This window comes from Pongo abelii, chromosome 12, assembly GCF_028885655.2.
Source record: "Pongo abelii isolate AG06213 chromosome 12, NHGRI_mPonAbe1-v2.0_pri, whole genome shotgun sequence".
NCBI lineage: Eukaryota > Metazoa > Chordata > Mammalia > Primates > Hominidae > Pongo > Pongo abelii.
In genome coordinates, this window is record NC_071997.2 from 78,577,578 (window position 1) to 79,154,293 (window position 576,716).

General features: G+C 38.8%; 3 protein-coding genes, 1 long non-coding RNA gene and 2 other non-coding genes across 23 annotated transcripts; 4 read left to right on the top strand and 2 right to left on the bottom strand.

The window, feature by feature from the left end:
- Positions 1 to 293: 293 nt before the first annotated feature.
- On the bottom strand, positions 294 to 39,903 carry ERLEC1 (endoplasmic reticulum lectin 1). Of its 5 annotated transcripts, none has more exons than XM_054546000.2 (14): positions 39,592 to 39,753; positions 32,528 to 32,632; positions 30,953 to 31,033; positions 29,390 to 29,467; positions 29,187 to 29,250; positions 27,895 to 27,929; positions 25,349 to 25,572; positions 25,127 to 25,256; positions 18,524 to 18,685; positions 17,712 to 17,771; positions 13,929 to 14,053; positions 12,537 to 12,614; positions 12,223 to 12,298; positions 294 to 834 (listed from the first exon to the last, which is right to left on the bottom strand). In XM_054546000.2, exons 1-14 carry the CDS (start codon positions 39,751 to 39,753, stop codon positions 508 to 510), a joined length of 1,707 nt encoding a protein of 568 aa, XP_054401975.1. In that variant the 3' UTR covers positions 294 to 507.
- Positions 38,924 to 295,048, top strand: ASB3 (ankyrin repeat and SOCS box containing 3). 10 transcript variants are annotated; one of them, XM_063713281.1, is made up of 11 exons: positions 40,002 to 40,151; positions 63,410 to 63,618; positions 78,084 to 78,242; positions 99,347 to 99,459; positions 100,069 to 100,204; positions 112,166 to 112,343; positions 114,346 to 114,543; positions 128,482 to 128,739; positions 135,007 to 135,137; positions 226,242 to 226,330; positions 293,851 to 295,048. In XM_063713281.1, the coding sequence occupies exons 2-10, from the start codon at positions 63,423 to 63,425 to the stop codon at positions 226,325 to 226,327; spliced, it is 1,455 nt and encodes a 484-aa protein (XP_063569351.1). In that variant the 5' UTR covers positions 40,002 to 40,151; positions 63,410 to 63,422; the 3' UTR covers positions 226,328 to 226,330; positions 293,851 to 295,048. The 10 variants fall into 10 exon arrangements, with proteins under 10 accessions (XP_024097746.1, NP_001191436.1, XP_054402467.1 ...); XM_054546467.2 differs by lacking the exon at positions 40,002 to 40,151 and adding an exon at positions 61,302 to 61,592 and having other exon boundaries at positions 293,851 to 293,946; XM_024241978.3 differs by lacking the exons at positions 40,002 to 40,151; positions 226,242 to 226,330; positions 293,851 to 295,048 and adding exons at positions 38,924 to 39,478; positions 160,731 to 161,247.
- On the bottom strand, positions 53,755 to 61,276 carry CHAC2 (ChaC glutathione specific gamma-glutamylcyclotransferase 2). Of its 5 annotated transcripts, none has more exons than XM_024242455.3 (4): positions 61,016 to 61,151; positions 58,883 to 58,945; positions 56,980 to 57,020; positions 53,755 to 54,800 (listed from the first exon to the last, which is right to left on the bottom strand). In XM_024242455.3, exons 3-4 carry the CDS (start codon positions 56,980 to 56,982, stop codon positions 54,417 to 54,419), a joined length of 387 nt encoding a protein of 128 aa, XP_024098223.1. In that variant the 5' UTR covers positions 56,983 to 57,020; positions 58,883 to 58,945; positions 61,016 to 61,151; the 3' UTR covers positions 53,755 to 54,416. The 5 variants fall into 5 exon arrangements, with proteins under 5 accessions (XP_024098223.1, XP_054403548.1, XP_002812085.1 ...); XM_054547573.2 differs by having other exon boundaries at positions 58,883 to 58,957; positions 61,016 to 61,104; XM_002812039.6 differs by lacking the exon at positions 58,883 to 58,945 and having other exon boundaries at positions 56,985 to 57,020; positions 61,016 to 61,276.
- Positions 253,230 to 253,336, top strand: LOC112132137 (U6 spliceosomal RNA). Its single transcript, XR_002913951.2, has one exon. It is a non-coding gene; the product is annotated as a U6 spliceosomal RNA (small nuclear RNA).
- A 56,088-nt stretch (positions 295,049 to 351,136) lies between the features above and the next one.
- On the top strand, positions 351,137 to 426,951 carry LOC129057700 (uncharacterized). The gene is made up of 4 exons (XR_008522414.2): positions 351,137 to 351,417; positions 379,082 to 379,190; positions 404,078 to 412,562; positions 426,249 to 426,951. It is a non-coding gene; the product is annotated as an uncharacterized LOC129057700 (long non-coding RNA).
- On the top strand, positions 356,990 to 357,173 carry LOC112132186 (small Cajal body-specific RNA 16). The gene has a single exon (XR_002913994.1). It is a non-coding gene; the product is annotated as a small Cajal body-specific RNA 16 (non-coding RNA).
- Positions 426,952 to 576,716: the final 149,765 nt, after the last annotated feature.

Here is a 576,716-nt window from a genome sequence, read left to right on the forward strand (position 1 = left end):
GGCCTTGTAGCATGCTAATGAGTGGGAGATCTCTCAATGGACTCTCAGTGTGGGAATCTGAATTTTCATGCAAAGCCTGATGTTTTGCAAAATGTTGCTTGTTCAGGTGCCAGATAGACCTTACAAAGCTAAGCAGTTCACAAAGAGTGCTTTATGCCTGTCTTCTGAGGCCAATGTACTAGGACAAGTTTCATAACCTGTGTAAATGCGTCAGAGTTACGTCACATTAGCAAGGGCTTGTGAAAGCTTTTCGATCATTTGTTTGGCTTTAGCAACAATGTTTGTCAAAGAAATTTTAAAAACTAGTTTTATTAATATTACTTGAAAGAGAAGACAGAATTACACTTTGCGAAGAGGCCATGAAAATAGCCACTTTTTATGGAAGAGTTCAGAGTGCCTCAGAATTGGAATGCTTTCAGTTCATGGAAGGGGGTGGATATGCCACAGAGGAGGGAGACACAGACACTGTACTCACATCATTAGTTTGGAGAAGCAACATATGAGCAATCAGTGCAAGGCAGCAAAAAATTGATTACATGATGCCATGTGGAATCCAAGAGAAAAGGAACACAGATGAAACAAAACAATAAAAATGTTCCTTTTTCTTTCCCAACTATTGTAAAACTGAAGAACATTTTTTTCCCCCTCAAAGCACCAAACACTGAAAAAAAAAGGAGTGTTGAGAGTGAACAGAGGGATCAGTTTTAAAAAAAAAAAAGTAATAGGGAAAATTAGAGTAGTTGAGAAAGATTTTATAAGGTGTGGGTTAAGAGAAGATGAGGGTTCATTCATTTTTTCAGCAAATGTTTGTTGAGGGTCACTTTTATTCATAGTCTGAGGAGAAACAAAAATAAAATGTATTCTTTACTCCAAAACAGAAAGCCATACATAAAAGATGAAGGAATTATCATTCTGTCATTTAAATCATAACCATGATCTGGATCTAGATAACTGGCATTGTGCTTGCATTGTTTACCATCACCAAAAGATTATCAAAGAAGAGAGGGTTTGGCATGTAACCTAGCCAGAATTCCCAAGGTGACATTTTAATCTTACTAATGAATTATTCGCCAGATTTTTGAATAGCGTTAGCATAATAAAAATAACATATGGGAAAAATGAGTGTCATATGTTGCCAGGACAAAATTAATCGCTGTACTCATTTTACAGAGAATTTTGCTGAGCCCTTCCATGTGTTCTCTCAGGTGGGAAATGACAGTAGAGAATGGTGCATGAGGCAGAAGACATTTCTGTGAAGCAAAAGCAGTATAGCACTCATTTATATTTGATCTTAGCCGAAAGGCCGAGAAGCGATATGGCATACATTTATAAACATAGACTCTGAATTGGTTCAAATGCTGACTCAGCCACATGGAGTAGTTAGTTCAACTGTTTTTTTTTTTTGAGACAGAGTCTTGCTCTGTCACCCAGGCTGGAGTGCAGTGGCACGATCTTGGCTCACTGCAATCTCCGCCTCCCGGGTTCAAGCGATTCTCCTGCCTCAGCCTCCTGAACAGCTAGGACTATTGGCACCCGCCACCACGCCTGGCTAATTTTTGTATTTTTAGTAGAGACGGGGTTTCACCATGTTGGCCAAGATGGTCTGGATCTCTTGACCTCCTGATCCGCCCGCCTCTGCCTCCCGAAGTGCTGGGATTACAGGCGTGAGCCAACGCGCCCGGCCTCAATTTTTTTTTTTTTTTAAAGACAGGGTCTTACTCTGTCACCCAGGCTGGAGTGCAGTGGCACAATCCTGGCTCACTGCAGCCTCTAACTCCTGGGTTTACACAATCCTGTAGCCTCAGGCTCCAGAGGAACTGCCACCACAGGTGCGCACCACCACACCCAGCTAATTTTGTAATCTTTGTAGAGATGGGGTCTTGCTGTGTTGGCCAGGCTGGTTTTGAACTCCTGGGCTCAAGCAATCCTCCTGCATGGGCCTCCTAAAATGCTAGGATTACAGGTGTGAGCCACCACAGCCGGCTACACTGCTGGACTTTTAAGTAAATTTATTTTTTAATATATATTTATAAAATAAAAGTTATGTTTGTACTTGAGGAAAATATATAGGAAGCTATGTTGTATTTTTTCTTAAATTCAAGGCAAAGCACAATTCTTTCTATCAAAAGGTCCTAGAAGGCTGGGCACCTGCAATCCTACCACTTTGGGAGGCGGAGGCAGGAGGATTGCTTGAGGCCAGGAGTTCAAAACTAACCTGACCGACATAGCAAGACCCCCTCTCTATAAAAATTTAAAAAGTATCTATTTCAGGGATACTAGGAAAAACGTCAAACGACATGCAAAGATTATTATTTAGTGTGGCATTGTCTGTAGTGGCAAAGGATTGAAAAAAATTAAAATAGATTTGAAACACATAATATAGTATGTGATTAGATGTGAGATCTTTAGCACTATTTTAGTTTCACAAACATCTTTGGTAATTGAGTTGGTTACTGTTTCCAAAAGTCCTGCTTGATTTACTTGCTTTTGGTGAACATTTTTTGTTTCAAATGTAAAAAATACTAAAACGCTTAAAAATTTACAAATAGCGGCCAGATGCGGTGGCTCACTATTATAATCCTAGCACTTTGGGAGGCAGGGGTGGGCAGATCACCTGAGGTCAGGAGTTTGAGACCAACCTGACTAACATGACGAAACCCCGTCTCTACTAAAAATACAAAATTAGCCTGGCGTGGTGGCACATGCCTGTAATCCCAGCTACTCCAGAGGCTGAGGCAGGAGAATCACTTGAACCCGGGAGGCGGAGGTTGTGGCAAGCCGAGATCGGGCCATTGCCCTCCAGCCTGGGCAAAAAGAGCAAAACTCCGTCTCAAAAAAAAAAAAAATTACAAATATTTGTGGATGCAAGATACTTCAAGCTCTGTATTTTATTTGTTAATAATTTTGCTCTTCTTTCCACTTTAATTTTGAGACTGTCAGGCTTGCATTTATTTTCTCCACGTATTAAAAGTGGAATTCTAGCAGTCTTTAAACTGTAGGCTCTAATGGCTGCTAACCAGGAAAACATGCCATTCTTCCCCATAACTGTAAAAAAGACATTACTGTGTTATTTCTTTTTTTTTTTTTTTTTTTTTGAGATGGAGTTTCGCTCTTGTTGCCCAGGCTGGAGTGCAATGGCCCGATCTCGGCTTGCCACAACCTCTGCCTCCCGGGTTCAAGTGATTATCCTGCCTCAGCCTCCCGAGTAGCTGGGATTATAGGCATGCACCACCATGATTAGTAGAGATGGAGTTTCGCCATGTTGGTCAGGCCGGTCTTGAACTCCCGACCTCAGGTGATCTGCCCGCCTCGGCCTCCCAAAGTGCTAGGATTATAGGTGTGAGCCACTGTGCCCAGCAGAAGGCATTACCATATTATTTCTAAAAGAGAAGTCTTGCAAGATCTGAGAACCTCAGTGATTAGAACCATGGCTGGTGAAAGTCACCTTTTAACCTCCACATCATAATTCTGATTGGTTATCCACCAGATAAAATCTTTTTTTTTTTTTTTTTTTTTTTTTTTTGGAGATGGAGTCTTGCTCTGTCACCCAGGCTGGAGTGCAGTGGCAAGATCTCAGCTCACTGCAACCTCTGCCTCCCAGGTTCAAGTGGTTCTCCTGCCTCAGTCCCCTGAGTAGCTGGGACTACAGGCATGCGCCACCATGCCTGGCTAATTTTTGTATTTTTAGTAGAGACGGGGTTTCACTATGTTGGCCAGGCCGGTCTTGAACTCCTAACCTCAAGTGATCGACCTGCCTTGGCCTCCCAAAGTGCTGGGATTACAGGCGTGAGCCACCGCGCCCGGACAAGATATGATCTTAAGGCTTACATTTAGATTAACAATTCCATTTTCTGAAAGGTAATTAATTTAGTCTATGATCCTGTAACAGGATAAAAGTGAAAAATAAAGAAGGGTATCCCCATCATCTCCTCCAAACGTGTAACACCGACTCTTAGGATGCTTTATGACGTAAGACTTTCTGATTTATGAATTATTGTGTGTACCACATATTATATATTAGTGAGGCTTAACATCTTTCACAGATGAAAAACTAATAGAATTTCTAATATGTTCTTCCTACAACCCAATGCATCATCTTGCCTGCTTGCTGAAACCACGTTTGAGACTATCAGCATATGAGATAAAACATGCTCTTGAGTGTGCAGTGGGTTCCTTACCTCCCCTGCTAAACAAGTGAGAAAAAGAGAGCCAGCATGGTGACGCCCATCTTGAGTTCCCAAGAGGCTGCAGCTGGAGGATGGCTTTAGCCCACGAGTTCTGGGCCTCAGTGTGCTATGGCAATGGGGAGCCAGGGACCACCAGATTGCTCAAGATGGGTGAATCAGCCCAGGTCAGAAAGGAAGCAGGTCAACAACAACAACAAAAAAAAAAAAAAAAAAAGAAAAAGAAATGGATTTTCTTCTAAGCCATGCCACCATGGCAAGCACTGGTAGTAAAATTGCCTAACACTAGGAAGAGTTTGAAATCATTCTAGGAGGCCAGCGTGGTGGTGCATGCCTGCAGTTCCAGCTACTTGGGAAGCTGAGGGTGGAAGATTGCTTGAGCACAAGTTTGAGGCTGCAGTGAGCTTGGATTGCACCACTGCACTCCAGCGTGTGCAAAAGAGTGAGACACTGCCTCTAAAAAATAACGTGTAACAAAAAATAAAATCATTCTAGGGTAGCTGATATGTATTGTCATTTGAAGCTCTGATTGTAAAACCTAATTATTCAAAATTCAGTCTTAATTTTATTTTCTTGTTTAGCTTAAGTCCTTTAATGCTAGATCTTTGGTGCCACTGGGTCAATAATTTGGCCTGATTATGTACTAGGTTTAGGTACATAAACCTTATGTACTTAAGTATTGTCAGAAACCAGGTTAGGTCTTTGGGTAGCAGACTGATTGAAAAGGATAGTTCATAGGGGATAGTACACAAAACATAACTATTCAATTTTGAGAAAGTTTGTTGCCAGTGTCCCTTTAATCAAGGATTATAAACTAGGGGCCAGTGCAGTGGCTCACCCCTGTAATCCCAGCACTTTGGGAGGCAAAGGCAGGAGGTTGAGCTTAGAAGTTCGAGACCAGCCTGGGGAACGTAGGGAGACCTTGTCTCTACAAAAATTTAAAAATTAGCCAAGCGTGGTGGTGCATGCCTGTAGTCCCACCTACTCAGGAGGCAGAGGCAGGAGGATCCCTTGAGGCCAAGAGGTCGAGGCTGCAATGAGCCATGACCGTGCCACTGCATTCCAGCCTCGGCAACACAGTGAGACCGTCTCTCAAATAAGTAAACAAACAAACAAACAAACTAGGGCTGGGCTACAAGCCCCACCTAGTAGCCTCTCAAAGAGGTAAAATTTTAAAAAGCAGAAAAAAACAAAACAAAACAAAACCCCAACAAAAGTTTCCATGTCACAACCTTCTTGTAAAGATGAACTACTAATTATTTCCCTGAAACCCTCACCTGGAGACAGGAAGGCTAGTAGTTAGTGAAGTCCCCATCAGCAATTCTCAATCACTGGAGAATTTATTTAACAAAGAGAATCCCTTGTTATGTTTATTTAAAATACAGATTCTTAGGCCCTGTCTTAAGAACCTGGTTGGCCGGGAGCAGTGGCTCATGCCTGTAATCCCAGCACTTTGGGAGGCCGAGGTGGGCGGATCACAAGGTCAGGAGTTCGAGACCAGCCTGACCAACATGGTGAAACCCTGTCTCTACTAAAAATACAAAAATTAGCTGGACATGGTGGCACGTGCCTTAATCCCAGCTACTCAGGAGCCTGAGGCAGGAAAATTGTTTGAACCCGGGAAGCGGAGGTTGCAGTGAGCCGAGATCGCGCCACTGTACTCCAGCCTGGGTGACAGAGCGAGACTCCATCTCAAAAAAAAAAAAAGAATCTGGTTTAGGTATGGGATAGCACCGGCTTTAATAGAGACGTGACAGACTTCTCAAAATGCACTGCCATGTTATAGCTGAGCCATTTCCCTTGCCTGTTAGCAATTCAGCCTGCTTATACAGAATGATTGTATCAGAGTTAGCAGCAAGTAAGCTGGGGAGCAGATGAGACTTCAAAGACTACTGATAGGGGACTCAAGATTTAAAACAGATATGGAGTTACCTGGACTAGCCCCTACCCTCAAAGAAGTTTGAGCTATGTTAGTCAAGACAGAGAACTATTTTGTTGTTGAGACTGGGTCTCGCCATGTCGCCCAGTCTGGAATGCAGTGGCTATTCACAGGTGCCATAGTGCACTACAGCCTTAAACTCCTGGGCTCAAGCCATCTTCCAGCGTCAGCCTGAGTAGCTAGGTGTGTACTCAACTAGAAGGCTGACTCGTTCTTATAAAATCTTTTTTATTTTGAAATAATGAATTCTGTTTTTAAGAATCTTCCCTAGTAAACTATTCCAGTACAGTTTTTAAAAGATCATTTTTCCCCCTCTTCTAAGACAGAGTTTGTTCTAAATATTATCAACGTATCTTCTGGCACTGACCTAATTTTTAACTCCCTCCCCTATCACCTATACTAAATATGAGGGTAATTATATTATTTTAACTCATTGATATAATAAATATGATTCTGTAATTCATTAAAGAAATGAATTTTGGCCTGGTATGATGGCTCATGCCTGTAATCCCAGCCCTTATGGGAGGCCAAGGAAAGCAGATTACTTGAGGTCAGGGGTTTGAGACCAGCCTGGCCAACATGGCCAAACTCCATCTATACAAAAATACAAAAACTAGCCGGGCATGGTGGCATACACCTGTAATCCCAGCTACTCAGGAGGCCAAGACAAGAGAATCGCTTGAACTCAGGAGGCAGAGGTTGTGGTGAGCTGAGATTGCACCACTGCCCCCTAGCCTGGTTGTCAGAGCGAGACTTCATCTCAAAAAAAAAGTATTTTAATGGCTTTGATCTTTGATCTTCTTAACAGGAGACAGACACAATAAAAGGAAGTTAACACATACTGGTATCAAGTATTGGACAAGACTTTTCACACACAGTAAAATTCATGCACTGATATAACCACTTTATGAAGTAAGTATTCTCTCCACAAAAGAGGAAGAGAGGCTCAAAGACGTTCGCTGACATGTCTAGGATCACATAGCTAGTATGTGGTATAGTAAGAAATTCTGTGTTTGTCTCAGGTTCTTGACACAGAGTTCCTAAAACCTTAGGAACTTCCCAGGTAATGGGAGTGTCTTGTTACTTTTAAGGAGCCCTTTTTGATCACCCTATCTCTATCTGGATATAATTTATGCTGGATAGAGTTTATGCTAATGAGGTTACTTAGGTGGAGCCCCTAGATAGCCTCAGGATGGGGCTGCTCACTACAAAGACCAAGTGATTGATAGCTGGTTGGAACTTTCAGCCCCACCTACTGACCTCGGGGAAAGAAAGGGAGAGGGGGGTCTGAAAATCAAACTCTACAAACCTCTCTTGGGATCTGCTGAGCTTCTAGGTTCCCGAACCTAGTGCTGGGGGAGTGGCACGCCCAGAGGAAGCCTAGAAGGTCTGCAGGCAGCCCCTTGCCTCCCACCCCCGCCATACCTTGCCTTATGCAGCTCTTCCATCTGGCCATTCCTGAGTTGTATCCTTTATGATAAACTGGTAAACATAAGTAAACTGTTTCCTTTAATTCTGTGAGGCATTCTAGCATATTATTAAACCCGAGAAGGGAGTCATGGAACCCCTGATTTATAGCTGGTTGGTCAAAAGTACTAGATGCCCAGACTTGCAATTGGCATCTGAAGTAAGTGGAAGCAGTGTTGTGCAACTGAGCCCTTTACTTGTGGGGTCTGATGTCAACTCCAAGTAGACGAGTATCAGAATTGAACTCAATTGTAGGACACCCAGCTGGTGTCAGAAAATTGGTTGGCATGAGGAAGAAAAACCACACATTTTGGTGACCTAGTGTTCTGTGCTGTACTGGGTATAAGTGTTTGGTTTTTCCTATCTTGTACACAGTAAGTTAAAGAGAGGATTTTGCACTGGTCTTATTGGCGTGTGCCTGGTAGTCCCAGCTATTTGGGAGGCTGAGGTGGGAAAACTGCTTGAGCCCAGGGGTTCAGAGCAGCCTGAGCAGCCCCATCTCTGGGTAGAGAGAGAGAGAGAGAAAAAAAAAAAGGATTTTGACCTAGGTCTGAATTCAAAGTTCATGCTCTATGTGCTGCTTCCTACTAAAATCTACAAATAACCCTAAAATAGTCAATTATATTAGCCTTTTCTTAAACTATCTTTGGCCAGAACTACTAAAAAGAACGAAAAGACTTTTCTGGCCCTTTTCTGTTCTTGTTCAGATATGTATGTTTAAAATGTGTACAACAGGATAATGAAAAAAATAAAGGAATTTAATAATCTGCCATTGACTACATGACAACACTGCTTGTGGACATTTTATTCACTTTAAAATAAATATTGTGCTGTAAACTGTTCAGAAGTGAAATCCATATTACAGTAGGCAAGTACAAGGGATAGACAGCACAGTGTTTTGTTAGAGTAAACCATTCTGAGTCTCACAAGCATCACCAACTGTCTACATCAGATAGATACTCTGAGAGTAAACATACTCATAAGAAGAAAAAAGAAATAGATAAAAGTTCTGAGAGAGAAGCAACCTATTATAAATAAGAGTTTCTTGAGATTAACAAGGGTGAGGACAACTCGCATGTGAGCCTCTACCATGTGCCCAGTTTCTAGTTTAACAACTTGCAGAGAGCAGTTGCTATATAAAAATCTGTTGAAAGGATTTCAGGTACTAGAATTTACATATTTTACATGGTCTCTCATTTACACCTATCAATTTCTTTCTTCATGATCTTTACTTCATTGGCTACTTACATATACTATAATTTACATAATAAATCTATTATTTAAAAACTTTCAATAAGTACAACAATTATGACATTTGATTAGGCTGGACTCTACCTTGCTTGGATGAGATTTATTTTGGAATCACAGTATCCAAGCAAAGAAAAATAATCAGTTTATAAGACACAACAAAAATGAAAAAAAGCGAGACAAATGTCTGCCTCAGAAGTTTATCAATAACCTCTTATATACACATATATATTCACAAAGTGGTTAAGAGTCATTTTATACCATCCTTTAGAAGAGGTACAATGGCTGAGAACTCTATAATGAGACACGGTGGGAGAGAAATTATCATGACTTTCAATGATCTTTTCTTTCCCCTAACTTTAATATCCTTTAGTTGGGGAGAGAAAGAAGTCCATTTTCATCTGCTGTATCTAAGATTTTACAGATCACTGGAGATTCAACCTAAAGAAGAACAACAAAGCCATTAAAAAGTTGCTAAGCTGAATACTTTTCAGTACTATTCTGCTGAATGGATACATGTAGTTATATTTGCTAGAAGCATGAGTCCTTGTTTTAGATAAACATCCAACATTATTTCTACAAATTAAGCTTCTTGAAAAACAACTTTTAGTCATCCATACAGAATATGAGATAGGTGGAGAAAATATTTTTAAACAAGCGGGGGAGGGAAAAGGAACAAAGGACAGGAGTAAGAGAGGAATACATAGCTCTTATACAACAAAAATGATAGAACATTATGGCAAAATAATTAAGTGTATTTAAAATGAAAGGTAAAGAAAAATGTAACCCAAAGATGGAACAGATGTTGAAATTATCAAATGTTATAATAATTATAATAAACATGATGAAGAAAACATGTATGACCAGATAGGAAATTTCAGTAAAGATAAAAAAGAATCAAGTGGAGGCTGGGCGCGGTGGCTCATGCCTGTAATCCCAGCACTTTGGGAGGCCGAGACGGGCGGATCGTGAGCGCAGAAGATCGAGACCATCCTGGCTAACACAGTGAAACCCCGTCTCTACTAAAAATACAAAAAATTAGCCGGGCGTGGTGGCACATACCTGTAGTCCCAGCTACTGGGGAGGCTGAGGCAGGAGAATCACTTGAACCCTGGAGGCGGAGGTTGCAATGAGCCGAGATTGCGCCACTGCACTCCAGCCTGGGTGACACAGTGAGACTCTGTCTCAAAAATAAAAATAAAAATAAAAAACAACAACAAAAAAAGAACCAAGTGGAAATGTTAAGAGATAAAAAATACATCAGTGATAAATTCATTCAATGGACTGGACACAGCAGAGGAATTAACAAGTTTGAAGACAGCTTAATAGAAATGACCCAAATCAAAACAAAGGAAAAAAAGTGGGAATAAAGGAGTGTCTGAAATTCTGGGACAATTTTATACTAACATGTCTTATTGGAGTATCAGAAATAGAGGAGAAAAAGAATGGAGCAGAATAAATCTTTGAGGAGACAATGTCCAAAAATTTCCCCAAATTGATAAAATATATCAACCCACAAATCCAAGAAGCTCAGTGAACTCCAAGCAAGATAAATACAGAGAAAACCACATTTAGGCATTAGATAATCAAAGGTAGAATCATAAAGTCTTTAGAAGGAAATATAGGAGAATATTTTCATGATTTTGGGGTAGTAAAAATTTCTTAGAACACAAAAAGCGTTAGCTATTAAAGAGGAATAAATGATAAATTGAATTTCACGAAATAAAAATTTTTCGTTCACCAAAAGACATTAATAAGAAAATGGGGCTGGGTGCGGGTGGCTCACACCTGTAATCCCAGCAATTTGGGAGGCCGAGGCGGGCAGATAACTTGAGGTCAAGAGCTCGAGACTAGCCTGGCCAACAAGGTGAAACACTGTCTCTACTAAAAATACAAAAATTAGCCGGACATGTTACCATATGCCTGTAATCCCAGCTACTCAGGAGGCTGAGGCAGGACAATCGCTTGAACCCAGGAGGCGGAGGTTGCAGTGAGCCGAGATCATGCCACTGCACTCCAGCCTGGGTGACAGAGTGAGACTCCATTTCAAAAAAAAAAAAACCAAAACCCAAACAAAAATCAGCCAGGCATAGTGGTGCATGCTTGTAGTCCCAGCTACCTGGAAGGCTGAGGCACAAGAATTGCTTAAACGTGGGAGGCAGAGGCTGCAGTGAGCCAAGATTGTGCCACTGCATTCCAGCCTGTGTCGTGGATGATGCCTATAATCCCTGCACTTTGGGAGGCAAAGGTGGGAGGATTGCTTGAGTCCAGGAGTTTGAGACCAGCATGGCCAATATGGTGAGACCCTATCTCTATTAAAAAAAAGAAAGAAAGAAAAACGAATAGGCAAGCCACAGACGGAGAAAAAAATATGTGCAATACATATACAAAGAGTTAATATCCAGACCTCTGTTAAGATGTGTTGAGAAGTGAAGACCTGAAATGTTCTCAACACATAGAAACAATAAATGCTTGTGGTGATGAATATTCTGAATACCCTGACTGTATCACTACATATTCTATGGATGTAACAAAGTATCATATGTAACCTGTAAACATATACAAATACTATGTATCAATAGAAAAAAAATCAACTAAACAAAACACCACCAAACAAAAAGTGTTACACTGAGTCAGAGTTCAGGTACAGAAATATTATACACTATATGATTCCATTCATGTGGAATCCAAAAAAGAGACAAAACTAATCTACAATGTCATAAATCAGAAATGGGTATCTTTGAGCAAGGCTAAGGGGTGTTTACTGGAAGGGAGTATGATAGAACTTTCTGCAGTGACATACCTTGTTTTGGGTGATAGTTACATGGGTGTATATAATTGTTAAAACTTATCATGCTCAACACTTAAGATCTGTGGATTTTATTTCATATAAATTATATCTCAATAAAAAATGTCAAAAAAAACCATGTCAACTATTACACGAGTGGTATGTGGGCCACATTAAGCCGTGGAGACTACTGAAGGTCCTTCCTAAACTTAATGCAAAAAATTAAAACATGGTGGCCAGGCATGGTGGCTCACACCTGTAATCCCAGCACTTTGGGAGGCTGAGGCGGGTGGATCACCTGAGGTCAGGAGTTTCAGACCAGCCTGGCCAACATGGTGGAACTCCGTCTCTACTAAAAATACAAAAATTAGCCAGGCATGGTGGTGTGCACCTGTAATCCCAGTTACTTGGGAGGCTGGGGCAGAAGAATTGCTTGAACCTGGGAGGCAGAGGTTGCAGTGAGCCAAGATTATGCCACGGCACTCCGCCTGAGCCACAGAGCAAGACTCTGTCTCAAAAAAAAAAAAAGAAAAAAAAGAAAAAAAAATTAAAACATGGCTCAAAATTGAATTTTTGATTATTTTTTTTTAACTTACCCCAAGAATATATTGACAGGAGTGAGGCTCTAGCATATATACAGTAACAGCATGAGGCGAATCTGATTCTTTACACCTAAAACAGAGAGAACTTTAAGGTACTGCCCAAATCATTTAAAGTAAGATCACTGTTAATAACTGTACTCTTAAAAATCCCATTCAAGTGGACCCTGTATGATTTAATATAATTTTACCAATAATTTAAATGGTATACTTTCATATTATTCATAATTATACGGTTTACATAAAACTTTTGTCCATAGGAAGCAGTTAAAAGACAAAGGCATACAGCATGATTTGATGGTCTAACTTACTTTAGTTTTACAGTCACCTGTCTTGGTTTGTCAGTTATATCACAAATATCTCCATTTCCATAAAAATGTGACACCATCCTGAATCAGAGAAACACACAAGTTTTATTAAACTAAAATCTCGCTAATAGAATAATTGTAATGGGTAGGGTGAGAAGATGGTTAGAGGGATCAGTTTTGCATTAGTTAAAAAAAACCTGACTATAAAATATTCCTTAAAAAAATATTTTTAGGGTTATCTCACAGAGGCATTCTCTTGGATTCTATAAAGAGAATATAAGAGAGAGATACTTCATACTGGCTTAGTTAATAATAATTATTTTCAACTTGCATATTATTTATTTGTATACAAATAATTTTGGTTAGATTCCTTTAAAAAATTGTTTTAAAGTTATCAATTTCCCTAGCCCACTATATTGTTTTGTGAAACAGTTCTTTGCTTCCGTCCTCCATCAAGCTACTCCCATTAAAATACTGTTCGTTAGGCACTGTAGTATAGAAGACAAAGCCTAGGCCAAACTGTCAATCTCAAATGAGCAGGATCCAAAGAAAAGCTTCATTTTACCAGTCTAACACTCATGCTTCAACATATATTGCACATGATACCACAAACTGTTTTCACATAAAACATATACCTACAAGGATAAGAAAAATCAATCTGTTTAGTATAATAATTAAATGTCTATGTTTTAATTTTGCTGACTTTGACTTTGATCAGCCCGAAAAGTCAGTACACACTGAAAACAATCCAAATCATGTTTTAGGAAGGAAAAGGTTAATACCCAAGAAGGAACAAGAAAGAATAATTGAAAACATACTGAGTAAGAGTCTGCAAGAAAAGCTAATGCGTAGTTATTCTTGGGAAATGAGATTAACTTACTGGTGTTTTGACAAGATATACTCATATATCCTAAAAGAGATGTGAGGTAGTTTTTAAAAAACAGCCTCAGTTTTGGCAGAATTGAGCCAGTTACTAACACCACTGCCACTCTCATTAATGTATCACCGCCATTGTTAAGGGCGGCAGCCCAGGTTTATTGCATGCTATTGCCAGGCATTCTCTTTTACATAAATTACCTCTTAAATGACACAATAATCATATGAGGCAAATACCATTAGACAACAAAAGTGAGAGATAAAAAAGATGATGTAATTTCTCTAAGGTAGGAAGTGATGAGCCAGCATTTGAATCCAGGTAGTCTGACTCCAGGGACTGTGCTCTGAACTATTACACTGTGTTGCTTCCCCAAGAAAAGAAAACTAACCTAAAAGATAACCCTTGAAAAAAACTAACCAGGGATTTTACTTAAATGTTTGAATTTTTATGTTTTTCAATATTTTGAGTTTTAGAAATTCTAGTAATTAGCTCCAAAGGCAAGTAAAGTGAATCTTTACCTGACTGTCTGGGTACCATCGTCTTGAAGATGATAAGCTCTAGCAGTATTCTTCTTAGCCCATTCAATATGCTCTTCTTGGTTCCATGTCCCGACAACCACAGAGGTTTTCCCACTATCCTTGTCCTAATACGGGAAAAAATATTTGTGATAATGTGTGCTTGATATCATCAAGTAGATATTTATGCTGATGACCTGGCCTTCTTGTAAGCTAGTCTTTATCTGCACAATGGATATCTATATTAATAGGTGTAATGATGTCAGTCAAATTCAATGAGTGGAAATTTAAGCACATTATCTTCTTTATTCCTTGTTTCTCTGAATAACATAACTAATTTCTAGTCAGGCTAGCTCTAAATGTAGTTATTTTTGGCTCTTGTATCTCTTTTTCTCTTCTACAGATCAGTCCCATCAGTTCTTTCCTGGAGATTTTTCAGCTTTAGACTCTTCCTCTACTTTTTCACTGCCAGCAATTCACCCCACAACCAAGAGTTTAATCTCTCATACCTAGATAATACTATCACATACTACTGCAATTCTTAATTACATCTTTGGCCTCTGTCTCTTCCACTGCAGCCTAACTTCATCCTATGCAATGTTATACTGATCTTTACACTATTCATTTGGTACCATACTTATTTCTCTATTGGAACTGTCTGTCCAGAAGCCCCTTTTCCCATTCTGCTTTTATTATTTTTTAAACACTAACTATATACTGTCTTATATGTGGAAATCCTTCCTTCTTTCTTCTTCCTTTTCCTTCCTACCTCCTTGCATTCCTTTGATTTCTTTCTTCATAGTGTATGCCAGACAACCATGCTGGGCACTAATAGATATCTGGTTAGTAGAATTAAAAACCCCTGGCTGGGCGCGGAGGCTCACACTTGTAATCCCACCATTTTGGGAGGCTGAGGCGGGCGAAATCACCTGAGGTCGGGAGTTCGAGACCAGCCTGACCAACATGGAGAAACTACTCTACTAAAAATACAAAATTAGCCAGGCGTGCTGGCGCATGCCTGTAATCCCAGCTACTTGGGAGGCTGAGGCAGGAGAATCGCTTGAACCTGGGAGGCAGAGGTTGCAGTGAGTCAAGACTGCGCCATTGCACTCCAGCCTGAGCAATAAGAGGAAAACTCCATCTCAAACAAAACAAAACAAAACAAAACAAAACAAACCCCTATGGTGGCAAAGGAAACAAGCAGGGCCAATGCCCAGTGGAGCTTAGTGCCTAATGTAAGAGACAGCTAATAACATTTGTTTTTAGCAACTAGATTAAATTCCTGGATAGGCAGAAATTAGAGCAGCAAAGTGAAGTGTTTTAAGAGGTTGGATATGGAGCCAGACTGCCTCGGTTGGAATTCCAGTTTCCCCAGTTACTACCTATTTGACTTTAGGCAAGTTATTGAACCTTTGTTTCTGTTTCCTCATCTTGGAATAACAATAACCACTTCTTAAGGCTGTTATGAATATTAAAAGAATTAATATGTGTAAAGTACATAGTGCCTAGCATACAGTAAGCACCCTATTTGCTAGTTACTATTATTTTTAGTATCTCTCTAAACACCTAAAAGAGTTCCCTAGAAACTTCCAGGTTATACAACCTTGGCTAAAATAAGTTTGGTAAAACCTAGTGTTGGCAAGTATATAGGAATGTAGCCATTGTTTATGGGAGTGTAAACTGGTCTAACTCTGGAAGGCAATTTTCCAGTATGCAGATACTTTGACCAAGGAAGTATGTTGATAGAAATGTCCCTTATGAATATACTTACAAAAGTATACCAACAGAACTATTTAAAAATGTTCACTAAAACATATCACAGCAAAAACTGGAAACAACTTAAAGGTCCATTAGCAGAGGTCTGGTTAAATACACTGTGGTACAGACATAATCCTCTGTATCTGCTGAAAAGAATGAAATCGATTGTTGCTGACATGGAGCAATCTCCAAGATACTAAGTGCATGATCCCTTCTCTATAAATAAAAAAGTTATACCAACATCTATATATATGCATTTTTTTTCTTGTGGCGGGCTATGAAAATGTTAACAGTAGTTAAACTTTTTTGAGAAGTGGTATGATGGCAGAGGAGACAGATACTTCTCATTTAAAATTTCTGGCATACATTTCTTTAATTAAGAAACTCATCAGGTATTATAAGGGTTGTACTTCGATGGTACTTTATCCTTTTTCTGTATTGTTATTAAAAAAACAAACATCTGCAAAGTAGCAGGAATAAATGGAAAGAATACTTAAATGAAACCTCTCAGGTTTAAGTGAAAAACAAAACAAAACAAAACAAAAAAACCCAACACATCCTAGTCTATGGATGCCTCATTCATTTTGGAAGATTTAAATGTGGAAGGTGAATTGACAATCTGTCCCAGTATGATCTATCTTGGAATTTGAGATCAGTTCAAAACATTATGAGTGGGCAAATATACGCTTTTCTATTTTGGGTATTATTTTCTTTTTTAGATAATGAAAATGGCCTTTTAAAGCAGCTAGGTCCATATTCATTAATCAAAGCTTGTCTGCAATACCTAGCAGCTTACTTTACTAAACAAAGTACAAGTAGGACAAATAACATAATTGGAACTTGAACCTCAGAATTTAAGCAGGCTGGCTCAAGTATGGGAGAATATGGTGAGTTATAAAATTATAAATAAAAGAATAAGAACTCAAAAAGTATAATCTTAAAACTTATTTTAAGCTTAGATGATATGGTATTTTCTTTTTTTAAAATTTTTAAAATTTTTTTAGAGATGGGGTTTTGCTATGTTGCCCCAGGCTGGTCTTGAACTCCCGGCCTCAAGTGATCCTCCTGCCTTGGCCCGCCAGAGTGTTTGGATTACAGGCATGAGCCACTATGCCTGGCCCAGGGTGTGTTATTCTTTTGGCTGAGAAACTTGCTGTATTTACCCAATTTTTGTAACCCTAGCGATAATGTATGATCTTATCATTTATTTTCGTTCTTTTTTTTGTTTGTTTGGTTTTTTGAGGAGTCTCGCTTTTTTGAGACATGAGTCTCGCTCTGTTGCCCAAGCTGGAGTGCAGTGGCGTGATCTCGGCTCACTGCAACCTCTGCCTCCCAGGTTCCAGTGATTCTCCTGCCTCAGCCTCCTGAGTAGATGGAATTACAGGCATGCACCTGGCTAATTTTTGTATTTTTAGCAGTAGAGACAGGTTTTCACCATGTTGGCCAGGCTGGTTTCGAACTCCTGACCTCAGGTGATCCGCCCACCTTGGCCTCCCAAAGTGCTGGGAATACAGGTGTGAGCCACTGTGCCCGGCCTCATTTTCTTAATTATTTTTTGAGATGGAGTCTCACTGTCACCCAGGCTGGAGTGCTGTGTTGTGATCTTGGTTCACTGCAACCTCCTCCGCCTCCCGGGTTCAAATGATCCTGCCACCTTAGCCTCCTGAGTAGCTAGGATTACAGGCATGAGGCACCACTCCCAGCTAATTCATTTTCTTAAAGATAAGTTATAAGAATAATTAATTTATTGATCAAAGCAAAAGAGGTATAGCCACAACAGCTCATTATTCTACTAGGCTCATAGTAATAGAAGCATATGAGTAATTAATAAGCAATATCACTTTAAGGTTACCGATTTGGTTAACGCCAAGTGTTCCATTTTCCAAAATTTGGAGATACTTTGATTATACTAATCATATTATAATCATCTCATAATTAAAAGTTATACCATTCCCCCTTTTTCCTACAGCAGAGTCTTAAACTTTAAACCATCTAGTGGTAGAATGATAGAGAAATGCTATTCTATACCTCATGGTATTGATGTACATGTTTGCCATAGCAGAATTCATATTTCCACCAACCGACACCCTAAAAAAAAGAAAACATATTAGATCAAGTTAAGAACTGGGCCTTTCTCAATAATGCCACATGATAGTAATGGAAATACATGTCATTTTTAAAACCTGTAAAAGCAATAGTATGGTTGAATATTAAAAGAAAACATTACTGCAAAATTAAAGACAAATACAGAGAATATGCACTGTCTTGGTAAAATTTTAAATACAATAAAACAAAAATTCCACTAGTAACTGTATTTCCCACTAGTACTAATAGTCAGGGTCAAAATTTTTAACTTTGTAAAGGGAGATGTTGGCCAGGTGCGGTGGCTCACGCCTGTAATCCCAGCACTTTGGGAGGCTGAGGCAGGATGATTGCTTGAGCCCAGGAGTTTGAGATCAGCCTGGGTAACATAGTGAGACCCTGTCTCTAATTTTTTTTTTAAAGGGAGATGTTAATTCAAGTTTGAAATGTGATTGCTACATAACCAAAATTTGGGATATACAATCACATGCTCATTCTAGCAATCAACCAGAATCACATATGATTGCCAGACAAAAGGTCAAATTTTTACCTTGTGAAATAAACAGAACATAAAAGCTATGGATTAGATTACAGAGACATGGGGGTATGAGACTGCAAAAAGAAAATGTTCTTTGGGGATGAAAGGATCCTGTCATTTCTCTATAGAAAAATTATTTTCAGTGCTGCTGATGCCCACTGACCATACCTGGCAGGTAAAGTTGTAAAATAAATATTTAAACTGAAGATTTACTTCTCACCCCATGAAAGCAGTAAGAACCACTAAGAAACTCTTTTATGAGTTGGTCATCTGTCAATTTGGATATGTGGGTTGTCCCAACAGTGAGCACTGGCTGAGAGCCAATAGCAATGGGCTTGTGGATTGCTGGAAATCTCTCTTCTTTAGTTGATTGCAAATCTTCCTAAAATTAAACACACACATTTAAGGGTTTCCATGCCACACTTAATTTTTTTTTTCAGTTATGGCTTAAGTTATTATTTTTAAACTGCAGGAAATTTGAAAAATAAATTGTCCACTTGCTTTTAATACACTTTAAGATAATGGACTTTGCAGCACTTAGCATAGAGAAAGCTCTAGACAAATGTTAGTTCCATCTATCAGTTAGGACCATCCTAAACATGAAGGGTTAATTTCCATTTCATATACTTTGTCTCATTATTCTTTTTTTTTTTTTGAGATGGAGTCTTGCTCTGTCACCCAGGCTGGAGTGCACTGGTGCGGTCTCAGCTCACCGCAACCTCCGCTTCCTGGGTTAAAGCAATTCTCCTGCCTCAGCCTCCAAAGTAGCTAGGATTATAGGAGCCTGCCACCACGCCTGGCATTTTTTTTTTTTTTGTATTATTATTATTTTTTTTAGTACAGATGGGGTTTCACCATGTTGGCCAGGCTGGTCTCATACTGACCTCAGGTAATCTGCCCACCTCGGACTCCCAAAGTGCTGGGATTACAGGCATGAGCCACCGCGCCCAACCTTGTCTCATTATTCTTAATAAGTACTTTGCTACTTGCTAAGCTCTATGTCCCTACATTTGGTTTTGGAAAATGTGGTCACTAAGGGTAAAGAAAGAATAACAAACAGGGTAAAGAGAGCTGGGTTCGAATAAATATGAATATTAGTTACAATTATTAAAATGTAACAGGAGCATGCCTGTAATCCCAGCTACTCGGGAGGTTGAGGCATGAGAATCTCTTGAACCTGGGAGGTGGAGGTTGCAGTGAGCTGAGATCACACTACTACACTCCAGCTTGGGTGACAGAGTGAGACTCTGTCTCAAAACAAAGAAAAAAAAAAAAGGCAATAAGGGCACAGAGGACAGTAGACTCACAGAGGAAGAGCTGGCTCAAATAGGCTTTGACCAAGAAATGAAATATGAAGACTTCACAAAGAGAAAAACCCTTAATCAATTCTTGAAACTTGAATAATAATTTGTGATTTATGTGTTTATCTGTGTGTTCTGTGACTATGTGTGTATATATGCATATAGACTTGAGGAAGAGGTAAAACCAAAGATGTGGGGGTATGATATTTAAAACTAAAGAGAGAAGAAGGTGCTATATGGTAGAAAACTAAATGCTGAGAGATTTGGACATCATTTTATAGGATTTAGGCAAAGATGTGCTGTGATGATATTTTTAAGTATTACTTCAGCAGTGCCAAGGAATAAGGAATAGCAGGGACAAATCTAGAGGAAGAGAGTCAAGTTAGGAGTTACAGTAACCCAGGTGAGAGATGAAGAGAATCTAAAGTAAGGGAGTGACAGGGTTGGATGTAGAGAAAAGGGTAATTATTATTAAAGAGGTTAAAAAATTAGGATCTGGTGGTTAAATGGGTATTGACTGGCAAAGAAATGAATCTAGACCAGAATTTAAAAAGTGAGTGCACCGATTACAAATGAATGAATGATTTATAAAAATTAGACAGTATATGGGTTTCCAATAAATATATGGTGGATACTATGTCTCCTTTTTCACTTGTTGTAGTTACCGTTAACCAGCTATGGTTCTTTTGCTTCTATTTCACTATTTGCTTCTATGAGTCACTGGACGGTTACTCCAGAAAGCAATGACCTTCTCTCTTCCTCCCAAAATTAGGAAGAACAAGGACTGTCAAGATGCTGTCTTATTTTTTGAAAGGTCTCTGAACTTTGTTGTATACCTTTTTCCACATACAGAGCCTACTATATTTTGGCATTATTTTAGATGCTGAGTATTAAAAATGAGGCAAATATAGCCATTACTTCAAAGGAGTGAGGGTCTAATAGACTAAACTAATAACCTGGGAATACATGACACCTCTATTAAGGTTAATGAAGAAAAACAATAATGCTGCATAGTGAAACCTGCAGCTGAGATAAGGGGAAGAGGTGGCAAGAATAGAAGCATGACCCTTTATTACTACTACTTCTGGACGGAACATCCATTTTCATTTTTAAGGAAAATTATTCTAATAAAAATAGGATGGTAGTTTATATAATAGAGTAGAAAATTCATTACATGGACTCCTAATAGTCCAGTAATCTCTAAATTAATATAATAGGCAGAACATCACAGAACATCAAACCAAAACTCTGATAGCCAGATTTATATTTTTGTTTATAAAAGAAAAAAAGTGTTTATCTGTATGGGAAAGGCTGACCCACACTAAAGAGGCAAACCATATGCTAAATATACATTTTCAAAAGAAAAGTTATGTTTAACATATTTATGAAAAAGTGATTCTGAAATAAAGATATCAGTTTTAACTAACTACTCATCCTACAGTATCACCTAAGATTTTCATATGGCACATGTACCCTAAAGATACTAAGTATCAACATCATTGATCATCAGAGAAAAGCAAATCAAAACTACAATGAGATATCATCTGACCCCAGTTAAAATGGCTTTTATCCAAAAGACAGGCAATAAGAAATGCTGGCCAGGATGTGCGGAAAGGTAACCCTTGTACACTGTTGGTGGGAATGTAAATTAGTACAAACACTATACAGAACAGTTTGGAGCTTTCTCAAAAAACTAGAAATAGAATTATTATAAGATCCAGCAATCCCACTGCTGGGTCTACACCCAAAAGAAAGAAATCAGTATACTAAAGAGATATCTGTACTTCCATGTTTGCTGCAGCACTGTTCACAACAGCCAACATTTGGAAACAACCTAAGTGTCCATCAACAGATGAATGGATAAAGAAAATGTAGGGTCGTCCAGCTGCAGTGGTTCACACCTGTAATCCTAGCACTTTGGGAGGCCAAGGCAGGAGGAATGCTTGAGCTCAGGAGTTCGAAACCAGCCTGGGCAACATAGCAAGACCCCTTCTCTACTAAAAAAAATTAATTAAAAAAAGGGTACATATACACAATGGAGTACTATTCAGCAATAAATAAGAATAAGATCCTGTAGCTGGGTGCGGTGGCTCATGTCTGTAATCCCAGTACTTTAGGAGGCCGAGATGGGCAGATCATCTGAGGTCAGGAGTTCGAGACCAGCTTGCCCAACATGGTGAAACCCCATCTCTACTAAAAATACAAAAATTAGCCGGGCGTGGTGGTGGGTGCCTGTAATCCCAGCTACTCAGGAGGCTGAGGCAGGAAAATCACTTGAACCCAGGAGTTGGAGGTTGGAGTGAGCAGAGATCGCACCACTGCACTCCAGCCTGGGCAACAGAGTGAGACTCCATCTCCAAAAAAAAAAAAAGAGATCCTGTCATTTGCAACAACGTGGATGGAATTGGAGATCATTACGTTAAGTGAAATAAGCCATGCACGGAAAAACAAACATCCCATGTTCTCACTTATTTATGGGATCTAAAAATCAAAACAATTGAATGCATGGAGATAGAGAGTAGAAGGATGGTTACTATAGGCTGGGAAGGGTAGTGGGAAGTTGTGAAGGAGGTGGGGATGGTTAATGGGTACCAAAAAAACCTCTTAGAATGAATAAGACCTACTACTTGATAGAACAACAGGGTGACTATAGTCAATAATACTAAAGGAGTATAAATGGATTGTTTGTAACACAAAGGACAAATGCTTGAAGGGATGGATACCTCATTCTCCAAGATGTGATTATTATGCACTGCATATCTGTATCAAAATATCTCACGTACCCGGCCACATGTGGTGGCTCATGCCTGTAATCCCAGCACTGTGGAAGGCCGAGGTAAGCAGATCACTTGAGGCCAAGAGTTCGAGACCCGCCTGGGCAACATGGCAAAACCCCGTCTCTACTAAAAAAATATAAGAATTAGCTGGGCATGGTGACACGTGCCTATAGTCCCAGCTACTCAGGAGGCCAAGGCACAAGAACCACTTGAACCCAGGAGATGGAGGTTGCAGTGAGCCAAGATTGCGCCGCAGCGAGCCAAGAATGCGCCACAGCACTCCAACTTAGGGGAAAGCGTGAAACTCTGTCTCAAAAACAACAACAACAACAACCAAAGAGTATATGTAAAATATCTCATGTACTCCATAAATATATACACCTGCTATGTACCCACAAAAATTAGAAATTTAAAAAAAAATGCTGAGTATTTTTATTTTTTTATTTTCATTTTTTGTTGAGGCGGAGTCTCGCTTTGTCACCCAGGCTGGAGTGCAGTGGTGCAATCTTGGCTAACTGCAAGCTCCGCTGCCCAGATTCGAGCCATTCTTGTGCCTCATCCTCCCGAGTAGCTGGGACTGCAGGTGTGTATCACCGTGCCTGGCTAATTTTTTTGTATTTTTAGTAGAGATGGGGTTTTGCCATGTTGGCCAGGCTGGTCTTGAACTCCTGACCTCAAGTGATCTGACTGCCTCGGCCTCCCAAAGTGCTGGGATTATAGGCGTGGGCCATGTGCCTGGCCTATGCTAAATATTTTTAAAGCATTATCAGCTGCAGCTTTAAAAAATTCAATTTTTCTCAACTGGCAGATTAAACCTATTATTTAATTAATTAATTTTGAGATAGGGTCTCACTCTTTTTACCCAGGTTGAGTGCAACCTTGAATTCCTGGGCTCAAGTGATCCTCCCACTTCAGCCAGCTGTGTAGCTGGGACTACAGCTATACACTATCACGACTTTTATATCACTGGCTGATTTTTTTTTTTTTTGTAGAGACAGGGTTTTAGTTGCCTAGTCTGGTCTTGAACTCCTGGCTTCAGGCAATCCTCCTGCCTCGGCCTCCCAAAGTGTTAGGATTATAGGCATGAGCCACCATGCCCAGACTAAACACATTATTTAAAGAGAAGTAAACTGGCATTTTTTCCTTGAAGAGTAATGAAAGCTGGGATTTATGAAGCATTTTGATTGAGCTAACTTTTAAGTATGTGCCAGTATACTTTACTATCAAAAGGAAGACCAGAAGAGAATTCTAGCCCAAATCTTTTAATATAACATTTCAAATTAAACTGTGGAATTAATCACATTTTCCTCCTATCAGAATGACAGTGTTGGTCACAACATGCACAAAGAGTCCAGTAATATTTTTGCAGAAGTACTCAAGCGGAAGCGAAGAAACAAGCTTTGCAGCCAAGTGTTAGTTTCTTCTGCCTTCTGGTTTAATGAAACACCCATAGGTAAAACAACCAGTCTTAGTCATGTAAGTGCTATGATGGAGGACTGAATGAAATACAAGACCACAGAAGAGGAAGTAGTTATCTCTTCCTGGGTTAATCCACTGGAAGTTTTGGCTCATTTCCAAAGGAAGTAACATTGGAATCACATCTTCAAGCATAAGCAGAAGTTCATGAGCAGAAGGTGTGGGAGGGGACAATGCAAGAGAAGAAGAAAACAGTATACTGAAAGTCAAGGAGGGCTGGGTGAGGTGGCGCACGCTTGTAATCCCAGCACTTTGGTAGGCTGAGGCAGGAGAATTGCTTGAACTCGGGAGGCGGAGACTGCAGTAAGCCGAGATCATGCCACTGCACTCCAGCCTGGGTGACAGAGCGAAACTCCGTGGTACTTTTAAGAAACTCTAAGTTGTTCAAAACAGCTGGGATAAAGGGAATGGTGATGAAAGATGAGGCTGAAATCAGACCACAAAGGGGTATGTATTACACGAGTGATGATTCTATCCTGAGATGTAGTATGTGTTAACTACCAAGAGATTAAACACATAATCAAAGGGTGATTTCAGAAAGAGCATTTTATCAGCTGTGTGGGAAGAATTAGAAAGGGGATGTGTTAAGAGACCAGTTTCTGGTTCCAGGAAATAATGAAGTCCTGAACTAATGACAGGATGGATTTGAAAAGCCTTTAGAAGATAACACTGATACCTTTTAGTGAATGATTAGAGTTAGAGATAAATGAAGAGATACAGGTAAGAAAAATGACTTAGGTTTCTAATTGGTCAATTGGGTAGAACACAGGAGAAGACAAGAAAAGGGTGAGCATGAAAGAGAAAAAAATGATGAGTGTGAGATTATTAAAAATGTATATATGGCTATGCCCAGTAGGCAGATGAAAATGGAAGACAATATATGAAAATGGGGAGGCAGTGTAGAGAAGTGGTTAAAAGGGCAGCAGTGAGCTGAAGAATTAATAATGTATTAGGAGACAGAGATAGGGTTTTAGTCTATTTTTTCAAGAGGGTTAGCTGGGACAAATACCTAAAAATTAAATTATAATGAGTAGGATGTCAAACTTTAAAATATTATGAAATTATGAATATAAGAGAATATTAAAATAGTTTGAGTAGTACTAGAATAAGGAAAAGGATTAAAATCAATGAAAAGAAATGAAATTCAAAAGGTTGGGCCAGTAAAATAAACTACTACCATTATACTACAGAAATCATTAAAATATTGACATATGCTCTGAAATTTTAAAAATGAAGCACCAAAAAGCTATCATTAGACAATTCTCATACCTCTTTATTTCTCCTAAAAGGCACCCTTAGTATTTCTTCCTGCTGCTCCAGCTGCCTCAGGGTGAGGGGCTTAAATGGCGATCCTGGCAGTGATTGACAAAATATGTCATTCACAGGAGATGCTCTGAACCTATTCAGTAGGAACAAAGCATTAAAGCTATGCACAGAACACTTTAAAGCATGTGTGCATTTTATGTTTAAAATATTAAATGCACATCCTACCTATATTTAGGATGACTGCACAAGAGTGGTGTCAAAATGACAACTTCATATTCACAAGTTGTAACTTCAGCTACTGAAAGAATTTCATGCTTAGATTCAGGATGACATATGTACATCACAGTACTTGATCTGGGCCGGTTCTGTTTCAAACTACAAGGTGTACCATTTCCCATTCCCACAGGATAGTATGGTGTCATCTGACCTTCGATATTTTTAGTGGGAATCTTAAAAAAAAAAGAATATAAGACAGACTTTTCATTAGACATGGAGATGGGACTGGGGGTGGGAGAGGAACTTATTATTCTGAAAGGAAGAAAACTACATTTTACTAATTAACTGAAAGGTAACATTTCTATATTTTAAGTTCTCCCTCTAATATTATTTTGATTCGTAAGTTTTTATTTGAGCAAATATGTATTTTCAGAGCTAGTTTAATACAGCAAAAAGATTATTTAGTGCCAAAATTAACATGTTAAGTAAATGTACATTTACATAAAGGGCTATAAAATAATGATTAATATGAATTATTCTCAACAGTTCTAAAGAAAGAGACTAAGATAAAATATAGAAACTTACTATACTGGGCTGCTCAGAGCTTTCTTCTCTAAACTCTCGGTAAATGGCTATGTTAGAGTTTAGATTTGATAGGTATGAAGGCTGATTTGCCAAAAAATAGGGTTGTATAGTAAAACACAGTATTCTAAAACAGAAGTTTAAATGCAATACTGACTGGTTCATCAATCTACTTACTCTTCTTCCCCATTTTTAATATTAACAGCAATACTATCCAGCATGTAAACTCCTATATAAATATACTCAAGGCCAGCAAAAGACAAATTAAAAAATTTTCATGGAATGAAGGAATAAAGGATAGAACCTGAGAAGACAAGGATCACTAAGAAGTTAGCTCCTATACTTTCCTCTACATAAACACAAGAAAAATCTACTCTAAGAACTTTAAAAAGGCACTGTTAATAATATCACCAAACAAGCTCTTTGGAGGCAGGGATCTCATCTTCTATCACTTTAGTACCCTATCAGCACTATGTCTGAAACCAGCAATAAATAAATGTTTTCAGAAAAAATGTTTTGAGATTTCCTTATATGTATGTGATTTTTAAGCTAGTGTCTGAAATTAGAAAATCCTAGGTTCAAATCCAAGCTTTAAATTTACTAGATTTATGGCTTTGAATAAATTTCAGTTTTTATCATTTGTAAAAGTAGAATAATAATATACAGTCATGCACTGCATAATGATGTTTTGGTCAACAATGGACCTTATATAAGACAATGGCCCCATAAGATTGTAATGGAGCATATATCAGAAATCTGATATATCATATTTGATATTGGCATTGCGGTAGCAGAAATGACTGGTATTCAGTAATGGTACTGTGAACTTGGTTTTCTATGGGAAAAAAATATAAATAAAAATACACATACCATGTAGGTTTATGTAAGTACACTCTATTATGTTTGCACAATGATAAAATCACCTAACCACATAATTCTCATAATGCACCTCCACTGCTAAGCGATTCATGACTGTATATTAAAAGGTTTTTGGAAGAATTAAACATTAGCTTTTGTTACATGTCTGGCAGTGTCTGGCTTATAAACTGGGGCTCAAAAAATAGTTTTCCTCCCTTACCATTTTCTTCCTCTTCCTTTATGATTTTACACTTTGAATTCCATCTTTTGCTGTCTTCCAGAGTCACAGTAAATAACTATTTTAATCTCAAAGGTAGTCTGTAAAATTAAAATCTTTTAAAATAGCAATGCTATGTGTGTCTCTGCTTAGCTTATCAAGTCTCTCCAAAGCTACCATTTTAAGTTATAGGCATCACTTTTAAGTAATTTTCAAGGCCTTTGCCATTTAACTTTACTTCTAAAAAAAGTATCACTATGATATTAAGCCATTTATGGAAATATCCTCTATTAATAAGTTATTTTTAAAAACTCTATAAAAATTTTTGGGATTTAAAAATTGTGATTAGGTTTCCTGAGGAATTATTCTTTTTAAACGACCCTATGTTACAGAAATCATTTATCCATTCTTTCTATTAACATTTATGAAGTGCCTATAATATGTCTGACACTCTGCTTTGTACTGTGGGGTAAAGAGATAAAAGACTGTCCCTGCTTTTAAGATGCTTGCAGTTTGGTAGCTTGTTATTTACATTATAGTTTATCTGTTTTTCCCATAGGAAATGGGGACCAAAACTCTTAATAGTTTCCAGTGTTATATAGAGGGAACCACTGCTAAGCACAGAAGTGATATAATGCTATTACAGAATCTTTCCCAGATACATCAGTGATAGATTTATTTTTGTATAATCTTAAGAGTAAATAGAAAGACCACAGTGTGTGTAACTTTTCTCGGAAAAAACGAATATACTGCAAAGATTCTTTGACCCAATCCTTCGAGGTATTTGATAGATGAAGAATAAGAACATAAAGCTATATTCTGTCACTTAGGTTATATAAATTCATACCTCACTAACAGTAAGTGTTAAGAGGAAAAAAAATCAGCATCTGTCACTTGCCTCATTTGATTTTTCCTTTTCTTCTGCTTCTCGTTCTGTGGAATAATAAGGTAAGTGTAAAGAATGAGCAGTGACATATGTGATACAAATGAGTAAGTTTTCAACCACCTTTGTAACCTTAAACTTCTTTCTAAAGAAGGTCCAAAACACACATGATTTTTATCTTACTACTTTAAAGCTAGTTTCCTTGAAATGGTTTTGTATGAAAGGAAGTCATATTTAATCTTTACCTAGGAAATACTCTATTTCAGGCAGAAAACTGGCCACAACAATTTTCTTTCGAGGTATTTTTATCTCAGTGAAAAATTTAATATTAAATTAATTGACCAATCTGAATATAGAATAAACATATTTCACAATTTGAGAGATATATCTATTTCTACATATAATAACTTTGCTTAAGCCAAGCAGAAGACTAACACTATAAATATAACACTAACATGCACCTGGCATTGTTTTCACTATTTTCTGCTTTGATAAACATGTTTTTTTCTTACTTATTTTAGTAAAGCTTTTAAGCTGTGCATGGTGGCTCATGCTCATGCATACAATCCCAGTACTTTGGGAGGTTGGGGTAGGGGGATCGCCTGAGCCAAGAGTTTGAGACCAGCCTGGGCAACATGGTGAGATTCCATCTCTACAACAAATACGAAAATTAGTGGGCATGGTGGCATGTGCCTGTGGTCCCAGCTACTTGGGAGGCTGAGGCAGGAGGATCACTTGAGCCCAGGAGGTCAAGGCTGCAATGAGCTGTGTTCGTGCCACTGCACTCCAGCCTAGGTGACAAAGAGAAACTCTGTCTCAAAAAAAAAAGGTAAAAACAAAGACTTTTTCGAAAGTTTTCTAAGGGACAGTTCAGAAACCTATTTCAATATTTCATTTTATTTTATTTTGAGATGGAGTCTCACTCTGTTGCCCAGGCTGGAGTGCAGTGGCGCCATCTCGGCTCTCTGCAAGCTCCGCCTCCCATGTTCACACCATTCTCCTGCCTCAGCCACCCAAGTAGCTGGGACTACAGGCGCCTGCCACCACGCCTGGCTAATTTTTTGTATTTTTAGTAGAGACGGGGTTTCACCGTGTTAGCTAGGATGGTCTCGATCTCCTGACCTCGTGATCCTCCTGCCTCGGCCTCCCAAAGTGCTGGGATTACAGGTGTGAGCCACCACGCCCAGCCTATTTCAGTATTTTAAAATTCACACAATGTCCAAAAAAAAAAGTCTTATATTCCAATTTGAACATATATTTTAAATCAAATTCCAGCATTACTGTCAAATCACTGGGTAGACACCAACCTTTTTCAAATAGAAGGTTCTTGGCCAACATATTCCCAAGGTAGTACTCGTGAATATTTATTTTCTACATTGAAAAGTAAAATAAAAATATACTAAGTATTTTGCAAAGACATTTTTAAGGATACAACTTTAAAACTATCAATCTCATTATTAAAGTTCTCATCTTATAATGTTTCATAATAATATTTTGAAGAAAAACACACCTGACCAGTTTCTTTCTCTTCATGGTACTGCCGAATGTGTTTTCCATGACATACTTCGTAAGTCCAATAAGACTCAATCTAAAAAAGATGGATATATTTCAATACACAAAAGCCACATAACTCAGCTGAATTACTTTCTGATATTTGAAGCAGCTGAGACTTCCCCTAAGATTTCAGAGTAAGCTTTCATTAAATGACACTTATAATTATGCCTCAAAAAAATGTGAAATTTCTGAAGTCTATTCATTATTTTCACTAGCTCTCTGTGAGAATTCTGTGAAGGAAATAGGTCTAGAATACACTTCGGGTCTGTAATAATTACCTGGCTTAGGGATAATTTTCTACATAGCTTAAAAAATAACAATTAGCATTTTAAATTAAAATTCTATTATATACTCGGCCTGGTGTACTGGCTTACGCCTGTAATCCCAGCACTTTGGGAGGCCAAGGTGGGCAGATCACTTGAGGCCAGGAGTTCGAGACCAGCTTGGCCAACACGGTAAAACCCCATCTCTACTAAAAAATACAAAAAATTTAGCAGGGTGTGGTAGCGCATGCGTGTAATCCTAGCTACTTGGGAGGCTGAGGCAGAAGAAGCGCTTGAACCTGGCAGGCGGAGGTTGCAGTGAGCTGAGATCGCGCCACTGCACTCCAGCCTGGGTGACGGAGTGAGACTGTGTCTCAAAAAAAAAAAAAAGAAGAAGAAAACTTTATTTTGAACTGAAAAACATTCAAAACAGCTTGGTAAGTGATATGATTTGTTATTGGTATTATTGGGTATCTGCTGCATACACTAGACAGGAATTTAAATGAATAAGATATTATTAAGAAATAACTAGCTGGGCACAGTTGCTCACGCCTGTAATTCTAGCACTTTAAAAGGCTGAGGTGGGTGGATGGCTTGAGTTCAGGAGTTTGAGACTAGTCTGGGCAACACTGTGAAAAACCTCATCTTTACAAAAAATACAAAAATTAGCAGGGCATGGTGGTGCTCAGCTACTGGGGAGTCTGAGGTGGGAGAACAGCTTGAGCGTGGGAGGTTGGGGCTGCAGTGAGTCGTGATCATGCCATTATACTCCAGCCTGGGTGACAGAATGAGATCTTTTCTCAAAAAGAAAAAAGCAAAAAAAAAAAAAAGAAATAACTTATATTTAGACCTAACTTAACATCTGATACAATAGGAACAGAGAACCAAATACTGTATGTTCTCATTTATATAAGTGGGAGCTAAAAAATGAGAACACATGGACACAAAGAGGGGAATAACAGAATTGGGGCCTTCTTGAAGGTAGAGAATGGGAGGAGGGAGAGGATTAAAAGAAAAAAAAAAAAACAACCCATCAGGTACTATACTCATTACCTAGGTGACTAAATAATCTGTACACCAAACCCCTGTGACATGCAGTTTACCTATATAACAATCCTGCACATGTAACCCTAAACCTAAAATAATAGTTTAAAAAAAACCTGATACAGCATAACAAAGAAGAAACGGTATTTTCAAAGGTCTGTTGGCTGTTGGTAATCTATTTTCTAGTCATCAGGTAAACATAAAATACATACTCTGTAGGAACAACTGCTTTGTTTAAATAGTGGCTCCAAAAGCTCTCTTGGATTAGGGCCTTTATAATCCTTTTCTTCTTCCTAAGAAAGAATTGGAGTTTAATACTTACAGTTTTTCTAGAATTTCACCCAACTTTGCTGTTCGGATATTAACTCATTACTCAAATCACAAATGCTTAGAAATAAAAGAGAAAAAAAGTCAAAATGTTTAACAAGATCCCATGGTATGCCATTGCTTTCAAATGAACTGAAGTATAAAATATGGAGCCATAAAATAATCTTCACAGAGTTCATGCTTTCTTAAAAAAAGGTTTTTTAAAATGTATTTTTGTTTTTCACAAGGCAAGAATGGAGGGAAAAAAGGTTTTTAAGTATCAGTTTCCTGAACAATTCTTATAAACCTATTTGAGAATTTTTAAATGCTTGTACCCAAACAAATTCTTAGCTATGAAAGCCCTTAGAATAGTTGAATCTTATAGGATATATTGGAAAGTTTTAAGGCACTTTTCAGTTTTTTATGTATTTTTACATTTCAGATTTGAATGCCGTGTGCGTGCATGCGTGCGTGCGTGTGTGTGTGTGTGTCTCAAGGAGACTTAAAATAGTGGTCTTAGATTTCAAATCTGAACAAAACCCAATAAAGCACTGAGTTTAATATTTCTATTTTCCAGATCATGAAAATATTACTGAAATGGCTTAATAAATTTATTGAGTGGAGGAAGTGAGTTTCAAATTTGTTCAAGGTTCCACAGCTAGCTATAGCCTATACCTCAGCCTCCTGGCTCCTAGGCTGGTGTCCTTTCCATTTTACCATGCTGCCTCTCCTGTTTCATCTTGAAAGAAGTCATTGCCTTGAAGGATGGATAAGAGGCAATTAGGGCATTTTTGGAGGAAGAAAAGGGCATGGGCTAAGATAATGAGAAAGCATGGGGTACCTACAGACTTATTTATAAACAATAATTTATTTAAAAAGTCACATAAACATTTAAAAATTGTATCTTGTTTTAAAACCCTAATTTCTATAAAGAAAGCAAGTGTGGAGTTAGATTTTCATTCAAAACATTAATAATTGGTTGCGGCCGGGCATGGTGTCTCATGCCTGTAATTCCAGCACTTTGGGAGGCCGAGGTGGGCAGATCACGAGGTCAAGAGATTGAGACCATCCTGGCCAACATGGTAAAACCCCGTCTCTACTAAAAATACAAAAATTAGCTGGGTGTGGTGGTGTGTGCCTGTAATCCCAGCTACTTGGGAGGCTGAGGCACGAGAATTGCTTGAATCCGGGAGTCAGAGGTTGCAGTGAGCCAAGATCGTGCCACTGCCCTCCGGCCTGGCGATAGAGCGAGACTTTGTCTCAAAATAAATAAATAAATTTTAAAAAACTGATTGCTAATTTTTCCCAAGATAAACTGCAAAATCAAAGAATTCAGGGATATTAAAAGTGATTAATATTTTTATGCTAAAAAAGCATTATTGAGAAATCTGTTATTCAATTTTACTTCAAAGTATGTAGTTACAATGTTTTACATAAATATTTTTGGTGACAGGATTACCGATATATTTATAAAAACTTACCTCATCCCCACTTGTCACAAGGGGAAGTATGCATTTATATTTTTCTTTATGTGCAGTTGTCATGATGACATAATTATCTTCTTTATACAAAACTCCAGTTGTGGGCTGCAAATAGAACAAAAAACATACATTATGTTCTCCGTGAAACTGTATCACACTGAATAACTTTAGTCTTAGCCAGAAAAAAGATTCTTTAAACTAATTTAACATTTCAACAGATTATTATTTTAAAGGGAGGGAAAATATGCTACATACATTAACAAAAATTTTAGATTCAGGGGGGTACATGTGCAGGTTTGTTACATGGATATATTGCATGATGATGAAGTCTGAGCTTCTAATATTCCTGTCACCCAAGTATTGAACACAGTACCCTAGTACTTCATAGGTAGTTTGTCACCCCTCCCTCTCTCCCGTCTTTTGGAATCTCCAGTGTTTATTGTTCTCGTCTCTGAGTGTGTATTCAACGCTTAGCCTCCACTTGTAAATGAAAACATACAGTATTTGGTTTTCAGTTTCTGTCTTAATTCACTTAAGATAATGACCTCCAAGCTGCATCCATGTGGTTGCAAAGGACATACTTTCATTCTTTTTGGTGGTTTTATCAACATATTTATTAATTACAAAACGAAGATAATAAACTTTATCCTGTGTCATAATAGGAAAATAAATGAACAAAATAATGTTTGGAGTATAAAGAAAAAAGGAGGAATGCAACAGATTGAAGTTAAAATAGTGATTATACTTGGGAGGTTGAGGTGGGAGGACTGCTTTAGCCCAGGAGTTCAAGATCAGCCTGAGCAACACAGCAAAAATAAAGAAAAAAAAAAGAAAAAGAAAAAGCAAAAAAAGGCACTAAGAAGTGGCAATGAACGTTCATAGATACACCATCACTGAACACTTATTAAACTTTTGTAAAGGGCCAGAGAGCAAATATTTAGGCTTTGTGAGCCATATGGTCTCTGTTGCGCCTCTGCCACTGTAGCAACAAAAGTACACAAACAATATGTAAACAAATACGGATGATGATGTACTAATAGAACCTTATTTATAAAAATATGTGGTGGGACAGCGCAATGGCTGTAGTTTGCTGACTTCTGGCATATATTGACAAAATTATCCTTAAAGCTTTCTACACTATGAAACCAAACAAATTCACATTGGTTAATATGAGTCAACAGAATTCAAATAAACACTTCAATTAATACAACTGATATTATTTTAGTAAAAACAAATCTCTGCTTCCTGACAGCAAATGTGATACTCATTTTACTAAGGCAGAGATTTTTGTGTTTTATGATACATGTTCTAAGATAATTCAATTCTCTCTTCACTTTCCTCTTACAGTACTGTGCAACTATGGTACTATTTGACTATTCCTGGCAAGGAGAACCTCTTCTTATTAAGGCCCTTTGTTCTATTCTCAATTTAACAATAACTTTTTTTTTTTTTGAGACAGGGTCTCTCTAACCCAGGCTGAGTGCAGTGGCATGATCACAGCTCACTGCAGCCTGACCTCCTGGACTCAGGTGATCCTCCCGCCTCAGCCTCCTTAGTAGCTGGGACTACAGGTACGTGCCACCATGCCCCGGTAATTTTTCTGTAGAGAAGGGGTTTTATCCTGTTGCCCAGGTGGGTCTTAAACTCCTAGGCTCAAGCCATCCGCCAGCCTCTGTCTCCCAAAGTGTTGGGATTACAGGCGTGAGCCACTGCCCTGGCCTAACAACTCTTTAACTATAATAAAACCAGTACTACTTGGCACCAATATAATCCTAAACACAAAAGCAAATTACAGCATTTTCCACAAGACAAAAAAACAAAACAAAGCAGTAAGTACTAGCTGTATTAGTTCTAGGACAGTACTGTTTTAAGTGTTTTACATTCATTAACTCATTAATCCTCAAAACAAGTATTATACTCATTTTTACGGAAACAGACACTAAGGCCCAGGGCTTCAACAATTTGTCCAAGGTTAAAAAACCTAGAAGTAGCAGAGGCCAGAGAATTCAAACAGATTGGCTCCATATTCTGTGAGCTTTTAAACATTTTAACATATTTAAATCAGCTTTTACAAACTTCTCCTAGATTACTATGCAGACTTGAATTATGGCCAAGGATACTTGTTTAAAAAGCCACTGTAAGGAAGATGTGCACCTGTAATCTCAGCTACTCAGGAGGCTGAGGCGGGAGAACTGCTTGAGCCCAGCCTGGGCAACTTACAAAAAAAAAAAAAAAAAAAAACCCAAAAGGCCTGGCGCGGTGGCTCACGCCTGTAATCCCAGCACTTTGGGAGGCCGAAATGGGCGGATCAGATAGAGGGCAGGAGATCCAGACCATCCTGGCTAACACGGTGAAACCCTGTCTCTACTAAAAATACAAAAAAAAAATTAGCCGGCCGTGGTGGCGGGCGCCTGTAGTCCCAGCTACTCGGGAGGCTGAGGCAGGAGAATGGTGTGAACCTGGGAGGCGGAGCTTGCAGAGAGCCGAGATGGCGCCACTGCACTCCAGCCTGAGCGAAAGAACGAGACTCCGTCTTTAAAAAAAAAAAAAAAAAAAAAAAAAAAAGCATTACAGATGATGAGGGAATCAAAGAGATTTGAAAGTAATAGTTGCAAAGCTAAACTTATGATAAAGAATTTCTTAGAAATATTTATTCAATTGTGCCAACGATTTGCTGCAAGACATAACATTTGTAATTCCTTTGAAAATGGTCTCCAAAATGCTTCAAATGTAAAAAGAAACTGCTTGTTTGGAACCACAGCAAAAAACGGAAGACAATTCTTGATGCAAATAATTGTCTTTCATTAGTTTAGGAAAGGCTGCTTTCCCAATAAAATAGGCCAAACAGCAATTCTATCTGAAAACTCTGCTGAAATAGTGAGTCACTTATTGGGACCACAAGATATATTTTTAGCAAACTTCACTTTTTGGTAACAGGAATTACGGAGAAAAAGTTAATCTTTTGTAATTTTTCTAAAAATTTTGATCCACTAAAATCAGGATTCTGATTTTATGAAACAGGTTCTTACTTTAAGAAAACAAAATATAATAAATTCTGAATGTACAGAATTAGATAGTATAAAAAACTTACTTTATATAACAAGGTATTTTCAGTGGAAGAGGAAATTAGCGATTTGACATAAAGTCAAATTTTATTAGAGATTTGACATAAAGTCAAATTTTAATATAGTGAAACTAATCAGAGGTGCTGGGGTACTTTAAAAGTCAAGGAACTTAAAAAATATCTTGGCATGAGAGGAACTCCTAATGTTTGACTGTGGGTCTGGAGGAGTTAAGTTGGTTAGAGGATGAGAGAACTTCTATTCTGGTACAGGCTATAAAATACACTTGTTGATAGAACCTGTCAATGTATATGACATGCTATAACCATGGAGTTTGTCAAAGAGTAGTGCTTGGGAAAATCTGAGTAAAATATATTCTATATCAACAACAGAAGTAGACAGAAAATTAGACTGATTTGTGGTTTAATTTGGTGAAATCTATGAACTCCATGAAGTAATGAATAATTAAACATAACGACAGAGGTGATACTTCAGAAGGAAAATATATACACAAAAACAAAACTGAGTGCTAAACATCAATAAGCAAAGAATATCATAATTATTAACTAGTTAATGTACACATCAAAAATTCACAAATTTTTTGGCCAGGTGAGGTGGCTCATGCCTGTAATCCCAGCGCTTTAAGAGGCTGAGACCAGAGGATAGTTTTGACCAGGATTTTGAAACCAGCATGAGCAACATAGGGAAACTATTTCTACCAAAACACACAAACAACCCCCATTTTACAGTTTTGGTGCTTAATAGTTTTTCTAAGCAAATCTGAAAGCAAGATTATAAATGATTATATATTGTTTCGATATATCTGAATGGAAAGACAATTTAAAGCAGATAATTTTAAAGCTTAAAAAATTCAGATCTTCTAATCCAGTCTCTTCCAATTTCAGATAGTAAACAGACAAAGGACCTTATCCTATTTCATACAGCTGCATATTAGTTAGATACAAATGTCCAACCCGCGGCCAGGCACGGTGGCTCATGCCTGTAATCCCAGCACTTTGGGAGACCGAGGTGGGCGGATCACTTGAGGAAACGAGTTTGAGACCAGCCTGGCCAAAATGGTAAAACCTCATCTCTACTAAAAATACAAAAAAAATTAGCCAGGTGTGGCAGCGCACGCCTACAATCCCAGTTACTGGGGAGGCTGGGCAAAGAGAATCGCTTGAACCTGGGAGGTAGAAGTTGCAGTGAGCTGAGATGGCGCCATTGTACTCTAGTCTGGGTGACAGAGTGAGACTCTGTCACAAACACAAATGTCCAACCAACTGGCCCATTACAAAAAATGGCAGTGCCAGGTGAGGAGGGCAGTGGTTTCTTTAAATTTTTTTTTTTTTTTTTTTGAGACAGACTCCTCTGTCGCCCAGGATGGAGTGCAGTGGCATGATCTCAGATCACTGCAACTTCTGCTTCCAAGGTTCAAGCGATTCTCCTGCCTCAGCCTCCCAAGTAGCTGGAACTACAGGCATGTGCCACCATGCCCGGCTAATTTTTTTATTTTTAGTAGAGACAGGGTTTCGCCATGTTGCCTAGGCTAGTCTCAAACTCCTGGGCTCAAGTAATCCACCCAGCTCAGCCTCCCAAAGTGTTGGGATTATAGGCATGAGCCACTGTGCCCAGCCAGTAATTTCAGTTAAATGCAAAGGGAAGCCTTAAGGTGATAGAAGTATTAAAAAAAATCAAAAGACCAATGATAATGACTATCGTGGCTTATTTTTACATAAAGGACATAGGCCTTGTGCCAATTCACAGAACAGTATCTCTAGATTTTTCTCAAAGTAACACAGACTTAAAGAAAAAACAGCCAGATGCAATGGTGACCACCTGTAGTCCTTGCTGCTCAGGAGGCTGAGGCAGAAGGATTGCTTGAGCCCAGGAGTTCGAGGCTGTAGTGAGCATAATCATGCCTATAAATACCTACTGCACTCCAGCTTCTAAAAAAAGAATTTTTTTTTTTTTTTTTTTTTGAGACAGAGTCTCACTCTGTCACCCAGGCTGGAGTGCAGTGGTGCAATCTTGGCTCACTGCAACCTCCACCTCCCAGGTTTAAGCGATTCTCCTGCCTCAGCCTCCCGAGTAGCTGGGAGCACTGGTGTGCACCACCACACCCAGCTAATTTTTGTGTTTTTAGTAGAGATGGGGTTTCACCACGTTGGTCAGGCTTGTCTTGAACTCCTGACCTCATGATCCGCCTGCCTCTGCCTCCCAAAGTGCTGGGATTACAGATATGAGCCACCGCGCATGGCCAAAGCATTTTTTTGAAATAAAATTGTTACATACGTGAAAAGTTGGTGTAGCATATGCTAAGACTGAAAGAAAATGGAATGACAATTTGGTAGTGACCTCTAAAAATGCTAGTTTTAGTCGCTCACTTATAGGTCAGTAAGTTTTCAGGGCTGCATATCAGCAAGTTTTTTTTAATTAAAAAAAAAAAACACAGGTGCAAGAGTAAAAAATTTTAATGACATAATTCTTCAAACATCTGCCATATTCACTCCAAGTGTGCTCTTTGGATACAACAACAGAGATTAAAGTATTCTCATCCAAGCCTGCTAAAGTTATATCTGATTCATAACAAAATTTTACATAGGTATTTCAATATATCAATATTTCGTGGCATTAATACAAAGAGAAATTTGACGTCCCAGAAAAATATTTACCTAGATAAATTCAGAACATTTGGTTCACACATGTAATCCCAGTACTCTGGGAGGCTGAGGCAGGATTGCTCGAGCCCAGGAGTTCGAGACCAGCCTGGGCAACGTAGTGAGACCCTGCCTCTAGAAAAAAAAAAAATTAGCCAGGAGTGGTGGGGTTTCCCTCTAGTCCCAGCTACTGGGAAGCTGAGGAGGAGGATCTCTTGAGCCCAGGAGGTCGAGGCTGCAGCCAGTGGTGACCGTGCCACTGCACTTCAGGATGGGCAACAGACTGAGACCCTGTCTCAAAAAAAACAAACAAAAACAAAAAAACCCAACCCAAACCAAACCAAAAAACCCCTGACACTTGCAAATAGAAAGCTATGTGGTAATAACATCCATTAACTTGATACATCTTGTTTTGACATCATAGTATCACTTACTGTTTCAATGAAATGATAATAAAAGAATATAATAAAGTATTGCAAGTTGAATGCTTGAAGGTAATTGGAATAAAAAGTTAAAAAAAATTTTGCTTTTTCCGGGACTTCAATTTGAAGTAAATGAGTTAATTACTACATGGTAAGTGTCATAAGAGTACAATATTTATTAGCCTGCAGTAGGTACACGTGACAGGAAGACTTTTCAGCGGTCCACTCCCCCAAGACTGAATTTTCATTTCCGCGAGGTTATAAATGTTCTTCACTACAGGAAAACTCAGCCTAGAAGCTCATGTTCTGGGGACTCAAATAACAGTCGTAATACATGAAAACTGTAAAGGATATTCTGCATAAAGGGTCGTTAACATCTCACAGGCCAAATAGCCCTCTCAGAAACAACTCTGAAAGGAAAAAGTTCCCTTGGAGCTGTGCGTTTGCGTATGTCCGTGTGTGTATACAACCGAGGGAGAACGAATACGAGAGCGGGAACTCGAGTCTGAAGTACTGTGGTGTGGGCAGGGTGCCATGTAATACTGAAGGAAAGAAGTCTGCTGGTGGAGTACGAGCCACAGTTAATTTTCCAAAAGGAAGATGAGTAAGTGCACCTGACGTTATTCTACGAAAGCTGCTTCTGCAGGGTGGGAGTGTTGGGAAGCAAGGTCTAGAGCGACAGAATTAAAAAGGTGGAGAGCAGGTGATCGCTGGATCCCTAATGCTCAGCAAGGAGGACGCATCCACATAAAGTGAAAACGAGCGAATGAATGAACGCGGCATAAAAGCAGCTTTGGCTTGGGGAAGGTAAGAGTCTGCAGAGAAGGTCTTGGGGAGAAAAAGCAAAGAAAACCGAGGGAAGAGGCCGAACCCTTAGTGTCAGGAGGAGGGGTGGCTGCGGGGTTAGTGAGGGCACTGACCAGAGAGAACTCGGTGCCGGGCCAGTTGACTCGGAAAGGGATGTCATCGCTGAGTTGAGGGAGCGCTCGGCCGCCGCCGGACGCCTCCAGGAGGCCGCAGAGGACCAATAACACCGGCCCGCCCGGGACCAGACTCCGTACGCCGCCGCCTCCTTCCTCCATCCTCCGCCGCCGCTTTCTCCAGCCACCGCCACAACCTCCTCTGCTCTAGGAGGAGAGGAGGAGGAGGAGGAGGAGGTGGAGGAGGAGGCGGCGGGACTATAAAGCGCCCGGGTATCACCAGCCCAACCGCCGCCACGTCTCCTTCCGGAGAGCCTGGTAACGCCGCCTCCGCCCCCTTGAGCCTCCTGTCACCGTTTCCGGGGCAGACGACATATCAACATCCGGGGGTCGCGGAGCCGTCCGCCTACGGGGGCCGGGACGTCGCCTGCGCGTCTCTCGTTTTCGGACCGCTGCAGCATCGCGGTGGGGATCGAAAGCTGGGGCTTCTGGGAGGCAGCGTCTGGAGACGCGGCCTCGGACCAGCCATTTCGGTGTAGAAGTGGCAGCACGGCAGGCCGGTGAGTCTCGGAGGTGGCAGCCTCTTCCTGAAGCCACTCGCGCTGCTCTCCAGTGGGCAGGCAGAGGTTTGGCCCACACGGAGTGATAGCGGGAAGAAGACAGTGTGAACCGTGCGGGTGCGGGTCCTTAGATGAGAAAATTCGAAGTAGCGATGAGATGTGAGAAATGGCGGTGTTCCTGACTGACCTGCCTTCTTGCAGCTTTTCTTCTTTTTCTCCGCATTTGGTATTTGTACACTTCATCTTTCCCGCCTGAGGCTTATCTCCACCTCTTCTGCTGTGGACCGTGGCCATCTCGTTACTTGACAGCTTCTGACTAACGCAGGGCAGTTTGTTCAGCGACTGCAACTCTGTGTTAGGGGAAACCTGGGGTGAGGTAGCCCGCCATCTCCCGGTAGGAGAATACCGCGAGCCTCCGAATTTGGCATGGTGGGACACTCTCGTGGAATGGGCAGCTAGACATCACAACCCTACATTTTTCCCTCCATCTCTAGGTTGAAGTGTTGGGGTGTTGTTTTATCAAGGAAGCCGGTAAGGTTCCTTATGTGAGGTTTAGCGCCAGATGAATGTGTGTGTTTATGAACTAAGTCACGTCTGACTGCATCCCCAAATTAGACAAAAAGTTTTGTTTTCCCCTCCCCCTCTTTAGAAAAAATGCCATTCATTGTCTGTTTTGATCTCCAATATAATGGACATACAGTGTTGCCTTTAGAGAAATTACCATTATTCCCTAAAGCTCGACAGTCTTGCTAGATCTGTTAAAGACTGGTCGCCCCCACTTCCTCAGATTTGAACCAAATCAAAAAGCAGGAAGGACAGTCCCATATTCTATCTTAAAAAAATTTTTTTTAACATCAGGAATCCGTAGTATCAAAGAAGATAACTTTGTTCAGAATTGTTATTCGCTAATTATATTCAGCACTTCTTATTAATGCTTAATGTGTTTCAGAGTACTGGGATTTTTGTTGTTGTTTGTTTGTTTTGAGACAAAGTCTCGCTCTGTCACCCAGGCTGGAGTGCAGAGGCATAATCTCGGCTCACTGCAACCTCCGCCTCCGGAGTTCAAGGGATTCTCCTTTTTCTCAGCCTTCCGAGTAGTTGGGATTACAGGCGCGCGCCACTACACCCTAATTTTTGTATTTTTAGTAGACACAGGGTTTCACCACGTTGGCCAGGCTGGTCTCGAACTCCTGGCCTCGGGTGATCCGCCCTCCTCGGCCTTCCAAAGTGCTGGGATTACAGGCCTGAGCCACTGTGCCTGGCCCCACTGGGATTGGTAAAATGCCAAATAAATGGGTTTCTGGCTTCGGTCACACAGTCTAGCCAGGGAGATTGTACAAACAAATAATTGCAAACTATTATGGTAGTAATAACAGTCAATTTTTTTTTTTTTTTTTTAGCATTTATTCTGTGCTAAGCACTAGTCTTAAGTCATGAAGGAAAAGAGATGTATTTGACTGAATAAAAATGAAAACTTTCTGTGAGGTCCTGTTTTAGCATTTAGGGCTATAGTGATTGAATCTGTGTTCAATAGAGCTGATGTTCAAGTAAGAGGGGAACTTAAATAAGTAAAATAATCTCTAGTATTGGTAAGTGCTGCAAAGAAACTAAGGTTATGTGAAAGAGAATACCTGTAGGATGTGTTGCTTTTAGTACGTAAGTCAGAGGAGACTTCTGTGAGGAAGTGACATTTGAACTGTGACTTGAATGATGAAAAGAAGGGAGCCAGACAAATTTCTAGGCAGAGGCCCTGAGGCAGGAATGAGCTTGACGTGTTGGAGTGATAGAAAGAAGGCCAGTGTGGCTGGAGTGTAAGAGGAAAGTGGTAGAAGTTTGAGAAGCAGAAGGAGGCCAGGGAGACGCAGCTCTGTAGGCAGGAGAGTGGACAGGACCCGATGTACATTTGTGAAGATCATTGTGGCTGCTGTGTGGAAAATTGATTGTAGGGGGTGTTGTGGGTTGAATTGTGTTCCCCAAAAAGACGTGTTTAAGTCCTATCCCCTAGAACCTGTGAGTGTGAACTACTTGGGATAGAGTCTTTGCAAATGTAATTCAAGTAAGGATGAGGTCATACTGAATCAAAGGGGGCCCTAATCCAGTGACTGGGATCTTTATAAGAAGAGGGAAATTTGGATACACATGGACACACAGGGAGAATGCCATGCCATGAAGGAGGAGGCAGCAAGATTGGAGTATGTGTCTATAAGACAAGGAACGCTAAAGATTGCCAGTAATCACCACAAGCTAGGAAGAGGCAAGGAAGAATCCTTCTCTAGAGCTTTCAGAGAGAGAATAGCCCTGCTGACATCTTGATTTCTGACCTCTAGTTTCTAGAATTGTGAGACAATCAATTTATGTTGTCTAAGCTGCTCAGTTTGTGGTAATTTGTTACAGCAGCCTGAGGAAGGTAATAGAGGGTGAAAACCAAAAAGTAGTTGAGACAAGTCTCAACCAGTTTCGAAGTTTATTTTGCCAAGGTTAAGGACATGTCATTGACACAGACAGCCTCAGGAGGTCCTGACAGCATGTGCCCAAAGTGGTTGGGCTACACTTGGGTTTTATACATTTTAAGGAGCCACAAGACATCAATCAATACAAGTCTTCTATGCTTTATTTATAGGTTGATTCTTAAACATTGAAAACCTATCAACTATTTACCATATTGTAATTATGCAATCATCATTCGCCATAAAACTAGTAAGTGTGATTGCATCTGCAGAGAAAAAAATGTAATTCTACCTCTGCCAATTAAGGTATCCTATTAGCTTCCTAATAATGGCACCATATTTGCTAAAATAAATTCATTTTGCTCCTGAAGCTGTATTTCCAGCTCTCACACATGTAATTTAGACTAGTTGCTTTCCAAGTCAGTTGCATACCTGTTTACTGAGATTTCTTTGTATCATGCCTGGGTTAGGTCTACTGCTTTGTGTATTCCATGTCCTCATTTGTCATAGATTTTTTTCCCACCTTGTAGGGGTATAACTAAATTCAAGCAATTTTTTTCAGGAAGGATTAAACAGATGATTTAATTTCCACAGACGTCATATGTCTGAAAATGCCTTTACCTTGCCTGCTCATTTAATGATAGCTTGGGAATAGACTTAGTCCACAATCATTTTGTTTTCTTCAAAACTCTGAAGACATTCTGTTGCTTTTTAGTGTCTAGTGTATCTGATGACAAGTCTAATGCCAGTCTCTTTCTTTTGCAGGTATCATACTTTTTTCTCTGGAAGATTTTATTAGACTTTTCTTTATCATTGGTTCTGTGATATTTTATCAGTGATTCTAGGTGGTGAATCTTTTTTCATTCATCCTTCTTGGCACTCTATGAATCCTATTTTTCACTTCTGGGAAATTTTCTTCAATTATTTCTTTAATTATGTTCTTGACATTTTCTCTGTTCTATTCAGAATTTAGATAGGTTCTTCCAAATACATTTAGATAGATTCTTCCAAACACAGAGGAAAAATATAAAAAGAAAAAATATATAATATGAAGGATCAATCCAAGAGGTCCATTTCCTTGACTTTCAGTTCTTTTCACTTTCTTTTTTCAGTGGTTTTTTCCCCACAGTTTCTAGTTACTGATTTTTAATGGATGCATTGTTCTCATGACATGAATTTCTTTGAGGATAACACTTACAACTTTTAAATATTTATCTCCCATGCCCGGAAATAGCTCTACTTCTTTCAGGTCAGTTGTTTATTTTCATCCTTTCTGTCTATTGTGCTTTTCCTTAAAAAAAAAAAAAAAAAAAATTCTTGGCGGGGCATAGTGGCTCACGCCTGTAATCCCAGCACTTTGAGAGATCACCTGAGGTCTGGGAGGTGAAGACCAGCCTGGCCAACATGGTGAAACCCCGCCTCTCCGAAAATAAAAAAATTAGCCGGAAGTCTTGGCAGGTTCCTGTAATCCCAGCTACTCAAGAGGCTGGGGCAGGAGAATCACTTAAACCTGGGAGGCGGAGGTTGCAGTGAGCCGAGATTGCGCCATTGCACTCCAGCCTGGATGACAAAAGTGAAACTTTATCTAAAGAAAAAAAAAATTATTGAGCTCTTTTGTAAGTGAGCAGGGTACTAGCTGTTGGGTCTAACTTTAGGGTCCTTGAGTGAAGTGCAAGAAACGAGTTACCTCTTTCCTCCTCTCCTTCCACCCTGTACCCAAATAAGGAATGCTTTGTTATGGAACATGAAGATGCTCAAAGGCTTCCAGGGTAGACTGTTAAATTAAAAAGAGCAACAACAACAAAATAGATGTGGTTTTAGCCAGAAACAAATACTGTTGCTGCCAGGCTTTTTGTGTGTAAAGGGCTGCGGTAAAAAGTTTGGCTTGCTGTTTCATATAAATATTATAATAATTCTGATTTTAGTCCTACATCCTTCCTCTGCTTGTTTCTAAGATTGGTACCTCTCCAGGCTCTGCTGGCAAGAATGTCTTCTACATTGCTATAGCCTTCTCATGTATGCATATGTGTTTGTTCTGGACTGCAGTTTTCTTGCACTGGCTTAATCCTCAGCATAATCCTACCTGCTTTCTCTTCCAGAATGAATGAATGAATGCATTTCAGTGGGATTTTGTTAGGAAGCGGAGGAAAATTTATGTGCTTAGTTTGCCTTGCATAGAGTGAATAATCCATTTTTTTTTGAGGCAGGGTCTCGCTTTGTCACCCGGGCTAGAGTGCAGTTGCATGATCACTGCTCACTGCCACCCCAACCTCTGGGGCTCAAGCGATCCTCCCATCACCTCAGCCTCCTGAGTAGCTGGGACTACAGGTGTACACCAGCCTGCCTAGCTAATTTTTTTATTTTTTGAATTCTTGGTTTCCCAGAGTGTTGGGATTACATATGTGAGCCATGGCACCCAGCTAGTATTTGTTGAATAAATCAATGCTGTTGAAAAAATTGGGCAAGGCATACTGTTGTTTAAAAAGAAAATTATGGCTGTAGGAGATAGGTAATTAGGTGAATCTTTTAAATCCTGTTTTAAAAAGTCCTATTTTATTTTGTCCTAATTAAAAAAGAATCTCAGCCGGGTGTGGTGGCTCATGCCTGTAATCCCAGCACTTTGGGAGGCTGAGGCAGGCGGATCACCTGAGGTTGGAAGTTCAAGACCAGCCTGACCAACCTGGAGAAACCCTATCTCTCCTGAAAATAGAAAATTAGACAGGCGTGGTGGCTCATGCCTGTAATCTCAGCTACTCTGGAGGCTGAAGCAGGAGAATCACTTGAACCTGGGAGGCGGACATTGCGGTGAGCCAAGATGGCGCCATTGTACTCCAGCCTGGGCAACAAGAGTGAAACTCTGTCTCAAAAAAAAAAAAAAAGGAAAGAATCTCAAAGGGTTTAAGCCCTACCAATGGAGGTACAAAATGAGATAACTACCATCTCTCACTTTTTTTTTTTTTTTGGAGACAGAGTCTCACTTTGTTGCCTAGGCTAAAGTGCAATGGCATGGTTTTGGCTCACTGTAGCCTCAACCTCGTGGGCTAAAGTGATCCTCCCACCTCACCCTTCTCAGTAGCTGGGACTACCGGTGTGCGCCACCACGCTTGGCTAATTTTTTTTTTGTATTTTTTGTAAGAGATAGGGTTTTGCCATGTTGCCCAGGCTGGTCTTGAACTCCTGGGCTCAAGTGATTTGCCCCCTCAAGCCTCCCAAAGTGCTGGGATTACAGGTGTGAGCCACTTGCCCAGCTTCCTTTCTTGTTCTTTTTAAAATTATAGGTCTTAATTTCATTTTGTTCCTATTCAGTGCTTAGCACAGTTCCTGGCATGTTGTAAATATGCAATAAATGATACTACATTTGTTTTACTTAAGCTGTTTGCCTCTCATTTTCATCATCTTAGAAAATAAGGATTAAATGAGTTAATATACATAAAGCACTTGGAATAGAATCTAGCATACAGTTAGTGCTACATAAGTGTTAACCATTATTCTCCGACACATGAACACCTTTTTGTTTTTTCTATGAAGCTTTCTCTGATTCTGCTACTTTGAATTGGTAATTTGCCTTTCTGTATTCTGCTTGTATTTTATTTATTTGTTATTAGTTTTAGAGACAGAGTATTGCTGTGTTGCTCAGGCTGAAGTGCAGGGGCATTATGATAGCTCACTGCAGCCTTGAACTTCTGGGCTCAAGAGATCCTTCTGCTTTATCCTCCAGAGTAGCTAGGACTGCAGACATGTGCCACTATGCCCAGCTAATTTTTACATTTTTGTAGAGACATGGTCTCACTATATTGCCCAGGCTGGTCTCAAACTACTGACTTCAAGTGATCCCCTTGCTTTGGCCTCCCAAATTGCTGAGATTACAGGAACGAGCACCATACCCATCCATCTGCTTGTATTTTATATCACATCTTTTATATTAAATAACATAGATTTGTTTGCTTGTATGTTTCTCCACCAAATATGATTCTTCATAGCTGGGGACTATCTTATTTATTTTGGTGGTCTCAGTGCATAGTCATTGCTTGCCACATAACATTAGTTCGCTCATTTGAGCTAGGTCTTAAAGAATGAGGAGGGTGGTGTGATTGGAGCATGAGGGGCAGGGGAGTACATCAGTGGGAAGTGAAATTTGACAAATACACTGATACCAGATTGACCAGATGGTAAGTAGTTGAATGCCAGATTAAAGGATTTGAATTTATTTTTTATGCAGTAGGAAGACATTTTGATTACTGACCTTAGTTCCATATTTTAGGAAAGTAATTCCGAGTGCACAGTAGAGCATGTATTGGAAAGAGGAAAAGAGATTGGAAACAAGAAGAATATGTAAGAAACTCTGGCTCTTGATGTATGATAAGGCTCTTTAGTTGAGAATCTTTCAGCATGTAACCTTTTACTATCATGTAATCTTTTAAGCCTTATCACAAAAAGGCTTCAGGGCTTCCTTGGTAACTTCATTTTGACTTTGTTAAAAGAAAAACTTTAGACAAAATGAATTTATCAGAATTTGTTTGTGTGTTAAAGGATTAATGAATGAGGCAGCACCCAAAATTAGAAGTAGTTCAGGGAGCTCTTGTTTTAACAGAGTAAGCGGCAGACCTTTGCAGGCTGAATGTGGAAGCAAAGTAAAGAAATTACTTGATTGGACTGGGCATAGTGGCTCATACCTGTAATCCCAGCATTTTGGGAGGCTGAGGTAGGCGGATCACTTGAGCTCAGGAGTTCAAGACCAGCCTGGGCAACATGGTGAAACTCCATCTCTACAAAAAATGCAAAAATTAGCCAGGCATGGTGGCACATGCCAGTAGTCCCAGCTACTTGGGAGGCTGAGGTGGGAGGATTGCTTGAGCCTGGGGGGTTGAGGCTGCAGTGAGCTGTGATTGTGCCACTGCACTCTAGCCTGGGCAACAGAGCGAGACCCTGTCTTGAAAAAAAAAATTACTTGATTGTCATAGCTGCTCGTTTGTCTTATTTGGGTACAATCTGGCAGAAAGTTGCTCATTAGAGAATAGTTGTTGGTTTCTGATTAAAATTAAGTTGTGACATCCTATGGATTGGGAGGAAATATTTGCAAGCCATACATGAGATAAGGGGTTAAAATTCAGAATATAAAAGGAACTCAAATAACTCTATAGAAAGAATACAAATAATCCAGTTAAAAAATGGACAAGGAACCTGTATAGACATTTCTCAAAAGAAGACATACAAATGGCCAACAGATATATGAAAAAATGCTCAACATTACTAATCATCAGGGAAATGCAAATTAAAACCACTATGAGATATCACCCCAATATGTGTCAGAATGGCTACTATCAAACAGATGAAAGATAAGTGTTGGTGAGGCATGTGGAGAAAGGGGAACCTTTGTACACTGTTAATGGCAATGTAAATTAGTACAGCCATTATGGAAAACAATGGCAGTTCCTCAAAAAACTAAAAATAGAATTACCATATGATCCAGCAATCCAACTTCTGGGTATTTACCTAAAAGATTGGAAATCAGTATGTTGAAGAGATATCTGCACTCCCATGTTCATTGCAGCATTAATCACGATAGCCAAGATACGGAATCAACCTAAGTGTCCTTAGACAGATGAATGGATAAAGAAAAATATGGTGTACATACGCAGTGGAATACTATTCAGCCTTAAAAATGAAAGAAACTTTGTCATTTGTGACGACATGGATGGATTAGAGAACATTAAGCTAAATGAGATAAGCCAAGTACAGGCAGACAAACAACATATGTGCTTACTTATATATTTAATCTAAAACCATTGAACTAAAAGAAGCAGAGAGTAGAACAGTGGTTACCAGGGGTGGGGGGAATGGGGAGATGATAGTCAAAGGGGAGGAATTTTTTTCTTTGAGATATGTTGCACAGTATGGTGAATATAGTGACTAATAATGTACTTTATACTTGCTAAAAGTAAACTTCAAAAGTTTTCACTACAAAAAAAATTTGAGGTCATGGATATGTTAACTAGATTGATTTAATTATTCCACATTGTATTCATAAATCATCACTTTGTACCTCATAAATATATAACTATAGTCAGTTTATAATTAAAAAATAAAAAGCAAAGATTAAGTTTTGTTTTACTGTTTACATTGGGCTTCAGTTTGCTTACACAGGAACCCAGAGTCCTAGGACCATCTTAGCCAAATGGCCTCCAATTAAAGATTGCTTACACTCTTTTTTTTTTTTTTTTGAGACAAGAATCCTGCTCTGTTGCCCAGGCTGGAGTGCAGTGGCTCCATTTTGGCTCACTGCAACCTCTGCCTCCTGGGTTCAAGCAGTTCTCCTGGCTTAGCCTCCCGAGTAGCTGGGACTACAGGTGCCCGCTACCACACCTGGCTAATTTTTTTGTATTTTTAGTAGAGACGGGGTTTCACCATATTGGTCAGGCTGGTCTCGAACTCCTGACTTCAGGTGATCCACCCGCCTTGGTCTCCCAAAGTGCTGGGATTACAGGCGTGAGCTACCACACCCGGCCAAGATTGCTTACACTTTTTAAAAAAATGTTATATTGTTTTTAGTAAAACAAAGGGTAAAATTTAATAAAAAGGGACAAACACATTTTGTGTATATTGTGAAAATACCATCTATTTCCTCCAAAAGCTTATAAATTGATATAAGTATCATAAACCTGTTTATTTTTCTCCTGGACTAAGTATTGTTCAATGTTTAATGTGTATTATGTGCAGGGAGGTAATGTGGGACCAGATTTTCTGGTTGGGAAAGGAGATGAGTACTGGTTTTAGTATAATAAGTTTCCATGCTTGTGTAGCACAACTGGAGATGCCTTCATGTAACAGACATATGAAGAGGTTGAGAGAGTAGGCTGGAGATTGGAAGCTATCCAAGTAAAATTGAAGCCTAGGATTTGATGAGTTTGTGTATTTGATAAAGAATAGTGTAAGAGTTGTAATTGGAAACACAATGAAATGTTTTTGTCTTTGGCTTTAGTAACATGGGATGCTTGATTACTAGTGTCTGATGCACCAGAGAAGCATGAAAATTGAAATCTTTGGGTTCAGTGAGGAAGTGGTCATTGGAGACTTGATACTATAATGATTGGGTGGTATGGCAGAGTAAAGTTGAATTGGAAAGGGATTAAGATGAGTTGATAAGGAAGTGAAGCACTGTGTAGTTAAAAAATTTCTATGAAGAATAAGAAAGCTGGAAGAACACAAGAAACTGTAGGATTAGTGGTGGTTTTTCCAGTTACAGTGTGTGTACACGTGTGGGCGAACCATTTATAAAGAGAAGGAGGCTCAGTACAATTAAGTAAAACAACCAAGAACATGAAACTGAAATATAGTATTTTAGAAAGGTAAAATGAACCATAAGAATGAAAAGCCCCTGAAATCCAATAAAGCTAATTTTCATCATATAAATTTGACATACAGAAGAAAAATTTTAGTATTTTAGTTGTCTTTGGAAGAGTTAAAATTCTTCAACATAGTAGCCACAGGATTACAAAATCTTTGAGTCTGTAATATATACTTAGAGTGAATTCAAGGTTTTATTTTAGTTTTTTGAGACAGGGTCTTGCTCTGTTGCCCAGCCTGGAGTGCAGTGGTGTGATCATGGCTCACTGCAGCCTCGAACTCCTGGGTTCAGGCAATACTTCTGCCTCAGCCTTCTGAGTAGCTGGGCCTACAGGGGCATGCCACTACACCTGGCTAATTTTTAAATTTTTTATAGAGACGGTGCTCCTCTGTTGCTCTGGCTGGCCTCTAGCTCCTAGCCTGAAGTAATCCTCCCTTCACAGCATCCCATCACAGCACCCCAGAGTACTATGATGACAGGTGTGAGCCACTACACTGGCCAAATTCAAGGTTTTAGAAATCCTTAAAAATAGATTGCCAAAAGCTGAATAAATTAATAGACAATGCAGTCAGTATTTTTGCTGAAAAAAGATAGGCATAACAGGAACATTTGATAGGTAAGTTTTAGCGTGATGTGATGAAAGAGAATTTTAAAGCACATTTATCATCTAATTGCCTGGAAAGAAAGAACCAGGGATGGTAAATTACAAATATGATGCTTACACTGATATTCACAACTACCCAGGATGTAAGGTTATGCACTTACTCGTTGAGAGAGTATTCTCTGAATTTGTAATTTAAAAACAAGATGTATCTATGGAAAAGAGAAATCTAATATAATGAAATGTTGACTGGAAAATGTTTGAAAAATATCTAATAGACCAAATATGGTTCTGGCATGATTGTAATCATTAGGAATCTTGAAAACATACTGAACCCATGATACTCTGAATATGTGATACTCTGAATATGTGAATATGTGATATATTTTAAATAATATTTATTGAGTATATCAGTCATTGTGTAATGTTTTACATATATTAAAAGTAGGCCGGGTGCCGTGGCTCACGCCTGTAATCCCAGCACTTTGGGAGGCCGAGGCGGGCGGATCACGAGGTCAGGAGATGGAGACCATCCTGGCTAACACGGTGAAACCCCGTCTCTACTAAAAATACAAAAAATTAGCCGGGCGCAGTGGCGGGTGCCTGTAGTCCCAGCTACTTGGGAGGCTGAGGCAGGAGGATGGCATGAACCCGGGAGGCGGAGCTTGTAGTAAGCCGAGGTAGCGCCACTGCACTCTGGCCTGGGCGAAAGAGCGAGACTCCGTCTCAAAAAAATAAGTAAATAGGCACTTTCAAGATGTATAATAATATGCATTTCAGGTACTTGATTAGAAAATTAAAAATTTTCTCATTTAAGATGAATACGTATTAATAGACAATGGTCAAACTTTTAAAGTCAGTCACAGTGAAATGAGTCATGTTCATGCTTTTAAATATTCAGAGTTGACATCATCATAACCTTTGTTTCCCTAAATGATAACTTTATATATGGAGATAGTGGCATCTAGATGCTTACAGTTCTTGGTAAATTGAAGTGAGTGAATGTATTGTTTGGGAGTGGGAAAAAGTATTATAATGGTGGTCTGGAGTAGGAGTACGAAGACCAACTTCTAAAAATCTGAGATTTAAAAGGACATTTTAGTTTCTTTTCTAAATGTAGGGTTCACACTTATACTTTCCTTGAATTTCTAAAACTGAACACCTACCTAATATTTCTATGTAAGGAATGAGAATCTGAGTTTTGTGTTGTATGTAATTAGGGCAGGAGAGAAAATGTTTTGAAAGTGAGATCTGAGGGCTGTAAAGAGAGACTTGAGCTTTGCTAAGAAAATGAAAACATGTAAGTAATTTGGCACCACAGTTCTGTTTCTTCCTAGCTTGGAGGCTCCAAACCCCAGCTTCTGATATTGGAATTTAACTTTTCTATTTCAGTCAGGTTTCTCTCCATCCTAACGAAAATGAATATCCCTTCCTTGGGCTGTTAGAACACAGTCTCCCTGTAAATGATGATGGTATATCACGTGTATATTCACAAATCTTCTAGTTTAACTTCTAATGGAAAACCTAGAAAGATGTATAAATGGGGATCCCAAAGTAATCCCTCCCTCTTGATATTTGTAAACTAGTTATTAAGTGGTAATGACTTTGGGGAGTCACATACTCCTTTGGACTTTGTAAAATGAAAAACTAGATCTCTGCATTGACTAACATGATTCTGAGCATGTCAATCTTGGATAGGCTTATTATATTTGTGAGAATATATACACATCTGTCAAAATTAACTCGAACATCTTTATATAACCAGTTACATACTATTTCATTATACACATGAAATTAATCATTAATCTTGTTTAATCTTGTTTACCTTCTGAAAAAACAAGCAGGGTAGTAAGAAAAGTTAAGTTCACATGGGTTTTTAAAAACATGTTATAGAAGAATCCTGTGCTCCAACATCAGAGCAACCTGGATTTTAGCCATTTGTTAGATGCGTAACTGAGTGCAAGTTACAATGGAGACAAGCTAGAGGAATTATCCAGAAAATGAGGACATATGCCTCGATATGTAAAGTGCCTAGCACATCCTTATGAGATATTCATTAATAAATTTATCACACTTTCTGTTTTACAGGACAAGTGAAATGCCATCTGGAAAACTAATATTTAAAATGTTGGAAAATATTTAAAGTAGTTATGTAGCTGAGTAAATTACTAAGATGTTAATAAATAGGAAAACATGAAAAGGACATGTAGGACAGCTTTATGTGAAAAACTTCTGTACTAATTATTAGTCATGCCTGAGTTTAAGGAGCTTTTAGTAAGTATATTATGTTTAGTTTTATACTGAAGTTTTTATGGTGAAAGATTCTAGAGAGATTATATGTCCTATTGAGAAAGAAAGAACCTATAATCAGGAATAACCTGAATAGTTTGAATCAAAGTTAATTCTATGTGAGTTAATAACTTGTTTCCTAGTTGAGTAGCAGCATACACCCAATTGATACTCTTCTTTAGGTGACAAGATAAAGAAAAAAAAATTACGTACAAATAATCAGGTAATGCCACTTCTTAAAAAAATACAATCTATGCATGTAACAAAATGGCACTTGTAGCCCATAAATTTATACAAATAAAAAATTATAGGCCAGGCGTGGTGGCTCACACCTGTAATCCTAGCACTTTGGGAGGCTGAGGCTGATGGATCACTTGAGGTCAGGAGTTCGAGACCAGCTTGGCCAACATGGTGAAACCCTGTCTCTACTAAAAATACAAAAATTAGCTGGGCGTGGTGGCACATGCCTGTAATCCAGCTACCCGGGAGGATGAGGCAGGAGAATTCCTTGAACCTGGGAGGTGAAGGCTGCAGTGAGCTGAGGTTGGCACCACTGCACTTCAGCCTAGGCAACAGAGCGATACTCCATCTCAAAAAACAAAACAAAATTATAATTCTAGGAGGTGCCTGTTCTTGGCTTCTGCCAGAGGTTACACTTTCCAGCCTGTGGGATGGCCAGACGCAGGCTGCAAAGAAAAAAAAATTTTTATATATATATACACACACACACACACACATAAATCGAGAGAGTGACAAAGAATTCCAAAAGCTGTTTTAAAAACTGAATTTTCATTATATGTTCCATTAATTTGTAGTATCAGCCCATCTTTTTCAGTTTTGGTATAAGATTAATACAAAGTGAATGACAGACTACATCATTAGTGATCATGATTTGTATAATGTAATTTATGCTTTAGTGAGTTATTTTCCATATAGTAAAATGCCTTTATTTAAAAAAGAAGAGGTACAGTACATTATAATTCCAAGGAAATTTTTGTATTTAAAAAATGCCAGTTTTTGGCTAAAAACTCAAAAGGTTTCATTTAATACCTGAATAACAAGGAAATTCACAATTAAGGCTGAAATACTGTTCATATTATTGTGTATTTCTAATCATGTTATTTTAAGCTTATTTTAAACCATGGTTACAGAATTGTATATGAATATATTGAAGGCATAACCTTATATTTATTGGAATTTTGGTTTAATTCTTTAGAACTTCAAAATAGTATTGGGATATGAAACAGGATTATTGTCACTGTGATAAAAACAACACTGAACTGAGTCCTTCACTGTATTTTTCTAAAGAACTCACTTCTAGTGAGTAAGTGTTCAATAACATAAAGTTAGGAAATCTTTATGTTATTAAAATTTGAATTTTTCTTTCACTGTATCCCAATCTTTTGAATATATGTGTTTCAGGACATTTCTAGTTAAAATGTAAGTTTAGATAATATCCTCACTACATTAAAAATAAGATCTTTAAGTAAACGTATTTCCAAATCATATTGTCTTTGTGCACTGAAGTTAATTCTCTGAAGACTAAAAGCTCTGCTTGTTTAGAAAAGTCAATGATTAGTTCTTTATATGCAATTGAGGTTCTGTTTCCCTTCTAAACGTTCCTTTACTAATTTTTCCAAAGCGAAAAGATGCTCATCTGCTTCTTCTGGCACAAGGTTCCTAATAGAATTTGCAAGTTCAAAAAGATACTCTGTATTTCTTCCACTTGGACCAGCTGCATTAAAAATTTGTTCAGCAATGTCTTCCAGAGGTGCAGGACCAAGATAATTAGGATTATCACATGTTCCAATATATAGCAATACACTGAATGGTTTTGTTGTAGGATCTTTTGGATAAAAAATGACTGTTGTGGTTCTGTAGCCTCCTTTCTCTCTGAAGTCAAGGTATGCTTTTACTTCTTCTTCCTTTCCTACTGGCAATCTGTATGCAACACCCCATACACATCCCTGTTGAAAAATGAAAAGAATACAGTGGTATTTATAAGGCTAATTAAAATAGGTGAAGATAGGTTGTGATCTAAGACAGTATCTCATATATTCTTTTCTGTTTGTTTTTGAGATGAAGTCTTGTCTGTTGCCCAGGCTGCGGTGCAGTGGCACGATCTTGGCCTACTGCAACCTCAGCCTCCCGGGTTCAAGCTATTCTCCTGCCCCAGCCTCTCGAGTGACTGGGATTACAGGAATGCACCACCATGCCCAGCTAATTTTTGTATTTTTAGTAGAGAAGGGGTTTTGTCATGTTGGCCAGGCTGGTCTCAAACTCCTGACCTCAAGTGATCCACCTGCCTCGGCCTCGCAGTGTGCTGGGATTACAGGCGTGAGCCACCATGCCTGCCCGTATCTTGTATATTTTTAAAAGTGGGCCAGGAGCGGTGGCTCATGCCTGTAATACCAGCACTTTGGGAGGCCAAGGTGAGTGGATCACGAGGTCAGGAGTGGAAGACCAGCCTGGCCAAGATGGTGAAACACCGTCTTTACTAAAAATACAAAAATTAGTCAGGCACAGTGGCAGGCACTTGTAATCCCAGCTACTCAGGAGGCTGAGGCAGGAGGATTGCTTGAACCCAGGTGGCAGAGGTGGCAGTGAGCTGAGATCACGCCACTGAACTCTAGCCTGGGTGATAGAGTGAGACTGTCTCAAAAAAATAAAAAATAAATAAAAGTCAATACAGTTTTTCTCCACTTAAAGTGCACAGAAGAAAGAGCATACTAAACAATAAAGGAAATAAGCACTTTAAAATCTCCATTGTGAATAATTTCTTTGTATCACAGGCCCAGCAAGATATTTTATCTTAAATTTTTTTTTTTTTAATTTGGTCTTTAATAACGGGACTGAAATGAAAAATATGAGCCTTTCACTTGGTCATTAAAAAATTCTAGAAACAAAGTGCCATTTGTTTATTAACTGTTTAATTAGGAGTTATTAGTTACCAATTTGAAGCTCTTTTTTATAAATGCTTTTCATAGTATCAATTATTAAAGCATTTCCTAATCCACACCATTATTTATCTGCCATTACTGCTTGATTTTTGTATATTAAACTCCTTTCCAAAGTTAAACATTTAATTTCACAATATAAAATTCTGAATCTATACCCCAATAAAATGACTGAAAATATTTAAGAAACCGAGGATTGTTGGTTAAATAAAACTTTCTGGTGCTCCAAACCAGTTTTAAAATCACAGGTGCTACTGGGGTCTACGGGAGGGTGGAGGGTGGGAGGAGGGAGAGGATCTAGAAAAATAACTAATCGATACTAGGCTTAATGTTAATACCTGGGTGATGAAATAATCTGTACAACAAACCCCCATGACACATGTTTACCTATGTAACAAACTTGCACATCCTGCACATGTACTCCTGAACTTAAAAACAAAAACACAAAACACAACACACAGGTGCTACTCATACAATTAAGCAATAAAGAAAGTAAGAATTCCTCACTTAGATTTCTGCTGAAAATGAGACTGGTAGCAAAAGTGAAGAGAGCTTTTAAGGGTTCCATTTAATTCTTGGTGGTAGTCTGGCTGTCGGGGAGGTATTTCCATTAATGTCAAAGGGGACCACAAAATTCTTAGTTAATAAACTTGTTTTTTAAAAAAAACCCACGGCTGGGCGCGGTGGCTCATGCCTGTAATCCCAGCACTTTGGGAGGCCAAGGCAGGCGGATCACGAGGTCAGGAGATCGAGACCATCCTGGCTAACACGGTGAAACCTCGTCTCTACTAAAAATACAAAAAATTAGCCAGACATGGTGGCGGGCGCCTGTAGTCCCAGCTACTCGGGAGGCTGAGGCAGGAGAATGGCGTGAACCCGGGAGGCGGAGCTTGCAGTGAGCCGAGATCCGCCACTGCACTCCAGCCTGGGCGACAGAGCTAGACTCCGTCTCAAAAAATCCCACAAAAACGAAAACTACATGCTATTTGTCTGTACATTGTTGTCTGCCTTGCACTCTGCATTCTAACTTGGCCTCATTTTTCACAAACACGAAAAAAACCCACAAATACAGAGAAGAATTCTAAATTTAGGGTAGTTCAAATTGTCTGTGATGATTGTTAATCAAATTGAAACAGAAACATCGCCACATTTTATAAAATTAAAATTATACAAAAAAGAATATTTATACCATACCGCAGGATCTTCAACAAGAGTCACAACTCTTCCAGGCTGTTTTAAAAAAGGTAAAAAAAAATTTTTTTCTGAATTAATAAATTTCATTAAGTAGCTGAGCATTAGCAACATTTTTGACATGGAATATTTGAACTATATTTGCTCATAAGAAGCACTATTTCTTAAGCATAGTTATTTTTTATGATAAAGCTAAAGTGAATTAAGAGAACCTACCTTATCTAGAGACTGTTGGCCTTTCTAAAAGATTTCCATCAATTTATACGTATTAGGTATATTATGTTCACTTTACATGGATATATTGGAAAACATACCAGTAACTAAAGGTCATCTAAAATGAAAGGCAAATGGAAGCAGTAATTATAAATATTCTGGTTTTTCCCTTAGGAAAAAAGAATGTTATAGTTTTATTTATTTATTTATTTTTTTGAGATGGAGTTTTGCTCAACAAGCCCAGGCTGGAGTGCAGTGCTGCAATCTTGGCTCACTGCAACCTCCAACTCTCGGGTTCAAGCGATTCTCTCACCTCAGCCTCCTGAGTAGTTGGGATTACAGGCACCCGCCATGACACCCAGCTAATTTTTGTATTTTCAGTAGAGACGGGTTTACCATGTTGGCCAGGCTGGTATCGAACTCCTGACCTTAGGTAATCTACCCGCCTCGGCCTCCCAAAGTGCTGGGATTACAGGCGTGAGCCACTGCACCCGGCCTATAGTTTTATTAGGGAAAAAAAATATGACATAAAGGGTGCTTTCCTATATATAGGCAAGTGACTTTCAAATTTAGTGGATCAAAATGACCTAGAGGGCTTGACAAACACATTATTAGGCCACACCTCCAGAATTTTTTATTCTGTAGGTCTGGAGCCGTCTAAGAATTTGCATTTGTAACAACTTTCCCGCTGATTTCAGAAATTGTTTTGGGGCTCATACTTTAAGAACCACTGCTACCAGGGGATATTAAGAGGTTTTAAGTGAGAGAGAATGAGTAATTTACACTTCTGAGTTATGAAGTGTTCTTACCTTTCTGTATATGGTAATGGTGCTTCAAGGTAGGCATTCTTTTTACATTCATAAATGAACTTTACTTTGCCCTATTGAAAGGTTAGTATTAGAACTGGCCTATTCGTATAGTTCTTATATGGAACAATCAGACCACCTGTGTTCTAGGCAATTTTATTTTCCCATTTTGGTTTTAACACAGGTCAGTTAACAATTTTATGGAAAGCTTCACTTTTTACTATTCAACTTGAGGCTGAAATGATATATTATGAAGCCAAAACAAGTTTTATTTGTTCTCCCATTTCAAAGACTGATAAAACAGTCTTTGTTTATAAATAGAAAGCCTTAGAGAAAGTCCAGACTTGGAATGTTCCATAATTTAAGGCACAAAGATGACACCTATCAGTGCCTGCAAGCTTTTTTTTTTTTTTTTTTAAAATAAAATTCGTCTACAGTGTACCAAAGGCTGTATGTGTACTGATACCTTAACATCATTCATGGGAATGCTGAGTCATAAGCCACAATTTTACCTACTTGTATGCCCAATGTCTGGCACATAGCGAGCCTAAATTCATCCAGGCATTTGTGTCATCTTTGTTGCTGTTTCCTTCTAGTCTTTATCTGTTTGTATAGATAATTCGTAACCATGGAACACATGGGATTTTGGATTATGATTTCTCATTTAATTTTCCTGTTAGTCTTCTCATACATTTTAATAGTTGCATAATATTGTGTCATTGATGAACTATAAACACTCCTGTGTTCTTGGACATTTAGATTTCTGACTTGTTTTCTTTTTAAGATAATGCTACAATGAGGATATATATATTGGTGAGGGTCAAGTAGATAATGCCATATTATTTTCAATTTCAAAGTGAAGTAGAAGTTATTTATGCATACCTACTGTGTGCTGTGGAGAAGATGAAATCTTGATTCTTGGTTCCAGTAGCTTTTATTGTCATTCTAGAATGCAAACTAACGTGAAATAAATAGAGCCAAGATATGGGCTAAGATGTATGGTATTAAGTGCAGTTAGAATTCTGAGTCTTAGGTGATCAGAAAGACACCTTTTTTTAGCTCTTTTTTTTTTTTTTTTTGAGACGGAATTTCACTCTTGTTGCTCAGGCTGGAGTGCAGTGGCGCAATCTCGGCTCACCGCAACGTCTCCCTCCTGGGTACAAGCGATTCTCCTGCCTCAGCCTCCAGAGTAGCTGGGACTCTACCGGCGTGCGCCACCACGCCCGGCTAATTTTGTATTTTTAGTAGAGACGGGGTTTCTCCATGTGGTCAGGCTGGTGTTGAACTCCCGACCTCAGGTGATCCACCCGCCTAGGCCTCCTAAAGTGCTGGGAATATAGGCGGGAAACACCACGCCTGGCCAGCCCCTTTCTCCTTTTAAAGAATCATGGACTGTTGTGTTGACTAGGCAATTTCTAATCATCAGTCTATTCTGACAGCATACATATCTCAGTGTGTTTTGTAACACACTGTACATTTTGGTCGAGACTAGAGTAGTGAAGTATGTTGTTATAGCCACATACATAAATATTTAATACTTGGTCATTATAATGGGAGCCTGGGCTAAAGGTTTTCTTTTCGGAATAGCAATTTTAAATATTCATATCAAAACTGACAACTCTCAAACTCCTGGCCTCAAGCAGTCCTGGCTCAAACTTCCAAAGTGTTGAGATCAGAGGCGTGAGCTACCGGGCCCAGCCAAAACTGACAACTCAGAAGCCATTTAATTTAGCTTAGTTCTTTAATGTCTTGAATATTGTTTTAGAACATTCTTGGAGATACTTTGGCCATGACATTTCTGTTGATCTGTAAATGTGCATTCACCCTAAGCCATTTGCCCCTTTTCAGGTCATTGTGTCCAACATCCCAGTAGGCCAGTATAGTCTACTTAAAAGCCAAGTTCTTGATTGACCAACTCTCGTTGAGATAGAATGGTTTCTAACTCAGGTTCTTTTCGTGATTTTAATCCCATGTCTCTCTTATGAGCAGGTGCAAACTACTTTAGAGCCTTGATCTCTTCCCCTTTCCATTGACCAATTTCCAAATTATTAGTTACCTCAATCTTAATTTTCTTTATGGATTAGTTGTTTTGTAGCCAGTACAAAGCTGATTTGCATAAGCAGTGAGCTGCTGCTAATTCTCTATACATATATTGAGATTAATGTCTTTGTATGACCGACTGAAAAGTGAATCAATGAACTGACATTTCATATTATAATTATGAGAACCATCAAGAAAGTATAATATATTTTATTATATTATACTTTTATAAGTATATTATTTTATATATTTTAATAGTATTTTAAAAGCATGCTTTTAAAATAGTATTTTAAAAGTATTATATATTTTAATATAAATAATGCTGGATATAGTAATGAGTTTGGTACTGTGTTACTCATATAACCAGAACATTTAACTTCACTAGTACTGAAAACCAAAGTGAGTTCCTTAATAACCAGCGAAAATTTTGGAAACTCGTTCTGCAATCCTAGATGTCAGAAAATAAAACTTTGGAAGATGTAAAGAAATCCTAGAAGTAACATGCACGTTTAATCGCAAGCCCATGAAAGTCGGCTAGAATGCAGAAATGCCAACAAATTTAATTGCTAAAAAGCTGAATTTGCAGCTTGATTTACTATTTCAACTCTGTGGTGACATGAACATTCATCTTTCCATCAGTGGGATTTTTTTTCTTTTGGCAGAGGTTGCAGAGAGATGGAGTCCCCATCTCCGCACTCAGCCTGGTGCGAGCTCGTGCGCCTGTGCCCGCGCTTCTCGCCGTCTCTAGAAACTAACCACCGGCATCTTAAGCAGCTTCGGAAGGAGTGCCCGGGCTGGGTTAGAGATGGCGGGCAGGTGGCAGGGAAAATCTACAGAAATAAGTGTTACCCCAAGCCATGCGCTTGGCCCCCATGAAGCGCTAAGGTGTGGTTCCCTAGGGTGTGGGTGCTGTGTGTGGAGTTGGGGAGCAGGGGTCCGGGGGCAGTACGTGTGGGGAGCTGACCGGCGCCTCACCTTGCCGGGCACCCCGCGGTGGTCTGTGCTGCCCTGCCAGAAGCGCCTGCTGTAGTTTGTGATGTATCCGACCAGCTTGTCCTGATAGGGGAAATCCACCTTCCAGATCAGGGACCCGTAACCAAAAACCCACATCTTCTCGCGGCTCCTCTGCCACAGCGGCCGTGAACCCTAGCTGTCGCCGCGCCGCTGGGGACTGAAGCCTCCGGTAAGCGAGTAACCGGCTGCGCGGGGCGCAGGCGCGATGGCCACTTGGGGCGCAAAGCGTACTGGGAGTTTAGATCCAGAAAGGTTTTCCGAGCGGATCTCAGTCAGCTTTATTTTATTTCCTTGATGAGGGTGTCAAGAGGCATTGACCTTCGGTGTAGTAAGCAATGGATTCTTTTGCAGCCTCCGTAAATCACCCTAACTTACCTTTAGTGCCCGTGTGCAGAAAACTACAATACCCACAATGCTTTTTGGAGCTATTTGGCTCTGAAATTGGAACTGGGCTTATTTCTAACGGGGCCGAGGAAGGAGAAAAGAGCAGGAGTCGTCACTCGTGTCCAGATACGGAGGCGGTGTACCAGCACCGCAGGTAGCACCTAGAAACACGTTTTGTTCTGCTTTGGAAATTAGATTTTTGCCTATATAACAGCAGCCGGAGGAGTGTAATCCATATTTGATTTTATGTCCTGAAAAAAAAGGTCTTTTGCCTTTCAAATAAAAGCAGAAAGTTTACAATAGAAGTTTACGCCTGTGAAAGAGTAGCTGTCATTTTAATGGGAATTGTTTATATATTTAAATTTTACACAAATTTATTCATCTTTAGTATTATCAGTGGCTTGTTCACAAAAGAGCAGGCAAATGTTCTTAACTTGGGGCCCCTGTAAAGGCTTTGGAAACGAGCTGGGGAACCTGAATTTGTGTACAAAATTTGGGGTGTACACTTTTCTAGGGGCAAACTACAGCTTTCATGAGTTTCTCCAAGGGGTCAAGGATCCTAAAATTTTTTGAAGATCTGCTCATTAAAGCTCTTGCTGCAAAATATTGTTTAGGAAATTCGCTTGGACTATCATGGCTGTGTCTCTGTGTGTGAAAACAGAAACCTTACCAAGTGATTGTTCTTTCTTGAAGATTTTTATACCATGGTCTTGAATGCTAAAACACTCAGATTCAAGGGGTATTATTTGTTTTCTTATAAAGAAATCAGCAGGAAGCTGCTACCAAACAAACAAAAAAAAACAAGTCTTTTCCTATTTTCTCTAAGTTGTAGTTTCAAATTGCCTGACATGGTTGCTAACCCTTCTTTTTTGAAAAATTTTGAATATACAGAAAACTCAGATAAAAAGAGTGTAATGACCAATACCTTTCATCTAGATCCAATAATTACCATTTTGCACAGTTGCTTTACTTCCTTTTTACTTTATTTATACTTTTAAATGGAAAACATTTGAAGTTGCATGTGTTATGACATTTTACTGCCACATACTCTACATGTGTCTTATAAGAATAAGGACATTCATCCTAGAGCAAGTTCCCTAAAAAAAAAGAATAAGGACATTCTCCTAATAACTGTGATGCCATTATCACATCTAAGAAAATTAACAATAGTTATGTAATCAAATACGTATTCCATATCCAAACTGCTTCATAGAGTCACTAACAAGAAATTGTGTCTTTGAAAGAGTCACATGAGAGCTATACTGGACTCTGACTGGAGGAGAACTTGAAGTGAGCATTGGAGGGAGATGATGTGGGCAAGAACTCTGTTAAGAACTTTCTGGGCTATGTAGGAAAACCGGGCTCATTTCTTTGTGGTGTTCTCTGTTGGTTTCAGTATGCTCAGTCAGTGGGTCTATTTGGTCAAGCATAGAGAACCTGAGTGTTTAACCTCTTCTGGAAAGGACAAGCAGGTGCAAGAAGACTAGAATAACACCTATCTTTCACTGCTTTTCTGGCCTCTTTGGGTTTAGTTGTTTCCTATAGAGGGCTATATATTGAGGCTGAGCATTGCTGGTAATTGAATGGCCATCTCTGCATAATGTAGTGTACACTGGGGATTAAGCAGAGGTGCTCTTATCAATGGAGCACCAAAGAGTGCGTTGTGGTGGGGTATGAACAGGAGCAGAAGCCTACTCCTCAAACATTTCCAGAGGAGAAAAGATAGAACACTTAAAAGTCCCTTCATGTTTTTAGTGGGAACATTTTAAGGAATTCCAATATGCCAAACAGAGAAACTTCCCGCTTTAGGCACCAGCAGAGACTGTGGCATGGCAGTCACTTTCTGTATTGTGGGCCCTTCTTTGTCAGTCATGTGAGAGATATTAGACAGGCCCACCATGATTTGCTGACCTCTAGGAGTGAAGTGTTGTTTTATTGACTATAGTATTATCCTTCTACCTTGTTTTGTAGACTGGTCAAACAAATGGATTTTACAGAGGCTTACGCGGACACATGCTCTACAGTTGGACTTGCTGCCAGGGAAGGCAATGTTAAAGTCTTAAGGAAACTGCTCAAAAGGGGCCGAAGTGTCGATGTTGCTGATAACAGGGGATGGATGCCAATTCATGAAGCAGCTTATCACAACTCTGTAGAATGTTTGCAGATGTTAATTAATGCAGGTAAAGTAAATTCAAGGTACGGAGGCTTTGCCTACAAGCTGGATTAATAAAACATAAAAAAAGTATAATACGTAACTTATTAACAGTAGTATTTGTTTCCCTTTCTATAGTCATAAAATAACTGCCTGAATTTATTTATTAAGGCTAGTAAGATTGCCTACCTTGGATTCAATTAGTATGATATTCTAGTTGGACATCTTATATGGAAGTGCCTCTGTCTGGCCTCTTTTTATTGACTGAGTTAGGTGATATGGGAGAAGTAGTCTGCTGCTTGAATTTAAGCATTTGGTAGTTACTGGTCATGTTTATTCTTTCTTCCTTTACCAAACAGAAAGAGCAATTGTACTGAAATTGAGGATGTGTTTTGATTGAATTAGTCTTTTTCTTTTTAAACACTTTTTAATACTTTTGGGAATCTTTACAACTACTTAGCATGAGACAAGATGCCTGCCTTCCTGATGCTTTTTCTTGTCAGGGGAAACATGACAAATATCTAAACAATTAAACAAGATAATTTAAAAAGGTAAAAGTGTTATGAAGAAAATAAAACAAAGTAGAGATAATAAAACAGATGGGATAGAGAAAAATGGTGTGCTACTGCACATCTCTTTACACCTCTGCATTCAGTGACTTCATGCTTGGGATCAGCCATGGTAGGAGTATTTACACCACAGAAATAAGCCAGTGCTACAAACCAGTGCTATAAACTGGGCTTTCTTCCCTCTGGACAGCTAGTTATTCAATGTTAACCAGCACACTACTGAGTGAAGGGCATTGACTAAAGGCGAGATTCTGACATTTAGTAGAGAGGGGGTAGGAAGAAAACAGATGGTGACTGAGCATTGCTTTGTAATAGTCATTGTGCCACATGCTCAATTTATCTTCTTTATCTAATATTTATAAAAGTGATGTTAGAGGCAGTATTATCCTCATTTTATTGGTGAAAAGACCAAGGCTCAGAGAAGCTGACTTGTGAAAGGTTACATAATAAACTAGGGTATTTGATTTGAACCCATTTCTCTGACTCTAAAGCCCCCTTTTTTTTTTCTCTCATACCATGCTTCTAACATTTAATTGAATGAATTTATAGCATTCAGTAAAACTGAGGTTGACTATAATACTCTGCATTGTAACACTCAGAACCAATTTCATTTCATTGATCATGGAAATTCAGACCCTCTTCCCTGCATACTTATCATCACCAGGTATAGGTCCTTAAAATGTAGACTTCTGGGTCCATAGCCCATCAGAACTACTAATTTGTTACCTGCTGGACGGGAAAGGAAATAATCTTTACGTTGTTTTTGGTAGTGGTAGGTTTTTTTTTGTTGTTGTTGTTTTGTTTTTTTCTTTTTTTTGTCTTAACAGGTAAGAGATGGTAAGGCTAAACTTCCTAGATCATAATGCAGGAAATTTGTCATGATTGTTTTTAAAATCACATGTTCAAGTGTCTAGTGTCTATTATAGTTGAGTGTTTGACGATACTGGAAAAATAGATGTTATTCCTCTAATTTCAAACACTTAAGATATGTTTTCAGAATCTGTTTGAAGTTAACTATAAAGCTTGAGTTCCCAAACTATTTGTAGTAACAAAGACATGAGTTCGAATATCCTTTTCTAGGCAGAAAGCTCATTTCCAATATACTGTTACATCTCTTCTTCATATTGGAATAGCGTAGTTTATGTTACAGATTTTTTTCATCTGCTGAGTAAACTTGGGCATGCTTTTGACTAAAGGCATTTGAACTGGCTGTTAAATTCATCTCTACAGTTGTCCCGCCGTATCCACAGAGAATTGGTTCCAAAATGTCCGCCGACACCAAAATTCATGGATGCTCCTCAAGTTCTGCAGTCTGCCCTGAAGATAGGAAAATGTCCTATACACACATACAAAAAGTCAGCCGTCTGTATCTGTGGGTTCCACATCCCACAAATGCTATTATCTTCCATCCCAGTTGGTTGAATCTGCAGGTGCAAAACCCATGGATACAGAGGCCCAACTGTATTTCCTTTTTTTCTGAGACAGAGTCTTGCTGTGTCGCCCAGGTGGGAGTGCAGTGGTGCGATCTCAGCTCACCTCCACCTCCACCTCCCAGATTCAAGCGGTTCTCCTGCCTCAGCCTCCCAAGTAGCTGGGACTACAGGTACACACCACCAATGCGTGGCTAACTGTCTCACTTTGTTGCCGAGGCTGGTCTCAAACCCTTGGCTCAAGTGATCCTCCTGCCTTGGCTTCCCAAAGTGCTGGGATTACAGGTGTGATGCACCACACCTGCTGTCTTTTATTATATAATTTTCTTACTTCCCTGAGATTTATCTAATATTAATACACTGTCAGAGATTCCTAAAAGATAATTAGTGCACCAAAATAAGAAGGTATGTAGGCCTACAAAATAAAATGGAAATATCTGAAATGGTTAGAAGAGTTTTGCTTCACTGTCTCTTCAGTTTAGATTTGGAATCCATTCTGAGTACCATACATGGTCTTCTGACTCAAGTTGGAGAAGAGCGTTCAAGTGTGGTGTAGATTACATAGAAGTTTAATATGCATACATATTTTTGTATTTCTTGTGTATCTCATTTTAGTTTTCTGTTTAACATATTAGCACAGGTAACAAATTTGCTTGTCTTCTCTCCTGTATTGGAGGTTGGGTGTAGTGGGTGTTGAGATTTTATGAAGCTTGTCATCCTGGAGGGCAGTAATGATCTTCACTGACAATTAATGCCATTCAATAATAAGTCATTTGCTGACTAAAAGTCACTTAAAAATCTTTTAATTATTAAGCATATAGCTAAAAAATACTTTTATTTGGCTAATAAATGATCTAGCTCATAGTATTTTTTATTACTTCATGTTAAATAAGAAAATATGCACTAATACTGGGCACAGTAACAGATGCTGAAGTTCCTTAGACAAATAAATCATTGTAGCATGGCAATTAAGAGTTACGGTCAGATGGATCTGGATTCTAGTGACTCTACCATTTTATTGGTGTGACTTTAAACAGGTTTTTTAACCTCTGAGTGGTTTAATTTTTTCATCTGTTAGATAGAAATATTCCATTGTTCCAGCTCAGGCCAGAAACTCTGGGCCATCATTAATTCCTTTCTTTTTCTCATATTTCTCATCTAGTCAGTCACCAAATTTGTGTTATGTGTATGTCTATATTTGTGTGTATGTATACACACACACATACAGTCAGATGACTTCTCATTACCATTAATATCCTTATCAGAGCCACATCTCTTGTCTGCGTTGCTATAATAGCATCTTAACAGATCTTCTCTATCTGCCATTGCTCCTTCTCCATTCTATGACAGGCCACCCTCAATATATTAGAGGGATCATTTTAAAATGTAACAGACCAAGTCACTCTTCTGCTCTCTTGAGTGAAAACACTTGCGTAGTATTTCATGGTAGAGATGTAATGTAATTTATGTAACCATTCTCCTGTTGATAGACATTTTGTTTGTTTCCTAAAGTTTTGTTGTTGTAACTAGTGATTCAGTGAACATCCTTATGTATATATCTTTGTCCACATGGGTAAGCATTTCTGTAGGATGGAGTTTTAGAAGTGCAATTACTGTTTGATAAGTTAGAGTTTTCTGGAGAAATAGAACCAATAGAATATATATAGATAGACAAGAGGGGATTTACAATGGGAATTGGGTAATGTAATTATGGGAGCTGAGAAGTCCCATGATATGCTCTCTGTAAGATGGAGAACCAGGGAAGCTGGTGGTGTAACTCAGCCTGAGTCTGAAGGCCTGAGAACAAGGGGAAGTGATAGTGTAACTCTCAGTCTGAGGCCAAAGGACTGAGAACTGGGGTGTGGGAGGCCACTGGTATAAGTCCTGGAATTTGAAGGCCTGAGGATCAGGATCTCCAATATCCAAGGGCAGGAGAATATGCATGTCCTAGCTCAAGAGAGAATGAATTCTCCCTCTGCCTTTTTTTTTCTTTGTTTGCAAGATTAATAGAGTGAAAACAGAGCCCCCATACAACGGGAGGGGACCCAAAGGGGGTTGCCGCTCCCTGCTCGAATGCGTGAGTTTATATCCTGATCATTGTCCCTCCCTCTGTGCTCTCAGGCGATATATGATTTGACTATTTCTTTACCTTGTGCTGTAGCCTAATTTGTATTTTAGTGAGCCCTCTTTACTACCTGATTGGTCAGGTGTGAGCTGAGTTACAAGCCCCGTGTTTAAAGGTAGGTGCAGTCACCTTTCCCAGCTAGGCTTAGGAATTCTTAGTCGGCCTAGGAAATCCAGCTAGTCCTGTCTCTCAGTTCCCCCACTCAACAGTAAAACCCAAGTGCTATTGGGGAGGTTGGCCGACGACTGCTCTTAAGTGCTTTCTGCTGTATTGGGGCATAGTAGGGGTCGTGCAGTTGAGATTTCCTCAGGAGGAATGCCTTCGATGTTGTTAACATCGGAGCATGGGCTAGCAGGCTGTTCCAGGGGTCCGCAGTAGATCTTAGTCACGGACTGCATCTGGGGGTCCATTTGAAGAACGATTTGTAGTTTTACAGCTTTGATTCTGGAAGAGACAAACTTAACAAGGAGATTAAAGATACAGGGATTGAAACGTAGGCCTGAAGTGCCAGGGATTATTTCTTCGGCACACTTCACAGGCCCTGACTATCTGCTTGATAGTTTTGAAAAGGCCTGGTCCAGTAAATAATGATTTGGCCATCTGATGGGTGCTATCAATGCCTAAGTGAAAGGTCTAGTGAAGGGTTTTAAGTAATTTCCATTGGTTAGCTGCAGGCAAAAGTATTTTTCCTTCTTCAGTGGCTAGCCATCCTGAGGGGAGGAAGCTATGTCCTCTTGAGGTCCCCCATTCTATTTCTTCTGCTGAGTACTGGGCCTTGATTTCCTGGAGGGGATTACCCCATACTAGGGGTCCTTCTGTAAGCATTTCTAATGGAGGGTCCTACCTTGCAACTCTTTTGGCTTTAATATCTGCTTGGTGGTTCCCTTCTACTTCTTTTCTTTTCTTTCTGATCACCCCGGCAGTGTAAAACTGCCACCTCTTTAGGTTTCTGTACAGCCAAAAGTAATCTCCTAATGTCTTCCTGATGTTTGATAGGTATTCCCTCGGAAGTTAGGAATTTCCTTTCTCTCCATATTGTTGCATGGGCATGGAGAGCTAGGTAAGCATACTTAGAGTCTGTATATCTATTTACCCTTTTTCCTTCTCCTAATTCTAGTGTATAACGGCCCCTGTTTTTCCTAGGATGTCGCTCCCTAGCAAAGGAGTGGGACTTTCAGGCATAATTACAAAGGCATGTGAAAAGAGTAAAGTTCGCCAGTCACAACTTAGTGGCTGGGAGAAGTATATAGTGACTGCCTGTCCTAGGATCCCCTTGGATAGTGACAGATCTGGAGGACAGTTGTCCGGGACAGGAGAGTAAGACTGAGACAGCTGCGCCAGTGTCCAGGAGACAGTTAACCTCCTGGCCCTCAATGGTCAAGCATACCCAGGGCTCTGTGAGGGTGATGGCATGGGCTGGCCCTTGCCCCGGGTACCCTCAGTCCTGCTGCTGGATCATCTAGTTAGTGGCTTCTGACTCAGAGGACCTTCATCCCCTGGGGCAGTGGGCCTTCCAGCGATTCCCTTGACATAAGGGGCATGGACGAGGGGGCGGCTTATTTCTATTCGGACGATCTTTTTTAAAGTGTCCTTGTAAACCATACTGAAAGCAATCCCTGTTAGGCATTCGATTTGCTCAGCCTTTCCCTGTTCCAGAGCCTTCAAAGTCCGTTTGCCTGAAGGCCATGACTAAAGCGGTGGCCTTTTTCTTATCCCGTTTGTCCCGTCGTACTAAAGCGGTGGCCTTTTTCTTATCCCGTTTGTCCCGTTCTGCCTGCTCCTCCTGATCTCTGTTATAAAAAACCAAGGTTGCCAAGTTCAATAGGGTTTCTAAGTTTTGCTCCGGGCCTCAGGCGGACTTTTGAAGTTTTGTTCTAATGTCTGCAGCTGACTGAGTGATAAAATTATCCTTTAAGATTAGTTGGCCTTCAATAGAGTCAGGCGACAGAGAGGTATGCTTTCTCAGTGCCTCCCTTAGTCTCTCCAGAAAGGCGGTAGGATTTTTCTTCCTTTCCCTGTGTTATAGTGGACATCATTGAGTAATTCATAGTCTTCTTCCTAGTTTTCCTTAGCCTTCTAGCATGCAAGTTAGCAAATGTCTGCGGCACCAATCTCCATGTTCTGATTCTGCGTCCCATTGAGGGTCTACACTGGGAACTGCCTGCTGGCCTGTGGGGAATTGTTCTCTTTTCTCTGTTGTCATCCTATCATTGACCTGACTGAGATACCAGAGATTGCCAAACTCTCGGGTTGCAGTTATGGCGGCTCTTCTTTCTTTTATGGTTAGTGTCTGATCTAGCAGTAACATTATATCTCTGTATATCAGATCAAAGGATTGTTCTAACCCTTGTAAAACGTCAATATAGCCATCAGGGTTATCTGAGAATTTACCTAGGTCTATTTTAATTTGCTTCAAGTCTGACAGGGAAAAAGGTACATACACTCTGGGCCAAATTCTCCAGAATACATCTTAGGGGCGTTTTTGCCTTGGGGGGAACGTGTCCCATCTGAAAAAAGAACATAGGGATGCCAACACCTCTAGTCATTTTCTGATGAGCATTAGCCCTAGAGCGTCCTCTGTGGTCCTAGTGCTTATTCCTTTCCAGGGTGTGTAACTACCCATGGATCTCTGCTTATCGGATTAGTTATGCTTACCAGTGTAGCAGTCCTGCACCCCTTTTCCCTCCTTTCTTGACCACAAAGAAAGGGGTCCGGGCTGCTGGATTCTAGTGGTCCTTTACCAGCATGCCCAACATTGCCTTTGTGCTCAAGGGTGAGTTCTAGAGCTGGGCTGAGTTCCTATTTCATAACAACCCAGCTGCCCCATCAAGATGCATTCCCATAAAAAACAGTTCTTATGCAAATTCTTTTCAGAGAGGGTGTAGGTAACCTTTTGAGTTAGGATTGAGGTAGAGTTTTTGCCCACTAGGGCCTTTGTCCTTCTTTTCCCTTGTAGGAATATGCCCTAATTATTGATCTTAAACTTTTTGTTGCCCTGGATTAAGTCCTTGCGGGTACGAAATATGAGAGATGGATCCTGTTTATCCTATGTGCCTTTTTCCGTGGGTTACTGGGTTAAGGATTTTTGATAGGAAGGCTATGTGTTGTCAGTGATCTCAGTGTTTTCAGGCTACGCCCTTGTTTACCCTGACAACAAGGTAGTATTGGAGTGTTACAGAGTCACAGAGAAGACCTTCAATTATCAATTATAGGTTTTAAATTTACCCTGGCTTTTGAAGGAATAGGGCGCACTGTTTTTTCTTTACTACTTCTATCTCTCTTTTTCTCTCTCTCCCTCTCTTTTCTCTCTGTCTCTTCTCTCCTTGACTTACTTAATTCGCTTTCTTCCTGATCTATTATGTTGTCATAGACCCAGTTCCAGTTGTTAAAGTACTAGGTCATGAGTTTCAAGGCCCTGGCCAAGGAGCCGAGGCTTGGAGATTGTATTGCATAGGGGTAAGCTGGGTAGAAATCAGGGGAGGAGAGCATCTTACACGATGGGAGAGCAATTCTCCTAGCCATTTACAAACTTGGGGCCCTGGCAAGGGTGGTGGGGAATGGGTCCCACATAACTGCCCAGGTCGAGAGCTGTATATCTAAACTGGGACACCAGGGACAAGATTCCCTGGGTTCATAGCTTAGATGCCTAAGGACACAGCATAGAACTTCCTTAGATCCCTTTGGAGATACAACTTGCTCTGATACTTGGGAGAGGAAATGAAGTCTGAACCATTAGTACCTAGGAGGCAGGGATCGGAGGAAGTAGATTCAGAAGTAAGGAGAATTTTGGGCTACACTTTCAAGGAAGTCATGGTCGGGACCCAGGAGGTATGGGTCAGAAGGAAAGGTAGGGGCGCATGCATGGGCGACTGTTGAGTAGAGACTTCGGCTGCACCATGATCTCAACCAGCTAATGCCGGGAGTTTGGGATGACAGCTTTCTGCCTCTAGTCGGCCCTCAGCCTCCCCAGGAAAATTGAAAGCAGAAGCTGGTTCCAGGCAGACCAATGCTCCCAACCCAAAAGGGTTGGGGGTTGTTAGCCCTTTCCCAGATAGCCTCACACCTGAGTCTTAAATCTGGCGGCCACACTAATCATTTTTAACTGGCTGACAGGTGCCCGGTATTTTCCTCCAATTCTAAGGAAGGATAGGACAGAATAGCAAGCGAAAGTGGTCCAGTATTACTCACCGCTTTGGAGGTCCCTTCATGGTCACCAAAATGTTACCGGGGGATCCTTGTTCTTAGAGCTCCCAAGATGGTGGTAGGCTGCTTCCAAGATGGTGGCAAGCCTCTTGTTCTCTGACCTCGGGTTCTTGGCCTCACGGATTCCAAGGAATGGAATCTTGGGTCATGCATGAGTGTTACAGCTCTGTTCAGCTCGATTAGGATGAACCCCAGGCACTTAGCCTGTGCAGGAACAATGGTGAGCCTCTAGCCTGACTGGGAGCGGCAATGGGCACTGCCTCACTGCATCAGAAGTGCAGTGGACACCCTGCCAGATCGGAGGGGTAGAAGTCAACGGCGGGTCTGCGACGACGGTGATCAGCAGTGGTGGACAGTGAGCGAAAGCTCAGTTCGAACTGGAACAAACACGGACCAGAGAGTGTGCAGTTGCAAGATTTAATAGAGTGAAAACAGAGCTCCCATACAATGAGAGGGGACCCAGAGGGGGTTGCCTGCCTTTTTTTTTTCTTTTGGGTCCTTAAAGGATTACATGATGCCCGCCCACATTGGTGAGGGTGGGTCTTGTTTATTCAGTCTGCTGATTCAGATGGTAATGTCTTCCTGAAACATCTTCACAGATATACCCAGAAATGTTTTAGCAGCTATCTAGGCATCCCTTAACCCAGTCAAGTTGACATGTAAAAGTAACCACCACCATGCCAAGTTAAAATATTGATAGATACTGCTAAATTGTATGCTATGTTAATCAGGATTCTTTCAGTACTGAGCGAAAGAAACCTAGTTCAAACTAGCTTAAGCAAAGAAAGGGAATATAGTAGCTCAAGTAAATGTAAATCTGAATGATAGGTCTCTTCAGAGATTGCTGGATTCTGTTAGAATGATGTCATTAGACAGGCAGGATTTCCCTTTGGAAGTTCTAGACTTACCTTATTTTTATTTTTTTAATTAAAATAAATTTTTTAAAGAGTTGGGGTCTTACTCTGTTGCTCAAGCTGTAGTACAGTGGTGTGATCATGGCTCATTGCAGCCTCCAACTCTTGGGCTCAAGTGATCCTCCCATCTCAGTCTCTGGAATAACTGGGACCACAGACATATACCATCACATCAGGCTAATTTTTTCATTTTCTATATTTTGTAGAGATGGGGGGGTATTACTATGTTGTCCAGGTTGGTCTCGAAACTCCTGGCCTCAAGTGATGCTCCTTCCTTGGCCTCCCAAAGTGCTGGGATTACAGGCATGAGCCATTGCATTAGGCCTTGCCTTATCTTTAAAGAGCTCTTTATGTATTCTGGATATTAATCCTTTGGTGTTGTATGTGTTTTGGGTATTTTCTCGTCACTTTTCTTATGGTGTCTACTTTCTTTGTAATGCCTTTCAACCTCTTCCTCTTCACTGCCTTCTTCCATGCATCTTGTGTGCATTATGAAGTCTCTCCTGAGGGTTATCTGAGAAGTTTGCACATAATACAATTACTTGTATTGTGGAAATTATTTTATATCTAACCTTTTCTTATAATACCTAAATAAAACATAGTAAGATGATATAAATTGTGTAAATGGTGTGGCGATATAATCTTGACATTTATTACACTTGTGATTGGCACGTAGTAAATTTGTCATCAAATTCTGGCTCAGCTGTTGAGAAATATTCCGGTCTTAATACTTAACCTGTCTCCTCTACTGAAAATCTTGTGGTTTTACTTTCCCTGTTAGAGTTTGCAGAAAACAAAAATAACGGTCTACCACCCATCACTACCACTTTTATAAGAAGTAATAGACAAGTTTATTATTCATAAGTAAAAAGACACTTTGTGTCAGCAAACATAGGGTGTGGTTTCATTGGTAGTGTTTGGGCCAACTCTTGTCATTGCTACACAGGCGTCAGTGGCTGGCATTGGTTCAGCTGAGGTGGCTCTAATTCTCCAAGTATTCCCAGGAAAGAACTCACAAGTTGTGAAAGATCTGAAGTGCTCATTGTGTTTGTCCATTAAGAATGTCTTTAATACCCATACTGTTTAAAGTTTCAATAAGTAGATGAGAAGGAGAAGCCACTTTGCCTTCCTTTGAGGGTAAAGCGAGATTAAAACATTAAAAACAGTGAATAGGATGAGCCATTTCTTTTTCAAGAAGCCCCCCTGTAGAGAAGGGAAGAGAGTGAGAAGGTGGTGGTTGATGGTCCAGTAGTACAAGGTAGATAAGATCCCTTTGCTAAAACTCATGTATCAGTTTAAGGAAAGCAGTTTATCTTTGGAACTTTCAAAACTAATTTATAGTGGGTGCTGAAAATTTTCTTAAAATGATACTTTGGAGACTTTACCAAATTTGTAACAACTTTGACGTACTTAAATTTCATATCTGTCTGCATTTGTATTTTACAAGAATTCAGACTATATACCTAATTCTATTGAACCCTATTGAGAGTTGGTCCAGCTAATTTATCCTCGTTTCACTTTTATGGAACCTGAGCCTCAGAGAGGTTTAAGTAATTGGCCCGAAGTGTAACCCATATTATTTCTAGCAGAGTCAAAGTTGCAGCCTAAATCCAACTTCAGATGTTATCTTCCTGGTCCAGTGATTTTAAAGTTAGCTTAATATCTTTTTTTCTATAGGTAAAATATTTCAAGATCTCAAGTTAGTAGTAAATTGACTTCAGTATTTCTCACCTGTGTGAGAAGTGCCTTTTATTTTCTTTACTTCATAGATAATGACACAGGAGATTTTATTTCCTTTTCCCAAGATGAGTATGTATACAAGTCACTAAGGGTGGCTTGCACTCAAGAAGTGGGAATTAAACTCTACTTCCTTGATGGAGTAGTAGTCTTTACATAAATTATTTGGAATTCTTCTACATGGGAGATTTATCTCTTCTCTCCCATTAATTTATATATTTAGTCATTTATATCTGCATGAACTCATTGTTACTTATTTTATACCTGTACTTTGGGTTACAATCTAATACAATGTAATTTATTTTGTTGCTCATATTGTTTTGGTCATAGGGTGCCCTTTCAGAGTGGCTCCTGTTGTCTCTTTTGCATGCCCCCATTGTTTGTTTTTTGAGCATGTTTTACTTTTTGAACCTACAGTATGCTCCGACTCTTTGTATGTTTCCCACCTCAGCCTTAGAATCAGCCATTTTCATAAGAGTGCTGGTTTCTTTTATGGGAGAATGATAGTGAAAACCAAGATCTAAGGCCAGGCATGGTGGCTCACGCCTGTAATCTCAGCAGTTTGGGAGGCTGAGTTGGGCGGATCACCTAAGGCCAGGAGTTTGAGACCAGCCTGGCCAACATGGCAAAAACACGTCTCTACTAAAAAAATACAAAAAATTATCCAGGCCTGGTGGTGCGCCTGTAATCCCAGCTACTCGGGAGGCTGAAGCAGGAGAATCGCTTGAACCTGGGAGGTGGAGGTTGCAGTGAGCCAAGATCACGCCACTGCACTCCATCCTGGGCAACACTGTCTCAAAAAAAAAAAAAAAAGAGAGAGAAAACCAAGATCTGAGGACTGGGTGTGCTTGTTGCTACTGGACTGTCATTGATTTTAAGCCCTTTCAGCAGACAGATCTAGAACATATATTTATATATTATAACGCATGTATATATACATCTATAGTTGTTTCCATGTCTAGCCATCTGTATCTATATTAAGCTAAACATGAATTCATACTGATGTCTGGACTCTACTCCAGAACACATGGTTCATTCTAGCCTTCCCTCTTATGTGTAAACTTCCTCTCCAACAGTAAGCAACCTGGCCCCCAGATCTGCCATCTGTTTATTTATTTGTTTGTTCTTCGTATTCATGTAGAGTGGTTTCAGAATTGTTAATCTCTACTCCTAGAAACAACTTTACCAACTAGACTATAGTGTTTATGTGCAGTTCTTTTTGTCTTTAGTCTTACAGTTTTCAGTTATAACATCATTTATCAAAGTTATGTAGACCAGTGTCTTTTTTCTCTATCGCTCAGTGTGGTTATGACATATATTTGTAATCCAATTAGATTCTTTTGTCACAGTCTGCATTCTATCCTAGGATCACCCTTCCTTTTATCTCCTGGTTGATTTTTTTTTTAAGTTGCGTACCTTAAGGTTCACTCTTTCTGCTGTAAGGCATAATATTTAAATGGCCAGGATTAGACTTTATCTCTTTTTTTTCTTTGTAAGTGGAGGAGAACATCTTTTTTCTTTATAAGAGAAAGTTCCTTGGCTTCTGTAAATGTAACACCGGTCTAGGTCTCCTACGTTTTAGCGACCATCTTTCTTAGTCTCTTATTGCTTCTGTTGATTCCTTTCCCTGATGGGTACCTTCCTTTCTGCATTTGTACCAGGAGCACATTACTTTACTTTTTCTAATTTTAAGACATGGTTTAATATATGGTAAGTCTAGGCATGCTTCAATGCTTGTCTTGTTCATTTTTCTAAATTATTTTTTACTCTTACCTGCCCTACTGACAGAGAGAGGAGACAGCCAAATGCTACCCAGGTCATTGTGCACAGGGGGCTTGCCTAAACATGCCCATGGGGGCGAAAAATTCCGTGCCTGTTATAACACGTGCACAGAAAGGGAAATAAATCAATGTGGAGTGGCTCAGAATAAGTGGCTGCCTGTGCACTGGAAGAATGGGGTGAAGCCACTGGGAATTGTCACCTTATGCAGTGGGGAGGAGCCTGGCCTCTTCAGCTCATGTGTGGTGGTCTGGTATTCAATCTGTGGGGTGGGAACCTGTTGGCAGGACCCCCTTTTTTAGCTGAGAGCTTTCTTTTAATAAATTCTGCTCTCCTCACCTTTCAGTGTATCCACATGCCTAATTTGTCCTGGTGGTGACACAAGAACCTGGATTTTAGCTGAACTAAGGAGCAAAAATTCCTGCATCACTACCCTAGCCTTATCAACTTGAGTTACTTTATCAAATATAAAACAAGCAAACAGCTCTACTGGCATTTTTATTAGAATTGTATTAAATTTATTAATTATTTTGGGAAGAATCAGCATCTTTATAATATTGAAATTTCCCATTTAGGAGCCAATCTACTGATGTCAATTATCTATATATGTCTTTGTGTTCGTAGGTTTTCATGTCATTTGTATTCACAAAACTGTCAGGTTAATACATGAAATAAGGGTCATGTCTGACTAATCTCCGACTAATCTCAATAAACTACTTTGAATAAGAGTCAACTTCTGACTAATCTCTGAAACCCTATTTCTGTGATATGTCCTTTTAAAATATGACTACTCTATCTTGCTCTTTAGTTGTGCATCTGTGAAGTTCGAGACTATTTTCTTTGAATATATGTACTTAGAAGCTGTTACTGGGATATTATGGCTTAATCTACTTGTTTCATCCGTGAGTTACAATTACAAGAATTACTTAAAATAGATAACTAGTTAGGAGCATTTGTTTCAATTCTGACCCTTCAAGAAAATGTTTAAGTTTTTTTTTTGATTTTCTGTTTAGTTTATTCCAGCTCTCAGAAATGTCTTCACCCTTCACTTTAGAGCCCATCCTTCTATAACGGGCATAGAATTTTATTGTGTAAATATTATTTGTATAATTTGAGTGTTACCAGAACCTTGACGTTTTCATAACAAATACATTTCAGAAACTTTAACTCATAAATTCCTTATTATATGTCACTGGTTGTGTTGGAGTGCATTTTATTCTTTTAGAACTGCAGTTTTCATTAACTATTAGACCATAGTCTTAAGCTAGAAAAGGAATATTTAAAACTGCCTCATGGTATTAGTTGAGTACAAGGAAGTGTAATGCTGCGAGATCAGACCATTTCCCTTAGAGAAATTTAAGAATAAAAAAATAAAATTGATGAATATTTCGATAAATTCTGTTTAAGCAAATCTTTAATGCTGCATCCTCCTCAGATTATTGCTTTTGTTGCCTTTCAATTTCTGCCACTCCTCTTCCCTTACTCACCAAAAATTAGAGAAGAGAAAATGGGAGTGAGTGCACAGGATTTGTGTATTAAGAATACCAAAGAGCTGTTCACAGTGGGATCTCTGTAGAACTTTTTCTTGATTTTCTAGAGTTTTAAATGGTGAAACCTGTCATTTATACATTACTTATATTTTAATAGTTCATTAAATTCCTCTTGGAATCTTTGCTTTTTAAAACCAGGAAATAGAAGTAATACCTTCTAGTTGATGGGCTTTGATTCTTCCACAGATTCATCTGAAAACTACATTAAGATGAAGACCTTTGAAGGTTTCTGTGCTTTGCATCTCGCTGCAAGTCAAGGACATTGGAAAATCGTACAGATTCTTTTAGAAGCTGGGGCAGATCCTAATGCAACTACTTTAGAAGAAACGACACCATTGTTTTTAGGTAAGTATGCTATTTGTGGTGCAGATGCAATTTTTCATCATTATTATTTGTTTGTTAAACTAAGCTTAATTTTTCCTTCAGCTGTTGTGCTTATGGTATGTTCTTTTGGCAACTATTACACCACTACTTCTTTGATTTTTGAAACTGAAAAGATATTTTTAAAGGTTTTGCTCTTGTTTTCTATTCTTGGGTGGTAGCTTCTGGGACTTTGTTTATTTAAAGTTGCAAAATCTGTTTTGAATTGTAGGCACCATCATTGTTCTCAGTGTAGTTCTGAAGACCAGGTATCACTTCAATTGTAGCAATAGTTGCAAGGTTACCTGTGAATGCTTTATATTTGCTTTTGCCTTTTCTTAACATTAAAAAATTAAGAAGCTTTTATGGAAGAAATCACCAGCTAATACTTTAATGCCAGTTAATGTGTTGCCTGTATGGATCACTGTTCAGACCTCTTCCATTACAGACTGTTTTTTAATTCCTTAAGGACGACAGCCAAATTCTAAATGACTTTCTTCCAATAACTGTCTTTTTTCTTCTTTTCCTCCTTTCTTCTATTTGATTCGATTTGTCTTCAGGGACATTGTGTCCCATAAAGTTTAGTGGAACATGAGAAAATTGAGTCAGTGAAGCATTTGGAATAGAATCAGTGCATCTGGACTATAGTTTTGGTCTTGCCACATGTAATTTGTATATTTATTTATTTACTATATGTTTCAATATGCTCACTTATAAAATGAGAGTAATAGTACCTATCTAGTCTTTGTTATTGGGCTGAGAATGAAATGAGTTGTCTGTGAAAGTACTTTTTTTTCTTGTGGACTTAAAAATATTATTTAAATTTATGTACTTTAGTAAAATTCATTCTTTTTAATGTAACAGTTCTGTGAGTTTTGATGTATTCATAAAATTCTGTAGTGACAACAATCAAGATGCAGAACCATTCCATCACTCCTCAAAATTCCATCATGCTGCCAATTTTTAATCAATATTTTCCTCCCTCCCCCCAGCTCCACCCCTGACAGTGACTGATCTGTTCATATATATGAATTACTACATACCATATAGCCTTTGAGACTGGCTTCCTTTAGCTATCATGATACTTTTGAGATTCATCCATATTGTTGCATGTATCAATAATCCATTTCTTTTTGTTGCTGAATCGTATTCTATTAAATAGATGTGATTAAATAGATGTGATACAGTTTATCCATTTATCAGTTGGATATTTGAGTTATTTTCAGTGTTTAGTGGTTACGACTAAATCTACTATAAAGATTTGCAGACAGGTTTTGTATCAATATAAGTTTTTATTTCTCTTGGGTTAATACTTAGGATTGGTATGACATATGGTAAATATATGTTTAACTTTGGAAAACAAGTTGGAAGTTTTTTTCTACCGGTTTGCATTTCCTTCAGTAATGTTTGAGACTTTTAGTTGCCCCATATCCTTGCCAACATTTGCTATTGCCAGCTTTTTCTTTTTCTCTCTTATATTTTAGTAATTCTAATGGAGGTTTAGTAGTATCTCACTGTGGTTTTTATTTGCATTTTCCTAATTGCCGATGATGTTGAGCAGCTATTCATATGATTATTTTCCATCTTTCCTTTTTTCCTCATTACTTTTGTATTTAGACATTTTGTTTTGAAATAATTTCAGACTTATGGAAATAGTCAATAACAGTACAAAGGTTCCTCATATTCTTTTCACCCAGATTTTCTTCTTTTGCCAGGTTTGTCATTTAATTTCCTTCTTTGTATTTTTTTAATCCTTTTGAGATTAAGTTGTAGACATCACGCCCCTTTAGTTCTACTTTAGTGTGAACTCTTAAAAGCAATAAAATTCTGACTACCATATGATGATCATAATCTAATCAGGAAGTTAACATGGATAGAATAGTATTATTTAGCCTACAGCCCTCATTCAATTTTTTCGTGAATGTCTTTTATAGCAAAAGAAAAAAAGATTTTGGTCCATGACGAATCCAAGATCACTTGTTATATTTAGTTGTTATGTCTCTTTGGCTTCCTTTAATTTGGAACAGTTTTTTAGTCTTTTATAATTTTAACTTTTTTAAGAGTTCAGGTCATTGATTTTGTAGAATATCCTTCGATTTGGATTTGTCTGATGTTAATGTTAATTTATGAAAGTGCTTTGAATATGTGAAAAGTATTATGCACATGTTTCATGGCAGCTTTGGTTTAATGTAGCTTGGGTTTCCTAGAGGAGTGATTGCTTTTTTATATTAAGTTTCTTTTTTCCCCTGCACCTGCATTTAACCTACTTTGGATATTCTGTACAACTACAGAGGAAGCATTTATTGAGGCTCAGCTATATGCAATCTCCATTCTAGTTGCTTTCCTCAAGAAATCGTCTATGTAGAGGAGTAAAAAAAGTGATTTTACAAGTTTGAGATTTTAAAAGGGAGAATAATTAGTCACCCTTGAATGACAGAAGACTTCATGTGCAGAGTGCTGTATTAACAGTAACAATAACATTTATTAAGCAGAGTGTATACTAAGCCTTGTGTGGGTGTTTTACATGACGTAGATAATTGGATCTTCACTATGATTCTGAGACATGTACTATTATTATTCCCACTTTTACAGGTGAGGAGACTTTAAAAAGACTGGATTTAGGAAGAGAAGAGCTATCTTTGAATCTTGATCTTGCTGTTGTCTGTGTTTTGGGTAGAAAACTGATTCAGTGAACTATTAAAAACATGTTTATTGACAAAAGGTTTCCTAATCACATACATTTGTGAAACACTATGTGCTATATCCGCCAGTGTAGAAAAACATGAAGACATTACATATGTGACTTATTGTGCCCACCCAGTCTGAAGTATCCACTGATCTCTTTATGCATTCTCTTTTAGTGTCATCACTGACTCCAGTTAATTATTATTCCCTTGTTTATTTATTGCCCCCTTCACTAGAAAGAATGTTCCATTAAGGCAGGGATTTTATTCACCTTGTTCACTGTTGTAACTCCCAAACTCAGTTTAGTGCCTGGTATATGGTAGGTGTTCAGTAAATTATTTGTTAAATAAAAGAATGAAGGATTCTGAGAAGACTTCTCTTTAAACAACATTTGTTTATCGCAGAGCTTTGAAACGTATTTGACTGTACTGTTCTTTCACTCTCGTTGTCCAGGCTGGAGTGCAATGGCGCGATCTCGGCTCACCGCAACCTCCGCTTCCCGGGTTCAAGTGTTTCTCCTGCCTCAGCCTCCCGAGTAGCTGGGATTACAAGCCCCCACCACCAGGCCTGGCTAATTTTTGTATTTTTGGTAGAGATGGGGTTTCACCATGTTGGCCAGGCTAATCTTGAACTCCTGACCTCAGGTGATCTGCCTGCCTCAGCCTCTCGAAGTGCTGGGATTACAGGCGGGAGCCACTGTGCCCAGCTGTATTCTTTTTCTTTATGGAACATTTAGGAGTACCTCCAGGAACATTGATATTCCATGGCACTGTTTGAGAAATGCTATTCTGGCCACATAGTTTACAGTTTCAAATTATTATTATTATTATTATTAGAGTCCCATTTATGAAATTCAGTATTGTGCCTACTTTTATTAGTATTTGGAGAAAATTAGAGATACAGAGTTTTTAGGGGTTTATATTTCAACATATAGTTAACTTGTACTTTTTTATGTTAATGAAGCAAGGGATGGGAGATAATTCAAACCAGTAAATAACTTTAAATCGCTTATTTTTAGTAGTAGGATTTATTTTGTTTCTTTGGCAGTGAATTTACCATTTTGTAAATGGTAAATTTGTATTGACTAAGAAATAAATCTTTTGTATTGACTAATACAAAATACCGTGCCCGGCCAGTATAGTATTTAAAAAAAGGAAAGTAGAGTCTTAGTGTTTGTAAAAACATAATGTGGAAGGGCCAGGTGTGGTAGCTCACACCTGTAATCTCAGCACTTTGGGAGGCCGAGGCGGGCAAATCACCCGAGGTCAGGGGTTCGAGACCAGCCTGGCTAACATGGTGAAACCTCGTTTCTACTAAAAATACAAAAAATTAGCTGGGTGTGGTGGCACATGCCTGTAATCTGAGCTACTCGGGAGGCTGAGGCTGGAGAATCGCTTGAATCCGGGAGGGCGGACATTTCAGTGAGCCAAGATTGCGCCATTGCACTCCAGCTTGGACAACAAGAACTCTGTCTCAAAAAAACAACAACAACAACAAAAAAGAAAAACAGTGTGTGGAAGAATGGGCATATATACATCGGTGTTGTGTGTGGAAAAAAAAGGAATGGACATATGACTCTTTCGTTAGATAATATAGGCTTCAGTGTTTTCTCTGCATCATGAATAATAGGACAAACTTTAGCACTCTGCCTTGCTCACCTTTACCTTTTTTTATTTTTTGACGTAGGGTCTTGCTCTTTTGCCGAGGCTGGAGTGCAGTGGCAAAATCATAGCTCACTACAGCCTCAAACTATTGGGCTCAAGTTATCCTCCTGCCTCAGCCTCTTGAGTAGCTGGGACCACAAGCACTGCCACCACACCCAGCTAATTTTTTTTTAATGTTTAATTTTTGTAGAGTTGGGGTTTTGCTATGTTGCCCAGGCTGGTCTTCAAGCAATCCTCCTCCCTTAGCTTCCCAAAGTGCTAGGATTACAGGCATGAGCCACTGCACTTGGACAATCTTTCTATCTTTTAAATAACCATATAGTGATTCCTGCTTCAGTCTATAATGGAAGAGTTTTTTAATTAAAACAAAATCCAAAATACTTCAAGGTTTGTATCAAACTACAAATAATTTCTAGATGACGAAGAGTAGCTGGACTAGTTGGACTTAAAGTGAGAAAGGAAGGTTAACCTATCTAGAATAGCTTCCTTTCCCGTCTGTAGAGTTATCTTCCAAAACTGAAAATTTGGAATATGTTGTTTGAGGTATTTTGTTTCTCTGCCTCAAGGGAAGCTCTACTCTATTACATGTTGTAGGACCTGTCCTGATGGCCCAGTTACCACTAGCCTATTGCTAGAGGCTATAAAATATAAACCCAGAGGATCTAGGGGTAGAAAGTGAATATAGAACTATGGAAATCTCCCAGGTGACCGGAAAAGTTGTTGACATGAGAGTTGTGTTGGATCTGACTATGATTGAACGTAAAGCTAAATGGAGGGATTCTGGAAAGTCAACTACTCCACTGTTTGTAATGGGACTATCTTCCCTACACAGAGCTCACCAACATTTTAATAAAGATGAGCTTTAAAAGGGAACTCTTCAATTTAATGGCAGTAGGAATCAAAATGAGAAAACCTCACGAGAAAGGGGAAATTCAGGGACCATCTCATCTTTTTACATGAATATTGTCCTTCCAGAACATCTTTTTGCTAGTAGACAGGTTAGAGTTTATTTTTTAACAAGGAGTCTTGCTGCCTTATTTCTTTTCTCTACCCTTGTCTTGTCCTTCCCCTGCTCTCTTTCCCTTCCCCTTGCTCCATATACACATAATAAATGTTCTAAGGGTAGGTAAAACTGCTTTGGAAATAAAAATATTCTTATTGATGGCTATAATAAGTTCTAAGTGAAAAATCCAGCTAATATTTAGGAAATAGATTTCCTTTTTATTTTGTTATATTTAGAAAACATTGGTAAATTGGAAGCTCAAATCCAAACCAGTGTGATTTCATAGAGCACTCCATGGGAACTGCATGGCATGTGCTTTTGGCTTTTGATGGATGGTTTTTCATTTTTTGTTTTTCTGAGTTTGCTTATTCTGTGTAATATTTAATAAGAACAGAATGTTTTATAAATAGTGTTGTGTGAGGCTGCCTATTTCAATATTTAACTGTAAAATGTGTCATACTTCAGCTCACATAGCATATCCTTTAACTTTGACTCTGCTGACATATTCCAAAATTGAACAAGCCACCATGTGATTCACTTTTCATTAGTGTCTTCATGGATAAGTGATCATTCATAAGGCTATTTTTTGATGTGCTGTGAATTTTGTGGTTTCACATTCATATCTCTTAATATATATTATGTTAATAAAACTTTGCTTTGGAGGTTTTTTTAGATTTTTCAACTGAAAGATTAATCATCTTCAGGGATTGTCATGTAAGCATTTTTACTTGAGGACATGTTCTTTAAAATACGGGTTTGAGTTTTCTTAGATTAAAAGTATGGAGTTTACTAAAGGTTACATGTAAAAAGTGTTAATTTCATGTTCTGGTTTTACTTTTGTTTGTCTTTTAGTTTTATGGTTCTTGATACAACTTTATATTATCCCTATGTTTTTTTATTTATTTATTTATTTATTTTTTTGAGACAAAGTCTCGCTCTGTCTGCCCAGGCTGGAGTGCAGTGGCACGATCTCGGCTCACTGCAAGCTCCGTGTCCCGGGTTCATGCCATTCTCCTGCTTCAGCCTCCCAAGTAGCTGGGACTACAGGCGCCCGCAACCACGCCTGGCTAATTTGTTTTTTTTTGTATTTTTAGTAGAGACGAGGTTTCACCGTGTTAGCCAGGATGGTCTAGATCTCCTGACCTCGTGATCCACGTGCCTCGGCCTCCCAAAGTGCTGGGATTACAGGCGTGAGCCACCGCGCCCGGCCACCTTTCTGGGTTTTAACACGATGTCTTTTAATTACTTTTTTTTTTTTTTTGAGACAGAGTCTCACTCTGTCACCCAGGCTGGAGTGCAGTGGTGCGATCTCCACCCACTGCAACTTCCACCTCCAGGGTTCAAGCGATTCTTGTGCCTCAGCCTCCCGAGTAGCTGAGCTTACAGGTGCCTGCCACCATGCCAGGCTAATTTTTGTACAGTTAGTGGCAATGAGGTTTCACCATGTTGGCCAGGCTGGTCTCAAAATCCTGACCTGAAGTGATCCGCCTGCCTCGGCCTCCCAAAGAACTGGGATTACAGGAGTGAGCCACTGCACCTGGCTTTTAATTCCTTAATGTAAGCAATTGTGAAACTAGAATATTTTTATCTTTCTGGTTTTACCTTCATATAATTAAATGTATTTATATAATGTGTTATTTTATTAGTCACATTTGATTAATAGATTTAAACCTCCAGCTTTTAAAGATGAGGAAATCAGTATCCTTATATTGTTCTTACATAACTCTCTTTCTTCCCTCACTTTTCCAACTTCTGTCAGTTATATTTGCATTGTTAGTGGGAATAACGTTTTGCATTTCGTTCTGGCATCTTAAATGCATCATTTAACTTTATTCTTAGTTCCACGGTTAAACAGCTTAGAAGTTTATCACCAGTTATTTTGGCATGTTTTTTCCAGCCTTGTTTGGTTGGCTAAATAATTCCTTTAACACAGTCCTCTAACAGGACCTGTGGCAATACTATTCCCTGAGTTTTTACATGTTCAAAATTGAATAATTTGGCTGGGCACTGTTGCTCATGCGTGTATTCCCAGCACTTTGGGAGGCTGAGGTGAGAGGATCACTTGAGGCCAGGAGTTCGAGACCAGCCTGGGCAACAGAGCGAGACCACCCCATCTCTGCGAAAAAAAAAAAGTAAAAAAATTGAATCACTTAAATTGAATAATGATTCAAACTTGAACAGCAGTTTGATCAGGTACAAAATCCTTGAATTATATATCTTTCCTTGAGAACTTTCAAAATGATGATCCATTCTGTTCTAGAGTTGAAGTCTGAAGCTAGCCTAATTTTCTTCTCTTTTTTTGACAATACTTTTGCATGTCCATTCCTTATCAGTTTTCTCTGACACAGTGTGTGCACTTTCAATATGTAGACTTGGATATTTTAAATTTTAGTTAATCTTTCTGGAATTATATCTTTAAATATTTGTCTGTTCTGTTATTATGGTGGTGCTCTTGGGCCAGCGTGTTTACATGTTGGTATCTTATCTATTTTCAATGTTTGTTTTTTCTCTATTTTTCTTTCTCTGTGTTTTTGTTTTACTTTTCCTGTTTTTTTTTTAAGCCTCTATGTTCCTCTTCAGAAATGTCTATTCTCTCTAGTGTTTCTTTCAATTCCAATTGGATTTTTTATGATTGTTTTTGCTTTTCCCAGGTATTTTCTGAATTCAGTTTAAATTATATCATTTCCTGTCAGCCATTTTTTTACTGAGCACTTGTATTTCAGTGTTGGTGCTCTTTTCACAGAGACAATTGCTTCCTTAACTTCTTTTTTAAAATTTACAGCTGTAGATTTAGCTACAATTTTCCTTTGGTTTGTGGTAATATTTTTCAGATGAGAGGTTTTTGCTTTCTTTTGTTGTTGGTCTATTGTTTTTCTATAACTTTTCTTCCTTTATTCTTGTATCTTTGTATGGATTTGTGCTGGTACCTTTGTGATAATTCATCTTGGGAATATGTGAGTTTTTGCTCAATTAGCTGTTTTCAGGAGGTTTATAATAGGAAGGAGGTAGAGGCACATTCCATATTAGGGAGTTTTCCTTTAGACTCAGGATTTTTGGACATGAATTCATTTAGCTAGTATCTTTCACTAGCCAGTGGGGGTTGGCAGCCGTGGGATTTTTGCAGTACAGTTTCCCATTTGTGGTAGCAGAGATAGACCACTTTGTGTGATTCTTTTTTTGGATCCAATCCCTCTGATTTTCAGATTTCAACTGGTCCAGAGAAGTTCCTGCTGCTAGCCTGTGCATTTTTTCCTCGTACTTAGTTTTGTTCCTCAGAGGGAGCGCCTAACCTTTGAGAAGTGTTCTTTGCTAGCTTTTTCTTAGATGTGCAGCTGACACATCTGTCCTCTTTCTCCCACAAGTACCCAGGATTGATATTCGTTCTTTTGGAGCCCCTTTTACGAATTTTGATCTGGAGTTAAAAAATCTAAAACTAGAATTATAGTTTTACTAAAAATGGAGAGTGTGTTTTTATTTTATTTTCCTTGCTGATGTTGTATTAATTGCTTTTGGATGATTTCTAAGAAAATTAAGGGGAAATGCCTATATTGTGCTACAATATTAAAATTGGAAGTCCATATTCATTTTTAAAGTAAAACAAAAATTCTTGATTTCACTATTTTTGTAATAATTTGAATTCTAGTATATGGTAGAAATTAATAGACCTAGAGAAAATCTCCCTCAACCCCAGTCCATACAATACAATCTCTGTTCTAGTTAGGTACCATAGAGCAGTGCCATTCAAAATGTCAGTCGATTTATACAAGAAGCTTGAGCCATTATATAAATCAATATATTGGTTTCTTCATCAAGGAAGTCCTGTCTCAAGGAAAATGTCAGCTAAAATAAAGTGTGCTTAGGGACATAGTTGTTTACATTCTGTTCAAAACTTCTTCCCTTGTTGAGGACTGATAACAGTTTGCACATTTACAGCCAGTTTGTGACAATGTTGAGTAGCCCTGCTGTACAGCATGCCATGCCTTTGTGAATATCAAACTGGATTGTTACATGGTTAATGCAATTGTCTCTTCATTCTTCATGATTACTAATGCCATTGGCCAACTAATGATATGTGATTATCATTGATTAGTATGGCTAAAATGGAAATGTTGCTCCTACATAAATAGGACTCTTTGGGATTAAGGATAGTCTGTCCATACACTTTTTCTTTGATAGGGAACTCCCAGAATATTTTGTTTCTCTAAGCCTTAGTATGGGTCATTCTTACAAGGTCGATCTAGTAAGGAGAATACTGCTGTATGAATGCTTCAAAAAGTTGTATAATTTCTGAAAGTAGTAGAATTACAGTGTTATAGCCCTAGAAGAAGGTGTAAGTTTAGGGATGTGTTACCTAAATCAAATGTTTCTTGACTCTGCTGCTGGGGAGACATATGGAAAAATAAACAATATATAATAGGATAGTGGAATTTTAGCTTTTTGTCTTTTAATACTTACATTTGATTGAAGGATGTATTTTTCTGGATATGGTCTCTGATGTCTAATTGGCCATTAGACTTCTCCCTGTCTGTTAGAAACCATGAGAAATGTCAGTGATAACATGGATAATTGGATTGGGATATTCGCCACAATGTTTTTGTTATATCCCTAACATAATGAGTTTTGCCCAGAAGGTCATGGTTTTTCCCATCAGTATGCATCTTTAAGATTGTTAGCCACTGGGCAGACATGAAGAAATTCATAAAACAGAAATATAACTTTTTAGTATAATTTTAAAAAAATTCTATATATCAATAAAATGCTACATTTCAGACTAAAGATTCTAATAATTGTTCTGCTGTCTTGGGTATAAGTAAAGTCCTGGAAAAACATAAACTTGAAGATACATAGAATAAATGGACAACACTGGAGAAAAAAATCCTTTGTCGTAGCAATAATGGAGTTTCTTTTCTAGTGCCACCAGATGTCAGTATGAACACAGGACCAGAGAAATACTGCAGGAGATAAATGTTCTTACAAATGTTCTTTTTTTGGTTCATGAAAGAGGTGGGGAAAAAAGTTTTACATAAACTAGCTATACAATGAAAAGATAATTTTACTATTCAATTGTATAGAAAAATGAAATGCATAATGGAGAACAGAGTACATGTAGAACTCAAAAAAGTAGAGGTACAATTAAAAATGCATATATAATTCAAATGTAAAATTGAATATATAGATGATCTCTGCATAGCCAGCCATCCTGCTGCTATAACTGGAGGAGATGGACAGCCTGTGGTTAAACTGTTCATTACAGACTTACTGACCATGTTATTTTTTAGAATTACTGTCAAAATCTGAGCCTCAAAATGAAAGACTAGGCTGGGTGTGGTGGCTTATGCCTATAATCTCAACATTTTGGGAGGCTGAAGTGGGAGGATCGCTTGAGCCCATGAGTTCAAGACCAGCCTAGGCAACATAGCAAGACCTTGTCTCTACAAAAAATGGAAAATGAGCTGTGTGGGTGGTGCATGCCAGTAATCCCAGCTACTCATGAGGTTGAGGTGGGAGCATCGCTTGAGCCCAGGAAGTTGAGGCTGCAGTGAGCCGTGAATGTGCCACTGTCCTCCATCCTGGGTGACAGAGCAAGACCCTATCTTAAGAACAAAACAAAACAAACAAAAAAAGAAAGAGTATATTTTCTAGCTAATAGAGATAAAACTCACCTCACTGTAATTTTCATTTGGTACAGAATTGTGTTTATAATTGTAATTTGTACAAAATTGTTATAGTAATTCCCTAGAACTCATAGTCACATTAAGCATTTTTCTAAAAGAGCATTCACTAAGATAATTATATTAAAAAAAGTCCCTTAGAAAAAACTTATTCTTTAATGAATGCTATATTAAACAATGATCATTGTTTACTATTTCTAGTTAGATTTAGTACTTACACATATGTATAGGTCTACCATATTTCTCCCAGATGAGAGTCCCGTTTGTAATTCTTGCTTTCATGAAATCTTCACATGGGGCTTTGCTTGTAACTGTACTCAATATGTTGCATGCCACAACTGAGTTGATTCTGGTCAAAAGTTTTGTGTGGGTCACAGGCTGCTTCTAGTTTCTCAATTTCCTGTTTTCAAAAATATTTTGTTACCTAAGATATGTTTTCCCAGATTGCTTCATTTTTTCCTCTAATTTAGGACATGGAAAAAGATGTTTTTTCAAAATCAGAAAATGTCTCCCTAGAAATTATTGCTGGAAATGTTCTTATGCCATTCTTGCTTTCTTAAGCATTTACAATTAGAGATTTCTTCCATACTATATTATATGATCTGTTGTGGGAAAAGCAGTGTTCCTACCCTCAGAGGTTCTGGCTTTTCTCTTCTACTGTCTCAGCTGGAGTCTTACCTGTTTGGATTGAAGAGGGGAAAGTCTTTCTCCCGTATCTCTGTGTACTCCAGACACTTGGAGCTCTGCCTTCCGAAGTGGGGTCTTTTATTTCATCCTTAATCTTTTTCCTTGGTCTCTGGTCTCTATTGGATACCATTTTAATACCAGATACTATGATTCTGCTTTCTTTTTCTTTCTAGGAACCCACAGTACTTTTCTAGCTTCTAGAATTGCACATTATCTTTCTGTCTTTGACACTTACTCCAAGACCTGCAACTGATCGCCTGGCTCTCTGTTTCCAGTGCTAAATGTGTATCTTGAAGACAGGTATGCCTAGTATTCTAGGTTAAATTTCAATTCAATGAAATTCTGATCTCTAGACCAGTGCTACCTAATAGAACTTGGAATAGTCCTATATCTACATTGTCCCTTATGATAGTCACTAGCCACATGGGGCTCTTGAACACTTGAAGTTTGTCTGGTTTGATTGAAGAACTCAAATTTTAATTTTATTCCATTTTAATTAATTAAAATTTAAACAGCCAAATGAAGCTTCTGTCTTCTATATTGGAGAGCAGTTCTAGATAGCAACAGAATGAGTGCAGTTCTTCATACATCCTTAACCGAACAGTAGTCCTGTTTTATTTTTGAAATATTTATCTCCTTTGCCCTAACATGTGGTCCTAGATGGGTCTCACATAAAAAGGTGAAGGAGCAAAGAAACACCAGCTTAGCCAACTAGTTCTGCTTATCATTAGGATGGTAAAAGTCACAACTGAATTTTTCTCATTATCCTCCATTGATTAGGTGATTATCAGGCCTCTACACTATCAGGCTTAGTTCCTGATATCATGGGCTTACAATTTAATTGAGGATATTGCAATTATCAGAATTCAAGATAGGCTGTAATAAATACCATAAGAGGTACAAAGTATATGAAGGTTAGTTCCGTCCTAATTACTGTGTTGTTATTCTGCTGTGGATTTATCTATTTGTCTCTTCTCTCTCTCCCTCTTTCTTTAGGTTTTAAATCATTTTTCAATTAATATATAAAATGTGACTTTAATATTACTGAGTAAATAGGACAGTGTTCAGTTTGATTTTTGTTCTGATGTGTTTTAAAAAATTCAGGGTATACTATATGCACATTAGGAATATTTTAGATACTCAAAGTGTTCTTGAAATTTTCGTTTTGAAATTCCCTTCAGAATTTGTGGCAGTCTTTTTTTTTTTTTTTTTTCCTTTTTAAAAATGTCCTGGACAATTTCACACACACAAAAGCTTGGAGACATCCTTCCCCTTCCTCTCACAAGTACCCAGGATTGATCTCCATTCTTTTGGAACAGTATGGTCTCATCACTCTGACTCAGCCAGAAGTCTTAGGAGTTCCATGGCCCCTCAGTAGTGTTTGACTTCTAATTATTTCTGTTCCATTCTTAACCCTTCAGCAGTTTTTATTTGCCTTACCTTGTTCGTGTGCAACCTACGCTTGAACCAAGGACCCTTGGGCAACTTCCACACAGAGGCCTCCTGTCTGCACAATTCACTCTTCTTTAGGGCCTTACCTGCAGATTTCAACCACTTAAATTCTAATCTCTGTCTCCTCAGTTTACTACTGCACTTGAGCCTCTTTCCTCTGGTTGGAGTACACCTTCCCCAACCTTAGCGTTGCTCTACTTGGACTTCAACTCACTGTACCGTAACGGGGAAATGTCCCCAGGTACAGAGCTGGGGTGATCATGGGCTCATCTCTTTTGTTTCACTTCTCTCAGGAATCACAGTCGTCTGCCTGTTGGTTAATACCCGAGTAAGTTGCCTTATTTATTTTGTTCACTCTTATGATTGTTTTGGATGGATGGCTAGTTTAGTACCAGTTATACTGTCATAACCCAAAGTATAATTCTGAAGCTTATTCAATTTAGAGAGGGAATCTTAAAAAGAGAAATCAATATCTTCTTTTAGACATGTTTTTTTCTTTTTTGAGGCAGAGTCTTGCTCTGTTGCCTAGGCTGGAGTGCTATTGCATGATCTCGGCTCACTGCAACCTCCGCTTCCTGGGCTGAAATGATTCTTGTGCCTCAGTGTACTTGGGACTACAGGCATACACTACCACACCTGGCTAATTTTATATTTTTAGTAGAGACTGGGTTTCAACATGTTGGTCAGGAATTCCTCACCTCAGGTGATCTGCTCACCTTGGTCTCCCAAAGTGCTGGGATTACAGGTATGAGCCACTGTGCCCTACCCAATTTTTTTTTTTTTTTTTTCTGAGATGGAATCTTACTCTGTCACCCAGGCTGGAGTGTAGTGGCGCTATTTCGGCTCACTGCAAGCTCTGCCTCCTGGGTTCACGCCATTCTTCTGCCTCGGCCTCCCAAGTAGTTGGGATTACAGGCGCCTGCCACCATGCCTGGCTAATATTTTTGTATTTTTAGTAGAGACAGGGTTTCACCGTGTTAGCTGGGATAGTCTCGATCTCCTGACCTCACGATCCGCCTGCCTCGGCCTCCCAAAGTGCTGGGATTACAGGCGTGAGCTACCGCGCCCGGCCTCCAATTTTAAGGTTATTAATTTATGTCACCATCACCTAGATAAGATAGTTCCACTTTTACCACATCCCTGCCAGATACTTACTCTGTGTTTCATTTTAAATATTCTGGTGGGTGGTGTTGTGATTGCTCACTGAGGTTTTAATTTGCATTTCCCTAATGGATGACAAGGTGGTGAGTACTTTTCCATGTATTTTATTAGCTATTTGCATATTCTCCTTTGTGAAGTTCCTGCACAAATTTTCCCATGTTTTAAAAATAATTTATCTTTTTATTGATTTAAGGAGTTCTTAATTTTAACATGGTCCAATTTATCACTATTTACCTTTATGTTTATTGCTTTTAATATGAAGATTAAAAATTATTTTTCTATTCCAAGATCAGTTTATAGATTTTTCCTTTCTGTTTTTTTTTTTTTTTTTTTTTTTCTAGAAGCTTTGTTGTTCCTAAATCCAATCTGGAATTTAATTCCCAATCCATCTGAAATTGATTATTGGGTATTGTGTGGGACAGGGGTCAAGATTTTTTTTTCCCCATATGGATATTCAGTGGACCCAAAACCATTGTCGCCTTTGTCATAAAAGTGACCATTTGTTGAGGGTATCTGTTTCTGCAGTTTCAGTTGTTTCATTAATCTCTTTCTCTATCCTCTGCCAATACCATGCTACCTTAATTATTCCAGCTTTATTGGTTTTGATAGCTGGTTGTATGAGTCCTCTGGCTTTATTCTACATGATTGTTTTGGCTTTATTTGGCCCTTTACATTCCCATCTGTATGAATCAGTTTTTGTTTTTTTTTCCAACTATTAAGACAATACCCATAGCACCTTTGGGTATTTTGATTGGGCTCACATTGAATCTTTAGATTGTTTTGGGGAGAATTGATAATTTTACAATAGTGAATCTTTGTATCTATGAACATGGCGTATTCTACTTTTTTTTTTTAGATCTTTGCTTTTCTCAGTAGTATTTTGTAGTTTACGGTTTAGAGGTTTTGCATGTTTTATTAAATTTATGCCTCCAGTTCTGTGTTAGGCATGTTCATTTTAAGGGGCTGATAGAATGTCTGGATGGAAATATTTGGCAGATATTTGGAAATTTGGTTCTGGACCATGAGGGAAAGTTCATTTAGGAGCAATCATTCACCTAGAGATGAATTTGCTCAGTAACGTTTCAGAATTGAACAAATTCACTAATAGAGAACATGTATAGGATGGGTGTGGTGGCTCATGTCTGTAATCCCAGCACTTTGGGAGGCCGAGGCAGGCTGGTCACTGGGGGTCAGGAGTTCGAGACCAGCCTAGCTAACATGGTGAAACACCTTCTCTACTAAAAGTACAAAAATTATCTGGGCATGGAGGTGTACATCTATAATCCCAGCTACTAGGGAGGATGAGGCAGGAGAATCGCTTGAACCTGGGAGGTGGAGGTTGTAGTGAGCGAAGATCGTACCACTGCACTCCAGCCTGGGCAACAGAGCAAGACTCCATCTCAAAACAAACAAACAAAACAAAACAAAACAAAAATATATAAAGTAAAGGAATAAAAAAATTGAGACTGAAGACAGAATCCTGGTGAGTCATCACATTTCTGGAATAGTAGGATAGAAAAAGTAAACCAAGAAGAATGAGTTGTTAGAGAAAGTTGTAAAACCACAACAGTGCTGTTGACATGGAGAAAAAAGTTTATGTTAGAGAAATATGGGGAATTTAATGCCAGAGGCAGTAGGAACTGCATAGGAGGTTCAAGGCTGAGAAAAGGCCATTGAATTTGATGATGATTTTCAAGGGAATAGCTTCACATGAATTATGGCAGTAGAATTTGCATGATAGTTATTGATTAAGTGATTAAAAGGTCCATGGAGGCAGATATTTTTGTCTCTTATTCACTTCTGCATCTCTAGTACCTGGAATGTTACCTGGTACATAATAGGCACTAAGTAGGCATTTGTTGAATGAATGAACGAGTGATTTGTGGGAAAATGGGATCATTGAATGTAGACTCAAGAAGAGTAGTCTTTGGGGGTAGTTTAGTGGTAAAAAAAGAAAGTGAGAGAAAACAGTAGATGGAAGATATTTTGTTTGTTTGTTTTACTTTTAGGGAAAGGAAAACCTAAACTAGTTTGCAGATTGAACAGTGGAGCCCAGTAGAGAAGGAATGATGAGAAAAAACTGGAGAAGAGACAATATGAGGAACAAACTGCAAAGTGGAGTGTTGGGAACAGGCCCCCCAAAATCTGGCCATAAACTGGCCCCAAAACTGGCCATAAACAAAATCTCTGCAGCACTGTGACATGTTCGTGACGGCCATGACGCCCACACTGGAAGGATGTGGGTTTACCGGAATGAGGGCAAGGGACACCTGGCCTACCCAGGGCGGAAAACCGCTTAAAGGCATTCTTAAACCACAAACAATACCATGAGCGATCTGTGCCTTAAGGACATGCTCCTGCTGCAGATAATTAGCCAAACCCATCCCTTTATTTCCGCCCATCCCTTTGTTTCCCATAAGGAATACTTTTAGTTAATCTATAATCTGCAGAAACAATGCTTATCACTGGCTTGATCTTAATAAATATGTGGGTAAATCTCTGTTCAAGGCTGTCAGCTCCAAAGGTTGTGAGACCCCTGATTTCCCACTCCACACCTCTATATTTCTCTGTGTGTGTCTTTAATTCCTCTAGCACTGCTGGGTTAGGGTCTCCCCGACCGAGCTGGTCTCGGCAGTGGAGAAGGTGGAAGGCCAAGGTGGGCGGATTATATAAGGTCAGGAGTTCAAGACCAGCCTGGCTAAAATGGAGAAAACCTGTCTCTACTAAAAATATAAAAATTAGCTGGGTGTGGTGTCACATGCTGGTGGTCCCAGGTACTCGGGAGGCTGAGGCAGGAGAATCGCTTGAACCTGGGAGACAGAGGTTGCTGTGAGCCGAAATAGTGCTACTGCACTCTAGCTTGGGCAACAGAGTGAGAATCCATCTAAAAAAAAAAAAAAAGAAAAAAAGGAAGTGGAGAAGGTATGGAATTGAGGGAAAGGACACAGATGAAACTCTAAAAAGGAGGAAGCCTGCTTCTTCTCATGAGATATGGAAAAAATAAGTAAATCAAGTTTCTACACAGACTATAATGTAAAATATCATTGTGTAGTTCATTCCTGTTAGCAACATTGTTTCAGTTGGATAGGGTTAGTTTGCTATTGCTGACGTGTATCATTCTCTCTACATCTAGATAGCTCTCAAGGCAGAAGCACTCTTTTTATACTTTGATATCCTTCTCTATCCTTCCCATCTGTATTCCCACTATCTCCATGGAATTCACAGGTACTCAGTGTTTATAGATACTTGAGTGACTCTGTTCTTAGGAAAGACTGTGAAGTCTGTTTTATTTGCTAGGTTGTTTCTAAACATGCTCTTATGCTTGGTTTTCTCAGTAGGCTTGAGAAAGTATGTCTGTATAAAGTAATGACCGCCTTTTTGGAAGCAAACCATTCAGCACAGTTATGGGTCTCCTCTTCAGCCCATCCAATTTGATAATTCCATTTTAATAGACAAAGTGAGTGCTCCTCTTCCAAAGTGGAGGCTTTGGTAGTAAATCTGAGCTCTAAATACACTTTTCTAAACCACGATTTCTCAATTAATAACTGTTAAATTTGCTTTATTTTGAAATAATTAACAAGGGCTGTGAAAATAATATTTTTCTGCTCATGTGTTAAGTTTTACTTTTATCATTGGGAAATATTTTTAATAGTTGCAGATAGCAGATTTCTTAATATATTTATGATATTAAAAGTGAAAACATACTGTTGCATCATGAGGTTAAAAAAATGAAAATTTTTCTGTCATCTATGTTGTATTTAATAATCAAAACACATTTTTTGACTTTAATTTTTATAAGGTCAGGCTAACTTGTGGAAAACAAACTTACCTTCACTCTCCTTCATATATCAGTGCTGACTACCTGATAATCTTCAAGTCATGGACTGGCTATAGAATGATTTTTGCTAACAATCACTGATAATGATGTATGAATTTGATATGAAACAGATTTTTTTCCTTTTATGACCTCCACCCAAAATTATTACTATTATTTTCAGGCTTTTTTTAATATGGTAATTTCATTTGTAATTTCTTTATTTTATTTTTTTAACTTTTCAGTTATTTTTTTTAAAGCTGTTGTGGGGCCAGGTATGGTGGCTCATGCCTATAATCCCAGCACATTGGGAGGCTGAGGCGGGGGTGGATCACCTGAGGCCAGGAGTTCGAGACCAGCTTGGCCAACATGGTGAAACCTTGTCTCCGCTAAAAATACAAAAATTAGCCAGATGTGGTGGTGCACACTTGTAATCCCAGCTACTCGGGAGGCTGAGGCAGAAGAATTGCATGAAACGCAGGATGGGGAGGTTGCAGTAAGCCGAGTTTGTGCCACTGCACTCCAGCCTGGGTGACAGAGTGAGACTCCATCTCAAAATAAAACAAACTGTTGTGGGGGCCAAGTGTGATGGCTCACACCTGTAATCCCAGCACTTTGGGAGGCTGAGGCTGGTGGATTACCTGAGGTCAGGAGTTCAGGACCACCCTGGCCAACATGGTGAGACACCGTCTCTACAAAAATACCAAAAAGTAGCCAAGCGTGATTGCGGGTGCCTGTAATCCCAGCTACTTGGGAGGCTGAGGCGGGAGAATTGCTTAAACCTGGGAGGCAGAGGTTGCAGTGAACTGAGATCGCGCCATCGCATTCCAGCATGGGCGACAGAGCGAGACTCGTCTCAAAAAAAGGAAAAAAAAACTGTCATGGATACTGTCAGTGTATATATTTCTGGGGTATCAGAGAGCCACCCCAAATTAGATTGACTTTAGATCGTTTATACAAAAATAGCTTGAAGAACTTTTTTTTCCATGGTAAATGCTTTTGAATATTAACTTAGTTATGTTAGATTCCTACCTCAGTGGTACTGTCACAGCCATTGGTTATATTTCTGAAACCCTTCAGAGTAAGAGTTTCGGTTTTTTGTTTTGTTTAGTTTTTTGAGATGGAGTCTCGCTCTGTCACCCAGGCTGGAGTGCAGTGCAGCAATCTCAGCTCACTGCAACCTCCACCTCCCAGGTTCAAGCGATTCTTCTGCCTCAGCCTCCCGAGTAGCTAGGACTACAGGTGGGTGCCACCACGCCCAGCTAATTTTTTGTATTTTTAGTAGAGACGGGGTTTCACCATGTTAGCCAGGATGGTCTCGATCTCCTGAACTCGTGGTCCACCCGCCTTAGCCTCCCAAAGTGCTGGGATTACAGGCGGGAGCCACCGCATCGGTGGAGAATTTTTTATTAAAGAACTTCTGAGAGTCTTATAGGGGAAATAAGCTTTGGTATAAATTGAATATATAAAACTAGTAGAATATCAATGGCATGTTACTTGTCTTCAGTAATAATGAGCACACTTATCATTTCTTGTTTTACACTTTTAAGAATTTTTATATTCCCATTGTTTCATGTATATTAGTGTTTTCTAATGTGACTCATTATCCAAATGTGCCTTCCTAATTTTGTGACTGAGAAGTCTTGCTTCCCGCTTCCTGCCTCCTACTATAGTAGGAGATATAGAATAACTGTATGATTGAAATGAAAAAAAAAAATCTTATTCTTCAAATCTTTTTTCCTGCTAATCAAAACCACGATGAGATACCATCTCACAGCAGTCAGAATGGCTGGTATTAAAAAGTAAAAAAATAACAGGTGCTGGCGAGGTTGAGGAGAAAAAGGAACATGTATACACTGTTGATGGGAGTGTACATTAATTCAACCATTGTGGAAAGCAGTATGGTGATTCCTCAGAGAGCTAAACACAACTGCCATTTGACCCAGCAATCCCGTTACTGGGTATATACCCAAAGGAATAGAAATAATTCTACTGTAAAGATGCGTGCACACGTATGTTCGTTGCAGCACCATTCACAATCGCCAAGACATGAAATCAACTTAAATCTTCTTTCTCACATCCAAGCACGTTAGCCAGACCTTCTTGTACACATCTTACCTTCCTTTCTTATATATACTACTATTTCTCAATTTTAAGTTTCTGAACTTAAAATTTAAAGAAGTCACTCGGTAGCCTCACACCTAACAACATTCACAGTATACCTAATTTGCTAATGGTGTGTGTGTGTGTTTGTACTTATTTTATAAAGCACTTTGTAATTCTATTCTGGCATTCTGTTTTTCATTAACTTCGTGCTTAAATTCCTCCATAATTAGTGCCACCTTCATAGCAAAGTTTTGTGCAAAATAATCTGCATCTCTTTAACAACATTTTTTATTTTTTCTGGAATCCCCTTTTAGTTCACATAAGTAAGAATGTTTACATTTTCATTGATGGATATAAGAATATTTTGACAATGCTTATGGTTTATAATGGTAAAAAAAATCTAAGATGAAGAACTTGCTTTTTCATTTTGTCAGTTACTCTTTTTATTTGTGATCAAATCTAGTAATAACAAACCTTTCAGTCCTTTCGAGATTGCTTTTCCAGACTGGTACTGTTGATTCTGAATTGTCCACCTTATATCCTCCCAGTTTCATTTTAACAAACTGGAGCTAGGCTGTTTCCATTTTCAGAGAGAATAAACGTTTGCTTCTTGGCTCCAGTTCCTCTGTGTCTTTTAACATGCTATTGAAAATCATTTTGTATGTGTTCAGAAAGAATTAGATATATGTTAATGGATTTGGGCTAAGATAATTGTGATAAATGTTTAGGAATAATCAGAGCATTGTGGTTCTGAGGTGAGTAAGTGATGAGAACATCACCAAAGTGTCCAGTCCTACAAACATGCCTTTTTGCTGACATTAATTTTTCTAACTGCTGTATTACAGCTGTTGAAAATGGACAGATAGATGTGTTAAGACTGTTGCTTCAACACGGAGCAAATGTTAGTGGATCCCATTCTATGTGTGGATGGAACTCCTTGCACCAGGCTTCTTTTCAGGTAACCTCTGAATTTATTATTTCATTTCCATGTAAATTGTGTGTTTTACCCTCTTAAAATGACAGTCCTATGCAGTTTTTGCTTTCTGCTTGCCTGTGATTTATGATGGTTAGTGCAGTACAGAAAAGGCAGTCTAAATGCTAATGATGATTGTGAATAAGCCAACTTCTGTAGCAGCTGTAGAAGCTTTGGGCTATAGGGATTATCTACATTTTGAAAATGTTGATGGCATATTTAAGAAACCATCAGTTATTTGAGATATAAATTGATAAAGAGCAGTGGGTTATTTTATTTATAATAATGTGTTTAGAAATTGTGAGTGCTCCTTAGTGCTTTGGTTAGCAAGCTAATTTTGCAGGATTCTATAAGGTTTATAATTCCTAGAGATCAGTGTTTCATGTTTACATTTATTGGGTTAACTAGAAATATAGGATAATCTGATTGTTTGGCCAATTTCTTTCCAACTAATACAGCAGTATACTGTTTTGTTTTTTTCTTCAAGTTATCCTTTAGTGAGAGGATAAAAAAGAAAAAAAAACACAGTAAGAAAAAAGATACCTTCTATTTTCTTTGTTTTTTTCTTATTTAAAATGTGAATCTGTGCTTTAGGAAAATGCTGAGATCATAAAATTGCTTCTTGAAAAAGGAGCAAACAAGGAATGCCAGGATGACTTTGGAATCACACCTTTATTTGTGGCTGCTCAGTATGGCAAGCTAGAAAGCTTGAGCATACTTATTTCATCGGGTAAGATTATCCATTAGCCTTTGTACTGTTAAGATCATGAGCTTTAAACTTTATATTTCCTAGAGGAATAATTCTTGACTCACGTATAAATCAGGTTGTGAAATTTATGGTTTTATGTAAGTGGTAAATAAGAGTAAATACAAATTGATTTATAAACCTGGTTATTAAGTGTCTATTACTAACAATGCAATGCACAGCTACTAATTTATCTGAGTAGGAACATAATGATCTATCACTAAAGCAGGTTTATTGGCAAGTTGAATGATGGGGCTGTCCTTTCCTGTAGGGACTTGAGCAGTTTCAACTTTCTAGGGTGTAAGACTAGTTTAGGCTTAATTACCTTATTAGATGGCTGTTTTGTGTATTAAGGCTTTGAGGGGTATGTTTTGTTAATTTTGTGATTATGTAAATGGGTTTATTTCAAAGCAGGTTTACACTTTATTATGTTAATAGTAACCTAACCTGCTAAAGGTTTCTCTGTGACAACCCTTCCACATTCAGCATTGCCAGGGAAGTTGGTGTGTTCAGGTGGCATTCTTACTCTAAGTGACAGTTTTGTGACCAGAAATGTTTATTATGTAGGGGCTTTAAATCTCTCCCAAACACCAGATATGCTCTTCACAGTGCTAACTTGATGAAGCATGAATCACAGTAGGCTAGGCAATTAAAAAAAAAATACCTAGGCTTTTTTTTGGCCAGGCACGGTTGCTCATGCCTGTAATCCCAGCACTTTGGGAGGCCAAGGTGGGCAGATCACTTGAGACCAGGAGTTTGAGACAGCCTGGCCAACATGGCGAAACCCCATCTTTACTGAAAATACAAAAATTAGCTGAGCATGGTGTCATGCGCCTGTAATTCCAACTACTAGGGAAGCTGAGACACGAGAATTGCTTGAACCTGGGAGGCGGAGGTTGCAGTGAGCTGAGATCGCACCACTGCACTCCAGCCTGGGCAACAGAGGGAGACTCTGTCTCCAAAAAAAAAAAAAAAAGAAAGAAAGAAAGAAAGAAAACCTAGGCTTTTTACAAACTTCCTTTAAATATAAAATAGATCATACAAAGTTTGTTTGTTTGCTTGTTTATTGATTGATTGAGGCCAGGCCTTGCTCCATCACCCAGGCTAGAGTATAGTGGTATGATCACAGCTCATTGTAACCTTAAACTCCTGGCCTCCAGCGATTTTCCCCCTTTAGCCTACGAAATAGCTGCGATTACAGGTGCATTTCCTCATGCCCAGCTAATTAAAAAAACTTTTTTTTTTAAGACATGGGGTCTCAATCTCCCAAACTCAAGTGATCCTCCTGCCTCAGCCTCCCAAAGTGCTGGGATTACACTGTAAGCCTCTGTGCCTGCCCGGCAATCCAGTTTATTTAAACAGCAGGGCACATACTTTCTTATTTTTGCTTTCTTTTACAAACCTTCAAACACTTAAGTCAGAGTAGGAAGTAAAAGAAACAAACATTCATTAAGTGCCAATTTAAGGCATCTGTTACAAATAATGAGTCTGTAAATCTTACAGTTAAGAGGAATCCCCCAAATCATCTGTTCAAACATAATCGTTTTTAGATTAAGAGTCCAGACCGTGAATGTTTAAGTGCCTTGTCAAAGATCTAGACTCGTTTCCTGGCAGAATCAGGGCATGGACCCAGGCCTTCTGACTTCTGATCTTCCTTCTACTACATCGTACCTTCCAGAGGACTATCCTAATTCAGTTTATGACTTGCAGTCCCATAAGTTTCAATTATTAGTGTTTAGGCCGGGACTGTGGCTCATGTCTAATCCCAGTGCTTTGGGAGGCCTGAGGTCAGGAGCTTGAGACCAGCCTGGCCAACATGGTGAAACCCTGTCTCTACTGAAAATACAAAAATTAGCCCAGTGTGGTGGCACGCACCTGTCCCAGCTACTGGGGAGGGTGAGGCAGGAGAATCGCTTGAACCCATGAGGCAGAGGTTGTAGTGAGCTGAGATCGCACCACCGCACTCCAGTCTGGGCGACAGAGTGAGACTCTGTCTCAAAAACAAAACAAAACAAAACTCTCTCTCTCTCTCTCTATATATATGTTTAATTAATATTTAGATTAAATAGGCCAGGTGCAGTGGATCATGCCTGTAATCCCAACACTTTGGGAGGCCAAGGTGGGCAGATTGCCTGAGCTCAGGAGTTTGCAACCAGCCTGGACAACATGGTGAAACCCCATCTCTATTAAAATACAAAAAATTAGCCAGGCGTAGTGGTGTGTGCCTGTAGTCCCAGCTACTCAGGAGGCTGAGGCAGAAGAATTGCTTAAACCCAGGAGGTGGAGGTTGCAGTGAGCCTAGATCGCGCCTCTGCGCTCCAGCCTGGGCCGACAGAGTGAGACTCCATCTCCCCAAAAAAAAAAACTTAGATTAAAAAGATTAAACTGCACCTTAATGTCTCTCCTCATGTCAGGTGTGTTTTCTTGTTGCCTGGAGCTCTGAGCTCCTGTTTTGGTTTGCGTTGTTCTTTTTACTTCTTCTCTCTGAATTGTTCTGAATAATCAGTTGAAAAGGTATGTAGGTATGTTTATCATGTAACTGTACATGTTTCCAACCCCTATTACTTTCATTTCAGTGAGTTGTCTGTAATTTTTCCAACTTTTTCACCAGTAGTCTTTAAAGAAATTGGTTCCTTATTCTTTCTGATACTTTGAAATTGTCACTCAAAATAACGCATTAAAAAAAAAGTTAAGGTTTCTTTCTTGACTTAGTCTCTTTTCAGTTATAGTGTTTACTTCTTTCTGAAACTGACAGTGGGTGAAATATCCACCTCATAGAAACCATGAAGATTCTAGTTTCTATCATTTGGAATTTCTGAAGGATCTATAGACTCTTTAATTTACCATTTGTGTTCTATGTAGTTTTTGCATACATAAAACTTTGGTTTATTCAAGGTGCATTTATGGAATATTATTTTAAATAGAAGACAGTCTTTTCCCTCTTGATGATGCTCTTTCCACCAAAATGTATTCTAGAAATTAAAAAAACTCTCATGATCATGTAACGACATCATATTTAGCATATTTAATACATTATTTGCCAACAAGAAAAGTTTGGAGATGACTGCTATTTTCAAAATCTTCACAAAAAGTGAGGTCAGGTTTTAAAAATCTTTATACAATGGTGTATATATAATTTAATTAGATATATGATTTTATTTTATTTTTTATAATTTCAACTTTTATTTCAGATTCAGAGGGTATGCATGCAGGTTTGTTACATAGGTGTATTGCATGATGCTGGGGTTTGGGATATGAATGATCTCATCACCTAGACAGTGGGCATAGTACCCAACAGTTCGCTTTTCAGCCCTTGCCCTGTTCCCTGCCTCCCCTCTCTATTAGTCCCCAGTATCTGTTGTTGCTATCTTTATGTCCTTGAGTACCCAGTGTTTAGCCTCCACTTGTAAGTGAGAACATGCAGTATTTGGTTTTCATTAATTTGTTAATTCACTTAGAATAATGGCCTCCAGCTGCATCCATGTTGCTGAAAGGACATGATTTTATTCTTTTCTATGGCTGCGTAGTATTCCATGGTGTACATCTACTGTGTTTTCTTTATCCGATCCACCAGGTATCCATTGATGGGCACCTAGGTTGATTCCATGTCTTTGCTATTGTGAATGGTGCTGTGATGAACATGCAAGTGCATGTATATTTTTGGTAGAATGATTTATTTTCTTTTGGATATATACCCAGTGATGGGATTGTTGGGTCGAATGGTAGTTTTGTTTTAAGTTCTTTGAGAAATTTCCAAACTGCTTTCCACTGCGGCTGAACTAATTTACATTCCCACCAACAATGTATAAGCGTTCCCCTTTGTCTACAACCTCTCTAGCATCTGTTGTTTTTTGACTTTTTAGTAATAGCCTTTCTGACTGGTATAAGATTATATCTCATTGTGGTTTTGATTTGCATTTCTGTGGTGATTGGTGATGTTGAGCAATTCTTCGTGTGTTTGTTGGCTGCTTGTATGTCTTCTTTTGAGTATCTTTTCATGTCTTTTGCCCAATTTTTTTTTTTTTTTTGAAATGGAGTCTCGCTATGTTGCCCAGGATGGCGTACAGTGGCACTATCTCTGCCCACTGCAACCTCCACCTCCTGGGTTCAAGCGATTCTCCTGCCTCAGCCTCCCAAGTAGCTGGGACTACAGGCGCGTGGCACCATGCCCTGCTAATTTTTTGTATTTTTAGTAGAGATGGGGTTTCACCGTGTTAGCCAGGATGGTCTCGATCTCCTCACCTCGTGATCCACCCGCCTTGGCCCCCAAAGTGCTGAGATTACAGGCGTGAGCCACTGTGCCCAGTCCTTTTGCCCAATTTTTAATGGGGTTGTTTTTTGCTTGTTGAATTGTTTAAGTTCCTTATAGATTCTAGATATTGGACAAAGTTAAGATAAAGACCTTTCTAATATCCAGAATCTATAAAGATACATAGTTAGCAAATATTTTCTCCTATTCTATGGGTTGTCTGTGGATTCTTCTGTTTTACAGAAGCTAAAGAGCTTAATTAATCTAAAGAGATTAATTAGGTCCCACTTACCAATTTTTGTTTTTGTTGCAATTGCTTTTGAGAACTTAGTCATAAATTCTTTCTCAGGGCCGATGTCCAGAACGGTGTTTTCTCATTTTTTTTTCTAACTAGGATTTTTATAGTTTGAGGTCTTACATTTAAACCTTTAATCCATCTTGAGTTGATTTTTGTATATGGTGAAAGATAGGGGTCCAGTTTCATTCTTCTACATATAGCTAGCCAGCTATACTAGCACCATTTATTGAATAAGGGGTCTCTAACTCATTGCTTATTTTGTCAACTTTGTCAAAGATCAGATGGCTGTAGGTGCGTGGCTGTATTTCTGGATTCTCTGTTCTATTCCATTGGTCTGTGTGTCTGTTTTTGTACCAGGACCATGCTGTTTTGGTTACTGTAGCCTTAAAGTATAGTTTGAAATTGGGTAATGTGATGCCTCCAGCTTTATTCTTTTTGCTTGGTATTGCTTTGGCTATTTGTGCCCTTTTTTGGTTCCATATGAATTTAAGAAATTTTTTTTCTAATTCTGTAAAAAATGGTGTTGGTAGTTTGACAGGAATAACGTTGAAGCATAAAAATGACACTTCAGGGACTCAGGGAAAGGATGGGAAGAGGGTGAGGGATAAAAGAGCACAAATTGCGTGCAGTGTATACTGCTTCGGTGATGAGTGCACCAGAATCTCACAAATCACTACTAAAGAACTTTCTCATGTAACCAAACACTACCTGTTCCCCAATAACTTATGAAAATAAAAAACAAAAACAAAAACTCTGACATTTAACAGGGGAAAAAATAAAGGAATAGTGTTGAATCTATAGATTGATTTGGGCAGTATGGGTATTTTTAAAAATGATATTGATTTTTGCAATCCATGAGCAGCGTTTTCCATTTGTTTGTGTCATCTATGATTTTTTTTCAGTAGTATTTTGTAGTTCTCCTTGTAGAGATCTTTCACCTCCTTGGTAAGATGTATTCCCAAGTTTTTAATTTTTTTTTTTTGGTGGCTTATATAAATGGAGTTGTGTTCTTGATTTGGCTGTCAGCTTGAACATTATTGATGTATAGAAATGCTGCTGATTTTATACATTGATTTTGTAACCTGAAATTTTACCGAAGTTGTTTATCAGTTTCAGGAGCCTTTTTGTGGAGTCTTTAGAGTTTTCTTGGTATAGAATCATATTGTCAGAGAAGAGAGATTGTTTGACTTCTTCTTTTCCTATTTGGATGCCTTTTATTTCTTTCTCTTGCCTAATTGTTCTGGCAAGGACTTTCAGTACTATGTTGAATAGGAGTGGTAAGAGTGGGTATCCTTGTCTTCTTGTAGTTCTCAAGGAGAATGCTTCCAGCTTTTGCCTGTTCAGTATGATGTTGGCTGTGGGTTGGTCATAGATGATTCTCATTATTTTAAGATACGTTCCTTCAATGCCTAGTTTGTTGAGGGTTTTGTTTTGTTTTGTTTTTATCATGAAGGGATGTTGGGTTTTATGAAGGCTTTTCTCACATCTATTGAGATGATCATATAGTTTTTGTTTTTAATTTTCTTTACGTGGTGAATCCCAATTATTCATTTGCATATAGGAACCAACCTTGCATCTCAACAATGAAGCCTACTTGATCATGATGCATTAACTTCTAGATGTGTTGCTGGATTCAATTTGCTAGTATTTTGTTGAGGATTTTTGTGTCTATGTTCATCAGAGATATTGGCCTGTACTTTTCTTTCTTCCTTGTGCCTTTGCCAGATTTTGGTATTAGGGTGATGCTGGCTTTGTAGAACAAGTTAGGGAGGAGTCTCTCCTCCTTGATTTTTGGGAATGGTTTCAGTAGAATTGGTACCGGTTTTTCTTTGTATGTCTGGTAGAATTCAACTGTGAATTCATGTGGTCCAGGACTTTTGGTTGGTAGGTTTTTTTCTTTATTATGGATTCAGTTTTGGAACTTGATATTGGTCTATTTCAATTTCTTTCTGTTTCAGTCTTGAGAGATTGTGTAATTTATCCATTTCCTCTAGATTTTCTCATTTGCGTGCATTGAGGTGTTCATAATAGTCTCAGAGGATCTTGTGTATTTTTGTAGAATCTATTGTAATGTCAACTTTGTTGTTTCAGATTGTGCTTATTTGGACCTTCGCTCTTTTTTTATCTAGCTAGCAGTCTATCAATTTTGTTTATCCTTTCAAAGAACCAACTTTTGGTTTCATTGATCCTTTGTATGGATTTTTGGGTCTCAATTTCATTCAGTTCCACTCTGATTTTAATTATTTTTTTTCTTCTACTAGCTTTGGGGTTAGTTTGTTCTGTTTTTTCTTATTCCTCGAAGTGTGATATTGGATCATTAATTTGAGATCTTTCTTTCTGAGCTAGATGTTTAGTGTTATAAACTTCTTAACACTTTTTGCTGCATTTTAATATGTTTTGTGTCTGTTTTTATTTATTTCAAAGAATTTTTTGATTTCTGCCATAATTTTATTGTTTACTTAAAAGTTATCCAAGAGCAAGTTTGTTTGTTTGATTTTGAGACAGAGTCTTGCTCTATCCAAGAGCAAGTTTGTTTGTTTGTTTGTTTGATTTTGAGACAGAGTCTTGCTCTATCTCCAGGCTGGAGTGCAGTGGCACCATGTCGGCTCACCGCAACCTCCGCCTCCCTGGTTCAAGCAATTCTCCTGCCTCAGCCTCCAGAGTAGGTGGGACTATAGGCGCACATCACCACGTCTGGCTAATTTTTTTTTTTTTTTTTGTAGTTTAGTAGAGATGGGGTTTCACCCCATTGCCCAGGCTGGTCTCGAACTCCTGAGCTCAGGCAATCTGCCTGCCTTGGCCTCCCAAAATGCTAGGATTAGAGGCGTGAGCCACCGCGCCCAGCCAAGAGCAAGTTAATTTCTATGTAATTGTGTGGTTTTGGAAGATCTTGGTATTGATTTCTATTTTTATTCTACTGTGGTCTGAGAGTATGGTTGGTATTAGTTCAGTTTATTTATTTATTTATTTGTTTGTTTATTTATTTATTTATATTTTTGGAGACAGCAGGGTCTTGCTCTGTACCCAGACTGGAGTGCAGTGGCATGATCTTGGCTCACTGCAACCTCTGCCTCCTGGTTCAAGCAATTCCCCTGCCTCAGCCTCCTGAGTACCTGGGATTACAGGTGCACACCACTGTGGCCAGCTAATTTTTTGTATTTTTAGTAGAGATGGGGTTTCACTGTGTTGGCCAATCTGGTCTTGAACTCCTGACCTTCAAGTGATCCGCCCGTCTCGGCCTTACAAGTGAATCAGTTTTTTAAATTTATTGAGATGTGCTTTTTGGCCAAGCATGTGGTCCATCTTGGAGTATGTTCTGTGTGCTGTTGAGAAGAATATATATTCTGTGGTTGATGAGTGGAGTATTCTGTAGATGTGTATTAGGTCCAATTGGTCAAATGTTGAATTTACACCCAGAATTTGTTTTTTAATTTTCTGCCTTAGTGATCTGTCTAATGCTGTCGATGGGATGTTGACATCTCCCAATATTATTACTATCTCTATAGATCTCTAAGAGCTTGTTTTATGAAACTGGATGCTTCAATGTTGAGTGTGTTTATATTTAGGATAGTTAAGTCTTCTCATTGAATCGAACCCTTTATCATTACGTAATTACTTTCTTTGTCCTTTTTGTACTGTTGTTGGTTTTTTTATATATAATTTTTTCTTAAATAGAAATGGGGTCTCACTGTGTTGCTGTGAACCCCAAATATCTGAGAGAGATCTCAGTCAATTTAGGAAGTTTATTTTGCCAACGTTAAGGGCATGCGCCTGTGACACAGCCTCAGGAGGTCCTGGCAACATATGCCCAAAGTGGTTGGGGCACAACTTGGTTTTATACATTTTATACATGAAACATCCATCTATATATATAAGATATACATTGGTTCTGTCTGGAAAAGCGGGACAACTCAAAGTGGGGAGAGTATGTCCAGGTCATAGGTAGGTAGGAGACAAATGGTTGCCTTTTTTTTTTTTTTTGAGTTTCTGATTAGCCTTTCCAAAGGAGGCACTCAGATATGCACTTATCCCAGTGAGCAGAGGGATGACTTTGAGTTCTGTCTGTCCTTCGTCCACAAGGAAATTCCTTGTGAGGGAGATACGTAAGTTTTTCTAATCTTAGTAGCTGTTTTTTAGGAATAGAATAGGAGGCTGAGTTATGCTAAGCAGTTCCCAGCTTGACTTTTCCCTTTTGCTTAGTGATTGTGGGGGTCCCAAGATTTATTTTCCTTTCACCTTGCCCTGGCTGGTCTTGAACTCCTGAGCTCAAGCGATCCTCCCACCTTGTAAGAGTTAAAGAAAGAGGAAAGAAACACAGAAGATGGGTTGGCAGTTAAAGACAGGTTTACTTTAGATAAAACCTGAGAATGGTTTCTGGCTGATTTCGATCAGGAGTGCTTTCTTTTACAGACTACGTACATGAATATATATTGGTTTTAGGGTGAGGGGGCTTATCACAAGCTTGGAATGTTTATGTGTGGGGGAGAAGTTTATGGTGAGGTTGGAATGTCTCTGGGCGAAGGGGGTATTATCTTGGGGCTGACATCTTTCCAGAAGGAAGGGGGTTATCTCGGGGCTGACATCTTCCCAGCCGGAGCAGGGCAGCTAGCATGTCTCTGGTCACAGAGGAGTTTGGAATGTTCCTGGTCGGAGATGCTTTTTTAGTTTATGATCATGCTGATCTTAGCCATTTAGGCTGATGCCCTTTGGATTTAGGCAGTTTTTGATTAAGGTGAATTGGAAAATAGCAGTGCTTGTGCAAGATGGTGATACTCCTGCTCTGTCATACTTCGGCCTCTCAAAGCTCTGGGCTTATAGGCGTGAGCCACTGTGCCTGGCTCTGTTGTCTGATTTAAAGTCTGTTTTATCTGATATAAGAATAGTGACCCCTGGTTGGGCGTGGTGGCTCACGCCTGTAATCCCAGTACTTTGGGAGGCCGATGTGGGTGGATCACGAGGTCAAGAGATCAAGACCATCCTGGCCAACATGGTGAAACCCCATCTCTATCTGCTAAAAATACAAAAATTAGCTGGGCATGGTAGTGCGTGCCTGTAGTCCCAGCTACTCAGGAGGCTGAGGCAGGAGAATTGCTTGAACCTGGGAGGCAGAGGTTGCAGTAAGCCGAGATCATACCATTGTACTCCAGCCTGGCGACAGAGCGAGACTCAGTCTCAAAAATAAAATAAAATAAAATGAAATAAAATAAAATAAAATAAAATAAAGTAAAATAAAATAAATAGTGACCCCTGACCTTTTTTTTTTCCATTTGCTTGATAGATCTTTTTTCAACCCTTTACTTTGAGCCTATGGGTGTTGTTACATGTGAGACGTGTCTCTTGAAGGCAGCAGATGGATGGGTCTTTTTTCTTCCTTTTTTTTTTTAATCCAAATTGCAGCTCTGTGCCTTTTAAGCAGGATGTTTCGTAAAAGGCGAAAGATTTGTATGATCTGAAGAGACCCTTTACATTCAAGGTTAATATTGATATGTGAGGTTTTGATCCTATTATTAAGTGGTAGATGGTTGCTTTGCAGTTTCTATTGTATGGTTGTATTATGGGGTATTTGGGCTATGTACTTCAGTGTGTTTTTGTGGTATCAGTGTTGTTCTTTCATTTCCATGTTTAAAAGTCCCTTAAGGATCTCTGCTAAGGCTGATCTAGTGGTAACAAATTATCTTAGCACTTGCTTGTCTGTAAAATATTTTATTTCTCCTTCATTTGTGAAGCTTGGTTTGGTGGAATATGAAATTCTTGGTTGTAGTGTCCTTTCTTTAAGAATGCTGAAAATAGACCCCTGATCTCTCTTGCCTTGTGAGATTTCTGCTGAGAAGTCCATTGTTCCTTTTGTATGTGATCTGACGTTTTTCTCTAGCTGCCTGTAAGATTTTTTCTTTAGTGTTAACCTTCAACAGTCTGGTGACTGTATGCCATGGCGATGTTCATGTTCACAGGGAGTTCTCTGTATTGCTTCTACCTGGATGTCTTCCTCTCTGGCAAGATTAGGGAAATTTTCTTTAATTATGTCCTCAAATATGTTTCCCAGGTCATTTACTTTTTCTCCTTCTCAGGAATACCAATAATTCATAGATTTGGTTGCTTTACATTATCAAATATTTCTCAAAGCCTTTTTCATTAAAAATTTTTTATTTTTATTTTTATCTGACTGGGTTAGTTTGAAAGACTGATCTACAAGCTCCAAAATTCTTTCTTCTGCTTGGTCTAGTCTACTAATAAAACTTACAGTTATATTCTGAAATTCCTTAAGTGAGTTTTTCAATTCCAGAAGCTCTGATTGATTCCTTTTTAAGATGTTTATCTTAAGATGCCTTCATTTCCTGAATTGCTTTAGAAGTTTCTTTGTGTTTATTTTCAACCTTGTCTGGATCTTGTTGAGCTTCCTTGCAATCCTTGCTTTGAATTCTTTATCTGTCATTTCTGAGTTTCCATTTGGGTCAGGAACCATTGTGGGAACACGACTGTGATCCTTCAGTGGTGTCACTACATTTAGATTTTTCACAAATTTAAAATTCTTGGGGTAGTTCCTTTTCATCTGGAGACATTCACACTTCTAATTTTTGTAATTATTTTCATGCAGGTGGGATTTTTTCTTTTTCTTTCTTTCACTGTAATATTATTGTTTTTCCCTTTCACATTTATGATTTTAAATAGCAACTCAGAAACCTCTTGAAAGAGACCCTTTTTCTCTGATTGTAGGCATTATTTATCATGCAGTGGTTATGAAGAAAGAGATGTAATAGAGAGTATAGTCAATATTAGTTTTAAGGCATAGCTCCCATATATATCATATCTACTGATACTTTTTCATAAATCTTAGCCTGAGTCAATTAGTGGCATAATTTAGATTTTATCTTTTTTAGCATTTATCAGAAATATTATCCGTGTTTGATAGTTTGCATTTTTTCTTTTTAAATGTTTACTTATTGGGCCCCAGAATGCTTGTTGGAGGAGGGATTGGAATGAAATATATCCTTCATTGAATAGGATTTTTGTTTTAGCTTAAAAATGAATTCTAAGGTATGAATCACTTGTTTTCTTGCTGACGTAAAGGCAAGACCTTTTTATTTTTGATAGAGACAGGGTCTTACTATGTTGCCCAGGCTGGTCTCAAACACGTGGCCTCAAGCAATCCTCTGGCCACAGCCTCCTAAATTGCTGGGATTCCAGGCATGAGCTACCCTGTCAGTTTAGTGAAGACCATTTAAATGATTACCAAGAAGTTAGCAAAGTAAATATGTTTATATAACAACATCCAACATCCAGTGAAGAGGGAAAAACTTACCGTGCTGTGAAACCCTTTTATGGTAGTTCCTTTGAAATTTGTGTTGATTTTTTTAAATATTAGGGTTATCTGTTAAATGTTTTATTTTGTACCCTTTAGGTGCAAATGTCAATTGTCAAGCCTTGGACAAAGCTACACCCTTGTTCATTGCTGCTCAAGAAGGACACACAAAATGTGTGGAGCTTTTGCTCTCCAGTGGGGCAGATCCTGATCTTTACTGTAATGAGGACAATTGGCAGTTACCTATTCATGCAGCTGCACAAATGGGCCATACAAAGTAAGTGTTAAAAATGGAAAATAAACATGGTCTCTTAATCAAAAGCTAATAAAGAATAAATCTGGGCTAGACCCTTCACCTCTAGGCAAAATCTTTGATATTCTCTTCCCTACCAATCTGCTGGGTGAACAGATCTACCCCTAATCTGTCCTTCATGCTGTCTTTTGCTCCTACTAGTCCTGCACTTTCATATTGTGAGGCAGAATTGCTAGAGACTGGGGTAGGCTCAGGGACTTTCTCGGGGTGTTGACTCTTCCCATTGATTTCTCTGGTTATGGCTGTATCTGCTACCTCCTCCTCCCTAGTTTTATCCCAGGCATCTTTAAGCATCAATCTGATGAGGCCATCCATGTTACCTCTCTGACCCCAGAAAGCTTTTGAGTTTGTGATGCCTGTTGGAGTGTGTGCTAACTAGTCCTCCCTGTGTTAAATCCTTTGACTGAACTTTTCTTGATCTAACCTCACATTGGAGAGAGAGTAAATGGGGGTTCCAGGAATCTTAGAAGCTAGTAACTTGGTTATACCTGTGAGAATATGGCTACCTATCATAAATTGGCAGTCAATAATTTTTAGAAATATATGTTTAGAATCTTTAGAGCCATAATTCTACAATAACACTTTTTATAGCTGCTGTTAGTATTATTTAATTTAAAAAGTATTATTATTTAATTTAATATTATTTAATTTAATTTAATTTAGTATTATTTAATTTAAAAAGTATTATTTAATTTAAAATATTCATTACTTAATTTAGTTTGCTTACATAGTAGGAAAACAGATTCTGCAATTTGGTCATTATGCCACTAGGTGACACAATACTTTACTATTTCATTAGTGATATTTGTAAGCGTGTTTATGTCTTGTGGGAGAGTATAATTTTTCCAGCCTACTTAAAAAAATTAAACACATTTATTAAAGTTAAGAGACATTAGACTATTTTAACAAAATATTTAGATTTAAAAATTTGATATTTTCCCCAATTCTTGATCATTTGTTTAAACATAAGTGTTAGATATTATACTCTGAGCTTTAAATGATACCAAAACTCTCCTGGGCGTTTGTTCTCAATTTTGAGAATTCTCGTTGTCATTGATGATCTTCTTTATAGCCTACTTCAAAGGTAGCCCCTTTTGTGAATGTAAGTTCTACTTAAATGTTATCTTAGACATACATTACATGAGAAAAAGTTACAAAGAGAAATATAATATTATAAAAATACTTCAGAGTAGACCTGTCTGTCTTTTCCCGGAAAGAAGGAATTTCCTGGCTTTATCTATACAGTTTTATTTTTAATTTTAGAAGCGTAGAGTAGTCCTTTTTTCTTTCCAGTTGACTGCTAGAGGTAAGTTTACAAATAACCTAAGAACTTTTGTTCTAATTATTTTCTTAGAACTTTCTCTACCTAGGAGCCAGCTTCTTTATAAATCTGCCTCCGTATTTAATGAGCTCACTTTTTTTTTCAGATAATAGAATATTTTAGCACAAATTATAATTTCTTCCTGATGAAAACATTAGTCTTAATTTCATGTCAATTATCATCTTTAAAAATGTTTACTAATTGGAAAAGAAAAACTAATTGGTACTTTAAGAAGGAAAATAGTGCATTTTCTTGATGCCAGTTTATACTTAGTAGAATGATGTTTTAAATAATTTATTAGACCCTAAAATATCTAACATAAAATTTGAATTTCAGGGGTTAAGATGGTGCTAGTAAGGTAATAAAATTAAAAGAGCACCTTTTCTGTTTACATATAGGAATATTAATTCATTTTGTTTCAGATGTATTTAAAGACCTTTTTATTAAGCAATAATAAGTGTAACATTTTGGATTAAATATATAGCATGTAATAGTTTAATATTGTTGGTAGAAGGTACACTCTAGACAGAAATATTTCTTTAAATGAATCAGTTGGTAATTCTGAAAAAATTGTGCTATAGAAATGTTGCCTACACTTATGCACATATAAAAACACTAAATTCTCCTGAATTTGTGTATTTATAGAATCTTGGACTTGTTAATACCACTTACTAACCGGGCCTGTGACACTGGGCTAAACAAAGTAAGCCCTGTTTACTCAGCAGTGTTTGGGGGACATGAAGATTGCCTAGAAATATTACTCCGGAATGGCTACAGCCCAGACGCCCAGGCGTGCCTTGTCTTTGGATTCAGTTCTCCTGTATGCATGGCTTTCCAAAAGGAGTATGTATATTTGCTATGTTTTTATTTTTTATTCTTTTTTGCTGTATGGAGATGTGTTTTGAAGTGACTCTCTTTCACGGTGAAACTTAGTATCTCTGTTAGTGCTAAATTGCTAGCTTGGAACACAAACAGGAAAAAAACTATGATGCTTCAGTCAAGCTGAAGCACAAATGAGGTAATAATATCAGATTGTTTCCCCTCCTTCTTTGGATCTGGATTATATTTTTAGTGTAGCAATTTTAGGGAATACTTACAATTTAAGTAGATGCAGAAATTCGCTGATATTTTTGGTCTTCAAAACAAGTCAAGAATTAAAAATGGGGCTTTATCAAGTAAGGCAGTGACAGCTTCAGGTCATTTACCATTTCAGATTTATAAGATACAAGCCTAAAAATAAAACTTTAGTTTTATAGATATTATTGTGTTTTTAATGTGTTTGGTTGATAGCATTAAAAAAAAATGTTTTTTGAGACAGGGTCTCTCTCTGTGGCCCAGGCTGGAGTACAGTGGCACCATCTTGACTCATTGCAACCTCTGCATCCCAGGCTCAGGTGATCCTCCCACCTCAGCCTCCAGAGTAGCTGGGTCTACAGGTGTACACCACCACTTCCAGCTAATGTTTTTATTTTTAGTAGAGATGGGGTTTCTCCATGTTGCCCAGGCTGGTCTTGAACTCCTGGGCTCAAGCAGTTCACTTGCCTCGGCCTCCCAGAATGCTGGGATGACAGGCGTGAGCCATGATGCCTGGCTGTATATTATTTTTTGATGTGAGTCTGCATAATTAAGTTTTTAAAAGCCCCCAAATTAATTATTTTTCTAATCTGTCATAATTCTATGAAATAGACTAAGTGAAGAATTACTGCTGCCTTGTTAGTGTCTGGCCAGTAACTTTGTCTATAACACTCTTACAGTTTTAAAACACTAAGAATAAAACTGTGTGTAAGAACAGCCATATTGAGTAATATCTGATCATCCAATAATGGAATAAGTTGTGAAGATAGATGCTATTGTGTTTAATGACACAGAAGAGGTTGCAGGCATACCTCAAATTGTATTGGCCTTCTTGAATTCACTATTATGGATCTCTATTTGATTTAAGTAGTTATCAAGAAATTATTTACTAAGCTTTTCAGCCTTTACTATCTCTTAACATTTGCCATGTAAAATTAGTAGTTCACTATATTTGTTTCAATTTTAAGCTTACACGTTTTAGTAGAGACAGGGTTTCACCAGGCTGGTCTCGAACTCCAGGCCTCAAGTGATCTGTCTGCCTCCAGCCTCCCAAAGTGATGGGATTATAGGTGTGAGCCACCCCATCCAGCCTCTTAAACTTATACATTTTAGTTTGAATATTTGGGTTTTGGTTAATCTGAGTATCTGGGGCCCGCTTTATGTATAACTTTCATGATTTCATAGGATTTTCTTGTGTACCCCATTAAGTTTTGTCTTTTTAAACAGAAGAGCCCTAATTACTTTAGTTGACCTTCAATGAGGTTGCACTAATGACTTTTAGTTGCCTTTCTCTATCCCAAATCTTAACTCCGTTACAGAACTGAACATTTCTTATTAGACCAGAATATAATGATTTTGGATTGTGCGCACGTGTGTGTGTGTGTGTTCAATATGATGATGGTCTTTTTTGGCCTTCATCTTATCTTTTGGATAAACAATGTTTTTGGTCCTTCTGGTCACAGCAGTTAAGCTCATGCCTCATCACCTTATAAGTTTGAATTAAGCCATATAACATAGTACCCCTGTTAACTCTGGAACACCTTAAAATTAATGATATTCCTTGGGAGCTGGGCAGTATGTTTCATGCCATCTGTAGATTCAGATAAATGAAATTAGGTGGGAAAGATCTTAAATAGGTTTTTGGATTTTCCAAGATTAGTTGAAATTTTAGGGGGCAGACCCTTTTTTCTCCTTTGATTTCTACAAAATCAGTCAATAACACTAATTGACCATTTTGTTATGTAGAGAGCACTAAATAGATCCTGTTAAACTTACTGAGGAAGCTAAAACATAGACACCATCCTTTGGGAATTTAAAACCTAATGGGAAAAATAGTATTTAGTGGCATTTACTTCACTGTCTTCTGCTATCTTTGGCAAAGAAGTGTTTTTAATGTATTTTTTTTGTATTTTTTATAGAGACTCATGGAAGGGAAGGTTCCTATTTTTTTCTGCTGTGTCTAGGATAACTGCACACGTAATAATAGCATATTATTCTTGAGTATTTGATATAATGAGCTATTATCTCATTCTCGAGTAGTGATATAAATGATTTTTTTCTTTTCCTTTCACGAGTACTCCAAAGTTGTATTTTTAAGGAACTCCACAGTTTGGTTTGCTTTTTATGTCTCAGTTACTCTGTAGAATTTTTTTCTGTGTAAACTTCAGTGATGCTAAGAAGTTCTTAACATGCAGTGGAGTTAATTCCACTACAGCCTCTCTCTTTCTCTCTAATGACTACAAAAAACTGTGGTCAAAATTCAAAAAGAAACTACCTGAGGACTCTCAAAGGAACAAAAGCAGGTAGATTATGAAAGAGAGTGGTAACTTGGTGAAGTGACCCACATGAAAACGAATTTTCCCGTTTCTTTTTCCTTTTTTTTTTTTTTTGAGGCAGTCTCACTCTGTTGCCCATACTGTAGTACAGTGGCGCGATCTGGGCTCACTGCAACCTCCATCTCCTGTGTTCAAGTGATTCTCCTGTCTCAGCCACCAAGTAGCTGGGATTGTAGGCATGTGCCACCACGCTCAGCTACTTTTTGTATTTTAAAAGAGATGGGGTTTCACCATGTTGACCAGGCTGGTCTCAAACTTCTGACCTCAATGATCTGCCTGCCTTGGACTCCCAAAGTGCTGGCATGAGTCACCGCGCCTGGCCTCCTTTTTCTTCTGCTGTGTTGCCCTGAGGGCCAACCCTGATCTGGAGCTGAGTAGCACCAGTGGCACCAGCAGCTAAAATCAGTCAGTAACATTAATTGACCAGTTGTTTAATATAGAGAGCGCTAAATAGATCCTATTAAACTTAGTGAGGAAGCTGAAACACAGACACAATAGAAAGCCTGTTTTTCTGGTCAGAGGAATCAGGTAAATGGAACCCTGTGGGCCAGAGAATGGTAGGGAGTCTTGGAGAAGAGAGAGCTTGGAGAAGCGGATACCCTAATTCTGCATATGAATTTGCATATTCCTGACTTACCCCAAACTTTAAATGCACAAGACAGACCCAAATTGTTTTTTATTTTGTTTTGTTTTTGAGACAGGATCTCATTCTGTTGCCCAGGACAGAGTGCAGTGATATGATCATGACTCACTGCAGCCTCGACTTTCCTGGGCTCAGGTAATTATCTTGCCTCAGCCTCTTGAGTAGCTGGGACTACAGTTGTGCGCCACAATGCCTGGATTTTTTTTTTTCGTATTTTTTGTAGAGACAGGGTTTGCCGTGTTGCCTAGGCTGGTCTTGAACTCTGAGCTCAAGTGATCCGCCTGCCTTGGCCTCTCAAAGTGCTGGGATTACAGGCATGAGCCACGGCACCCAGCCAACCCAAAATGTTGAAAGTAAGATTGGAACTATCATCAGAGTCTCAGGCTAGACCCTGAGTGACACATTCATGGGTCCAGGCTTAAAGCAGGAAAGCAAAGGCTTTTGAGAACTGAACTGACGTTGCAACCACTGTATAAGGTAAAACAGAAATTGCAGTTTGAACCTAACGAGGTTATATGCTTGCTGAAATAAACAAACCAAAAAGCTAGTGTTCTTCAAAGGATTATAACAAGACCCAGGACTCAGAATTTATATAGCATAACATTCACAATGTCCAGGAGACAACCTAAAATCATTTGACATGTGAAGAACTGATAAAACATGACTAAATCTCATGGGAAAAAGCAATTAGTAGATGCCTGTCCTGAGATGGTCCAGATGTTAGAAATATCAGATAATTGAAAGCAGCTCTTATAATGGTGCTTCATGAGGCTAACACACTGGAAAAAATGAAAAGGTAGAAATTCTCAGCTGAGAAGTAGAAACTATAAAAAAGACTAAAAAATACAAGAATCTGCAATGAAAAATTGATTACATGGACTCCATAGCCAAATGAAAGATATAGGAAAGAGTAAATTAACTTGAAAGTAAACCATTAGAAATTATTAACACAGGGGAAGACATGCTTTCTGGCAGCTGGAGTGTGCAGGCTGGCCTGGCACAGCCATGCAGCTTCTGGAGTTTCTGTTGGTTAGAGATTCAGGAGTAGCTTGGTGGGTAGTTCAGGCTTGGAGGTTTCTCTTATAGTTGCATTAAATATCAGATGAAGCTACAGTCATTAGCAAGCTTGACAGGAGCCAGAGGATCAACTTCCACAGAGGCTTACTGACATGGATCACTGATATGGCTGGGTGTTGGCAGGAAACCTCGGTTTCTCTCTATAAAAGCCTCTCCACAGGACAGCTGGAGTATCCTCATGGCATGGTAGCTGATTCCCTCAGAGGAAGAGGTCTAAGAGAGAACAAGACGGAAGTCATAGTGACCTGGTTCATTGAAATTATGGCTGTCACCTCCACAGATTACATACACAAGCCCTGATTCAATATGGAAAGACTGTACAAAAGCACAAATATGAGGAGGAGGGGATCATTGGGGGCCATCTTGGAGGCTAGCTGTCTCACACATTATCTCTGAAATTGTTATTTTTTAATTTTGAAATTTTCAAACATACGTAAACCTAAAGAAATTGGTACAGTGAACTCCCATAGACCCATCATTCATATTCAGTAATGATCAAGGAAATGCCATCATTTTATTTTGTACAAATATCCCTGAGAAACATGCTCTTTCCACCTCCAGCCTTCATCTAAACATCTTATACTAACTTTCTTTAGATTTCAGTGTTCCAGGCTCTCTCCTTCTCTCCTCTTTCTGGTATGTTTATGGGGTAGAGGCAAGACCAATACAAAGAAAGAAGGCCCTTTATGCTGGGCATCTAGGCTTTTTCAGACATCCTCTGAAACCTAGGCAGAGTCTCCCAAACCTCAACTCTTACACTCTGTGCGCCCACAGGCTTAACACCATGACCATGTAGAAGCCACCATTGTGACTTGTACTCTCTGAAGCAGTGGCCTGAGCTGTACCTGGGCCCCTTTGAGCCATGGCAGGAGTGGCTAGGATGCAAGGACTAGTGTCCCAAGGCTGTGGAGGGCAGTGGGGCACTGGGCCTGGCCCATGAAACCATTCAGTACTCCTAGGCCTCTGGGCCTGTGATGGGTGAGGCTGCTGGGAAGGTCTCTGAAATGCCTTTGAGGCCTTCTACCGCCCCCTGGTGGTTTTGGCTATTGGCACTTGCCTCGTTTTTACTTAGCACAGATTTCTGAAGTCTGCTTGAATTCCTTCCCTGAAAATAGGCTTTTCTTTTCTACCATTTGCCAGGCTGCAAATTTTCCAAACTTTTATACTCTGCTTCTCCTTTAAATGTAAGTTCCAACATTAGGTCATTTCTTTGCTCATGCATATGAACATAGGTTCTTAGAAGCAGACAGGCTGCTTTGCTGCTTAGAAGTTTCTTCCACCAGGTACCCTAAATCATCACTCTCAAGTTCAAAGTTCTGCAGATCCCCAGAGCAGGGGCACAATGCATTAAGGTTCTTTGCTAAGGCATAACAAAAGTGACCTTTGCTCTAGTTCCCAATAAGTTCTGCTTTTCCATCTGAGACCTTGTCAGCCCAGCCTTTACTTTTATTCATTATCAGCACTTTGGTGACAACCATTTAACCAGTCTTCAGGGCGTTCCAAACTTTCCCTCATCTTTCTGTCTTCTTCAGAGCCCTCCAAACTCTTCCACTCTCTGCCCATTACCAAGTTCCTGAGTTGCTTCCACAATTTTAGGGATCTTTATAGCAATGCCCCACTCTTCAGTCCCAATTTTCTGTATTAGTTCGTTCTTGCATTGCTATAAAGAAATACCTGAGACTGGGTAATTTATAAAGAAAAAGGTTTAATTGGCCCACAGTTCCACAGGTTGTACAGGAACCATGATGTTGGTGTCTGCTCAGCTTTTGGAGACACCTCAGGAAACATAATCATGGCAGAAGGTGAAGTGAGAGCAGGCCGCTTCTTACACGGCAGGAGCAGGAGCAAGAGAGTGAGTGTGGGAGGTGCCACACACTTTTAAACAACTAGATCTCAGAAGAACTCACTACTGTGAGGACAGTACCGAGGGGGATGGTGCTAAACCATTTATGAGAAACCCATCCCCGTGATCCAGTCACCTCCCACCAAGCCCCACCTTCAACACTGGGGATTACAATTCATCGTGAGATTTGGGTGGGGACACAGATCCAAACCACGTCAGTAAGTCTAGGGTGGGGACTGATATTCTGTATTTCTTTCTTTCTTTTTCTTTTCTTCTTTCCTTCCTTCCTTCCTTCCTTCCTTCCTTCCTTCCTTTCTTTCTTTCTTTCCTCTTTCTCTCTCTTTTTTTTTTTTGAGACAGAGTCTGACTCTGTCACCCAGGCTGGAGGGCAGTGACACCATCTTGGTTCACTGCAACCACCACCTCCTGGGTTTACGCAATTGTCGTGCGTCAGCCTCCTGAATAGCTGGGATTAAAGGTATGTGACACCATACCCGGCTAATTTTTGTATTTTTAGTAGAGATGGGGTTTCACCATGTTGGCCAGGCTGGTCTTGAACTCCTAAGCTCAAGTGATCTGCCCCCCTTCACCTCCCGAAAGTGTTGGGATTACAGGCGTGAGCCACTGTGCCCGGCATACTCTGCATTTCTTTCTTTCTTTTTTTTTCTGAGACGGAGTCTCGCTCTGTTGCCCAGGCTGGAGTGCAGTGGTGCGATCTCAGCTCACTGCAAGCTCTGCCTCCTGGGTTCATGCCGTTCTCCCACCTCAGCCTCCTGAGTAGCTGGGACTACAGGTGCCCACCATCACGCCCAGCTAATTTTGTTTTTGTATTTTTAGTAGAGATGGGGTTTCACCATGTTAGCTAGGATGGTCTTGAACTCCTGAGCTCAAGTGATTTGCCCGCCTTGGCCTCCCAAAAGTGCTGGGATTACAGGTGTGAGCCACCGTGCCTGGCCCATACTCTGCATTTCTAACAAGCTAACAAGATGGTGCCAATGCTGCTGATCCACAGACCACACTGTGAGTAGCAAGAGTCTAGAGCTGTGCTGCCCAAATTGGTAGCCACCAGCCACATGTGGCTATTTAAATTACTGAAAATTAAGTAGCGTTATAAATTACTTCTTCAGTTTCCCTAGCCACCTTTCAAATGCTGAAGAGTCATGTGTGGCTAGCTACCCTACCGAATAGCACATCATCACAGAAAGGTCCGCTGCATGGCAGTGGTATAGAGAATTGACTCATAGTAACTCTCCTACAGCTGCTTTTTAGACCAGAACAATTATTTATTCACAGCAAAAGAAGACCTGGGCAGGGTAAACAGCAACAGGTTACTTACAGTATTTATTTCCTGTTTCTGGAACGGACAACCCAGTGTTCCTAAAGACAATATGGAAGGTTGTTTGGTTAGCTCAGCACTTGAGCAAAAGAGGTTGGATATGTTTACCAGATTGTGAGAATGGATGAATTGCTTTTCTTCACACTGAAGGTATATTTCTCTTAGTAACTAGTATTGGGCATAAGAATCAGGGCTGAGAATGCTGGGGGAAGACATCCTATTAAGAAACTGCCTTTTGGCTGGGTGCGGTGGCTCATGCCTATAATCCCAGCACTTTGGGAGGGCAAGGCAGGCGGATCACGAGGTCAGGAGATCGAGACCATCCTGGCTAACATGCTGAAACCCCGTCTCTACTAAAAATACAAAAAATTAGTCAGGCGTGGCGGCACGTGCCTGTAGTCCAAACTACTCAGGAGGCTGAAGTGGTAGAATGGCATGAACTGGGGTGGCAGAGCTTGCAGTGAGCCAAGATCATGCCACTGCACTCCAGCCTGGGCAACACAGCAAGACTCAAAAAAAAAAAACAAAAAGCTGCCTTTTGACTCCTTTTTAAAGACATAATATTTTGTCTGTTTACATATCTGCTTCTTCATTAGAATGTAAGCTCCTTAAGAGGAGGGATTTGCCCTGGATCTAACTCCTATTAGGCATTCAAAATATATTTGTGAATTAGTGAATCAATAATTATATCAGATTAGCATATTTATTATATGTTAGTCTTCCTCAATGCCTTGTGGAGGGATAAGGATGGAGCATGATTCTTGGGCTTGGATGAGTCGTAGATGTATAGTGGCTGTGTAACTTTGGGTATTTCACTTCATTCTGCTAAGTCTCATTCCATTATCTTTAAAAGAGGGATAGTAATAACACATAAGCTTGCTTTAGAAAATTATTTTGAGGATCAAATGAGCTAACAGTTGTGAAAATGCTTTGTAATTTATAATTATTATCTTAAAAAAACCCTAGTTTTTTGGGTGAGAGAGTCTTTGGTCTCAATGTCAATATACGTACAGATCACCTTGCACAGGTGTCTGCCTTGTTCTCGCATTCCAGGGTATTGCCTGTTTGGAACATCTACTCATATTTTCAAACTGTCCTTCTCTGGGCAACTAGCTTTTGTAATTTACAAATCCAAATGTTTAACAAATTTAAAAGTTAAAAACAAATTTAAAGAAATTATCCACACAGAAGTACAGAAGAGAAAAAAGATTGAAGAAAAAAACAAGAGCGTCAGGGAACCAAGGGACATTATCAACAGGTCTAACATTCATGTCATTAAAATCCAGAAGGAGCGGAGATTGGGCACAGAAAAAATATGTAAATTAATAATTGCCAAAAAATTCCTGTTAGTGGATAAAGATATAAATTTACAGATTTAAGAGGCCTGTTAAACCCAAACAAGATAAACTCACAGAAAGGCGTGGTCAGAAAAATCAAACTGCTATAAACCAAATGTAAGGGAGACCTAGTCTCTCCCCAGATCAAAGAAGAAAAAGAAAAAGAAAAGTAAAGGTGAAGCAGTATGGTGTACAGTAGTCCTTGTTCACAGACATGAGTTAACAAACTTCGTTTTTGTTTTGTTTTGTTTTGTTTTTTTGCATCTCTTAGAAATTTTGCTCTTTGAAGTGGCTATGTAAGCATAATTACAATTTGTTTTTGTGCTATCGAAAGGGCATATGAGCGATTTTCTTTCATGTGAGACTTGTAATTGAACCAATATATTCTTAGGTAGATTTTCAGTAAGTAGTCATTGGAAAATGCTGTATTTTTAGCCTTTAAAAATAAAGTCAAAACCTCAAAATAACTGTTTTAGGAGGGTGTATTCTCTTAATCTTTTTATTTTTCATTCTAGAATTGGGCAACACCTTATTCTATAAAATAGAACATAGCAAACTTTAAGGTCAAAGAGACGTAGAATTTGATTGTGGGAATTTTGTCAAAAATATCAAGGTTCAAAAAACTTTACCAAAGTAGGATCACAGGTCAATGTGAAATAATAGTCACTTATCTCAACTAGAGTGATAATTAAATGGCTTCACAAGGCAAATGCAGAAAGTTATATAGCTGTAGAAAAACCTGAATTCTTTATTAGAGAGTTTTCATAAGTGATCAGATAGAATAAAGACAACATGAAGCACAGGGAATCATCTTGATAAAATGCAGAATCTTTGTTTTTTTTAGACCAGTTACCTAACAGATAAAGGAAAACCTTTCATTATTTCCAAGAAAACTAAATACCACATTTTTATTATCTAATGTCTGGCTGGTTGCTTATACATTTACTGTATATGTAATATGAGACTCATTCATTTTGAGTTTCTGTATGAAGCTTTGCCAATTAAGCAAGAAAATGATCATTTTCCCAGTAGATTTTGCTTTAGTATGTCAAGAGGTCATATAACCAGTGTCTGAGGGAAAAAAATTGAAGCTGAAAAATATGTTTTTGGTTATTTCTTTCAATAAGTAAGCATCTTAAAATTTGGATTGCCTACAATCACATGACTAAAATTAATTTAATTACAGTCACCAATTATAAAGCAAGGACAATTGAATATAATCTTAATTTTAAAATAGCTATCATATGTTATTTTTTTCCTCTTTTTTTTTTTTTTTTTTTTTTTGAGACAGTCTCTTGCTCTGTGGCCCAGGCTGGAGGGCAGTGGCGTGATCTTGGCTCACTGCAACCTCTGCCTTCTGTGTTGAGGCATTTCTCATGCCTCAGCCTCCTGAGTAGCTGGGATTACAGGCATATGCCACCACGCCTGGCTAATTTTTGTATTTTTGGTAGAGATGGGGTTTTGCCATGTTGATCAGGCTGGTCTCAAACTCCTGGCCTCAAGTGATCTGTCCGCCTTGGCTTTTTAAAGTGTGGGATTACAGGTGTGAGCCACCACGCCTAGCCCTTCTTACTTTTCTTAATGAGACATACACGAATTTCGTATATCACTTTTACCAGTTAAAAGAATTCAAATTTGGTCACAATACTGGTACCAGGTAACTTAGAAGACTCAATTTTCCCAAATTAATTATTTGATATTCTAATTTTTAGGGATTTGGTAATAGATAATAAGTTTAATGGTATAAGTTTAAAAATTTTATTTTTATAGCAACAGTGTGTTATGATAGTGTTAATTTGGTGTGATTGTTGTAATTAACACCTATCTGACTTCAGGTGTTAATGGCTAAAAGACTGTGCTTTTCTCATTTATATGTTTTCTAGTATTTCTCTGAAATCTATTAATTTAGTATTTGTGGACTTTCTTGCACTATTGACCTGTTGTATTCTAATAAACTTTTATCTACTTTTATAAATAGTACAATTAACACCAAAAGGTGATGAAAATGGTAAATAACAGCTTTGAGTTTTCGTCATTATTGTTGTTATTGTGGTTTTGAGATAGAGTTTCACTCTGTTGCCCAGGCTGCAGTGCAGTAGCGCAATCATTGCACACTGCAGCCTCAAACTTATGAGGTCAAGTGATCCTCCTGCCTTGGCCTCCTAAAGTGCCACAGGTTTTAAGTTTTCTCTTCCTTATTATTTTTTCAGCTAATTCAACTTTTAAGCTCATTATCAGTGTTCTGAAACATTTTTGGTAGGTATTCTTTGTGAGGATGACCCTTACCTCCTTTCACCACTCCCAGGGATGATGGAAAGGTGTCTCCTCCACTACTGTACAGATCCTGCAACAAAAGCAGTTTTTGTCCTTTGGAGCTAAAAAGTTAGCAGCTATATTGATATGAAGCCAGTCTTTCAAGAGTAATTGAGTAATCCATCTCGAATGAGGAAATATAAGAAAAAGACTCCTCCAAATGGAATGGGAAAGGAAGAGGGAAGTTGAGAAGTTTTAGGACTGTTTGAGCAAATATGAATGCCTTTTATATATGGCCACAGAAGTAGATTGTGGCTTAGCTCACCTGATTTTGTCTGTTTTTCTAGTTGATACTAATCATTGTTATTACATTAGTTTCATAGAATTCATTGTGTTCATTCTAGCCACCATATCGTGTGGGCACATCTGACAAAACTGAATGTCTTCATCTTGTTTTCAGCTAATGGTCAAAAGCCATTCAGTAAAACTCAGTATTTGGCCGTTATAATTCACCTAATAAGTTGGTTGGATATTTTGTTTGCTAATTGAACATAAAATGCTAAAGATATTTGCCCATTTCTATTTGTTTAAAATAAATTTTGTTTTCATGTTGAATTTTCTCTTACTGTGCTTCTTTTATATGTGAGCACTGTTTTTCGGCACAGTTTTGAACTTCAAGGAGCAGAGTGGTAGAAAATGTGCAAACCCCCAAAATAAGGTCTAGACATTGGATTTTAATTTTTAAATCTCTCCTCTCAGTATCTGATGTTGTTCACTTTTTATATAATGTACAGTCCCTCTGTCACAATTAATTCTTGATATTTATGTTAAACAAGATAGACTTTTGTTTAAATCTCAGGTACTTGAAGAGTTTTCTCAATTTGATATTAGGGCTACAGAGAGAATTTGTTGAAGTGTTAAGAGAAATACATACTAATTTATATTTTAACCAGAGGTTATCCATGCTCAAGGATTTATTGTGTGCTTAGTGACATGTAATAATCAAGGTCATATAGAACCCTGAAGTTGAAGTTGCTTGTGTTTCTGTAGTGTGCACATGTATTTGAGACCTTCTTTAATAACCCTCCGAGAAGCTCAGGGCATGCTGACAAAACTCTGTGCTTCTCCAGTTTATTTTGTGTTTATTTTATTCTTCAAATAAATGGTAGTTTTTTTTGGGAAAGGGTCTATATTGTAGCACTGTGCAGTTTTATAAGCCTTTTGGGATTTACTCTTGCCCCTTCTAATACAAAGCAATGTGAATGATTGGAAGAGGTTTAGAGCTGATTTTCTAAAGTGTGTTTTGGTAGAATACTAATTCTGTAGATTGTTAATAGATATTATATGGGATTAAAGGGGTTGTGTTGTTAAATAAGTTTGGGAAGTACAGGATTAAATAATATTGAATGTGTTTCTTTTGTGGAGGGCTTTTGATAATTTTTCTTATTGCAGTGTGCTTCGTGAATTCCTAAAAGAGGAATGGATCTACAAGGATTTGAAAAGTCCAGAAACATAGGATAGAAGTTATATTTAAGTATATATACCATTGTTCTTGTGTTTACAGAGTTTTGGGCATTTTATACTTTTGTTTGCTTTTTTCAGATTAATGATTATACCCATTGTTAATTTTAAAGGTACTTCTTCTGAAAGATATCTGAAAGTTGAATAAAAACATTGAGCATATAATTGGAAATGTCACTAACACATTGTTTAAAAATACATTCATCCTATCTTTCTTTCTCAGGCTCACTGTATACTGTATAAGGTTTCTCAGTTTTTTTCACTGGAGAGTATTTTTCATATGGATCATTTTCAGGAACTAAAGTTCCACGTAACCTACTTTGGAAAACATAGATCTGGCTCTAAAATATTCTTCAATTTGACTATATCATGAAGTGTTCAGTTTTCATAATAGTTAGAGAAGAGATATGACAGAAATTTGCTGTGTCATATTCACTGTTAGATTTTGGTTTGATATCATTATCCCAGTTCTGCCAATTACTAGCTCTGTGACTCAGCTTCAGTTTTTGCATCTACAATGGAGATAATAATAGAAGTTAATTAATTTTAAGATGTAGTGCTGTAAATTAAATTTTTGTTAATTAAAAAGGTTTTTAAATTTTTTTTAATAGCATTATAAATGTAAGGCCAGTCACAGTGGCATACCTTTTGGGAGACCAAGGCGGGAGGATAGCTTGAGGCCAGGAGTTTGAGACCAGCCTGGGCAACATAGTGAGACTCTGTCTCTACAAAAAAATTTAAAAATTAGCCAGGCATGGTGGCATGTACCTGTAGTCCCACCTACTCAGGAGGCTGAAGTGGGCGGATCACTGGAGCCCAGGAGTTCAGTTACAGTGAGCCTTGATTGTGCCACTGCACGCCAGCCTGGGCCACAGAGCAAGACCTTGTCTCTAGAAAAATAAATAAGTTTAAAAGTGGGAGGGAAATTGGCTAAGGTTATTGCTAAGGAAAATGATATCTTAGAGATTCCTAGAGTAAATCATTTAGTTTTAAGGATTAATCACATTGTTTATTGATTTTGTTAAGCAAAGTATTTTGTAGTAAAGATACTTAATTGTACAAAATATCACAATTTGAGTTTTCTGTCAATGATAATTCTTAAAATGACATTTATTTAAATGAATGTTTTAAATTATAATAATACCTCTTCACAGTTGAAAATTAAAAACCATGCAGGAGGGTGTAAAAAGCAAAAGCCCCACCACATTCTCTAATCTCAATCCACTAGATGTGTAGAAACCATCCACTATTTAATCTGCCATACTTATTCCCCAGCTATAACTACTATTAACTATTTGTAAGAAGTATCTTATGTCAAAGTCTAACTTCTTCTTTTTTTGTTTTTATTTTTTATGGTGGAGCTGTGAGTTCTTTGGAATTGTGAACATTCTTTTGAAATACGGAGCCCAGATAAATGAACTTCACTTGGCATACTGCCTGAAGTATGAGAAGTTTTCGATATTTCGCTACTTTTTGAGGAAAGGTTGCTCATTGGGACCATGGAACCATATATATGAATTTGTAAATCATGCAATTAAAGCACAAGCAAAATATAAGGAGTGGTTGCCCCATCTTCTGGTTGCTGGATTTGACCCACTGATTCTACTGTGCAATTCTTGGTAAGAAATTCTACCATAGTGGGGCTTACCCTTTTTGACTGAATATACTACCTTTAATTTCCTTCAGTTGAGATCCCAGTGTTTGGAGAAGGGTATATCTGTGTTTTGACTGTGATGGCTGAATTGGGGCGAAGGAGTTGGTGGCTGCTAATAGTGAGATTGAATTTAAGCACAGAGTCCTGGGAAAAGATAAGGGGTGACTGGAAGGAGATATGAGGGGATAGATGTCAGTGAGCTCTTCTAAGAGGGATATTTCTTCGACTTTTGGGCATTCCTCATGCTTCTCTTAAAATGCCTGTAACAGAAGAAAGAATGCTTGGAGCTGCTTTGGAGATTTCTGTTGTCTATCCCTCAGCCAACCAGACTGAATACTCCTGCCCTACAGCATCCTGTGTATTTGAAACTTGTCACCCTTAATAAATACTGATTTCTGAAGTATCTGAGAATATATTTTGTTTACTTCAGGTAGTTTCTCAGAAGGGCAGCCCTCAGTGAGAGATTATACAAACGCTGAGTCAGAATTTTTTGGGGGGCAAGAAGAAGACTCTTTCTATTAGCCTCCAGCCTTTGCAAAAATTGTTAGTGTCCTAAGACAAGTAATTGTAGTAGCAAGAGGACTCTTTTGGCCTGATAATTCAAGTCAAATGAGAAAATAAAATGGAAGTCTTCAGGAAAATAGAGGACTTGTTATTTTATAGAATTTCAATAAAATATCTAGAAGTCTTCACTTTCGTGTTTCAATTCTTACCCCGTGTGGTGTCTGTCCCTAAGGCACTCATTTTCTTCTTAGACACACTCCTTGTGTTCTTCTACCAAAGCTATTAACTCCTATTCGATATGACTTGCCCAGTACTTTCAGCCTTCATGCTCCTTTCTGGTTTCTAATTTATTTATTTCTTTAACCAAAACATAGAAACTGTCTGATACCTACTGCTGTGGTTTGAATGTGTCTCAAATTTCAGGTGTTGGAAAGAGTCCTCAAATTCATTTGTTGATGATATTTGGAGGTGAGATATTTGGAAGGTAATTAGGATTAGATAAGATCATCAAGATGGTGCCTCAGTGATGGGACTGGTGGGTGGCTTTATAAGAAGAAGAGAGACCGGAGCTGGCATGCTTTTGCTCTCTCACCAAGTGATGACCTCTGCCATGTTATGACACAGCAAGAAGGCCCTCATCAGATGGGCCCCTTGACCTTGGGCTTCCCAGTCTCCAGAACTGTAAGAAATAAATGTACTTTCTTTATAAATTACCCAGTCTCAGGTATTGAGTTATAGCAACAGAGAATGGACTAAGACAGAAATTTGCTACTGAGAAGTGGGGCTGTTGCTAATAACGATTACCTAAGAATATGGAAGTAGCTTTCGAACTAGGTAATGGGTAGAGGCTGGTAAAGTTTGGAAGAACAGTCTAGAAAAAGCCTATATTTCCATAAATGGAGTGTTAAGGGTGAGTCTGGTGAGTGCTTATAAGAGGAGAAGACTAGGAAAGTCTGAACCTTCTTAGAGATTACTTAAGTGGTTGTGACCAAAATGTTGATAGAAGTATGGATAGCAGAGGCCATTATGACAAGGTCTCAGATGAAAATTAGCAATACTCTGTTGGAAACTGGAGTAAAGGCCATCCTTGTTATTAATTAGCGAAGAACTGGATGAACTGTGTCTATGCCTAAGGAATTTATGGAAGGCTGAATTTAAGAGTGATGAACTAGGATATCTGGAGGGAGAAATAACTAAGTAGCAAAGCATTCAGGCTGCTGCATGGCTACTTTTGGCCACTTACAGTGAGATGTGAGGGCAAAGGAATGACTTAGGACAGAATCTATAATTAGGTGGGAAGAAGGTAGAAAATTTTGGAAAATTCTCAGCCTGGCTGTGTGGAAAAGAATGAAAGAGAATTTTCAGGAGAGGAACCCAACGTTGTGACTAGCAACCGTTTGCTGAGCAGATTTGTACAAATAGAAGATATCATCAAGACAATTAGAAAAAAACCTTGAAGGCATTCCAGAGATCTTTGAGGCTGCCCCTCCCATCACAGGCCCAGGGCTCTAGGAGATTAGAATGGTTTTCAGGAGGGTTTGTGGGGTGGTACTAATTCTGCAGGCATGTAGAATGCAAGAGCTGTGGGGTCATGGATTCCTCCACCTGGATTGCAGAGGTTGTTGAAAACAGTCTGGGGGCTCAGGCAGAGACCTGTCCCAGGGGAAGAGCCACTGCAGAGAGCCTTTCTAGAGCAATGCCCAGTAGAAATACAGGGTTAGAGCTGCCACAAAGTTTCTACCAGGGCAATGCCTAGAGGACCCATGGGAGCAGGGCTGCCATTGAGACCTCAGGACTGTAGAGCTACCAGCATGAAGTGCTGTCTTGGGAGAGCTGAAGTCTGGGCAAAGCCATAGGGGTGCCATAGGGGTGGGACTGAGCCTAGCAAAGTCATAGGGGTGGAGCTTCCTGAGATAGTGGAGGCTCAGCCTCCATCCCAGTTTATCCAGGAAGCCTTGACGTGGAGTCAGGGAAGATTATCTTGCAGTCTCAAGATAATCCTCTTGAATTTTGGACTTACTTGGGTCCTATTATTCTTTGCTTCTTGGATATGTCTCCCTTTTGGAATGGGAATGTTTGTCTTACACCTGTCCCACCATTGAATTTTGGAAGTAGATAACTTGTTCGATTTCACGGGCTCACAGCTGGCAGGAATTTAAGGTGAATTATGCCTTGAGTCTCATCCCCCTCAGATACCAAAATCCATGTGTTACTGGAAAGGGGTCCCAATCTAGACCCCAAGAGCGAGTTCTTGGATCTCATGCAAGAAAGAATTCAGGGCAAGTCCATAGAGTAAAGTGAAATCATGTTTATTAACAAAGTAAGGGAACAAAAGAATGGCTATTCCATAGGCAGAGCAGCAGCACAGGCTGCTGAGCTGCTTATACTTATTGTTACTTCTTGATTACATGCTAAACAAGGGGTGAATTATTCATGAATGAGTTTTCCAGGAAAGGGGTGGGCAAGTCCCAGGACTGAGGCTTCCCCCCTTTTTATACTATAGGGTAACTTCCTGAAGTTTCCATGGCATTGGTAAACTGTCATGGGGCTGGTGGGAGTGTCTTCTAGCATGCTAATGCATTATAATTAGCATGTAATGAACAATGAGGTTGACCAGAGGTCACTTTCATCACCATCTTCGTTTTGATGGGTTTGGCCAGCTTCTTGACCAAGTGCTGTTTCATCAGCGAGTTCTTTGTGACCTGTATCTTGTGCAGACCTCCTATCTCATCCTGTGACTAAGAATGCCTTAATTTTCTGGGGATGTAGCCCAGTAGGTCTCAGCCTTATTTTACCTAGCCCCTATTCAAGATGGAGTTGCTCTGGTTCATACATCTCTGACACATGGATGCTCAAGTCCCTTATATAAAATAGCATAGTATTTGTGTCTAGTCTATGCACTTCCTCCCATATACTTTGTCATCTCCAGATTACTTACAATACCTAATGCCATATAAATGCTATGTAAATAGTTGTTGTACTGTATTTTTAAATTTGTGTTATTTTTTATTGTTGTATTGTTATTTTTCATTATTGTTGTTAGTATTCTTAATCTACCATTGGTTGACTCTTAGGACGTGGAGGGCTATCTATAGTTCTGTTACTCAATTTTAGTAATCCTTAATCCCTTGCCTAACCTGAGGGATTTGTGCCAATTTTTCTTGCTTCTTCCTGCTCCTAAATTAGGAAAAACCTAAGCAGGGGGAAAAAATCAAACATTGCCTGTTTTCCTTTCCTCCCCAGCCAACTAAATGGACTACTTGTAGGCAGAAGGATTTATTTAGCTTTATTCTCTTAGAGGGCTTTGTAATTTATCCCCCCTTTCCCCAATTCTGATACTGCTCCCGCATTTTCCCCCACTTGTGAACAGTTGAGAATTTTTGTCACAATAAGCCATTGGGTGTGTGCTGTATTTATCGGATATGTGAAATATAAAAGAATTAAGAACTAGTAAAGTAGAAGCTGTTTTGAAGTAAGTTGTAAAACTTTTGGTGTTCTGAATGGAGATGCCAATTCCGTGTTTTTTACTCCTGAGGAGTAACTTTGGTTACTTTATATTCATTAGAAAAAATACAGTGGAAAATTTAACTTTAGCAATGAAAATGCTTAACATGGTCAAATTTTTGTTCACTGATCTTTTATTGAATGAGTAAAGCCAATGTTTACACTGCATATGATAAATGTTTTGCTTTCTTTGATCAAATTTACATTCAAAGAGCTATTATAAGAAACATTCTATAAAAATTCCAATATGTTGTTAAAGTGGATTTTGATTGTTATTTATATCACATGTAGGTCTGTTGCTTAATCTTTGTCACGTAAATTATAAACATATTTTCTGGGTATTGCTTGGCTTAAACAGTCTTGAAAATGTATCTGACTGAATAATTGCCTGTCACAATATTTAAATGCAAGACTAAGTCTTCCTCTGCCTGCGCACCCCACCCCCATTTAATGGGAGAATAGAACATAAATGTCATTTGTGCATTTAGTTGATTAAATGTCACTCGTTTATGATTGTACAATTGCTCTATGCAATGTAATGGTCACTGTAGTCAAGTAACAATACATTTTTAGTGGCATTATCAGTGTTGGTAAAATAAACTCACCGTTATATTAACTAAAGCTGTGCAAACAGATCTACTTGTCATGTATATGTTCAGATAACTGCATAAAAATGACTTTGTGTTTGGTCACAGTAAGACCTAAAGTGCATTAAGGCAGAAAAATGAAATCATTAAAAAAGGAATAAAGAACCAGAACCAAGTAACCTTTGATTTGGGACCCCTAGAAAGTCAAGGAAATTGTTTGTCTTTGAATATATTTGATCATTTCATTTATCCTCAGTATTTCTGATAAGTTGTGATTTCACTGAGATATGCTGAGAAATGAAATGTTTTCCCAAGACATCTGTGCTACACTTTAAGTTCTTCCTTAGATGTTTGCATATTGGAGAATTAAGAATTTGGGAAATAATTTTCATAATCTTTAGTCCATTATTTCAAAGATATTTTGACTCCAAATTACCAGACGTGTCTTTGAGATGATAAGCTTAGATTGTTATTCAGTTTATCTTCTTTCCTTGTATTTCCTTTCCTTCTTTATTTGTTGTTGCTCAGTAATACCTCCAAAGAGGTGACCTTGAGAATAATTTCTGTTTTGGTAGTAATTACTAGAAGCCCTAGTGACTTTTTTTTCTCCAACCATTGTGATGGTAGGGGGGTGTCTAATTGAATACAGGATAAGTAATCTTGTTAGGATTTAGAGTTCTTTTAAAGGTTTGACTAAATTTTAAAGCTTCTAAAAATATAATACTGAAGTTTTCAAATCATTTCTGGTAATATCAATTTTTCATATAATACTTTATAGTTTTAAAAGTATGTTTACTATGTTATCTCATATTATTTTCACATATAGTTCCCTGAAATGGGCAGCTTATGTATTATTCTCATTTTAAAGAGCAGGAGCTAGAGCTTAAAGAATTCAGGCAACCTGTTTTGGTTATAAGTAGCAGAAGCAGTATTAAACATCAAGACTTTTCTTAAGCCAGTGCTCTTTCCATTAGGTTTCAAGTGCTTATAAATTTTGGGTTAGCCTCTTTTGAGTGGGTTGGTAGGGAGTCTGACGTTATTTTGAAAGAACAGGGGAAGGTCTGTTTGGAACCCCTTCTTTCAGTCCTTAAAGACAAGTCTTATTCTGTTATATCGTTTAGGGCTAAATTTATAATGGGGGTAAGGTTCTTAGAGGAGAACAGCTGTGCATCCCTGGGAGGTGGGCAGAAACAAGCCATACTTGTACACTTGTACACTCAGTTTAGGGATAACTTGGGGTGTTTGGGCTTTATCCCTTTAGGATTATTAAATTATATGTCTGTAAGGATGGTCAATTTACATTTGGCAAGATAGTCCAAATGGGAGGAAATAATGGCAAATCCGCTGATGTCATTGGTGCTGTCACCCATGAGAAGGAAAGTTCCTACTCTCTCTGAGGTTCCTCTTGTCATCTCTTAGACAGCTACATAAAAAGTCAATTCAGTTAATAGGAACCTGTAGATGATTCTTAATATCCACTGATCTTGCCTCTAGTTACATAAATACTTAACATGCCCTGGTTTTCTGTCTGCCCTCCTCATTGAGATTTTGTAAGAATAGGTATATGGAGTTTGTTTCAAGTACGAACCCTTGGCATGTTTTGTTTCTAATATCATATTAACATCTTGCTAACATAGGATTGACTCAGTCAGCATTGACACCCTTATCTTCACTTTGGAGTTTACTAATTGGAAGACACTTGCACCAGCTGTTGAAAGGATGCTCTCTGCTCGTGCCTCAAACGCTTGGATTCTACAGCAACATATTGGTAAGAAAGAATAACTTTTAAACACACTTCACTGCTTTTCCTTCTCTTGCTTCTCTAGCTGTGTTGTAATTTTAAGTGATAAGATTCATTGGTGAACACAAATTAGACATAATTTGCATTTTCTTATGTGAGGAAAAGATGGGGTTGTTAGGGGATGGCTAGTAATTCCCTTCAGTAAAAATCATATTTGATTTTATAATCTTAGCCTAAGGAACATATAAAGAAAAGCAGATGTTTACTGATATTTTAGTTTTATGATATCCTTTTATTTTTAATAAGGATTATATACACAAAAGTAGGTCCTAAAAATCTGCTTATTCTGTACTTAGTTTGTGGTCAGAAAAATGCTAAACTTAATTTTTCTCTTTGGAATGTCTGTGGAGTTATGTTCTCTGTGTAATATTTTATGATATCTAAAAGGAAATGTAACCATTCTTTATACCTGTCCTTACTGAATGTATACCAGTCTGTTGGTATGGTATAACTATGGAGATAAGCTGAGTGCACATTCTGTGAACTGGTTGATATTTTAAAAGACTATTCTAGAACAAAATTTCAACTTACCTCACTTAAAAAAATTTTTAAGCTAGTTGAAAAAATGAAAGAACACACAGTGGGGGAAGATTTCACACAGGGAACAAGTTTAAACTGAACATAACATATGCAAAGTGTCCCTATTTACTTTTTCAGATTTATTTTGCTTTGACTATATTTTGTTAACCATATTATATGTCTTAAGTTAGGAAAATTGTTTCTTCACTGCTATTTTTACATGAAATGTAACTCTTCATAAAACATTTCGAATAGGTTTTTTACAAGTGAACTTATTCATATGTAGAAATGTGTCTTCTAATTTTTGGAAAATTACATTTAAGTAAATTTTCTCAATCAAAAACAGACATTCAGGAAAATAGGCTTTTGAACTGAGGTGTATTCAAACTGTTAGAGAGGTTTCTGTTAAAGAAAAAGAATTGATTTGGAGTCTTTGAGCCTTCTAGTATAGAATTTCTTTAATGATAATGTTGGAAAACTCACTCTGTGTAACTCTTAATGTTGAGAATTGCATCTGCTTTTACTAATTATGTATCTGCAGAAGTAGAGAACAAATATCTGTTCAGAACAGATAGACTATGGAACAATGGATTTGAGAACAAAGAGTCAAATGAGGGAGCATATGCCAAATGGGAAAATTATTGCTACGTATCAATTAGTAAGGATATGTGAGAGTTTACCCTTAAGACCTTAACATATGGCAAGTTTGTCCAGATGAAGGTAAAAATTGTGCATGAGTACTGCATTACCCTGCAGTAGACTAAATCCATCAAGGGCTTCTTGTTTAATTAAGTACTAGGTAGAGTTTGTGTAGGGTAATAATCATCATCTATTGAGAGATTTTTATTTTGGCTGAAGATTCAAGAAAGCCTTTCTCAGAGGCTTTTACTGAGCTAACGTAGCTAATGGTTTTCTGGTTTGTTTCTCTAGCCAAGCCCCCTTTTCTTGTTTCCAGTCTCATATATCCAACTATCTTTTGGACATCTCCATTTGCTATCTCATATCTTGACATATGCAAAATTGAACTTATTATTTTTCCTACAAATTCTTCTGTTCTGTCTCTGTTTCCTGGTTCAGGAGGTGAGGTGGTTTGGGAGTGCTATTTACCAAGAGAGTGAGTTAACACTGGAAGCTGTTTGTTATTTCATCCATAGCATAGGGGTGATTTTTGCCCCCCTGTAGACATTTGGCAATGTCTGCAGACATTTTTTTGGTTGTCACAATTGTTAGGGATGCTATTGCCATCTGAGGGGGAGAGGCCAGGGATGCTGTCAAGCATCCTGCAATGCACAAGACAGCCTCCTACACTAAAGAATTAACTGGCTACAAATGTCAGTAGCGCCGAGGTTGAGAAATCCGGACCCACAGTGACTCTCGTGTTGTCCTATCGTGGAAAGGCTTTTTATCCCTCTCCTTGTTACAACCTGCTTGGAGAAAGCTTGTATTCTTCCTCCTACTTACATTGGTCTCTCAGGGTATTCTTTGGTGCTTCCTCTTCTGCAGATAGTAGGTACCATTACAATGCTGAAATTTTAGTAAGACAAGGAGAAAAACTTAGTTGCCTGGCTTTCAGATGGGATTGTGACTCTCTTCCTTTCTATAATTCAGGGCTCTCTTGGGGGCACCCTTTTCTCATCAGTTTTCAGGATACTCAATTTCTGTATGTTGGTCATCGGGACTCCCTCCTTTACCGGGATTTTGAGCTACAAGATCTCTAGTAAGCAGAAGCATGATCAGGGTTTTAATACTAATGGGTATGAGCCTAGCAGGACAACTCTTTGATTAACCTCTTTACAAAACTGACCTTCTTGCTTTTACCCCTCTTCCTCCAATAACTTATCATGATATTAACAACCACTGCCTTATCAATATATTAAAAATTTTTTTTTGAAAAGATACCTCTTGCACCTCTGCCATTGTTAGTAAACTCTTAGATAATTCCTAGCTTCCTAGCTCCACTCAGTATTCAGTATGTATCCCTAGGGAAAGATTTTTCTCCCATTTTTTATTTGAGCCCTTTTCAAGTCCTGGAGATGCCATGTACTTGGTCAAAATTATTCTTTCCTCCCCTTTTTCCTCCCTAAGTAAGTAGCAACTTGCCATGGTAGTTTATAAACAAAAGTAACAACGCATTTCTTGCTTCTCATCTTTTAATCATTGAGTCAGATTTGTCTTCAAAAAGTTTCTAGCATCAGGAAGGAAATGTATACCAGGTCAAATTTACTGAGTGGTTGCAGTTTCAGTAACAATCTTTTAATCAAGTGCCTCTTACATACCTCTTAGAAACATCAGCCTAACCACATAGCAATAGATGTCTTACTCAAAAAATTTGCCAGCTCCTGGTCAGGTCTAAGTAATTAAATTCTTATGGATAAAAGCACTTGGCTTTAGTTCGTCCTGAACCTTTAATGATTAGATATATATAATTCTATCCAGAGTGTTAAATGGATCTGGATCCTACAAGGGATCCTTTAAAGGACCCCAGGAAACTCTCTTGATCTTTTTATTTCAGTGTTTCCCTGCTTTGTTCTGAAAAGGATTTAAAACAGTTTATATAATACGTATATATTATCACAAAACAGTAAAACAGAAATTAAAAGTAGAAGGAAAAGAAAAATGAAAAAAAAAGGTGGGGGATAGATAAAAAATGGAGTCAGGGAAAGCGTAGCAATGGGAATTTGATACTTGTCTGTTGATAGGCTGTACGTTTGGCTCTGAGCTCTGTTGTCATTGACACTAGGTGACAGGGTTCATAAGATAAAATAAACCCATTCCTCAGAATAGATTTTCTTGGATGCTGTTACAGCTTCCTAGACAATGGATGTCTTGGTAGCTGTGGTTTCTTGGGACCTTCTTTTACATGGACTGTTGTTATCATACCAAGGTACAATTCAGTAAAAGCAGTTCTTAAGTAGTCATTACGGTGTGGTTCAGGTACCCAGACTTCTGTTGCTACGACTTGACCAAGAGCTAGATTTTAGAATATCTGGAAACGGATGGCCTGTGTGCCTTTCTAGCAGTTCTCTCTAAATATTGTATGTCTCAACTCAGTTTTTAATTTAATTAATTAATTAATTAATTAATTTTTTTATTTATTTGGGGGGACAGGGTCTTGTTCTGTTGCCCAGGCTGGAGTGCAGTGGCATGATCATGTCTCACTGCAGCCTCTACCTCCTGGGCTCAAGCAATCTTCCCACCTCAGACTCCCGAGTAGCTGGGATCATAGCCATGTGGCACCACGCCCAGCTAGTTTTTGTATTTTTTGTTGAGACAGGGTTTCGCCATGTTACCCAGGCTGCTCTTGAACTGCTCCTGGGCTCAAGTGATCCTTCCACCTCAGCCTCCCAAAGTGCTGGTATTAGAGGCATGAGACACTGTGCCTAGTTTCAGCTTAGTTTTTAATAGTAGTACATAGCAATGAGTTCAAAGTTATACTACCTAAGAAGTATCAGAGTGCAGATATTTTGTATTGCAAATTGGATTGAGAACATATTTTTAAGTAACAGTTGATCTTCAAAGTAGAAGCAAAAGAAAAATGAAAAATGAAGGTTGATCTGTGGTAGGGTAAGTACTCCAGGAACATTATGAGGATTCCTAGCTAAATATGGTGGGCTAAGCAAGTATCCAGTTTAAGCAAAAATTTCCCTTGAAACTTTGAGCAATGCCCCTAGTTTTGAGCAATGTTCTTTTCTCACGTGCCCTTCAAGATAAATCATCTGTGGTAAGGACACCAAGGTAACTACATATGATAATTTATTTTATGAGATTGTTAGATGCAGAAACAAAGCTTAGGGTTAGGAATAGTTGGTCTGTAATCCTTTCTGATAATAATGAACTAGCATTCCAGTTGTCTGCTAAAGCCATTTCTAGTTTAGGATAATAAAACCTATTAGTTTTTAAAAGAATATTTGTTTTTCTGTTTTCTTTAGCAAGAACATGTATCTTGCTCAGTTTATAACATATCATTAAGTCATTTGTTAAAAAGATGAGAGTTGGAGCACAACCTTATTTTATGCCAAAGAAAAATTTTAACTTTTCTGCTGACTTCAACCTTATTATGGTAATGCTCTGGTGCAGGTTCTGCATGGACAGCAGACAGAATATAACGGTTAAAGGTTGAAGCTCTAGAATTAAATAGACATGCCTCCATCACTTTCTCTTTTTTTTTCCTTTGACTACCCAAATTTATTCATTTTAAACTTGACATGATTTATCGTTTTTAACTCTTAATATAGCACTAGAACCTCTTTAAAATTTCATGGAAAGAAAGTATTTATGACATATATTTAAAATTTATTGGCTAAAAATTTAAAAAAAATTTAGATCAATTTATTTCAGGCCATTGTAATCTGGTTTATATGGTTCTAGAGGGATAATCATGTACCGCAAATCCTTTTTTTTTTTCTTACACTTTAAGTTCTGGGATACATGTGCAGAACGTGCAGGTGTGTTACGTAGGTATACACGTGCCCTGATGGTTTGCTGCACCCATCAACCCATCGTCTACATTAGGTATTTCTCCTAATGCTATCCCTCTCCTAGCCCCCCACCTCCCAACAGGCCCCAGTGTGTGATGTTCCCCTCCCTGTGTCCATGTGTTCTCATTGTTCAACTCCCACTTATGAGTGAGAAAATACACTGTTTGGTTTTCTGTTCCTGTGTTAGTTTGCTGAGAGCCTCCATCACTTTCTAGCTATGGAGAAGTTATTTATATCCCTGAGCTTTGGTTTCCTCAATTATAAGAAGAGATGGTAATAGTAGCTACCTCATATCATTTTCACAATAAATCTTGTCATTGTGGCAAAGACAGACCTCAGTTAACTGAGTTCCATTTCATTTTTATCTTCCCTGGAACAAAGAAAGACTGAATTTTTCAGCTTTGATTGTTACATGATTGAGGCAAGTGGTCAAAGCATAAACCATTGCATGTAAGCACTCTTTGCTCTCCCTTCCCTTGCTGAAGCAATTTGAAAGCTCATGTTTGAGATGGTGGTCACACAGGATGGTTGACACCTGGGACACTCAAGTGTCATTTTAGGATAATTGCCTGACCTGCAGAGGATTTTGCATGAGCAAGAAGTAAACCTGTGTTGTATTAAGACACTGGTTTTTCGGGTTTATTTGTTAGCATAGCATAACCTAGCCTATAGCCAAGTTAACTTATAACCAGATCCTATCCCAGAGTCAGTGACCAAGGAAAGGTCAATAAAAACAACAAATAGGCCAGGCGTGGTGGCTCACGCCTGTAATCCCACTTTGAGAGGCCGAGGTGGGAGGATTGCTTGAGGCCAGGAGTTCAAGACCAGTTGGGCAACATGGCAAGACCCCATCTCTGCAAAATAAAATAAGAAAGTTAGCCAGGCATGGTGGTGAATGACTGTAGTCCCAGCTGCTTGGGAGGCATAGGCAGGAGGATCGCTTGAGCCCAGGAGATCAAGGCTGTGGTGAGCTATGTTCAGCCATTGTACTCCAGCCTGGATGACAGAGCCTGATCCTGTCTCTTAAAAGAAAAAAAAAGAGCTACAAATAGTGGAGCAGTATATACTTGATAAGAGTATTTATATGAGTGATCTATGGTGCAATAACTCAACTACAGCTCACCTGCTCCTTATTTTAACATTAATATGCAAAGCACTAACTTACAGTTTTTAAAGGACATGTTCAATAAACTAAGTTTGGTGGGAAATGGGGTAATAGTGGGCCTTTTAAAATATATGTGATAAATTGTGCAGTTTGTCTACCATGGGGGCCATGCTCATCGAGTTAATAAAGCTAAATATTTGGTGAGAATCAGAGCCCATTCTTCACAGTAGTTCTTAACTCTAGATTCATTTCCTCTGGATGTTTTTCACCTGGGTGAGGCAGTATTACTAAGAACTCCATCAGTAATTGCCTGTTATCTTAAAAAACTGGACACATGACCTTTCATTTGTTGAGCGGGAAACTTTCAACCTCCCAGACACCAGCCATGTTTGGACCTTCACAAGTTTAGCAAATTCATGCCTTGGTTAACATTGCCTACATTCTACCTTATTTCTAGATTTAAGAGCCAGACTGGGATTCTTGTTTTTGTTTTTTTTTTAGTGAGAAATTTATAGTTAAACTTGAAATTTTAACAGGGTTCCAACTGCCCACTTACAGTTTTAACTTCACATAGCCTCTTGTTAATCCAAGTTTTTTGGGTTTTGTTTTTGTGGGGAAATTCTTATTAAACTAGATACTAATGGGTTGTACTCACATTTGCTGGGACATTTTGCTGTTAAAACTATTTTAAAGTTATCAGCATGTCTGTTGGTACGTTAAGAAAGGAGAAATTAGCCAGGCGCGGTGGCTCATGCCTATAATCCCAGCACTTTGGGAGGCCGAGGCAGGCGGATCACCTGAGGTTGGGCGTTCGAGACCAGCCTGACAAACATGGAGAAACCCTGTCTCTACTGAAAATACAAAATTAGCCGGGTGTGGTGGCAAGCGCCTGTAATCCCAGCTACTCGAGAGGCTGAGGCAGGAGAATCGCTTGATTCTCCTGCAGCAGGTGGAGGTTGCAGTGAGCCGAGATCGTGCCATTGCACTCCAGCCCCGGCAACAAGAATGAAACTCTGTCTCTCAATCAATCAGTCAATCAATCAATAAGGAGAAATTATGGCCTTAGAGTAAACTGAGGTGTTTTTTTACATGTTCTAAGTATGAGATCACCAGTATTGGTTTGAAAGCCCATCCCACTCTTTCCACATAACTACTTAATTTATTGACTGTAGGATATTTACTAGGTTCGTGTCTGAAATAAGTGTTATGAAAAAGCTAGTATTAAATATCATCCAGCTTCTTAGGGAACTGAACAAGATTAGAAGGAAAGGTTTCTTGTAGCTGCTTAGATGACAGCTCCCTTGAACATGAAAAAATTAAAGGTGACCAATATATAAAAGGCACAAAACCGTGGCTCTGAGGAGGGTGTTGGGGGCAGTGGGTGAAAAATTGTTAAGGGGTTAGTGCAGTGTTCATGGTCCTTGGTTTGAAAATGAGATATACTTTTATTTTCTCTATGATTTGTCTTTCTTGGTTGGCCTGAATTACAGAATTAAAACCTTAAAAATTAAAATAACCATCCAGAAGTAGAACTGACCCAATCACGAGAGCTCTCATTTTGCCCAAGTTTCCTGTTGGTTCTCAAGATGACCAAAGGAAGCTATAGAGAGTAGCACTTCAAGAGGCTTCTTCCATGATACTTCAGAAAGGGAAGGGGAGCAGAATCATGTGATAGTAAGGCGGCTTTAAAAAGGCTGTTGTAAAGGTAGCACCAGAACCTCACTTCTGCATCCCTCTTGCCTCTTCTATCTGTCATGACCCTTTTTGAGGGAATTCCCATGTGACAATTCCATACAGGATCAGCCCAAGGCACTGGATGAAGCCTCTAAGAACAGATCATTTGTATCTATTGGAGATTGTGGAATTTTAAGACCCACCATTTCTTACATAAAGAAGGACTAGATTGTGTGAAATGTCCGCCAATGCCCTTTCTCCAGGTTAAATGTGTGATCTGCTCTAGAGTGTGTGATTTTGGGGAAAATTCTTTGTAACATGGTTCATGTTTTTTGGATAGAGGTTCATAGTTGATGCAGAATTCATCTAGAGGAGACAAAGAAATAGCAGATGCAGATCAAGAAAGAGTCACTTGCCATAATCCTCATCTTTTTATAAGGTGATCTTTCCATACCACATATATTTCTGTGGACTTGCTTCTTAGTGGCTGTTAAGATAATGGGCCACAAAATTGTAGCAGGGAAGGTTAGGAGGTTAGAATATGCTAAGTTAGAAATAAAATTGAAACATAAAAAGACTGTCTTCTATGTTGACATTTTTTATTTTCTCTGGTGGGGGAAAGGTGGACAAGTAGTTCCTTAGTTTGGTGATCCTGCGCAGCTGCTTTAATTGTAGATGAGAAAGTTCTTCCATTTCTGGGGAAACATGAGTTACAGTTGTTAGGTTACCATATATGGTAAGTTCTACTTTGTAATTATCCTCCAAATCCATTCTTCTTTTTCCATCTCTTCTGCTACTGTGTTTGTTGATTGCAATGATCATTTCTGACTTACTTGACTTCAGTATACTCCTGAGTGCTCAGCCTCTATTATTCTCAAAATCACTCTTAAATAAAATGTGTTTGAATATACCATGCCCCTTAAAAAAGAGAATGTAAAAGAACTCAATTTCTCCCAGAATAAAGGTCAAACTCTAGCAAGGCATATAAGGGTTCTTCATACTCTGGCCCTTTCCGTGCCTCCCCGTGCTGTCCCACCATGAGTACTGCATATTAGTACTTGTTTTCCTAAATACTACACTTCACGGATGTGCCGACATTTTCTCCCAGACATTAAGATCCTCTAACATTCCTCTCCTGCTCCTTCTAATGTTATTGATTCTTACTTGTAGTAATTCATCTCTAAATAATCTCCTCCTCAGCGTTATGTTTCCTGACACTCTTCTAACCATTTCCTCTCTCTTTTACATATTGGCTACATTAAGGGTCTCATTAGGTTTCCTAACACCTGGTACTTACCTCTCAAACTGCATTGCATTTGCAGATTTTTGAGAGTGCACCCTTTAAAAACAGAAGAGCATTTTTCACATTCTCCTCATCTGATCATAAAAATATCTTCTCAGCTTAACTCCATGAGATGTTTCCTATAAACTGGCGAGAAGACAGTGGGACTACCCAGGATAAACTGGCTCAATCCAAAAGCGTTTGAAGATTGGTTGGTGGGAGGTCAGCTTCTGTCTAGTTGCTTCCACTGACAATACATTTTTAATGAAATGCTCTTTCGCATAATCAGTGAGAACCATGAGAATCATTATGGCTGATCCTAAAACTGTCCATCTAAATTGAATTCGGATAATCTCCTTTATTCATGAATTAGGAATTATTTGCTATCAGGAAAAGTAAAAGCAATAATAATGAACTTGGTTTGATATGATTAGGTAGAGTGGCATAACTGAAGGTGGAAAGGTGGTTAGGACAGAAGCTTTAGCTTTTCATAGTCTGTCCATTTGAGAACTTCTAACCACTCTGTAGTGTTAGTTAGTTCCAGATGTGGACCACTGGCAGAAGTCTTCAGTGAAGAGAGGCTTTCATGGAAGTATTTTTATCGGTAGGCATGTACAAATCTAGTTATTTATTAATTCCTTAATGAGTGGATTCCTTGATTACATGTCAGCTGTGTATCAGACACTGGTTTAAAATTTGTAAATGATATAGCTAAAGCATTTACATTAAAAAAGTAGAAGAATGCCAAATAACCTAATGATGCATCTTAAAGAACTAGAAAAGCCAGAGCAAACCAAACCCAAAATTACTAGAAGAAAAGAAATAATAAAGATCAGAGCAGAAATAAATGAAATTGAAGCAAAGAAAACAATACCGAAGTTCAATGAAACAAACAGTTGGTTTCTTGAAAAGATACACAAAACTAACGAACATTTAGCCAGACTAAGAAAAAAAGATACAAATAAAATCAGAGAAGAAAAAGAAGACATTATAACCGATACTGTAGAAATTCAAAGCATCATTAGAAGCTACTATGCCAAGAAATGGGAAAACCTGGAAGAAACAGATAAATTCCTAGACACATACAATCTTTCAAGATTGAACAATGAAGAAATCCAAAACCTGAACAGACCAATAACAAGTAATAAGATTGAAGCTGTAATAAAAATTTCCCAGCAAAAAAAAAGTTCAGGACCTGATGGCTTCACTGCTGAATTTTACCAAATATTTAAAGAAGAACTAATACCAATCCTCCTGAAACTATTCTGAAAAATAGAGGAGGAAATACTTCCACATGTACTGTATGAGGCCAGTATTACCCTGATACCCAAACCAGACAAAGACACATCAAAAACAAAACAAAACAAAACCAAAAAAAAACTACAGGCCAGTATCCCTGATGAATATTGATACTCAAGAAAATACTAGCAAACCGAATTCTACAACACATTTAAAAGATCATTTGTCATGACCAAGTGGAATCTATCCTAGGGATGCAAGGGTGGTTCAACATATGCAGATCAATCAGTGTGATACGTTATATCAACAAAGTGAAGGACAAAACCCATATGATCATTTCAATTGATGCTGAAAAAATATCAGATAAAATCCAACATCTCTTCATGACAAAACCCTCAAAAAACCGGGTATGCCTCAATTCAGTAAACACCGTGTATGACAGACCCACAGCTCATATTGTAATGAAAGGGGGAAGTACTTGAAGCTTTTCCTCTAAGATCTGGAACGTGACAAAGATGCCCACTTTCACCACTATGATTCAACACGGTAGTGGAAGTCCTAGTTAGAGCATTCAGACTAGAGAAAGAAAGAAAGTTGGAATGGAAGAAGTCAAAATGTCCTTGTTTGGAGATGATATGATTTTATATTTGGAAAAACCTAAAGACTCCACCAAAAACCTATTAGAACTGATAAACAGATTCAATAAATTTTCAGGATACAAAATCAACATACAAAAATTGGTAGCATTTCTTTATGCCAGCAGTGAACAGGCTGGGCGCAGTGGCTCACACCTGTAATCCCAGCACTTTGGGAGGCTGAGGCAGGCGGATCACCTGAGGTCAGGAGTTCGAGACCAGCCTGGCCAACATGGTGAAACCCCATCTCTACTAAAAATACAAAAATTAGCCAGGCGTGCTGGTAGGCACCTGTAATCCCAGCTACTTAAGAGGTTGAGGCGGGAGAATCACTTGAACCCGGGAGGTGAAGGTTGCAGTGAGCCAAGATCGCACCACTGCACTCCAGCCTGGGTGACAGAGCAAGACTCCATCTCAAAATAAAAGCAAAAAGTGAACAATCTGAAAAAGAAATAAAAAATTAATCTCATTTACAATAGCAACAAATAAAATAAAATACCTAGGAATTAGTGTGACCAAAGAAGTGAGAGATCTCTACAATGAAAGCTGTAAAACACTGATGAAAGAAATTAAAGAGGACATACCAAAAGAGGAAATATATTCCATGTTCATTGATCGAAAGAATCAATATTGTTAGAATGGCCATACTACTTAAAGCAATCTACAGATTCAATGCAATTCCTATCAAAATACCAATGACATTCTTCACAGAAATAGAAAAAGCAATCCTAAAATTTTTTTTGAGATGGAATCTCATTTTGTCACCCAGGCTGGAGTGCAGTGGCGTGATCTCGGCTCACTGCAACCTCTGCCTCCTGGATTCAAGCAATTCTCCTGCCTCAGCCTCCCAAGTAGCTGGGATTACAGGCATGTGCCACCATGCCTGGCTAATTGTTTTGTACTTTTAGTAGAGATGAGGTTTCACCATATTGGCCAGGCTGGTCTTGAACTCCTGATTTTGTGATCCACCCACCTCGACCTCCCAAAGTGCTGGGATTACAGGCGTGAGCCACCGTGCCCAGCCAGCAATCCTAAAATTTATATGGACCCACAAAAGACTCATAATAGCCAAAGCTATCCTGAGCAAAAAGAACAAAACTGGAGGAATCAGATTACCTTACTTCAAATTGTACTACAAAGCTATAGTAACTAAAACAGCCTGGTACTGGCATAAACACAGACACATAGACCAATGAAACAGAATAGAGAACCCAGAAACAAATACAGAAACCTACAGTGAACTCATTTTCAACAAAGGTGCCAAGAACATACATTGGGGAAAGGACAGTCTCTTTATTAAATGGTGCTGGGAAAACTGGATATCCATATGCAGAAGAATAAAACTAGACCCCTATCTCTGGCCATATACAAAAATCAAACAAAAACGCATTAAAGACTTTAAGACCTCAAACTACTAAAAGAAAACATTGGGGAAACTCTCTAGTACATTGAACCTGGGCAAAGGTTTCTTGAGCAATACCCCACAAGCACAGGCAACCAAAACAAAAATGGACATATGGGATCACATCAAGTTTAAAAGTTTCTGATGCACAGCAAAGGAAACAGTCAACAAAGAGAAGAGACAGCCCACAGAAGGGGAGAAAGTATTTGGAGGTTCCTCAAAAAACTAAAAATAGACCTACCATGTGATCTAGCAGTCCCACTGCTGGGAATATACCCAAAAGAGAGGAAATCAGTATATTGAAGAGAAAATGTTTATTGCAGCACTATTCACAGTAGCCAAGATTTAGAAGCAGCTTGTGTCCATTAAAAGATCAATGGATAAAGAAACTGTGGTACATATACACAACAGAGTACTATTCAACCATAAAAAAGAATGAGAGCCTGTCATTTGCAACAACATGGATAGAACTGGAGGTCATTATAGTAAGTAAAATAAGCCAGGCACAGAAAGACAAACTTAGCATGTTCTCACTTATTTGTGGAGCTAAAAATTAAAGTGGTTGAATTCATGGAGATACAAAGTAGAAGTCTGGGAAAGGTAGTGGGGATGGGGGGTGAGAGGTGGGGATGGTTGGTGAGAGGTGGGAATGGTTAATGGATACAAAAATATAGTTAGATAGAATGAATAAGATCTATTTGATAACACAATAGGGTATCTAAGGTCAACAATTTATTGTACATTTTACAACAAGTGAAAGAGTATAATTGGATAGTTTGTAACACAAAGAAAGGATAAATGCTTGAGACAATGAATACCCCATTTACCCTGATATGATTATAATGCGTTGCATGCCTGTATCAAAATATCTCATGTACCCCATAAATATATACACCTACTATGTACCCACACAATTTAAAAATAAAAAAGTTTTAAAAATAAAAATAAATTCTGTTTTAAAAAGAAGACACACATCCAGCCAACAATCATATGAAAAAAAGTTTAACATCACTGATCATTAGAGAAATCCAAATCAAAACCACAATGAGATACCATCTCATAGCAGTCAGAATGGTTATTACTAAAAGGTGAAAAATAATAGATGCTGGTGAGGTTGTAGAGAAAAAGAAACACTTATCCACTGTTGGTGGAAGTGTAAATTACTTCAACCATTGAGAAGACAGTGTGGCAATTCCTCAAAGACCTAAAAGCAGACATACTATTTGATCCAGCAATCCCATAACTGGGTGTATACCCATAGGAAGAGAAATCATTCTGTCATAAAGACACATGTACACATATATTCCTTGCAGTGCTATTCACAGTAACAAAGACATGGAATCAACCTAAATGCCCATCAGTGGTAGAGTGCATAAAGAAAATGTGGTACATACACACCATGGATTACAATGCAGCCATAAAAAAGAATGAAATCATGTCCTTTGCAGGAACAGAGGTGGAGCTGGAGGCCATTATTCTTAGCAAACTAATGCAGGAACAGAAAACCATATACTACATGTTCCCACTTATAAGTGGGAGCAAAATGATGAGAACCTAGGGACACGTAGAAGGGAACAACTGACACTGTGGCCTATCTTGTGGATGGAAGGAAGGAGAGGACCAGGAAAAAATAACGAATGAGTGCTAGGTTTAATACCTGGGTGACAAAATAATCTGTACAACAAGCCCCCATGAAACAAGTTTACCTACATAATGAACTTACACATGTACCCCTGAACTTAAAAATTAAATTAAAAAAATTATGTGAATGAAAAAATAAAGTGAACATAGTTCTTTGATTAGTACAGTGGCTAAAAGGGAAGGATTCAGGGTTGTGGCAGAGTTTTCTTTTTGAGATGGGAGGAGCTTGATCATGTTTTATAGATCAAGAGGGTCTCAGTTTATAAAACGACATCAAAGATTCAGAGATAAAAGGGATAATTTGTGTAATGAAATTTCGTATAGGCCAGTTGGAGACGGGATTAGCCTCAGGTAGACCCATTTCTTTGAGATGGAGAAGAAAGATGAGGATGGGGTGGACAGAGATAAATTTATAGTTTGGGGATTGGAAGCTCTGAAAAAAAAAGCACATAAGACCAGTTTTTACTGTGAAGTTGGGAGTAAAGTCTTGCTAAGGAGGAGATTGAAGTGAGAGTTGGGTAGGGGACTTGGTGTTTTGGAATGGTTGCTGTGGGAAACCAATTGAGAACCATTGAAAGATTTGCAGAGCAAAACCCTGCAGGTCTGGTAGAGGTTGGAAGTGGAACCAGTTCATGTAGTTGTATTTTCCAGCATTGCTTAGTTTTCTTTGTATTGGGGTGCAGAAGCAAAATGGTTAGATTGATCCTGGGTATTGTCAGAACAGGGATAAAGGAATTGAGGATAAAATAATTGAAGTGATGGGCCCATGGAATCCAGTCTAGATAGGAAAAGAAATGAGAAAGGATGGGACCTGAAGGATGAGATAGGGGAGGAGTTGGGACCTGAGGTCTCCATGATGTTAAAGATTGAGTGTGGCAATAAGGGAGAGCACACTCTGGAAGAATAGAAACTGGTGTCTGTTGGAGTTTAAAGACAGAAGCATGGATCTGAAGTGGTGCACAAGAAGTATAAGAATGCTAACATTGCCTCCCAGACCTTGCAACAGGTGTAGCAAGGCTTGGAAAATGAGAAGATGGTATTTTCAAAATTGGCCAAGGAAGTAATTTCCTTGCAGGAATCAGGCTTTTGTGAGGAGAAGAGGGGGAGGCAGAATGTTCTATACAGAGTTCATGGCAGAATGGGGATTCCCGAGGACTTCTCTCTCTTCCCATCCCCCACTCAGCATACATGGCCTAGTGCCTTGTACCTACATATCCGTAGGGGTTACATCAGGATTTCCCAAAGTTGGGTGCATGGGGTTGACAGTGCCACCACATTTGTGCTGTGCTATAGTGAATTTTTGTTCGTGTGTGATTGCTTAGTGCACCTATAATGATATTTTGTAGTTTTAATTTGACCACTTCTCACAAGTTGGTCAAGTGGCTTAAAACGATTTCTGTAAAGAAATAGTGTTTTCTGTAGATAATATTAAAAGTGCAAGCACAAGTGAACCAACATAATCATTGTAGAGCTGCATTCTCTTGTTCTTTACCAGGCATGTTATGTGATAAAAATGATGACCACCTGGGTTACTGGGTTGAAGGCGGGGTGGTGGTGGGGGAAAGGAAAAGATGTAGGTCAAAGGGTATAAAGCTGCAGTTACGTAGGATGAGGAAGTTCTAGAGATCTTGAGGACTGTAGTTAAAAATGTTGTGTTGTGTACTGGTAATTTACCAAGATAATAAATTTTAGGCACTCTCACCACACACACACACACACACACACACACACACACCAGCACACACACACACACACACTCTCACCACACACACACACCAGCACACACACACACACACACACACACACACCAGCAAGGTAACTATATGAGATGATGGGTATATTAATATTTGTTTGACTGTAGTAATCATTTCATTATGGCAGGTATATCAACATAAGCATACAAAACATCACATTGTACACTTTAAATATATACAATAAAATAATAAAAATTTTAAAAAGCTAAAAAGAGCTAAATAAAAATGACTACCACCTAATTGCAGCTGACAAATTTAAAATTATCAAGAAAATATTTAAAATGTAGTCTCACCTTTACTTTAACAGTGAGCCTTGTCCTTAACATGTAGTGTGCCTTGAGATAATTAGCTAATGAAAGAATCATACTCAGCAAGACACTCTAATCTACACATTTGGAACATGAGGACAAACCCTGTGATTTTTTTTCTCAATGTTTAAGTCCTAGGATGCCCAGTCCATTATTTTTTACAAAATTTACTAAACATAATGATAAAGGCTTAGAATTCTTTTTGAGTTTTCTTATTCAATAGCAAAAGACAAAAAGTCACAGACCATTGGGGAAACACATGTTCTTCCTGCCACAGTAAAACTGGCTGAAATAATATGAGGACAAAACAAAATGCATTCCTTATTAGCAAATGTTGTTAAAGGAGCATAGAAAACATTGCTAAAGCATTAAAGAAGAGTTTTTTTAAAAAAAACCTGCAGATAGAAAGTTTGGTATACTAAGTTGGAAGGAGATTTGTGGTATTTATAACGTGTTACAACTTAACGGTATTTGTTAAGATTCTGTTTCAGTGAGAGAATAGACAATTTTTTAAGAGCCACTAAAGGAAAAATGCACCAGAAAAGAGATACAGTGAAGTGTATTAACAACGGGGATACAGTCTGAGAAGTGCTTTGTTAGGCGATTTTGTCATTGTGCAAATATCATAAAGTATTCTTATATAAACTAGATGGTAGAGCCTACTACACACCTGAGGCTACGTAGTATAGCCTGTTGCTCCTAGGCCACAGACTTGTACAGCATGTTACTGTGCTGAATACTATAGGCAGTTGTAACACATTGGTAAGTATTTGTGTTTCTAAACATAGGAAAAGTACAGTAAAAATACAGCATAGGCCGAGCACGGTGGCTCACACCTGTAATCCCAGCACTTTGGGAGGCTGAGGCGGGCGGATCACTTGAGCTCAGGAGTTTGAGACCAGCCTGGCCAACATGGTGAAATCCTGTCTCTACCAAAAATACAAAAATTAGCTGGGCATAGTGGCGGGCGCCTGTAATCCCAGCAACTCGGGAGGCTGAGGCAGGAGGATTGCTTGAACCTGGGAGGCAAAGTTGCAGTGAGCTGAGATCGTGCCACTACACTCCAGCCTGGCGACAGAGTGAGACTCTGTCTCAAAACAAAACAAAACAAACAAACAAATAAAACAGCACAAAAGATAAAAAATGGTAGATCTGTGTAGGGCACTTACTATGAATGGAACTTGCAGGACTGGAAATTGCTCTGGGTGATATCAATGAGTGAGTGGAGAGTGAATGTGAAGGCCTCAGACATTACTGTATGCTACTATAGACTTTAACGCCATATACTTAGGCCACACTAAATTTATAAAAAGATTAGTTGATGTTATGACACCTGTGACATCACTAGATAATAGGAATTTTTCAGCTCCATTATAATCTTATGGGGCCACCATCATATATGTGGTCCGTTGTTTACTAAAACATCTTTACGCAGTGCATGGCTGTATTGGCAACAGTAATGGCTTATTTAACAGAATGATGTGTTTTGGAAAAGTGTGTAAGGATGACCATTGAAGGATTGGTGGCTGCTTTTCTCCAAATGTAAGGTAATGGAGATAACATGAAATGAGTTTACTGCATCATTCATAGGCTGGTATAGGAGAGGAGTTGAATCCAGAATTGTACGAAATAGTGTCATTGTGGATACTTTCCTGAAGCATGACCTTTAAAATATATTAGAGTCTTTGCAGTACTTTATAATGAGGTGGGAGTGACCGTAGTTATTGTTTATACATCCAAAGTTTTGCTCATTATCTGTGATACAGTATATAAAAGAACCCTTAAGCTCAAAGATAAAATATGTGCTTTTCTTTTACAAAAATACAACTTTTCCAATTTTCTTGAGCTTTTTCTTTCTTGGCGATAAATAGCTATGCAACCTACCACGTATTTTGTAAAAATTCTGTTGATTTAGGGAAGAGATGACATTTTAACTGAGTGAGAAGTAACTGCCTTCTGAAAGGAACTCCCCTCCATGCCCCGCAACAAGGTTAAAGCCAAGCACTGAAAGAAACTTTTGCTATGTGGACATGATTTTGAAAATAGGTACTAGGAAATATTTCTATTGTTATGTGATTTTCTTGTGAAAAGTGGTATATATCACCTGGAAAAACTCTTTCATTGACATACTTAAAACACTTGGAAATTGTTCCCCTCTGTTTTGAACTCCATTTAGTAAAAATGCAAAACTTTCTGATTAGCTTATAAACTGATTGATATCAGGAAAAAATAGAAATTTACCAGATGAATTTTGACAATAACTTTTTCATAATTGCTAGATAGGCTAGAATAGAATCCTGATTTAGTTCAGCTAAGCCACAATGTACTTCTCCCATTTAGATCTTGTTTCAGCTACATCCATGTATCAGAATAAACTGGGCTTAGAACCAACTCTTGGAATTGCTAGATCACTAAGAATTAAATTAATAAAGCCTAGTCCATCACCTTGTTCTTGTTAAAATATTAATATTTAAAGGAGTCTTATACCTTTAAAAATGAAATTATTTAAAGTATATATCTTATTTTATATTGGCTTATTTTAATTTATTTTGTAGTACAAATAATGTTTGGTTAATAGTATACATGTAATTTATATGTAAAATATATACTGAGTTCTGTGGTCAGAGACTTTACTAATTTAGTGTGTAATCAAAACATTTAGAGATCACTAGATTCTCTAGTGCCTAGGATTTGTGTGGTACTTCACTTTATAAAATGCTTTTGCAAATGTGTTCCAACTTGAACCTCATCAACAGCCTTTTGATGCAGGGAAGTGTCATTATGCCCATTTTGTAGATGAGGCATTATTCTCATTTTATAGAAGGGGAACTGAAAGTCAGAGTTTTTAGATGACTTGCCCAAGGTCACACAGCTAGTTAATATTGGCTCTTCAGCGCCAGCCCAGGTGTTACTACTAGATGGTGCTTTTCCATTTAATCCATTCATTGCCTCTATACTGGTCATTCCTCTATACTGGCCATTCCTATTGTTTTGACTTCATGTCCTAATCTATTACTTATTTTTCAGAGTTCTCAGTTACTTGCTTTTTGTGTTTTCTCTAGCGGTTTTAGTTATAGTCAGTGAGAGAGACAACACAAGTAAATTAAGAAAAATTGGGCACAAAAGGATGGAAGCCAACCAGAAAGACAATATATATATATTTTTTCTTTTATTATTATTATTATTATTATTATACTTTAGATTTTATGGTACATGTGCGCAATGTGCAGGTAAGTTACATATGTATACATGTGCCATGCTGGTGCGCTGCACCCACCAACTCGTCATCTAGCATTAGGTATATCTCTCAATGCTATCCCTCCCCCCTCCCCCCACCCCACAACAGTCCCCGAAGTGTGATGTTCCCCTTCCTGTGTCCATGTGTTCTCATTGTTCAATTCCCACCTATGAGTGAGAATATGCGGTGTTTGGTTTTTTGTTCTTGCGATAGTTTACTGAGAATGATGATTTCCAATTTCATCCATGTCCCTACAAAGGACATGAACTCATCATTTTTTATGGCTGCATAGTATTCCATGGTGTATATGTGCCACATTTTCTTAATCCAGTCTATCATTGTTGGACATTTGGGTTGGTTCCAAGTCTTTGCTATTGTGAATAATGCGGCAATAAACATACGTGTGCATGTGTCTTTATAGCAGCATGATTTATAGTCCTTTGGGTATATACCCAGTAATGGGATGGCTGGGTCGAATGGAATTTCTAGTTCTAGATCCCTGAGGAATCGCCACACTGACTTCCACAAGGGTTGAACTAGTCTACAATCCCACCAACAGTGTAAAAGTGTTCCTATTTCTCCACATCCTCTCCAGCACCTGTTGTTTCCTGACTTTTTAATGATTGCCATTCTAACTGGTGTGAGATGGTATCTCATTGTGGTTTTGATTTGCATTTCTCTGATGGCCAGTGATGGTGAGCATTTTTTCATGTGTTTTTTGGTTGCATAAATGTCTTCTTTTGAGAAGTGTCTGTTCATGTCCTTCGCCCACTTTTTGATGGGGTTGTTTGTTTTTTTCTTGTAAATTTGTTGGAGTTCATTGTAGATTCTGGATATTAGCCCTTTGTCAGATGAGTAGGTTGCGAAAATTTTCTCCCATTTTGTAGGTTGCCTGTTCACTCTGATGGTAGTTTCTTTTGCTGTGCAGAAGCTCTTGAGTTTAATTAGATCCCATTTGTCAATTTTGGCTTTTGTTGCCATTGCTTTTGGTGTTTTAGACATGAAGTCCTTGCCCATGCCTATGTCCTGAATGGTAATGCCTAGGTTTTCTTCTAGGGTTTTTATGGTTTTAGGTCTAACATTTAAGTCTTTAATCCATCTTGAATTGATTTTTGTATAAGGTGTAAGGAAGGGATCCAGTTTCAGCTTTCTACATATGGCTAGCCAGTTTTCCCAGCACCATTTATTAAATAGGGAATCCTTTCCCCATTTCTTGTTTTTGTCAGGTTTGTCAAAGATCAGATAGTTGTAGATATGTGGCATTATTTCTGAGGACTCTGTTCTGTTCCATTGATCTATATCTCTGTTTTGGTACCAGTACCATGCTGTTTTGGTTACTGTAGCCTTGTAGTATAGTTTGAAGTCAGGTAGTGTGATGCCTCCAGCTTTGTTCTTTTGGCTTAGGATTGACTTGGCGATGCGGGCTCTTTTTTGGTTCCATATGAACTTTAAAGTAGTTTTTTCCAATTCTGTGAAGAAAGTCATTGGTAGCTTGATGGGGATGGCATTGAATCTGTAAATTACCTTGGGAAGGATGGCCATTTTCATGATATTGATTCTTCCTACCCATGAGCATGGAATGTTCTTCCATTTGTTTGTATCCTCTTTTATTTCCTTGAGCAGTGGTTTGTAGTTCTCCTTGAAGAGGTCTTTCACATCCCTTGTAAGTTGGATTCCTAGGTATTTTATTCTCTTTGAAGCAATTGTGAATGGGAGTTCACTCATGATTTGGCTCTCTGTCTGTCTGTTATTGATGTATAAGAATGCCTGTGATTTTTGCACATTGATTTTGTATCCTGAGACTTTGCTGAAGTTGCTTATCAGCTTAAGGAGATTTTGGGCTGAGACAATGGGGTTTTCTAGATATACTATCATGTCATCTGCAAACAGGGACAATTTGACTTCCTCTTTTCCTAATTGAATACCCTTGATTTCCTTCTCCTGCCTAATTGCCCTGGCCAGAACTTCCAACACTATGTTGAATAGAAGTGGTGAGAGAGGGCGTCCCTGTCTTGTGCCAGTTTTCAAAGGGAATGCTTCCAGTTTTTGCCCATTCAGTATGATATTGGCTGTGGGTTTGTCATAAATAGCTCTTATTATTTTGAGATACGTCCCATCAATTCCTAATTTATTGAGAGTTTTTAGCATGAAGGGTTGTTGAATTTTGTCAAAGGCCTTTTCTGCATCTATTGAGATAATCATGTGGTTTTTGAGAAAGACAATATATTAATGATGAAAATAAAAATGGTAGTAGATGTCTCAGAAGTCAGATAAATACATTTGATGTGCAAAACATTTCAAAAGAACCAGAGAAATGTAGTTCAGGCAGATAGGTTGTTTGAACATTGGCCTGAGGGCGGGCTAGAGATGAATGTAGAAAATATAGTGGGTGTGTATGGTATAGATATAGTTTTGTGCTATAGTAAAGTTGGCATTTATAAGCATAATGAATTAAGAATTGTGACGTTTATTTTGATCATTGTGTCTGCTTTTGATTTTAACAAAACTTTATATAACAACATGTAGTCTTCTATTTTGATTGTTCTGCCAGTACATATAACAAAATGAACAAAATAGAGGAATTCTGTATAGGAATTAAAAGTTAAATATTACTCATTTGCTAATAGAGCTATGGATAAACCAAGTTTAACATACTGAATAAAAATGATTGGGTCAGAAAAGTGACTTAAAAGTGTAGCATGGTTTCAGACATCATTTTCTAGGTTACAATCACTGCCATAATCCAAGAACATGGAGATGTATTTAACAAAACTAAAATATAGTTTTAATAGTTTTAATAGGTTTTCATGAAAGTATGTTTTACATACAGCTTCTGTGGCCTTTTCGTATTACAAATTCAAGGCATGGCTTGATCTTCTAGCCTAGTGGCAACACGTCTGGAAATACTGTGCGTCACTAAAACTTTAATAGGGATTTTGTGTGCTTTGAAATATTGCGTATATGGTTATAAAATTCCCTTAGTATTTACTGGCATATTAAACTAAAATGGCACTGACAGGCATATTATTGTCTGTGTTAATAATCTACACATGAAAGACTCCCTCAGTTCAGCCGAACATAGTTCTTACCTCTAATTGTTCATTAGACCAGTGATCTGTTGTGCTCTTAGAAGGAAAACCAAAATGGTGCAATTAAAATTTGAACCAATACCTGAAGTAGCTATACTTTTCCTTTTTTATTATTAAATGGAAAGATATTCTGAAATTTATGATAGTTTCAGTGGTTTAGAAGATGTTGGAGAATTATATTGAGCTTATCACAGTTTAAAGAACCCTGGACTGGGAGTCAAATCATTGAGATCTAGTTAACAATAGCTATGTTGTTGATGTGCAGTATCTCAGTGGGCAAGTCACTTAAGCTTCTCCTAACAAATACGAACTGGTCTAGTGTGGCTTGATCACTAATGGTTAAGCTTCTACACACATAATTAGCATAAACAAATGATTTATTAAGCTTTAAAGATAGACCTCCAGTGATGTAGTCACACAATCTAGAAAAGCTGGTCAGCACTACATGAAGTTTTAGGGCATCTGGAGGAGCTCTTCCCAGTCAGCCCATAGAATTTTAAGCCAGTGTAGTCTGTCCACTCTGAGAAGCTGGAGCATCATTAAGGATCCATTATCTCCAAGTGAGGAGCTCTCCTCCAGGTTGCACAGCTATCCTTTATCTTCCTTCTGGTTGTGTGGTAAGTATTCATGTTCCTAAGAATGTGCAGAATGAAGAGATTCAATTTAACAGATGCCTGTTAAACTCTAACTGAATATAAGTAGAAATTCTCTTAACCAACTTCACTTTAACAACACACACTGGATTAACCAGTCTTGTCATTTTCTCTTTCATTTCCATCTGACTGTGTCCATTGGCATGCTCTGTGTTTGCAGCTGGCCAGCTACACTCTAGAATGCCAGTGTTCCTACCAGCAGAGGTGTGTGCTTACCAAACAGCAGTTATGTTTATTTCTGAAACTTTTTATTACATTGTGCATATTATTGTAGTTAAATAATTCCAGATTGCACAAGCTAATGAATTATGAGTGTGAAAAGAGAATCATTGTTTCTGTTAAGGCAAAGTAGAATGCAAAAGACTTGATAAAGATAACCACAGAACAGAAATAGATATTGAAATAGATGTGGCTACAACAACTGAAAGCAAAAAAACCTGTAAAAATATGGAAGGATTATGCACTCACCTTGTTTCATACATGCCTTTAAATCCATGCTGTAACTCAAAGAAAGTGAAACTGCATCCTTATTTATATAGTGGTGAGTAAAAAATACATAAATAAACTGCAAGCCATAGATGTTGCATTCTAGATGTGTTCATGTATCCATTTTAAATTAGAATGTTTAAAGTATGTATGGTGTTGTGGTCACCTGCTTTAAGGTGAGTTTCTATTAACTGACCAATTATTGTTCATGATCCTACTAAGAGGGCTTCCTTATACTTGATAGTTGAACATAGTCAATCTACTTAAACCTTTGGAAAACAGTGGTGTTGGCAGCTTGGGCGTGCTTTCCATATGTATTCCTGCAACTTCCTCCAGTGGCCCCTTTACCTGTGTCTTCCCATCTTTCATGTGAGAACCATCATTTCTCCTTTAAGTTTACAGAAAAGGGTCAAATTTAAGTAAGATATGGATATGAAAAAAGTTGGAAATAAGTGTGCTATATACTATAGATACTGTAATCTTATTATTTATAATAGGGAATCTATGACTCATGGTTTAAGAAAATGCCCAGCTTAGACTTAGGTTTTATGTACAAAATCAGTAACTTTTGCTTTCTTATTTGGCATTTTGAAACACCAGTTTGAGTGATTTCTTTAATTCTGAATAAACTAAACTAAACCTAAACTAGTAAACTAAAAACGATGATGAGTTAACTTCTGTGGCCTGGAAGATATTGAAGATGTTAGAGAATTAATTGGTCTCAAGCCCTATGGGTATTAGAGTTTAAAGAACCTTATACCTGGAATCAGACTAGCTGGTCTGGTATCAGCTGTGCTCTTGATAGTACTTGTCTTTGATGCTCTGATCCTGGTCTGTTCATCATTGTTAAATTTCACAGGGATTTATAAAAGATTTCTTGAATTAACAAAAGGCTTTAGGTCTGATTCACATAAAAGCAGACATTAACTTCTTTATTTAACACTTTTCATCTTGGAAAATGAAACTGCTATCATATGATTCTTTTTTTTTTTTTGAGACGGAGTTTCGCTCTTGTTGCCCAGGCTGGAGTGCACTGGCGTGATGTCGGCTCACTGCAACCTCCGCCTTCCAGGTTCAAGCAATTATTTTGCCTCAGCCTCCCTAGTAGCTGGGATTACAGGCATTTGCCACCACGCCAAGCTAATTTTGTATTTTTAGTAGAGACAGTGTTTCACCATGTTGGTCAGGCTGGTTTTGAACTCCTGACGTCAGGTGATCTGCCCGCCTCAGCCTCCCAAAGTACTGGGATTACAGGCATGAGCCACCGCGCCTGGCCTATCATACAGTTCTTAATTATGTGCATGTGGATTGTCCTTTAATTGATAGTTAGCTTTTGGCTGCAGTGCCTTGCCAGATACACACACACACACACACACACACACACACACACACACATGCTTTGGGTTCAGATCTGAGTTTGAATCCTGGCTCTGCTTCTTACTAGCTCTGTGACTTTGGAAAGTTGTTTTTTTAAATCTCTACAATAGCCTGATAATATATACTTCATGAAGTTAATGAAGATAAAAAGAGAATTTGAGTGAAGTACATGGGCTTATGGCATAGAAGGCACTCAATAAATACTCCCTTTCTCTCAGAACCAATTAAAAATTTTCATTTTATGTTATGGATAAAAAGGAAAACTTGCAAGCTGTACATCTATTCACTTGATGTGATAGGTCTGGAAACCATTTGTAATGAAATAGATTAAGAAGAAGGTAGCATTTGCTACTGTGAGCTTCTACCATTTCTAAAGTTGGTTCATCCATTTCTTAAGTGCAGGTATTGACAGATCTTTAGAATTTGAGGATTTAGTGTTTGCGGCCCTGGATACTGACTTTGAATGTGTGGCCAACAAACTGGAGGGAGAGGAGCCAGTTGAAGGCTGTAGAAAAGAATAAATAAGGTTTATTGTGGTCATACTGACTCAAAGTAGTCTTCTTTCAAGCAGTATATCACTTTTATTACTAAGACTTGGGGGAAAAAAATGAATTTACCTTTATGTGCTATTACATCTCTCTGTTTAAAAAAGTTTCACCTTGCTTTTTTTGTTTCTCCAGCCACTGTTCCATCCCTGACCCATCTTTGTCGTTTGGAAATTCGGTCCAGTCTAAAATCAGAACGTCTACGGTCTGACAGTTATATTAGTCAGTTGCCACTTCCCAGAAGCCTGCATAATTATTTGCTCTATGAAGACGTTCTGAGGATGTATGAGGTTCCAGAACTGGCAGCTATTCAAGATGGATAAATCAGTGAAACTACTTAACACAGTTCATTTTTTTCTCTGAAAAATCATCGAGACAAAAGAGCCACAGAGTACAAGTTTTTATGATTTTGTAGTCGAAAGATGATTATTGGTTGTGAGATAGGTTAGGTTTTGGGGGCCAGTAGTTTAATGAGAATGTTTATGTTTACAACTAGCCTTCCCAGTAAAAAAAAAAAAAAAAATTGTAAACCTCACTTATATTACTTTATTGCAGCTTCATCACCAGTACATTATATGTTGTAATATTTATTTACCTGACCATTTTCTGCTTTATTTTGCTAATAAACTGTGATGTTGCTTCTAGTGCTAAACTTGGCATATTTCCACCTATGATTCGTGTTTACCTGGTGCTAGGAGCTCAGAATGGAATGCATAAAGCTTCACTGGAAGTGTATACAACTGTGGTGTAGAATTTGTTATTATCATTATTATTTTATTTAGACTTGAATATCTCTTACGTTTATTAAAGAACACGTTTTCCTATTCAGTCACTTTTTTTTTTTTTTTTTTTTGGAGACAGAGTCTTGCTTTGTCACCCAGGCTGGAGTGCAGTGGTGCAATCTCGGCTCACTGCAACCTCTGCCCCAGGGTAATTCAGTCACTTCTATGAAGAATTGCTACTCATTGCCGTTTCACATGTAAACTCACAGGAAAAAGTTACTTTAAAAGAATATAGAAAATCAATCATATTACTGGGTTTTCCCTTCCAGTTTCTTTTCATTCTTTGGCAAAACAAACAAAACCAACCAACCCAATTCTAATCTGCAAAGGCAAGAACAGCCCTAAATTCAAAGACGTGCTCAGTTGGGAAAAAAAGTGGTTTCAGTTTTGAGATAAATGGGCATGTTAGCGCAATTAGGATTTTAATCAGGAGACTGAGAGGGGCATGTCTGTGGCACCATCTTTAAAGAAAGAAAGGGGCGGGGTGTGGTGACTCACACCTTAATCCCAGCACTTTGGGAGGCCAAGGCAGACGTATCACGAGGTCAGGAGATTGAGACCATCCTGGCTAACATGGGGAAACCTCGTCTGTACTAAAAATACAAAAAAATTATCTGGGCATGGTGATGGGCACCTGTAGTCCCAACTACTCTGGAGGCTGAGGCAGGAGAATGGTGTGAACCTGGGAGACGGAGCTTGCAGTGAGCCGAGATGGCGCCACTGCACTCCAGCCTGGGAGACAGAGCGAGACTCCGTCTCGAAAGAAAGAAGGGTAGGTGTTACCGAGTTACTTAGTATTATGTATAAAATTCAGGTTCCATTCAGCTCTAGAATCATTGAGCAGCTTTGTTCCTATGAAGCAGTAATAGCCAGTTTTATTAATATTATGGTGTTTTTCCTTCTTATTATCTAGATAAGCTGTCAAACAGTCCATGAAATAAAGACCTCAGAATCCTAGATTAATGAGGCGCCACCTCATGGGTTTTTATAATTGCTTGATCTAAATCTAGAGTCAGGAAGAACTAAACACTGGATCAAGTGAGCTGTGATAAGAGGCTATAGAGACTGACCTCGAGAAAAAGGTTATGAGAGCATTACTGTCACAGTAGACTACCAGAGATGGGGTCCAAAGAGGCAAAGTCTTCTGTCCTATTGGGATCCTGTGGCTTAAAATAGATGAGAGTGGGTCAGCCGTGCCCGTTTCTGATAGGCCTTTGGTGTTTGGCAAAAGCAATGATGAAGGTGGACCAAACAAGGATGACATCACTAAAACCCAAAGGGATGACTGAGCTGTTACCTCAGACTAGAACTGCTTGTGGGTTGGAGATAAGAGTTTGAATGTGAGTGTACAGGCAGAAATAAGGTTGCATATAGAAAAGCAGGTGGAAATTCTGATAATTTCATAAAGAAATTCCAAAACTGTTTATATTGTATAGTATTTTTTAAATGTCGTAATCTTTATTTTCCAAACCCTAAGTCTCTGATTTGTAAGATAGCACCCAGCTTTTTCTCGGGGGAAAATGTATGTAGAATGTTTTTTTTTTTTTTAATTTTTAATTTTTATTTATTTCCATAGGTTACTGGGGAACAGGTAGCGTTTGGTTACATGAGTAAGTTCTTTAGTGGTGATGTGTGAGATTTTGGTGCACCCATCACCCAAGCAGTGTACGCTGTACCCAATGTGTAGTCTTTTTTTTTTTTTTTTTTTTTTATAAGTAGACAGTTTATTTGGGTCAAGTTTAAGGATTATAACCTGGGAGCAAAGACTCAAGTTGCCTGGAATCTACACTTTGATTAGCAGCAGTTGCCAATGTATAGTCTTTTATCCCTCACCCTCCTCTCACCCTTTCCCTGAGTCCCCAAAGTCCCCTGTATTATTCTTACGCCTTTGCATCCTCACAGCCTAGCTCCCACTCATGACCGAGAACATACGATGTTTGATTTTCCATTTCTCAGTTACTTCACTTAGAGTAATGGTCTCCAATTCCATCCAGGTTGCTGCAGATGTAATTATTTCACTGTTTTTTTTTTTTTTGATACGGTGTTTCACTCGTTGCCCAGGCTCACCGCAGCCTCCACCTCCCATGTTAAAGCAATTCTCCTGAGTAGCCAGGATTACAGGCATGCGCCACCATGCCCACCTAATTTTGTATTTTTAGTAGAGACGGGGTTTCTCCATGTTGGTTGGGCTGGTCTCAAACTCCCGACCTCAGGTGATCTGCCCGCCCCGGCCTCCCAAAGTGCTGGGATTACAGGTGTGAGCTACCATGCCTGGCCCACTGTTTTTTTTTTAACTATCTTTCTGTCCCTTTTTTTTTTTTTTTTTATTATTATACTTTAAATTCTGGGGTACATGTGCAGAACATGCCGGTTTGTTATGTAGGTATACATGTGCCATGGTGTTTTGTTGTACCCATCAACCCATCATCTATATTAGGTATTTCTCCTAATGCTATCCCTCCCCTAGCCCCCCACCCCCGACAGGCCCCAGTGTGTGGTATTCCCCTCCTGGTGTCCATGTGTACTCATTGTTCAACTACCACTTATGAGTGAGAACATGCGGTGTTTGGTTTTCTGTTCTTTTGTTACTTTGCTGAGAATGATGGTTTCCAGCTTCATCCATGTCCCTACAAAGGACATGAACACATCCTTTTTTATGGCTGCATAGTATTCCATGGTTTGTATGTGTCACATTTTCTTTATCCAGTCTATCATTGATGGGCATTTAGGTTGGTTCCAAGTCTTTGCTATTGTGAACAGTGCCGCAATAAACATGTGTGCATGTGTCTATATGGTAGCATGATTTATAATCCTTTGGGTGTATACCCAGTAATGGGATGGCTGGGTCAAATGGTATTTCTGGTTCTAGATCCTTGAGGAATCGCCACGCTGTCTTCCACAGTAGTTGAGCTAATTTACACTCCCTCCAACAGTGTAAAAGTGTTCCTATTTCTCCACATCCTTTCCAGCATCTGTTGTTTCCTGACTTTTTAATGATAGCTATTCTAACTGGCATGAGATGGTATCTCATTGTGGTTTTGATTTGCATTTCTCTAATGACCAGTGATGATGAGCGTTTTTTCATATGTTTATTGGCTGTATAAATGTCTTCTTTTGCGAAGTGTCTGTTCATATCCTTCACCCACTTTTTGATGGAGTTGTTTTTTTTCTTGTAAATCTGTTTAAATTCTTTGTAGATTCTGGATAGTAGCCCTTTGTCAGATGGATAGATTGCAAAAATTTTCTCCCATTCTGTAGGTTGCCTATTTACTCTGATGATAGTTTATTTTGTTGTGCAGAAGCTCTTTAGTTTCATTAGATGCCATTTGTCAATTTTGGCTTTTGTTGCCATTGCTTTTGGTGTTTTAGTCATGAAGTCTTTGCCCATGCCCGTGTCCTGAATGATATTGCCTAGGTTTTCTTCTAGGGTTTTTATGGTTTTAGGTCTTATTTTTAAGTCTTTCATTCATCTTGAGTTAATTTTTGTATAAGGTGTAAGGAAGGATCCAATTTCAGCTTTTTGCATATGGCTAGCCAGTTTTCCCAACACCATTTATTAAATAAGGAATCCTTTCCCCATTTCTTGCTTTTGTCAGGTTTGTCAAAGATCAGATGGTTGTAGATGTGAGGTGGTGTTATTTCTGAGTCCTCTGTTCTGTTCCATTGGTCTATATCTCTGTTTTGGCACCAGTACCATACTGTTTTGGTTACTGTAGCTTGTAGTATAGTTTGAAGTCACGTAGAGTGAAGCCTCCAACTTTGTTCTTTTTGCTTAGGGTTGTCTTGGCTATGCGGGTCTTTTTTGGTTCCATATGAAATTTAAAGTAATTTTTTCCAATTCTGTGAAGAAAATCAATAGTAGCTTGATGGGGATAGCATTGAATCTATAAATTACTGTGGGCAGTATGGCCATTTTCACGATACTGATTCTCCCTATCCATAAGCATGGAATGTTCTTCCATTTGTTTGTGTCTTCTTTTATTTCCTTGAGCAGTGGTTTGTAGTTCTCTTTGAAGAGTTCCTTCACATCCCTTGTAAGTTGTATTCCTAGGTATTTTATTCTCTTTGTAACAATAGTGAATGGGAGTTCACTCATGATTTGGCTCTGTTTGTCTGTTATTGGTATATAGGAATGCTTGTGATTTTTGCACATTGATTTTATATCCTGAGACTTTGCTGAAGTTGCTTATCAGCTTAAGGAGATTTAGGGCTGAGATGATGGGGTTTTCTAAATATACAATCATGTCATCTGCAAACAGAGACAATTTGACTTCCTCTTTTCCTAATTGAATACCCTTTATTTCTTTCTCTTGCCTAATTGCCCTGGCCAGAAATTCCAACACTGTGTTGAATAGGAGTGGTGAGAGAGGGCATCCCTGTCTTGTGCCGGTTTTCAAAGGGAATGCTTCCAGTTTTTGCCAATTCAGTATGATATTGGCTGTGGGTTTGTCGTAAATAGCTCTTATTATTTTGAGAATACATTCCATCAATACCTAGTTTATTGTGAGTTTTTAGCATGAAGTCCTGTTGAATTTTGTCAAAGGCCTTTTCTGCATCTATCGAGATAATCATGGTTTTTGCCATTAGTTGTGTTTATGTGATGGGTCATGTTTATTGATTTGCATATGTTGAATCACCCTTGCATCCCAGGGATGAAGCCGACTTGATCATGGTGGATAGGCTTTTTGATGTGCTGCTGGATTTGTTTTGCTGGTATTTTATTGAGGATTTTCGCATCGATGTTCATCAGGGTTATTGGCTTAAAATTTTCTTTTTTTGTTGTGTCTCTGCCAGGTTTTGGTATCAGGATGCTGGCCTCATAAAATGAATTAGGGGGGATTCCCTCTCTGTTGTTTGGAATAGTTTCAGAAGGAATGGTACCAGCTCCTCTTTGTACCTCTGGTAGAATTGGCTGTGAATCTGTCTGGTCCTGGAGTTTTTTTGGTTGGTAGGCTATTAAATACTGCCTCAATTTCAGAACTTGTGATTGATCTATTCAGGGATTTGACTTCTTCCTGGTTTAGCCTTAGGAGGGGGTGTGTGTCCAGGAATTTATCTATTTCTTCTAGATTTTCTAGTTTATTTGCATAGACGTGTTTATAGTATTCTCTGATGGTAGTTTGTATTTCTGTGGGATTGGAGGTGAAATCCCCTTTATCATTTTTTATTGCATCTATTTGATTTGTCTGTCTTTTCTTCTTTATTAGTCTGGCTAGCAGTCTATCTATTTTGTTGTTATTTTCAAAAAATCAGCTCCTGGATTCACTGATTTTTTTTGAAGGCTTTTCGGTCTATAGCTCCTTCAGTTTTGCTCTGATCTTAGTTGTTTCTTGTCTTCTGCTAGTTTTTGAATTTGTTTGCTCTTGCTTCTCTAGTTCTTCTAATTGTGGTGGTAGGGTGTCAATTTTAGATCTTTCCTGCTTTCTCTTGTGGGCATTTAGTGCTATACATTTCCTTCTACACCCTGCTTTAAATGTGTCCCAGAGACTCTGGTGCATTGTGTCTTTGTTCTCATTGGTTTCAAAGAACATCTTTATTTCTGCCTTCATTTCGTTATTTGCCCACTAGTCATTTAGGAGCAGGTTGTTCAGTTTCCATGTAGTTGTGTGGTTTTGAGTGAGTTTCTTAGTCCTGAGTTCTAATTTGATTGCACTGTGATCAGACAGATTTCTGTTCTTTTGCATTTGCTGAGGAGTGTTTTACTTCCACTTATGTGGTCAATTTTAGAATAAGGGCAATGTGGTGCTGAGAAGAATGTATATCCTGTTGATTTGGGGTGGAAAGTTCTATAGATGTCTATTAGGTCCACTTGGTCCAGAGCTGAGTTCAAGTCCTGGATATCCTTGTTAATTTTCTGTCTTGTTGATCTGTCTAGTGTTGACAGTTGAAGTGTTAAAGTCTCCCATTATTATTGTGTGGGAGTCTAAGTCTCTTTGTAGGTCTCTAAGAACTTGCTTTACAATCTGGGTGCTCCTTTATTGGGTGCATATATATTTAGGATAGTTAGCTCTTCTTGTTGCATTGATCCCTTTACCATTATGTAATGGCCTTCTTTGTCTCTTTTGATCTTTGTTGGTTTAAAGTCTATTTTATCAGAGACTAGGATCGCAACCCCTGCCTTTTTTTGCTTTCTGAATTTGCTTTTGAATATTCCTCCATCCCTTTATTTTGAGCTTATGTGTGTCTTTGCATGTGAGATGGGTCTCCTGAATACAGCACATCAATGGGTCTTGACTCTTTATCCAGTTTGCCAGTGTTTGTCTTTTAATTGGGGCATTTAGCCCGTTTAAGGTTAATATTATTATGTGTGAATTTGATCCTGTCATTATGATGCTAGCTGGTTATTTTGCCCATTAGTTGATGCAGTTTCTTCATAGCATTGATGGTCTTTACAATTTGGTATGTTTTTGCAGTGGCTGGTACTGGTTGTTCCTTTCCATGTGAAGTGCTTCCTTCAGGAGCTCTTGAAAGGCAGGCGTGGTGGTGGCAAAATATCTCAGCATTTGCTTGTCTGTAAAGGATTTTATTTCTCCTTCACTTATGAAGCTTAGTTTGGCTGGATATGAAATTCTGGGTTAAAAATTCTTTTCTTTAAGAATATTGAATATTGGCCCCCACTCTCTTCTGGCTTGTAGGGTTTCTGCTAAGAGATCCCTTATTAGTCTGATGGGCTTCCCTTTGTGGGTAACCCGACCTTTCTCTCTGGCTGCCCTTAACATTTTTTCCTTCATTTTAACCTTGGTGAATCTGATGATTATGTGTACTGGGGTTGCTCTTCTCGAGGAATATGTTTGTGGCATTCTCTGTATTTCCTGAATTTGAATGTTGGCCTGACTTGCTAAGTTGGGGAAGTTCTGGATAATATCCTGAAGAGTGTTTTCCAACTTGGTTCCATTCTCCCTGTCACTTTCAGGTACACCAATTAAATGTAGATTTGGCATTGTTCATGACTTCAGGTAAAGATGGCTCATATTTGACAGCTTACAGACTAACATGAGAGTGTTATAAACACACATTCCGCCCCCCCCGCCTTTATCCTTCTTGAATTGCTTTACAAACCATTTAAGAAGAATTTAATATTCCTGTGTGCAGCCGTTCAGTTTTCTTGTTTTGCTTTCTCTCATTATTTTTCTCTTTAAGGCTGATTTGTCTGTTTATTTTCATTTGTATTTATTATTGTTGTTAAGTGACAAATTGTCATTGAAACATAATACCTTACAGTAAGTAAGCTATTTTTTGTTCATTACAATTCTATGGTTTTTGTGAGATAAGGAACTGATTCTGCTTAGTATTTTTGTGACATTGGTAGAAAATGTATATAGCCCCTATTTGCAACAACACGTGAATCATATTGAGAGGAGGCCAGTCTGAATTATATATTTTATGGAAAAATACTTTGAAATAACTTAGGCACGAATTTTAAGTACATTTCTTCTGCAGTTGTTTTAGTGAATGAAATGTATTTAAATTTTAAATAAAGGACATTTATTAACGTGCCACTGTGCTGATAAAATTTTTTTTTTAAATTCTCATATAGGGATAACAATAATAGCACATTTTAAGTGTTTCATTTAAAAGAAAATATATGATATTCAAGAAACAATAAGCCAGATACGGTGGATCATGCCTGTAATCCCAGCACTTTGGGAGGTGGAGGTGGGAGAATTACTTGAGGTCAGGAGTTCAAGACCACCCTGGGCAACATAGTGAAACCCAGTCTGATATGGTTTGGATGTTTGTACCCTCCAAATCTCAGGTCGAGATGTGATTCTCAGTGTTGGAGGTGGGGCCTGGTGGGAGGTGATTGGATCATGGGGCCAGATCCCTCATGAATGGTTCAGTACCATCCCCTCGGTGTTAAGTGAGTTCTCGCTTAGTTAGTTCACTGGAGATCTGTTTCTTTAAGAGTGTGTGGCACTCCCAACGCTGTCTTGCTCTCACTTTTGCCATGTGACAGACTGGCTCTTCGTTGCTTTCTGCCATGATTGTAAACTTCTTGAGGCCTCATCAGAGGCAGATGCCAGAACTATGCTTTCTTAAAGCCTGCAGAACCTTAAGATGATTAAACCTCATTTCTTTATAAATTACCCAGCCTCAGGTATTTCTTTATAGCAGCATAAGAGTGGCCTAATACACTGACTCTACAAAAAATGAAAAAAAATTAGTCAGGCATGGTGGCACACTTCTGGAGTCGTGGCTGCTTGGGAGGCTGGGGCAGGAGGATCCCTTGAGCCCAGGAGTTTGAGGATGCAGTAAGCTATGATTAAAAAAAAAAATAAAGAAGATATATATATATTTTAAAATTCAGAAAAAAATAAGGAAAGGAGGAAGAGAGATGGATCTACAGTCTTATCCAGACCCATTATTAATGTTAACTTATGTGTTGGAATTTTTTTTCTCATTTAAAAAAAATCTGTATGCAAGTTTGACAGAGATTTTTGTTTTTCATAGTTAAACCACGTTTACAATTTTGTGTTGTTGATCAATCCCCCTTTTTATCATGTTAGTGATACCTGCAGCCAAGCTTAAGCCAAGAGTTATGACAAATTCTGAATTGAAAAGAATGAGAAATAATGAGGCTTCTCCAGTTGATTATTTTCCTAAGACATCTGCATAGAGCAAACAGTCTCTCCCTCCTATTGGTAAAGGAAAGAAGAGAACAGAGGTGAGACCTTTGTGAACTTGCCCCAATCTGGTCTCAGCTCAGGGTAGTCATGTAATTGCATGTCCTTTGTATTACTCTATTATAACTATGTGTGGTGTATATTTTTAATGAAGGAATTTAAAATGCAATTGTTGCAGTAAAGATTTGTGTCTGCATGATTTTTCTGTCTCTTGGCTTCTTGTTCATGCATAGCCCTTAGTTGATGGAGCAGAACAGGTGGTAATTGCCATTGGCACACTGAGACTTGTGAATAGCATCTGTTTATGTCTCTTACCATTGAATGGTTAGGGTAACCTTCTCCTCACTGCTTTCCTATGTGGATGATAAAAGTCTATCATGAGTCATTATAAGGTGCTAATTTACATGTTTTTCTAACATGATGGAATAGGTGAAGAAGAAAGTCCATCTGGTGACTAAATATGATTATGATTTGAATTGAACAGTTAAAAAGAAGGCATAATACTTCTGAGGTTATTATGGATTACCGGGTCAAATAATATGTGCCAAAAATACCAATTCCAATTCAGAGTATTTCCTTGAATAGATGGAGTAACTAGTAATGTGGAGTCTGGAGTTTGGTTTTGACACTTAAAAATCATTATTTACTTTTAATTATATTAGATAATAAAACATTCAAACCCTTATAGTCTTCATCTTGTTTGTAATTAGTTTTGTTAAGCCCACTCTTAAATGTTGTGTGGTATTTGTTTATGTATGTTGATGTAACCAGCCCTGGATGTAGACGCTTGATCAGGTTCATATTTGATACTCATACACTTTTTTTCTTGAAGTAGTGCTTTAAAGATGTTAGGTACTTCATCCCTTCTAGTGATGTTAGCAGCAATTGGTGATCACTAGCTAAATCTATTAATTCATTATAGTTTTCTTTTTAAAAAATATTTACTGTGGAGAATTATGAAATGAACTATGTTCTCATCACTCAGCTTCAATAGTAATCAACTCATGATGAATCTTATTTCCTTTTTCCCACCAATTCTCTCCCTCCCAGAGACATTTTGAAGAAAATTCTAGACATGTTATCTTTAAATAGTTTAGTGTGTATCTCTATAAGTCAAGGACTTCCCTTTTAAAACATAACTATGATACTATCATCATACCCACCTCCCTAAAAAGATCAGCAATAACTTCATAATACCATCAGATATCCAGTCAGTATTTGCATGGTTTTAATTGCCCTGTAACTGTTTTTTTAGTAGTTGGTTTGAATCCAAATCCAAAAAAGTACTTATGATGTGCTCTTTTTCCTTTGAAATGTTTTGGTTGAAGGTGTTACGTGATTTTCCCAGAGGCTGGATTTTGTCTTTTGTTTTTTTTTTTAGACAGAGTCTTGCTCTGTCGCCCAGGCTGGAGTGCAGTGGCGAGATCTCAGCTCACTGCAAGCTCCGCCTCCCAGGTTCATGCCATTCTCCTGCCTCAGCCTCCCAAGTTGCTGGCGCCTGCCACCACACTCGGCTAATTTTTTGTATTGTTAGTAGAGACGGGGTTTCACCATGTTAGCTAGGATGATCTCCATCTCCTGACCTCGTGGTCCACCTGCCTCAGCCTCCCAAAGTGCTGGGATTACTGGTGTGAGCCACCACGCCCAGCCTGGATTTTGGTGATTGTAGTCCCACACTGTAATTGAGCATGCTCTTTGTTTCTTCTTGTATTATATATTCCTGTGTAATGAATTTCCTCAAAACATAGCAACTTAAAACAATAATTAACATTATCTCACAATTGCTGTGTGAAATTCAAAAGTGGCTTGGCCGAGTGGTTATCACTCAGGGTCTGTCATGAGGTTGCATTCAAACTGTAAGCTGGGGCTGTAGTGATCTAAAAGCTTGATCAGGGCAGAAGGAGCCACTCCAAGATGGCTCACTCACATGGCTGTTGGCTGGAGGCCTTGGTCCCTCACTACATGCACCTCTCCATACAACTGCTTGAGGTTCCTCTCATGTCAGCTGGCTTACTCCAGTGCAAGTGACCTTAGAGCAAGGTGGATGCCACAGTGTCTTATAATCTATTCTTGGAAGTCACACACCATCATTTCTAATCTGTTCTATTCATTTGAAGCAAATCACAAACTACAGCCCATACTTAAGGAGAGAGGAACTAGGTTTTGCTTTTGGCAGGAAGGAGTATCAAAGAATTTGTGGATAGCTCTTTAAACTACAACACTTACTTCCTGTAAATTAGTAGTCAGATGTAGACACGAATGCAACATACTTTGGGCCCAGTGCAAAATGAAAATGTGGGACCTGTTGTTCAAATTTCCCTTCCTCCCCTCCCTTCCCCTCTTCTCTTTCCTTTCCTTTTTTTTTTTTTCTTTCTTGCTCTTTCTCTCTCCCTCCCTTCCTTTCTTTCTTGCCCTCCCCTCCCTCCCTCCCTCACTCCCTCCCTCCCTTCCTTTCTTTCTCCCTCCCTCCTGTTGGTTTAGCTCTGTATCCCCACTCAGATTTCATCTCAAATTGTAATCCCCACATGTTGTGGGAGGGACCTGGTCGGAGGTGATTGGATTGTTGGGGCAGATATTCCCCATGCTGTTCTCATAAGTTCTTGCAAGCTCTGATGGTTTAAATAAATGTGGCACTTCCCCACTCGTGCTCGCTCTCTCCTGCCACCTTGTGAAGAAGATGCTTGCCTCTCCTTGCCTTCCAGCATGATTGTAACTTTCCTGAGGCCTCCCCAGCCATGTGGAAGTGTGAGTCAATTAAATCTCTTTTCTTTATAAATTACCCAGTCTCAGGTAGTCCTTTATAGCAGTGTAAAAACGAACTAATTCTTTTTCTTTCACACATGGTCTTGTTCTGTCACTCAGGATGGAGTGCAGGGGGTGTAATCATAGCTCACTGCACTCTTGAGCGCTTGGGCTCAAGGGGTCCTCCTGCCTCAGCCTCCCAAGTAGCTAGGACTACAGGCATACACCAGCATGCCTGGCTGATTTTTGTATTTTTTGTAGATACAGGGTCTCGCTATGTTGCTCAGGATGGTCTCAAACTCCTGGCCTCAAGTGATCCTCCCACCCTGGCTTCCCAAAGTACTGGGATTACAGGTGTGAGCCACCTTCGCTGGTCAAAACAGGGCAGCAGAACATAAAATGGGACCCTTCTGAGCTCAGAGCCCTGTGAAACTGAATAGATTACACCTATGAAACCAGTCCTAGATGTAGAGGCTTCCTCGGATTCAGATTCAATACTCATACACTTTCTTTCTTGCAGTACTGTTTCATGGATGTTGGTTACTTCATCTCTCCTAGTGATATTAGCAGCAATTGGTGATCACTAGCTGGATCTATTAATTCATTATAGTTTTCTTTACATACTAGCTGTAATAATTTCAACAAAAGAACTTCCCTTGGTAATTTGGTTACTCTGAGATCTGGTTTGTATAGAAAAAATAGTTATTTTCCTTTATTTGCCAGTTTTCAGAATAATGAATTGGTTCTCTAATATCCTTTAAAGGTGGTCGATAGGCTTTTTTTTAACTTTTAAGTTCAGGGGTATATGCGCAGGTTTGTTACATAGGTAAACTTGTGTCATGGGAGTTTGTTACGCAGATTATTTCATCCACCCAGGTATTAAGTCTAGTACCCATTAGTTACTTTTCCTGATCCTCTCCCTCCTCCCACCCTCCTTCCTCCAATAGGCCACGGTGTGTGCTGTTCCCCTCGATGTGTCCATGTGTTCTCATCATTTAGTTTCCACTTACAACTGAGAAAATGTGCTATTAGGTTTTCTATTCCTGCATTAGTTTGCTAAGGATAATGGCCTCCAGCTTCATCCGTGTCCCTGCAAAGGACGTGATCTCATTCTTTTTATGGCTGCATAGTATTCCATGGTGTATATGTTCCACATTTTCTCTATCCAGTCATCATTGATGGGCATTTAAGTTGATTCCATGTCATTGCTATTGTGAATAGTGCTGCCATGAACATATGTGTGCATGTGTCTTTATAATAGAACGATTTATATTCCTTTAGGTATATACCCAGTGATGGGATTGCTGGGTCAAATGATATTTTTGTCTTTATATCTTTAAGGAATCGCCACACTGTCTTCCACAATGGTTGAATTAATTTACACTCCCACCAACAGTATATAAGTGTTTCTTTTTCTCCACAACCAGCATTAATATAAACATAGATTTTTGATGTTTTCTAATCTATTGCAGTTAATTACTCTTATTGATATTGATTGTCCCATCTTTAATTAGTGTTTAAGTATTCTTTGTTAGCTTTCTTGCTTTCTGGTAATAAGATAGTTCAGGTTTATGTTGTACATTTCCCTCCTCAGACCTGGAATCAGACATTTTTCCAAAGAATTTTGTTTGCTTTTTCAGAAATGTTATTATATGGACTGTAATACATATGACATGCATGGGGGAGCTCATTTCTACTGGTTTGATCATTAATCACTTAGTGGACAGAGCTAAGAAATACAGTCCTGCATCACATAATGATGTTTTGTTCAACAAACTGCATATATAATGGTGGTCCCATAAGATAATACTGTGCTTTTACTGTAGTTTTTCTATGTTTATATATACAAATACTTACTCTTGTATTATAATTGCCTACAGTATTCAGTACAGTAACATCCTGTACAGGTTTGTAGCCTACAAGCCATAGACTACACCATACAGCTTAGATGTGTAGTAGGCTGGCTATACCATCTATGTTTGTTTAAGTACACTTTATGACATTCACACAATGACTGAAATTGCCTAAGACACATTTCTCAGAATGTATTTTATTGTTAAGTGATGCACGGCTGTCTGTGTATATTCATTCTGTTTATAATCTTTATACCAGTACTTCAAATTCAGTACTGTAATTTTTTTTTTTTTTTTTTTTTTTGAGATGGAGTTTCGCTCTTGTCGCCCAGGCTGGAGTGCAGTGGCGCAATCTTGGCTCACTGCAACCTCCGCCTCCCAGGTTCAGGAGATACTCCTGCCTCAGCCTCCCGAGTAGCTGGGATTACAGGCACCCGCCCAGCTAATTTTTGTAGTTTTGGTAGAGACAGGGTTTCACCATGTTGGCTAGGCTGGTCTCGAACTCCCGACCTCAGATGATCTGCCTGCCTCAGCCTCCCAAAGTGCTGGCATTAGAGTCATGAGCCACCACGTGCAGCCAATTCTGTAAATTTTTTATTCAACTTCATGGATCTTTTATCTGTGTATTTCCTGTCTTATATGATGAATATCCTATTTCTCAATGACACTAACAATTACTCATTTGTTTTATACAAGACTCACACACAATGGTCTCGGAATAACAGCTTCTACCCAGCCTTCAATCATTAAACACTTTATAATTCTTATTTCCCCTCAACCACCATTTTTTTTTTTTTTTTTGTCATTTAAGTATAGCTCACTAGGGGTGTGCACTCAGATTGCTGTGTTTTAAAGTCATTTGTATGCACAGGATTATGTTTCATTTTTGTCTTTTAGGAATTTAAACTTTAATTTTTGCTTTATGATTGTGGGAAATATTTACATGGTTTCAAAGTCAAATTTACAGGAAAAAAGTGTATTCAAACAAATGTAGCTTCTCTCTTGTATCCTCCTCATCCTGTTTCTCCCTCTTCCAAAGGAAGCCTGTTCATAGTTTATTCTTTTATTTACTTTAAACATAAGCATATATTTTCCTTTGATAAGCAGAAAAGTCAGGTATACAATTTTATTCATCCTGCTTTTGTCATTAACATATATCCTGGAGATAATGCCGTAATAGTATATAGAGAGCTTATTGCTTTTTATAGCAACATATTACTTCACTGTGCAGATATTCCACAGTTTATTCAACTTTTCCCCTCTTGATGGGCATTTGAATTACTTCTAATCTTTTGCTATTACAGATGGTGCTGCAATGAATAGCTTTGTGCTGTTTGTATTTTTGCCAGTATAGCTTTGGGAGATTCCTAGAAGCAGGATTTCTTGCTCAAAAGGTAAATGCATTCTCAGGTTTGCTAGATATTACCAAATTCCCCTCTATGGGCAAATGGTGTATATTAGCAATGTATTAGAGTACCACTAGAGAAAACTGTCAAACATTTTGCATATTGCCAACCTCTTAGGTGAGAAATGAACTTAAGTATAGTTTTGATTTTCATTTCTCTTATTATGAGTAAGATGGAGCATCTTTTCACATTGATGGGAGAAATTGATCCAATTTTAATTATTTCCATATGACTCTCCAGTTATCCCAACAATATTTATTAGAAAGCCCATCTTTTCCCTACCAATTGAGCTATTACCATTAACTGACACTAAATTTCTATATGCTCTTTTGTTTTCCATTAGCCTGTCCTGTAATTATGCACTTGTACCAAACTGCTTTAGTTATCAAAGATTTATAATATGTTTGATGCTTGGCAAGACCATTTCCTCTTTACTGGTCCCTTAGAATTGTTCTGGCAATTTTTCCTTGTTTATTCTTCCAGGTAAACTTTAAATAGTTCTTCTTACTGCAGTAAAATGCTTTATTGTATTTTCATTGGGCTTGTGCTAAATTTATTACTTTGGAGACAACTAACATCTGTGTGATGTGTCTTCCTATCCAAGAACATCGTAGGCTTTTCCTGTTGTTCATATCTATTTTTGCATTTTGGTGACATCTAACCAATAGACTGTGTTAGAAGCAATGACTTAAGGGACTAGGTCACAAAAGGCAATACAGCTTCTGCCCTTCTCACTCTCCACCTTTGGAACTTAGCTGTCATATTGTGAGGAAGTCCAGGCTACATGTAGGTGTTCTGGCCAATAGCTCCAGCTAAGGTTCCAGCCAACAGCCAGCATCAACCAGCAGACATATGAGTTAGCGAGTCTTCAGATGATTACACGTTTTAACTTTTAAACTACCCCAGCTGACACCAAGTGAAATAGTTTGGCGCTCTCCTTGCCAATTCCTGCCCAAATCACAGATGTTTTAGCAAAATAAATGTTTTAATCTATCAAATTTGGGTGGTTTTTAAGCAACAATATGAAGTACCCATCACCCAATTCAATCCATAGTCAACCTTGTTTCACTTATATGCCCACCTATTTTCCCAACTATCTTGAAGCAGATTCCAGACTTCACATCATTTTTCTATATACATACATACATACATACACACACAACACTTTTTAAGCAGCATAACCACAATGCCCTTATCACATCTAACAGTTCTTTAATATTGTCAAGTACCCAGTCAATGTTCAACTTTTCGTCATTGTCTCACAAATTTTTTCAATAACTTATTTGTCTGGATCAGGATTCAGTTAAATTCCGTGCATTGTAATCAGTTAATGTGTCTTTAAATCTCTTTGTAAAAATCTACACATCTCCCAACATTTTAAAGGGACTAATTTGTACAAGGCTTTAGGAAGTTTGTAAAGGAGGACGAATAGCCTGAAATTACTTAGTCAAAAGAGCTGTGTGTACACAAAGACTATGAAACAAAGAACAATGTGATAGGCTTTGGATGAATAAAGTGTTGCGAGATTTGAGAAAAGGAAGCGAACCCTTTTCTCATTTTCAGGCCATAGTGGCTGTGGTGTCCAGAGAGGCCTATATAGTTATCTTAGCCAGTAGGGGCTGCTATAACGAAATACCATAAACTGAGTAGCTTAGACAACTGTTGGGTACAGAAAATGATATCTCAAAATATGATGCTGATATAGCAGTTAAGAAGAGATTATTTAGGCAGATAGTGAAGGTAAGGAAGTCCTCGGGAAGGTTTTCCCGTTAATGAAAAGCAGTCCCCAAATCATTTTCTTTTCTAACAAAGAGCAGCCTGTAAAATCAAGCTGGAGACATAGAAAAGCAGGCTAGAAGCTTGCATGGGTGAATGCCAGCAGCCGTGCCAGCAGGAAAGGGGCTACCTGAGGATAGGCATGCCCAACATGGTGGCTCCATCTTCCCTTCTCTGCCAGCCACGTGTACAGTAAGGAGTAGACAAGATGGCGCCGGCCAAGTGGAAAGCCTATTTACATAATAAAATTAGGGTGGGGTGGCCAGCTTCCCCTGCAAACTATGTAAAGGTCACACGTGGTCCAACCAATCTGTGAGCCCTATGTAAATCAGAAATCGCCCCCTCAAACCTGTCTATAAAATCCGGTGCACTCTGCCGTGGGCTGGAAGTGCCACTCCGGAGCCCCTCTTTCTCCCAGGAGAGAGAGCTATTCTTTCTCTTTCTTTTGCCTATTAAACCTCCACTCCTAAACCCACTTCTTGTGTCTGCATACTCCATTTCCTTGGTGCGAGATGAGGAACCCTGGGTGTTTACCCCAGACAATGACGCTGTTTCAATGCTTTGTCATGCCGAATGCTTTGAAATAAATAAAATTGAGTAGCCTCAGAAATAAGCCTCAGAGGCTGGGCGCGGTGGCGCTCGCCTGTAATCCTAACACTTTGGGAGGCTGAGGCAGGTGGATCACCTGCGGTCAGGAGTTCAAGACCAGCTTGACCAACATGGTGAAACCTCATCTCCACTAAAAATACAAAAATTAGCCAGGTGTGGTGGCGTGTGCCTGTAATCCCAGCTGCCTGGGAGGCTGAGGCAGAAGAATCGCTGGAATCCGGGAGGTGGAGACTGCAGTAAGCCAAGATTGGGCCATTGCACGCCAGCCTGGGCAACAGAGTGAGACTCTGTCTAAAAAAAAAAAAAAAAAAAGGAAAGAAAAATAACCGAAGTTTCTCTCAGAACCAAAGTTTCTCTCTGACCTTCCCCTCCCCAAGTGCCCCCCTTCACCCCCACCCCATCTCCTTTCTTTCCTGAAGCACTGGAAGGGACTCTTTCTGGAATATTCTTATCTGAAAAAAAAAAAGCTTATTTCCAAAAGAAAAGCAATTATCTTAAGACCTCCTCCTTAGGACTCTCGTTAAGTAACCACTGGAGAAGAGACATAACCGAGAGTTGCCACCACAAACAGACTTTTCATCTATTCCCCTGAGGGCAGCTCTTAGAGATTACTTGGGAGGTTTCGTCTACATACTAAGACATTTATTCACAAGAACTTCCACCCCTCACCTTTTTATCACCTTCCTCAGAGCTCAGAAGAACTTTGTCTCAGGCCATTGTTTTTTGGGCTCATTCATTTCCCTGAAAAGCATTTACTCCTACACCCATCATCTCCCCATCCCCTGTGGAGGATATATAGGCATCTGAATCTCATTGGGTTATTGGGTAATCACATTCCTGTGATTTTCCCCTGTGCATGTTAAATAAATTTTGTGTGCCTCTTTCTCTGATCAATCTCTCTTTTGTCAGTTCATTTTCAGCAAACCTTCAGTGGGCAGAGAGGAAGCTTTTCTTCTACCCTACACAAACATTTATTTCTTACAGTTCTAGAGGCCGAGAAGTCCAAGATCAAGGTGCTGGTAGATTCAGTGTCTGGTGAGGGCCCTATTTCTGGTTTCCAGACAGGTGCCTTCTTTCTGTATTTTCACATAGGGGGAGGGAGGAGGTGGGGAGGCAGGGAGGGAGAGAGAGAGAGAGAGACAGAGACAAAGACAGAGAAAAAGAGAGAGATTCAAGTGCTGTCATTGTTCTGGAGTAAATACCTGAGGTTTGTTGTCTCATGCCAAGAAAATTAAGGACATGGACACACACAAGGAGTGAGTTTAGGAGCGGAGGTTTAATAGGCAAAAGAAAGAGAAAGGAGAACAGCTGTCTGTCTTGTGAGAGAGAGGGGCGCCCAAGTGGGAATTCTGGCCTGTGGTGGAGTGCACTGGATTTTATAGACAGGACTTGAGGAGGCTGCGTCTGAGTTACATAGGGCCCACAGATTGGTTGGACCAATTGTTTACATAGCATGCAGGGAAGGCTGGTCACCCCACCCTAATCTTACTATACAAACGGGCTTTCCACTTGGCTGGTGCCGTCTTGTCTGCTCCTTACTGTACCCATGGCTGGCAAAGAGAAGGGAACATGGAGCTGCAATTTTGAACATGCCTAGTCCCAGGTAGCCTTTTCGTATTGGCACAATTGCTGGCATTCACCCGTGCAAGCTTCCAGTTTGCTTGTCTATGTCTGCAGCTTAATTTTACAGGCTGCCCTTTGTTAGAAAAGAAAAGGATTTTGGGGCTCCTTTTCATTAAAAGGAAAACCTTACCGAGGACTCCTGTACCCTCAGTATCTGCCTAAATAATATTTTCTTAACTTGTATATCAATATCTCATGTCTCTTCCTCTTATTATAAGGACATTTATCTCATCATGAGAGCCCCATCCTTATAGTCTAATTATCTCCCAAAGGCCCCATCTCTAAATATCATCACAATTGGAGTTAAGGCTTCTATATATGAATTTTGTGGGGAACACAAACATTCAGGTCATAGGAGCATGGCAGAAAACAGACAGAAATAAAGAATGGAAACTTACACTACGTTCCCAAGGACTTCGTGGATGTTGAGACTAGGAAGCCAAAGAAGTAGAATATCCATTTCTTGTGACTTCCCTTAGAACAACTCCAATTGAGATTATTATTGATTCTTGCACCCAGTATAAGCTTTCGTTCTCAGTCTTTAGTTATCCAGTTGCAAAATCTCCTAAGATAGTTCGTATAACAAAGTTTTAGAATTACTGAGGAGTCCTTTAAAGTGGAGATTTTACCCTGTTGGAACTGGTTGTTGAGAGTAGTTTTACTATAATAAGAACAACCATAAATATTTAAGTGTGATTCAGACTGAAGGGGGAACCTCAGCAGAAGAACTTTTTGCCCATTCATTATTAGTGGTACAGTTTTTTTGGGCAATACACAATCAGAATTAAGCTTTATTAATTTATTGGTTTACAAAAAAAATGCAAATAATACTGGCTTTGGCAATCTTTTGATTACATCTCCAGAATATTTATAAACCTAAATGAGATGCTTTTAACTAGTTCAGAGGGCAGTTTATTCATTTTGTCCTATTTTAATTCCCTAAAAACCTACTCTAAGAAATAGGGATATTTATGACCTGTGACTAATACCTAGTAATCATTATGGACAATGGCTTTTTTTTTTTTTTTTTCATTTAAGAGCTACTTGAGGAAGGGGAAAGGCTTTCAATGGTCAGTAGGGCGGTTTTTGAAATCTAATAAACTGCTATTACTGCTTCAGTAATAAAAATGTAATGGCTTCTCAGACATAAAAGTTGCATGAAACTTATTTAAAGACAATTTTTGGATCAAAACAGGAGATTTACACATGTTATTATCCTGTTGATCAAGGTGAAAGTGCATAATTTGCTTATATAAAAAATGTAAGAGGGCATGCTTATTTTATTCTTTTTATATGTAACAAGTCTTGGGAAGAGGTTAGATATTGGTGGTGGCTGCAATTATGGAGTAATTATCCTATAGTAATAGCTTTCCATTTTAAATGGGACGAGCTTTGGCAGGGAGATGGGGGAAAGGGGGTGCAGAACTCTAAAGAGAACTGAGAATCAAATGATTGTTTCTTTTTAATCCTAGACGATAGCATATCTAGGCTATGGGGAAGTTTGAGTAGTCATATAATTGCCTGATAGGTTCTTCTTGCCCACTGCAAAGACAAAACCAATTCACTGAAAGCATGGCATTGCAATAAAGAAAGGCTTTAATTGGCATGAGGCGAGTCACACCAAGCAGAAGATGGAAGTATTACTCAAATCAATCTCCTTGAAAATTTGGAGTCTAGGCTTTTTCAAGGATGGTTTGGTGGGCAGGAGGCTAGAAGAATAGGTGCTCCTGACTGGTTGGGTATGCAATCACAGGGGTGTGGAAAATAGTCCTTGTGCACTGAGTCCACTTCTGAGTGGGGTCACAGGACTGGTTGAGCAGAGAACTGAGGGTTGGCATGGGGTCTTCCAGTAGTCAGAAATGCAGAAGCCTGAAAAGACATCTCAAAAGGCCAATACTATAGTGAATTGGAGAAATTGCAAATGGTGTGACCTCCAGAATAATGGCTGGTAATGGTTTATGCCTATGTCTTAGCAAAATTCAGGTCCTTTTTATCCTCTTAACCTAGTAGTCTTTCATTAGCTTTATAAAGGCAGTTTAGTTTTGGGGAAGATCTATTATCATTTAAAATATAAACTAAATTTTTCCCAAAGTTAGCTTGGCCTAAGTATAGGAATGAACAAGGGCAATTTGGAGGTTAAAGGCAAGATGGGAGTTAGATTAGTTCTCTTTCGCTGTCATAATTTTCTCATTGTTATACTTTTTGCAAAGGTGGTTTCAGTTAGAACTTCTTTCCAGAATATTCAAGTTTAGACATAAGCAGCTACAGAATCTGGGGCAACCCACATACTTGCTATCACCATAATTTCGTCTAAAGGGCAAAATTTGACCCATTAATTTGTTCTGTTCACTTTTCTAACTATATCTACCACCTAAAAAATTAAAATTGCTTAGCCACTTAAAAGTTACTATTTTCTTCTTTGTATATCATTCTAAATACTATATTTTTAAAAAGGTTTTTCAAATTAATATATGTGTGTGTGTGTGTATATATATATATATATATATTTTTTTTTTTTTTTGAGATGGAGTTTCACTCTTTGTTGCCCAGGCTGGAGTGCAGCAGCGTGATATAGGCTCACTGCAACCTCCGCCTCCTGAGTTCCAGCTGTTCTCCTGTCTCAGCCTCTAGAGTAGCTTGGATTACAGGTGCCTGCCACCACACCCGGCTAATTTTTGTATTTTTAGTAGAGACGGGATTTCAGCATGCTGGTCAGGCTGGTCTCAAACTCCTGACCTCAGGTGATCCACTCACCTCAGCCTCCCAAAGTGCTGGGATTACAGGCATGAGTCACTGCGCCCAGCCCAGTATTTTATATTTGTAACAGTTATCTATTGCTGCATAACAAATTACCACAGATATAGTGGCTTAAATTACACACATTTATTTTCTCACACTTTCTGTGGATTGGGAATCTGGGTATGGATTAGTCAGATCCTCTGCTTTGGGGTCTGTCATGAGTTTGCGATCAAGGTGCTGGCTAGGGCTAGGATCTCATCTGATGGCTTGACCAAAGAAAGACCTGCTTCCAAGTTCTTATGGTTGTTGGCAAGATTTCCTTCCTTGCAGCCTGTTGGATTGAGGCCCTCAGTTTCTTGCTGGCTGTTGGCTTTCAATCTTACTTAGCTGTTGGCCTGAGGTCACACTCCATTTCTTGCCACATAGTTGCCCCTAATGTGGCTGCTTGCTTTTTTAAAGCGCACAAGGCGAGACAGCAATAGAGAGTCTGCTAGCAAGATGAAAGTCACTATTTTGTAATGTAATCATGGAAATAACAACCCATCATCTTTGCCATATCCAATTATTATTTAGAGCAAGTCAAAGGTCATGACTACACTCAAAGAGATGATATTACACAAGATGTGACTAGAAAGAGGTGAGGACAATTGGGGGCTATTTTAGACTCTGTCTGATACAACGCTATTTTATTAATATTAAACAATACGTTCTTTTAGAAAATGTAAGCAGTATGGTTGTTACCAAAAAAAATCCTGCAATCTTATCACCCAGAGATAAAAACTAGTAATATTTTGTTGCACATACTTCGTCTTTTTTTCCTATTTTATATATTATTAAAAGTAATAAAATGTGGTCATAACTTGATACATTGTGATATAATCTATTTCATTTAATTCATTAAACACTTGCAAAGTAGTAAATAATCTTCTATATAATTTTAAATGGCTACATTAATTTATGTTATGATTAGATCATGATTTATTTAACCCAGAGTTTGGCAAACTTTTCATGTAAAGGTGAGATAGTGAATATGTTAGGCTTTGGGGACATACAAGCTGTTGCATCTACCCACCTCTGCTATTATATCATGAAATCAGCCATAGACAATATGTCAATGAGTAGGATGTGGCTGTGTTTCAGTAAAACTTTCTTCATGGACACTAAAATTTGAATTTCATATACTTCTCATGAGTAACAAAACCGTTTTCTTTTGATTTCTTTCAACCATTTAAAAATGTAGAAATGACTCTTAGCTTGCAGGTTGAATGAAAAAAAGGTGATGGGGTCAGGTTTGGTCTGTGGGCTGTAGTTTGGTTTATCCTATTAATACAGGCGTTATTAAGAAATAATTTTTAGGAAGCTAGAAAGCGTAAAGATTCTCAGTGGAATTTTCCTTTAATAAAAAGCAACCCCGAAAACATTTCTTTTCTAACAGGAAGGTGGCTTGAAGAGCCAGTTTGGCAAGCTTTGATATGCAAATGCTGGTGATTAGAAACTGGGTCCATCCAACATGGCGATTCCTGCCCTCTTCTTCTTGTCACCACCTGTGCCAAGTGTCATGGCCACCTCCAGATAATACCATGTGTACAGGACATCATGGTGACCCGCATTTGCATATTAAAAGGCTAGGGTAGGAAGGCCAGGTTTTTCGCCAGCTATGTAAATGACACACTTGGTCAAACCAATCCCCTGGGCCCTATGCAAATCAGACACCACCTCCTCCAGCCTCCCAAAGTAACCAACTACTTTTCTGCTTGCACACAGGGGTTTTCTCTCTCCGCTTGGAGCCGCCCTCCCTCTGTCTTTTTACAGGGGAGCTTTTTCCTTCTTTCTTGCGGATTAAACTCTTCGCTCCTTAAAACCACTCCGCATGTGTTCATGTCGTTTATCTAATTGGTGCGAGACCAAGGACCCTGGTGTTCCTCCAGTCATCGGAGCCGTATCGCTATTATTTCTAGATAAATATTAGATAATTCCAAATGTTTGCTATTAGAATGAATGCTGAGATTAACATCCTGGTAGCTAAATCTATGGTCTATTTACAATTATTTACTGAGGAAAAATTCTTAAAAAGTAGAATTATTGGGCTAAATGTTATACACCTAAAAATCTTTAACACATATTAGTAAATTACCCTCTACAAAGGTGGTGTCAGAGTTTTGTTATTACTCCCATCAGTCTCCCTGAGCATTTGGGGAGCAGAGTTTTTAAGGACAACTTGGTGGGTTGGGGAAGCCAGTGAGTGGGGAGTGCTGATTGGTCAGAGATGAAATCATAGGGAGTCAAAGCTGTCTTATTGCACTTACTCAGTTCCTGGATGGGAGCCACAAGATCAGACGAGCAAGTTTATTGATCTAGGTGGTGCCAGCTGATCCATGAAGTCCTGGGTCTGCAAAATATCTGAAGCACTGATGTTAGGAGCAGTTTAGGGAGGGTCAGAATCTTGTAGCCTCCAGCTACATGACTCCTAAACTATAATTTCTAACCTTGTGGCTCATGTTAGTCCTGTAAAGGCAATCTAGTCCCCAGGCAAGAAAGAGGTCGGCTTTGGGAAAAGGCTGTTATCATCTTTGTTTTAAACTATAAACTATAAATTTCTCCCAAAGTTAGTTCAGCCCACACCCAGGAATGAACAAGGACAGCTTGGAGGTTAGAAGCAAGATGGAGTCATTTAAATTAGATCTCTTTTACTGTCTCAGTCATAATTTTGCAAAGGCAGTTTCAATCATTTCTCTTTGTCTGCTCCAACGCTGGGTATTATCTTTTTATAAATCTTTGCCAATTTGAGAGGTTAAAAAATGTCAAGGATTTCTCTTTATAAAAAACAGTTCATGTAATATTTTAAATTAACATTCTAAAAATTTATTTCAAATCTGTTTTTTTCCTTCAGACTATACATTTAGGTGTCCTAAGATAACTTTTCCAGCTGAAATGACTTGCATTTCAAGGTTTGTATTGCAAATCAAGGCTGACAGCCACTTGACTATTAAGAATCTTTAATATTATGCTAATGCCTATTACAGGACATTATTGATTAAAAGACTGCCTGATAAAGACTACCTATTTGAGCTATTGTCGTTATGTCATCAGAAAATACAACTTGGCAGTATAGGCATTTTGTAGTACTTAAGGTAAAGTGTTAATTATGTCCAAGAAGGATGTGTGCTAATAGTTTTGGGCCATTTTGAGAGATGGACAAAATGGAAATTAAAAAATTTTAAATCTGTATTTCTATCCATATTTATATCTATCTAGGTTTAATTTTTTGTTTCCTAAAGCTCAGGTATGATCATGTCATTCCTGTTACCATGATCTTTTCTGACTCCTTTCTTGCCAACTGAAGTCCAGAGTCCTTAACATGGTATTCAAGATTCAATAAGATTGATCCTTAATGTATATTTTTAATCTCATGTAATGCTGCTTTCCCAAGGAAATAATAACAAGTCAATAATAGCAACTAATGTTTATTAAGCCTTAAACTATGTACCAAATATTGGGGGAAGTGCTTTCAATTTGGTGCTATAATTCTTACTATTTCAAAGATGGGAAAATAGGTTTAGCAAATGTAAGTAGCTTGCCCAAGATCCAACAGTAAGTTGTGTTTACTTTTCTCCTCTCCTGATCTCACTATCCCAAACAATAAAATTAATTTATTCTTTGCTGGTTTAAGACCCTCAGTTGAGGGCTCTATCTAGCAGAGTCCATCAGGGTCTCAGAGAAAAGACATGTTCTCCCCTCTGCCTTGGAGGAGCTTTGAGTCTTACTTGGTCCAGCAGTGCAGTCTGTCTATTTCAAATAACCGTAATGCAGATGAGCTTTAGAACATGCTAATATCCCTCTTTTGGACACTTGGAGAATACTGGAATGCCCAAGATGGGAAATACAGCTCCCTAGAGAATATTTTGTTGGATAATAAAATTCTTGAACTGCTTACTTTGAGTTGATGATCTATGGCAGTGTGTGTATATTATTTTTATATTCTATGTTAATATATAGCAATAATAACTCAGGGCATAAGGCATAGTAATAGATTGTCAAATATTATTGCCTTTAATGAAATGAGAGTCTCATTGGAAAATGATGGGAAATTAATGACTTAAGCAGTAAGCCCAAATCACTATACCCTGTACAAAAGAAATGGCAGGAACATCTCCCTTCTCAATAGCTTTTCTCTCTGTGTCTTAGAGGAAATAATTTGGAAGCTAAAGAAAGGCCTAAGCTTATTAGGGGGAATATTGTGGGTATCCCAAGTGCTGGGATTCCTGGGTCCCTGCTGTTGCATATGAAGTAAGCTATGAGCTCTGTGGAGGGTGTCAGCGGAGTGTACAAGGTTGCCAGTGACAATGCATGTCAGCTAAGAAACCACCCTAAGCTCATAAACTGGAGGTTCCTTATTAGGAAGCCCGAATTTAAATAACTGGTACAGCTTTGCTGGTCCCTTACTCCCCTCCTACCAGGCGGAAGACATTTCCTTAAAAGGAATCGCTTTAGGGGCCTTATCACTTTCGGTCATTTTTTTCCACTGTGGACCACATTAAGGATGTCCATCAAGAAGCTTGTACATGAATAATGTCAACCGTCTGAAATTCCACTTTCCACTTAGTCCAGGAGAACCTGGCAAAAGAACTGTGATGGAGTTTATTTTTCTTCCCCAACCCAACTAAGCAAAAGCATGTGAATTATTTATTATTATTTATCACAAAGTATAATATATAGAAGCAAGAAGTTAATTGTATCTAAAGTTTTGCCTTCTTGCCCTCTTTTCATCCCATTCAATGAGAGAAAATCATCCTGGTCAGGTTGGTGGCTTTCTTGGCTTCCTCTGTAGCTAAAGCTACTGGCACTGTGTAAAAAGGCACAGCAGCGGCTTTCTCAGGTGCAGAATTTTCCAGGCATGTTCCTCTGCACTGGACCCTTAGAACCTTAAATCTTAGATGGTCCCGCTGCTTTGCATTCAGGTGCTTTGGCTCCAGATCTGGATGGTTGCTTGTGTGCATGGTCTGTTTGAGCTTTGGTTTGGCTTTTTCCCACGATGCTGCTGCCTCTGACAATATTAGTCTATGGGGAAGGGCTAGACCTCTAGGTGCCCAGGCTCCCAGGTCCTCCCACCTGGCCTGATCCTTGTCCCCTGCACCCTCACTTGTCTAGAAAGAAGGATTCATTAGACTGAATTCAAGGCAATATTAAATGGCAGAGGTGGTTGAGAGGGATACCAAGAATTAGGAGACAATGTTCCCTGCTCTCCAGAAGATACAGTTCAGGAAGGATAGATGAGAGGCATACTTAAAATATAACTTATGATTTAGATAATATGATTCATAGGACATTATAGGATAACTGTGAAGATCATTCAAAAAATATTTACTGTGCATCTGCTTGCATAGCACATTTTTAGAAAACTGACTATGTAGTCTCATACATTATTATTGGGCCTGGTTGGGACAGAATATGTTCTGGTTAGTCCAACATTGGGTTAGCGTGTACTATATGAGGTATATTAGTGAAATTGACTAAAGTATGCTAAATTCTAAAGTCACAATTTTTAATTTTTATTTTTGTAATTTAATGTTTTAATATACCCTATAGATACCTATTGGAAAAAGCTCAAATTAACTGTTTGGATTTTTGTTTGTTGTATTGATTAGGCAATAAATTACACAGTAATGAATATGCTTTAATCTTGGATAATTCAGAAAGTGTATTGTGGGCTTACACAGCCTCAGGGCAGATCAAATGAGGCTGTAGACAGATTGGAGTGTAGATGCATTATTCATAGTTAAGGGGATCTATGGTAAACATGGTATTGGATAGGAAGTGAAAGTATCTGGGAACATGGGATTACAAGATACAGAAGAATGAATTTTTCCAAAGCTTACCTTTACGTGAGAGAGGACAACACATGATCCAGTACAAATAGAAAAAAAATACAACTTGAAAAGTCCCAGAAAGGTACTAAATGTCCACTCTATATAAGGCGCTCGGCCCAAATGGCAAGATGCACAGTAGGTCCTTCAAGAGGAGAGTAGTAACTGTTCAAGCATTTTCAAAGAAGTAAGACAGGCACCCAAGTTAAGCAGGATGCAAAGAAGTAACATTTGAGGGTGGTGGGAGGAGACCTGGGTATTGTGAATTGGAAAGCCTGAAGGTAGGAAAACTATCAGAAAGAAGGGAGCAATTTCAAATCAGTTGGCAAGGATGTCATCTTATTCTGGTTTTCATGAAACAAATATCTTTACTGGGCCATGCAGAGGTTAAATAAATTTATGTCCAAGGACTTACATGCTCCATTTGTTTTTCAAGTTCGTAGCCATTTTAGAAAGCAACATAGTGTGTTAAGGGTTCTGGAGCGTAGGTCATGAAATGTCTTGTGTAGTTTGCGGCAAGCTGAAAAGTTTGGGAGCCCAAGGTGAGGGGAGGCAGGTGGCAGCTTTCGATGGGTTTGTTCTTTCCTGCCCACGCAGCAAGCCCAGACTTTAGAGCCAGAGGGGATGAGATTCTAGCTCTGCTTCCACGATCACTAGCACTGTGTCCTTGGGAAGGTCATCTCTGAACTATAAACTGGTGACAGTAAAAGAATCTGCCCACTGCTGTTGCTTTGCATCAAAGCTGCCATCTGATTCCTACTGGATTCATGAAGACAAGCCAAAAAAAAAGTCATCTGATCTGCAGCTCCCCATCCCCCAGTTCTCTCCATTGACATGTGTAAGTGAGAGGTGAATGTAGAACAAAGAAACAGAGAAGAGCAGTCCGGGAGTTGACAGGTTGCTTTTCTTTGGGTGCCTTATCCAAGTTTCAATTGTTCTTCCTTGGCTCTGTCAGGAAAAGGGAGGGGGGCGGTCTTTGTTCCATGTAGTGCCTCCTATTTGCCAGTGTGAGAGAGCGCTATCCCCGCCCCACCGCCACGGTAGCTAAAAGTTATGTCCAATGTCTCCATCTTACAAAAACATTGCAGCAGAAGATAGAATTTTCACATCAAATCTGCACTCCCAGCAATAGCAACAACCCTCAGAGTCGCACAGCTGATCAAGGTTGTCTGAATATTCCACTGACAACTTCAATTTAAACATGTTGCTAGTACAACCCTAACCATGTCCTGATACCACTAAATCTCCTTTGACTTTTTATTTTACCACCTCCCAACCTAGGTTAGTATTTTAGTATAAAATATACTGTATTTTCACAAAGTGTTTTTCCCTGGTAAAATCACTTTAATGTATTTTAAAATATACTATGTTGAAAAGTACTTGAATGTTTTTTCCAAGAACAATTTCTTTGTAAAAGTAGGGTGTATGTTATATATGTTTGCATCTGCTTATTCTGGCAAATAGGGTACCAGGGCAGGCAAAGAGCTGAGACTGAACTGAAAGAGTGCAAGTTGTATATCTGAAGTTAGCTCATTCCCTCTGGTACTTTCTGCTCTGATGATCTGTGTTGTCTTTCTACGTGTGTGTGTGCGGACTGACAAAAAGTAAAATTTTTCATGTGCCATTATTGAAAAGTGATGCATCAGAGCCACTGATTTCTTTAATTCAACTAGGCCCTAAAGAAAATGAGTCAGACACACAGACTTGTGGCTCTTCCTACTAACAAAGGAATGAAGGAATTTTTCGTGACGGTATAGACACCAGATTGAATATAGTTTCCCATCACAACTAATTATCATATTTGAGATTAATGGTTACATTCCAAAGGAGATAACATTAACATTTTTCAGTCTTAATGTCTTAAGGGGACATATTACAAATAATCTAGCAAGGACACGTTTCTTTTGGTTACAAAATACTAAGTAGGATGGTTACGAGATATGGAACAGGTGTAAATCTACCCAAGAGCCTATGTCAGACAGGTGGTTTGGATTCCTATCCTTATGAATGTTCCTAGCCTTTATCTTTAGCTAGTACGTTCTTCTAATGGTTATACTACCATAATCTTGTCTCCATGCTCATGTAATAACTACCACTGATTTTAGCAACTGTTTGTAAAAGGGTCCAGAGATTGAAGCAAGTTGCTAGAATTTTGAAAGTCCTTGTCCTAGCTATTTGTTAACATTGTTTTTGTAACCTTGAACATGTCACCCAATTCCTCATTCGTATTTGAGAAACCAGGTTCACAGGGTTTTTTTGAAGACTTAATAATTGTAAATTACATTAAAAAATGACATGTTAATAAATGATGTATATACATGGATGGATGTTTATTTTACAACTCAATCATATATGGTCATTGTCTTAGTCTGTTACAGTGGCTAGAACAAAATACCATAAAGCGGTAACTCATAAACAACACGAATTTATTTCTTGCAGTTCTAGAGGCTGGAAAGTCCAAGGTTGAGACACCAGCAGATTCAGTGTCTGGTGAGGGCCCACTGTCTGGTTCATAGATAGCACCTTTTTGCTGTGTTTCCACATGGTGGAAGGGACAAAGATTCTTTCTCAGGCCTCTTTTGTTAGGGCACTAATCCCATTCATGAGAGCTCTCCTCTCGTGACCCAATCATTTCCCAAAGGACCCACCTCCTAATACCCTCAGTTTGGGGGTTAGAATTTCAACCTGCAAACTTTAGGGGCACACTAACATTAGGCCATAGTGGTCATTATTTTACAATCTGATTTTTGAGTTTTCTCTGGGCTACTTCTTTCCTTCTTTGTGAACAAAGCTTCATGCCAGGTTTCTAAAATTCTTATTTTCCCCAATTAAAGTTTTGAAACTATATGTAGTTGACTTGAAGGCTAAAAAAAAAAAATGCATTTATTTTGAGTACTGATTTTATTGTATGATTTACAGACATATTCTTAAATATGTAGGTCCTAAAATTGTCTATTAATCTACTCATTTGCCAAAATCCTTCATATTCAATATTCTAGGGCCCAAACATGGTAAGTTGCTGCCAGCTAAATCTGACTTTTCATCCCAAAATATTTATTTATTTATTTATTTATTTATTTATTGAGATGGAGCCTCACTCTGTCACCTGGGCTGGAGTGCAGTGGCACAATCTCGGCTCACGGCAACCTCTGCCTCCTGGGTTCAAGCAATTCTCCTGACTCAGCCTCTCGAGTAGCTGGGACTACAGGCACCCAACACCACGCCTCGCTAATTTTTGTATTTTTAGTAGAGATGGGGTTTCACCATGTTGGCCAGGCTGGGCTGGAACTCCTGATTTTAGGCGATTTGCCCACCTCGGCCTCCCAAAGTGCTGGGATTATAGGCATGAGGAACCGCGCCCGGCCTCCAAAATACTCTTGAACTTCTCTTGACTTCCAATTGCTCTACAGTTTTAATTCTAGTCCAGTTGGGCTAAGTTACTTACAGCTCTCCATGGGTGTTTGGCACCTGTGGTCACCTTTTTCTCTTCCTTGGAATGTTTCCTGCTCTCCTTGCCTATCTGAGGCCTTCCCATTCTGCCCAGACCACTCCCTCTCCAGATGTTCTCTTTCTCTCTTGAATCCCTACTCTTTCCTTCATTCATCCTCCTCTCCTCTTTGTTTTATCTCCAGAATAGATTGAGAGATCCATTACAGATACAATTCTATTTTCTACTTCTTTGTGTCTCCCCAGTTGCTAAACCTACATATAGTTAGTTGGTAGGTATTGTGGAAAAATTGCTTGATTCCATTCTATAATATTGGGAATAATATTTAATATTTATATAATGAAAATATTTTCAAGTCATATACAATTACCAAAGGATAACCAAAAGATAAGACAGATTAGTTTTGTTGTTGTTGTTGTTGTTTTGAGACGGAGTCTCACTCTGTCACCCAGGCTGGAGTGCAGTGGCGTGATATCGGCTCACGGCAACCTCCGCCTCCCAGGTTCAAGCTATTCTCCTGTCTCAGCCTCCAGAGTAGCTGGGATTACAGGCACCTGCCACCACACCCGGTTAATTTTTGTATTTTTAGTAGAGACCAGATTTTACCATGTTGGTCAGGCTGGTCTTGAACTCCTGACCTCAGGCGATCCACCCGTCTTGGCCTCCCAACGTGCTGGGATTACAGGCGTCAGTCACTGTGCCTGGGCTAGATTAGCTTCTTAAATGGCTATCACTAATGAAATTAATGTGTAATTTAAATTTTGAAATGCTCACTATAAAAGAGGCCACAAAATTGCATGTGTTTATTAGTAGTATAAATTTTCTCTTTAGTAGCATCTTTAAGCAGATAAGAAAGAAAAAATTGCTAACATAATGTAATTTTTAGTGCAACTTAAAAGTAGAAGTATAGCTATGAAAGGGGAAGATTCTATTTGGGCAGAAAGTTGTAACCTTAAACCTGAACTTCCCTTAAGCCATTTGCTTATTTATGAAAATATTTCTTCATGAATTTACCATTTCTTAAATATGTTATTTTATTCACTCATTTGTTTTGCACTCACTGAAGGCTAAAACAGATCACAACAAGTAACAAATTAATAAAATGATGATTCTACAAGCAATAGGCCGGGGTGCTGAGATGCCATGAGTTGGGGGAAGAACATTTTAAAGGAAAGGATTAGCAAGCACAAGGCCCTGGAGGTAGAAGAGCTTCAAGAATGGAAAGGAGACCAGTGTAATGGTCCATGGAGAGGGAGGGAGGACAAGGGTAGAAAGAGGAGAGATTGAGGAAGGGGCCAGCGGCTGGATAAAGCAAGGCCTCTTGTGGCACAGAAGGAGTTTGGGTTTTATTTAAAGGGTAACAGATGCCTTTGAAAGGTCTGAAGCAGAGCAGTGATAGGATCTGATTAAGTTTTATTTTATTTATTTATTTTATTATTATTATACTTTAAGTTTTAGGGTACATGTGCACAATGTGCAGGTTAGTTACATATGTATACATGTGCCATGCTGGTGTGCTGCACCCATTAACTCGTCATTTAGCATTAGGTATATCTCCTAATGCTATCCCTCCCCCCTTCCCCCACCCCACAACAGTCCCCAGAGTGTGATGTTCCCCTTCCTGTGTCCATGTGTTCTCATTGTTCAATTCCCATCTATGAGTGAGAACATGCAGTGTTTGGTTTTTTGTCCTTGCGATAGTTTACTGAGAATGATGATTTCCAATTTCATCCATGTCCTTACAAAGGACATTGATTAAGTTTTCAAAAAGATCTCTCAGCCTACTGTGGGAAGGATGAATTGGAGGGATCAAGAGCAGAAGAAAAGTAGGGAAGGGGAGATGAAGGGGAGTTCATTAACAGGTGCCAATGTAGAGTTTGGTAGAAGAAATAAGACCTAGTGTTTGGTAGATCAGTAGGGTGCTATAGTTCACATTAATCTATTATCTATCTCAAAGTAGCTTCAAGAGAATAATTTGAATGTTTTTAGCATAAAGGACAAATATTTAAGACGATAGATATCCTAACTATATGGATTTGATCTTTACAAATTATATGACTATATTGACTTATCACATATACCTTGAATATATGTACATCTATTATGTGTCAATAAAATAAAGAGCTGAAGGGAAAACGCCAGTTAAGAGGTTAAGGTCACAGGGGCTTCCGCCAAGGTGTCAGCAGTCAACACGGAGAGAAGTGTATGGTTTTGAGATAAATTTGGAGATGAAACCTACAGAAGTTGATGATGAATGGGGTGTGGGGATAAGGTAAGAGATGAATCAAAGATGAATCCCATGATTTTTCATCTCTATGTCCCCATTCCTCCAGTTCATTTTTGCTTTTACTAAAAACTAGGTCTTTCAAATCTTAAGGAGAAAGAATAACAAAAAGAATATGGAAAAAAATGCATTCATAGCTTTAAAAAATGTTGTGAATCTTACACAGAATTTTGAGCGCTTGGTCTTACAGTGGCTTTTGGCCAAAAGCAATAAAATTATAATGTGCACATTGGGCGCATAGCTGGCCAGATTGTGGGATCATTTAAAGGCGTATACTGAAAAATGTTTCTGTCTCTTGAATCACTTCTGATTGTAATGTAAGTTCCACCAGTCGAACTAATTTTATATGCACAGAAAGCGATACAACTCCACAGGAAATATAAATTTTTCATTGACTAGTGGTCTGTAACTGCTTTGAGTGTAACTACACATTTTTCATTTAAGATCAATTTCACAAAATCGTTTTTATGACCTAAGGCTGCCTTCTTAATAGTTGGGTGCAGCTAATTTATTAGGGTGTGCACGTATTGGTATAGGTGTCATTCTTGCCTGGTTTTAATTTAGAAACAAGCTCCATGTGGGTATGGAAAGGACTCTCTGGTTTCATATTTTTTCCCTTATGCTGATCAGTGAGCCCTGCTTTGTTTCTCAGGATATACTGTTATGGAGAAAGCCTATGACAACCTGTTCTTAAAACAGCTCAGTAGACAAATGAGGATATTTTCCATTTAATTCTAGGGAAGGTGCCCCTCTCAGAACATAAAAATTAAATCTGATCTCTCTCACTTGAAGTAGATGAATAATTCATGGGGTTTAGGCATAATGAGGTTTGGCTTTGAGGAATTTTTAATTGATGTGCAAAGGTTATTATTTTTTTGTCATTAAAGGAAAAGAGCCTATGGAGTGTCTTCTATCCCAAGATTCAAGTGCCATGGAGGCTCCAGTAAGGGAGCATGGGGGTAGGGGACCATCACTTTATGAGGAAGGAAATGTGCTTGTATAGACACTTAATTCAGTACGTTTGTGTGAATTTGCATCTCCTCAGTGGCTTGTCTCCCTTCAGTAAATATGAGCCAGAGGCCTGACTTCTTTGAGTGGGTGGAGCCTAGCATGAAGGGGTGCATCCTAAAGCTCGGGCTCTTTTTGCTATGTGCACCATTAGTGTTACTGAAACCCAGGGTTTCACTCTAGGTCCTGTTGCTCACTGGACAGAAAGCCAATCACTGAGACAGGGAAGAAGGCTGTATTTGGGTGCTGCAGCAAAGGAGAACAGGAGATGAGTCTCAAATCTGTCTCTCCAACCAACTAAAATTAGGGGCTTATATAGCAGGAAATAAATGTAAGTACATGTGGAAAAATAGGAATTAGGGAGCAGTAGGGAAGAGGAGATGGGAAACAGGAATCATAATGGATGAGGGGTCTGGCATCTTGTCTGGATGTGGTGATCTGGTGAGTTTCAGTTCCTTGATCCTATCTGGAAGGCCTGAGGGTGGAGTTCCTGAGGAAGGATCTCAGATAAGACAAATTTAAGTTTCAAGCTTACAGAGGATCAATTTCTCTGTTTAACCCTAAACCTTTTAGTACCAATTCTATGGGACATTTGGGCTAGTTTCACTAGGAGGACCCTGGCAGATGGGATTTAGTTCTCTGGCTATGCTCAGTCAGAAGTCTTCCAGAAGTTGCTGGCAGGGCTGACCAAGGAAGCTCTGTGTGGACTCAGACCCCACTGTCTATTTCATTTTAATAGTGATAGCCTGGATTCTTCGATCTTTCTGTGAGACTTATAGATTTCCTATTTTCTCAAGGATGCCAACACGGCAACATTTTAGATGCTAAGTATGAAAATGATAACACCTGGCTCCTGCATTCAGAAAAAGGTTGCTATTTAAATAAAAGATGAGACAGCTTCATGTGAGAATCTCACCAGCAGGACTGCTGTCTGTAATGAGTGGGCCAGTGCAAAGCTGATGCTCTGGGAGGAAGAAATCACTTCATATTGATTGAAGCATGCAGAGAAGGCCTCTTGACAATGGTACTGTGGGTAGGTTTTGAGTGATTTAGGGATTCTGATGAATGTTGAGAAAGGGAGAAGAAATCTTAAAAGGCCCATGCTGGGAATGGACATGGCCTGTTGGGTAACAGTGAGGAAACTGGTTTGACAGCAAGGGGGTTTGTACTAGAGAAGTAAGCTTAGGGCCATGTTATGGAGGCCTTCAACACTGGGCGAGGCTTCTGGGCTGAAGGCAGTGGGGAGCTTGAAGGCTTCTGGGTAGGGAGAGCAGTATGATCCCACTGGCATTTAGGAAGATTAATCCAGTAGCAAGGCTTGCAGTTAACTGGTGATCTAAGATTGCAGGTGTCACACTTATCCACAGGAGAGATCTAAAGGACTTTGGGAAGCACACAGGAAGGAACAGGGAAAGCAGGATTAGCTCATGTGAAGGAGAAGCAGGCAGCTCCTGGTGACTGGTTGTCGGTGAGGGAAAGAGGTGGGTATAAGGGCACACTTGCACCCCTCTAGTCTATTTTACACATGGTTCTGCTTTCCTCTTCTTAGTGTTTAGTCCTCTAATGAAAAGCAATTTACCACAAGATGTTGGAGCCTTAATGTTTTTCTCTTAGGAAGATACAGATGTATATATATTTAGAGACCAAAAACAGTTGGCAGGCATGAATACCAATGCATCGGGTTACCAAGCATCAGCACAGGCAAGGAGTAGAGCTATGTTCATATATTTATGTATATTTATGTATTATGTATATAAATATATATAACATTATATATATTATATAAATATATATATTATATATATTATATAAATATATATATTATATATATAAACATATCCCATAACTCCTCAAACATACCACCTGGGTGGGCATCTCTGAGTAAGGGTTGCCTGGGATGCCTGCATGTTACCTGATGGACAACCCCACCACTTGGTCCTGCCACATGAAAACTTAGAATTAGATGACCAACACATTTAGGAAAAGTCATTGGTCTTTTCTCTTTGTGGATTCCAGTGATGTGCCCCAGTTTCTAAAGCTCTCAAATGAGGAGCCACTTAGAGTAGCAGGTACATTGTCTTTGCGGCATTCCTCTTGAGACGCAAATGGCAGAACAGCATATGTGGCAGAAACTTGGGCAGTGCTACTTTAGAATTGACTATAATTGCCTGTGCTTCTGTGCTCTTTGCTGTGGCATAATGGGGCCTGCCTCATGGAGCTTACAGTCCAGTGAGCCTTTCTTATCTTTGATTGGCCCACATACCCATGTGATGACTTGGATATCCCTAGACAATAGATATTTGGCGTTTTGCCCTGAAGCATCCAGGACACATGTGAAAGCTGGGGAAGCAGCACAAATGTTGACAAGTTAGGCAAGAGCTGCTCATCAGAGGACCGTGAACTTCCTGATGGCATGAATTCATTCACTGTGCACATACATGGTATATATACAGTAGTGAATACTTGTCTTATACACTCATATTGGTGCAGAGTCTGACACACAGTAAATGCTTTAAAATGTTTGTTCAATGAATAAATGAATGTTGTTGAATGCCCTACTGATTCCTTGCAGATCCTCTGGCCCACCCAGCTGCCTCTATTTCTCTATGTGAAATAGAAAGAGAGAGAGAGAGAGAAAGAAAGAGAGATAGAGAGAGACCAAGACTGAGCCCCATCAGACCATATCCTCAAAGGAAAGTGCCTGGGAACAGCGTGTGAATGGGGTCCTGCGAGTCACAGCTGGGAAAAAAGGCCCCCTGGAAGACTGTGTGATCTAGCATCACTGGGAAGGCAGCATTGGACTTGCTTCCTTGGTCTAGTCCATTGGGTCTTTTTGAGGAACCAACTGCAAGATGGACCTTATAATGGCTTTAAATAACTCCTTAACACAATTAAGGTTCCATTCACACTTTGTGGTCAGAGTGCTAGCTGTTCAGGAGAAGGTACTGACCATGATTATGTACCAAGCAAAGGATAGTGTGTCATCATCCAGGGCAGAGACCACACTTGATTGCAATCAAGCTATGCCCTGCATGTGTGGAGTCAGGAAAAGATCGAGATGAGGCTGGTGGTTTAGGTTTGGCTCTTACTGTGAAGAGCCTCATTTCCTCAGGAACCTGGACTGTGTCCAAAGGTAACCGGTAGGGAGTCATTGCAAAATTTTTAAGGAGGAGAACTGAAATTCTCTGGTGTATGTTTTAGAAGCAAACCACGGCAGAAATGTGTATGGAATTGGAGGGGAAGAAAATTGAAAGCAGAGAAGCCAGTCAGAATGTCATTACCATGCCCAAGTGAGTAGCGCTACGGGCTATGGGTGATTTTTGAGGATTTTTCTATCTATTGTTGTGTTTGTGGGGATGCAGTTGGGCTCATGATGCAGCTGAATGTTCAAAATGGTGAATTCTTCTATATTTGCATTATAGTTTAGTAAGTTATGAGATTAATTATGTCTGTTAATGAATCAGCAAATTAACATTCTGTGATTTTATGCTCCGGCAGAATTTCATCTCCTCATATTTCATTCTTTGCCAAAGGAATATCTTGCTTTCCTTCTTGCAGAAGTTGAGTTGGAATCACATAAAAATATAGCAAAACATTATTTGCTGTGAAACGCTACTGGTGCCTTGAAGGAGTTGGTTTATTCATCAAAGCACCTAAACTGCATGCAGGGAGGAAGTTAGCTAACAGAATTGGGCTCACTGTCATAGAGGGTTGTATACGTACAGGTTCTTGAGCTTTGGGCAGATGCAGTGCAAGCCTATTTATTTGTTTAGTCTGTTAGAAAGAGATCCTTTCTTCCCCAGCACCTATCTTATATTATCGCAGCTACTGGGATTGCTCGGGTATGATGTGAGTTTAATCAGGGCCAAGTGTGTAAAGTAGCTTTTAAAACATGGGCTTAGACTGAAGATTCTGAGAATTGTGTTCTTCGTAAAAGGAGGGGGAAGCCACCACCTCTCTTGTGTGGTTGTTTTCACTAATGAATCTCTGTTCTCTGTGGTGTCAGAGTTACAGCTTTTGGAAATGGAAAGAAGTACCTGGGTTTCATACGGAAAGAAGAGTAGCTGGGTTTCAACACAATGGTGATTAGTAAATGGAACTTTCTTGTTGTTGGCCAAGGGATCAGCTACTAGCCTTGGCTTACTGCTAAAGTGGAGATACTACCTGTAAGAGAAATCTCACCAAGGGGTTTGGTCTAGGCCAAGGGTTAGCAAACTTTTTCTGAAAAGTGCCAGGTAGTAAACATTTTAGGATTTGTGGGCTGTATGGTCTCTGTTGCAACTACTCAACTCTGCCATTGTAGTGAGGAAAGCAGCCACAGACAATACTGAAATGAATGAGCATGGCTGTGATCCAATAAAACTTTATTTACAAAATAGGTGGTGGCAAGATTTGGCCTGTGAGCTTTAGTTTGCTGAGTGTTGGTCTAGGGAATAACTAACGTTAGAGAAGTGGGTGGAGAGGATTGCATTAGTAAACTATTATATTATATTCCCCTCCCTCTCACCTTTTCACCGTGTTTGCCTTTAGGCACTTTCCCACAAATATAACAGAAAATTATAGCACCATCCAAACCCTACAGTTTGTTTTATTTAAGAACTCAATGCCATGCCAAGGGGAATAAAGGAATTGCCAAAAGTCATCAAGAGTATGCCAGCAAATTTCATATTTGTTGATAGACTGGATTGAGGCTAATCACAGGGTAGTGGATAATCACATAAAAATGAACATTTCATATGGTGGTGAACAATTTATATTTTTTTATTCTTTTGGTGCACCCAAAAGAAGACTAGTTCTTTTTCACATGGTTGTGAACACTAGAGTTTCTCTGTTTATGTCCCATTAACTTTCCAGCTCTGATTTTATCATTACCCAGAGGTTTTGATGCTACCCTCCAAACCATTAGGTGTTAGTCCGCCTTTCTATTTTTTTCCCAAAGCTTAGAAAACTCATTGTAGGGCCGGGTGTGGTGGCTCACGCCTGTAATCCCAACACTTTGGGAGACCAAGGCGGGCAGATCACCTGAGGTCAGGAGTTCAAGACCAGCCTGGCCAACATGGTGAAACCCCGTCTCCACTAAAAATACAAAAATTAGCTGGGCGTGTTGATGCGTGCCTGCAGTCCCAGCTACTTGGGAGGCTGAGGCAGGAGAACTGCTTGAGCCCAGGAGACAGAGGTTGCAGTGAGCTGAGATTGTGCCACTGCACTCCAGCCCAGCTGACAGAGCAAGACTCTGTCTCAAAAAAAAAAAAAAAAAAAAAAAAGAGAGAGAGAGAGAAAAAAAGAAAACTCATTGTATTGGACACCTTTTGTGCACTTGTTCGCATTTTCTCAGCCTCACCTGTCTCTTGTTCAAACTTTGCAGAACCCTGAGCGAATTCCCCCAGGTACAACCTGACATCACCTTGTCCTTTGACCTCTAATCAGCCTTCTTGCCTCCCACCCAGGGCTTTCTAGTTGCACTGCAGCAGGCACCCTAGCCCACTCCTCCACAGCCCCCAAGTAGTGAACTTCTAACAAAGGAGAATGGGAGCCAGTGGATGTATTCTTTACCTTTCTCCACCATGTGGTATAATCCTGAAATGCTGTTCTGCGATTTCTCAAGCAGTCACAGTTAGTGTTGGCCAGTTCAATGGTGCATCAATATGTTGGCCTCTACTTGTTCCTCACTTCTGCTCCCGGGGGTTGCACTCTCTACTAACATGCTAGCATACAGATCCTGTGACTTGGGATCTTCTTTCTGGGAACCCAAGCTATGTCTGCTCTAGGGAGAAATAGCTTACATACCAAAGGAATTGCAGGGCCCAAGGGCACATGTGCAGGAAGTGAGCTTGTGGGTGTCTGATTGGGGAGTAGGGTGTGGAATAGCAGCCTGGAAGGGAGGATTTACTAACATGGGGGCACTCACCTGAGACTCTGGACTTGATGTTTTGGCAATAATTTCTGGAATCAACACAGAAAGCCATGGGAACTGCCTCAGCTTCACTCCTCCTAGCACCTCTTCCCTCCACATTATCGCTGATTTCACTATTGCCTGGGGGGCCCATTTTGCAGCCTGATGGTCTCACATTGCAGGGATTTGCCCAGAATGCAAAGTAGCTGCTAGCTGGTATTTGCTCTGCCTTATTTTTCTGAGTCCACAGGAGGGAAGAATGCTGTACTCTGCTCTACATTTTCTAACACATCCTCCTTTCAGTCCCAGGAAAGATGCCTCCCTTCTCAGTGCGCAGTCTTGGCCAGCAGCCTCAGGAGGCATTGAGGATGTAACTCATGGAAAGTATAATGTGGTGCTGTCACAGAGGCTCAGGGTTTCCAGCTGGGTTTGTAGCATCGCAGAAGGTGGCAGGAATTCTGTTCCAAATCTGATCTCAGAGTTCGAACCAGGTCCTAGAAGTCCCTTTTGACCAAGCCATAGAAATGGGGGTGAGGAAAACTAAAGGAATGACACGGCAAAGCGGCATGCCCTCTCCTTGCTCTGATTCCACCCACAGCTAACCCAGTCCTAGCTAAAGTTGGTGTGAATAATTATCACTTTCTTTCCAGTAACGGTCCTTCCAGCTCATTTACCCAGCAGTAGAGATTCAGATTCAGCATTGTCTTTTTTTTTTTTTCAATCAGCCTCTAGGATTTTTCTATTACTTTTCTTGATCTTATTAGTTTCATGCTTCAGCTGTTCATGCTTCTATAACTGCATCTGCATTTCGTCTCCAGTCCCAGGCTGATCTCGCACAATATCATCAACGTTAGAGCATTAGAAGGAAAAAAGAAAAGCTCCAAGTAGATTGAGGGGCAGAAAAAAGAATGAGACATGAGACAACATCTCGGCTCTCAAAAGGCCCTCCTGCTTAAACTTCCTGGTTTGCAAAGAAATTTACAGACGGAGTGTATTCGCATGTTTTCATTTGCGTGTGTACCCTAGCCTCCTTATTAGTTTTGAGACAATAAGAAAGATTTTCCCAGCTTGGTGTTCTTCCCGATGGGCTTCCAGGAGCAGCCCTGACTTTCCTAGGACTTGTTGAAAAGGTATGACTTTTGCTACCTTGAAACCTAGTTGATGAAAACAAACGAAGATGTGCTTAACCTCTCTTAGCAATTTTTCTATTGCTTTTATTCAGAGACTCAATCCTGAGAGGTAATCAGAAAATTCCACCAGAGAGGAGATAGACTACTACAGATGCCCTCTAGTCTCTAAGAACTATGGCCACGTAATTGTTTTCACTGTACTTGATGGTAATTCCTGAGAAAAAGAGAGGATTATGTAAGAGGAAAAAATACTCCTAATCCATAAACAAGCCAATGCAAGCAACGATAAAGTCTCCATTCTACCACATATTAACTGTGTTACACTGGGTAGATTGTTTAGCTCTCTGAGGTTTCTTCTGTCAGTTGCAAAACTTTGTTGCTCTGTTGCTTTGTTAAGTTGCGCACACAGAGTGCATAGTAGGTACACAGTAAATGGTTGTTTTTATTAGGCAGCAAGGCACTTTGTGTATCTGTTGATGCTTTCCTGCTTAGTGTCTGCAAATTTGCAGTCTTGGATTGAATTGCTCAGTCCATCAAAATAGACTTGAAAAGACCGATAATAAATCCTTGAAGAGAAAGAATATGCATAAGTACCATTTATTCCTATCAAACAAACTTTTTGACCTGCTAAGAAGATCACCCTCAGACAACATCATCAATTAATTGGGAAAATTACTAGATTAGGAAATATATCATGTAAACACAATCAACCTATTTGTCAATGATGACTATTACATGATACATAGAAGAATAAGGATGGCTAACACTTATTGGTTACTGAGTATATGCCAGGTGCTTGACCATCAATATTTCATCAAATTCTCACAGCCATTCTGGTGGGCAGGCATTGCTGTTGCCCATGGGCTCCTGGGGAGGACACTGAACTCAGAGAGGATGGCTTCCTTGCCTAAAGTCACATGGTGGGCAGTTTAGGAGGTAGGCCTTGGCCCTGGTCTTGACTCAGAGCTCTTGCCCACTGTGTCCTGCTGCCTCTCCCCTCTGCGTTTTACCATTGTTGCCTGTAACACAAGGCAAACGTGGTGCTTCCCTCACTGCAGTGTCCTCATGGCCACACTGGAGACTGAGGCGAAAGGAAAAATGTGCACCCCTAGAGACACTGATCAGAATATCCTCCCATTTTTGAAACAAGTGGAAAAAGTTAATAAAAGCTCTACAATAACAACAAAAAACCCCAAAAAGACTACATGTAAAGCCAAACATTGCCCAATTCTTTTTTTTTTTTTTTTTTTTTTGAAATGGAGTTTTGCTCTTGTTGCCCAGGCTGGAGTGCAACACCCCAGGTTCAAGCGATTCTCCTGCCTCAGCCTCCCGAGTAGCTGGGATTACAGGTGTCCACCACCACGCCTGGCTAATTTTTTGTATTTTCAGTAGAGATGGGGTTTCACCATGTTGGCCAGGCTGGTCTCCAACTCCAGAACTCAGGTGATCCACCCACCTTGGCCTCCCAAAGTTCTGAGATTATAGGCGTGAGCCACTGCACCCGGCCACATTGCCCAATTCTTATACCATTGTTAACCTTCATAAACCTGGAGGGGTCAGTAGGGCAGAGGGAGGGGTGACAAAGGGGTCCCACAGGGGTCCCATGGCCCAGGAAGCTTGGGCTGATTGGGAATGACTGTTCCCATTGCAAAATAACACAGGGTGGTAAAACAAACAAACAGCACGGCTATCTTTATTTAAAATTTTGATTTTTTTCCATCATGGATTTTTTTTTGGCATTAATTTTTATTTTTTAAAAGATTGCCTTTGACCAGGCACAGTGGCTCAGGCCTGTAATCTCAGCACTTTGGGAGGCTAAGGCTGGAGGATTTCTTGAGTCCAGGAGTTCAAGATCAACTTGGACAACATAGGGATATTCTTTCTCTACAACAAATTGGAAAAGAAAAATTAGCCAGGTGTGGTGGCATGTGCCGGTGGTCCCAGCTACTCATGAGGCTGAAGTGGGAGGATTGCGTGACAGAGTGAGACCCTATCTCAAACAAAGAAACAAACAAACAAGCAAAAGGACTGCACTGAAATTTTCTGTATCTTGATTTTAGAGTTTTTTGATGCTAAATTGTTGGGCCTGCAGTGAAAGCCTTCCATGCCTCACCTTAATCTTGGCTTTGCTTTGTCGCCACGAAAATTTGAGGACAGGATGGTCTGTTTTAAAAAATACTTGGCTGCAGTGAAGTGAGTGATGAGACTATAAGGGTAGAAACAATAAAAAATGATCACTAAACTGAACTGCAGGGCCAAAGAGAGGAATTTGATTTTCTTTTCTTTTGAGACAGGGTCTTGCTCTGTCATTCAGGCTGTAATACAACAGTGCAATCATAGCTCACTGTAGCCTAGAACTCCTGGGCTCAAGATATCCTCTCGCCTCAGCCTCTCAAGTAGCTACGACTACAGGCACGCGCCACCACACTCAGTTATTTATTTATTTTCATAGAGACAAAATTTTGCTGTGTTGCCCAGGGTGGTCTTGAACTCCTGGGCTCAAGTGATCCTCCTGCCTTGGCCTCCCAAAGTGCTGGGATTATAGGTGTGAGCCACTGCAACTGTTTTTTTTTTTTTTTTCTCTCCTCTGAGAAGAAAAGGGTGAGGGAGAGAAGGAAGGATGGATTGGGAAACTAGGGCCACTGATCTGCAGAGAGGCTGTGCTGGGCAAGAAGAGGCTGGAGCACTCCCTGGTCATGTCAGGGCCATAGAGGTTGTCATAATAATGCTACTTACCCTTCCATTTGAAGAGGTGTGTGTTTTTGGGGTATAAAACATCTTTGTCTCATTGAAATTTTCAGTTGAGGCCAGGAGTAGCGGCTCAAGCCACATTACTAGGATTACACCTAGCACTTTGGGAGGCTGAGGTGAGAGGATTGCTTGCGCCAGGAGTTCGAGACCCCTGTCTCTACAAAAAGTCAAAAAATGAGGTGGGAAGATTGCTTGAGCCTGGGAGGTCGAGGGTGCAGTGAGCCATGATTGCACCACTGCACTCCCACCTGGGTGATGGGAGTGAGACTCTGTCTCAAAAAATAAATAAGTAAGAAATCTTTAGTAGATTATGCTAAACCTACATATGTTTTGGGTTGCAGAAATAAACAGGCAGCTGAGTTCATGCTTAGTGGATGTTGCGAGGAACAGATCGAATTCAGCAGGAGCCTGGAGGCAGAGGGTCCAAGATAACTTGACTTCCTAGGAGTTTATAGAAATCATGGGAAAGTGTTTAGATTTCCATAGAGCAAGTAAGAAGGGGTTTGAGTCAGTCTTATCTAAATCTTGAGGGGCAGGGAAGGCCTCCCACATCTTCTGGTTTCCTGAAAAATCTTCTGGAAGAAATTCAGGAGACTAGGTTCTAGATCGGGTTGTGACTTGATTCTAGCAGATGCTCCTGGAATTGCAGATTTGCTAAATGTTTTTCTGTTTCTCTTTCTCATCTTCAGGGGGCAGGATCACTGTCTTATTAATATGTTTCATGAGCTTGCAGAACGTAGTAAGTAGTCCCACCCTGCTTGCTCCTTTCTTCTTTTACATGACCTCCCTGCCAACTTGGGTATGTCCACCTGGGCAGGCAGGAAGAACAGTGCTGCATGCTGTCTAGGCATTTGTGTGTGACTTGAGGGTATCAGTGCCCCTCTGTCCTGTCCTGGAGTGTGCTCCTTCCTAACCTGGGCAAGGGAGGTGATCAGGGAACACAGCATTCTCAGGCATCCAGGAGTCTCTCCACCACTATTCCAGTTGAAACTCTATTTGGAGAAGAAGGGAAAGATGCCCCTCCAGCCTGTCTCCAGTGGAGTTTGTGGCAGAGTGGAAGTGGGTAAGTCCTTCCCCTTCCTGGAGTCTGCCTGCTACTCTGGTCTCTGCTCCATAAACCTTACAGCACTATTAGACAAATTTATGAAATTTTTATTGACGAGATATGGAATCTGAGAATGGCAGTTTGGTGTGAGCTTTATCTTACTTAAAGCTGCACAGAGATGGGGGGTCTTTACATGCTCAGAACTTTGCTAGGAGAGTGTTCCCTGATCTATATCCCTCTTTCTCGCTAACCCCCCGTCCCAGATAGTACCCCCGCTTCAGGTCCCCGAGTCAGGCACACTCATGAGCCACACTCCATGGGGTTCAGGCGGCAATTCTGCTTACTGGGGGCTTCCTGCAGTTGCAGTAATGAACAATGTCTCAGAGCCTTTTGCAAGGCCCTGGGACGGCGGTGGGGTGGCCTCTGGTCCTTTGTGTGAAGTTCTATGTGGATCTTTGGAATACAGTTCTGTCTTACTACCAAGAAGGTTCAGTGCCCGATTTTCTTACTCAGCTCCTCACCAACGTAAGCATTCATTTTTCTTAGAAACAACACAGTTCAGTCTCATGGGAGGAGGGACATTTCTTCCATTTAGCATGGCTTTGACTTTGCAGTTTTTAGAATAGGTCCAATTGTTATGGCCCTTTCCGGCTCTCCTGAGCCTAGCTTGTTTTAGAAAGAAACCATGTCTACTTTAAACAATATTATTATCAGTGAGGTATGGCATTAATTCTAATTACATTAATTCCACTTATCCCTTTGCCAGTGTACAAAACCTGCATGGTTTGGGAATGAAGAATATTTTACCTTCTTACATACTGTAGTAGTCTTTTTTGGGCTGCTGTATGGGAATGCCATAGACTGGGTGGTTTATAAAAACAGAAATTTTTTCTCATGGTTCTAGAGGCTGGGAAGTCCAAGATCAACAGGCTGGGAAATTTGGTGTTAGGTGAAGGCGTACTTCCTGGTTCATGGATAGATGTCTTCTTGCTGCATTCTCAAATGGTAGAAGGGATGAGGGTTCCCCAGGGCTTCTTTTATAACGGCACTAATCCCATTTGCAAGTGCTCTACCGTCGTGACTTCATCACCTCCCAAGTGCTTCACCTCCAAACACCATCACTTTGGGCACTAGGATTTAACATATGAATTTCAGGAGGACACAAATGTTCAGTCTATAGCACACACTTTATCCAAAAAAAAAGTATTTATAAGCACACAAATTTGGTCAACCACTATTTTGGACATGAAGTAGAAAACATAGCTCCAAGTTGATTATTTCTTCTTGGAGAAAATTAAACACACAACAGAATTATAATACAGCCTTGTCTTCCTCAATTGACCCTTTTACACTTAATACACTTCTATCACACACCATACCCCACTGGGGATATGCTATGTCAGCCAAGACATTTTCCTTTTTGTTCCCCAAATGTGCTGTGTTTATTCCTTCACAGGTGAATAAAATCTCTGCCAACAGCAGAACCTACAAGCATATTTCCTTTACTATCCAGAGAAGATGTATTCCATCTCCCAAAATGATTGGTTTGAATTATGTTGCCTCTCTTGGCATTTACCAGACATTTCTAACTTCTACCTCAAGACCCCCATCCTTTCTTCTGTGAAGAGATGACCATGATAGAATAGCCATAGTAATAAAAACAGTGTTTTCAATGTGCCAGGCAATGGGAGGTGTCACGGTTAAAAATAAAAGCTCTAGAGTCAGTCTAGAGTTTCAGTTTTGGCTCTGCCACTTACAAAGGTGACTTTGAGAAATCGCTTAAACTCTTTAGTTTGCTCATCTGTAAAATGGGGATACTTACAGTATTCTCCTCATGGAGTTGATGTGAAGAATAAGTGAATTCGTGTATGGAAAGCATTTATCATGGAGGTACATAGTAATTTCTCTGTACAGGTTAGCCATAGTATTATAAATAACCTACCTGAAATCACAGAGCTATGAGTTGGTGGAGAAGTCCTGGAACGCCATAGTCACTGCTCAAAATGAAATGTAAGTCTTATTACTATTATTCATTGGAGGACCTTTCCTTTCTTAAATTTCCATTCGGAGGACACTTCATTAAATGCTCATTTTTCTTGTTTGCCCCTTCCCCTCCAGACACACTTACACTCATTCCTCGCTGGAAGAAGAGGGATGATTCATCTGGTTGCTAAGTTTTAATGAAGGAACTGAGCATGGTGGCTCATGTTCCTCCTGCCTCTGTTTTGTCTCCTGCCTGCAGAGGATTTACATGCTCCTTGGCAGACCTCTGGGAGTCAGTGGGCATCCTCTAGGTGTCCAGGGCTACCAGTGCCTGGGTTGATACATGTTCCTTTATCATATCTGGTATTAGTAAGCCCATGTGGCTACATGCTTGAGGCATATCCTTCTACATAGGTCTTATCAGTAATAAAGCTTATATTTTGATATTTATCTGCTTGACACCTATGTCTGTCTATTAATTGGGTTCTGAACTCGGGCTTGGGAAAGGGAGGTCCTATTTGTTAACTCTTCAAACCCCACCAGTATCCTTCAAATAGACCATCAAGCTCTGTTGATTGCCTGGTCTTGATTTCTCCTAAATTCAATTCTTCTCTCTGGCCTTTGTGCCATTGCCTTGGTGTAGAATCTTATCAGTCTTGCAGTAGCTTTCTAACAGTTCTCCTTGCTAATAGAGAATGAGATATATAGAGAATAAAAAGTTTCTATTTCAGCCCATCTCTCTTCACCTCTGCACCTCTGTCTCAGCCCTAGAGTGCAGATATGACACTCCCCTACTCACAATTCTTAAATGCTTCTCTCTGACTCCAGAACAATACATTCCTTAGTGCTGAATACAAGATCTTCAAGGCCTGGCCACCCGTTACCCTTCTTAGTCATATGTATGCCTTAAGCAGCCTCTGTTCCAATTAATTTGAGCTAGTTGTTACATTCTTGGACATATCAGGTTCTCCTTTGCCTGCATGACTTTGCAGGTACTGTTTCCTCACTTTAGAATGCTGTTTCCCCTTTCTGTACCTGGCCACCATGAATTCTTAAACTATTAGCTTAAGGGCTATCTTCTCCAGGAAGCCTTAACCTTTCCACTGAGTACATTCTACTTGTGGGCATCTATGGCACTTACCACACAGAGGTGCAAATGTCTGCCTTCACCTGTCTGCTCTACTAGTTAATGAGCATCTTTAAACAGAGCATTTAGCTGCAATGTTTTGACCTGAGGAGGAGTCATGCATCTTCTTGTATCTTCTTGGTTCAAGCTGATGAACAGACACATCACAGAAGAGGAAAACTAGCGGTTAAATAAATGTATGAAAAGCAGCTCAACCTCAAGAGTGATTAGGAAAGATTCAAATTAAAACCACAACTGGATGTCATTTCATACTTTTAGGGTTGACAAAAATTAAAAAGGCTGGTAAAACCAAGTGCTGACATAGATGCAGGCAACTGATCCTGCCATGCACTGTTGATGGTAGTGGCAATTAGAACAATCACTTTGGTGTAATTTTACAACATCTAGTACATTTGAAAATGCATGTGTGCTGTAACCCAACCATTCTACTTCTAGTTATATCCTCTGAACAAATTCTGCCACCAGGAAAGTACAAGTATGTTCATTGCAGCATTACTTGTAATTATGACAAGTCAAAGGTGTTTAAATATCCATCCACAGAAGAATGAATAATAAATCATGGTGCATTTATGAAGTATAATATTATATAGCAGATGACATAAATAAACTAGAGCTAAAGTTACCAACATGAATAAATTTCACCCATTCACCATGAAGAGTGAAAATGCAAATTGTAAAATGATACTTACAGTATACCATTTATTTAAAGTTTAAATAAGCAGCCAAAACAATATAATACATTGTTTAAGTATACACACATGTAGTAAAAATATAAAGGAATGCTTGGGAACAATAAACACCAAGTTCATGTTTATGGCCATTGTTGGGAGGGAGTGGAATGAACATAAGGGATCTTAACTGTGTTTGTAATGTTTATTCTCAAACCGAGTAGTGAGGTCATGCTCACTCTGTTATCCTCTGTTGCTTGATTATCTCTTGTATCTTGTTTTTCAAATGAGCAAAATCTTTTATCACCAAAAGAAAAATAAAAAACCTCATATTTTGGAGTTGGATTTCAATTCAAATCCCTTTTCTTCTCTTTAGTAGCAAGGGCAAGTATCATAACCCCTCTGGGCCTCAGTTTTCCCATACATAAACTGAGAATAGTAATTCCTTATTCTGTTGGTTACGTTAGGATCAAATGAGAGATTGCAAGCCAAACAGCACAGTATCTGGCACACGTATTGAACATCCAACTAATGTTAGAATTGATGATAATTCTAGAAGGTTCTTTATATATGCATGTTAAGTTTAAAGTGAAATAACGTCAGTTGTCAATAGAAAATACATTATCAGTTCCCTTCCTGTCTATCCAACTCCCAAAACCTCAACCTGAAAGATGGGTGATGCATTTAATTTTTCATGTTTAGAGTTTAATTAAGTCTTTCCCTTAGGTCATGACTGCATAGGTCAATATTGTTTTCAAGGCTGGGTTAATGTCCTTGACTTTCTAGATAATTTAGATAATTGAGATGCTTCAGGCAGAACCTGTCTAAATGCATAGCGTGTTGGACACAGAGGCGAGTCCTGACACATTAAATGTTCTCTCTCTCTCTCTCCCTCACACACACACACACACACACACACAAACTGCAGTCCATCCTGCACATTGCATTACTCTTCTTGCTTTAAAGTATTTAAGTGGCTTTTGAGTTCATTGCAAACTGAATCCCCTCAACCCAGATCAGCTCTACTGCCTGGCTTCCTTTCCGGCCTATCTTTGCCCCAGCAAAACCAAGTGATGTGTCTTGTTCCACCTCCACACCTGTGCTGCGACATCACAACCAAATGTAGAGCATCCTTGGAATGCGCAGGCCTCCTTGATAGTCTGACTTCCCATGGGCGAGATCAAGGAACCAAGGAACCAAGGAACAGTCCACTATGCGTGCTGCAGAAGAGAATAACATAAAAAGCAGTGTGGTAGGAAGAAGGCACATATCAGAAAGCTGGGGCAGAATCGGGCAGTATGCTGGACTTTTGCAATACATTTTGTAATAATTCCCTCCTACCATAAAATTGAATAATGGCTATAATATCAGTTCTGAATATCATGACTTAATGTTCTAATGAATTATTATAAAACTCCATGGGGGTCTAAAAGTCTAGTAAACAAATCTTTTTGCGCTGCAAACCTTGCCCAAATATTCTGGAGCCAGAAATCCAGGTTTTGAATCTCAGCTCTCTCTCTACACAGAGAGGTTAAGTTACTTGTGACCTTTAGTAAATTACTCTACCTCTGTGACTCTTTAAGGTGAGGGAAATAATAGTGCCTATTTCACAGGTTTATTGTGAAGGTTAAATGAGTTAATATGTGAAATCAAATGGTGCCTAATAATAGAAAGTGTGAAAACTCTTAGCCATTCTTCCCTGCCTAATTTGGTTGGACTACAAAAGGTTCTTTGTGTCTTAATATAAGTTGTTTGTATTTTAGAAGCGCAAGCATAATTTGACTGTTTTAACAGAATTACTGTTAAAAAGGCTGATAGGGAACATGAAGAAGCAATAGGACCAGACAGTAGGCTTTTGAAGGAATCTAGGTGAGAGATGATGGTGGTTCACACAGGGTGCTGACAGGTGAGGTGATGAGAAGTCTATACAACAAAATCTACTAAATAATCTCTCATCCCTCATTGCTTTGTGGTACCCATCTTTATCACAAATCAAGGGCCTTTGCACGTACGTGCGAGTGTGTATTGTATGCATGCATATGTGTGTGATGTGTGTGCGTGGATGTGTGTGTGTCTTTGAGCTCTACTCGATTCATTGCATCTATCTGTTGTGTCAGTACTATAAGATTTTTAATACAAAGACTTTGTGATATGTGTTAGTATCTGGTAGAGTGAGTCCTCCTTTTTTGTTCTTCTTTTTCAAAGTTAACATAGTTATGTTCTTTTATTCCGCTGTATACATTTTTTGAGTGACTTTATCACATTCCTCGAAGCAGAAATTTTATTTGGAATGATACTAAGTCTGTAATTAATTTGAAGAGAAATGTCATCTTTACGATGTTGTTATCACTTCTATGCATTCATATCCTTTCCTTATGTCCCATAATTAAAATTTTAAATTAGTTCCCATAAAAATCTTTTATGTTCTTTCTTAGGTTGATTCTTAAATGCTTTGTTGTAAAGAGTACGTTATTTTCTATTTGATTAGGGCTGGAATAGAGAAATATTGGTTTTCATAAATTGATCCTGTTCTGGTAACCTTGATGAGGTTTCTCATTAGATCCCATAATTTATCTCTATTTTATTGGGTTTTTACATTTTCTGCAATTGATTATAGTTTGGAACTGAAGTTCATAGTTCACTGCCTGAAAGTTGAAATTCTAATTTTAATAAAAGTGCAAAATTCAAGATCCCTTCTTTTCATAAGGATAAACAAAATGTACAATTCCAGGACCTTAGTGAAACCACAGCTAGGGATAATCAAACTATTTTTCCAATTATAATCACACCAAACCACATTCCCAAACACAGTATCTTTTGTAATGTTAATGATAACATTAGCAGCAATAAAAATACTAATCGTTCAATTTACATATATTTTAGCATAATAATTCAGAACCATAAATGAATATCTCAACCTTTTACATGTTTAAGTTATTATACCACAAGTAAATGTTATGTTTTTATTTTTTCTTTCATTATACATACTTGTCTTTGCTTATAATATAAACATCAATGTCATATTGTTTTTCATTTCATTCACATATCATATACATTAATTTAACACAAGTCAGGATTTATAATTATGTATTAATAGAAAAATTCACCAGATATTTAAATATTTAAATACAAGACTGAAAAAGGAACCTATTTTCAATTTTGTTTTATTTGCATATTTTTTCACATAAAGGAATTCAGGAATCCATCAGTTTTCAGCCAGTTTAGAATTATAACATCAGGTTTAAAAACAGGTCATTCATTTATATGGACTTACAGGTAAGAATAATTGTGAATTTCTATGAGCAACTCAAATAACAGTTTATGTAGTCACATCACATTTTATTAAGTATAAATATTCAAATGGGATAGTAATTTAAAACATTTCTAACAGTGGAAACAATTTTTCAGCTTCATAAATTACCAAGGGATGCCATTTCTAGTTGAGGATAGTCCAGTGAAAACATTAGCATACTAGTTTGTTTTTAGACCACACATGAGAACACACACAAATTAATTCACTGTGACATAATATTCTTCTGTTTAGGAGTTTGAAATATTCAAAGAAAAGGAATAAATTGTATTCCAAGGATATCTCATGAAAAATTAGAAGCAGTATAAGTAGTCAAAACTAAGGAAATAATTACAAAAACTACAGCATATCAACTATGGAATATTAGGCAGCCATTGAAATTTGAAAACTATATAACATATTAAAAAGTATCTATGCTCTTGAGTAAAGAAAGAAAATTTATAAAAGCTGAATATAGCCATGTGTGATGGTGCATGCCTGTACTCCCAGCTGCTTGGGAGGCTGAGGTGGGAGAATCCACTTGAACCTGGGAAGTTGAGGTGACAATGAGTCATGATCATGCCACTGCACTCCAGGCTGGGTGACAAAGCAAGATCCTGTCTCAAAAAACAAAATAAAAACAAACAAGCAAAAAAGTTAAAAAAAAAAAAAAAATTGAACAAATACAAGGATCTTAACTGTATGTTTAAAATACAATTGTTGGCCAGGCGCGGTGGCTCACGCCTGTAATCCCAGCACTTTGGGAGGATGAGGTGGCCGGATCACGAGGTCAGGAGATCGAGACCATCCTGGCTAACGTGGTGAAACCCCGTTTCTACTAAAAATACAAAAACAAACGTAGCCAGGTATGGTGGCGGGTGCCTGTAGTCCCAGCTACTCGGGAGGCTGAGGCGGGAGAATGGCGTGAACCCTGGAGGTGGAGCTTGCAGTGCGCTGAGATCGCGCCACTGCACCCCAGCCTGGGTGACAGAGCGAGACTCCATCTAAAAAATAAATAAATAAATAAATAGAAGTGTCCTTGGCCAAGTAAAAAATGAAATTATTAGTTATAGAGTGGTGAGATCATTAGAGAATTCTTCATTCTCCAAATTTATGGGGGTAGTAATAATAATAGTCACAAAAATATCTTGAATATCTGCTTTTGTGCCAGGACCTATACTAAATACTTTATATACATAATTTCTAATCTTTGCAAAAATCACTGTCAGTGCTTCTCAAGCTTTAGTGAACATCAGGAGGGCTTGTTAAAACACAGATTGCAGGCCTACCTGCGAGACTTTCTGATTCAGTAGGTCTGGGATAGATTTCAGAATTTGAATTTCCAACGAGTTCCTAGGAATTTTGATGCTGTTGGTTAAAGTCCACCCTTTGAGAATCTCTGATTTATAACATAGGCATATTCCCCATGTTGTAAATGGGGAAATGAGGAGTCAGCAGTTAAATAACAAAGCTAGTAAGCTATAGAGAGAGGATTTACCACAAGTTTATTTAACTCTGAAGCTTGTCCTTTTTTTTTGAGATGGAGTTTCAGTCTGTCGCCCAGGCTGGAGTGCAGTGGCACGATCTCGGCTCACTGCGACTTCTGCTGCCCAAGTTCAAACACTTCTCATGCCTCAGCCCCCTGAGTAGCTGGGATTACAGGCGCCTGCCACTGTGCCCAGCTAATTTTTGTATTTTTAGTAGAGATGGGGTTTCACCATCTTTTCCAGGCTGGTCTTGAACTCCTGACCTCGTGATCCAACTGCCTCGGCATCCCAAAGTGCTGGGATTACAGGCGTGAGCCACTGCACCCAGCCAGCTTGTTGTTTTTACGCTTTCTTTCTCCATGGAGTGTAATCTTATTGCTCAACCACCAAGCGTCTTAGTTATCTTGTTGGCTTCATCCTCCCAGAGTGCTGCACAACAGCTGACCACTCATTAGGAGGCTTCCTAAGATGGCATACGCCTGGGGGAATCAAAGTCTTGCTTTTTGGGTTCCAAAATCTAGAAACTGAGATCTTGCTGGTATTCCTGAGTTAAACCGGACTTAAGGGAAATTCCTCACATGAGCAAAGCTCTCAACAGGCTGATATATGAAGTCAGGATGCCAGCTTACTAAGAGAAATGTTATTACCACGGGAGCAGACATTCTTGGTTGGCCTGACTGGGCACACTTTTCCTGAAGATATGTTCCATGCATGAGAAACCAAATTATCAGAAGGCCACTTGGTGATGATGTAATCAAGTCTAAGAGATTTAATAATATAATTTAAATATTTCATGTCATAAGTCCCTGCTGGTGTGTCCCATTGCATATATTTTTAGAAAAGAGAATCCACAGCAGGTAGATTGGTAACTGAGCTGGACTGATAAAGTGCTTCGCTGATCCCTGGATGCTGCTCAAAGGGGCCTGACAGATTGGCTCTTAGAAGTCCCATCTTTCCTATGTTTTTTAAGACCAATTATATCTTCTTTCTGATTGATTGTGTTTTAGGTGTCTAAGTAGCTTCAATCTGATGAAAGTCAAGGCTTGTACGTCTGGGTGGCATTTTTCTTTCCTTGTTTTAAAAAAATTATTTCAACAAAAGCCACCTTCAAGGCATTTTTCTTTTTAAGGTGACTTTGCATATGTCTTTGCTGATCTATTTTTAATTTATAACTGTAGTTAAGCACTCACTGGGCAGTCATTTCTATCTGCAATGGCTTGATTTTTGGATTGTAGAAATAAATTCATGGAGGTATTGGTTTTCTTGGCTTTAAAAACGTGAGTCCCAAAGTTCAGAGAAAGGGTAACATCTGGAGGGCTGTTTAAGACCCTAGACCTGAGAGAGGTGATCAAAGGCAGAGACATTCTTGCTCTCATCAGCAGGGCAAGACTTGGAATAAGAGGCATAAGAGATGCTCATCAGTGAAAACAGATTCAATGAACACATTCAATTTGTTGGCACATGTGGATGATTGCCCTTGTGGAGGTCCTGGCCAGGGCATGCCCTTCCCATGCTCTTGTTTCACTCTGTAGGCCAATAGTTCTGAAAGCGTGGCCCCCTTGAGCAGCAGCAGCAACCACTGGGAGCTTTTTTGGAATACAGATTTACTGGCCCCGCCCAAGACCAACCATATCAGAAACTGTAGGAATGAGGCCCAACTATCTGAGTTTTCCTAAGGCTTCCATGTGAGTCTGATGCTTGCTACAGTTTGAGAACCATGATCCTATACATTTATGTCTAAGTTACTTGAAGAAGGAGCTCTCATATATTCTAATATGTTCCATACGTTCCATATGTGCCATCAATAGGCACAGGCAGGGCCCACTGTGCCTGTGGATCTCTCACAGAAACTAGAGTTGTGGGTGAGTTCCCTCTTGGATTTGAGCTCTGAAAATTTATGTTTCGAGCTTTCTGACTTTATTGAAGCAATTTTCACTGGCCTGGGCCCAGGATCATCTTGGATACAATTACCTGGGTTGGATATGGTTAGAGGTCTCAGGAAGGCATTTCTTGAAAATGGGTTCTTCCAAATATAAGGAGTCTGGGTCTCCAGGAGTCTGGGACTTCACTTTCTGGGACACTGGCTAACTTTATGCACAAAAATTATGCACAAAAAAATTATTACAAGAACATACATAGGGGAAAGAACAACTTCTTCAATAAGTGGTGCTGGGAAAACTGGATATTCATATGCAGAAGAATGAAACTAGACTCCTATCTCTCACCATATACAAAAATCAACTCAAAATGGATTAAAGACCTAAGTGTAAGACCCAAACTATAAAGTACTAGAAGGAAACATTGGGAAAATGCTTTAAGACATTGGTCTAGGCAAAGATTTTATGGCTAAGACCTCAAAAGCACAGGCATCAAAAATAAAAATAGACAAATGTGAATGTATTAAATTAAAAAGCTTCTGGCCGGGCGTGGTGGCTCACGCCTGTAATCCCAGCACTTTGGGAGGCCGAGGCGGGCAGATCACGAGATCAGGAGATCAAGACCATCCTGGCCAACATGGTAAAACCCCGTCTCTATTAAAAATACAAAAACTAGCTGGGTATGGTGGTATGTGCCTGTAGTCCCAGCTACTTGGGAGGCTGAGGCAGGAGAATCACTTCAACCTGGGAGGTGGAGGTTGCAGTGAACTGAGATTGCACCACTGCACTCCAGCCTGGCGACAGAGTGAGACTCCATCTAAAAAAAAAGCTTCTGTACAGCAAAGGAAACAATAAACAGAGTACAGAGACAACCCACAGAATGGGAGAAAATATTTGCAAATTTTTGATCCAACAAGGAACTAATATCCAGAATATACAAGGAACTCAAAGAACTCAACACCAAAAAAATAAATAATTCCATTAAAAAGTGGGCAAAAATCGAAGTAGATATTTCTCAGAATAAAACATACAAATGGCCAATGGCTATATGAAAAAATGTTCAACAACACGAATCATAAGGGAAATGCAAATCAAAATCAAAACTGCAATGAGATATCATCTTATCCCAGTTAAAATGGCTGTCACAAAAACCAAAAAATAACAAATGCTGATGAGGTTATGGAGGAAAAGAAACTTTCATACACTGTTGGTGGGAATGTAAACTAGTACAACCATTTTGGAAAACAGTGTGGAGTTTTCTCAAAAAGTTAAAAATAGAACTACCATATGATCCCACAATCCCACTACTGGATATTTATCCAAAGGAAAGGAAATTAGTATATTAAAGGGATACCTGTACCTCCACGTTTATTGTAGCACTATGCAAAATAGCCAAAATATGGAATCAACCTAAGTGGCCGTGAGTGGATGAATACGTAAAGATAACATGGTATATATACACAAAGGAATACCATTTATTCATAAAAAAGAATGAAATCATGTTATTTGTAGCAACATAGATGGAAATGGAGGTCATTATGTTAAGTGAAATAAGTCAGATTCAGAAAGACAAATATTGCGTGGTCTCACTCACATGTGGGAGGTAAAAATGTTGAACTCATAGAGATAGAAAGTAGAATGATAGTTACCCGAGGTTGGGAAGGGGGTGTGTGTGTATGTGAGTGTGTGTGTGTGTTTATGTGAAGGAGGTAGAGGAGATGAAGAGAGAGAGGTTTATAGGTAAAAACATACAGTTACATAGAAGAAATAAGTTATAATATTTGCTAACAAAGTAGAGTGACTGTAGTTAACAACATTATATTTTATATTTCAAAATAGCTAGAAGAGAAGATCTGAAATGTTCCCAATACAAAGAAATGATAAATGTTCAAGGTGATAAATATCCTAAATACCCTAATTTGACCACTACACATTGTATGCATGTATCAAAATATCACATGTACCCCCAGAAAGATGTAAAAACATGTATCAATTGAAAAATCAAAAAACGTATGGGCCTGGAACGTGTGTATTTTTGGAACAATGGGTTAATCTTACAAAGGACAACGTAGAATGACAGTGGCCACAGTGGGGAAGTTTTAATCTGTTTGTAGGCTGAGGCAACTAAGGAGGTTTGTTTTTTCTTTTTCTTTTAGGAATATTTAAAAATTCCCTCTTCCTAGGGGAGGACACTATGTAGGTAACAATTTCACTACTGCTCTTGCAATATATGTCTGTTCAGAAAGAAGGCTTCACCTCATCAGTTCCCCTTGGGGGAATTTTTAGAGTTTCAATTTCAGGACATTCCAATTTAGAAATTTCTTTAGTTTGTTGTGCTTCCCTTTATGTCTGGAACTGCATTTTTAATATCTTGGCAGATGGTGTGTAAACTCAGGAATTTTATACCCATAATTTGCTTAGTGTGCTGGTAGGACATTTCTTCCGAGTGTAGTTTTTTTTCTTCTTCTGATTATAGCATAACTGCAAGACTTTCATCAACCAATTTGGAGGAATTTGGGCATATCCTACCCATATTTGCGCATTAAGCAGCAGTTTCTAGTTCTTATTTCTTTTAGTATTTATTTTTCTTTTAGTGAAACTTTGCAATGTTATCAATAGCTATTTCATTAAAGGAGAACAAACATTTAGGTTGTGTGTGGAGAATGAATTTATGCCAAATTATGCTCAAAGTCTTTAGGTTATAATGTTTTCCAAATAACAACATAGAGGATTTTTGTAATAGAGAATAAGGCTGCATGGTTTTAAGTCGGGTCTTTTGGATATGAGAATTTGACTTGGGACCCATGTCCAACCTGGTCAACCTACTGATGAAACACATTAGTGTTGTAAGGTTTGTTTTTTCACAAATTTGAAAAGTTAACTTTGTACAACCCTTGCTGTTATGATCAATCCTTTAAAAATCAAGTATGTATTAAGTATTCATTATTTACTCAGTATTGTATTTGCTTCAGTGAGGGACACAAGCCATTTAAGACATGGTTTCTGTCCTGAAGAAGCTTAAAAATCCAGATAAAAGAAGAGAACTAACATGCATAGAGAAATATAATGCAAGACTATGAATTGGAGGAGAACATTTTTCCCACCACTGGCTTTTTTGAGGGGGAGTTCAATGGAGTACACTCCAGGTTTCTCTTTCCCCATTATTAATTCCACCTTCATGGACTGAACAGTATGCTCAGGACAATTTCATCCTCCTTTCTTCTCTCGGGAGCTAGCTTGTCTACGCAGAGCATGGGCCTTCCTTGATGCTTCCCTTCCAATATGTGTGTTTCACTTGGGTGTGTATCCACCTCTTGCCCTGCTCCAGGGCTGCCTGAGATTGGGGGTAAGTCTACCTAGATAAATAAGCTAGGGGTTAGTCTTAGCAAAATCATGTAGTAATAAAGTCAATATTTTGACCTTTATGTTTATTCTTCATTTTAACTCTCGGTTTTTACAGAAACCAAGTTGGGAAGAGACCTGAATAATATATGATACTGAAGTTAACATCCATAGTAAGTCAGGGTGGGCTATGATTGTTTGGGAAAGATCTTGTGAAGATTTGTTGGGATTGAGTCTTGGAGGATGAATAGAATTTAGAAAATAGAAAGAAGGGAGACTTTTCAGCCTCATTTGCCTCTCATTTTAACTTAGGCTGATGAAGTGTAGAGAAATAGCACAGTTATTTTCCTATCTCAGATGATTTCATGGGACAAAGGAAAATAAATTGAAAGGAGAATTCCAGATTTTCAGAAGTTGCCAAGTTTATGGAATGAAGCAAAGATAGTTCATGACTGGTCTAATTACAAAAGATTCTCTAAAGGAGTGTCATTTGCCCAATCCCACTAGTCAAACACATCCAAGTCCTTGGAGAAATGGGTCTGTCTGCCAGAGGGCACTGGTGCCTTTAAGTCCTGCTGATGCGGATGGAGAATCAGATGCCAAACATGGAAAACATGACCTTCTGACGATACATTTGAAGGCAGCTCTTCCTCATACTGTGTAATTACAGGCAAATCATCTAAGTGTTCTGGGTTTCATTTCTCATCCATCAGAGGTTGGGATAAAGTGGATGTTCTTAAAGGCCACTGACAGCTCCTGGACAGAGCTTCTGTTAGAGAATTTGTGTACCAACCTGGAACTCTATAAAGCCTTGTGGAATTGAACAAAACAAATAGAAAATGTATATGATCTTCAAATTAACCCTCCTATTGTGTTTTCAAATGGATCTAAAATACATATTTACATGCTGAAAGGGCATAAAGCCTCTCAAAGATTATTTGAAATCTGAGCTGATTGCAAAAGGATTGATTTCCAGCAAATGTGGCAAAATGAGTAAGAAGAATTCAGGACATTGTTTTATGCACTCTGATTTTCAATAAAAGATCATTGTTTCCAGATGATATTAAGGATTCCTTAGCATGTCACCAATGTTCCCGTGTCTTACTATTTCCTCTGTCTTCCTCCCTATCCCCAATCTCCCCTAAATCTATGGCCAAAAAAATTAGCAAATGTTGGAGGAGGAAAGTTGGAGTACTGCTGTGTTTACTTTGCTTTATCTGTTCTGGATTTAGAGTTAAAACCTTCCAGTGGATGAACTGTATCAAGGGTTTTTTATTTTATATTGTGAAATGTGTTGTTATGCACAGTTCATTCTACTAAAAAACAAAAAATGTAAACCTAAATTAAAATGCATAGTGTGGATCCCTCAGAGGGGGCTTTTGAAACACCCAGGCATAAAATGTTGCATAGGTTTCTTGTTAACCAGAAAATTATTTTAGCAAGCGATCCTTCCTGAGGCCTCGGATAGGAGCTGGTGTGTCGTGAGCCTCCAAAGTTGTGAGGTGGGTGCTTGATATTGCTCACATTTATCTCACTTGCCGGGAACTTCACATCGCCATCTGTCTCAAGCTTTGCCAGAAGCTACCTGTGGTTTCTGAAGGCCAGAAAGGTCTGGACAACAGGGGGCTTAGGGAAATAAAGTGGAAATAAAATATTGTAAATTTTTTTGTTGTTGCTAATGCTCCTCTTGACACATTGTATGAAGTATTGAGTGCTCTCTCTGGTTTCATGCTGTGAGGATGCTTTCATGATGATATTTTAAAAAGACAAAACCAACTTCCTATGGTGGACAGAGTCATAACCTGGTATCTAGAAATACAGTTATCAGCCCTTACATTTAAACTATTTGCTGGTGTTCCAGATGAAGTGAACCACTGGTGAAGAGCTCTCTGTAGGAAGAGGCTGAAATCGTTCAGTAAACCTCAGCTCTTTTATAACTGAAAGAAATAAGAGAGCTGAAACAGTGATTAGTAGAGTTCAGAAAAACCCTCTTTCAGGCTAAATTTCCAGTAATTGTCTCAATGCACTGGTATGAATACTGACAACTGCCCCTTCTGTCCTCTATAACTACATTCTTTAAAGAAACATTCTGGAAATCAGATTTTAAAATTGTGGCTATTCAACGAACTGTGGACCACGAAGGCCTTAACTAAGTATGTGAAAGGGAAATGAAAGCTGTCTAGGTAAATGAAGATGTCACAGTAAATATGTTGCATTTTTATTTCCACTTACAAATCAAAGCCTAACCCATGTAATACAATCCCAAAAAACGAAGCAGTGAATCTAAATGGCAGTTGGCCAGCAGTTCTAAAAGACAAAGTATAGGCCAGCTAACTTTGTTACTTGCTCTGGGACCTTGGCCAAGCTACTTAACTCCTGTTTCCTGATTTCTTTTTCTTTCTTTTTTTTTTTTTTTTGTGATGGAGTCTCGTTCTGTCACCCAGGCTGGAGCTGCAGTGCCATGGCGCAATCTCGGCTCACTGAAACCTTCTCCTCCCAGATTCAAGCATTTCTCCTGCTTCAGCCTCCTGAGTAGCTGGGATTACAGGTGCCCCCCACCACACCCAGCTGATTTTTTTTTTTTTCAATAGAGACAGGGTTTCACTATGTTGGCCAGGCTGGTCTCGAACTCCTAACCTCAAGTGATCCAACCACCTCGGCCTCCCAAAGTGCTAGGATTACAGGTGTGAGCCACTACTCCCAGCCCTGCTTCCTGCTTTCTAAAATGTAGATGTGTGAGGGTCTTATGACATACCACATGTTAAGTCACCAAGCCTGGTGCTTGGCACATTGTAAGGTTCAACATTTTTACTATTTTCTTTCCACACCCTTTCTTGTCCTTCTTCGTGCTGTCTTAGTGTGACAAAGTTAAAAGGAGTAACAAGGTAACATCAGAAACCAAGCCTTCCTGTTAATCTAAAAACAAAAATCACAATATTAAAGATATTTTCCTGGATAATACAAAAAAATGGAGGCGTTTGATTACAGAGAATCATCACTAAAAAATAAATTTTATTTCCACATGGTGGAAAGATTTCAAGATGTCCTGGTCTGTTCCGTAGAGGCTTGCCTGTCCTTCCTCACGTCCTCCAAGATGTTCCTTAGCCATCTCTTGTATCTTTTATCAGTGATTGCTTGCAAAGCATCCACTCGGTTTGCAGTAGAAGTAGTTTTGGGATCTTTGGAAGAGCGGGGCACTGGGAAATGGGGAGTGGAGGCCTTGGAGCCTCCTCCAACTCTGACTTACTGTGGTTCCTTGGGCAGCCTCAATTGAGAAAATTAGTGTAAAGGCACTTTTAAGGATCAAAATCTCTTCCTTCTCCTTTTCTCATTCTTCTCCTTCTAGCCAATGATGGAGACAATGTGAGCCCTTGTCCTCGAAGGGCTTTTGGTTTTATCGTTTGGCTATAGACAGCAGTATTTCATGAGTCCTTGGAAGGCATGTGTGTGGGTCAAGGGTTCCAGGGCCCACTAGGTGGGGCAGGTACATGAATGGAGGTAGTAGCCTAAGAAGAGAGGGCATGATGGAGACCAGTGAGTTGGGAAAGCAGAGTCCACCTGAGCTTTATTCTAAACTCTTCTAAATGCATTTAAATGTGAACTCATAAAAATGGCATCTGCAGCTGGATTCAGCCTCAAATAGCCAGTTGATAGACTCTAGTGTGGACAGCAGGTGGAAAGTCAGGTGAAGCTGAGAAAGGTGCTGACTGGTGTCATCTAGGTGTTGTTTTTTCAGAAGAGATGGGTCCCAGTCTGAGTTATAGTTTTTCTGTTTCTAAACAATTCAGCTTCATTAGAGTCTCACATCCTGAAAAATCAGCAGAATTTTAACTGCCTCAATATCTCCGAGTCAGCATTGGATGCTGATGTGTTCCCAGTCACACCTTTGGTTTGCTTTGCAATTCAAAATTTGGTTTCCCTGCTGTGGCTGATGCAGTTGGCTTTGGTTATAGTGCAACAAATTCACATAAACATTTATGAGGGTAAGTAATCATATTTTATGCAAATAATTCTTCCTTAAAAGTCACTTTAAAAAATGCGTACTATATCTTTTCTCAGTCAGCACATCAAGCTAATAACAGTTATTGTATCATAAAAATTTCCTTCATGACTGTTTATTGTTCCATTTATGTTAAATTTGAAGACTGGTCTCTATTTTGTTTCTCCTCTCCCCCCATTAAAATTTTATACTAGCAAAAGAAATCATCATTAGTTCACATATCACATAATTGTGCCAAAAAATCTAGAGATTGCTACTCCTGAGAAGACAGTGTCCATTAAAAAATGTATGTAGGTTCCAAATCCAAGGAAACACAAATTAGTAGCTAATTAACATTGAATATTTATGATGCAAAGTGTCTTCTTGGTCAAAGAATGAATACTTTTTCGCCCATTTTAGGAGTCCATTTTGCTTCCTTATTAAAGAACACCTGGGCTGCCGCGGCAGAATTTAGACAGGATGTGATGGAGGAGAACTCTCCTCAACCCCTCTTTCCTGCCAGTGGAGGAGGAACATAATTAAACAGACTTGTGCCTTGAAGCACTTATTTGAGCACTTATTTGAATGCAGGAAGGTGCCTCCAGGGAAGAGGGTGGGAGATACTTTTACTTCTTTATTTTTTATTCATTTTTTGAGACGGAGTCTCTCTCTGTCGCCCAGGCTGGAGTGCAGCAGCGCGATCCCGGCTCGCTGCAAGCTCCGCCTCCCGGGTTTACGCCATTCTCCTGCCTCAGCCTCCCGAGTAGCTGGGACTACAGGTGCCACCACCACGCCCGGTTTTTTGTTTTTTTTGTTTTTTTTGTTTTTTGTATTTTTAGTAGAGAGGGGGTTTCACCACGTTAGCCAGGATGGTCTCCATCTCCTGACCTCGTGATCCGCCCGCCTTGGCCTCCCAAAGTGCTGGGATTACAGGCGTGAGTCGCCGCACCCGGCCGAGATGCTTTTACTTCTAAGAGAAATTATGGGAACAGAGGATTAGGGAAAATGGTGTGAGCCATTGTAGGATGCAGCCCTTCTGCAGTGTTCTGTGGGAGAAACCCTAAGCAGATAATCAGCATTTATTGTGTCCTCAGTGACTGGTCCATTCTATGCCATATACAACGGTCTTTACAGAGCTTGCAGTCTGCTGAGGGGAACATCCAAAACTATCTGAACCCCCGGGCTGAACCAGGCTCTGCAGACGTTGGTGGTGTCCTAGAAGGCTCTTGCTGAGGTCTTATGTCTGAAAAGAAACCCTCGGAAACCCACTTGAGTCTTGCATTTCACATGAGTGAGTACAGTCTGCTTACTTCTTGGTGAGAGAACATAACTGTCTAGAGTTTTCACATCCATATTCTCTGGAAGGTTCTAAAGATGATGGCATTTGACTGGGCAAAGCCTTGTACCCAGAATAAGCACCTGGATGTCATTTCCCCAAAGGTTGAGATGGAGGAGGCAATGTAGAAACAGGAGACAGATATAGACTTGTGGGGGGAGATACAGGTCTAAATCCTAGTTTGGCCACTTACTAGCAGTGTAACCTTGGGCAGGTGACTTAATCTCTCTGTACTTTGATTTCATCATCTGCAAAATAGGGTTAATATTACCTCCTTCTTGGGGTTATTGTGAGTATTAAATAAGAGAGCACATATAAAATATCCATCACAGCACTTGGCATAAAATAGGTACTCAAAAAATAGTAGCCTTATTATTTTTGTTATGGTGATTTCCCATCATAGTAACTCTAACATAAAACAGTTAAGCTGATCTGCATGTACACTTAGATATGCAGCTTGCTCTCGTTATTTAAATACATTTTCATTCCATATTCAGTTTGAAGTATAATTCAGGTCATGAATATTACTTTGTCTTTAAACTAGAAACACTCAGAAAATTATTGTCAGCAATGTATAATAATTATAATATTTTGTCTTAGCATTTAAAAAATAACCACTTATAAATATCTAAGTATAATATTTCCCTTTCTACTGAAGGGAAAATATTTTTCATTTATTGCAGTTCTACCTCTGAAAATAAACACCACAATGTAAACATACTAGCAAGGCTGTCTAGAGCTTAAAAATCAGTGAAAATGAATTTATAACTCCAGGGAAAGATAATGAAAGCACACTTACAAACCTCTATTTGAGAAGATGTATGAATTAAGGGTAAAGGTGTGAAAAGTAGCCAAAATGGGGCACTGTCTCAAATTCTTGGTAAAAACAGTGTTTAATTGTCATCATTCTCATCAACCTTGCCTGGCTTAACGCACCGTACTTTGTCTTTGGCCTTTGTAGAACAAGGCTTCATTCTGCAAAAATATCTGGGAACTTCAAATTCACAAGTGGATTTTCTGCTCAGGGAAGAGCTGCCAATCCGTTGAAAGGTATGTTACAGCTCTAAGAAACTGCATCCATTTCCTGTAGGATCCGTGGTTTCTCATTCTGGTTCCAGGGTAAGTATCACTTTACCTGTGTGGTTTACACCCCTTGCTCCATGGCCGGTTTCTGTTCCTGGGGCTGTTCATCCCTCTGTAATTCCCGTCAACCACTTCTCCTTCTCTATGTTGACATCAGCTCCCTGAACTGCCCTAGGTGTGGTTGTGGTCTTCTTACTCTTTATTTTGCCTATCTGCATTCTCCCACTTTGCAGTTCTGTGAAATTGCTGGGCAGCTGGCTTCTTTGCATCTGTTCCTGGAGGCCACTGAAGTCACATAAGCACACTGAAGCACACTGAAGTGTGCATAAGATCTATCTTTCTACCTGTAGTTGGAAGAAAAGTTTGTTATTTTAAATATTAGTTGCTGTAGGAGAGCATGCTCAAACTACCATGTGAGATCCATTAGTGGGTAATGAAGTCAGCATAATAGGTTTCAGCCAACTAGAATTTTTCCATTAAAAAAGTAGAATTAAAAAGGAAATATCAGGGTGCAGTTTATTTTTATTGTGTTTTACTTTTTTTTTTTTTTGAGATAGGGTCTCACTTGGTTACCTAGGCTGGAGTACAGTGATGCAAACATGGCCAGAATTAGAGCAGAATTCCATCCAGGAGGAACGTTTTTCTTTTGTTTTAAAAATTCATATACCTTCTTGGGGTGGTTTTATAGAAATGTTGATTTCTCTGCTTACTACCCCATTCAGCTCCATGCCAACTGCTGCTAGGGTGCTTAGGGTAGGGCATGCAAACGAGAAAAATGATTTGCATAATAAAGTTTTCACCACCTTTCTGTGGGCAAGAGAGTTCAGGGTTTGGAGGCTCTGCAAATAAACAAGAGAGGAATGTTGAGGAGAGGCTGCTGGAAGCTGAAGTTTGGGGGTTCAGATGACAGAAGGATGAAAGGACAGACAAACACATAAACAAAGCTGGTGGCATGGAGGTAGGGGAGCAAGGAGAACCCAGATAGTGAGAAATTCTTTAAAAGTTAGGGGGAAAGACGGCCGGGCATGGTGGCTCACGCCTGTAATCCCAGCACTTTGGGAGGCCGAGGCAGGCAGATCACAAGGTCAGGAGATTGAGACCATCCTGGCTAACACGGTGAAACCCCGTCTCTACTAAAAATACAAAAAACAAAAAATTAGCCAGGCATAGTGGCGGGGCACCTGTAGTCCCAGCTACTCTGGAGGCTGAGGCAGGAGAATGGCGTGAACCTGGGAGGCGGAGCTTGCAGTGAGCCAAGATGGCGCCACTGCACTCCAGACTGGGTGGCAGAGCGAGGCTCTGTTTAAAAAAAAAAAAAAAAAAAAGTTAGGGGGAAAGGAAGGTGGCAGTAGAGGGAGGGGGTGAGGGAGTCCTTGAGAAATGTTGGCATGGATGTATGATAGTCAATTTCAAGTTGTGTATTCCATGCTGCACTCCATTACTTCCAAATCCTCACACAAATACTTATTTTGCTCATAACCTTGTGTTTGTGATGTTCTGCAGAAAGAGGGCAAAAGACAGTGGTCCCAGAACTCCTAAAATGGAGCTGAGCATTGTCAGTTAAGATCCAGAGAATAGCCATGAAGCAGGATTGACCCAGGTATGGAAGCTAGGTAACCCCTTTCTCTCAAACATGCCAGAGGAAATGACGTTTGAAAAGATAAGGATAAATTCTGATGTTCCAAGTCTCAATGTCTTGTAGCCAAAGACCACCAGGAACACATATGTATTAATAGTTGAACAAGTTGGGTCTACTACTCATTGCAGCTGCAGCGGGGGAGAACTTACATTGTGGGGAGCTGTGGGGCGTCTCAGTGAATGGATTTATAAAGGCTTGCAGGCTTTGGTCTTGCGTTGGGTGATTTTAGGGGAGGTTTTAAGGAAGCGGGCTTTGCTCTAATTGAATGCTGTCAGGAAGCGGAGATAATTCTATGATTGGTTATCTTAACTATCCTATGCATAGAATGGGCAGGCTAGAATGAGGCTGAAACCTTAGTTGGTAAAGCAACAGCAGTTGCCCGCATTAGCTCGGAGAGGGGGACATCTGGTATTTCGTGGGTTGGACAATATTCCTGCTTTGTCTGTGTTCACACGTGTGGAGTGGTCTTATTTTTGTCTTGATCCGTCATGGGCACAGAGTGGCCTTGTTTGATGCTGATGGTCCATAAAGTTATTTGTGTTCAACAAAAAAATACACCAAAGTGTGACTCATAGTAGCAGGCCCGTTGCCAGATAATCAGGGTCTGATTGTCTCCTCAGTAGTATGGTCATTTGAATCATTTTACTTGAATATTAAGAGACAGGGTGAGCCCAGGGAGTTGTGAGATTGGGGTCATCAAGATGACAAACACATATTTTTATGCATACATATGTGATGTAGTTTATGTATACATAAAGGTTTCCTACATAGTTGTTTAATGTATGCCGTTTAATGTATGTTGTTTAATATACATGTTAAGTACCATGTTCCCTCTGTGAAAGGAAGGCAAATTTACATCTTCCTCATTAATTGAGAGAAATTCCACAATCTCTCTTGTGACTTTCATTAACTACCTTCAAATTTGCCCTTCAAGAAATTAGGGAGTTGGGCACCTGACTCAAAATTTTCTAGTATAATTTGAGTGACAAGGTCAGATGTCTGTAAGGATGGATGGAAGTGATTACCTCCACAAATTAGGATGGGATCTTGTAGATATGGAGTTGCAGCATTCTTTGTGTGCTGAGAGCTAGAAACCCTGCGGATGGCCTGAAATACGCAGTTTGCATGAGTCAGGTGGCTGGGCTGGAGAATGGCGCTGGCAATATAATGTTTGTGTGGTTAAATTCAGCTGAGCTCCACTTGAAATACAGCTGGCTGGGCTTCAAAGGAAAACAGAACTACAATGAATCATTGCACATTAGAGTGGGTTAATACCATAATATCACTGAGAAATCATTTGTAATAATGGTGAATTATACAACACAACAATATGCTGACTTTAATTCCAGTGCCATATGGCTTTTGGTTTACTTTTATGCCTTTGGGGGGGATGGGTTGCTGTGGTTTAAGGTTTTTTGCATGAAGAAGATCATAAAAGCAGGATGTTATTTTATTAGGAGAATAGAAATCTCAGTAAAATATAGACCTAGGACATAAAATGGAGATGGAGGAGGATTAGCAAATGCAAGATGACTTTTATTATTGTGTAGTCAATGAGAGTTGTAGTACATTTACCCCTCCTTTTTGTGGTTCCCGGGGCAGTGGGTGACTTCAGAATGCCTGGCTTCTGCTCTAGCGCTGCAGCATTCAGTGCAAACTTGTCTCTGGGTATGCTGCTTACACATCCCCACAAAGAAGGTTATGTTCCTTGTTTTTCAGAAAAGAACTCAGGTTGAGCACATCACCCTACTTAAAGTATACAGGACTAGGCCGGGCATGGTGGCTCATGCCTGTAATTCCGACACTTTGAGAGGCTGAGGTGGGCGGACTGCTTGAGCCCAGGAGTTCGAGACCAGCCTGAAAAACACGGTGAAACTCCGTCTCTACTAAAAAAAACCCACAAAAAGCTAGCTAGGTGGGGTGGTGTGCACCTGTAGTTCCAGGAACTTGGTAGGCTGAGGTGGGAGAATCACCTGAGCCTGGGAGGTTGAGGCTGCAGTGAGCTGTGACCACTGTACTCCAGCCTGGGCATTGGTGTGGGACCCTGTCTCAAGGAAAAAAAATATTCAGGACTAAAAGTTGTGACTTCTAAGCGTCAAACTCATTTCAGATCACCATAGGTGCAGGTCAGTTGGCATTTCACTCAGAGAAGTGAATTTACCATTGCCCTTCTCTGTAACTCTGTTCCCCACTGTAGCCAAATGCTCACACCTATGTCACCTGTGAACCCTGGGCCAGCCAGGTGCTGGGATTGATGCCCCCAAAGTCCTGCAATTGGCAGAACTACGTGATCGGTTGTGCATCTGCTAGTGCCTGGCTGGTGACCGTCTAGCTTCTTGGCCCGAGGTCCTACTTCTTGTTGTCTGTTTTCCTGAACCCTGCCTGGTCTTTGTTACCCTCTGACCCGGGGCACCTGTGCACCCATTAAATCCTGCCTGCCCCTTGCCTTGTGACCCCTGTTCTCTATTCCCAGGTGCTCTGCCCCATGGGGACTTGCCCCAGGTTCTGGACTATGTGCTTTATTATCTCTTTTAGCTGTCCAGATTTGAATAACTTGGTTACTCTTATTTGTTTGTAGATTATAACATAAACACATTTTATTTTCCAAATATAAATTTATATTAAAATGTTGAATATGCTTTTAAACATACATATATTTCCCTGTCACTAGATCCTGAGACATCTTTGATATGCCTCAGATATGCCTCTCTGAGAGGGTCATTATATCTACCAGCAATGTGGTTCTGAGTCCTAGATGTCCATTAGAACCCCCTGGGGAGCTTAAAATAATGCCTGGGTACTATTCCCCAAACTGATTTAGCTGCTCTAAAGGGTGGGCCTAGGCAACCGCAGGTAATTCTAATGTGTTGCCCGAATTGGGGACCACTAAGCTGGCACCATCAGCATTTTTAATGTTAGGTGAGGCATTAAAATGTACCTTTTAGGTATCATTGCCAGATTTAGCAAATAAAAATACAAGATGCCAAGGAGAATTTGAATTTCAGATATATGACAAATCATTCTTTAGTACGTGTCCCATGCATTATTTGGGACATATTTTTACTAAAAATTATTCGTCATTTATCTAAAATTCAAAATTAACTGGGAATCCTGCATTTTTACCTGGCAACTCTACTTTTAAGGAGAATCCCATATTTTGGAGAATTTTTTCATTTTACTGGTTTGATTGATAATCAAACTAATATGTTCTTTGTATTCATGCTCCATTGAAAAAGCACCGGAAATCAAGTTTGTGTGTTTATACCTAGGAATTTCTGAAGGAGAAAGCCTTATACATCCAAAGAAGCCAACATGTCAGCTAGCATTGGATTTCTTTCTTTTCTTTTTCTTTCTTTCTCTTTCTTTCTTTTCTTTCTTTCTTTCTCTCTCTCTCTTTCTTTCTTCCTTCCTGCCTTCCCTGCCTTCCTGCCTTCCTTCTTTTTCTTTCTCTCCCTCCCTCCCTCCCTCCCTTCCTTCCTTCCCTCCCTTTTCCTTCCCTTCCTTTCTCCCTCCCTCCCTCTCTCTCTGTCTCTCTCTCTTTCTCTTTCTTTCCTTTCTTTTTCTTCAGAGACAGAGTCAAGTGCAGTGGCATGATCACAGCTCACTGCAACCTCGAACTCCTGGGCTCAAATGGTCCTCTTGCCTCAGCCTCTTGAATAGCTGGAACTATAGGTGCATGCCACCACACCTGGCTAGCTTTTGTATTTTTTGTAAAGATGGTGTCTCACTATATTGCCCAGGCTGGTCTTGAACTCCGAGATCAGGCAATCTTCCTGCCTCAGCCTCCCAAAGTGCTGGGATTACAGGCATGAGCCACCACTCTTGGCCTAATAGTGGGTATCTAACTGCCCAGCTCCTTCCTCCTTTTGTACTCTTTGGTCAGTGGCTTCTCCAGGCAAATTTATAATCATATCATTGTGCTAGTGTCCTCTTTGAAGTAAGTCAGCCCTTAAGTCAGTCTTGGCTTGGGACATGAGAAGATTCCAAAGAACTCTTTGGAAGAACCCGGGGAGGCCTAGGAGCAAAGTAACTCAGCTGAAGGGGGATGAACAAGTTCTGGGATGTGGAAAAAGGCATATACTGTATTGGCTTTGTCAAATGGGAGTAATGTGATTATGAACCAAGTTTTCATCAATAATGCATTATTATTTTGAAGACATTAGAAGTAACAACTGTTTACAAGGTTTATGACAGTTCTGACATTTTAATGGGTCTTTAAATGGAGTGAATTATTAAAAAGCATACTTCAGATGAGGTCATGGACTCTTTAAGTTTCGAGATCAATAGAAATAGCTTGTGTGTGTGCCAGTGTGGTGAAAGCTATGCCAGTAATTTGTGCGGGCAGGTTATCAAAATAAAATTGAACGATGAGAACCAGCCTTCTCCTTCTTACCAACCCTCTCATCTAACATACATCAAGAAGACCAGATATAGCACAAGGATCCAATAATGAAAGTCTCATCTGTTCCAGTTCTCATATGAAAAATACACATGTATGTTGACCTTTCATTAAGTTATTATACTAAAAATGACAAGAAGGAAAATAAAAATAACAAGAAAAAAGAGATAGTATCTTCTGCCTTCCCATCTTTCCCTTAATGATCTGGTTGCTTATTTTGGTATAAATTTTGCAAAAATTTTATTGTTTATTATGCCTCCATAACATTAAGAGTGTCAGCTAGTGTTTCACAACAACAAGAAAGTCTTTCTTCAAGTTGAATGTTGTACAAGACCAATATATAAAAAACACAGATAAAAGCAGAGCTTTTCATTTGAAGAGGGGCCCGGGATTGAGCTGTTTCCTCAGTTCCCCTTATTTTCATTTGAGGTGTTTCTGTAGAGAATCTCGAGGGTTCTAGTGAGCTCAGTTAAAAACCACTGCTGTAGACCAAGCTTCTGATTTATTTGAATTTTTCATTTAGTGTCAGGTTGTTTGAATATGTATTTGCTGTTATTATTAAGAAGGTTGCTAATTGGGCAAACTCTTGTTCCTCTGTGGCAGGATTTGTAGAACATGGCAGTTTAGGACTCTTATTATCAAAATCTTGTTAGCAGTGTTCAGTTTTCAATGTATTGTTGCTGATAAGGAGGTGTCTAGAGATTCGCATTTAATGGCAGTGGAAAATGGTGTTTGTCATTCACTGCAACTCATCCTCTTGGGAAAGTTGGAGCCTGTGAGTACTTAGGGTTCTAACAGGTGTGCTTTGTTAGTGAGAAAGAAGGCAAAGGGCCCTGAGCACAAAGGCACAGTTGGAATATGGGAGAAACACAGAGTTGGCAAAGGCTTTTGGGGGAGTGAAGACCCCATCTCCTGCTAATGGGGAGGTTCACAGAATACACTCTCCCAGATAATGCCCCAGCTTTTTACCTCTTGGAATTTATGAATCCGGAACTTAAACCTGCGGCATCGTTTCTAGATGGTGTGTAAGAAATCAACGAGCAAGGGGAAAAACATTAAAGAGGTTTTAAAATTTAAGATATTTGTGGTTGAAAATAACAGAAAAGATATCTGAAAGTGGCAATAACAATAGGAATACATATTCTGTTAAAGAACACATTTTTAGATAGGGCAGTGCTAGAATTGGTTAATTTCGTAGCACAACGCCATCATCTAATACCTGTCTTGCCATCTGTATGCTCCATCATCTTCAGCATTTGTTCTCTGACTTGTCTTTTTATGGTTGCAAGGTTCCTGATATGTTCTAGGCACAGGCAGGTAGCAATTTTGATGGAAGAGGTATCTTTCTTTCTGTATGTCTCTTTCTGTTCAGTGAGAAAGGCTACTGGCAGAGACCCAATGGCAGGTTTTTCTGCACATATCATTGGCCAACATGGTAAGACAAACCCAAGCCTAAATCAGTCACGGAAAAATAAAATATTTGACTTGGGCCAAGCATGATTCACTCCCTTGGGCTAGGGAGGATCCCAGTCTCCCAGAAGCACTTGTCTCTTCTATGGACATGAAATAAAAAGAGAAGTCTCCAGTTACAGTGTCCACCATAGGTCTTGGTTATGTCATTCTTTGTCATTGTTTTGGTGACAATTCAGTGATCACCAGTTAGCCCTAGGAGTATTGTAGTCATTTAAAAACCAAGTTACTGTGAACTATTTTTAATTAAAAATAAGAACAATTCTGAAAATATCTACATTTTACAGTATATATGAAAATTAATTCCTGATGGATTTTGGGCACAAACAAAACAAAATGAAACACCTCTTCATAAATTCTAGACAAACTAGAAGAAAATAGCAGTTTAGTTCAGAGGGAAAATGTGAACTCTCTTAGCTATGAAGTACTAGAAAGCAATGGAAGAAATAACATAGAAGTATTGATATATTTGAGTGTAAAAAATTAAGAATTTTTGTATACTGAGTAAAGCTAACTTGTATAAATGGACAACTGACTGGAAAAACATTTTAATCAAAGGCTATAAAAGGTTAATATTTCTAATCTGTTATTTTACATCCAAATTTATAAGAAAAGTGCAACTAAAACTAGGATAATCACAAAATGTAGGAGGAGATAATTCACAAAAGTAGAAACAATAATTATACATGTAAAAAAGCCCATACAATCTCATTAGGAATCAAAGAAATTTAAATTAAAGCAAATTTGAGATTCAATTTTGTACCTTTTAGCACAACTTTAAATTATTGTAATATAATTATGGTTGTAGTGTAGCTGGTACACTTATTCGTTGCTGATAAATTGATACATCTTTTTGAAAAGAAAGTATGATATTATTTAATGAGAGGCACAAAGATGTTCATACTTTTTTTCCCCAGTAATTCAAATATAGAAAGTTTATCTTAACCAAATAAGAGAAGCAAAATGCTGTAAATTCAAAGATATTCACTGCAGTAAAAGTTCTAATAGAAAAAATCTGAAAACCGCTGAAATGTTCAATATTATGGAAATGACTTAAAAATTATGGCATATCCACATGAACAAGTATTATTTAAATGTTAAAAATATCAATTATAAAGACATTATAACAACAAAGGACATGTTTAAATATGGCAATATGACAGAATAAGAATTGTAATAGCTTATGATAACAATTATATAAAGCATTTACATGTGGAAGAGAATATACAAAGATGGAAACCATATTAGGATGATGGGTTTTTGGTGATAACTGTATATATTTTTAATGTAATTGAAGTAGTGATTTATTCTTATGCAATAAATCATCCCCAAACTTAATGGCTTCCAACAATAAACACTTATTATTTCTTATAATAGAAATAAATACACATTTATTTCTATGCATTAGAAAATTGGGAGCAGCTTAGTTGGATGGTCTTGGCTCAAGGTCTGTCATGAGTTTGCAGTCAATAGTCTGAGGCTGTAGTCATCTGAGGCTTGACTGAGACTGGAGGATCTGCTTCTGAGCTCATTTATGTAGCTGTTGGCAGGAGGCCTCAGTTCCTCTCTGTGAGGGTCTCTCCACAAGGCTTGAGTGTCTTTGTTACATGGCAGCTGGCTCCTCCCAGAGCGAGTTATATGAGAGAGAGAGAGAGAGAGAGAGAGAGAGAGAGAGAGAGAGACAGTGGAGAGATCGCAATGCCTTTTACAACCTAGTCTCCCACTTATACACCGTCCTTTCCATTTTATTCTATTGGTCAGAAATGAGCCATGGAGTTTAGCCCACATTCAGAGGGAAAGGAATTAGGCTTCCTTTTTTGAAAGGAGGTGTGAACATATTTCACATATCAAAACATTTGTGGACATATTTAAGTCACCATGGAAGATATGGTTTCTTATTATTAAAAACACACTGAAACAGAAAAGAGGATGACTCATTTAACATGTATGAGGTTTGAGTGTTGAATGGTGGAAATATGGAAAAAAAAAGTGATCAAATTAAAATGCCAAAGAGGAAAACAAACAAAAATCCAACCTAGAACTTAGACTGTCCCAGGCGAAGGTAATTATTTCTGTCACTGTGTTAGCCAAAAGTGTGGTATTGATGCTTTGCCTTTCACATGAGTTGAGAGGGGCAAGTGGAGGAATGGCATCTTGCCAGCAGATGACAAGAAATTTCCTTTCTTTCTAACAACATTGCACAGGTTGAGCATAACATTTTCTCAACCATCTCTGAGGGGCCTTTTCTGCTTGAGAAAGCTCTCGTTATTAGGTGTACATTTCATCTGAATGAATAATTACCTTTGAGTGATGGCAATGCATTTGGAAGTCATTTAAAAAAATCATAGAACATGAGCTTTGGTCTATAAATACTAAATATGTATGGAAAAATAAAAAGCAAATGCCAGTTAGTGCTGGGGCTACAATTAGGTATGCCAGAGCATCCTGTTTGAACTTTGAAATAGTTTTCTTCGTTATATTCAGGTTTTATTTTTTTGTTGGAAACTAGTCGCTCAGTTTGGCTATTTTTCAGGCTCTGTTGTCCTCCTGCCCAGCTTTTGGTTACTCTCTATGTTTCTGGGTCCTCTATTAGAGGGCAAGAGACAAATGTGATAATGAGGAGGATGATGATGATAAACAGTAAAACTCTATGGTGTCTTTGAAGGAGAGGCTGGAAAGTTTTTACAAGGGATTTCTAAAATATGTTGTTTTATTTTTCAGATTCAGTGTTACATAACGAACAGAGTGTGGCCTTTGGAATTGGAAAGGCCTAAGTTTGACTCCTTGCTTGGTCACTTCATTCAGTCAATAAAGGCTTATTGTGCCAGACACTGTGATAGATGCTAGGATACAGTGATGAAAATACATGGTAACATCTTCAAAGAGTTTGGTCCAGTGGAGGATACAGACAAGAAAAACGGCAGGTAGTTTCCAAGGAGCTAAGAAAACTGATAGGAGGGCATTTACCCACTCTTGGTGGTGGGAGATATTTCAGCCCGGGAAGATATCAAAGAAGAGGAAACATATCAAGCTAAAGAAGGAAGGAAGGCTCTTCCCATGTGCAAGGCTCTAGGAATAAGAGCAAGCATTGCCATTTTGTGACTCTGACAGTAGCTCTGGATGGTTGAGTGCAGATATTGTTGGTTGGCTAAACTGAAAATTATTTCTATCAATTTTTTTCTTCTCTACCTTCTGTCATAGAGGGCTGTCTTGCAGCTAATGATAGCCATTTGATACAGTTCTGGTCAATGAGATGTTATCACACTTTGCTGGAGGGATTCTGGAAAATTTTTTGTTTCATGATTAAGGAGGAACACTTGGCTAGCACAGACCTTTGCCCTTCCTCCTCTTCCTCACTGTGAATGCTGACACAATGCATACAGGACAGCTGCTATTTGTGACCATGAAGTAACAATGCAATATACCAGAATAGTGGAGAGGAAAAATTAAAAGAGCCTGGGGCCTTGCTTACATCATGGGGCCACTGTGACAGCCCCACATTTCCTACTTCCAGAATTCCTAGGTGAAAAAATAAACTGTTTAATCCATTTTGTACCACATTTCTAACTGACGAGAATGAAGCATTAGACTGCCAGGTGAGCTATGAAAGAAGATGAGGTTAGAGTTGTAAACCACGTTAAGAAATTTAAGTCCTGTACGTCATGGTGACTATAATTAATAACAGAATATTGTATACTTGCATATTGCTAAAAAAATAGATTTTAGGTGTTCTCACCACAAAAAATAAGTATGTAAGGTAACACATACATTAATTACCTTGATTTAGCCATTCCACAGTGTATAAATGTATCAAAACATCATGTTGTATACCAGAAATGCATACAATTTTTACTTGTCAATTAAGAAAAATAATAATAATACAGGAAGGAAAGGAAAATTTAAGTCCCATCTCAAGGGCAATTGGAAACTTTTGGCGAATAATTTCTCTAAGCCTCGGTTTTTTTATCTGGAAAGCGGGAATAATAATGTGTGCCATATGGCTTGTGACGATTAAACGGGATGTGTAAAATGCACAATAGGGTTGGCACATAATAGGTGCTTAATAATCTGAAGCTGTTTTATGATGATCATAATGATAATGAAGAAGAACTTTTCAATTATCTGTGCAACTCTGAATTAGTAGACATAGTGTGTACAACTTCTGTGTTCCCTGTGGTTTGTTCATTCATTCCTCCATGTATGTACTATAATTATTAATTATGGTCCAGTGGAGGATACAGACAAGAAAAAAGGCAGGTAGCCTCCAAGGAGCTATAATTATAATGAATAAATACAGCTATACTATATTAATAATTATCAATTATAGTCTATATATAAAGCAACACTTGTTTTCTAGGTACTATGTTAGCAGCCCAGGACAGAAATAGTCCTTACCCTCATGGAATTTAACATTCCGGTGAGAGAAGACACAAACAAGCAAACGAACGGGGACATGAAATAATTTCAGCTATGATTGAAGTGCTTTCTAGGTTATGTAATAGCTTGGTCATGGAGAGCCACTTCTTGAAAATGGATCGTTCGTAGGCAGGGAGAAGTGTTCCTGATGAATCTAAAAATGCCAAAGAAACAATAGACACTGGAGACTACCAGAGGGAAGAGACAAGGAGGGGGGCAACAGCTGAAGAGCTAACTGTTGAGTACTATTCTCAATACCTGGGTGATGGGATCATTTATACCCCAAACCTCAGCATCGTGCAATATACCCAGGTAACAAACCAGAAGATGTACCTCCTGAATCTAAAATAAAAGTTGAAAAATAAAATGAAATAAAAATAAATTTTAAAAAATGCCAAGGAAAGCACATGTGGTCAATGAGTGTGTTTCCCTAGACAGCATTATTAGATGCTATGGAGTGCTGATTGGGGAGAGGCAAAGACATGCAGGGCAACCTGAGCAGCCCTTTCATTGGACTCTTTCTAAGGTTCTGGCGAGGCTTCTTCTTTGTCCTGAGCACAGACCACAGCCCAGTGGCACGTCATGGCCAGGGAGCCCACTTGCTTTGTAAATGCAAGGCCCCGGGCTGAATGACTAGTGTCTTGGAACTTCCTTCTGAGAGCACCAAACCACTGCCAGTAATCATTAGAGACTCCTCATATGATCTGAATAGACTAAATCATTCACGTTAAAATTAAATTGGGCTGGGCATGCTGGCTCACACCTGTAATCCCAGCACTTTGGGAGGCCAAGGGAGGTCGATCACCTGAGGTCAGGAGATCGAGACCATCCTGGCTAACATGGTGAAACCCTGTCTCTACTAAAAATGCAAAAAATTAGCCAGACGTGGTTGTACGCACCTGTAGTCCCAGCTACTTGGGAAGGTGAGGCAGGAGAATCGTTTGAACCTGGGAGGTGGAGGTTGCAGTGAGCCGAGATTGTGCCACTGCACTCCAGCCTGGGTGACAGAGTGAGACTCTATTTAAAAAAAAAAAAATCAAATTATTTTGAATAAAAGCAAAAGAGAGATTGTGAATTCTCCACAATTGATGGCTGAGCTTGATGGGTGAGATGACAAGTTAGATGCTGCCAATGAGGAAAGTGACAACAACAAAAATAGCTACTATTTACTGAGTGGCTGTCATACATTGGCACTACACATAGATTAATTCATTTGATCATCACATAAATGAATTCTGTAGTCGTTACTATTCTTGTTCTATCTTGTACTGCATAGGAAATTGAGACTTAACAATTTTGGAAACTTAGTATTTCCAAATGTTACACAGCTGTTAGGGGTGGGGTTCAGTTTGAACTCAGACAGTCTAATTCCAGAGCCCATACCACACTCCCGGAAAAGTGTTCCTGTTTTCCTACAAAATGCTTGGGTGCACATAGGCTACTTCCTGCAGGTTAAATATGGGTGTCGTCAGAAACCAGGTCATCTCATCATGGTCTGGGTAAACTGTCATTTCCACTTGCTCGTATATTTCTTCTATATAAACTGAAATATGGCCAGTGTCACTTTGCAGAAGCTAGTGGCTTTCTGTCCCTTCAAAGCCAGAAAATGTTCATTCATTAAACAAATATTTACTGAGCACCTGCTATAGGCTGGCAGTGTTTTTCAGAGCACACAGCACTTAACTCTTCTAGCACCTCTCTCAGAGAGACCATGGGGTTTGTGTGGCCACTTGACAGTAGGTAGTCATCTGTAGTTGATGCAAGGCTGTCTATCACCAGATGAACAGCTTGTTTGCTTATGTATGACCCCGAGTCCTGAATGATTGACTGTCTTTCCTGTTTTGTCAATTACTGAAAGATATTAGCTTTTCATTCTGTTAGGCAAACTTTTCTTCCCTTTATAGGAGAATACTCTTGCACAAACTTTCCTGCTGTGACATTAATTTTAAGATCCACCTTCTTCTCATTGGCAGTTCTTTTAGATTTGTTTTTATGGAGAATAATTTTTTCCTTCTGCATCTGAGCCTCCCACCACACCATGGTGTTAACTGGCTGTGAAAACCATTTTTCTGTGTGTAGCTAAGGCAGACTAGTAAGGGTGGAGGGGAATCCAGGGGTCAGAGGGTAGGCAGAGGAATCCAACTATTTTCTTATCTTGATTAAGACAGTTCTGAGCCGTGAGGGAAAAACACGGCTGTCATTTCTTTACAGGTTGGTCCCTCACTGGGACAGGTTCTTGTGGCCGTCATGGAAACATGAACTTTAAAGCTGAACAGATAATGGAGTATAAAGGGAATCCCAAATAAACATCGATTTAAGGATTGATGTTCCTCAAGAGAAACCACTGTTCAATACTCTTCTATCTAAGCAATAGAAGATGAGCAAATATTTAAATCCAGGAATGATTTCTAATGTGAATAATAGAAGCCCTGACTACAGGCTTATTTGTTTCATGTAACAAGCTGATATTATTAGCTCAGTGGCTCAATGACATTAGAGCTAGCATGTCTAAGATTCTCTTGGCCTTTTTTTTTGGATAGCGAAATGTTCCAGCTGAACATCACATCTGTGTTCAAGGCAGGAAGAAAAGGGAAAGAAAAAGATAATGCCAAGCATGTCTCTTGCTTTTGTTAGGAAGGTAAAACTTTTCCTTAAGGCCCCTGCCTGACCTCCCTTGACAGGTCGTTAACAGAACTGGATCATGTGGCCATCCCTTGATACAGAAATGTGTGGGAAAGCTGGCAATGGGATGGTCATTATTGATTTAGACTAGTCAAAATTTATTCTGTGGGATGGGACATATTTTCACTCTGGTCAAAATTAAGGTTTTGTTAGCAGGAAGATGGAGGAATAGATACTGTGTAGGCAGCTAACAGTGTGTACCCCTTTGTTCATTTTCCTTGCCATTGGGAGCCACATGGAACAGGCTGTTCCATGAAAGCCCTAAAAGGACCTCTTTTCTCAGCTTTATTCTCACTGTGATTCAGGGCACAGCAGGCACCATGAGCACCCACTTTGAAAGTGGGGAAATGTCCTCATGTGGAATCCATATCTTTTCAAGGGCACTACCTCCTTCTCAGATTCACACCTACGTGGAAACCAACAGATTTACGTCATTCCCCAAACCCCCTCTAAGCTCAGTTCTAAAATCTTTTGATAGCTGCAAAGCAAACAGCTGAGCTTTTCTGCTCTACACACACACACACACATACATTTTTGGGTTGATAATAAAGGGAAAAGTGGGATGTCAGTAACAGATGACTATTTCAGCCAGTAAATGCTTTTTGTGTTTAAAATGAAAAGCAAAACTAATCTCCAAGTCCTAAACATTAGAGGTCTAGAGATAATGCACAATGAAAGAATTCAATGTTAGTATCAGAACTCTACCCAGCAGAGAAGAAATGCACGTTCTATCATTTGTGGCAAATAATTGTCCACACACTGACTTTTTATTTCAGCCTTGTCTTATGTTGATGTTCCCTTGTCCCAGAATGTGTCCTCCCTTAGCAGCGATAGATTTGACTTATGGATAGTTGGATTGTGGTCTTGTTTTGTAAGTCAAGGTTGGAGATGGTTGGAGAGAGGGAAGGGTAAGGCAGAGAGGGAATATCCAAGACACAGTCTGTCATCTCGGAGGGGCATCTTTTCTCCAGGACCACTCTTGCAACAGTGCACTAGAGAGCGACCAGTAGAGTGTTGCACATTATTGCTGTCTGACAGTTACAAAGCTTAAATTAACTGTATTACCTTTCTTGAGTGGAGTGGAGGTGGGCCACACATTCAGTACCCAGAAACATCTTCTCTTGATCAAGAAAGGACTGCTAAATCTTTCATATTGCAACTTCATATGAAGTTACATATGACCCTTTCATATTGTATCTTCCCCTCCATACTTTGGGCATAGCCATAGTGAACTCAACCAAGGCATTTCATGTAACACATCCTATTTATTTATTTATTTTATTTTTAATTTTTTTATTACATTCTTTATTTGTCTATCTACTGGATAAAAAGTTTTATTGGGCTTGGGCTGAAGTTTGCAATTATATTCCAAATACCCAAAGTGGGTATATTATTGACATTGTGCTGAGAGAGAGACAGACAGTTTGACTGTGTTGCTCTCTTTGGAGTCAGTTTTGGGGCTGTTAAGGATTACCTGGAAACATTAGATGAAGCTGGGGCTGGACACTTCTTCTCAGGACAGAAGCACATTCATCTAAATGGAAATCTAAGGTGAGTTCTCACTGTTATACTCAATGACAAAGGGTCTGACCCTAGAGTTAAATTAGAAATAAGTTAAGGATTTGAATGTCCCCAGGCTCTGGGCAAGTGGTGTCTTCCTGTGTTTAAAAGCATAGAGGAAGTTTTCTTTCAACATTTATGCTTTCACTGAATTGCAAATGAGTGAAAATGCAAACACTGGATTTTTCGTAAAGCAGCTTTGATTATTGTTATATTTTTTATACATTTAATAGAAAACATTAAGAAACAGGGAAGTTAAACGTTGCTTTTGGCTGCAGGTAATTTTAAATGAAAGATGAAGTCAGTGCTATTTCCTTCCTTCTTTCATAATATGCTTATTGGTTTAAGAGTTTTTAATTGACTCTGTGGAAAATAATTGAAACAAATTATTTTACGTGATTTGAGCCAAGCAATTGAGCTTACTTTCGAAGATGGAGGAGAGGAAGAAATATCACAGCATTGGCTGGTTAAAAATTGGCAAGCATTGTGTGCCAAGTATGGCTCTTTTTTCCTAAATAAAATAAGTAACTAGAAGACTGTTCACTACTCAATCCTTAGCACTCACAACAGGATCCTGTACATACTAGGACACACACATGTACCATCTTTGCAGGGCTAGTGTGTTTTCATCTTTACTTTTTAAAAAATAAATTTTAAAATTTTGGAAAAATTTCAGATTCACAGTAAAGTTCTGAAGTGTTATAGAAAATATTGTGTACCCTTCACCCAGCTTATCCTAATGTTCATCATGTCTCCTCCTATACATCTGTCAACACTCACGAGTTAACACGGGGATGTTTAGTCTGAACTCTGAATTTACTCCGGTTTTGCTAGTTTTTCCGCTAACGTCCTTTTCCTCTCCAGGACCCCATCTGGGATTCCACACCACATTTAGCTGTCATGCCTCCTTCCTCAGCTCTATGTGGAGGCAGCTTCTCAGATGCTCCTTGTTTTTCCTGACCTTGGTAGTTTGGGGAGTACTAGTCAGGTGTTTTGTAGACTGCTCCTCAATTTTGGCTTTTCTGATGTTTTTCTCATGATTTGTCACGTTGGGAGGATGCGAAGTGCCATTTCATCACGTCCTATCCGGGATGCATACTCTCAGCATAACAGCACCAGTGCCATACCTAGAGAGGCCTTTCCGAGTTACCCTAACTCAAAAAGGTGTTTCCAGTCATTCTCACATCACCCTTTTAGTTATTTTTTCAGTAGTTATCACAACTGGGGATTGTTGTCTTGTTGGACTGTTTGTCTGTTCCTCTAACTGGACTGTAAGCTTTAGGAGGGCAGAACTGTGTTTATCTTGTTCACCTGTTTGTTCCCAGCATCTAGTACCCTTTCTGGCACATAGCTGGCACTCAAAAATGTTTATTTAATAAAGAAAACATTGTGATTTTCTTATGTAAATGTGTGACCATTCTTATTGTAAAGGTAAATAATACTCATTTCCCCATTTATTGTATGGATACTGGGTGTTGTCAGAAATGCATGGGTAGGAATTGAGCTGCATATTTGGGAGATCTAGGAGGCTGACAGGCTATACCATGGGCTCCTCCTTTCATCTCTGCTTGTCTTTGAGAAGTTGCTTTATTGTCTTTCCTGTCTGTAGATAGCATCCTGCCTTGAATGTGAATCTGAAGCTGGGGATGGGGTGGGGAGCCTGCAACCTCTTGCTGACAACCATAAAGTGACAAGCCAAGAAGCTAAGGATGGAGGAGGGATGTAGCATCCCTGGCTGCATGGCTGAGCCACTGCATCAGCTCTGGGCTGTTCATGCTGGACTTTCTGCAGCATGAGGCAAATAAGCCCATCTCTGCTTAAGCCACCCAAAAGTCTGTGCTTCTGCTACGGCAGCCGAGCACTCTCCTTACTCAAATGGGAGTCTGGGGAGTTAGAGCCAAGTAGCAGTCGGTCCTATATGGCTGTTGGGACAGTTGCACTTGCCCTCCTCTGGCCGCATGCTTTGGGAAGACTGTGCCAGATTCTGACCTGATCTGCTTGTAGTGTTTGACCCAAGCCTCCCTCTCTTAGGGAGACACGTGCAGTCTGGCCTTTGCTACTTGTGTCTCTATGTGGGACGAGCAGTCTGTTTCCCGAAGGTGGATCTACCTCCCTTCCAGTTATGACAGAGGCAGCAGAGACCTTTTGTCAACAAAATGTTCCCCTTTCCCTCAAACTGTGCCCTGGTTGGGCATCTAATCTCCTAATGGGCTTCTCTGAGACCTCTGCCAAGTCTAGTTTCAGTACAAAGTGATACTCCACAGGGACCCATTTTTGTCTTGCCCACTTAATTTTCCTGGTTTAGAATCTAGTGGCATATATATGGAGCTGAGGTAACCCATGCAGTGCGTAGGAGGTATACTGGGGAGATGGTACCAGGTTTAGCTACCCTGCTGTTCTATTTGTACCATTTGTTAAACACAAATTGTTTCTACCCAGCCTTGTTATGAGGTTCCATTTATTGCATAGACAACTGAATTTGCCTACTCACTGATGTTCCTGTGATCAATCTCCCCATTCCCAAACCACCTTTTTCACACTGTAACCAGAGTTTCCTTTTTGAAGGTCTCAGGCAGAGGGGCAGTCAAATTCCCAGACATTGTTGGGCTCACCTTATAAATATGCAGGACCGTGTCCATGAATATGACTCTTCTGTCCTGTCCTGTCCCAGGGGATAAGCTGAGTCAGAATCTACCAGTCCAGATGTGGCCACCTTACTCTTTCTATTCCTCTGAAGCACTCTGTAGGACTGTTACTACTGCTTGAGCCCTGCCCAGCTGGAAGAGGCCTAGAGATGCCCTGTGTTAAGCCTAAACGATGTGCTTTAGCCCTGTTTAATAAAAAAGCTCTGCAATGGGATAGTGGGCACAAGCCCAGTCTATAATGATGAAATGGATCATGCTTTCCATTTTCTTTCGTCACATGGGAGTTTATCTCCCTCAAGATGATCACTGGGAAGAAAGGCTAAGACAGGACTCAAATATTTTGAGTTCTGTAGTCAGATAGTACTTAATAATGCTCCAATCAAAGCCCTAAAACTTATTAGAAAAAGATATTTCATCTTGTCATTACCTTCATTCTGTCTAGGGCAGGGGTTACAAACCTAGGGTTGTAAACTTAGAAGCCAGGCAGGTAACATAAATGACTAGGCTGTGAGTAATCATATGTCCCCTCACCATCTCTTATTTCCCCATCTGTGATAGAGACATGGGTACAGAGAAACATTTCTCTCTACTACAAGGAAAAGAAGGTTATGCTCAATGATAAATGGCAGCTAACACTCATTGTTCATACTGGAAAGACTATAGGGAATGGTAGGGACTCTGGCAAAGTGTGTGTCCTGTGTGGGGAAGCCAGCTGCTACTAAGATCCAGGTGATTAACATGGTGAAACCCCGTCTCTACTAAAAATACAGAAAAGTAGCCGGGCATGGTGGTGGGTACCTGTAGTCCCAGCTACTTGGGAGGCTGAGGCAGGAGAATGGCTTGAACCCAGGAGGCGGAGCTTGCAGTGAGCCAAGACTGCACCACTGCCCTCTAGCCTGGGCGACAGAGCGAGACTCCGTCTCAAAATAAATAAATAAAATAAAATAAGTAAATAAATAAGTAAATAAATAAATAAATAAATCCTTGTGGAAATATAGGCCTAGTGTTGGCAGAAGTTCTATGTTAAAAATAAAAAAGCCAGACGTCAGATTCTTTTGGGGGAAACTCCTGAGTTTTAAATAGTAGCTCAATTTTTAAAAATAAACGGAAACAAAACAACACAATGTGGAGCCAATAACTTTGTCTAAGAGCCACCTGATTACACAACCTTTGGCTCAGAAGATAAGCTCAAACTACTTAGCTTGACACGTAAACTTCTTCATGATTCCGTCCGTATTGCCTTCTGCATCTCCTACTTCTCTTCTGACGCTCCACAGCTACTCAGGCTAAATTTCAGACTTTTGCCTGGATCTACCTCCCCCTTTGATGACCCCATACTTTTTGTATTTGCTGTTCCTTGTGGTGCCCTTCCCTGGCTGATTAATTTTGTAAATAATTTATTCTTAAAGATCTATGCCTGAGTCATCTCTTGTTTCAAGCCTTTCACCACCTGCCTGCGATCCCCACACTCAGGCAGAGACATAGAGTTCCATTTCTCTGGTCATTTTCAGCAAGGTACACAGTCTTCTTACAGAACTTAACCAGAATCTCTTATCATTATCCATTCCATGCCTATTTTCCCAGTTCATCACTGAGGCTGCGTCTATGTTTTCCCAGCACTTAGCATGGTGTTTGGCCCTGGGTCCATGCCTAGTAATTATTGTTTGAAGAAATGAATAACGAAATTTGCTATGTATCATACATATTAGATTTAATTTTGTTGCATGATACCTTCACATTTGCTGCAATAAAATATTTGTGTGAGGGTGTCATTAGTTATCACTTTTGATGGTGCACATTTTGAATGGCCTAAAAGGTAACTGTCTTAAACATATTTATATGTTGCTGACTTCTCAGGGAAATACTGTTCTTTTCCAGAGAAGGCCATCTGAAGTGATATCCTTACTCTTCAGCTAAAATATTAGTGTTTAATGCAGTAGCTTTAAATACTTTATGCTTTGCTAAAGGCTTATCTAATCAGGATAAGAAAGAGAGAAGAGGATTATACGGGAACTTGCTTTTCACAGCACTCTTTTCCCAGTGCTATGGCAGGATTAATAGGGGAGTTAAAACAAGAATAAATACATATGCTGTATCCGTTGACAAAGCAGTAAAGAATAGTTAGCTGTGAAATTCCATTTGTATTTAAGTTTACTATTCTAAGTACACTTCAACCCCTCCCTCTGACCACCCACGCCACTGACATTTTTCACATCTGACAGCTGGAGAAAGGAATTTTGTAAATGTCTCTCTTGGGGTTAGTTTTAAAAGAAAAGGAAAGTGTGCTAAGTAGAATGGCTAAATTATAAATTTAATCAAACCTGTAATTTAAATAAGCCCCTAATAATAATAGGCTGAAAGCCTGTCAGGCTGTGTTGGCTCTGGTTCATTTTACATGGATTATGACAATGGAACCACTAAGCGTGGCCCTTTAAGTGCTTTTGCCCATTAGCTTCATCAAGTAATTGCAGGCTTGGCGGCATCAATAACAACAAAAGTTGACACTTTGGGAAAGAGAAGTGAATCTTTCCCCTTCCAGATCTGGCAGGAAAGAAAAGTGCCTTGATGAAAGCACTGCAGGTGTGTGGATATTCAGAGCCCAGAGAAAAGAAATAGGATGGGTGCATGAGAGAGTATCTTTGATTTGCTTAAATGAACATCCTGTTTCATTTTTACTTGGTCCTCTTGGCCCATCCAGCATATAATAAGGTCTCAGTGGCTTGCTGCCGGTCATCTCAGCATGAGTATTCTTCAGAAAATGTGATTTCTTGGAAATGTAAATTAAAAACAAAAACAAAAACAAAAAAACCTAGTAATGAGAATGAGGAAACAAATAGCAAAAAATACCTTCCTAGCTCCAGCTTAAGCAGAGAGGAAAACACTTAGCAATGAGAAAGTATAGGAGAAAAACCTCACTTATCTGAAACCAGGAATTCTTTCCCCTAAATCATTTATTGTAAATAAGTTTGCATTCTTGGTTGACATTCATCTTGGAAAGGTCACAGTTTCTTCTAGTTGAAAATATTTATTAGTATCCCTGGAAAGAACAACATAGAACATTCATATTCAAGAAACTTGTCTTGCTCTAAGACAAGTTTCAGGTCGGTCAAAGCAGTTAAATAGGTATTTAGATTAACTTTACATTTAAAAAAATTGACTTTTGAGATTAAATCACCATATACTTTTTCTTTTGGGTGAAGTAGATTGTTGGGAGCTTTCTTAGTGTTAAAATGTATGTTTTTACTGTCAGTTCAAAATTTACTGAAAAAGTTGCAAGAGTTTGAGTTACATCTTAAAACCAGGCTGACTTGGAGGGGACATTTTGGACAAAGGAAGTCATAGTAAAAGCCGTTTTTAGTAGTCCTTCTTGTGTTTAGCTACAGGTATCATTCCTCAAGGTTGTGAGGGGTTATTGACACTGGCTGTGTATGAGGATTACCTGAGGAGCTTTAAAGTATAACGGCATCCAGGCGTCCTCTAGATCAAGCCTGTCCAACCTGTCCAACCCACAGCCCACAGGCTGCATGCAGCCCAATACAGATTCATAAACTTTCTTAAAACATTATGAGAGTTTTTTGCAATTTTTTTTTTTTTTTTTTTTTTTGCTCATCAGCTATCGTTAGTGTTAGTGTATTTTATGTATGGCCCAAGATAATTCTTCTTCCAATGTGGCCCAGGGATGCCAAAAGATTGGACACCCCTGCTCTAGATATTAAAATTTAATTTATGGCAGTGGGGAGAATGGGGGGGGCATTGTTTTTGGTTTTTAACACTACCTCAAGTAATTCTAATGTGTGTTCAGAGGTGAGAACCACTGGAATCATGAAGACAGGGGTAATTTGCTTTTACGGGTTGAATTGTGTCCCCCGAAAGCTATATTGAAGTCCTAATTGCAGGTACCTGTGTGTCTTAGTCTGTTGGGGCTGTTATAACAAAGTGCCGTAGACTGAGTGGCTTATAAACAGCATAAATTCATTTCTCACAGTTTTGTAGACTGGAGGTCTGAGATCAGGGTGCCAGCATGGTCAGGTGCTGGTGAGAACCCTCTTCCAGGTTGTAGACTGCAACTTCCCTTTGAATCCTCACATGGCGCCGAGAGGGACAAGATAACTCTTTAATAAGGGCACTAATTCCATTTATAAGGGCTCCAGCCTTATGATCTAATTTCTTCCTGAAGGCTCCACCTCCTAATATCATCACCTTGAGGTTAACATATGGATTGGGTGGGGGATGCATTCACTCTATTGTACTGTGAATGTTACCGTAGATGTAATAAGTTAAGTTAAAATGAGGTCCTATTGAATTAGGGTGAACACTAAATCCAGTATAACTGGTATGCTTATAAGAAGACGAGAGACACAGAGAGACATAGACCCACAGGGAAGAAGGCCATATAAAGACAAAAGGAGAGATTGGAGTGATGCTGCCACAAACCAAGAAATGCCAATGATTGCCAGCAACCACCAGAAGATATGAGAGGCAAGGAAGGATTATTTTCCAGAGCCTTTGGAGGATGATCCAGCCAAGACCTTGATTTTGAACTTCTAGCCTACAGAATTGTGAATGAATACCTTTCTGTTGTTTTAAGTCATCTGGTTTTGGCATCCTTAGAAGCAAATGTACCTGCTACTCTGCATCATTTAGAAGTATGATATGAACTCCAGAACTAAAAGGAGATTCATTTTAATAAGATACTTTTAAATTCTGAAAGGGGTGTCAGAAAGGGATTTTGGACTGTTGGTTCCTTGCTGGCTATTAAAATAGTGTGACTAACCATACCAGTTTGCCCAGGGCTGAGCAGGTTCTGGGGATGAGTTTCATTACACTTGTGTTTCCTAGTGCCTGTCAAAACCATGACCATATGTGTAAGACTATGCCAGCTTGGAACTCTGATTCTTGAATGAAAATAAATATTGACTGATTTATCTGTGGAAGAAAGGATGCTGCTTTGAAATAATAGGCCACTCATTCCCTTCGATGGAAAAATACATTTTTCTTTAGTTAGAAAGTATTTTCTAATAGCAAGAGGCCCATGCATTCCAGAAGAATTTTCTAATAAAATATCTTGTCCAACTGGGTTATTGTCAAGAGGCAATAACAGGTTTACCTTTGCAGGAGTTGCAGGCGTAACTGTGGGGATAAGGGTAGGACAAAATCCATTCTATTTTTAATGTTGCATGTTCTATGTTTTGGTCCAAAATGAACAGATAGTTTGATAATGTCATTTTAAAGAGCTATCACAGAGTATTTCACAAACTCTTTGTAGAGATTCATATTTTTGGTCAAAAGTATAAGTTTGATCAGGATTAGGGGCAAGCGTTCTTGAAGGTCAATAGATATCTTTATTCTCTGTGTATGTATTCTCTTTATTCTCCTCAAATAAAATAAGAGTAATAGCATTAACTTAGATTCTGAGCAATATTCTGAAGACTGGCTAATAGCTATTGCACACTTTTCACGTTAAAAACAAGAAGTGTCTTTGGTGCAGAATATTAACTGGTGGCATATAACTTCAAGGCATCAGGTCATAACTATCCCATTTAATAAATGAGACCACTCTTGCCTTTGAACTGAGCTGAAAGCTGCAGTAATATTCATAATTGTGTCCATTGTTTCCCTATTGTAATATGTGACTCCAGAGTATGCATCTCTTTCTCACATGACATAGACATCTCCGTCTTAGTTCTTTTTTGGCTATTGCAGTAAATGGGGATGTACTGACCATCAACCTTGCTAGGCAGCATTCATTACTCTAGACACCTGCACTAATTACTCTAGACACCTGCAAAAATGACCTCTATTTTTATGAAAGAATAATTGATGCTATGTCAAAAGGCTATAGAATATCATCAGATACTTTCGTTTTCTGGGCAAGGGCTGGTGGTGGAGACAATGTTTATATCTTTGATTTTCCAAATTCTAAGTCATAGCCAAAGCTCCCAAAGTTATTAAGTTTAAGATTCCATTTGAACTTGGCTTTGTACAATGCAAAACTACCCCATATTTAAAAATCACTGTCACAAAGTAATAGATAAGTTCAAAGCAGATAATCCTCCCCTAGCACACAACTTAATAAATAAACCATGCAACTCCCTGCATAGGCATACATAAGAAATCTATTCTATTCAGTCTTTTAATTTCCCCAGTGTTCACAGCCATGCTGGCATTTTCAAGAGATAAGCCCACACACTTTTTCCTTAGGAAAAAAAAAAAGGTTTGGCTAAAGCAAAATGTGTTCTGTGGTAAATCATTATTTTCAAGCAGTGCCTTTTGTTTACTTGTTTTTCATATTATCAAAGGGATAAATCTTAATCCCGTGTGGAGCATGGCTGCTGATCATGCAAAACCAGAGCTGTCTTAACGTGAACAACTGTCCTCCCTCTAATGCCAGGGCTGGCCATTGAATGCCACCCAAGGGGATCTGGGGAACCCCAAGTCTCCAAAGCAGAAACAAAGGGAAAGACTTGTCCAAGATTACTTTAGTACCAAGCATTTAATTATAACGTTAATTTGCACAATACCCTCCCTTTTAGCAGTGATTTCACTGCTAAAACCAAGTGGTAATATTAAAAAAAAAAAGTTTCCTGCTGCCTAAGTTCAGAGGGTAACCCAGGAATGGATGCGTTTGCAACAATGAACATAGCATCTCTTTATTGGCAGAGCCTCTGAAGGCCTGGTCTGGGGACTTAAGTCTTCTTTGGAGCACTTTTGTTTTTTTACTTTTTTTTTTTTTCAGGTGGAGTTTTGCTCTTGTTGCCCAGGCTGGAGTACAGTGGTGTGGTCTCAGCTCACTGCAACCTCTACTTCCCGGGTTCAAATGATTCTTCTACCTCAGCCTCCCAAGTAGCTGGAATTGCAGGCACCCACCACCACGCCTGGCTAATTTTTTGTATTTTTAGTAGAGATGGGGTTTCATCATGTTGGCCTGGCTGGTCTCAAACTCCTGACCTCAGGTGATCCACCTACCTCAGCCTGCCAAAGTACTGAGATTACAGGCATGAGCCACCACACCTGGATTTTTTAACTTTCTTTAAGCAAGGATATTCATACCCCTTCAGTGGTTGGTATTGAATTCTTAAAGCTGTCAGTGACAATCAAAGTTACCTGTCAGAGCAGAAAGAAACAAAAGAAAAGAAAAACAAAATCTTATATTATGCATTATCTTTTTAAGAGTGGGCCTGTAGCGGCCAGGCGTGGTGGCTCAAGCCTGTAATCCCAGCACTTTGGGAGGCTGAGGCGGGCGGATCACAAGGTCAGGCGTTTGAGACCAGCCTGGCCAACACGGTGAAACTCCTACTCTACTAAAGATACAAAAATTAGCCGGGTGTGGTGGCACTCGCCTGTAATCCCAGCTACTCAAGAGGCTGAGGCAGGAGAATCACTTGAACCTGGGAGGCAGAGGTTGCAGTGAGGCGAGATCATGCACTCCAGCCTGGGCAACAGAGTAAGACTCCGTCTCAAAAAAAAAAAAAAAAAAAAAAAAAAGAGTGGGCCTGTGGCTAAGGCTGGCATATGGGCATCAGTGGAGATGGAAGTGTTCAGTGGAGATGGAAGTGTTCATGTAAAAAAAAAAGTTCAGCAATTTCTTTTTTTTAAGACAAGGTCTAGCTCTGTCACCCAGGCTAGAGTTTAGTGGTACAATCTTAGCTCACTGCAGCCTCTGCCTCCTGGGGTCAAGTGATCATCCCACCTCAGCCTCCTGAGTAGCTGGGACTACAGGCCTATGACACCACACCTGGCTAATTTTTGTATTTTTTTGTAGAGACAGGGTTTTGCCAAGTTTCCTAGGCTGGTCTCAAAACTCCTGGGCTCAAATGATCTGCCCACCTCAGCCTCCCAAAGTGTTGGGATTACAAACGTGAGCCATCATGCTTGGCCAGGCAATTTCTTATATAGTTAAGCCTTAGGACTACCCTATGACTCAGCAACTCCAAGCCTAGGTATTTACCTATGAGAAATGAAGCATATGTTCACCTGAAGACTTGTAGTTCTCATAGCCTCAAACTGGAAAAAACCCAAAAGTCCACTCTCAGGAGGATGGAAAACAAACTGGTAGTGCTGGCTTCAGGGGCACAGATGCTAACATTGGAGCGATACAGAGAAGATTAACGTGGCCACTGCGCAAGCATGACATGCAAACTCGTAAAGCATTCTTTTAATTTTTCAAATAAGAAAAGAAAACACAAACTGGGGTATATCCATATAATAAACAAATAAAATATGGATAAAAACAGCATGGATGAATCTTGAAAACATTATGTCAAGCGAAAGAAGTCAGATATAAAAGAGTGCAAACTGTATGATTCCATTTACATGAAGCTTTAGAACAGGCAAACCTACTCTATGGTACTAGGAATTAGAACAGTGATTGCCTCTGGGTGGTGGTGGTGAGTTAACTGGAAGGGACACACAGGAACATTTAGTGCTGATGGAAATGTTTTCTGTCTTGACCAGCATTATGGTTACATGGATATACACATTTGTCAAAGTTCATCACTCAAAGCCTATGCATTTTATTGTATGTAAGTGATCTCAATGTGAAAAGAGGAAAAAACAAATTAAAAATAGTTCAGATTTTCTATTCTTTAAGTTTCCTAATTGATTAATGTGTGGTAGCAGTCAACACATTAGTGAATCATTATAGTGTGGAAAAATTTTGCTGTCAATCTAACGGCTTGTTTGTGCTCACCGGGACTCTTAATCCATCAAAAAGAATTTAAGACCCTAATAAATTAGTTGTAGCATTGGAAGAGGACACACAGATACAGTTCCTCACTTTGCCAGGATTGACAGATGCTATTTTGATAAGCAAAGGAGCCATCAGTTCAAGTAGCTGGCCATTAGACCAAAGTAGGGTTTAGGTGAGTGGCAAATTTGTTGAGAGTTGATAGGCTGGCAATTTCACAAACATTTTTTTTCTTCACTCTTTATTGACAGTACTGCTGTATCTAAAATTATGGATGTGTTAGATGTGTCTCCAGTACACTATGCGTTTTGCTTCTGAAGGCCATGTCTGAAAACTCTACTGCAGGTGCTTTGGCTGGTAGGAAAGGCACAAAGCATTTGGTTTCTCCTTCAACAGATGTGGTGAGTAAGCGGTCCTCTTAGAGTCAAGAGAATTAAGGAGATCTAGGAATATAAAACCAGAATAGCGGGCAAGCTCCAGCTGTGTTTAAGTTATAGGTTTGTGAGTCTGGGAGTCTCAGAATCCTAAGAGAAGACCTGAAGATACATATGAGTTCTGATCTGTGGAGATGAGCTGTAATAAATAAGAGTGCTTTCTCTTTAACACTTAAAAATGTTTCAATTCCTTATTTAATATTTGGCTACATTTGTCACTGAAATAAAGTCATATATGTGGAGACTATTGGGCTCTGGAAGGTTTGCTAGGTTATGTTCTTTCCTGTTTATTTCATAAAAGCACTTGTCAGTCTGTTTGGGGGTTTCATTTGGAACTGCAGGTGTGTGTTGCAAACCAGACATAAACTAAATTACAGCATATGCAGAACTGACCCCTTACAAATGGAAAATGCATATTTTCAGCTGACCTCCTCCTCAGGTAACAAGATGTGGGAGAAAAATATTTATTGGAAACGACGTAATTGCCACATTATTCTTTTTAAAGCTGCAACATTCTAATCAAACAGCATTGGTGGGAGAGAATAGCAGAGAAAGAGGAGGGAAATGGAAAGATTTGATCCACAAAGCAGCTCCTTGAGAAACACGTGAAAGCTCTTGGGAGGTCAAATGAACTTTCCTTGTTGTGCTTGATGGCTAGGGTGGGAGGAGAGAAGCAAAAACACAGGAGGTGAGGCTAATTGGAAAACAGAGCAGCAGTCAATGGGATGGGCAGAAGCCATGAAGCCCCAGAAACACCAGCAGTGTCATACTGTGTGTAAAATGAAACCATTGTGGTGATTGGTTGCACAACCAACTTGCAATTTGAGGTTATCCAATTTTTTTAAACAATAAAAGCTAAAAACACTTGAGCAGTAATTCAAGGGCACTCAACGAATTACAGTGAGAAAAGCCATAGATGAAAACATTTGCGTATGTAACTCTTTAAACTTAAAAGTAATTGAAAACATGACATCTATACAATAATTTACAATAGAGTTAAAAGCAAGGTTATGATTTTCCTGGGTGGAGCTGGTTTGCATTTGGTTGCATACTGACACTTGTTTTTATTACAAGACCTGGTAAGAAATAATGAAATACCTGTTGAGAATTTTAACATGATGAAAGCAGTGTGAACAGTACAGTTTAGTGAATTGCATAGATTTCAGAATGAAGAGCTTCTTTTATGAAAGAATGAAGAGCTTACTTTTATGAAAGTAAGTTATTCAAGACTAATTCAGTATTCAACATTATGTCAAGTAGGAGGGTGGGGAATGAGTGTGCATGTGTGTGTGGGTTGTTAAACTTTTTTTTAGGGCAAAATATTTAGTGTAGTGGAAAGGAGTTACCAAACCTTTAAAGTACAGATTGTTCTTTCTTATTAAATAATATTTCTTTTGAGAAGTAAATTTAAAACAAGGTAATTTATACACAGGAAAGCGCTCTAATCTGAAACATAGTTCGATGAATTTTTGCATACATAATATTTATATAATTATCACTCCAGAAAGGTCTCTCATGTCTGTTTATAGTCAAAACTGCTTTGTATTCAAAAGTTACCTCTCTTTGATTTCTATCACCATAGATTAATTTTGCCTTTACTTGAACTCTGTAAGAATGGGATCATTCAGTTTGCACTTATGTTCCATATGATGCTTTCAAAATTCATCCATATTTTTGCAAGTCTCAGTGATTTGTTTATTTTATTGCCATGAGTTATTTTATTCCATTCCCAATTTGTTTACCTATTCTCCTGTTGTTTGAAAAGTTGATTTGTTTTCAGTTTGGGGCTGTGAGGAATGGAGCTATATAAGCATAGTGGTATAAATGTTTTGGGGACATATGTACTCCTTTCCAAGTCCCACCCTAGGGATGATGATTCAGTGGTTCTTGCACCTTTTTCCCCAGCCTCCACAACCTCACGTTCCCTTCCTCCTGTGATTCTGGTTAGACTTGGGAACTTCCACCCAAGACACCAGGTGCCAAACACAGAATACCATTCAGGGAACCAAATTACAAACTTGAAAATGAAAAATTCACATAAAATGTGATTCTGCAAACTGAGAAGATTTATTTTATTTTAATGACCACCAATGGATAGCTGTTTGGCCAGTTGTCCTGCAGTGGAGCTCAACTTGACCTCTTCCTTGTATTGCAGAGCGCTGATACACATTCTGAAGCTTCAGTCTGCCACAATGAGGAAGGAAGACTTGCTGTACTTCCTGATAGGAATGGGAGTGCCCAGTCAAAACACCTTAATTGTCCTCTTTCCCATGCATAATTTCAGATGACTCTTCTGATTTTGGCAAATAGCCACTGAGGTTCCTTACTGAGCTCGCTACAGATTTGGGAACCCTTTCTACCTCTTAAAGCTGCTAACAGCCTTTTGTCATATTTGTTTCCTCAAGAAGTGGCCTCGCAAGATATGAGTTCTCAAGGCCCTCGTTTCCCCTGTTATGCAGGCAAAACTACAGCCCTCGTCTCTGGGGCCCTTCTGGGGCATTTTCCGATGCTATGGCCAGATCTGGGCTAGCTTTGCTCAATGAAGTTCGCTGCTACTCCCAAATCAAGCCTCATTCAAAAATCAAGCTGAGGAACCATTTCACTTAGGAGACAACCTTCCTTTTTATCTCTACGAGGAATGACATTGCAGTTTTGAATGTGATACCTGGACACAGATACTTTCTAGTTTCCCTCACTTTTGATAAAATCCAGCTCTTCAAAGGGCTGCTTTTTTTTGTTTTCCCTACTCAGAGAACCTCTTTGTGGACCTGTACACAGAGTCTCGCTCTGTCGCCCAGGCTGAAGTGCAGTGGCACAATCTCAGCTCACGCCTCCCAGGTTCTAGTGATTCTCATGTGTCAGCATCCCAGTAGCTGGGACTACAGGCGCGTGCCACCACGGTCAGCCAATTTTTTTGTATTTTTAGTAGAGATGGAGTTTTGCCATGTTGCCCAGGTTGGTCTTGAACTCCTGAGCTTAGGCAATCCGCCCATCTAGGTCTGCTAAAGTGCTGGGATTACAGGCATGATCCATCGCGCCCGGCAAGAACCTCTTTGTGGACCTGTACCTTTTTGGTTGTAGAAAATAATTCATCTGCCTCAATTCAAGTAAGGAAATAAATGGACATTTCTAGGTTCTTCTAATTTTCTTTTATCTACTCAGTATTCCATGGGATTACAATTTATCTTTTACTGTGATGCAACATTACAATTTTTCTTGATATTTTTCTGACCAAGTATAATTTTTAAATAAACTGACGCATTCCATTTCTTCCTGTTCAGATGGTCAAATTCAAAACTGCAGTGTTACTTTTCTTAAAGATAAAAAGGGAAGGCTCTCTCCTAAGTGAAGTGGTCCCATAATATGAAGTGGTCCTTTGGAATTAATTGAATCAGTAGCAGCAATTTGAGGCCTGACCAAAGGAAAATTGTAAAGTGGCTAGTGTCCACTGCTTTTTGATTTAGTGTAGGGTTTTCCCCCTTGAAAAGGTAACACTTCTTCACAAAAAGATCTGATACTTATTAACAGTAAGCTGAAAATGACTGAGAACTTTGACATATAGTTATTTTGGAGCATTTTGCATTTTAACACCCATCATACCCAGAAGACAAGTAGGAGGATGTTGGTTGTCAGCCAACATGACTATTCCTAGGTCAATGGGAGCTCTATCCCATAATATGCATAGACGTTGGAGCTGTGAGGCCTTTTGCAGTATGCCTGCTTAGTTATGACTCCACAAGGATGTTCTAGGCATTCTGGATTTCAAATATTCTGGATTTCAAATATTCTCTTAGCGCCCTTTGGAGAAAGAATCTATTTTCGGACTCAGTCGTTTGCTTTGAAGTTCAGTGTTCATACTCGCAGATGACTGGTGGATATAATATTTTCCAGGCATGGAAGAAAACCCAGTCCTGAGTCTCTAATGAACCTAAGTACAGATAAATGAGAAATAAGAATCGAGTTCCTGACAAACTTGGGTTTCAGTCCTCGGTTGTTAGTTGGGGAGCTGGCCATTGTAATAGATTGGGGGAAGACAAAGAAATATCTGAGGAGCAAATTCTGGGTTCATTTTGTGCTTCACTGCTCACCTAAATTCTGGGTCACCAGAAGTGAGGTGCCTCAATATCCCTCCCACACTAGGATTACATTCTGTTTGCCATTTCTACAGAATCTGTCTTTTCTTGGAGCTTTACATCACTCATTTCACCTCAGCTAGTGCCATTAAAACGTTATTAGTATCTCTAGTTTGCAGATGTGGAGTCCAAGTCTTGTATTTTGGGGTCCAGTATGTTTCCCGTCACTGTGTGTTCTTTTTCAAGTAATGGTATAAAATAGTTTGACATTGTATAGTACCTTAAACTTTTAAAATCACTTTCATATTGATTGACTGTAGATCTCTCAAGATGAGGAAAAATGAGTCTAATGTTAAATATCCAGCCCAATGTAACACAAATCATATGTCAGGATCACACTAAAGTGTGGGTCTTCCCACTGGGCACCTGTCTTTACACTACAGATGAGCAGGTCTTCTCTGTGGTAATCTAGGCTCTTTGAAAGTTCTTTATGAATGTGCATACGGATCAAAGTGTCAAAAGATGAGATCTGGGTGTTGAAGAAAATAAAACATGGAAAAGAGAGAAGGAGGGGCTGATTGTTTCAAGAGGCTAAATATTAACAAGGCCTATTATATATTGAATGGTTTCTATGTGCTGGGTGCAGTGCGAAGCCCTCTGTGGACTTTCTCCATGAATCTGAATAATAACCCTGTGATGAAGATCCTATCACCATCTCTGTTTTCCAGATGAAGAAACTGAGGCTTGGAGAAATTAAATAGGCCACCCAAGTTTACACAGTTAAGTACTGGAGCCAGGATTAAAAGCATCATGCTCTATTGCTTCTCATTATTTGAATCCCATAAAAAAGTTCTTGGTCTTGGTCCATGTTTACTAAGCAGAGGCTAGGCTGGCTAGAGTTTATAACTTCTTTGCAACACTTATATTCGAAATCATAAATCAATAAACTACTCCTCTGATTTAATTAAAAATAATAGGTAACCTCTACTGAGTGCTTACTAGGTGCAAGGCTTTGTTCCAAGCACTTTACACATTTAATCCTCACAGCAGTTATCACTCATTTAATCATCACCACAATCTTTGAGGATGTTACTATCTATTAATATCCCTATTTAACAAACAAGGAAATATAGCCCAGAAAGGCTCTGTACTTGGCCCAAGTTTGCAGAGCCAGCAAGTAGTAAAGTCAGTCTGAATCCAGGCAGTCTGGCGTTGGTGTCTAAACTCATAACCACTCTTCTGTACTGGCACTATCTTTATTTTATTTTCTCCTTTTCACATGGTTATGAATTTTCTGAGGTTAAATCAGGGTGAAGAGAAAGGCCTGGCATAGAAATAGAAGTGCCTGAAGGCCAAGGCACAGAGGAGTCACTTTCCCACCTCCCTCTGGGAAGATCTCACTGAATCTGTGTATCCAGTAGGTGCATCGCCTCTTGCATTTACTGTTTATGACAAATGACCAGAGGATCTTATGGGCCTGGGTAAGGTAAGTCTTTCCTAAGAAATAGTCTACTCATGGTATGATGGCACATTTGGTGTCTGAGCCTGCAAGTCCAGGAGAGAAATTCTGAACCATTTTAAAAATATTTTTTAAGCTAATGAATGTCACCCTCTAAGGTTTTTTAGGAGATGGCCTGCTGGTTTCCCTGGAGATACTCTGGGCCCACAATTGTCCATATTTTAAAAGATTCCCCACATGCTCCATCCAATATAATGAAGTGCAAATTATGTAGTGCAGGTGTGATGCTACAAGATCTCAGAAGGCAGGGAGTGTCAGGTGGGTTAGTGACAGCTTCAATTATGTGGAGGCGTTTGAAGGGAAAGAGAAGGGATGAGGCTCGAGTTGAAGATGAGGCAATGGTTGGTGAGGGTGGGGGACACAGGCATAGAGAGAGAGGTTGCCTCTAAGGAGACATCTCTGCTTGGGAGCAGTGAGAACAGGTGAGCAGATAAGGAGAGGCTAGAAGTTCGAGGGAATAGAGAGTTCACAATTAACATTGGAGAGAACAAGGAGCCAACGTCAAGATGAAAGGGGTATTCAAGGGAGATGATTCCAGTAGGAGTGTCTGGTGGTGTGTTTTTGGAGGGCAAGTCATTTGCTCCAAGAGATGTTCAGTAGGGTAAGTTTAGAAACCTGAGAATAAAAATTGAGGTTAAAAGGCCGTGCGCGGTGGCTCACGCCTGTAATCCCAACACTTTGGGAGGCCGAGGCGGGCGGATCACGAGGTCAGGAGATCGAGACCATCCTGGCTAACATGGTGAAACCCTGTCTCTACTAAAAATACAAAAAAATTAGCCAGGCGTGGTGGCGGGCGCCTGTAGTCCCAGCTACTCTGGAGGCTGAGGCAGGAGAATGGTGTGAACCCAGGAGGCGGAGCTTGCAGTGAGCCAAGATCGTGCCACTGCACTCCAGCCTGGGTGACAGAGCAAGACTCCGTCTCAAAAAAAAAAAATTAATAAATAAAATAAAATACAAGGGCTGTCTTCATTTTATTTTATTTACTCTTTTTCACATGGTTATGAATTTTCTGAGGTTAAACCAGGGTGAAGAGAAAGGCCCAAAGTAGAAATAGAGGTGCCTGAATGGCAAGGCAGGGCAGAGCGATCTTCCCACCTCCCCACCTCCCTCTGGGAAGATTTTTCTGGGTCTGTGTGCCCTGTGAGTGTATTGAATCTTACATTTATTGTTCATGACAAATGAGTATTAGTAGCTGTGGACTAATTTAGTCCTAATGAGCCACTAGCCCATTAGAGTTGGAACTATTGCGCCATCCTAGAATTGCACTGAGAGCTGCCCATATTTGGGTGGAGCCATTCTCTGCCCCAGGGCCACTGAGGGGAGACCCATGGGAAGCATCTGCTCAGTGACAGTTTGCTTTTGTGCTGCAGAAGAGGGAGAGGACAATGTCATTTTGTTTTTGGAACTGGTTCCAGGAACAAAGACATTGTGCTTGCTTCTCCTTCTCTGAGCACCTGTTGCTGGATGGTTGAGATTCAGACCTGGACCTGCTTCTACCACTCCTTTGTGCTCCTTGGGCTCATAGTCATAGAGTCAGACTTTTCCTGGAGCAGAATGTGCAGACTCATTAGAATGGCCATCTCCTAATTTCTGTCTTATGGCATCTCTAGTTGTTTACTCTTTAAATGCTGGCATTTTCCATCCAGTGTTCTAGCCTCAGACGTCTCCTCCCCCGACACTTGCATGCTCAGCGTGACATCTTCTAGAACCAGTTCTTCACTACCATCCGTGTGCTGGTGACTTCCATGGTTGTGTCTCCTGTCCAGACTGCCTTCCCAAAGTAGAGTAGGACTGGGAGTCAGGAAAGCTGGTCCTAAAGCACCCCAGGAGCCAGTCACCTTTGTTCTTTTCAGAGACAAAGACTGCAGCCCATCTTTGCCTGCATAGTAAAATAAATGGCCATGATTATTGGTGGGTGGTGGTAGGGGTGGAAGATGAGTAAAGAGAGATGAATCAGTGTAAATTCATCTCCAACACTGGAAAGACAACGGCTAATTCTGCAGTTGGTTGAATCCACGGATGCAGAACCTACGGATACAGAGGCCAACTGTATATATTATATTTATATAACCCTTTTGAATTTTTGCTAAATAAACACACCCATGTAACCGTCACTTAGGTGAAAAATACATTACCACCACCCCACAGGCTTTCCTCTTGCTGTCTTCTGGTCAAGATCCCTTCTCAAAAGGTAACTTATTCTATCTTTACATAAGATTTGTAGCAATGGAATCATACAGCCAGTGCCCTTTTGGGTCTGGATTCTTTCTCTCAACATTATGTTAGATACTTGTGGAAATAGCTGTAGTTCACAAGTACAACAAGATCAAGAACAAATTCATTCTGAATATGCCCAAGTTATGTATCCTGTTTGTTGATAATGAACATTTGTGCTGTTTTCAGTTTCTGGCTATTTCAAATTATGTACTATATTCTTGCGTGTGTCTTTGGTGCTCATAAACATGTATTTCTGTTAGCTATGTTACTTGAAGTGGGAGTGCCGGGTCAAAGGGTATGTGTATTTTCAGATTTAGTAGATAATGATAAACTGTTTTCTAAAGTGGTTTCATCCATTTGCATCCATACCAGCAGCAACGGACAATTTCCATTATTCTATATCCTCACCCACACTTGTTATAGTCTGTTTTGTAACAAAAAATAGCCAATTTGGTGGTGTATAATGACATCGCATTGTGGTTTTAAAGTAGATTTTTGTAATCACTAATAATATTGTATACGATTTTATACGTTCATTAGTTATTTGGATATCCTCTTTTATAAGTATCTTGCCCATTAATTAAGACTGGTTGCTGGGTTTTTAAGTTGATTTCCAGTGTTTTTTAATATAATCAGAATATAAGTCCTTTGTTGAATATCTGTGTTGCAAATGTCTTCTATTTTTCACTCTCTTAAAATTGTCTTTTGATGAACAAAGGCTGTCTTTTGATAAGAAGAATAATATATTCCAATTTATGATCTTTTCCTTTGTGTTTAATTTTTTTTTATGTTCTGTGTAAGAAAGGTTGTAAAGGTATGTTCTTTTGTTATCATCTAGGAGCTTTGCTGTTTTATCTTCCACATTTGAATCCGGCCTTTGTGGAAGTGATGTGTGTGTGCATGACATGTAGTGGGGGATTAAGATTCGTTTTTAAAAATAGGGATATCGGCCAGGTGCAGTGGCTCATGCCCGTAATCTCAGCACTTTGGGATGCTGAGGTGGGCAGATTGCTTGAGTCCAGGAGTTCGAGACCAGCCTGGGCAACATGGCGAAACCCTGTCTCCTCTAAAAATACAAAAATTAGCCAGGGGTGGTGACGTGTGCCTGTAGTCCCAACTGCTCTGGAGGCTGAGGTGGGAAGGTCGCTTGAGCCCAGGATGTCAAGGCTATAGTGAGCCAAGATTGTGCCACCGCACTTCAGCCTGGGCCACAGAGTGAGACCCTGTCTCAAAAAAAAAAAAAAAAAAGAAATGTCTCATTTACTTAGAAACCATTTAATGTAAAGATCATGTTTTCCTCAGCACACTGCCAGTGTTGTTCTCCTTCAAGATTGCAGTGGCTATTGTAGGCCCTTTGAATTTTCCTACCAATTTTTGAATCATCTTGTCATTTTTCACTGAAAAATTTCAGCAAAGGTTTTTGATTGTGATTGCATGGAATCTATAGATCAATATAAAGGAAAAATGATGCCTTTGCAATGTTGAGTCTTCCATTACTTAATTATAAAATTTCCTTTCCCATCTAAGTTTTTATTTTCTCTCAGTAATGTTTTCTTGCTTTCTGTATTGAGTTTTGCACATCTTTCATTAGACAAATTTCATGGTATTAATTTTTTAAATAAAAATATTTAAAAATTACATCATGTTAAAAAGTTTCATTTTCAAATTCTTTTTGGCTGGTAGGTACAGTAATCTTTTCTTACCTGTGTTTTTGATTTCTGGGGTTTCAGTTACCCATAGTCAACTGTGGTCCAAAAATATTAAATGGCAAATTCCAGAAATAAACAATTATAACTTTTGAACTGTGTCATTCTGACTGATGAAATCTTGTGCCAACCTGCTCTGTCCGCCCTGGGATGTGACTATTCTCTTGTCCAGCATGTCCACACTGCCTATGCTACCTGACCACTTAATCACTTAGTGGCTGTCTTGCTTATCATATTGACTGTTGCAGTATCACAACAGTTGATATGTTCGAGTAACCCTTATTTTATTTAATAGTGGTCCCAAAGTGTAAGAGTAGTAATACTGGTAATTCAGATATGCCAAAGAGAAGCCATAAAGTACCTCCTTTAAGTGAAAAGGTTAAGTTTATCATAGGTATGTAGGTATAGGAGAAAACATACCACATATAGGGTTCAATACTATCCATGTTTCAGGCATTTACTGTGGGGCTTGGAATGTATTCTCTATGGATAAAGCGGGAAGGAGGGTGACTGTACATAAAAATACTTTTTTCTTGGACTTTGTATCAGCAACTTTGCTAAATTCACTTATTAATTCTAATAAGTCATATATGTGTTCTTCTGGATTTCTACATGTCATCTGTGAATACTGACAATTTCATTTTTTCCTTTCCATTTCTTATACCATTTATTTCTTTTTCTTGTTTTGTTCCATTGGTTAGCTCAAGGTTGAATTAAAGTGGTGATTGCTGGCATTCCTGTTATATTCCAGATCTCAGGGGTAAAGCTTTTAATATTTTATTGTTAAATATAGTGTTTGTCATAGGTTTTAAAAATATACACTTCATTAAATTAAGGAAGTTTCTTTCTAATTTTGCTGACATCTAAAAAAATCACAAATGGATGTTGAATCTTATCAGATATTTTTATGCATCTATTGGGATGAAAATATGAGTTTTTTTCTTTATTCTGTGAATGTGGTAAGTTACATTAATTTTCAAATGTAAAACCAACCCTAAGTTCCTAGAATGAACTCAGTTTCATATATTGCTAAATTCCATTTATTTAGAATATTTGCATCTATATTCATAAAAGAGATTGGCTTGTCTTTTTTCTTTTAATGTCCTTGTCAAGTTTTGCTGTCAATGTTATGCTAGTCTTGTAAAAGGAATTGGGAAGTGTTCTTTCTTTTTATATTCTCTAGAAAAGCCTGTGTAATATTGGCATTATTTCTTCCTTAATTATTTGGAAGAATTCACTGGTGAAAGTCTCTGGGCTTTTTATTTGTGGAAGGTTTATAAATTATGGATGCTTTTTAGAATAGATTCCAGTTCAATAGTTGACATGGATTAAATATTTGTCCCCCTAAATCTCATGTTGATATGTAATCCCCAGTGTTGGAGGTAGGGCCTGGTGGGAAGTGCTTGGGTATTACGGCTGGATCCCTCATGCCTTGGTGCTGTTCTCTCAATAGTGAGTGAGTTCTTGCAGAATCTCGTTGTTTAAAAGCATGTGGCACATCCCTCTCCCCCTTTCTGTCTTGCTCCTACTCCCACCATGTGAGACATTTGCTCCTGCTTCATGACGCACCACGATTGTAAGCTTCCTGAGACCCTCACCAGAAGCCAAGCAGATGCTGGTGCCATGCTTCCTGTGTAGTCTACAAACCTGTGAACTAATTATCCTCTTCTCTTTATAAATTACCCAGTCCTGGTATTTCTTTACAGTAATGTAAGAATGGCCTAATACACTGGTAATATTCTCTACATCCCAATCTATTTTCACAAAAATATTTAACAGTTATTTCAATATCTAACTCCAATATTTGGATTGCTGCTGGGTCTGCTCCTTTTGTATTTTAGCATTTTATGCTTATTTGGTGTTTCTTCTTGCCATGTCTGTTAAGTTTCCGTTTAATGTCAGGCTTTGTGTATCAAAATTTATAGGTAATGTTGCAGATGTGTTATTCTTCCAGAGAAGATGTGATTTTCTTTCAGCCAGCAGACCCTGTTAGAGTAGCAATAGATCTCCTTGATCCAATAAATGATGAACATGATTTAAGCCTGGGTTTCAGTAAGATTGGTAGCAATGCTCCTTTTTAATATCTCTGGTTCTGGTAATTTATTTTCTTTTTTCCCCCCTTGGTCAGTGTATTAGTTTCCTGTGGTTACTGAAACTAATTCCCACAAACTGGATGGCTTAAAATAACATAAATTTATTCTCTCACAGTTCTGGATGCCAGAAGTCCAAAGTTGAGGTGTTGGCAAAGCCATGAACCCTCTGAAGGCTCTAAGAGAGAAACCATTCCTTGCCCTTCCAGCTTCTAGTAGCTCCAGGCATCCCTTGGCTTGTGGCCCCATCACTCCAATCTCTGCCTCCATGGTCACATTGCCTTTTCTTCTTCTGTCTTAACACTCCCACTTATTCTCTCTTGTAAGGATACATGTTATTGCATTTAGGGCCCACCTGTGTAATTCAAGATAATCTCCTTCCTTCAAGGTTATTAACTTGATTACATCATTTGTTTCAGAAGGTAGTATTCAGTCTTTCGCCATATTAGGTAATATTCACAGACCTCAGGGATTAGGTTACAGACATGACTTTTTGGGGGACACCGTTCAGTTCACTATAGTCAATTTTGTTGTTTTATTCAAAGAACTGTTTGTTTCATAGATTTTTTCCCCTATATAATTTGTTTTCTATTTTGTTGATATCTGCTCTAGTCTTTATATTTACTTTCTTTTGCTTGCTTTAGGTTTGTTATTCTTATTTTAGTGTCTTAAGAGAAAAGCTAAGTTTACAGATTTAAGACCTTTTTGCTGTTCTGATAAAGGCTTTTAATCTGTGAAGTTCTCTCTAAGCATTGTTTTAGTACTGCAGCCCATAAATTTCTGCAGTTGCACTTGCTTCAAATTCTTCTCTAATTCTTTTTGTAATTTATTTTTTGACCCATAGATTATTTAGGAGTATGTTGTTTAATTTCCAAATATTTGGGAATTTCATATTTAGTTCTATTGTAGTCAGAAAATATTTTATGATTTTATTCATGTTAAATTTATTAAAACTTATTTTATAATCTAGCATATGGTAGACCCTGAAGAATATCTCATACATGCTTGAAAAGAATGTATATTCTGCAGTCATTGGGTAGAACATTCTACATATCACTTAGGCTAAGTTTGTAAGTAGTATTGTCTAAGTCTCCTTTATACTCAACGAATTTCCATTTGGTCTATGAACTATGGAGAATGGGATATGACAATCTCTAACTATTATTGTTGTCATTTTTCTTTTGGTTTTTCAGATTTTGCTTCATATGTATTGAGATTCTGTTGTTAGGTGTGTAAACATTTCTTATAAATTACATGCTTTCACCGTTTTATCCATAATATTTCTTAAAAATCTATTTTGTCTGATAATAATATAGCCACTTGGCTATCTTATATATACTGTTTGTAATAGTGGTTCATCTTTTCTTATCCTTTTGTTATCAACCTATATATGTCTTTGAATGTATGGTATCTGTCTTATAGATAGTATATACAGGTTGAGCATCCCAAATATGAAAATCTGAAATCCATAATGCTCTAAAATCTGAAACTGTTTGAGTGCAAACATGATGCTTAAAGGAAATGCTCATTGGAGTATTTTTTATTTCAAATTTTTCATTTGGGATGCTCAACTGGTAAATAGTGCAAATATCCCCAAATCGGAAAAAATCAGAAATCCGAAACACTTCTGGCCCCAGCATTTCAGATAAGGCATGCTCAACTTGTAGTTGCTTCTTGCTTTTTTAATCAGTCAGGCAATTTTTGCCTTTTAATTAAATAATTTAGTACCTACTTTTTTAGTGTAATTATTAATATGATCAGATTTACATTTGACATTTTTCTTTGTTTTCTGTGTCTAATGTATTTTTTGTTTTTCTGTTCCTGTTTACAGCTGTCTTTTATGTGCAGTAATTTAGTGTATCAATTAGATCTCCCGGTAGATTTATTTAACATGGATGCATATATGTAGTGATATACATATATATATGTATTTTCTTAGTGGTTGCTCTAGGAATTACAATATACTTTCTAATTCTTCACAACCGACTTCAGAATAATACTGACAATTTTGGTAAAAAATAAAAACCTTGAGCTCCAGTCCAGCAGAGAGCATGGTGAGATGCAGAGCACGGTGTGCTCCTCCAGGGCCCTCTGGGTAGCAGGTGAGCTGGGGGGCCCCAGGACAGGCTGCACCCTCTGCCCTGCAGACACCCGGGGCCTTTGCTGTGGCTACCCATTGGCCAGGCCGAGGCCTTGAAGCAATGGTGAACCTCTCTTCCCTACCTCACCTTGGTGAATAATGGTGGTGGCCTCTCCAAGCCTGGACCCCACTGGCCGCTGCTGGGTATCCCAGCTGAACCCTGCTGAGCCTACATGAAAGCCCCATCAAGCTGCTGGGATGCAGCATTTTTTGATGGCAGTGGGAATGGCAGGCTGGGAAGCATGGTGATTATCCAAATGCGGCAAATGCCATTAGGGTGTGGAGGGCCTGGGAAGGAGGTCTATGGACACAGGCAGGTTTGATCACCTCTTTAGGCCATGGAGCTGTGCAGATCTGGGTCCCAGGTGACTGCTCTGTTTCAATGGATGAGATCTGTTGTTATGAGATCTTGGGGTGTCGCTTTTCTGGCTGGGAAACTCTGTGGCTAGTTGTGCCTTTGCCTGAGTTTTGCTTGGGCCCACTGGGCTTGTTCCGCCCACTTGGCCTAGCAGGCTGCGCTTGGCTCATGCTACCAGCCTGGATCTCATGCCTCCAAGGGAGACTGCAGGTCAGTCATGGAGTGGTGAGGGGTGTGTGAGTGAGTGTGGGGTCACACAGACACACCTGCTGATGCTACAGGGTGGGCGGCTCCAGATGCTGGCCTGGGTGCTGTTTCTCTGAGAGGCTGTGGCTGGACCAGGTGCACTACAAGCTGCTTCCCTGGCTGGCACTGAAGAATGTGGTAGTGCCCAGAAGTTTGGAGATGCAAGGAACCACAGGGCCCAAAGAAGGAGTCACAGCCCTGGCTTGGGGAACTCCCAGGTCTGGGCTCCCTGAAGGGCCGCAGCTCTTCTCTCCTTCTCTTTACCCACAATGTGGTGAGCAAGGGGCATATTTCAGCTCTGTTTTTGTTATAGCTCTTTTAGCCTTACCACTCAGGAGGTCCCAAGTTCTTGTCCTGTGACCAGGAAGAATGAGGTGTGCAGATAAGAGGAGGGTGAGCAAGATGAAGAGGAGCTTTATTCAGCAATAGAGCAGCTCAGAGGAAACCCGCAGTAGGCCGCTCCTCTCCATAGCCAGGGTGTCCCAAAGAGTGTTCAGCTCTCAGCAGAAAGGGCAGCTCCTTTCTGCAGCTGGTCAGCCCATCGTCTCTTCAGCTCTCAGCAGAGAGGGTAGCTCCTCTCTGCTAGGCAGGTCATCCTGATGAGCATCCAGCTCTCAGCAGAGAGGGTGGTTCCTCTTTGCAGCTGGTCATCCCATCATCTCCCCATCGTCTCTCTGTCCTCTGTTTGAGTCTGACTGAGTCTGGGGTTTTTATGGGCCACAGAGGAGAGGAAGTGTGTGCTGATTGGTTCATGGGTGACCATGGATGGGCCCAGAAAAAAGCACCTCAAGTTCCCCCGCTGGGTTGTGGGACCAGTGGCCCAGCCCCTAGGCTTCAGGCCCTCTCTGGCTTGAAAGTTGGGCTTCACTGGTGACCCTCCCCCTTCTGCCCAGGAGCCTGTCTGCCTCCTGCTGCTGTTCATGGTGCCCAGGCTGTTCATGCCAAGGGGAAACTGCAGGCCAGTGCTGGCCTGTCCTCAGTGTCCCCTTGGCCTCCCTCCCATGCTTGTGGGCACCCAAAGTCTGGAGGGGGCTGAGGTGGCAGCGGGCTTGTATGTCAGTACTGCCCTGAGTGTGTGCACCCCCAGCCAGGCTGTGACAGTGCCTGGGCTTGGCCCTGCCCTTGCTCCAAGATTGGAGTGGGTGCCAACAATGAGGATTGCTGCCAGGCAGCAGGAGCAGGCACACTTAAGCCTGCAGGGGGAAGGGGGTGCTTGCTGGGCCCTGAGAGTGCAGAGATGCCTGAGTCCACAGCCATGTCAGGTTGGCTGCAGCTGCACCTAGGGAGCTCCTGCCCTGCCAACTCTGAAGGGCCAGGGCTTCTGCTTGTCCCTGGCTCCTGTAGGCTTCGTGGAGTGTGCAGCCCTGGCCATGCCTCCTTGCAGCCTGGGGCAGGGGCTCCAGGTCCTTCCTGGCCCTGGGCTGGCATCCAGGACAGGGGTGACATCGCCACAAGTTCTTTTCATGGCCCTGGTGCTCAGTGGCGGTCCTGGGCTCCTCCTCACTTGGCTCATAGCCCTACTCCATGTGGTGCCTCTGGGAGTGGATTGGGGACCCTAGTCTTGACCGTTGGGAGCATCAGGCTCAGCAGTCACCCTGATGTGGGGCAGACCCTGGGGACATTGCCCCATGCAGAGCCTCCTCCCAAGGCGCAGGAACCCAGCATGATCGGCGGGGTGGGTGTCCCTGACTTGTTTTACTTACCTGTGTCTATAGTGTACATATAGGACGAATGAAACCTAATTTACAAATCCAGTGCTTGTAGATGTTAAAGAGGTTGCCAGTGTATGTCCAAAGTAGTTAGTAAACTAATATATTTTGTACATTTTGTTTCAAAAGTCCTAGGAAAGATTGTCTTCTGAAAGTGTGAGCATTCTTGCCCACTGGGTTGATGGATATATGAAGGGTTCTAGGTCAGAATGTTCATATTTGGAAGACTCTTTCAAATTATAACTGTTGTTACATGTTTGCAGTTTATTCAAGAATGCTGTGTGGAGTGGACGAATTAACTCCTTACTTGAAACATCTAGTCTATCTAGATGTTTAGAGGTGCCCAGTGTATGTTAAATGTAGAGGTAGTAAAATACCACTTTGTAAATATCTTTTTGCTAAAATTCATGGGAAATGTTGTCTTTTGGAAATTGAATTGTGAAGCCACTTTTGTGAGCAGTATAGTACTGTCTATACTTGTTCAATGGTTCAGAGGAGGTAGAAGAGAAGAAATTGCCAAAAGTAATATGCTAGTGTGTTCATAATTGGACATTTTCAGACACCATTTTTCTGTATGTTTCATGCATTTTGTTTTGCTCTGTATATAGTGTATATAATGGACAAATGAGTCCTAATTTTGTGACATTTAGTCCCTAGATGTTAAAGAGGTTGGCCAGTGTATGACAGAGTACTTAGTAAAATTAGCATATTTTGTAAAATAAATAAATAAATAAAAACCTTGGGTATGGTGGCTCATGTCTTTAATCTTGGCACTTCACAAGGTTGAGGCAGGAAGATTCCTTGAGCCCACAATTTGAGACCAACCTGGGCAACAAAGTGATATCCCATCACTACAAAAAATTTAAAAATTAGCTGGGTGTGGTGGTGCACACATGTGGTCCCAGCTACACGGGAGGCTGAGTCAGGAGGATCACTTGAGCCCAGGAGGCCGAGTCTGCAATGAGCCATTTTTGTGTCACTACACCCTAGCCTGAATGACAGAATAAGATCCTGTCTCAAAAAAAAAAAAAAAAAAAGAAAGAAAAACAAGACAAAACCTTGCTTCAATATAGCTCCATTTTTTCCCCATTACTTCATACTGTTACTGTTACATATATTACATCTCTATATGTTATAAATTGAACCATACAATGTTATAATTCTTTTTAGAATAAAAATCACATATTTTGTCAAGGAATTTAAACAAAGAAATGAGGAAAATATATTAGTAATCTTTCATGTTAACTCATATATTTACCATATTCAATGCACTTCATTTCTTCTTATGGATTTAAGTTATTGTTTGGTGTCATTTTCTATCAGGATGAAGAACTTTAGAATATCTGGTAAGGCAGGTTTCTAGCAATAACTTTTCTGTGTTTGTTTCTTGGGAATATCTTTATCTTGCCTCTATTTTTGAGATAGTTTTGCTGAGTATAGAATCCTCAGTTGACAATTTTTTCTTTTCTTCAGCATATGGACTATTCCCCTGTTTTTGGCTCCCATTGTTTCAGATGAGAAGTCAGCTCATATTAATGGTCTCTTGTACACGATGAATTATTTTTGTCTTTCTATTTAAATGAATTATTTCTCTCTCTTTTTGGCTCTCAATGATATGAGTATGATGAGATAGGTGTACGCATCTAAATTTATCCTACTTGAGATTGGTTTAGATCCTTAGATGTGTAGATACATTTCTTAAAAAAAATTTCCCACAAAATTTTTAAAAATATTTTTCTGCCTCTTTCTCTTTCTCTCCTTTCTTCCTGAGATTCCCATTAAATGTATGCTGATATACTTGATGTTGTCCTACAGGTGTTGAAAGCTCTATTCATTTTTCTTTAATCTTTTTTTCTCTGATCTTCAGATTAGATAATTTCTATTGATTTATTTTCAGTCATTAACCTACCATTGAGCTATTCTAGTCAGTTTTTTATTTCAATTGTTATACTTTTCAGCTCCTAAATTTTCATTTAGTTCTTAAAAAATTGTCTCTTTATTGAGATTTTCTACTTATTGCTTTATTGTTAAACAATAGGTAGTTTAATTTCTTTGTAACAGTCGTCACTGAATAAAAATATCTTACTGAATTAGTTATCTTTTTCCTTCTCTACTGTCTGCACTCCCCACCCCACCCCCACTTCAATAGAAGGAAAGCTAGGTATCTTATTTGTCCTGTACATCCCTCTTTCCCTAGCACCTACATAATGCCTGGACCATAGTAGGTGCTCCATAAGATAGTTATTAAATGAACACACGAGAACTTCACAAGGTAGAGTTTTTTTAAAACCCTGTGTTATACATGAGAAAATTCAGAGAGGTTAGGAAACTTGCTCAAAGTCACACAGCAAATAAATGGAAAAAACTGGTAATTTGCCCACAGAGTGTCTTTACCAAAACCATTTGCAAGGCTGCTGTTGGAAAGGAAGGCAAGTCACACTGAAGCCTAACAGGTGTGCTACATAAAAAGTTTGCTGTTTGTACTAGTATTTACTGATACTGTACTGATATAAGATGCAATGAGATATATAAAACGAGCAAAGAAGCCAATTTCTGGTCTCACTGCAAAAGGAAAAGGAAAGCAAAACAAAACAAAACAGAAGCAAAGGAACCAATCTCTGGTCTTACTGCAATTGTCCTGGGTAAATTATAGCATACCCAGGAAACTTACCTCTCTCAGTCAGGTACTGCCAACTGCATGGAAAGTCAGAAGAGCTGTAGAATTCTTTTTTTTTTTTTTTTTTTTTTTTTTTTAATGGTATTTTCTTTTTTTTTTTTTTTGAATTTGTAGTCCTTTATTACCACCATCCCAATGCCTTGCACACAGAAAGTTTTCACTGAAAGGTTTTCATACATAAGAAATCAAGGTGAACAATACCGATAATGGACAAGTTACTTTACCAAAGTCCTCAAATTAAAATTTCCACAATGATAAACCACAGCTCCTTCAAAATCCAGGTCATGGCTCACTTTCTCCAGAAAACATTCTCTTTTATCCCTTGTTTCCTTAATTCTTATTTCTTGATTTTTATTAGGGATATGACAGTGCATACCTTGACTAAAGAAGCTGTTTTTAATGTTAATGTTATACATGTTTCTTTTTCTTTTTCTTTCTTTTTTTTTTTTTTTTTTTTTTTTTTTTGTTGGTTGCACAATCTGCATTTAATGCCACTGATCTGGATACTTAAAAATGGTGAGGATGGTAAATTTTATGTTATGCGTATTTTTTTTTTTTTTTTTTAAATTTATGAAGTATTTATTGATGATTCTTGGGTGTTTCTCGGAGAGGGGGATATGGGAGGGTCATAGGATAATAGTGGAGAGAAGGTCAGGAGATAAACACATGAACAAAGGTCTCTGGTTTTCCTAGGCAGAGGACCCTGCGGCCTTCTGCAGTGTTTGTACCCCTGGGTACTGGAGATTAGGGAGTGGTGATGACTCTTAAAGAGCATGCTGCCTTCAAGCATCTGTTTAACAAAGTACATCTTGCACCGCCCTTAATCCATTTAACCCTGAGTTGACACAGCATATGTTTCAGAGAGCATGGGGCTGGGGGAAAGGCCATAGATCAACAGCATCCCAAGGCAGAAGAATTTCTCCTAGTCAGAACAAAATGGAATCTCCTATGCCCACCCCTTTCTACACAGACACAGCAACAATCTGATCTCTCCTTCCTTTCCCCACACTTCCCCCCCACTTCCTTTCAACAAAACCGCCATCGTCCTCATGGCCGGCTCCCGATGGTCGCTGTCTCTTCGGAGCTGTTGGGTACACCTCCCAGACAGGGCTGCCGGGCAGAGGCGCTCCTCGCTTCCCAGACGGGGCCGCCCGGGCAGAGGCGCTCCTCACTTCCCAGACGGGGCCGCCCGGGCAGAGGCGCTCCTCTCCTCCCAGACGGGGCGGCCGGGCAGAGGCGCTCCTCGCTTCCCAGACGGGGCCGCCCGGGCAGAGGCGCTCCTCGCTTCCTCCCAGACCGGGTGGCAGCCGGGCAGAGGCGCTCCTCACCTCCCAGATGGGGCGGCCGGGCAGAGGCGCTCCTCACTTCCCAGAGGGGGCGGCCGGGCAGAGGCGCTCCTCACTTCCCAGACCGGGCGGCCGGGCAGAGGCGCTCCTCACTTCCCAGATGGGGCGGCCGGGCAGAGGCGCTCCTCACTTCCCAGACCGGGCGGCCGGGCAGAGGCGCTCCTCACTTCCCAGATGGGGCGGCCGGGCAGAGACGCTCCTCACTTCCTCCCAGATGGGGTGGCGGCCGGGCAGAGGCGCTCCTCACCTCCCAGACAGGGCGGCCGGGCAGAGGCGCTCCTCACTTCCCAGACTGGGCGGCCGGGCAGAGGCGCTCCTCACTTCCCAGACTGGGCGGCCGGGCAGAGGCGCTCCTCACCTCCTAGACGGGGTGGCCAGGCAGAGGCGCTCCTCACTTCCCAGACGGTGTGGCGGCTGGGCAGAGGCGCTCCTCCCTTCCCAGATGGGGCAGCCAGGCAGAGGCGCTCCTCACTTCCTCCCAGACGGGGTGGCGGCCAGGCAGAGGCGCTCCTCACTTCCCAGAGGGGGCGGCCGGGCAGAGGCGCTCCTCACTTCCTCCCAGACGGGGTGGCGGCTGGGCAGAGGCACTCCTCACCTCCCAGACGGGGCGGCCGGGCAGAGGTGCTCCTCATCTCCCAGACGGGGCGGCCGGGCAGAGGTGCTCCTCACTTCCCCCCAGACGGGGTGACGGCCGGGCAGAGGCACTCCTCACCTCCCAGACGGGGCGGCCAGACAGAGGCGCTCCTCACTTCCCATACGGGGTGGCAGCCGGGCAGAGGCGCTCCTCACTTCCCAGATGGGGCAGCTGGGCAGAGGTGCTCCTCACTTCCTCCCAGACGGGGTGGCGGCCAGGCAGAGGCGCTCCTCACTTCCCAGACTGGGCGGCCGGGCAGAGGCCCTCCTCACTTCCCAGACTGGGCGGCCGGGCAGAGGCGCTCCTCACTTCCCAGACTGGGCGGCCGGGCAGAGGCGCTCCTCACCTCCTAGACGGGGTGGCCAGGCAGAGGCGCTCCTCACTTCCCAGACGGTGTGGCGGCTGGGCAGAGGCGCTCCTCCCTTCCCAGATGGGGCAGCCAGGCAGAGGCGCTCCTCACTTCCCCCCAGACGGGGTGGCGGCCAGGCAGAGGCGCTCCTCACTTCCCAGAGGGGGCGGCCGGGCAGAGGTGCTCCTCACTTCCTCCCAGACGGGGTGGCGGCTGGGCAGAGGCACTCCTCACCTCCCAGACGGGGCGGCCGGGCAGAGGTGCTCCTCATCTCCCAGACGGGGCGGCCGGGCAGAGGTGCTCCTCACTTCCCCCCAGACGGGGTGACGGCCGGGCAGAGGCACTCCTCACCTCCCAGACGGGGCGGCCGGACAGAGGCGCTCCTCACTTCCCATACGGGGTGGCAGCCGGGCAGAGGCGCTCCTCACTTCCCAGATGGGGCAGCCGGGCAGAGGCGCTCCTCACTTCCTCCCAGATGGGGTGGCGGCCGGGCAGAGGCGCTCCTCACTTCCCAGACGGGGCGGCCGGGCAGAGGTGCTCCTCACTTCCTCCCAGACGGGGTGGCGGCCGGGCAGAGGCGCTCCTCACCTCCCAGACGGGGTGGCCGGGCAGAGGCGCTCCTCCCTTCCCAGACGGAGTGGCCAGGCAGAGGCGCTCCTCACCTCCCAGAGTGGGCGGCCAGGCAGAGGCGCTCCTCACTTCCCAGAGTGGGCGGCCGGGCAGAGGCGCTCCTCACTTCCCATAGGGGGTGGCAGCCAGGCAGAGGCGCTCCTCACTTCCCAGATGTGGCAGCTGGGCAGAGGTGCTCCTCACTTCCTCCCAGACGGGGTGGCGGCCAGGCAGAGGCGCTCCTCACCTCCCAGACGGGGCGGCCGGGCAGAGGCGCTCCTCACCTCCCAGACGGGGCGGCTGGGCAGAGGCGCTCCTCACCTCCCATAAGGGGCGGCTGGGCAGAGGCGCTCCTCACTTCCCATATGGGGTGGCAGCCGGGCAGAGGTGCTCTTCACTTCCCAGACAGGGTGGCGGCCAGGCAGAGGCGCTCCTCACCTCCCAGATGGGGCAACCGGGCAGAGGCGCTCCTCACTTCCTCCCAGACGGGGTGGCGGCCGGGCAGAGGCGCTCCTCACCTCCCAGAAGGGGTGGCCAGGCAGAGGCGCTCCTCACCTCCCAGACGGGGCGGCCGGGCAGAGGTGCTCCTCATCTCCCAGACGGGGCAGCCGGGCAGAGGCGCTCCTCCCTTCCTCCCAGACGGCGTGGCAGCCGGGCAGAGGCGCTCCTCACATCCCAGACGATGGGCGGCCGGGCAGAGGCGCTCCTCACTTCCCAGATAGGGCGGCCGGGCAGAGGGGTTCCTCACATCCCAGACGATGGGCGACCAGGCAGAGATGCTCCTCACTTTCTAGACGGGGTGGCGGCGGGCAGAGGCTGTAATCTTAGCACTTTAAGAGGCCAAGGCAGGAGGCTGGTAGGTGGAGGTTGCAGCGAGCCGAGATCACACCACTGCACTCCAGCCTGAGCACCATTGAGCATTGAGTTAGCGAGACTCCGTCCGCAATCCCAGCACCTCGGGAGGCCGAGGCAGGCAGATCACTCGAGGCCAGGAGCTGGAGACCAGCCCGGTCAACACGGCGAAACCCCGTCTCCACCAAAAATACAAAAACCATTCAGGCGTGGCGGCGCGCGACCGCAATCCCAGGCACTCGGCAGGCCGAGGCAGGAGAGTCACCGGAGCCCGAGGCAGGGAGGTTGCAGCGAGCCGGATCATGGCAGTACCAGAATTCTTATATATATATAGACCTTAGTGTGTGTGAACACAAAAAACTTTAATTCCTTAAATATGCTTCCTTTCGTTCGTTTAACGTATTTATAATAGCTGCTTTGCTGTCTTTGTCCACTAAATCCAACATCTGGAGATATTCAGAGACAGTTTCTATGGATTACTTTTTTCCCTGAGTATAGGTTGCACTTGGCCGTATCATTGTATGTCTCATAATTTTTTGTTGAAAACTGGACATTTTAGGTAATATGTGGTAACAATTATAAATTCTCATTTCCTACTCTCTCATGTCCCGTAAAGTTGTGTTGCTGTTGGTTTAATAATTGCCTGGGATTTGAAAAACTTGTCTCCCCCACTGTGTGTAGCCACTGATGTTTTTGCTCATTTTTTTTAAGTTCTCATTTTTACTTTTAAGCATGCCTTCCTAGGGGTCATGTGTGTCTGCATACATAGCTTAGTGGCTAGCCACTGATAGAACAGAATTTATACTAAGACTGTGACCCGAGACACTAACAACCATGTGAAGACACGTACAAGCCAAGGAGAGAGGCCTCAGAAGAAACCACTCCTGCTGACACCTTCATCTCAGACTTCTAGCCTCCAGAGCTATAAGAAAATAAATGTCTATTTTTAAAGAAAAAAAGCCTTCTGTCATCTGCTGGAGTGAGTGTGTGTATGTGTGTGTGTGTGTGTGTGTATGTGTGCATATTAGAGCACGATCAAAGTTAAGGCTGTTTTCAAATCTGCCTTGCTTTTACTTTCTGCTGGGTCATTTTGTATCTCCTTGCTGCATACATACAGTGTCAGGATTGACCGGGAATGTGTTGCTAGCTTGGACTGTCTTTGGTCAGTGCTCACAGGTACACAGCTTCAGCCAAGAATAGGTTTGTCCTGATGACAACTGCAACTTTAGCCAATGGAACCATTGGCCCTTCCAGATGGCCTACTGCTAACACTGTCACTTTCACTGCCACCTCCACTAGATGTGGACCTCTCTCACCACTCCTCTTTGATGATGCTGTGTGTCCTCACAGCCAGCCCCACCTAGGCAGAAATTCTTTGCTGATCTAGTTGTAATAAGGATGGGAGCAGCTTTCTGGCTCCAAGGTTTTGCTTAAAGGACTGTAGATTTATATATATCTTTAAGAGGGGGGAAAATAAATTTGTCTTGTGGTAGAGTTACCAGATTTAACAAATAAAAATAAAGTTAAATTTAAATTTTAGATGAACAGTAATTTTTTTGATATAAGTATGTCCCAAGTATTGCATAGAAAAATCAGATAAAAATTGTTTTTTAAAAATTTGAAATGTAAGTTTTCTGAGCATCCTATGTTTTATCTGGCTGTCCTACTTTGAGGAGCTCCAAGGTTTATTACAGAGAAAGTAATATTTCAGCTGAGTCTTAACAAATGGGCAGGTAGTGACCAAGGATGGGTCACCTTGCTGTTTTGGAAAGGCCAGGTCTAGTCCAACCCACTGGAGAGACCCATTTCATTTTATGGCATATAGCTGGTTGGGGACTGGGAGCTATAAAACTTTAGGCTTTTTTCTCTCCCAAAAGGCACAGCATAAGTAATATAGCAATTATAGACTTAAAGGCACATCATTTTACAAGGAGGCTAAGAAGAATTATATTTAGAGTTGGGAAAAAAACAGACTCCTTTGGAAAGTTTGGTGTCTTGTCTGAACTTACTGAATTATTTTCTAGGTTCCTGGGACAGGAAAGTCAGAAATGACTATTCTCATTTGAAGTATCAGGATTAAATGTATTACCATGTGTCTCAGGGCCAAGTAAAGGACCTGGATAAGAATGTACATGTTCATGGATTAATAATGAATGTGTGAAGGAATTAATGAGTTTCTCTTGTGGAATAACTGATTTCCAGTAGATATTTTCTCTCAATCCCATTAAAGATTCTTAACTAGAGTCTAGAATTCCTTAAGAATCCATAGATGGGTTTCACAGAGCCTGAGACCCCCAAAATTATATTTGAAATTTTCTGTGTATGGATATATGTGAAATTTGTCTGGTTAGAGCTGTGCTATCCAATATAGTATCCACTAGCTATGTGTGTTACATATACACACACACACATATATAGTACATGTATATACACATATACACACACACACACACACACACACACACATATATATATAGAGAGAGAGAGAGAGCGAGACAAGATCTTGCTCTGGCACCCAGGCTGGAGTGCAGTGGTGCTATCATAGCTCACTGCAGCCTCAATTGCCCAGTCTCAAGTGATCCTCCTGCCTCACCCTGCCATAGTGTTGGGATTACAGGCATGAGCCGCTGCACCTGGCCTATGTATGCTATTGAGCACTTGAAATGTATCTAATATGAATGAAATAGACACCAGATTTCAAAGATTTACTACAAAAGGGGAATAAAATATCTCCTTAATAAATTTTATACTGATTACATGTTGAAATAACTGAGGTATACACAATATAGTATTAATATTAATTTAGCTTTTTAAATGTGGCTTCTTGAAAATTTACCATGATATACAACTCACATTATATTTTTATTGTATAGCACTGCTGTTTTACTCTGTTTTTTCTGCTATAACAAAATGCCTGTGACTGGGTAATTTACACGTAATGGAAACTTATTTATCACAGTTCTGGAGGCTGGAAGTCCAAGATCAAGGTGCTGGCAGTTTCAGTGTCTGGGGTGGCCTCACGTCTTATTACTATCATACTGGTGATTAAGTTTCAACATATGAATTTTGGAGGACACACAAACATTCAAACCATAGCAACTATATTAGAAGGTTTATCTCTTTCCTAAGTCTCAAAGGAATCTGTGACCAGATATGATTAAGAGTCATTCTAGGTGGTTTACATCTGACCCAGGATCAAGCCACATCACTAGATGTTCATATAAGAGGATCACATTATCTTATCCATTGGAATTACTTCACCATGGGAAACTATTGCATTTGTCATAATAATATTGTTTAGACTATTGTCCGTTTATCCATTCATTCAGTAAACTTGCAGATGCTGGTATAGGCCCTAGGATATAGCAGTGAACAAAACAGAGGAAAATTCTGGTCTGGGGGAACCTACATTCTAGCTGGTGGTAAGCCAATAAACAAAATAAATATGTGGTATGTTAAAATGGTGGTAGATGCTATGCAGAAAAATAAACCAGAAAAAAGGGGGCAGGAGTGCAGGGATGAGAATGGAGGTTAGCAATTTTAAGTGAGATTGTTGGGAAAGGTCCCATTGAAACAAGGACATTTGAGCTAAGGCTTGAGGCAGTGAGGAAATGAGTTGTGTGAATTACAGGGGACAGAACATTCCAGGCAACAGAACAGTAGCTACAAAGGCCGGAGGCAGGAGTAGTCCTGACATATTCATGTATCAGCAGGACAAGGCATCCCCTCTGTAAAACCACACATAAAATTTTTTTGTAATACCAATGCTAATTTAGAACTTGGTTTTTCTGCGGAACTGGGATGTTGTATCCTCTCTGGTAACACACATGTATGTGTTGCTGAATAAAGTTTTCTCTTTCTTTTGACTCTTAGGAAGCTTGGAAGAAACTCGATGGGTCTTTATGAACTGAATCCAATGTATCTGTATTTTTGTCTTCACCTTGCTTTGTCTTTCTGCTTTAGTTTGTATTTCCCTTGAATTTCATGCTTTGCCCTCTTATTTATAGTTTACCATGAACTTTGGTGTATGCATCATAGGAAGCCATTCCAACTGCTTGAAAGAGAGAGGCACTGAACATTTTGGGAAGCAAAACCGTGTCAGAGGCAAGATCCATAATTTATCACTATTAATTCACCCATTCATTCTACAAATTTAGCAAATGCCAGTTAGGTGCTACTGACTGTGGAGTGAAAGTAGCTGCCACATGTGAAAACAAATCCACTTTTAGATCATTGTGACTTTAAAAATGTGTTCAGTTGCTGGCTGGCTCACTCACACATTTGTGGTTTTATATTGTAATACTATTGTGGGTCTGTTGAAGGTTGACATCTGATTGTAAATCCCTATGTGAAAAAGCTCTGTAAAGTCAGTTTTCTCTCTTGATGTGTTCTCTGATGGCTGCCTGTAGAGCTTCCATAGGTTGCATTCCGCCCTGAGGTTTGGGGCCAGCCATCCTTTCAGATGACCGTCAAATTAATACAATCCACATTTCTCTTTCCAAAGATGTTTGTACATCTTTCATGGAGACACTAGGGACTCCTTATCACATGCCAACACTTTTTAGCATTTTTGAATTTGGTGGCTTTTCTTTGGTAAGTGTAGCAGATGGATTGCTAAGGAGTAAGGCATATTTGTCACAGTGGGTGGATATTTTCTGCGTGGACATTCTGCATTTGAGATTAGTTTGTTTCTTTTACTGTTGTCATCCATGCATTCCCTTCTCCTCTTCCTCAGTAACTTGGGCATATTTTTGTAGACGAAAAGAGAAAAAATGATGACAGTTTTGGGTTTGCAGAACCTCTGAGGTCATTTGTACCCAAAGAGATAAAAAAGTTTATTAAGAGTGCACCTGCTGAGGTACTAAAGGGAAGCAGAAAGTGCTTGTCCTTCATCTTTATTCATGAAGCCCTTGAGGGTGACGGGAAAGGAGACTGGCAATTAGGAGGCCAAGCACACTTGTAGACAGTCAGACTGTGCAGACACATTTGGGTTGGCGAGTCCTGGCTGCTTCTGTTTATGTGCATTCAGCGTTGTGCCAAGCCGTCTACCTTGGTGTGCTCTGCATTATTAATCTTTCATAAGGGCACTTATTTGTATGCTGCAGAGGAGGCCAGGTTGGCACAGTCTCATCTCCACTGAACCCTGCCTGTTCACTGCTGTGACACCAGGGCTCCCAGAATGATGCAGAATTGAGCAAGCACAGCTGGAAGACAGCAGATTGTCTGAAAGTAGGAAAAACATGCGTTTAGTCAATTTTAAATTAAGAGGCTTTGTTTACGTTTTCTCAGCTCCTTTTACAGAGTTAGTCAAATTTTAGATTCCCTCCAAAATTAAACAAGTGTCAGGAACAGATGGTGGGTTTATTTTACTTCATTCAACCTGCTCAAAGAGTGTGAACTCAGAGACAGATCAGTGTGACACAACTTTTCATGTTAAATTGTCAAAAGAAAGCTTGATGTATGACTCCCTCAAAGAGAATAATTTATATGCATGTGAGGTGATAGCCTACGGGTTAGATTGGTCCTGACCAGACCTGGCATTATCCTCTTGTTCTGAGAAGACAGGATGCTGCCAAAGCCTACTAAATAGGAAGGTAGAAAGTCAGGTCTGGGCTTGTATTAATAGTTCTAGCTTATATTCTATCAGCTTTCACGTTGGGGAAAAGATTTAGTAAATCTCGATATTATGGCTAAAATGAAATGCTTTGATGGTATCAATGATCTCTGAATTAATGATTCCAAGTTTACTTCCCCTTTCAAGCCAATTTCCGGTGGTCTTTTGGAGTTAACTTTTGTGTATCTTTTACAACTGCTGTGATCTCATTGGCGGGAGCAAGGGAGGGAAAGCCAGTCTACTAGAATTTCAAACACTTTGAAAATCTTGTTTTATTGCTTCTCATTTGAGCTTGCATTTGAGTTTGGGCAAGGCTGACACTGTGGGAAAACATAAATAATTTGGTCAAAGTTTCACTTGTGATTCTATAGACATAGTTCCTCTCTCTTTATAGATATGAGTAATTGTTTTTCAATTACATAATCACGTAATCACATTGGAATATTTTCTTTGTTTTGGAGATTCTTGTCATCTAAATGAGGCATTCCATTTGGAAACTAATAGTGGTTAAAATAGAGGTAATGATTTTTTAATGGGTAATTTGAGTCTCCATTCTCTACTTCCCACCCTTTCCCCTTGATAGCATATCATGAGATTTTTAATTACCCAGATAATTACTTCAATGCTCCACTTAATATTGCATTTGCAGAAACAGCATATTACATCAGGTTTTTAGGTAAATGTCTGAATACTCCAAATCTGCTCCACTTGTTTTACTCTGTTGCTAATGTAAAATGACTGTGGAAGTCAATTTCTAATTAAAAATAGAAAAACATCCAGATCAATAGATGCCCAGTTGCTTGGTGTTTAGTTCAGACTTTTCCTAAACTTTCTGATTTCTCATGGAAACTAATTAGATGATGTTCTTTAGCTATGCAGGAAGCCTTCAGTAATAATTTAACTTAATAAGTTGCCAGATAATTCTTATGTAAGGTGAGTGACTGGTCAGATGTTCAAAGCTTTTCTTAATCTTGTTAGTATCGATAAGCCTGTGACAAGCATCAAAAATGTAAAGTTGGGCCGGGCACAGTGGCTCATGCCTGTAATCCCAGCACTTTGGGAGGCCAGGGCGGGTGGGTCACCTGAGGTCAGGAGCTTGAGACCAGCCTGGCCAACAGGGTGAAACCTTGTCTTTACTGAAAATACAAAAATTAGGTGGGTGTGGTGGCGTGTGCCTGTAATCCCAGCAACTTGGGAGGCTGAGGCAGAAGAATCGCTTGAACCTGGGAGGTGGAGGTTGCAGTGAGCCAGGATCGTTGCACTGCACTCCAGCCTGGGAAACAGAGTGATACTCTGTCTAAAAAAAAAAAAAAAAAAAAAAAAAATTGGAGAAAGTCCATGTTAAAGAAATATCTTCATTAATAATAATAAAAAGAAAATATTTACTGGTGTTTTAAAGCATGTATCCAGGGAAATATTCTCATTGGTCATCATCATGGATTTGCTGGGCAATGTATGCATTTTTAGTACTTTGTAGCATGCTAAAGTAAAAAGATGTAAGATAAATGGCTAGTGGAGGATATTCCTCTATGGAAAGACTCACCCGAACATATTAATAAAGTAATTTATTATGGAATGATTATGTGTATTTCTAATTACAACCAGTTGTGTGTGGCCTGTCTTCAATTTGATATTTATTAAGAGTAAAAGAAAATGAATTTCTTAATTCTTTTAAGAAGGAAAAAATAAAGAGCATCAAAAATAATTAGCTGGCTTGTACTTAACTTTGAGGCGAGCCCAAGACATGATATACAAAAGAAGTAGGTGTTTCCTAATTACGGTGGTCCCCCGTATTGGAAGGAAATATGGTCCAGGACCCTCAGTGGATGCCTGAAACTGTGTATAGTACTAAATCCTGCATATACAATATGGACTATGTATTTTTAATCTGATAACTGGGACGGCTACTAAGTGGCCAATGGGCAGTTAGCATATACAGTGTGGATAGGTTGGGCAAAGGATAATTCATGTCTGGTGGAGGGTGGGGTGGAAGACAGAACAGGATGGTGAGAGATTTTATTATGCTACTCAGAACAGCACAATTTCAAGCATGCAAATTGTTTATATCTGGAATTTTCCATTTATTATTTTAGGACTGCAGTTGAACATGGGTAACTGAAACCTCAGAAAGTGAAATGCTGGATAAAGGGGGATTACTGAATTTGCTTGCCTAATTATGAATCTGGAGTCCCTCATCATTAAACAAAACTTGATGTTCAATTCATGGATGTAAATACACTACATTGTGTGTGTTCATAATTGACATTTAATATATTTTAAGCATTTACCCTAAACAAAAGTTGGTAATAACTGCTATTTTCTGACTTGCTTACTCTGTACAAGATACTGTCTTAAGTGTCTATTGAATCCTCATGGTGGCTGTAGAGACTGTCATTTTATAGGTGAAGAAATCAAAGCTCAGAGCAGCAAAGACACTTGTCCCAAGTCACACTGCTGGTCAGCACATTGAACTCAGTCTGTCTGGTTGTATTATGCTGCCTCATTGGGAGTATAATCCATGATAGAAAACTTACTTTAGATTTGTTTACATAGTAATATAGAGTTTTACTTTTCTTATAGTTAGAAATAGATAGGATATTATTATTGAGTTCTGCTTGTCCCCATTTAAGTTTTTCTGAAGGTGTCAGCCTATTTTGTCAAAGCTGCTAAGGCATCCAGTAACTTTTCTCAGCTGGTGGAGAAGAGTCAAGGGAGAAGCTAAAACTTCTAACAGAATACTGAAAAATTGAATTAATTATCACAAATATCTAAAAATCCTTAGAAAAAATGGTAAACTAGAATTAAAAAGTGGAAAAACAATAGATGTTGGTGTGGATGTGGCAGAAGGGAACACTTACACTGCTGGTGGGAATGTAAATTAGTACAACCTCTATGGAGAACAGTATGTAGATTCCTTAAAGAACTAAAAGTAGATCTGCCATTTGATCCAGCAATCTCACTATTCGGTATCTACCCAAAGGAAAATAAGTAAGTATACGAAAAAGACACAGATACATGCACATGTATGTCTATAGCAGCACAGTTCACATTTGCAAATATATGGAAGCAACCTGAGTGCCCATTGACCATCAAGGGGATAAAGAAAATGTGAGATGTATAGACCATGGAATACTACTCAGCCATGAAAAAGAATGAAATGTCTTAGACATACAGAGTGATATAATGGACTTCGGGAACTCAGGGTTGGGGGAGGTTGGGAGGTGGTGAGGGACAACATACTACATATTGGGTATAGTGTACACTGCTCAGATAATGGGTACACTAGAAGTTCAGAATTCACCACTATAGAATTCATCTATGTAACCACAAACTATGTGTACCCCAAAAGCTATTGAAATTAAAAAAAAGTTGGCAAACTGAGTTATAAATTTAAAAAATCCAGTAAATTTAAGTGAAGTAAAAGGAATTAAATAATATTTAATTAAAACAGAATTCTTTTTAGACAATTATCAGTTTAAAGATGATTTCTCCTAGCAAATGAAATCTCAAGCATTTTAAAGGGGTTTTAAAATGGTGACTTATAAAAATTACTTCACATACTTAAAAATCTCAGCTTCCTTCTGCAGTTGAGCAGCCCTCATATGACAATTTGCAAATGGGCTCAGATTTTTCCCTATGGATCTTGCTATACATTTGTAGCAAGTTTGTTAGGGAAAGAACAGGATAGAATAACTTTTCACATCATTCTCATGTAGACATCATTTTTTAAAACTACTTTAAACTTATTTGATGTTTTGGAAATGTGAAAGATAAGTAGACAAATTAAGCATGGATATTCAGAACTTTTGGAGGAAGTTTAGTGATGACAATGATGACAATGTTAAAATTATGTATGTTCTCATCAATAAGATTCAAGATGGAGAGAAGATTGCTTTCAGCATTGTAGAGGTAGCCATGAGGAAAGGAATGATGATTTAGGCAAAATAAAAATATATCAACAAATTTAAGAAAAATTTGGGCAGTTCTTTCACCAGAGATTAACACAAGGAAGGACGTGGTCATGTACAATTGGCTCCAGATTGCGGCAAGCCCTGGAGGTCAGATTGAATCCCATTTTGACTCTGGAAAGTGATTTATTGAACATCTACCATGTGCATCTGTTTTATTTTAGCAGATACTTAGATAAAACAGTAAGGAAAATATGGAAGTTATGCCCTCAAGGATATTTTAACCCAAAAGCATATGTCAGGATAAATGTTGAGAAACTGGTGTATACTCATACTTCCTTCATATGCATGGAAAGGAAGAACAGAAATATGTGGAAGGTCACACATACAGACAAAAAGAAAGAGGAAGAACCAAAATGACCTATCTGGACACCAGGCTTCTGTGGGGACAGAAGCTCTGTCTGGAGTTTTCAGCTCTGTCTGGAGCTTTTAGCTCTGTCTGGAGATGAGCTCAGCTGAAGAAAACTGCCTCCCTCAAAATCATGTTTACTCAGTTACTGACCTCTGTCCAGTAGCCGAGTAACACTTGAGTATAAAGACCTGGCTCCCTTGCTCCAGCTTAGGACAACTTAGAAAAGCCATCCCAGCTCCAGAACTACTTGAGGGGTAGGTAGAAGCCTTTGTTGGTCCTGCATTCAAGCTTAACTTCTCCCTCTGCCCAAATCTGCCTCCTTTCCTATGTTTCTACAAGTGTTAATCCCAAGAGCTCTGTTTAGTAAACATACAGGTTGCCAGTCTCCGTCTCACCATCTTCTTTGTGGGAAACCCAACCTGTGATAACTTCTTGGGTCTATTAATGACACTGCCCCTCTTTTCAACTCCTCTGCTTCTCTGTGACTCTCTTTCATCTGCCATTCTCTTTGTTTATTTGTCTTTCCCTTGTCTAGTCACTCTTCTTTTTTTCTCATGCTCCTGTCTTTCACCAAAATGTATGCCTAAAATGTTTGTTTTAATTGTTTAGTAGTGTTTATTGTAATCTATTTTTTAAAATAATTGTTTTCTATTTATTTCTTTCATAGTACACTCTCCTTTCATTCCTTCTAGTTTCTCTTCAAAACAATCTACAATCCAACACACTCTTCATAAAAAATAAACAAAAAATTAGCCCAAATAAACGACTGAATTTCATTTTTGAAATTACCTATATGGCCCTTAACTAGGGTGACAACATGAGTATATGCTGTTGTCTCAGTACTGTATATTTATTAATAGCACTCCTCTTCACCCTCAAAAGTGTCCTGTTTTAGATAAAAAACTGCTTAGATATTTTATTTACTTTTAATGGAGTTTTGTAGGTTTCTGCTGATTTGCAGTTGGAAAATTGCTCCCCTCTTCTAGTTTAGGTGGCACATTTATTTAATAAAATCTTAAGAATGAAGTCAAGGTTTATGTGTCATTATCTCAACCCCCTCCCCCTCCATCCCAGTACCTTTGAACTGATTCAGAAATAAGCCCTTTTGGAATTAAACACTTTAAATGTTGTGTAAAAATTTTGATTTAAAACAGTAACTCAAGAAAGGATGCCAACAGTCTTTTTATTAGTTTGGTACTTTCTCTGAAGATTCATTCCTGTTAACCATACCCACAGATAGGTTCATTGAAGAACTGCTTCACACATTAAGTCCAAGGACAAAATTCATTCATTCAGAAAAAATCCATTGAGTGAGAACGATGGCCAGGTCCTGCTCTTTAGGCATATAGTGGTGCCCTTGCTCAAGCAAATAAATGCATGAGAGCATTTCAGATTATGAACAAAACTATTCACGGGATAGTGAATAGTTGGGATCCCATGGGTAGGATGGATGTTGAGGGAGGGCCTCATGGAGGAGCAGACATTTCAATTGTGACCTAAATGTCAAAGATCTAAAGGTAGAGTGTTCCCGGGAGAGGGAAGAGTGCATACAAAGACCCAGAGGTGGAAATGAATGTTTGATTGGAAGGCAGTGAATAGATGGCATAGTGCAACCAGTGGGCCTGGTAATGTGGAGCCCTTCTTGGATTTTATTTTGAGTAGTTTAGAAAGCCATTGGGATGCTTTAACCAGAGTGTGACATAATGTACTTTACATGTTTAGATGATTACTCTGGCCACTGGGTGGTAGATGGACTGTAGTGGGGCAAGAGTGAAAACTGAGGGACCAGTTGGGCTCTTGCCGGAATCTCAGTGATGACGGTGGCTTGGATCTAGGTTGGCAATGGAGGACATGGAGCCAACATGACTTGCTGCTGGGTTGGAAGTAGGGAAGAAGAAAAACTGAAGCTTGTTCTAGACTTCTGGCTTGAGCAGCTGGTAGGTCGGATAGTGTCATCATAATGAGTTGAGAAAGACTGGAAGAAAGACTAGGTTTTCTTTTCTTTTCTTTTTTTTTATAAGAGGGGATCTGGTTAAAAAAAAAAACTATTTTTGGGCTGTTTAAAATGTTAGATGTTTCTAACCAGATTTTAAATGAGATTTTTCCTATTGTTTTGGGATTTTAACTGAAGCCCAAAGCTGAGGACAGTAGGTGACCATTGCCCCCATTTTAAAAAGAGATGTTATACACACCCTCACGTGGCATGTTAAAAGGTGGCTGAAACTAGGCCTGAGCTTGCCTCTAGAATCTGACAGAGAGAAGGATTCTTTAAAGGTGGTTCATGGAAGTAAGATGCCATTCTCTTTTTATGTGTTTTTTTACCCCACAAGCTGAGAAAGGGACTTTAAGACCCCCTCAGAGAGACTGGAGATGTTTGCCAGAAGGAGGGCACTAGCTTGCTCTTTGACCATCAATAAATCAACTTTGCAAGTACTGTATTCCTTCATCTGTCCAAGTATTCTAGGCTGCAGGGTGAGAGGAAATTGGGGACTTGTGCTTGTTGTATGTTATGTTTATTATCCTACACTTATGTATACCTGCATTGCAAGATATAGCTTTTACTGACCCTAACAGAAATTTCAGATTGAGTAGGTAAGACAGAAATGCAAATGGTAGGTATTCTTATGTAAAATCAATGGTGGAATCTTACCATTGATAATTAAACCCAATGTCTTGTCTTTTAAATAAGATAACTGAGGGCCTCAAATGCGAATTGACATGTCCTAGGTTTCAATCCGTTAAAAATGCAGCCAGGACCGGAACCCAGATATCCTGACTCTTGGTGATGGTTCTTGCATTAACTCTTTGTTAAGATGGAAGCAAAACAAATTTTCACTCTTTTGCAGGGGACTATTTAAACCAATTCTTTTAGAAGTAGGCCAGTAATGTGGGTAAGAACAAGTCTTTTTTTTTTTTTTTTTTTTTGGTCTTTTGCCTTTTACTCATTGCTGAGAGACACTTCTCTCAAATCTTTAAGTTCAGAAATTCTCTGAGATTTTGGTTTAAGTAGGAAAAAATAGTTGAAATACTACTGATTCAGTATTGTGTCTTCCCCTTCCTCCTCATATTTCTCTATGTCCTCTCCCTTACATCCTCATTTTTTTTCCTTTTGTTTTGCTGGCAAGCTGCAGAACCTCACTGTGTTAAATACCTTCTTCCTAAATTATGCCTTAGCTGCCCCTTTCATGGAGAAGAGAAGGAAATAGCACGTGTGTTTTACCATCACAGTGACATATTTCCCTTGGCATTGTATTTAATTAGATTATAGTGAATGTCATGCTGTGTGGTGCTGTGTTTTATTAAGGCCAAAACGTGGTTCCATGATAGAACATGCTGTAAGTCCTGCAGTGCAGTACAACACGAAATTTGTAGCAACACCTGTGTCTGCTACATCATAGAGGGTAAATACGGGCCAAAATGTCTATGTAAGGGAGGAAACAGCCAGAGGAGGTGCTATTATCCAAGTAAAAAACATTCTCAGCTTGAGGCATAAAATCTAAGTTTATGATAGAAAATTTCAAACTTTATAATAGTATCGGAATGAAGCATTTCATTTTAAGCATGATCGTCTAGTGCAGACAGTGCTGGAAGACTGGGGTCACTGAAGGATTCGGGTATTCATTTGTTCACTTGTCCATTTGTTCAATACCTATTTGTTGATCATCTGCCTTTTACGTAGCACTGAGGGGATACAAAGCTTGTTTCCTTCCTCAATGAGCTTGCCCTGCGGATCTACTTGTGAGCCTTATTTTCCTTATCATTGAAGTGAACTGTGGCTTCAATGATACAGCTTTCAAAAAAGGCTCCATTGCAACAAATGTTTGTTGAACACTGGCTGGCTCTATGGAAAGAATTAGACTGGATTCTATCTATGTTCTAGTCAGAGCCTTAGCTGTTTCTTAAAATGAATATTTGCTCCCCCACTCTGCTTATTTTCACATTTTCTTCTTTTGCCAAATATAGGAACTTCTCTGTGTGTGCCATGATTCAAACTAAAGAATATGTGGACATTTTAAATCTGAGGTTACTTTATCCATTGGCTCTGCTTTATCTCCTTCCTCCAGGCCTAATTTGGTACTCATATGGAAATATGCCAAGAGATAATAAAATGGCATAGGAATAAGCCACTTGTTGGAAATGTATTACGCTCTTCATCCAAGAACATCATACTGATTGCTGGTATCTATGGAGCTTACTCTGATTTTATGTAGCTCCTGTTCAGTCCTGGGCTGAGCCTGCCATTCATAAGCCAGATTTGTTTTGCATCTGATGCTATTAAGAAGTCAGCGTGAATGATGCTTATTGCTGTGTATAAGTTCTCAGTCCAGAGGACAGACTTTCCAGGAGATTTAAAATGAAGCACTGAAAGGCACACAATGTAACCACTATTTCAGGTCTTCTCTATCTGAAACCTTGAAACACATGAAATGGGGTTGGGTTGCTAGGTAGCACCTGTCCTGCCAAAAACTTTAATGGGCTGAGGATTTTTCCAAATGAGATAAAATCTCGTTTCCTTAAAGGGCTGGTTCTGCTCTCCTAGAATGTTTCTGGAAAGGCAACTGGTAGCTCTCTTCAGTGGAAATTATAGAAACTAGACAGTTATCACAACTGTTTAGTGATGAGATGTCATTGCTTAGTAGGATGACAGAGTTTGAGCTAGCCAAGCAGTGAGTCCCGTTGAGGTTAACCTTGGTAGATAAAGAGTAGCAGTTCTTATATTCATGAGAAGTTCAGACCAGAAGATGATCTATTGCTGCAAGCAGATACCACGAGAAAGAGGAGTTACTGACAGAATATGATAAATAACACCTAGATTATACATGAGAAGAGGCTTAAATCTTTCAAAAACTAATGAATAGATGACAATGATAGCTCAGTCAATGCCGATAAATAATAAAAAGTTGCTGGATAGTGGAATATGGGACTAATTTGTGCACCACTCAGCATATGAGATTAAAAAAGTCAAAGAGTCAAGTATATGTAACATTAAATATGAATGATTAAAATGAGGATGGAATGAAGTGAAAGTCAAGTCTGTATGTGCCATAAAATATGAACCTACAGCACCCACAGGCATTTTTTTTTTTCAGTCTCTTGGAGGATCAAAGTGTACCTGCCTCTGAAAGCAAATGTGTGTATGTTTCTTACATGTGAAAAGAGTCAGTATAAATAAAGAAACTTTAAAAATGGACAGCATATTCAGAAAGAATTGGTAATATGACTTTTGATTCTGAACATTTGGAACATTGTGAGCAGTATTGATATTTGGCTCTGAGAATGAAAGGCAAAGAACCAAAGAACAAAGGGCAGCCTGAGCTGGCAATGGACGAGAGTGGAATAGCAGATAATGAGGAGAGTAGTACAGCTAGACACACAGGGCCTTAGATGTCTGGGAGGATAACGGACGGGAAAGGACACAGTCAGGGCAAAGAAATGTGAAATCATGGCGCCTTTGATGAATCTTTTCCCTATCAGTCTAGGTACGCTGTAAAGCAGACCTAAAGAAATAAAGAAGTATCATCCAAAGGCCTGTCTTTGAGTTCCATTAATGATGGCATGACAGAAGACAAAACATCCACATCCATATGCAGACTCTTTGAAAACACTGATGAGTGAGATGTCATTGAATCTTTTAGTGCTTATTAAATTGTATGGAATAGAGTGTTTCTGTTAGAGGGAAAAATGTATATCCAGCTAGTTAAGAAATAAAGAGACAAACTAATTTGTATTAATCCAAGGAAAACCACTTGTCTGCAACTAAATGACATGGTAGTTAGAATGGGTCTTTCTAATTAGTCAAATAAGAACAGCATTGCCCATGTCTGGATACCCTTTCTTCATATGTGTAAATTCCATCACCTAAAGACAGATGTGAATAAATTTTGTCTTACAAGGATGATCAGAGAAGGCCCCCAGGAGAAAAAAAATGTTTAAGTACGGAGAGATAGGATACTATTACTGCTATTGCTTAAAAAGTAAAATTCTAGCTAATCAATCATTTCTGTTCCTTGGTTTATCATTAAGTAACCAGTTTGGAAGAGTTTCTTTCTTTTGCCGCAAAAAATTGGGTAGTCAGAAGTAATGATGATTTTTGTATACAGTTGACCCTGGAACAATGCAGGTATTAGGGGCATTGACCCCCTGCACAGTCTAAAATCTGTGTATAACTTTTGATGTCCCCCCCAAAACTTAACTACTAACAAGCACTGTTGACCTTAACAATGACATATAGTTGATTATGTTATCTATTTTGTATTTTATATGTATTATATGTTGTATTCTTACAATAAAGTGTGCTGGATAAATGAAAATGTTATTCAGAAAATTATAAGAAAGATAATATATTTACTATTCATTAACTGGAAGTGGATCATAATAAAGGTCTTCATTTTTGTCATCTTCACATTGAGTAGGCTGAAGAGGGTGACAAAGAGGAGCACTGGTCTTGCTGTTTCAGGAGTGGCAGAGGCAAAACAAGTGGAGGAGGTAGAAGAGGAGGCAGGAGAGGCAGGCACACTCTGTGTAACTTTATGGAAATATATCATAATTTGTCTGACTTTTTGCTTTTTCATTTCTCTAAAAATGTTTCTATAAGGTACTAATCCTTCTTCAATCCTTTGCTTTAGTTTTGGTGCCTGTCTCATAGAAAGGTCCATGTTGTACAAGAAGTTAAAATCAGTCTTGAATAATCAGAACCGTTCTGTCAGGTTGTCTGATGTCATCTTCTTTTCTGGCACTGCTTTTATGTCTTTTTCCTCGTGTCTGGCACTGATTCAGAAATGCTCATCTCCATCAAGTCCTGTTCTGTTAATTTATCTTATGTAGTGTCTATTTGCTCTTGAATTTCTCCAACATCCATATCTTCAAACCTTTTATCCCCCACTTTTTTTTTTTTGCCATTTCCACAGTCTCTTTTGTGATTTTCTTCATAGGCATTGTCAGAAAGCCTGTGAAGTAATGAACAACATCTGTATATAGTTTTGTCCAGCAGAAATTTATGGCTTGAGCTTGAAGGATTTAACTTTTTTTTTCTATAACAACAATGGCATCAACAATCCTGGAATCCTTCCAGATTTTTATGGTGTTCTCTCTTTCAGGTTTCTCTTCCATATGCAGAAAACTGAAACTGGACCCCTTCCTTACACCTTTTACAAAAATTAACTCAAGATGGATTAAAGATTTAAATGTAAGACCTAAAACCATAAAAACCCTAGAAGAAAACCTAGGCAATATCATTCAGTACATAGGCATGGGCAAAGACTTCATGACTAAAACACCAAAAGCAATTGCAACAAAAGCGAGAATTGACAAATGGGATCTAATTAAATTAAAAAGCTTCTGCACAGCAAAAGAAACTATCATCAGAGTGAAAAGGAAACCTACAGAATGGGAGAAAAGTTTTTCAATCTATCCATCTGACAAAGGGCTACTATCCAGAATCTACAAGGAACTTAAACAAATTTACAAGAAAAAACAAACAACCCCATCAAAAAGTGGGCAAAGGATATGAACAGACACAAACATCTATGCAGCCAACAGACACATGAAAAAATGCTCATCATCACTGGTCATCAGAGAAATGCAAATCAAAACCACAATGAGATACCATCTCACACCAGTTAGAATGGCAATCATTAAAATGTCAGGAAACAACAGATGCTGGAGAGGATGTGGAGAAATAGGAACGCTTTTACACTGTTGGTGGGAGTGTAATTAGTTCAACCATTGTGGAAGACAGTGTGGCAATTCCTTAAGGATCTAGAACCAGAAATACCATTTGACCCAGCAATCCCATTACTGGGTATATACCCAAAGGATTATAAATCATTCTACTATAAAGACACAAGCACATGTATGTTTATTGAAGCACTATTCACAATAGCAAAGACTTTGAACCAAGCCAAATACCCATTAATGATCGACTGGATAAAGAAAATGTGGCACATATACACCATGGAATACTATGCAGCTATAAAAAAGAATGAGTTCATGTCCTTTGCAGGGACATGGATGAAGCTGGAAACCATCATTCTCAGCAGACTAACACAGGAACAAAAAATCAAACACCACATGTTCTCACTATAAGTGAGAGTTGAACAATGAGAACATATGGGCACAGGGAGGGGAACATCACACACTGGGGCCTGTCATTGGGTTGGGGGCAAGGGGAGGGATAGCATTAGGAGAAATACGTAATGTAGATGATGGGTTGATGGGTGCAGCAGACCACCATAGCACATGTATACCTATGTAACAAACCTGCACGTTCTGCACATGTATCCCAGAACTTGAAGTATAGTAAAAAAAAAAAAAATTTTTTAAAGCAAAAAAAAAAAGAATCGTTTTCATGGAGTACTGTGTGTAATGAGCCTTGAAGTCCTTATGAGCCCCCAACCTGAATTAGAGATGTGTTTGGGGGCAAGTATACCACATTTTTTCAGTGTTAAACTCATGGGGTTCTGGGTAGCTGGGGGCATTGTCCAATATCAAAAGAAGGTTAAAAAACAGTCCCTTACTGGCAAGGTACTTCCTGACTTCAGGAACAAAGCATTGATGGAACCTACCCAGAGAAAGGGTTCTCACTGTATAGCCCTTCTTTTTGTACAACCAAAAGACTAGAAGCTGGTGTTTATCTTTTCCTTTCAAGTCTCAGGGGTTAGCAGCTTTATAGATAAGGGCAGTCCTGTTTTAAACTCAACTGCATTTGCACATAACAGTAGAGTTAGCCAATCTCTTCCTGCCTTTAATCCTTGTGTTTGCTTCTCTCTCTCTCTCTTTTTTCCAGAATAGAACACTTCTGTCTGCATTAAAAACCTGATCAGGCAAATGTCCTTTCTCCTCAATGATTTTCTTAATGGCATCTGGGAACTCGTCTGCTGACTCTTGTTCAGCAGAAGCTGCTTCTCCTGTTATCTTGACATTTTTAAAGCCAAACCTCTTTCAAAAATTATCAAACCATCCTTTGCTGGCATTGAATTCTCCAACTTTAGATCCTTCATCTTCCTTTTGCTTTAAGGTGTAATATAATGACTTCATTTTCTTCTCAAATCATATTAGAGTCCATAGGCGTGCCTTTCTTATAGCAATCCTGCAACTATATAAAAGCTGAATTTTTAATATGAGATAAAAATATATGTTGCAAAAAGTAGAAGGTTTTCGTGCGTGCTGGTATAGCTGCAGTGAAGGTGTCACAAATTTCCTTTTTGTTTTTTACATCGGTCATTATACTGGATTCATTTATCTCCAATTTGTGGGCAACCACAGCTACAGACCTCAATCTATGGTACATATCAAGCAATTTAACTTTTTCTCATAATGTCATGACTTTTCTTCTTGGGAGCACTTCCAGCATTACTAGTGGTACTACTTCAGTGCAATAGCAAGAGAAGGCCAGGTGCTGTGGCTCACACCTGTAATCCCAGCACTTTGGGAGGTCTAGGTGAGTGGATCATGAGGTCAGGAGTTCGAGACCAGCCTGGCCAACATGGTAAAACCCCATCTCTATCAAAGATACAAAAAATTAGCTGGGCATGGCAGTGTGTGCCTGTAATCCCAGCTACTTGGGAGGCTGGGGCAGGAGAATCCCTTGAACCCAGGAGACGGAGGTTGCAGTGAGCTGAGATCACGCCACTGCCCTCCAGCCTGGGTGACAGGACAAGACTCCGTCTCAAAAAAAAAAAAAAAAAAATAGCAAGAGAAGGTAGCTAGGAAATAATTGCAATAATATGAATTGTACTACAGTTACATTCATGTACTTATGATTTAATACTACACCTTTATGTTTGTTTAAATTTCTCTTGACTGCAAATGGCACCATGTATGGTCTGAAGTGTTTGTGTGCATATGTTTTGATAAATTTTAACATTTTATAATAGATTTGTGTATATTTATGGTAGTAAATGATAGACTAATATCTACATATATTTTATGAATTTATGACGTACCTAACTTTTTCTGAAAATTTTAAAATATTTCTAGGCTACAAGATTCATCTGCAAGTTTTCTCAAATGGTGGTAAATCTCCAAAAATTTTTCAGTATTTATTGAACAAATCTGTGTCTAAGTGGTCCTGTGCAGTTCAAACCTGTGTTGTTCAAGGGTCAATTGCACATGATAAAGCATCCAGCTGAAAAGTGATTCAGTCGGTCATCATTTCCCACCTTCTGAGAGACGACTTGAGTTCAGAATGCCAACTTCTGTCCCCTAGTATCCTTTCTGTAGTTAGTGTCTCCCTTTTCTCAGAGGCAGAGATCTAGAATGATGGGAAGGTGAAAGGAAATCCTGGCTCAGGGAATACAAATACCTTTTTCGCTACTCTTGATAAACCTTAACAACTCATCCTCCTTAGAAAACAAAACAAAATTTCTAGCACTGAGGATATACAAAAATACCAATATGATGTGTACAGGATAATGCCTCATCCCAATCAGAGGTCCACTTGTTACTGTGTTTGTTAACAACCCTTTATCTCTTAGTGTTGTAAACTCTACTTAAAACTGATTAAAGTCTCATTCTTGTCAAAAACAAAACAAAACAAAGAAACAATCAAATAAACTATTTTTGTCATTTGTGCAGGCAGGGGAATCTTTCTCTTTGAAAGAGTGTGTTGGCTGGTATTACCAAGATTTGATTCATCTGGTGTCCATGGGGAAGCTGGAAGCTTAGATTCTTAGGAATGACAAGAACCACAAAGGGTAGTCTGGTTGCCCTGAGAGAATACATTAAACCATGTATCAGGAACTTAGATTGTCTGTTCATGAATTTGTTTATTCATTCAGTTATCTATTCTTGTAGGTGTTAGGGCAATAGTGTTGAGTGAAATCAGATGTGGTTCCTGTCCTCATGGAACACTAATTCTAGTTGGGGAGATAACATATGCTAAATAACTAATCACAGATATGAAGTATATGACTACGGTAATAATGAAATGCTCTGAAGGAGGGCACCAAGTTTTGTAAGCACATGCAACAAAGAAGATAAACCTAGACTTGTAGGTTAGGAAAGACTTGATGGAAGGATGAATGAAAGTTAATTTGATGAGGTGGAATGGAGGAGAGTGTTCCAGATGGGAGGAGTCTCATGGGCATCACCCTATGGAGGGGAAAAGATTTTCTTAAAATTCTCCAGACACAATACTTGAAAGAGTAGTTTCTGGGGTTCCCTACTCCATGAAATCCTGGCTTTATTATTCGCTAAGTGAACATTGCCAGTTAGTTTCTCTAAGCCTCAATTCCTGAGGAAAAGATTAAAAATGGTAAGAGATAAAAGTATCGACTTCATAGGGTTGCTTTGCATTAAATAAGTGAATGCATGTAAACCAGAAGAGTTTGTGGCTCATTCTAACTAATTGTCAGTTATTTTTATTAGGTGACAACATTCTAAATTTGCACAGTTTTCAGAGTCAGAGAATTCTTTTTTTGTGAAGTTTAAAATTTTATCAAAGTAATACATATACATATTTAAAGAGTCAGAGTGTTACACAGCTTGTAATGAGAAACAGCTGACCAGTCATCTTTACAGCCTGATATTTTGCATTCCCAGGAGGCAACTGTTTTTCACCTCCATGTTTTTAAATAAAATGGTGGTACTACGACTTCTTGAGTTTTTAGTTTTCAACATTAGCTACTAACTTTCTTTTATGTAAGACAAGGATTTAACCTACCACATATGCTGTAAGTAATAACTGTTTCTACATATAAGATACGTAGAAACTTCTCTCCTCTTGCTGTGTTTACAATCTTAAACCTATGTTAATGTAAATTCAGTGAGCCAGGTAGTATACTATTATCAATTTTGCTCCCTTTATAAGATTTTGTTTCTCTCAAAGTTAATAATATGTTTTAAACTTACATATTTGCTTATTTTTCTATGTATTAATTGCTGATTCAACCCAAAGCCCTCTTCAGTTGTGCATAGCTTATCTCAATACATTTAAACATATTAGGCCATCTACCAATTTTGTTTTTTTGAAAAAAATCTCCCCTAGAATTTTGGGTCTGCGCTGCTTGCTCTTTAGACCTGAGGCACAGCTGTTACATGTTGCATCTCCCTTAACCATCATGCCGAGGCTCCCTGTCACTTTCACCATTCTCTGGCTTTCCTTTGATTATGTTTATCATCCATTCTTATTTTTCTCTTTCATTTTCATTTCATTTCATATTACAGTACATTCCTGAGAAAAGGTATGCGAGAATGAAAAATTTTGAAATGTTGAATATCTGAACATGTCTTTATTCTGTCTTCACACTGAATTGATAATTTGGCTGGGTATAGAATTTTAGGTTGGAAATTTTTTTTCCATCGGTATTTTAATGGCATTCCTTCATTATCTTTTACATCTAGGAGATGATGTTAAGAAGTCACTGCCATACTGATTTATTTTATTTTTATTTATTTATTTATTTTTTTAGACAGAGTCTTGCTCTGTTGCCGAGGCTGGAGTGCAGTGGCAGGATTTTAGATCACTGCAACCTTCACCTCCTGGGTTCAAGTGATTCTCATGCTTCACCCTCTTGAGTAGCTGGGAATAAAGGCACATGCTACCATGCCTGGCTAATTTTTGGTATTTTAGTAGAGACAGGGATTTCACCATGTTGCCCAGGCTGGTCTCGAACTCCTGAGCTCAGGCAATCTGCCTGCCTCAGCCTCCCAAAGTGCTAGGATTACAGGTGTGAGCCACTGTGCCCAGCCTGATTTTTGATCTTGTATATGAAAATTGTTTCTTTTCCCTTCTCTGAAGACTTGTAGTATTTTCTCTTTGTCTTCCAGAATTTTCATGATGATATATGTCTGGATGTGTGATAATTTTTATCCCTTTTACTGGATACTTTCAGTCTAGAAAATTCTGTCTTTTAGTCACGAGGGATGTTCTTGAATTATATTTTTGATTTTCTCTCCTCTGTTTCTCTCTCCTTTCTTTCTAGAATTCTTATTATTTGAAAGCTAAAAATCCTGGATGGATATACAAATTTTTATTTATTTTTCTTCCTATTTTCCATCTCTGTTGTATTTCTCTCCTTTGTAACATTTCCTCAAAATTACTTTCCATCCTGTCTGTGAATTTTTCATTTTTGTTATACTTTTAATTTCTAAGAGCTATTTTTTTGTTTTTGATTGCTCCTTTTAAAAATGGAACAATATCTTTCTTGTTTTACGGAGACAACATATTCTTTTATCTCTCTAACGGTTGATTATAACATTTTTTGAAGTTTTCTTCTTCTTTCTCATAGCCCCCAACCTGCTTTTTTATTATAGTCTCTTGCCTTTCATACAGAGCATTCCTCAAATATCTGTTAATTCTTGACTGTCTGCTTATATTTAAGTGTGAGGGTGTAGAGAAGACTGGAAACTATGAGCAGATGGAGCTTGTCTGCTCTGTCCTTCAGTATAGGGAGATCTGGCTGGGCTCCCAGATCTTAACTTGGGGAGCCTCTGATACCAGTTATCAGTTTTATTAGGTCTGTTCTCTTGGACTAGTCAGATTTCTGAAGAAAGGTCTTCCTATGTCCTCTGTGTCTGTGTTTATGTTTGTATATGTATCTGGCTGGGAGCATTCTGGCAACCAAGCAGAGGAAAAAGTCTGAGGGCCTTAACATCGGTATGTATATATTCACCTAATTTCCCTTATTTTAGTACAGTACCCTTTCCTTTAGTGAGGATAGTGTCTCCTGGTCGAGAAGTCCTCTATTTTACATTCTCAAGAGAATGAAACTTTAGTCCTCTACCAGAGCTGGGGAAGGGCAATCACCCAGTTGTATAGAGTGAAGGAGAGAAATCTTGGGTGTCATCTTATTTTCTCTGAAACAGTTTTTCATCCAGGCATCCTATTTTTATCCTCACTTTCACCCTTATATCCAAAGATACATGGCACTACTACTGTCTGAGCCTTTTGGGAGTTTGTGGTATAAATTGATTTGTTTTGTTCTTTTCCTACTGGCTTAGATTCAGCTTACTTAGGACCTAGTCAACTATATCACTAACTTACTTGATTTTCTGACTTCCAATTTATGAAAGTATTCTCTTCTTTCCCATTGTTATTTTGAATTTACTCAAACTTAAAATTGTGCTTTATTGTAATTGTATAGAGCTTAAGGGAAAGAGGAGAATTAAATGCATGTGTTCAATCTGCCATCTTTTGCTGAAAGTGAAAAAGTTATTCGATCTAAATGTTTTCTTAGGTAGAGAGCACTTTACATATTTCAAAGTTTTTTTTCTGCCCTTCTCCACCTTAATTTGCATATATTTTCATCTAAAAAAGATTGTAATATTTCAGTATTACTTATTTTTAATACCATCAACACGAATAACATCTTCTTCTATATGGAATCAATGTGTTGAGACTTCATGAAAAGACAAGTTCAAATAACATTCTGTATCTTCTTGCTCAATAGTGATTATTGGTTTTAATAAGGCTGTAATTATAGTTGAAAGAATGATAGTTAATTCTCTATTTCTCAGGGACCGATTGCCCAATTTGGGGATTATTTAGGTTCCTTGATTTCTATTTCCTTTTTTTACTGCTGCTTTGCTTCTGAGCCCTTCAGTTCTCATTAAGAAGTCTGCTTCCATTAAATTAAAAACAAAAGATAAGAAGTGGAATAAGTTGTACAATTATCATCTTTGGTTCAGCTTAACAAACATTTCTCAAATGTTTATAAGTATTGTGCTAGATGTTGGAGTTATAAAAATAGGGAATGATCTCTACCCAGCCTGGCTCCATTATTTGCAGTTAGATATTGAGGAAGTTGAAACTAAAATGGACAAGTATTTCTTTTTGATTATCTGTATATTTTATTTGATCTAATCTTCCTACTTATTTTAAAATGTATTATAATTTTTTGGTTTAACCTTTTAAATAATGTTGAGATATATGAAGAAAAACTTAGTACTGCCTGCTCCCCAAAACCTTCCCTATTTAATTAACAAATGACGAAAATTCACCATGGAAATGCGTATCTTTTGTTCAAGAGTCTGAACGTCATTAAATGTAAAAACACATTGTCTGTATTAACATTTCAGTACCTGCAGAGTGTCTCCTGTCAGGAGGTTTGGCAGGCTTGGACATGGACAGAAGATGATGCTTTTGCTCATCAGTAAGAGATGGTAAGGGAAGTGTTGAATGGGATTAAGGGAGAACATCTGAAAAGGAAGGCTGGTAATACAGATACCAGAGAAGATCACAAGTTTCTTGATGTTTTTATTCAGTTTTTGATTCTTTAAAAAATATGGCATCTATGTTGTTTTATTCTAATTCTGGGAAATTAACAATCCTTGAATGATCTATGTGGCGATGCCAAACTAACTAGCATATTTTATTGACCAGAACATCTTTCCTGCCAACTACCCTGGGCCATTGAGGTTTATTGTGGATCATTAGTTCATGGAGGGAGGAGACCATGTGTATCTTTTATCCCTTTTATATCCCTTCTCAATACTAACAACTGTCCTCTAAGCAGGAGTGCTGGGGCCTCAGTTAAGCCTGTTGATTGACTGACTGAAGATGTCCTGACATACTGCTTCATCAGTCATGTTTCTTCTTGGCTTGAATTATTTTAATGCTATTTTTACCTACTGAATTCTCAAATATGCCCCCTCTCCCATACCAGCTGATTCATCAGGCCTTTACACAGAGAATCTTGCAGTTGGAATTGCTCCCTAGAAGCTGAAAATAGCTCCAATTAATGGTTCATGGGTTACTGGGTAGTTAGACCCTGCCACCTGCATTTATTTACATTATTGGGAGCCTGGATGTCAAAGGCCCTGGGAGGTTTTCTGCACATTATGTTCAGGAAGGTGAAGATCTTATGGTCCCTCACCTTTGCAGAGAAGCAGAACCCCCGAGAAGAATTTTCGGGAGTTGATTCTTTAGTGGAGATTTGTTGAGGGGTGATAGGCTCAGACATGCTGCCCTTTCAAATAACCCATTCTCCCACCTTTCCTTCTTAATTAAAGAAATTATTTCACCAGAGTGGTTAACATCCAGCCTTCAGAGTCATTCTGCTTGGGCTCAAATCTAAGTTTTAGTATTCACTAACTGGTTTTTGCAAAAGTAGCCTTAGCCTTTCTGTACCTCAGTTTTCCCTTTTGCTTACTTGTAAAATAGGGATGATAATATCTACCTTACAAGGTCATTAGGTGGGAATTAAATGAATTAATACAAGTTAAATGTGTAGAAAATAAGTGTCCAATGGATGTTTAGCCACTATTATTATCATCCAGATAATATTATCAAAATGTCTTGAAGAATCTAGGGGATTTGGAGAACCCCTGACCTTCAAGTCCTTCTGAATTGCTTTCCACTGGGAAGAAAATAATCATCTGCTCTATGTAAACCCTCATTGTCACTAGCTCACTAATTAGGTTTCCAACTAATCATAGCCCAGAGGGTAACAGATAAAACTGGAGTATGGAAGGAGTTGTACCTAAAAATAATGAGAAATTTGCTAAAATGTATTGTTGCTATGGAGGCAGCAGTGTATGCAGAAGCAGCAATGGACATGGGAATCAACGGCCTCTGCTTCTGGGCAAACCATTTAACCTCTCTTATCCTCTGATTTCTCACCTGTAAAATGAAGATAAGAATATCTGCCTGCTTTAGAATGAATGTTTGTGTCGCTCTAAAATTCATATGTTGTAGCCTCAATCCCCAGTATGATGGTATTTGGAGGTGGGGACTTTTGGGGGCCAATTAGGGTTAGATGAGACCATGAGACCATAAGAGTGGGCCCCTCTTTATGGGATGAATGCCCTTACAAAAAAAGGTGGAGGTGCAGGATCTCACTCTGTGTGCATGCAACAAAGAAATGCCACATGTGGATATGACCAGAAGACAGGCATCTGCAAGCAAGGAAGAGAACCCTCACAGTTCTGGGGCATGGGAAGTCCAAGATCAAAGAGCTTGGGGAAGCATGCCTCATAGAATATTTTGAGAATTAATTACATACAAACATTAATTATATAGGCACACATGCACACGTGCGCATGCACACACAAACACAGAGCTAATATTCATTGAGAGGTTAGCATGGTGCCTGGCATATAATACATGTTTAATAAATGTTAGTTATTTTTCTTATTATGCTGCACTATGAATAGGTGCTTGGCTTTCTTCCTGAGTCTGGTCTAATCATCTCTTATATGAAGATCAGTGTATTTGTGCTCCTGAAACCATGAGAATTCAAAGAGCAATTAAGGCAAAGCCATGAAGAATGCCCAGAATTGTGTGGCTATGGCCTGTGAGCATAATAGGCATGGAGGCCTCATCTGATATGTTAACATGGCAGAATAGCCCCTTTGGGCCATCTATTCCATAGATGGAATGTATGTAACTATTGATTTTAGGGTGATCCTGAGTACCCGGACAGAGTATAACAAAAGAAATAGTCCCCGAAGTTTTGCTTTCCAATTGTCTATTTTCTTTGGGCAATTTAATTATCTCTAATGATCATTTTTTTTCTGGCTTTGTCCTATGCTATTATCCATCGCCCTAGCTTAAAAACCTTCCCCCTTGCCCTTCTTGACACCTCATCTTCCACAATGTCTTCTCTTTCTATAATGGTGTCTTCTCAGTCCCTCCATGAGTTCCTTGTCCGTTGCTTATCTCTCAAATGTTGATGACCATCAAGGATCCGCTGTCACCCCTCTTCTCTTCTCTCCTTATACATCTGTGTCAGAGAGAGCTACTTGTTTACCTCTACATCTAATTTCTCCTTTATTCTTAGTAACAGAACCTCGTGTTAGATGGGCACATGCCTACCTGGGATAAAGATGATAATTCCCAGACTCCGTTGCAGCCATGTAATAAAGGAAAGGTGATTTTGTATGGGACTTCAAGGAATAATTTTCTTCTGCCTGTCATTTTCCTTCTGATCTGTAATGAGGGTATGATGGTGAAGCTCAAGCAGCTCCCTTGGGCCATGAGCTGACTTTTGAGAGTGAAAGCCATGTTCTAGGGTGATGGGGTGGAAAGAGAAGGTCCTTTTCAGAAGATGTCATATCAGCTCTAGGTTGCTCACCTACAGACTTGTTTTGTATGAGAGATAGATCCCCATGTTGTTTAAGCTACTGCTATTTTGGGTTTTCCTGTTACATGCTTGGCACAGGTGAACTTCAAGGAGGATGCAGGCATGGACAATGATTGGTGGAGAGGACAATGGGCTGAAGAGTAGAGGTCATACTTTGTTTTGTGTGTACCATTTAAAGTTCTGAAATTATCGTGCAGCTATAGGGATGTGAAAGACACTCTGTTATTGACTGACATAAAACTTTCCGCCAAATTGGAGGCTCAAAGTTAGATCCAACTTGTGAAGAAACGAGGTATTTTTTGCATACATGGGTTAGTGGAGTAGGGTTCATCTTGCTATACACATAGATGACATTTTGTATAAAACATCCTTTAACCTTCTTTATTTTCCCCTTAATATATTGAGGACCCTTTCCATGTTGATAAATACATATGTATATCATCATTTAAAATGCGCACGTCATAGTCTGCTGGAATATATTTGACCACCCCCTTTCCTTCTTTACCAGCCCTTGCCAGCCAGTATCTCAGAAGGTATATTGGACACTGATGCTTGCTATCACTTGTACATACATTGTGTAACCTTTTCCCAAACTCGGCTCCTCCCTGGTGGTTTTCAGACTAGTTTGGCTTCTTACTTATGATCTTTGACTAGCTTTTAGTAGGCATTCTTCTGATCCTCCTTTAAGCTTTGCTGCTCTCATGCTGGTGTAAGCTCTCTGAAAGGACCCTACCCTCTTTGTGGTTCAAGGCCTCAATATCCCTGCATGACTTCCATTTTATCAAACTTTGAAGGCCCAGCTCATATACCATCAACTGCTTAACGTCTCTTCTTACCCACTGTACCAAATGGAAGTCATCTCTCCCTTATCTTTTTTTTGAGACAGGGTTTTGCTCTTGTTGCCCAGGCTGGAGTGCAATGGCGCCATTTTGGCTAACTGCAACCTCTGCCCCCTGGGTTCAAGCGATTTTCCTGCCTCAGCCTTCTGAGTACCTGGGATTACAGGCACCCGCCACCATGCCTGGCTAATTTTTGGATTTTTAGTAGAGACAGGGTTTCACCATGTTGGCCAGGCTGGTCTCGAACTCCTGACCTCAGGTGATCCACCTGCCTCTGCCTCCCAAAGTGCTGGGATTACAGGCGTGAGCCAACACTCCTGGCCCCTCTCCCTTATCATAACAGTTTAGCCACTTACCTGTGCTTCCTGTGTGACCCTGACATTTTTAACCATCTCCTTAGGCTCATAGCTCACCCTATCACCTCTCACCAGGCCTTTATCCTTAATGAAAGGATTGATGTCTGACTTACCTCCCAACTCCAGTGATTTTTTCATAGCCAGGGCTTGGGAGATGTTTGTCGGATGAGTGGCATCTCTGTTGATTTTCCTCATAATAACGTACTGTTCATGATATCCTAGAATGTCAATACCATTTAGAGATTTGTCATTGTAGTAAATCTCAAGGCCTTAGAGGTAAATTTTGTGTCTGAAAACCCACCTACTATGCTACAGAAGCAGGTAGCAGGAAAGCAGAGTTCTATAAATGACCTGGCTGGATTGTTCTGTGTTGTTTTGACCCTTCAAAAGACACAATGAAAGCAAGAAAAGTGGCTTTCCCAGTGCCTCAGCAGTTGGAGACTGTCTCAGGTTGCTCTTGTCCTGACCTCATTCACCTGTTGAGATTGTTAGCCCTAAAATGCTTAATCAAAAGTGTAATGTCTTAAAATTATCAGGCAGGTCAGACTGACCCCGGCCAAATCCTTTCAAGTGGCTGATACACTAGGAATCTAGGGCACCGATTTCAGATATATTCACTGGCATGTGGGGCTTCAAAGAGATCGAAGAGAAATGGATTGTTTCTTTGCTGGGTGGGGATGTCTACAATGCTTAACGAGGCCAGTTCTGGGCTTTGCAACCTGCTGGTGGGAGGCCTGGTGTGACAGGCAGTTAATGTTTAAGGACAATGAACTGTCTTGCTGTGTGATCACTGAAAGATGGTCTTTTATAGTCTCATTGATGAGTCATCCTCTCTGGGCAATCAATTTTTAGCTTGCTATACTTTCTGCTTTCCCTATGAATAAGTTTATTTATAATCTTCAAATCCTCTATTCCTGCTCGGTCTCTTGTTTTGAACTTTGGCTGAGCACTGGCTGGGAAACTTCAGGCTGTTCAGGCTTAGGGTATGTATTTCAAAGTCAAATTGTCTAGACATCTGTTACAGAAGTTGGTGCGGCTCTGCTGAGCTTGTCACTTGGGAGATGAATTTCTTTATGGCTGGCCTGGCATCGTTAATTTTAGTAAAAAGTTTTTGCATTGTAGTTTTATACACTAATAGTCTGGAAGTGCTCTGCATTACTAATCCCACAGGCCTGGGAAAATGAAAGCCTCTGACAGAGTCTGTGACAGGAAAATATCACCAGCTCCAACACCTGATTACTCCTTGATGTTTCCAATGAATCTGCCAATGCCTGAGCCATCTGCTCCACCTAGGCATTTTTTCTCACTTAATATGAGAATATAAATATGCCAATAATGCCGAAGAGCATAACAACAACAGTGATGACGGTGATAGTGGTGATGGCCGCCATTTATCAAATAGCAACTACAGACCAGCTTCTGGGCCAGGTGCTCTGTGTACGTCTGTGGTTCCTACCCCCCACTGCATGTTAGAATCACTTCGGGAATATATACAGCAGTCCCACCCCATAGCAATTAAATCAGAATTTTTTCTCCAATATTACTTCCCAGAGCTCCTTTTCATGAACTCTTTTCAAAATTACCAGGTAATTTCCCATGATTATTAAAGTAATGAATAATTCTGTTAGAGTATGTTGATAATAAAGAGAATAACAAAATTAAAATCATATATGATTCCAACACACAGAAATGCTCTGTTAACATTTTTTAACAACTTCATTGAGTTCTAATTGACATGCAGTTAGCTGCACGTATTTGAGATGGACAGATTGAAAAGTTTTGACATTCTATTAGCATTTTAATATATTTCTTCTGATCTCGTTTTTTGTTTGTTTGTCTTTTGAGACAGAGTCTTGCTCTGTCACCCAGGCTAGAGTGCAGTGGCACGATCCCAGCTCACTGCAACCTCCACCTCCCAGGTTCAAGCAATTCTCCTTCTCAGCCTCCTGAGTAACTGGGATTACAGGCGCCTGCCACTGTGCCTGGCGAATTTTTGTATTTTTAGTAGAGACGGTGTTTCACCATCTGGTCTTGAACTCCTGACCTCATGATGCACCCGCCTCAGCCTCCCAAAGTGCTGGAATTACAGGCGTGAGCCACGGTGTCTGGCCTCTTCTGATCTCTTTTCCTCCTTCCCTCCTTTTGTCTCTCCCTCCTCCTTCTCTCCCTGTCCCTCCCTCTTTCTCTGTCTAATACACATTTTGTATTCTATTCTTTTTAAGTTAACATTTATGATAAAAATTTTTCTGTACAATTTTATTTTTTTAATACATGAGTGTAATGGCTATACAATATTCTGTTGTACCGCTGTCATAGTTAATTTAACATTCATTTAATTTTGGACAGTTATATAATTTCTACCTTTTTACTATCAGAAACAAAAGTATAATGAACTGTTATAAATTGTCCTTGCCAATGTAGACTATTATATTTAGAATTTTGGTTGAGTAAAAAAAAGAAAACTTTGTGCCTCAGTTTTCCCATCTGCAGATGGGGTGCATGTTGATACCTACCATATAAGGACGTTTGATGAATAAATGAAATATTAACTTTTGCATAGCAATATTTAGTGCAGCACTCAGCATTTTATTTTATTTTTTATTTTTGAGATGCAGTCTTGCTTTTGTCACCCAGGCTGGAGTGCAGTGGCACGATCTTGGCTCACTGCAACCTCTGCCTCCCGGGTTCAGGAGATTCTCCTGCCTCAGCCTCCCAAATAGCTGGGACTACAGGTGACCACCACCACGCCTGGCTAAGTTTTTGTATTTTTAGTAGAGGTGGGGTTTCACTATGTTGGCCAGGCTGGTCTTGAACTGCTGACCTCAGGTGATCCACCCGCCTCGGCCTCCCAAAGTGCTAGGATTACAGGCATGAGCCACCGTACCCGGCCTCACCACTCAGCATTTTATAAGTGTTCAATTTATATTAGCTGTTGTCTTTATTATTTTTGGCATTTAGCTATATGTGTTTATAGCCTTTCTCCCATATTAAGTGGAACCCCTTTGAATACTAAAAACTTGTGTTATGCTTTTTGTCTCCTTCGGAGGCGACCCCACAGTGGTAAGCACATGGCCAAGCTTACACAATTTTTGAATAAAGTCACTGAATCGATCCATTAGTCAATCAACCAATTCAACCTTTTAAAATGGGTTTTCAACTACCGTAGGCTCTCACAGCTCTCCTCCAGCCTGGAAATTTGGCATGGGCTTTGCCCGTATTTGCTCCTTGCCTCCTGTCATGCTCGTTCCCTTTTAAAGCATTCTGCATACAGGGAGCCAGGGTTACAAGTGCCTGCAGTAGGGGTGCTCAGGAGGATTCCATGGCCTCTCACACTGAGCATCTCATATAGTTGCCCTAGGGAGGACTGAGACTCATCAGAAGTGGGTGGGGCTGGAGATTGGAAGGAAAAAGAATGGATGCTTTTTCCCGTGAGAGACGGATGCAGGAAAATAAGGCAAGGGAAGAGCTGAGATGTGGGTAGGGTTCAGGTCATGGTGAGCTCTGGCCTGATAGGAGTAGGAGTGAAGTTATTTTGCTGGCAGGGGTGGTGTTGGGGGACAATGGCTGGATGATGTGTTTCCCTTCTCATGTGGCTAATCTATGTAAGTTACAGAAGCTTTCCCACAGTTCCATGTTATTGCATGTCTCTGGATCTACTGACGGATGGGAGGCAGCCACAAGCAGCAAGCAGCCCCCACTTGCCATTGGATTTGGGGTGTGTGCCAGGGCCAGGATTGGAGGAGAGGCTCAAGGTGATGAATGTTACCTCTGCCGGCATTTTGGTTTTTTAATCACTGTGGCAGGATAATTAATTTGACTGCCAATTAATGTTTGTTCTCTATTTTTTCTTCTCCCTTGAAAGCAGGTTGCTAGGGCCTTAGTGAGCCTTGGAATCAGAGATTCCGAGGTTTTTATAAGTATGTGGAAAATAGAAGCTTCTGGGAGCCAATTTCTCCTTCTTCTTTTGGAACAACTAAACTGAAAAACAAGATTATACTTTTTTTTTTTTTTCTTGAAAAGGGAGGGAGAGGGGAGAGGGAGGCTTCCAGCAATTATGGTGCCTCACTTTAATCATGAATCCACACCTAGCTTCAGAGCAGCACCCTATAAGGCTGCAGTAGCTCAGAGGGGATGGCCATGTAGTCAGCCTGTGAAGGTGAGAATCTAGGCGCCAGGGGTCCCACCCTAAGCAAAGATTCTTGGGCCCCATGTGTGGCATGGACACAGAAGGCCACCATATCTCAAGGGATCACAATGGGCTTGATAGATGAGGATAGCATCGGTAGTCACAATGGACTAATAGTCCCTGCTGCCATTCCTGGTACCACATAAGGCTTCTCAATTCTGGTGCATCTTTAGGAGGAGACCCATTGCCAGGATGTCTGACTGAAATTCCCTCCGGCCTGGTGAGATGGAGATTTGGAGTTGGAGTTAAGTTTACTACAACAAATTAGAGAAAGGTGTATTTCTTGCAAGCATACGTTTTCATGCCCACTGAGATTTCATTCACTCTGCATCTCAAAACTGAAGATGGCATTTCCCCTTCTTACATGGAAGAGTTATAGTCAGAATGAAAGTAAAAGTGGGGAAATTGTAAGTGTTGTAAATTCTGTGAGGGCAGGGATATACCTGGCATCTACATGGAAGCCTTCGATAATTGTTGAGTAAATGATGAATAAATAAGTAAGCAAAATGTAAACGGTTATTTTCACTTGTTGGGTTTAGGAAGGGAAACTGGGACATACACTGGCTGAATTTCTCAACTTCTGTGGCCCCTCTAATCTTGAGTATTACATTCAACTCACTCATTTGACAAAGGCAAGCACGTGGCGTCACCAGAGGCCAGTAAATATCCTCTGAGGTCCCCATAATAACTGGCTGCCCTGAACATCGGAGAATAGGAGTCGAGAAAGGCAGACACGTTCAATTAATTTTCTCTAGGCTCGCTGACTTGTCATCGGGTCTATTGCCTAGTTTTCTTTCACCTGCTCCAGGTTCTTCTAGACGCACAACCTAGGAGATGTGCCTGCCTGATATCTTCCGGTGGCAGAAAAGGTCACATCTGTGTCCTGAACCTATCACAGGGAACCCAGTATGTCTTGGACCCAGAACTCTGTGGCTGGCACAAAAGCAGGCTTCTGTTTCTTGTTGACCTCTCTCATTTTCCAAACTGCATGGTACACAAAGCCCTGACTCAAGCCATTTTCCCCATTAGCTCTACCTGTGCATGAATGCCTCATTGCATTTCAAATGTCAAACTCTAATGGAATAATAGGCCTTAACCTAGAGCAGACAGTGAGGCTGATCAGGTGTTAGAAAAGCATTATTAATGAAAATGAGAAAAATGACATATTTAAGAGAGTGTCAAATGAAGAGAACAGTGGGCCGGGATAATGGCTTTGCTGTTCATGGGAAGCAGCTGCAAAGGCACAGGTCTGCTTCAAAACAGACGCAGGGACGCTGTGTCCCAGGGAGTGATGGAGATTGTACCTTTCATCACAGGAGGGCAGCACATTGCCTGAACATTAGCTCCTTGCTTCTCCCTGTGTCCCTGAGACAGATTTCACAGAGGGTGGGGAGAGATCGGCAGGAAGCTGTGTTTTGAAACCAACAGGAGTGGGGGCTGCAAGGCGAAGTGGAAAATGAGGGTGATGCAAGTTGCTTTGGGACCAGAAAAGGCCCAGGATAGACTTAGACCCATGAGAGTTGAGTTGAGCAGAAAAAGTCCCAGTGAAGCACCAGAAGCAAGGAAGTTTCCTTGACTTTTCTGGCCCCAGTTTTACAGAGACAATAATATCTGTTCTGCCTCCTTCCGGTAATTGTTGTGCTGTGGTAATAGATGTGAAAGTGATCTCAAAATATAAGTATATTTTGAATATATTATATTCAAATAAAATATAAGTATATAAGTGTATTTCACCCAGCAAGTATTTCTTTAACAATTTATCTAAGAATTTTACATCCATAATACAGGAGGCACTGTGTTACATGCAAAGATAAACATGTAAAAAAAACATGACTTTTGAATCTAGATGACCACAGGGTAAGGCAAGTGATGATAAATCCCAAAAGTACAATGTAAATTAAGAGCTATGAGACTTTACAGGAACAAGAAAGGGCTCATTTCTGGCTTGAGGCCCAATGGAAAGCTGCCTGTGGATACAGTTGGCAGGAAAGTGAAGACCATAGTCTGGGCAGATAGGGCGAGGCAGCGTTCTAAGTGTGGGGAATAGAGAAAGACATGGAATGGAAAGGCCTAGTGGTGTTCACGGAGTGCAGCATAATTGGTTGTTAGGAATGACGGGTGCCCATGGAAGTCACTGAAAGAATGAAGCTCAAATATGAAGAAGCAGCATAATGAGGGTCATGAAAGCTGGGATGAGAAGCGGGAACTGTATTCATTGCTAATGGAGACCTCTGTAGGAAGAATCTTTTTTTTCTCTTTTTATAGTTTTTTTTAATCAAGATAAATGCTGTTTGCTTTTTTTTTTTTTTTTTTTTTAAGACAGAGTCTTGCCCTGTTGCCCAGGCTGGAGTGCAGTGGTGCAATCACAGCTCACTGCAGCCTTGACCTCCTAGGTTCAAGTGATCCTCCTGCCCCAGCCTCCTGAGTAGCAAGCACTACAGGTGCATGCCACCACACCCAGCTAATTTTTTGTAGAGATGGGGTTTCACCATGTTGCCCAGGCTAGTCTCAAAGTCCTGGGCACCAGTGATCTGCCCACCTCAGCCTCCCAGAGTGCTGCGATTACAGGTGTGAGTCACTGAACTTGGCTGGGATTTTTCAAGTAATTTAATTTGGTGGGACAGTATAGTGTGGACTAAAGAAAGACGGGAAGCCCCTGTCAGGAGGCTCTTGGAATAGTCCAGATGTAATATACTAAAGGCTGGACTGGGATAATGACAAGAGAACAAAAAGGAAGGAATAAAGGCAAGAAACAGGAAAAAGGAAAAATCATCAAGTGCCCATTGGATATAAGGATCCAGGGAGAGAAGGTTGAGATTAGGAAGGGGAGGGGCCAAGAATGAGCCTGAGGAGATAAGGTGCAGTTGGACTCAGAAGAAGCTTTTGGGCCACTCTAAGGTGTCTGACTCCCGTCAGTAGCTACGTGGAATCCAAGAAGCTTCTAACTGACACAAGGATGCTATCCAAGTTTTCTTTTGGGAGGATCCCATCTAGAATGGAGTCAGCAAAAGTGGTGGCAGAGAGAACTGTCAGAAAACGTTATTATCTATTGTTTAGATTTTAAGAAGTTGATGAGGGCTGGGCACAGTGGCCTATGCCTGTAATCCCAGCATTTTGGGAAGCCAAGGCAGGCAGATTGCTTGAGCCCAGTACTTTGAGACTAGCTTGGGCAACATAATGAGACCGCCATTTCTACAAAAAATACAAAAATTAGCCGGGTGTGGTGGCATGATTCTGTGGTCCCAGATACTCTGGAGGCAGAGGTGGGAGCATGGCTTGAACTCGGGAGGTCAAGGCTGTAGTGAGCTGTGATTGCTCCAATGCACTCCAGCCTGGGTGTCAGAACAAAACTCTCTCACTAAAAGAGAGAGATTAAAAAAAAAAAAGCTGATAGGATGTGATGATCATGTGATGAAAGGCAAAAGAGGCAAAATTATTTTTGAGTTGGAACTTAGAAGGGAAAAAAAGGAGTTGAAGATGACTCATTTTTCTACCTGTGGAAAGTAGGTGTATGGTGACGTCTATTACTGGGAACCAGGAACACAGGCAGAGGAATGACTTTGTGGAGAACAGAAATTAATTCAGTTTTGGACATGCTGAGTTTTAAGTGCTTTTAAAGATCCAGGTGAAGATGTTCAGGAAGTAGCTAGAAATAAAGACCAAGAGCTCTTTGGAGACACAGGGGATGAAAACAGCAATGAAATTCAGCAGCACAGAGGTAGAAATAGAAACAGATCTTGAACAGCACCAAGAACAGCACCAAGCATAGGCTCCTGAGTAACTCATCCTTTACAAGGCATTTTATAGTCCATACGGAGCTTTAACAACCATTATGTCTTTTGATCCTTAGAACCCTGTAGGGTAGGTAGTGAAGGCTTCGTTATAGGCTAGGTCTCTTGGCAAGACAAATGTATGAACATGGTGAGATCCAGTGGCCTGATATCATAGTGATATTCGAACTTACTTTGCAGAGGAAATTCACCCATTTTTCTTGATCATTTCTTTATTGCTTTGGGCCTTTGGAGGAAAAAATTTCCTCCTTACTCTTTGAGTTAAACTCTTCATAAAGATCACTAGGAGAGAAATTTCTATGAGAAGACAAAAAGGATAGGATATTGTTATATCAGTCAGGATATTGTTATATCAGTCAGGAATGCTTTTAGCTGCAGGTAGCTAACAAAAGTTGAACATAGGGGTTTGTTTTCTTATATGAGAACCAGTCTGGAGATAGATAGGGAACTGAAGATGTTGATTCAGCAGTTCATTGAGAACTAACGTTCTTGGCCTTTAATTTAAAGTTATTAGATGACTTCCATCCTTTAATTTAAAGTTACTAGATGACTTCCATGCTCTAAGCATCATGTTCTTCAGTGCAGGAAAAAGAGAGGATGCCATCTACATTGATTTTTTTTTCATTAGCAAATAATAAACCTGATCAGAAATGCTACAGAAGACTCTTTCTTACTTATTGGTCAGAACTGTGTCACATGGTTACCCCTAGCTGTCTGTGTGTTTAGGAAAGTGAGACTATAGCTGTTCCCTTCTCTATAATGAAGCCAGACAAGGAAGAAGAAAGAGTCTGGGAATGGACGTTTGGTTGGCCAACCAGCAGTGCTTGCTATGCAGATCACCTAATCATGCCACATTGTCTCAGTCACAACATTTACTGTTATTGTTAAAAACTGCAACCATAAACATAATAAGGCAATGGAAATAATTCCTGATCATTATCACAGATTGTTTTACTTTTTAAAGGTTTTTTTTTCACATTTACAAAAATCTGCTTTCTTTCCTTACTGCAATCTTTTGAGGCTGGTGTTCTCTGATAGATGAGGAAACTGAGTGCAGGAGTGGCTGAGTGACTTGCCTAAAGTTGTGAAGTTGGTTAGTAGCAGAGCTGGAATGACCTGATTCTAATAACTGCTCCTGTGTGGCCGGGGCATGAGTAAGTCATGACAAAGCTCTCAGCCCAGACCTTTTTCTGTTGGACCACAAAGCTTTTTGTCCAAATGCTAAAATGGTTACTCTTCCAAGTCCTGGGGCCTTGGCATCTTGACAGATGAGTCAGAATGTGTGATCTGGGTGCAGCATGTTCTTCAGGCTTCCCGTACTGCCTCTGGTCATAGGTGAGTAGGGACAGTAAGGTGCTGGAGAAGGACAAGCCCCCTGCAGAAGTCCTTTCCCCATTATTAGAATTCTTCCCCCACCACCTCTCCTTACAACTGGTTAGATGCTGTAGACGGAGAGACAAAAACAACTTTATTGCTCCATACATGTAATAAGGCATCTAGGAAACTTGCTAAATAGAAAGGAGGTATTCATTTGTGAGCAAACAACAACATCATCAGTGTAACGAAGCCACACATGGAACTGTGGCCCAGTTGCTGAGATTCTCCAGGTGATCAGGCTCAACCTGTTACATTTGTCTGTAATCCCCAGACTACAAGTAGTGGGACACCTAGTGTCCCGCTTCACATCTCTGGGAATTCCTGGGGAAGGGGCGTATATTTTCCCAGTGATTTTTTGTTCTGGCTTTTCTCTCTTTGTCTAATTATTTCAGTTTATGATTCATATTACCAAAGTAAATATATACCAAACAGTATATAATCCTATTATAAATCTTATCACTGGTGCTGGTTACTGCTCTAATTCTTTCACTCTCTCAAAATATTGCCTCCACAGGGCTGTGTGTATTTCAGACTTTACCTAAGCTTTGAGGCCCTGCAGGGGATGACCCAGCTAGGACCAGGGTGAGGCAATACCGTACAACCTTAAGAGTGAGCACCTCCTAAAATTTTGCAGCCTAGGTACCACTTTTTTTTTTTTTTTTTTTTTGAGACATAGTTTTGTTCTTGTTGCCCATGCTGGCATGCAGTGGCATGATCTTGGCTCACTGCAACCTCCACCTCCCAGGTTCAAGCAATTCTCCTGCCTCAGCCTCCCAAGTAGCTGAGATTATAGGCACCTACCACCACACCTGGATAATTTTTGTATTTTTTTGTAGGGACAGGGTTTCGCCATGTTGGCCAGGCTGGTCTCCAACTCCTGACCTCAAGTGATCCACCTGTTTCGGCCTCCCAAAGCGCTGGGATTACAGGCATGAGCCACTGTGCCTGGCCCCTAGGCACCACTGTTATCTTACCGTAGTCTGGTTCTGGGGATAGTATCCCATCACCGAAAAGCAAACAACTTAAAACTGATTAATATCTGTTCTTTAAATCTCTAAGCTATTCTCATCCCAATAGCATTTATTTATCCTCTGCTGCACGGAGGCTGAACTATCTTTCTCTCAGCTCTTCTCTCTGGGGCTCGTTTTGTATTATGTGTTCGGATATTGAATCCTACCTCTCTTCTCTTCTCCTTTCCTTAGTTCCTTTCAGCTCAGCCGGAGCATGCTCCCTGGGCATCCTTCATTTGTGAGAGTCCATCAAGATTTTTCGCTAAACAAAAATGAGCTCTTTGTTCTACCTATGAAGAACATTGGTGCAGTCCCATAATTGCAGGCTATCAATCTCTAGAGAAGTGGCAGATCGATGTGTCTGGACCATGTCTCTAAAGATGCTCAAAATCTGGAGACAGCTGACTGTACTCAGCAGGGGGCCTTTTTGCTGGGAAGCAGTGCAACGAGGTGAACAGAGCACTGGCCTTGAAGCTGGCCAGCCTGGGGCTGTGGAGCTGGCTGGGTGCATGCTGGCAACTTACAAGTTGTGTGGGTTTGGGCCAGTCTCTTCACCATCTTGAGTCTCAGTTTACTCATATAATTATATGAGGTTATATGTATGAAGTTGTTTTTAAACTGTATAGTACTTTAAATGCTCTTGTTATTATAATATAACAACAATAACAACAACGAACCCAACGACAGGCTCCAGAGTATTTGTTAAAGCAAGTTTCTTATCGTGTGGGCATGACTTGTGTGGCTGGGGTAGGATGACCTGGACTAAGGTAAGAGTACTAGAGATGCAGCCGCAGGAAAACAGGACGTCATGTTTTCTACTGAATGACCCACTGCACGAAGTCACCTGCTTCACCCACTTGTCCCCACAGAGCTCCTCTCTCAGGAGTAGCAATTAAGAAGGGTCTGAAGTGACAAGTCCAATTAATGACTAATTGCTAAAAGTGCTAGAGGAATTTTAACAAGGCTCCTAATGATCACTTAAGAGACCATTAGGTGCATGCCTGAGGCAGAGGCGTAGCCTGAGGAAAACAAACAAAAACCTCTGATCTCTTGGTGGGGAGTCTCTCCTTCAAGGGCATTTTGAAAGCATCTCTCAATTGGAAGTCCGCTGAGATGTGGCTGCAGAAATAATGCCTAGGCCTCCCTCTGTTTGTGTTCTGTCTGTGGATTTCATTTTCAGTGTCAGCAAAAGGAACAAAGTGGAATTCTGTGCAGTATTAAGTGCAAATTTAGAGCTGGGAAATTGACACTTGGCTTTGTTATTTCTCTTCTATTTATATGTGACTATCAATATATTTTAAAACAATGCTTTGACTACTGCAGCATGTCTTCCTTACTGGCCGATGGGAAACATGGAAAATTCTAGGTAAAAAATTATCTCCCTTGTATTTTCAATTAGAAGCGCTGTATTACAAGAGGCTGGGCGTGGTGGCTCACGCCTGTAATCCCAGCACTTTGGGAGGCCGAGGCGGGCCGATCACGACGTCAGGAGATCGAGACCATCCTGGCTAACACGGTGAAACCCTGTCTCTACTAAACAAAAAATACAAAAATATTAGCCAGGCGTGGTGGCGGGCCCCTGTAGTCCCAGCTACTCGGGAGGCTGAGGCAGGAGAATGGCGTGAACCTGGGAGGCGGAGCTTGCAGTGAGCTGAGATCACGCCACTGCACTCCAGCCAGTGCTACAGAGCAAGACTCCATCTCAAAAAAAAAAAAAAAGAAGTGCTATAGTACAAGAAATTAATCCTAATGAAGGAAGCAAACATTTGCTACCTTTGTTGGGAGTAGGGTGGGAACATAGCTTCTTGGGTATGGGGATATTCTTTAGAGCAGCACATTTTAGGATCTTTGGTGATATGTTTGGCTCTGTGTCCTCACCTAAATGTCGTCTCGAGTTGTAATCTCCCCAAGTCGAGGGAGGAAAGTGATTGGATTATAGGGGTGGTTTCCCTCACACTATTCTCGTAATAGTGAGTCTCACGAGATCTGATGGGTTTAAAAGTGGCAGTTTTTCCTGTGCTCACATTTATTCTCTTTCCTGCCGCCTTGTGAAGAAGGTGCCTGCTTCCCTTTCTGCCATGATTGTAAGTTTCCTGAGGCCTTCCTGGCCATGCTTCCTGTTAAGCGTGTGGAACTGAGTCAGTTAAACCTCTTCCCTTTCTAATGACCCAGTCTCACCACAGGGGAGTCTCAGTGAGCAGTGGCTTGCTGAAATGAGGAAGAGACTTTCCCACTGTTCTTGTTTTACTTGGAAGGCTTCTAATTAGAAATACTGGGAATCTTGTTTCTGGAATTTTTTAAAAAGCCACATACTTAGTTCATGGTGAATGGGAAAAGTGAAATTAATAAAATCCCAAGATAAGAAAGTGAGACTTAGAATATTAACCTTCTTGTTTTAATTCAATGTTTCTTAACAGTGATATTTAAGAATTAACTTCTTTATTTTGTTTTTATTAGTGCAGAAATTTCTTTTTCTGCCCTTCGGAAAACCTACTGGCCTATTTGCAAAGAAAAGTACTTACTTATACTTGCTCTAAATACTCCCTGGTCGAAATGTAATAAAGAGGCATATTCCTGTTTGTGGTTCAGGACTTAATATATGAGGCAAATTCCTTTATCATCCATGGGGGATTGAAGTGTATTTATTTTTGAGACAGAGTCTCATTCTGTCACCCAGGCTGGAGTGCAGTGGGGCAATCTTGGCTTACTGCAACCTCCACCTCCTGGGTTCGAGCTTCTTATGTTTCAGCCTCCCAAGTAGCTGGGACTACAGGCACGTGCTACCACGCCTGGCTAATTTTTATATTTTTGGTAGAGACAGGGTTTCACCATGTTGGCCAGGCTGGTCTTGAACTCCTGGCCTCAAGTGATCCACCTGCCTCGGCCTCCGAAAGTGCTGGGATTCCAGGCATGAGCCACTCTGCCTGGCCTGAAGTGTAAATTTGTTTAAAACTACAGTAGCAAAAGAGTCCAATGCATTTTCCATGGTCAGCCCTACTTTATAATTAGAGATGCTGTGCATTAGTTACATTACATTTTCAGTAAGTGGGACTGAATTTTAGAGAACTGATAGAAGCTATCAGAAGGTATTTGAAGCTGTGATTCAGTAAAATGCCTGCACATACAGGAATTACAAATGTGGCTAGAACCAAGTCCTGGTGACTTGAGAATATTATAACATGTTTTACTGTAAATGTTGATGTCAGTGTTACAGTGTCTGTAATTCACTTTACATACTTCAGTGTAGATTGGATAACAGTAAGAATGTGTGTGAGTTTAAGCTGTATGTTTGGGGAAACCAGTGGCCCTAATCAGAAGTTCATGCTCCAGGAGTGTCCAGCTAACAATCAGAAAAAGCCATAGTCCAGATGGGGCTACTGGGGACTTCTGCTATACTTTTTTTCGATCAACCCTAGAAGATTTGCTGATTAGAATAATAGATGTTAGGAATGAGGTATAACAGGTGAAATTAGTGACTTGTTTATTAGCTTAACTGACGTTTGTAAAGGGCTCTTTTTGGCGAAATTAGTGTTATTAAAGAAGTATGAATCAGTTAAAATTCTTTAAAGATACTCTCTACCCTTTTACAAATAAGGTATAACAAGCTAGCGAGCCCTCTAGGGAGATCTCATTATCTGATGCCTCATCACCTGTGACCAGAGACCTTGCGGGAAGCCTGAAGGACATGCTGCACCCAGATCACACATTCTGACTCATCTGTCAAGATGCCAAGGCCCCAGGACTTGGAAGAGTAACCATTTTAGCATTTGGACAAAAAGCCTTGTGGTCCAACAGAAAGAGGTCTGGGCTGAGAGCTTTGTCATGACTTACTCATGCCCCGGCCACACAGGAGCAGTTATTAGAATCAGGTCATTCTAGCTCTGCTACTAACCAACTTCACAACTTTAGGCAAGTCACTCAGCCACTCCTGCACTCAGTTTCCTCATCTATCAGAGACCACCAGCCTCAAAAGATTGCAGTAAGGAAAGAAAGCAGATTTTTGTAAATGTGGAAAAAAAAAAAAACCTTTTTAAAAGTAAAACAATGCTGTGTAATGATCAGGGATTATTTCCATTGCCTTATTATGTTTATGGTTGCAGTTTTTAACAACAACAATACATGTGATTGAGACAATGTGGCATGATTAGGTGATCTGCATAGCAAGCATTGCTGATTGGCCAACCAAATGTCCATTCCCAGTCCCTTCTTTTACTAGAAAGTACAAGATTGCAGTCTTCTTCAATAAGGGATAGGATAGTTAATATTTTATGCTGTGCCAGTCAAATGGTCTCTTTTCCAGTTACTCAATTCTGCCTTGTCCCATGAAAGCAGCCATGGACAATATGTACAGGCAGGGCTGGTCTTTGGTTCATGGATAGAAGTTTGTCAACCCCTGCAGATAAGTGTTTCATTCATAACAGGTGAATCTTTCAAGCCACATTGGATTACCTAAAATTATGAACCCACATGATGTCAGTGAGCAGATAGAGCAGAGTGTGTGGAAGATTTTGTGATTACTTGATGATAAATGTTAGTATGCGTGTGGCCAAATTTATCCAGAGACTTGCTTCCATCATATGTTTGTAACAGAAAATAAGCCTCATATATCTGAAAAATGTTGGTGAATACTTACCTAACGACTTCATGGTTGTATGTACTGAATTGATGTAGGCCATGACCTTGAACACCTTGGTCACGATCAGGATGCTTCTCTTAGATGGCGGCCCCACTCCTGCAGTGATTCATGATTATGCTGGTACATGGTAGGTGCTAAATGCAGATTTGCTGAATTAATGAATGGATTGACCTTTTTCCCTTGGCAATTCAGTTTGAGGTGGATGTATGGCAGATGCACCTGACAGCAATAATTTAACTTAAGGTCATGGCCTACGCCAATTCAGTATGTAACTTAAGCCTACACTGAGAATGACCCTGTATGGCAGACACACTGGAATGTGTGTTTAGAGTTTTGAGCTGAGGAATCCAGGAGTGGCTAACCCAGAGGGTCATTCTTTACTGATGAGGAACGCCTAAGCCTTTGGACAGTACTGTGGAATGTGGGCTGTACAGGGGATTGAGGCCTTTTGTTTTTGGGTAAATGAAAATTGCCAGGTGGAGGTTGTTAGGGGAGGGTGTTAAGTAAAAATGCTATATAATCTGCATGTTTTCTGCAGAATGGCAGTTCTCCTGTCCAGCCTACCACCTCTGGGCCATTCCCATATGTAAGTTTCCCTCAATAAACCCCATGCCTTTTTTGCTGGCTCTTGGTCTCCTATTTGTCCTCTTGAAACTGGTGCCATCCCTGTTGAAGTTAGTAGGGGTCCAGCACAACCATGGGCTATTTCCTGGGGTCCTGATGTACTACTGAACGATCAGTGCGAGCATGAGAATTAGGTAAACATATGAATTAAAACTGTGCACATTTACAGTATTGACTTAGTCATGTTTACTCATAAACATCATCTGATGGTTAAAGTCCTGCTTAATATCAGGTTGCATGGAGTAGGACAATGAGCTTTGTACACAAAACAAAAAAAATGAACTTTGTAAACAGGTTATTTTTATGCCTCATATGTCTTAATTTGCTCAACATGATTTGGAGATGAAATTTTAATTTTTGAAATGAGTGAATCCTCATTGTACATAATCTAGAGATAATTGAGGTAATTGCTGACTATAACTGGGAGAATGGGGGTGGCACCCTCTTTTTTTCTTATTTAGCTTTTTTTCTCTCTTCCTCTATGGCTGCCTCCCATTGCAAAGAGACTTTTGTTGGTTTAATATGTCTCATAATTTGCAAACTGAGCAAATCTTTATTAAGCAACTCTCATGTGCATATCACTGTGCTAGTTGCCCCAAAGGCACAAAGATTAAAAAAGGTAGTCCTCGATGTTAAGGGCAAGTGGAAAAAAGGAGTGAACACTTTTTCCATTGGGGGGAAAAATCTTAGAAGGCTTCATTTAATCTGGACCTTCAAGGACAGGTAGGGTTTTGACGGATGGTGAGGGCTTGCTGGTAGACAGAACTGGATGGGAAGACTTAGAGTTGGGAAAGTGTTTGCATGAAGGTAAATAGTCCAAAGTCAGGCCTGGAGATGGGGGTTCTTTTTCATGTATATCTTGGGAACCTGGGGGTTGTGAGGGAGGATAAGAAAGCTTGGCAGGGAGAATACTGTTGTGCTAAAGGAAGTGTTTGATGCAGCTTGAGCTTTAACATCTGCTGGTCTATTCTAAGTGGACAAGAGCCACGATATGGATGGTGCTGAGTGGTTACCCAGAGTGAAGAGAAAGCTGTATCTGTATCTGTAAAGGTGGCCCTCTCTAGAATTGAGGGGCTTGAGAGAGCCTGAGGAGACAGTGAGCTGGGATGCTGGTAGGCTGCTGGGACTTGGTCTCTGTTCCCTGCCTCTCTCCCATTCCTCACCATCTGAGGCTGATGAGGCGTAGCCAGCTTCCTTGGCAGTGTTTTTTTTTATTTTTATTTATTTTATTTTTTGGCTGCATAAGAATTGTCTTGGGTTCTTTTAAAATCTCAAGACTGCTCAGGTCCACTCTAAATCTAAATCAGTGAACATCTGAAGTCCACTGAGTTTAGGTGTATGCAATTTAATCCTTTGCTGAGTTTGAGTGTATGCAGTTTAATCCTTGCAATGATATTGCGGCAGAGCTACATTATATGACTTCAGGGAGCTCAAAATAAGTAAGCGGTCTGAGAAAATGGCAAAGCCAAGGCCTAGCGCTAAGATAATTAGCTCCCAGGCCCCTGCTTTTTCTATTACACCACTGCTGTCTCGACAACAAGACCGGCTCTCCTCAAAGCCAGCTGTAAATGTTTTCAAATCATGGCATGTTCTGGCCTTGTTTTGTAGGAACACATTAGTAGTCCCTGGGGAATATTTCAAAGCAAAGTCTTCTTTTCAGCATGAGTAGATGGGCACTTGTCATTTAAGTTTCAAGAGAGAGGAGAGGGTATATATATGAAGTATTCCCTGGCTTCTGTTAAAATTACCTTGGGTTTCGGAAGATTTTGTTCATGTTTTAAACCTTTTGTTCCTGAGGTGCTATTCTGGATGGTCAGGTGATGAGCAGGAGGTTTCAAAAGAAAGAATGTTACATTTCAGGTTGTCTGCTTAATGATGTTCAAAAGAAGCCGGTGTAGGTGATTGGAGTGTGAACCCACGGGCAGGGTATGTTTTAATTTCCATTTAAAGTGGGGCGCAAGCCCGTGGGGAGCCAGCCTGACCTCATTTAACTGGCAAAAGGTAGATATGTGCATAGCTAATAAGAAAGCATTTTATATTTGTAAAAGGCTTTATGCTTTGAAAGTTCTTTGACACATTTTATTATACTTTTGATTCCTCTAATAGTCCCAAGAGGAGGTCAGTATTATTATAACCTCTTTGGGTATATGGAAAATGAGATATAAAAAAATGTAGCAATGTGCCCAGTGTCACCTACAATCCCACAATCACATTGGCACAATTACAGTTCTAGAGATCATGTCCGATGCTGTTTCTGTTACAGTAAAAACAACCACGAGACAGGGTACACTCTCCCCTTTTAAATTAAAACAAGATCACTATATTACTAGGTATCACTTCTGACTGTGCTGGATTCATTGACCAATCAGGCAAAAATCTCCATTCCTTTGGACTCTAAAATCCTCTTTTGAAAAATGAGGATGACAAAGGAGCCCTGTCTCCTTTATATCTTAAAATTGTATTATTCTTCTAGTGGTTTACTTTCCATGGAACGTTACATGCTTCCTTACCCAACTTCCAGGGAAGGTCAAGTGTATTTTAGCCTGCTTCCCAGGATTGGATTGGATATTTTGGATTTCGTAAGCATGTCTAAAAACCCTTAAGACTGCTTTCTCTTACCCCAAGAATTGAAGTGGGGGAGGTAGGGAATCAACTGAACTAATGAGGTCCATCTTTTCCCTTAATGTGCATAAAGTATAGCTATGCTATGATGTCATTAAAAATTCTTTCAGAGCTATTTGGTAGAGATACTTGTAGAAAAAAATAGAAAGATGGAAGGAAGACAGAAGAAAAACCCAGCCTGTTCTGATAGAAGGCTGTTCTGATAATTCTAAAATGCAAAACATGTGTGTTCAAAAAGAAAGGGCCTCAGCAGGGTGAAGAAGCAGAGAGCATTAGTTAAGAGGCCTTTAGAATCCATAATGCCAGCCTCCTCATTTAATAGGTATGGACCTTATGCTTGAGAGAGGTAAATACCTTACCCAAAGTTATATGGCAGGCAATGGCAACGCCAGGCTGGAAAGAAGAGTGTCAATTTTTGAATGTCTATTTTGTCAGGGGCTTTAAAAATCCCCCAATTTCGATGAGTTCATGTAGCGGGGGTAGGGACATGGATGAAGCTGGAAATCATCGTTCTCAGCAAACTATCGCAAGGACAAAAAACCAAACACCGCATGTTCTCACTCATAGGTGGGAATTGAACAATGAGAACACATGGACACAGGAAGGGGAACATCACACACTGGGGCCTGTTGTGGGGTTGGTGGGGGTGGGAGGGATAGCATTAGGAGATATACCTAATGTAAATGACGAGTTAATGGGTGCAGCACACCAACATGGCACATGTATACATATGTAGCAAACCTGCACATTGTACACATGTACCCTAAAACTTAAAGTATTAAAAAAAAAAAAAAAACAAAACTCCCGATTTCATGGGTTGAAGTATGTTTCTCTCAGTTTTCCATTTTCCTAGTCTCAATTCATATGTTGACATCCTTACCCCAGTACCTTGGAATGTGACTTTATTTGGAAATAGTCTTCATGAGGTTAAGAGTTAAGTCAAGTTAAAAAGAGGTCATTGGGTGGACTCTAATCCAATGTGACTGGTGTCCTTATAAAATGGGGAGATTTAGATACACATGAGCTTACAGAAAGAACACCATGTGGGCCAGGCGCAGTGGCTCATGTCTGTAATCCCAGCACTTTGAGAGGCTGAGGTGGGTGGATCACGAGGTCAGGAGTTCAAGACCAGCTTGGCCAACATGGTGAAACCCTGTCTCTACCAAAAGTACAAAAATTAGCTGGACATGGTGGCACGCATCTGTAGTCCCAGCTACTTGGGCGGCTGAGGCAGGACAATCACTTGAACCTGGGAGGCGGAGGTTGCAGTGAGCTGAGATTGCACCACTGCACTCCAGCCTGGGCGACAGAGCGAGACTCCATCTCACACACACACACAAAAGAACACCATGTGAACATGAAGATGGACATTTACAAACCAAAGAGAAAGACACGGAACAGAGCCTCCTCGAACAGCCCACAGGAATAGCCAACCTGTCCACACCTGGATCTCAAGACTTTCAGCCTCCAGAACTGGGAGACAATAAATCTGTTGTTTAAGTCACCCAGTTTGTGGTACCTTGTTATGGCGGCTCTAGGAGATGGTTACCCCCAACAACTTCTTTGGTGGGTATTGTTTTTCTTGTAATATTTAATAGTTGAGGAGGCCGAAAGGTTGTTAAGCAGGGGAGTTATGTTGGGTTTCAAAGTCCATGCAGCTTTTGCCATGTGATGTGGCTCTGCTGGGAGGAAGAGCTACGAGTTAAACAGGCCTTCCCTCTCCTCCTTTACCCTACATTATTTAGGTGTGAAACTGTCATGGAAGGCCTCAGTGCATTTAGTGACCACTCAGCTTTATAGTTGAATCATGAAGTTTTTTTTTTTTTCCCTCAAGAGAGGATTTTTCCTCAAGTGTTTTCAACTGTGAGAATTGGTAGGCCTCAGGTCTAGGTGGATAAGCTCTTAGCTTTAGCAGTTGGAGAATTTAAACTCTTCAGTATACCAAGTGGTTTGTTTCACTTTAAACCCAAACATCTATAGCTGCAAGTAGAAATAGTATAACCAGTCAAATGTCAGGTCACAATTATGCAGAAATTAAGATGCAGTGTTTCTTTTCAATACCAGGAAGCCCACTGTGAACGGGGCTAAAATGTGAGGTTAGGAAGCCCACTGGAGTGATTGCTATTAAGCAGTCTTAAAAGCTACTTAGGTTGAGAAGATGTGTGGTTGTTTCATTTCTTTAAACGGAGTTCCAAAAAAATGGTTTCTCTCAGTGTTGACCTGTAAACTCTAACAGTTTGTTTTCCAAATCAAGGTAACTGTTTTGTAGAAAAATTATGTTTTATAGAATCATTGTAGAAAAATCATATTTAAGTCCTTTTTTTTTGTCTTGAAAAATCTCTAAACTTTAGCTTCCTTAGCTATGAAATGTGGTAAGATCTGCCTCATGAGATTTTTGTGGGGGTGTAATGAAATGTGTGTTAGGAATTTTGGGAAAGTACAAAGTCATACACTAAAGTAAATAGTAGTTTTAATTAGACTATCAGTTTACCCAGATAAACATTAAAATAGCCTTAGAATCCATTCATTAAGAAGTGAAAGACAAGGCTCCCTTCTCCTATTTTTGAAGACCAGAGTGAGTATATTTGTGTATGGCATACGACAATACTTTGGGGAAAAACGTAAGTGAATTCAAGGTCTTGATATTATTAACTGACATGTTCCTCCCCTCTCACTCTTGATAAATGGCTTACAGCTACATCTAAAGGTTTTCACTCTATTTGTTCTTGTATTTCTGGCTCTACTGAGTCAGGCATGGTTTGCACTGGCCACGGTCCAAGGTTTGAGTTTTTAAAAAAGTGAAGAAGACAAGCAGCTGTGTTGTACCCACAGCACCAAACCCAGTCACATACCACAACCTCACTGTTCCCTCTTATAGCCATCTGGGTGGGTTTATGGCAATCAGGGGCAAAGAAAAGGAAAAAGGTATATCCAATTCTGGGAGATTTGCTGGGAGGAGGTGGCAGAAGGTGCATGCAGAAGTGGGGAGTGTGGGATTGGAGTGCAAGGTGGCCATGTAGAAGTGTGCCTCCGGAGACTTCCTTGGTTTGAATTCCAGCAGTTTCTCATCTATGCCAAAGTTTTCTCATTTATAAAATGGGAATGATGAAAGTCTGGTGATAAAACAAGTTATATATGTAGGCCAGCACATGGCAGCACTCGATGCTGGCCATTGTTACTCTCCTATTTTGATGATATGTTTGTGTGTCCTCTTCCCCTGTTAGACTGGGAGCTCCTTGAGGATGTCTTGTTCATCTTTCTGTCTGCTAATATGAATATTGTTGAAGGAATGAACCAAAAGGACTACAGGAGTCTTGTTTACCTTCAACGTCTCTCTTAGCCCCATCTATCATTATTTTTGAGGATAACATGAAAGTAAGTTGGAAGGGTTTGGTTACCCAGGAGTTGGCAGGGATGGGGTGAGTAATCCCTCCATTTTTTTTTGAAATCATTTGGTTCCAGATGTAGACAAGACATATGAATACTATGGCTCACTGATAACCCCTCAGTGTCGACAGCAGCAATTTTAGAAGTTAAGGGTCAAAAGAGGTATTGGAGGTTTGTTGTTATTTAGAATGTGCAAGCAAGCGTCTGCCTAGAACAAAGTGGCTGAATATAAAATTTGCCTTGAAGGAGCAGCATCAAGGATAAGGTCATTTCTTTACCAATATTGAGTGGCTCATTGTTATCAGAGTCCTCTGCTGTCCTGTCTCTGCCTTTCTTTCTGGCTTTGCAGGGCCTTGCCTGCCCTTCCCTCCTGTCTTTTCTCTCCTCTGATGTCAGCGTTGTTTGTGTAGAGGCCAGTCCCCGTCCCAAGAGAGCGGGTGACTCAAGAGAAGAACTGCATGTCCTTACATTTCCCACCTTTCATTGCTTCCTCATCCCACATTGATCAAGACAAAAGTAAGCACTCAATAAATGTTGGCCAGATTTGGTTCCTGCCTCCCTCTCTTTTCCCCAAAGCCAAACAGGCCAAACTTGGCTACTCATAGCTTTGAGGCGCATACAATTGAACACATTTTCTAGGGTCACAACTGAACGACTAGATCAGCTCACATGCTATTAGGAATAGTAAGGAGCAGATAATTCAGTAGGTTTAACACCCAGAATGGATTTAACTTTTCCCAGCTCTCAGTTTTGAAGCCTTACTGATGTGTAGCAGGAAACATAGCACTATTATTGTAAATCCAGTAGAATACAGAGTCCTGCAGGTCCTTATCACTGTGAACACCAGCATAGTCATGGGGAAGTTGGCCTGGGTAGCAGAGGGTTTTGGCCTGTTTAGTGGGGGCAGTCTCCTCTTCTGCGGTCACTGTTAGATCACATGTTGGGGTCCCTTGTGAAGCCATGTTCTGTGGATTCCACGTCTGCCTCTTAATTTAGTCATACCGGATTTGTGAAAATGGTTTTTTAGAGGGTAATAGTCTGGCTGTCCTTTAGAAATTACATATTTTAAGTGGATGGTTGCGAGAGACTTGGAGTTTTCTAGGAAGATTTACTTCAATTAAATTGTGTGTGGGGTAAGTGTGTTAGGGGTGTGTGTCAGGGAGGTCCCAGGAAAGCTTTAGAACCAGCTGGGCCATTTCAATGTTCAGAATGAAAACAGAAAAGAAAAGTTTACCTTTGTATCCTGGAAGGAGTAGATGGGAAACATGCATTCCATACTTTTGGAGTTTATTTTGGCAGCAGGACATAGCCTATTTCTTTGGCACACTGTATCTAGTGGATTACATCATGGGCATTTGCTTATTCTGTCTTGTGGAAAAGATCTCTCAAAGGCAGAGCTGTGTCCAAACAGAATCTAGTCAGCTGTGTGCATTCTTGCACAAACCAGGGGACTATGGATAGTCACTTTATATGATCCATGTATGAATGAATGCAACATTGATGAACAGTATAGCACCATGTAAGGCAGCAATCAGTTTCTAACTGTAGATGAGGGAAGATTTATTATGAGATGGAAAAAGAATTCATAAACCAGCATTTCCCCCTGTGAGTTCCATGGAAGACTAGTCCCTAAATATGATCCACAAAACGATGGTTGAGTGGAGCTCTGTGGTTTAATATGTTTGGGAAACTCTGCGAACCATATACTCCTTAGAAATTCATGATGTGGATTAACTTGTTAATGACTCTGAGAAGTCCTCCAGTAAGAATACCAGAGTTTGTTTAGCCGAGTGTTTCCCAAACACATTTTAGTTTGCACCACTTTTTTGTGCATAATACCAATGAATATCCTGGATAGTGGTGTTGTAACATGCTTGGAAAGCTCTGTTATAAAGCGCAAGCCTTTGGACTAGTGGGGAGGGAATTGTTTTAAATTGTACTCATTCTGGAAAAGTTATTTTCTTCCTGTTGGAACCTAGAGAAACCTACACAATGCCCTGTACTCAGTAATGCACAGAAGTTGTTATTTTCTAGTAGGCATTTTTGCAGAATGAGTATTAGGGAAGAAATGCATCTCAGTATCTCTGCAATGGTTCTGAATCTGTGTGGAAGTAAATAGAACAAGAACTATTAATAGCTAGATTTGCTGAATAATAGTACAGGCTGAACACTGAGTTGCAGCATAAGTAGAAGACGAGGTTTCTCTCTATTCATTCGTAAGTATTTGTTACCCATTGGCTTCTAGCATCATGCTACACTTCAAGGATATAACTCTGAAAAAGACATAGCCCCACTTTCAAGGACTAGTGAGGAAGACCTAAAAGTACACAGGCCATGACACTTCAGTGTGAAGCATGCTATGATCAGGGAAGATCAGGGAGGACCCACCAGGGAGAAACACCCAATCAAGCCTTGTTGGATAACAGCAAAGTTTGTTAAAAGGAGGTCACAGCCAAGCAGAGGTATGAAGGGTGGAGAGGGGGGATTGGGAAGTATGTCCTGGGCAGAGTAACAGCCTGGGCAAAGGCTGGGAGGAGAGCAAGTGTGGCACGTTTGGAGGACTTAGAGATGAGTGGGCTGGAACACCATGTCTTAGGTGTGGGAGTGGCTGGAGAGGGGAGGTGCTGAACAGGGATTGCTAGATTGTGAAGAGCCCTGCCTACCATGCTGAAGGGTGTCTTTTCGCTCCTTGATAAGCATAAGGAACTGGTACAAAAAGGTGAGGAGCCTGGATTAGTGGATGAGCAGTCTGCTCAGGGACAGAAACTGGATTAGTGGATGACCTGGGATCAGATAATAAGAGAAAAAGTTCTGGGGAGAAGTATCCTCCCAAAGCTGCCAGTCTATGGATTCTACCAACACACCACTGAGGAGAAATCGGCAATTAGGCCAGAAGCACACAGGAGTCGCACGTTTGTATGACTGGCGGTTTCCTTGAGTGGGTAGTATGTACACCTCTTTAGTATCCATATTATTCGTTAGCCAACTGCATGTTATTTATTACGGAGTTTGCATTAATGTACTGTCAGCTACTCCTTGTTTGTTCTCATTTATTCTATAAGTATTTATTGTGCTTTTGGCAGTGCCAGGTGCTAAAGATATAATACATGACACAATAGTTACAGTCTGCCCTACAGTCTGGAGTGGGAGACTGATATTATTCAACTAATCATACTAATAAACGTAAAATTACAACTTTGATAAGGGCCATGAGGGAAAGTACATGGTGTTATGTGATCATAGTCTTGAGGGGCAGGAAAAGCCTTCCCGAGAAAGTGGGCTTTAGGCCGACAGCAGAAGAATGAACAGGAGTTAACTAAGTAGGCTGAGGGCAGGGGACAGTGAATAGCACCTGCACCAAATGAGGGCCTGGTTCATTTAAGGAACTGAAAGGAGCTGGTGTGCTGAAAGGAGCCCGTGGAGCAAGGGGGAGTGGAGCAATAGGGATTGGGGAATTAAAAGATTCTAGACTCTACAGAGCCTTATAGATGTGTTGAATTTGCTTTTGTTCCAAGAGTGGGAAAACCAGTGGAGAGTTTTAAATAAGAGGTTGTATCCCCAGATTTGTGCTTTGAAAAGATTATGCTGGTCACATCATGGACAGTATATCAGAGGGAGCCAGAGTGGGTGTGTAGACCTGGCTGCTGTGGGACTGTGAGTGGTGCCTTGGACTAGGGTGGTAGCAGTGAAGGAGGGGAGAAAATAATTCAAAAACCACTTAGGAAGTAAGCTTTACAGATATGTGATGCATTGTGTATGGAGCAGGGAGAGAGAAGTAGGTCTCCTAGACTGTGTGCAACCTAGGTAGAGACTACTGGGTCAGATTTTAGGGGAAGGATAATGCAATGAGTGTTGGTCATATGGCTATGAAGCTGGGAGGAGGGTTATGGACTGAGATATAAGTTGGCAGAATTGGCATTTAGGGAGTGATTGATGCTATGGTGTGAGGAGTCTTAGGGAGACAGTAAAGACTGATGAGAAATTGAGCTAAGGAAAGCCTGGAGGTGGTCCAGGCAGAGGAAGATGTGCCTCTAGAGAAGTAGGACAGAGACCAGCCAGAGAAGTTAGGAGAGAAAGTAGCAACATGAGATATGAAAGGTAAAAGGAGAAATTATTCCAAGAGGAAAGATGTGGTCGTTAGTGATTGCTATGAAAACATCAAATAAGATGGGCAATGAAAAAATGAAAATTGGATTTAGTAACATGGAACTGATCACTGGCCTTCATGAGAATTGTTTTGTTAGAGAAAAGGAAGAGCCTGAATGGAATGCCTTTTATAGAGTTGGTAGTAAGGAGTCCTTCATGTAATGTAATGCAGAGGCAAGTAAACTGGGTGGGTTCAGCACCCGTGTGTATTCACAAGCCTGATGCTCAGAGTGAGAGATGTAAACTTTTTTTTATAGAATGGTGTGGAAATAGCTCTTTCCTGTGGGCTACATGTTATAGACATACACACATAATTAATACACTAACACACATACATACACTAACACACATGCATACACTAATACACACACTCTGAATGTACTGTATTTTAAGTACCCTGAGGGTAAGGTCATGTCTTTCTTGTGTCTATTTCATTTTTGTAAATAGAGAGTGATCAATAAACAGTCGTTAAATCAGTATGCTTAAAAGTGTTTTAAAATACATTAAAAATTGAGAGTGCTTCACCAGTTTTTTTTTTCTGTTGATGGAGCAAGATAAAAGAATTATATGACCTTATGTTAAAAAAATGTCTACTTGTATAGTCATCCCATGGCGAGCCTGAAAAAGAAATAGAAATGATCAATTTTTTTCCCAGAAGGCTGATAGCTGACTAGCTTTGGTAGATATCGAATGCCATCAAAATTCTGCTAAGGTCGAAATCCACGAATGTAATTTATCCTTTGTTTATCCTCTTGGGCAATGAGAATAAGCATTTGTCTCAAACTTATATTATCCTCACTTTATTGAACCACTTTGCAAAAAACTGAAGCATGATTTATGGTAATGTTTCATAACAGCTGGTATTAATAAAATGGGTAAAGGTTTTGCAGGCTTTTCAGGATGAGGCTCTAAATTTTTAGAGGAAAAAGGATATTATGAATTACAATTTACAAAGTAGCTTGGTTCAATTCAGAGCTTTCAGGTTGGTTATATTTCAACCAGTTGGTAAGGAACGTTGTGTAAAAAAAATGTTGACTACTTCTTGCTTATTTAAAGGCCATTTTAATCTTATGTGGTCGTTGATAGGTTGCTTTGTAGGATGCTGTGGAATTTAAAAAGAAAGATCTATAGTGTCTCATTCTATAGGGCGATAATTCTCACACTGTGGTCCTGGAACCAGCAGCAGCAACGTCACCTGGGAACCTGGTAGGATGTAAATTTTTTTGTGGCCCTGCCCTGAGATGCAGAATCAGAAGCTCTAGGGTTAGGGCGCAGTAATCTTGTTTGAACAAGCCCTGGAGGTGGTTCTGATACACATTCAAGTTTGAGTACCCCTGCTCTTAGGGGTAGCATTATCTTGGAGTGTGTATATGTATGCATGTATGTGCTTGCTCTGGAGTATTACACTCCCAAATAAACATCAAAAAGTCTTGAATTTAGAACAAAATAATACTTTACCTACTTTGTAAATGTATGCCCAGCTCACTTCTGGCTCTGCACAGCTTCAGGGGCCTGGGCTTTCCCTAAACAGCTGGTCTGAACTGTCCCTTAAATTTGTTGGTAGCGTTAATGATTCAGTCTTTGCTATACTAGCTGTGAAGCTTTGAAGGTCACTTATTTTAAGACAACAGTTAAAGAACAGTTACCACAAGCTAGGTACTGTGCTAAGAACTTTGCTTTCAATATCTTTTTAACCCTCAAAACAACTGTATGAGTAGGTATTTTAATCTTCATATTACATGAGGAAACTGTAGCTCAGAGAGGCTTAAAGAATTACTTAAGGTCACTCAGATGATAAATAGCAGAGACAGGTTTTAAACCCATGTTTTTACCTATTATGTGCTACCTATGGTTGCTGGTCACCGTTAGCAAAAAGGCTTTCCCATTGGCTGTTCCTGTCACTTATGTCCTGGAAGCTTGGAGCTCCAGGTTTCTTTCCCCAACAATGGTTTACTTGGAGTTTGGATTTGACAATTCCATATGCTCAGGTAAAGAAGCAGGATACAAAAAGGTGTTTTTGAGAATTCTGAAAAATCAAAAAAGGATGAAACTGAGGAACATGTTATTGGGAAGTGGAGGAAAGGGAATCCTTGTTATATAGCAGCAAAAACTTAGATTATCCTACAGCTTTGGGGAAAGCAGATTTTGTAAGTGATAAAACTGTACATAGCTGAGTAGCTTTTGGAGCAAAATGTTGAAGATGTAGATTGGTTTCCTTCCTCTCTGCTTCTTTCCTCCCCTGCTCCATCTGTTCCTGTCTTAGTCTGCTCAGGCTGCTATAATAGAATACCATAGACCTAGTGAGGAATAAACAATAGAAATTTATTTCTAACAATTATGGAGGCTGTGAAGTCTAAGATCAAGGTGCCGGTAGGTTTGGGGTCTGGTGAGGGCCTGTTTTCTGGTTTTTGCTGTAAACTCACATGGGAAAAGGGGCAAGGGAGCTCTCCAGAACCTCTTTTATAAGGGTACTAATCCTACTCATGAAGGCTCTACCCACATTCTGTAATCACCTCGCCAAAGCCCCACCTCCAAATACAATCACTTTGGAGGTTAGGATTTCAACACATGAATTTGGTGGGGCGGAGACACAATATTTAGTCTATGGCACTTCTGCTCTCCTCCCCTCCCCTCTTGTTTATCCCCTGCCCTGACTCATTACTCTGGATCTGGACATATATTTCCTTATTTACAAGCAACTTGAAGTTCACAGTATTTTTCAGTCATTTCAGCTTTTACTTTAGATTCAGGGGTGTATTATTCTGTTCTCACTGCTATGAAGAAATACCTGAGACTAGGTAATTTATAAAGCAAAGAGGTTTAATGGACTCCCAGTTCCACGTTGCTAGGGGGAGCCTCAGGAAACTTACAATCATGGCAGAAGGCAAAGGAGAAGTAGGCACCTTCTTCACACGGTGGCGGGATGGAGTGAGTGCCAGTAGGGAAAATGCCAGACGCTTATAAAACCATCAGATCTCATGAGAAGTCACTCACTATCACAAGAACATCATGGGGCAACTGCCCCAATGATCCAATTACCTCCACCTGGTCCCACCCTTGACCTGTGGGGATTTTGAGGATTATAATTCAAAGTGAGATTTGGGTGGGGACATAGAGCCAAACCATATCAAGGGGGTACATGTGCAGGTTTGTTACATGAGTATATTGCATGATGCTGAGATTTGGGGTATAGATCCCATCACCCAGATAGTGAGCATAGTACCCAATAGGTAGTTTTTCAATCTGTGCTCCCTCTACTTTCCCCCTTCTAGTAGTCTGCAGTATCTGTTCTCATCTTTATGTCCATGTGTATTCAATGTTTAGCTGCCATTTGTAAGTGAGAACATGCAGTATTTGATTTTCTCTTCCTGCATTAGTTAGCTTAGGATAATGGCCTCCGGCTCCATCCATATTGCTGCAAAGCACATGATTTCATTATTTTTATGGCTGTAGTATTCCATGGTATATACGTACCACATTTTCTTTATGCAGTTCACCACTGATGGTCACCTAGGTTTGTTTATTCCTTATCTTTCTTTTGTAAATAGCACTATGATGAACATATAAGTGCATTTGTCTTTTTGGTAGAATTATTTATTTACCTTTGGGTATATACCCAGTAATGGGATTGCTGGGTTGAATGGTAGCTCTAAGTTATTTGAGAAATCTCTAAACAGCTTACCACAGTGGCTGAACTAATTTACATTCCCACTAACAGTGTATAAGCATTCCCTTTTCTTTGCAGCCTTGCCAGCATCTGTTATTTTTTGACTTTTTAATAATAGCCATTCTGACTGGTGTGAGATGATATGTCATTGTAATTTTGATTTGCATTTCTCTAATGATTAGTGAAATGGAACATTTTTTGTTTGGCTGCTTGTATGTCTTCTTTTGAGAAGGCTCATAGTATTTTTTGTACTCCGATTTATGTTGTTGGTTTGTATTATGAGCAATTTTATTTATTCTCCTTGTTCATTTGTGAATATTTTTAGGAGGTGGGGAAATTCACATTTGGGTGGCTGCATTGTCTTATGATGAGATTTCTAATCCTTGGTATTCTTGACATTTTTGGCCAGATAATTTCTTTGTTGTGGGGGACTGCCCTGTACATTGTAGGATGTTTAGCAGCACTCCTGGCCCCTACTCACTAGAGGACGGACGGTAGTAGTTATTTATCCCTCCACCCCACATCTTGAATTGTGACAACCAAAAATGTCTTTAGAAATTGCTAAATGACTCCTGGGTGTAAAAATCACTCCCTAGTTGAGCACTGCTGTTTTATAGGAATCTTCCCGTCTCTTTTTGCTCTACATCTACACTTTACTTGGGAATTTCCTCCGCTTTATCTTTCATTTCTGTCAGCATGATTCAATATTTGTTGTTCTCATACTGTTTCTTTAAAAAAATTAAAATAACATCCTTTTCTTTTTCTATAAATGCGATGTTTTTTCTTTCCTTTGAATACATTATTTATAGTTGTTAGCTTATTGTTTTGATTTTTCCTCTATTACCTTTGTTTCCTCTAAGTACTTTTATCCCATTGGTTTGTTTTACACTTTGTCTTTGTAAGGAAAATGGATGTGCTTCAATCAAGACTAGGCTGAGGTAAACCTCTGGTGCAGCATGACACAGCGGAATCAGAGCGCAGGCACACATTCCTGTGCATTGTATAATCACAGTTGTGTAACCATGTCATGGGTGGGCTCATCACCTGGCTCTGACCCACTGTTGTCTATGAGTAATATAATTGCGCTGCTAACTCTGTGAGAGGGAGCCAGCTGCTTTGCAGGCAGACAGAGGGGAGCCAGAAAGCGCTGAGTGCACCAGGGAGTGCAGCTGCAGGCCTGGGGGTGGCAGGAGCCGTGGAGCTTGTGCTGAGAGGGAGTGAGGCTGGAGTGAGCAGCTGAGACAAAGACTGATGGAGAGAGAGAATAAAACCATATCCCACTGCCTATGATCCCTTGAGTGTTCTTTCAACTACCCATCACTCATCTACCAGCTCCCCTCGGACCCCAGCTTGGGCTGGAACCTGACAGTTTTCATGTTAGATGGACTTTCTAAACTGATCACTATTGGTTAAAATTCATATTTATGAGTGAGACACAACAGTACTGATTGGAAACCCTTTGTATGCACATGGGACATATTTGATGGTCTTCAGTGTAGGGTAACTGGATAGTAATCCCATCATTTCATGGGGGAATCCCTAATGTCAGTGTCTATGTGTCTTTTCTCTTGGCTTGATTAGTTCCACCAAAGAGGAAGCCTCTAATTTTCCAGTTGTTAGTTGGCATTTTGGGAGAGGCTCAAGGGAAGAGGCCAGGGGAGCAGGATAGGGTAGAAGGACAGGTGACACCCACACTTTCCTTGTCTGTTCTTTTTCATAAAAGCACTTCCTAAGCTTTTCCAGGTTCCTCTGCTACCAAATCCTTCATGTTTTAATCTCTTCAAACAATAAACATGTGGTTTTCTGCTAGGGCACAGAAGGAGATCAAGGGCTTAGCTGTTTCTTTTAAAGACTTTGAACCAATTCTCCTACTTTCAGTTTTATGCCTTACTATTTTCTTAAAGATACCTGATACCTGCAATTCTTGAGCATTTGCATATTGCTGTTTGATGCCTCCTGTCCCCAAATAGCACTTAGCTTTTTGTGTTTATTTTTTAGGTCAATTGCCTCTTATTGATTTGTTTTCCAGTTCCTAAAACTTGCTGTATTATGGGAGAGAGTTGAGATAAATGCAAATACTCAGAAGTATTTTGTGCAAATAAATTAATATATTCAGTCAATTGTATTCAACTGGAGCTCCAACATGGTCTTTATCTTAGTGTACTGGTTCTCAAAGTCTTTTCAGACCAGCAGCCTCAGCATTGTACCTTGTATTCAAGGTAATACCTTGTTAGAAATACAAATTCTTGGCCAGGCGCGGTGGCTCCTGCCTATAATCCCAGCACTTTGGGAGGCCGAGGCGGGCGGATCACAACGTCAGGAGATTGAGACCATCCTGGCTAACACGGGGAAACGCCGTCTCTACTAAAAATATAAAAAATTAGCTGGGCACTGTGGCGGGTGCCTGTAGTCCAAGCTACTCGGGAGGCTGAGGCAGGAGAATTATGTGAACCTGGGAGGCAGAGGTTGCAGTGAGCCGAGATCGCACCACTGCACTCCAGACTGGGCGAGAGAGCGAGACTCGTCTCAAAAAAAAAAAAAAAAAAAAGAAATACAAATTATTGGCTGGGCACAGTGGCTCATGTCTGTAATCCCAGCACTTTGGGATGCCCAGGATGGGGGACTGTTTGAAGCCAGGAGTTTGACATCAGCCTGGGCAACATAGTGAGACCCCATCACTAAAAAAAAAAAGAAAAACAATTAGCTGGGCGTGGTGGTATATACCTGTGGTCCCAACTATGTGGGAGGCTGAGGCAGGAGGATTGTTTGAGCCCAGGAGGCTGAGGCTGCAGTGAACTATGATTGTACCACTGCACCCAGTCTGGATGACAGAGCAGGAACACCCCACCTCAAAAAACAAAAAAAAGCAAACTGTTTTTTGTTGTTGTTTGTGGAGATGGAGTCTTTCTTTATTGCCCAGGTTGGTCTTGAACTAGCCTCAATCATCCCACGTTGGCCTTCCAGAGCACTGGGATTACAGACGTGAGCCACTATGCCCAGGTAGACATGCAAATTTTTGAGCTTGATTCCAGACCTCAGAAATCAGAAAACCTGGGAGTGAGGTCTAGCAATTTGTGGTTAGCAGCCTTCAGGTAATTCCCATGCACATTAAAGTTTGCCAACTACTATAATAGAAGAAAACTAGAAATTTGTAAAAATCAAGACATCTGCCTAATCATCTATTATAAGATTGAATGTTCTTTTAATCTTTGCCTTTTCTTCTATTTCAGGAAAACATTTTAGTGTTTCAGAATTTTAGCTCTCATGAGCTCATTGCTGAGACATCTGAGAACTAAAAGGGCATTTTAATTTAAAATATAATATTTAACTTCACACATGTACTATTTTTGTAATGTCTGCTTATTTTTTAATAAATATTTCAGTATTTCCTAAAAGGCTGCTTATATTTTTAGAATCATTTTTATTTGTTTTTTTCTATACCCTATTTAACTACGCTGCCCTCTATAGCCCTTTAAATTGAATTCAAATGCATTTCAATTATTTCCATTTCAACTTTTTGGGGGAATACTTTTCATTTTTATAGTTATTTCCTCAGTACATTACACAGCTCTAATTAAAATTCCTTGCTTACTCCTGTTTCCTCTGAACTCATTTTCTGAATGTCAATGTCTTCAGCTTTTCTTTCCTCATTTTTAGCTGGCTAACAGCAATAAATATCCAGATTTTTTTTTTTTCCTAACCCAGAATACTTGTCATTACTTTTAGAGTTATGGAAAATAGAATGGATTAGAGAATATTTTCTCTTACTCATACTTAATGTTTATCTTTCCTTGTCTTCAACTGTCAACAGCTTGAGGCAATAAACACAAACAAATCAGGGGCTTGGGGATACACAGCTTTGTAGTGTAGCAGCTAGCAACTTCTGACTCTTAGTGACAACGGGAGACATTCAGTGCTCCCTGCCATCATATCTGGCTCAGATATAAAAGGGAAACATTTTTCATAATAAAGTATCGTACTGATTAAATTTGTATAACCCTTTGTAGTTTTCAAAAATATCACAGTTCACCTCCACAACTCTCTGTAGGCAGGATCAGTTGTTTCTGTTTTACAGGTGAGACAACAAGTGAATTAGGTAACCAGGCCAGGGTAATTGGGTTAGTTTGCCAGGGCTACCCATAACAAAATACCACAGATTGGGCACTTAAACAACAGAAACTTGTTTATTCACAGTTCTGGAGGCTAGCAGTCCAAGACAAAAGTATTGGCAGGTCTGGTTTTTCTGAGGCCTCACCCTTTGGCTTGCAGAGGGCTGTCTTTCTACTGTGTCCCCACAGTCTCTTTTATCTCTGGGTGTGGCTCCCTGCGTCCAAACTTCCTCTTCTTGTAAGAACACCAGTTGGATTCGATTAGGATCCACCCTAAAGGCCTAGTTTTAACGTAGTTGCCTCTTAATAACCTTATATCCAAATACAGTCATATTCTAAGGTACTGTGTCCGGAATTGGTGGGTTCTTGGTCTCACCGACTTCAAGAATGAAGCAGTGGACCCTCGTGGTGAGTGTTACAGTTCTTAAAGATGGTGTGTCCGGAGACTGTTCCTTCAGATGTTCAGACGTGTCCGGAGTTTCTTCCTTCTGGTGGGTTCGTGGTCTCGCTGACTTGAGTGAAGCTGCAGACCTTCGCAGTGAGTGTTACAGCTCTTAAAGGCGGCGTGTCTGGAGTTGTTCATTCTTTCTGGTAGATTCGTGGTCTCGCTGGCCTCAGGAGTGAAGCTGCAGACTTTCATGGTGTGTGTTACAGCTCATAAAGGTGGCATGGACCCAAAGAGTGAGCAGCAGCAAGATTTATTGCAAAGAACAAAAGAACAAAGCTTCCACAGTGTGGAAGGGGACCCGAGCGGGTTATGGCTGCTGGCTCGGATGGCCTGCTTTTATTCCTTTATCTGGCCCCACCGGCATCCTACTTATTGGTCCGTTTTACAGAGAGCTGATTGGCCTATTTTACAGAGAGCTGATTGGTGCGTTTACAGTCCTTTAGCTAGACACAAAAGTTCTCCAAGTCCCCACCAGATTAGCTAGACACAGAGCACTGATTGGTGCGTTTACAATCCTTTAGCTAGACACAGAGTGCTGATTGGTGCATTTACAATCCTTTAGCTAGACACAAAAGCTCTCCAAGTCCCCACTAGATTAGACACAGAGCGCTGATTGGTGCATTTACAAACTTTTAGCTAGACACAGAGTGCTGATTGGTGCGTTTACAAACCTCTAGCTAGACACAGAGTGCTGACTGGTGCGTTTACAATTCTTTAGCTAGACACAAAAGTTTTCCAAGTCCTCAGTAGGTTTGCTAGACATAGAGCACTGATTGGTGCATTTACGAACCTTGAGGTAGATACAGAGAGCTGATTGGTGCATTTACAATCCTTTAGCTAGACATAAAAGTTCTCCAAGTCCCCACTAGATTAGTTAGACACAGAGCACTGATTGGTGCATTTAGAAACCTTGAGCTAGACACAGATTGCTGATTGGTGCATTTACAAACCTTGAGCTAGACACAAAGTGCTGATTGGTGCATTTACAATCCTTTAGCTAGACAGAAAAGTTCTCCAGTCCCCACCCGATCCAGAAGCCCAGCCGGCCTCACCTAGTGGATCCTGCGCTGAGGCCATGGGTGGAGCTGCCTGCCAGTCCCCATGCTGTGCCCCACACTCCTCGGCCCTCGGGCGGTCGATGGACGGGGTGCCGTGGAGCAGGAGGTGGTGCCCGTCGTGGTAGGGAGGGAGGTTGGGCTGCGCGGGAGCCCTCCGGGGGGCTTGGGCATGGGGATGGAAGTCAACAACAGTACTGGCAGTGGCAGGGATCCCCGCAGCCCAAAAAAAACCCCAAGATGGACAAAATATTGGAACCAAGCACACTCCCGCAACCCAGTGTGGCATCTGGGTTTGAACCAGCAATGGAGGTCATTTTGCTTCACCTCTCAGTACTAGGGGTTAGGTTTTAACGTGATTTTTTGAGAGGGACACATTTCAGCACACAACAATAATAGTAATCAGGTGTTCTTCTGGTCCCAGGTTCAGCTCTTTCTAGTTGACCAAAATAGAGAACAAAGTGCGAGATAAAGACAGCCACAATGAAGAAGTAGGAAAACTTAGATAAAAAATCTTTATTAGAGCAAGTGCCAACTAAGAAGGCTAAAGCTACTCTCCAAAGAAACTTATCTTTGTCTCAATCTTTCTGGATTTTTTCTACTTTATTTTTTTTCTTTACTTCTTTTTTAAACCTTGTTCTCACCTAGGAGATATTTGTACTTCCCTTTTTAGCTTTACTGAAAAGCTTCTAGTACTGTTCTCTAGCTCAGCTTGGGCCTTTATAAGTGTAGACACAAAGTTACTCTTTCAAACTCAAGCAAATCCTCATTTATCTATTTTTAGGATGTCTGTTTCCTAAAAGCAACATAGAACTTGAAAAAATCTCATCCTGGCTTTCAGGTGCTGGAAAGGCATGAATTCCACAAAAAAGAACACTCATTTTCCTGAAGTACTCCCTATCCTTGTGTTGGATTGCTAAAACACTTCAGGACTTGTGAATTAACATAGTATCAGACACACTCTCACTGCGAATTCCCAGCCAGTTTTCTTATTTTAATAAAATAAGGTCCTTCTCTCACCGGGGACAGTGAGAAATTGCCCTCTCTTTTCCCAAAGTGCATGATAGAATTTAAGAATGACAGATTCACTAAGCCTCTGTACAAATACACTTCTGAGTCACATTTTGCAGAATGAGGCATTTTTTAAACTTTATGTGCTTTATTGAAGAAGCAGCACAGATGTGCCAAGAGACTAGGGTTTATTCTTTGGAAATAACATTTTTGGAAACTGTCTCATTATATCTCTTTCCCTTGACTACAGGGTTCTCTGGAGAAATAGAATCAATAGGAGATATATGAGATTTATTATGGGAATTGGCTCACAAGATTATGGAGGCTGAGAAGCCCCACAATCTGCCATCTGCAAACTGGAGAACCAGGAGGGCTGGTGGTGTAATTCAGTCCAAGTCTAAAAGCCTGAGAACCAGGGGAGCCAGTGCTGTAACTCCCAGTCTGAGGCCAAAGGTCTGAGAATGAGGTGGGGGACAGAGTACATGTTGGGGGAAAATGGAGGTGTTCGTATAAGTTTGAGTCCAAAGCCCTGAAAGCCTTGAGCTCTGATGTCCCGGGGCAGGAGAAGATGAATATCCTAGCTCCAGAAGAGTGTGCCCTCCCCCGCCATATTTTTGTTCTACTCAGGCCCTCACTGGATTGGATGATAGCTGTCCACATTGATGAGGGTGGGTCTTCTTTACTGATTCAGATGCTAATCTTTTCCGGGAACGCCTTCGCAGACACACCCAGAAATAATGTTTTACCAGCCATCTGGCCACTCCTTAATTTAGTCAAGGTGACACATAAAATTAACTGTAACACCCTTTCTTGAACTATGTCCATGCGTCATTTTGGGATCAAATTTAGTGTGTGGTACATTAGAGCCCATGTTTCAAATCAGAGTTTCTTTTTTTTTTTTTTTTTTTTTTTTTTAAGAAAAATAATTCTTTATTAGGTCATGAGTTCTAAATTGTGACTCTGGAAATATGGTCACTACAGATATGCTTATTGCTCTATCAGAGCGTTGTCCTAGCCACATCAGAATCCCTTGGTTCTTGCATTAAAGTCAGTTGGAGATTGTTACAAATGTATGTATTTGGGGCCCACCCTAGACTCCTGATTCAAACTGAGAATCTGCATTTTAACAAGCACTCAGCCATTCTTCCACAATCTAAGTGTTAAGAATTATTGCTTTAAATGAAAGTCAATGAAAAAAATCCTTCACAATGTTATCGAAAAGGGGTCCTGATCCAGATCCCAAGAGAGGGTTCTTGGATCTTGTGCAAGAAAGAGCTTGGGTTGAGTCCACAGAGTAGAGTGTAAGAAAGCTTATTAAGAAAGTTTATTAAGAAAGTAAGAAGCAAAGGAATGGCTACTCCATAGGCAGAGCAGCCTTGAGGGCTGCTGGTTAGCTATTTTTATGGTTATTTCTTGATTATATGCTAAACAAAGGGTTGATTATTCATGAGTTTTCTGGGGAAGGAGTGGAGATTTCCCAGAACTGAGGGTTCTTCATCCTTTTAGACCATATAGGGTAACTTCTGGATGTTGCCTTGGCCTTCGTAAACTGTCATGGTGCTGGGGGGAGTGTCTTTTAGCATGTTAATGCGTTATAATTAGTACATAATGAACAGTGAGGACACTAGAGGTCACTTTTGTCACCATCTTGGTTTTGGCAGATTTTAGCTTGCTTCTTTAATGCATCCTGTCTTATCAGCGGGGTCTTTATGACCTATATCTTGTGCTGACCTCATATCTCATCCCTTGACTAAGAGTGCCTCACTTTGTGGATATCCAGCCCAGTAAGTCTCAGCTTCATTTTACCCAGCCCCTATTCCAGATGGAGTCATTCTGGTTCGAATGCCTCTCACAGCAATGTCCCCTTTCTGGTCTCAGATGAAAATCTGGTTTTTATTTTGGCACACAGATATGGTAGGATTAATCCAGTCCGTTGTGTATCTAAAGTTTACGCTGGAGCATGCAATTAATGTCTGCTTGACGTTCAGTAAGTGCTAAGTGTATGCCTGATTGCGTATCCACATGTGTGTAACCCAAGGAGTGTAATGCTTTAGTTTATTAGAAGGAAATTCAGGCTTTATCACATCTTGGTTTTTTCTTTTGAGAACCTGATTTTTCTTGGATAAACCTTCTGTGCATAAATAAAGCTACAGACCAATGGCTCTTTGAAGGCCTGTGGACACCTCTGAGGGCCAGTCAAAATGAGTAACTCTCCACTCAGGGATCTGCTGATCCAATAATGATAATGAAGCATGTCCTACTTCTGCTTGTTCTAAGACCATTTGAGCCCACAATACATATTGGCATGTATTGGCAATTATATTAGCATGTAATTCAGCTATACCTTCTCAAATTAGAGGCCTACTTACAAAAGGCTGCTGATTCAGTTTTCTGAAATTTAATTGTCTTTATGATTTCTGCTCTTACAAGGAAGAGCTGAAAGCCTACTTTTCTTTTCTTTTCTTTCTTTCTTTTTTTTTTTTTTGAGATGGAGTCTCACTCTGTCACCCAGGCTGGAGTGCGGTGGCATGATCTCGGCTCACTGCAACCTCTGCCTCCCGGGTTTAAGCAATTCTGCCTCAGCTTCCCGAGTAGCTGGGACTACAGGCACGTGCCACCAGGCCTGGCTAATTTTTTAATTTTTAGTAGAGACGGGGTTTCACCGTGTTAGCCAGGATGGTCTCAATCTCCTGACCTCGTGATCTGCCTGCTTCGGCCTCCCAAAGTGCTGGGATTACAGGTGTGAGCCATTGCGCCAGGCAGAAAGCTTACTTTTTCTTTCCTACTCCGAAGTGCATCTCAGGATCCAGTGCTCTCAGGAGCATCTGGACCGCAGAGATTCTATTGACAAACGAAAAGGGAGCCCTTGGGGAATAGTGAACTGATTTTACTGAACATGATAGGACAGATCATTGAAAGAATAGTAAAAGGTGAATCCCACCTAGATTGAGTCATGCTACAAGTGGAATGTGGGTAAGTTTTGTGGAGGAAACACCCAGGAGGAGCTATCCAACAGGCTGGTAGGAGAGGTGGGCACTGACCCAGGATTTGGTGAAGATGGGCCTGCAAGAGACAGGAAAGGCTTGTAACGCCTGTGGAGAGGAATGGAACAGGAAGTTCCACTGACAAAATAAAATGACTTTTGTTCTTGCGATAGTTTGCTGAGAATGATGGTTTCCAGCTTCATCCATGTCCCTACAAAGGACATGAACTCATCATTTTTTATGGCTGCATAGTATTCCATGGTGTATGTGTGCCACATTTTCTTAATCCAGTCTATCATTGTTGGACATTTGGGTTGGTTCCAAGTCTTCGCTATTGTGAATAGTGCCGCAATAAGCATATGTGTGCATGTGTCTTTATAGCAGCATGTTTTATAATCCTTTGGGTATATACCCAGTAGTGGGATGGCTGGGTCAAATGGTATTTGTAGTTCTAGATCCCTGAGGAATCGCCACACTGACTTCCACAATGGTGGAACTAGTTTACACTCCCACCAACAGTGTAAAAGTTTTCCTATTTCTCCACATCCTCTCCAGCACCTGTTGTTTCCTGACTTTTTAATGATCGCCATTCTAACTGGTGTGAGATGGTGGGGGGAGGGGGGAGGGATAGCATTAGGAGATATACCTAATGTTAAATGAAGAGTTAATGGCTGCAGCACACCAACATGGCACATGTATACATATGTAACAAACCTGCACGTTGTGCACATGTACCCTAAACCTTAAAGTATAATAAAAAAATAAAAACAAACAAACAAAAAAAACCAAAATAAAATGACTAAAGAATTGTTAGCCCTATTGTGGGCTTCACTGGTTTTGGAGTGCAGGCAACAGAATAACCATAGAGCTATCTCTTGGGATACTACAGGGCCAGACATGTGAAATATGATTCTCAAAAAACTTTTACTTCTTGGTTATTGTCAAACTGAAGCTATTGATTCTAGTCATAGTGGTTCCAGGTTTTTAATCTATTATGAATAACAGTCTGTTGGAATAGCAATGAACAGAGATGAACAAGCCTTGGATATAGTTGGTAATAAAAATTACTATAGATTACTACTCTAAATTTTTAGAGTAAGTGACTACATGAGCTCAAATGGAATAAAATAATAAAAAATTTGAAAAAAAAACAGAAATAAAACAGTAAGTATTAGCATTTCCTAGGCTACTTAGAGAAACAAATAGTTCAAGTTATGGCCCCTTCTACAGTGAGAAAACGGCAAAGAATATATACTTTTTTCTAAGATCGAAAGATAATGACTAGTTGACAGATTTATTATTTAGAAATATGTTTACTCTGAATTAACACACAGGGTTGGTCCTATATTGTCTAGATCAGTGCTTTATAGTAAAATATAATGTGAGTCACATCTATAATCTTAAATTTTCTAGTGGTTTCATTTAAAAAATAAAAAAGGTGAAATTAATATCAGCTAAATTTTATTTATCCAAATATATCCCAAACATTATCATTTCAACATGTAATCAATATAAAAAAATTGAGATATTTTCCATTCCTTTTTTTCACACTAAGTCTCTAAATCTGATATTTATTTTATAGTTACAGCACATCTTAATTTGGACTTTCAGTGTTTGAAGTACTCAGTAGCCACATGTGGCTATTGGTTACACAGTATTGGACAGCTCAGATCTAGAAGACTGTGTATTTCATATTAATGTAAAACATTATGAGTTTAGAAACCTGTCTCCACAGTTTGGAAATATACTTTGGGATTTTTCTCAGCCAATATCTCTTTGAAGTGTGTCTAATTAGAAGCATCTAAGTTACAACGTTTTACCTTGAGGGTTTTTTGGGATGGAGTCAAACCATTTTTTGACTGAAATGGCATCCCTTTGTGGAAGACAGGAAAATCTCAAGTGTTTGAATAAATGAGTTTGTTTTTCTTTCTGTTTGATTTTAGAGACTGTAAATTTTGAATTCTGGTTTAACATTTGCATGGTATTTTTTTTTTTTCTCATGAAACAGAAAAACATTGGCATTCTTTGAAGACATGGGGGGATTACAGCTAGAATAATTGCCCCATGTTGGATATGTTTATATAATTATGACTTGCATTAGTGTGTTGGGTATGAATACAGCCTCCCAGGGATTTTCTCCATCCTTACCGGACATGGAAGTAGGATCATTCCTTTGCTCTCAAGAATGAATAGTAGCAGAGAGACCCACTGGACTGATGGGACTATTCGGACAGGTATGAGGGATATCTCATGCTTGGATGGCAGGGCCAGGTAGGGGCCTCAGCTGATGCCTTCACGACAGGAAGGTATTTATTATTTATTTAACAAATATTTCTACAGTGCTTACCAAGCACTAAAGGCTGTCCCAATGCTTTATGAATGTTAACTTGCTTAATCCACATGATAACCCTGTGACATAGGTGATAACCCAGTTCACAGATGAGAAAACTGAGGCACAGAAGGTTAAGTGACTCACCCATGGTCTCATAGCTAGTGACTGGCAGAGCCAGTGAAACCCAGTCAATCTGGCTCTGTATCTACACTCTTAACTACTTGCTCCTCTCAGCTGCTCCAACCGTGACAGACCCTCCTCCTGACCCCCTTGGCAAATGTATGTGCCTCACTCTCCTGAAATTATGGGTCACCTTGGGAAAGAGATCATTAAGATGATATTTTTTCCACTCCTTCAGAATGGGAGGTTGAAATAGGAATTTTAAGTGGTCAAAAATAAAAATGCCATATTTTTTGACATATGAGTTACAAACATGAGTTTAATACCTGCTATACAAGTGTAACTTGTTACCATCAGTAATTGGCCTCTGGAGTCTGTTTATACGCAGACCCCTCAGTTCTTGGGAATTCTGAAGAATAATGTGTTACATGATGCTGCAAGAAAGCATTGAGAGAATCTTCTGGGCTTAGGGTAGAGATAAAACTCCTCTGCTATCAGCACAAATATTGCCTAAAGTTGAGTGGCAACTCTTTCTTGCTTTCCTTGTCAAAGGATAAAGACACAAGTCAGGCAGTGCCTTAAGGGAAGCTACTTCTATTGAATATATTTTTGGAAGAGCTATGATTGTCTGAGTTCAGTGTGAGAACAAGTGTTGGATATGGGCTAGTTCAAGAGGGCAGGGACAAAAGGTTTAAAAACTTCTGCAACAAGGTCAAAAGATACCGAAACAGTTTTTAAAAGAAGTCTTTTTGTGTGTGCTCAAAACAGAAACACATGCCAAGTCACCTCTGTATTATTTTTAACTGTGAACACTTAGGTCTGTAGTTGTCTAATTCAGAGCATGATTATTCATTTGGCCTTTGTTTTGTGTAAGGAGCTGGTTGCCCTCACACTAAATTATTTTGTACAAAAATCCAATTGCAATGAAGTATTCTTTGGAGTTTTCACATGTTAGGGAGGGTTGCTGGTCACCTTGACCAAGCTTCTCTATGCTATAGTATTTTTCTCTGAAATATTTGAATTCAGCATTACTAATAGCTTTACACTTGTTTCCGTAGAAAAAATTGAAAGGACTGTATTTATGGGAACATTTATATTTATTTTCTGACCGCCCCTAGCTGTATGGAACAGTTGATTTTAGATACATGAGAAATATTATAATTTATCTCTGAGGTAGATTGTGGGAGCAAGAATGGTTAAATTTGAGTGTATATAGAGCAAGAAATGTATTAATATAACTAGATTTGAGTAATAGTAACTAATTTATTGAGCACTTCCACATGACAGGCGTTACCCTGATTTCCTTACGTTTATGTTTTTAAAGCTTTACCTGAAACTCTTATCAACTAGGCACACTATTATTCTCTTTTAAAGACCAGGAAGTTGATACTCAGAGAAGCAAAGTGACTTGCATAAAGTCACGTAGCAAATCATGTCAAAACTTGGGTTTGAACTCAAGTTTGTTTAACTTCATGCTTCTAACCATTATCCTCCACTAATAAGACCTAGAATTAACCTTAGGGTAGGAGACAAGAATATTTGTGTGTGTGTGTGTGTGTGTGTGTGTGTGTGTTGAGAAAGAGTTGGTCTAGAACAGGATTTGGCAAGCTTTTTTTTTTAAGTGAAAAAAGCAGATAGTAAATATTTTAGGTTTTGTGGGCCATGCATAGTCTTTGTTGCATAACTTTTGTTTTTCTAATATTTAAAAATTCTAAAACCCATCATTTTAGCTCTCTATTTATAAAAAAAATAAGTAACAGGCTGGATTTGGCCTGTGGGCTATACTTTGCTGATCCTTGTTTTAGAAACTTCTTATATTCATGTACAGTAACAATGAGTGTGAGTTTTGAAAGGAGGTTTGAAGACCAGAAATTCCTATATATACATCTGTTTATCTCTCTATGTATGTATAGCATCTTCTAACTTCAAGTTCTGTGGTAGTAGAAAAACATTGCTGCATTCTTAAAAAGTGGGACTATTTCATTAAAATTGATAAAGTGCAAATAACTCAGATGATTATAGATATATCTTCATATATTTAATGTACATATATATGTGTAAGCATGAATTGATACATATGAATTGATTTCTTAATCTAGTACCCAGTGTATTCTGTAGATTATATATTGAAACAAACCAAAGCAGTTATGGAATAAGAGTTTGATGTATATTATAGGATTTTAGTGTAGGAAGAGCTAATAAATTACACTCTTATTTCCTGTCTCAAGTTTTAATCCAATCAAGAAAGGAGTCTGATGAAGATCAAAATGTTGGTTTTGTTGCTGATATGGCTATATGAAAAAGCTTAGGTCTGAGCTTCTAACTATTGAACCCTGGAATCAGAATTACTCACCTAATCTTAGGCTGATTGGATGACTGCAGTCCTCTCCACGTGGGGCAGAGTTTTTCCTGCCGTGCGCCATATACCTCAGGGGTGGTGGACCAGGGAAATGTCTTTGCTGGGAGTCAGATCTGGAAGAGAGGAGGAATAAGCTCAGCATGTCCACATCACTTCCTCATCTCAAACTCAATTATCATCCCTAGATAGTCCAAACTTGCCTTAAAAGATATCAAAAGATACTAGCTTTGTGGTCCAAAGTAGAGATCCCAAAGGAGAAATTGGTGCTCAATTGTGAAGGTACGCTGATAGCAATTTTTTTTTTTTTGAGATGGAGTCTTGCTCTGTTGCCCAGGCTGGAGTGCAGTGGTGCGATCTCAGCTCACTGCAACCTCTGCCTCCCAGGTTTGAGCAATTCTCTGCCTCAGCCTCCTGAGTAGCTAGGATTACAGGCTCCCACCACTATGCCCGGCTAATTTTTTTTGTATTTTTTAGTAGAGATGGGGTTTCACCATCTTGGCTAGGCTGGTCTTTGAACTCCTGACCTCGTGATTCACCTGCCTTGGCCTCCCGACGTGCTGGGATTACAGACGTGTGTCACTGCACCCGGCCGGTACACTGATAGCTATTTTATTTGTTATCATTTTATATAAAACTAGATGGAAAACAGATATTATGTCAGCTGTTTTAGTCTGACAAGGTAAGTCTGATTTGGCCCTATTTGTGTTGTGTCCTGGTCAGTGACGTTGATGCCAGTCTGATGATTCATTTGTTGCTGAAATGCTGAAGTTGGTCAGGGCAGTGTGAGTTTGGTGGCAGTCTGTTGCCCTGGGGCAGTGATACCTGTCACGCAGACCAGCCACACCTGAGAGGCCCAGTGACAGAGCCATAGTCATTACATTTCTATGTGTTCAATTTTAGTTACCAAGATCAGAAAACTGACTGCTGGGGAGGGAGGCTCATTTGGGCTAGCTTAAATCAAAGTGATAGAATGCACGGTATGATTCAGGTTTATAAGATGATGATAGAAGTGTGTTAGTGCTTTTATTTGTATATGTTCATAGAAAATGGCTGAAAATTTGTTCATATAATGCTAATGATACTTATTCTTTGTGACAAGGTTTGGGGTGATTTTTTTTCTTCTTTGTATTTTTCTGCATGGCTCAAATTTTTATAATAATTATGAATCATTTTTCACCAAAAGAACAAAGTAGTTATTTTTAAAGAAAAAGTCATGTGGCTTGCTTCACTCCTGTGCTTCCCTCCTCCAATCATTCTTTTTTTTCCCTCCTTCCCTCCCTCCTTTCCTTCCTCTCTTCTACATATCACTATTTGGTAAATATTCACTCTATGCCACTGTGCTTGGTGCTGGGGACACAGTGGTGAACAACTCAGACACTGTTTCAACTCTCGTGGAGCCTACAGACCAGTGAAACAGCTCAAGAGGCTAAAACTTTAATTGTGGCCTCTGTCTACTTGGAATTCATTGATATTCCCAGATGTGTAGATTTCAATACTTCTCATCAGATTTCATCTGGAAACTTAATCCCATATAGTATTTTGTCTGATTTGTGAATTGCTTTACATGGAAGACATCTAAAAGGTATGGTTGCATTTATTTTTACACTTGATGAATTGCCTTTATTAATAAAGATTTTTTGAAAGAATGTAAAACAGAAGTATAGGGAGTTGGGCAGGACCAGGGGCCACATTTTGATTAATAGGTAATAACTAAATGTACTCATAGCATGTGCATTTTTTTTTTTGGTCAATATGACTAATAAAGAGAACTTTTGAATGGCAGGGAAGGCGATATAAGAGTCCAGGAGCCAGATACTTTTCTTATGCCATTGAATAAGTCAGTTCACCCAAGAAATAGTAGTGAATGGCAGCTGAGCATTGGAAGGCATAAGGGCCTTTGAGTTTGGGGTCATCTTAGGTAATGCACGGCAGAGTCACAGAACGTATAATCAATCCCACATCTGTCACTTGCACATATAACAGGGGGCTTGAAATTAGTTTTCAAGGGGGGCTTGAAATTAGCTTTAGCTCAAGTATTGTGGTTTCAAAAATTCACTTTCGTCTATTTGGTTATGAATCACAATAATTATGCTGAAATCATTGCTGGCTAAAGTATCCCTACCCATTCCTCTCAGAGCAGGTTCTCTTCCTCTCTCCACTTACTTCCAAATCTTTGGAGAGTTATTCACCACGCACAGATCCTATGTGAGTAATGAGGCAGCCTGAGATTTTCATGTCTTTCCTCTCCTCTGATACACCATTGGAATTGATTTACCTTAATTTATGACTTCTCATTTCACCCCAGGGCATAAATGACTCATGGCTGACCATGTTCCCCTCAGTGGATTTTTAACTTTTCTTTGCTTAATATATTTATGATAAGGGTCAGAGATGCTTCATTCAAAAGCAGCAGGAGGCCTAATGGCTTCTGGGAGTGAAAGCTTGTTTCTTGTCTTTTAATTTAAGAAAGTTTAAGACAACCCAGCAGTAGAAGTGGGGCTGGAGAAAAGAGCATGCTGAGGTTTGGTGGAGGTATTACTTGGTTGTCTAGTGGGGGTGAAATGATTTAACAGAGTGCAGATGATGTAAAGTAATAGACGGGGTCTAAAAGATCAATTGATAGGTTTCACACATCAGGCATGCAGCCCTCCTCCTGGAAATGGGCATCCTCTCCTCTCCATCCTAATAGAGAGGGTGAGATGTCATCCAGCTGTCACATTGAAATATGCCTCTTACTAATGACTGCAGAACGATGGGATATTTGAATGCTTTGTGTGAGACTTTCTCCTTTCTTCTTGATACAGTGATTGGGAATGGAGGGTGAGTTGTAAGGCATAAAAAAAAGATAAAGAAATGACAACTCCCCATTGTGACATGTACCCTTAGTGCAGACTCACAAAATGGTACAGCTGTGTCACAAAGAAGAGTTAAATTCCATAAGTTAAAAATGAAAATATTGTGCATGTTGCTGTGTATATACATATGTCTGAATAGTTGTTAAAGAGTCTGTAGAAATTTCTCAAACTACTGTGTTCAGTTAGTGTAATGTAGCAAAGCTATATTTATTGCCTATGAAAAGATTTTATGGCTGGGTGCAGTGGCTCATGTCTGTAATCCCAGCACTTTAGGAGGCTGAGGCAGGAGGATCGCTTGAGGCCAGAAGTTCGGGACCATACAGAGACCTGGTCTTTACAAAAAAAAAACCCAATAATAAATATTAGTAATAGTAATTTGGCATGCACCACCATGCCTAGCTGTAGTCCCAGCTACTTGGGAGGCTCAGGTGGGAGGATCACTTGAGCTTGGGAGGTTGAGCCTGCAGTGAGGTTTGATTGTGCCACTGCTTTCCAGCCTGGGTGACAGAGTGAGACCCTATCTCTAAAAAACAAAAACAAAACAAAGACAACAAAAACTTTGATGTACTAAGAGAAAAAAGTTTACCTAATGGGATATACATTGTGAATCTACTTTGTTAAAAGTATATATTTATATAAAAGTTTAGAAATATCTATATTAGAATATTGACAATACTATTGTGCTTATCGATGGGTGGTAAGATTATGGGATGTTTTCTTTTATAATTTTTCTATAGATGTCTTATCTGTGTGATAAGACTTGTTAAGTTAAAAATAAAATTCCTGGTAATTTGAGTCTGCCTATTATTACTTAATAAATCTGAGGTAACTTTAAGAATTCCATCTGAAGCAGAGAACCTTTGTTGAGGCCAAGGCAGATTCACTACTTCTAACGCTGCTGCCTCCTTCAACTACTGAACAAAGTGACTGATGGCCGAAGTGACTGAACAGCTGGAGCTTCTTAGAGGTTTCCCAGGGCCCTATTCAGGGCTCTCAGTGTTATTGTTATAATAAACTAAGTCATATCCGGTAGAGAGAAGACATGAGCTTGGAAATTATTCCAGCTGAAAACTTCCATCTCCACCCATCCAATTGTGATTGAGTTCTGGTTTCTACACCTTCAAAAATATTTCTTCTATGTCTCTAGAAAGGAGAGAAGTACTTTTTTGTCACATGTCTATTTTCATTAAAAAAAAAAATCTAAAAACTATGTTGGATGACCAGCTCAGAAATGTTGGTGTACTTTCCTCTTTAAATGCATTAAAATCTCTTTACTTTTAAAAATAACTTGTTTGAGCAGCTGTGCTATGAGCAGGAAGTCCATTATCTTCCACTTGAAGTTCACCTATCCCGCATCTCAACCTCTAACTGCCTAAAATCTCTGGGGCTCATTTGTTTGAATGAGGGGAACCAACCCTCTCTATCAAAAGCCAAGCAGAGTCTTCCATGGCCATTGTCTCTTGGAGCCATAAGGTGTTGCTGTTGCTGTTGGTTCCCGATGCTTATAGTGCCTGGTCCTTGCACAGGACATGGTGTGCCCAAGCTTGGACTCTAGGACTACCGTTCTCTTAGGGGACTCTCACAAGGCTGGTCATTGTCCCCCAAAGCATGGGACATAGCCATATGCTCTTCCTGCCCCAAACCCTTAGTTTTTGATCCTGAGTCACCAGCCCAGAATCTCCAGGGAATTTTATTTCATAGGGCCTTTTGTCTTTTCATGCCGCTGTGTCTTGGTCACATCCTCCCTGGTCCACCCCAACTTGGTAAGTCTAATTTTGAACCTCGGAAAGCGTGGATGCTCAATTAGACTTCTTATTTCCTTCCTCCCAGTGCTGTCGGATCATCTTGTGGAAGAACCCAGCAGGAGGTTGGTCAATGTGATTAGGCCATCTGTGTTTGCTAATTGTCCATATTGGAAGTTAGGTTCCTACCCTTCCACAGAGACTAGGAGATAGGAGGAGTATCTTTCTTGATGATTACATTTCAAAGGAGTGGTTTCCAGGTCCTTGAGAAAGACATTCTTAAGTCATAAAACATTTACATCTCAAAGGGGCATATAAAAATGTGCAATTGAATTTTTTTTTTTTTAAGACAGAGTCTTACCCTGTCACCCAGGCTGGAGTGCTTTGGCAAGATCATAGTTCACTGTAGCCTCAAACTCCCATGCTGAAGGGATCCTCCTGCCTCAGCCTCCTGAGTAGCTGAGACTACAGGTGTATGCCACCATGCCGAGCTATTAAATTTTTTTTATTTTTGTAGAGGTGGGGTCTCACTATATTTCCCAGGCTGGTCTTCAACTCCTGGCTTCAAGGGATCTTTCCATCTCGGCCTCCCAAAGTGTGATTACATGCATGAGCCACCATGCCCAGCTCCAATTGCAAATTATATAAAGTAAATGCTCTAAGGGAAGTCAGAGACCTGTGAGCAGGTAGAAGTCTGTCTAACGTTTAATCAAGCTGAGGGGAACATTAAGGTCAACTTGGTGAGAAGCAGCCTTCAAATAGCCTCAAAATAATCCCAAAAGGTTCTAACTCATCTCTTCTCCACCCTCATTCCCAATGTGAGTGGCTTGCTCTGTATGTACACAGCTAAAATTGAGTTTTCTATGGCAGGGGCCAACAGAAGTCTGCCTTATGGCAAATTGTGCCATATACTCAACATGGTTTAAGGTACTGTGCCAAATTTGGTAGTATTCCTCTTTGTGGAGAGTGGATACTTCACACAGGGATTTAGGTACTGAGGGAATTAAGAAATTACACCTCCTTAATGGGATGTTACACTGCAAGTTGGAGAGTCTATATTTCTGTTTTTGGTGACTACTATGTACATTTTCTGCTGCAAAAAACCAAACTGACATCAATATTCCCTTGACACCTCCAGTTCAGCACACAAAGAGAATTCACTTCCTTGGAGGTCACCTTGATGCTATTTTCTATTGTACATGATTTTAAAATATATTGTGATAAATCTCATTTGTTCTCTTATTCAGTGGTTAAAGGAACACATAAGGGAGTTGGTGAAATATATTTAGTTGATAGAATTTTAGAGATGATTTTAAATTCCATATAACTGTCTTAAGATTCATATGAGAAATTATGACCAAAATTATTAGCTCTGTTTAGGTCAAGATGTAATAAAGAAACCTGTCCAATTAGGAACTAGTTCTGTTTCTCTCTGCTTTTCAAATTGAGTTCTACAAATATGAATGTTACTGAGCACCTTCATAAGGGACATGTTGTGTTTGTTCTGTTCATCACCAGTGAGAAGTAACTTGACATTTTCATTGCTAATAACTTCCTTGCAAAGTATATTGACACTTCAGTCATTTTTGAACCAAATCGACAAATAATGAGGGGCTGTTCTCTGAAATCCACCCACACAGTTCTTGCTCACAAATGATGCAGGCTGTTGAGGTGCCAAGATACAGATGACATGTGGATAGTGGAATAATAACAGACTACCTAAATCAATGTTCAAAACATCAACAGGTTTCATTTGAAGGTGTGTAAGTAGCTACAAAACAAACTTGGTGGACATTAATTACTACAGGAGGTGAGAGGACTAGAAGAACATGCATAAAATGGATCTCAGAAATGAATCTCCCAAACCTGCTTTGTCTTTCCCTGAAACCCGTTTGCTTAGTGCTTCGTGCATATATCCATGAGTTATTCTCCCTATGCATATGCCCCTTCCTGCTTTCCCACTTTGCTGTGACTACCCTTCATTGCAGATAGAAGAATCCACTCTTAATTCCTTCTGTTCACCGTCCTACATACTCCTGCCTCCACACAAGCCCTCCTCTCTGTTGGAAGGTCTTTATTTCAATTGTGATTCTCCTTTGTTCCTTCTACCCTGCTAACTTTTCTTAGTTAAAACTCATTGCCTCTTTCAGAAGGTCTACCTAGAGCTCCGTGTCTTCCTTGAGTTTCCCCCATTATTCATTGTAGAGCAAGGAGGGCATGGGGGTGGCCTGAGTTCAAATATTTGCTCTGCTGGGTTCTGCGTAACAAATTTCTTAACATCTCAGAAACAGTTTCCTCATCTTTAAAGTGAGGCTATCTATGATTGATTTTTAATATGATGAGAGTTACGGATATATGCTACAGGCATATATATTAAAGAAGCCATGAACTTTTTCTTTTCCTACTGAAGTGTATTCATGCCTACACTTGTATCTGGCACACAGTAGATTGTTTTCTAGTGCCTCCAAGTTTTTAAAATATTTTGATGAGAGTTGATAATTGGTAGCAGGAGTAACATTCTGAGGTGAGCTGCTCTGCTGTTAGAAGTGGAACTCTCATGGTCTGGGGAAAGGCTCCTGTGTGGTTGAACCTGCCCAGCTGTGGGTGCAGCCTTGTACCAGGCAGCCCAACCCTGAGCTAAAGTAAATTCCCAGGAGAAGTCTTTCCTGGGATTTGAATTTGCAGTAACAGGTGTGAACATTCTAGTGGCAGTTTGGTCATGTATGATACTATAAACAGGACCCCCCCCCGCAAAAAAGTGGAAATATCTAGAACAGATTGATTTTTTTTTGCTTTTTATTTTAAACATTTTTAAATTAAAAAATTAATTTACAATACGTAAGTAAAGTACAATACATAAGTACATACAATAAGATGGGCCTTTTTTGGTGTGTAGTTCTTTCACATTCATAGCTTCTTGTTCAATAATTGGTGAATGAATGAGGCAGCCAATATAGTACTTTGCACAAAGTTGGCTCTCAGTGTATACTTGTATATATGTAACTGTATATACACTTACTGTGGCTACAGCTAGCACTCTGCATAGTTTTTTGGTAGCACATATCTCACTAAATCAGTGCCATCATTAGACTTGACTTAACAGAGCCGTGTCCTGGGTCCTGTGCATCAGGCTATTCATTGTGTGATCCACTGATAGACATCTTGTGAGAACTGTTGGAAATGAAAATTCTTGGGCTGCACCCCAAACCCACCGAAGCCTCATCTCTGAGGGTGGAGTTCAGGAATCCATGTTCTAAGGCAATCTCTAGGTGGTGCTCATGCAGGTATTTGCCAAGCACTGCTTTAGAGGGCCCTGCTCTGTTGTTTTTGTAATGTCCCTCTTGATGGGTGCCCCTTCAAACCCAGGCTCCAAAACCCTCTGCCGTGAGTCTATTTCCAGAACATTTGTAGGTATTTTTATTTGATCCATCAAGGGACAGCTATTTGCAGGGGCTGTGGATAGAGCTTGGACATGTGAAGGTGTCCACATGTGTGTGCCAGACCCCTTGCCAGGCAGCCTGGAGCTGGGGGAAGGAAGAGAAGGGCAGTAAGCCACAGGATGCATTTTTTTTTTTTTCTGTTCTGGTTGTTCTAAATTGGAATCTGTCTTCCAGGTAATTTTGAAGTTATATTTATTAAGATTGTAGGAAAGAACATATTTTATGTAACTGCTTGCTAGCTTGAATTATATAATTTAGATATTCTAATATATAATATGCAGGACCCTATTTTTACCCTCAGCCTGAGGCCTGCAAATGTTAAGGTTGAGTTTCTCCTGAATTCTTAATGTTTCGTTTCTGTGTTCTCCACTGTGCTGGGAACTCCTTGGTGGCAAGGACTGGGGCTTCTTTGACACTGTAACTCTATTGTCTTGTGCAGTGCCTGGTGTAAGTGACTTAGTAAATGTGTGCTGATAGGTGAATAAATGAATGAATTCCTTTATGAAGGTTGGGGTTGTCAGGGAAAACTTTGTGGGGGAGATGCTGGGCCAACATGGTTGTTCCTGGGTAGGGTTGTTGAGTCCATGGTAGACAGATGAAGTATCCTTGAGCAGCCACCACTTTCTACTGTTGGCACATAAATGGTTGGAATGAGGGAAAATTAAGGGAGTATAACATGGACATGATATCGTCTGGTGGAACTGATTCCTCAGACAAAACAAAACCAAATAATCTTTACAGTCTATGCAAGATGAGTGTTACGGACTGAATATTTGTGTTACCCCCAAATTCATGTGTTGAAGCCCTAACACCCAGGATGACTGTATTTGGAGATGGGACCTCTAAGGAAGTTAATTAATGTTAACTGAGGTTATAAGGGTGGAGACACCAGAGACTTCCATCTTGCCTCTCCATCTCTTTCAATCTCTCTCATTCTCTGTGTGCACACACCAAGGAAGGGCCATGTGAGAACATAGTGAGAAGGCAACCATCCACAAGCCAGCAAGAGCGCCCTCACCAAAAAGTGAGCCTTGCTGGAAGCTTGATCTTAGACTTCCCAGCCTCCAGAATGGTGAGAAAATAAATTTCTATTGTTTAAGACACCCAGACTGGTATTTTGTTATGGCAGTCTGAGCTGACTAATACAGCGAGATAAAAAGAACCAAATGCCACAGATTAATTAGATGTAATGAAAACAGCTGTCAAGCTAGTCCTAAACCTTGGCTTACTATAATTAAGTGTTCGATACAAACTAATTAAATTAGCAGTTCCCAGGTGCTGGTTTTATAGACAGTATAAATTATGCATTGAGGCAGGAAGCTCTGTTCATAACAAGGACTTATTTTGGTGGTTCTTGTTTTATGTGTGGCATTTGTTTCTGGCTTTGTTATAATGACTTATGTCAGATGTATCATAAAGTAGCATAATTGAATAATTGCATGTTGACTATTTAGATAGCTTTACATTTTGATTTTTCTCCCTCTCTTTGAAATTCTTCTTCTACCAACAAAGGCTGGATTCCATAGACATTCTCAAATCTTGCTGGCTCTGTATCAGGGAAAGCTGAAAACAAAAGCTTTATAAGTATAAGATGTATTATTAATGCTCGCTGCTGTGAAACGTTGATAATAAATAAGAGCTGATTGTATCCACTGCAATTTCTCACTAAATTTTGATGGCTGGAGAAGAGCATAGATTTCCAAGCAGAGTGAAAACAGGTTGTCTTGGTTTCTGCTGTCTTTATTAATGAAGGGTCGCAGCTGCATTGTCTCTTGCTAGTGATGGCTTAATGCACTTGTTTGGACTGCTATTCGGTTGTCATTTTCAAGGGGACATCTGGCATTTGGACTGTTTTTGAGAGGCCATTGGTTTTTTTCCCATCTAAACATTTCACCTGATTCTCTTAATAAACTTGATGGTTTGTAAAATTTAGCCAACTAACCAATATTCATTAGCAATCTACTTTATGTGCCAGACAGTGGGCCAAGCTTGGAGGAAGTTGTGAAGCAGAATGAAGCCTGTCCTGGTTCACAGAGAACCTAGAGTGTGATTGAGAAGTTAAGACACATTCAAAATCACAGTGAATCACATGATAGTTGGATGTGCCAAGTACTAATTGTGCTGTGCAAAATAGGCCATCGTTTCAGGATGGAATCACTTCCAGGGGAAGAGATACAGGGTGGTCCAGGAGAAGTGTCCAGCCCCAGTCCAACATCTCCTTGAGCAGTGTTTTTCAAACTATATTGACCCTGCCTGATTTCTTCTTCTTCTCCTTCTTCTTCTTCTTGTTCTTCTTTCTTCTTTCTTCATTCTTCATTCTTCTTCTTCCCCTTCTCTCTTCTCCTTTTTCCCCTTCTCCCTTCTCCTTTCTCCTTTCTTCTCCTTTTCTTCTTCTTTTTTTTTTTTTTGAGATGGAGTTTCACTCTTGTTGCCTAGGCTGGAGTGCAATGGCGCGAACTTGCCTCACCGCAACCTCCGACTCCTGGGTTCAAGAGATTCTCTTGGCTCAGCCGCCTGAGTATCTGGGATTATAGGTGCCTGCCACCACACCCAGCTAATTTTTGTATTTTTAGTAGAGATGGGGTTTCACCATGTTGGCCAGGCTGGTCTCGAACTCCTCACGTCAGGTGATCCACATGCCTCTGCCTCTCAAAGTGCTGGGATTACAGGCGTGAGCCACTGTGACTGGCCTGACACTTATTTATAGGAAGAAAAGTACTTGATGTCAAACTGTACACCTATATGGATATGAATCACAGAAACTGAAGATTCACCAGATAATACTTAACCCTTTCTATGTGCTATGCACTTTATTCTATTTATTTTTAACACTTTATGAAAATACTCTATTTTATGAAAAACAATAGTAGTTGCACTCAATAAATTGTTAAGTGCCCCTTTAATTGATTGCCATCCTGCGTTAACTAATAGTCTGGATTCTCCAGAGAAACAGAACTAATAGAATCTATCCTCTCTCTCTCTCTCTCCCTACCTACCTACCTACCTACCTACCTACCTACCTACCTACCTATCTATAATCTATCTACTATAAGGAATTGGCTCATGAAATATGGAGACTGAGAAGTCCTAAGATACACAGTCAGCAAGCTGGAGACCCAGGAGAGCTGATGGTGTAGTTCCAGTCAGAGTCTGAGGGCTTGAGAACCAGGAGACCTAATGGTATAGTTTCCTGTTCAAGTCTGGAGGCAGGAGACCAATGTCCCAGCTTGAAGACAGTCAGGTAGAGAGAAGGAATTCTTTCTTACTAAGGCTTTTATCTCTTCAGACCTTCTAGGGATTGGGGAGGGCCATTTGCTTTACTCAGTCTTTTGATTCAGAGGTCAATTGCATACAAAAGCACCCTCATAGACACACCCAGAAATTATGTAGAACTAAATATCAAGGCACCCTGGGGCTCAGTCAAGCTGACACATAAAATCACTCATTACACACTCACAACCTGAAAATTTCTGTGGGAGAGGCCTGACTTAAAATTCCACAGCTGCTTCCCACTGGGCTACCTCCCTATTCTCCTCTCCATGCCATCCTATAATTGGAAGCCCATGAAGTCATCCGTATCTCTGCAGTGGATTACCTAGGGGTTCACCAGAGAAACGGAACCAATGGAATATATATAGTTACATAAAAAATGCTAATCATCAAATACTAATCATCATCAAATGCTAATCTCTTCTGAAAACACCCTCATAGCACACCTAGAAATAATGTTTTTACTAGCTTTCTGGCATCCCTTAACCCAGTCAAGGTGACATATAAAATTAACCATCACATGCATTTAAGGCTTATTAGTAAAGGAGTGATATCCTCTATTAGATTAGAAATCACATTTTGGAAAGATTACTCTGTAATCACTCGGTAAAGAGTGTATTTCTAAGAATTTAATTGTGGTGATATCAAAAGGCTTCATATATAGACCATATACTTTTGGAGTGGGTAGAATGGATATGGAGTATAGATCAGTGTTTCTTGAGCATAAGACCCGGAGCGCTTGTTAAAACACAGGTTGCTGGGATCTACCCACAGAGATTATGGATTAGCAAATCTAGGATGAGGCCTTGGAATTTGCATTTCCAACAAGTTTCTGGGTGATGCTGATGGTGCTGGTCCAGGGACTACACTTTGCTTATTTAGTGCAGTAGTAGGAAGAATAATTACCCTCAAAGATGTTCATGTCCTAATCCCTGGAGCCTGTAGATATTTTATGCTAGATGGCAAAGGGAAATTAAGGCTTCAGATGAAATTAATTTATAATTAATTTATTAATTAATAAATAAGGTTGCTACAGAGCTGATTTTGGGGAGATTATCTTGGATTATCTGGGTGGGCCCAATGTAATCACAAGGATTCCTAAAATTAGAAGGGGGAGGCAGAAGAGAATTAGAGAGAGATGCTGACTACTGAATTTAAAGTCTCTGGCTTTGGAGCTGGAAAATGGGACCATGAGCCAAGAATGCAAGCAGCCTCTAGAAGCTGGAAAAGGAAAGAAAATGGATTGATGCCTGAACTCTCCAGAAAAGAGCACAGTCCTGACACCTTGATTGTAGCCCCCTAGGACACATACTAGAGTTCTAATTTACAGAACTATAAGATAATGAAGTTGTATTGTTTTAACCCCCTAAATTTGTGGTAACTTGTTACAGCAGCAAAAGGAAACCAGTACAAATGCCTCCAGGAACTACAGTGGGTACTGGGAACACAAAGGTGAAAACCAATTATTCAATGACTTGAGCTTCCCTATTTTTATTTTGCCCCTGCTCCCATCTCAGGGCCAACCACAGAAAGCCAAACATGCATCCCAAACCAGTCACTTAAGATGTCCTGCTTCCAGCCTTGTCATGCCAACAACCTCCAACCAGAGCATATCTGATTGATAGATCATATAAAGCCTTTCTACTCCCCTGCCTACCTTTGAATCTCTGCCAATCACAAGTGATGGTAGCTGACTCCCTTGCTATAGCAAGCTCTGAATAAATAACCTCTGTGTGTCCTCATTTAGGTGATCTTCATTTATTTTCAAAAGACATAGTGCTCTCCTTTTTTTATTTTCTTACTCACTGATTATTCTAGTGCAGTGGTTCTCTACTGAGGGTAATTTTCTTCTCCTTCTCAGAATCTGGGACATTGCAGTGTCTGCAGGTGATTTGGTTGTCACAACTGGGGTATGCTACTGGCATCTAGAGGGTAGAGGCCAGCAAAGGTACTAAACATCCTAAAATGTACAGAACAGTCTCCAACAACAAAGATTTGTCTGTACTAGAATGCTAATAGTGCTGACATTGAGTAATCCTGCTCTAGTGGTAGAAATTTCTGGCCTCCATGCAGTAGGGAGGTGTGTGTGGAGGGGTCTTTTTATACAAGTAGGACAGTATTACTAACATCAGACAAAGGTGACTAGCAATCTAGCTACACAATTCACTGTGACTAGGCTAATTCTTGCAGTAAATATAGTCTTTCCTTCTGCTTCCAAAATAGAATATGACCTCCTTTGTCCTGAACAAACAGCAAAGGCTAACATTTCATTTTGTGCCTCTGCTTAGTAACTCCTAGAGATCTATAACATATGTAAAAACATGCTAATATATTTAAATCTACTTGACTTTGTATATATGTATGAGATATGACTATCATGTGATATTTCCATGTATGAATTGTGGAAATGGTCTCTTTCCTTCATAGCTATATCATATACACAGATACACATACACAACTTTGTTTCTAGCTGGCTCAATTTGCAAAACAACTTCCTTAGTTATCTTCTTCCATTCTCCCTCCAGTCAAATGGGGTTGTGTTTAGTTTGAGCCTTATGTATCCAAGACATTCTCGTCTCTGGATCTTCTGAGCTGATTTGGAATGCAAGCTATGGAAGCCTCCATATTTCTCATGCATTTAAAACAAAGCTGCAGTTTGAGATTTCTTCCATAGATTGACCTCTAGTGTTTCTGATTGACAAGCTCAGGAAGAAAGAGACAAGAAAGACCCTAGCTGTGAAGAGAAGCATTCTGAATCCTTTTGCTCTGACATTTTGCAAGCTCGCAGACTAATTAATCAATTTCATTAAAAAAGAGAGAATGTTGCCATGGTATCATAAGGCATGTTTATACTGCCACATTAAGATTTCAGGGTATTTTTAATCCTTAATTACCCATTTCTTCTTTTTTTTTTTTTTGAATTGGGAAAGGCCTTAAAATTTCTTTTTTTGATTATGCAGTTTTCTGCTGGTGTTTTCTGAGGTTGAGGTACTAACTGAAACAGAGCTGCCTCTCTTATTTGGAGGAAATAAGACCACCTTTGGAGCCCTGGTTTTGCCTAAGATTTGATTAAAAGTTCCATGGAGATCATTCTACCAGCCTGTCTTCAATGCACATGCTTTTGCACAAGACACCACTAATTAATCACAAGAAGCATGACCCAGAAGGAGTTTTATCTATAATGTATGTAAGATATGCTTGTGAAATATTTCCAGAAATATTCATTTCTAGCATTTTGTTTCCCCATAGCATCACAGAAATATTTAGTGTTGATAATAAAACTGGTGACATTTTTCCCTGAATGATAGTTTTCTGAGAGTATCAAGAGAATTAAAAATGCCCAGTTTCATTTAAAGAACCTGTTAAGTACTTGAAATAACAAGTAACACTCTGATTATTTAAAGAGCTTTTTCCTAGCATGTTTTCTAACTCCTAGTCATCAAAGAGATGGGTGAAGATGTGGAAAGAGAAGGTGCAATGTAGCTTTTGAATTAGGTCAGAATGAAACCTTTCTTATTAAAGTAAACTAGGAATAACAATAATAAAAACAAGCAGACAGAAGCCTTCTCCTGCATCTTGTAAAGGATTTTGACAATGTGTACAGTAATTCTTTTCTCTTTTCTCATTTGATTTACTATAAAGTGTATGCTAAAGAAGATTTGGAATCTTACTTTAAAAAATGAATAATGAAAAATACAAATGTGTGCCTGCCTTTTATAAGGTACAGTCTAGCTAGTGTGTCTGCCTCTGGGTCTCATTTATGCATTATTATTAATGTTGAATCGGTGGCTTACATTGTAATAGTCATTTATAACATATGCTTATTTATAAGATATATTTGAAGCTGATACCTCCAGCTTTTTCATGTAGCTCAGCACGAAGTGGTGCTCCTGGAAAAAAACACTTTTTCAAGGACAAAGGTAGTGTCCCGGCAATGATGTCTATAAAGAACATCTCAGAAATGGAGTGTCTTTCAGTGCAGCAACATTTTACACCAATAGGAATTCTCATTTTCATGTGCAGACTACCAAGCTGCTTTGTGACTTGGCCTGGCACTCACTATCATGATGCCTCTATCCTCACTGGTTCCACATGAGAACAACAGTTAGAATTGCCTAGTAGCATGACTGTGGACAGCCAGTCTAGGTGAGTGAAAATGCAGCTCTACGATATAAAAAGTACTCTGTTTTCAGCTATTTCCTGCATCCAAAAAATATCGTACATTGCAAAATGTGTACTGAAAAGTTGTCAACACATACCTGGGTAGAATATTTGTAAGTTTGATTAGCAGCTATTAGCCTTTTAATTAGAATGAAAGTATTACTGTAAATTGGACCTTTGGCCAGGATGATTGATCTAGGCAAAATCTCCATTATCTACTGGTGCATTTTGGTTGTGTAGTGTATGACCTTCAGCTGCAATTGCACAAAGACAATACAAATTCCAGACCCTCTGCAATCTAACAAAATTAATTCAACTAGTATTGAGTGCTCCTTAAGTGTTGGTGCTTGAGCTAGGGGCTGGAGATGTACTAAAAATAAGACACAGTCCTTGTGCTTAGGATTAAGAAGCTTAGAATATACTAGATGGAAGGATACAGACAAGAAAAGAGGTAAAATGCAGTGTTCATGTAGTTAGCCTAGTTTGACTTTGATTTGGAGGCAGGGCTTACTGAAAATCTACTGCAATTTGCAGTAGGAAATTAATATTTAATTCTCATTTTCAGGCTGTAATAACAAAATATAATAAGATGGGTAGTTTATAAAGAACAGAAATGTATTTCTCACAGTTCTGGAGGCTGAGAAGGCCAAGATCAGGGCACTGGCAAATTCAAGGTTTGGTAAGGGCTTGCTTCCTGATTCGTAGAATGTCTTTTTCCCTCTATAATCTCACATGGTAGGAGGGGTGACGGATCTCTTTGGGGCCTCATTTAAAAGGCACAAATTTTATTCATGAGGGTTCCATCCTTATGACCTAGTTACCTCCCAAAGACCTTACCTCAAAATAACATCACACTGGGGATATCAACAAATAAATTTTTGGGGGAGGAGGGAGTAGAAATTTAGCCTATGGCAGTTCCTTTCCCACTTGCTTTAGGAACACAGGGGAGTGATGATCTAGCACATTCTTGGGGAGCTTACTTTCTAGATTAATTTAGCATCTCTGCTATATCCTAAAGGGTAGATTAGTGTTAATGATGAAGGGATTGGGGCTTGAGGAGAAGGAGTACGCGGCAAAGGCTGAGGAAGACCATTTGGAGATCTGTGGCTGGCTGGTGGTAGCTGTGCTCAGATCATGCATTTACCGTAATGGAAATGTGACATAAGGCTAAGAATGATCTGAGTGTTGATTTACACAGGCAGCGACTCTCCCTGGAGTGTCTCAGATGCATGTGATGTGCATGAATGCTGGGTTTGGATCAGTGAGCTGAAAGATGCAGAGCATCACATCTGGCTGGATGAGTCCATATTGATTGTGGACTGGGCAGGAACCATGAGCACTATTCATTCCAGAAGAGTAGGAAGCAAGATGTATGTTCAGTGAGGTTGGCTGGCTGACCCTGAAGCCACGTTTAGCTGTGGTGAAGTGACCTATGGAAGTCATACATGGTCATTTTCTTTACCTCCCAGCAGAAGATCTATGTCTGTTAAACATAGTCACATAATCCCAATACTAGTCTCAATTTCAAAGCAATTAGGAGGCTTTAGCTGAAGTTTTACTAGATGAGAAATAAATATACCAAAAGGTCAGCTTTCATCCTGTTTTGGAGGAAGATGTATGAGAATGTGTGATAAGAACTCACAAAGCTAGGCTGAGAAAGAAAACAGTCAGAAAACTGATTATTTACCTTCATTTTCATAATTTACAGAAAGTCTATTTAAAGAAGGCAGTGATTTGTTCAACCTGGGTGTTGTAATGTCTACACCCCGACATTTTGTGTGTGCCATCTACCACATTTACCAGACCCTGGGCATGGTGCCAGGAGTCAGCATGCTGATCTCTGGTTGGAAGTCAGCATTTCCTGGGTGCAGAGTCCTCTAGTGATGATGGGGACAGAGGAATCAGTATTTTCATAAGTACCAGACACTATTTTCCTGGGAGAGGCAGCAAAGCTGAATGAGACAGCATTGGCTGGCTAGGGGGTAGGAAACTAGAGTTTTAGTCTCAGCTCAGGTGTAGTTATATTTGATTGGCTGTCATTTAATCTCCATACCTCAGTTTTCTTCTCCCCTATCATTAAAATAATCAGTAATATCTGCCTCATCCTCATTATAAAACTGTTGTAAGTTCTGATGGGATGGTGATTTAAAGTACTATAAGGAAAAGTCAATGGCAATTAGCATAAGTAGTCCTTTATATCTCAGTCATTGTCTTAGTGCTTTTGGGTTGCAGTAACAAAAATACCACAGACTAGGTGGCTAATGCACAATGGAAATTTGTTTCTCACAGTTCTGAAGGCTGGGAAGTTCAAGATCAAGGCACTGGGAGATTCAGTGACTGGTGAGAAGGCCCACTTCCTTATAGATGGCCATCTTCTCATTGTAACATTACGTGGTAGAAGGGACAAGGGAGCTGATATAGTTAGGCTTTGTGTTCCCACCCAAATCTCATCTTGAATTGTAATCCCCAGGTGTTGAGGGAGAGAACTGGTGGAAGGTAATTGGATCATGGGGGCAGTTTCCTCCCCAAGCTGTTCTCATGATAGTGAGTTCTCATGAGATCTGATGGTTTTATAAGTGTTTGGTAGTTCCTCTCTTAGTCACTTCTCTCTCCTGCTGCCCTGTGAAGAGGTGCCTTCTGCCATGATTGTAAGTTTCCCGAGGCCTCCCTAGCCATGCAGAACTGTGAGTCAATTAAACCTATTTTCTTTGCAGATTACCCAGTCTCAGGCAGCTCTTTATAGCAATGTGAAAACAGACTAATATAGGAGCTTTCTGGGGCTTCTTTTATAAGGGTACTAGCTCTACTCATGATTGCTGTGCCCTCATGATCTAATCACCCTCTTTCTTAGTCTATTTTCTGTTTCTATAACTGAATGCCTGAGATTAAGTAATTTATAAGTAAAAGAAATGTATTTCTTACAGTTCTGGAGGCCGGGAAGTTCACAGTCAAGTGGCTCATCTGATAAGGGCCTTCTTACTGCATCAAAACATGGTGGAGGGCATCACATGGTGAGAGAGCTCATGAGAGGGGACCAAACTGGCTTTTATAACAGACACATTTTTGTGATAACTAACTCACTCTTGTGATATTCATTAATCCATGAATGACTCTGCCTTTATGACTGCCCAATCACCTCTTAAAGTCCCCATCTCTTAACACTGCTATATTGGGGATTGTCTCAGTCTGATTGGTGTTGCCATAACAGAATACCTGAGACTGGGTAATTTATACAGAAAAGGGGTTTATCTAGTTCACAGTTCTGTGGGCTAGGAAGTACAAAAAGCATGGTGGTGGCACCTGCTTAGCTTCTGGTGAGGGCTTTTGTGCTGCATCACATCATGGTGGAAAGCCAAAGGGGAAGCAGACATGTGTGAAGAGACAAAACCTGAGGGATGCTGTTGCTTTATAACAACCCACTCTTGAGAGAGCTAGTTTATTCCCAAGATAATTATTTCAGTCTCACCAGGGCAAGAATCACTATTGTGACAATGGCACCAAGCTACCCATGAGGGATTCTTCAACATCACTGAAATACCTCCCAACATGCTAGATTGGAGATCAAATTTTGACATGAGTTTTTGTGGGGACAAGCAAATCATATTCAAATCATAGCAGAGATTAAATTTCAACATGAGTTTCAGAGGGGACAAACATTCAGATCATAGCACCACCCAAAGACACCCTCTCCTAATACCATCCATCACCTTGAGGGTTAGGATTTCAACATATAAATATTAGGGGGACACAAACATTCAGATGATAGCAGTCGAATTATATTGTGATATCATGGGCCACAATTATTTAAATAACTTGCCAATTATTTTTGCAGACAATTGAAGATTATAACTTTAAATCAAGCATTTAACAATCACCACCCTTTAATGAAATGCATGACGCTTTTTATGGCCATTAAAACTTAGGTGACACTGAGCATGATAGTCTGAGGCATTGGTAAACTTTTTCCTATTATGGGCTGTGGAGTAAATATTTTATACTTTGTGGGACATACAGGCCCGGTCACCAGTTTCACTCTGATGTTGTAGCATGAAAGCAGCCATAGATGATTTGTTAACTAATAAGGGGGTTGTCGTCCAATAAAACTTTACACAAATTGGAACCAAGCTGTATTAGTCTTTTGGGCCATAGTCTGCCAACTCTTGCTTTAGCCTAATTTCAAAGGGGTGGGAAATATAACTCAACCATTTTCCCAGAGGAGGTTGTACTGGAATATTTGTGAGAAACAATGTTCAGCTGTTAAAGTATAAGCATGGCATAGGCAGTTGGTAAAGTTTAATTTGATTTGGAGTTTTTGCAAGTGAGTAAAATGGATGGCATATAATGGATAGAGGTTAGGTAATTAGTGGTGTTTTTAAGGCAGTGGTTATTTAGACCCTTAGCTAGGTGAGCAAAAGAGAGAGCACATGAGGGGGAGGCAGGTGGCAAACATTGTTGGGGTCAATGCGTTGGTGGTTTTGATGAAGTCAAAAAAATCTTGAAATGGAAATAATAGTTTGAATGTGCCAAATGGATAAATTATGGTGGTCAGCAAGTAGAATGCTGAAATTTTTTGAAGTGGTTTAGCTATTGTTATAAAGTTGGGGGTAGAGGTGAAATGGAGAAAAAAGCTTGCTAGAGATGAGGAGGTCAAACAGCACAGAGGCCAAGATGTTGAATTGCTCATCCAGGTAGATATCAAAGTCATCAAGGTTGTGACCCAATGTAGAAGTAAAGAGGAAAAACAGTAAACTAGTCGCTAAATTTTTTGGTGGATGAAGGGGGAGGTCCTGGGAGGTCTGTAGGGGTATTAAGAAAATCTGAAATTTGGATCTTCAAGTGTGTTGGGATTTTTGAAGGAAGAAGGATGACAAATGATTTGGAAAGCCATGTCCTGTGGCAAACACAGTCCAGATACGAAACAATCCCATTGCTGCTTCTTCCTGGGCACACGGAGTACTTCATCATGTTAAGTGTGGTCATGTGATATGGTCTAGACAGTAGAATGGGGATGGCAGTGATGCCCAGCAATTTCAGGCCCACCCCTTAAAAACCATTTACGGGCAATGCTCCATTCTTTCTCTTCTCTTATCTGCTGGATGGATGCAGAGGATCACTGGGGGACTTCCAGGCTCTATATGGGAGATGCACTTGACAGCAGTAACAACTTAAGGATTACCATGAGAATGACCCTGTATGGCAGACACACCTGCATGTGTGTTTAGATTTTTGAGCAAAGGAATCTGGGAGTGGCCATTCCAGAGATTTATTCTTTATCTATGAGGAACATCTGAACCCTCTTCCATCCTGTAGAACGCAGGCTATACAGGGGATCGAGGCCCTTTGCTTTGGATTAGATGAAGATTACCAGGTGGATGTTGTTAGGGGGATAGTGATAAGTGAAAATGCTATATAAACTGCATGCTTTTTGCAAGTGGTGGTGGTTCTCCTGCCCATTCTCCCACCACTGGACCGCTCCGAATGCTAAGTTCCCCTCAATAGACCCTATGTCTCTTTTGCTGGCTTTGGGTCTCTTCAGCCTCTTGAACCTGGTGCCTCTATCTGATGGCTGCTACTTTGCCTTGACTTGTGTGGACACCTGCTATTGCAGGCATATCCCAGCAAGCATGCCACCCAGAAAACCACCAAACAGGGACTAGAGCGTTGTGTGCAGTCTATGGGATCCCTATTAATATCAACAGTGACCAGCGCTCACACTTTACTGGAGATCCTGGATAACCACTAGTATTTCCACCTGCCCTACAACCCCACACCAGCAGGGTTGACTAAACGGATGAATGGATTGTTGAAGCAACAACTCCAGTAAGGGATGCACTCTCTGGCTCTGTGGACACAGCACTTAGCAACAGCCAAATGCAGGTTGAATGAACATGAACATTCTCATCACCCCAGCGCATGTTCTCTCCTGATACAGGACCTGATAGCACTATCAGGATCCAGGTAGATAGTGTAAGGGACACTATACCTTTGCCCCAACCTGGGACTCAAGGTAATCTCTATTGTCCTTGCCACAGGATTTACCCACTGGGGAGTACATCATTACATGGGCCTGGAAATGGCAAATCAGCATCTGATGGTTCTATTTATCTGCTCCAAGGGGGAAGGGCCTAGAACAGGATGTACAGGTTACACCTATTTTACATCCTACTCCCCTTTGTATTTCTAAAATGATGATTCCCAGTCTTCCTTATTGTAAGGGGACAATCATCCTCTCATTATAGAACACTGTAATACCTCCATTGCCTTACTCTAGCCTCCTGCAGTGCATCACAGAGGGGGCCGATCCATTTGGTATTGTAAACCAGGCACCAGGCCGCTGCCAGGCGTGGTGTGCTCTCAGAATGACACAACTTCTTGTGTCCTGTTAAATGGTCATGACTTGCTCTTTCTTTTACCCACTTGATATGGTTTGGCTCTGTGTCCCCACCCAAATCTCATCTTGTAGCTCCCATAATTCCCACATGTTGTGGAAGGGACCCGGTGGGAGATGACTAAATCATGGGGGCAGGTCTTTCCCTTGCTGTTCTTGTGATAACGAATGGGTCTCATGAGATCTGATTATTTTAAAAAACGGAATTTCTCTGCACAAGCTCTCTTTGCCTGCTTCCATTCCATGTAAGAGGAGTAGGCACTTGCTCCTTCTTGCCTTCCGCCATGATTATGAGGCCTCCCCAGCCATGTGGAACTTAAGTCCAATTAAACCTCTTTCTTTTGTAAATTGCCCAGTCTCGGGTTATGTCTTTATTAGCAGCGTGAAAACGGACTAATATACCACTGACCATCTCATCCCCCGCCCTTAGGTAGTGTGCTGCAGCAAAGCTCTTTGCTGACTGGGTGCAGACGAGGGCATAACAAAGCACTCTGTTGGGCCTGTGGAGGGCTGCCCCTCTGCTCCACTGCAGGCCTGCTGTGGTGCATCCAAGCAGCTAACTTGAGTGCCTGGGGCCACTTCCGTACTTGTTTGTATTGCTGCTGTGGTGTTTGGCCGGAATACTCCTCTGCATACCTAGCCCCAGGGAAATCGTGGAAGAATTGGTGTGATAAGAATGTGAGGGCTGTTCAAAGGTATGCTGGAGTGGATTGCATGGTGGATGCTCCTGATAGCAATAACTTAAGCATACCCTGAGAATGATCCTGTCTGTATACGCATCTGTTTGTGTATTCAGAGTTCTGGGCTAAGGAATTTGGGAGTGGCCAACTTGTTGACTCATTCCCCATCTATGAGGAACATCTGAAGCCCTGGTGTATCTATAGAGGATTAAGGCCCTTTGTGTTTCGTTACATGATGGTTGCCAGGTGGACGTTTTTAGGGAAGGGTGGTAAGTGAAAATGCTATATAACCTTCATGGTTTTTGCAAGAGGTGAAGATTTTTCTGTCCAGCATGCTACGACTGGACTGCTCTGTATGTAAGTTTCACTTAATAAACTCTGTTTCGTTTGCTGGCTCTGAGTCTCTTCTCCAGCCTCTTGAACCTGATGCCATCCCTATTGAAGTTAATAGGGGTCTGGCATGACAGGCCCAGGGGGTTGACGAGTTGCTAAATGAAAGGATCTTGGATCCCTGAATATCTGTTACTCTTGACCACCAGGTTGGCTCCACATGACCAAGAAAGTAACTTTTATTGTACTAAGTCACTAGCATTACTCTGGTCCATGTACTTAACTCTAGGCTCTGAAGTATATGGAGTGTGAGAGAAGAGAAATAAAAGTAAAAATAAAAATAAAACAAAACAAAAACCTTAAGAGGGCTACATGGGAAGTTGTCTGATTATGATGATAATATTATTAAAACAAACAGCAGTAGCTGCAGTAACAGCAATGTCACCTATGTGGCCTCTGCAGGCTTTAGGCTTTGAAACTCCTGTCCTAGATACTGAGAAAGGAGTTAGAGATCATTATGGCTTTTTGGGTAGCCATGCTGTGGTGTTGAATCTATTGAGTTCATTGCCTGTGAAAACCCAAGCATTTTCCTCATGAATTGCTATTTTCCATTGTGTCTTTCACCTTCCACTCGGTCAGTTGTCGTTTTCAGATCCCACGTACACAACCATTTGTTACCATACCTGCTCCCACAGTTTCCTCATAGATCATATGGGAGTTGGCAGTCTTATCTGCCATTCTCTTCATAATCTCCTACTGTGTCAGTTTCCTCACTTGTAAAATATGAATAATAACAAACAATACGTCAAAGGGCTGGTGTAAGGATTAAAAGAAGATTCATATAAGTAAATCATTTAGCATTTAGTGTCTACCATGGAGTAAGCCCTCAATACATGTTAACTATTATTATTGGTGGTGGTGCTTCTAGGATCTGATTTATCCAAGCCAAAGAAAATAAGTTCTTCAGAACACGCATTCTCAAAGACCAGCAGCATCAGTTTGGAAATTCTTGGGCCCCACCCCAGTCCTACTGAATTCGATGTTCTGAGGTTGGGGGTCCAACAAGCCCTCTAAATGATCTTGAAGTGCGCTAAAGGTTGAAAACCATTGCTTTTGAGCAGCTAAGATATTCCCTTATCACCTCTTTACCCATTTTAGCTATGTTTATTTTCATTCTAAAAATTCTTGCAAGGATAGTCAATTTTATGGCTTAAAAATTAAGAATAAAAGTAAAGAAAATTCTCCAACCCATAAAACATTGCTGTTTTTAACTGCCAGCAGGAAAGTGTCAGGGTGTCAGAGAGAGCATGACCCTGGCATCCAACCCCAGGTGCTTCTGTGACACACCGGCTCCTATGGTTTGCCTTGTTTTCACTGAGACTGCAGAATGTGTTTAACAGGCCAATGACCTTGCAGTCTAAATACCAGCAATGCCAGGGTGCTGGCAGGTTTACAGCTGCAATCCCTTGCTGCAAAGGGAAGGATCAGATGGAGTCTTGGCTCTTTGGAGTGGAGATGCAGTTTTAAAAGCAGCTCTGCTCTTGAAGCTATTTTCTTAAATTTCTTGGTGGATGGCTAAGAGTCTGGGTCCAGAATGACTTGTCTGTGACTTACTTGGATTGAGGCCCCATTTATGCTTTTTAATCTGGCTGTCCTCTGCTTTGGGCTTGATTAGGTCCTTAGGGATTTTTAATAAAAATAAAAGAGGACACAAATATGTAGTGGTCAGTTGGAATATTTTTGATGCTATCATCCTCGTTTCTTTCCCCTTTCCTGCCTCTCCTTGTGCCTTGCTGAATATTAGAACTTCAAAGGAAGGAAGGGCTTTGTAGTCTGATGCTGTCATTCCACAGAAGTGGAAACTGACATCCTGAGATGGAACACAACTCACCCGAGGCCATCCTGTTGCTCTCATTTCTGAGGCTACAAAGCTGTCCTCTCATATCTCCTCTCTCCATCCTTTCTAACTTGATTTTTCTTTCGCCCACCTTATTTTGGCATGGATGTCTGTCTTTGGGAGTATGGTGATTTTTCTGAATAATGACTTTTTAAGAATCAAAACAGCAATGTTCAACGCATTGGTTCTGGTGGTGGCAAGAATTTCTGTGTCTGCATGGTGTTCCCCTGAGTTAGATACACTTGTTGGGATTCTTTCATTTAGGTTTCATAATAAATATTTTCTTCAGAGTTGGGTTACTTTCCTTCTCTAAAGTTATGATCAATTCAGGTGAGGTGACTTTATTGCTGTAGAAGAACTGAAAGGTGCAACAGATATTTCTGACATCCAGTGGTATTTCATATGGGGATCAGGGTTCAGGCTTACTCGCCTGGGCCAGCCAGCTGTAGAACAATCCCAATTAGCAGATTCAAATGCTAGCACCAGATTTCAAAGATGGCTGCTAGAGCCAGCTGTGGAACCAGGCTAGGCAGTAGTTCTCTAACTTCCTTTAACAGAGTCTCCTTATCTCTTGCCTGTGCATTCTTTCCATTTGTCTTTTCATGATTGTCGAATTGAGGTTTAACTGATTGAAAAGTTCAAGGCACAGTGATCTCAAAATCTATTTGCATTTTTAGTAAATGGGATCTTCTAAGGTCCAAAGAAATGAAGCTCTAGTGGTAAAATCACAGGCACCATGTTTAAAATTTTTCCAAGATGGATTGAGATAGGTATTTTAAATAGGTGGTTTCCAGCATGGGATAGCCCCTTTCATTCATCTCCTGAGACAGCATACTCTGCTGTTCTGACCAGGAACCACTATGATTCCTCTGTGAGAAGGAGGTCTTCGAGCTGTTTCAGACAGGTGACACATTTAGATTTGCCATATCAGGACATCAAATCAATTATAACACATGTTCTATGTGAAGTTCTGGTATGTGTGAATGGGTTAAAAATATCTTTTCTATTGGATAGTGAATGTGAAAATTCAAAACTCTTTAAAGGTTAAAAAAGAGAGAAAGATGAAGAGGGTATGATGGGGCAAGAGAGAGAGTAGATGTGATAGCTTGATTTAAGAAGTATATGCCACCTTCGAAGCCACACAAACAAGAGTGTATACAGTTCCATTTATGTGAAATTCTAGTAAGTGTAAGTTAATCTCTAGTGACTGGAGCAGATCATACTTGCCTGAAAAGGGGGCAGGGAGGGAACGGGGGATTACAGTGGGGCCTGAGGACACTTTTGGCAGTGATGGATATGCTCATATCTTGATTGTGGGCGTGGTTTCATGGTGTGTGTGTATATATATATATATATAAAACTTATCAAATTGTGCATTTTACAGCATGTCAGTTATACCACAATAAAACTGTAAAATATTAAAAGGTGTATACTATCTTCGTTCTGTGACTGAATTCTGGTAAAGAGCATTTGTTCAAGTGACAACCACATCCCTGCATGCTGGCCATTTCTTTGTTTTCCAGACACCATTTGTGTGTGATAGAGACAGGTGAAAGGGAGACAAAATTCTAGTAGGCTTTGTATCTTTACTCTCCTGCCCCTCTATTTCCTCCTCCTTTTCAGTTCCTTCTCTTCTCTCCTCTTTTTCCCACCCACTCACCAAAGTCACTAGAATGTGAAAGGCTACATCTGCTCCTGCAAAAGCTATTTTGCAGTGCAATTAAGCATTCCTCACCTTAGCACCCCAGGAAGCTGGAGACTTCTGTGATCACCAGCATAATGGATGGTGCCCAATATCCTGGCCCAGGTGTGTGGAGGCTGAATACAGATCCATGTGGGCAGGAAGACGCTGCTTCCTGGCACACAACATGAGGCTGCCCTTCCTTCCTCGGGCCTCTTCAGAGCCTAGAGCAGCTGCTACCCTCTAGGTGACTGACAAGTCCCGCCATCGTTCACCTGCTCAGGCCAGCTGACAAATGGAGTTGGCACATTGTAGACTGAGTAAATACTTCTGTAGCCATCTCTGGCTTCAGGCTGCAGGAAGAGATGTTCAAACTCTGTGACCTGACTGCATTCTCTGAGAATGGAGAGAAAAACTGGAATGCATATTTACTCTCCTTTCAGCAAGCATGAATGGTTCCTAGACGTTTTTTTTTTTTTTCTGATCTATGGCATCCATTTCCCAGTAAGGATATATATCCATTTCTCAGTAAGGATATAACAACTGAAGTGTCCAAATCATTTTCAGATAATTACCTAGTTTCTGCCATTTTAATTATTAAAAATAATGCATTTATGTTTATAGCCTATAGGAGTACTTAAGCGTAATGTCAGCAATAATAAGTAGTAATTAATGAATCATGCATTATTAGTTCAGTTTGACCATTCTGTAGCTTTTTGGAATGAATTGCCAGTAAAATAGGGGCACTATTAAAATTTTGGATGCTGAGTTCACACTGAACATTTTGAAACTACTGCATTCTCCTCTGGTTTGTCTGAACATTATTCTTTCTGAGACCTCAATTTGTTCTCTAATGAATACCTCTATAAGAGGAAAAATTATATAGACTAACTTTCTTTGTACCCGTCCAGCTTAATTGTACAACTATAGTGTTATAAATTGACTGAAACAGCCTATTTCAGTTTTTTCTGTCTCCATAACCAATGCTGAATAGATGAACAGAAATAGCTCTCTTCATGTCAGAAACTTTAATTAAACCATTCTGAAAATAAGCACGTGGAAGTACTGGCAGGACCTTAATTTAATCACACTTCCTGCTTAACTGTTACTTCCTTGAAGGGTTGGAGGTTAGGCATAGCTATTCCCGCATTGTCAGAGGGATGGATGGGGGAGTGTGTTGGGATTCAGAAGACTGTAACTTTCAATCTTTGGGACTCCCATATTAAATTGTAGTCAGGGCTAAGTGAAGGCATATGGCTTATGGAATGTTCTAGGTATTCACGTGAATGGGTCACATGAAATTAATTGATCTCTATTTACATATATACATCTTACAAATCTCTATTTTATTATTTAATAAAATTTAATAAAATTTAAATTGCTCATGTATAAGCACGTACAAATGTTTACTCTGTTAATCCTTACAACAATCCTGAAAGGTAGATCCTCTCCTTAGTCCCATTTTACATATGAAGGAAGTTTAAGTAACTTTCTCAGCTGGATTTGAACCCAAAAAGCCAAGCTTTACTATATGGGTTTGTCAACATTTTTCTTTCATCAGAATTTAGGAGTGCATATGTGCAAGAAGCCTGGTTCTTCTTGTCTTTTCATATATACCTTCTTCACCCCATCATCCAGCCTTCCAAATGAATCTCTTTAGTGTGATGGTCCAGTCTCCAATGGCTGGCTGCTCATGTGCTGATCTCCAAATCTCTGCAGGATTCACCTTTTCTGTGTGTTCTGTCCAGAATTATCAGAAGATCAGAAGATTCCTGGCTGTTTTTTAAAAACTGTTTTTCTGCTTCTTGAATATTAGTTCTTAGGCTTCTCTGACTTTTTCTTCCCCACTCACCAGCAATCATTTTTTCTGAAATGATATAATTGGGTCCTTTTACAAGTCATTGACATGAGAAAATAAACTGAAATAATCTGAAATAGAACTGAAATAGAAGAAAAAGCACATTAGAACTGCATTGAAAGAATATTTTGTGTTTGATTTCTTAATTTTTTTCTGGTAGTTGCTCTGAGTCATCCTCTGACGACTCATTCCCCCAACATGCATATACCCCCAGAGCCTTCTAAAGAGAGAGACCATATTCACATCCACATATGTGTTGGTGTTAGATGACATATAGTTCTGAGATTTTACATTTTTCAGTTGGGGAAAAATAATGACACGTACACAGTAGGATCGATACTTCCATTAGAAAAATAATCAATATTAAATAATTTGTAATACAATGTTAAAATCAAATGCATTGAAAGGCAATGGAGAACACATTTTCCAATAGAATGGAATTTAATTAGCTTACATACTGTCCTACTGGCATGCAAAACCTTGTTCAGTGATTCTACAATAAAATTATTTTGGTTGTCAGATACATATTTGCAAAGGTCAAAATGCTCACAAGCCTTATTGAATTACAGAGGTCCTTTTACTTTTCTATTCCCCGTGTGAATGTGTAGTAAGTTCAAGTCAGAAGGTGAGTTATGAAACCATCTAGTCCACTTTTTGTTAGTAGTGATTCATTTATACGGCTCTGAAAGGCTGGGCTATTGGCCATTCATCTTTTTTTTCTATCTATTTGTAGTTATTTCACAAGAGTTCAGTTGGGCCACTTCTTTAAACATCTTTAAAACAGATGGCATGATGGATTGCTTACAAGGAAATATAAATTTCTGTAAGAGATTTTGGCTGTTAAAAGTCCTTCCTTTAAATAACTGTTGATCAATATGTCTTTTAAAAAGGGTTAGAGAAAGTTTGGCAGCATTGAATTAATTTGCTTACTTATCTTTTCTCAGGATAATGGGGGAAACCCAAACCAGAAATGCCATCAGCCTGTGGACTGTGGTTGAGTTTTGATAGCTTAACCTTCACAAACCCTTTGGCAAGAAGGAGTATGTGAGTCAGGTGAGTGATATCAAATATATTGTCTGTGCTCTTAAACTCTGGGCTATCCCAGAATCCTCCAATCTTCCTTGTTTCCTTCAGCTCCGCAAACTTCTAGGCCACCCTTTCCCCTAGTCTCCCAGGGTTCTGCCCTGCTTGTCACAGTGTCCATTGGTTGCATCTTCAACTAATAGGTTTCAATTTGATAATAGGTCTTATCATGCCTTCTGGGGTTTCTCTCTCAGGTAATTTGCATTTAGATAGAGATTTCAAGACTCCCATAATTCTGTCCTTACAATTGTCTTTTAATGATGAGAATTTTAGGCAGCTTCTTACATGCTGGGGTCTTTTATTTCTCTGATTTTCCGTATTTTTAGGGTGCATATTTGGAAGGAGGCACTGGTATAGCCTAGTTGGTTGTTAGATATCAAAAGATGTCAGTATTTGTTGGTAAATAGTTAATGTCTTGAGCTTCTTGAGGAATGTCCGTCACTCATCAGCCATTGAGACCTTTCCCCTGTCCACCTCCCCAGAGCTGAACAACAGGAAGCAGAGCAGGGTGGTCGCCAAACTCAGCTCAGGTGCTTGGGTCAAGGTCCTCTCTAACTGGTGGCTGCCCTGCACCATACTGGGTGTTAACTGTTTTGAACTTTAACCCTTCATACAGGAAACTAACTTCAAGTGGGATTGGTTTTGGGCTGAGCCAATGAAGCATCAGTGTAGACAGACACAAATAATTTGAAGACCAGACCATAGTGAAAGTTATATGACTTAGACATATTCTAAGATGCAATGTGAGAGCAACATTAAACATCACGGCAGTTTCGTAAAATGAGGAACGAATCCCGAGACATTTGTTTAAAAGAGACGACGCTGCCCAAAACTGACTGTTCTCAATTGTCAGGTCTGTTTTTATTCTTTTTCACTCTATGAAAGCAGTGAAGGTTATGGCCTGAATATAGACTATGATGAAGCATTAGCAGTTTATGTCTTAATGGAGTGGTTCTTAATGGTGTGTGTAGGTAGCTGGTGATTCAGAATCAGGCCTTGTCTTGGTCACAAAATGGTAGGTCAAATTCATGGCAGGTAGGAAGTTTTCAGAGAGAATTTATATACGTCAGCCATATAGATTGCTTAAGGTAATGATTATATACATATATGAAAACCTGAATATAGTATAAATCACCCATATTAATACTTTTAATACATGATAGACACATTTTGATTTGTAAACAGTTTTGAGGAAGGCTGTTTTTATTAGCTTGCCAGCTATATGGAGAATGCTTGAGATTCAAGTCAGTGATTCAAATAACATGCCACATACAGGCCAGCTACTGCTACAGACATTTTCATATTCTCTCATTTGGTCTTTCCAATAGCATTGTGAAGGGGGTATTATTAACTTTCAAGATGAGGTTCAGAGCAGCTGATTAGATATTTCTTTTCACAGCAAAGGTCTCAGAGCACTTTCTACGTGTGGCATTGCTTTAAAGACAAGTAAGTCACATCTGCTGTTCTTGGAAGTTTCTCTTTTAACTCCTAAAACACCTTTTGTCTTTCTTTGATATTAAGTGGAGATCTCAGCTCTACAAAAAGCAGCAATGTTTAATAAAGTGATTTGTGCCAGTAGATGTTGTGTGGGATTCAGAAGATGTGAAGAACAGATTCAAGACATAAAAGGTATTGAAATCAAGAGGCTTCCCTTCTCTATGTTGAAAGAAATTTTGTGGCTTCTATTTGTTCTTGCATGTTGAAAAGTTAAGAGCAGATAGATGTAGATTTAAAAATATTTGTCAAATGAATACTTATTGTTGCTAGATTCTTTCACATACAATTTGCCATCCAATCCTTGAAACGACTCTATAAGAAAGATGTTAACTTCATTTCACTGATGAGGCACCTGAAGCTGTGTGATGTTATGAAAATTGCCTGGCTAGAATTGGAGGTGATTTGAGCCTAGTCTCGGAACAATAGCCTACTGTTGCATTTCCATGGAGCAAAACTTGTGTCTCTCATTTTTATGAATTTGAAAAATGAAGGGGCCAGTTTTGACTGGAAACTTGTTCTCCTTTCTAGTTTTAAATTTAGTTTAATAGTGAGAGATGAATATTGGATTTTTAAATATTTACAGTCCATTTAATTTATGTCAATAAGGAGCTATGGTGCCAAAGTGTTTATAGTATCATATTTTAAAGTCTCTCCTATTATGAATACGATGCCAAAGTTTCTTATGCTGGAAAGAACTTTAAGACGATGCAGTTGAAAAATAATTGAAGTTGCTCTTAAGTATGGAATCTTATAAGAAAATATGTTGGGGAAATACTCTATAAATTAAAATCTTCACTTATAAATAAGTTACAAATATTATAACTATTTGAGAATTAGACAGCTAAAGTTGTTGTTGTTTTTTTTAATGCATTCTGGTCCAAGCTCCTAGTAAACATAGCTTATTACGTTGACTACGTATAAGCAGCTGCTTTTTGCAAACCACTGACTCTGACAGGAACTATCAAGCAGTTCTAATTCGAAGTTCAGCTACTGCAAGGTGATTCATTAGCTCCTTAATCATACAAATATGGCCAAAGCCACACTCCCTCAATACAGATAATGGGTATGGCAAACAAGTTCTGCTTGCAATGCTGTAGCTGACCTTTGAAAGAAATCTGTCCTTGTGAGCTGAGTCTCCTTATTTCCTTTTTTCTGGGCAGATGGTGACTTTTCTCCCTGAGATACCAGCTCTACTAAATACTGCTTTTATGCTAGTCATTTAAGGCTTAGTTATAGGCATCAGAAACAACCAGGAGAGTCTTACAAATTATTTAAATAAGATCTTTAAATAAGATCTGAAGATGTGACTCAGCCTGCAGAACTTAACGTGTGCCCTGCCCACACTGCTGCTTACTCAGCTCTCCCTACTCTCCCTGCTCATCATCTTTCTCATTCAGTAGTGGTAACTCACTCTGTTCCTCTGTTTTTTGTTTTTTTAATATTTAAAAATATATTTTCCATTTTATTGTGATAAGAACATTTAAACGAGATCTTTCCTCTTAACAGATTTTAAGTATGCAATACAGTATTTTTATCTGTAGGCACGATGTTTTACAGCAGATCTCTGCGACTTACTAATGTCATATAACTGAAGGTATATACCCACTGATTGGCAGTTTCCCATTTCTCCCTCCCTGTGTCCTCAGCCTCTGGCAGCCACCATTTTATGAGTTTGACCACTTTACAAATTTTTTTTTTTTGACAGAATCTCTCTCTGTCACCCAGGCTGGAGTGCAGTAGCGCAATTTCTGCTCACTGCAACCTCCCGGGTTCAAGAGATTCTCCTGTCTCAGCCTCTGGAGTAGCTGGAATTACAGGCGGGTGCTACCACATCTGGCTAATTTTTGTAGTTTTAGTAGAGACGGGGTTTCACCATATTGGCCAGGCTGATCTCAAACTCCTGACCTCAGGTGATCTGCCCGCCTTGGCCTCCCAAAGTGCTGGGATTACAGGTGTGAGCCAACGTGCCCAGCCCACTTTACATTTCTTATATAAGTAGAAGCATGTAGTATTTATTCTTCTGTGACTGGCTTATTTCACTTAGCAACAAAAAACACCTAATAATACAATAAAACAATGGGCTACATAATTGAATAGACATTTCTCCAAAGAGGACATACAAATGATTATGCATCGACAAAAAAAGTATGATCCATTGCCTCCCCATCATAAGGGTCACAGCCAACACCCCATATCAAAAGACATGTTAACAAGAGAAAAGCGTAAGAAGTTTATTTGATCAAGTTTTTTTGTGACACAGCATCTTTCAGAATGAAGACCCAAAGGTACAGGGGAGGCTATCCGATTTTATGCTTAGGTTTGATGAAGTGGAGACCGCCATGTAGAATGTGATTGGACAAAAAGGAGTATGATCTAATAGTAATAGACTGATTTGGGGGGCTGGGGAAAACCAAGCGAGGCCTGTGTCCAGATTCTCCTTGGCTGCTCTATGCAGCATTTTTAATTTCCAGGTCTGGGGGAGGACACTCTCTGGAATGGGAGTCTTATGACCTACAGTCAAGGCAGGTCAGATAATTTCTTTATGTCTGTTCTTACAGAGAAAGGTGGGGAGAAAGTTAGCGTGGTATTTTTAAGTTTTATGTCGGCTTTGGGGAAAAGGGGTTCTGGTGTCTATGACCCACCTGGAGAGAAGAGGGATTCTAGTTTTTAAGGCTAGGCTTGGGAGAGAATGAGGCTGAGAGACAGGAGGAGGTCAGAAAGGGATTTTGCTTCTGAAGCTGCTTCTGAGGTCTTCACTTTGGGTTATCATTTTCTGAGCCTCAGCAGCCAACAAGTATGTGAAAAGGTCATTAATCATCAGGGAAATGCAAATTAAAACCAAAATGAGATCTCACCGCATATCTATTAGGGTGGCTATTATATATAAAAAAGAGAACAAGAGTTGGGGAGGATGTGGAGAAAAGGGAACCCTTGTACACTGTGGGTGGGAATGCAAAATGGTACAGTCATTATGGAAAACAGCATGGAGGTTCTCAAAAAATCAAAATTAGACTACCTTGTGATTCAGCAACCCTGCTTTCTGGGTATTTATCCAAAAGAATTGAAATTAGGATCTAGGGGAGATACTAGCACTCTCATATTCATTGCAGCAATATTCACAATAGGCAAGATGTAGAAACAATATAAATATCCATCAATGGATAAGTGAATAAAGAAAATGTGGCTTATACACCTATCAGTGTATTATGTAGCCACAAAAAGGAAATCCTGCAATATGTGACAACAGGGATGAAACTTGAAGACACTGTGCTAAGTGAAGTAACTATTTCTCTTTTAAAAGAATTACAGACTCAGTATGAATAGGGCCCATAAGCGCACACTGTATCCTCCTGCATGTGGCCACTGAGATGTATCCATACGTGCAGGTGGCAACAGAGAAAAAGTAAAGTGCACCCTATTCTCTATTCCAGTGTATCAAAGGGAAATGCTTCTTTCTTACTAAAAATAGTTGAAATTTGGAAATTGTTCTTTCAGTGGTGTTCTGCATTAATAACATCTGTCCATTTACATCTCTTTTTCTCTGTGATTTTTCTGTAACTACTGTCTCTTCTCTTGTTGGATTTATAATTCTTGAGACGAGCTGGAAAGAAATGATCAGAACATCCAGGTTAAGAGAGACAACAGTGTCTCACCTCTCTTTCCTTCAAATAAGTGTCGGCTACATCAACACATCTGTTTATATGAGCAATCCCCAACCTTTTTGGCACCAGGGACTCGGATGAAACTGTTTCATCTCAGACCCTCAGGCATTAGATTCTCATAAGGAGCGTGCAACCCTCGCATGTGCAGTTCACAATAGGGTTCCTGCTCCTATGAGAATCTGATGCTGCCACTGATCTGACAGGAGGGGGAGCTCAGGTGCAATGCTTGCTTGCCTGCTGCTCATCTCCCGCCATGCAGCCCGGTTCCTAACAGGCCAAGGACTGGGACCAGTCTGTAGCCTGGCGGTTGGGGACCGCTGTGCTATGTGATCTGGGTTGAGCATGAAGTTTTGGTCAGAAGACAATGTAACGTGCATATTGTAGAGGTGGCGTTAGCCTTGTTTGCAACATGCCATAAAAGGCAACATAAGAGGCTTGAGTGTAGATGTTAGGAGATTTTTTCCTCTCACAAAAGCATTCAGAATTATCATTTAACTTCTGTTTAAAATAAAACACGAGAGGTAGTATGTTTTCTGCTTCCCTGAGGTTTGCTAGCAGATTTTAATAGCTCTGTAGGCTGAGAGATATTGTATTTCTAGAACATGGAAGCACAGAACTTGTCATTTGAAGGCAGTGTCTATCCCAAAGAAGTTATGCATTCTTGACTATAAAAGTAAAAGGCGGAAGTCCGTCACATTCGCTTTTGCATGGGGCAAGCAAACATTGCTGTTTTCATGCAAAAACCAAGGGAATAAACACAGAAGTTTGTTTTGCTCAGGATTATCTTTGATTGTTTAATGAGTCTTCATAAAATTTCAGATGCATTCCCAATTCTCAGCTCTGTCCACAACTGCATATTTTAATTACTCTGGAGTATAGAGGGAGATTTTGTTAATCCTTAGCTATAACGTGCTTGAGTGATTTGAATACTTCTTCCCTAGGCCAGCAGCATACGTATTCTGTATTGAAGCCACATTAACTATGCAAAGGCCAAATGAAGACCTGTGCGAATGGTTTTCAAAACACGGTCCCAGCATGAGGGATGTGTTGTTACTAAGTCAAAACAACTCCACAAAGTTCCAATGAAACCCACAGGCTTCTATAACCTCAGACCAAATACTCATGAATAAGTCTCTGAGGATGTAACCATCACTATGAATAAGCTTTAGGATATATTTTTAATAATTTATTCTATTAAAAATAAAATGAGTTCATTTACTATAGAGTAGAGATGCCCTTCCCTGGGGTACTCTATCTGTGAAATATCAGGGTTTATATCACAAGTCCAAATAAAGGATATTTCTTGGGATTTTAATCTCCTAAAATAAGTTTTGGTGACTTTTTTTGTCCAAGTGCAATTTTTGCTTGGATTTGAAAGGGTATTTATATTAGTAGGGGGTGAAGGTGAGAATGATTACAAAGGTTGCTTATATTTCTAACATGCTAAGCTCGTTTGCAAAGCAATCCTGTATACCTGACACATGCTATTCTCTAGGATTGTTAGCTTGGGAACCAACTTCAATCCCAGAGATGCTGCTGAGGCTGGAAACGTTTTTGGAAGCCTCCTTTAGAAATGGCTGTAAATGTCAGTTTATAAACGATACAGGACTTCCTAACTTATTTATGTTGATAACTCCTTTTAAAAAATAAATTCTGTCATTTTCCTTATTTACTACATTTTACTTCAAATGATGTTTGGCTATTTAAAAAAACTTGGAACATAAAAAGGATATTGAAGAAAAATGAGAAAATCTGAATAAACTATAGGCTTTAGTCAATAACAACATTTGGTTCATTAATGTAACAAATGCATCATACAAATATAAGATATTAATGATAGAGGAAATTGGGTATGAGTTATATGGAAATTCTCTGTACTATTTTTGCAATAATTTTGTAAATATAAAACTATTCCAAACTAAAAAATATTTTAAAAAGGACAGACCTCATGCTTAAGATATGTTACCTTTTTTTTGATACTTCTTATTGACTAAGAAAAGAAAAGGAAATGAGGAATAAAATAGTAAATAACATTTTCTGGGCATCTATTATATTTCAGAATCTTATATAAGTATGCTTATTTAATTCTCACAATAGGCCCATCCAGTAGTTATTTCAATTTTGTAGGATAAAAAAAAGATACAAAGGTTAAATAAATTGGCCAAGGAAAAAATAGCTAATATGTGGTAAATGTGAGAATTCAAACCCATTTTTACCTAGGCCCTAAATTCTCTCCACTACATTATCATATGTCTTCCATAAATGTGTCATTGGCTTTGAAATTATTTCCCAAAGAGCAGTTTTCAAAACAGTATCACTTACAAATTGTCAAAAACTGACCACTTTGAACAGAGTAGCACTGCTTCGGATATAAAATTTCTGGTATATTTATCTTCAAAATTAGTCATATTATTTTTTCATTATTGTTACTAATTTTCTGATAAAGTCCATAATAGTGACAGATCTTTCACATTTGGAGGAGCTGTTTTCACTTCAGGGATGGTGTCTCTCTTGGATCAGTCTCCTTTCTGAACTTGTCATCAGGCCAAAGCGTCCATTTGGTAGAAAGGCCTGAAGTGTGGAAATGAGGTTGGCTCCTGGAAATGTGGGGCCCAAATAAATGCTCTATTAATGGAGGATCCAGGACTTTTGCCAACATGGTGGCTTGTCCAGCTGCCAAGCGTATCATGGAGAAATAGAGAGACCTGTTCATGAGCCCAACAAATGCTGTGTTGGAAGTGGGCTTTCATACCTGCGGTGAATGCTGTGGTACATTGCCTGGACACTCACTCTGCCAGCTTCTGTGAGTGTTCACTGCTAGAAGCTCACAAATGAGTCCCTCTGCAGGAATTGCCCTCTGCTGGAGGGGTTGCCTCACCAGAGGATTGCCCCCTCCTTTGGGGATGCCTCCTTCCAGTGACTGATAGATGTCAGAGTAACAAAGGCTTGGTCCCCTTGCCTCAATAGAGGGCATCTCTGAAGGAACCCTTAGCTTCAGAGCTCCTTCTGGGATAAGCTGAGGTCTGTCTTGCAGTTGTCTCACACTTCAACTTTACCTTTTTCCCAGTTCTGTTTCCTTCACTCTCTCCAAGAGCGTTTCTCAGTAGGCCATTTATTTAATATATGGCCACCTCAGAATGAGTTTCCAGGGAAGCACAGTCTGTGACAACTCCTCAATGTGTTATTGCCTTCTCTCCTTTTGGGAAGAATCCACTAAATTTATAATGCTGTCTTTACTTAAAAGTGTAGACTGCATTTGCCCAATATAGCACTTATGTCACCAAAATGTAATTTCTTTTTTTTTTTTTTTGCATGTATTCCCTACAGAAGTGGTCCCTTTAAAGGTTGGAACTGTGTGTTGCACATCTCTCTGTCCCCATTGCTTGGTGCACTGTAGGAACTCAGAAAACATTTGTGGAATTGAATTGTATTTAGATACGCCAAATTAGTCAAGCTCCTTTCAAGATCTTTTATTTATATTGGTTTTGCTTCAAAGTTACTTTGTCATACAACCAAAAGCATTGATGGGATTATCCTGGACACTTATTTCTTATTTGTTAATACCAGTTGATTTTTTAAAAATGGGCCAAGATTTAAAAGGAATGAAATTCTGGAAGAAAGAAATTCTGAAAACCAAGATTTGCCTACAAGTCAAAATTTTTCTTCTAATATGTGTGGTTCTGAAATAGAAATATACATACTACAGGATATTGACTCAGAAATTATGATGATTTCTTCCAACCAAGGAATGACTGCTTAGAACTAGAGGAAATTTTATGGTACTCCAAATAATGTAATTTTGTTTACACAGATGATAGAATTGTCACATGTCACTTAAAGCTTACAGTAAGCCGTGGCACAACAGCCATAGCCTCCTGCTTATAGTATCATTCCTCTTTTCCTTCTCTTCATTACCTATTTCGTTTGCGACACCTGCTAAGACTTAATTATGGGTTGGCTTGAGTACCTTTGCAGACAGGCCACTGGGGAATCGCTGCCCACAGACATCTTGAACAAAGCACAGACTCAAACTAGAACCAAGAAAATCACCAACTGGAAAACATCTCTGTGATTTCCCAGATAAAAGCAAAACCTTGGTAAATATTTGGACTTTATAGGCTCACAGGGCCTTAGCTTATGGGCCCTCTAGCTGTTGCCTACCATGGGCAATGGGCTTGGTGTTAGTCCCTTATATTTCTATGGTTTATGTCTCCCAAGGCCTGTGTTAGATGTTTTATCTTGCCTCCTCCCTTTGAGACCACTCTCCTATTCTCCATCATAGAATGTACTTGCACAATCAATTGCTGCTGAAACTTTCACCTAGTTTGAGAGTTAGGTAGTGCTATTAGTAGTTGAAGCTGTGAGTCTGCCTTGACCCTGGAGGAGTTTTAAATATCCACTCAATCCTTTATATACTGAAAAGATTTAGGAATTAATAAAGAGCATCCAATAGTTTGTGTCTTACCTAGCACAAAGCCAACTAACTTTCTTACTACTTGACATATCCATGAAACTTTATATTCAGTCTCATAACTACTTTTATGTTGTGTTGAATACTAATAATTCTCTTTTGCTGATGTTTAACTCTTCACATATATCTCTTGTCTTCTTAGAATAAATGTTCCCTAAGAGAAAAGTTCCTGTCTTATCTATCTTTTAATCTTTCAAAATGCTTAGAATACTGCTTTGCATATAACATGCTAGCCTAAATATAGTTGATTACACTCAGCATTCACTTCTACCTTCTTTTTATCCCCACAAAAGGTCTGGGAGGCTAAAGACTACATTTCTCAAACTGCTTTTAAGCTTGGGTGATGATGTGATTTATGTTGGGCCAGTAGGATGTATATGCATGAGACTGGAAGGGAGGTGGAGGACAGCTTTCCTCAAGAGTGTCAGCTGCAAGCTAACACCTAAGAATGAAAGTATTTTCCATATTCTTGTGCCAAATTCCAATCTCTGGCCACCAGCTTGTGGGTGTGGGACAACAGGTGATCACAGCAGTAGTTCAGTAACCTTTGGAGCACAGCCAAGGGGGTGTGACTTTGACCAAAAAAATCTAATCAGTGGCAACTCCCTGACTGCCTTTTTCACTGATTTAGAGAATACCTAATTCCTTATTAGATTTCCTTCTTTTGAAATGCTGAGTTTTTTTTTTGTTTCTTGCCTTGAACCCTGACTGTTACATAGTTGCTCTACATTATTTGTTGACATAGTAAAAATATTTTATGCCCATCTCAGGTTATGCAAGAAAGTTTTGCATTATAGTTCTGTTTGTTTCTAATTTTATGTTTATGTTTCTAATTTATTTTTCTTTTCTTTTCTTTCTTTTTTTTTTTGGAGACAGGTCTCTCTCTGTCACCCAGACTGAAGTGCTGTGGCATGATCATATGTCACTGCAGCCTTGAACTCCTGGGCTCAAGTGATCCTCTGGCCTCAGCCTTCTAAGTAGCTGGGCTATAGGTGTGCCCCATCATGCCTGGCTAATTTTTAAAATTTCTGTAAAGACAGCATTTTGCTATGTTGCCCAGGCTGGTCTTAAACTCCTGACCTCAAATGATTCTCCTGCCTAAGCCTCCCCAAGTACTGGGATTACAGGCATGAGTCACTGCTCCCAGCCCTAAGTTTCTAATTTCTGATGGACTACAAAGGGTTGAAAAGCGCTAAGGATTCATTTATATTCCTTTAGCCACTCTGATGGCATAATGAGCTTCTGGATTCTTCCAAACAAGCACAGATGCATTCAGTTGGTCAGTACAAAGGATTACAGCAAATAGGACATTATAGACTATAGAATTTTGAGTTGAAAAAACCTTGTATTGCGAAGTGAGCCTTTTCAAAAAGATCTGAAATGATTTACTCAACATCCTAAACAGTGAACACTCATTTATTTAAGCCCACGAAATCTCCCATGGATGCTTTTGATCTCATGGCAAAAATCCACATTCTGAAGCTGAATATTGTGGACTATTTGAGGAAAATTATATCTTTTACATGTAGTAGGCTTATCATGGGAAGAACTCAAAACACATTGAGAGTTGTTTAGTGAGGCATGAACCATACATCATTTGCCTCTCTCCAAATGGCACTTCTGATTGTGGAGGTAGGACAACATCCCAGCGGTCTTGATTTTTGTCCATTGTGCTGTCTTGTGCCATTGGTCTGCTAAGTGTGTGGCAGATAATCCTTTTTGTTTGAGCTTTCTGTAGTTCTTTCTCACATACATCCTCTCTGTGGGCCTATAAATTAGAACTGCGTCCAGTAGTTCGGCAACCTTGGCTTCCGTGAACATAATGATGGATGCTGACATTAACATGGTAGCTTACTGCTTACAAATCTTTCACAAATTATAATTATCTGAGCCTTTCAAGCTTTGTGAGGTAAGTAAGGCAGGTCTGTATCATACTACACTTACTTTATGGTCAGGGAGAAAAATATCCTAGAGACAGTCACATATATATTAAAATGAAGGATGGAATCAGTTGGGATTTTTAAAGACTATTTCTATGTTGTTAGCTGATGTCTTCAAAAATATTTGCTAGAAGGTTGAACTATTGTGTCCCAAAATTAAAGGTCAATTGTATTAAAATGCCTAATCCCCAAGTCAAGTCTGTGGTAATGGGTGATCTGGTAAAGATTTCTCCACAGGAGGTCTCTCAATATCTGATGTTTACAAGTTAGCGTGATTTATAAGCAAGAGAGAAGGTAAAAAAGACACTTTGCAGGATAATTTTTGAGTTTTTACCAACCTTTGCAATCTAGATTTTGACCCTGAGGCAAAGGGATCATCCAAGTCTTTCTGGTTTCCTGGACTCTTCTGGTCCACTGGCTGTGAATTATTCAAGGGCAAAGAGACCATGTCATTCATTTGTAAACCGTGCACCTCGAACAGTGCTGAAAACAGTCAAATGTCCACTAAGCTTGGCTAGTGGTTCTTATCCCATAGTTCCTCTGAATTAATTCATTATCATTTGAGGTACTGTGTCAAATGCTTAACCTCCAGTGCTAATGTGTATCTCCAGCCCTTCATTTGGAATTCTCTTCTAGTATAAAAGCAATCAATTTTTTTCCTGGCATGGTGGCTCTTTATAAATGCTTGCTGTTTATTGTGTCTGCTCCCATTATTCTCTCTCCTTACACATTTAATTCACTCTTATCCTTTATTTTGTTTTGTTAGATGCTATTGCCAAATCACAAAATACATACAGATAGAATATGAGTGTAACACTTTCCCACTCTGTTCTAGACACATGCTCTTTAACAAGAACATTTTTATCGTCAAATTGGGAGGAATAGAAGGAACACTGAGTCATTCCCCAGGAGTATGAGAAAACCTGGTGCTGCGGTGGGGACTGGGCTTTCCCACCTGTCCTGCCTGGGTTCACACTGGGCTAAAGCATGAGATGGAGGGGACAGGGTACTGACTACACCGGCACTGACTCTTCCATTGCACTGGAATGATTGACAACTGGTTGGCAATTCTTCCATGAGAATTTTCAGGGGACAAGGGTATTCTGAGGCTGGCTCTTTCAGGCTTCTTGTTGTTGTTCCATTTTTAATACATCCCTTTCTTTTCAAAGAAAAAAAAGTCTTGTATTTTTGAGGGTTCAAGTCAGATTAGAATTTTTTTGGTATGTAACTTATGAGTATTTTTTTTTAAATCCTCTACTGCCCACATCCTCCTAATATCTAACAGGAACTGAATTGGCAGCAAGTAGCACATCTATTTGCTTCTCCTTTTCCTGAGAAATTCCCAGAAGATCCTTTCAGAAAAACAGGCTTGAATTGTGCCCACTCCTTGTTGCTAATGCTCACTAGGAGAGATGGCAACACTAATGCAAGCAGTTATTAACAATGGCATTTGGGCCATGAGTGGCTTGCAGAGGTTGAGAATGCAGTGTTTTAAAATGGGACTGTGTGGAAAAGCTGAATTCAAATTGAGAAGGGGGCTGCACATGTGCTTCATTTAACTTCAGACAAATTTTTGACTACTTGTGTCATATGCAAATGTGTACAACAATGCTTGAAATTGGATTTCCATTTTACTTAATGAGATTAATGCAAGATCTGCATAATAATCAACAGTTAGTGTCAGGCCTCTGAGCCCAGGCCAGGCCATCACATCCCCTGTGACTTGCACGTATACATCCAGATGGCCTAAAGTAACTGAAGATCCACAAAAGAAGTAAAAACAGCCTTAACTGATGACATTCCACCATTGTGATTTGTTCCTGCCCCACCCTAACTGATCAATGTACTTTGTAGTCTCCCCCACCCTTAAGAAGGTTCTTTGTAATTCTCCCCACCCTTGAGAATGTACTTTGTGAGATCCACCCCTGCCCACCAGAGAACAACCACCTTTGACTGTAATTTTCCATTACCTTCCCAAATCCTATAAAACAGCCCCACACCTATCTCCCTTCGCTGACTCTGTTTTCGGACTCAGCCCGCCTGCACCCAGGTGAAATAAACAGCCATGTTGCTCACACAAAGCCTGTTTGGTGGTCTCTTCACACGGACGCGCATGAAAGTTAGTAGTCCTGCTACTCCTGGGGTTGAGAATTTCAAAATGATTGCTGGTTTTGAAGTTTGGTCTGACCCAGGGGAATTAGGACAATTGGTTGGTTTTGGGTATAGCTATGGTTGGTTATACTTACATTTGTGTGGTCCGAGACTAAAAGACCTCAATTTTCTTTAACTCAGATAGGTAGACATAAAAATAGAATTGTGGTTTTTAAAAATTCCATAGAAGTAATTAAGGATTTTTTTTTAAAGACTACACTCTAACAAAAATAAGTTTGTTCTATTTTTTCCTGAGTTTTAAAGAAAATGAGTAATGAAACCTCACCACATGTTTTCTCTCCAACATGAATAATAGGAATTTGAAATCCATGATAATTACAATTAGGGTGTTTTCTCTCCAGGTTTTAGATATCTACAGTGTGCGGCCTGCAAAGAGAACAGCTTTACATAATTACAAAAGACAAGGAAGATTGGTTTCAGAAAAGCCAATGGTGGAACAGATGATTACATATAAAATTCTGGGCAAGAAGACAATGACAATACTAAGAGAGAGAGAGCTCAAGAGAGCGATACTAAGAACTCATTCAGAAATCAAGAAAACCCAAATAGCATTTATCCAAGCAGACAGCAGCTCTGCAGTGTTCTATTAAGCAAAAGGAAGGCAGATGTTCCATTTTGTCCCTGTTGGGAAGGTTTTCATTTATAGCTGGGTGATGTTTTTAAATAAGACTTTCCTAAGTAACTGCTTTATGGAAGGAAATCGAATTTCTATGACAGGCTAGAGGAGTTTTAGGCCACTCTGGTGGCTCTCAGATGGGCAGTTCAAACTTTGACTTAAAGGTAGCATGTAGAAATGGAAAAAGTTCAAGACTTAGAGTTAAGGACTCCATGTCTGCCTTTGCCATTAAGTACTCTTTCTACCTTTCATGCCTCAGTTTCTTCATTTGTTAATCAGGATTATAATAACACACTGTGTGAAATTGGCACACCTTTTAACTTCCCTGGGTCTCAGGATTTTTATCTGTAAAATGAGACTATTTTATGACTCTAGAGAACATCTAAGCAAGGGTACTTTGGTTTTTATGTAAGTAAATTCTCAATTACCTCCCTATTTCTATATTCTGGCCCTGCTGTTTGTTTCTCATGTTTCGTGGAGTGTTTATGATGATTAAATGAGACTACGTACAGATAATTGCTTTAAAAGTTATAGAGGGTGACCTAGAAATCAAAGTGAGACTTTTATTGTTAAGTCAACATCAAGTCTTGAAACAAATTCCAAATTTTTGCCAAAATGTCTATAAATCATACATCCAGTCCAGCATAGTATCCTAAGGGGGAAATTTCCCACCCCAAAATTGGTAAGTGGTGGAGATAGAATTTAGGCCAAGTCAGTCCAATCAGGGTCCATGTTCCTGATGATGATCTGTATTGTGCAAATAGTGGGAATGACCAAAATTCAAACTGAATCGGGAGGAATGCTGATGAAGAGGTTAATACCTTCTTTTCCCTTTTCCTTTGGATTCTTTCCATCAGGGGGAAATGTCCATAACTCCTTCTTTACTTCTCATAATAGGCCTCTGTAATGTCAAAGGAGAGATTGTCTGAAGCATTGCTTTTACTGAGGTGTCAGATGAGTTCTAACCCTTGTGATTAGGTTATTGACAAGGAAAATATACATTTTTCCCTTATCTGTTATATATGATCTATGTAAATTGAGGTTTTAGATTTAGCCATGCTGGAAGACTAAATATGTTCTTGAAAATCTGTGAATGGCTGAGGTTTTCTTAAATTTTATAGCCTAAGTTATTGGTAATGTACTTCATAAATCTCAAGAGATAAGAACACATGCAAAGATGTTATTATTAAAGGTGAAGTGTTTATAATGGATGAGTTATGGTGGTAGAGGTGGTGGTGTGTGTGTTTTCATTTAATTGGGAAGAGATAGGTGTAATGATATGGGCAGGGCTTTGTTGATAATATCTCTGCAGTGTCACCTTTTCTGAGTCAGACTGGTAGCAGAGTCTAACCTGCTTCCATGACATCTGGCAGGCATAATGAGGCCAACAACATTTGCTAAGACCGTATGAGTTAGAATCGTGCTTCTCCTCAAGATTTATAAGTACCATGTTTATAAAAGAAAGATTGTCTTAATGTTGTGTAACAGACTGGATGTAGGATGGAAGGAAGTGGAAGTAGCCATGGATATATCAAAGGTTTCCAACTTGGGCGAGTGAGACAGTGGGGACAGGAAGAGAAGCAGGCTTGGTAAGAAAGATGATGACATTTTTGGACATCTTGTTTGTGAAGTGGTTGTGAGATATCCAGCTGAGGATGACAATAGGCTGTGTCTTAGGCCATTCTTGCGTTGGTATAAAGAAATACCTAAGACTGGGTAATTTATAAAGGAAAGAGGTTTAATTGGCTCACAGTTCCACAGGATGCATAGAAAGCATGATGCTGGCATCTGCTTGGTTTCTGGGGCAGTCTCAGGAAACTTATAGTCATGGCGTAAGGTGAAGGAAGAGTTGGCACTTCACGTGGCTGGAGCAGGAACAAGAGAGAGGGGTGAGGTGCTACCCATTTTTAAATGACCAGAGCTCATGAGAACAGCACCAAGGGGATGGTAGTAAACCATCATGAGAAATCTGCCTCCATGATCTTGTCACCTCCAACTAGGTCCCACCTCCAACGGGGGGATTACAATTTGACATGAGAGTTGGGCCGGGACACAGATCCAAACTATATTAGGCTCTACGAAGTAGAAGTGTAACTCAAGTGTGGGGGAAGTATCTGTAGTTGATATGGTTGGGCTGTATCCCCACCCAAATCTCACCTTGCATTGTAATAATCTCCATGTGTCAAGGGTGGTTTCAGGTGGAGATAATTGAATCATGGGGGTAGTTTCCCCCATACTGTTCTTGTGGTAGTGAATAAGTCTCACAAGATCTGATGGGTTTATAGATGGGAGTTCCCCTGCACAAGCTCTCTTTGCCTGCCACCACGTAAGACATGACTTTGCTCCTCCTTTGCCTTCTGCCGTGATTGTGAAGCCTCTCTAGCCATGTGGAACTGTGAGCCAATTAAACATTTTTCATTTATAAATTACCCAGTCTCTGGTATGTCTTCATTAGCAGTGTGAGAATGGACTAATACAGTAGTTAATGTGTAGGGTTGGGATGCACCAGCTTTGTGAAGATGGGGTGACCTAGCAGAAGAGATGGACATTGGAATAGGATGTGTAATGAGATTTTCTTATTAGAGCTGATTTTAAACAGAGGGAGGTACAGAATGAAGAGGAGGAAATAGTACTAGCAGATAAATTGGGGTGCAGTCTTGGCTGACACAACTGCACATTTCTACTTTGGGGCTCTAGCACATTTTGTGCTATTTGCTGGAAAAGTTCTTCCCCTATGAAACTATGTGGGTGATTGCCTCACCCTTTTCAGAACTTGGCAAAAATGTCACTTTCTCAATGAAGCATTCGATGACTATTCCTTTTAAAACAGCAATCTCTCCTCTGTTCAGCATTCCCTGTCTTTCTACCCTGCATTATTTCTCTAAGCACTTACCACCATGTCACATACTGTCAGTTCAACTTAATGAGTTGTTTAATGTCAGTCTCAATTTATTGGAATTGCAAGCTCTACAAGGGCAAAGATTTTTGTTTACTTTGTATTTTGGGAATCTCTTAGATTTCCTGGCATGTAGTAGGAGCTCTAAAAATACTTGTTGAGAAAATAAATAGGCTCAGAGGGGCCTAAAGGTACAGATTTCATGTGATCATTTGCCTTGAAAATTTGGGAGGGTGCAGTTTTGGAGGAAAAGTGAAAAAAAAGATTATACCCTAAAACTTGATAGCAGGAAACTAGAGACCAGGTTTTGTGACTAGAAAATAGTTAAAGAAGACAAATGGTAAAGCAATTTGTCTTCTAGATAGGATAATTTAGAATATTAATGGGGCTGCTGATAAGTTAGTCAAGAAAATTAAGGATGCGCTTGCAGTGTTTGTGCAGGTGGAGATTGATGACAAGGGAGGCAGTTTGGAGGGACGGCAGCACATTTGAAAACCAGGCAGGCTGTGGCTCATTTCAGCTGGGCACAATGATGTCTCTCATATACTAAGGGTTGTTGTAAATGGTAGGTAAGGTTTGGCTTCTTAAAGTGCTTTGTTGTAATGTCTCTATAATGCAAAGAAATTAAGGATTACAACAGAGAAACTACCTGGGTTGATAAAATGAAGAGAATGAATATTCTAGATTTAGGAAATTTGAAATTAAATAATTTTTGAGAAAAATACAAAGTTTAGCATGATATAACTAAAATTCTTAAACATGATTGAATGATATGTTAAAATATAGGAAAAACTAAATGTAACTTACAAAATTTTATTGCAGAGTTTTAAAAGGATATAAACTAGTTGTGGAGAAGACAGTTGTCTCTCTTGCATCCTCAGAAGGTCCGTTTGGCTCATGGACTTCCTGGTAGTGCATCTTTCCACGCTGGGAAGGCCCCTGGGTTACCAGGACCCAACCTGAAATGGCCATTGCAAGGTCCTAGGAAAAGACCTGCAACTGTGGTCTGTAGTCCACGAGACAAATGTTTGACTTAATTAGGTTCTGTTCAAATGATGAGCTGACCAATATAATATGTGTTTAAAGGCTTTTATATTCTAAAACACAAATAACTGCATAATATTTACATATATTCACTGACTTCTTTTTCTGCAAGGAGAGTTTGGATAACTAACTTCTCAAGAGTGATGACACTTATCTTCCCTTGGGCTGATCACTTTCAGTGATGCTTCAATTTTTGATCTAGTCTTAGTGAACACCAAGCTAGAGGAGGTATTACTCTCCTTTCATCTCTCCTGTTTTCTCTTCTACATGCCTTAAAGCTGTCCTCATGTTTTCTTCGGTTGCCACTCAGGATTCTTTGGTTGTAAGCAACAGACATCAGTTCTGGCTAATTTACAATAAAGAGGAGTTTCTTAGAAGGTGGGAGTGAACACACAGATTTAGAGAATTAGAGTATTAGGCTTGGAGCAATCAGGAGTGAAGCAGCTCCAGACGGTCTTGCTGGCAGAAATGTCTGCGTAGTTTTGCCCAGGCTGAGCTCTGAAATTAGTTTTCTCCAGCAATTTTTAGCGTTTGCACCACATGGCTCATGATTCACATTCTAGGACAGGATATCCATTTTGTCTAGGTTGGCCAAGGGGAGATAGGGCCCCCAATTTATATTCCCACACATCTGATCCATTGAGGAGGGGTAATTCTCTCAAAACAAAAACCAAAAAATCAAAGACCATAAAATAGACCATGGTCAGTGAAAAAGCAGCCAATATCTAAAACCACCGTAGGTTAAAACAAAAACCCTGAAAGTTAACTGCTGTGCCCCTGCATGTGGCCAAGGCAGTTTAATCTCTGTGCTTCACATTTTATCTTGGACACCTCTAGTTCCTTGATGCTTTCTTCCATAGTGTATCAGAGTGCTGGTAGAAAATTAGCTCACTTTTTGTTGGTGTGTTCTGTAATGAAATTGTGGATGGAAATTAGATGGAGCTTTATAGTTTCCATCTGATAATCTCTATCTGTAGGTGAATGAAAATAGGATTTTAAACAACTTAGGCAGGATGTTATTAAACAGTGATTGAGAGCTACCACTTTCAGTAGTTTTAATGTTGTTACCTTTCTAAAATATTTTCTTTATTTTACTTCTCGGTGAGGATCTGTTTTCAGCTTGATCCTTATTCCGAATGTCTTATCCTAAGGGATTTTTTTTCAGGCTTTGCTGAAATAATGCTGTTACTCCCTCCATCTCCCATTTATTTCTCACTCACTGGTCTAAAGGGCTAGTGGTTCTGATGGACCCTGCTGTGCTCAGTTGGGCTTAGGTGGGATTGGCTGAGCTTGGCTCTAGGCTGCAGGTTGTATTTACATTTGGTCTAAAAGCATCCTTATTCTGGAACCAGTGATTCCTTAAGGCATGCTCTTCTAATGGTGGGTACAGGAGTGTAAGGGGCTGGTGAAACTTGCCAGGCCTCTTAAACCCTCAGCTTGGAAGCAAGTGGCATGTATCATTTCTGCCCATGTTCCAATGGCCAGAGCAAGTCAGGTGACCATGCCTAGTGTTGAGGAAGCCATGGCAAGGTCAGAGAAGAAGGATACATTGCAAACAAATAATACTGTCTTCCACAGGGCTTAAAACCTTTTCTTACCTTCATTCCAGCTGCAATGGGTTGCTGCAGAGAGCAGGCAGCTGAATGTCCTGGTTAGAAAGGGAATTAATTGAAGGTACCACAGATATAGTGATTGCTTGATGGTAGGAGAAGGAAAAAAGGTTTTATACAGGAATCAGTCAGTTTAAATTTTGGTTTGTGAAGACACTAAGCAAATGCCTAAGCAAGGACCTGTACTCGGCAAAACGAGAATAGAGGCCCAAATGGAAAACCATTTAGAGATGAAAGAGCACCTAAGCAGCATGGGATGGACATCTGCGGCCAGAGCACACCTGAAGAGAATAGAGGCTACCCTCTTGGCCATCCTGGTCAGATGTCAGTCACATTGTGTGAGAAGGAATTGAAGATTGGTTTCAGGACCAATTATTTACATCCTGTAGTTTGCATATAAACCTATATATAAAAATACTTACAGAAGACTGAAAAATCTTTGACACAAAACTGTGCTCACCTGACAATATCTTCTCCAGTATCTTCCAAATTTAATATTTTTGTTTTTCAGGGTGTCTCATCAGTCATTTGCAATGACACTTGATTTTTTAAAACAAAGCCCTTGGTTGTATTACTAGATACCACAGCTGGGTAGGTACTACTTGATTATTAAGGTCAAAATGCTGGTGATCAAAGTATGTAAAACCAAGAAAGCAAGTTAGCTTTTTACAGAATGTGTATGTGTTACATATGTTTATGAATAAGGAACATGTTATCCTTTCATATACCCAGGAATTGAAGTGTAGACACTCCAAATAAAATAAAAAAAAATTTGTTAGAGACGGGATCCTGCTCTGTCACCCAGGCTGGAGTACAGCGACATGATCATAGTTCACTGCAGCCTCGACCTCCTGGACTTACGTGATATTTCCGCCTCAGCCTCCCAAGTAGCTGGAAATACAGGTGCATGCACCCATGCCCAGCTAATTTTCATTTTTTTTTCACAGAGTCTTACTATGTTGCCCAGGCTGGTCTTGAAATCCTGGCCTCAAGCTGTCCTCCCTCTTTGCCTCCTAAAGTGCTGGGATTACAGGTGTGAACAACTGTGTCTGGCCTAAAATCAATTTATTTAAAATATAAAGTTATTAGGTTATACATATATACATAGAACTAACTATCTGACCACAAATGATATGAAGGCAATTCGTACAATGTTATTAGCCCTGCATTGGCCTCTATCTTGTCCAGCACTGTCAGCCTGTAGGCAGAATCTGAGATCAGAAAGTGCTAGTATAATTTATTTAAACATACTTTCTGAGCATATTCTATATACTGGCTAGTCTCAAAACTTAATTTCAGTCACAGCACACAGAATTCTGTCTTAAGTACATTTCTCTCTTGGGGTGGTATGGGTAACCTCTCCTCTCCCCTAATTAGTTGTGTGTTCCTGTGTCTCAACCTGTAAAATGAAAATAACAACACTAATATTAATAGTAACAATAACAACGATAACAACAACAGCACAACATAATAAACCACTACGTGGTGTTTCTCTAAAGATAAAATATTTTGCAAGAGAAAAGAGCTTTGTTAGTGTTAGCATGTTGCTATTGACTTATGAAGAAATGATGGGCATCACACAGTTGTAGGCTGAACAAAATGTAGGCAAACTGACCACTTGAACAGCTGTATATCCATAGGAATGTGGAATAATATTTTATGACATGTTTGTTTCCTAGGGCTGCTGTAACAAATTAACCCAATCTTGGTGGCTTAAACTAACAGAAATTTATCCCAGCACAGTTCTACAGGCTAGATGTCCAAAATCAAGGGTTGAGCAGGGCCATGCTCTCTCTGAAGGCTCCAGTGAAGAATCCTGCCTTGTTTCTTCTTAGCTTATAATGGCTCCTGGCAATCTTTGGTGTTCCTTGGCTTGTGGTGGCATCATCTCTGTCTCCGTCTTCCTTTCTTCCCTGTGTGTGTGTCTGTGTGTTGCCAAATCTCATTTTTCTTATATCAGTTATTAGACTTAAGTTTCAATCTAATCCAATATGTCCTCGTCTTAATTACATTTACAAAGACCCTCTTTCCAAATAAGGTTACATTCACAGGTACCAAAATTTAGGACTTAAACATATCTTTTGGGAAGACATAACAACTCATTATAGACATATAATAGAATGAAGTGATAAGATGACAGTCTCCTCAGTTGACAAGATGTTATATCAATGGATCAGTAATAAACTGAAGTTCATCATTTCTTACCTTTTTTTAAATGGAGAACTAAAGGTAAGGTCCTAAATCATTTCAAAACAATGGAAAATCTGTAGACCAAATTTGGGAAAACATGGCAAACTGATCACAAAAGTAATACTTTCTTCATTGTTTTTAGATGACAACTGAAAATATCCTTTTTTTTTTTTTTTTTTTGAGACAGAGTTTCACTCTTGCTGCCCAGGCTGGAGTGCAATGGCACGATCTCTGCTCACCATAACCTCTGCCTCCTGGCTTCAAGCGATTCTCCTGCCTCAGCCTCCCGAGTAGCTGGGATTACCAGCATGCGCCACCACACCTGGCTCATTTTACCTTTTTAGTAGAGACAGGGTTTTTCCATGTTGGTCAGGCTGGTGTCGAACTCCCCACCTCAGGTGATCCGCCCGCCTCGGCCTCCCAAACTGGTGGGATTACAGGCATGAGCCACTGCACTTGGCCAAAAATTCAACCTGATGCAGATAAAGATAAAACAATAAGCCTAGGGCAATAAACTGGGTTAAAGAGAAATTCAGATGATCATGTAGCATACTAATCAAGAGTGGAATCAGTATATTTAAATCCTTGAAATTATCAGGTTAGACTATTCCTCCTTTTAAAGTAATTGATTAGGAGACAGATATTATCATATAAGGTATATAAACTGATAGGCAAAGGATATGGTATTTAGACCTGTAGATATAAGGACATAGAGCTGTGTCAGATTGTATTTTACGTAAGCTGTAATGCTACCAATGTTTGACTTAACCTAGTGAAAAATGCATACATGCTTTTTAAAGGTTCATAAATTTCTTAGCAGAGTTTAGCAGGCAGTTTCATTCTCTATCCTAATTAACAAGAAAGTATTTTAAGTAAACTGCAAGGGAAATTATTTCAGATCCATTAATCTGAAGAACTACTATGCTTTTATCACTTATAGTCTTGGTCCATCTGAAGATGGTGGTGTTTCAGAATACCAATGTATTTATAATGGCAGAAATTTCTGTAAAGCCTCATCTACCTGCACTCTATATTCATAGAATAATAGACACTGATGATAAGGTTACTATCGCATTTGCACAATGACTTGTTAGAAATTTAAGTGTTTCATGGCTAGGTGTTAGCTTGGCAACTCTACCCTCCATGGGTTTATTTTGTTTGCTGTAATGGTTCAATTTTATGTGTTAACTTGTCTATGGTGCCCAGTTGCCTGGTCAGTCACTGGTCTAGATGTTGTGGTGAAAATATTTTGTAGATGTGATTAATATGTAGAATCAGTTGACTTTAAGTAAAAGAGGTGAATGAGTACCAATGTGGCTGACTAGAAGCAGCTAGTGAGTACCACTCTCACAGAGAGGAGATAGAGCAGCCAGTAGACACTAGCTCTTCAACTAGATGGTTCAGGAGGACACACTGGGATTCATCAAGGAAGCAATAAGGTCCATGGGGAACAGAGAAGAGCAAGACAGGAAGCCACCCACCTGGGACTGTTGCTGAGTCAAGGGAGGCTCCCTACTATGGGGAAATGGTGAGTGAGAGTCCCCAGGGGCCCACATTTCTGCCACAGACCTTTGCTACCCTGGGCACAGGAGATCCCCCTGACTTCCTCCCCCTGGGGCCTCTTGACTGACATGGAGAGCTATGTGGGTTCTGGGCAGAGCCATAGCTCAGGCACATGCAGAGTCCCAAGGGCCTTGTACCCCTGATCACTCCAGGCCAGCAGCAGTAGCTCCACCAACAAGGTAGGCTAGGCTCTCTCACATCCCTGAGGATAGGAGCCGGATCCAGACTACTGAGGAGTGGACCGACTTGCCTCTGCTACACCTCGCCTGCTGGCCTGGGACCTCAGCACAGCCACCCCACCCCTGTCTGAGCACTCAGACAGGTAGCGGCTCTGCATTTCTCTGGGATGGAGCTGCCAGAGGTAACAGACAGGCCTATCATTTTTGCTGCTGCAGTCCCTGCTCCTACTCTCCTCAGGCTTGGGAGGGAGTGAAGAATTTAAGGACCGTTGTGGGTCTCCAGCATAGTGCAGCTACCTTACAGAAAAGTGGCCAGACTTTCCTATGCAGATGCCTGCCGCTGCTACTCCTCACTGGGCAGGGCCTCCCTGCCTGGGCTTCCAACACAGCCACCCTACCCCACCTGAGCTCATCAGTCAGTGGCGGCTCTGTGTTTCTCTGGGGAGGAAATTGACAGAGCAGGAGCACCGTCATCTTGGACAAACACCGCCACTTTAAGTTCCAGCTCTCTTTCTAGTCTCATGCATTTCATGGAAATCACTTCTCTTCTAACTACGAGCAGCCAGAAAGAGCAGACAGTAAAACATAGATAAGACAGCTCAGGCACAGAGGGGGATGGGGGGAAAGTCCCTTTGGTAACTGCCAAAATTTACCCTCATAAAATGGGCTCCAGTAAAACAGTGGGCCTTAATAAGCACATTCCTTTCCCTTCAGGTGCACTAAGATAGGGAAGCTAAAAGCAGACTTGAGGGGTATGCCTGCAGTTGCAGAAAGATGTTTGGGAACAGACACACAACTCTCCCTCCCAGATAAGCACAACAAAGAGACACAGAAGCAGTCCAAGCCTCTGATAAACTCTCCCACCATGAATCCTTAAAAACTCTTAGTCTGTAAGAGAGTGTGCCTCTGACCTAACTTGGCCAGAAGCTCCTCTCGGGTTTGTTTTCTCTAAAATAAACCTGTCTTGACTGGTGAGCTGCATTTCATGTTTCTTTCCTCTTTCTTTAATTCTTACAGAAATCCCAGAGACAACCCAAAGCTCTATTGCTACTGGAGCTGCAGAAGTACCACTTGCTGTCCTTGGGCTGGAGAAGAAACAAAAAGCCTGGATGTTTTGCTGGCACCTCGAGCATCACACAGTCACCATAGAGAGAGGAGCCCAGCCTCTCAGTCTCTCTTCACTGTGAGCCTCTATCTCCTACTCTTCACCAAGCAGCCCTGCCCCGCACAGAGCTGCCCCAACCCTGGATGAACATTTCCATTGGCAGTGGCTCTGTTTCTCCAGGGTGAGGCTCCCAGAGGCCACTGAAAGTCCCTCTGCCATTGCAACTGCAGAGGTACTGCCCTTGCTGCCTTTGCACTGGAGAAGGAACAAAGACCCTAAGTGCTTTACTCATACCTCCAGCCTGCCACAGCTGCCCTAGGGAGAAGAAGCCATTCTGTCTTCCCTGCAAACCCCTCATCCCCCTGTTCATCACCAGGCAGGGCCTCCTGGCTTGGGCCCTCAATGCAGCTACCCATCCTGGGGCTGATTGTTCCAATTGGCAGCAACTCTTAATTTCTCTGAAGTGAAGCCCCAAGAGACAAGTGAAAGGCCCTCTGCCATTTACACTGCCAAGGTCCCTTACCCTGCAGCTCCCAAGCTGGGGAGAAAACAAAAAGCCAGAGTTCACCCCAGGGTTGCAGTGCACAGCCTGAGAGTGCCAAGCTGGGATCTGCAGCCAGCATTGAATAGAAGGGGAGCCCTACACTCTCAGAGTACTGAGAGAGAACACTGCTGCAATCACGAGGAAATGCAGAGGAGCTGATGCAGAGGAGTAATGTGGCTGAGCAAGAGCCTACATACTGGCCATTACACATAGGCACCATCTACTGGATCCCAGGCCAAACTTTGACACCAAAAATACTTTGCTAATATAGCCCCCTGTGAAACCAAGGACAAGAATTCAGCCACAAATGAAGACCCTGCACAAAGCCTCGGCCTTTTGAAAACATCCAGAAATGAAGTCAATTGACTGTACTCAAATTACACCGCAGTTAAAGGAACATCAGCCCACGTGGATGAGAAAGAACCAGCACAAGAATTATGGCAACTCTAAAAGTTAGAGTGTCTCCTTACCTCCAAAAGATCACATTAGCTCCCAAGCCATTGTTCTTAACCAGAATGAAATGGCTGAAATGACAGACATAGAATTCAAAATCTAGATGATAACAAAGGTCATTGAAATTCAGGAAAAAGTTGAAACCCATTCCAAAAAACATGAAGAATCCAGTAAAATGATTCTGGAAATGAAAGATGAAATAGCCATTTTAAGAAAGAACCAAATGGAGATGACAGAGCTGGAAAACTGACTACAAGAATCTCATAACACAATAGGAAGTATCAATAACAGAAAAGACCAAGCTGAGGAAAGAATCTCAGAGATTCAAGACCAGTTCTTTGAATTATCAGGTTGATGCAAAAGTGATTGTGGCTTTTGTCATATTTGATGGCAAAAACCACAATTACTTTTGCACCAACCTGATAACTCAGACAAGAAAAAAAAAAAACTTGGAAAAATATAATATTATGTAAAGAGTCCAAATCTATGACTCAGTGGCATATCTGAAAGGGAGAGAAAACGAGAAAATTGGAAAATATATTTGATGATATTGTCCACAGAAATTTCCCCAACCCCATAAAAGGAGTCAGCATACAAATTCAAAAAATTTAGAGGACCCCTGTGAAATATAGTACAAGAGGACCATCTTCAAGACAAATACTCATCAGATTCTTCGAGTTCAATGTGAAAGAAAAAAATATTAAAGGCAACTCAAGAGGAGGGGCAGGTCACCTACAAAGGGAACCCCATCAGGCTAACAGCAGACCTTTCAGCAGAAACTACAAGCCAGAAGAGATTGAGAGCCTATATTCAGCATCCTTAAAGAAAAGAAATTCCAACCAAGAATTTCATATCCAGCCAAACTAAGCTTCATAAACACAGAAGAAATAAGATCTCTTTCAGAGAAGCAATTGCTAAGGAAATGTGTTACCACAACATCTACCTTATAAGAGGTCCTTAAGGGAGTGCTAAACATGGAAATGAGCACCGTGAAAACACACTCAAGTACATAGACTATCAATAACATAAGGCAAATACACAATCAAGTCTACATAACAACCAGCGAACAAAATAATGGCAGGATCAAATCTGCACATATAAATATTAACCTTGAGCATAAATGGGTTAAACACCTCACTTAAAAGACATAGAGTAACAAGTTGGATTAAGAAGCAAGACCCATGTATGCTGTCTTCAAGGGACCCAGCTCACATACAAGGACACCCACAGGTTCAAAGTAAAGGGAGGGAGAAAGATCTATCAAGCAAATAGAAAACAAAAAAGAGCAGGAGTTGCTATTCTTATTTTAAACAAAACCAACTTTAAACCAATAATGATAAAAAAGGAAAAAGAAGGGCATTACATAATAATAAACAGTTTAATTCCACAAGAAGACTTAACCATCCTAAGTATGTATGCACCCAAAACTGGAGCACCCAGATTCATAAAATAAGCTCTTAGAGACGTATGAAGAGACTTAGAGAAACATAACAGTAGTGGGAGAATTCAACACCACACTAATGATATTGGACAGATCAAAGCAGAATGCTAACGAAAATATTCAGGACCTAAACTTTACTCTTGACCAACAATCTGTAGATGGATCTAACAGACGTCTACAGAACACTCCACCCAACAAAAACGGAGTATACATTCTTCTCATCTACACATGAAACACACTCTAAAATTGACCACATGCTCAGCCATAAAGCAATTCTCAACAAATTAAAAAATGGAAATAATACCAACCACACTCTCAGACCAGAGCACAATAAAAATAGCAATCAATACCAAGAACATTTCTCAAAACCATACAATAAAATGGAAATTAATCTGTTCCTGAATGACTTTTGGGTAAACAATGAAATTAAGGCAGGAATCAAGAAAATCTTTGAAATTAATGAAAACAAAGATACAATGTAACAGAATCTCTGGGACACAGCTAAAACAGTGTTAAGAGGGAAGTTTGTAGCTCTAAACACCCACATCAAAAAGTTAGAAAGATCTCAAATTAACAACCTAACATCACACCTAGAGGAACTTGAAAAATAAGAGGAAACCAATATCAAAGGTAGCAGAAGAAAATAACAAAAATCAGAGCTGAACTGAATTAAATGGAAATGAGAAAAACCATATAAAACATCAAGGAAACCAAAAGTTGGTTTTTCAGAAGAATAAGTACAATTGACAGACTGCTTGCTAGGCTAATAATAAAGAAAAAGAGAAGATCCAAATAAACACAATCAGAAATGACAAAGGGTACATTACCACTGACCCCACAGAAGTACAAAAACCCTCAGAAACTATTATGAGCACCTCTATGCACACAAACTAGAAAACCTAAAAGAAATAGATACATTTCTGGAAACATACAACCTCCCAAGATTGAATCAGGAAGAAACTGAAACCCTGAACAGGTCAACAATGAGTTCTGAAACTGAATCAATAACAAAAAACCTACCAATCAGAAAAATCCCTGTAGCAGATAGATTCACCACCGAATTGTACTACATGTATAAAGAAGAGCTGGTACCAATCCTACTGAAACAATTTCAAAAAAATCAGTGAGGAAGGTCTCCTCTCTAACTCATTCTATGAGGCCAGAATAATTCTGATACCAGAACCTGGCAGAGCCACAGTGAAAAAAGAAAACTTCAGGTCAATATCCTTGATGAACAGACATGTAAAAATCTTTAACAAAATACTAACAAACTAAATCTAGCAACATAGCAAAAAGCTAATTCACTATGATCAAGTAGACTTTATCTGGGATGCAAGGTTAGTTCATCTTACACAAATCAATAAATGTGATCCATTTCATAAACAGAACCAAAACCAAAACCCACATGATCATCTCAATAGAAACAGAAAAGGCTTTCAATAAAATTCAATATCCTTTCATGTTAAAACTCTAAATAAACTTGGAATCAAAGGTACATATCATAAAATAATAAGAGCCATCTATTACAAACCCACAGCTAATAACATCATACTAAATGGGCAAAAGCTAGAAGCATTCCACTTGAGAACCAGAACAAGACAAGGATTCCCACTGTCACCACTCCTATTCAACATAGTATTGGAAGTCCTAGCCACAGCAATCAGGAAAGAGAAGAAATTCCAACCAAGAATTTCATATCCAGCCAAACTAAGCTTCATAAACGCAGAAGAAATAAGATCTCTTTCAGAGAAGCAATTGGTAAGGAAATGTGTTACCACAAAATTAAAAAAAAAATCCTATCCAAATAAGAAGAGAGAAAGTCAAATTATTTCTTTGCAGATGATATGATACTATACCTAGAAAACCCCATAATCTTTGCTCAAAGGCTCTTAGATCTTATGAACAAGTTCAGCAAGGTTTCAGGATACAAAATCGATGTACAAAAATGAGTAACATTTCTATATACTAACAATGTCCAAGCTGAGAGCTAAGTCAAGAATGAAATTCCATTCTCAATAGCCACCAAAGGAATAAAACACCTAGGAATACAGTTAACCAGGAAGGTGAAAGATATCTACAATGAGAATTGCAAAACACTGCTGAAAGGCATCAGTGGCAACACAAACAAATGGAAAAATATTCCATGCTCATGGATAGGAAGAATCAATATTGTTTAGCTGGCCATACTGACCAAAGCAATTTATAGATTCAATGCTATGCATATCTACCAATGATACTTTTCACAGAATTAAAAAAATTATTCTAAAATTTATTTGAAACCAAAAAAGGAGCCCATACAGTCAGAGCAATCATAAACAAAAAGAAAAAAAGCTGCAGGTTTCACACTACCTGATTTCAAGCTATGCTACAAGTCTACAGTAACTGAAACAGCATAGTACTGATACAAAAACAGACATGTAGACCAATGGAACAGGTTAGATAACCTAGAAATAAAGTTGCACACCTACAACCATCTGATCTTCAACAAATCTGACACAACAAGCAATGGGGAAAGGATTCCCTATTCAATAAATGGTGCTGGGGTAACTGACTAGTCATAGGCAGAAGATTGAAACTGGATCCCTGAATTTTACCATATACAAAAATTTACCCAAGATGGATTAAAAACTTAAATGTAAAACCTAAAACTATAAGAAAACTTAGGAAATACCATTCTGGAAATAGGAACTAGCAAAGATTTCATGATGAAGTCACAAAAAACAATTGCAACAATTGACAAATGGGACCTAATTAAACTAAGGAGATTCTGCACAGCAAAAAACAAAACAAACAAAAAAACCCAAAACAAACAAAAAAACCCAAAACAAAACAAAAAAAAAGCAAACAAAAAAAACCACAAAACGATTAACAGAGTAAACAGACAACCTGCAGAATATGAGAAAATATTTGCAAACCATGCATTTGATAAGGTCTAATATTGATAACCTATAAGAAACTCAGAAATCAATATGCAAAAAAACCATTAAAAAATGGGCAAAGGATATGAACACTTCTCAAAAGAGACATGGATGTGGCCAACATTAACATATGAAAGAATTCTCAATATGACTTATCATTAGGGACATGCAAATCAAAACCACAATGAGATACCATCTCATAACAATCAGAATGGATATTAATAAAAAGTAAAAAAATAAAAGATGCTGGTAAAGTTGCAGAGAAAAGGGAACACTTATACACCGTTGGTGTGACTGTAAATTAGTTCAGCCATTGTGGAAAGCAGTATGGTGACTCCTCAAATAGCCAAAAGCAGAACTAGCTTTTGACCCAGCAATCTCATTACTGGGTGTATACTCAAAGGAATGTAAATCATTCTACCATAAGATTCATGTACACTATTCACAATAGCAAAGATCATGTCTAGATGCCTACCAGTGATGGACTGGATAAGGAGAGTGTGGTACATATACATGATGAAATACTATGCAGCTATTAAAAAAATATTATGGCCTTTGCAGCAACATGGATGGAACTGGAGGCCATTATCCAAAGCAAATTAATGCAGAAAAATCAAGTACGGAAAATCAAGTACTGCATGTTCTCGCTTGTAAGTGTGAACTAAATTCTATTGATTACAGATGGACACAAAGAAGGGAACAACAGACACTGGAGCCTATTTGAGGGTAGAGGGTGAGAGTAGGTAAGGATTGAGAAACTATGATATTTATTAGGTATTATGCAGATTACCTGGGTGACAAAATTATCTGTACCCCAAATCCCCGTGAAACACAATTTGCCTTTGTAACAAACTTGCACATGTACCCCTTGAGCTCAAAATAAAAGCTGAAAAGAGAACAAAAACAAAACAAAAAAAGTGAAAGAGGTTATCCTCCATAATGTGGGTGGGCCTCGCCTAATCAGTTGAAAGCTTTAAGAGCAAAAACTAAAATTTCCTTAAAAAAACAAAAGGGAATTCTGCCTCAATACTATAATATATAAAATCCTGTCTGCATTCCAGTCTGCTGGCCTGTCCTACAAATTTGAGATTTGCCAAATATATCCTATTTGTTCTGTGTGTCTGGAGAACCCTGACTGATAACAGTTGCTTTATAATACATTTAAGCATCTTCAGACTTGAAGTTTAGCAATGTTTCTAAAATTATGGTAGGATTGAAAATATCACAATAGCTACTCTAACCCTGTATCCATTGTAAGACAGTGTATGGAGTGCTGAGTCCCAGGAAGGAGCAAGATTGTTTGAGTATCCTTTTCTAAGTAGCACCAGAATCGTGAAGACCATCATCAGTCCTATCCTCTTGGTTCAGCTGTCTTCTCTTCTACGACATTTAAAAAGCTTGTTAATTTTGGGTTTTCTAAAGTCAACAAAAGGATAAAGAGAGAAAAACAATACTCTGACATGATTACATACAAAGTACACATATAAAATACATCCATGTATATTACTGCTACATAAAAATAAATGTGATCTCATGTATAATAAATGACAAAAACAATATTTTGTGGTTCTAATGTCTACATTGCAACCTTGTAATGTCATAAACTGACAAAGCCCCACAAAGTGGGAGTTGTCTCAATTCTGGTCTTGTTTAGCCTATCACCTTTCCTTGTCCTGGTTTTGTGTGTGGACAAATCAGTATTTGAATCTTATGACATTTCATAGCATTTATTTTCTGCATTGGCCAGGTTGCTTCCTTATACGTTGAGTGTCTTACCACAAATGTAGATAATTCTTAACATCTCTGTAGTTTCTTAAGTAACATCTTTAATAGAGAGTTTACTACAGCTGTTTTCTTTCTCTCTCTCTGTAGCTACCCCTGATTGGGATTCATTCCTTTATACTTAAATTTTTCCTGAATGCCTGTGCTGGATACTATGAGAGATAATAGATGAACAAAATGGATGTCGTATTAGTTTGTTAGGGCTCCATAACAAAATACCACAAACTGGGTAGCTTAAACAACAAAAATTTATTTTCTCACAGTTATGGAGGTTGGAAATCCAAGTTCAGGGTGTCAATAAGTTTGGTTTCTCCTGAGGTCTGTCTCTCCTTGCCTTGCAGATAGCTGCTTTCTCAATGTGTCTTCACATGGCTTTCCCTCTGCGTGTGCACCCCTGGTGTCTTCCTCTTTGTATAAGGACACAAGTCCTTTGGAATTAGGGCCTCACCCTTATGACCTGATTTAACCTTCATTACCCCTTTAAAGGCCCTTTCTATAAATATAATCTCATTAGGAATAAGGGTTTCAACATATGAATTTTTGGGAAACACAATTCAGTCCATAACTGATGTAGTCATTGTACTGGTCATGTTCATAACTCCTGTCTGTATAGAGGCCCTGCTGGAACTGAAGCATGCTGGTCTTCTTCAGTATGTCTTCTTCTAAATGTCTGCAAATTACTTAGGGAATAATCTCTCTGTGCGTTGTGTCCCTTGTCTCCTTTGCTAAGGGGTTGTAATGCGGAAATATTCCTTACAACTCAATAGCAAATAAAACAACCTGGCGCAAATGATCTGAAAAGACATTTCTTGAAAGAAGACTTACAATTGCAATAGGTGCTCAATGTCAGTAATTACCAAGGAAATGCAAATCAATACCACAATAAGCTATCACCTTCCATCTGTTAAAATGGCTATTACAAAAAAGACTAGAGACAGCAAATATTGGCAAGCATGTGGAGAAAAGGGAACCCTTTATACACTGTTGATGGGAATGTAAAATGGCCCGGCATTATGGCAAACTATTGTTGTTCCTCAAAAATTTAAAAATAGAGCTACTGTATGGTATAGTAATCTTAATTCTGGGTATATACCCAAAGGAAATAAAATCAGGATCTTGAAGAGATATCTGTATTTCCATTTTATTGCAGCATTCTTCATAATAGTCAAGATATAGAAATAACCTAAGTGTCTGCTGACCAATAAATGGATAAAGAAAGTGTGTTATATAACAATGGAATATTATTCAGACATACAAAGGTAAGTCCTGCTATTTGTGATGACATTAAGTGAAATAAGCCAGGCACAGAAAGACAATACCACATGATCTTACTTACAAGTGAAATCTAAAAAAGTTGAACTCACTGAAAGAAGAGTAGACTGTTGGTTGCCAAGGGCTGGGGGATCAGGGAAATAGAGTTCATATCGTTAGTCAAAGGGTACAAACTTTCAGTTATAAGATGAATGGGGGTATAATATACAACATGGTGACTAAAGTTAATAATGTATCATTTACTTGAAATTTGCTAAGGGAGTAGATCTTTAGTATCCTCATCCCCTCCTCCCCACTACAAAATGATAGCTATGTGTGGTGATCGCTGTGTCAATTAATATGATTGTGGTAATCATCTCACAATGTATACATAAGTCAAATCATTATGTTGCACACCTTGAATATACACAATTTTTATTTGTCAATCATACCTCAATGAAGCTGAAAAAATAAACAAGATTCCTTTTGTTGTCTTGCGGGAAGTGGTTGTTCAGTTTATTTCATGCCTGCCTGTGTAGAATAGAATCCTACTTTCTCTGAACTAAAATACTGTTAATAAGTGGACTCTCTAGAAACCTTGTAAACCCTTATATTGGAATGAAAATGGCTTTTTTTTTTTTTTTTTTTTTTTTACAAAAGAGGTTTAGTGGACTTACAGTTCCACCTGGCTGGGGAGGCCTTGTACAATCATGGCAGAGGGCAAGGAGGAGCAAGTCACATCTTACATGGGTGGCAGCAGGCAAAGAGAGAGCCTGTGCAAAGAAACTCCCATTTTTTTTTTTTTTTTAATTATACTTTAAGTTTTAGGGTACATGTGCACAACTTTCAGGTTTGTTACATATGTATACATGTGCCATGTTGGTGTGCTGCACCCATTAACTCGTCATTTACATTAGGTATATCTCCTAATGCTATCCCTCCTGCCTCTCCCCACCCCACAACAGGCCCCAGTGTGTGATGTTCCCCTTCCTGTGTCCAAGTGTTCTCATTGTTCAATTCCCACCTATGAGTGAGAACATGCAGTGTTTGGTTTTTTTGTCCTTGCGATAGTTTGCTGAGAATGGTGGTTTCCAGCTTCATCCATGTCCGTACAAAGGACAGGAACTCATCCTTTTTTATGGCTGCATAGTATTCCATGGTGTATATGTGCCACATTTTCTTAATCCAGTCTATCATTGTTGGACATTTGGCTTGGTTCCAAGTCTTTGCTATTGTGAATAGTGCTGCAATAAACATACATGTGCATGTGTATTTATAGCAGCATGATTTATAATCCTTTGGGTATATACCCTGTAATGGGATGGCTGGGTCAAATGGTATTTCTAGTTCTAGATCCCTGAGGAATCGCCACACTGACTTCCACAATGGTTGAACTAGTTTACAGTCCCACCAACAGTGTAAAAGTGTTCCTATCTCTTGACATCCTCTCCAGCACCTGTTGTTTCCTGACTTTTTAATGATTGCCATTCTAACTGGTGTGAGATGGTATCTCATTGTGGTTTTGATTTGCATTTCTCTGATGGCCAGTGATGATGAGCATTTTTTCGTGTGTCTTTTGGCTGCATAAATGTCTTCTTTTGAGAAGTATCTGTTCATATCCTTCACCCACTTTTTGATGGGGTTGTTTGTTTTTTTCTTGTAAATTTGTTTGAGTTCATTGTAGATTCTGGATATTAGCCCTTTGTCAGATGAGTAGATTGCAAAAATTTTCTCCCAGTCTGTATGTTACCTGTTCACTCTGGTGGTAGTTTCTTTTGCTGTGCAGAAGCTCTTTAGTTTAATGAGATCCCATTTGTCAATTTTGGCATTTGTTGCCATTGCTTTTGGTTTTTAGACATGAAGACCTTGCCCATGCCTATGTCCTGAATGGTATTGCCTAGGTTTTCTTCTAGGGTTTTTATCTTTTTAGGTCTAAGATTTACGTCTTTAATCCATCCCGTGTGAGGTGTAAGGAAGGGATCCAGTTTCAGCTTTCTACATATGGCTAGCCAGTTTTCCCAGTACCATTTATTAAATAGGGGATCCTTTCCCCATTTCTTGTTTTTGTCAGATTTGTCAAAGATCAGATAATTGTAGATGTATGGCATTATTTCTGAGGGTTCTGTTCTGTTCCATTGGTCTATATCTCTATTTTGGTTCCAGTACCATGTTGTTTTGGTTACTGTAGCCTTGTACTATAGTTTGAAGTCAGGTAGCATGATGCCTCTAGCTTTGTTCTTTTCACTTAGGATTGACTTGTCAATGAGGGCTCTTTTTTGGTTCCATATGAACTTTAAAGTAGTTTTGTTTTCCATTTGCTTAGTAGATCTTCCTCCATCCCTTTATTTTGAGCCTATGCATGTCTCTGCACATGAGATGGGTTTCCTGAATGCAGCACACTGATGGGTCTTGACTCTTTATCCAATTTGCCAGTCTGTGTCTTTTAATTGGAGCATTTAGCCCATTTACATTTAAGGTTAATGTTGTTATGTGTGAATTTGGTCCTGTCATTATGATGTTAGCTGGTTATTTTGCTCGTTAGTTGATGCAGTTTCTTCCTAGCCTTGATGGTCTTTACAATTTGGCGTGTTTTTGCAGTGGCTGGTACTGGTTGTTCCTTTCCATGTTTAGTGCTTCCTTCAGGAGCTCTTTTAGGGCAGGCCTGGTGGTGATAAAATCTCTCAGCATTTGCTTGTCTGTAAAGTATTTTATTTCTCCTTCACTTTTGAAGCTTAGTTTGGCTGGATATGAAATTCTGGGTTGAAAATTCTTTTATTAAAAATGTTGAATATTGGCCCCCACTCTCTTCTGGCTCGTAGAGTTTCTGCCGAGATATCCGCTGTTAGTCTGATGGGCTTCCCTTTGTGGGTAACCCGACCTTTCTCTCTGGCTGCCCTTAACATTTTTTCCTTCATTTCAACTTTGGTGAATCTGACAATTATGTGTCTTGGGGTTGCTCTTCTCGAGGAGTACCTTTATGGCATTCTCTGTATTTCCTGAATTTGAATATTGGCCTGCCTTACTATATTGGGGAAGTTCTCCTGGATAATATCCTGCAGAGTGTTTTCAAACTTGGTTCCATTCTCCCTGTCACTTTCAGGTACACCAATCAGACGTAGGTTTTGTCTTTTTACATAGTTCCATATTTCTTGGAGGCTTTGTTCATTTCTTTTTATTCCTTTTTCTCTAAACTTCTCTTCTCACTTCATTTCATTCATTTCATCTTCCATCACTGATACCCTTTCTTCCAGTTGATCGAATTGGCTACTGAGGCTTGTGCATTCATTGCGTAGTTCTCATGCCATGTTTTCAGCTCCATCAGGTCCTTTAAGGACTTATCTGCATTGGTTATTCTAGTTAGCCATTCATCTAATCTTTTTTCAAGGTTTTTAACTTCTTTGCCATTGGTTCGAACTTCCTCCTTTAGCTCGGAGAAGTTTGATCGTCTGAAGCCTTCTTCTCTCAACTCGTCATTCTCTGTCCAGCTTTGTTCTGTTGCTGGTGAGGAGCTGCATTCCTCTGGAGGAGGAGAGGCACTCTTGATTTTTAGAATTTTCAGTTTTTCTGCTCTGATTTTTCCCCATCTTTGTGGTTTTATCTACCTTTGGTCTTTGATGATGGTGACGTACAGATGGGGTTTTGGTGTGGATGTCCTTTCTTTTTGTTAGTTTTCCTTCTAACAGTCAGGACCCTCAGCTGCAGGTCTGTTGGAGTTTGCCAGAGGTGCACTCCAGACTGTTTGCCTGGGTATCATCAGCGGAGGCTGCAGAACAGTGAATATTGGTGAATAGCAAATGCTGCTGCCTGATCGTTCCTCTGGAAGTTTTGTCTCAGAGGGGTACCTGGCCGTGTGAGGTGTCAGTCTGCCCCTGCTGGGGGTTGCCTACCAGTTAGGCTACTTGGAGGTCAGGGACTCACTTGATGAAGCAGTCTGTCTGTTCTCAGATCCCAAGCTGCATGCTGAGAGAACCACTACTCTCTTCCAAGCTGTCAGACAGGGACATTTAAGTCTGCAGAGGTTTCTGCTGCCTTTTGTTTGGCTATGCCCTGCCCCCAGAGGTGGAGTCTACAGAGGCAGGCAGGTCTCCTTGAGCTGCGGTGGGCTCCAGCTAGTTTGAGCCTCCTGGCCACTTTGTTTTTCTGCTCAAGCCTCAGCAATGGCAGGCGCCCCTCCCGCAGCCTCACTGCCACCTTGCAGTTTGATCTCAGACTGCTGTGCTAGCAATGAGCGAAGCTCCGTGGGCGTAGGACCCTCTGAGCCAGGCACGGGATATAATCTCCTGGTGTGCTGTTTGCTAAGACTGTCGGAAAAGCGCAGTATTAGGGTGGGAGTTACCTGATTTTCCAGGTGCCGTCTGTCACCCCTTTCCTTGGCTAGGAAAGGGAATAATTCCCTGACCCCTTGTGTTTCCCAGGTGAGGCGATGCCTCGCCCTGCTTCAGCTCACGCTTGGTGTGCTGCAACCACTGTCCAACAGTCCCCAGTGAGATGAACCCTGTACCTCAGTTGGAAACACAGAAATCATCTGTCTTCTGTGTCGCTCGTGCTGGGAACTGTAGACTGGAGCTGTTCCTATTTGGCCATCTTGGAACCCAAGCCTGAAAATGGCTTTTTAAAATACTATGTCTTGGGATGTCAATTATATTTTGTCATTTTCCTCTGTGCTGAAATCAAAATTACCAGGTGGAATAAGAGTAGAATAGTTAAATGAAATTCTCTCCTTTAAGAGAAAATACAATTTCATATGCAACCTCCAGAATATTAAAATTTATTCTTATGAAGAAAGGAGTATTTCAATGAAAATTCAACTTAATTTTTTAAAAGCAAGATTACAAAAATTGAAGGTAAAATGAAAAAGTCCCTTCTAAAATATCTTGGAAATTCCTAGTTATATTATGCCAAATTGCTGATGTTAACATTTTAAAATAAAATAATGCCCTCATAGTTTATTATTTCCAAGGGGTACTTTGACCATGGAGTTGTGCTGTTTATTGATTAGATAGTTCTGCAAGTGAAAGATGGGCACTGAGAGCAAAATTCCAGATCTGCTGATTTTTGTTTGTTTTGTTTTTGTTTTTGTTTTTGAGACAAAGTCTCTCTCTGTCGCCTAGGCTGGAGTGCAGTGGCGCGATCTTGGCTCACTGCAAGCTCTGCCTCCCAGGTTGATGCCATTCTCCTGCCTCAGCCTCCCTAGTATCTGGGACTACAGGTACCTGCCACCACGCCCAGCTAATTTTTTGTATTTTTAGTAGAGATGGGGTTTCACTGTGTTAGCCAGGATGGTCTCCATCTCCTGACCTTTTGATCCGCCTGCCTTGGCCTCCCAAAGTGCTGGGATTATAGGTGTGAGCCACTGCGCCTGGCCCCTGGGCTGCTGAATTTTTACTGAGGCTTCCAGGTTTGCACATAGCACAATGGTTTTAATCATGTATTCTCTTTTTTCCCCACTTAATGGCAATTTTTATGTTTGAAAAAATTGTAGTTTCTTTAAAGAAACCCAATTTCCAAACAATATCCTATTTTTGTTACCTAAACTTCTTCTAAAGACTTTTCCTCTTCGTTTCCATTATGCATATTTTTATTTTTTCACCGCCTATGTTTTGGCTGAAGTTCTTAAGCTTACTCTCTGTTTTCTACTTCTTACCAATTTATTGTCTTCAAAAACTTTGATTCCATCCCTGGTGCTCTACAGAAACTTCATATGATTCTTCTGTCACCTCAAACCAAACAGCCTTTTCTTTCAAATAGTCTTCTACTTATTATCGATTGCTGTATAACAAATTATTATAAACTTAGCAGTTTAAAAGAACACAAAATTATTATCTCATTTTTGTGGGTCAGAAATTTGGGCAACATTTAGCTGGGTCTCTTGAAAAGGCTGCAATCAAGTTATTGGCCAGGGCTGGGGTCTCATGTGAAGTTTTGACTGGGAAGGATTTGCTTCTGAGCTCACATCGTATTGTCAGGAGTTAGGTACTTGAGGGTTTTGAGTTGAGGGCCTTGCAATTGTTTGACTGTCAGCCAAAGGTTTCTTTCAATTACTTGCCATGAAAACCTCTCCATAGCGCATCTCACAATATGGCGGCTTGATTTCATCATAGCAAGCAAGAAAGAACTTCTGCTAGTAAGTTAGAAGTCATAGTCTCTTGTAATCTAATTATGAAAATGCTGCCGTATTCTTTTGGTTAGAACTAAGTTGACAGGCCAGCCTACACTCCAGGGAAGGGGATTATATAAGGGTATGAATAACAAGTGGTGAGAATCACTGGGGGCCTTCTTAGAGTCTCTGCCACAAAGATTAATTCTCAAATAATTTTTTGCTGACAACAATATCATGTTTTATCTGACAGTCATGTCTTTATTATATTTTAGGTCAGTTATCCTGGCCTAAAATCTTGGAGTTAGTCTTGATTCTAGTTTCTCTCTATTTGTCTTCATTTTTTCATCTGTTTCTATGTCATATTGAAAAGAGTAGTCAGAAAAGCAAGTTACAGTCCTAGCAATTCTACCACCTTTGGAGAAGTTACTAAATTGGGCCGCAGTTTCATCTGCAAATGAGATCTGGCATTAAGTAATCTATAATTGTATTCAGTCCTAATAGTTTTTGATCTCAAGTATGCTGAGTTTTCCTGTGTAAATCTGTTTCTTTTCTTTTCCTACTCCAATCCAAATAGACTATCATTTTCATTTTGCCATTTGCCAACTCAGGGGCCTATAGTAACTTCCCGGTTGCCTATAGGATAAAAGCCAAATTTACCTTAGTCTGCTGTTAGTTGGCTCTCCTGTCTAACCCAATTTCTGTCCCCAACTTCATCTTGGATTCTACTAATATAGGAACCGTCTAGCTATGACTAGACTAAGCTATTCATTATACCTTGACTTTCCTCTATGGCTTGTGTCAACTCTACTTTCTCCCTGATTATCATTCGTACATTCCCTCTGCCTGTGTAACTTCTGTGCATTCTTTAGTGATAAACCGAACTTTCATCTTTACTACATAGATGATTAGTGTACGGACTTCACATTTGGAAACACTAAGTTTCAAATTTTGGCATTGCACAGGTTAGCTTTATTACTCATGCATGTTTAAACTCTTTCAGTCTCATCTTTAAGGGTATTAATACCTTGCTCGTGGGTTATTATAAGAGTTACATAAAATAATTATTGTCAAGTGCTTAACACAGTCCCTGGTACACAGCTAGTTCTCAAGTATTATTATTGTCTCTCATTTTTTTCCAGTCTGTTTTAACTTTTCTTGACACTGAAATACTATGACATATTGTGCATTGGTCCCACTTTTTTTTCTACCTTTTATTGTTAATTGACTTTTTTTCTTTTGCATAAGCCTTATTATGCCTCTAATGGGTATGGCCTATGCTTTGTACTCTGTTATATTTCTCTCATCACCTAGAGCAAGTGCTTTGTAGCACATTTATTACCCACCCTTCTCTAAACTTACCATCCATGGTCATGCCACCATTACTTCATGCTTTTCCCCCAGCTCTTTCTTTTACTTTTGATGTATCAATTTTGTAATTCTTTTGGTCTCAGCCCTAGGTTTCTCAATGATTCATTCAACAGGTATTTATTAAGAGTCTACAATATGTTAGGTACATTATTGCACTTCAGGGATACATTGATGAACTAAGATCAACATATTTTCTGACTCATGGAACTCACAGTCTAGTGGGAGAAAACTGATATTTGTAAATATTCACAGAAACAAGTGCACATGTTTCCATGAGGAAACTGATATATCATCAAGAAATAATAGAAATGTATGGGGCATGATGAGCAACTATAATGGGGAAATTTGGTAGGGATATTTGATACATGAAAAATAATAAAAATTATCTGGATTAAGAGATAATGGAAGAATATGATGTGAGAGGGAACATGGTGAATAAGATTCAGGGCAGCGCTAGGTTTTAAAATTTTTGGAGTGAGTCTAGGGATGAACCAGGCCAGTAGTGTGGGAGGTAACCTGAAAAGCCACCTTTTTGGTTTCTGTTTACATATATCATGGTCTTGCATTAATTCTCCATAATATTAATAGTTGTCATGCTAAATTTTACTTTAAAATAGGTACCTATTTTGGAGAATGTATTCAGGGGACCAGTTGTATAATTTATTGCCCCCAGCTATGGTTCTGAGTAATAGGAACTGAAAAGCCAGTGTGGGCAGACCTCAAAGTGGGATAGGATTCTGGGAGTAAGTCAGATTGGAGTGGTAGAAGGGGCCGGATTACACAGAGAATATTATATTAGGTTAAGGAGATTTATCCCAGGGGAAATTATAGGATAGAGATTTTTAATTTTAAAGATTATAGGATAGAGATTTTAAATTTAAGCTAGAGCGTTAATGAGATCTAATTCAAATTTTGAAAGCTATCTTTGGTTGCCATGTGGTGGCAGAGGACATCTCTGAATCACTTTTTGTCGCTCAATTTTTTTGTGAAGCAGGATGTTGTTATATGACTAACGTTTATTTTAATCTACTTGACATTATAGCATCTTCTTCCCTTCAACTATATGCTATATCAATTAGGATTTGGTGTGTAAACAGAAGAATCCCAAATAACAGCTTAAACAAATAGAGTTTGTTTTTAATCTTGTATAAAGGAATCTTGAAGTAAACATTCCAGGATTAGTATGGAAGCTTAGCAGTCATCAAGGCTGCAATTGTTACTCTACCAGAATAGTGTGTCTGCTTCATGGCCCAAGATGGTCACTTGAATTCACTTTGGTCTTCCAGTTAGCAGCCAGGAGAAGGGATTGATGAAGGGCATGTCTTTTTTATTTAAGGACACTTCCTGGAAGTTACATATGATGTTTCCATGTTCCAGAACTTAATTACATGCCAACTCCCAGCTCTAGTGAATGCTGGGGTATGGTTAGTTTTCTGTGGGGTCAAGTGCCTAGCTAAAAATGCAAGGCTCTATTCTTATGGAAAAAGGAGAACATGAACATTTGGGGCAAATTTGGATTTTCGGCCACCCTCTTCCTTTTCAGGGAGGCAACCCTGAATCCCATTAATTTACTAATTGTAGTTCAAAGTCCAGGATCTCTGAGAGTTAGGCAAACCTATCCATGAAGCCTGGGTATGACTTTTTAAGTTCTGGTAGTGCATAAATTAAAAGACAAATTGCCATAAACCCAACTGACATACTATATTGGGGAAAAGGAATAGGATAATTGCAATGAAAACTCCTATTTAGAAATGGATAGAATGAAAACAACCATCATTCACTGGTCCTTAGTAATTATAAATTCCCTGCAGGCAGGAATGTGAGGGATAAGTTCCTTGATTAGCCATCTGGAAACCCCCGATTCTGTTCTTTGGAAGGAACTCCTTCTTCCATTGTCCTGTGTAGTTGTGGCTTTGCTCCTTGAAAGTTTTTTCTTTTCTATTTCCATGCAAGGACATCTCTGAGGACAATGGTTAGTAAGCCCCATGGAATATTTCACATCACTTATTATTTTTGCTGTTTTTTTGGGGGGAGTGGGGCAGGAATTGTATTCTGAGGCATAGACAGTTATAGACCTTTCCCATGGCTAAAGATGGCTGTAACAATATCTCCCATCCTACGAGTTCTTCTTACAAAATGAGCAGTTATTTCCCCATCAAGAAGTAGAGTCTCTGTTTCCTCTCCTTGAAACTTGCACCTTTTGACTGCCTCAATGAAAGAGTATGGCAGAATGGCACCAAGTGACTTCCAAGGCAAGGTCATAAAAGGTGATGCAGCTTCTACCTGTCTTTCTGGGATGCTTTCTCTTAGAAACCAGCCACCATGTTATGAGAGAGCTGTGCCATCATGAAAAGAGGGTTCCTAGATTTCCACCCTCTAATCATTTGTTGTCGCCTACTACCCACCACATCTGAGAAGCCAATACTTGATATTTTTTAGGTGCCCACTTCCAGGTATCCACATTCTGGATCACTTTGGATTAGATTCAGCTACGCATAACAGATAAATGGAAGTAACAGTGGCTTACATAAGATAGAAGTATATTTCTGTTCACCACAGAGGACTCCAGAGGTAGGGAATCCAGGATTTTTATGGTAGTTACATGATTATCAGGATTCAGTTTCTTCTCTCTTAATGCTCTGATAGTCTTAATTTGATGCCTCGTGTTCCAAGATAGCTGCTTGAACTCTAATCATCATGCCTACTCTCTAGCCAGGAGTAAGGAAAAAGGTAGGAGAAAAAGATCATTCTTCTTCCTTTAAGGGCACTTATTAGAAGTTTTACTTGCAGCTTTCCATTTATACTCCATTTTTCAGCAGCTGGTCACCTGGCTGCACTTAGCTGGAAGGGAAGATGGGAAATGTTTTTATTCTGGGTAGACATGTACCATAGTCATGTACCATGAGTAGCCCTTATTCACATTTTCTTTAAAATTACTTAGCTGTGTTTTATATTTTCTTTATATCATTTTCTCATGAATTTAAACTTTTAAATGAACTGTGTTGTTATGCAAGGGAACATTACTGGGACTTCATCAGAAAGGGGGCATTTTGGGATGATAAAGCTGAGAAAATTAAACCTCACATGTGTCCTTGGGATCTGGACTCCCAGGACCTCATTCACTCCTGGTAACTGAATTCCCCCACACCAGCCCTTATTAACCATTCTCACAGCAAGCTCTGGTCTTCCCAAAAGGATTTGTTATTTGCATTTTGGGGAGGCATTTAGAAGTTTATAGTAAGATTTAAGTTTGATAAGAACCCCAGTGCTCTTTTCTGTATTTCATCTCAGTAACCAGACCAAGGATTTTTTTTCCCTAGCTTAATAAACTTTGTCAAATCTGATACTAGAAGAAAAAGCTGTTTGACCAAATGAAAACTTCTCTTTGTTTATCAGAAATACGTTGATAAGAGATTCAGGAGACCCCTCTTATTTGTGAGTGCTATGTTCCAAGACGCCAGTGGATGCCTGGAACCATGAATACTGCCAAACCCTGTACTATGTTTTTTCCTATATATACATATCTATGATAAAGTTTAATTTGAAATTAGGCACAGTATGAGACTAACAACAATTACTAATAATAAAATAGAACAATTGTAACAATACAGTGTAATAAAAGTTATGTGAGTGTGGTCTCTCTCACAATATCTCATGCACCATACTCACCCTCCTTTTTCTTGTAATCTAGTGATCACAAGGAAACTCAGATGACTGCTGAGTGACTAACAGGCAGGTAGCCTATACAGCATGGATATGCTGGGCAAAGATGATTCATATCCTGGGTGGGATGGAGTAGAATGGTGCAAGATTTTATCATGCTATTCAGGAAAATGCCCAATTTAAAACTTATGAGTTGTTTATTTCTGAAAATTTCCATTTAATATTTTCACACTGAAGTTGTCCATGGGTAACTGAAACCACAGAAAGTGAAACGGAGAAGAGTGACTACTGTAATGACTTATCTTTTGTTGTGTCTACGAGGAAGATTAATGAGGCTTTCAGGTGATAAAAACTCACTAAATTCATTCACATATTCTTCAGTACTATTAATTGGGTTCTTACGTGGCAGATGCAGCACTAGCTGTTGGGGATATTGTGATGAATAGAGCAGCCAGTCTTGACTGTAGTAGGCTGAATAATGACCACAAATAATGATCCAAGTCCTAATCCACAGAACCTGTGAATATGTTACCCTATATGATAAAAGAGACTTTGCAGATGTGATGAAATTAAGGATCTTGATTTGCGGAGAATATTCTGGATTATCTGGGTGGGCCCTGAATGCAGTCACAGTGTCCTTCTAAGAGGGATGCAGAGGGAATGTGAGAGAAGAGGAAGAAGGCAATATGATAAAGCAAGGGGAGGTGCAGAGCCGTGGGCCTCGGAGGCAGGACAGCTTCCAGAAGAAGGAAAAGGCCACAAAAAGGATTCTCCCCCAGAGCCTCCACTGGGAGTGGGGCCATTCCCACAAGTCAATTTCAGCCTACCGAAACAGCCAACTTTTGGTCTCCAAAACTGAGAAAGAATAAATTTCTACTGTTGTAAGCCACCAATTTTGTAGTAATTTGTTACAGCAGCTACAAAAACTAATACATTGCCTTTTACAGAGCTTATAACCTAGTGGGTTAAAAGACAATGAGAATAAGGAATGAAACAATATCTTATCAGAAACTGGAAAGAGCAGTAGGGGTTAGTCTGAGTAAGAGAGTGGGGAAGGGAAACATCAGAGATAGCTGTAAGTATTGAGTTTTAAAAAGTCAGCCAGCCTCTTTGGAGAATGCTTTTGTGGGGGCAAGGGATTGGGGGGAATGTTGCGGCAAAAGATGAGGCTGAATGAATCATTAAGCAGGTGATAGATGATGAGGGTTCAAGTCATGCTAAGGAGTTTGCACTTCATTCTTAGAGCCTGGGGGCTGTACAAGAGTCCTGAGCAGAGGGATAGCATAATCAGGCCTCCATTTTAGAAAAACTTCTCAGACTGTAGGGTGGGTTATTGGAAAGCCCTTCATACCACATCACTCTCTTCACGACCCATTCTTGGGCCTTTCAGGTTTAGACATTTTGTCTTACTATTTTGGTCATTTTCCTAAACATGAACTTTTATTTGCAAGATTCTGTTGGCTTCAAGAGATCTCTTTTTGCCTCCTCTCCCTTGAACTCCAGACACATATATCTGTGTGCCTCCTCAACAACTCCATTTGGATAAAAATAAGTATCTAAAATTTAGCATTCCCAAAGTGATCTCCAGATTTTCTGTTATCCTAAAGCTGTTCCACATCTCAATAAATGACGACTCCTTTTCAATTGTTCAAGTCAAATACCTTGGAATTGCCCATGACTTTTCTTTTCTCTCAGGTCCTACATGCAATCCAACAGGAAATTCTTGATAAGAAACACATCCAAAATCTGATCACTTCTTGCCATCCACACTGCTTTCCTGGTCCAAGCTACTGTTATCACTCAGCTGTATTATTGCAGCCACCTTTGAATTCACTCCCTGATGCTACCACACCTCCTTATGGCTATGCCCAACACAAGATCACTCTTTTAACAAGAGTAATCTTGTTGAAACTTAACTCATGTTCCTCCTTTACTTAACACCTTTCTGTGGCTCACCATTTCATGTAGAGTAGAAGCCAGTGGCCTGTCAGGCTCTACAGAGTCTACCCCTCGCACCCCAAGTGAAGAGGTAACATTCTGCTCACAGCCTTCCCCTTTTTCCACTCTGCTCAGTCTCACCAGCTTCCTTTCTGTTCCCTGAAAACGCGCATGCTCTCCCCAGGGCCTTGCAGTTCCATTTTCTGCAATGATTCCCTTTCAGCCATCCATGTTGCCAGTTTCCTCATCTGTTTCAAATCTTTGCTCAAACATCCCCTTCTCAGCAAGGTCTTTTCTGACCATTTTATTTAAAATCACAAACTTCCTGAACTTTCTTCCGCTTCAGCACTCTCTATCCCTCTGTTTTTTTTTTTTGGTAGCACATACTTTAATACTATATAATTTCTTCTTTATTAATATTTTTAAAATGTATTCCTCTCCCCTGTGGAAAGTAAGTTAGATGAAGGAAGACATTTTGTCTGTTTTGTTTATTAGTTTATTCTCAGTGTCTAAAATATTTCCTGTCACATAAGGGGTGCTTATTAAGTGGTACTTGAATGAATGAGTCAGTGACAGCTGTGTTATGACAGTTTTGTTTGGTGATCTTTCTGTGTTTCTTTTTCAGGTCGGAAGTTTATTTGATATTCACAACATGCAACTAAGGATCCTTTAAGTCTGGAGCCATGTCACATTTCAGATAGGAAAGGTGAGACACTGAAAAGTTCTTCTGTAAGCAGTGAATGTTAGCACATCTGAATATCTACTAGAAAAATGAACTTACATGCATACTTATTTAAAATGATTGTGTTTTCTCCCTATCCTAGAGCTTCTTATACGGTTTGCCTGGCATGCTAAGATAATGGTCCCCTAAGCCCTTAGGAAGGCTGGGGTAACTGTAACTCCCAGGTAGCTATCTCTGGAGGGAGCAGTTCTATCTAAGGCTTCCTAGAGGGTGGCCAGGAGCAGTGTCTGGTAGCACACTCCCCATGTGTGCTGGGGATGGCAAAGGTACTTATCCAGCCTAGCTTCGGTACCAGGACATGCCTCCCTCCTCATCTCCTCCAGCAGCCTGTTGCAGGGCGTTCTGCTGCTCAGGATGCATAAGAAGTCTGGGCACTACTGAATGATCTCATGTTCTAGGTGTCTTAAGAGCACTGGCCAAGAGTGTAGGTTAAGGTGATGCCAATGGGATGGTGGTGAGGCTGGCAGGCTAGGTGGAGGTTACTTGTGACTGCACCTCCAGACGGGAATCAAGAAGCTCTTTCTTGTCAAATATCAGATGCTTCTGTCCATCCATGGATGGGCCCTTTTACTTATGTCCAGGTTAGCTATAGGGTTTTGTTCTAAAATATATGTATTCTAAAAATCATGGCTTCCTCATTATTTTGAAGTACTTGATATGAAAAGTTCAACTGGATTTAAAATGTCTTCATGTTATTACAAGAAATTGAATAGCTATATTTGTCAGTGGAAGAGCTCTCAAATTCCTTAAATATAATTTCAACTGTTGTACATTTTTGAATGTTTGCATAAAAAGGTTTTATTTATTTATTTATTTATTTTAAATCACCTACTAGTAAGAACAGTTTCTCATTGATGGTGTCCATCAAGAATTTATAGAGATCGTCATTAAAATGTCTTGAACAGGAATTTAATAAAACCATCTTAACTCTAACCATGGATACAACTTTTTTATATCACTTTTTTTTAATGGCTAAATGGCTTCATTAAAAAATGTTGAAAGATTTTAAGAGAAGTTTTATAAAAATTCTCTATTTAACACCTTCCCTAACTCTTCGCATTTTATTTTTCTTATAATTGTGCAAAGAAATGGTAATGACTTTTTAATAAAGTACCAGATAGAGGTCCCTCAGTCCCTTTAGGTTTACTTCTGGCTCTTGTACAAATATTATATTTTCTGTATGTTCTCCCATCCCCCCCACAATCAACTTAGAGGTTTATTTTGCCAAGGTTGAGGATGTGCCCAGGAAAAAGAAACAAACCACAGGAACATCTGTGATTAATGATTTTTCCAAAGAGGGTCTGGGGACTTCAGTATTTAGAGGGGAAAGAGTGGGCAGTAGGGGAAAGAGGAAAGAAAAAAAAGTGGGAGAGTAGATAAAAAGGGCAAGCAGTTGCATTCTTTTGAGGTTTTGAGCTGTGTTCACTGAATCTGCATTTTACATTTAAACAGAAACGGTTGAGTAATAGTCAATTACTCATTTGTCTCACATTCAGTGAATCTGCATTTTTACTTAAGATAAAGTAAACACAGAGTAGAGGAAGCAGTCAAATATGCATTTATTTTAGGTGGGTGGAGGGATGACTTTTGATCCTGTCTGTCCCATACCGTTTCCTGGCTTCTGGGGTGTCGCAGTCTCTTCCCTGCAGATCTCCCAGTATCTTCAGGTCATAGGGCAACAGAGGTTGTGGTGGAGCCACTGGGGACTCCCAAAGCTGAGGAAACAGCAGTAGAGGTCTATGTTCTTTTATTTAAAACAATTATGGTAAGATACACGTAACATAAAATTTACCATCTTATCCATTTTTAAATATACATTTCGGTAGTGCTCAGTACATTCACATAGTTGTATAACCAGTTTCTGGAACTCTTTTCATCTTGCAAAACTGAAACTATATCCGTTAAACAACTCCTGATTCTCCCCTTACCCCAGCCCCTGGAAACCACCATTTTACTTTTTGTCTCTATGAATTTGACTGTCTTCTAAGTATTTCGTATGAGTGGAATAATACAGCATTTGTCTTTTGTGACTGGCTGATTTCACTTAGCACAATGTCCTTAAGGTTCATTCATGTTGTAGTATGTGTCAGAATTTCCTTCCTTTAAAGGCTGAATAATGTTCTATGGTATGTATACACCACATATTTATCCATTGTCTGTCAATGGACACTTGGTTGGCTTTCACCTTTTGGCTATTATGAATAATATTATTATGAATATAGGTGTGAAATATTTCTTTGAGATACTATTTTCATTTGTTTTGGTTATATACCCAGAAGTAGAATTGATAAATCATATAATTCCATTTTAATTTTTTTGAGAAACCACCATTATGTTTTTTCCACCATTTTACATGTCTTCTGATAGTTCACAAGAGTTCAAATTTCCCCACATCCTTGCCAACACTTGTTATTTTCTGTTTTTTTGATAATAGCTGTCCTAATGAGTGTGAGGTGGTCTCTGTGTTCTTTGATATGAATACTCAGGAGTGCCGTTGCTAGGTAGTATGGTAGTCGCAAATTTAGTTTCAAAAAAAAACCTGCCAAACTTTTCCAGAGTGCTTGTACTGCTTTACATTCTCACCAGCAATGTGTAAGTGATCCAGTTCTTCACATTCTTACTAGCATAAGGTGCTATCATTAACTTTTAATTTTAGCCATTCTGAAGTATGTAGTGACATTTCATTGTGGTTTTGGTTTGCATTTCTCTTAGGGTAGATGTTGAGTTTCTTGTCATATGTTTGTCAACTGTATATCCCCTTTGGTGAGATACCTCTTCTTGTCTTTTGCCCATTTTCTAATTGGATGTTTTGAATGTTCTTTATGTATTGTAAATAGCAGCCTTTTCTTAGATATGTAGCTTGCACGTATTTTCTCCCACACTGTACCTTGTCTGTTCATTCTCTTTCCAGTGTCTTTTACAGAGCAAATGTTGTCCATTTTGATGAAATTCAATTTATCAACTTTTTAAAATAGTTTTTGTATTTGGTGTTAGATTTAAGAACTTTTGCTTAGCACTAGATCCTGAACATTTTTTCATATGTTTTTACTACAAGTTTTATAGTTGTACTTTTTTCATTAAGCCTGTGATCCATTTGAATTAATTTTTATATATAGGGTGAAACTTAGATTAATTTTTTTCTTCTTCTAGATTTCCAATTGCTCCAGCACCATTTATTGAAAAGGATATATTTCCTCAACTGAATTGCTTTTGCACCTTTGTCAACAATTAGTTGAATATATTTGTATGGGTCTGTCTCTGGGTTTTCTATTTTGCTCCATTGATCTATATGTCTAACTCTCTGACAATACCTCACAGTCATGATTACTGTAGCTATATAATAAATCTTGCTGGTAAATGGATTCCTCCCACTTTAATCTCCTTTTCCAAATTGTTTTAGCCATTCTAGTTCCTTTGCCTTTCCATATAAATTTTAGAATAATATTATCTATATTTACAAAAAAACTTGCTGAGATTTTTAGAAGAATTGCCTTATATCTACACCTCAATTTTGGGAAAATGGACATCTTTATGATGCTCAGTCTCTCCGTCCATGAATACATTGTATCTTTCTATTTATTTACATTTATTTTAGTTCTTTCATCAGCGTTTAGTACTTTCCAGCATACAAGTCCTGTACATGCCTAGTTAGATTTATACCTAAGTATTTGTTTATTATTTTTAGTGACTGTGAGTGGTATTATATTTTAAATTTCATTTTCCATGTGTTCATTGCTTGTATGTATACAAGCAATTGAGTTTTGTATGATTATTCTGTATCCTGTGATCTTCCTGAACTCATTAATGTCAAGACATTTTTAATGTTTAGTAGATTCCTTGGAATTCTCTGTATAGATAATCATGTCATTTGCAAATATGAACAATTTTATTTATTTCCAATCTGTACACCTTTTATTTCCTTTTTTTTTTTTTTGACTTAATATAATGGTTAGAACTTCCAATACCACAGTAAAGAGGAGTGGTGAAAGCAGACATTCTTACATTGTTCTTCTTCTTAGGAGGAAAGCAGTCAGTCTTGCACCATTAAGGATAATGTTTGTTGTAAATGCTCTTCCTCTCTCCTAGGGAAATGAGGTTCCCCTCTACTGCTATTTTTTAGTTTTTATTATAAATGGATAGTGAATTTTGTGTAATAATTTTTCTTCATTGGTTGATATGATCATTGTGTTTTTTTTTCTTTAGCTTGTTTACATGGCAGATTATATTGATTAGTTTTCACGTATTGAGTCAGCCTTGCATCCCTGGTATATACTCCACTTGGTTATAATATATAATTCTTTTTATATTTTGCTACATTCTATTTGCCAATGTTATGTTAAGGGTTTTGGCATCTAAATCTATGAGGGATATTGGTCTGAAGTTTTCTTTTTTGGGTATTGTCTTTGTTTGATTTTGATAAAAGGGTAATGCTAACTTCCTAAGATAAATTGGGAAGTGTTAATATCTCTTCTAGGTTCTCAAAGAGGTTGTGTAGAATCTTTCTTAAACATTTGGTACAATTTTCTGGTGAAAACATGTGGGCATGGAGATTCCTTTTTTGTAAATATTTGGATTATGAATTCAATTTCCTCAAAAGTTACAGGGTTATTCAAATGGTCTCTTTCATATTGGGTATGTTGTGGTAGGTTGTGTTTTTAAAGGAATTGGTTCATTTCATCTAAGTTGCAATATTTATGCACATAGTATTGTTTGTAGTGTTCCCTTAGTTCTCTTAGAGATTCTTTTTGATGTCTGGATGTCTGTAGGGTCTGTAGTGATATCCTTTTTCATTTCTGATACTGGAAACTTGTGTTTTCTCTTTTTTTTCTTTGTCAGTATTGCTAGAGGTTTACCAATTTTACTTTTCTTTTCAAGAAATAAACTATTTTTCTTTTTCTATTGATATTCTGTTTCCAATTTGATTGATTTCTGCCCTTATCTTTATCTTTATTATATTTTCCTTCCTGTTTACTTTGGGTTTATTTTACTTTTCTTTTCTGTTTTCAGGCTCTTAAGTTATGGATTTGAGACTTTTTTGTTTTCTACTATATGCACTTAGTTTATTAATTTGGCTGTCAATACTGCTTTAACAAACTTTGATATGTTATATTTATTTTCATTTTCATTCTGTTCAATGTATTTTTTCAGTTTCTTTGAGACTTCTTTTTCACTTATGAATTATTTATAAATGTGCTGTTTAGTTTTCAAGTGTTTCAGTCTTTTTCTGTTATCTTTCTTTTGTTTATTTTTCATTTGATTTTATTGCACCAGTCAACACAATTTCCATAATTTCAATTTTTAAAAATATGTTAAAGTTTGTTTTATGGCCCAGTATATGGCTTATGGGCCATGGTCATTAGAAAATAATGTGTTTTCTGCTTTTGTTGGGTGGAGTGATCTATAAATGTTGATTAGATACTGTTGGTTGATGGTATTGTTGAGATCTTCTATATCCTTGCTAATTTTCTGTCTAGCTGTTCTTTCAGATGCTGAGACACAGATGTTATCTCCAACTAAAACTGTGGGTTTGTGTGCTTTTCCTTTTGGTTCTGTCAGTTTTTACTTCATGTGTTTTACAGCTGTCTTGTTTGATACATACTTAAATTTAAGATTGCCATGTTTTCTTGATGGCTTGACATTTTTATTATGTAATATCTCACTCTGTCTTAGGTAATTTTCTGTGCTTTAAGGTCTATTTTATTTTATATTAATATAGCCATTTATGCTTACCTTTGGTTAATGATACATCTTTTTCCATTCTTTCACTTTTGACCTGTCTATATAATTAAATTTGAAGTGAGTTTCCACATAAATCTATAGCATATAGTGGGTTTATTTTTGTTTTACCTACTTTGTCAATCCCTATTAATTGGTATATTTAGACTATTTACATTTAATGTAATTATTGATACATTAGGATTTAATTATGCTGTTTTAATTTTTGTTTTCAGGCTGTTCTTTATTTTTGGCTTCTCTCTTTTCCTTTACATGTCTTCATGTGGTTGCTTGAACATTTTTTTAGAATTTCACTTTGGTTTATCTATAGAGTTTTTGAGTTATTATATCTCTTTATATAACTATTTTTGTGGTTCCTCTGGGCACAACTATATATATATATAGACTGATAGTTGTGGTAGTTTGTGTTTTTATAATTTTATATTTATATAAAATTAATATAAATTTATCAGAGTCTACTGGTGCCACCATTTTATCAGTTCATACAGAAGCTGTACTGCCTTTACTGCCCTTTACATGATTTCTCTTTGTTTAGAATTTAATTGTATTCTAAATATTTCCTTTCAGATATTTAGGAGCACATCAGATAGTGTTATAAATTTTGTTTCAACCATCAAACATAACTTAGAACTCAAGAAGAGAAGGAAATTTAATTGTGTTTACACAGAATTTTGCTTACAATTGTTTTAATTTTCTATCATTGCAATAAATCTTCACAAACTTACTGGAATAAAATAGCACAATTTTATTATCTTACAGCTCTACAGGCCAAAAATCTGTAATAAATTTATTGGGTTGAAAACTGAGGTATTGGCAGAGCTGTGTTTTTTTCTGAAGGCTCCTGGGAAGAATATGTTATGTTTTTCAGCTTTTAGAGGCCACTTGCATTTCTTGTCTTATGACCATTTCTTAATCTTCAAAGCGAGAATCATAACATCTTTAAACCTCTTTCTCTAACTCTTTACTTCCATTGTCACATCTTCTTATATGACTCTGACCTTGATGCTTTCCTCTTATTAATATGCTGTGATTATAACCAGCACACCTCAATAATCCAAGATAATCTCCCTGTTTCAAGATTCTTAACTTAATCATGTATACAAAGTCCTTGCTGTCATATAAGGTAACATATTTACTGGTTTCAGGGATTAGCATGTGGATATCTTTTTTTGGGGAAGGGGTCATTATTCTATCTGCCACAGTTCCTTCTCTGGCCCCCATGATGATTTATGTCTAGCCATATCCAAAATATATTCATCCCACCCTAGCATCCCCCGAAGTCTCAACCTATCGCATAATCTATCCAAAGTTCAAATTGTCCTCTAAATCTCATCAGCTCAGAAGCCCCAAACCTCACCATCTAAATCATTTCAATCAGGTATGAATGAGACTCTAAGTGTGGTTCATTTTGTAGAAATTTACAGCCAGAGAGAAAGGTCGGGTTACCCACAAAGGGAAGCCCATCAGACTAACAGCAGATCTCTCGGCAGAAACTCTACAAGCCAGAAGAGAGTGGGGGCCAATATTCAACATTCTTAAAGAAAAGAATTTTCAACCCAGAATTTCATATCCAGCCAAACTAAGCTTCATAAGTGAAGGAGAAATAAAATACTTTACAGACAAGCAAATGCTGAGAGATTTTATCACCACCAGGCCTGCCCTAAAAGAGCTCCTGAAGGAAGCACTAAACATGGAAAGACACAACCAGTATGAGCCACTGCAAAATCATGCCAAAATGTAAAGACCATCGAGACTAGGAAGAAACTGCATCAAATAACGAGCAAAATAACCAGCTAACATCATAATGACAGGATCAGATTCACACATAACAATATTAACTTTAAATGTAAATGGACTAAATGCTCCAATTAAAAGACACAGACTGGCAAATTGGATAAAGAGTCAAGACCCATCAGTGTGCTCTATTCAGGAAACCCATCTCATGTGCAGAGACACACATAGGCTCAAAATAAAAGGATGGAGGAAGATCTACCAAGCAAATGGAAAACAAAAAAAGGCAGGGGTTGCAATCCTAGTCTCTGATAAAACAGACTTTAAACCAACAAAGATCAAAAGAGACAAAGAAGGCCATTACATAATGGTAAAGGGATCATCAATTCAACAAGAAGAGCTAACTATCCTAAATATATATGCACCCAATACAGGAGCACCCAGATTCATAAAGCAAGTCCTGAGTGACCTGCAAAGAGGCTTAGACTCCCACACAATAATAATGGGAGACTTTAACACCCCACTGTCAACATTAGACAGATCAACGAGACAGAAAGTTAACAAGGATACCCAGGAATTGAACTCAGCTCTGCACCAAGCGGACCTAATAGACATCTACAGAACTCTCCACCCCAAATCAACAGAATATACATTTTTTTCAGCACCACACCACACCTATTCCAAAATTGACCACATAGTTGTAAGTAAAGCTCTCCTCAGCAAATGTAAAAGAACAGAAATCATAACAAACTGTCTCTCAGACAACAGTGCAATCAAACTAGAACTCAGTATTAAGAAACTCACTCAAAACTGCTCCACTACATGGAAACTGAACAACCTGCTCCTGAATGACTACTGGGTACATAACGAAATGAAGGCAGAAATAAAGATGTTCTTTGAAACCAACGAGAACAAAGACACAACGTACCAGAATCTCTGGGACACATTCAAAGCAGTGTGTAGAGGGAAATTTATAGCACTAAATGCCCACAAGAGAAAGCAGGAAAGATCCAAAATTGACACCATAACATCACAATTAAAAGAACTAGAAAAGCAAGAGCAAACACATTCAAAAGCTAGCAGAAGGCAAGAAATAACTAAGATCAGAGCAGAACTGAAGGAAATAGAGACCAAAAAAAATGTTTCAAAAAATTAATGAATCCAGGAGCTGGTTTTTTGAAAGGATCAACAAAATTGATAGACCGCTAGCAAGACTAATAAAGAAGAAAAGAGAGAAGAATCAAATAGATGCAATAAAAAATCATAAAGGGGATATCACCACTGATCCCACAGAAAGACAAACTGCCATCAGAGAATACTACAAACACCTCTACGCAAAAAAACTAGAAAATCTAGAAGAAATGGATAAATTCCTGGACACATACACTCTCCCAAGACTAAACCAGGAAGAAGTTGAATCTCTGAATAGACCAATAACAGGATCTGAAATTGTGGCAATAATCAATAGCTTACCAACCAAAAAGAGTTCAGGACCAGATGGATTCACAGCCGAATTCTACCAAAAGTACAAGGAGGAACTGGTACCATTCCTTCTGAAACTATTCCAATCAACAGAAAAAGAGGGAATCCTCCCTAACTCATTTTATGAGGCCAGCATCATCCTGATACCAAAGCCTGGCGGAGACACAACCAAAAAAGAGAATTTTAGACCAATATCCTTGATGAACATTGATGCAAAAATCTTCAATAAAATACTGGCAAACCGAATCCAGCAGCACATCAAAAAGCTTATCCACCATGATCAAGTGGGCTTCATCCCTGGGATGCAAGGCTGGTTCAATATACGCAAATCAATAAATGTAATCCAGCATATAAACAGAACCAAAGACAAAAACCACATGATTATCTCAATAGATGCAGAAAAGGCCTTTGACAAAATTCAACAACCCTTCATGCTAAAAACTCTCAATAAATTAGGTATTGGTGGGATGTATCTCAAAATAATAAGAGCTATCTATGACAAACCCACAGCCAATATCATACTGAATGCAAAAACTGGAAGCATTCCCTTTGAAAACTGGCACAAGACAGGGATGCCCTCTCTCACCACTCCTATTCAACATAGTGTTGTAAGTTCTGGCCAGGGCAATTAGGCAGGAGAAGGAAATAAAGGGTACTCAGTTAGGAAAAGAGTAAGTCAAATTGTCCCTGTTTGCAGACGACATGATTGTATATCTAGAAAACCCCATTGTCTCAGCCCAAAATCTCCTTAAGCTGATAAGCAAATTCAGCAAAGTCTCAGGATACAAAATCAATGTACAAAAATCACAAGCATTCTTATACACCAATAACAGACAAACAGAGAGCCAAATCATGAGTGAACTCCCATTCACAATTGCTTCAAAGAGAATAAAATACTTAGGAATCCAACTTACAAGGGACGTGAAGGACCTCTTCAAGGAGAACTATAAACCACTGCTCAATGAAATAAAAGGGAATACAAACAAATGGAAGAACATTCCATGCTCATGGGTAGGAAGAATCAATATCATGAAAATGGCCATACTGCCTAAGGTAATTTATAGATTCAATGCCATCCCTATCAAGCTACCAATGACTTTCTTCACAGAATTGGAAAAAACTACCTTAAAGTTCATATGGAACCAAAAAAGAGCCCGCATCGCCAAGTCAATCCTAAGCCAAAAGAACAAAGCTGGAGGCATCACACTACCTGACTTCAAACTATACTACAAGGCTACAGTAACCAAAACAGCATGGTACTGGTACCAAAACAGAGATATAGATCAATGGAACAGAACAGAGCCCTCAGAAATGACGCCGCATATCTGCAACTATCTGATCTTTGACAAACCTGAGAAAAACAAGCAATGGGGAAAGGATTCCCTATTTAATAAATGGTGCTGGGAAAACTGGCTAGCCATATGTAGAAAGCTGAAACTGGATCCCTTCCTTACACCTTATACAAAAATTAATTCAAGATAGATTAAAGACTTAAACATTAGACCTAAAACCATAAAAACCCTAGAAGAAAACCTAGGCATTACCATTCAGGACATAGGCATGGGCAAGGACTTCATGTCTAAAACACCAAAAGCAATGGCAACAAAAGCCAAAATTGACAAATGGGATCTAATTAAAGTAAAGAGCTTCTGCACAGCAAAAGAAACTACCATCAGAGTGAACAGGCAACCTACAGAATGGGAGAAAATTTTCACAACCTACTCATCTGACAAAGGGCTAATATCCAGAATCTACAATGAACTCCAACAAATTTACAAGAAGAAAACAAACAACCCCATCAAAAACTGGGCGAAGGATATGAACAGACACTTCTCAAAAGAAGACATTTATGCAGCCAAAAGACACATGAAAAAATGCTCATCATCACTGGCCATCAGAGAAATGCAAATCCAAACCACAATGAGATACCATCTCACACCAGTTAGAATGGCGATCATTAAAAAGTCAGGAAGCAACAGGTGCTGGAGAGGATGTGGAGAAATAGGAATACTTTTTTTTTACAGTGTTGGTGGGACTGTAAACTAGTTCAACCATTGTGGAAGACAGTGTGGCATTTCCTCAGGACTCTAGAACTAGAAATACCATTTGACCCAGCCATCCCATTACTGGGTATATACCCAAAGGACTGTAAATCATGCTGCTATAAAGACGCATGTGCACGTATGTTTATTGCAGCACTATTCACAATAGCAAAGACTTGGAACCAACCCAAATGTCCAACAATGATAGACTGGATTAAGAAAATGTGGCACATATACGCCATGGAATACTATGCAACCATAAAAAATGTTGAGTTCATGTCCTTTGTAGGGACATGGATGAAATTGGAAATCATCATTCTCAGTAAACTATTGCAAGGACGAAAAACCAAACACCACATGTTCTCACTCATAGATGGGAATTGAACAATGAGAACACATGGACACTGGAAGGGGAACATCTCAGTTTGGGGACTGTTTTGGGGTGGGGGGAGGGGGGAGGGATAGCGTTAGGGGATATACCTAATGCTAAATGGCGAGTTAATGGGTGCAACACACCAGCATGGCACATGTATACATATGTAACTAACCTGCACATTGTGCACATGTACCCTAAAACTTAAAGTATAATAATAATAAAATAAAATAAAATAAAATAAAATACTGTCAAAAAAAAAAAAGAAATTTCTCTCTATATGTGGACCTGTGAAACTAGGAAACAATTTATCTGCCTCCAAAATACAATGGTGGGGCATGTGTTTGATACCAATGATAGAAATTCCTGTTAAAAAAGGGAGAAAATAGAAGGGGAAAAGGAATCAGAGCCACAAGCAATCTTGAAATGCAGAAGGACAAACACCATTTGGTTTCAAGGCCTGGCAATAATCATCTGTGTCTCTCAACTCCGTGGGCCATTATTCTCTCTACACACTGATACTCAAAGATTCCCTTCTGGTTTTCTACCTGTTTAGAGAACTTCCTTTAGTCGTTCTTTTAGGGTAGGTCTGCTACCAATGAATTCTTAGTCTTCCTTCATCTGAGAATGTCTTAATTTACCCTTCATTTCCAAAGGAAATTTTTGCTGTGTATGGAATTCTGAGTTGGCAGTTATTTTCTTTCAGTACTTGAAAAATCTACCATTTCCTCTGGCCTACATGATTTCTGTGAGAAATATACTATTAATTTCATTGTTTTTCCCTTTTAGGTAAATTTTTGTTTCTCTCTCACTTGTTTTAAAGCTTTTTTTTTTTTGGTCTTTAGTTTTCAAAACCGTCACCAAGATGTGTCCTGGTGTGGATTTCTTTAACTTTATTCTGTTTGAAGTTCAATTTCTTGAATTAATCTTCTTGAATCTGTAGTGCTGTGGGATAATGAAGGAATCAGGGAGACTGAGGAGTTGAGGAGGAATTATTTAATCATTTAGGTACACTGACCCAGTCAGATTAACATCCAAAGGACTGAGCCCTGAACAAAGAGTCAAGCTACTTTTTAAGCATTTTGTGGGCGGGAGGAGATCTGTGCAGGGGGAAGTGTATTACAGAAGTGAGAAACAAAGACAGTTATTTAATTGAGACATGCATTACATTATTTTTTACTTTTTTAGGAAATATGTTTTATGACTTGAGTTTATCTATCTAGTGACCTTGCAGCTGCACAGCTAGAGAAACACGGTCTTTACAATGCCTGTGAAAGGGAGAGATAAGGCTCACTAGCCAAAGAAAAACAGGCAGTTAATTTTAAAGGACTCCAGCCCTTTCTCTTCTTTAGGGGGAATTGACTTTTCTTATATACAACTGAGTTTTTGCTTATACAGTGTTTAATTTTTTTAAATTTCTGTTGCAGTAGGCTTATGTTGTTTGCCAAATTTGAGAAGTTTCATTTCTTCAAGTACTTTTTCAATCCTGCCTTACTTCTCCTCTTCTTCTGGAACTCTGAAAAAAATGAATGCTACCTATTTTGGTATAGTCTCACAGGTTTCTGAGGCTTTATTCACTTTTTAAGTCTATTTTCTCTCTGTTCAAATTAAGTAATTTTTATTAATCTATCTTCTAGCTTATTGATACTTTCTTTTGTCCTCACCATTTGCTATTGAGCCTATCCATTGACATTTTTTATTTTTGATTGTATTTTTCAGTTCTAAAATTTTCAGGTGTTTTTTATAGATTGTTTCTTTGTTCTGTTTCCTTGCTGAGACTTTCATTTGTTTCAAATATGTTTATAATTGCTCATTGAAGCATTTTTATGATGGTTGCTTTAAAATCTTTTTCAGATAATTCTAACTTTTCTTTCATGTTGGTGTTAGGATTCTTTTTTTTAAAAAATTTGATTTAAGATCTTCTTGGTTGTTGGTATAATGAATGATATTCAATTTAATCTTGTACATTTTGGGTATTTGTTATGAGATTCTGGATTTTATTTAAATAATCTGTTTCAGCCGGTATCTAACATTGTTCCAAAGGGGAAGGAGGACACTGTCTCATTATTGTTGAGTGAAGAAGTCATCCAGCCAGCCATTCCATTTGGCCTCCACTGGCACTCACTTGAGGGAACTCTTTGTTCTTTTTGGGTGTGAGTGGGATTCTATGTGATTACCACTGACATTGCAGGAGGAGAGTGCTTCTTACTACCTGGAGGGGATGTAAGTCTTTCCTTCTCCTTGGTTTTCTTTGATTGTACCCTGGGAAACAGGAAGGTTTGGTGGTGGTTGGGGCACCCTGTTACAGCCTGGTGAGGGTGAACGTCTAGGCTTCCTGCTTGGCCTTCACTTTCATTATCCCAGTTGTACTGTTGGAGGGTCCCTCATCATAGCCTCATGAGGATTGAAATCTAGGCTTTCTCCACTTGGTCTTTGCTGATGTGGTCGGGATTAGGGCCATAGTTTATTTCTGTTGTATTTGGCTGTAGTAGAGTGGTTATTTTCTAGAATTAAAAAAAAAAAAAAAAATCTCCCTAGATTGTCTCTTTCTCTTGATTCTTTGGTTAATAGAGTAGGTTTTGTTGTGGATTTTTGCTTGTTTATATGTTTATACGTATTTTTTGGTTTGTGCCTATTGATATTTCTGGGTTGTCAGTTCCAGGTCTGTGAAATATGAGAAAAAGTGAAAACCCAGGAAACTTTCTAGTATGTTGTTTGGGTCCTGAGCTTCTTCCCTTTTTCTCTTTACTTTTCAGGGTTTACCTGTGTTTGATGTATAATATCTGGAATTTTAGTTGCACATGGCAGAAGAAATAGGGAAAAGAATGTTTATTCTGTCTTCCCAGAAGAAAAAGACCTCTGGGTGATTCCGGAGAAGCACTGTTTAGAATCTCAGGTTGTGCTATCCAGCTGATTATCCTATTACTATGCTTAGACTTTTCTAGGTCTAGTCATTTATGTGGATATTATATGAGAATAGTGTTATATTGTTTAATGCCTTAAGACTCTGAATAACCCAATATAAATAGCTCCAATTAAACTCGTATGGTCTCCTAATAAGTGAGGTAGATAATCTGCCTGAGTCTCAATAATGTAACTTATAAATTGGGCTCTTGAGGCCATTTAAGCTTCTGGTTTCTCAAATCTTACAGGAACAATTAGATGACATATTCCATCATTGATGGTTGCATATTGATCAGGCCTTTTACAGAATTGTCTTACATCTGCTGATGTCAGAAAATCTCGAGTTGGTCAGCAGTTTTATGTAATTCTACCAAAAGATTTTGTCACACTTTAAATCACATGTGTAGACTATTCATATATGCTCTTAACTATGACAAAGATCATTGGATTGAAATTATTATACTCTTTAAAGACCAAATTTCTTTTATTTATTTTAAATTAGGAACTAGTATATAAATTGAAGTATTAAAGAAGCTGGGTGATTTATTTCTATTTACTACAATCTACAAAGCTGGCTCTGGCTAAAAATGTGGATTTGTAAGTCTCAATCATTTCGACATGACAGAGTTTTTGAATGAGCTCATTCAAATCGCTGAATCATAGAAATCATTGAAATGCTTTTTTTAAAAAATGTGTTTCCATAGCTTTTCTCTAGAAATAATAAAGGAGCCCACTTTCATTCTAATTCCAAAGCCAAGATAGGGAGTTTACTACTAAGAACTCAAAATCCTTGAAAGTCTGTTGTTTTTTTTTTTGTGATTGCCTTCTTCGATATATTGCTCTCTCAATTCAGTGGGGTTTGGAGAAGATTTCTTCTCAAATTTGGGAGATTTGGAAGGTGAATTCAGTTTAGTGTCTCATAACCTTCATACACACTTATTGCCCCAGCAATCCTTTTGTACTCCAATTCCATAGAAGGTTCTGGATCATTTGTGATTCTTTTTACCGTTTTACTTGGAAGCTTACAGTGTCAGCACCTGCATCATCTCTGCATCATCTGCCAACTTCTGAATTTCCACCGATTAAGCCTGAAAGTTCAGTCCCACAGTTCTCTTGCAAGTTGATAGTGTGAAAGCTATTTAATTGATTTTGTTTTGTCTTTCTATTCTGGCAAATTTCAACTCTAACTTGTTTCTTCTAACCCCAGTTAGAAACCTTAGCGCTGGCCAATAAGTTCCCAGGTAGATATCTATGAATCTTAATTTATTTTCATTCAGTCCCTCTTGTTATGATTTATGTTGCGGGAAGTCAGGGACCCCAAATGGAGGGACCAGCTGAAGCCATGGCAGAAGAACATAAATTGTGAAGATGTCATGGACATTTATTAGTTCCCCAAATTAATACTTTTATAATTTCTTACATCTGTCTTTACTGCAATCTCTGAACATAAACTGTGAAGATTTCATGGACATTTATCACTTCCCCAATCAATAGTCTTGTGATTTCCTATGCCTGTCTTTACTTTAATCTCTTAATCCTGTCATCTTCGTAAGCTGAGGATGTATGTCGCCTCAGGACCCTGTGATGATTGCGTTAACTGCACAAATTGTTCATAAGCATGTGTGTTTAAACAATATGAAATCTGGGCACCTTGAAAAAAGGACAGGATAACAACAATGTTCAGGGAACAAGGGAGATAACCATTAGGTCTGGCTGCCTGAGAGCCGGGCAGAACAGAGCCATATTTCTCTTCTTTCTAAAGCAAATAGGAGAAATATCGCTGAATTATTTTTCTCAGCAAGGAACAGCCCTGAGAAAGAGAATGCGTTCCTAGGGGGAGGTCTCTGAAATGGCCGCTGTAGGAATGTCTCTTTTATGATTGCAGATAAGGGATGAAATAAGCCCTGGTCTCCTGTAGCGCTCCTAGGCTTATTAGGACGAGGAAATTCCCGCCTAATAAATTTTGGTCAGACCGGTTGTCTGCTCTCAAACCCTGTTTCCTGATAAGATGTTATCAATGACAATGTGTGCTTGAAACTTCATTAGCAATTTTAATTTCGCCTCAGTCCTGTGGTCCTGTGATCTCGCCCTGCTTCCGTTTGCTTTGTAATATTGTATTACCTTGTGAGGCACGTGATCTCTGTGACCCACACCCTATTCGTACACTCCCTCCCTTTTGAAAATCACTAATAAAAACTTGCTGGTTTTGCAGCTTGGGGGGCATCACATCACCTGCCGTCATGTAATGTCTCCCCTGGACACCCAGTTTTAAAATTTCTCTCTTTTGTGCTCTTTCCCTTTATTTCTCAGACTGGCCGACACTTAGGGAAATAGAAAAGAACCTATATGAAATAACGTTGAATTATCGGGGGAGGGTTCCCCCGATAGATTTACATTTCCATCCCTTGTTCCTGAGTTGAGGTTTATCTCATCTCTATGCGTTTTGTTTCCTAAGACAAGAGTTCTAGTTTTAGACCTGCTACTCTGTTTTTCTCTAGCCAAAACCCAGACGTGATGGGTGTGGATACATCTCCCTGACGGTATCCATCTGGTGCATTAACTCCTGATTTTGTCTATCCCTGGATGCCATGTCTGTGTGCTATATCCACCTGCTGGGACCCTGCCTTTTCCTTTGAAATACTGCAGCCTCTATGATATATTGAAAATGAGTGAGCTATCTATGCCCTTTGAACATTTCCTAACTCTCACTTCCGGGCACATTTTACTCTCACAGTTGAGTTTCATCCAACATTGAATTTTAAATTTCAGAAAATGGAGAAAACTTTGCAAAGAAACCTAACCTAGAGATAGCCAAATCAACTCTGTTGATTTTCTATATACCAAGCTCTCTTTTTAAAAATTTGTAGTGACCTAACTATAACACATTCTTGTGGTACAGAAGCCCTGGTGTCCTGTATGGTCCTATACCAATGCTCATCTCATAAATTGTTTATCTACATTTTGGATCTGGAGTTTGAGATTATAGTTTTCATTTCTGACAGTCACAGTGTTTTTTACTCAGGAGGTCATAGATTATAAAGCAATAGAGCTCCAATTCTGGAGTCAGACTGCCTGAATTGAAGCTTGCCTCCTTCATTTATTAAAAGTGTGAACTTGGGCAAGTGGATTAATCTTCCTAAGCATCTTTTATTATTATAAACTGGGAAATACGATAATAGTGGCATTTATATCATAGATTTTTCATGAAAATTAAATGAAATACTGTATTTGAAAAAATACATAACACAGTTCTTGCCATATAGCAGTTTCTCAATAAATGCTAAAATTTTAAAAATTGTATGTAGCAAAAATTCAAATTTATAATTCTGAGTAAGCATAGCCCTACCAATTAATCTTATTATCAGTTAATGTTTGATTAGACCTGTATTTAGCAAATAACTAAATAGGCCTGTTTTGAACTATTAACTCCACACAGGAAGGATAGTCCTTTATAAACAGTGGTGTTATTTATTGGTTACAAGTTGCACATAGAGTTTCACTTCCAAAACTATGCATAGATGTGGTTCTCAGAGTGCATTGCCAGGGAAAGTAACATAAATGCACATTCTTGGACCCCATTCCTGACATACTGAACTAGAAGCTCTGGGGGTGAGGTCCAGCAACCTGCCCTTTAATAAGCTCTGCAGGAGATTATGATGCACACTCAAGTTTGAGAACCACTGTTAGATTAAGATTTGAACCACTATAATGCATTTCTTGTCTTGTGGCTGTTGCTCCTGTGTTGACTGTTCTTCCTGCTGTCATGCTCATCAGATGCCTTTAGCTGGTTAGAAACCTAAAAGGCTCAACACAGAATTAAATGATTGTGTCAGATTTGGGGAAAACTACTTTTTTAAGGGTTTTCTTATAAGGAAGAAAAATCTTTTTTTTTAATTGTACTTTAAATTTTAGGGTACATGTGCACAATATGTAGGTTTGCTACATATATATACATGTGCCATGTTGGTGTGCTGTACCCATTAACTCGTCATTTAACATTAGGTATATCTCCTAATGCTATCCCTCCTCCCTCCCCCTACCCCACAACAGGCCCTGGTGTGTGATGTTCCCCTTCATAAGGAAGAAAAATCTAAAGGGAGAAATAGCCAACAGCCGAATCAAGTAGTCACATCTCCTGTGAATAATCACTGGAATTGTCTTAATTATTTGATTATTTGCTTTTCTGTTCAATAGCAGCAACTAAGGCCTTGGGATCTTTATTTTCCTTTCTTGGAAATAATCCCAAAGAAACCAGGACTTGTTAGTGTCTGTGACTGCCTTGTCAATTGTTATTTTAAGAAGCCTCTGAATTTAATCTTGGTATACTCTTTTTTTCCTGTTGATGTTTTAGTGCTTATTTCAACACATGAATAATTTAGAGTGACTGATTAAAAGCATTTTGGGCTTCTTAAAAGCATTTTGGGTAAAATCTTGGCAGTTGTAAATACAATTTCACTTATTCTGAGCAGCTAATTTCTAGATAAACAGTAATTCAGTTGCTAAAAGCTATCTTTGTTGTATTTCCTATTTTTCTAAGCATTTAAAGTGAATCAAAAACATTATGTAGAATTGAGAAAGAAAATATTGAACATTATATAAATTTAGTGCATGAGTGCTCAAAAAATATCATGTCCTTTTCATTTACTTATATGGAGATACTAATGTATTTGAAACCCAAGGAGAGAATGAGGTTTAGGGCAGATAAAATGTGTGACACTAGTTCTGCCACCTCCTTGGCACGGAGTTTGGATAAGTTGTTTAATATACCAGACCTTGGATTCTTCATGTTCAAAATGATGACAATAAGGGCATTTTTGAGGTTATTGAAGTGTAAGTGACAGAATATAGGTAAAGTATCTGGCATAGACTAAGAGAGCCCCCAAAATATTGTCACTACGTCTGAGGCATTTTCAACGTTACATAGTTTTGATTTGCATTTCGTACTCTTTCTAATTAATAAGGCTATTTATATACATACCACTTATGATTCCTTGTTTGAGTCTTTCAATTTTCCTATGAGATATATAAAATAGATCTCTTTATTCATTTTTTTTAACAGAGAAAAATATTTTAATGACTGGCTTATTACCAGGCCTAACACTGGTTCATAAAACTTTAGAATCAGATTGAGACGTGATTGATCTTGGAGGCCATCAAATTCAAGCTCTCCTTTAACAAATAAATAAACAATCTGGGCCCTGACAGTGGAAATGAGATATCCAAGGCCTCATAGCTAGTTGTTGGCATGATGTTACCTGCTCCCTGCAAGTTGGTAACCTGTTAGATGGCAGGGAGAAATATATCATTTTAAATGCACAAAGCTCATTAGCTTGGCATATGAGGCCTCTGCTTACTTGTGGCTTCATCTTCATCACTTCCTGCCTCATACTTCATGATTCTGCATTATGCATTATACTAACATTTTTCCCTATGCATAGCTCTACTGATATTGTCTTTGCCTAAAAGACCCTTATCACTCTTTCCTATTTTCAACTCATTAATTCTAACTTTGAATCACAGGAGTCCTTGCAACTCTCACAGTCCTATCTCTTTCTCACTCAAATATACCCCCCAAACCTGGTTTGCTTCCATGTCACACTTTTGTCATAACTCTGACTATATTCTGTCACAATGATTGATTGATAATGTCTGTCTCACTTACCATATTATAAAACTCTTCAGTGCTGGGAACATGTCTTATTTATTTTTCTATTTTCAGTATCTAATATAGAGTCTGGAGCATTTTACAGGTTCAGCAAATGCTTGTTGAACTGAACTGTTGTTTGGCTTCTGTGGATTGCCTTTTGGATTGTCTTTACTTACATGTCATCGTGATCTTCTCTAGTCTAATGCTTTCAGACTTGAATGAACATGGGTCAAGGTTTATTTATACAAGTAGCTAATATCATACTGAATGGGCAAAAACTGGAAGCATTCCCTTTGAAAACTGGCACAAGACAGGGATGCCCTCTCTCACCACTCCTATTCAACATAGTGTTGGAAGTTCTGGCCAGGGCAATTAGGCAGGAGAAGGAAATAAGGGGTATTCAATTAGGAAAAGAGGAAATCAAATTGTCCCTGTTTGCGGACGACATGATTGTATATCTAGAAAACCCCATTGTCTCAGCCCAAAATCTCCTTAAGCTGATAAGCAACTTCAGCAAAGTCTCAGGATACAAAATCAATGTACAAAAATCACAAGCATTCTTATACACCAATAACAGACAAACAGAGAGCCAAATCATGTGTGAACTCCCATTCACAATTGCTTCAAAGAGAATAAAATACTTAGGAATCCAACTTACAAGGGACGTGAAGGACCTCTTCAAGGGGAACTACAAACCACTGCTCAATGAAATAAAAGAGGATACAAACAAATGGAAGAACATTCCATGCTCATGGGTAGGAAGAATCAATATTGTGAAAATGGCTATACTGCCCAAGGTAATTTATAGATTCAATGCCATCCCTATCAAGCTACCAATGACTTTCTTCACAGAATTGGAAAAAACTACTTTAAAGTTCATATGGAACCAAAAAAGAGCCCGCATCACCAAGTCATTCCTAAGCCAAAAGAACAAAGCTGGAGGCATCACACTACCTGACTTCAAACTATACTACAAGGCTACAGTAACCAAAATAGCATGGTACTGGTACCAAAACAGAGATATAGATCAATGGAACAGAACAGAGCCCTCAGAAATGATGCCGCATATCTGCAACTATCTGATCTTTGACAAACCTGAGAAAAACAAGCAATGGGGAAAGGATTCCCTATTTAATAAATGGTGCTGGGAAAACTGGCTAGCCATATGTAGAAAGCTGAAACTGGATCCCTTCCTTACACCTTATACAAAAATTAATTCAAGATAGATTAAAGACTTAAACATTAGACCTAAAACCATAAAAACCCTAGAAGAAAACCTAGGCATTACCATTCAGGACATAGGCATGGGCAAGGACTTCATGTCTAAAACACCAAAAGCAATGGCAACAAAAGCCAAAATTGACAAATGGGATCTAATTAAAGTAAAGAGCTTCTGCACAGCAAAAGAAACTACCATCAGAGTGAACAGGCAACCTACAGAATGGGAGAAAATTTTCGCAACCTACTCATCTGACAAAGGGCTAATATCCAGAATCTACAATGAACTCCAACAAATTTACAAGAAGAAAACAAACAACCCCATCAAAAACTGGGCAAAGGATATGAACAGACACTTCTCAAAAGGAGACATTTATGCAGCCAAAAGACACATGAAAAAATGCTCATCATCACTGGCCATCAGAGAAATGCAAATCCAAACCACAATGAGATACCATCTCACACCAGTTAGAATGGCGATCATTAAAAAGTCAGGAAACAACAGGTGCTGGAGAGGATGTGCAGAAATAGGAACACTTTTACACTGTTGGTGGGACTGTAAACTAGTTCAACCACTGTGGAAGACAGTGTGGCGATTCCTCAGGGATCTAGAACTAGAAATACCATTTGACCCAGCCATCCCATTACTGGGTATATACCCAAAGGACTATAAATCATGCTGCTATAAAGACACATGCACACGTATGTTTATTGTGGCACTATTCACAATAGCAAAGACTTGGAACCAACCCAGATGTCCAACAATGATAGACTGGATTAAGAAAATGTGGCACATAAACACCATGGAATACTATGCAACCATAAAAAATGATGAGTTCATGTCCTTTGTAGGGACATGGATGAAATTGGAAATCATCATTCTCAGTAAACTATTGCAAGGACAAAAAACCAAACACCGCATGTTCTCACTCATAGATGGGAATTGAACAATGAGAACACATGGACACTGGAAGGGGAACATCACACTCTGGAGGACTGTTGTGGGGTGGGGGGAGTGGGGAGGGATAGCATTAGGAGATATACCTGATGCTAAATGGCGAGTTAATGGGTGCAGCACACCAGCACGGCACATGTATACATATGTAACTAACCTGTACACTGTGCACATGTGCCCTAAAACTTAAAGTATAATAATAATAAAAAAAAAAAGGAAAAAAAAATGGATGTAAGTTTTCCATCTTTGCCACCTAAAATTTATGCAAATACAGAAAACTTAGAGTGTTTCAGGGCCTTGGTTTCTTTCTTTTTAATTTTTTTTGTTGTAAAAAATAACACACAAAAATGCACAAAACATAGATTTACCCTTCACATATTGATATAATGCAAATGTACCTGTCTCCTTCTCTTCTCTGTCACCACCACAAAGTCTGATGAATAGAGCATTGCTAGCATACAGAAGGTACCTTTCTGTCCTTTCCTGATCACAACCCCTCTCTCTTCACTAAAGGTAACCTGGATTCTGACTTTTATAATGATGTTTTTACTTTTCTTTATACTTTTACTAAGTGTAGATTCTTAAGAATTTCAGATTGCTTTTGCCTATTTTTATTCTTTATACAGATGGAAACATACATTGGGCATCATCCTCTATGTGGCTGATATATAGAAATATAATTGATTTTTTATTATGCTAAAAGTATGACATAAAATTCAGTGTTCTAACCATTTTTAAGTATACAGTTCAGTAGTGATAAGTATATATACATTGCTGTAAAACAGATCTCTGGAACTTTATCTTACAAATCTGAAACTTTCTACCCATTAAACAATAGCTCCCTTTCTCCTCTCTCCTCCCAGGCTCTGATAACCACTCATATTTTCTGTTTCTATGAATTTGACCACTTTAGATATATCAGACAAGTGTAACCACACTGTATTTGTCTTTTTGTGACTGGTTTATTTCATTTGGCATAATTTCCTCAAGGTTCATGCATGTTGTAGCGTGTGTCAGAATTTCTTTCCTTTTTAAGGCTGAGTAATAGTCCACTGTATGCATAGGCCACATTTTGTTTATGTGCTTATCCGTCAACAGACATTGGGTTACTTCCACCTCTTTGCTATTGTGAATAGTGCTGCTGTGAACCTGGGTGTACAGATATCTCCTTGAGATCCTGCTTTCAATTATTTTGGATATATATCCAAAAGTGGGCTTGCTGGGTCATATAGCAGTTTTATTTTTAATTTTTTGAGAAACACCTCTACATTTTTTTATAAAGGTTACATCATTTTATGACATCCTCAACGGTGCACAGTGGTTCTAATTTTTCTGCATCCTTGTCAATACTTGTTATTTTCTGTTTCTTCGATAGTACTTATCCTAATGAGCAATATCTCACTGTGGTTTCAATTTGTATTTCTCTGGTGACAGTGATATTTAACATCTTTTGATATGCTTGCTCATTTGTATATAATTGGTTTTTATATATTGATTTTGTATCCAGTCACCTTTTAAAATTCACGTATAAAATTGAGTATTCTTTGTAGATTCATTTGGAACACACACATACTTTTATAATTTGTGAGTAATACTAGTTTTATTTCTAATTCTTACAATTTTTTTCCTTGCCCTACTTCTTTGGCTAGAAATTCACCATTGACTTAGGACTTTTTTTGCTCATAAATATTTTTACTGTCTTCCAGGAAAATGCAGATTTATTAAATCTGTTTAAGCCTTTTTATCTCCTGTCTAAAACATGCTATTATTTTTTACATTGCTGAATTCTCTAAGAGTGTGTTGTTTGGAGACCTTGAATGATGCTGCCTTCTCCTAGAAAACACCTGTCAGTTGACTCTGGGTACCAGTAATGTAGGCTCAGCTTAACCTATTTCAAGTTTTAAGATTATTCTTTGCCAGTTAGATGAGTTGAAAATGGGCAAGACCTCAAGGTCTTAATCTGATTACATCTACAAATACCCTATTTGCAGATAAATGTCACATTTTAAGGCACTGGGGTTTAGGACTTCAGTATATCTTTTTGAGGGGCACAATTCACCCCTTAACACTCAGTAAACATTCTTTGTCAACATTTTAATATATTTTAATAAATATTTGTTGAACTCATTACTGCTCAAAAATACCTCTTTTATGGGGCATGCATTCTAGTGGGCAGGGGTAGCTGTAGGAAGAAGGGGGTACAAAATATTCATATTTGCTGGAGGTAAAAGAAACACTTGTAGCCACTGTTCAGTTGAAAAGAGATTTAGCACTTCCAGCCAAATGGATGCCTGTAGCAACAGGGATGTCATAAGCCTCAACTGAAGATAGCATCCCAGCTGCTGTGTGGCAGGTCATCTGGGGCTCCTCAAGCACTCCTTTCATCACTCCTCCCTGTTCAGTAACAGACTGCAGTAGTTCAGACAAGAAAAGGATATCTTCCAAAGATTAGTGCTAATTTACTACTGAGATGACATAGAGCTCTGTGGTCCTCAAACATATACACTTTAATTATTTTGTTTGTATGGTTTAGCTTTGTGATTTCTGTAAGTGTGGGTGTTATGGATCAAAATAGCCCTGGCCACTTATTTATTGGTTAGTCTGATCATCTACTTGCTAGCAATTAGAGTGGGGTGAAGTCAACTATTAGTTAGATTTCGGGCTGCACAGAAAGCTAGTATTGGCTGCAGTTTTTGTTTTTTTCAACTTTAGGCTTGATGGGCTTTGTAAATAGACAGAAGAGATACTGAAGAAAACTAGGAGAGATTTGAGGTCAGGTGAATCATTTGAAGAACAGAGGGCCAGCGCGGCTGTTTCTAAATTGGAGTCTGCAGACCCTTTGGGGTCTCTCAAGCTCTTTCAAAAGGTTTGTGAGGTCAAGACTATTTTCATTGTAATATTAACATGTTATTTGCCATTTTTGCTGTACTGATGTTTGCACTGATGGTTCAAAAGCAATGGCAAAACTGCTGGTGCCTTAGCATAAATCAAGGCTGTGGCATCAAACTGTATTCATTACCGCCATACACGCATGCAATTGAAAGGAAAAGTGACTGTCCTTGATGAAGCAGCAAAATATTTGTTTCATTAAATTTTGATCCTTGAGTACATGTCTTTTTAATACGTTGCATTAAAAATGAAATGTACGCATAAAGCCCTCCTGTTGTATGTCAGTGTATGATAGTCGTCCTGAGAAAAAGCATTTGTGTGATTGCTTTAGTTGCAAGCTGAACTAGCCACTTATTTATAAAACACCACTTTTACTTGAAACAATTACAGATAAACTGTGTTTATGCAGATTTGTACATTTGGTCAACAGTCATTTTTGTGAAAATGAATGAAGTGAGTCTGTTTTTTCAATAATAAACAATTCACAGCAAGTATTGCCAGTGATAAAATTTAAGATTTCTACTAAATATTAGAATTTTGGAAAACTTCTATTTGCCACTGTGACAGCTCCCCAGTAGTTAAAGATTCTTTTGATGAGATTAGTGGTAATATAAATGAATGTGATTTGTAAATAGTATTTGGTAAAAGGCTTCAACATTTGGAAGATCTATGTAACTCAGTAAACTAATGTTTTCCAAATGACCAAAGCATGATATCACAAAACCATGCATCAAAATATACATGATTTAAATGTAAGAGTATGAAAAGTTCATTGATAGTGGTTCCAAACTGCGCATTGCAACTAAATGGAGAAGCTACCACTTGTCGAGTTTGGATATTGTTTTGTCCCATATTGTTTTGTCCTGCCGAACCCATGCCTGGAATTGCCCCAAAAGCAGAGGCAGGGAAGTTCCCACAAGGGAGTACCCAAAACCAACCCCAGATGTGGTCAGTTGGGATTCCAAAGAAAGAAACACTAAATGCCAGAGTGATCAGTTCAAAGCATTTATTAGGGGAACTTCCTTATAGAGTGCTGTAGCAATCCTTGAGATGGACAGTGAGAGAAAAGGGTGTTCCACCTGTGGACAGTGAGGGGGTCAGGGCATGGAATTTATATGAGGGCTTAAAGAATTTGGCTCAGGGCTGGAGCTAGTTTCTTTCAGTGTTTTGGACAAGCGAGATACTGTTATCAGTGCTTGGGAATGTTCAAGGCCCTGGTTTGTGTTCAAGCCTGCTGGGAAAATATCTGCAGCTGGCTGGGTCACAGAGCTGTCAAGATACTCTGTGATTTTCACTTAGGGCAGAGAAAGAAAGTGGGGGAACTGGGAAGCCCTATAGATATAGGATTAAAAAGTAATATCCACAGTTATTTGAAAAGACTATTAAAATACACCTCCCTTCTCCAACTTCACATTTGTGTAAGGAGAGACTTTCTTCATATCCTTCAACCAAAAGAACATAATGAGAATCCAGTAGTTTTCTATCAAGTCTACTATTAAAAATATTTGCAAATTAAGAAAATTTGCAAAAAATCTAATGAAAGAGGTTTCATGGAGGCCATTTGAAAACAAGATCCTGTTCACTGGCGGAGAACATAGTGAAGGGGAGCAAATCTCATCTAGATTTTCCAAATGACTGCAAATATCCATAAAGATTTCATACAAAGTTATAACACCTATTTTCAGATGGAAGTTTCTTTTAGGACTCCTTTGCAGCCTGCTAAAAGAGTCTCAAATTTTACCAACTAGGTAGCACTATCTCAAATATTCAAGATAATTTACCTGCATTATCTTTCTTCTTGGCTTTCAGATTTTAGAACATCTGATGAGAGATTTGACTTTTATTCTTTTCCCTCAGGAGTTTTGATTTTGTGTTTAACTACCTTCCAAGTAGGGTTAATTATTATTTATGGCTTGAAGATTTTTTAGATGAGTCAAAAGAATTCTTAGAATATTTCATGAGTTTTAGACAGATCTACCATGCTTTTCTTTCTTGACTACATAAAAATGAGATAAAATAGAATGTGAGCTAGTCCTACCTTAAATTTGAAATATTAATAAGATGACAACCAGCACATAGAGAATGAATCTCACAATTCTATTCACAAAGCCACAGTTCTTAATGTCTATATCTGGATCATTATTTAAATTCTTCCCATGGTCATTTTGACAACTTCCCGATATATTAAGCTATATATTTCTGTAGCCAACTTTTATGCTTCCTTAGAAAGAAATTTGGAGAGGCTGGGCTTGGTGGCTCACGCCTGTAATCTCAGTACTTTGGGAGGCTGAGGAGAGCAGAACACTGAGGTAAGGAGTTTGAGACCAGCCTGGCCAAATGGTGAAACTTCGTCTCTACTAAAAGTACAAAAATTAGAGGGCATGGTGGTGCACACCTATAATCCCAGCAACTCGGGAGGCTGAGGTAGAAGAATTGCTTGAATCGGGAGGCAGAGGTTGCAGTAAGCTGAGATCACACCACTGCACTCCAGCCTGGGCAACAGAGTGAGTGAGATTCCTCTCAAAAAATAAAAAATAAAATAAAATAAAAAATAAGAAGAAGGAGAAAGAAACTTGGAGAAAATTTGAAAATTTGAATTGAAAAATACAGTTAGTGTATGAGTAAAATATTGGTGCAAATAAGCAGAGAGTATGTCTATTGTCCACAGTTTTCTTTCTTGAAATTTGAAATAGAAGCCTGGGGGAAGTACAAAGATACTAAAATACAAAGTTAACCATTTAGGTTTTATTATTTGAGATAATTAAGACTACCGACCTAATCATGTACTTATCAGTACACATTATTGAAATTTTTACCTACCTCCAGTTTAAACTGTAGACTAAAAAAATTCCTACTTTTAACACCTGAATTTTTGGGGACCTGTACCCTGCAAGACCTCTCAAGAGACGTCACATAATAGTTTTAGTCCTTAAACTGTCAATTGTTTCAAATGTTTAAATGTTGCATAGAGACTTCATGGAATGACCCTTACCCTCCAAACAGTGCCTTCTTTCCCCATTTCTCCATTATTCTGGCCACAGTGAACTCATTAATATTTTTAAAAACATGCCATTCTTTTTTCTTTATATAAATACCCAGTTTATATATACTGCTCTCTATGCCCCAATAGCCCTTTATTTTTTTTCTTCCTAGCCAACATCTAATCATTTCTCAAAACAATAGTGATAACACATAGTGCTTACTGTGAACAAGGTACTGTTCTAAGCACTCTTGCATGTTTTAATTCATTTAATACTTACAATTACTCTATGAGATGGGTACTATATTGGCACCATTTTAAAGAAGAAAAAACAGCCACAGAGAGCTTAAATGACTAGTCCAAGATCACCCAGCTTGTAAATGGTGGAGTCATGATATGAACCCAGGCTGTCTGGCCATAGAGTCCACATTTTTTTAAAAAAACTTTTAAGTTCAGGGGTACATGTGCAGGTTTGCTACATAGGTAAACTTGTATCATCGGGGTTTGCTATATAGGTTATGTCGTCACCCAGGTATTAAGCCTAGTACCCATTAGTTATTTTTCCTGATATTCTTCCTCATCCAACTCTCCACCCTCCAGTAGGCCCCAGCGTGTGTTGTTCCCTTCTATGTGTCCATGTGTTTTCCTTATTTAGCTCCCACTTGTAAGTGAGAACATGTGGTATTTGGTTTTCTGTTCCTCTGTTAGTTTGCTAAGGAGAATGGCCTCCAGCTTCATTCATGTTCCTGCAAAGGACATGATGTCATTCTTTTTTATGGCTGCATAGTATTCTATGGTGTGTATGTACAATATTTTCTTTATCCAGTCTATCACTGATGGGCTTTTAGGTTGATTCTATGTCTTTGCTATTGGGAATAGTGCTGGAGTGAACATACATGTGCATGTCTGTTTATGATAGAATGATTTATATTCCTCTGGGTATATACCCAGTAATGGGATTGCTGGGTTGAATGGTAGTTCTGCCTTTAGCTCTTTGAGTAATCATAATACTGCTTTCCACGATGGTTGAACTAATTTACACTCCCATCAACAGTGTATAATCCTTCCTTTTTCTATGCAACCTCGCCAGCACCTATTATTTTTTGACTTTTTAATACTAGCTATTCTGACTGGTGTGAGACAGTATCTCATTGAGGTTTTGATTTGCATTTCTCTAGTGATCAGTGATGTTGATCTTTTTTTCATATGCTTTTTGGTTGCATGTGTGTCTTATTTTGAAAGGTGTGTGTTCATGTCCTTTACCCTTTTTTAAAGGGGCTTGTTTATTTTTTCCTGTAAATTTGTTTAAGTTTCACACAGATGCTGGATATTACACCTTTGTTGGATCCATGGTTAGCCAAATTTTTCTTCCATTCTGTAGGTTGTCTGTTTACTCTGTTGATAGTTTCCTTTGCTGTGCAGGAGGTCTAAAGTTTAATTAGATCCCATTTGTCAGTTTTTGCTTTTGCTGCAATTGGTTTTGGTGTTTTCATCATGACATCTTTGCCTATTCTTATGTCCAGAATGGTACTGCCTAGGTTGTCTTCCAGGGTTTTTATTGTTTTGGGTTTTACATTTTAGTCTTTAATCCATCATGATTTGATTTTTATATATGGTATAAGGAAGGGGTTCAGTTTCAATTTTCTGCATATGACAAACCAGTTATCCCAGCACCATTTATTGAATAGCGAGTCTTTTTCTCATTGCTTATTTTTGTTAGCTTTGTCAAAGATCAGATGGTTGTAGGTGCACAGCCCTATTTCTGAGCTCTCTATTCTGTTCCATTGGTCTATGTGTCTGTTTTTGCACCAGTACCATGCTGTTTTGGTTATTGTAGCCCTGTAGTATAGTTTGAAGTCCAACAGTGTGATGCCTCCAGCTTTGTTCTTTTTGCTTAGAATTGTCTTGGCTATTTGGGCTCTTTTTTGGTTTTGTATTCATTTTAAAACAGTTTTTTTCTAGTTCTCTGAAGAATGTCATAGGTAGTTTGATAGGCATAGCATTGTGTGAGATGGTATCTCATTGTGATTTTGATTTGCTTTCTTTAATGATAAGTGATGTTGAGCTTTCTTTCATATGCTTGTTCGTTGCATGTGTGTCTTATTTTGAAAGATGTCTGTTCATGTCCTTTGCCCTTTTTTACCCAATCTATAAATTGCTTTGGGGATTATGGCCATCTTAATGATATTGATTCTTCCTATCCATGAGCATAGAATGTTTTTCCATTTGTTTGTGTCATCTATGATTTCTTTGAGCAATGTTTTGTAGTTCTCCTTGTAGAGATCTTTTGCCTCTCTGGTTAGCTGCATTCCTAGGTATTTTATTCTTCTTGTGGCAATTGTGAATGGGATTGTGTTCTTAATTTGGCTCTCAGTTTGACTGTTGTTGGTGTATAGGAATGCTAATGATTTTTGTACATTGATTTTATATCCTGATTATTTGCGAAGGTGTTTATCAGCTTAAGGAGATTTTGGGCTGAGACTATGGGGTTTTCTAGATAAAATTCACCCCTTCATGTTAAAAACTCTCAATCAACTAAGTATTGATGGAATATACCTCAAAATAATAAGAGCCATATATGGCAAACCCACAGTCAACATCATACTGAATGGGCAAAAGCTGGAAGCATTCCTCCTGAAAACTGGCATAAGAAGAGGATGCCCTCTCTTACCACTCCTATTTAATGTAGTATTGGGAGTCCTGGGCAGAGCAATCAGGCAAGAGAAAGAAATAAAAGGCATGCAAATAGGAAGAGAGGAAGTCAAACTATCCCTGTTTGCAGATGACATGATTTTATATCTAGAAAGCATACTTTTAATCATATGTAAACCTGTCATCTTTGAGCAGAAAAATAATTTTATCTTGTTCCTGGTTCATACCTTGGTTATAGTACTTATCACATTGTTGCTATGATGTGTTTTCACTCGTATTTCCCTTACAGTAGACCATGAAACTGTCAAGAGCAGGAACTGGGTTTTGTTCAACTTTGTACCCTCAGCAGATTACCTGGAGGAATGCATTTTGAATAAATAAATTGACCAATTTGGTAAAAACTCAAATGAAACATAAAGTACTAAATATGTCTCTTCTACTTTAAAGCTCTAGATACTTTTCATGGGTTGACTGCCTTTCAGCAAAACATTACTTATCTGACCTGGGTAGATTTATTAGGAGAACCAAAGATAATTGGACCTCCATTATAATTTATGAATATTAGAATGAGAGGTCTGGAAGCAGCCTAATATAACAGAGTGTCTACCACCCTTCAAGCCAGTGAAGTGACTTGCCCAAAGTCATAGATTTGTAGCAGGGTAGGGATAAAAACCCGGTCCTCTTGATCCCCAGACTGAATTTTCTAGCAGAAAATGTAAAACTTCTTCCTTAAACTCCATAGTTTCAAGTTAGATTAGTATTCTCAGTTCTGTGCTTGGGGCATATTTGAGCTCTACGTTGAATGCAGTATGTGCATTTTTAGAAAATAGTTCTAAAAGATTGAATGTTTCTTTACAGGTCAAAGCTGCTTTGTTAGGTTTTTTCTTTCTGTCAAAAAAGTTTCAAATTTACAAATGAATTCCTTTTTGATTACACAGAAGTGCTTTCGTGCTATCTCATTAAAGATGAATATTTATTCCTTTAAATTTTAAATGTAACTGGAGGATGAGCTGCCAGAAACCTGAAATACTGTTACAGAAGCAGATTTCTTTAAATTCAGCGTAAAATAGAAAATGTTACCTTTTTTTACCTAAAAAAAGGCTTTTATTCAAGTTACCAGTTATAATTAATTTTATTAAGGTCTTCACTAATGGGGATACTCTTGGCAACTAAAATATTTCAATAAGAATGTGTAAAGAGTAGAAGGAAAACTGAGGGTGACAAAAAGGAAAAGCCTGTGAGAGCTTTCTGCCAATGCTAAAAGAAAGAGTATTGGAATGAACTGTAAACTTAGTAAGAGCATAGATTAGAAGATATTATTTAAAAAGCTATAATTACTTCCTGTCTTTGATGCCATCGTCAGCGTAGTGGCTACAGTGGTTCAATGTAACTTGATTGGAATTAGCAAAGGTGTGGTTTAAAGTAACTGAAATATTAAAGTGCTGTTAAAGTATAGATGAGGATTTGTAACCACTCACCCCTACCACTTTAAATGATCCAAAAGGCTTAATCTTTAAAATCTGGTAGGTTTTGATGCAATGTGAGGACTGTTTCTCTAAGCGTCTGATGTCTGAAGAGTATTCGGATTCTTTCAAAATAGTCACTAAATATTAAATCAAAGAAGATAATAAAGTCAATTGCAATGTAAATTCCCAATTTCTATGTACGTATGCTTATATTTCAATTTCAGTGACATGTTACCTCTTCTGTGCTCCTCAACAAAATGCTTTCAGTTCCAAGTGTAAGAGGAAGTAAAATGCTTCCTTTCGTGTTCATTAAAATAACACCTTTGTTTAAAGAGACAGCCATTCCAAGTGGAAATCCAGTTGTTTAAATGGGACTTGGAGTAGACAAGACCATCTTTCTTTCACTTAAATTCCTGAATCCAGAGAAGTTTTAAAAAAGCTTCCTTCTCTTTCTCTCTTTAGTTTCTATTTCCCAAGGCAGATAAAATTGGTGTCCCCTTTGGGGAAAATTTTGTCTACATTCAGTAGAGAGTCTGTTATGGAAATTCTTACCCCAGGCTATTTGGACAAATCAAGAGTGTATTTTAGTGCACTCCCATTGCCTAAGGACAAGAGATGACATTCTAAGAAATGTTTTGAAAGATGGTATTTGAAGGAAGGATTAGAATTTTCTCTGTGCAGAGTATTCTGTAAAAAGGCATATATCTTCTTGCTGATTCAGATGAAAGACCTACAACAGATAGAAATAAGGAATAGTTAGAGATATTCTTGTGGAAACACAACAGACAAAAAGCAAATGTGAGTGAATCTTGCCGATTGTATAAATAATTCAATTAAATCTCATTTGTATTTATTGAGTGCTTTCAATTCAAGCATCGAATTAGGTAATTTAACCCTAAATAGTATGAACTGGGCCACAGGAATATGAGAACCAAAATAGGAAATAGCAATATAGGATCCAAGAGAAGGGAAAAAAGAATTTGGGAACCAAAATAGGAATAAATACATGGGAACAACAACAACAAAAAATAAGCGAGGAGAATAAAAAATTAGGAGTTAGAGATGGGTTTTTGTACCACTTCTTTCACCATCCATGTGCCCTTAGACTACTCTGTGAGTTATATATAGTCATACTTAATCTACTCATATCTTGCGATTGTGGTAAGGATAATAGATATAGAAATATACTGAAAAATTAATGATGGAATATAAATATAAGATAATACTCTTTTTTCCCTTTCCCATCTCAACTCACACACTCTAAAGCAGGATCACTTACTCCTGTTGCTGCCTTCGTACCACATAATATTCTACTTATTTTTTGTAGAAACAGGGTCTTGCTATGTTGTTCCAGGCTGGTCTTGAAATCCTGGCCTCAAATAATCCTCCTACCTTGGCCTCCCAAAGTGCTGGGATTACAGATGTGAGCCACTGTGCCCAACCAATAATATTCTTAATTATTATTTGTTAGCTATCCTTTTTTCTTTACCCTTCAGTGATTTGAAGAACATGAAGTTTAGATCCCATTTCGATAAACTCTTTGTGCAACCAAAGATTTCCAGTGGCTAGATAATGATCACTACAACATTATCCCAGAAAAACAGTATTTCTGACAGGATTTGAACTGTCAAAGCAAAAGTAAATATCACTCAAGAGCAAGCAAGTTTGATTAAATTCAATTCTGTAGTGGAGATGGACATGTCTCCTAAGCTTTATCTGCACTATGCTGATCTATTTCAGCACACAATAAATGTGCTCAATATTTCAGCAGTTTCAGTCTCTTAAACCTTATATCATTGCTTCTGGCTGCCCTTGTTGTTTAATCAAAGCCACAGATTAAAGTCACTTCTGTAATACAGTCAGATGAAGCAGTAAAAGTAAAGAAGGCTGTTATAAGAAAAGGATAGAAGAGGTAACCCAAGGTGCTTTTTTATAGTCCAAAGCTAGATGGTTTCTTATTGATCTGATATGAAGTAGGATCTGTTTTTCACCTTTGAATTTCTTCAGAGTTTTATGCATTTAAGCAATGTAGAATTATCCAGAATTTTTTTTTTTTTTTGATACAGAGTCTCACTTTGTCACCCAGGCTGGAATGCAATAGCGTGATCTCAGCTCACTGAAACCTCTGCCTCCCAGGTTCAAGCAATTCTCCTGCCTCAGCCTCCCAAGTAGCTAGGACTACAGGCACCTGCCACCATGCCCGGCTAATTTTTGTATTTTTAGTAGAGATGGGGTTTCACAATGCTGGCCAGGCTGGTCTTGAACTCCTGACCTCGTGATCCGCCTGCCTCGGCCTCCTAAAGTGCTAGTATTATAGGTGTGAGGCACCATGCCTGGCTTTTTTTTTTTTTTAATAAGAAATTTGAAAAGAATAATGGAAAAAAACAAAACATGCTCTAAGATTTCTGTATATATCCTCTTGTCAACAGAAACAAGCCCTTTCTCATAGGGCAGCATAAAGTCAAAGTATCCAGGCAAGCAGATTCTTTATAAGAACAAAAGTAGAAAGTTAAAAGGGAGAGGAAGAAATACATCACACTACCAGATGAAAAGCAAGTAAATGCTAGTCTTTATAAGTAGTCTCCTTCTAATTGTTTATAGATTTCTCTTAAATGAAATTCCAAGATAAAAGAGAAATATACCCAAAAGCTAAATGCTTAGAATGAATTATGTGAATTATAGGTACGGGGGTTTGAGAAGACTAGAAAGGAAGTCTGGAAATGGAAAATTCTGATTGTCTTAACTAATTCAAGTAGATTGCACTACAGCCTTGTCCTTATGCACTTCCTCATTATTAACACATTCCATTAATTCTGTCCAGAACTAAAAATAGTACAGCCAATGCACACTGGTACCATAGAATGAATTTGGAAAAAGAATACATAACATAGTAGACTGGAAGTATCGGTGGTCTTATAGGAAGATCAGTTTGTCAGTCTGCTTTTTTCATGTAATCTCTTCTTTAAATTCAAGTTTCTTTATCTGTAAAGTGGGAATGAAAGCTCTTTACTTTTCTTAATGCAGGAAACTTATTCAGATGATGTCTTCAAGACAATAACTTCCATCTCTATGATATATTCTGTGTCTAAATCTGGATAAAAGGCCATTTTTATTAGGCTAAACTGAAATCAAATACAGAAAAACTTTTTACCTGGCCACAACTTGAGTAGAACTCAAGTTAGCCATCCTAACTAAAATAAAAACTGTAAATTTTCTGAGTTTTCAGTCATCTGGCCTCTGTGGCTGCTGCAGGACTGATGATTAATTATACACTTATGAAATGTAGTTCTTTAAGTCATCATTTCCTAGACATTTTGCAGGTAAGACATAGTTGGATATTGTTTTAAAAACTGTCAATTAGAGGTTTTCTCATTTGTTTATAATTCCTTGATATATCCTGGGCTATATGAAACTTTGGACAATCACAATGATGAATTATTATTCTGATTAGATGTGTGCCCCACTCTATTCTAACAGGATATCACTAGCCTGTTCTTTATCAAACGAATATGGACAAAGTATTCAAAAAAGTCTAGTCCAAGCTCAACAATTAATTAATAAAATTGTATACCCTTTAACCATTTGACGAATGTACTATTTTGGCTACTGTACTTTTTACTGTAGTATTTTCTTCTGGTAATTTAGTGTTTTAATATCATCTCCTTATTGGTTAATAGTTGATATTTTTGAATTGAGGCAGGATTCTCACCTTTATTTTCTCATTAAATTCTGCTTCATTTTAGTCTTCCCTTGGTTCAGGATTTTATTGCCAAGTGAATCAAATTTTATAAAGAAGAGTGACAAATTCAAAGGGATAACCATTTCTTTTGATGAATTTAAGTAGGAGAAATTCACTTCTGCAAGATTTGATTCTTTACATTTTAAACTTTCAACCTAGAATGTTGGAAACAGCAGGATGGCAACTCTTAACCCAGCTAAGTAGTGCTGGCATGGAAATGGAGAGGCGGGGCCCTGTGGTTCAGGTTGGTTATTTCCTCCTTCACCCATGTCCTTGGTTCATTTTACTTATTTTTTAGGATGGCTTTATTGCCAGTCTATACTGATATATAATAGTTTCCTTTTGTCTTTTACTTATTATGCAAAAAATAATTCACAGAAAATAATTGATACATTCTTGTTAAAAATTATGATTCTTCCTTCTATCTTCCTTAATGACCTAGAACTTTTATATATCTTTAAAAGGAAAAAATTCATCATGGCTTACACTTTTTACTGATTAATAGTGCTTGCAACCATTTCCATGTTAGAAAATACATACAGATGTTTATTCACTTTTTTTTGAACTAGGGTTTTGCTCTGTTGCCCAGGCTAGAGTGCAATGGCATGATCATAGTTCACTGTAACCCTGAACTCCTGGGCTCAAGTGATCTTCCTGTCTCAGCCTTGAGTAGCTGGGACTATAGGCATGCACTACCATATAAGGCTAATTAAAACAATTTCTTTGTAGTGATAGGGTCTTGCCATGGTGCCTGGGCTGGTCTTGAACTTCTGGTCTCAAGTGAGCCTCCTCAGCCTCCCAAAGTGCTGGGATTACAGGCACGAGTCAGTGTGCCAAGCCAGTTTACTGTTTTTTTTTTGTTTTTTTTTTAAATAAAAACATACAGCCATATACATTGCACTGATACTTGTTTTTGTTCAGGCAATATATAAGAAATATTTCTTCCAGTTAATGCATATAAATAAATGCACCATAATATAGGCACTCAGCTGTTAAAAGATAGTTGTTTCTAATTTTTCCTGTTAACAGAATGTTCAGTGACAATATTTTATTTGCATCTTTGTTACTGGGTTGAGTAATATTAAGGAACAGATTACCACATGTAGAAATAAAGGGTCAAGGATATGAACATTTTAAGTTGTGGTAGGTAATGTCATATTGTTTTGAGAAGAAATTATCAATTTGCATGCCTACTGATAATAAATGAGATTTTATTAGTCACTCTAATTTTTTTGATCTGATAGGACAGAAATGTTGTATTATTGTTGTCTTAATTTGCCTTTCCATGATTACCAATGAGTTAGAGAATCTTTCTGTTTTTTTATTTCTTTAGTATATTATCCTTTCATAAACTTTGCCCATATTTTCTAGTCAATTATCAGTTTTCTTGATTTAGGGAAGTTCTAACCATGGTTGGTATCAGCTTACCACTTGTTTTTAATTTTAGAAATAATATCCTTTAAATCTCAAATACTCTGTCCTTTCCTGGAGTTTATTTTCATGTATGGCATTAGCGGTGTAGGTGTGTGTGGTTTTTTTCAAATATGATTATTATTAAGTTTGCTATGCTTTATCCTACAGATTGATTCTAAAAATGAAAATTCAATAAGCAAGTTTTACAATATTATAATTATATAAGTGTTGTTTACTTCAAAATCTAGTATGTTTGGGCTTTTAAGAAAATGTAATCTATAAACACTAACCCATGCCCCTCAAGAGGACATGTTGCTAGAATCAAGGACAAATGGATTCTCTATGTCCTTTTAAAAAAATACTGCAACCCCTGCTAAAAAATCATACATTTTAGTTTGCTTTATATGTAGGCCATTAATTTCTTATACAGCTTTTTATTTTTCTTGGCATTTTAAATTATCTCTCATTTGAAAATATTACTCTGGTTATCAGTATAGAAGGAAGCTCAGTGGTCAAAGTTAAAACAAACTTAACTTTGAGATATCTGACTTTAATTTCTATATGTCTATTCATAGGACTCAATTGGTAGATGTATATGAAATATTCATTTATTAAGACATTGAAGATTTCAGATCTGAGTACCCATGGAACCAGCATGGTTACAAGCAGGGTCTGTGGTCATTCTTAGTCAAATTTCAAGAACTTCTCTTTACTACTAGGTCTTCTACATGTGAGTACATCATCAGTAAGTTCTGAAATCTCGTATTCAGGTAGAAACCAAATAAATCTTGCATTGCTGTTGAAAGGTGAGTTCCACAGAGATAGAGACCCACAGAAGAATGCTGGAGGGACAGTGGAGGCAGATTGGAATTGTGCTGCCGCAAGCCAAAATACACCAGGGATTGCTGGCAACCACCATACCTAGGCCAGAGGCGTCGAGCAGACTCTCCCTCTGAGCCCCAAAGTAGGAGCCAACCCTATGGATACCTTGATTTCAGACTTCTGACCTCCTGAACTATGACAATAAATTTCCGTTGTTTTAAGCCAAAAAATGAAAACAAAAAAAACAAAAATTAAAAAAAGAGAAAGTTGAGTTCTAAATTGAGTGGGATCCACAGAAGCCATTCGTTTCTTAATGGGGCATGAGGAAAAGGCATCGAGAAATGTACATCCTCTCCAGGTGGCTCAGAGAAATGAGGAGATTTTTGAAAAAACCATTATATCTCTGAAAAGCCTTGTTACCAACACAGCAATGTAACTATTAAGTGACACAGAATAATGTACAGTAGGGCCTTTCAAAATCAGACAATTGTCACTGTTAGAGTTATTTTAAGATATTGGGGACTTCCTTAATTTTTTTCAACACAGCATTATGTTTAAGATGATAGATTACTTGTTTAGAACAGGGGCAGGTGGGAAGAGAAATGGGAATGCCAGCTTTAGAGCATAAATTAGCAGAAAAGTACCTCTAAAAGTTCTTCCCTGAAAGATGAAATAAACTAACATGTTTGTTGGGCTCATTTGCTCCAATTTTCTCCTCTGATTTCCTGTTACTGAAAGGTCTACTAACCCTTTGTACTGCCTGTGGATTGCAGATCCTCACAAATACTCTAACACAATGGTCAGCAGCTCATCTTATTTACATCTCTCTCTTGCTTAGAACAAGCAACACAAACAACACAAACAAAAAACAAACCCTGAATTGAAATTCATGCTCTTTTAGATGAGTTGAGGATCCTATGCCATGTAGTCCATGCCAGAAATCTATACATAGAGCCATGGTTTTAATGTCTCCTAAGAATAAAGCGTGGATTCTCAGCTTAATATTTGGTAGGCTATAACTCGGTGTGATTGTTATCATCCTCTGTTAAGTAAATCTGGAAACCACGCTGAGGGCTGGGCAAACTTGAATGGCAGTCATAAAAATTATATTTTACAAAGTGGGAATGGTTGTCATGGTTGTCTAAGTTTATGTGCTCATTAAGTCCTGGAAAAGCTACCAATTACTGCTTTGCTCTGTCCTTGGAAGTAGGACCAAATTAGTAATCTAGGGGAGGAGTAGACAGGGTTGATAATGTACTTTAATTAATACAGTTCATTTCAGCATGTCCTTTGAGTTTAAATACTTGGGTGTGGCTGTGGCTGAAATTACATAGCAGCAGGAATGAAAATATTTTCTGTAAAAAATTAGTGTCTGAGATTATTAAACTAGTTTTTTTTTTTTTTAATGAGAGAAATGTGTGTTGTTTCACAGAGACCACTGTTGATCACTTTAAGAACAATCTGAATAATGGTGAATTGTCAAATTTTTATGAATTGACATTTAGGAGTACTTTTGACTTAAGAGTGACAATTGAAAGGTGGTTTAATGACATGTTAGGAAAAACAGAGCCTCTAATTTTTTTTTTTTCTTTGAGACAGAGTCTTGCTGTGTTGCCTAGGCTGGAGTACAGTGGTGCGGTCTCGGCTCACGGTAACTTCTGCCTCCCAGGTTCAAGCGATTCTTCTGCCTCAGCCTCCTGAGTAGCTGGGACTACAGGTGCCCACCACCACACCCAGCTAATTTTTGTATTTTTAGTAGAGATGGGGTTTCACCATATTGACCAGCCTGGTCTTGACCTCCTGACCTCGTGATCCACCCGCCTTGGCCTCCCAAAGTGCTGGGATTACAGGCGTGAGCCACCGTGCCCTAGATCTACACGGAATTATGGTTTTAAAAAAGAAAATGACTTGAAATTATAGAAAAAATTATGTTATTTTCAGATATCCTCTAAAGAAAAAATAAGCAAGCATTGGAATTATTATGTTAGAAAAACGGAAAACCAATTTGTGAAAATTAAAGTGACCAATTGCTATGTATTTCTGTCTCCAACTTCCACCCAAATACAGATATCCTCAGGTTTAATAGTATAACATAATTTATTTAGCCCCAAATAATTAAATATTATTGTAGATGTTTATAAAATATATGGTAATTGTCTTTCATTTCTTTTTTTAATCCAACATGTGCTGTACTTCAACCCAGGATGTAGTATTTCACCATGTAAAAGAAAAATAACAGATGCTTCCAAGGAACTGGTTGGTTAGATCTGCCTGGAGCAAAAGCTGTTACTCAGAAACCCCAAACATATTTTTCTCTTGTAAAATATGACCTCTAGATCAAGGGAAGATAGCCCTTAGGATGACTCATTAATATGGCAAAATCTTGTATTATGAAAAAATAGTCCTGGATTGGAATGCAGCCGGTTTTATTTTTCCAACTGCTAGATGACTTGAGGTGGGACAAGTCAGCACATACATCAGAGTTCTGTTCTTTGAAAGGAAAATGATAAATTCTAAACTCCTGTCAATGACAGCATTAAGAACAAATAAGATTAGGAAGAAACAGATCTTGCCTCGAACACCCAGGTGTTCCAATCTTCTGGCACCTATTGTGACCTTTTATTGTTAATTATGTTTTTATGTGTTTAGTTGTCAAAAGTCAGAGTTAAGTCAAGGATCTTTTTTCCCCCTAAAAGACTGATAATTACATCAGGGAAATGAAATATGTGGCTACCAAAAAAAAAGATTGTTTGCATTGGAGCTTATGTATGTCACCTTATTTCCTGGTTTCTGGTCTTGAACTCCTTCCTTTAGATACATGTTTGAGTCTAATTTTTATCTATTTACTGGTTGTATAGAAACTAGGTAAGTTACTTAACTCCTCTGAACTGTCATTTCTTATAAAATGGAGATTACAAGGTCTCCTTTACTAGGGAGATGCATTTCATAAACTGTACAGCATTATAGAAAAGTAAGATGCTGTTGCCGAAATTTGATATTAGTTCCTATCTCCAAGGCCTTTGACTGAGTTTCTTTTTCATTCTCAATATTCAGCTTTAATCTCTGTCTCTCTAAAAGGAGTCCTTCAGTTTTTTAGGCCAGACTTTGGTAATTTGTTCTAAATTGAGATCACACCATGAAAGTTGTGCCTGCCTAATAAAAATCGCCAGTCTCATCAGGGTAGGGTCTATATTTGTTCACTCCTATTTTCCACCTTGTTGCCATTCAACAAATATGTATTATCTGATAATTCTAAAGAGTGCATTGAGTTATTTGATAATATCAAAATAACAAAATTACTTCTATATATAATCCAAATATCCTCAAAGGTGCTTATTTAGTGTTCAACACTTAAATTCGTTATTAACATTTTCTTGCACATTGATATGGTTTGGCTGTGTCCCCACCCAAATCTCATCTTGAATAGTAGTTACCATAATCCCCACATGTTTTGGGAGGGGAGGTAATTGAATCAAGGGGGTGGTTACCCCCATACAGTTCTCATGATAGTGAGTAAATTCTCATGAGATCTGATGGTTTTATAAGGCAATTTTCCAAGCCTTTGCTCAGCACTTCTCTCTCCTGCTGCCATGTGAAGAAGGACGTATTTACTTCCCCTTCTGCCAAGACTGTAATTTTCATGTGGTCTCCCCAGCCATGCAGAACTGTGAGTCAGTTAACCCTCTTTGGTTTATAAATTACCCAGTCTTGGTTATTTTTTCATAGCAGCATGAGAATGGACTAATACACACACACACACTGTGTGTGTGTATTTATATATAATTTGATCACATATATTAAAGTATTTCTTGGATTGATTTTTCTGAGGTAGTATTACAGGTCAAAAGCCATGTATATTTTTGTGGCTTTTGCTATATCTTACTAAGTTGCTTATATATATTTTCATTCTGATTAAGTGTTCAACACTTTTAATTTGAATTCGCTAATAATGAAACTAAAGGAAAAGAACGAAAGATTATATTTCAATAGGGATAATTGGAAGCATGGGTATTTGCCATGACCAATGAGTGGTCATATTAGGACTAAATCACAGGCAAGTGAAAGGCAGACGCATAGACTACATGGCCAGCAGCATTTTCTTTCTCCCTTATTTCCTGGCAGAGTGTGCTTGGCTGAGCCTGCCTTCCACAAGGGAGACTGAACATGCAAGAAACTTGGTTTCCCAGGCTCATCAGCAAGCAAGGCATAAACACAGGACCCAGTCTCCAATCCTGGGGCGATTTATTCTGGTGGATTCTTGAAAAGGATATCTTAGGACTGCTGTGTTTGGTCATCTCTGTAGGTTGCCATACTCATTGTGGGTTGTGTGATTGCTCCTCTGGAGTTGTGAGGTATACAACCTGTGTGGTCACATACAGTGGCTACGGGCTTCTCCCCCTTTTAGAGACTTGTAAAGTAGCTGACCTACCAGACTTTGGACCTGGTGATTCATTGGATTGATTCTTAGAGCAATGGCAGTCATCTTGTGATCATGATGAAACAAATCTTCTAAAGAAAGCAACACTCTGAGAATGACTAAGTACAAAGAGAGAGTACTTCAAGCCCTTGATTACGTTATTCAGCCCCAAATTAACCAACTGTGGACCAACCTCTTTCCAGATTCTTGTTCAGTGATGTAGTAAATGCCCTTATCCTTTAAGACCCATATTGTTATAGCTTTTGTTACTTATCACAGAAACAATTCAACTGGCACAGTAGGTAATTCGTCTTTGGACTTTCCCCCCCAGCTAAGTTATTATTTGTCTTATATATAATTACAATATAGCATTGTTTAGTACCAGCCACTGGCATGCCTCAAAACCCTTTTTATTTGGAATTGGTTTCACGCATTTGAAGTGAGAGGGTGGTAGCACTGGTAGCATTTGAAAATACTGCAAAATGAATTTCAAGTCTTGTGAAAGACGTATTCTAATTTGTTTTCACCAAAGGCAGCTTTGGTCCAAATTCCACTATACAGGATCCATTTTTCTTTCTGGGGGTGCATACCATGCCATGAGAGCTGATGGCAAAGATACATTTGATATTTTAAAATCTTCTTTTCAACTCCCACATGAACTTGTTCCAGCTCTGTGAGGTCAAGAGTTTCTTTCACCTGCTCTTCCAATCAGGTAATGTCTTCATTAATCAGAGAAGCTCTGACTGTGTGTCATGGCAGGTCAAAACCAAGCTGATTTTCTTATTTTTATTTCTCCCACATTATTTTTCCAACAAAATTGGATCTAATAATTTTGTAAGGAATTTAATCTACTTTAATTTAGTTTTTGACTTGGCAGAAATAAACAGGAACTTACACCTACAGACCCTGAAGTTGACTGTGACAATATAGCACAACTAATAGAACCAATCATCTCCTAATTGTTCTAAAACTCTTAGGTTTATGTAATAATGACAAAGTTATTTTTGTTTTATCTTTGTTTAGTTATCTGTTTTTTTGTATCAGTGTTAAAATCTTGGTTAAGTATAGATTTGTTACTTTTTTTTTTTTTTTGAAGTTTACTCCAAATTGTGTTGGGTTGAGTTACACTAAATAGGCAGGAATTATCAGACCTTCAATAATAATCCTTACTGAAATATAATCTTTCATTATCTGAAGTCAGTGTTCTCTCTGCCTAGAAATATTCTCTGCACTAGGTCTAGCTGATAATTTCCTACTCATTCTTCATGACTCAACCTAAAGTTTTGAATTTTAGATGAAGATTCTACATATCTTCTCTTTTCCTGCTGTCTAAGATAGTAATATATCTAGCATAGTAGTGGCAAATTGTATATGCTCAACAAAAGCTAGTTTCTCTCCTCTTTCCAGACTTTACCCTTGTTAAGGGTGTATATGTGGTCTTATTCATTGGTATTTAGTAGATACTTTATGAATATTTGTTGACTGAATTAATAAAAAATGGCCCTGTCTACATCTACTTTGAATTTCTATAACAAATTATGCAAAGCCACTACAAGGAAACAAAACAACTATCATGCCCTGTTGTACGTACACTATCCTCTGAAGTCAGGCAACAGTATATGGGTGGAGATCATCTTCCAAATTGGTGGAGTGTGGACCTTGTTGAACTTGCTTTCCTTTAAAAACAAAGAAAATACTAGCAAAACTAAAGCCAACCATTTCAGAACTCTAGAAATTAACCAAAGGCACAGAACAAACTGAAAAGGAAAACAATGCACTGAATATCGAATTAAAAAAAAAAACAAAAACCAGTAGGGTCTTTCATGTTTTAACTTGAGACTATTCTTATCCCCTCTTTCCCAGCTTAGTGGCATGGTAGTTGCTGGCACTCTTGAAACCACGGAGGACTGACAATTTTTGGAGCTCCATTAAATGTTCTTGCTCCAAAGCACAGTAGATATTTTGTCCAAAATATGCAACTTTAGAGAAAATCTCTGTTCCTGGATACTATAGCTATTTGATCTGCCTGAAACCTCAGCTTAGTAAAAATGTCCTACCTCCAAGGCATTACTGAAAAAAGTAGCAGTCCTTTGGCAATTTCATTCTGCTTGTGGCTGAATTTCAGCTGGGGTGCATAAGAGCCTAAGTGGAAATTTAAAAGGATTGTATACTAAGACCAAGTATGATTTAGTCCAGGAATTCAAGGTTGGTTTAACATAGGAAAATCAGCACATAAATAGAATAAAGGATGAAATGTACATGATCATCTCAATATATAAAAAAGAACAGTTGATAAAACAGTATTCTTTCTTTATTAAAAACAATAAAGTAGATATAGAAAGCATCTGATAAAGGACATCTGGGAAAACCTACAGTTAACATCATACATAATGTTGAAAGCCTGAAGGTCTTCCCCACTAGGATAAGGAAGGAGACAAAAACACTTGTGCTCATCACCTCTATTCAATAGTGTACTGTAGGTTCTAGCCAGGACGTTTGGCAACAAAGGAAATAAAAGGCATCTATATTGGAAAAGAAGAAGTAAAACTATTTTGGTTTACAAATGACATGATTTTGTATATAGAAAATCCTGGGGAACCCACTAAGAAACTGTCAAACTAATTAACAAGTTCAATAAAGTTGCAGAATATAATATCAATAAAATTAATAAAATTAATTTTATTTTCACATACTATTGACAAAGAATCTGAAAAAATTAAGTAACCAATTCCATTTATAATAGCATCAAAAATAATAAAATACTTGGGAAAAATTTAACAATATAATGGCAGGACTTATATACAAAAACTACAAAACATTGTTGGAATAAATTTTAAAAGATCTGAATAAATGGAAAGATATCCCTTGTTCATGAGTTGGTACACTTAACGTTGTCAACATGGTAAATAATCCCAAAATTGACCTACACATTCAATGTAATCTCTATCAAAATATTGGCTGTCTTTTTTTGCAGATATTGCCAAGTTGATCCTAAAATTCATATGGTAGGCAAGACACCCAGAGTAGCCAAAAAATCTTGAAAAGGAAAAGCTACTAGAGGACTCACACTCCCTGATTTCAAAACAATTCAATGGAGAAAGAATTATCTATCTAAGAAATAGTGTCAGACAACTGAATATCTGTATGCAAAAGAATGAAGTTGGATCTCTACCTCATACCATAGAAAAAATTAACTTCAGTGGATCAAAGTCTTAAATATAAGCGCTAAACCTATAAAACTTTTCAATAAAAACGTAAATTTTTATGATCTTGGATTAAGCAATGGTTTTTCAAGATATGACACCAAAAGCACAAGTAACAGGAAAAATATTTAAATTTCCTACCTCCAATTAAACATTTTGGGCTACAAGTACATAATCAAGAAAGTGAAAAGAAGACCCACAGAATGGGAGAATATATTTGCAAACATATATCTGATAAGAGACTTTTATGCAGAATATATCAATAACTGTAACTCAATGGTGAAAAGACAATCCAGTTAAAAACGTGGTAAATAATACAGATAGCTATTTTTCACCAAAAATACAAATGGCTTATAAGCACATGATAAGGTGATCAACATCATTGATCATTAGGAAAATGCAAATCAAAACCTTGAGACACCACTTTATATTCACCAGGAGGTTATAATCAAAAAGGCAAACAAAACAAAACAAAACAAAACAAATGTTAGGTGACATATGGAGAAATTGGAACCCTCTTCATTGCTGTTGGAAATGGAAAATGGAAAACAGCCTGTCAGTTCTTGAAACTGTCAAATGTAGATTTAACCTATGATCTAGCAATTCTACTCCTAGATACATTCTCAAGAGAAAAGAAAAAATACGTCTACAAAGAAACTAATATAAAAATGTTTTTAGTATTATTCATAGTAGCCATAAAGTGAAATCAACCAAATTGTCCAGCATTTTATGAGTAGATAAACAAAACAGGGTATATCTATATGATGAAAAAATTATGTAGCCATAATAAGAAAAAGAATTACTGATAGAAGATACAAAATGGATTAATCTTAAAATAAAAATAATATTCTAAATTTAGATTGTGGTTATGGTGGCCCAACTGTGTATATATACAAAAACCACTGATTTACACACTTTAAATGGATGAATTTTTTAGTGTGTGAATTCTCTCAATAAAACGGATAACATCTTTGTGTTATACTAGAGGGTTGTTTCATTTCAGCAGTGGCAATAGAGACAGCAACTTCTGCCTTCACTTTAAGACTTCGTGAATCCCAAAGCAATGTAGTTGAAAAATCATTGTGGTGTAGTTCTTGAGGATTTACCCCTTATGGTTCAGATATTAGTTCATAGCAGAAGGAATGTCAGTCTCTCAGTTTATAAGGTTGTCTTCACTCTGGACATCAATTGATAATGCTTTTTTGTTCATAGCCTTGGACTTTAGAAAACAGTAAATTATGCAGTAAAGTAATTTATATCAAAAAACTTGTAAAGATAGATGGAGCCCTCCCTTTTTTTTCTATATGCATTTTAAGAATAAATTTTTTTTGACAAAGTATTTCCAGGTTCTGATTTCTTTACAATGTCTGGGTAGACATGGTAAAAGGAAGAAAGGAAGTCTTACATTTACTTGTTATTTACTTATTTATTCAAGAAGTGTTTATTAAACACATCCCAGGCATTGTGCTAGGGTTTGAGAAAACAGAGAACACTGTGTGAACTAAGACTTCAAGGATTCCTTAATCTAGTGCTGTCTCAGCAAGACAGACTTCATAAACACTCATTGCCAAGTTAAACAACAAGAAACTAGTGAACCTTTGTGGCCAATCTCCTTAAATCATGTTTCCCAGGATTCTTAGCAGTTCATACTATATTTCATAATTGTCTAGTGATGAGGCACAACTTAATCACCTTGGTTAAAGACTCTCTTAAAAACTCCCAAACTCCTCAGGATGTAATACAGAAAAACCATCAGAGATGACATTATCTTTTAAACTATGAAGTGAAAATAACCAGTCCAGATCTTTGGAACTAGAAATACTGAATCCTTTGTCAGAAGTAAGTTACTACAGGTAGCAGATATTCTGCCTTCACCTTTGTATAATAAATTCAAGGGTTTTTGACTTATGCTTCTTGGTCATTTTGCATGTAAAGGTGGTATGCTGGCAAATTTGTGATGAATATCATACATGTTCCATCACAATTTTTCAATCTCTAAAAGTCATCAAAGTTTTTTTTTTTTTTTTGAGAGATGGAGTTTCACTCTTGTTGCCCAGGCTGGAGGGCAATGGCACGATCTCTGTTCACTGCAACCTCCGCCTCCCTGGTTCAAGGGATTCTCCTGCCTCAGCCTCCTGCGTAGCTGGGATTACAGGCATGCACCACCACATCCGGCTAATTTTTGTATTTTTAGTAGAAATGGGGCTTCTCCATGTTGGTCAGGCTGGTCTCAAACTCCTGACCTCAGGTGATCCACCCGCCTCAGCCTCCCAAACTGCTGGGATTACAGGCGTGAGCCACCCCACCCAGCAAAGTTTCTTTACTAAATGAAATATTGAGTAGAAATGTCATAATTTGTGGGTTCTTGGTTTCACTGACTTCAAGAATGAAGCCATGGACCCTCGTGGTGAGTGTTACAGTTCTTAAAGATGCTGTGTGGGGAGTTTGTTCCTTCTGATGTTCGGACATGTTCGGAGTTTCTTTCTTCTGGTGGGTTCGTGGTCTTGCTGGCTTCAGGAATGAAGGTGCAGACCTTCGTGGTGAGTGTTACAGCTCTTAAGGTGGCGTGTTTGGAGTTGTTCGTTCTTCCCGTCCAGAGCTGTTCATTCTTCCTGGTGCGTTTGTGGTCTCGCTGGCCCCAGGAGTGAAGCTGCAGACCTTTGTGATGAGTGTTACAGCTCATAAAAGCAGTTCGGACCCAAAGGGTGAGCAGCAGCAGCAAGATTTATTGCAAAGACCAAAGAACAAAGCATCCACAGTGTGTAAGGGGACCCTAGCAAGTTTCCACTGCTGGCTCAGGCAGCCTGCTTTTATTCCCTTATCTGACCTCACCCACATCCTGCTGATTGGCCCATTTTACAGAGAGCTGATTGGTCCATTTTATAGAGAGCTGATTGGTCCGTTTTGACAGGGTGCTGATTGGTGCGTTTACAATCCCTGAGCTAGACACAGAGTGCTGATTGGTGTATTTACAATCCTCTAGCTAGAGGTAAAAGTTCTCCAAGTCCCCACCAGATTAGCTAGATAGAGTGCTGATTGGTGTATCCATGAACCCTGATCTAGACACAGAGTGCTGATTGGTGCATATACAATCCTCCAGCTAGACATAAAAGTTCTCCAAGTTCCCTATACAATCCTCCAGCTAGACATAAAAGTTCTCCAAGTTCCCACCCGACTCAGGAGCCCAGCTGGTTTCACCTAGTGGATCCCCTGCCAGGGCCACGGGCAGAGCTGCCCACCAGTCCCGTGCTGTGTGACTGCACTCCTCAGCTCTTGGGTGGTTGATGGGACTGGGCACCTTGGAGCAGGGGGTGGTGCCCGTCGGGGAGGCCTGGGCCCTGTGGGAGCCCACCCTGAGGGGGCTCAGGCATGGCATGCTGCAGGTCCCAAGCCTTGCCCCATGGGGAGGCGGCTGAGGCCCGGTGAGAATTCGAGTGTGGTGCAGGCGGGCCAGCAGTCCTGGGGGACCTGGCGACCCCTCCGCACCTGCTGTCCTAGGTGCTAAGCCCCTCATTGCCTGGGGCTGGCGGTTCCGGCCGGCTGCTCCAAGTGTGGAGCCCGCAGAACCCGCGCACACCCAGAACTTGCACTGGCCCGTGAGCACGCAGCCCCGGTTCCCACCCGCACCTCTCCCTCCACACCTCCACGCAAGCAGAGGGAGCCAGCTCCAGCCTCGGCAATCCCAGAGAGGGGATCCCACAGTGCAGCAGCTGGCTGAAGGGCTCCTCAAGTGCGGCCAGAGTGGACGCCAAGGCCGAGGAGGCGCTGAGAGCAAGCAAGAGCTGCTAGCACGTTGTCACCTCTCAGAAACAAAGTAACATTTACACACCATGAGTTAGGCATAAAGAATAATGAACACCTATGTGTGTACCACACATTTTAAGAAGAACATTAGCATTACCTTTAAAGTCCTTTGTGCACTCTCCTTGAAGCCTATCTTCTTCCCAGAGGCAGCCTCAATCCTAAATTTTTGTTTTGTTTTTCCTATAGTTTAATTTTCATTTCTCTCCAAAGAAGAGAACGTAGTTTTGCCTGGTTTTGAACTTTATAGAAATGGAGTCATTCTGTTTATATTCTTTTGTATTTCCGTTTTTTAAAGAGCTCAAGTTTATGTTTGTAAAAATCATCTGTATGATTGTAGGTAGCTCTAGTTAAGTTTTATTGCTCTGTAACATTCTTATGCATGAATATGATAAAGAAAATTTATCTTTTTTACTTATGACTGACATTCGGGTTGTTTATAGGATGCAATTGGTCTGAAAAATGTTGTGCTAAACTTCTTATTTATCACTTCTGGGCTCGGAAATACATAGTTTTCTATACTATGAGTGAAACAACTGGTAGACATCTATTTAGTAGATAGCAACACTTTTTTCCTACATAGTTCTATCCACTTACGTTTCCACAAGCAGTGTTTGAGTATTTCTAGGCCTCCATATTCTCTCCAATAAATGCTTACTTTTCCAGGCATGAATTTATTTTTTTCAGTCCAGTGAGTATGTAGTGGCAACTCATTCGGCTTTTAATAGTGTTTCACTGATTACTGAGGCCTAGTGCCTTTTCACGTGCCTATTGCTTGTTTGTATTCATTTTTTCATGAAGGGCATGCCCAAGACTTTTGTCTACATTTTTAAGTTGTCTTTCTTTTTCTCAATGATTCGTAGGACTTCTCTATGTATTCTATATATGAATTCTTTGTTGATAGTGAGTGCAAGTATCTTCTGCTCAGTAACTATTGTTTGTCATTGCTAGAAGTTCTTTTAATTTTTTTCTTAAATTTACTGGTCATTGTCTTCATCTTTTTATATTTATTCATATTTTTCATCATTTAAAAACATAGTAATATTTCATATTCTATGTTTGATAGTCATGATATAAACTAATTTTGAATCTGTTTGTGCTGTTGTTTCTGTTGTCTTTCCTTCAAATTTCCTTGTTTCCTTGCATTTTTATGATTTTTGAGTTTGAGCTCGTATTTTTCAGAGCTTTACCTTGTCTTTTGAGATTTCTTTTTGGAGATGGATTTCTACAAAGAAGATTTGCAATATTTCTATCATTTTTCTACTCTTGTGATCACTGTAAGTTAAGGTAGCATAAATTCAGGTTGTAAACCCATGGGAAGACTACTTTGAGGTAAAAAATATTCAGCACCAAGTTTCTTTTAGTTGTTCGTTACATTCCGTTGTGGAGTAGGTTTATTTCTAATCAATGTGAAATGAAGCCATATGTTGCCTTGGCTTTTTGAGAATGTTCTAATCTATTAAATTTCCTATTTGGACAGATCCTGCACTTTGTCTCCTGTCTTCTGTTTTCCATGATGCTATGAAAACCCAAGTTCACCCAGTTTGGCCTATGCCATCAAGGGAAAAACCAACTTTAGTTATTTGTCTTATTTTTCTAGGTTCTTCATAGTATTCCTTATTTTCTTGTCAGGTTAATAATTCATGAAGGAGGATTGTAAAACTATTTTTATGTAGTATACAAATTATTTTTTTTATTGGGAGAGTCAGGATTTCTGCTGTGCCTTGTTACATGAAACAGACAGAATACCCCACACATAGCTTTGCAACACCACTGTGAAATCAATTTCTACGTGGCTACTCCTATTTGTTGACACATTAACAATGGTCCTTATGAGTAGGATGATCGTTAACTTTGTTGCCCTGAGACACTTCTGAGAGTGAAAGAAGGCACACCTAACAATTATGTAGGAATCACAGGTATAATGTGGAATTATTGTAGGCAAGCAAAAATTAATATTATTCCACTTATTGGTAGAGGTCATATAATGGAATCATGGGTGAACTGATTTCCTTATCTGTTTGTCTGTGCAGAATATATTGATTTGATCATCTTGACAAGATGGGAGGTCTTGCTAGTAGAGGAGGTAGAATGTAATTAATTTAGAGTTATACTTGGTTTACATCCTGATTTTGCCATTTACTACCTATTTGTCCTTGGGTGAATTATTGAATTTTTCTGAGGTTTACTTTTCATGTATATCATGTTTATATAATATGGGGGGAATAAGCTATCTCACAGTGTTGTCATGAAGTTTATGTAACATGCTTGATAGAGTACCTCACACACTGTCAATAAGAGTGGTTGTTAATAATGCAATCATGAATTCTTTACAACAAGATGACTTAGTGACTCAATATTCAATATTATACTTTTGGACCTTGAAGGTAATGCACAGCAAAAGACTCAGGAACTGTGAATGAGACATAATTAAGAAAGAAGATGTAACTGTAAACAAAGAATTTAAAGTGAGGCTTGTGATCAATATCATTAGTTAAGGCACATGTGTAGAGTAATTATAAAGCTTTTTGATTCCTGTAATAAAAACTGCCCAATTATGGGAAGTCATTTCTTTTCTGCAGATCATTGCTTTATAAGCTATTGTTGAGCTTGAATGTTATAGTCCTAAGGCAGTACATGTTTTCAGTTTAAAAAATGGTGCCCTCATCAAGCTGTTGATCTAATTTATAAAATTTATACATACGTTCACAGAATTCTGACTATTTATTGCATTTCTTAGACTTAGATGAAGCAAGTGCTGTGAGAAAGTTGCAGCACATATTCAGGGCCGTTGATTTTCAAGAATTCTTTGTTTGTTTCAGGATAGAATAAAAGCATATGAATTCCCTGAAGAGGCTAACATCAAACCTTTCAGTATGGCTCAACACAGTAATTTGATGCATTATATCAGAGTTGTGCGATGTTTTAATTTTTAATTTAATTTAATTTTTTTATTTCCAAAAGTTATTGGGGAACAGGCAGTGTTTGGTTACATAAGTTCTTTAGTGGTGATTTGTGAGATTTTGGCATACTCATCACCGAGTAGTATACACTGCACCCTATTTGTAGTCTTTTATCCCTCACCCCCTTCCCACTCTTCCATTCTGTGTCCCCAAAATCCATTGTGTCATTCTTATGCCTTTGCATCCTCATAGCTTTGCTCCCACTTATGAGTGAGAACCTACGATGTTGGTTTTCCATTCCTGAGTTACTTCACTTAGAATAATAGTCTCTAATCTCATCCAGGTTGCTGCGAATGCCATTAATTCATTCCTTTTTATGGCTAAGTAGTATTCCACAGTACATATATACCACAGTTTATTTATCCACTCATTGATTGATGGGCATTTGGGTTGGTTCCACATTTTTCCGCTTCAAAGCCAAAATCACCCTAACCCACCTCTTACCACAAGGTACACCCACACCCCTTATCCCTATACTAATTATTATTGAAACCATCAGCCTATTTATTCAACCATTAGCCTTAGCCGTACGCTTAACTGCCAACATCACTGCAGGCCACCTACTCATACACTTAATTGGAAGCGCTACGCTACTGTGAATTGTGCTGCCATAAACATGCATGTGCAAGTATCTTTTTTGTATAATGACTTATTTTCCTCTGGGTAGATACCCAGTAGTGGGGTTGCTGGATCAAATGGTAGTTCTGCTTTTAGTTCTTCAAGGAATCTCCACACTCTTTTCTATAGTGGTTGTACTAGTTCACATTCCCACCAGCAGTGTAGAAGTGTTTCTTGTTCACTGCATCCACTCTAACATCTACTATTTTTTGATTTTTTGATTATGGCCATTCTAGCAGGAGTAAGGTGGTACTGCATTGTGGTTTTAATTTGCATTTTCCTGATCATTAGTGATGTTGAGCATTTTTTCATATGTTTGTTGGCCATTTGTATATCTTCTTTTGAGAATTGTCTATTCATGTCCTTAGCCCACTTTTTGATGGGATTGTTTATTTTTTTTCTTGTTGATTTGTTTGAGTTCATTGTAGGTTCTGGATATTAGTGCTTTATCAGATGTATAGATTGCGAAGATTTTTTTCGCACTCTATGGGTTGTCTGTTTACTCTGCTGACTTCCTTTTGCTGTGCAAAAGCTCTTCAGTTTAAGTCCCAGGAATTTATCTTTGTTTTTGTTGCATTTGCTTTTGGGTTCTTGGTCATGAAATCCTTGACTAAGCCAATGTCTAGAAGGGCTTTCCAATGTTATCTTCTGGAATTTTTATAGTTTCAGGTCTTAGGTTTAAGTCTTTAATCTATCTTGAGTTGATTTTAATCCATCTTGAGTTGTAAGGTAAAAGATGAGGATCCAGTTTCATTCTCCTATGTATGGCTAGCCAATTATTTCAGCACCATTTGTTGAATAGGGTGTCCTTTCCCCATTTTACATTTTAGTTTGCTTTGTCAAAGATCAGGGGGCTGTAAGTATTTGGGTTTATTTCTGGGTTCTCTATTTGGTTCCATTGGTCTATGTGCCTATTTTTATACCAGTACCATGCTGTTTTGGTGGCTATGGCCTTATAGTATAGTTTGAAATCAGGTAATGTGATGCCTCCAGATTTGTTCCTTTTGCTTAGTCTTGCTTTGGCTCTGCGGGCTCTTTTTTGGTTCCATATGAATTTTAGAATTTTTTTTTTTTAATTCTGTGAAGAATGATGGTGATATTTTGATGGGAATTGTGTTGAATTTGTAGATTGCTTTGGTCAGTATGGTCATTTTTACAATATTGATTCTACCCATTCATGAGCATGGGATGTATTTCCATCTCTTTGTGTCATCTGTGATTTCTTTAAGCAGTATTTAGTAGTTTTCCTGTAGAGGTCTTTCACCTCCTTGGTTAGGTATATTCCTAAGTACTTTTTTTTTTTTTTTTTTTTTTTTTGCAGCTATTGTAAAAGGGGTTGAGTTCTTGATTTGATTCTCAGGTTGGTCATTGTTGGTGTATAGAAGAACTACTGATTTGTGTATATTAATTTTGTATCTGGAAACTTTGCTGAATTCTTTTATCAAGAGTTGTGCAATTTAATACTCGAGCGTGTTTATACTACTGTTATTGTTTGTCTACTTTTTTGGAAAGAAATATGTATTGTCTGAGATATGTATTGTCTGTATTGTCTGTTACTATTATAGAAATAGTAACAAAATTTAAAATAAATTTTATTGACTAATAGATTAACATATTTATATTTTAAAAATATTTGCAGCCTTTTACACTTCCATATATAATCTTTCGATGATGTAATTATAGGGAAGACATAGTTTTGCATTTCATTCTGTTGACATAGTGTAATTTTTAATGACCATGTGGCCATTTCTCTATTGAGAGAGGAGCTTTATTGTTAAAGGTATCTCATCTTCACCACCCAAAAAACATTATGTGCTATTTCAGGGGCCAACTAGACTTAGACTTTCAACAACTGCCTTGCATTGAAACAGAAATGATTGGAACTAATCCTGCCATAAATCTCTGTAAAAAAAAAAATCGAACAAAAAAAACCACTATTAGATTGGCATGTCTGAGCTCAGACTCTCCTTGGGCAGGGCTTGCTGCAGCTGCTGTGGGGGATAGGGGTGTGGTTCCCAGGCCAATGGAGTTATGTTCCCAAGGGGATTATGGCTGCCTCCACTGAGTCATACAGGTCACCAGGGAAGTGAGAGAAAGCCAGCAGTCACAGGACTCACCCTGCTCCCACAGAGCCTGCAGTCCCAAAGGCCGATCTCACTCCCACTATGTCCCCCTCAACAGTACCACGTCTATTTCCAGGCAGCCAGTGACCAAGGCTGAGAACTCACTTCAGACCACCAGCCTCCCTGCTGAGAAAGTAAGCAGACTCAGAGTTTTTCAGCATGTCAGGGAGCCTGCAGTGGCAATGCAATTCCTTCAAACGGTCGGTGGATTCTCTCAGCTTTTCTGGTATGTTCCTGCAGTAGTTCTTGGAGCAAAATTCATGATGTGATTTTCTACACGCTGCTCTGTCTGTCCAAGCCTGAGAGCTGCAAGCTAGTCCTGCTTCCCATCCACCATCTTAATCCCTATGTCTCAGAATGGTTATTTTTAAAAAGACAAAAAATAGCAAATGCTGGCAAGGATGCAGAGAAAGTGGAATGCTTATACAGTGTTAGTGGGAATGTACAGTAGGACAGCCATTATGGAAAACAGTATGGAGGTTCCTTAAAAATTAAAAATAGAAATGTCATATGATCTAGCAATCCCACTACTGGCATTTATTCAAACAAAAGGAAATCAGTATATCGAAGAGATATCTGTGCTCACATATTCACTGCAACACTATTCACAGTAGTCAAAATATGAATCAACCTAAGTGTTCATCAACAGATGAATGGATAAAGGAAATGTGGTACATATACCTAATGAAATACTGTTCAGCCATAAAACAGAACAAAATTCTGTCATTCTCAGCAACATGAATATCTTGGAGTACATTCTGTTAAGTGTCAGGCACAGAAAGATAAAGACTGCATGTTCTCACTTATATGTAGGACCTAAAAAAGTGAAGCTCATAAAAGTAGAAAATAGAAGTGTGGTTATTAGGGCCCAGGGAGAGGATTTGGAAATACTGTTGGTTAACTGATACAAAATTACAGTTACATGTGCATATATTCCTCTCATATATGGGGACTATATATAGAAGGAATATGTGTGTGTGTGATATATAAATATTTCTCTATATATATGGAATGAGTTCTTGTTTTCTATAGCACTGTATGGTGAGTATAGTTAACAATAATTTGTTGTATATTTTCAAATAGGAGAAGAGAGAATTCTGAATGTTCCCAACACAAAGATATGGTAAATATTTGAGGTGACGACTATATTAATCATCCTGATTTAATCATTATAATTTTATATATACCTATACATATATATGTATCAAAAAATCACTCTGAACCCCATAAATATATACAACTGTTACAAGTCAATTAAAAATGAAGAAAATTAAGTCAGTCTGCATATACTAACATGGAATGAGACAAAGGTCTAATATGTAAATAAATGTAAGTATTTATTTATACATAAAAATACCTTTGGTATGATTATATACATCAGAAAATCTATTAGTTATAACTTTTTCTTGAATACATTCTTCTTGGAGCTATCTCTAGGCTTTCTATACATCATTGCCATTCATCATTATTCTAGAAACCCTCTTTGCCTGGACTCTGAGTCAGATTTCTTATTTCCTGGATCTTATGTTTTTACATTTATTGCTTTATTTTACATTTTTGGGTGCAATATGTTCTTCAACAGCTTCCCAAGAAATAGAGAACATGTATTCTTGAAAAGTTTTCATAATTGTAAATGTTTTTATTTTTGCTCACATTTAATAGTTTGATTTGGAATAGAAATGCATTGGGAATTTTTTTTCCTCATAATTTGGGGTTATTTTTCTATTGTCTTCTAGCATCCAGCGTTGTTGCTCAAACTTCTGCCATTACAGTTTCTAATCCTCTGTATGCATCCTTTAACTTATCTCTAGAAACTAATATTCTTTATTCCTGGTGTCTTGATATTTTATGACTACATGCCGTAATATAGGTCTTTTAAAATCATGTTTTTTTGATTATGCTGTGGGTCCTTCCAATCTGTAAATTCATGACTTTATGTTCTGTGAAATTTTCTTGGATTATTTGACAAATTTGTCCCCTGTTTTTTTCCTGTTCTTTCTGTAAAACTTCTATTCAAAGGTTGAACCGCTTTGCAAGATCATCCTACTCTCATATTTTCTCTATTATTTCTAAACACTTTGTCCTCATATTCTGCTTTATTGGAGATTTTCTCAGTGTAATATTAAACTTTTCTTAATTTGTTTTTGTAATTATCTTTCATCATGTTTTTTGAAAATTTTCAGGACTTTCTGTCTTTGTGTCTCTGAATCTTCTTTCTCTGTCTTTTTCTCATTTAATAACATTTTGCTCTTTCCTTTTTGGCTATAACAATTGTAGATTATAAAAAGTTTCATTCTTCTGCCTTCATTATTTCTGTGTCATCCACATTCTTATTTTTTGTTTTCTTTTGCTTTTTCTTTGGTCTCTGCTTTATGTGAGAGGTGTGCCTTAAATGGTCTCATGATCTTTGTCTCCATTTATATGTAGGATTGAAGGCTGAATGTTTGAGAAGTGTGCATTTGGGAAGTCTCAATGCTTGGGAAGAATCAGATACTTCTTATGAATGGGGTAGGGCAGGGTAGCCAGGCTATTTTGTTAGGAGATCTTCACGTTTTAATCTCAATCTCTTTTCTTTTACTTTAGTCAATTTCCCTAGAGAAGACTCCTCAACCTCCTTTCTGAGGTGGTACGAATCTAGGATTCATAGGGGTCAGGGAAGTGTAGTGTTTACTGTACCAAATTCAGACTTGTGATTATTTACTGTATTTTCAGGAAGAGACCTCAGCTATCTATACTCATTGTCCCCCGGTTCAGAGACTTTTTTGTTTAGTCTCTCCAGAACATAGCATTGAAATGTTCATATTATTATTTTTAAAACCAGAGATACTTTTCTGGTGTGAGGATTTCAAAGAGATGTTGGATGCATAAAGTTTTCATGCAAAATATTGAGGTCAACTACATGAAGTAAGTATATTTTTAGGGGTATTTTTTCCCAGGTATCCCAATTATCAGCTCTACTTTTATGGTTTTGACATTTGAACAATGACAGAGGCTCTGAATTTAGATCATGCAGACCCTATAACTTTTGAATCTGGCAAAATGTAAATATAATATTACCTATTACATGAAATTTATTTTATATAAGAGCTCATTTACATGTGAAGTAGAAATCAAAGCAATCTATCAACATATGTATGTGTACTGCTATTATCAGATTCTCAATTGGGGGAGCTTATTATAAGAGTGAGTCTCAGTTTGAATATATGAATGGGGGACTTATTTTGAAAAAATATATGTAGGTAATCCAGATGAATTTGGACCAAGATGAGATGAGCAGTCTGACTGGAATGCAGAGGAGATGCATGCCTTGGTCTCCATTGGCTGGGCCCCAGGCACAAATCCATCCATTTTCTAAGTGGGGTAGTGGTCTGGTCAGGTTGAGGAAGACATTGCTACATTTTTATTCTCTTTTAATTATGAGCAGAGTTGAGAAGATACACTAGAGATTTTACTAATTTACTTCAAGTTATTTATTTGACTGAATTTTGTTAGGATCTAATATATTTTGATAAAGATTAACAATAATTTGGTACTAATTTTAATTTAGATATGTGTGTTGTTATTGATTAATTGATCTCTTTTTGAAGTAACAGATGTGTTCTAGGTTAGTGAGCGGCTTGCTTTACTGAAGGTCCACTTTGGAACATCCTGAGAAGCATACTCAAGTTAGTAATGGGATATTAATGAAGTCTTATAGTGACTTTAATGATAAGGTGGGTAGGGTAACACTTTGGGCAGTGATATGATCTGAAAATATAATATTTGTTCTGAGCCAGCTCAGTCAGGTTCAACTAGCCATCCACTGTGTTTAGGAATCTAAGTTATTTGGAGTCAGGGCGAGGCTGGGACCTCTTAGGAGAGATACTATGAAACAGAGTAATGGGGAAGATCATGATTAAAGCTACAAATGGATAACAAATATACATATAATCAAGCACATTAAATATTTAACTGACAAAATTAATTCAGCATTGCTTGGCCCATCTCGTACACAGTGTGTTTGGTCTGCATTACTAAGTAGTTTTTCACATTTCTTTCATCTGTTTTTTACTCAATTGTAAACACCATCTTAATCCTAAAGAACCAGAGTGTTATGAGAAGATACCAATCATTTACCAAAGGTGAAGTTCACAGTGTACCTCTTTAAAGTGCTGGCTTTCCAAGAAGAGATAAGATTCCCATTAAAGTAAGTTGTAGAGGAGCTTTGTCAAGTGTTAGTGTTACTATATTCACTTTATGATGAAAAGAAAGCATCTGTACACTAGGTCGTAAACTGGTACAGAAACTTCTTTTGCAGTGGGATGTCAGTTTCCAAGTTCCTCTCTATGGCAATTTATGGCAATGTGAATTGTTAAGAATACTTGGTGTGGTTTAATTCTAAAAGGATTAAATGAGACTTTTTAATACATGCCCCTTGATTTGGGGTCTCAGTATCCAGGTTAAAGTTTGGGACTTGGATGGGTGTGACTCTTTGCAAAGGCAGATTTGGCCTATTAATAATAAGACCAAGAAATATTTATAAGAGCTTGACAGTATGAAGTGCTATTATTATCAAGCAACTGTAATGGAAGGATTTTTAGGGTAGATGCAAAAGATTTCTTAGGCCTACTCTAATTATTGTTTGAGTAAAATTCAGGTTTCCAATTTGGTGTGGCTCTTTAGGTCATTAAATTTGTGTAAATCTAATCTTCAGAACAAGGTAAACTGACATTGTCAGAAATTTTAGAAAATTTACTCATTAAAATACTTTGTTTCCTCTTAACTGCTTCTGCAATATGAAGATGATATGGATAGTACAAGAATTTTTATACATAAACAAATTGACCTTATTACCAAAACCAGACAAAGATACAGCCAAAAAGGAAAATAACAGGCAAAATCCCTGATGAACATAGGTGCAGAAATCCTCCACAAAATACAAGCAAACAAAATTCAACAACACATTAAAAAAATCACTCACTGTGATCAAGTAGGATTCATCTCAGGGATGCACTCTACAGACTCAATGCAACCCCCCTATGGAAATACCAATGACATTCTTCACATAAATAGAAAAAATAATCCTAAAACTTACATAGAACCACAGAAGACTCAGAATAGCCAAAGCCATCCTGACCAGAAAGAACAAAACTAAAGGAATCACATTACAGCTGACTCCAAATTGTACTACAGAGCTATAGTAACCAAAACAGCATGGTACTGGCATAAAAACAGATATATAGACCAATGAAACAGATTAAAGAACCCAGAAATAAAGCCATGCATTTACAGTCAACTCATTTTCAACAATGGCACTAAGAACACACATTGGGGAGAGGACATGAACTTTAATAAATGGTGCTGGGAAAACTGGATGTCCATAGGCAGAAGGGTAAAACTGTACCCCTGTCTCTCACCATATACCAACATCAAATCAAAATGAATTAAAGACTTAACTTTAAGACTTCAAACTATGAAATTACTAGAAGAAAACATAGGGGAAATGCTATAGGACATTGGTCTGGATAAAGATTTTTTAGGTAGGACCTCAAAAGCACAGGCAAGAAAAGAAAAAAAAAAATAGACAAATGGGATTACATCAAGCTAAAAAGCTTCTGTACAACAAATAATTAACAAAGTGAAAATAAAACCTACAGAATGAGACAAAATATTTGCAAACTGTTCATTTAACAAGGGATTAATAACCAGAATAAAGAACTCAAAACAAGTCAATAACAACAACAATAACAACAAAAATCTAATTTAAATACAGGCAAAACATCTGAATAAACATTTTTGAAAAGAAGACATACAAATGGCCAAAAGGTATATGAAAAAATGCTCAACATCACTAATCACCAGGGGAATGCAAATCAAGACCACATTGAGATATTATCTCACCCTAGTTAAATGGGTATTATTAAAAAGACAAAAAATAATGCTGGCAAGGGTGAGAAGAAAGAACTTTTATACACTGTTGGTGGGAATGTAAAGTAGGATAGTCATTATAGAAAACATGGCAGCTCTTCAGAAAACAAAAAATAGAACTACCATATGATCCAGCATTCTCACTGCTGGTTATATATCCAAAAGAAGGGAAAACAGTATATCAAAGAGCTATCTGCATTTCCATGTTTATTGCAGCACTACACACAATGGCCAAGATGTCGAAATGTCTATCAACAAATGAATGGATTTTAAAAATGTCGTATATACACACAATAGAATATTATTCAGCCATTAAAATAATAAAATCCTGTCATTTGCAGTAACAGGGATGGAACTGAAAGTCATTATGTTAAGTAAAATAACCAGGCACAGTAAAACAAATATTGCATGTTCTCGTTAAATGTGGGAGCTGAAGAAGTGGATCTCATGCAGGTAGAGAGTAGGTTGGTGGCTACCAGAGGCTGAGAAGGGCAGAGGGGAGTGGGCAATGAAGAGAATGTGGTTAATGGGTACAAAAATATGTTAGATAGTATAAATAAGTTCTAGTATTTTATAGTACAGTAGGGAGACTGTAGTTAACGATCATTTATTATATTTTTCAAAACAGCTAGAAGAGAAGAATTGCAATGTTCCTAACACAAAGATAAATGCTTGAGGTGATAGGTATTCCAATTACCCTGATTTGATCATTAGACCCTGCATACCTGTATCAAATATAACATGTACCCCCAAAATATGTACAATTATGATATACCAATTAAAAAAGAATGGACTCACGTTTTTCCCCTAATCTGATCTGTGAGGTGGTTTAGTATAATAGAAACAGAAACAGGCGATCTTTTTGTCATTGCAATAAAACCACCTTTCCTGTAAGGATGGTGTTCTGTGAATGAAGAGATGAAACATACTATCACTTGATAATAGCCATATCAATTTCCCTTAGAATATTAAACTCATTTGTAAGTTTAGGAGAGGTCTCAAGGACCTAGACTTGTCATAATTCTTACAGTTTTTTCTATGTCATGAACTTGACAAATCAGGCATATGAAATGATAGTCCTCAGCAATTTTTGTAAAATTAGAGGCAAATCAATATTTATTACCTGATTTATTATATTCTTTACTTATTTCAGACATACAGCACAGGAACAAGATGTGGAAGAACAACCTGAGGAGAAATCAGGCTATTATCTTGGGTTTGCTGCAGATAATCAACATTTAAAAAATACAGATAAACTCTAGACTAGGCTTCCAGGTGAAACTCCCAGGAGAGCACCTAAGGGAAATATTATGTCTTGGACTATCGGGAAACTGGGAATTAGATAACTTTAGACTCCACTCTGGTTCCAGAATCATACCAATTTGGTTTCAATACAGAGATCAGAAACTGAGAGTGCAACTGTTTGCTACAGGAATACCTTACCTTCGTTTTACAATCTAGAAATCAGCTACTACCATTCCCATCAAGAAAACTCCCATGGTTTCTCTCTCTCCACATGTCCTAGTTCCAAATGCAATTTTCATAACAGTATATGGGATTGGCAGAGTCTAATTCATATCTGGAACCCAAGCTTCAAGAGTGTGTTTAAATGCTCCTAAGTTTTCTATTCTATGCAGTGTAGAAGATTGCCATAGATGCTGAACAAACTTGACTATTGGATTGGGCATCCTTTATCATTTGACAATTTTAAACTATGAGATTATATTAGTTATTTAAAAAATTAAATAAAAATTCAAACATCCTGATGAGTATCTACTACTGGCTGTGATAAAGTGCTCTACTGCTAAACCTAGCCCTACCACCATCAACAGTTATAAAATTGGACAAAAATCTCTGAAACAACTGTTTCAAAGGCAGTGCAGGACTTTGAGCCCTGAGAGAATATAATCCCATAAGATGAGTCCAATTTTTACCTGGGGTCACTTTTTTGGATTATGGCACACGGAAGTGGAGTACCAACAGCAGTAACTTGCCAAGGAACTAAAAATCTACATTGAATCTTCCAGGCCTTTAGGAAAGAAATCATATTAAAATTATACAGAGTCCTTCAGAAAATAGAAAAATAGAAATTAGAAAAGAAGAACACATTTTGAGAGCTCACCTTAGCCCTAGTATCTACCAATAATAGAAGAGAACATTACAAGACAGGAAAATTACAAACCCATTTTCTCATTTATATATGCAAAAACTCATATTAGCACATTGAGTGGATAATGCATCCTGACCAAGAGGGTTTAATCTAATGAATGCAAGATTGGCTTAATATTCAAAAACTAATTAATAAAATTTACCACATTGAAAGACTGTAGGAGTAAAGTCATGTGATCATCTGAATAGATTCACAAAAGAAAATCACTTGACAAAGTTCAACACCAGTTCATAATAAAAACATACACACACACACTGAAAAGTAGGAATAGAAGGAAACTTAATGAAGGACACTTATGAAAATCTTATGGCTAATGTTATACTTATTGAAGACCAAAAGATTTCCCCTAAGTTCAGGAAAAAAGCAAGGATGTGTGATCTCATCATTTTGATTCCGTATTTACTGAAGGTTGTAGCCAATACAAAAAGCAAAATATGGAAGAGGCATCAAGATTGGAAAGATGAAAGTAAAATTGTCTCTATTCACAGAAAAAGTGATCTAAAAAAATAAAATAGACAACATTAAATTGTATTTATATACTGTGGTTATCTTATTCCTTACTCTACTAGAATATAAGTTTCACAAATGAAAAAGAAGTAAACACTAATTCCATTTACAATAGCAATAAAAATGTAATACTTAGGGATAAATTAAAGATGTACAAAACGTTTAAAATAAAATCTATGAATTTTTGAGATAAATATCAAAATTAAATTTTGTGATAAATATCTAAATAAGTAGAAAGTTACACCATATTTATGGTGTGGAAAAAATCTATAGTGTTAAGATGTTAATTATTTACAAACTAATTTCTATATTTAATGCATTCTCAATCAAAATCTCAGCAGATGTTTTGTTGTTGAGATGGACAAATCAATTCTAAAATTTATTTCTAAATGCACAAAACTAGAATATCTAAAACTATTTTAAGAAAACAGAGTTTAAGAATCATAATTCTACTCTCTTTCTATCAGATCAACTTTTTCAGATTCCACATATGAGTGAGATCATGCTGTATTTGTCCATCTGTGCTTGGCTTATTTTACTTAATATAATGTCTTCTAGGTTCATCCATGTTGTTGCAAATAAAAGCCTTTTATTTTATTTTGTAACATTCTAGTAGAGGGAGGAATATATATTTTTTGTGAATCTTTTTATAGCTGAATAGCATTTCATTATGTATATGTACCACATTTTAAAATTCCATTCATCTGTTGATAGACACTTAGGTTGATTCCATATCTTGGCTATTGTGAACAGTGCTGCAATAAATATGGGAGTGCAGATATCTCTTTTACATACTGATTTTATTTCCTTTGAATATATCCTCAGTGGTGGGTTGTTGGATCATGTAGCAGTTCTATTTTTTACTGATATATAATAGTCGTACATATTTTTGGGGAACTTATGATTTGATATATGTATACAATGTGTAATGATCAAATAAGGGTAATAGGATATTAATCACCTGAAACATTTATTTTTTCTTTGTGTGGGGAACATTACAATTCTTCTCTTCTAGCTATTTTGAAATATGCAATAAATCATTGTTTACTATAGTCTGGCTATTGTACTATCAAATATTAGAACTTATTTCTTCTATCTAGCTATATTTTTGTATCCATTAACCAACTTCTCTTCATCTTCCATTTCCCCCTTCCATTCTCAGCCTGCAGTAACCACCATTCCACTCTTTACCTTCATGACATCCACATTTTTAGCTCTCACATATGAGTGAGAACATGCAATCTTTGTCTTTCTGTGTCTAGCTTCTTTCACTTAACATAATGATTTCCAGTTCCATTAATGTTGCTGAAAATGACAGGATTTCATTCTTTTTATGGCTGAATAATATTCCAGTGGGTATATACCACATTTAAAAAATCCATTTGTTCATTGATAGACAATCCCATATTTTGGCTTGTGATTGGTGCTGAAATAAACATTGTAGTGCAGATATCTCTTCAATAAACTGATTTCCTTTCTTTAGGATATATATGTGGTAGTTCTATTTTTAATTTTTTGAGGAATCACCATAATGTTGTTTATAATGGCTATACTTATTTACTTTCTCACTGACATCTTTGCCAGCATTTGTTGTTTTGTCTTTTTGTAACAGTAATTCTAACTGGGGTAAGGTGATATTCTGTTTGGTTTTGATTTGCCTTTCCCTGATGATGAGTGATGCTGTGTATTTTTTTCATATCCCTGTAGATTATTTGTATGTCTTATTTTAAGAAATGTTCACACACCCTCCCAAGACTGAGCCAGGAAGAAAATGAACCCCTGAAAAGACCAATAACAAGCTCTGAAACTGAATCTGTAATAAACAGCCTGCCACCCCCTAAAAGCTCAGGACCAGACAGATTTGTAGTCAAATTCTACTAGATTTACAAAGAAGACCTGGTACTATTCCTACTGAGACTATTCAAAAAAATTGAGGAGTGACTTCTAACTCGTTCTATGAGGGCAGCATCATCTTGATACCCAAACCTGGCACAACAACAACAACAAAAACTCTAGGCCAATATCCTCAATGAACATAGATGCAAAAATCCTCAGCAAAGTATTGGCAAATGGAATCCAACAGCACATTAAAAAGTTTATCCACCACAATCAAGTAGATTTTATCCCTGGGATGCAAGGTTGGTTCAACATACACAATAATAAACGTGATTCATCATGTAAACAGCACTAACGACAAAAACCGCATGATTATTTCAATAGATGCAGAAAAGGCTTTTGATAAAATTGAACACCCCTTCATATTAAAAATAAACCATCTCAATAAACAAGGTATTGAAAGAACATACCTCAAAATACTAAGAGCCATCTATGACAAATCGACAGCCAGCAACATACTGAATGGCCAAAAGCTGGACGCATTCTCCTTGAAAACCTACATAAGACAAGGATGTCCTCTCTTACCACTTCTATTCAACATAGTACTGAAAGTCCTGGCCAGAACAATGAGGCAAGATAAAGAAATAAAGGGCATCCAAATAGGAAGAGAGGAAGTTAAACTGTCCCTGTTTGCAGATGACGTAATCTTATATCTAGAAAGCCTCATAATATTGGCCCCAAAGCTCCTTAAGCTGATAAAAAACTTCAGCAAACTCTCAGTATACAAAGTCAATGTACAAAAATCACTAGCATTCCTGTACACTAACAACAGTCAAGCTGAAAGCCAAATCAGAAATGCAGTCCTATTCACAATTGCCACAAGAAGAATAAAATACCTAGGAATACAACTAACCAGTAAGGTAAAAGATCTCTATAGGGAGAACTACAAAACCATGCTTAAAGAAATCAGAGATGACACAAACAAATGGAAAAAGATTTCACGCTTGTGGATAGGAAGAATCAATATTGTTAAAATGGCCATTGTGCCCAAAGCAATTTATAGATTCCTATCAAACTGCCAATGACATTCTTCACAGAACTAGAAAAAAGTATTCTAAAATTCATATGAAACATAAAAGAGCCCAAATAGCCAAGGCAATTCTTTTTTTCTTTCTTTTTCTTTTTTCTTTCTTTCTTTTTTTTTTTTTTTTTTGAGATGGTGTCTCACTCTGTCTCTCAGGCTGGAGTGCAGTGGCGTGATCTCTGCTCACTGCAAGCTACACCTCCTGGTTTCACACCACTCTCCTGCCTCAGCCTCCTGAGTAGCTGGGACTACAAGCACTTGCCACCATGCCTGACTAATTTTTTTTGTATTTTTAGTAGAGACGGGGTTTCACCATGTTAGCCAGGATGGTCTTGATCTCCTGACCTTGTGATCCATTTGCCTTGGCCCCCCAAAGTGCTGGGATTGCAGGCGTGAGTCACCATGCCCGGCCTAGCCAAGGCAATTATAAGCAAAAATAACAGAGCTGGAGGCATCATACTACCTGACTTCAAACTGTACTACACGGCTACAGTAATCAAAACAGCATGGTACTGGTACAAAAACAGACACATAAACCAATGGAACAGAATAGAGGGCCCAGAAATAGGGCCATGCACCTACAATCACCTGATCTTCAACAAAGCTGACAAAAACAAGCAATGGGGAATGGACTTCCTGTTCAGTAAGTGGTACTGAGACAACTGGCTAGCCGTATGCAGAAAATTGGAACTGGATCTCCTTCTTATACCATATAAAAAGTTAACTAGAGATGGATTAAAGACTTAAATGTAAAACCCAAAACTATAAAAACCCTGGAAGACAACCTATGCAATACCATCCAGGACATAGGAACAAACAGATTTCATGAGGAAGACACCAAAAGTAATTGCAACAAAAGCAAAAATTGACAAATGGCTTCTAATTAAACTAAGAGCTCTGCATGGCTAAAGAAACTATCAAGAAAGTAAACAGACTACCTACAGAATGGGAGAAAACTTTTGCAAACTATGCATCTGACAAAAGTCTAATATCTAGCATTTATAAGGAACTTAAACCAATTTATAAGCAAAAAACCCAACCCCATTAGAAAGTGGGCAAAGGACATGAAGAGACATTTTCAAAAGGAAACACATGTGGTCAACAAGCACATGAAAAAAAGCTTAACATCACTGATCATTAGAGAAATGCAAATCAAAACAACAATGATACACACCATCTCACACCAGCCAGAATGGCTATTAATAAAAGTAAAAAAAATAGGTTCTGGTGAGGTTGTGGAGAAAAAGGAATACTTATACACTGTTGGTAGGAGTGTAAACTAGTTCAACAATTGTGGAAAGCTGGGTGGCAATTCCTCAAAGGCCTAAAAACAGAACTACGATTTGACCCATTAATCCTTTGGGTATATAAGCTGCTGCCAAACTAATTTCCAAAATGTGTAATCCTTAAGTAGATCAATTACAAGTTCCAAAGCTGAATCAGTTTCCAAAATGTGGAAACCAGTTTGGCAGTATCTTATATACCCAAAGGAATATAAACTGTTCTGTCATAAAGACATATGCACACAAATGTACATTGCAGCACAATTCACAATAGCAAAGACATGGAATCAACCTAACTGCCGATCAATGGTAAACTGGATAAAGAAAATGTGGTACATATATACCATAGAATGACAGGCAGCCATAAAAAAGAATGAGATCATGTCCCTGCAAAGGGATGGAGCTGGAGGCCTTTATCCTTAGCAAACTAATGCAGGAATAGAAAAGCAAATACTGCGTGTTTTCATTTGTAATTGAGAGCTAAATGATGAGAACACATGGACACGTAGAGGGAAACAACAGACACTGGGACCTAGTGGAGGGTGGAAAATGAGAGGAGGGAGGGGATCAGGAAAAGTAACTATTATGTACTGAACTTAATACCTGGGCAATGAAATAATCTGTACAACAAACCCCCATGACACGAATTTACCTTAACTTAAAATAAAAGTTAAAAAAAAAAGTCTATTTAGATCTTTCGCCCATTGAAAAAAATCAGATTATTTGTTTTTTGAGAGAAGGGGAAGGAGGATGGGAAGAGGTTGGTCAATGAGTATAAAGTTAGGGTTACATAGGAGAAATAAATTCTGATGTTCTATTGCATAGTAAGGTGACAATACAATGAAAATGTACTGTATATTTCAAAATAGTTAAAGAGAAGATTTTGAATGTTTTTACCACAAAGAAATGACAAGTTTTTGGGGTGGTGGTTATGCTAATTACCTTGATTTGATCATTACAGAATATATAAATGTATCAAAACATCACAGTGTACCCCATAAATGTGTACAATTATGTGTCAATTAAAAATGTAATTTTTTAAAAGACTAAGAGAAACAAAACAGCAAAGTTTGAGTATTTTCACCACTTTATTTTAGGTTATTACAAAGTTATAATAAGCAAGATGGTATTGATATAAAAACAAATATATTACTGAAATCTGTTCCAATGACAAACAGAGAGTCTTGAATTTGTGCTATAATGACTTTTGACAAAGCCACCAAATTAATTCAGTGGAGGAAAGGACAATTTTTCAACAAATAGGGAAGAACTGGATATCCATATGGAAAAAAACACCACAATTCCTATATCATACCATTTATAAGAATTTGATATGAATCATAAACCTAAACATGAAGTGCAAAACTATAAGGGTTATAAAATAAAACATGGAAGAATATTTGATGACCTAGAAGTTTTCTTGACAGAACTCAGAAAGCACTAACCTTATAAGATAAAAGTAATAAATTGGACTTTATCAACATTGAAGTTTTGCTCATCAAAAGACATCATTAAGGAAATGTACACGAAAGCCACAGATTAACATAAAGTATCCACAATATAGAAATGTGAAAAATATTTTTTTTTTTTTAAGACGGAGATTCACTCTGTCACCCAGAGTGCAGTGGCACGGAGTGCAGAGGCTGGAGTGCAGTGTCACGGTCTTGGCTCACTGCAAGCTCCATCTCCCGGGTTCACGCCATTCTCCTGCCTGAGCCTCCCAAGTAGCTGGGACTGCAGGCACCCGCCACCACGCCTGGCTAATTTTCTGTATTTTTAGTAGAGATGGGGTTTCACCGTGTTAGCCAGGATGGTCTCGATCTCTTGACCTTGTGATCCCCCCACCTGGGCCTCCCAAAGTGCTGGAATTTCAGGCGTGAGCCACCGCACTCAGCCCGAAAAAAATTTTTATTTTGATTACATAAACAATTTATAATTTAATAACAAAAATATTTCCAATCCTCCCAAAAAATAGATAAAAGATTTAAATAGACACCTCACCAAGAAAGCTAAGCAAATGGCCAATTAGTCCATGAAAAAGTGTTTAGCATTATTGATCATCAGAGAAATCCAAACTAAAATCACTATGATATATCACCACACACTGATGCACACTAATGTTGAGATGGCTAACAGCAGCATAAAAGACAATGCCAAATGTTGGGGAGTATGTGGAGCAACAAGAACTCTTATACATTGTAGGTATAAAATGAAAACAAAACAAAATAGAACACATTTTGGAAACTAGTTTAGCAGCCTCTTATAAAGTTAACGACACCCTATGCCCTAGCAATCCACTTTTAAGTACTTAAGAAAAACAAAAGTATATCCCCAGAAATAGACTTGTGCAAACAAAATGCACCTGATATCCATATTGGAAAGGAAGAAATAAGACTATTTGTTTGCAGATGATATGATATTATAGACAGAGTATACTAAAAACCTCACTAAAAAACTATTAGAACTAATAAACAAGTTTAGCAAGGTTGTGAGCTAAAAGATCAAGATGCAAAAATCAACCGTATTTTTATGTACTGGCAATGAACAATCTGAAAATGAAATGAAAATATTCCATTTACAATACTATAAAATGGAATAAAATGCTTACGAATAAATTTAACAAAAGAAGTTTAAGACTTATACTTTAAATACTACCACACATTGTTGAAAGGAATTTTAAGAGATCCAAATAAATAGAAAGACATCCATGGTAAAAAAGTAGAAGACTTAAATTTTATAAAATGGTAATATTCTTCTGCAGATTCAATGGAACCTAATCAAATATCAGCTGCTGTTTTGGGGGACAGAAATTGACAAGATAATCTAAATTTGTATGGAGACTTAGGGACCCAGAATAGCCAAAGCAATCTTGAAAAAGAACAAAGTTGGAGTACACATGTTTCATGATTTCAACACTTACTGTAAAGTTATAGTAATCAACATAGTGTGATACTGGAATAATTATGGGCACATAGATTAACAGAATAGAATTGAGAGTCCAGAAATAAACTCTTACATTTTTAGTCAACTAATTTCAACAAAGGTACCCAAATCATTCAATGGGGAAAAGAATCGTATTAAGTGATTCTGGGAAACGAGATATCCACAGGCAGAAGAATTTAATTGGCTCCCTCAATCCATACACAAAAATTAACTCAAAATGGCTCACCAGCCTAAATGTAAGGATCAAAAGGATAAAACCTTTAGAAGAAAAGAGGAGTAAGTATTTATAAGCTTCAGTTAGGAAATGGTTTCTTAGTTATGACACCAAAAGTACAAGCAACAACAATAATATAGATAAATTGGATTCACCACAATTAATAGCTTTTTTGCTTAAATGCTATTAAGAAGGTAGAAAGACAACCCATAGATTGTGCAATTTCCAAATCATATATTTGATATGGGATTTTTGTACAGAATGTATAAAGAACTCTTACAAAACAATAATGAAAAGGTAAGTAACCCAATTAAAAGTGGGCAAAGGATCTGAATAGATATATTTTCAAAGACCGTGTGCACATGGCTAACAGACATGAAAAGATGCTCAATATCATTAGTCATTAGGGAAAGTGCAAATGAAAACCATGATAAGATACAATTTCATGCCCAATAGGGTGGCTATAATAAAAAAGACAGACAATAACAAGATTATGGATAAATTGGTACCATTTTACATCGCTGGTGGGAATGTGAAATGGTGCAGCCACTTTGGAAAAGAGTCTGGTAGTTCCCAAAAATGTTAAACTTAGGGTTACCATATGACCTAGTAGTTCTGCTCTTAGGTATCTTTTCAAGAGAAATAAGAAGATAGTTCCACAGAAAAACTTGTATACTGCTTGGGTGATGGGTGCACCAAAATCTCACAAATCACCACAAAACAACTTACTCATGTGACTAAACACCACCTGTTCCCCAATAACCTATGGAAATAAAAAATTAAAAAAAAATTTTTAAAAAGGAAACCTTGTAGGCAATTGTTCATAGCAGCATTATTCAGAATAGTCAAAACTTGGAACACAAAATATTCTATATTTGAGACAAATATTTTATAGACAAATAAAATGTGTTATATCCAGATAATGGAATATTACATGATCACAAAAAGGAATGAAGTACTGATACATGCTATAACATGGGGGAACCTTGAAAACATTTTGCTAAGTGAAATAAATCAGTCACAAAAGATTACATATTTCATGATTACATTTATATTAGGTATCCAAAATAGGTAAAGCTATAGAGACAGAAAGTAGATTAGTGATTACAAGGACCCGGGGCAGTGGGAATTTGGTGGAGGTATTGGGGAAGGGAATGGGAAGTGACTGCTAATAGGTATGAAGTTTCTTCTGGAAGAGTGAAATGTTCTAAACTTGATTGTGGTGATGATTGCACACTTCTGAATATGCTGAAAACCACTGGAGTGCACACTGGGTGCAAATTCCCCATTAAATGGATGAATTGTATGGTGTGTCACTTTTATTTTAATAAAGCTATTAAAAAAGAAAGAATGCACCACGTAGCTTTATTCAAAATAGCCCCAAACTAGAAAGAAAATCTACCAATAGGAGAATAGGTAAAATAATCGTGGAATATTCAGTGAATTCTACTGACTAATAAAAATGAACGTACTACTGATATAAGCAATGGCATGGATGAATTTCAAAAACATGGTAAGTGTAGAAATGCAGACACAGAAGAATACATGCTAGAACAGGCAAAGCTAGCCATTGGTGTAAGAAATCAGAACCGCAGCAGGGGTTGAGTGAAAGGGTATACTAAGGAACTTTCTGGGTTGAAGAGTTGTGTACTTTGATGGGGATTTGGGTTACACATATGTTTATATTTTTAAAAACTTCCTGAACTATCCAGTTAAACTCTATGCATTTCACTGTTCATAAATAACTCAATAAAATATCCCATAACATTAAACAATGAAATATTACTTTTAATGAGAAAAGAGGATTTAATCTCTGCTAAGGGGAATTCTACAGGACACTAGATTTTAGAGCACTTCATGTCTTAGAAAGTTTTTTTTCCCAACCCATAAATAATAGAAATAGAAAGGAATACATAGAGCAATAACTGTAAGGTTTGCCTAGAATGCTTTTTAATTTTTCTTTCTTTTTTTTTTTTTTTTTGAGACAGGTTCTCACTCTGTTGCCCAGGTTGGAGTGCAGTGGTGCAATCTCAGCTCACTTCAGTCTCTGCCCCCTGAGTTTCAAGCAATTCTCCCACCTAAGCCTCCTGAGTAGCTGGGACTATAGTCTCCTGCTACACCCAGCTAATTTTTATTTTTAGGCAGAGATGGGGTTTCACCATGTTGTCCAGGCTGGTCTCGAACCCCTGACTTCAAGTGATCTGCCCACCTCAGCCTCCCAAAGGGCTGGGATTACAGCTGTGAGCCACTGTGTCCAGCCATTTTTTAAATTTTTTATTTTTTAACATAATTTCCGTTTATCTTATGGCACATGGATTTAGCGTTGAACTCAATTTTTAAAAGTCTTGAAATCAATACAGAAATTTATTACCTTCAGTATTCTATTAGCCTGATTTTTGGGATGCACTGCAGATGTCAGAAATGTACTGAAATGACTAGCAAGGATTATCAGAGATTTAAAAACCTCGACTCAGAATTTTAGGTGAAATAATTTTTGTATGTAATCAAAAGCACCTTTGCTTTGCATACTCATTTATGTATTGATTTTGTAAATATTTACTGTGTGCCTATTTTGTGCTGGATAAAGTTCTAGGAACTGCAAATATGCCTCTAAACAAGAGAACAAAAAAATACTTCTCTTTATAAAACTAACATTCTAATAAAGAACAAAATAACCGTTGCATATAAGTACATTTTTATAGTAGCTTGGAAAAAATCATACAGAGTATTGGGGACCTTGTTGAAATCTTAGCGAGGTCAGGATAGGCCTCACCTGAATGATAGTTAAGCAAACATTTGAGAAGTGACACATTTGAATATTTAGGGAAAGGCATCCAGACAGAGGAAACCAGACATGAAAAGCCCCAAGATGGAAGCATGCCAGGTATTTTTAAGAAACAGTAAGGAGGCTAATGTGGTTGTAGCAGAGTGAACAAGTGGATAGAATGGTAGGAGATTAAGTTGAAGGTGTATTCTGGGAGAAAGGGGTAAATATCGTGCAGGGCCTGGTGGGATAAAATTTCCTTTGGTTTTTACTCTGAATGTAATGGGGAGCCATAGGACATGCTCTGACTGACATTGTCCTAGGATCACTTTGTCCTCTCGATTACTGTTGAGAGGCAATGCCAGAAGCAAGGAGACCAATTAAGAGGCTATTGCAATACAGAGAGAGGCTGTTGGTGTGGACCCGGGTGGTAGTAATTGAGGTGAGGAGAAGCGGTCTGATTCTGTAGACTGCAGGTGGAGCAGGTCTGTTGTTAGTGGGTGGTGGTAGCAGTGATGGGGAGACTGAAGTCATATTTCGGACACACTAAAACGGACGTCCAAGTGTATTTCTAGTAAGTAGTTTGATATATCAGTATGGAAGCCTGGGGAGGAATCTGGATTACAGATATACATTGTATTATTGTTTACTTACAGTAATATGGCATGTGATTGCGTGAAATCAGTAATGGAGAAAGTACAGAGAAAGACGAGCAGTTTCTCTTCTTGGGAAGAGAATGGAGCAGTTTCTTGATGTTAAAGGAACAGCTTTAGCATTTCACCATTCAATGTTTTCTGTAGTTCTGTCATTGCAGATATCCATGATCAGGTTAAGGAAGTTCCTTTCTAGGAAATTAGACTAATTTTTTTTTAAATTATCAATTTGATCTGGTTTGACTCTGTGTCCGCATTTAAATCTCATCTTGATTTGTAGTCCCCAGGTGTGGAGGGAGGGAGATGATTGGATTATGGGGGTAGTTTCCCCCATGCTGCTCTCCTAATAGTGAGTGAGTTCTCACGAGATCTGATGGTTGTAAAGTGGAAGTTTCTGCTCCGCTTTTCTCTCTCTCCTGCTGCCTCGTGAAGAAAGTGTCTGCTTTTCCTTTGCCTTCCGCCATGATTGTAGGTTTCCTGAGACCTCCCCAGCCTTTCAGAAGTGAGTCAATTAAACCTCCTTTAATTACTCAGTCGGACTAATACACAATTGACGCTTAATTTTTATCAAATAGTTGTTCTGTACCAATTGAGATAATTATATGACTTTTTTTCTTTAATCTGTTAATTGATCTTTTTCTTATTAAACCAACCTTACATTTCCTGGGATAAACCTAACTTGGTTAGGATATATTATCTTCTTTATATAATGCTGAATTAGTTTTGCTAATATTTGGTTCAGGATTTTGCACCTGTGTTAATTTAAATAGGCCTGTGATACTCCCTTTTGTATTGTTCTTGTTGGATTTGGCATAAAAATTATTTTAATCTGGTAAAGTGAGTAGGGGAGTGTTTCCCCTGGAACAGTTTGTGAAAGCTTGAAATTTGTTGTATCTCCAATGCTGGTTGAACTTGCTGGTAAACCTCGCTGAGCCTAAAGTTGTCTTCATGAAAACATTTTATACTTCTCATTCAATTTTTTTAATACTTACGTTTTAAGACTTTAGATTTTCCATTCCTTATTGAGTTAACTTTGGCAAGTGATTTTTTATGGGAATTAGTCCATTTTGTTTAAATTTTCAGTGTAGTTGTTAATAAAATTATTTTACTACATTTTATATGCCTGCAGCATCTGTAGTATGTCTCCCTTTTCATTCCATATATTATTTTTCTTTTATTTGATTGACCTTGCCAGATGCTTGTCAGTCTTAGCAGTCTCTTCACAGAACTTTCAGTTTTTTTCCTCTATATTATTTTATTTTTCTCTATATTATTTTATTTTCTATTTAATTAATTGCCACTTATTTCTCTTTATTTTCCAGTATCTTTGGGTATATTTTATTTTTTCTAACTTTTTAAGATGGATGCTTAGTTCATTGACTTTTATCCTTTTTTTAAACTAATATATGTATTTAAGACATTTTCTCTCTGATTACTGCTTTAGAAATATCCAAAAATTCTATTAGGCAGTTTCTTGTTGCTTTCCTTTCTGTATATTTTCTGTTTTCTGTTATTTCTTATTTAACCTATTTTTTAAGTTTCAAAACACAGGAATGTCTAATTATCTTCTTGTTATTGTGTTTTCAAATTAGTGCACTGTGGTTTAAAATGTTATTGTAGATTTTAATCCTTTAACATTTTTGAGACTCCTTTATTGGTCCTTGTGTAGTCAATTTCCATACGCATTCCAGGTAAGCACAAAAAGAATGCATGTTTGAAATATTTGGAGTGGAATGTTCATTTGTTCATTAGCTCAATTTTAGTAATATTGCTCAAGTAAACTGTATTCTTACTGATACTTTGTCAGCCTGTTCTATTCTCAAATAAATGTGTTATAATCTTCTATCATGATTTGCCTATTGTTTCAGTTCTGTATTCTCTTTTGATATATCTTGAGAGTGTTGTTTTATTTAAACTTTTTATTTGCACTAAGTTCAAAGAGGTAGGTTGTAATTTTTAAAGGAATTATCCATTTCATTTAGGTTTTCAAATTAATTTGATTTAGAGTTGTTCAAAGTAGATTTTGTGATTAAAAGGAGTTCTTTATGTTTAAAGGTAATTTTCCCTTTTGCCATCATTTAAACATTTCCTCCATCTATGCTTTACTTTTTAAATTAAGTTTTCTGGTCACTTATTTTATTGAATTTTTAAAAAGAGTTTTTTCATTAATATCTAATTTTTTTTACTTTGTTGTTTGACTAGCTGTTTTGAGTTGGTAATTTAATTCGTGCATTTCTATTTTTCCATTTTTATTGATACAAGTATCTAAGGCTATGAATTTTCATCTGATCACTGCTTTTGTTTCCCATGGATTATAGAAATTCTACAATTGCGATTTGAATTTTCCTGCTGACCTAAGCATTGTTTAATAAAAAGCTTCCAAATTTCCAGGTGAAAGGACTGCTTTAAAAACAATTTTTATTATTAATTTTTATTTTTATTTCGTGGTCACCAGATAAAATATATGTTTTGTTTTATGGCATGTAATTTAATGTTTATACATGTTTGCAAAGAGGATGCATTGTTTGTTACTGGGTGCAAAGAAAGCTTCACAAATCATACATTATTAATCATTTTTTCCCCTTAACCTTCTTATAACATGACTATGGTGTTAGAGTCTCTTATTTATCAGTCTATTTCTGTCTTCTTGCATTTATGTTGCTTATTTGGTATATATATTCATACATATTCTTTTTATGTTTTCATTGTGGACTATGGCCTTTAGCATTATAAAGTGTCTTTCTGTGTCTCATTAATTGTTTTGGGGCCAGAATTGGACTTTCTTTGTTTAATATTAAGACCACAACCTCCGTTTTCTTATTTTTTCCATTTGCCAGGTATATCTTTATCCATTCTTCAGTTTTAGCTTTGCAAAATCATATTGTTTGGGATGTTTTTTATGCACACAGTAGTGCTGGATTTTTCTTTGTTAGCCATTCTAAAATCTTTAAATAGAAGTGTAGAGAATTTACATTTACTGATATGATTGCTATCTTGAACCTTATCCCTGTCATAGTATTCTATGTATTATTTAATTTGTTTTTCAATTTTTGAATTTTTTAATATGTTTTTGGTATTTAGGAAGGTATGTAGTTTTTATGTATTGCTTTTCTTTATATTAATATTTTTGTATTGCTTTTAGATCCTTTTCCTCTTTAGGATTCTACTAATCGGTTTGCCTTCTTAAATCATTTCCTTCTGCTACCCCCTATCACTCAACTGGAAATAGTTAGCTTGTTCTACTTCTTTCTTTTACTATTAGACTTTGTTATTTCTCCTTTTCCTGTACAGATACCATTTACATGGCATTCTTCTTCCTGTATTATGCCTTTGTTTTGGTATTACAGTTACAATTAAATGTTGTAAATGTTCTTCATTAATTGTTTTACAGAAGTGTCCCCAGTAATACTGTGGTTGGATAAAGATTGTTCCATAGAAATTTCCTCAGGGAAGGTTTGTTAATACAATAATCTTTTAGTTATTGTATGTTTAGTTTTACAGTTGGACAGCTTGATTTGATATAAAATGCTTGAATCACACTATCTTTTCTTGCGTTTAAAAATATTGCTACATTATTAGCTTTAAAAATATACATATATGCTGCTGGCAACATGATCTTTAAAAAAATTTGTAGGTGACACAATCATTTTACTGAGAAGTTTAGAGGATTAAAAAATTCAATTGGAAATCATCATTCTCAGTAAACTATCGCAAGAACAAAAAACCAAACACCTCATGTTCTCACTCATAGATGGGAATTGAACAATGAGAACACATGGACACAGGAAGGGGAACATCACACGCTGGGGACTGTTGTGGGGTGGGGGGAGGGGGGAGGGATAGCATTAGGAGATATACCTAATGCTAAATGGCGAGTTAATGGGTGCAGCACACCAGCATGGCACATGTATACATATGTAACCAACCTGTACATTGTGCACATGTACCCTAAAACTTAAAGTATAATAATAATAAAAAAAATTCATATTTAAAGTATAATAGTTGCTTTATAATATGTCGTAAAGTTGACCACCGTTATTCATTTTCTCAGGTATATGGTGAACTCTTACTAAATTGATTCATGCCTTTTATTTCTGGGAAAGTTTCTTTGGATATAATTTAAAATACTCTGTTCTATCCCTTTGTTTTTCTTCATAGGGAGACCTAATTTGTAGTATGTTGTATCGTTTCGCCTTCTATATTTATCTCTTTCTCTCAGATACTTTTTTGCCAAATGACATATGTTTATGTCATTTTGTTTTCTAAGGTTTCTTTTATTTTTATCCCCTGTATCTCTTACCATACCTTCAATTTTTAATCTGTTCTCCCTTGGGCGTTTTGTAGCCAAAGACAGAGTGTTGAGACAGAGTCTTGCTATGTCAGCCAGGCTGGGGTGCAGTGACATGATCTTGGCTCACTACAACCTCTACCTCCTGGGCTCAAGCAATTCTTCCACCTCAGCCTCCTGAGTAGCTGAGACTACAGGCACGTGCCATTGCACCCGGCTAATACTGGGTTTCACCATTTTGGCCAGGCTAGTCTGCAACTTCTGGGCTCAAGTGATTCGCCCATGTTGGCCTCCCACAGTGCTGGGGTTACAGGTGTAAGCCACCGCTCCTCGCCTTTTAAATAATGTTTTTTAGTTTTGAGCTGATTTTATCTTTTTCTTCGGTTTCTTTCTGGTGTTTGATAATCTCTTTTGTCACAACTTCCTATTTTTTGTCTGTTTCTATCTGAGTTTTTTAGTTTGAGATTTGTGATTTTTTAATCATATATGCAATTATTGTTTTATTTGCTTTATGTTGGAGAAGGTTTTACTCTGTGTGTGTGTGTGTGTGTGTGTGTGTGTGTGTGTTAACAATAGTCTGGATCATTTTTTTTCCACATCCAAGAACGTCTTGGAAGGCGACCTTAACTCCTTGCAACACTGTTTCTGAAATTATACCAAGTTGATACAGATTTGAAATGTTAACAGTATCAGGACTTTGTTATCATTGCTTAATATACAACACCTGATTTATGGACTGCATCTCAACTGGCGGAATGTTAAATTGACACACAGACCCTGCTAGGCTACATAACTTAGGACTGTACAAAAAAACAGTGAAGAACATAGTTAGCAGATATTCCTTGTGGAGCTGGTCCACCCATGTAAACATTGTCTCTTGCAACTAACTGTATCCATCTAGAGCTGGAGTCTAGAAGCTGTACGTAGGTTTTTAGAACACTTTTTGATGAAAATGCCAATTATTTTTCTGCTACATTTCCTGAACTATATCCCTTCAAAAGGAAAATAAACTTGGTGCTTGGTTAAACCTATTTTTTCTGTAAATTTTATTTTCAAATATTGTTGATCTTTATGAATGGAGTATTTCTAGAACCCCCAACATTTTCATTCTTTTTTTCTTATATTAGTCTTGCATAGATGTTATATGTCTTTTTGTTATTATGCATGATGTTTTATTTTCCAGGACCAACAAAAACAGCTGTTTCTCTGGTAGGTTATTAAGAGTTTAGGTAGCTCTGACTGGAAAAAACACAAACTATTCTTCTTCTGATTTCATACCACAACAATCAACACAGAAGACTTCTGTGAACAAATATGTATGGTTTTTTTCTCTCATATGCAAGCAAGCAATCACTTCTGCAGTGGACACCAGCTGGGCCTCCTCCAGTTCAATTCTGACACTGTCTACCTGGAGATAGTGTCTGATCCCACAGACTGAGGGCTCAGTCCCACAAGACTGCCCCCACCCCCACCTTCAGATAACAGTTTTAAGTCCAGGACTCCAGAATTTCTGATGGACCGGCTTCAACTTGGGGTTCCCGTGACCCCTCTTTGGGTTCAATTAATTTGCTAGAGTGGTGCTTAGAACTCAGGATAACATTTACTTACATTTTATTGGATTATCATAAAGGATGCTACAAAAAATATAGATGGAAAGATGCATTTCCAGGGACTGCCATCCTCCAGGAACCTCCACATGCTCAGCTATCCAGAAGCTCTCCATACTGTGCTCACTTGGGCCTTTTATGGAGGCTTCATTAGACAGGCATGAGCATGAACAACCATACAGAAGTACGATTAGACAAAAAGAGTGTGAGCTAACGGTAATAGACTGAGGAAACCCAGCAAGACTTCTTCGCCTCTCTGTGCAGCATTCCTTCTTCCAGGCTATGGGGCAGGGCCCATTCTGAAATGGGGGTCTTTTAACTTACAATCAGACAAGGTAGGTTAGAGAATTTCTTTATGGCCAACTCCAAGACTGAAAGGTGGGGTAAGATTCCTCCTGTGGGGAGAAAAAGGAGCAGGTGAAAAGAGGGCAGGAGAAGATCAGAGAGAAAGAGACAGAGATTCTGTTTTCTGAGGCCTTCTCTTGAGGCCTAAAGCACTCCAACATTGGAACAAGGGCTATGAGAGTTATGAGCCAGGAAGCATGACTGAAAGCCTACATATATATAAAATGACATATATATGTCATTATACCACAGTAGTACTTAGTTTCTTGTTTCCAAGGCTTAGTTCAAGTTACCTCTTGGCTGTGTTCTGGACACTATGGCTGTATAACCCAGGGGTCCCCAACTCCCGGGCCGCGGACCAGTATGGTTCACTGCTTGTTAGGAACCGGCTGCACAGCAGATGGTGAGCAGCTGGTGAGTGAGCATTACCTCCTGAGCTCTGCCTTCTGTCAGATCAGTGGCAGCATTAAATTTTCATAGGAGCACGAGCCCTATTGTTAACAGTTCACATGAGGGATCTCGGTTGGACGCTCCTTATGAGAATTCAATGCCTGATGATGTGAGGTGGAACAGTTTCATCCCCAAACCATCTGCACTCCTCCTCCTGGTACATGGAAAAATTGTCTTCGGTGAAACTGATCCCTAATGCCAAAAAGGTTGAGAACTGCTGGTATAACCAACAACTTTGGAATTCAGTGACTTAAGACACTGACAACATTTATTTTGCTCATGAAACTGCAGTTTAGGCAAGGCTCAGTGGAGATAGCTCATATCAGGTGCACTTTATGTCATCTGGGGCATCTAAAAGGTAAGGGGCTGAAATCATCTAAAGCAACCTTGTCCAACCTGTGGGCTGCATGCAGCCCAGGATGGCTTTAAATGCAGCCCAACACAAACTCATAAACTTTCTTAATTTAAATATGAGGGTTTTTTGTGATTTTTTTTTTCTTTAGCTTATCAGCTATTCTTAGTGTTGGTGTATTTTATGTGTGGCCCAAGACAATTGTTCTTCTTCCAATGTGGCTCAGAAAAGCCAAAAGATTGAATACCCTGATCTAAAGTCTTGCTCACTTAACATGTCTAGTGTTTGATGATAACTATTGAAAGAGGTCTCAGATCCTCTCTATGTGGGTCTCTTTATATAGTTTTTCTGTATGGGCTAGTTGAAACTTCCTCAGAGATTGGTGGCTGAGTTCTAACAGCAAGCATCCCAAAAGCAAGAGACAGGTAGAAACCAAATAATCTTTTGTGACTTAGTCTTGGAAGTTATACAGCATCACTTATAATACATTTTATTCAATGAGGCAGTCATAAAATTAAACCTAGGTTCAAGGAGAGGAGAAATAGACTATACTTCTTGACAGGGAGTGGCAAAGTTCTAGAAAGGCATGTGGGACTAGAAATATTGTTATGGTTATTTTTGGGAAAATATGAGAGGAAGATAATTTAGAATTAAAAGAACAAAGGACCGAGCTGGGCAGATAACCAACTGGCACTTCAAATGAATGAGAAGTTAGGGAACTAACATCTCAGAATAGATGGCAAGATACCATGAGAAACAGTAAGGAAAATAGGAGAGAAATGAAAGATTCTGAAATCTACAAGTATTCAGTGTTTTCCAGGTGTTCATTTTTTTTTTGAAAAATAACCTCTCTATGTGAACATACTTTTTGTATATTTTTAAATATATTTTTGTATATTTTTAATATATATTTTTGTATATTTTAAAATATAGAATATAATTTTGTATGTTTTAATATATAATGTTTGTGTGTGTGTGTGTATATATATATATATTTTTTTTTATTTTTTATTTTTTTTTTTGAGACAGAGTCTTGCTCTGTTGCCCAGGCTGGAGTGCAGTGGTGTGATCTTGGCTCACTGCAAGCTCCGCCTCCCGGGTTCACACCATTCTTCTGCCTCAGCCTCCTGAGTAGCTGGGACTACAGGCGCCCGCCACCATGCCTGGCTAATTTTTTCTATTTTTAGTAGAGACGAGGGCTCACCGTGTTAGCCAGGATGGTCTCGATCTCCTGACCTCGTGATCCGTCCGCCTTAGCCTCCCAAAGTGCTGGGATTATGTTTGTATATTTTTAAATATACAAACAGATTATCAATTTTAGATGAACAAGTTTATAGAGTAAAAATGCAAGCATAAAATTAATACAGTTAAAGCATTTTTACTTATTCAATTAGTGGGATTATATTGTTAGCAGCAGCAAATCCACACCAGTCTGCAGCAACTTCAATTCTTGCCTCCTCAGAAGAAAGAATTTGACTGAGGGGCACAGGGCAGAAGGAGAGACTGAGGGAAGTTTTAGAGCAGGAGTGAAAGTTTATTAAAAAGCTTTAGAGCAGGAATGAAAGGAAGTAAGGTACACTTGGAAGAGGGCCAAGTGGGCGACTTGAGAGATCAAGTGCACAGTTTGACTGACTTGGAGTTTTATAGATTGGCATGCTTCTGGGGTCTTGCATCTTTTCTCCCCTGATTCTTCCCTTGAGGTGGGCATCTGCCTGTGCAGTGGTCTGATAGTGGGAGAGAGCATGTGCAGCAGGTTTACTAGAGAGAGCATGTGCAGCAGGTTGTACACATACTCACTTGAGTTGTTCTTCTCTTCCTTGTGGAATGTCATACACAGTTAAACATCACCATTTTGTCTGTTAATGTGCATGCTTGAGCCCAGTTGCCCAACTCCTGAGTTCTTATTGGGAGGCTGCTGATCAAGTTTCAGGTATTTTTTATCTATTGAGAGCTGCCTTTTCCTGGTGCCAGCTGGGACTAATTATTATTTTAGCGAGACAGTTAACAACGACCTGATGATCTCTTGATGATTGCCTGGCATTCCTGGTGTGTGTGTTGGGGGACGGGGACAGCACTGTCATGCTGCTCATGCTGAACTAGCTACTCACTGTACCAATATCATTTTAGTTTTTGAATAATATGTATATAATTAAATTATAGCTACCTGAAGCCATAGATCACATCTCATATCTATTTTTTTCTCTTATTCCTTCTATGCTTCTACATTAGAAAACATCAACTATTACAGATCATTGAAACAGGCAACTGTCATATGGTGGCATTGTCAGACAATTGAACTTTTTGGTTGGAATATTCATTTCAAATTAATTAGAGATCTTTCAGCAAAGACTTTAGCTTTTGGTCAAATGCTTGAGTATTTCAATGAGCATATTACCCTTGAAAACAGACTGAATACTTCTTAGAAATAATGGTGGATGATATTCAGTCTGGTTTTATTCAGCTTTGTAAAATTTCACATTCTATTGAAACATTTGGTTGCACTTAAAAATATACGCAACAGTTGATTGTTATCTATTTTCCTCAGTAGTGAAAAAAGCAACTATTAGGAAAAATACAAAATTAGATTGAGTTATTTATATTGGTTTAATCCTTTTAAAGAAAGCCTAGTTTTATCCTCTATATTTCAAAAAAAATCATACTATTTTAGAATACTTAGGTTCTGGCTACGAAATATTTTGAATATATTACTGAGATAAACTACTTAATGAAGTCATATAAAATAATAGAATTATTTTTTTCTAGTTTTGTCATAAAGAAATATTTTTATCTTTAATTTTAAAAATGCATATGAGTACCTTTCCACTTAACAGTTAGCATAAACCAGTGTTGATCAGCAGTCACGTATTCATGCTCATTTCTTTGTAGAGTCCACTGAAATGTGATATGCTCAGTGGCTTCTATTTGTGTTTGTGTCTATCCTATTTCCTTTAATACCGAATTAAGAGCAATTGACTGAAACTTGTCTTTGAAAGGGCCATGTCATTCAGGAGAAACTTTTAAATTCTCTTAATAATGTTCTTCTTTGCTGTATATTCCATAGATGATGTTGATCAGTTCTGGTCCCAGTGTATTTTTTCTCCATCTATGTTGCAACTCATAGATTTTTCAGCATTAAAGCAAAAAGGTACTTGGCGTGTCTCCCTTCTATAAGAATAACATCTATGCCAATAACAGATTCACACTCTGAGCATCAGCGATTTTATTCAACTCCAAATTCAAATGTCTACTGGAACACTCCTGCGACAGTAATTGTGTCCCTCATTGTTCGTATGACATAATTTCCTACAGCTGCTGTAACAAATTACTGCAAACTTTGTAGCTTAAGCTAGCACACGTTGATTCTTTTACAGAGGTCAGAATTCCAAAATCAGTTTTACTGGGCCCAAATTAAGATGTCACCAAGGAGTTGGCTCTTTCCAGAGCTCTCTGGGAGAATCAATTTGTTTGCTTTTTCCAGCTTCTAGAGCTCGTGCCTTGCGTTCCTTGGCTGGTGGCCCCTTCCTCCATTTTCAAAGGCAGCAGTCTAGCATTTTGCTTCAAAGTCACATTTCATTCTTCTGTATCAAATCTCCCTTTGCCACCCTCTCTGAAGAACACATGTGATTACATTCAGGGCCCAGCCAGATAATTCAGCATAATCTCCCCATCTCAAAAGCATTAATTAATCACATCTGCAAAGTCCCTTTTGCAATATAAGGCTGCATTCACAGATTCCAGGGATTAGGACTTGAATACATTTGAGGGCCATTATTTAGTCTGCCATATATGATTATGTTGTGGGATATTTTAATAGATTACTTAGTAATGTTGATATTCTACCGTTTTTCCATGTACAGTATTTTTCACTAACTTTTGGGATGCTTTTAAAAGCTGCTCGACAATGTTGTGACTGATATATGCATTTGCTCCATGGAGCACATCTTTGAATAATATCTCTAGAGTCTAATATCTTTGGTCTATTTTTTGACTTTGCCTTGTTTACCACTTCTTATTGGAGCACATTTTTTTGTAGTAGCCATTTGTTGCTTTTAGCTGTCCACGTCCATAAGCACTCCTCTTCTTGTAATTAAGAGCTGCTGCCCCTTTTGGAGGTTCTCCTATTTTATATAGACTTGGTGGTACACAGTGTCCTACCTTCCCCCAAGAAACCTGGAAGGATCGGATACTTTTATACACCCCACGGGCATACTTAGGAGCAGGTACATGAGTTAGGTCAATTAATCAGTTGCTATCTATTAGGACTTTGAATATTTTGTGAACCATATTCTTGCATGTATCCAAAAACATTTATTATACTAAATACTGTTCTAGGCACTGAGAACATAGCAATAAACAAAACAATGTTCTTATCGTCCTAAATTTTACATTCTAGTAGAATGATACAAATAACGGAAAAGTAAATGAACATATTATATGTCAGATGGGGATAAATGCTATGAAGAAAAATAAGGGCATTAGAGTAACTGCTGGAAGATAGCTTTCTAGACAAGGTGGACATGGAAAGTCTCTTATAAGTGGTATTTGTGCAGAGAACTAAAACAGATGAAAGACTGGGACATTCATATATTGGAAGGGTGTAATAAGCAAAGGAAGTAATCAGAACAAAGAGTCTAAATGGGTATGTGATTGACTTGTTTATGGGAAAGCTGTGGGGCAGGATAAATGGAGAGGCCAGGATAGGAGATGAGGTCAAGAGAGCCAATGGAGGGTCAGATCATGTAAAGTTTTGTGAACTATGGTAAGGAGTTTGTAGTTTGCTTCAAGGGTTAGTGGGAAGTTTTGACAGATGAGGAGAGGAGTCACATAAACTGATTTACATTTTAAAAAGCATTCTAGCTGTTGTTTGAAGAACAGTATACAGGAGGCAAATGTGGGAGCAAGGTGGTGCCTTAGACGTCTATTGGGCAGTCTGGCTTAAAGTTGATGGTGGTTTAGCCTATGGCAATGGTTCTTAAACTTTAGTTTCAGAATCATCTAGAAGGCTTGTTAAAACATAGATTGCTGATCTCCATCCTGAGTTTTGATTCAGTAAGTCTGAATCAAAGGGTGGGGCCAAAGAATGTACATTTCTAACAAATTTCCATGTGATGCTGATGTTGCTGGTCTGAGGCCTATACTTTGAGAACTATTCAATGGTAGTTAGTGGTGGAAGTGTTGAGAAGTGATTAGATTCTGGATATATTTCAAAAGCTCAGGCAGAAGTTTGGGTGATTGATTGGATGTGGGGTGTTAGATAAGAGAATCAAATATGACTCCAAGGTTTTTGTCTGGGAAACTGAAGAAGGTAGGTGGGTGAGAAGAAGATTTGATTCTGTAAGGTTGAATCAAAACATCCAGTTTTGCATATGTTAAGGTTTGAGACCCCAGTTGGACTTCCAAACCCAAATGTCAAATATGGACTTGGAAAATGTGCTTGATATTCAGTTGAGAGTTCAGGGCTAGGATACGAGAAGTCTGTAGCACATGAACAGCATTTAGATCCATGGGACTGCATGATTTACCTAGGGACTGAGTGAGGACAGAGTAAAGAGAAGAAGTGTGGAGACTGAGACCTGGGAAATGCTCATATGTGGAGATCAAGAAGATGAGGAAGAACTAGCAAAAAAAAAAAACAAAAAACTGAAAAACAAAAAACAAAACAACAGAAAAACCCAATAAAGAATGTCCAGTGAGCTGGAATAAAAACTGAGAGAGTGATATCCTGGAATAGAGAGAAAAAAGTAGGATGGAAGAGTAGAGAAAGAAGTAGGGTGTTATCAATGGTGTTAAATCATGTTAATAGGTCAAATACAATGACAGCCTAGAATTGACCAATGTATCAGGCAAGGTGGAGGTCATTGGCGGCTTTCATAGGTGTAGTTATTTAGGAGTGAATTGATAATGGCTTTTTTGTGGTGGATACAAGAAAAGAGTGAAAACAGCAAATATAGATGGTACTTTCAAGGGATTTTTCTGTAAAGGGGAAGAAAGAAATAGAGAAATGGTTGGAGAGGATTTGATGAAGGGAGATGTTTTGTTTTTTTAATATGAAGGATACTACATCATGTTTTACTAATGAATGCGTCATCCTTTATAACCGAAAAGAAAGTAAAAAATGTGGGTCTGATGCAGATAGGATGGTATATTTGGTCATGAGAACCGAAGTAACTTTTAATTCCACTTTTCTTACTGAGGCCCCAAGGCCGTCAATAGAAGGAAGAAAGCATTAGAGTTTTAAGGGAAAGAAGTGGGAAAGAGAAATGACGGGAAACACAGCAGGACTGTTAGGCAATAGGGAGGCCCACTGAGCATTTGTAGTAATGAATTCAGGGTGAATCTGGTCAACCTATTTGTATGTTTCTTCTTAAGGCACATGCAACTCTTCAGGAAGAGATGAGGAGGACAGGGAGCTAGATTTAACTAGGGTTGGGATTTGCCAGTCTTATCAAATGAAAGAGAAGGGTATGGATATAGAGGGTATATACAAAGAGTGATACAGGTTAAACATTTCCAATTCAAAAAACCAAAATCCAAAATGCTCCCAAATCTGAAACTTTTTTAAGCATTGACATGATGCCACAAGTGGAAAATTCCACACCTGACCTCATATGATGAGTCACATTCAAAATGCAGTCAAACCTTTGTTTCATGCACAAAGTTATTAAAAATACGTATAAAATTGCCTTCAGTTGACGTGTACAAGGTACATATGAAACATTAATGAATTTGTGTTTAGACTTGTGTCGCAAATCCAAAGCACTTCTAGTCCCAGGCACTTTGGATAAGGGATATTCGACCTTTATAATGACAGGTCATGGAATCTAAGCCAATTGAGGAGTAAAATGGAGACTTATAGAGGTGATGGACGGTGAGAAGGCAGTAGGATCAATGGATTGTTGTCCCGAATAAATAGTTTGGGTCCTTGGGGAAGTGAAGTGGATTGATAAGGGAAGCTGGTTACACTGTGGGATTTTGCAACTGAGATCATAAAGGATGCCCAGTTATGAGTATGACAAGGATCAAGATATAATCGGAGAGTAGGTGACTAAGATGGGTAGAGGACAAGATTACTGGAAATAGGTCAATGAACTTAGAGGGCAGAATAGTATTAGAAGCACAACTTAGGTGAATACTGAAATAAGAATTATGAAGAGTAGTGGTAGAGAGTGAAAATCAGGAGCTAAAATATTCTGGGAATGAGGGAGAGTGACTCTGAGGTCTGTAGTTAACTGCAACAATGAAGGATCAACAGTGTTCATATTTGATGGCGTGAGTTTCTAAAAGGATTTATAAAGATTTTCAGAAATGGCAAGCCCTATATATTTGAGTTTGGAAAAGTGGTAACCAGTAAATTAGGTTGTTAGGAGATAGCAAAGTTTTGCTTGGAGCAAAAAGGTGAATAGAATGTTTAGAGAGAAGAGCTATAATAGGTATTCACTGATGGCAGATGATTGCTCTGATGTTCGGGAGTTTTAGTGTGGGTGGGGTGGCTGTTCTATTTCGGGCAGTGTACAGAGCTGTATGGGTGTGAGAGTCCAGGTGAGAAGAGATGGCCTCAGAGTCTAGGGCTTCTTATGGTGCCCCTCATATGATGTCAAGATGTGAAGGTAAGTTTCATGGCAGGAAGACAGTGTAGCAATTCCTCAAAGACCTAAAGACAGAAATACCATTTGACTCAGCAATCCTATTATTGGGTATATATACAAAGGAATATAAATTATTCTGTTATAAATACATATGCACATGTATGTTAATTGCAACACTATTCACAATAGTAAAGACATGGAATCAACCTAAATGCCCACCAATGATAGACTGGATGAAGGAAATGTGGTACACACACACCATGGAATATTATTCAGCCGTGAAAAAGAATGAGATCGTGTCCTTTGCAGGCACATGGATGGAGCTGGAGGCCATTATCCTTAGCAAACTAATGCAGGAATGGAAAGCTAAATATCGCATGTTCTCACTTATAAGTGGGAACTAAATGATGAGAACACATGGACACATAGAGAGGAACAACAGACACTGGGGCCTTTTGGAAGGTGGGTGGTGGGAGGAGGGAGAGGATCAGGAAAAATAATAGGTACTAGGCTTAATACCCGGGTGACAAAATAATCTGTACAACAAACCCCCATGACACATGTTTACCTATGTAACAAACCTGGACATGTACCTCTGAAATTAAAAGTTAAAAAAGATTCATGGCAGGGTTGTGGCAGCATTGGCAGGCACCCAGACTCTTCTGTAGTGTGACCTTCCTGGTCTTTCTTGTTCCACTGAGCTTATTCTCATGGCTGTTGGGAAGACGACCATATCATTTGTGAATTTGAGAGAAGGAAATGGGTATGCTCAGCTCAGCCTCATCTTCTCTTCTTCACATCTGTCTGTCTGCAGAAGGACTCCTGCCTTAGAATAATGGCCTTGCCTCTGTCTTTCTAGCTGAGGCATAAGAGGGGTATAAATCTAACTGAGGGAGCCTCTTCTGTCCATGACATCTCCAACTCAGATTTTTCCCTAATAATTTGGTAATTAACCCTCAGGTCTTTAGCTCAGGCAGAAGGAGGGTATTGTTCCAGCCTTGGCTTCTAATGCAGACCCTCAGATATGCTTTTGATTCTACCCATTTTTAAGCCTGGTTCTTCAGCCTTGGGCTGATTCTGTATAAACTCTGAATTGTCCTTGAAACACATTCCCATTTTGCCTATTATACATAGAGTCACTTACAGTTGTTTTAAACCAAGCACCATGACAAATACAATCATTTAGTTCTTGTTCTGGACAAACTTCATTGGTTTGCCAGAAAGGTCATCGTGCTTTGTTTGAAAATGGCTAAGATGGTTGTATGTTACTCTTTGACGTTTTATTACAGACAGCGAACAGGGGAATAAATCATCAGTCTAGGAAAACCCAATTTTCAGATAATTATCATTGTACTTTGTATTCTTACTCTACTGATTTTACTGTTTATGCTAAATTCTCACATTTGCAGATTCACTTGGATGAGCATGTACAGATTCACTTTCTGTAGTCTTTCTGGAGTCAGATTTAACTATGTTTATGACATCCTTCTGGGCTGTACTTTTTACATTATAGTTTTGGACTTTTTTTCTATCCGTGCACAATATTAGAGCCATTATTTCATTTGGAGGGATTGGTGGCATAATGATAGACTACAGTACACACAGAAGTATAAATTTAACAACTGTAAACAATTACATAGAAATATGAATCCATTGGCTCAGACTGCATGCTGTCCAGAAATATGAGCCAAAATAAACTGACCAGTGTGTCTTCAGAGCACTTATATGACCTTTGCAGATTTAATGATTAGTAAGAATCTTAAAGGGGTTGTGTGAAAATCATAAATGATCTTATTCTTCTGGTTACATATTGTTATGTGACAAACTATCCCAATACTCAGTGGCTTAAAACAATACCATCAAGCTATATTTCGCAGTTCTGTGGGTTGAACTTCGGGGGCAAGGCTTGGCTGTTTGATTTTTCTGCTCCACATGGCATTGGCTGGTGTTAATGGTATTCAGTGATGAAGGCTGGGCTGAGCCAGAGATTCCAAGGTGCTTTGCTCACATGCCCATTGATTTCGTGGGAATGACTGGAAAACTAGGATCAGCTGGTGGTCCCCGCTTTCTCACGGTAGTTTTAAGGTCTTTCCTAGGGGTGTGTAAAACAGGGTGGGTGGATTTCTAACACAGCAGTTTAGGGATCCAAGAGCAATGGTCCCAAGAGACCCAGGTGGGAGCTTCAGGACTTTTTATAACATAGCCTAGGAGGTCCCAGAAAGTCACTTTTATATTCTATTGATCAAATAAGTTACTAAGAGCAGGCTGGCTTCAAGGGCAAGAGAACTGGACTATCTTTTAGTGACAGAAATGTAAAACACTTTATTATAGTTATCTTTAGTCCACGTTATGAAATTTATTAAATGAATATGAACAACATTGTTCCATTGTTTTTGTCTCTGAAATGAATTGTGTGTGGACTGCTTGGGATCACCAGTACTCCAAAGACCACATTTTAAAAAAAAGATTTGTCTAGAAAATGAGGTTGGTCCTTAAAATATCCCTAAAACTCACAAGGACAGTTGCTAATTAAAAGCTGATCATATGATGTTTAGTCTTGATTGGGAGGTTGTATAACATAATGGATACTGTGGTCTGTGGACCTGCCTGGAATTCAGAGCCAGGTGCTAAAACTTATTAGCTATATCATATGGACAAATGCCTTAATTTGTTTACTTTTTAATTCTCATTTTCTCCTTCTCTATCTGGAAATAATAATATCTTCTATTTCACCAGGTTGTTTTGAGAATTAAACAAGAAAATGGAAGTGAAACATTTATCACAGTTAAACTCAGTTATCACTCAATAAATGTTAACTATAATTATTAGTATTGATAAATTTACTGGAGCTCTGAAATCTCACCGGTATTAGGCATTACCTTAAGAACAACAGATATTTAAGATAGGAGCTATTGAAAATGTGTGAACCAGTGCTTTGCAATGATCCTTTTATACTGTAGAGACTCTCCAGGCCAGTCGACTAGAATGGAGGCATGCAAACAATGGGTCAATATTTTAAGAAACAAAAACCAAACCAAATCAAAGCATACTCTTGTTTCAGGTAGATTAAATGTATTCCTCTCTTTTTTTTTCTTCCAGTGTGAATTCTGTCATAGACATTTTTCCTATGCCAAATGTTTTGACCATAACATGGTTAGTAAAAAAGTTCCATATTAGGATCTTAAAGCTTTCATTTTAGTGTTTGTCATATGATTAGGGTTTAGAATTGGCAATGTGTGTGACAAACCTATAAGTGTGCTGGCTTAAGCAAGATAAAAGATTGTTTCCATCTCACGTAGAGTCTGGGGATAGGCAGTCCAGAACTTATATGGCAGCTTGTATTAATAGTTTATGATCCCAGGTTCCCTCCATCCTGTGGCTCTGTCATGTGTCATTTTCATTCCTAAGGACAATATGATGACTTCTGGAGCTCCAGACATCAATTTGCTTTCCTACTATCAGAAAGAAGAAGGAAGGAGAGAGGATGTGCCTCCTGACTATAAGGATACTTCCTATAGAATTCAAATAACGCTTTTATGAAGTTCTTTATTAAATTCTTTCTGACACCAAATATGTGGTATCTTTCCACATCAATTATCTGGCACCAACTGGATGACCAGCAATTCAACTCAATTCTGTCACTTTTTACCTGGAGTTAGTGTGCAATTCCACAAGTTAAAGTGCTCTGTCCCACAAGCCTGCTCCTACTTTAGGTGCCAGCCACATATGACGTGCCCAGGCTGCCAACAGTTCTTCAAATTTGCCACTGACTTCAAATTTGGGAATTCTCAAAACCCCTCTCAGTTTTGATAATTTGTTTTAGCAACTCACAGAACTTGGGAAAACATTTTGCTTGTGTGTATTTGTTTACTATAAAGGATACAAGTGAACAGCCAGATAAAGAGGTATGTGGGGTGAGGTCTGGTTCCAAGTGCAGGAGCCTCTGTCCTAATGGAGCAACCTCTCCTAATGCGATGTGTTTACCAACCAGGAAGCTTCCCAATCTCATTCTTCAAGAGTTTTTATAGAGCTCAATCTTGAGATCCCCCCTTCTCCTCCTCAGAGGTACTGAAAGTTCCAACCCTCTAGTAACAAGTTTGGTCTTCCTTGTGACCAGCTCTGTCTGAGACTACCTGCAGGCCACCCCCCTTCCACCTCCTGCTCACCCCATCTAAGTCACCTCATTAGCATAAACTCAGATGCGGTTGAAAGGGTCTCCTTATGAGTAACAAAAGATACCCCCATCACTAAAGAAATTCCAAGGGTTTTAAGGAGCTCTTTGGAACTGGGCGTAAAGACCAAGTATTTATTTTTATTATATCATAGCCCAGTGACCATAATTTAGTTACATGGCCTCATCTAGCTATAAGGGAGTCTTAAAAATGTGCTCAATGGGGATTTTATTATCCAGGAAGGAGAGAAGAATGGATTATGGGACAACCTCCCTGCTCCTTGATGAATGAATTTTGTATTCATTAATGGAAGTTTCTGGCAGTGAGCCTTATGATTTGTAGTAAAGACCTGGGCCCCAAGGGAATGGTTTTCCAAATGTTGGCATTAGCCACTATTGTTGTAGTCCCTGAACTTTTGGAAAAGACTCATCATTACTAATCAGTCTGGACTTCTGTATGGGGTGTTAGTCTGTGACCCTGCTTGTCCCTAAGTCAGTTGCGACCTCATTCGGTTTGGTTTGTTAGGCTGTAAGTCCTGCAGATAGGAACTCTGTGCAATTCTAAAGATTATGCCTACTTCCTTGACATTTTGTGTGAACATTTGTCTAAATATTCAACGTTACTCATAATACAATATTTCTTCTTCTACTTCCAATTAACCAAAATGAATTAGTTTCTTTTGGAGAACTATCCTTCAACTTCTAACATCTTGCTTTGTCTTTAATTTTACTTGTTATCTCTGTGACTTGTTCATTTACTACTGATACGCTTTTTAATCTCTTAAACCAATGCTTAATTTGCAAGTTTCTGTAACATACCAACTGACTTGACTCATCTGAAGGACTTTATCAAAAGCCCACTGGGAGTCTAACTTTATATAAAACCACACATTCTCATTTGTTTCTCTGCAATCTCCTTATCTCTTAGCTTTTCCTGGAATGCTATGACAGGTGAGCTACCTTAAGATCCTCTTAGGAGGTTCAGATTTCAGGCTTATTTTAAAATATTGCTGGACTTTGTATTTGGGCAAATGATTTATCATCTTATTTGTTCTCAGTTTTATCAGTGAGAGCACCTTTTATATGAGACTGGCATGCCTTGAACTCCTTCTGTTGTTATTGAACTTAGTAAATGTTTTTTAATTGTTGACCAAAGTCATTGTTTTGTATTATAAAAACAGACATATAGGATTATTGTTTGTGATGTATTTGAGAAAGATTTAACTGTTCTACAATGTTGGGATGTATTTTGGTGATGGGAATGTTTGGAGTTTGCCATGCTGTGACAAGTAGTAGCAGGAAGACTCAAAAAACCTGTTACAAAGACAGCTGTGGTCTGGTGGATTCAGCACAAATTTTGTGTCGGAACACCTGGATTACTGGGAGAATTTGAGTGGTGTTTGCCACAGTGTTTGGGGGAGCTTCAAAATGTTGTAAAATGAAATCTAAAAAATGCTTTCTGAGAGCCCATGCTGACTTGATGTTTTGCTGGTCTTGCAGGAAGCACTCAGCCTCTTGTGGGGATCAGTTCACAGGCATCAGTAGCTATTGGATACTAATAGTCAAATTCTGTGGAACACTATGACAGGAGATATAAAGAAAGGTATTCAATAACATGTGTCACAGTTCTCAGGAATATTAGTCCTGATCCTTTGCAATTATTCATCTCCCTTTCCTCTTTCTGTGTTTCTCTCTCTCTTTCTCTCTGTCTTTTCTTTTCTCTTTACTTCCTTTCCTTACTTTCCTTTCTTTCTCTCCTTCCTTTCTTTTCTTTTCCTTCCTTCCCTCCTTCCCTCCTTTTCTTTTCTTTTCTTCTTTCTCTCTTCTCTTCTTTTTTCTTTCTCTCTCTCTGTCTCTCTCTGTCTCTGTCTCTTTCTCTCTCTCTTTCTCTTCGTTTCTTGACACAGTCTCATTCTGTCACCCAGGCTGGAGTGCAGTGATGCAATCTTGGCTCACTGCAACCTCAGCCTCCTGGGTTCAAGTGATTCTCCTGACTCAGCCTCCTGAGTAGCTGAGATTACAGGCATGCACCACCACACCCGGCTAACTTTTGTATTTTTAGTAGACACATGGTTTCACTATGTAGGCAAGGCTGGTGTCGAACTCCTGACCTCAGGTGATCTGCCCACCTCAGCCTCCCAAAGTGTTGGGGTTACAGGCATAAGCCACCTTGCCTGGCCTATTCATATATTTTAATTTTACTTTTTCATGATTTTAGTGCTTTACGTCCTTTGTATCAATTATATTAATTGCTTTGATTTCTTGGATTGAAAAGGACCCTTGGAACTTATTTTCTTCTTAGCACAGTTAGTGGTCTTTTCTGCCACTTGATAATAACTTATCAAGACAGCAGGATCAGCTTAACTCACAGCTCTTTATTAGTCACTTTAGACATGTAACCAAATTAATTCTCCAGACAGTAGAATGTTGAATGATGTATTCAAGTCCTTTAAAAATTGTTAAGTCACAAATAGTCATTTTCCTTATAACATGAAAAAATATATATATATCAACCAACCCACATTTTTGAAAACTGTGAATTATTTGCCTGATTATTTATTAACAGCAGTGTAATTTTATGTTTATTATGACTGTCTTCCTGTGAATTCAGATACTGTGATGGTTAATTTTAGATATTAACTTGACTGAATTCAATAATATCTAGAAACCTGGTGACTGGTGAAGGATTATTTTTGGGTGTGTCTGTGAGGGTGTTTCCAGAAGAGGTTAGCGTGTGAGTCTGAGTGGACTAGGCAGGGAAGATCTGCCTTCAGTGTGGGCGGGTACATCTAATCTGTTGGGAGCACAGACAGAACAAAAACAGAGAAAAGGCAAATATGTTGATCTATCTGCTGGAGCTGAGATACACTATTCCTCCCCTGTCCTTAGACAAGAACTCCAGGCTCCCAGGCCTTCGGACTCCAGGACTTATATCAGCGGGCTTCTGGGTTCTCAGGCCTTTGGCCTTGGAATGAGAACTACGTCATCTGCTTCTCTCGTTCTCAGGCCTTTGGACTACACTGATCCATACTGACAGCATTCCGGGGTCTCCAGCTTGCAGATAGCCTATCATGGGACTTCTCAGCCTCCATAAGTACATGAGCCAATTCCCCTAACAAATCCCCTCTCTTATCTATCTATCTATCTGTCTATCTATCTATCTATCTATCTACCCACCCACCCACCCGTCCAACTGTCTGGTGGTTCTGTCTGTCTAGAGAACTCTGACTGATACAGATTTCTTAATTTACTGCATCTTTTTTATTTTTATGTGTTCCTTGAATCTTAGTGTAACAGGGGTACCAGTTTGATCTCATGCCAGGTTTAATCATATCTTGGCATGACTGGAAAACTGTTGGATTGGTCCCATCATTCATTCATTCCATCAATATTCTCTGAGTGCATAGTACATGCCAGATGCTGTTCTAGTCATTTGGGATAAAGCAGTGGCCAAAACAGAAAAAAAATTCTATCCTCATAGAGCTTATACTTTCTTTTTGGGAGTGTGTGTGGGTGTGGAAGAAGCAGTAATTTCTAGAACTATTTTGTTTTTGAGATGGAGTTTCAGTGTGTCACCCAGGCTCGAGTGCAGTGGCACGATTTCAGCTAACTGCAACCTCTGCCTCCAGGGCTCAAGAGATTCTCCTGTCTCAGCCTCCTAAGTAGCTGGGACTACAGGCATGCATCACCATGTCTGGCTGATTTTTTGTATTTTTAGTAGAGATGGGGTTTCACCATGTTGGCCAGGTTGGTTCCAAACTCCTGACCTCAAGCAATCTGCCCTCCTCAGCCTCCCAACGTGCTGGGATTACAGGTGTGAGCCACCATGCCCGGCCAGAACTTTGTTTTATTAGGCTCTACACAGCCTGCAAATAGACAACACTGTTTAGAGGACAGAGGAGCCTTTTGCCAGCAGCTAGACACCTGAGCCTGACTCAATCAGAAAGCCTTAGTCATTAGAGGGGAGGGGCTGTCTTTGGCTGAGTCCTGATTGTTCTCAGGACTGGCTGTGTGTGTGTGTGTGTGTGTGTGTGTGTGAGAGAGAGAGAAGGAGGGAGGGAGGGAGAGAGAGGGAGAGAGAAGGGAGAAGGAAGAGGGTAGAAAGGGAAAGGTAGATCTGTTAGTTTGAAAGTAAAAGGGAAAACAGTCCATTTTATAATATACAAGAGGGAGTAGACTTCATGTATTTATTATGAACACAAGTGAGAGAAAATGCTTGGAAATATGCCAGACTGGGAGGACTTTGCCGGAGGTTAATATCCCGTGTGAGAAAATGTGGTGAGACAGTAAAAGGTGTTAATAAACCCAACAGGCTGGTGAGAGTATATTTTCCTGGATATTTCTTTTTGACCCTAAGCTAAGCCAACAATCCTAAGTCCTTCATGTCTCTGAAGAAGCGTCATCTTTATTTTGGAAAATTATCCATGGTACCTAAAAGATGGAATTACATGCTCCTTAGTTTTGCTCCCATTGTGCTCATGTATTATCATCTATTATTCTGTGCAGTAATTGCATGCTGTGTGTTCTAAGACTGTAAGTTCTATAAGCAGGACCAAATAATGAAAGATTTTTAAGCTCTTACTACATGTCAGGCATGCTACCATGCACAAGGGAACAGAGTACTTCTTTAGGTACATACTTGGTAGAGTGCCTGATACGTAGTAAGAGCTTAATAAAGACTTAATATTTACATTTATATTCTTTGTCTAAAGCTAAACATTTCTGTGACTCTTTTTCTTGGCCATTTTTATACGATAGTAGAAGGTTATAAAATGATGGCATTGTTTTTAGGAGGTTTTCTTAACATATTGTATACAACTATGAAAGAAGTAACTAACATATTCAGAATATTAAAAAATTATTAATTATTTAAATTGACAAATAAAATTTGTATATATTTAAAATGTACAACATGATGTTTTGAATATGTATACATTATGAAATGCAAGTGAAGCTAATTAACATGTGTTACCTCAATTATTTTTTTTTCTGGTGAGAACATTTATAATTTACTCTCTTAGTGATTTTCAAGAGTACAATACATTGTTATTAACTATAGTCACCATGTTTTACAATAGATCTCTTAAATGTATTCCTCCTATCTAACTAAAGTTCTATATCTTTTGACCAACATTACCCAATCTTCCTCACACCTCATTCCCCTAGCACATGGTAACCAACATTTTGCTCTCTGCTTTATGAGTTTTAACTTTTTAAGATTCCACATATAAATGAGATCATGAGGTATTTATCTTTCTGTGCCTGGATTATTTCACTTAGCATGATGTCCTCCAGGTTCATCCACGTTGATGGAATCTCGCTCCAGGCTGTAGCACAGTGGCGCGATCTTGGCTCACTGCAAGCTCCGCCTCCCGGGTTCACACCATTCTCCTGCCTCAGCCTCCCAAATGGTTGAGACTACAGGCGCCTGCCACCACGCCCGGCTAATTTTTTGTGTTTTTAGTAGAGACAGGGTTTCACCATGTTAGCCAGGATGGTCTCCATCTCCTGACCTCATGATCGCCCCGCCTCAGCCTCCCAAAGTGCTGGGATTAGAAGTGTGAGCCACGACGCCCAGCCAAGATTTCTTACTTTTTAAAAGCTGAATAGTGTAGTATTCATATACGATATATGTCACATTTTATAAATGTCACATTTTCTTCGTTCATCCATTGACGGACGCTTAGGTTGATTCTGTATCTTTACTTCTGTGAGTAATACTGCAATGAACATGGGAATGCAGATATTTCTTCAACATAGTGATTTCATTTTCTTTATACATATATCCAGTAGTGGATCATATTGTAGTTCTATTTTTAATTTTTTGAGGGACCTCCATACAATTTTCCACAATGGTTGTATTAACTTACATTCCCATCAACACTGTGTGAGAATTCCCTTTTCTCAACATCCTTGCCAAAATTTATCTTTTATCTAGTCTAGTCATCCTAACAGGTGTTAGCTGACATCTCACTGTGGTTTTGATTTGCATTTCCCGGATGATTAGTGATGTTGAGCACTTTTTCATATACCTGTTAGCCTTTCTGTGTCTTTTTTTTGAGAAATGTCTATTTAGCTCCTTTGTCCATTTTTTAATTGGGTTATTTGTTTTCTTGCTATTGAGTTGTTTGAGTTCCATACATATTTTGGATATTAACTCCTTATCAGATATATGGTGTGCAGGTATTTTCTCCTATCTCATAGGTTGTTTCTTTATTTTGTTGATTGTTTCCTTGGCTGTGCAGAAGGTATTTAGTTTGATATAATCCCATTTGTCTATTTTTGTTTTTGTTGCCGTGCTTTTGTTTCATATTAAAAAAATTGCACAGACCAATGTCCTAGAGATTTCCCCTAGTTTTTCTTCTAGTAGTTTTATAGTTTCAGGTCTTATGCTTAAGTCTTCAATCCATTTTGAATTGATTTTTGTAGATGGTGTGCGATAGGATCTAATTTTACTCTGCTGCTTATGGATATCCAGTTTTCCCAACACCACTTACTAAAGCGACTGTTTCTTCCTCATTGTGTGTTCTTAGCACTTTTGCTGAAAATGAATTGATTTGTAAATACATGAATTTATTTCTTGGCTCTCTATTGTGTTCCATTGGTCTAGATGTCAATTTTTAATGCCATTGTCATGCTGTTTTGATTACTATAACTTTGTGGTATATTTTAAAGGCAGGTAGTATGATGCCTCCAGCTTTGTTCTTTTTGCTCAAGATTGCTTTGTCTATTCAGGGTCTTTTGTGGCCTAGAAGTTTTTTTTTCTATTTCTATAAAAAAGTCATTTGAATTTTGATAGAGATTGTATTGAATCTATAGGCCGCTTTGAATAGTATGGACATTTTAACAATATATATTTTTTTCAATCCATAAATATGGGATATCTTTCCATTTAGTTATGTCTTATTCAATTTCTTTCATCAGTGTTTTATAGTTTCAGTGTACAGGTCTTCACTTCCTCGGTTAAATTTATACCTAAGTATTTTATTTTTCTTGTAACTATTGGAAATGAGATTGTTTTCTTAATTATATTTTTGATAGTTTATTGTTAGTGTATAGACTACAGATTTTTAAAAAATTAATTTTTGTGGGTATAAGATATATATATTTATGAAGTGTATGAGATGTTTTGAAGCAGGCATGCAATGTATAATAATCACATCATGTGAAAAGGAGTACCCATCTGATCAAACATTTATTTTCTGTGTTACAATCCACTTACACTCTTGTAGTTATCTTTAAATGTACAATTAAATTATTGACTATAGTCACCCTGTTGTGTTATCAAATACTAGGTCTTATTCATTCTTTCTAACTATATATTTTTTTGTGGCTATTAACCATTCCCACCTTCCTACCACCCTCCCACTACCTTTCCCAGTCTCTGGTAACCATCCATGTACTCTCTATCTCTAGGATTTCAATTGTTTTGATTTTTAGATCCCAGAAATAAATGAGTACATGTGATGTTTATCTTTCTGTCCTTGGCTTATTTCACTTAACATAATGACCTTCACTTCCATCCATGTTGTTATAAGTGACAGGATCTCATTCTTTATTATGGCTGAATACAACTCTGTTGTGTATGTGTACCACATTTTCTTTATTCATTCATCCATTGATGGACACTTAGGTTGCTTCCAAATCTTAGCTATTGTCAACAGTGCTGCAAGGAACATGGGTGTGCAGACATGTCTTTGATATACTAATTTCCTTTTTTTGGGGTGTATACCTGGTCGTGGGATTGCTGGGTCATACAGTAACTCTGTTTTTAGTTTTTTGAGAAAACCTTCGACCTATTCTCCATAGTGGTTGTGCTAATTTACATTTCTACCAACTGTGTATGAGGGTTCCCTTTTCTCTACATGCTCTTCAGCATTTGTTATTGCCTGTCTTTTGTATGTAGGCCACTTTAACTGGGGTGAGATGATACCTCATTGTAGTTTTGATTTGGGAAACACTACTGATTGTATGTTGATATTGTATCTTGCAACTTTACTGAATTTGTTTATTAGTCCTAACAGTTTTTTTGGTGGAGTCTTCAGGGTTCTTGTTTCTATTTTGGTTAATAAAATGCTTTCTACGTTTTGTTTTCTTTAACTCTAATAAAAACCTATGAGGTAATATTGTTCTTGATATCTTCTGAATGAGTTGGAGGAATTAAGGATTTGGTCTTTTTACAGTGTGTGTTCCTATCTTTTGCTCCTGTTGTGACTATATATTTATTCTTTGCTGATCTTTTTGTTCATGGTACATAATGTGATACATTTGTTTTTGGTACATACAAAACGGGATCATTTTGCCTTGGCTCGTTTCCAGTTGTATTAAGTTCTTCATTAATGCACTTAAGTTAAACTAATACCGCCACTATCTTAAGACAAAAAATTATATTAACAATAGTGGTAAATCTTATAAAATCCAAGTAACATTTCAACAGGCATCTACAGATTTTTACTCCAGATTCCTGCCATGTTGGTGATTCTATTATCATGAAGTCTTTGTAATTTTAATTTGAAATTCCAAATTTGAGGAGTTTAAATGCAGTGATTCATCCACACTGAGTCAGGTATTTGCCCTTGAAATAAACAATTATGAGCAGTGGAAGGTCATTGAGTAGAAATATATCTACCAAGAGTCCCCTCTTTTGAAAGTTGTGATAATCTCCAGAGAAATGAAGCTAGTCAGACAATCCAGTAGTGTCCATTGAAACTCTTAAATACCAACCCATCAGTGACAAATTTTGGTAATATTCATCTGCTTGCCCTTATCTTTACAGTAATCATATTTTAATTTCATGGACTATTGGTCTAACAAGGTAAGATTATTTGCAGCTAAAATGTAAGAACTTCCAAACAAAGAATTATTAAGCCCATTTTAGAGATATCAAAATTGAGGCTGAGAGAATTTAATTGTTCATGTACAAAGAGCTATTCAGTGGCATAGCCAGAATTTACCCCTTAAACTCCAAACGTCATATTCTTTTCACATCATCATGCTATCTCTCTTCATTATTTTGTTTATTCCTCACAATAAGTCTGTGAAGCAGATGTATTATCTTCATTTTATGCCACTTGGGGCAGTAAGACTTGGCACAGAAATCTTTTCTACACTTTAAGATGTTTCAGGATGTGACAAGTTATTGTTGTCTCATTGTAGGAAATCCCGTATCTTGAATACCTGGTAAATTGGTTCACTTAAAAGATGATATTCTTGGCTGGGCGCAGTGGCTCACGCCTATAATCCCAGCACTTTGGGAGGCCGAAGCGGGCGGATCATGAGGTAAGGAGATGGAGACCATCCTGGCTAACACGGTGAAACCCCATCTCTACTAAAAATTAAAAAGAAAAAAAATTAGCTGGGCATGGTGGCGGGCACCTGTAGTCCCAGCTACTCGGTAGGCTGAGGGAGGAGAATGGCGTCAACCCTGGAGGCAGAGGTTGCAGTGAGCTGACATCGTGCCACTGCACTCCAACCTGGACAACAGAGCAAGACTTCATCTCAAAAAAAAAAGATGATATTCTCCCATCTTGTAGTATTAAAGCTCACATGAAATATAAGGAAATAATATTTAGAAAACAAAGAATACGCCCTTTAGATCTTGGTTTTGGCAATTGTAGTAAATAAATTTACTTGATATATTTCCATAGAATGTTTTAATATATTGCACTGAAATGTATATATAATCATTCACTAATTGTAAGACACTTTCCCCCCTAGAATTTCAATATCACTGAAACTGGGCTTGCTGCTCTCGAACAATATCACGTTGTAGTTTAATTGACAACATTTAAGAATTTCTTAATTGTATATAAAATAACAGGGCCTCGTATATTTGAAGGATTCTTAGATTTAAGAAAATAATGTATATATGCACACATATTGAAATGTAATGGGAGGACAACCGAAGACAATTCCAGCTGCCTAGATTCTTGTATTACAGATTACTTCCCAAAATAACACAGAACGGTAAGAAAAAAAATGACACAGAAATCACTTAAAATAACTTGAAGACAGAGAATGCCCAAACTTCAGAATAACATAAGTTTTAAAAAAATCAAACCCCATTAAGTAATCTCTCATGTTCCTGCCCTCCTGCAAAACTCTCAGGCAAACAAAGGCAGGCTTTAAAAAACTGCGGGGAAGATTCAAGAAGGGAGGGGCTAGCAACTAGCCTAAAGTTGATTAAAAAATAACCTGCAGAAAGAGTAAGTCCATGTTAAGTCTGAAAATGTAAAAAGTGTTTTGGGCATATCAAGACATGGTCTACAAGGAAATAACTTTAAAAACATGGGTAATTTGTTCTTCTGTTTCCCTTTTCTGCCTTCTTTTGGATCATTAAAAAATGCCACTGTATCATATCCAAAATCGAGAAATGCTCTGAAAGACAGGTATGTTGCCTTCTGTTAAAACCCTTTGATAGATAAAGATAACTTAAAGTAAATGCTTTCATTTGTGGGTGATGATTCTCCTCCAGATGGTTGGTAAGCTCAAAGTACCTAAGGTTAAGTTTGGAGAGAAAGAAGCAAATTTCAAAAAGAAATGTGTATGTGTCTTTTGGCAAATTGAGCTGCCTGGAATCAAAGAGTTATACAGTTATGTTTTGGTAGAATGTATATAGCCAAAAAAGAAAAAAAAAGCCTCTAACCTGGATTAAAGGATACTGTGACTATTCTAGACTTAATATAAACTTTGAGCCTCCAACATTATACAGGCAAGAAGCCTTCTAATGCCCTTTTCACTTGTTGTAAAGGAAAATAATGGAACTGGAAGGACATAGCAGAGTGTAGAGCTAAGAGCCACAGAGAACAATGAATTATAGCAGCAAAACCAGGCTGCAATAGGAAACATGTCGTACCCCCAGAGTAGAGTCCTTGATGATAAAAATATTCCCATTAGGGTTTCAAAGCTGCTAAGGACCAGGGACTGCTGTGTGTCTTGTATTCTTGCTAGTAATCAGGAATATTTGTTTGCAATGAAATTTCCATTGCCTCCCGTTCACCCTGTTCTGTGGAGTTTAATGATACTCTTTTTCATTGCAGGATATGAGTGTAAAACAGTTTAGAATAAAAGAAGACATGGGAGCAGAGAAGCATCTGACCTGCAGTTGATATATAACATGAGGGAAAAACAAAGTTTTATTGTTGCAAGCAATTTGAACTTTAGGTTGCTTGTTATGACAGCATAACATAGCAAAAGCTGATTCATACATACAACCAGATTAATATTTTTAAAAGATCACTCTGGTTGCAATGAATTAAAGGGTTAAAAAGAATGAAGTTGGAAAAATGTTAGAAAAATGTTTCACTATTCTGAGGGGAAATAGTGATGAAATCAGACCATGAAAATGAAAAGGAAAGGGTGTTTGATTATATGTGGTTATGTGAGAAATATGTCAGAAGTTAATTGTAGTTTTGGTAGAAATAACTGGATGGGTGATGATAATATGGTCAACAACGAAGAGTACATATGGGGCAGGAAAAGAAACATATTGGACAAATCCCAATAGAAGAACATTCTATAAAATACTCTTTAGTACTCCTCAAAAGTGTCAAGGTCATTAAAATCTGAGAAATTGTCCCAACCTAAAGAAGCCTAAAAAGACATGACAACGAAATATAATGTGATATCTTGGATGGGATGCTGGAACATAAGGATATTAGATAAAAACTGACAAAATATGAAAGATGTATAAACTTTAGTTAATAATAATGAATCAAGATTGATTCATTAATTGAAACAAATGCATCCCATTAATATTAGGTGGAACTGGGTATGTGGTAGATAGAAAATCTCTTTATTATCTTTGCAACTTAAAACTTTTCTGAAATATAAAGCTTATTTCTAAAAAAAAAATCTATGCAACAAACAACAAATAAAGAAGCACAAAGTGAATGAGAAAAATTAAACCCAAAATGTCTTAGTTAGTTTTGTGTTTCTATAACAGAATACTACAGACTAGGTAATTTATAATGAACAGAAATCTATCTGGCTTATGGTTATGGAGTCTGGGAAGTCTAAGAGCATAGCCTCAGCATCTGGTGAGAGCCTTCTTGCTGTGTCATTCCTTGGCAGAAGGTGAAAGGGCAAGAGACAGCGGGAGTGAGCAAGCAAAAGGAGGCTGGAGTTGCTGTTATAAAAACTACTCCTGCAATAACTAACCCACTCCTTCGATAATGGCATTAATTCACTCATGAGGGCAGAGCCCTCATGGCCTAATAACCTCTTAATGGTCCCACCTCTTAGTAGAACAATTGCAATTAAATTCCAACATGAGTTTTAGAGGGAATATTCAAACCATAGCACAAGATATGGAAGCTAAGTAAAGGGAGTAGTCCAAAAAATTACAAGTAATAAATTTTCTGTCTAAAGATCATCAGCAATGAAGTAAGTTGATAGAAAATTATTATTTTTTATTTAATAACATGGAGGTCATCTATGACCTGAGCAAGAGTAGTTTCAGGAAGGGGTGGAAATGGAAGCCAGATTGGAGCAGGATAAAGAGTAAATGTGATTTAAAGGCAAAAAGACATTGTGTGGAGACATCATTAAAACAGATTGATTAATTTGCTTGATTAATTTGCTTAATCAATCTGTTTTAAGGTGACAGATAATTGGGGGAGACAGAACAGGTGGGCTCTATGTTTTAGGAAGGCCTTTTTTTAAAAAATAAAAAATGTAAACTCAATGTAAATGGAAAAATGGATGGTAAGAATCCAATATAAAGGCATATATTGGAAATATAGGAGTGTGGACATTTAATCAATGGCATAATGAGGGATGGGATGTGTAGCACACCTGATAGATCAGCCTTTACTAGGTGTCAGGGCATGCCCTTCATTGAAACAGAAGACAGGAAGGGGAGGGTAAGTGCTGGAAGAGGGATTGTAGTAGAGATGGTAACTCTGGGTTAAAGGAGTGCCCATCTGTTATGGGTTAAATTTTGTTCCTCCAAAAATGTTAAACTAATCTCTCCTACTTGGGAATATAACTTTACTAGAAAATAGGGAGGTGATCAAGTCAAGATGAGGCCATTACGGTGGTGTCTAATTTAATAAAATTGTGTCCTTATCAAAAGAGGGTATTTGAACACAGAGACATGCAAAGAAGGAGAACACCATGTGAAGATGAAGGAGAGACCAGGGTGATGCATCTACTTTACACGGAATGCCAAAGACTGCCAGCAACCACTCACAGCCCTCAGACAGAACCCTTCTGACACCTTGATCTTGGAGTTTTAGCTCCTAGAATTGAGACAACACATTTCTGTTGTTAAGCCACTCAGTTTGTGTTACAGCAATCCTAGGAAATGAATACATTGTCTGATGGTTTTTCTTTTCTCTGTGGGATGAGGCAAGAAAAGGGGATGGAGGTGGGATAGAGTTGAGGGTTTAAAGAGAGAGGAGAGGGAATGAAGGAAATTTTATCCTGGCTATAGAAATTTGAATGATACACAGAAGTAAAAGCAAAGCAGTAAAAACCATCTCAAACATCACAACCCTGTGATAACCACTGTTGCTCTTTTGGAAAGCATCTTTTTGAACCTCTTTCCATACATTCTTTATGGCCTACTTTTTTTTCAGTCAGCAATGTCATGGGCCCCTTTCTATGGCAATACATATTGGTAATTTTAAATGAAGCATAGCATTTTATTGCCATGTAAGTTGTTTCCAAATTTTGATAATTGCATGCATGTGGGGCTACAATGAATTCTATATCCTCAAGTTAGATTTTGCTCTTATGTGGTTCCTCCTTATGCTGAAGTCACTTAAGTGAGATTGCTGGATAACGTTGCTTTTGAAATGAGAAAATCCAGGGTCAGAAAGATTCTTCAGGTGTCAGAAAGAGTCTACGTGTTAACTTACAGGCAAGGTCTGTTTTTTTTTTGTTTTGTTTTTATATAGACTTCTGAGTAGTTTTTTCTTATACATGTCTCACTGGAAAAGTTCCATTTACTGTTGCTAATTTATATAGTCTACTGAGGCCACATCTTTCACAGAGCCTGGAATTTTATTTACTATAATCACATACTAGAAGAAAGAAGCAAATCTTTTGGTGGAGTAGTTTCCACTAACATTTTATATTTATATTTTAAAAGATGATAGAAATCCAGAAGGGTAGCTTAGGAGCCTCTTTTGGTCTGAGTGGATGAGGAGCTTCTATGTGACTGCCTGTTGATCATTTTAATGGCAATCTATATGCAGAAAGAGAGATCACATCACCAGTGCTTGCTGATGGGGAAGTAAAATTTTGTGAAACAGTAACATTTTATATGGAAAAAGGCCATAGAGTCCATAAAGAGAGCAATTGATATACATGGCTCTGATGAACAGGTTTTCCATCTGAATCAGGATTTTGAGAGTATTGAATAGAATTGTTTGCTTTTCATTCAACCAGCTAATCAACGGGTTTTTTTTCTTTTTTCCTTTTTTTTTTTGAGACCAAGTTTTGCCCTTGTCGCCCAGGTTGGAGTCAAATGGTGTGATCTCGGCTCACTGCAACCTCCACTTCCCAGGTTCAAGGAATTCTCCTGCCTCAGCCTCCCAAGTAGCTGGCATTACAGGCACCCACCACCACACCTGGCTAATTTTTGTATTTTTAGTAGAGACAGGGTTTCACCATTTTGGTCAGGCTGGTCTCAAACTCCTGACCTCAGGTGATCCACCTACCTCAGCCGATCCACCTACCTCAGCCTCCCAAAGTGCTGGGTTTACAGGCGTGAGCCACCACACCTGGCCAACATATTTTAAAATTTAACCTTAGTGAGTACTTTTACTCCTTTAAATATAATTATCTGGGTATCCAGCCATCAACTTACACAGTAGATGCCCAATAAATATTTATTGAAGGAAGGGAAAATGAATTAATCTAGTAAGGCTGGGTTATTTATATTCATCTACGTTACTAATAAAAAGGTGTTGGTCTTTCTTGTAACTGAGAGTTTAGTAGTGAGCATATGTTTATCTTATCCCTAGAAAATAAAACTAGAATTAGTTTACAGACAGGCATTATTCAATACTGTAGCCACTAGCCACATGTGACCATTAAAATTAATTAAAATTTAAAATTTAGTTTCTCTATTACAATAGCTACATTACAAAAGGCTTGGTAACCTCATATGGATAGTGGCTACCTTATTGGACAGCACAGATATCAGGCCTTTCTGAAAAACACTATTCTAGGCTGTGCTCAGCCATGAAAAATTTTGGTAAATAGCAAACGAACAGGAATCATAATGAAGCCATGTCAACAATTATTTAGTGCTCACTGACAATAAGCTTTTTTTTTTTTTCCTTTAATTTTAAGCTGGTGCTGCTACAGCTCAAGATGTTTACACATGTGATTAGTTATCTTTAGATCTGAAAAACTTTTGTTTAATTTTTCTAATTTACATAATCTCCACCTATGCTTGCTACTATTTTTCTCTTTTATCTAGCCAGACTCTTCTTTTCAGTGTGAATATTCTTTAATTTACTGTAAATTACTGCCTGCAGTGAATACTCTTTAAATTTTGCCCCTATTTATCCCCCTTCAAGAGTCTAGTACAATCAGAGAAGAGGCCGAGCTCTTTAAATGGTATGGGAATCCCAGAATTTCGGTTCATGTGGCTCACTGAATCTTCTATTATGAGGTTCTTTTCATGTGATCTTTTAGAATTACCCAATTTTAAATGTGGCTTATTTATACATGCCTAAAAAATGCTTTTTTTAAAACCCCAGATTAGCTATTTTAATTTGGAGATTTAGTCATGATTGGCATAGTGAAAAAAGACCCAAGAGTATGAGTTTATTTGGCAAAGGCTTTCTTCCCAATTATAGATGTGAACAAGCAGTGGGCTTGTAAATAGATACCAGCCCTCTCACTATATCCAGGTAGACAGATAGTGTCTTCTTCATCTAAGATTGCATCTCCTTTCTTTTTCTTCCTCTTATCAAGGAAAAGATCCAGTTGTAGTATGAAAGCCAATTCATTTTCAAATTCTTTGTTCATCAGATAAAATTTAAAAAGCTTTTTCAATTAATTTAGAGAAGGATTCATGTTTTATAGCTTATGGGTTTTTCTCCTTCCTCCTCTCAATTTTTCAGAAGAATGAGATCGTTCAAGCTAAATATATGAAGAGAAACAATTTTAACTGATGTAAAGACTTTATATTTTGCTTTGGCCCAAACAAAACACAGTCATTTGTCAAGGGATAAAAAAGCAAGGAAATTAAAATTAGCTTGTACTATTCACAAGTATTAATTTTTCAAAAAACCCTCTTTGTCTGAATTATTTGAACTTTTAAATCATCCTTCAACTATTCATATTCTCTTGTAGATCTTTTCAGAAAGAGTACTATAAAAATTGTTAATGGATCATGAAGTGTATTAGTCTGTTCTCACGCTGCTAATAAAGCCATACCTGAGACTGGGTAATTTATAAAGGAAAGACGTTTAATTGACTCACACTTCCACATGTCTGGGGGGGCCTCACAATCATGGTGTAAGGTGAATGAGGAGCAAAGTCGTGTCTTACATGGTGGCAGGCAAGAGCATGCAAGGGGAACTCCCCTTTATAAAACCATCAGATCTCATGAGACTTATTCACTACCATGAGAATAGCATGGGAAAGACCCACCCCCATGATTCAGTTACCTCCCACTAGGTCCCTCCCACAGCACGTGGGGATTATGGGAGCTACAATTCAAGATGAGATTTCGGTGGGGACACAGCCAAACCATATCATGAAGTCTCTACCTTTAGTAGGAACCTTTATATTATGTTGCTAGATTTATTTTCCATTTCAAATTAGAGATGACCAAGATGAATACTGATATGGTTCCTTTCTTTTTGAGACCTGAGCTTATTCCTTGCACAAAGTCCCATGTAAAATTAGGGAAAAAGTGAACATGTTAGTTTTTTAATTCTAAATTTGTCTCTTTGCAAGATGTGGTACATGAACACCACTGAATACTATACAGCCATAAAAAAGAACGAAATCATGTCCTTTGCAGCAACATGGATGGAACTGAAAGCCATTATCCTAAGCTAATTAATGCAGGAAAAGAAAAACAAATACTGCGTGTTCTTACTTACAAGTGGGAGCTAAACATTGGGTACTCATGGACATAAAGATGAGAACAATGAACACTGGGGACCAGTAGAGGGTCTAGGGAGAAAGGAGGGCAAGGATTTAAAAGCTAACTACTGGGTACTATGCTTACTACCTGGGCAACAGGATCAAATATATCCCAAGCCTCAACATCATGCAATATACCCAGGTAACAAACCTGCACATGTACCCCTTGAATCTAAAATAAAAGTTAAAATTATAAAAAGAAATAAATAAATTTGTCTCTTTGCTTATACAAATAGGAATTAGGTATGCATATGTGGACATTGATTTCCCAGAACACTCTTTGTAGAGCTCTGCCTGCCATGGGGGAAAGAGTGTAGCCTTTAAAATACGAGCACCCTGTTTTGCTTTTTACTAACTGTTTGACCTTGAATAAATTATTTAATTTCTCAGCTTCATTTCCCTCATCTCTAAGACAGGGATGGCATAATTTACTTTGTGGGTATGGTGAGAGGATTGTAACATAATGAATATAAAGCATTTCAACAGCATCTGGACAGTAGAATATCCTCAGTAAAGGAATGTTACTATTTTTAAAGAGATTAACTTTATACAATAGCAGTGAGCCTACAATAGTGTAAAAGATGAAAAATTTTCAAGGATTTCTTTTAAAAAATGTGAAATGATTGTACTGTGGCGGCAGGAAAAATGGAGGCACATGGAAATATCATATTTCCTTATCTCTTTCCAAGTATCTGAAGCTAATACTTAAAGCTGGGAAGAATAATTAGCAGCTTGATGTGTCGGTTTGCTATCTTCAGAGATATTTTGGAAAATGGCAATTTGCTAATTTAAATGAGATCCTGTGTGGTGATTACCATCATTCTTACATGAAAACATTGACTTACTCTAGGTTCTGGCTGACAAGTGAAATTGGGGCACGTTAATATAAATTTAGTCAGTGGGATGACTATAGAGAATGGAACACTTACATAAGTGGCTAGAAGACATTTCTTGCTGTTGGAGTGGGAGGCTACAGACAAGCAATGAGAGAAAGCTAGAATGAAACAGATAGTAATGAATTACAGTTGGAGACATTAGAACAAACTGTTTTTCTTGATATAGATACATATAGATACATATTTATAAGTATGTGTATATGCATGGTTTGGTAGGCACAGGTATGTTTCCTTGCTCTGTTAGCTAGGAGAATCTAGAAGCAATGACACCCTAACAATAATGAGCACACCCAGTGATCAGATCTTGTTTTCTAATACCATTCTCCAATAAAAACTAGGGCTTCTTGGAGAAATGACTGATTCCAGGTTGAAAAAGAAATATATAAGATGAGCCTGGGCCAACTTATAGTACCAGAAAGTAAGAAATGTTCAAAAAAACAAAACAAAATCAAACAAACAAAAAACAAAACCACATTGATGAAAGCATCTCAAAGGGGCACAAGAGGCAACTGAAAAGAGCTCCCAAATGCCAAAGCTGAAACAATTGAGCGACAAAATAAAGTAATATTGGGTTATACTCCAAGGTATAAAATAAATATCCATAAGTTTATACTGACATAAACAAATAAACAGGGATAATTGAAAAATCTCCCAGGCAAGAGAATCCAAGCAATTTGTCCTTAAGGATAACACCTCACCCCATAAGTGTGGGCTGTGCATGGTGACTTCCTTCCCAAGAATAAAGCAAGGAAAGGGTGAAGTGGGGAGTAACTTTCCAGTGGAAAAACATGACAAACACTATCGTAGCCAGGTGGCTTACCTAATGGAAAGGAAAGCTAAAATCTGAAAAAAGTATGAACTTTAGTTAATGATAATATACAAATTTAATTAATAACAATGTAACAGAGCCAGGTCACTACCATCCACTCGGATTAGACAACTGGTGGCCAGGTGGAGGTATAGCTTGGAGCTGATGACTTTACACTTATATAAGACATTTTAAGATTTTTTTTTTGTTATTTTGTTGGTATTCAGAATTTTTCAAGTTTTAAAAAGACTATGTTTAGTTCTAAATAATTCTAAATAAATTATAATTATCTCTTTGCTTGTCAGTGTTTTTATGAATTTTTTATTTTGCAAAATGGATGAAAACAGTCTCCTCAAAAACCTGTAAACATTTTAGTAACTGACCTACCCTAGGTCTTCTTTATAGTTATGTAGTTTTGCAAGTTACTAGCTAAGTGTTCTGTTTCACTTTTTTTCTAGCTGTAAAGTCTGTTTTTTTAATGCTTTGCTCTTTCTTGACATTATTAAAAATATTTATTTTAATTAGTCTAAATTTGGCTTAAAGAACAAGTGCAACTGTACTGTTAAGGTAGATAATATGAATTTAATCAATTCAAGAAAATTGTCTAACACATGTGACGTGTCATGCCCTGTGCTAGGCATTGGATATGGCACAGGGAACAATATAGTGAGTTGCTTTCCTCATTGAGTTTCCATCCTAATTTGGACTGAAGCTTTGAAAAGCCAATTACAGGTATGTCAAGGGAGCTGAACTGAGAGGGGTTTGGGGTGGGGTGGAACTTAAGCCAGTCCTTATAAACTGTTCTTAAGGAAGTAATTATGTATGTTTAATATGAGGATGATAGCAAGTGACTAGATCAGTGGTTCTAACCAGGGCTGTTTTGGAAATTTGTGGGAGTGTTTTAGGTTATTGTAATGATGTGGGTTGCTATATAGCACTTGGTGTGTGGATCCGAGGACTGTTAAAAACAGTAGTGTATGAGATAATTCCAAAGGACAAGGAATTAGCTTCAATTCTATACATTTCTTAAGTCCTGCTAGAATTGTTTTGTTTTGTTTTGTTTTTGAGACAGAGTCTTGCTCTGTGGCCCATGCTGGAGTGCAGTGGTGCGATCTCAGCTCACTACAACCTCCACCTCCCAGGTTCAAGCGATTTTCCTGCCTCAGCCCCCTGAGTAGCTGGGACTACAGGCATGCTCCACCACACCCGGCTAATTTTTTTGTATTTTTGGTAAAGATGGGGTTTCACCATGTTGGTCAGGCTGGTCTCAAACTCCTGCTCGACATTTTTATATACGTTGTGTAGCTTTTCTGCAAGAATACTATGCTACTTATATTTCTACTTTGACGATCTGTCATTTGTTTTGGCCTGTTATTCCCTTTTAAATTAAGGTCATTTTGCTTTCGTCATATGTAAATAAGTACACTCAATTATGGTGTATCCTGACATAAGTTTTCATTTGAGTGCACATCTTTATCCTTGTTCTTTCATTTTCCTATACCCCTACAAGTGACCTCTTAAATTTAGATTTACTCATTAATGTAGGAGTAAATATTAGATTAGGTCTTGATGGCTTCCAGCAAAGCCATGCTCAGGCATTTACATATAAAATATGTAATAATTTATTATAAATTACTTTCCTGTTTCTCCTTTAAACCTTGGATGTAGATACTATATTGAATTTTAAAAATTCATATGTGTAAGAGCTTATATGTGATCTATGACTTTTGTTACAGGAGAATAATGGGGGCATTAGATGACGTTTGTTATAAAAAGGGAAGATTAGATCCAATAGTTTGAGATTGCCACTATGACAAAGGGTGCTTGCACATTTTGTATGTGGGAGCCAAGGATGCTGAATATCTTGCCGTGCATGGGACACTTCTGTACATTAAAGACTAATTCTGCATCCCACACAGATTTTTAAAGTTTTGTAGGCTTTCATACAGGCCCTATTTTTTTTCTGAAAGAATATCATACTCCCTTATTCTCTCCTCTCACAATCTATAATTTGTTTGGCATATTATCTGTATGTCAATTAAGGTTATTTTGTTCTTTCTCTTTTCACTTACAGATAAGTTTGATTTGTTATGACTTATTCTATCACTAGATTTTATTCTCCCTTCTGGTCCCTCTGTCTCTTCATTTTTATGTGCTTCAGTGTACAGAATAACTTTTAATTTTCATCTTTTAAATTCAAACTTACTAATTACAGTAAGCTTTAACATCTGAGAGTACTTCGTTCTGTTTTTCAGTAGACATGCACAGGCATTAGTGTATATTGAAATACATATTAATTTCCTTTTTACTTTATATTAACATTTTAAACTAATGTATCTTTGAAATAAAAAATAAAATATACATTTTATTTTAGAAATATCTAAATATTTTGGTGTTATAAACCAAAAGTTCTCAGAAATCTCAGTGAAGACTACTTGGATCCTCAAGTGGCAGAAACAAGTTCTTCACTTTTCTAGATTCAAAGAACTTAAAAAGCCAACAATTAGAAACAATTCAGTAAGTTATAAAAGTTACGTTCCTGGATCCAAAGCTTCCCCTGTCCATCTTAGGTTAACTGAAACCCACTCCTCAACTCTATCTCACTGATAAATAAAGGTCATGTCTTCACATCACTTATAACTCAATCCCAGACTCAACAGGAATTCTGCTATCTGCAATATCAGGCCACCCTGCTAAGAGGAAACCAATTTCCTTCATTGCCTAGTTTTTCTGATTCCAAAATCCCTTTTGTTTCATATATATATATATATATATATCTTTTTTTTTCTTTTTTATTATACTTTAAGTTCTAGGGTACATGTACACAATGTGCAGGTTTGTTACATATGCATACATGTGCCATGTTGGTGTGCTGCACTCATTAACTTGTCATTTATATTAGGTATATCTCCTAATGCTATCCCTCCCCCCTACCCCCACCTCACGACAGGCCCCGGTGTGTGATGTTCCCATTTCTGTGTCCAAGTGTTCGCACTGTTCATTTCCCACCTATGAGTGAGAACATGCGGTGTTTGGTTTTTCATCCTTGTGATAGTTTGCTGAGAATGATGGTTTCCAGCTTCATCCATGTCCCTACAAAGGACATGAACTCATCCTTTTTTATGGTTGCGTAGTATTCCATGGTGTGTATGTGCCACCTTTTCTTAATCTAGTCTATCATTGATGGACATGGGTCGGTTCCAAGTCTTTGCTATTGTGAATAGTGCCACAATAAACATACGTGTGCATGTGTCTTTATAGCAGCATGATTTGTAATCCTTTGGGTATATACCCAGTAATGGGATGGCTGGGTCAAATGGTATTTGTAGTTCTAGATCCCTGAGGAATCGCCACACTGTCTTCCACAATGGTTGAATGAGTTTACGAGGGATATGAACAGACGCTTCTCGAAAGAAGACATTTGTGCAGCCAATAGACACATGAAAAAATGCTCATCATCACTGGCCATCAGAGAAATGCAAATCAAAACCACAATGGGATACCATGTCACACCATTTAGAATGGCGATCATTAAAAAGTCAGGAAACAACAGGTGCTGGAGAGGATGTGGAGAAATAGGAACACTTTTATACTGTTGGTGGGACTGTAAAATCCCTTTCCTTTCTACTCTTGAAACACAACCGCTTTCTGTAGGTGTCAGTTTAGAAAATTACATAAGACATAAAGGTTTTTACAAATAAATTCTTTTAAATGATTTTAAAAGTATTTCATGCTCATTGCCAAAAATTTAGAAGGTTGGAAAATATCAATAAATAAAAGATTTAACATAATCTCACACCCAGTTATTAACATTTTGGCTTTTTTTTTGGTCTTACACACCTATCAATATTTATTTTCAAATTTTTATTTTTTATCTTTGTGGGTACATAGTAGGTGAATATATTTATGCAGTACATGAGATGTTTTGATACAGGCATGCAATGCCTACTAATTGCATTATGGAAAATGGGGTATCCATCCCCTCAGGCACTTATCCTTTGTGTTACAAACAGTCCAATTATACTCTTTTAGTTATTTTAAAATGCACAATTATTTTGGCTATATTTACCCTGTTGTGCTATCAAATACTAGGTATTATTCATTCTTCTATTTTTTTTTGTACCTCTTAACCATTCCCACCTCCTCCCCACATTCCACTCTCCTTCCCAGCCTCTGCCAACCATCCTTGTACTCTCCATCCCCATGAGTTCAATTGTTTTGATTTTTAGATCCCACAAATAAGTGAGAACATGTGACATTTGTCTTTCTGTACCTGGCTTATTTCATTTAACATAATGACCTCCACTTCCAATCTAGGTTGTTGCAATGACAGGATCTCATTCTTTTTTTTTTAATGGCTAAATAATATTCCATTGCATATAAGTAACATTTTCTTGATCCATTCATCTGTTGATGGACATTTAGATTGCTTCCAAATCTTAGCTGTTGTGAACAGTATGGCAACAAACAATAAATATGCAGATATCTCTTTGGTATACTGATCTCCTTTCTTTTGGGTACATACCCAGCAGTGGGGTTGCTGGATCATATGGTAGCTCTATGTTTAGTTTTTTGAGGAACACCCAAACTGTTCTCCCCGGTGGTTGTACTAATTTACATTCCCACCAATAGTGAGAATGTAGGAGTGTAGGAGGGTTCCCTTTTCTCCACATCCTTGCCAACATTTGTTATTGCATCTTTTGGATATAAGCCATTTTAACTTGGGTGAGATGATATCTCATTGTAGCTTTGATTTGCATTTCTCTGATGATTAGTGATGTTGAGCACCTTTTCATATGTCTGTTTGCCATTTGTATGTCTTCCTTTTTAGAAAGGTCTACTCAAATCTCTTGCTCGTTTTAAAAATCAGATTATTAATTTTTTTTCCTATAGAGTTGTTTGAGTTCCTTATATATTCTTGTTATTAATCCCTTGTTAGATGGGAAGTTTGCAAAAATTTTCTCTCATTCTGTGGGCTGTCTCTTCACTTTGTTGACTGTGCTTCAGAAGCTTCTTACCTTAATGTGATTCCCTTTGTCCATTTTTGCTTTGGTTACCTGTGCTTGTGGAGGATTACTCAAGAAATTTTTGCCCAGACCAATGTCCTGGAGATTGTCTCCAATGTTGTCTTATAGTAGTTTCATAGTTTGAGGTCTTACATGTAAGTCTTTTATTCATTTTGATTTGATTTTTATATATGGTGAGAGATAGAGGTCTACGTTTCATTCTTCTACATAAGGATATCCAATTTTCCCGGTACCATTTATTGAAGACAGTGCCTTTTCCTCAGTGTATGCTCTTGGCATCTTTGTTGAAAATGAGTTAATTGCAGGTATGTGGATTTGTTTCTGGGTTCTATATTCTGTTTCATTGGTCTATGTGTCTATTTTTATACCAGTACTGCCCTGTTTTGGTTACTGTAGCTCTGTATAGTTACTATAGTTACTATTTAAGGTCAGGTAATGTGATTCCTCCAGGTTTTTCTTTTTTATATATTCCCCTTTATTCTAGGCGGTTTTGTTCTTTTTGCTTAGGATAGCTTTGGCCATTCTGGGTCTTCTGTTGTTCCATATAAATTTAAGATTTTTTTTTTCTATTTCTGTGAATAATGCAATTGGTATTTTGATAGACTGCATAGAATCTATAGATTGCTTTGGGTAGTATGGACATTTTAACAATAATGATTCTTCCAGTCCATGAATATGGAATATCTTTCTATTTTTTTGTGTATTCTCTTGAATTTCTTTCATCAGTGTTTTATAGTTTTTATTGTAGTGATCTTTCACTTTTTTGGTTATTTCCTAGGTATTTAATATTTTTTGGCTGTGGTAAATGGGAGTACTTTTAAATTTGTTTTTCATAGTGTTCACTGTTGGCATATAGAATGCTACTGATGTTAGTGTGTTGAATTTGTATACTGCAACTTTATTGAATTTATTAGTTCTGATAGTTTTCTTGTGGAGTCTTTATATTTTTCCAAATAGAAGATTATATCATCTGCAAACAGGATAATTGACTTCTTTCTTTCCAATTTGGATGCCCTTTATTTCTTTTTCTTGTCTAATTACTCCAGCTAGGACTTTATGTTGAATAACAGTGGTGAAAGTGGGCATCCTTGTCTTGTTCCAGATCTTAGAGGAAAGGCTTTCAGTTTTTCCCATTCAGTATGATATTAGCTGCGAATCTGTTGTATATGCCTTTTGTTGTGTGGAGGTATGTTCTATACTCAGTTTTTTGAGGGGTTTTTATCATGAAGAAATGTTGAATTTTATCAAATGCTTTTTCAGCATCAATAGACATGATCACATGGTTTTTGTCTTAATTATTTTGATGCTATGTGTCACATTGCTTGATTTACTTAAGTTGAATAATCCTTGCATCCCTGGGATAAATCCCACTTGGTAATGATGAGTGTTTTTTAATTGTGAATTCAGTTCTCTATTAATAGTATTTTGTTGAGGACTTTTGAATATTGGCCTGTAGTTTTCTTTTCTTTTCCTTTCTTTTCTTTTCTTTCTTCTTTTTCTCTTTTCTTTTCTTTTTTCTTTTCTTTCTTTCTTTCTTTCTTTCTTTCTTTCTTTCTTTCTTTCTTTCTTTCTTTCTTTCTTTCTCTCTCTCTCTCTTTCTTTCTTTCTCTTTCTCTTTCTCTCTTTCTCTTTCTCTTTCTCTCTCTGTCTCTATTTTTCTTTCTTTCCCTCCCTCCCTCCCTCTGTCACCAGGCTGGAGTGCAGTGGCACCATCTTGGTTCACTGCAACCTCTACCTCCCAAGTTCAAGCAATTCTGCTGCCTTAGCCTCTGGAGTAGCTGGGATTACAGGTGTGTGCCACCACGCCCAGCTAATTTTTTTTCTATTTTTAGTAGAGACGAGATTTCACCATGTTGGCCAGGATGGTCTGGATCTCTTGACCTCGTGATCCACCCGCCTTGGCCTCCCAAAGTGCTGGGATTATAGATGTGAGCCACCATGCCTGGCCAGTTTTCTTTTTTTGTTGTGTCTTTGTCTGGTTTTGGTATTAGGGTAATACTGGACTTATGGAATGAGTTTGGAAGTATTCCCTCCTCTTCAATTTTTTGGAATAGTTTGAGCAAAATTGGTATTAATTCTTCTTTAAATGTTTTATAGAACTCAGCAATGAAGCCATTGGGTCCTGGGCTTTTCTTTACTGGGATACTTTTTATTATGGCTTCCATCTGGTTTCTTATAGTTCTATTCCACTTTTGGATTTCTTCTTGGTTCAATCTTGGTAGGTCGTATGTGTCTAGGAATTTATCTGTTTCCTTTCCAATTTATTGGCATATAGTTGCTCATAGTAGCCACTAATGATCCTTTGAATTTCTGTGCTGTCAGTGTGATATATTCAGTTTCATCTCTGATTTTATTTATTTGGGTCTTCTCCCATTTTTTTTTTGTAAGTATGACCTAACTAAAGGCTTATCAATTTTGTTTATCCCTTCAAAAATCCAACTTTTTATCTTGTTGGTCTTTTGTATTTTTTTCATTTCAATTTCATTTATTTCTGCTCTAATCTTTATTATTTCTTTTCTTCTACTAATTTAGAGTTTGGTTTGCTCTTGCTTTTCTCGAATAGTTTAGTTATTTATTTGAAGTTTTTTTTTAATGTAGGCACTTACAGCTATAATTTCCCTGCTTTTGCTGTATTCAGTAGATTTTCTCTGGTTGTGTTTCTATTATTTGTTTCAAGAAATTTTTCAATTTCTTTCTTAATTCCTTCATTGACCCACTGTCATTCAGGAGCATATTGTTCAATTTCCATGTGTTCCTGTAGTTTCCAAAATTCTTCTTGTTGCTGATTTCTAGTTTTATTCCATTATGGTCAGAGAAGATGCTTAATACTATTTCAGTTTTTTTGGAGTGTTTTAAGGCTTGTTTTGTGACCTAACGTATGATCTGTCCTTGAGAATGAGCCATGTGCTGAGGAGAAGAATGTATATTCTGTAGCCTTTGGATGAAATGTTCTGTAAATATCTACTAGGTGTGTTTTTTTTATAGTGCAGATTAAGCCGCTATTAATATTTAGATGAGCATATTTATTTGCTCATTCATTCATTCATGACATTTCAGGCACTGTTCTAGGTGTTGTGGTAAGACAGTAAATGTTATTCCTGTCAGAGACTTAATGCTGAGTTAAAGAACAAGCAGTAAGTAATCAAATAAATATGATAATTGCATGTGGGATTAATGTTATGAGAAAAATAAAACATAAAATGCGGTAATATGACAGACAGCTACAGATAGTAGGCAGGATTAGGGACCAGTATAGGTTAAAGGAGGGAAGATAGGCCTCTGTGAGGGGGTGACATTTAATCTGAGGCCTGAAGAGGAAACAGCTGGTACAGAAGTACTGATGTGGGAAAAAATTGGTTTGGCATGTTGGAGGACTAGAAAAAAGACCTGTTTGGGTATATTATAGAGAATAAAATGGAGAAAGGCATGAAATAAGGTTGACATTGTAGACAGAATCAGACTGCTTACAAGATTTTATAGGCCTAGAAGGAAATCCAATTTTAATTGTGATAGTAAGCTATTGGGAAGTGACATAGTCTGATTTCTGTTTGAACATGTTCATTTTGGTTGCTCTGTAGGGATGGCTTGTAGGGCACCAAGAAAATTGTATTGATGAGAAGCTAACTGTTGTAACAAGCGGCCCACATCACAGTGGCTTAACACAACAAAACAATTTACTTCACAGGCCAGTACAGTTGGTAGGGCAAGGCTTTACCCTACGCTGTGTTTTAGGGACTCAAACTTCTTTCAGCATGTGATGCTGCTGTCTCAATTCAACACATGGCTTGCAAGATTGTTGCAGAAGGAAAAAGAGTGAATGGAGGATTAGCAGGGAGTCTGGAAGTGGATGGTAAATGAGCATATACCACTGGCCATAATTCAGTCACATGGCTTGAATCTAACTTCAAGGGAATTGGAAAATGGAATTTTACTCCTCTCTGCCACACAGGAAAAAAGCTAGGAGACTGTGTGGACTGTTGCAATAGTCCACACAAGAGGCTGTAAATGTTTGGGTTATTTTTTCATTGAAAAAATATTTATTGAGCTCCTTATGTGGACTAAACATTCTTCCATGTGCTGGCAACACAGTAGAAGACAAAATTTCTGCCCTCATGGAGCTTATACTTTATGATAGAGATAAAAAAAATACAAACAAAGAAAACTAAACACACATAAACACACAATTTTAGATAGAAACTCTTATGAAGTAGAAGAAAAACAGAATAAAGGAAGATAGACTGATAGTGAATAGGGTAAAATATATATTGTGTGTCCTTATTTAGATTTTCATATTACTATATCTGTGTATCCATTTACAAAAGTTTAATTTCATTTTATGGGTATAGTGTCTTTGGTACAGACTTCTCTAGCATATAGATGGTCTCTGACTTATGATGCTTCAAGATATGATTTTCAGCTTTATGGTGTGAAAGTGATACACATTCAGTAGAAATTTTGAATTTTGATTTCTTTCCAGAGTTACTAATATGCTGTATGATGCTGTCTTGTGATACTGGGCAGGGGCAGTGAGCTACAGCTCCCAGGTAGCCATGTGATTACAAGGGTAAACAGCCAATATTCTACAGTGGACTGTGTTGCCAGATGATTTTGCCCAACTGTAGGCTAATGTAAGTGTTCTGAGAATGTTTAAGGTACATTAGGCTAAGCTGTGATGTTCGGTAGGTTAGGTGTAAAATGCATTTTTGTCTTAATGATAATGACGGGTTTATTGGGATGTAACCCGTTTGTGAGTTGAGAAGCATCTTTATGTGTATTAATAAATGCTCATTTGTAATAGATAGTTTCAGAAACTTATTTCTATTTAGACAGTAGCTGTCTTAAAAATATCATGTTGCGGAAAAGACAACTCTTTAATTCATGTTGTCCTTTTCTGTATCTTCTGCCATTTTTCAGAATTCTTTTGTCCAGGAAGCTGAGCCTCTGGGCACTCAGATCATTCTCCAGGGAAATGCTCTGTAGCTCTTCTCTTGAGACTCGCCTTCAGACTTACGACACGAAGAGCTGCCCAAATGCCCTGCTTTCTCCAAAGGCATTTCTTACACTACCGAGGACAGTGTTCCTCCTGTGTGCGAGTGTTTATGGAGAGGACAAGCAATGCATTTATTATTATAATAAAATTACACGTTCTCAATCAATACTTAAAATTCCATCAAAATTTAATAAACGTTTTTGATGAATGTTTATGTATTGGTAAGTTTTTACACGTATTCTCCAATCTCTGGTTTTCTTTCATTGTCTTTTAAATATACAGTCATGCATCACTCAACAATGAGGATATGAGGATATATTCTGAGAAATGTGTCATCAGGAGATTTCGTCTTTGTGTGAACGTGATACAGTATACTTACACACACCTGGATGGTATAGAGTACTACGCAACTAGGCTATATGATCTCACCTATTGCTCCTAGGCTACAAACCTGTACAGTATGTTACCGTACTGAATGATGTAGGCAATAGTAATACAATGGTAAGTATTTGTGTATCTAAACGTAGAAAAGACATAGTAAAAATACGATATTATATTCTTATGGGACCACCATCATATACGCAGGCTGGCATTGACCAAAATGTTATTTTGTGGCACGCTTTTGTGGCTTTATTTCTGAATATCTTTTGGCAGCTCTAAGATTTTCAGTTTTAATATGTACTAATGATAATTGAAAAAAGGGGGCTATTGAAGTTGGAAAGTAAAAAAAAGAAGTAAGCGTCTGGGAGAGCAAATGTAAGGTTTCTTAATGAAAACTTAGAAGACATAAAAATGCTGAAAGGAGGGAACAAAGTTACAGGCCTCAAAGCTGTGATTCTGCAGCTGCCTGAAGACAGGGTGTGAAGCTATGTTTTGAGGGCTTCACTGAGAACAGATGACAGGCATAGTCAACTATTTGAAATCATCGCATCGAAAAAGCATCAGACTTTGCATAAAGAAGGAGGAGAAAGAAGGGGTTATTATACTTAATGAAGCTAAATTAATTGCAAAAATAAAATATAGCAAAAGGAAATTCTGATAATTTCTAGGTGTACAAAGAATAAGTGAAAGTTTATGAAGTGTCCATTGTTCCTCTTTTATGCTGCATACACAGTTATTTTGTTGGATGGTGGTGATGATTTATTTCAGAAGATTAAAAAATATATACAAAAGCTTTAATAATTTCATATGTGAGTTCATTCCTCACCTTTATAGTCCCCCAAACATCTTATATTTTTCAACTTCCAATTTTTTTTTAACCACAGAAATTCTCAGGACCATAACTCTTAGGTTTTGAATACCTGCTAATCTATAGAGTTTATTAAAGTAGTTACAAAATTAGACATGACTCATATTCTAAAAATTAGCTGAAAGCCAGATAGATACATGAAATTAAGAAGCATAGCTGTATGTATAATGGCAAGTCACATTCCTAGCCAGCCTTAAACTGCCCATACATTATCCACTGAGTAAACAGTATCAGTTTGTTTTTTTTTTTAAATTTGGAACAAGAAAAGAAAGGAAGAAGAGACAAATGGTTTATTTTCCTGATTCTGTCACAGTCTCCTAGGACAATTTTGAAACTGAAGTTCTTTCAAATATCCTCCCACTTTCCTTCTGCACCCCCCTCTCATCTGCTAATAGTGTTCCGCTCAGGCACCCTGGTGCTGCCTCTGTGTTCCTCACCGGGGAATTCTACTGGGGGATGCCTCGCTACACCACAGGTAGTCATAAATGGTGGTCCAGAAATGCCTCCCTCATTTCCTATTCCCCCTTTATTCTCCCTTCACAAAACTTACCTTACATTTGCAAATCAATGTGAGTAGAAAATAAAGGCTAAACTCTTTCAGAAGGGTTTGCATTTTTGAAAGATGTCTGATAACTCAAATGCATGTCTATGTAGTGGAAGTCTAGATTGATCAATTAAATGAGGGAATATACATAAAACATGAAATACGGTGCCAAGAACTTCCTAAATGTTCATTCTCATCCTGTTCTTAATGTAACAAAGTGAAAATTTAAAAAATAATTAAAACGAGAGAAAGATAAGATGGTACATAGGAGGTGTCATATTTTAGACTGTGTGAATAACAGAATCACTGTGAAAAAATGACTGCTGGAGAAGGTGGAGCTCAGGTAATTTGAATATAGCAGTGGTAGATTTCTCAACAAGGCAGCACTCATAATCTTTGTTTTTTATTTCCCTTGAAGAAATATAACTTTGTTTCTTTCTTATTTATTTCTTGAAGTGATAGAACCAGCTGTTTTTATGATCCTGAGAGAATGTTTATTTTTCTGTCACTTTTATACATTCTGCTAGAACATTAGTTAGGAATTCCAGAATCCTGGTATTCCTCAATATTTTACTTTTACCTGAAGTTTATTACAAGCTTTTAAGTTTCTTCCCTTCCTCACTGGAACCTATACAAGTTTAAATTCCACACTCTTTGGCAGTCTTTGATAGGCTGAAGTGGAAATGGAAGGAGGCATTTTTATGAGTTATACATGATTTGGAAATGTCCTGTATTTTTTGTTTTGAAGGCTTTGTTTTCATATACCTATTTTAAAATCTCTGAATACCCAGGCAGAGTATAATATGTAAATGTAGACCCAACTTAGGAAAAAAAAATGTGAATTGAGGAGAAGCAGTAATATTTATGTTTTTAGATATACACTGTATAGGAAGTGTTGGGGGTTTTTTTGGTCATGATTCTACCTTTTGATTTTTTTAGAGGATACTGCAATGTTTCTGGGTAAGTTGCAATTTCTTTCTTGCAAGTTTCTTTTATGGATCTTAAGATCCTTTAAATGTATTATTAATAAGTAGCACAATTCAATACTTGTGTGTACTCCACATTATACAAGTCAGAGTACATTTGTATATTCAGTTTTATAGGAAACAGTTTTAATTTTTCTACTTCATTTAGCCCCTCTCAATTGCCCATTGCAAGTTTGGCTATTCTATTAAGCTTCGTTCAATTTTCTATTAGAAATTTCATGCCTTCAAAAACCCTTCCCCCAAAGTCCATCATTTCTCATGCTATACTCTTTCTGCAGACACTCATCAATATTTGAAAGCAGCAATATTATGAATTTTGGCTGTCTTAGCTCTCCAACTTAGATATCACATCTGGTCCATTTCTAGTTATAATTGTGTCTGACCTTCTGACTCTTCAACAGTCTGTGTGAGGAGAAATCTTATATTAGTTTGACAAAACTGCTTTACTTTGTTTTTTTCTCATTAATACAGAGATAGCTCCAAGTCACATAATAATTTTTTGTGGACTTTAAAAAAGAACGCTTTCCAGAATGCTGGGTGATCATTGATAACATTTATAATGAACATCTGGAAGTTAATCTGGTTACATTTAGAATGTTGTTTAGCAGATTAGTGTCTTGTTTATGCACTTTGGTGTTGATGGTAAAAATGGGAGAACCTACTTTTTTTGGTATTGTACAAGCTACATTAATTTCTGAACAAGAATCTTATTTTTCTGAAATGTTTTTAAAATACCTATCAGTTTATATTCATTATAGTAAAAGCAGAAAACAGAGAAAAACAAAACTAAGAAAAGTACCAGTTTTCTTTCCCAGTAGGTAATAGTTATTAAGGTGTTGCGGTGTAATCTTTCAAATATTTATGGGGACATATAAATATTTTTATTTAGAAAGTGATAATATTGTAAAGAGCAGAGCAGTATTCTTTAATTCAGAAGTGTATCACTATTTGAATTTGTAGCATGGAATGTTTCCTACATTTCTAAAATAAGGATCACATCAAAGGTGTCAATTAGGAACTCATTTAGAGACTAAGTATATGGTGTTAATATGAGGTTAAAACCTTTTACAACTCTATTGTGCTCCATGATGTCAAAAAAGAAGGCTTACCATCTACAGGGTCCTTAGTGCCCTATGTTGGTAATAATATCACTGAAGAATTATTAGGGCAATGTATTGAATTAAAGTATTTATTAAGTCTCACTTTATTTAGCAGAACTTGCTCACTAACCTCCTCTAGTCAGTGTAAACAGTCATATGCATTTCTCTTATTAATATTGAAATTTCTTAGTTCCTGAAGAGCACTTCGTTCACAGACAACATTCTCTATTGCAGTGTAAAGTGACTTTTATCATTTGCTTAGATCCTACTGATTAAGGAAACTGTGCAACTTCATAAAAGATGAAGATTCTGTCTATCTCCATTAAAGATGGATTATATAGAGAGCAGAGGAAATGAACATGATCAAGCATATCTCCTGCCTGTAAATCATTTTTCTGTAAGAAAATGAATAACTATAGTCATGTGCCACATGGAATTTCAGTCAGTGATCAGCCACATACATGATGGTGTTCACATAACATTGTAATACCATATGTTTACTATAGCTTTTCTACTGTAGATATGTTTAGATACAAAAATACTTGTCATTGTGTTACAGTTGCCTACAGTATTCAGCACAGTAACATGCTGTGCAGGTTTTTAGTCTCGGAGTGAAGTAGCTTAGGTGTGTAATATGCTGTACTGTATAGCCTGGGTTCGCAGTAGGCTGTATCATGTAGGTGTGTGTATGTACCCTCTATGATGTTCACTCAATGATGCAGTCACTAATGACACATCTCTCAGAACATATCTCAGTTGTGAAGTGATGCATGACTGTATTTGTAATTATGTTTTTATGGTGGTCAAGTCTCATGCTTATTATGTGATCTGAGTAAATTCATTGTGATGTCACCATGAATTAATTTTATTAATTTTTAAATGCTGTATGAAAACTTTAATTAGCTAAGTTAGCTAGTTCTTTTACTAATTGAGAATAGGACTAGTAGGCAAAATCTAGTTTTTAAAATTCCAGCTGCATATGATTTTACACAGTTGTGATTAAATATCTCATAACATTACAGATATTACCTTAGGATAGTGACTGACTAAAATAAACTTAATTTCTACTTGGCATTTACCTTCTAATTGTTTAATATTTCATTATAATATTCTTCACTAACAGCAGAGTTTCTGAGAGACAGTGCATAGCTCAATGTAGATTAGCTACTGGAATTTGTTGAAATGTTTCTGAAATATTTGGAAACTGAGAAAATATAACAGATTAAGCATAAAATTAGGAAGTTTATATTACTTTCTAATATATTAGAAATTTATCAAATTAATAGTTGCATTAGTCAGTTCTCATGCTTCTAATAAAGACCTACCCAAGACTTGGTAATTTATAAAGGCAAAAGGTTTAATTGACTCAGCGTTCCACATGGCTGTGGAGGCCTCACAATCATGGCAAAAGGCAGAGAAGCAAAGTTATGACTTACATGGCAGCAGGCAAGAGAGCATGTGCAGGAGAACTCCCATTTATAAAATTGTCAGATCTCGTGAGACTTGTTAACTACCATGAGATCAGTAAGGGGGAGTCTGCCCCCATGATTCAATGATCTCCACCTGGCCTCACGCTCGACACATGGAGATTATTACAATTCAAGGTGAGATTTGGGTGGGGACACAGCCAAACAATATCTATAGTGAAATTAGAAATTTTTTTAGACAAAATGATTTTCTTGAAATATAAAATTAACAATTTCTTTACGTGTTTTGATATTGTATAGTCAGGAAATGTTGCCTACTTTGTTTTAATACGTGCAAGGAAAAACCTGACTTTGTCATTAAGATAGGTGTGCAGTTTTTAAGATGAATGAAGTTTCAGTTTTCGAGAGACTGCTAATTATTGAGGTCTATAGGGAACTCAAATAGGAATGGTTGTGGAATTTACGATCGCTCACTCGTTCGCTTGCTTGCTCCCTCCTCACTCACTCACTCACTCACTCACTCACTCAGTCACTCACTCTTTAAGGTTGTTGAATTTATATTCACCTCTGTGCTCCTGTCCCAAATATTTCCTGAGTTCTTTGTAGTCGTCAATTCAGTGCAGATTTCACGTCCTCAAATCTTGCCTTAAATAAAGTAGGTATGAATGCTTCAGGTTAGATGATTGTTCCTTGTAATCTTGAAAGATGTCTAGAAGAAGAGGACTTCTTAAAGTTAGAATTGGGCGAGGAAAGTCCCATAGTCTTTAAACTTGTAGACAAGATAGGTAAGACCTATTTGAGAACATAATCATTAATAGATGTTATTTACTGGGCATACTATATGTTTAGTTCTGCAAATAACTGAGGTAAACATTTTTTTTTTTTTTTTCTCTGAGACAAAGTGTCGCTCTGTTGCCCGGGCTGGAGTGCAGTGGTGCGATCTCGGCGCATTGCAAGCTCCGCCTCCCGGGTTCACGCCATTCTCCTGCCTCAGCCTCCCGAGTACCTGGGACTACAGGCGCCTGCCACCACGCCCAGCTAACTTTTTGTATTTTTAGTACAGACGGGGTTTCACTGTGTTAGCCAGGATGGTCTCGATCTCCTGACCTCGTGATCTGCCCGCTTCAGCCTCCCAAAGTGCTGGGATTACAGGCGTGAGCCACTGCGCCCACCCGAGGTAAAAGCATTTCATTAAAGAGGAGACTGATGCTCAGAGTGGTAAGGTGTACTGTTAATGGTTTCACAGCTAGAGAGTGGCAGAACTGGAATCAAACCTAGGTTGAACTGAGTCCAAAGATTGTGTGCGCTTCCATGCTACTTGCCATTTGTGGAGTGAGGAAGTATGCAAATTGGAATAGTAAATGCCTGGGAGATAAGGATGCATATTATCACAATAAAACAGCTTCCTCTTTGGAAGCTAGGCTGACTATGAATGTGCTTGCACCATCATAGGTATTGTTAGATAAAAGCATGGGTTTGTATTTATGTGTGAAGAAGACCTTTAGAAACCTAAGACCTGGTTCATGAGTCAATGATAACTCCATTCTGAGGCAGGGACAGATACCATAATGTGACAGACTGACACCCAGATTGTGTTACACCATAGAAATGTGTCCTAATTTGTTGTGAATTTTGTGTGAAAATACCTCCTAACTCATTTCTATAAAGTGTCTTTAGACTTGACAGATAATACAGGCACCAGTGCCTTGAAAATGTCACTGTGAAGAACTGTTTTCTTCAGACTTTTCATCTACCAGAAGATTTACTATTCTAATCATGCAATTGCACAATAGAAAAATCTGCTACAGGAGAATGGCGTGAACCCGGGAGGCGGAGCTTGCAGTGAGTCGAGATCGCGCCACTGCACTCCAGCCTGGGCGACAGAGCGAGACTCCGTCTCAAAAAAAAACAAACAAACAAACAAAAAAACTGTTTAGACAAAGACAAGCTATTTTTCTAAAATTGTGCGATGGAGACCAAGGCAGTTCAAAAAAGAAGTTGACTCAATGGTTCACCTTCCAGTAATCTCATCGTCAGCATCTAGCTCTGCCATGCAGTCTGAGAACACAATTCATCTTGTCGATGCTATTCCTGCTCTTAAACTTGTGCTTGTGCTTTGAGATGAGTCTTATTGGTGACATAGCAATTCAGTTAAATGAATTCAATTTGTTACTCACTCTACAAGCTTTACCTAATGTCATTCTCCACAGGGAGAGACTTCTGGTAGGGATACTTTTGCAGCTTCTCCAAGATGTTTGGCAGGAGAAATTTCCATCCATACACAGAGGAAAAAGGTCAACAGGACAATGGTCAGTTATGTTCAGAAGAGATTAATGGCTATGTACTTGCTTTCCTGGGGAACAAATTCCATCCGAATGCATAGCAAGATTAGAGGGAGAGCAGAGCCTGTCTTTTTCTCTGTATACCTGGAGTAAGAATTTAGACATCATGTCTCTTCTTCAGTAAAGATAGATTTTCAAGTAACTCATTGAAATTCTCTGTGAGTATTGATTAACATAGAACCTACCTGCCCAGAATGCTTATTGTTTTAGTTTTATTTCAAATAATGAAAGATTGGAACCAGAAGAATAAATGCTTTTGTTAATGCAACAGAACTTTTAGAAGCACAGGCAGTTTCCTGTATATTATTAGTGTCTGCCACTAATAAAAAATAAATTTGATAAAACCTTTAACTTTAATTTCTTTATTTGCCTGCTTCACCCTGGTTTAGGGTCTTAAAATATCAGCAATCAAATTGGATTTAATTGAACTTTTACTTTACTAGAAGGATTCCTGTAGAAAATAGCAAATGGATATGTGGATTTTGATTGTAGATTTTTCTTTTTTCGAAATATGTATTACATTCTTGCCTCAAATTCCCTAAGTGGGTGCCTAGGTGCCCCAAGACACTGAAGTAAAGGGGCACCTCAGGATATTTTGAATAATTGAAGGAAACCACAATATTCAACATCTGTTGGATATTGTATCGACTACTAAAGGTAGTTCACATTTCCAACTTTAGATTGGACTACATTCTTCTTAATTATGTTATATCACTGAAGATCAGAGGTTCCAGTGATAAAAAACAAGCACAAGCACCTCAGAAAAATCAAGGTGGAACAGCAAATGAAGGTGGCAGAGTCTCATCTAATTCCAAAGTTTGAGAAGCTCTAATGCCCATGAAGGTCATACCTCACATCGGTCAGTGTGAAAATACGATTTTCCTTTCAAGTTATATGTGTTATTTTTCAAATATTTACTTAGTTTTTAGGACAAAAATACTTGTTGTTTGGACCTAATCTTGATGAAAAGGTTAGATATTTCTTTTGGCATATGAAATAATTACTGAGACATGAAGGGTGCTGAACCAATAAGTTTGGGGTCCTTTGATCTATGCCAACAATATAGTGGTAGATGAAATCAAAATGGTTTTGAGGCATGACTTTTTATTGACTATTTTTAGCATCATTTTTTCCTCATAAAATTACAGCATTCATTTTAATATTCTTGTCACAGACAAAATTGGTAAATTATATGAAAAATTTATTTAAATATTGTTCATTATGAAGAGTGATGCAATGTTGAGCATTTAATTTGAACTCCAAATATTTGTGGAATTAATGAACAAAACTGTGTGAATTATATTTAATCGCAGAATATTCCAAATTATCAAACTCTTTTCAGTTGTTATTAGACTGGCTTATTTAGTTAGAACATCCCAGAGAATTGGAGCCATTGTACAAAAAACTGAGTTAAAACACAAACACACTCCTGTGTTCTCCATTACATCCTAGCATGTTGTTTTGATGATGGAGAAACAGATGCCTCACGTATGGCTTTACCTTCTGTCAAGAGAGATATAACCTTCTATCTATTTGGGAAAGTGCTAATTCCATCTTCTCCCATCAAAGCAGGAACAGTGTGAAAATATTTACTAAAAATAAAAATTAATGCATGTGAGGGATCAAAATGCAAATTACTTGAAAAGATGTAAAGTAATAGGGACAGTCTTCCTTCCTAGACCCTGTAGCCCTCAACCTGAAATATGCCCTATTACTAATGTTTTATGTATTATGACAGACAGACTCTGTGATGGCCCTGGTGATTTCCACCTCCGTCATGCAAGCCTCAGTGTAATCCTCTTCTCTGAGTGTGAGCAGCATCTATGACTTGCTTCTAAGCAATAATATATGGTCAAGGTGAAGGAATGCCACTTCGGTGGTGACGTTACGTAAGATTGTAACTTTGGTCTTGCTGCTAGGCTTTCTCAGTAGAACTCCCCTTGCTGGCGTTGATGAAGTAAGCTGCCATACAGATGTGGAGAGGTCCATGTGGAAGAAATTGAGAGTGACCTCTTGCCAAAAGTCATCAAGGAACGGTGGCCCTGATTCCAAAGACCTGTAAAGAATTGAATCCTGCCAACATCTGTTTGAACTTGGGAATGGAACCTTGCCCAATGGAGCTGCAGATGAGATCCTAGCTCTGACTGACAGCATGATTGTAGCCTTGTGAGAGACACTGAAGCAAATGACCCAGCTCAGCCAATTCAGGATTCCTGACCCACAGAAATTGTGAGCTAACAAATGAGTGTAATTTAGAACTAGTAAGCTTGTGCTAATACTGTTAGACAGCAGAAAATAACTAATACGTGTCCTTCCAGGAATATTCACAAATGGAATCACATTATGTATACCCTTTGGCAATTTGCCTTTTTTTCTCTTTGAAAAGATTTATTTTAACTTAAAGAGATAGAAGGAAAGAGCAAAAAAGTTCATAGGAAATACTCTGTTTTCCTGTTCTTCTAAATATTTCTGGACAAGAATGTTATTAACTTTTGGTACATGGAGGGAATGAGCATTTACTTTTCTCTGTGATTATTCATACACTAGTCTTCTCTAAATTCTCAAATGTTCCATATTTTTTCTTGCTATAAGCCATATCCTCTGACTGGAACATATTCACCCATATCTCAGTTTTTGGTCATCTGTGCAAATGATGTTTTTTCTTGAGATCTCAGGCCAATCAGCACCACTCCTGGGAAGCCCTCCCTGATCTCCTTGACGAGGTCAAGTTCCTTGATTTTTATACTGTCACATGACAACATGTTTTTCCTTCATAGCATTTAGTACTTAGAACAATGGCAATTTTATATTTGTGTAATTAAAAAGTCTGTTTCCTTCACAATACCTATATCCTATAACCCTCTAGATAACTGGTCACTTTCAGCAGAGAAAACAGTTGATTCTGTATATTTTATAAAACCTTTATGGATATATAAAACCCCAGATAAAATGTATTCTGGATGAATTTGGGTTAGTCAATAAGATGTTTATAATTTTTCCACAAGAACTTTTTGTCTTCACCTGGGTTTTTAAACAATAGAACTGAAATCAGGCATAATGAGGCCAACACTTTGGTTTTACCATGTTGAAGAACATGCACCTTTCCAAGAGGAAACATAGACCATTCCCCAGACTTCCTCTGCTAAAATATTTTACGAAGAATCATTATTCATTTAGTTTTATTTTAAAAATCAGTTAATTATTTTTAATTGATAAAAATTATATATGTTTATCATGTACAACAAAATTTTTGCAATATGTGTATATTGTGGAATGGCTAAATCAAACTAATTAATACATGCATTGCCTCATGTACTTACTATTTTTTGTTGTGAGAATACTTAAAATATACTCCTGGCAATTTTCAAGAATACAATAAATTATTAACTATAGTCACGGTGTTGTATGATAGGGTCTGTTGAACTTACTCCTCCTATCTAACTGAAATTTTATAAACTTTGGCCAACATCTCCTCAAACCATTCCCACTCCCCAGCGCCTGGTAAGCACCATTTTACTCTCTACTTATATGAGTTCCATGTTTTTGGATTCCATATATATAAGATCATGTGGTATTTGTCTTTCTGTTCCTAGCTTATTTCGTTTAACACAATGTCTTCCAAGTTCATCCATGTCACTGCAATTGACAGGATTTTTTAAAGGGGTGAATAGTATTCTATTGTGTATGTATACCACATTTTCTTTACCCATTTATCTGCCGAGGGGCATTTAGCTTGATTCCATATCTTGGCTACTGTGAATCTGTTGCAATGAACATGGGAGTAGAGATACCTCTTTGATATGCTGATTTCATTTTCTTTGTATATATATCCAGTAGTGGCATTGCTGGGTCATAGAGTTGTTTTATTTTTAACTTTTTGAAGAACATCCATTCTGTTTTTGATAATATCTGCACCACTCTACATTTCTGCCCACAGTGTATGTACAAGAGTTCCCTTTCTCCACGTCCTCTCCAACATTTCTTATCTTTTAACTTTTTGATAGTAGCCTTTCTAACAGGTGTGAGGTGATATGTCATTGTGGTTTTAAATATTATTTCTCCAGTGATTAGTGATGTTGAGCATTTTTTATGTGCCTGTTGGCCATTCGTACATCCTTTTTTTTGAGACAGAGTTTTGCTCGTGTTGCCCAGGCTGGAGTGCAATGGCATGATCTTGCTTCACTGCAACCTCCGCCTCCTGGGTTCAAGCAATTCTCCAGTCTCAGCCTCCCGAGTAGCTGGGAATATAGGTGTGTGGCACCACATCCGGCTAATTTTGTATTTTTAGTAGAGACGGAGCTTCATCATGTTGGTCAGGCTGATCTCGAACTCCTCACCTCAGGTGATCCACCCACCTTGGCCTCCCAAATTGCTGGGATTACAGGTGTGAGCTTCTGTGCCTGGTCTGTATGTCTTATTTTGAGAAATGGCTATCCAAATACTTTACCCATTTAAAAAAATCGTATTATTTGTTTTATTGCTATTGAGTTTCTTTTATATTTGAGATATTAACCCCCATCAAATATATCATTCGCAAGTATTTTCTCCCATTTTGTAGGTTCTCTATTCACTCTGTTAATGGTTTCTTTAGCTGTGCAGAAGCTTTTTAGTTTGATATAATTCCATTTGTCTACTTTTGTTTTTGTCCCTTTTCTTTTTGGGGTCATATCTAAAAAAAAAAAAAAAAAAAATCATTGCCTCGATCAATGTCATGGAGCTTTTCTAAAGATCACTATTAAATTAGTTCCGGGGTGGTTTTAGTTTCCAGTATCCAGAAATCTGTACGTGTTTGCAGAGCAGATAGTGCTCATATTTGTGTGTGCTGATGTTTACCTCTTCTTCCACTGCAGTAGAGGTGAGAAGGTGTTTCCAGTGACATCAGGGAAAAAGCACAACTAACCTTAACTTGTCTGTTTCCCTTTCTTCACTCTAGTCCTCCACAACTCACCTACCTTCTTGTAAGTTACAGAATGGAGGAAATGTTTATATTAGAAAATGTTTATATTACAAAATATTTATATTACTTTAGTTATGATGCAGAAACAAATAATCTAAATGCTCAGTGGTTGATATAATAAAGGTTTATTTTTCATTTGCAATCCATGTTTCTGCAGGGTTGTTAGGGCACTGAGTCCTGCATTGTCCCTTAGGGACCCAGCCATCACCACCTTCTGGCTCCCCATCTGAAACACTCCTTAGTTTTTCAGTTACCATTGTGGAGGAAAGAGAGGGCTGTGGGATTTCACATGGGTTTTTTGTTGCCTTAGACTAGAAGCAGCATATATCAATGTCACTTCCACTTCACTGGTAAGAAATGATTGTGTAACTTCACCTAATTGCAAGGAGACTAGGAAATACAGGGGACAATGGAGACCAAATGGAATATTTGGTAAGTATGTCTGCCATGAAGTTCTCTTCCTAACCATCAATAGCAAAGGAAATTCCTAACCATCAACAGCAAAGGAATGTTTTTAAGGATATGGCTGAAGTAGATGGTGATATAGGTAGAAACTGGAGCAAACTAAGTTCAACGCTAGGTGAGGACATTGTGCTTTTATAACATTTGGAGATTTTGTTAAAGATTTAGAAGATCGATTGTGAGCTTTCAGATTTAAATTCTGATATAGTTTGGATATTTGTCCCCCCAAATCTCATGCTGAATTATAATCACTGATGTTAGAGGTGGGGCCTGGTGGGAGGTGTTTTGGTCATGGGTGTGATGCCTCATGTCTAAGTGCTGTCCTAATGATAGTGAGTGAGTTCTTGGGAGATCTCGTCTACAAGTGTGGTACCTCCCCCCACAATCTTGCTCCTGCTCAAGCCATGTGATGTGCCTACTCCTGCTTTGCCTTCTGCCATGAGTAAGATCTCTGAGGCCACCCTGAAAGCCAAGCAGATGCCCGTACCATGCTTCCTTTACAGCCTGCAGAACCACAAGCCAATTAAACTTCTTTTCCTTATAAATAATCCAGCCTCAGGTATTTCTCTGTAGTAATGCAGGAATGGCCTAACATAAATTCCTAGAAATTGAGTTGTTATAAAACACTAGGGGAAAGATGTATCATCTTTTATATTAATACCCTTGCATTTTTCTTGTCTTTGGATGAGACTCTGTATATATTTTATTTTGATCCACTCATAATGTAAATGAGTGTTAAGATCTCATTAATACTTCTGTTCATCTTATTAAGTTTAAATCACCCACTTCAAGTATTAGTGTATAATTTTATCCATACAGGCACTGGCCATTACTGCTGTGATTAATTCATTCTTCAGATTGTGGAGTAATTATTAATTCATAATTACTACCTTTCAAAGGTTTCTATCGATCACTTTTAAGTCACAAGTTGAAGGCTCCTTAAGAAAACTAAAGGCCACTGGTATCAAGTGACTCTCCAGTGTTTAATATTTTTACTATTGAACAAAAGATACTCCTAGTTATTAATGGACCAGGACTGGTGGATGCAGACATAAGTAAAGAGTGGTCCTGACACATGAGGATTTTAGTTTATGGTAGTGGATCCCAAACCTTGCTGTTGATGATAATTCCTTGGACTGCCTGTTAGAAATCTAGTATCTCAGATTACCTGCAAGGATTTGGATTCCGTGAGTCCAGGGTCTACATTTTAGCAAATACATCCCACATGACTACGATGTAGGTGACCTACAGACAACATTTGGCTAAATGCTGGCTTACTGCATCACATGAAGTATCAGTGTAGTGAGAGACCCTTATCCCCATGCCTCATCAATTCCCCTTTCTCCCTCATTTATTCTTATCAGAGGAATGACCTAGTTACTATCCTCTTTCTCTACTTTCAAAATCTGCTTCTTTGCAGAGTCAATGTTTCTGTCTTTTATACGCCTTGTGGTAAGAAGTCTATCTCTGTGGGATACCTTGATGCAGTACAGCTGTGCCAGAGCCTTATGAGTAAATATATTCATTCCATGTAGGGTATTAATAGACCTATTTGACTCTGCATATCTCACAGTGATTCTCAGCTTGGAGATATTTTGGCCAACCATTTCTCCCTAGGGGTACATTTGGCAATGCCTGGAGATATTTTTATTGTTACATTTGAGGGTAGGAGAGGGTGCTATTGGCAACTAGTGGGTAGAGGCCAGGAATGCTGCTAAACATCCTACAGTACACAGGACAGCCACTACTCCCCTAACAAAGAATTTTTTCTGCCCAATATGTCAATAATACCAAGGTGGAGAAACCCTGGTCTAAACCCTATTCTTTCTGTACATTCGTAAAAAGGTAATATTTCTATCTCTGGTTGTTTGGCTCCTGAGTTTGTCTCTGGTTAGCTACAGATTGTGGTGGGGAAGAGAATGGCACTATATATTGGGCCCCCTTATAGTCCATCAAGAAGGAGTGGGCAGAAGACAGGAGAGAAAGCAGAGGGCACCATGAAAACCAGGAAGATCATGTTCTAAAGAGGGCAAAGCCATCAGAGTCATCTGCTTCAGAGAGGTCTTCTAGTGAGGCAGGAACTTAAATGTGTATTTAGGACTTAACATCATGACTTCAGTGATCTCCTTTATCAGAGGTACTTGGATGACAGAATTGAGCAGATTGCCTTGAGGAGTGAGTGAGTGGTAAGGAGATGGAGATAGTGCTGGATTCTCTCTCTCTCGCTGTTGAGGGGAAACAAGAGAAAGGATGACAACTAGAGGGAAACACAGGAACTGACAACATTAAACATGTTTGTGTAATAGATGGAGGGGCTAATAGAGAAGGGGTATTTGAAGACCAGATAAAAAAGAGAAATCGTCTGGTGTGAAGTTGCTGAGGTGGTCAGAGAAAGATGCAATTCAGAACATGGTTAGAAGAATCTTCTTTGTTCAGAAGAAGTGATTATGACTATGACGATGTGGGAGAAAATAAACAACTGGAAATACATTTGTAAAACATGGGCTTGGTTGGGGTCAGGGGAGGAGGGAGATGGAGCAAGTCTTTCTTGATGGGCTCTTTTCTTCTTTGCTGAACTGAAAGGTGGTGCCATTTTCTGAGACTTCAGAGAGAAATGGCACAGTAGGGAGCCCAAAGGGGACAGTAAAAATTTAAAATGGAAATCAAGTGGGAGAAGGAACCAATTAGAGGCCATTGCATCAGCCTTTTTTTTTTTTTTTTTTTTTTAACTGCAGTTCAGAGGTTGGAAGGGAGGTGAATCTACTCACTTCTATTTTACAACAAACTCAAGCTATACATTCCAGGCTGTCACAGTCTGTTGCCCCCAGGAATTGTACTCCTGGTTGTCAGGGCAGGGGGAGACTAATGGGATAGGATAACAATCCTGTCACATTCCTGCTTCTTCCTTCCCTCCCATGACCAAATTTCTGGATATATAATCTGGGGAGTCTGACGTTTGTCCAGAAACTTAACAACTCTCACATATGATGTGAATTTGCCCTGCTGCCCTCCCATAGCTGGTACCTTAGCAGAAAACCAATTTCATGTCTAGGAATTGGACCCTGGCAAACAGTATTTGTTGTGTCAGTGATTCAGAAAGTATGATTACTACATGTGATGTTGTTTGCATCCTACCTTGTTTGAATTTCAATGAGTACTTTCATGGCCCATAGAGACAACAGGATGAAACATTTGAAATAGGTGTCATACTGGGATACCCAGGAAAAGGCAGACCTAAAGGCAACCACCTGCTTCACCTCCTTGCAAGTGTGTCTTCTGAATACTTTGCTTCATTGATTTGAGTTTCCGAAATGCTCATGATACTCATCTCTATCCACAATGCTAGTACAAAGGGAGCTTGAATGTTTTCATTTGCATCTCTAAACTCTTGCAAAGGTTGTAAAGTTATTTTACCCACTGGTAAATGTAATAAACAGTGATATTCAGATAGTGCACATTTAAGTTTGCCTTTCCTCTCTACATAAAAGTGTATGCTAATGGCCGCTGGATAATTAAAATTAAACCACATTCAATAGATAAACAAATTAAAGCAGAGCAAATTGTGTGCATGCTTGCCCTAACAGCACTCACATTATCAGACAGAGAAACCCGAATTATTCAGGGATATTGCAAGAGCTATTGAAGGAACTATTCATTTTTTTTAAGATAAGAAAGTGTCTTCAGTATCAATAGGTAGTATTTGTTTATCAACTAATGTTTTTGTAATACTGCAGAGATGAAAAAGGAAATTGGATCAAAGCTAATCAAACCTTTCACACTAACCAGGACTTACCAACCTTATCACGATTGCTGGTATTATTTTTTTAACATTTACTTTTAATTACAAGTTAATACATGCGTTTACTTCCTTTGTAAAATATTACAACATTTCTGATGAACCTCAAGTATCCATCTGTTCTTCAAAGGTAACACTTGTTAGTGGTTTGATGTAGACACTTCCAGATGGTTTTTAATGCATTTTAAATACATATATAATATGTATATATGTGTGTGTATATATGTAGATATACATATATACACACACACATAAATATACACACCCATACATGTTTTACAGTGTTATATTGTGGGATTTTTTGTTTGCTTATTTTTTGGGGGGATTTCAACATAAATGGAATCATTTTACAAGTGCCTGCCTCTAACATGCATTTATTATTCAATACTATGTCTTACATATTTCTGATACTGGTACTTTCAAATCTACCTCAATATTTCCCCCATTTCATTTTTTTTTCTCTTAGTATATTTGTATTAAAGCAACAAATTTCCTTGATTAAAATTCCAGAAAAAATAAAATCTTATAACAAAATGCCATGGAGTTTTCTGCACCATGGCTACCAGCTCCATTCCCATGACTCAAAGGCAACCCCTCTGAGTAGTTGCCTGTGGTTATTATCTCCAGATATTTAAATAATATATATACCCATATAATTATTAATGAGTTATTAATGTCAGATACTATATTGACTTCCTGCTTGATGGAACATGATTATCCTTGCTGACACCATTGCTGCCTTTCCTCCCGGTCTTTCCCCAATATGATCCTAACGTTCCATTAAGTTTCTCTCTTGGCTGTGTTTGCAAATATAATTTAAGTAATTAAACCTCTTCTTGTCTCTTCAACTATATATATTATTTCTGTACTCTTTGTAAACTTTGTGTGATGGTGATGTGCCCCTCTTTTTAGCTTTCCCTTCCACCCTTCTTTTTAACTTTTATTTTAAGTTCAGGGGTCCATGTGCAGGTTTGTTACATCAGTAAACTTGCAACATGGAGGTTTGTTGTACAGATTATTTTATCACCCTGGTATTAAGCCTGGTACCCATTAGTTGTTTTTCCTGATCCTCTCTCCCTCTTCTGATATAACACTCTCCAAAAGGCCCTAGTGTGTGTTGTTCCCCTCTATGTCTCCATGTGTTCTCGTCATTTAACTCCCACTTAAAAGTGAGAATATGTGGTGTTTGGTTTTCTATTCCTGTGTTAGTTTACTAAGGATAGTGGCTTCAGTCCATCCATGTCTCTGCAAAAGAGATGATCTTGTTCTTTTTTATGGCTGCATAGTATTCTGTGGTATATATGTACCATGTTTTCTTAGTCCAGTCTATTATTGATAGACATTTAGGTTGATTCTATTAGCATGCACATTTAAGCCATTAGCATGCACATTTAGGTTGATTCTTTCCTATTGTTAATAGTGATGCAATAAACATATGCATGCATGTGTGTTTATAATAGAATGATTTGTATTCCTTTGGATACATACCCAGTAATGGAATTTATGTCTTTAGGTCTTTGAGGAATCACCACACTGTCTTTCACAATGGTTGAACTGATTTACACTCACACCAACAGTGTATAAGCATTCCTTTTCTTCACAACTACGCCAGCATCTGTCATTTTTTGACTTTTTAATAGTAGACTTTCTGACTGGTGTTAGATCGTACCTCATTGTGGTTTTGATTTGCATTTCTCTAATGATCAGTGATGTTCAGCTTTTTTCCATGTGATCGTTGGCCACATGTATGTCTTCTTTTGAAAAGTGTTCATGTCCTTTGCCCACTTTTTTATGGGATCGTTTGTTTTATTCTTGGTAAACTTAATTTCCTTATAGATGCTGGATCTCAGACCTTTGTCAGATGCATGGTTTGCAAAAGTTTCTCTCACGCTGTACATTGTCTCTTTACTCTGTTGATAGTTTCTTTTGTTGTGCAGAAACTCTTCAATTAGATGCCATTTGTCAATTTTTGCTTTTGTTGCAATTGCTATTGGTGTCTTCATCATGAAATCTTTGCCTATGCCTGTGTCCAGAATGGTATTGCCTAGGTTGTCTTCCAGAGTTTTTATAGTTTTGGGTTTTACATTTAAGTCTTTAATCCATCTTGAGTTAATTTTTGCATATGGTGTAAGGAAGGGGTCCAGTTTCAATTTTCTGCATATGGTTAGCTAGTTCTTTCAGTTCCATTTATTGAATAGGGAGTACTTTCCCCATTGCTTGTTTTTCTCAGGTTTGTTGAAGATCAGATAGTTGTAGATGTGCAGTCTTATTTCTAGGTTCTCTGTTCTGTTCTATTGTTCTGTGTGTCTGTCCTTGTACCAGTACCACGCTGTTTTGGCTACTGTTGCTCTGTAGTATAGTTTGAAGTCAGGTAGTATGATGCCTACGGTTTTGTCCTTTTTGCTTAGGATTGCTCTGGCTATTTGTGCTCTTTTTTTGGATCCATATGAATTTGAAAACAGTTTTTTTTTCTAGACCTGTGAAGAATGTTAATGGTAGTATAATGGGAATACCATGAATCTATAAATTGCTTTGGGAGGTATGGCCATTTTCACAATATTGATTCTTCCTATCCATGAGCATGAAATATTTTTCTATTTGTGTCATCTCTAATTTCTTTGAGCAGTGTTTTGTGTTCTCCTTGTAAAGACCTTTCACCTCCCTAGTTAACTATATTCCTAGATATTTTATTCTTTTTGTGGCTGTTTCAAATGGAAGTTTTGTTCATGATTTGGCTCTTGGCTTGACTGTTGGTATGTAGGAATGCTAGTAATTTTTGCACACTGATTTTGTGTCTTGAGCCTTTGCTAAAGTTATCAGCTTAAGAAGCTTTTGGGCTGGGTCGATAGGGTTTTCTAGATATAGGATCATGTCATCTGCAAACAGGGATAGCCTGACTTCCTCTCTACCTATTTGAATACGCTTTATTTCTTTCTCTTGCCTGATTGCCCAGGCCAGAACTTCCAATAATATGTTGAATAGGAGTGGAGAGAGAGGGCATTCTTGTCTTGTGCCAGTTTTCAAGGGGAATGCTTCCAGCTTTTGCCCATTCAGTATGATGTTGACTGTGGGTTTGTCATAGATGGCTCTTATTATTTTGAGGTATGTTCCTTCCATACCTAGTTTATTGAGAGTTTTTAACATGGATGGATGTCGAATTTTATCAAAAGCCTTTTTCTGCTTCTGTTGAGATAATCATGTGATGTTTGTCTTTAGTTCTGTTTACATGATGAATCACATTTATTGATTTGTATATGTTGAACCAACCTTGCATCCTTGGGATTAAGCCTACTTGATTGTGGGGGATAAGCTTTGTGATGTGCTGCTGGATTCAGTTTGCCAGTATTTGTTGAGGATTTTTGCATTGATGTTCATCAAGGATATTGGCCTGAAGTTTTCTTTTTATGTTGTATCTCTGCCAGGTTTTGGTATCAGGATGATGCTGGCCTCATAGAATGAGTTAGGGAGCGTTCCTTCTTTTCAATTTTTTGGAATAGTCTTAGCAGGAATTGGCACCAGCTCTTCTTTGTACATCTGGTAGAATTCAGTTGTGAATTCATCTGGTCCTGGGCATTTTTTCGTTGGTAGCCTATTTATTGCCTTAAGTTCAGAACTCATTGGTCTGCTCAATTTCTTCCTAGTTCAGTCTTGGGAGGATATATGTGCCCAAGAATTCATCTATTTCTTCTAGATTTTCTAGTTTATGTGTATAGAGGTGTTCATAATATTCTGATGGTTGTTTGTATTTCTGTGGGGTAAGTAGTAATATCCCCCTTATCATTTCTGATGGTGTTTATTTGAATCTTCTCTCTTTTCTTTGTTACTTTAGCTAGCAGTGTATCTATTTTATTAATGTTTTTAGCAAATGAGCTTCTGTCATTATCGATCTTTTGAATGATTTTCATTTCTCTATCTCCTTCAGTTCAGATCTGATCTTGGTTATTTCTTTTCTTCCGCCAAGCTTTGGGATTTATTTGCTCTTGGTTCTCTAGTTCTTCTAGTAGCAATGTTAGCTTGTTTATTTGAGATCTTTCTAACTTTTTGATGTGGGCATTTAGTTCTATAAATTTCCCTCTTAATACTGCCTTCCCTGTGTTTCAGAGATTATGGTACATTGTATCTTTGTTCTTACTAGTTTCAAAGCACTTCTTGAGTTCTGCCTTAATTTCATCATTTACCGAAAAGTCATTCAGGAGAAGGTTATTTGATTTCCATGTAATTGTATGGTTTTGAGTGGATTACTTAGTCTTGATTTCTAATTTGATTGGGCTGTGGTCTGAGAGACTGTTTTTTATAATTCCAGTTCTTTTGCATTTGCTGAGGAGTGTTTTACTTCTGATTTTGTGATCAATTTTAGAGTAAGTGCCATGTGGCAATGAGAAGAATGTATATTCTGTTGGTTTTGGGTCGAGAGTTCTATAGATATGTATCAGGTCAATTTGATCCAGTGCTGAGTTCATGTCTTGAATACCTTTGCTAATTTTCTGTCTTGATGGTCTGTCCAATATTGTCAGTGGGGTGTGAAAGTCTCCCACTCTTAATGTGTGGGAGTCTAAGTCTGTTTGAGGGTCTCTAAAAACTTGCTTTATGAATCTGGGTACTCTTGTGTTGGGTGCATATATATTTAGGATCATTAGATTTTCTTGTTGAACTGAACCCTTTATTATTATGCAGTGCCCTTCTCTGTCTTTTTTCATCTTTGTTGGTTTGAAATCTGTTTTGTCAGATGTGTTGCAACCCCTGCCTTTTTCTGTTTTCCATTTGCTTGGTAGATTTTTCTTCATTGCTTTATTTTGAGTTTATGTGTATCATTGCATGTGAGATGGGTCTTTTGAAGCCAGCATACCAGTGGGTCTTGGTTCTGTATCCAACTTGCCACTCTGTATCTTTTAATTGGGGGCATTTATCCCATTTACATTTAAGGTTAGTATTGATATGTGTGGATTTGATCCTGTCATCATGATATTAGCTCGTTATTTTGCAGACTTGTTTATGTGGTTGCTTCATAGTGTCACTGGTCTGTATACTTCAGTGTGTTTTTGTAGTGGCAGCAATCATCTTTTCTTTCCATATTTAGTGCTTCTATCAGGAGCTCTTGTAAGGCACATCTGGTGGTAATGAATTCCCTCAGCATTTGCTTCTTTGAAAAGGATCTTATTTTTCCTTCACTTACGAGGCTTTGGCCAGATATGAAATTCTAGGTCGGAATTTTTTTTCTTTAAGAATATTGAATATTGACCTCCAGTCTCTTCTGGCTTGCAGGGTTTCTGCTGCAAGGTCCACGGTTAGTCTGATAGACTTTCCTTTGTAGGTGATCTGGCCTTTCTCTCTAGCTGCCCTTAACATTGTTTCTTCCATTTTGACCTTGGTGAATCTTATGGTTATGTGTCTTGGGGATGATCTTCTTGTGTGGGGATGATGATCTTCTCATGAAGTATCTTACTGGGGTTCCCTGCATTTCCTGAATGTTGTCCTGTTTAACTAGGTTATGGAAGTTCTGATGAATAACATCCTGAAACATGTTTTCCAAATTGTTTCCACTCTCCCCATCTCTTTCAGGTACACCAATGAGTCATAGATTCAGTCTCTTTACATAATCCCATATTTCTCAGTGATTTTGTTCTTTCCTTTGCATTCCTTTTTCTCTCTTCTGGTCTGCCTGTCTTATTTCAGAAAGGCAGTCTTTAAGCTCTGAGATTCTTTTCTCTGCTTGGTCTGTTCTGCTGCTAATACTTGTGATTGCATTGTGAAGTTCTTGTAGTGTGTTTTTCAGCTCTATCAGGTCACTTACGTTCTTCCCTATACTGGCTATTTTGTCTCTCAGCTCCTGTAATGTTCTATCATAATTTTTAGCTTCCTTGCATTGGGTTACAATGTACTCCTTTAGCTCAGTGAAGTTTGTTCTTGTCCATATTCTGAATTCTATTACTGTCATTTCAGCCATTTCAGCCTCAGCCTAGTGCTGAACACTTGATGGAGAGGTGATGCAGTATTTGCAAGAAAGAGGGCACTCTGGCTTTTTGAGTTTTCAGCATTGTTGTGCAGATTCTTTCTCACTTTCGCATCTTTGTGGGCTTATCTACGTTCAATCTTTGAGGTTGCTGACCTTTGAATTTCTTTTTTGTTTCCTTTTAACAGGCTGGCCACTTTTGTGTAGGGGTACTGTGGTTTGCTGGGGGTCCATTGCAGTCTCTCATTGCCTCAGATTTTCCAGTACCTGGAGGTATCACCAGTGAGGTCTGTGAAACAGCCTGCCCCTTCCTCTGAGAACTGCGTCCCAGGAGGTAATGATCTGTTGCCAGCCTGAAGGCAGCTGTATGAAGTGCCTGGAGACCCTGCTTGGGATGTCACCCAGTCAGGAGGAGTGGGATTGGGGACCCTTTAAAAACGCAGTCTGGCAACGCTTTTGTAGAGCAGCTGTGCTGTGCTGGGGTACTGCTTTTACCCTCGGTTGGCTTGGGCTCTCCAAAGCCCAAAGGCTGGAACGGCTACGTCACCCTAATGACAAATATGGTGGCCTGCCCCTCCATCTGGGAGCTCTGTCTTAGGAAGTTTTCAAATCTCTGTTGGCCAGTGAATACCAGCAGGGGTGGCTGGAGGCCCCAGTTGGGAGGTCCTGCCCAGTGAGGAGGAATGGATTAGGGACCCACTTAAAGAAGCATTCTGGCTATATTTTGGTAGAGCAGTTGTGCTGGGGCATCCCTTTCACCCCTGGTTGGTTTGGATTCTCCAAAGCCTGTAGGCTGAAGCATCTGAATTGCCCAAACAGCAAACATGGTGGTCCACACTCCCCCTGGGAACTCTGTCCCAGGGAGAATTCAAATATCTGTCAGCTGGAGAACACCAGTGGCCTTTCCACTCTTCCAATTTATTTTATTATAATCCATACCCTTTAAAATGTTAAGTTGGAGTATGTGCTTCATTTACAAGCTGAATCTAAACATGGAAAAATCAACACATGGCATTTACATTATTATGACTACACAGACATTCTGTATACAAAGTATATTATCTGTATTTTTAAAATGTAACTTTCAGTTTTTGTTTCTTCTTGTTTTCTTACATTATTTGCCTTTATATTCTCTCTCTCTATATTTTTTTAAAAAACTTTCAATAAAATATTTTTGGATTCTTCTTTCCCAGAGATTTTCTGCTCAGGGCCATCCATTCTGTTGTTCCAATAAGAACTATTGTTCTCCAGGCCTGTCACCCAGCTTTTATCCTGACACACTTTACTGCTTCTGTAGAATCTTCCTCTTATTTCTTATTCCCATATACTTTTGCTCCAGGATATGTTCAAGTAACTTACTAAGAAATGGTATGTGAAGGGTAAATTTTCTGGACATGCACAAAAATATATTTATCCTCAAATTTAATTGTTAATATGTTTGCATAAAAATTCGATTTTGAAAATTATTTTCCCTTGCAATAATGAAGGCATGTTGTATTCTGTTCCAAGCAATCTAAAGACAATCAGCTTATTTCAATGTCAGTGGCCTTTTTTTTTAAAAGAAAAAAACCCTGCATGAAAGCTTTTAGAATCTTTATTCTTTGTATTATAAAACTTTACAGATATTTTCCTGAGTACAGGTCTTTTTCACTTAATATGGGCCCTTCAAATTTGGAGTCTCATGGAGATTTTCTTGTATTATTTCCTAGATAATTTTTCTTTCATTTGTCTCTGTTATCTTGTCTTTTCTAAAATTGCTGTTAGATTGGAATGTCTGATGTTTGAGATATATGAATTAAGTGTTCCTTTTTTTTTTTTTTCATTTCTCTGCCTTTAATTCTCCTTCTTGGGATATATGTTGACTTTATTTTCAAACTGTCCACTCATTTTTTTCTAACTTGACAATATATTTTCAACATATAAGAATTTCTAGCTTTCTACTGACTTTTCTTTTTTAAGTAATGTTTTACTATTTTACAGATAAAATAACATCTTGAGATTCCTGAGGATAATAATTAGAGATTTAAAAAAATTGTTTCTTTCCCTTAAATTATTCTTTCCCTCTGGCGTCATATTTCTTTTCTTTTCTTTTTTTTAATCTTTGTCTTTTCTTTGGAAATTTTCTTCAGATACCAGGTAATCTTTAGGTATCCTTTTATCCTTTCAGGATGAGAGTATAAAAGGCTGTTTGGGGAGCTCTGTGTGTATAGGCAGAAGCTTGTCCCTTGGAGGCCGCTGCTTTAGGACAATTGCTGAGAACTTTCAATGCCAGGATGTGAATGTGTTTTCTTTGTGGACATCCCGGGAGGAGACAGATGACAAACTGCTCTGTGTGCAGCAAGGCTGGTAGGTATTTAGCAGTATGTCCTCACAGGACCGCTTGCTTAGGAGGGCCCTGCCTTTGGTTTAATGCTCTGTGTTCTCGGTCTCTAAATTACTAATCATTTTAACTTAAATTTTTTTTTGTAAGTCAAGTCCAAGGGGACAATGGAGCATGTTAACATGATTTTTCACAAAACTTGATGAACTGATTCTAAACTTCATGGAGAAAACTAAATGCACAAGAATATGCAAGACCCTTTGAGTTGAAGTTACAAGCCTGGGGCAGGCTCCATTTTCCCCTTGGACTTAACAGTCTCCAAATAATATGTTAATGTCAGTGCTTCCAATGGAAGCACTAGGAGCACTGAAATTAACATATCTGGAGACTGTTGACATCTTTATTTTAATGAGCATGGTATATCTCTCTATTCAGGTCTTTGTTTTAACATTTAAAAAACGTATTTCTGAGAGTTTTTTTGTACATGAATATCTTGCTCATATTTGTGTAGTTTTATTTCTACCTAGTTACTTTATAGTAGTTGCTATTATAAATGACATTTTTTTCCTATTATATTTTCTAGTTCATGGTTTTTGGAAAACCATGGATTTTTGCTTGCTGATCTTGTATCTGGCAACTTTGTTTTTGTTCTTCAACTACTTTTTAAGCTGATTCTCTTGCTGATAGGTCTTCAACTAGTGTAGTTACCCAGATCTTCTTTTTTAACAATTTGCTTGTCATTTCCATTAAAAGGTAGCAAACCCTTTTGAACTTTACTGTGACTAGAATTCCCTATCAAGGACATCATGATTAACATGCCTGCCCTCACTCCCAGGTCAATTCTAAAAATACTTCCCCAGGGGATAAGTTTTGTCAGTGCATTGATATGGTGAGAATAATTCAATCCCTAAATTACATTTTGAAATACTCAGTCCATCCATCCTGTCAAAAGATATTTGAAATAGATGTTTTTCTATGGCTCTTGACAAGTTACATTGACCAAATATTTCTGTTTAAATTTGGTGCACTTGGTATAAATATTTATATGAAATTAATTTACGTTAGTGCCTTTGATGACTTGGCTCTGGGGATGGGGTGGCCAGATGAATTACAGGATACCTAGTTAAATCTGAGTATAGAAAAAATAACTTTTAGTGAAACTATGTGCCATGCAATATTTAGGACATATTTATTCCATACAGTATTTGGAACATTGATATGGTTTGGCTATGTGTTCCCACCTGAATCTCGTCTTGAATCATACTCCCACAATTCCCACATGTTGTGGGAGGGACCCAGTGGGAGATAATATGAATCACAGAGGCAGTTTCCCCCATGTTAGTCTCGTGATAGTGAATAAGTCTCATGAGATCTGATGGTTTTATTAGGGTTTCTGCTTTTGCATCTTCCTCATTTTTCTCTTGTCGCTGCCATATAAGAAGTGCCTTTTGCCTCCTGTCGTGATTCTGAGGCCTCTCCAGCCATGTGGAACTGTAAGTCCAATTAAACCTCTTTTTCTTCCCAGTCTTGGGTAGGTCTTTATCGGCAGTGTGAAAATGGACTAATATAGTAAATTGGTACTGGTAGAGTGTGGGGCGTTGCTGAGAAGATACCTGAAAATGTAGAAGCGACTTTGGAACTGGGTAACAGGCAGAGGTTGGAACAGTTTGGAGGGCTCAGAAGAAGATAGAAAAAATGTGGGAAAGTTTGAAACCTCCTAGAGATTTGTTGAATGGCTTTGACAAAAATGCTGATAGTGATATGAACAATAAGGTCCATACTGAAGTGGTCTCAGATAGAGATGAGGAACTTGGGAAATGGAGCAAAAGTGACTCTTGCTATGTTTTAGCAAAGAGACTGGAGCATTTTGCCCCTGCCCTAGAGATTTGTGGAACTTTGAACTTGAGAGAGATAATTTAGGGTATCTGGCAGTAGAAATTTCTAAGCAGCAAAGCATTCAAGAGGTGACTTGGGTGCCGTTAAAAGCATAAAAGCTTGGAAAATTTGCAGCCTGACAATGTGATAGAAAAGAAAATCCCATTTTTTGAGGAGAAATTCAAGTTGGCTACAAAAATTTGCATAAGTAACAAGGAGCCAAATATTAATCCCCAAAACAATGAGGTAAATGTCTCCAGGGCATGTCATAGGTCTTCATGGCAGCCCCTCCCATCACAGACCTGGAAGTTTAGGATAAAAAAATGGTTTCATGGGCTAGGCCCAGGGTCCCTATGCTGTGTGCAGCCTAGGAACTTTGTGTTGTGTGTCCCAGCCACTCCAGCCTTTGCTAAAAAGGGCCATGGTACAGCTCGGCCCATAGTTTCAGAGGGTGCAAGCCTCACTCTGGCAGCTTCCACATGGTGTTGAGCCTGCAGGTACACAGAAGTCAGGAATTGAGGTTTGGGAACCTCCACGTAGATTTCAGAAGATGTACGGAAATGCCTGTATGCTCAGGTGAAAGTTTGCTACAGGGGCAGTGCCCTCATGGAGAACCTCTGCTAGGGTAGCATGGAAGGGAAATGTGGGGTCACAGCCCCCAGACACAGAGTCCCTACTGGGGCACTGCCTAGTGGAGCTGTGAGAAGAGGGTTACCATCCTCCAGACCGCAGAGTGGTAGATCCACCGACAGCTTGCACCATTCACCTGGAAAAGCTGCAGACACTCAATGCCAGCCTGGGAAAGCAGCCAGGACGGGGGCTTTACCCTGCAAAGCCACAGGGGTGGACCTGTCCAAGACTATGGGAACCTCCCTCTTGCATCAGGATGACCTGGATGTGAGACATGGAGTCAAAGGAGATCATTTTGGAGCTTTAGAATTTGACTGCCCTGCTGGATTTTGGACTTGCATGGGCTCTGTAATCCCTTTGTTTTGGCCAATTTCTCCCATTTGGAATGGCTGTATTTACCCAATACCTGTACCCCCATTGTATCTAGGAAGTAACTAGCTTGCTTTTGACTTTATAGGCTCATAGGCAGAAGGGACTTGCCTTGTCTCAGATAAGACTTTGGACTGTGGATATTTGGGTTAATGGTGAAATGAGTTAAGACTT

What these genes read in the sequence shown, in the direction of transcription:
- CHAC2 (XM_002812039.6), bottom strand. Translation starts at nt 61,150, where the DNA reads ATGTGGGTTTTTGGTTACGGGTCCCTGATCTGGAAGGTGGATTTCCCC. An exon ending in ACCGCGGGGTGCCCGGCAAG is followed by an intron (nt 57,021 to 61,015) that starts GTGAGGCGCCGG and finishes TTTTTAAAACAG; the next exon opens with CCTGGAAGAGTTGTGACTCT. An exon ending in CTCTTGTTGAAGATCCTGCG is followed by an intron (nt 54,801 to 56,984) that starts GTATGGTATAAA and finishes ATTTTTCAACAG; the next exon opens with GGATGTGTATGGGGTGTTGC.
- ASB3 (XM_054546456.2), top strand. Translation starts at nt 61,390, where the DNA reads ATGGATTCTTTTGCAGCCTCCGTAAATCACCCTAACTTACCTTTAGTG. An exon ending in ATTCTACTGTGCAATTCTTG is followed by an intron (nt 128,740 to 135,006) that starts GTAAGAAATTCT and finishes TTGCTAACATAG; the next exon opens with GATTGACTCAGTCAGCATTG. An exon ending in GATTCTACAGCAACATATTG is followed by an intron (nt 135,138 to 160,730) that starts GTAAGAAAGAAT and finishes TTGTTTCTCCAG; the next exon opens with CCACTGTTCCATCCCTGACC.
- ERLEC1 (XM_054546000.2), bottom strand. Translation starts at nt 39,753, where the DNA reads ATGGAGGAAGGAGGCGGCGGCGTACGGAGTCTGGTCCCGGGCGGGCCG. An exon ending in CCGGCACCGAGTTCTCTCTG is followed by an intron (nt 32,633 to 39,591) that starts GTCAGTGCCCTC and finishes TTCTATTTGCAG; the next exon opens with CCCACAACTGGAGTTTTGTA. An exon ending in ATGTACATCAATACCATGAG is followed by an intron (nt 14,054 to 17,711) that starts GTATAGAATAGC and finishes TTCCCGTATTAG; the next exon opens with GACAAGGATAGTGGGAAAAC.